Here is a 442,943-nt window from a genome sequence, read left to right on the forward strand (position 1 = left end):
CGCTCCAAGCCAGGGTCTCGCCTGTAAACTGTCCAGGATTTGCTCCAGGGCCTGGGAGGCCTCGATGTCCTTGGGGCCTGCCTGAGGCTGCTTGTGTTTGCATGGACTTCCTGGTTTGAGCCACGCCCTTCCCTAGGGGCCAGCCCGCAGCACTTCTCCATAGTTATAGGGCCAGCTAGGTGTGGGCCTGCCAAACTCCTCCCAGGGAGTCGCCGGTCTGCAGCCCTATAAAAGGACTTCAACTTCAGTCTGTCTTTGCCTTGCATCGTCGTGACTTCCCTCTGGAGGCTCCAGTCTGCCAGAGCCTTGTAAGGTCTCTTCTTCATGGAGCTCCTTGTCTCTTCTGCTTTTATACTACGACTTGATGTCTTGCCTGAGGTCCCTGACCATGTCCTGATGTTCCACCATGATCCTCCTTATCCTGATGTGTCCGCCTGCCAGGATGTTCTTCCCTGCGTCTTTGTCTGGTGCTACTGACCCTTCTGTTCCTCTAAACTGGTGATCTCAGATGGTGTATGCCCGAGAATGAGGTGGCTTGCAGGTGGGAAGTGTCCCTGCGCTCCGGAGCCTCCATTCCCGCCAGCCTTAGGGGGAGCTTCGGGTGACACCGGCTTCGTCATTGGAGTCCCTCTTCCCTGGACCTTTCCTGCGCTGTCCCGTTCTCCTCGTGGTCCGTGACCAGCCTGTAAGGGCTGCGTAGGGCGTGCAGTGGGACAGGGTGGTCCGCAGACGTAAATAATAAAACAAAGGTAGGGGGGGATTTAGATAGGACTGGGGGGCAGGTTAGATAGGGGAAGGGAGGGGAAGGTGGGAGGGGGCGAAAGGAAAGTTCCCTCCGAGGTCGTTCCGATTTCGGAGCAGTCTCGGAGGGAACAGGGAAAGCCATCGGGGCTCCCCTAGGGCTCGGCGCGCGCAAGGTGCACAAGTGTGCGTGCGCCGATCCTGGATTTTATAACATGCGTGCGGCTGCGCACGCATGTTAAAAAATTGGACGTAGATTACAAAATCTGGCCCATTATTAGTAATCTGTCAGATTCTAATGGCGCCATACATGCATCCCAAGCCAAAATTACTGAAATCATGTTAAATTTTTACCAAAGACTATGTTCTAAGAAAGAGCAGAAAGGGAAGATTTGAGATTAATTTTTTTTAACACTTGCAACTACCCCAAATCCAAGAGCAAATGTGCCAGAGATTAGCTAGTCCGATCTCTATATCAGAGATCTTATACACTATTAGCCAGTTGTCTTTGGCAAAAGCAATGGGTCTTGATGGATTTGGAGAAGAATTTTACAAATTATTAAAAGATGAAGTGGTATCACCCCTACAAAGTCTGTACCAGACTTGTTACAGCAAAGGTAGCTGGTCCCCAGGCATGAATAGAACCCTTATTACCATTTTTCCTAAACCTGGAAAAGACTTAAAACAAGCAAGTTCATATGGACCTATTTTGTTAATTAATGTAGATATAAAAATCTTAGCCTCAGTATTGGCCAACAGATTGAGTAGAGTCATCCCTGATCTCATTGCCCCATACCAACCTTTCTTTGTTAAAAAATAAAAATGGAGTTACAAATATTCCAAAACTGATAGAAGCCATATGGTCAGGTGCTAGACAGAATCCGAATGGGCTTATTGTCAGTCTTGATGCTGAGAAAGGTGGTGAGTAGTGCAGCAAGGGTGGAGTATCCGGGGATGGATTGATGGTAATTGGCAAAGCCCAGGAATCATTGTAGGCCCCAAAGGCCAACAGGCTGGGGCCAATCTAGGATTGCCTTTTGTTTCATGGGCTCCATGATAGGCTAGTGCTGGCGATGATGTACCTCAGGAAGGGTAAATGTTCTTGCTTGAAGAGGCATATTTCCAACTTGGCATACAAGCAGTGTTCACGCAGATGTCGGAGTACTCGTTTCACATGTAGTTTGTGTGAGATCATGGATTTGGAGAATATAAGAAGGACGTCCAAGTAGACCACCACTGAGGAGTACAAAAGGTCCTGAAAGATGTCATTCATGTTAGAAATCTGTTCTAAACCTGAGTGCAGGAGTTAGCAATCTGTTGTAGACTGACTGCTCGAGTAGCAATCTGTATGGAGAAGATGCTTGATGGGAGGAGCAATCTGTAGAGAAAGCTCTGTGTAGCGGGCTCCTAAAGAGGGAGGAGTCAGCAATCTTGTAGTGTCTCAGATATCGTCTTGCTAAGGTGTAGCAATCTATAATGAATCTGATATAGTTGTGGTGGATCCCTGGGCCGATGGCAGATGACCACACTCTCGGGAGGATACCCTGAGAGGGACCACAGGCTAGGCTGGAGTATGGAGACAGACACACATTAGTTCTTTTATTAGACAGGTTATTAGAAACCACCAAAGGTGGCAGTAGTGAGCTGATATGCCCAGCAGGGCAGTAGTCCCTCAGGTAGTGGAACAACGATCCCAGGATGGCTGAGCAGTTGAGAAACTGTAGAAAGTGAGTAGGCAGAGTTCATGAATAGAACTAGAAGACAGAACTCATGTAAGGTCTCAAGTAAGCTCAGGAAATGGAAAGGATTAGGCGCTCGAGGAGCGAGTACCTGGTTCCAGGGAAAGCTCTGAGAGAGCGATGGTAACTCACATTTGTTTGTAGCAGTGATAGCTTCCAGGCAGTAGAGAATCTTCAGAGTGTTCAGGAACATGGGCCCCCGAGGAGCGAGTACCGGTTCCTATCTGTGATCTGAAAATAGAGAAAGAGCGAGGCCCCCGAGGAGCGGGTACCTCTGGTAAGTCCGAGGAGGCAGAGTAGCTTGGATAGGGAAACCTTGTCCGTAACCTTATCCCTTCCCTTGCTAACTCAGTTTGTTAGCATTTTCAAAGACCTTTAAATATTGGAAGCAGATGACGTCATCTCAGGGGGAAGCCCTGAGGTTCACGCCTTTGCTGGTACAAGAGTCGGGATGCGCACGCGCGCCCTAGGCATCAGGACAAGATGGCGGAGTAGCAGCGTCGAGCTGGTCCAGGGATGCCAGAAGGAGACAGCATAGAGACACCGTGGTAGCCAGCCGTCCATCAAACCCGGAGGGAGTCGCCACAGAGGTAAAGAGGGCGGAGTGAGGGTGTCGAGCAGCAATGGACGCAACAGTACCCCCCCTTCAAAGGGCAATCTCCTCTTTGGGTACCAGGCTTAGGTTTGAAAGGATGCATGAGGTGGAACTGGTGAAGCATCTCTTTGTCCAAAATATTGGTCTGAGGCTCCCAAGTGATTAAATCGGGGCCGAAGCCTTTCCAAATCAGAAGGTATTCAAAAGTCTTGCCTCTGTTACGAACATCCAGAATCTCTTTGATCTTGATTTCTAATTCGTCTTCTACAACGATGATAGATGGATCTTGAGATATGGAAGAATCTTGCAGAGTGTTATAGATGATATCAGCAGCAATGGATGGGGTTGCTGTGGACGTCACTGAAGGTGTCAGTGGAAGTGGTGATGATAGAGTACGTCCAAAATCCACTTCTACAGATGACTCTCCAGTGGAATTCAGCAGAAATAAGTAGCTGCTATGGACATCACTGAGGCTTCAGCGGAAGTAGCGATGTTGGTGTGCATCCAAATTTGGTTCTAAAGATGATAGCATCACCAGTGGAACAGACTAGCTGGTTTCCAGAGATATCTTCTTCGGATCTATATGTGCTGTGGCTCATCAAACACGTCCTCCGAATTGCTTCCTCGGTGAGAACTGAGGAAGGATACACTGGTCCTTCTGGTGGCACCTAAATTCTTAGACCCATGGCACCATACAAGCCCCATGTAGAGGAAGTACACCGACCACCTCTTCAGAGAAAACTTCTCTGAAGGATGCATTTTGGGGCGGCAGTCCATGCCTCGTTGGAGTTGTAGGCATACATATGTTAGACGAAATCTCCTTAAGACACCTCCCAAACACTCTGGGCCCCATCGTGAGATATCCAGGGATGCCCAGTCAATTGGGGTTGGTGCATCAGTAGCCAGGGTAACCCCAAGACGATAGGGTACATAGCCTTTTCCAGTTCAAAGAAGGAGAATGTTTCTGTGTGGAACTTGACAGATATCTCTAGGTTTATAATCCATGAATGCGGATAGATGTTGTATCTTCTTCGGATCTATAATGTGCTGTGGTACATCAGGCACATCTTCTACATGAACGAGTGTAACAGCACATTTGCTCTGGTGTTTCGATCTCCAGATCAGTGTGCGAGGCAGAGATACACAAAGTTCTTGAGGTCTGTGAAGACAGTTAATGTTGAACGCCTTTGAGCCAAGGTGAACGTAGAAGGTGCTATGAATAACAGCAGAAATGAGTTGAACTGCCATGGACGTCACTAAGATCTTCAGGAGAAGTGGCAATGTAAAGGAATGTCCAAAGCCCACTTCAAATTGTGATGCAGTAAAGGATCTTCTTGTTTGACGAAAGGACTCCTGAGGTCTTCCACCAGACGTCTGAGAATAAGGTTGCCTCCTGCCCCTGAGTCCATCAGGGCAGGACTCTGAACCGTAGCCGGTTCGCAGATCACGGACACTGGGAGAGAGGGTGGAGGAGAAAATGCTGAATGGCCCAAGAACAGTCCTCCCGCGGGTCTTAGGCCCGTCCATTTCCTGGACGAAAAGGGCATGCAGAAACATCATGGCCGGGCTGACCACAGTACATGCACAGGCCGCGTTTCTTCCGAAATCTTCTCTCTTTGGAGGTCAAGTGTCCATGACCAAGTTGCATTGGTTCATCTTTATTGGCAGCAGCAGTTACTGGAACCCGCCGAAGTGCAGTGGTAGTACTAGCCTGTTTCAACCCAGGTAACACCTTAGGCCAGAGTTCCTTCACCTTGTCTCGGAGCCGGTGATCAATCCGAGTAGCCAAGGCTATCAGTTCGTCCAGCGAGTCAGGTGTCTGGCGAGCGGCCAGCTCGTCCTTCAAGCGGGTATCCAGGCCTCTGCAGATGAGAGTCTTGAGACAATTGGGGTCCCAGTGTAGTTCCGCTGCAAGAGTCTTGAATTCTATGGCGAATTCAGCCTGTTGCCTGGCTTCAAGTCCACTAAAGGAAACCCGGCAACAGTATTACGAGCAAGGTCATCAAAGACGGATTTAAACAAGTCCACAAATCCTTCTATGTCCTGCAAGATAGGGTCCTTGCGTTCCCACAAGGTAGATGCCCACGACAGGGCTCTTCCATCCAAGTATGACAGGATGTAGGTGGTCTTCGAAAGAGCCGTGGGAAATAATGTTGGCTGTAAGGTGAAGTGCATGCAGCACCAGTGCAGAAAGCCCCAGGTCTTCTGGATGTCTCCGGAAAAGCGGATAGGAGCTGCCAGTGGTACAGCAGTGTTCAAAGTTACCTCCTGTAACTGACCTTCTTGAATAGAAGCTGTGCTTTGTATCTTCTGTGTATGTAGCTGAAGTTTCTTGCTGCTCTGAGATGCGCTGGGCCTGTCCCAGTATAGCCTGCAGAGCAGAGAGATGTGCCGGATCCATGAGGTTAACAACATCCCAGAGTTGAAGCCGAATCCACTGGAGTTAACAGCATTTCATTTATAAGCCGGATCCACTGGAGTTAGCAATCTGTTAGAAATCTGTTCTAAACCTGAGTGCAGGAGTTAGCAATCTGTTATAGACTGACTGCTCGAGTAGCAATCTGTATGGAGAAGATGCTTGATGGGAGGAGCAATCAGATAGGAGGATCAATCTGTAGAGAAAGCTCTGTGTAGTGAGCTCCTGAAGAGGGAGGAGTCAGCAATCTTGTAGTGTCTCAGATATCGTCTTGCTAAGGTGTAGTTCTTTTATTAGACAGGTTATTAGAAACCACCAGAGGTGGCAGTAGTGAGCTGATATGCCTGGCAGGGCAGTAGTCCCTCAGGTACTGGAACAATGATCCCAGGATGGCTGAGCTATTGAGAAACTGTAGAAAGTGAGTAGGCAGAGTAGGCAGAGTTCATGAATAGAACTAGATGACAAAACTCACGTAAGGTCTCAAGTAAGCTCAGGAGATGGAAAGGATTAGGCCCTCAAGGAGCGAGTACCTGGTTCCAGAGAAAGCTCTGAGAGAGCGATGGTAACTCACATTTGTTTATAGCAGTGATAGCATCCAGGAGGTAGAGAATCTTCAGAGTGTTCAGGAACATGGGCTCTCAAGGAGCGAGTACCGGTTCCTATCTGTGATCTGAAAATAGAGAAAAAAGCGAGGCCCCCAAGGAGCGGGTACCTCTGGTAAGTCTGAGGAGGCATTGTTGGGAGCGCGAGGAGCACGGTCGCCTCTAAAGCAGGTGTAGTGAGCCCTTGGGCCACGGCGAGACCCAGGGAGGAGCCCCAAGCCACACCGTGGGAGGTGAGCTGGTGCGAGCATCTAGAACCTGGCAAGACATAGCTGAAGCAAGGTTTAGAGAACAAGGTCTGACCCTCAACCGGACCTGCGTGCCCAAGACAACCAACAACGCAATGTTGATTGATGAACGGTCCTCCGACTGTTCCAAGCCCTTTCGGATCTGCCGCTAGGTAACGGCATTGGACGGCAGGCTGGACCGAGGACGAGGGCAGACAGAGTCCTTGGAACACAGAAGACATCACAGACGAGGGCTGAAGCGAGGACATCACAGACGAGGGCTGGGAAGGAAGAGATTGGCACTGTCTCTCAGGGCACCCTACTCAGCCCACCATCACGGGCGGACCCAATGGGCTGGTCGTGGACCACCCTGTCCCACTGCGCGCCCTACACAGCCCATGGAGGCTGGTCACGGACCACGCTGCGAACAGGACAAGCGCAGGGAAGAAGCGGGTTACTGCGCTCCTGGCAGTCTGAAGCGGGTTACTGCGCTCCTGGCAGTCTGAAGCAGGTTGAAACATCAGGAACTGGATCAGGAACAGACATCTAGGAACATCTGGAACCAACATCAAGGCAACAGGCAAAGACACAGGACTGGGAGCCATCAAGACAAGCAAAGACCACGGAGGACCTGGATCGATGAAGGAGCACAGACAACTGTGAGACTCAATCCGAAGGCCAACAGGAACTGAGTGAAGGTCCTTATATACTGCTGTATGCAGGCAACTCCCTGGGAGGAGTACACATGGACCGCCCCTCACTGGCCCTATAACTGAGGAGAAGTGCTGCGGGCCGGCTCCTAGGGAGAAGGGCGTGGCCCGAACCAGGATGTCCAAGAAGAGCCAAGCAAGCCTCAGGCAGGCCCCAAGAACATCGAGGCCTCCCAGGCCCTGGAGCAAATCCTGTACAGTTCGCAGGCGAGGCCCTGGCTTCGGAGCGGCTTCCAGAGGAAAGGTGAGATGCCTCCTGTGGCTGTGCCACAGGAGGGATCACAACAGGCAGAGTAGCTTGGATAGGGAAACCTTGTCCTTAACCTTATCCCTTCCCTTGCTAACTCAGTTTGTTAGCGTTTTCAAAGACCTTTAAATATTGGAAGCAGATGACGTCATCTCAGGGGGACGCCCCTTGCTGGTACAAGAGTCGGGACACGCACGCGCACCCTAGGCATCAGGACAAGATGGCAGAGTAGCAGCGTCGAGCTGGTCCGGAGACGCCGTGGTAGCCAGCCGTCCATCAGACCCGGAGGGAGTCGCCACAGAGGTAAAGAGGGTGGAGTGAGGGCATCGAGCAGCGACGGACACAACAATTCACCCTTTTTTGTAAGACTGCCAAGGCATTGCAAAGTCCAAAGGACTATTACTAAGTATTCATAGTGCCCATCTCTGGTATTAAAGGTGGTCTTCCACTCATTTTCTTGTTTAATTCAGATGAGATTGTAAGGCCCTCTGAGATCCAGTTTCGTGAAAACCTAGACTCCTTGGAGATAATCGAACAGGCCTGATATAAGCAGTAAAAGGTAATGATCCTTCTTTGTAATGGCATTCAGACCCCTGTAATCTATACAAGGTTGGAGTGTTCCATCCTTTTTTTCCACAAAGAAGCCTGCTCTGGCAGGGGAAGAGGAAGAGCAGATGAAAAATTTGCATGATTTTCCTCAATGTAGACACTCATGGCATTGGTCTCTGGCTCCGAGAGGGGGTATACCCTTCCTCAAGGAGGTTCTTTACCAGGAAGGAATTCAATACCACAATTATAGAAACAATGAGGGGGTAAAATCTCAGCCTTCTGTTTGGAAAATAAGTCCAGGAACTCAGTGTATTGGGAGGGAAGCCCCATTTGGGCGGCTGCAAGTGTGAGACGGGGCAGAGGAGTGACCATGACCAGGCAGGTAGAAAAACAAGACAGATCCCACTGGGCCAACTCCAGCGATGACCAGTGGATGGTGGGCTGATGCTTTTGAAGCCAAGGGAGACCCAGAATTATAAGGTTGACTGCTTGAGGAATAATGTAGAAGGTGATGGTCTCAGAATGCAGAAGACTGCATTTGGAGGGTCAGAGGCACTCTACTTGCCATGAGCTGCTCCGGGAGAGTTCTCCATAAGCAGAGGAAATGGTGAGCAGTTGGATCAGAGGTACAGTGGGTATGCCATGATGCAGAACTAAAGTCTGGTTGATTAAGTTTCCCCCTGTGCTGGATTCCAGGAATGCCTCAGAGAAGAAGTGGCTTTGACCCATGGTTATGGACATAAAGATAATGATTTGGGGAATGGAGGATGTCCAACCTAGGGTTGCCTCCCCAGGCAACCCTAGGCATGGAAGTTTCCCTGTATCTCGGGGAAGTTGGCAACAAGGTATCCGCAACCTGAACAGTACATGCATAGGTCCATCTGCCTTCGACGCTGTTTCTTCTCCAGGGGTAGGCAACCTCGGCCCAGCTGCATGGGTTCCTCTGGGGACTTAGTCTCAGGAGTTCATTGGTGTGGTGGATATTGGAAGCATGGTGCTAGGAGTATTGGCCACCGCACCGTATGTTCTCGAGCCCTTTCCTGGAACCTTTGATTTGTGTCCCATTAAGGCAATAAAGCTGTTCAGAGATGTGGGAACTCCCATGCTGCGAGCTTATCCCTAATTCAGCCTGCCAGGCCCTGAAGGAAGACTGTGGTGAGGCTATCCTCACCCCAGTTTAATTCTGAGGCAAGCATTCGGAACTCTAATGCATATTAAGTGAGAGATCATGAACCTTGGCAGAAAAAAAGAAAGAGAATGGCGGAAAAACAAAAACCCTACCACACTAAATAACTATCGGAACAATCTAACTCGATACAAAAATATCATCAACAATGCAAAAAAGAATTTCTTCTCCAATAAACTCTCCAAATTTCATCATAACCCCAGAATGCTATTCACAATAGTTCAAAAACTTACCAAAACCACCCAAGATTCTACATGCACCAAACATGGAAGTGATGACTTTGCGGACTTCTTCAACAACAAAATAGCTCATCTCATCCAATCCAACATAACTAACAACAACCAGAACAAAAAACTCAACAGCATGAAACTTCATCCTGGTCAAACATTGACATCTCCTCTACTCTTGAAATTAAAACTATTATAAACAAAATGAACCCAGCCAACCATCCATTGGACACCATCCCAATAACCTCCCTCAAAACAATCGAACCAACCATTGCTAAAACCATCACCAAAATAGTCAATTTATCATTGACCGAAGGCTACTACCCCAAATGCCTCAAATCTGCTGTCATCAAACCAATCCTCAAAAAGAACAACCTGGATCCAGAAATCCTCACCAACTACTGCCCCATATCAAACCTTTCATTCCCAGCCAAAACCATTGAAAAAGTTGTACACACCCAACTAGATGATTATCTGGAGTCAAACAACATCCTACATCCATCCCAATTTGGATTTAGAAAAATCCTAAATACAGAATCTCTCCTCATCTCCCTAAATGACATTATCATGAGAGGCTTTGACAAAGGTGAAAAATACCTACTCATACTCCTTGACCTCTCAGCCGCTTTCGACAAAGTAAACCACAATATACTGTTAGAACGACTGTCAAATATTGGCCTTTCTGGTACTACATTACAATGGTTCTCGTCCTACCTCTCTGAACGTACATACCAAGTAGTGATCAACAACACCCCATCAAAAATGATTGACCTCAAAACTGGAGTTCCCCAAGGTTCAGCCTTATCTGCTACCCTCTTCAACATATACCTCCTACCCATCTGCCAACTACTAAAAGATCATGGAATCTCACATTTCCTCTATGCTGATGACATTCAGCTTCTAATTCCCATACAAAACTCAATTGAAGACGCATACAAAAAAACCTCAGATATACTTATCTCAATCAAGCATCTACTAAACTCCTTGAAACTCACAATCAACTTTGACAAAACTGAAATCATACTCATGGATAAAAAACCCAATCCAACTCCGCCATCCCTGACAATACTAGATAAACAAATGATAACGATAATCCCTACCACCCATACCAGGAACCTTGGAGTTACCATCGATGCTGATCTCTCTTTCAAATCCCACATAGTAAATAAAACGAAAGAAGGATACCACAAGCTACTAACCCTAAGACATATAAAGCCATTTCTCAACCCTTCTGACTTCAGAACTGTCCTGCAGCTGCTTATTTTCTTCACCTTTGATTACTGCAACTCATTACTTATTGGAATCCCTTCATCATCCCTCAAACCACTCCAAATACTGCAGAATTCAGCTGCCAGAATCCTTACAGGAAAAAAAAGAAACGAACACATAACACCCATTTTATCCTCTCTTCACTGGCTACCTATTTCTGCACGAATTACCTACAAATCAATGACCATCATTCATAAAATCCTAAATGATGATCTTCATGGACTAAAAGGCTTAAACATAACCCCCCAAAACCCACAAAGAAACCTACGCTCTAACAACGCAGGATTCTTAAACATCCCCACCTTAAGAGACGCTCATCTTTCAACTACACGAGAAAGAGCATTTTCCATTGCCTCCCCCAAAATTTGGAACACCCTACCCAAAGAAATGAGGACCCAGCACATCCTGAAAACATTTAAAAAAGACCTAAAAACATTTTTATTCCACAAACTCTATTCTAACTATCTGACACTTGATCATCCCAGCCCTCAACAGAACTTGCAAGCATAATCCTCCTCTTCATGCTCTCCTGATGTACCCTCCTTTCACCCCTCCCTGCTCTCTCACTTGATTCATTAAGTTCATTGAAAATGTTCTCCTCACTATTCTGTTATTCAACTACTAAGAAAAAATGTTTACTGTTCACAATACTCTACTATTCCCAACTACCATGTTAACTCCATTTGATTGTATGCTAATTGCATATTCTGTATGATAATTGCATATTTTGTAAACCGTTATGATGGCTCTACCGAATAACGGTATATAAAACTCTACAAATAAATAAATAAATAAATACATAAATTTCCACTGCTAGGGCGGTGTCTCTTCCAGGTTCATCCAATCCCAGGCGGAATTTGTGTAAGAAGTTGGATATATTCTGGAGAATAGGGTCTTTTTGCTCCCAAAGGGGAGAGAGGTCCAAGTCAGTGAGGTGCCCCCCCAGGAGGGAGAGAATGCAAATGACCTTAGTGTGATCATCTGAAAGTAGAGCAGCCTGCAAATGGTCTCCCATGTAGCATGAGGGTGTTGGGAGCAGCACTGCTTGGGGGTCTCCCATGTAGCATGAGTGGGAGCTGCGGCATTGGTCTGAAGGACGTGGGCAGCACTGGCAGGGAAGGAGCCTTCAGGGCAGGTGCGGGGACTAGGTTCAGGGTATCCATCATGGCGGCCAATCTTTCCAGGGCTGTGGTAAATTGGTCAATTATCTGTTTTTGCTCCTGCAGTCGTTCAGCCAGACCAGGTATCACTTGGAGCAAGGACAGTGTTACCAGATCCATGGCCTCAGCAACCTGTTAGGATTGTGAGGTTGGCACAACTTACAGGATAAGTATTGTAGGTCCTCACTGCCAATTGGTGGAACAAATGGTGCAGAGACTGAGCTGGAGCTTCGCCTGTATCAACTCCTTTCCCCTCGGGCTGAGCCTTTGTGTTCCAGGGGCTGGCAGGTCTTAGGTGGCAGTCTCTATGAAGCTGGCAGTAGAGAAGATCCGGGACCAGGCGAAAGTCAAAGGCAGGCAGCAGGCAAGAAAATAGATAGTCCAGGTTGTGGTCAATGGCAGGTGGCAGGCCGGGATATCGAGAGTACAGGCTATTTATTTATAAACTTTTATATACCGTCATTTGGAACGAACCGTCACAACGGTTTACAAACAAGAATAATAAGAATACAAAGAACCATCTGTAAATTAATAAAAATAATACAAAGTTCAATAAATATTTAAACAAAATCTAAAAAAATAAAAGGGTGAATAAGACAATTAATTCATGAATTAAAACTAAGTACTAGCCTTCAAATTCCTAAGAGCACAATAAAATAACGACTAAGGTAAAATAACAATAACAGACACAATAGCATTAATAAATAAATCATAAAAAACTTAGATAATTAAAGTGGTGCAAAATAATCCCAATTAATAACATCATTAAAAATAGTACGGTGTAGGAGGAAAAGATTTAAATTTAACCAATGCCACCCTTATAAGCTTGCTCGAAGAGCCAAGTTTTCAGCTGCTATGGTCAATGGCAGGTGGCAGGCAGGGATATCGAGAGTTCAGTGTAAGGTCAATTACCAGAAGTCCATCTGAGGAGAAAGTGGAAACTGAAGAGGAGGGGGAAAAGGTGGAGAAGACAAAGGGTGGCTGGGCAAGGCTGGAGACACAAAGGCAAGGCTGGAAACAGGGAGGCAAGACTGGCGCCGGCAACACGATTCGACTGCAGGAGGTCGTTCCGGACCCCCGCTGGACTTTTGGCAAGTCTTGTGGGGGTCAGGAGGCCCCCCCAAGCTGGCCAAAAGTCCCTGGGGGTCCAGCGGGGGTCCGGGAGCGATCTCCTACCGCGAATCGTTTTTCCATATGGAAAAACGAAAGAATATTATTCAGCACCAAGAACTCTTTATCACGGAGTTCCCAGAGGAGTTATTTTCCCCCTTTACTATGTAATTTATATCGGAAGTAGGCAGGAGCACTTCTGGAGGGGTGGGGGTGGCTTGGGTTGCAGTATCACCCTTTTACTCAGGACATTCAGGTCTTTTTTTTTGTCTTAGTGGAGGCAGCTAGCCAAGAGTCAATGATAAAAATTAACTTTTGCTTGTCTCCTATCTCAAAATGAGTTGCAACAAATTGCATCTAAATATCTAAATCTTGGTGAGGCAGAGTTTTTATATGTGAGCCACCTAGCTCCTCGGCTGAATCTTTATACACTATTCATAAATGAGTGTGCATTGACAACAAAAGAGGTCGGTAATCTTGGGATTTGTTTAAATGCTAGGTTAGATCGGAATATGCAGATTTCTAAGCTAGTAAAGAACATTTTATTACCAGCTTCATATCATTCCACAATTGAAACCATCTATCAGTTCTCATTCACACTGTGGTACCTCTCATCTCGATTATTTCCAATGTGTTGTGCTTTGGTCTTACAGTCAAAGTGTTGCAGCGAGTACAGAAGGCTGCAACTCAATAAAGGATCATAAGAAGCCATTTCTGGAGGCCTTGCATTAGTTTTCTGTCAACTTTAGAGTGCAGTTTAAAGGCATGCGCCTTATGTTTAAATCCTTAATGGCCAGGACCATCCGGGTCCTTATTTACCAAATCATACTTTAAACTCACAAGTCAACTGTCTCCTGGAACTGCTACCAAGGACAGCTTATGCCAGTTATACCAATTTGTCCATTTTCCTTCTTCACAGTTGCGGAATAGCATGCCATTTTCATGCCATTCATTGAACGATTATGTGGCATTTTATCACTTTGGAAAACAGCTCTTTTAGTCAGCATTTGGGCTGCAAATTATGCTTCTTCCCTTCTGCTTTATTGTATATGGTAGTGTAAGAAAATAAAGGTATTCTATAACCTGTGGATTGGCACCTACTTTCCTCCCCCTGGCTCTGGAGGAGGGGCAGCACTCCAGAAACTGACTACTTATATATGCAATCCAGGCACCTCAGAAAAGGACACTGTTATTCACAGAATCAGACTTATTGACTTATTGATTTCAGGCTTACCAGTTAGAATAAGAACAGACGACCTATGCTTCCACGGACCATAACACATGTAGTGGTTAAAACTTTGCATTATTCGTGAACTCAGGGCTAACATATCAAACTTTGAATTGCTTAGGGTGTATTAATAAATGTAGCTAGCTAACTACCTCCCATATCTTTAAGAAATTGCCTTCAGTCTAACTCTGGAGCAGTCTCCATAGCTGGATGTCCCAGAGGCAGTCTCTGCTGAAGGGAATATGCATTCTTGGCTTCTGTCGCTTGCTAGGATAAGGAGGCTTGTCTGAGCTCTACAGAAGAAAAGACAGGTTTGACACAAGCAGCCAGATACCAGGCAGGACTTTGTTACATGTAGTCTTCCAAGATATAGGAGCTCTTCCACTTTGTCACAGGGAGGGGCAGGGATGATGTCTTGGGTGTCATCTTCCGCTAGTATGAATGGACTTCTTCTACCAGCCGCCTCCCTAAGCCCTCTCCCCTGCTGCCTTTAACAGGCATGACATGCATATGGAAAAGCATGAAAAAGGGGTCTGCATTTCAGACAGCAAGAACACCCTTCTGGTATGTGACTGCTCCCACCACATAGCAACTCCTGGCCAGGGTGTGTGATCTCGGGACTGTGACATTTGGACCAGAGAAATGACCTGGTGGCAGCAGTTCAGCTGCCTGATAAGCTCATTCTTCTTGGATTGGCTGTTCTCGTTTTCAGGCAGATTTGGGACTGTCTCTGATACATACACATGGGCTACTTCTTAGGTCAGTGTTTACAGAGAGAAGTTGTATTCCTTAATTAGACAGGCTAATCAGATAGCTTAGTCGTGTATTGTTATTCTGACCAAAGTTCCTCATCTTTGTATTTCTGCTGCAATCCATGCCAGTGTCCATCTTAAGAACATAAAGTATACAATCAGAGGTCCTATACGCAGTACTATATTCTACAAATAAATCTTTTTTATTAAACACATTCAATATAAATCATCCTCCTCTAATACATAGGAACTCCTAACTAGACAATAATTAATAAAAACCGCTCACTCATTCATTACCCCCAATCATACTTTCCACACACATACCATTCTCTAAAAAATACCCCAACATGATTAATATGTCGACAAATATCTTATGAACATTTCACATAATATACAGCGCACTCCCTCTCAGTATATAACGCATGGAATATTAAATGTCTATTTATATGTTCAATCACCCGACGATGATCTCGTTTCGTCCGCCGTAGCAGACTTCCTCAGGGATGTGTTCATAAACGCATTAGTTAATCACGTTGAAGTTGAGTATTGCACCTCCCGATCACCATAATAATCACCCTAATTCTTCTCGTGACCCTACTCCTTAAAGTGCCTTCCCACGCCTAGCAGGAACTCCAAAACATTAGCTGACCACATCTAATAGCGAAGTAGCCAAATACACTCCTTTCACTTCTGTCTCCTTATGTTCTGTTAAAGCTGTTAGTATTCACGGTACTACCAGTCTTCTTCACATGTGTCTTCCCTTCATCTCCTTTTACTTAAACCAACAAGCAAATCTTCTTCTTATATGCCTCTTAAAACCAACATGTTGTCTTCTTCCGTATCGGCACGCTATGCTTAAACGTTTAAGACGTTTAAAACGTTTAAGCATAGCGTGCCGATACGGAAGAAGACAACATGTTGGTTTTAAGAGGCATATAAGAAGAAGATTTGCTTGTTGGTTTAAGTAAAAGGAGATGAAGGGAAGACACATGTGAAGAAGACTGGTAGTACCGTGAATACTAACAGCTTTAACAGAACATAAGGAGACAGAAGTGAAAGGAGTGTATTTGGCTACTTCGCTATTAGATGTGGTCAGCTAATGTTTTGGAGTTCCTGCTAGGCGTGGGAAGGCACTTTAAGGAGTAGGGTCACGAGAAGAATTAGGGTGATTATTATGGTGATCGGGAGGTGCAATACTCAACTTCAACGTGATTAACTAATGCGTTTATGAACACATCCCTGAGGAAGTCTGCTACGGCGGACGAAACGAGATCATAGTCGGGTGATTGAACATATAAATAGACATTTAATATTCCATGCGTTATATACTGAGAGGGAGTGCGCTGTATATTATGTGAAATGTTCATAAGATATTTGTCGACATATTAATCATGTTGGGGTATTTTTTAGAGAATGGTATGTGTGTGGAAAGTATGATTGGGGGTAATGAATGAGTGAGCGGTTTTTATTAATTATTGTCTAGTTAGGAGTTCCTATGTATTAGAGGAGGATGATTTATATTGAATGTGTTTAATAAAAAAGATTTATTTGTAGAATATAGTACTGCGTATAGGACCTCTGATTGTATACTTTATCTTCGATATAGACGGAGGCACTGCACTATTTTAGTGTACATCTTAAGAACATGCCATACTGGGTTAGCCCAAGGGTTCATCAAGCCCAGCATCCTGTTTCCAACAGTGGCCAATCCAGGCCATAAGTACCTGGCAAGTACCCAAAAACTAAGTCTATTCCATGCTACTGTTGCTAGTAATAGCAGTGGCTATTTTCTAAGTCAACTTAATTAATAGCAGGTAATGGACTTCTCCTCCAAGAACTTATCCAATCCTTTTTTAAACACAGCTACACTAACTGCACTAACCAACAAATTCCAGAGTTTAATTGTGTGTTGAGTGAAAAAGAACTTTCTCCGATTAGTTTTAAATGTGCCACATGCTAACTTCATGGAATGCTCCCTAGTCTTTTTATTATCAGAAAGAGTAAATAACCAATTCACATTAACCCGTTCTAGACCTCTCATTATTTTAAACACCTCTATCATATCCCCCCCCCCCCAGCCGTCTCTTCTCCAAGCTGAAAAGTCCTAACCTCTTTAGTCTTTCCTCATAGGGGAGCTGTTCCATTCCCTTTATCATTTTGATCACCCTTCTCTGTACCTTCTGCACCGCAACTATATCTTTTTTTGAGATGCGGCGACAAGAATTGTACAGTATTCAAGTTGTGGTCTCACCATGGAGTGATACAGAGGCATTATGATATCCTCTGTTTTATTCACCATTCCCTTTCTAATAATTCTCAATGTTCTGTTTGCTTTTTTGACTGCCATAGCACACTGAACCGATGATTTCAATGTGTTATCCATTATGATGCCTAGATCTCTTTCTTGGGTGGTAGCTCCTAATGTGGAACCTAACATTGTGTAGCTTTAGCATGGGTTATTTTTCCCTATATGCATCTCCTTGCTCTTATCCACATTAAATTTCATCTGCCATTTCGATGCCCAATTTTCCAGTCTCAGAAGGCCTTCCTGCAATTTATCACAATCTGCTTGTAATTTAATTGCTCTAAACAATTTTGTATCATCAGCAAATTTGATTATCTCACTCATATTTCTTTCCAGATCATTTATAAATATATTGAAAAGTACAGGTTTCAATACAGATCCCTGAGGCACTCCACTGCCTACTCTCTTCCACTGAGAAATTTGTCCATTTAATCCTATTCTCTGTTTCCTGTCTTTTAGCCAGTTTGTAATCCACGAAAGGACATTTCCACCTGTCCCATGACTTTTTACTTTTCCTAGAAGCCTCGCATGAAGTACTTTGTCAAACAACTTCTGAAAAATCCAAATATACTACCTCTACCAGTTCACCTTTATCTGCATGTTTATTAACGCCTTCAAAAAAGTGAAGATTTGTGAGGCAAGACTTGCCTTAGGTAAAGCCATGCTGACTTTGTTCAATTAAACCATGTCTGTGTGGTTTTGTTCTGTGATTTTGATATTTAGAACACTTTCCACTATTTTTCCTGGCACTGAAGTCAGGCTAACTGGTCTGTAGTTTCCCAGATCACCCCTGGAGCCCTTTTTAAATATTGGGGTTACATTAGCCACCCTCCAGTCTTCAGGTACAATGGATGATTTTAATGAAAGGTTATAAATTTTTACTAATAGGTCTGAAATTTCATTTTTTAGTTCCTTCTGAACCCTTGGGTGTATACAATCTGGTCCAGGTGATTTACTACTCTTCAGTTTGTCAATCAGGCCTACCACATCTTCTAGGTTCACCGTGATTTGGATCAGTCCATCTGAATCATTACCCATGAAAACGTTCTCTGATACGGGTATCTCCCCAACATCCTCTTCAGTAAACACTGAAGCAAAAATATCATTTAATCTTTCCGTGATGGCCTTATCTTCTCTAATTGCCCCTTTAACCCCTCGATCATCTAACAGGCCAACTGACTCCCTCACAGGCTTTTTGCTTTGGATATATTTAAAAAAGTTTTTACTGTGAGTTTTTGCCTCTATGGCCAACTTCTTTTCAAATTCTCTCTTAGCCTGTCTTATCAATGTCTTACATTTAACTTGCCAAGGCTTATGCATTATCCTATTTTCTTCTGTTGGATCCTTCTTCCAATTTTTGAATGAAGATCTTTTGGCTCAAATAGCTTCTTTTACCTCCCCTTTTAACCATGCCGGTGATCGTTTTGCCTTCTTTCCACCTTTCTTAATGTTTGGAATACATCTGGACTGTGCTTCTAGGATGGTATTTTTTAACAATGACCTCGCCTCTTGCACACTTTTTACCTTTGTAGTTGCTTTCAGTTTTTTTTCTAAACTATTTTTCTGATATAATCAAAGTTTCCCCTTTCAAAGTTTAGTGCTGGAGCAGTGGATTTACTTACTGTCCCCCTTCCAGTCATTAATTCAAATTTGATCATATTATGATCACTATTGCCAAGCAGCCCCACCACTGTTACCTCTCTCACCAAATCCTGTGCTCCACTACGAACTAGATCTAAAATTGCTCCATCTGTTGTCTGTTCCTGAACCAATTGCTCCATAAAGCTGTCATTTATTCCATTCCAGGAACTTTATCTCTCTAACATGTCCCGATGATACATTTACCCAGTCAATATTGGGGTAATTGAAATCTCTCATCATTATCGCACTACCGATTTGGTTAGCTTCCCTAATTTCTCTTAGCATTCCACTGTCCATCTCATCATCTTGACCAGCTGGACAATAGTATACTCCTATCACTATAGTCTTCCCCAACACACAAGGGATTTCTACCCATCAAGATTTGATTGTGCATTTAGTCTCATGTAGTTAGTATTCATATTTTGCTGCATACAGTAGTAAAACTGCTGGTATCTCCCTACATTAGCTGCACCCATCCATATTTTGGTTTACATTTTAGCACTGAATTGGAGATTAGCCCAATGACCTTTCTACTGCTTGTTAAGGTATGTTTATTATTGTAATTTAGTTTTTAATTCAGTTGCTAGTTATTTTTATTGATTTTACTATATTATTTTGCATTTTCTCCCTTCAAATATAAAATGGGGAAGAAAACAAAATTTAATAAATATAAGAACATATGATGAACCATACTGGGTCAGAAGAAAGATCCATCAAGCCCATTATCCTGTTTCTAATAGTGGTCAAGCCAGGCCACAAAATACCTGGCAGGATCCCAAAAGGTCGATTGATTCCATGCTGCTTATCCCAGGCATAAGCAGCATGGAATCCCAGGGATAAGCAGTGGCTTTTCCCCAGTCCACCTTAATAATGGTTTATGGACTTTTCTCCCAGTAACTTGTCTAAACCTTTTTTAAACCCAGCTACAACAGCAGGTTTCACCACATCCTCTAACAATGAATGTCCGAGTTTAATTAAGCGTTGAGTAAACATATTTTCTCTTATTTGTATTAAATGTACTACTGTGTAACTTTATTGCCTGTCCCCCTAGTCTTTGAACTTTTTGAAAGAGTAAACAATCAACTCACATTTACCCATTCCAGTCCACACATAATTTTAAAGAACTCTGTCATAGTTCCTCAGCTCCAAACTGAAGAGCCCTAACCTCTTTAGCCTTTCCTCATAGAATCATTCCATCCCCTTTATAATTTTATCTGCCTCTCTCTGTACCTTTTCTGATATTGCGATATCTGTTTTGAGATGCGGTGATCAGAACTGCATACAATACTCAAGGTGAAGTCACACCATGGAGTAATAGAGAAGCATTATTAAATAAATTCTCTGTTTTATTCTCCATTATTTTCCTAATAATTCCTAGCATTCTATTTGCTTTCTTGTCCGCTGCTGCAAACAGAGCAGATTTCAACATTTTATCCATGATGATGCCTAGATCCTTTTCCTGGATGTGGAACCTTGCATGGTGTAGCTATAATTTGTTACTCTTCCCTATGGGCATTACTTTGCACATGGCCACATTAAATGCCATCTGCCATTTGGATACCCAGCCTCGCAGTTTCACAAGGTCCTTTTGCAATTTCTCAGAATTGTCTTGTGATTTAACAATTTTGTATTATCAGCAAATTTAATCACCTCACCTCATTTCCTGCCTCATGGCTGTCTGGGAAATCCAATGATTAGCTGCCCTGGGTCTGCAGCAGTGAAGGACTGCCTTAGAAAGGGGGCAGAAGTGCATCCCTGTTAGCATTTTATCATCTGTTATTTTAGGCAGGTGGATAATAGTTTACCCCCACTGCTATTCTATTCCCTTTTTCACATGAAATTTATATCCATAAAGATTCTACAGTATATTTGTTTCCTGCAGACCTTTTATCCTGTTTAACTCAATGCATTCTTTAACATAAATACTCGCAGGGTTTTGGGAAGGGGTAGGCAAATGGGCAACTGCCCAGGGTGACAATATACCTTATCAGAGGGTAGAAGATCCCAGCCAGTCATGTCATTTGAGGAGGGCCAGCCCTGCCCCATCCCCCCCCACCTCCTAGAGCAATTCAGGATACAGGTAGGTCCAGCAAAAGGTCTGTACATCTGGATACCAACACTTTATAATTATAATAGTTTTGAAAACTAAATGTGGCTAATCCTGGAGTGGCTGGCCTGACAGTACCTTTCTATCATGCAAAAGGTAGTAAACTGAGGCACAGGGATAAGATGACTTATCCAAGGTCACAAAAACTTCTAGAAATGGTCTGAAATGTTTCTTTTCTGTTTTTAGAGTTCTAATAATTAGATCAGCATTTTCTTAGTTTTCAGTAGGACTAACATGGTTATATTAAATTTAGCACTGAAGTATTGACAGTCTATGCAGAGTAGAAACATTGGTTTTATAGAATAATACACCAGGACCATTGGCCAAGGAACACAAGGCACCCCTGCCGCCGATAGGGCAATCTGGGCCCCTCCAGGCTTACAGTAAGGGAGGGGGGGGGGGGGGGGGAAGTACACAGAAGGCAGCAGGTAATATGTGGATCTCCATCCTAGCCCCTGTGCTCCCAAGCCCAGCTTTGCACCCCATGCAGAAGACCATCTTGCCAAGTTCTAAAGCCAATGCTGAACACACAATAGAGATTTAATATTTGTGAGCTCTATATGTTACCACTCCATTCTCTAGATTAGAAGTAAAGATGGTGGCTTTCATCATGAGATAAAGGATAATAGTTTATTTTGAAATTTCAAATTTGTGTCCCAAGGGCTGCTGCATTTTAATTTTTAGACATAAAAAAATGTTTGCACTCACATTTGTACATATTCTCACATGTTTTCAAACAAACAAGAATAAGCAGATTTTAAAGGAAAAAAAAGAATACTTTTTAGATGTTTACTACTACCCCATCCCTCCTGACTGGGTGGTGTTTGAAGTTAAAGACGTTCAGAATCCTACTTTAGATGTGTTTAATAAAGTAGGCTGTCATTCATAATTTTGTTTGGTTCTGTGTTAAGTTCAAGACAAAATCATTGCAGCAAACGTGTTCAGAATCAATGCAACATGCAAGAAAACAGTCTTCACTTCCGTGTAGAAAATAAAAGCAGCTACAAAAAAACCCACCTGCTTCATTGATACAATCAGCAAGATGAAGGGACCAAAATAAATACAGAACCACATGAAGCTGACCTCACACTACACAATTACAGAGCAGGCTGGAGAAAACAAAACACTCTTTATAGCCAGGCTGCTCCTGGTGCCTCAGCAGCAGTGCTGGGTGCAGTTCCCAGCTCAGCTCTTCCAGTCCCCTGAAACAGCAGGAGCTGGGGATATTGGGGGGAGGGATTTAGGGTGCAGATGGATCAGGTTCTGGAAGGAGCTGAGGTCTCTGACCCTTGGCAAAAGACAGTCCATGCAGTGACTGAGGTAGGTGGGAGATTAGAAATTTGGTTTTCCTCCTACATAGTTATGAATAAAAAGTTCATTGTGGCATAACCTACAGAGGCCAGCTCTGCTTGAGCTGGAAGACCAAATGAGCAATAGAAAAATGCTGGATCAACAAAGTAGGCCAATGGCAGCAGGGAAGTATCTAGAGGAGGGGTTCCAACCCATCCTAAAAAGCAACCCATACCCACAGCATCCCATAAGATAGCATTGTCAGACTACATTATATATATGAGTGGCTACCGGGATTCAAGAACCAAGGACAAGTCATCCATTTTTATTTTTTAATTCTTACCTCAGGAGCACTCTTGCCCTTTCTTAGCACTTTGAAATGGGAACTAAAATAAAAAACCCCACACCAGACTCATCTGTTTCATATGATCAGGAGCCAGGAGCTCACCTGCTATCAACAACAGGTGCAAGTAGGTCTGTTATTCAACTCCCATTCTAAAGTCATTTACAGGAGAATGAAAATGACTTACGCTAAGTCTGCACACCACCATTGATTAATTAATTAATGCTGAAAAAGGGAAAACCTTGCACTGGTTTAACCTGTTACCCCTTAAACAGCTTCTATAACAAAGTTCCCACAGTCAGCCCCCTGCCTTCCATCCAGAGATATCTTCTGCTAAGGTGATGCTCTGAAACTGGATCAATCATGGCACTGAACAGCAACTTACACAGTGATTTTGCATTTGGAAAACAATTTGGTGTATTGATTTTAGGAAGCTTAATTACTAATGGAATCTCATAGGGTGGTAAATTAAAAAGCTACCACGCTCTTGTCACCCAAGTTAAATGTAACACATTGATAAGACAGGCTAAGAGAGAATTTGAAAAGAAGTTAGCTGTAGAGGCAAAAACTCACAGTAAAAACTTTTTAAAATATATCCGAAGCAGAAAGCCTGTGAGGGAGTCAGTTGGACCGTTAGATGATCAAGGGGTTAAAGGGGCACTTAGAGAAGATAAGGCCATAGCGGAAAGATTAAATGATTTCTTTGCTTCGGTGTTTACTGAAGAGGATGTTGGGGAGCTACCCGTAATGGAGAAGGTTTTCATGGGTAATGAGTCAGATGGACTGAATCAAATCACGGTGAACCTAGAAGATGTGGTAGGCCTGATTGACAAACTGAAGAGTAGTAAATCACCTGGACCAGATGGTATACACCCCAGAGTTCTGAAGGAACTAAAAAATGAAATTTCAGACCTATTAGTAAAAATTTGTAACCTATCATTAAAATCATCCATTGTACCTGAAGACTGGAGGATAGCTAATGTAACCCCAATATTTAAAAAAGGCTCCAGGGGCGATCCAGGAAACTACAGGCCAGTTAGCCTGACTTCAGTGCCAGGGAAAATAGTGGAAATTGTTCTAAACATCAAAATCACAGAACATATAGAAAGACATGGTTTAATGGAACAAAGTCAGCATGGCTTTACCCAAGGCAAATCTTGCCTCACAAATCTGCTTCACTTTTTTGAAGGAGTTAATAAACATGTGGATAAAGGTGAAACGGTAGGTGTAGTATAATTGGATTTTCATAAGGCGTTTGACAAAGTCATGGGATAGGTGGCGATGTCCTTTCCTGAATTGCAAACTGGCTAAAAGACAGGAAACAGAGAGTAGGATTAAATGGACAATTTTCTCAGTGGAAGGGAGTGGACAGTGGAGTGCCTCAGGGATCTGTATTGGGATCCTTACTTTTCAATATATTTATAAATGATCTGGAAAGAAATACGACGAGTGAGATAATCAAATTTGCAGATGACACAAAATTGTTCAGAGTAGTTAAATCACAAGCAGATTGTGATAAATTGCAGGAAGACCTTGTGAGACTGGAAAATTGGGCATCCAAATGGCAGATGAAATTTAATGTGGATAAGTGCAAGGTGATACATATAGGAAAAAATAACCCATGCTATAATTACACAATGTTGGGTTCCATATTAGGTGCTACAACCCAAGAAAGAGATCTAGGTGTCATAGTGGATAACACATTGAAATCGTCAGTACAGTGTGCTGCGGCAGTCAAAAAAGCAAACACAATGTTGGGAATTATTAGAAAGGGAATGGTGAATAAAACAGAAAATGTCATAATGCCTCTGTATCACTCCATGGTGAGACCACACCTTGAATACTGTGTCCAATTCTGGTCGCCGCATCTCAAAAAAGATATAATTGCGATGGAGAAGGTACAGAGAAGGGCTACCAAAATGATAAGGGGAATGGAACAGCTCCCCTATGAGGAAAGACTAAAGAGGTTAGGACTTTTCAGGTTGGAGAGGAGACGGCTGAGGGGGGATATGATAGAGATGTTTAAAATTATGAGAGGTCTAGAATGGGTAGATGTGAATCTGTTATTTACTCTTTCAGATAATAGAAAGACTAGGGGGCACTCCATGAAGTTAGCATGGGGCACATTTAAAACTAATCGGAGAAAGTTCTTTTTTACTCAACGCACAATTAAACTTTGGAATTTATTGCCAGAGGATGTGGTTTGTGCAGTTAGTATAGCTGTGTTTAATAAACGATTGGATAAGTTTTTGGAGGATAAGTCCATTACCTGCTATTGAGTTCACTTAGAGAATAGCCACTGCCATTAGCAATGATAACATGGAATAGACTTAGGTTTTGGGTACTTGCCAGGTTCTTATGGCCTGGATTGGCCACTGTTGGAAACAGGATGCTGGGCTTGATGGACCCTTGGTCTGACCCAGTATGGCATTTTCTTATGTTCTTAATATATTCTTGTTCACATTCCTGCAATATAAATATTTTTTGAGATCCCGCAGTTTGCTCCTGCGCCTATGTATTTCCTTCTTAAATCGGAACCAAAGCTAGGATCTGGTGCTAAAAGCCTTCATTCACCACTACCCAGGGATTTTATTGGAGAAGTTACGTACCTGATAATTTTATTTTCTTTAGTGTAGACAGGCCCAATGGGTTATGGTCCCCTGCCAGCAGATGGAGTCAGGTCACAAAGCTGACCTCACAATACATATAGCCCTGCAGTGACCTCAGCCCTCCAGTATTCTTTTCAAAAGCCACTGTGGACATACTAGTGAAAGGACTTGACTAAAAATATGATCAAAACAGATAACTGTAACTGTACTCAACCAACCATAAACACTGAACTTCAGTAAGAGTATAGGTACCCTAATCTAGGGACTACATGAACACTTACCAGTGATCTCGTGGATTCAAAGCCTACTCCACGGGCTGACCTGTGGCACAGTTCTTGAACAGCAGAGGGTGGGATACTGATTCTGGCTACACTAAGGAAAACGAAATTATCAGGTAAGTAATTTCTCCATTTCCTAGCGTGTAGCCAGATAGACTCAGGACCAATGGGATGTACAAAAGCAACTCCCATTCAGGGCAGGAGGCTGCCCGCAGTCCGGTGAACACCACCCATACAAAGGCTGCATCCTCTTGGGCCTATAAGTCTAGGCGATAAAACCTGGAGAAGGTGGGCAAGGAGGACCACATTGTTGATACGGTGCACCAAGCAAGGAGACTGGAGGAAATCTTACCAAAACCCCTCCAAAAGTCTCTGAATCAGGAGGTAATTTTTTTTTTTAAACTTACCTGGGCTCAGCACTTACTGGCTGAGTACAGAGATGGTCTCTGGATGCTGGGGGGGGGGGGGGATGGGAAGGGCTTTGGCCGTCACCGCCGCACTTGACTTCCTACACCCGCTGCCTTTCAGCTGCTTAAGCAGCAAAGTCCACACTGGAAACCAGACCAAGGCACAACTCTGAGGGATCTCTGAAATCACCTCAGGAATTCTCAACTGGGGAAGGGACCTTTAGGTATCACCACAGGAGAGCGGGGCTCAATTTTCCTTCAATTTAGAAAGTAGAATTTTTCCTTCCAAAAAGTACAACAATTCATATAGGTAGAATAGGTAGAGGTACATCCATCATCTCCTGGAGATGGAGAATACTGGGGAGTTGAGGTCACTGCAGGGCTATATGTACTGTGATGTCAGCTTTGCAACCTGACTTTGTCTCCACTTGCTGGCAGGGGAACATAAACCATTGGTCCTGAGTCCATCTGGCTACACGCTAGGAAATACCTATTTTATATTGTGCCTCTTCTCCCCCAGTTCTGTCATTGCAGCAATAGTCTTGGGCCAGGGTTCTGTCTGGAAACCTAAATTATGGGTCCTGAATCCGGCCACTAGGTGTCACTCGTACAATGACCATGACTCCTTCCCCCAACCCCAGCTCCAGCTCCAGCTGACCCAGTGAGCAGAAGATCCAACTCAGGGTCTGAAGTGGAGATTTTCCATATGGCAGTACACAGCACAATCACCAAGCCACTGCTCCAGCTCATTACCACAATATTTTAAAATTAGGTTTATTAATATTTTGATTCAGGCTTGCTGTCTGCAATCTACCAGTCCCTCTGTGATATTCAGGTTCACTAAAATAGACTATAAAACAATGTAATTAGACATAAACACTCTCAGGATAATCCTAAGGAAAAATAAAAATAATTAATCCAATGCACATGCTCCCCTCAAAGACTGGAAAATAAAAAATTCAGATATACTAAATGGAAAGCATCCTGGTGTAAAAACCAAAAATTGTATTAATTTGTTTGTATTACTGACAGTTTGGTCTCCTGTACAAGGTCTGCATCATGCTAATATTTTGTTTTATTATACTAGTTTAACATGAGGTGCGCTCAAATTCCAGTTAATAGACAAAGTAAAACAATTGCCCTTCTGAGTCAGATTGGTAAACTGTCCGTTTTCATGGGCTGGTGCGAGTCTCCTGCCAATGAAAAGTACTCATGGCTGATTTGCAGGCACACCTCTTCTCCACGGCAGTTATGTGTCCACCTGATGGGCTAATCGAGGCACGCTCGCTTTCAGTGCCAGATACATCGACTTCTGGGTCAGAAGCAGAGCGGTTGAGGCACAAAGACAATGTAATCTCCTGAAACCCCAATTTTGGAGGTTAAAATCCAGAACACATGGGAGGAAGGAGCAGGCACTAGCACTCTCCAGGGCAAACATTAAAAGGTTTCCTTACATGGAGCAGTTGTAATAAGGAGGCGGCCTTCATCATGTGTATCAAAGTGACTGAAATCACATCCTAAACTTATTGCACTTCTGAAATGTCCTCAGACCAAAACGTTTGGGTTTTAAAATGGTTGACTTCTTCCTTTTGTCACTGTTTAACTGCCTTAGCTGAAATTTCAGTGTGAAGTCCAAGTGTGATGTCATCAGGCATGGTTAAGGGTGGCTGGCCATTGCTTGGTGCCTCATGCTAACATAACTGTACTGCAGGATTTCATTACGAGGCCATCCCCCTGATTTTCGGCAACTATTTTCTAATACTGTTTAATGCTACCTGGTCCCAGCCTATGATAATAGCCAGCACTGGCCCTCTACCTCTAAGATAAATACCTGAAGAAACTGAGGTAACAAGGGATACCGGTCTGACACCAGAGTGAGATTCTTCAGCATGCCACCACATCTTACCTTTATTATGGCACAGATGTTTGCTCAGCCCTGATTGGCCAATGGCTGTGCATACAAAGACTATCCCATCTTTGAAGTGAATATTTGTGAGCCAGGCTACTTATCTCTAGTGTTCTACTGTTTCTCCTGCTGCCCTAACCTGCTCCTCCAAGATAGTCTATATTATAGCAGCCTTACAGCCATTCAAGGAGATGCAGCTTACTGATTTTTTTTTTGTTTGTTTTTTACACACAACCTATCCTCTCCTCCCCCCAACATTCCTTGCCTCAAGGTTTGGCCAGAGTGGAGAATAAACAGCTCACATTACTAGCACACCCTCCCCTCCCCACCTCCCTGGTTATACCATAATCTTATATATAACTGTGGGTAATATGATTTTCCCTTCCTCAATATAAACCTATAGGTGGTCTATGAGTCTCTCAGTTTTCCTTGAAAGCAATTAATCTGAGATTCATTTGTTTTGTAAGAATGGAAAATTCCTTCCTCACTACCGAGGCCTATAGATCAGGTGTGCTTATGATAGGCTGTGTTATTTCTGAAAACAATATTTCATTAATCCTGCACCACCAAACCCCACTCACTCAAAGGAAAATGTTGCAGAGCTGGCGGCAGCACTGTTTCCAGAAAACAGGAAAACCAATACAGCTACCTATCAACATTGTGACAATCAACGTTCCCTTACCATTTCTTTCTTTATCTAGGATTTAAACTGTATATGATCACCTTGTGATTTGGGCAGAGTTTTTACATCAAATTAAAATTCTCCGCTACATCGTTGGCTCTGACTAATTCCAGACTTGGTCCCCTAAAAGATATTGCAGCCTGCTGATAACCCATTGTGGCACCTGGCATTGACTGAAACTGGTTTACAGATGTGGTGCAGCAGCCATGACATGAAAACTGCAGGGAAAGAAGCAAGGGTCAGTAACAACTGGTTCATGAGGATAGGCCAACTGCATGGCTACAAACTGCATAGACCTACTGCTGCATCATTGCTATCAATAAATGTCAGCAAGTTTCACATTCCTATTAGGCCCAGCCTGAAAACGTCCCTCTGAAAGAACTGCACCAGCGATCATGTGATATGTGCTGGGTCCTCGCCAAAGCATGACATGCAATATATCAGGTTAGACAGATTTTAATGTCCTGCCCTCTTCCACGTAGCAGGCTGAGAAATCATGTTCTTCAACGTTACCTTATGATAATGTGTATGTAGTAAATGCATGCCACAGGTGTATGCTGTGTACGGTAACAGCAAGTGGAATGTGTGTGACCCGCACACGGCTCACATGAGCTTCAGCAGAGAAAACACTTCACGCTGCCTTCGTAAAATGATGAAGACAACCAACAGAACATGCATCAGTCTCGCCACTCCCGTTTGCTCCTTTATGTCACAGGTTGTCACAGAACAGGCAACGCATTAATGACGACTTCTACATGGCAGTATGGACTTTCACACGGGCATGTCTGTACCATATTAGACCATGCCCGGCCAAGAACTTCAGCAAAATTCCTAGTCTGTCCCTTTGAATCCTCTCCAGTTGAGAAGCAATATAAAAAAAAGAATGTTAATGCGCAGAGAGGCTTGCAAAAAATAAAGTTTCAATGTTGGGAAAAAAAAAAATAGTAGCAGCTATCACCCATTAAAAACATGTGGCATGGGTAGCTGAAGCCCTCCCCTCCAACAATTAAACATGGCCATTCAGTCACTCAAGCTTGATTGCACCTAATGTTTTCACAATCTGACACCATGCTGCCTGCCTGGCTCTAGAAGCATTTAGGCTTCCAGACTATCCAGGAAATCATACTCCACGTTTTCCTCCAGTTCTTTGAGGACCTTTGTATTATCCTGGACTGGGTACTCCACGGAGGGGGGAGCTGTGTCCTGAGGACTCGAGTGGCTGCTGGCCCCCGTTTTGAAAGCACTGCTCAGGATCCTGAAGAATGGCATTAGCTGTGTGATGCTTGACACAGAGCGAAGGTTGAGGAGTGGAAAATCCCGTTTCTGAGAATTAATCTCACTGGCGGTGCTGGAAAGCTGCACAAAAAGAGGAGTACAAAACTAATTAGTATCCAGGTGCTGTGGACCAGCCACCATGTTAACCTAAGTATGGATAAGCAAAATAACATGACAGAGCAAGCATGCCACATATCAGAACACAAGCAGCAGCAAGGTGTAAAGATGTTTCTCAGCCTTATCTACTCAAAAGACCACAGGAATTATCCTGCTTGTTTAAAATCAAAAGACTAAAATAAATTTAGCCAGAAGAAGGAACAAGGAGATGAACAGAGACTGTGCTGCTTTCAAATGCTATCCCATAGTGCACTGTGTGGTTGATGTTTTCCCAACTTCCCATTCCTGTACCATTACAGATCTGATAAGAGGGGAGGGGGGGGGGGTATGAACAAAATTGAGAGGGAATGTAAACACGATGTCAACCACAACCACCATTCATCATTAAAAAAAAACAAAACAAAACCTAATAAAACAAAGTTGCTGTACCAGCCAGGAGGCTCTGTGAAGGAGAGAGAAGCACTTAAGGAGGAACTGCAAGATTGTGAAAGCACCATGCACACACAATGTAATCCAGCTGGGGATGGCAATCAATTGCATGGATGGAAAAAGTTTGCGCACCCTGTACAGTGAGCTGCCGTCATACTGTTTGTTATCAGAAATTAAGCCTAGCTCTGCATGGATACATCTGAAAGTGGTGTAGGACGACAGTGAAAGCGAGGACTCTGGGGACTTCTAAAATAAGCACAAGGTCCAGAGGAAAGAGTGCTTCCCAGGGGGAGACCTAAAACCATAGCCCAGTAAAAATAGGCTTTCAAAATAGGAAATGTTGAAATCTGAATTTTCTTGAATGCAGCTACATCACCACTAGAAAACTGCTGGAAAAATACAAGAATCAAGCTCCTGCTTAAACTGTTGGGACAGTGCTCAAAGGTCCACTGGAAACCTAGCACCTTTCATGTTTATTCAAAACCTACACAAAGAAAGAGAAAACAGCCATTTTGAACCAAAAGAGGTGATGAAAAATGGACAATACATTGAAGAATGGAGCAAGAAAACAGGAAAATTGCTAGTCTTGTTGCTTTAAAAAACAGCCTCCCCCTACCCCCACACTACTTTCCAGGCTGCCTGTGCACTGCAGCTCCACAATTTCCAGCTCAAGAATATGTATTCAGGTACTGCACAATAAAGCAAGACTGCAAAGCACAGGATGTGTTCTCACACCAAACAGAACTCAATACTGGTATGCAAAATCTGACAGCAACACTGGACACCTTTGGGATTGCTACAATTGTGCCTTTTTTCCAGCCAAGCGGTGATTTAGGGGATAACAAAAAAAAAAATGCCCGTACTGATCGTTAAAGTGTTTTATTACAAATATTCAAAAAGTGGTTACTGCTTAACTATAAACAAAATGTACCCTAAACAATCTCATCTTATATATCAAAAACACTTATACCGCATTAGTACATTGTATCCATAATTCAAAACATATATTGAAACAATGTATCAGTTATAAAACCACAGACAATAAGACACAGCAATCTCAAAGTGATCATACAACATATCCTGAATACCCAAATTCTTACATTGGCTGTGGTTTTATAACTGATACATTGTTTCAATATATGTTTTGAACTAGGGATACAATGCACTAATGCGGTATAAGTGTTTTTAATATGTAAATTGAGATAGTTTAGGGTATATTTTGTATTGTATTGCATGAACACATTTTTAATATTTGTAATAAACACTTTAATGATCAGTATGGGTATTTTTTTTGTCACTTTGTTATTTATGTAGCACCTGTTTTACCTTCTTTTTTGTATATATATATATATTACCATTGTTTTAGGGGGTGCCAAGTGGGGTGGGGAGGTTCCAGTTGGAGGTTGCCGACGACAGGGGGAGGGTGAGGATTAGGAGGGGCTCAGAGGCCAGATAAAATTTCAGAATTCAGGTGTGGGGGGAGCGGGAAGTCTTGAGCCAGTAGGCCCACAACGTTTTTTAAAAAGTTTGGGGGGCTTGGGGGGGGGGGGGGGGGGGGGTTGTCTGCTGTGCCTAACATGTTAGAGATTTTGTTTATAGCAGGGTTTGATGCTGGGCGGGGGAGGGAATTGGGCCAGCAGGCCCACAAAGAATTTTTTTAAAAATTTGTATTTTTCTTCCACTTAAATAGCTGTGTTTTAATATAGCCCATAAGGGTACAGTTATCCAGGTATACATACCAGGATAACTTTAAATCCTGTCTGTCATGAGATCAGGTCTAGCTGTCTAAATATGGCTGGATAGAACACCTCTTTTTTTTTTTTTTTTATCTGGATGACTTTTAGCCAAGTAATAATTTACCTGACTAAAACTTACCTGACTAAAATAACTTTCCTGTTTATTGTAAGACAACATTTTTGTCATGGTTATTGTTTATAATGTAAACCGACTTGATTAGTAATTCTGTTACTGGAAAATCGGTATATAAAAGTGCAAAATAAATAAATAAATAAATAAAACTTATCTGGACAGTGGGGGCGGGGCATTTTTAAATTTAGTCAGACAAGCCATTTTGAATATTGACCTCTGTGTGCATAAGAAAATGAACCTTTAACCTAGATGCTGAGCATATGTGAGCTGGAAATCACCCAATAGGCTCATTTGAATTTGTGTACAATTCCCTTTTCCAAAGAGCTTACAATCTGTGTGGGCACCTGAACCATTTCTAGCTATTCCTATCTAAATGTTCCTAAAATGACATTTTCTGGATAGGAATATTCAAGTACCCACGTAGACTGCACCCAAATTCAAAAAAATGCCACCTCGAGCCTTACTTGGAAAAGGCACCCTAAAGATCTGAATTTCCCTTCCCTCCATGTCTGCCCGTCGTATACACTATTTACCCCATCTCTCTGCTGAAGGAGCTCCAGGATTCGGACCACATGGGGTTTGCACTGTTGATGATGCTCCACTATATCTGTAGGCAAACTGCAAAGTTCTATTTCCACTTCTGGGACAAATGCCCATCGGTACCTGAAATGGAAATTCATTTCCATGTTACACATCACACGACTTCCTTGGGTGCCGATGTGGGAGACCTTGTTTTCAGGAACAGCCCTCTCCGACCAAATGGAATGATAAATGTCTCATCTCGGCTCCCTGTTCTCTTACCTACAGCTACAAATTTGACACCCGTAGTGCCCAACACAAAGAGAGACTGCTGGTTTGTTCTTCAAATGTAGAGAGGAGGAAAAATAAAATAAAGCAAACCTTGTGGAAGAACCTGTTACTGCACTGGCCAAAGAAAGGACTAATACAGATTACACCTGGCCTCAGCAATGTATCTGAATATGACCAGGTGACCAGGGCCTCTCCAGACTAGACACACACAGTAACATGTACAGCTTATCCAGTTAACGCAAAATTTATTGAAGAATGGCATCTAGCATAACTGGATTTAAAGGGCGTTTGGACATATTCATAAACTATTATTAACCAGGTGGACTTAAGGAAGCCTAATCTCTAAGAGTGAGCAACAAGGTCTTGGTTCTATTCTTTGGGATCTGTCAGGTACTTCCTAATGACCTGGATTGGACACTGTCAGTGGATCTTTGGTCTGATCCAGCATGGCGCAAGCTTCTTTTCCTCTGTTCTATAGGAAATGAGACATACCCGAACGGCTTCCACAAACAACCTGGAGACACACACATTCAGTACTTCTATGGGTAACCCTCAAGATCACAGACAGGCAGGGCTTCCGGAGCACCATGCAGAGATCCTTCATAGGTTGAGAGGTTATGATCAGTCTACAATCGCTCAACCGTGCTCTTCAGTCCAACACTGAGGAAGGAGGCTATATTACTCACATCTGAAACAAGGGCATCTTGTCAGGTGGAAAAGAAAGAGCTGTATCCAAGAATTTACATGCCGATAAATACAAGTCGAGGCCATCCTGCTGAATGTCAGTAGATAAGGGACCAATCCCGTTTGTCACAGGGGCTTTCTGTTTGTGACCTCTGCTGCTGCCCCTGTAGTGTAAAGTAGAGGAATGTCCATTAATCACAGTCCCAGATCAGTCTCATTTATCCATACAAACGTTATTTAAACTTTTTTTTTCATCCTGCATTGCGATTCCATCAGAACCCCCACCATTCTCTCTCTTACCCAGCATTAACAGGAACCCTCCACCTCAAGCGTTGCTGTCAGAATGGTGCCTGTATGTCCCTCTGAGGCTTTGAATGCTAGCCCCTCCCCACCCCTTTCCCCCAGCATCACAGAGACTGACATGAGAAGTTTCACACTGGCCTGTCCTGCTGCTCTGCACATCAGTTACCAAGGACATTACAGTAAGGTGTTCTTATAGGGGGGAGGACCATGGAGCAAGGATCATCTCTTTTGTGCATGTCTAGTAGTGCTTTAGAAATGATAAACAATAGTAGGACTACAGTGGAGTGAAAGGGAGTATTGGAGACCCATCAGAAAGAGCTTTCTGGCAGACAGGTTCTAGTGCATGATCACAACACCACACACAGTGCCACCATACGAACCATCGAATTTTCAAAGATGAGGTCGGTAAATAGATAAAACACCTCTCTAGATCCAGATGATGACACAGTGACGTGGCCTTAGAAGAGAGTTGAAGATTAAGAAAGGAACAGATTCTCTGGGAAGTTTAATGGGGGCACTCCAGTAAGGTAGCTCAATTAATAGGCTTCCACTCTGTGCCTCTGTAGTTCCATCATTAACCTGTAGCTTGACTGGCACCATTATCCGCTGCTTGTACCATGGCAGCAGGAGAAGAACTTGGTCCCACCTGTGCAGGGAGTTCATGCCCAGTATTTATTCTTCCTTCCTGTTCCCTGTGTTAGAGCCACCGATGTGACTAGCGGGAAAGCATGTGTGGGATATATACACCTACGAGAGCCCAATCAGTGGTACTTTCATATTTATTACAACCAGAACCCCTGGTTTCTGTGGCAGATTTCTCAAGATTCTGTGGCAAATTTGCTTAAGTTTGCATATATTTGCAATTACATTTTTTTTTTTTGCTTTATACAAAAAAAGTCGTTTTCTGACATTTCTATGTTCAATAATTTGGGTATGTTTTTATTAGAGGAAAAGGGATCTTAGTGATTATTTATTTAAAAACGTATATTCCGCATATTCCATAGTTCATAACAGATTGACATACAAATCAGAAATCATATAAAAACATTAAAAGCAATAAAATAAACAAGATAAACATTAAACAGAATAGTAAAAATATTAGAAAGAAATAAAACAGAAAGAAGAACATTACAATTTTTAGCTATCTTTAAATGCAATGTTAAATAGGTAAGTTTTAAGTGCCTTTTTGAACGTCTTGCTGCACGCTATTAGGCGAATATTTTCTGGGATCGCATTCCAAATAATGGGTCCTGAAACTGAGAAAGCCCTTTCACGGGTAATGCCAAGCTGACTACTTTAATAGAAGGAATTTTTAATAGGTTTTTGCCTTCAGATCTAAGAACACAAGTTGGTTTATTAATGCGAAGGATAGTGTCAGTCCATGGTGAAGAAGCATTTTGTAGAGTTTTGTATATTGTGAATATTATTTTGTAATAAATTGTTTTATTGAAAGCCAATGTAGGGCTTCTAAAATTGGTGTAATATGTTTGCAACATCTTAGTTCCTGTAAGTGAGCGTGCTGCCACATTCTGTACTATCTGTAATGGTCTGAGAGTAGTATTAAGTAAATCAATCAAAATGGCATTACAGTAGTCCAGTCCAGGAATGCTGATGTCCGGTCAGAATGTGTTGGTGATAGTGCTGCTGCAGATCTCTCTGTGTGTTGTTTTCACCCACACATTATTATAGCCCTTTGTTTCATAAGCTGTGTTGTGTCTCAGGCTAGACTTTTTCTTTTATCTTTCCAATTAGCAGTAGAGATTTTTTTTTATCCATGCTTGGCTGAACTGTTTCAGATAACACCAAAGCCTGGAGGACTGCTCTAAAATCTTGCGGGTCTAGTAACGGTTTTACATTTTTTAGCATACGTAATTTGAAAGATGAGTTTTTAAACTAAATTACTAATGTGGTGTTTCATTGTTAATGTCCTTTCAATTATGACACCCGAGTTACGAGCTTGCTGTTTAATAGTTATTTCTTGACCTTTAAAATAAAAAGGTTTTGGGAAAGCTGTGTTATTTTTCTGAGCAGAGAGAATTATTATTTCCATTTTATTTACATTTAGTTGCAGTTTGTTATGAGAAAGCCAGATATGAATTGCGTTCAAATACATTTTTGATAATTTCAGAGAAAATGACCATGATTCTTGATTCGCAAAGAAAAATTGAATATCGTCTGCATATATCTTATAATTAACACCAAGGCCAGCAAGTAATTTGCATAAAGGTACCAAGTAGACATTAAAAAGAGAGTCGAAGATAGGATGGAGCCCTGGGTTACTCCAGCAGTAACATTATACCAATTTGAGTGATAACAACCTACTCTAATCTGAAACCTATTCCATCTGAAAAATATGAATTGAACCATTTTAGATCAGTGCCTTGGATTCCCAGGGCAGATAATGGTATAATAATAATTGATGTTCTACAGTGTCAAATGCTGCAGAAATGTCGAGTAGTACTAGAACATAAGCAGGGGCGGATTGGCCTATCGGGGAATTGGGCTTCCCCCGGTGGGCCGGTCGCTCCCATCACGTGATTTTCTTTTTTTTTTAAACTTCCCGGCCAAAGACAAGAAGAGGTCTGCTGGCCCCTGCGGCCCAAAGAGAAACCTGCGGACAGGGCTGGTGGAAGCACTAGGCCTGGGGCGCCACGAGCAGTGGTATCCCGAGGGGAGCCAATGCCCCCGGGCGCAGAGAGGCTCATTCGGCGCAGCGATAGGCAGATGGGCAGGGCCATGGTGAGGCTCATGTCACCACGGCCCGAAGAAAATGATCGCGTTTAAACGTGCTGATGCTCCCGGGGCCGCACAGGCAGGAAGGAGGAGGAAATTGCGGGAGCAGAACCCTCTGCTGTGTTGAGACCGGGAAACGGTTTCGATAGCTGTGGTAGTCAGCAGGGTGGAGAGTTCTGACTGCAGCTGAGATGTTATCATACTATGTGACCACAGAGAAATGGGTGGGGAATCCGGGGGTAACTTTTGGAATTTTAGACGGTACCTACAGGCAAGTTGGGTTTGGGGTTGTTGAAGAGGCTGCTGCTCTCTGGTATTCCTTTCAAAAACCAGATGCTGGTCCTGTTTGTGGGGGTGGCTGAGTTTTTGCCTGTTTTGGTTGATGTGGACGTCCTCTCTGAGGTTGACTGAAAGGGCGTGTTGAAGAAGTAGGTGGATAGTACCTACAAGGCCAATAGAAGGGTTTTCTGGTATCACGTCTTGTGGGTTTACATGCTGAGGATGGCTGGTCTGATGGCAACCTGGGCAGCTGGCAGAGTGTCTCATGGTGATCATTAAGTAGAGAGACAGTGGCTTGGATCTTTTCACCGAAGAGATTGTCTCCGGTGCATGGGAGATCTACCAGCCTTTCTTGGACTTCTAATCTGAGATCAGAGGCCTTCAGCCAAGCCCACCTCCGTGCACTGATTCCAGCAGCTGATAGACAGGCAGATGTTTCAAAAGAGTCATGTGCAGCCTGTGCTTCATGTTTGCCTGACTCTAGCCCCTTGTCAATAAGAGCGTTGAGTGACACTTGCTGTTGCTGAGAAAGAGTATCCGCTATGTCCTGAACTTGTTTCCACAAATTCCTTTGATATTGCATCATATATAACCGATATGCCGCAATACGGGACACAAGCATGGATCCTTGGAACACTTTCCTCCCTAAACCATCCAGAAACTTTTTTTCTTTTCCTGGAGGAGCAGATGAATGTGGTTTCTGCTTCCTTGTTTTTTTCTGAGCTGATTCAACAAATGAATGATGTGGCAATTGTGGTTTTTGAAAACCTGGTGTATGTTGACCAGGTATGTTGCGTCTGTTCTCCTGTTAACAGCTGGCACAGAACAGGGATGCTCCCATAGGTGATGCTGGAGTTCTAGGAGTACTTCTCATGGATGGGTATCGCCATGACCTCTTTTGGTGCATCTACAAACTGAAGGACTTCAAGGGTTTTATGTCTTGTATCCTCTTCAGCAAGTATTTCAAAAGGAATGGTATCTGCCATTTCCTTTATGAAATGTTGAAAGGAAAGGTCCTCTGGTGGAGGTCCTTCTGGTGGAGAAGGTCCTTCTGGTGGAGAAGGTTCAGATGCAAGGTCATCAGTATCAGTATCAACATCCTCCCAAGGACTGTGTTGAGGCTGGAAATGGGATCCAGAAGGATCTAAAGGGTCCTTTGGAAGAGGACGCTTTTTCATCGATGCAGATTTTGATGGTTGTTTTGGAATCTGTTTTGGTATCGATGGAGGCAGAAAAGGCATCGACGGGGAACCGAAAGGCATCAATGGCACCGATGGGAACAGATGATTGGCATCACCTGATGGACCAGGCTGTAAAGGCATTGATGGACCAGGGAATGGCATCGAGGGCATCTATGGAATATGGGACTTTTGTAAGCCCGATGGCCCTGGTAACAGATCAGAGTCTCAGTCATCGACCTCCGATAAGCTTGGAATGGGTATTGCTGGAATCATCGGTAGATGTTTTGGTACGGACAGCATCGATGGAGGCATCAGAAGAGCCGTCTATGGTATCAGTGCAGGTGTTGGGAAGGCACCGATTAAGGCTGTGTTACCACAGCAGAATGTGGTAACACAGTCTCTGACACAAATGCTGGTGGAGCGCGCCTCGGTGTCTAAGGTACAGAGGGGCATGGCGGCTCTTGTACCTGACCTGTTTTTTCTTCGGCAGAACGTCCTTCAATGCCGATGCGGATACTGATTCTCCCGATGGAACAGAGTTGGAACGGTGTTGATGGCGTCGTTTCTCTCGATGGTCTTTGCTGGATATCGAAGAGGACACTATGGAAGATCCAGATGGGGTCGGTGACGGACGGTCATCGGACTATTTCTTTCCTCGATGTTTTTCAACAGAGGAAGGAATTTTCTTTAGTGACGATGTAAAAGATGATGATGGAGTAATCTTTTTGAAAAGTTCCTCCATTTTATCCAGTCGGGCACACCTGCCCTTCGGCGTCATCTGAGCGCAGGTGGAACATGCGTGGACATCATGGCCTGATCCCAGGCAGAGAACACAGATGTCATGCGGGTCTGACATTGACATTGTCCGGGGACAATTAGGGCATCTTTTGAACTCCGTGGCCATTATAACAATTTTAGGCCTGGTAACTGTGGGCCATGGAAACTGAAGTAAAGTATCTGGAATCGATGGAAAAAGACTCCGAGTACTTACCGAACGGAATGTCGAAGGGAGACCAGAGAAGGGAATTTTCTTTTTTTTTTTTCTTTATATTTTATTGAATTTAAACAATTTATAATCAAGAAAACACTTCTTGTTTGAAACAAAATCAAATTAAGCACTAGTACACAGGAAATTTTAACATACGTTATTGTATCATTATCCAAGTCCTCAATCAGAGATCCAAGTTAAACCACAAGAACATTTTTTGCCTAAGCAATTTCAAAAAGGAAAATGAAGACAAACTCTGTTGATATATATCATCACTAAACAAACTTTTTATGTCTTACTTATCACTAAACATTAGGAGAAGAACTACCAGGTATTGGATTTTTCCCCACCAAAAAAGCTGTTAGCTGATTTGGCTGAAAAAAGACATAAGATAGACCTTGATACTTGATTAAACACTTACACGGGAATTTCAACAAAAACATCCCTCCAATTTCCAAAACTCTAGATCTTAAAACTAGGAATTGCTTTCTCCTTTTTTGAGTCATTTTGGAAAGATCAGGAAATACATTCACCTTGTAACCTAAAAACAGCTCAGATCTATGTCTAAAAAACATTTTTAATGACCATTCTTTATCTGCTTCCAACAGAAAAGAAACCACTAAGGTAGCGGGTACAGTCTGATCTTTCGGAGATGTTTCTAAAAAATCTGTTAGGTTAAGTTGCAACTTATCTACAAGAAGTGAATCTTTACCTTCTTTTCCTCCATCTTCTTTACTAATTTTCCCTGTTGGTATATAGTAAATTCTAGATGTTACTGGCAAAGCCTGTTCTGGGACCTTCAAAATCTCTAACATATATTTTTTTCACATCTCTTTAGGTGATATCAATTGACTTTTTGGGAAATTAATAAAGCGTAAATTTTTCCCTCTCAAAGTGTTTTCTATATTTTCTAACTTAGTAGTCAGAATCTGATTTTCTTTCATTATAGCACTCTGCAAGACTTTATTACTCTCTAATTCTACTTTTATTTTAGCAATATTCTCTTTATCGATTTTAATTTCTTTTTCTACTCCCATAAGTCTTATATCCATTTTTTCCACATACATATATACCGGCGACATCTGATTGTAAATATTATCATTTAAAGACTGGATAGCGTCCCATATAGAGTCCAAAGAAATAGTTGTTGGCTTAATCAAATCAGCTCTTTTCAACTGTGGAAAAACATGTTTTACCTCTGAGTTCCCCCATATATTAGCCTTTCTGACATTACCCCCAGGTTCCGATGGTAACATCAAGAGGCTAGGCGAATCCATAGATGGTATAATTCCCTGTTCAGGTAGATTTTGGTCATCACTGACCATCACCGGATCAGGTGTTTGAATTTGCGGCCTCTTCTTTGCTGGATTACCTGGGGGCGTTCGTTCTATCGGGGATAGAGTGGTACACAGTTCTAGAGAGGGGCCAGGTAAATCTTTCTCCTTACCCTCACTCAGCGAACTTTCACCCGATAACAGAGTTCCACGGTGAACATGAGCATCCATTGGGCCTAGCATGGTTGTAACTGTTTCCGATTGGGCCTCTTTCTCTTTGGCCCTTTGTTTTCTTACTGAGTGAGGCATCATATAATAAGCTATAACCTTCTTCTACTCACGTTTCACCAACGCTTCAGTTTGACCTTGGATCTCTCTGGGTGGAGAATCCAGGGAGGGAGACTTCTTTACCTTTTAAATCCAAGTAAATTGAAAAAGAAAGATTCCTTTTCAAATTTCTTTTCAAAGGCGCGTGCGCCCCTTAGGCAGCGCACCGGCGTCGACTGCGCGCCGCTAAGAGGGGTTGGTTTTGAGGCTTCTCGGCCGGCCCCTCGAGATGACGTCAGGAAACAATCAATGTCAGCTGCTCAACTCCAGCTTCCCTCCGATATGGCAGATGGTAATTTGGGCAGCTCGAAGGTAATTCTCTCTCCCTTCTCCACCTCCGAGAAGGGAATTCTCTGACAGAAAATATTATTATTCCGTGAGGAAAAAATTGTGAGAAAAAACTCAAAGCTCCTTCAATGCGAGGCTAAAAGCAGCATGGAAAAAAAGAGACTGAAGGGAGATCCCTGTGGCTGCAAGGATCATGGCATGCTCAGTGTGCCAGAAACTGACAGAAGTTTTCCGTGATAGGGCTCCATCGATGATGTCACCCATTATGTGAGGATTACCATCCTGCTTGTCCTGGGATAATAGGGATTCAGGGAAGGGGAACTGGGAGTGAGGAAGAGGTGGGAGGATTTGGGGAGAGGGAGGTGGAAAGAAATGGAGTACTGGGGATGGGGATGGAAGAGAAGGGGGGAAGATCTGGATAGAGAATGACAATAGGAAGAAGAAGAGAGATGGGGTGAAGAAAGGAAGCAACAGCCTTCCCCCACCACAACCCATCCCCTCTTTCCCTTATCTTCCCTTCCAAAGCCCCTTACATTTCCTCACTCTCCCTCTTTTACTTTCTCCCCCAACCTGATCTCTTCCTTCCTCCTCCCTGACAAACCCTTCACTGTCCCTAATTCACTTACTCCCCCCTGATGATCCCTGCTCCTTTTGTTTACTCCACCCCACCGTGATCCCCATTATTTTCATTCATTGCCCCCCCCCCTCCCGATGATCCCCTGTTCATGCCCTCTCTGCCCCCTCTCTATACCCTTACTCACTGGCTACTTTCATTTTGAAACAGGACGACGGCATCACGTCCTCCCTCCTCCCCTGCCTGGGCCCTGAGAGTTGTGCTTTGAACCACATGGCTCAAAGTGTGTCATTCGGGCTCCGGCAGGAGAGGACGTACGTATGTGCCGGAGGAGCTGCAAGGCTGCCCCGCTCTTCCTCCTCCTGTTTCGAATGACAGGAACCAATGAGTGAGAGAATATGGGGGGATGGGGAGGGTGAGGGTAGATTGTGCTGTCCACCACCACCAGTGCTTTCATTTTAAAGAGTCCCTGATCTTCCGGGGCAGTTTGGCCAGGATTGGCCAATTCGTTGCAAGGGCCAAATTTTGTGACCCTTATTGCAGCCACATAATTGCAGAAGACTGGGGACCCTGATTATAACCCTAGTATAAAAACAAAGCACAAAATTAGAACCTATGGTAAGCCAGCTCCATATCTCGCTACCAAAAAACGAACAGGATTATTTCTCACCCAAACTGGTCTGTTCCCCACTTTCGTCAGAAGCGAAGGAAATAGGAATGCCAATGTCCGGTTAGTAACTGGATGTGTTGGTGATAGTGCTGCTGCTGTTCTCTGTGTGTTGTTTTCACACACACATTATAGCCCTTTGTTTCATAATCTGTGCTGTGTCTCAGGCCAGCTTTTCTCTCTTATCTTTCCAATTAGTAGTAGAGATTTTTTGATCCATGCTTGGCTGAAATATTTCAGTAGCTGGTAATCTCCTTCAGGAAACAGGGAAGAGATGTTTTTGCAGGCAAAGAAGGTGGGAGTCCCTCTCTCTTGCTTAAGTTAGTCCTGCAGCTTGTTAGCATGTTGGAGGAACTTTCTTTATGCAAGTGGTTATAAGATCTCCATATTCCATGACCTTGAAAGCTGCTGGCCATAAATTCTCTTCTTCTGTGGGAAAGTAACTGTGCTCATGATTTCATCCAGAAGTCTTTTCTGCAAAGTGGCTCAAAGCAGGGAATAGACTGACAATCCTTAACCTAACTGGCTAAGCCTCATGCCTGTCCCAGCTCTGTGCTAACCACACCACCTCCCCTCTTCTGCTGAACACCAAGCAGTCAGAGAACACTTCCTTCAGAATATCTGGAGTTCTCCAGCTGACACAGAACTTGGCCTTTCCTCACCCAGGGGTGGCAACAACTAAAGGCTCCCGATACACTACCTCACCAGAAAGCTCTTTACTAGGGAGAAACAGAGCAGGAAAGATGGAGACATTTTAATTCTACTGAAATGCATTGATGGAGTGGCATTTTTAGAGGGGGCAAAGGAGGGGAAACAAACTGGTACTTTTGGATAAAAAAAAAATAATGAGGGCTATCTTCTATAGGAGAACTGGGAATCAGTATAACTGTGTACTGCTCCACATCTTTTCCCATCCCACACAGCTGGCCATTAAAGTTAATTTTGGTGACATGCCTTTCACAGGTTCTCTTTCATTTGGAGGATGACACCTTCACATTAAGGCAGTCATTTTGCTCCCCAGGTCACCGGCCTCCACCGAAGCAACACCCTTGTTCTTATCAACATGACATTACTACAACCCTGAAAAATTCACCATCCTATCTGACCACTCACACCAGCATTCCCCCTCAACCACTCCTTCCTGACTTGGTAGATGCGACTACTGTGGGCCACAGTGGCCAAAAGGGGAACAGTTTTTGAAGCCCAGCTCACTTTACAGATAACACAGCATTTTGCTGTGTGTCACAATAGCATCAAATACAGTAGAAGGAAAAGGGAGAGCCATCAAAGTGCGCTTGTTCAAAGGTACTTCTCTGGTGCCTTGAAAATAGCACCGTGGTTGAAACAGCTCAAACAAGGCGCATGAAGAATCACAGAATCTGTAATATGCCAGGGTTTCAGACATGACCAGATGCTGGCTTTTCATGTGACATGGGTATAAAGTTGGGTATGTTGTTCTATGATATGCGTCTTTCTATTCCCGTGGAGGTCTTCCCAAGGCGGGAGTTAGGCTGGGGGAGGCAACAAGGCATGTAGTTTCGCATTTTTAAAACACGGCGCGTTTTTACCAGAAAAAACCCAAAATCCGTAGAAAATGCAGGCGCAGGTGTCTGCAGGTACTGTTTCCTTGTGCACCTTTCAAAGGGAAAGCACGCCGGTACTTTCCCTTTAAAAACTGGTGCAAAGTCTGTGGGTGAAAAAGTGACTGCACGGTTTTGAATTTTGGCCCCTGGATGCTCCAACGGTGGAGGCTCTCAGCGGATGACAATACAGTGAGAGCTCAGGAGCCAAGGCCCACACACCCCAGCTCTGTGTTTGCACACCTCTCCTGGGTAACCTCTCCCAGACATTCTGCAGACAAAGCCTTTTCTTTCTGGCTGTGCTGGTTTTGCTACACAAAGTAAACCATTCTTACTTAGGTGAATCGTCTTCCTCTGTTAAATCTTCCGCCAGCTGCACAAACGCCTGGATCTTTAGAAGGAAACAAAAAAAAAAAAGAGGAGAATAGGGTTGTTTGTGCATAAACCAAGTTTAATACTGCTGAATGGCTCATGTGTGCTGACAAAATTATCCAACTATTTCTTTTGATGACTGCTTTTTGGCAAATATTTCCTGCAACAGATCATTGAAGTTTGGTGTGGAAAGCAAAAGTACATTTTGAGGGCAGTACTTTTCAAAAGCCATTTACTTGGAGGAAAGGGGCTTTTAGAAGATTGCCCATTGTTGCCATGGATAAGGGTATGACATGAACATTTTTATCTGTACGGAGTGGAGGTGTTCCGTGGGGGAGGGAAGTGCAACACCACACGTAATTTTGCATTTTCAAAACTACGTGCGTTGTCGTGAAGGGAAAGAAGCACCTGCAGAAATAAAAATGGGCAAATCTCAGTGGGTACGTTTTGCCTATGCAATTTTGCATACCATTCCCTTTGAAAACTATACAAAGTCTGCAGGGAAAAGTACTCAAGGAACTTGCAGCTACCTGCAGACCAATATTCCCTGCAAGCTATGTGTGCATGCATGCACACACACACAGGAAAACACAGCATGTATAAGCAAAGGAAACTAGAATGGTCTTTCAAAGAACACTGCACACACATGTATCCATTATGTTGCACACGTGAACTTTTTTGTGCACACTATCCACAAAATAATTAGAGGGAACATTACTGCAGACATTCAAAAATTGCTCCCGTCTGCCTATGCTGGTGCAATTTCTTTTATACATACAATTCCTTTCTACATCATCTTTAGGTCTTCCTTAAACATTGCATTTTCACTCAAACTGTGAAAACATAGCACTGGTGGCTCCACATATGCCCCAATTCGTCAGGGGTCGGCGCGCGCAAGGGGGTGCACACTAGTGCACCTTGCACGCGCTGAGCCCTCGGGGAGACCAGCTGGCTTTCCCCGTTCCCTCCTACTCAAGGTACCATCAGATGAGTAACGGTGTCAAAAAGCAGGAATAACACAGCCCGAACTTCACAATCCACTGTCTCCAAGCAGAACTCAAGAGCATAAAGGGGCAGATTTTCAAAGCCCTACATGCGTAAATCCAGGCGGGGTTACGTGGGCCGGGCCTATTTTCAAAAGGCCCGACGGCGCGCATAAAGCCCTGGGACGAGCGTATGTCCCAATGCTTTTCTGAATGGGCCGGCAGGGGGCAGGATGGGGCGGGGCAGACGATCCGGGGGCATGGCTGGGCGGTCTGGGAGGCGTGGCCGAGGACTCCAGCACAGCGGCCCTTTGCTGATGTGCCAGGGGATCGCGCACCAGCACTTGGATGGCAGGCATAACTTCCACAACAAAGGTATGGGGTTGTTTTTTTTCCGGGCTGGGGGGTGGGGAAGAAAAGTCCGAAATCGGAGTGGCCTCGGAGGGAACGGGGAAAGCCAGCTGGACGGCTCGGCGAGTGCATGGTGCACTAGTGTGCACCCCCTTGCATGCGCCGACCCCTGATTTTATAACATGTGCGCGGCTGCGCGTGCATGTTATAAAATCAAGCATACATTTGTGCGCGCCAGGGAGCGTGCAAAAACGTAGGCACGCACGTAACTTTTAAAATCTGCCCCAAAGAGAACAATTTTCAAAGCCATTTACCCAGGTTAAAAAAAAAAAAAAAAAATTTTACCCACATAAATCATCCATCCAAAAGCTTCCCTCCCTCAATGTGGCTAAGAGTACATACATTGCTCCACAATGCTTGCATGTTTAGTTTCATTAAGAGGAGGTTGTTCCTGGGGGTGTGCTTTAGTTGGGGACAAAAACACCACATTGAGATTGAAAATAACATGCATAGAGTTGAATATGCAATTAAAAATGTATCCACACAAAAAGCAAGTGCAAATGGCTGCATGTATTTTGTATCCATGACATATGTCAGAGTGAAGGCATGCGCTTACTTTTGCTTTGAAACTTGAAGCAAAGCCCATGGATAAAAAGTACCTACAGACTTTTTTTCTCTCCAAAATGCAGTTTAAAAATTGTATTTTGAGCTTGAGAATGGGAATCTAACCTGGAAGCTACAGTCGCCATTCCAAATATCTCATTTTCATGGAATATCTTTCAACTGTACAGAGGTGTTTTTATAAGAATATTTATTACCTATACAGAATCATCAAGGTAAACAGCGCCATGCAAAAATAATTCACAAGAGAATCAGCTTTGAGATGCCCAATATAATGGGCATGTCCTTAGCTGTGCTACTCTGGGCTTACCAGCAGTGCCACCTTAACCCATCTTGGGGCCCAAGGGCTTAAAGGGCAACAAGATCAAAGAGCTGGGGGTAGAGTGGGTGTGGGTGCATAACCTGGGGCTCCTTACAGATGCAAGAACCCGGGCCCCGGCCTTTCACGTCTTAAGACAGCCCTGCTTACCAGCTCAGTCACCATGATCGGCCACAGTGAGGTTAGATGCTGCGGGGAAATTCTTAGTAGCAGAACTCTGAAAAAGAGAAACATCTGGGCAGCCATCACAGAGGTTTGTCCAACACGAAGATTTTCAGTTAGGCGTTCTAGAACCAAAACAAAAATCAGTATCATTTATGGCTAACATGAAATTATTCACCTTAATGTGTGTTACAATCATGGCATTTTAAAAACATTCAACCACCTCAAAAGCTCAACAATTTGGTTTTTAAAGGGGTAACGTCACATATTCAGGACACAAACAAATAGAACTTAATTTGAAAAAAGAAACCAAAATGTTGGTTTAAGGTTAAACCAAAAAAAAAAATGTGTACACTACAGTACACGTTTGTTTAGCTAGCTGCAGCTTAGAGTGCATAGCCCTTGGTTTACTGCTTAGTGGCATTTTTTTTTTTTTTTTTATTGCCACAAGCCTTGTCAAAGCTCAATTGTATGTCCCGATACAGAAATGTAACAGTAGTTCAATTTAGCCAGTCTCTTCTTAGCTGCTACCAGTGAGCCAACACACTGAAAGCCATTTAGATCTGTAAAACAAAAACTGAGGCCAAATAAAAAATGATGTGATTCTGCTTTAGTACAGCGATACTGCACCCACTTCATCCTACCCCACCCCAATCTAAAATGGTAAAAAAGGCAACCAGCACAAACTCTAAAGCATCTCTTGTGACTCCTACGGTAATACCAAGAGAATCAAATCTTTCCCAGACCCCTGTTGCTGCTGGTAGATGGTAAGCAAACACTCCCAATGGAAATGAGAGCTGGCATGGAGATGCTTTTTTGGCTCAGCATCTATGTTTTGGGAGAGGAAAAAAAAAGGACAAATCCTTTTTGAGAGCTCCATTTTTCCTTTCCTTGTAAATTGTTTGTAGAGCTACAATTTGCAAATTTTTTTTTAATTTCTAGCAAGGAAGACGAAGACCAAAGATATAAGAGCAGTCATGTCCCATTTCCACAGTGCCGCAGGATGCCGTTTGTACCTTGTATGAGAGGAAGATACAGGTGGTACTGGTCGAGCTCTCCACTGAAGATGGAGAAGGCCTGGCGCTTCAGTAACATGGCTTTCTGCTCAGAACTTGGGAAAAGTTTCAAGGAGCTGCTTTGCATGTCTGTAATAAAGGAAGTGCAATGATTACGATGCATTCTAAACAATTAATGAATGAAATTTGACATGTGACTTCTGAACTGGATTGTAATCAGATTGGTCTCTGTATCATCCTTCTGTTTACATAACCTTTTAAAATATCAACGGAGAAATTTTACCACCTGTTAATTTTCTATGAATCCTGCTACATCAGTCCAAACAAGTAGATTATGTTTCTCTACCAGCAGATGGAGGCAGAGCATACAGTTTTCCTTGTGACATCAACACCACCACTTAGCGGAGATGCACCACAGAGATAACCAGTATTCCTATGACAAAGCACTAAACAGGTCATAAAAATGTGAACCACCAAATGCAAAAAACATTTAAAAATTGTGAAAGAAAATTCTCTTACACCACACTACTTGACCGCACCCTGAGGAAAAATAGAAACCAACATATCGAAAAGGTGGACAGGAGATAGCAGATAAATACTGAGAAGATGAAAAGCTGTTCCTCTGCAATAAATAAGAATAAAGACATTCACCTGATAACAATACTCTTATCACAGCCCAAATTCCCAGGAGGATCCTGGACTGTTGAGTATTCATGGAAAGAAAATGAACAGGTAATACAATTTCTCCTTCCATTTCATCCTGCTACACCAGTCCAGACAAGTGGGAAGTACCAAAGCCCTCTATTCTGGGAAGGAAGGCCGCACTGAGAATACCAGCCCCAAAAGCTGCATTCTCCTTAGTAAAAGTATCTAAAATTGTAATACTTAGAAAAGGAATACACTGACGACCAAATAACCACCTTACAAATGTTCACAGGCAGCGCAGCAATTGCTTCCACTCAGGAAGACTGGGCTCTAGTGGAATGAACTAAGAATTTCTGGGGCCTAATGGCCTCTTAGCAACTACACTGAAAATAGGGTATCCTTGATCAACCTCGCCAGAGTTGCTAGAGAGGCCACTTCACCCTATGTGGGCCTCCAAATAGACTGAACCATCTATCCTTCCTACAGAAAGGATTAGTGACTTCCAAATCCCTAATGAGAACTCGATGGACATTCATAACCTCAATGACTTATTGCTGCCCTGACACTCCTCTTTAGTAAAGACTGGCAAAGAAATAGACTACTTGAGATGAAATACTGACATTACTTTCAGAAGAAAAGATGGTACATGACAAAGAGATATAGAGTCTGATTCAAACACCACAAAAGGATCCCTGCAGACAAGAGCCTGAAGTTCAGAGATATGTTGATCCGAACAGACGGCTACCAGAAAAAACATCTTTAAGGATAAATCCTTAATCAGATGCTTGTTTTAGAGACTCAAATGGAGGATACACTTGCACCTTCAGAACCATGTTGCGATCCCACTGAGAAACAATCGGCTTAAATGGAGGCCATACACTCTTCACCTCATCTAGATGGGAGGCAGCCAAGATGCCCTGAATTCTGCCCCTATAACAGGATATAGCAGCTACCTGAATCTTAAACGTTTTATCCAAGCCTCACTGAAGAAAGGCTAAAATAAGGGGATATTTGCATGCCACGAAGAAACCAACCATTCCTTGCAGGATGATTCAAAGAGATGCCAGATCCTAACATAAGCCAGAGAAGTGAAAGTCTTACAGGTTTTCAGGAGAGTAGAAATTACCAAAGAAGAGTAATCTTTCTTCCTCTGGCGCAAGCTTTCAAGAGCCAAGCCATATCAGATCCCACATCAAACGTCCTTGGACATCTGGGAGATGAAGAGGGCTGTCTATTTTCAACCTCATTAGATCTGCACACTAAAATGTTCTCAGTCAATCTTTAGCCATGAGAATCACATGAATACTCTCCAACTTTATTCTTTGTAAGATTCTTCCTATTTGTGGCAATGGTGGGAAGATTTAAAGTAAGTATATTCTTGGTCATGGTTGAACTAGGACATCTATTCCTTCAGCCCCGAACTCCCCGCAATGACTGAAAAAACAGTGAAGCTTGGCAATTGTTATGAATTGTCATCAGATCCATGTGAGGTAAGCCCCACTAAAGTACTATATGATAAAAAGTGTCTTGACTGAGTTTCACATTTGCCTGGATCCAGGAAATTCTAGCTGAAAAACATTTCCGGCTTGAACATTTTCTTGATCAGAGGGAAGAGGAGATGTCTCTTCCAACACCCTTAGACTTCGGGTACCTCTTTGTCTGATCATATATGCCATTGCTGTCGCACTGTCACCACATTCCCCTTTATCAAAGGAAAAAAGAGGCAAAGAGTTAATCTTATTGACCTGGTCTCCAATCTGTTGATGGACCAAGCAGCCTACTCCTAAGACCAGAGGTCTTGAGCTACTTGATCCAGACAATGTGCTCTCCAACCTAACAGACTCGCATCCAATGTAATAAGTATCCATGAGGAGGTTTCAGAATCACACCCCTCAACAGATTCTGAGGGACTGTCTTCCAAAGGAGGCTATTCTTCAATGGCATGGACAAACAGGTGATATCTGTAATCCTGAGAATGAGGCAATTAGCGAGGCAGAATGATTTGTTGTTTTGTTTAGTATGTTAAATCTAGTGCCCTGATGTGCCTGATGAATATGCAAATTTGATGTTTTTTTAATGCTTTGTTATGTAATTATTTTATGAATGTCATTTTGTACCCTGCTTCGATCCTTGTAGAGCAGGGGTCAGGAACCTTTTTGGCTGAGAGAGCCATAAACGCCACATATTTTAAAATGTAATTCCATGAGAGCCATACAATATGTTTAAAACTAAATACAAGTAAATGTGTGCATTTTATGTAAGATCACACTTTTAAAGTACAATAAGTCTCTGAAAATATTACACCAGGCCTTAAGACACCAATACATCTCCTATTAGGAAAACGGACCAAGTCAGGCTGCTATAGAGTCCTACACAGAAACTACACGCCAGCAGAAAACCTCACCTGAATCACGTGCTGTCCCTCACCTAACATAGAATAAAGAGACCAAAACGCATAACAAGAAGCATGCAGACAAAAACTGAATTGGAAACTGCAACAAGCCAGAGTCTCTGTATGCAGTGTAACAAAGGAAAAAAGAAACATCACACATCCTTATAAAACAAATCAAGAAATATAAAATCATCAGCAGTAAAACTGTACTAACAAAAAGAACATATTTCGAAACAGCTGATGAGTGGAATATCCAATAATTAAAAACTTATATAAAACATTTCCAGATACCAACAAAATATTTCAAAATAGCAGACACAAAGATCCAGTAATGAAAAATAATAAGGATACAAAAATTTTTTTGCTCTGCATACCTGGGAACGTTTGATATCCAGGTGTCCTGAGATTGTTCTGAATTAGCAGGAGGTGGGGTGGTTTGCTTGGAACTTTCTCCTCTCTCAGTCACATACCAGCGCTCTCTCTCACACTGGCTCTCAATGACACACCTATACACACATGCTCTCAGTCACTCACATATAAAAATGTTTTTTCTCTCTCACTTATATAGGCTCTTAATTACACATTTACACACATGCTGTCTATCTTTTCACGCTTACACACACACAGGCTTTCAATCACATAAATACATGCTGTCTTTTTCTCTCACACACAGACTCTCATTCACATGCTTACAAACATGTCCTCTCTTTCTCTCATTTACACACAGGCTCTCAATCACATACTCACATGCTCCCTCACCTAAATCAGCTCTCAATCACACACATACACACATGGTCTCTCTCTCTCATTTAAACACAGGCTCTCAATCACATACTCACATGCTCCATCACCTAAACCAGCTGTCAATCAGACACAGACACACATGATCTCTCTCTTACTTATACACACAGGCTCTTAATCATACATACACATGATCTCTCTCACACACAAAGGATCTCAATCATACACACATACTCTTTCAAACAAACAGGTTTTCAATTACAAACTTACACATACAGGTTCCCAATGGTAAACTTACATTCATGCTCTCTCTCTCACAGGCAGGATCTCAATCACAGACATACTCTCTTTCACATATACAGGCTCTCAATCATTCACATACATGCAATCTCTCACTCACACACACAGGATCTCAAACACACATGCTTGCTCGCTCATTCATTCACTCTTTCTCTCCCCCTTCCCCCCCCCCCCCCCGGGAACTCGCGGCAGCAGCAGCCACCTCCCAACGCTAACCTCCTTCATTTTCAGCCCTCGCGGAGGCGAAGGCGGAGTCCCATCGGCCGCGGTTGAAGATTTTCATTTTCCTCCGAGCCGCGCTGCAGTCTTCTTCCCGGACACTAGCGTGCCTGCACGGGTCTACCCGCGCAGGCACCCGATGCTCTCCACTTCCTCTTCCGGGCCGCGGGAAGAAGAGAGCACCGGCGTGCTCTCTTCTTCCCGCGGCCCGGAAGAGGAAGTGGAGAGCATCGGGTGCCTGCGCGGGAAGACCCGCGCAGGCGCCCGATGACTCCAGCGCTGGCACCCGGCTGACACCCGATGACTCCCGCGCAGGCACCCCGATGACTCCAGTCGGCGTGCTCTCTTCTCCCCCCCCCTCCCCGCGGCCCGGAAGAGGAAGTGGTGAGCATCGGGTGCCTGCGCGGAAGAAGAGACCACGCTAGTGTGGTCTCTTCTTCCCGCGCAGGCACCCGATGCTCTCCACTTCCTCTTCCGGGCCGCGGGGGGGGGGGGGGGGGGGAGAAGAGAGCACGCCGGTGCCGCTGACTCCAGCTGTCCTGCCGCGTTCCGCCCGGGCTGACAGCATTTTAAGCCCGGGCGGCGGAGGACCGGGGAGCAGCTGGGTCAGCGGGGAACCGCGAAGTATGGCGACACTTGTCTGCGAGCCAGATGCAGCCCTCAAAAGAGCCATATCTGGCTCGCGAGCCATGGGTTCCCGACCCCTGTTGTAGAGTGTGTGTAACAAATCTTGTAAATAAATAAAATAAATAAATAAATCTCCTCCACCTCCAAGTGAAAAGGAAAGGCCTTAGAAGACTTTGGAACTTCCTTAATAATGGGGTCCCAGTTAAGAGTTTCCTCAACTTTGGAGTCCACAATTTGCAGCAATGAAACCAATTAGTGCCCAAATCTCATCCTTATGGGGAGATAAATAATTATTTCTCCGTCCTCCAGAGAAGCTCAGCTAGCAGAATCCCACTGCTCTTCAGCTTCTTCCAAAAGTGTCTCCTCAGGAAAGGAAGCCTTTGATTTTTTACTGGGCACTTGATCCCCTGGCTGAAACCTGGAGGAAAGCCCTTTATTCGCAGGTGATCTCCCCTTCCAACCAGGCCTCTAAATTGCAAAAAAGGCCTGGTACAGAAATCTAAAAATTTCAGGAGAAAAATCACCCAGAGAATGCATATCCTGTGTGAGAAGTGGATATGGCTTTATGCCCATTGGGGCCAACACTGGGAAACACGCAAAATACACTGCTGAACACTGTTCCCTCTAAGCTGTGCGCTTGTGCCAGCGTACACCAGTTGTGAATCTTGCACACACAGCAAAACATAGCATGCATGGAAAATCCCAATATTATTTGCATTATACAGGCTCGTAGTGCACAAATTTGAACTTGGCTTAAACAAAATTGCACAAAAAACATTTTTGCGCGTGAAATCTTTCAAAAATTTGAGGGAACATTGCCGCTGAATTGGAGCTGGGAGGCCAAGAGACTCGCAGAGGAAGAATCTAAAATGGCACCGATCCTGCCAAAACTAGTGATTCTGAGGCCTCTCCCAGCCTGTGCTCTGACCACAGCACAGCTAAAGAGTTCTTCCCGACTGCTTCCACAGTGGCAGCCAACAGCTCCAAGGCCCAAGATGATTCCCTGTGAACTTCTCTGTTTCAGAGGCATGTGACACAAAGGGGCCTAGGAGAGCTCCTGCAGTTGCAGACTGCACTAGTGGTCATACTCAACCTTGTCCAAGAGGAGGCCATCAGCTATCCCGCTCCCCCCCAATCAATGTAGGATGGATAAAAACCATAGCCGGCTGAAAACAGAACAATCTCCCCAAAATCACTTACCTGATTCAGGCAACTTATCTCAGCTCCTTTGAGCTTTGCTCCTTTTTCTCAACTTTAGCAGGCATTCAAAGTATGAGTTGGAGATGGGAGGCTGGGGGAGAGGCAAATTGAGGAGAATCCAGTGGGAGCACTGAGAAGAGAGGATAATCTTGCTGGTGGCTGAAAATAATTAGTAAGTACTGCTTGGAGAAATTTTAGTACTTAAAGGTTTTGGGGAGAAGTAAGCTATTGGGGTATATTCTTGAGTGTGTTTGTGTGTCTGTATTAAATAGGTAGAGGGCAGGCAAAAACCAGGAGTTTTGTGTGTTTGTCTTTCCCTCCCTCCCACCCTTTAATTTATAGGTAGGTGACGCTTTCACACTAAAAAAAAAAAAAAATTTTAATCAATCAGCCTTTTAACTTAAATTCAGAAATTCCCCACACCATATCAAGAGTTTAATCATTCCCTTGTAGGTCACTACCAGATAAATTGTGAATACACTGGCTGTTGTGGTACATGTGGGCACCAATGACATAGTACAATGTGGGAGGGAGGTTCTGGAAGCCAAATTTAGGCTCTTAGGCAGAAAGCTGAAATCCAGAACCTCCAGGGTAACATTCTCTGAAATACTTCCTGTTCCATGCGCAGGACTCCCAGAGGAAGGCGGAGCTCGGAGTCTCAAATGCATGGATGAGACGATGGTGCAAGGAAGAGGAATTCAGTTTTGTAAGGAATTGGATAACTTTTGGGTATGGGGGGGAAGCCTTTAAGAAGGGATGGGCTCCACCTTACCAGGGTGGAACCGGGCTGCTGGCATTAACCTTTAAAAAGGAGATGGATTTAATTTAAAAACTGCTCTAAGGGGAAAGCAGACAGTCACTTAGCAGCACATGGTTCGGAGGGAGGCATCTTTGAAGGATACTAATGAAGCATTAGAGTTAAGGCATCAAATAGAGAGGTTCCAATAATAAGAAAAGTAGTTCAAGTGCCTAAAATTAAAGACTCACTTGAGCTAAAAGATTCCAATTTATCCCTGTCAACTGAAAAGCAGAATGTTAATAAAACAGAACCCACTTTGATATGTTTGTATGCTAATGCCAGAAGTCTAAGTAAGATGGAAGAGTTAGAGTGTATAGCAGTGAATGATGACAGACTTAATTGGCATCTCAGAGACATGGTGGAAAAAGAGGATAACCAACGGGATAGTGCTACACCAGGGTACAAATTATATCAACATGATAGAGAGGAGCAACTTGGTGGCAAGGTGGCACAGAGTCCAACAGGATAAAGATCCTGCAAGAGACTAAATGTACAATTTAATTTTTATGAGTAGAAATCCTTTGTGCGTTGGGGAAGAGTATAGTAATAGGAGTATACTGCTGACCACCTGGCCAAAATGATGAGACTGAGAAATTAAGAAAGCTAACCAAATTGGTAGTGCAGTAATAATGGGAGATTTCAATTACCTCAATATTGACTGGGTAAGTGAAATATCAGGACATACTAGAGATAAAGTTCCTGGGTGGAATACATGTCAGTTTTATGAAGCAATTGATGCAAGAACAGGCAAGAGGGAGCAATTTTAAATCTAATTTTCAGTGGAGCACAAGATTTGGTGAGAATTAATGGTGGTGGGGCCGCTTGGCAATAGTGATCATTATATAATCAAATTTGAATTAATGACTGGAAGGGGGAAGTAAATAGCTCTAGCACTAAACTTTCAAAAGGGAAACTTTAATAAAATGATAAAAATAGTTTAAAAAAAATAAAAACCGAAAGGTGCAGCTACAAAGGTTAAGGGTATGCAACAGGCATGGAAACGTAAAAAAAAATCTTACATGCACAGTCCAGATGTATTCCACGCATTAAGAAAGGTGGAAGGAAGGTCAAACGATTGCCAGCATGGCTAAAAAGTGAGGTGAAAAAGGCTATTTTAGCCAAAAGATCTTCATTCAAAAACTGGAAGAAGGATCCATTAGAAGAAAACAGGATAAAGCATAATCACTGGCAAGTTAAATGTAAGACATTGATAAGACAGACTAAGAGAGAATTTGAAAAGAAGTTGGCCATAAAGGCAAAAACTCAATTAAAAATTTTTAAAATATATCTAAAGCAGAAAGCCTGTGAGGGAGTTGGTTGGACTGTTAGATGATCGAAGGGTTAAAGGTGCACTTAGGGAAGATAAGGCCATCGCGGAAAGACTAAATGCATTCTTTGCTTCAGTGTTTACTAAAAAGGATGTTTGGGAGAAACCCGTTCCGTAGACCGTTTAAGAATGATGATTCAGATGAACTGAACCAAATCACGGTGAACCTGGAAGATGAGGTAGACCAGATTGAGAAACTGAAGAGTAGTAAGTCACCTGGACTGGACGGTATACACACCAGGGTTCTGAAAGAACTAAAACATGAAATTTTAGACCTATTTCAATCAATTTACCACCTATCATTAAAATCATATATTCTACCTGAAGACTGGAAGGTGGCCAACATAACCCTGATATTTAAAAAGGAGTCCAGAGGTGATCCTGGAAACCATAGACCGGGGAGCCTGACTTCAGCGCCAGGAAAAATTGTGGAAACTGTTATAAAGAATAAAATCACAACACATTTAGACAAACATTGTTTAAAGGGACACAGCCAGCATGGATTTACCCAAGGGAAGTCTTGCTCAAATCTCCTACTTTTTTTTTTTTTTTTGAAGGGGCAAATAAACATATGGACAAAGGTGAACTGGTAGATGCAGTGTATTTGGATTTTCAGAAGGCGTTCGACAAAGTCATGCATGAGAGGCTTCTAAGAAAACTAAAAAGTCATGGGATAGGAGGGGATGTCCTTTTATGGACTGCAAACTAATTAAAAGACAGGAAACAGTAGGATTAAATGGTCTGTTTTTACATTGGAGAAAGGTAAACACTGGAATGCCTCAGGGATCTGTACTTGGATGGTGCTTTTTAATATATTTATAAATGATCTGGAAAGGGGTACAACGAGCGAGGTGATCAAATATACGGATGACACAAAAATAAGTAGAGTAGTTAAATCTCAAGCGGATCATGATAAATTGCAGGAGGACAGTGTGAGACTGGAAGATTGGGCTTCCAAATGGGAGATCAAACTTAATGTGAACTAGTGCAAAGTGATGCATATAGGGAAAAATAACCCTTGTTGTAGTTACACAACATTAGGTTCTATCTTAGGAGTTACCAACCAGGATTGAGATCTAGGCATCATAGTAGATAATACTTTGGAATTGTCTGCTCAGTGTACTATGATGGTCAAAAAAAACAGAATGTTAGGAATTATTAGGAAGGGAATGGCGAATAAAACGATGGATGTCATAATGTTGAGATTACTTACCTGGTAATCTTCTTTTCCTTAGTGTAGACAGATGGACTCAGTACAAATGGGATAGTATCCGTGTGCTAGCAGTTGGAGACAGATCTGACATCAGCACGGGGTATATAGCCCCACAGGAAGCGTAGCGATTCAGTAATCTTCCTTGCAAAAGCTGTTATGGATGTGTGTACTGACGTTCAGTGAAAAGTGAAAAAGTGAAAACAGGATTCCCCTGACCAATTGACAGTGGCTGGAGACCGCCAGCATTCACAACCGGAAGGCGTTGACACCTGGTAGAGTGTACGCTTTTATGGAAACAAAGGCCATGGCTTACCTGGAATCGGTGAAACCCATGTACACAGGCAGCTGGGCAGGATGCTGAGTCCATCTGTCTACACTAAGGAAAAGAAGATTACCAGGTAAGTAATCTCAACATTTCCTGGCGTGTAGCCAGATGGACTCAGTACAAATGGGATGTACAAAAGCTTTACTCCCAGCCAGGGCGGGAGGCTGCCTGAGGACCATGTAGTACCGCCCTCGCAAAAGCAGAGTCCTCCCTGGCCTGGACATCCAGACGGTAGAACCTGGAAAAGGTATGGAGGGAGGACCACGTCGCTGCTTTACAGATTTCTGCCGGCGACAGCATCCTGGATTCAGCCCAAGATGCCGCTTGTGCTCTGGTAGAATGAGCCTTGACCCGCAGAGGCGGAGCCTTCCCCGCCTCCACGTAGGCTGCTCTGATAACTTCCTTAATCCAGCGGGCAATGGTGGGCTGAGAGGCCGCTTCACCTTGCTTCTTCCCGCTGTGTAGGACGAACAGGTGGTCCGTCTTTCCCAGGTCTTGTGTCATTTCCAGATACCTGGACAGCAATCTGCCGATGTCGAGATGGCGCAATAAACGTCCTTCTTCAGATGTCTTCAAACCTGCCGAGGTCGGCAAGGATATGGTTTGGTTAAGATGAAACTGTGAAACCACTTTAGGGAGAAAGGAGGGAACCGTCCGAAGATGGATAGCCTCTGGAGTGAGTCTTAGAAAGGGATCACGGCAGGACAGTGCTTGTAGCTCAGAGATGCGGCGTGCAGAGCACACCGCCAGCAAGAACACCAACGTCAAGGTTAGAGACCGGAGAGACAAGCCCCGAAGGGGTCTGAAGGTGGACCCCGCGAGAAAATCCAAAACAAGATTGAGGTTCCATAAGGGCACAGGCCTCTTTAGTGGCGGACGAATATGCTTGACTCCTTGCAGGAAACGGGAAACATCTGGGTGCTTGGAGATGGTCTTGCCGTCCCCTCCTGGGACCATAGCAAGACAGGCCGCCACCTGAACTTTAATGGAGCTGAGGGAGAGACCCTTCTGAAGCCCATCCTGCAGGAAATCCAGCACAATAGGTATTGTGGTGGCATGTGGATTGGTGCCGTGAGTGTCGCACCATGTTTCAAACACCCTCCATATGCGAACGTAGGTGAGGGATGTGGAAAACTTGCGAGCTCGGAGGAGGGTATCAATCACGGGCCCCGAGTAACCTCTTTTCTTCAGTCTAGCCCTCTCAATGGCCAGACCGTAAGAGAGAATTGAGCTGGATCCTCGTGTAGGATGGGACCTTGACGTAGAAGGTCCCGGAGAGGAGGCAGGGGAAGAGGCTCCCCTGCCAGTAGTCTTCTCATGTCCGCGTACCAGGGTCTTCTTGGCCAGTCTGGTGCCACTAGAAGAACTAGGCCCCGGTGTTTCCGAATCTTGTGGACGATGGCGTCCAGCAGCGGCCACGGAGGAAAGGCTTATAACAGAGTCCTTGGCGGCCACGGCTGGACCAGGGCATCGATTCCGTGCGAGAACGGGTCGCGCCTGCGGCTGAAGTATCTGGGTACTTGCGCATTGGCCTTGTCCGCCAATAAATCCATGTCCGGAATCCCCCAGTGATCCACAATCATCTGGAAGGCTGTGGGTGACAGCTGCCACTCTCCCGGATTTAGCCTTTCTCTGCTGAGGAAGTCCGCTGTGGTATTGTCCTTTCCGGCGATGTGGACGGCGGAAATGTCCAGAAGAGTCGCCTCCGCCCAAATCATCAGCGGGGCGATCTCCCGGGATACCTGTCGGCTTCTGGTTCCGCCCTGACGGTTGATGTAGGCCACCGTGGTGGCGTTGTCGGACATCACTCTGACAGCTCTGTGCTTCAGCCTGTGAGCGAATCGAAGGCATGCCAATCGGACTGCCCGGGCCTCCAGGCGATTGATGTTCCACGTGGACTCCTCTCTGTTCCATCGGCCTTGCGCGGTGAGTTCTTCGCAATGTGCTCCCCAGCCGCTCAGGCTGGCATCCGTGGTGAGCAAGGTCCACGTGGGCGGGGACATCTTGGACCCCCTGCTCAGGTGGTGGGACTGCAACCACCACCGCAACCGGACCCGAACTCCGGCTGGTAACGGAAGGTGCGTGGAATAGTCCCGTCGACGGGGGCTCCAGCGAGAGAGCAGGGAATGCTGTAGAGGTCTCATATGGGCCCGCGCCCAAGGCACCACTTCCAGGGGGATGCCATGAGACCCAGAACCTGCAAATAATCCCAGGCTATGGGCCAACTGGCTCCCATCAGATACTGGATGCGCTGCCGAAGTTTCAACTGTCTCTTGGTCGTAAGACTGACCGTGTCTGCCCGGGTGTCGAACTGCACTCCCAGATATTCTAGCGATTGGGAAGGCTGTAGGCAGCTCTTGCTGAGGTTGATTACCCAGCCCAAGCTTTCCAGAAGGGCGATCACTCTGTCGGTAGTCTGAAGGCTCTCCTCTCGAGATTTCGCCCTGATCAGCCAGTCGTCTAGGTAGGGATGGACCAGAATCCCTTCTCGCCTGAGTGCTGCTGCAACCACTATTACCACTTTGGTGAATGTCCGGGGTGACGTGGCCAACCCGAAGGGTAAAGCCCGAAACTGGAAGTGGAGGCCCAGAACCTTGAAGCGCAGGTAGCGCTGATGATCTGGATGGATCGGAATATGAAGATATGCTTCTGACAGGTCTAATGCCGTGAGGAATTCTCCGGGCTGGACTGCGGCTTTGACGGAGTGCAGAGTTTCCATGCGAAATCTCGGTACCCGTAAGTACCGATTGACGGACTTGAGGTCCAGAACAGGTCGAAAGGTGCCCCCTTTCTTGGGTACCATGAAATAAATGGAATAGTGTCCAGAATTCACTTCCCAGGCAGGTACTGGGATGATGGCGTTCAAGGACAGGAGCCTCGCCAGGGTAGCTTCCAATGCTGCCTTCTTGTGCAGAGGACATGACGATTCCACAAACTTGTCCGGAGGAAGATGATGAAAATCCAGATAATATCCTTCCCGGATAACGGCGAGGACCCACTGGTCCGACGTGATCTCGACCCATCTGGGGTAGAAGAGGGTCAACCTGCCCCCTATGGCTCCGTCCCCCAGATGAATCGGCAAATTCTCATTGTGAGGCGCGACCGGGACCCGAGCCCGGACCAGCCCCCCGCTTGCGCTGCTTGGTCCGAAAGGACTGATTCCTGGCCTGAGGACGTGTTGCCTGATAGCGCCCCCTATATGGAACAAAGCGTTGTGAACTCCTGCCCCTGGAGGGCCGTGGAAAGGAGCGCTGTCCCCTTCTGTACCGATCCTCCGGCAGTCTAGGCACCGGAGAGGCACCCCAGGTAGTGGCTAGCTTATCAAGGTCACTGCCAAACAGAAACGAGCCCTGATACAGAGCTGCCTCCTGGCGGCTACAGAGGATGAAATCCCCTTAGCTGTAGTCCGGACCAAACCCGAAGCTGTATCTGTGAGAAAGGAAAGAGCTGACTCCATGTCAGCCGCTGAAGCGTTGTTCCTGACCTGAGACAAACTCGGGGTAAGCGGCTGGCTACAAGCTGCGGACCTGAGCTTGCAACTTGGAGATCCGCTCCTCTGTGAGGAAAACTTTCCCCTGCCTGGTATCGAATTGTGCTACCAGAAACTCCAGCGTCTGGGAAGGGCTCAGGTGGCTCTTGGCCCGATTGACGATCCATCCCAATGAGCTCAGGAGTCGCAGGACTAGATCGACTGAAGTTCAGCAGCGATTCTCCAACTTTGCCTGGATCAACCAGTTGTCCAAATAGGTATGTACAAGGACCCCCTCTCTCTGCAGGCTCGCCACACCACCATCATCACTGTGGTGAAGGTCCTGGGAGCCATGGCTCCCAGCACCGCTCTTCGTTTTTGTTCATACGAGCAGGGGGATACCAGAAATTTTTCCTTTAGAGACCGAGCAAATTCTAACGCGTAACCGTGTTTTATCACATTTAGGATCCACTGGTCTGATGTGATGGTAGCCCACTCCTCGTAAAATAGTGTCAGTTGACCTCCTATTCTCGGAACCAAGAAGTGGACCTGCATCGCTTCATTGGGAAGATTTAGCCCAAGTGATCCCTGTGGGCCTTTCCCTGCCAGATCGCGGACCACGAAAGGACTGCCCCACAGGAGTGCTGCTTGCCCAAAGGCTGTCTAGTGGAAGAGCCTGATGATCTGGATGCCCTAAACTTGAGGTTACCCTTAAAACGGGAGTGTTGAGATGAGGAGCTTCTCGCCTTTGGCTTATCCTCCAGCAACTTATCTACTTTGTTCTCTCCCAAAGACTTAATCATCTCCTCCAAGTCCTTGCTGAACAGCAATTTCCCTTTGAAAGGCAGGAACCTAAGCTGGTTCTTGGAAGCCACATTTGCCGCCCAATTCCATAACCACAGGAGCCTGCGGAGGTTCAGAGGAGATCATAAAGAGAATCCACGCTATAGGCCACCACGGCTTCCACCCGCTCTGCCTGGTGAACATCAGAATCAGCAAGGTCCTGTCCTGCTGCAACTACTAAACCCAACACAGTCCTGCGCACAGCATAAAACGGCTGTACATGGCCGCCCGAATGCCGAGGGCCGACACCTCAAAATTCTTCTTGAGGTGTGCTTCCAGCTTCCTATCTTGAAGGTCCTTTAGGGCCATAGCCCCAGTGACAGGAACTGTAGTCTTCCTTGTAACCGCCGAGACTAAAGGATCCACTTTTGGGACTCTGAGCAAATCCAGAGTGTCCTCAGGCAACGGGTACAACCTATCCATAGCTCGGCTGACCTTCAGCCCCGTGTCTGCAGTGTCCCCACTCCCAGAACAAGTCAGTGACTGATGCGTGGAAGGGAAAAGACCTAGTTGGACCTCTCAGGCCCACCATGACAGGATCCACAGAACCTAATTTGCTGACCTCCTGAGGGCACTCAATACTCAGTTCCTCCAGAACCACAGGTATCAGGGGACGAGTTCTTCTCTGCGAAAGAACTGTACAACTCTAGGATCATCCCCCTCCACCAGAGCTGGACTGTCCAGCGCCTGGTCACCCAAGGCCAGGTCCGCTCCCGGGGGGGTCCTGCCCTGTTGAGTCCCTCCGGAGCCGAAACATCCCGGGAAGGCTCAGACATGGGTTGCGCCTCTGAAGCCCCTCGAGGCCGTCCGTATGTCGAGGCCCCCGACCTCTCCAGAATTCTGGGCTTTTTAGCAGGGCGGAAGGAGGATTCATTCCCGCCCCCCCCCCCCCCCGGTGCTTCACAGATCTCCTGGGTTTGAAGGCCTTATGCAGCAGCAAGACAAAGTCAGAGGAAAAACTGGAAAAGGAGTCTGAGTCCTCTCTAGTGTCCCCCTTGTCTTCTGCAGCGGATATATCAGGCTCTGGACCCCCCCGGAGGCCCCCGCCTGAGGAGACAATGCCGGCAGGAAATCCCCCTCTGCTGTTCACACGGGAGATTGGAAGGCAGCCAAAATGGCCTCTGTTCCTGTGCTGAGGGGGAAGGGATCCCGTGTGGTTCTGGAGGATTGCTGTGCTGGAAAGAGCCTCCCCGGCTCCTGGCGCTTAGATTTGTCCCCTGATGCGTTCCTTGATATCCCCTCTCTCCGGGGGAGGTATCTGGAGCAAAGCCCGCCGAATGAGAGATGCACGCGGACATCCCCTCAAGCCAAGCCCCGCGGCATCACAGGGGAAGACCAGCAAGTAGTTACACGGAAAACGGGACTGGAGCACTGTAGCCGAGAAGCCCGCACTGCGTTAACCCAGTGCGTCACGAGAGGGAAGGTAAATGCTATTTCTTTTATTTTTTTTAACCAAACTTTAAAACTTTAAAAGTTCAAACCTTCCCTGCAAGTAACAGGTTCTGTTATGGTCCCATGGGGTGACTGAGCTAGGATCCCCGGTATCACTCTGACCCGGCTACCGGATGAAGAGTTCACAAGTTCCCCGTCCTTCCGCTCTTAAGCCTTGGATACCAAGGGGGATGGTCCCACTAACCCCCTGCGAGGCAGTAGAAAACCTCTCTCTTTTTTTTTTTTCCTATCTCTCTGGCCTGCAGGCTTTGCACCTCCACCATCTACTGGAGACAGAGAAATACTGACAGACTGCAGGTGGCACCTCAGGGTATAGGGTACAGTCAGTCAAGACTTCTCTGTCTCCATCTGCTGGATGGGAGGCAAAACCCAGCTGTTTCGACTGATCCGGGTACGTACAGGGAACAGACATTTTAAACATATTTTACTAATTGTTTTGCTTTGCACAACTGATGACCTCTGGCCCACTTCTGATAACTAAACTGTACAGCTCATAGCATGGCTGGGCTAATCACCAGAGGGCTCCCTGTTTCTGAGTATCAGGGAACCCTGTTGCGGTACTTCTTTAAAGCAATCTCAGGCATCTCTTATTAAATTCTTTTTAATGAGCAGTTTCATATGGGTGCCAAGCAGTAGCAAACCAAAAGAATACACGTGATATCCTATCATAGCCATGCAGTAACTATATTACACTGAAGACTAGATGTTGTATGTGGTGGTCAATGTGATGTAGCTGGGCTCACCACATGCTTTGCCTGCTGTTGAGTGTGTGAGTGTGAGTACATTAGTGAGTTCTGGCTCGCGGTTGGGAAGGCGTGACTGCAGATGACCCCCAAAGAAGTGAATGTATAATGTGTTTTTCCACCTCTGTCTAAGCAGTTCTAAACCGTGAATGACCACAGACTAAGTGTGGTTGCTATGGCCATAGCATTCATATAAACCACCAGGTGTTGTGATGTGCAGCGGGAGGCAAGTTCTCTTTTTAATTCTGTAAGTATCTGGCAATATCAAAAACTAGGGAAAAAAAAGTCATAGTTCTAAGTGAAAGAAGAGCAGCAAGACTCATAGGACAATACTATACTTACTCATCAAATCTTTAAACATTGTTTTCTCATGAGTCAGAAGATGGTCAATGACGGACTTCCAGCTGAAAGAAGGCAATCGGCACTCAAGAAAGATTCAACAAATAAAACCCTACTCTTCTGTAGTCACAATCAATTCCATAGGACAGCAAGGGGATAACACCTGCATGATTTCTGGGTGGTAACTATATTTATGCAATGTACCATAGCTCTCAATTGGCTGAGGCAGATTATTTCTGGCTACGAATAACAGACTAAATGCTACTGCTGAAGTCTGTGGAGTTGAAAAAGAAGGTGACTTGTTCCTGCAGTGATGGGAAATGAAATGCTAACCCACATAATTTATACTACTCTAACACTCTGCCCAGATACTTTTACTGTTATGCAAGGTACAATAATGTGATTATCTGTGGTAGCTCAAAAATCCTGCAATATAATCAACCAGCACTGTGCATTATAAAAGACATAGTTTGGAAATTATCCATGCTAAAAGAAATGACAATACGCTCAGAGGGTGCCAAAATGCAAGTAAAAAACCAGCAAGACAACATGCAACCAAAACATAACTTTCCCACCAACCTTGGCATTTATTTCCACTGATAAGACTTCCTCACTGGTAATGACACTGCTTCTCACTCACGGGCCAATACAGTAAAAAACGTGGGAGAGCGGGCAAGCACCCGCTCTCCCGGCACACGCACAGGACACTCTCCTGTGCGCGCGATACAGTAAGTTAATTTATTTAAATTAGGCTCGGCAGTAGTAAAAAGAGGCGCTAGGGACACTAGTGCGTCCCTAGCGCCTCTTTTTTGGACAGGAGCGGTGGCTTTGACAGCCGACGCTCAATTTTGCCAGCGTCTGTTCTCAAACCCGCTGACAGCCACGGGCTCGGAAACTGGATGCCGGCAAAATTGAGAGTCTGGTTTTCGGCCAGATAGCCGCGGGCCGAATTCAAATTTTTTTTTTTTTTTTTTTTTTACTTTTTTTACTCTTCGGGACCTCCGACTTAATATCGCTATGATATTAAGTCGGAGGGTGCACAGAAAAGCAGTTTTTACTGCTTTTCTGTGCACTTTCCCAGTGCCGGAAAGAAATTAGCGCCGACCTTTGGGTCGGCGCTAATTTCTGAAAGTAAATGTGCGGCTTGGCTGCACATTTTCTTTTCTGAATCGCGCGGCGCATACCTAATAGGGCCCTCAACATGCATTTGCATGTTGAGGGCGCTATTAGGTGCCGCGGGTTGGACGCGCGTTTTCCTCCCCTTACTGAATAAGGGGGTAAGGGAAAACACGCGTCCAATTGCAGGCTAACAATGTGTTCCGATGGAGCGCACTGTCCTGTATCGGCCTGTCAATGGACAATCTCTGACCATGTCTATTTTCCACAGGCTTCTGCTTCCTCAAAAACAGTAAACTGCCTGAGGCATTAGCTCCCTAATGACCCTAACATTTCCTGATACAAACTCCTCAGTGACCCTGCCAGTGTAAAAATGTGTAGAATTGCAAAATGCAATTGCATCTGAATCTCACTCCTTACTGAACACAGGACATGTCCATCCGGAAGAAGGCTGGGTCCATGTATAGCTCCAGAACTTCCTTCTTCCAGGCCCGTTTGGTATAAGCATATCCACTGAGGCTGCTGAGAAGCTGGGACCCGGCTCGGAAACTAGGAGAATTGTATGCACTGCAAGACAAACAGACAATAACCGTACTGGTCAGATTATTATTTAAATTACCCGTCTGGGCTTACTAGCCACCACTACTATGTGCTCTTTGTGTTGACTTGATCCATGTGGCAGGGTACCTTCCAGAAAGGGTCCTAGGGGCTGGATGCTTGGGTAACAGCTGTACTGGTATTGGTGGCTGTTGGATTATTGCTGGAACTTGTGGTTGAATGGGGAATGGAGGAGGAGTACTGGGTGTAAACTAAACAGGGGCTCTGAATACAAGTGGTCACACTTTATGGCTGGCAGCTGGGCTAAATCCTTGGCAGTGTAGACAGGAATAACCGAGCAGACTGGATGGACCAATTGGTCATTTTCTGCCATCATCTACTGCATTACTAATAATCCAAAACCTTTGTTTGAGCAGCCATTCCAGAAAGAACTGCATTTGTTTTTAGATCTTTATTGCAATATAGTAACACAAATGAGCACCTCCAGTCAATTAGATGTGATATGAGGACAGACATGGTGAATGACCTCACAAAGATGCTCCGACAGTTCCAGTCAAACAAAAATAGCCTGAAACAACTCCATTAAGCATCATCTTTTTTCACATAAGAGATTTGCTTGTGCCTCCCAATAACCTAAAGTGTGTGTTTACACATCTGTACGACATTCCTTGCATTGCATATCCTGTTGCTTGCATGCACAGCTGAGAATTCTCTTCATAGGTACTAATGCCATGCTAATGTGATGGGGGCATGGCAGAGAAGGAAGGGAATCACCTGTGGTTTCTGAGATATGGAAAGACATAATACAGCAGACGTGTAATTAACGGAACGGCTTTCTCCTTCTCATCACTGCGGTAAACCATGTCCAGGAGGGACGCAAGCACCTGCAAAAGCCATATGTTAAGCTTTAATATATAACAAAGGAAAAAAGTGAAATTATATTCAAAAGCAATAAATGTTAACCCCCTAGGATCCCAAGCAATTCATGTATATCAATGAAGGAAAAGTAACTTTATTCCAATGTGTCAGAAATCTCCTCTCTGGGCAGTAGAAGTGCCAATCTGTATGCCAGTCTGTTCCTCAAGAGGTTTGTGTAACACAGTGGTTCCCAACCTGGGATCCACGAGACCATCCCAAGGGGTCCTCTAGAAGGGATGCAAGAAAGTTAAGCTGGGCTATTGCTACCAGTGATTAGTTGACCTGCTGCCACAGGCCAGGAGAGTGAGAGTGCAGCCTAATACTGCCCCGGAAACATCACCTCACATTAATGCAGGCCCGAGGTGGAGCAACAGATAAGGGCCGTTTTTACCCAATAGGAGTCTCAAATACTTCCACTGCACATGCAACGATGTATTTAAGAGACAGACCTCGAGAGAGTCATAAACCTCATTGCTGCACTGTGAGGATGTGGGAAAGAGAGGGGTCGATTATGGTTCTGAGAACCTTCTGCAGCCACTGCTGTACACTGAGGAAAGAAGGAGAAAGAAGGAGAAAGCAGGTGTGATCACAGTGGTGAGAAAGCATTTCCTGTTCTGCCACTGGCCTGATGGAAAGAGGATAGAAGAGCTGCACCAAAAAAAAAAAAATGAGCAGAATGAACGAGGGGAAGAAAGAGGAAACTGAACTAGGTTTGGCAGTATGAGAGGGAAAGAGGGGGAGAAGGAACGAGACAGGCCTGAAGGAAGAAAAGGAGGCTAAAGAGGGGGACAGAAATCCATGACTGACCTGGTTTAAGGAAAGTAAAAGTAGATGGCAGCCCTAACAGGGAGGAGAAGGAGAACATCCCCAGGAACCATACTGGACCAGAGGAGGAGAAAAATGGATCAAGAGGGATAGAAGATCACCATGGTCCAGGAGGAAAGCAGGGAGAAATGACTGCCAGAGATAGAGGCGGGGAGGAAAACAAAGCAGCCAGATGTGGAGATAACATTGAACACAAAGTTATTTGGTGAGGGACCCACAGAAATGGAGATCTCTTAAGTCTTCTTTCGCTTTGAAAAGCAGGCTATCATTTTGCTTTTTCTAAACTATAAATTATTTTGGGTCTATCATTTCCTGTACGTTTGTAAGAAACAAAAGAAAATAAAAGTATAAAAGAAAGTATAAAAGAAAAGCAGGCAAAACAGGGTCATTTTTTCAGGGGGTAATTTTCAAAGCTTTTTATGTGAGTAAACACCTGTTTATCCATGTAAAAACGCCCTTTAAAAAATTGCTACTCCCTGCAAATGAGGGTAAAAAGTATTGAACATTAGTTTGCAGGCGTTGCAGGTACCAGTGCTGATTTTCTTCCAGGTCTCATGGAGTTGCCAAAGGAAATTGGTTCCTACCTGCTAATTTCATTTCTGTAGTACCACAGATCAGTCCAGACTCCTGGGTTTATGCATCCCAGCCAGCAGACGGAGAAAGTTTCACTGACACTGCTTGATAACCCCTATTACCAACTGCAGCTCCTCAATATTGATCTGTACCCAAGCAATAAAACAAAACAGCTACAAAAACCCAACTAATCAAAACTTTCTTGAACTATATCACAAAAATAGATGGAATACCTTCCCTTGCAAACTTCCGCCGAGGGAGCTGGAATGACCGCCCCCAGGCGTTGGAGACGATCAGGGGCTCCCGCACCACTGACTGCTTGCTCACGGGACTCTGCAGGAGGAATTAGAACTAGTTTGCTAATGGGCCGAGTAAATTCTAAGCGTAGCCGTTTCTGACCACACTGAGGACCCCACTGGTCCTGTGTAACTCTGGTTCCACTCATTGTAGAACGGTCTCGGGCACCCTGAAAGGACTGCCCCCGAAGAGAGAATTGCCTCTTGAGAACCTGGTGCGGTCCTTGAGGGACTAGATCTCCTATCACAGCGAAACAGAGACCGCACCTGAAAAAACCTTTTGGCCTTAGGCTTATCCTCCCAGAGACTTAGCCTTATTTCCCAGAGACTGCATTAGCTGCTCGAGATCCTCTCCCAAATAAGAGGCAACCCCTTGAAGGGAAGCGAGCCTAACTGCGCTTTGGAGGAGACATCTGTGGCCCAGTTATGCAACCAGAGTAATTTTCTGGCCACCACAGCTGAAGCCATAGCCTTCAAGGAAGTACAAACCAAATCATAAAGAACATCCACCCCATAAGCCACGGCGGCCTCGATCTGCTCAGCCCTGTCTGCATCTTCTCCCGACTGCAGCAAGGCACACCCCCTGCATGAAACTGATACAAATAGCTGCGTGCAAAACCAAGGCCAAGACCTCAAAAGTCCGCTTAAGATGGAGCTCCAATTTGCGATCTTGAACATCCTGCAACACAGCAGAACCTATTACCGGGATAGGCTTTCTCTTAGTGACCGCGGAGACCACAGCATCAACCTTAGTCAGCAAAAAGTTCCAACACCTGCTCTGGCACTGGATAAAGTTTTGACATGGCCTTCCCCACTTTAAGCCCAGAATCTGGAAGGCTCCATTCCACCTCCACCAATTTCTTCACTGAAATGTGATAGGGGAAAGTCGTAGGCGGGCTGCGCAGACCATCCAGAACGGGATCGGCCCCTTCCAAATCTGACACTGCCTGGGGGAGTTTTACTCCTAGGACCCGATAGCTCAAAGGCAATAAAGCGTCAAGAGCCTCCCTCTTAAAAATGCGAACCACCTTTGGGTCATCCCCCTCAGGAACTGAGGCCACCAAGCTGCCACCTGGGTCTGGCCCTCAGCTCTACCGGGTCACCGGGACATCCTGCCCAGGGGAGGCCCCTGAACCCCTTGAAACCTGGGGCACCACCTTCGAGGCCTCCTGTGATGTTCTGGAGGCAGGAGGGGGACCAAGCTGCATTGGACCTGAAGGCCCGACTGAGCCTAGAATCATGGCCCCCTGGGAACCTCTGACATACTAGCCGCAGGGTGAACCAGAGGAGACCTGGAAAACCCGGGCCCCACACTCTACTTGCTGCCTGGCCATATAGGCCATCATGTAGCAGCAGTACAAATCTGGAGGAATAAAAACCTCACACCGACTGCTCCCCCCCTGTAGAGGGATTGGAAACTGGCAGCCTTGGGCTTTTTCTTCTTCCTCCCCGTCCCCCCTAGCGAACCTGGAGACAGAACAGGCCTGGGAAAGGAAACCGCCAACAGGGAAGGACAAAATGGCCTGCAGTTTTTCTGCTTGAAAGGAAGAAGGTTTCAGGATCTAGGCCAGGGGTTGCCACGAAAGGGATCTGGCCGCAGAAAGAGACCCGGATGCTGCTTTGCTGCCAGTGGACCCACCCCCCCCCCCCGACAAGCCCTCCCCGCGTTGGAACACCCAGAACACGGACCTTGCAGCCTCAACCACGCACAAGCAGAGCCTCAGGCAAGGCAAGCCGCACCTGTGGGGCATGTCAGAGGCCGAGAGATGAGATGGACACAGCCTGAGAGGAGGAGGAAGCCGCCTGCAAAGCAAACAGAGCTGCTTTTCCGTTCCCAGCTCTGCTATTTCCTCTACTTTTTTTTCTTTTCCCCCCAATACAGCTTTAAATTGGAGACAAAACAAAAATAATGGAGTGTCTCCTGGAAAACAAAAATCCTACAGAGCCTGCAGCCACCCGTGCGGCCTTGTGAAGGGAAAGGATCTGGACCATCAGATATACACCACATGGGCGCACAGGGCGAGCACACAAAAAGGTCACCGACCCCCGGCTCATCACCTCAACGGACAGGGTAGACAACATCAGGGTTCCAAAACAAAAGTACCCCCTGGGAGGAAGGTTCAAAACAAAACACTGCCCAGACTACAGAACTGCAGGGTGAGCACCATCTACCATCTGCTGGAGACAGAGAAATATTGAGGCGATATCAAGCAGTGTCAGTGTAACTGTCTCCATCTGCTGGCAGGGAGGCATAAACCCAGGAGTCTGGACTGATCCAGATATGTACAGGGAACCTGGAACTTTTTTGAACTTGCATCCTTTTTCCAATTGCAGCTGGAGTGGGAGGAGGAGGAGGAGGCCACTATTTGCTTCATCCTTCAATTATGAGGGCGAAATTTAAATAGCTTTGGAAATTTCCTTCCCTATGTATTCAGTTTAGGTCAGTAAGCATTGTTTAATATTAAGTTTTATCAATTATAAATGATTCTGGAGTGCATATCATTAGCTCAAGCAAAAATTAGAGAAGCACATGGAGGTCCACAAAAATGTTTGAGGCTGAAAAGGGGTCCATATTTCCTAAAAGATAACCCCTGGTGTAACATTTAGGTCAGAGAAGAGCTAAAAATAGTGTTACAGGATCCTCAGGCGGGGGCAGCAAAGAGAGCTGTTACTCACTGTGAGATAACAGAGAAAATGGCTCCATAAGAACCCAATGGCTGTATTCCTCTTGGCTAATTAACCAATTTTACTCTATGGTTTCCTTTTTTTGGTGGGTGGGGTCTGGCAGTTTCCCCTGCTGCTTTGGGCTTCTAGTTCAATTGGCACCATGGGATCTGGTACGAGAGCCTTCATTTGAAACTACCTGGCGATTTTTAAAATTAATATTTTATATCTTCTCCCAACTAATTTTGTCCAGTCATTTCAGTAACAGTCCTCAGACTGAGGCCCATGCCGCAGGATTCCTTCTTCCAGTCACTGGGTGTCGTTATTGCATAATGCCGGGTAATCCCTGCCCTATGAACACTGCTTCCACAACACACACAGCTAGCCCAGGAAGTGGAAGACTTGAGCCGGGATAATCAATATAGGACCTCGGTGCTGCTACTCAGCCACCAGGCTGGTCCTATACTATGATTTCCCTTGCTGTTCTCTGTCATTAACAGAACACGGCAAGAAAGGAGGAGGAAAGGAAAGCTGCAAGCCAACGGGTTGGAGAGAGGGGAGCTGAAACTTACCTCTGCGAGGAGGGAGAGAGCCTGAACACTGTACACAGATGGAGCAGAGGCAGAGACCATGGATGAGGGAGCAACTGAGCCATCTGTTGAAAAAGAAAAGTCCAGGGGCTTTCACATGTACACCTGAAATTGTGGACTGCACAGTTTTTAAAAAGATATTTCATTTAAGCACATAAAAAAATATAACCAAACTAACAAATGCATGATGATGAAATGATCAACAGGGTAGACTAGTTTTAAGCTATTTACTTGGGGAAAAGGACTAAAAATCATGCACCAGTTTTCACACTGTGCATACTTTATCTGGGCTACAGAGAGGCAATCCCAGGATGTGTTTAAGTCAGAGGAAAACCGTACGTGTACATGCAATTTTCCAAGGCACACACGCTATTCTGCCCTCACAAAATAAGAGGTGCAAAAGCATCCATGTGACTTTAGTGTGTGTACTCTGGAAGCTATAAAGTTACAAAGGGAAAACAATACAGAGAGTTTCCCTTTGACAATCTATGCTACGTACATGGCGAACAATGTGGGCTATCCAAAATTGCACCCTCACAGTGTACATTAACACTGTGGAAGCTGCAAAAGGCATACAAGAAGACCACAGGAAAACATTTACAATATGTTAGAATGGGATTCATACCCCTCCCCACCAAGCCTATCCACCTGATTCATATTGAGGACATCATATATACATTCCAGTGTATCATATCAAAATATTGCATTTGGTCTATGGTTTAGAAATCCAGTTTGCTATATTCACTGGAAAAGATACCAAAGTTGCTCACCTGTAACAAGTATTCACAGTAAACTACAAGACAAATCAGCCACACATGGAGGTGACGTCATCTGATGGCACAGGGATGGATAGGTATTTCTGAGCATGCATAGGTGTTCAAATGCAGCTGACACTACACAAGTCTACTCTCTGTAGCAGGTTGACTTTCAACTCTAAAGGGAGAAGAGATTAGACTGTATGGCTAATTTGTCCTGCAGTCTAAAGACAACCCTGGTTACAGGTAAGTCAATGTTTTTTCCATGGAAAAACATGACAATCAGCCATACAAATGGGGACACCCAAGCTGAGAGTTACATTTATTTTTATTTATTTATTTAAGATTTTTATATACCGGCATTCATGATACAATCACATCATGCCGGTTTACATATAACAGGGGTGTACAATAAACAACTGAGTAACCTGAAAGTGTAGAAGGAGGCAGTTACAAATAACAAGGTTGATAGAACTGGGAAAAAAGAAAATGATTACTCTGTTTTATAAAAACCCCCCCACAAACCATGCATCTTATATAATGCCAGAGGCTAGAGAGACAGTTGAAGGAATAAATGAAATAAGCTATTTGAACTGCCTGTCTTGCTGCAAAGCATTTTCTAGGTAGCAATGAGCATTAAAGGTGGGGATAGAAGACCAATTGGCAGCCTTACATATATCTTCTATGGAGGCAAAGTGAAGATGTGCTAAGGAAGCTGCTACAGCCCTGACTTGTTGGGCTTTTACTTTTGCTTGGAGATGGAGTCCTCATTGATTATAGCAGCGGGAGATGCAATCAGACACCCAAAACCCTTCTCTTTCAGGCTGATGCAATATCGACGTAATTTAAACGGGCGTTCAAATCATGAGCACCCGCTCCCTTAATGCATGCCAATCCACCTCTCCCAGGCGCCTGATTTAATATTTAAATCGGGTGCTGTGGTAATAAGGAGGTGTTAGGGGAAAATTGTGCACCCCTAGCACCTGTGGCTGTGGACCCTCGTTAATTGAACATCCCTTTTCCTAACCTGACTGTAGGCACACTTTTTTTTTTTTTTTAATTCTATTTCAGTACCTCCGACTTAACGCAATAATATTAAGACAGAGGAACCGAAAAAAGGAACAGAAAATCAGTATTTTCTAATTTTCTGTAATTTTTTTGGGCTCCTCAAGAATTAACGCCTGGTCCAGGCTGGTGTTAATTTTTGCGGGTTTAAATGTGGGGGTTGGGCGCACATTTTTTTTTAGATCAGGAGGAAATAGGTAATAGCCTCATCAACATGAATTTACATGAGTGCTATTACCTACGCACTCAATTGAATGCGTGTTTGGACGTGCTAACCCCCATTTTGCATCAGGGGTTATGGATGCACATCCAATCGTGTGTTGAGCTGTGCATTATGGCCAGTGCATGGTATTGCATTGGATTGTCTGTAACTAAAGAACCTTGATTTACAGGGTTGAAAGCAACAAACTGTGAAGATTTTTTTAATAGAAGCTTGTTCTTTGTAAATAGACTAACGTTCTTCTGCAGTCCAATGTATGAAGAACCTGCTCACCCTTATTGGCATGTGGCTTGGAAAATGTTGGCAAGGCAAATGGATTTAAATGAAATGGAGGCAACTTTTGGTAGAAAGTTTGGACGGGTTTTCAAAAGGGCACCTTCAGGGTCATTGGAGCGGAGCATTTTAGCACAGAGAAGCCAGTGTCCATCCAACTTGGAAGATAGCATTGATGCAAAAAGTATCCCTGCCAGCACCAAATGTGAGACCTGGCATTGGTTAGCAAGATGCACTGGCACAGCCAGCGTGAAGTGCATCAGAACTCAGTGCTTCTGAGGTTCCAGCTTCTACACCCCCAAGTTTTTATTTGGCACTGCCTGCTACTGCACCACCTAGTGAGGATGAGCCCATATAGACGTTGGAAGAGGATGCGTCACTGTCTATTCTGGCACAGAGGGTTCCTCTTAAGAACATTAAGAAATTGCCATGCTGGGTCAGACCAAGCCCAGCATCCTGTTTCCAACAGAGGCCAAACCAGGCCACAAGAACCTGGCAAGTACACAAACATTATGAAGATCCCATGCTACTGATGCCAGTAATAGCAGAGGCCATTCACTAAGTCAACTTGATTAATAGCAGTTAATGGACTTCTCCTCCAAGAACTTATCCAAACCTTTTTTAAACCCAGCTATATTAACTGCACTAACCACATCCTCTGGCAACAAATTCCAGAGCTTAATTGTGCACTGAGTGAAAAAGAATTTTCTCCGATTAGTCTTAAATGTGCTACTTGCTAATTTCATGGAGTGCCCCCTAGTCCTTCTATTATCCGAAAGTGTAAATAACCGATTCACATCTACTTGTTCAAGACCCTCTCATGATTTTAAACACCTCTATCATATCCCCCCTCAGCCGTCTTTTCTCCAAGCTAAACAGTCCTAACCTTTTCAGCCTTTCCTCATAGGGGAGCTGTTCCATCCCCTTTATCATTTTGGTCACCCTTCTCTGAACCTTCTCCATCGCAACTATATCTTTTTTGAGATGCGGCGATCAGAATTGTACACAGTATTCAAGGTGCGGTCTCACCATGGAGCGATACAGAGGCATTATGACATTTTCCGTTTTATTAACCAGCCAATAGGATTCTAGCTGTCGGAACTGATGAAGAATTTCCTTGCCTTAGAGATGGAAGTTAGAGCCTCTCCTGTGTAGAACAGAGGAACTTTCCCCATTTATAAGGGCCCCAGAGAGTCCTCGAGAAGTTCATACCTCTCCTCAAGTACTGCCTGCATTGGGAGTGAGTCTGCTTCTTGATTCGGCCACTTCCGCTCTTCTGAGAGAATCTCTCCAGGAACTGAAGGGAGATCAGCTCACTCAGAGTTCCTACCAGTTCTCTTTCCTTCAGATCATCAGAGATTACCTCCTTAGTCTCCTTTGTCTTCCTCGGGGGTCCTGGCTGAGTGTCCTGCCATGATCAGAGAAGGAATAGTAACTTGCTGATATGGCTGTTACTACCCTTAACCAATAAGCCTTATGCTTGTGATGTAACTCCAATATTGTTCTCTGCTTCAACGGCAAGAGATAACGGGGAGTTGGACTCAGACAGCAACCAACAAGGGCCCTGATTAACGGTTTGGGAAACTAAGTATGGGGTAACTTGTACGGCATTGCAGTTGCCACCCTCTGATGATACCTTTATGGGGGAGACCTATATGGCACGGCTGGTGCTTCCATAAGTTTGATGGGCAGACTGGATGGACCACTTGGTCCTTTTCTGCCGTCATTTCTATATTTCTATATAAAAGTGTCAATGACTCTAAAATGGGAGACACCTGCACCAAGGAAGGAAGTGGCATATCAGTATAATGTTTTGCAAAAAGCTATCCACATCTTCCTAAGCATGAAATGTTTGTCTGTTATAGGAAGAACAGTGGAAGAATTGTTGGATTTAGAAACCAAAATCGTGACTGTAGAACTTTGATACTGAAAAATGATTCTCTGCCCAGAAGATGTCACCACAGCTTGTGCCCAAGGGGATAGGCTCTGCACCAGTAAAAAAGACTATTGATGCTGGAATGTATATGCGCTACTCCAAGGCACCAGACTGTGTCATTGCCCGCTTTTTCTGTGTTGTAACATTTCAGAGTCATAGCATGATCATGGCAAGACCACACCTTTTTTTGATCTAGGAACCTGCATTTGGTAGGTAGAATGCTTCACTTTAACTGCTGAGGTGGAAACTGGAGATTTTAAGAATTCCTGTAAGATATGAACCTTTCAAATTTAATGGCCCTTGATGGCCTACATGTATAGGCCTTGTGGTTAGAACATTATGGGAAGGACTGAGACATCTGACATATCTGTCTTGCTGATCCAAGACAGCCATCTTCAAAGAGTAACAGGATAACTTTCGACACGGGGACACCAGCTTGTTTTCTGCCATGCTGATCAGACGCGATGTTAAATCAAATTCAAATCTTGAAGAAAAATTATTTTTTTAGGAGACTTGTGAATTAAACAGAAAAGGATAACTGTAAAACAAAAAATAAGAAACAAAGGGAAAAACAACAAGCAGCTTAGAACAGAGAGCCCAAAAACAAGTCCTTTGCTGAACACAGAAAGAAAAAAAACCAAAAAATGAGGAGACTCATATGTGATGGCTGAATGAAAACCCCAAGCATACATACAAAGACCACCTTGGTTTAAGTTCTCAGGGAGCTATCCATTCAGTGCCTTTGGATAACATCATCCTCTTGTGTGAATGATCCCTGTCCTGCTTGTCCATGGAGAATCATGTGTACGTATTCATTCCTCAGGATGAAGGGCATGACTGTTCGTAGGCAGCAAACTTCACCTACACTTTGTCAAAGTACCTGGATAACATCAATACACTTTAAAACCACTTTGCCCAAGCTGAGAGCAGTCGCCCTCTTCTAAGTAAAAAGACTTGTTTGTCTGGCCACAAACAGCAGACAATGAAGCAGGGAGACTTCTTGGATTTTGATGGCATCCAGGACATGAAACTATCATTGTACAAGATATTTTGGCATAGGACTCAATTCTGGCCTGTGCTCTGGCCTAGAAAGGCTGAAGATGGAGCTGCTTCATGGTTCATGCACACTTTATGAAAAGTGTGAGGCTGACTTTCTGTGAAAATATCACACTCACATGAAAGAGCATATATTGCACAGCTCCTCTTTTCCCCAGTTTCTTTTCGGTGTATTTAAAGACTGAAGAGATGCTGAAGTGCTTTAGCAAATTAAGCAGCCTCAAGAATAAGAATAGGAAAATTGGTTCTTACCTGCTTATTTTTGTTCCTGGAATACCACAGATCAGTCCAGATGCAATTGTTTTTCATCTCTACCAGAAGATAGAGTCAGAATAAAAAAAGCTTTACTGACACTGTGCTACATAAGATAGCGTGCCACCTGCAGTCCCTCAGTATGACCTGTACCCAAGCCAAAATGAGATAAAACCATAAATCAACTTCACCCCCTTCAAATTGAGCAGTGGAAAATCAAGATAAGATTAAAATCACAACTTCACCCCCCAAATCTAGTAGGGTAAAAGGTCAAATCTCCAAACAGGAGCCCTTTCTTCAATATAAAAGATCAAAAACCCGCAAAGTAACTCAATTTCTTTAATTACACACAGAAAAGAATGGTCTTTCAAGAGAGGGCAGTGCTCTAGACTGATCTGTGATACTCCTGGAACAAAAATTAGCAGGTAAGAACCAATTTTCCTTTCTTGTTCATACTGCAGAGCAGCCTAGATGCATGGGATGTACCCAAGCTCCCCTAAACTGGGCAGGAATCTGAAACACCTGCTTGTAGCACACTGTCTCCCATAACCAGCTGTTCCCCGGCACTTGAACATCCAGTTGGCAATGCCTTGTGAAAATGTATAGAGGAGACCAGGTGGCTGCCCTATAGATCTCCTGTGGGGATACCTATGACATGGAGCCCTAATATGATGGCTTCACAGCCATTGTACATTGTATACAGGCCACTGATGAACGCTTTTGACAAACGGTAGCAGTAATGTGTCCCTCCTGATGCAGGACATCCGCGAAACACATACATGTAAGGGGACTTAGCTACTCTAGTAATTTCTGTTTACACTGCTTCATTACGATATAAATAAAACCTCTGATGGTTTGGATTAAGACTTTCAGCATTTCCCTGTTACACCTTCATAGTTTATTGTAAGACTGTGGCTCCTGCATGCCTTCCTTTTCTGTCTTATATTTATGGTGCGGTCCCTTATCCACCTGTTCTTTGGTAAATGGAATCACTAACATGCTTCCGCTCCCCTTGACACCCAGGATCTATCTTGGTCCGCAGCCTGCTTGCCACTGGAGAACATGAAGACTTCATGAACTGAGCACACTAACTCCAACGCAGAGGTATCTCTTTGCTTGCCAGGACCCAAACACTTTGGCCAATTCGCTGTGAGAGAGAATCTCCCTCATATGATCATCCTCAAAGAGTGGACCCCTTATTATTCATTATGCTCCTTTAAGCCCCTCAGAGTTAGGACTGGCATTTTCTTCTCAGGTGGCCTATGGGCTGATAGCACCCGGCTGATAGCACCCGGGCTGAAGGCTAAGGACCAACCAAGCCCATAGGCAGCATTTCCCCAAGCTCTAGACTGGCTAGGCCCCAAAGCTGACATCACAACCATCCTGAACAGTAAGGCTAACCTTCAAGAGTAGCATAAACTCAAAACTTCAGCTCCCCTATCCCGAGGGACCTTCAAAACTGCAAACCTGTGACAGGAAATGTTACATACTATGCAACCACTGCATTGAAGCTCTTCTTCCCTGCTGTCCGACATCAAACTCTTAGTTGACATGAGAAGCAATGTAGAGACAGCACCCATAAAAAAGGCCAAGGCACCTTCTAGGCACTTTACCTTTTCCTTGTGGCAAACCTCTGCTCCCACTGTGAACAGAAGTGCAGAAAAAAAACCCCACTGAATCTCTGCCCTCTGCATGCTGTTGACCTCCTCCAGCAGTGCCTGTATCAGGACCCAGCCGCAACTCTCTTGCAGCAGTCCTCTTCTCCTGCAGTTGCCCAAAGCCCAGGAGATCACCAAATGGCTGAAGATCGCAATCTGTGGGCCTCCAGCGGCAGCATCTGCCCGAAGTTCATGACCAAATAGCTGCCCACTTCTGCTCAGCTGGATGATCCTGCTGCTAAGCCCAGCTTCAGCTTGCTCTCGGCAGTTCTCCCTTCCCCTGCAGCACACTGAAGCGCAGGAAAGCACTAGATAACTGCTTTCTGCTCCGCCGGGCTCACCCAGTAGAGCTGGTATAACAGGCCCAGCCGCAGCTTTCTTGTGCCTGATCTCGACAGTGCAAACAGGGAGGGGTTCTTTCAACTGGTAACCCTGCATCCAGCGGGAGTGATCACCAAGGGCACTGCTGTAGCTGAATGGCACCGCAGTGTTCAATAGCCGCAAGTGACCCCAATAGAGCTGCAGTATACCACTTCCCGCAGTGGTGAAAAACACGTTGCTGCTGGACTCAACTGAGAAGGAGACCATCATGACACCACATGGCAGTAAGGCGAGAAAACCCCGCCGAGCTCTCTCATATCCTCTCTAGAGCTAACACCCAAATTGCCGCCAACCCACACTATGCAAGAGGCAGCTGCTGGTCCCAATACTTCCACATATCTGCTTTTCTTTTCTTTTTTTTTTTTTAAACATCACTAAACCGAGCCAGACAAGGAAACAAAGTAAATAACTACTTCCCTGCCCGCCATCTTCAGGAGCCAGAGATGAATTCCACAAAGAGAAGAGGAGAGGGGGAGAGAGAGAGGAATGAGGGAACCAGCTCTACTGCACCTCTACCATCTGCTGGAAACAGAGAAACACCGAGGGACTGCAGGTGGAACACTATCATAGGTAGCATAGTGTCAGGAAAGCTTTCTTTCCTACCTCCATCTGCTGGTAGGGATGAAAAACCTATGCATCTGGACTAATATGGGATATGAACAAGAACCTTTGTTTCTCTCCACTATGACCAGGCTTTCCTGGCTAAACTGAAGCCCCAGCTCTGGAACACCCCCACTCTGCCTTGTTTTTATACAACTAAATTTTAGATGGCTAACAAGGGAGGGGAAATATTTAGTCTCCAGATTTGTCTGGCTAAATCCCAAACTTACCCGGACAAATCCTTTTGAATACGGACCTCTCTATTATCTGAAAAAATATGGCACTTTCTGCCATGTCAACAACTCTAGCCTGTGAAGTTCCTCAATAATACAACCCAGCAAAACAAAATACGCCTTAGAAATTTACCATAGAAATCGTCTGTGGAGTCCGTCTCATCAAAATTAATCTGTGGTTGCACTTTCACTTCCAGATTCCTGCTCAGCCAGCTGGTCTGTTCCAGCGAGGAGCCAGCAACATTCCCCACAGCTTCCAGGATCTTCTGTGTCACCTCCTGCAAAAGAAGGGAACATAATACTCTTTGCCTTTTCCTGGTTATTTCTGTACTGCATGAGACACAGAATAACCAACAGGAAAGCTATAAATTACTAAGTGGTAAGGGAATCACATTGAAGGATCCAGTAAATAATCTAGAACAGGGGTCAGGAACCCATGGCTCGCGAGCCAGATATGGCTCTTTTGAGGGCTGCATCTGGCTCGCAGACAAGTGTCGCCATAACTTCGCGTTCCCCACTGGACCCAGCTGCTCCCCGGTCCTCCGCCGCCCGGGCTTAAAAATGCTGTCAGCCCGGGCGGAACGCGGCAGGACAAGCTGGAGTCAGCGGCACCGGCGTGCTCTCTTCTCCCCCCCCCCCTGCGGCCCGGAAGAGGAAGTGGAGAGCATCGGGTGCCTGCGCGGGAAGAAGAGACCACACTAGCGTGGTCTCTTCTTCCGCGCAGGCACCCGATGCTCACCACTTCCTCTTCCGGGCCGCGGGGGGGGAGGAGAAGAGAGCACGCCGACTGGAGTCATCCGGGTGCCTGCGCGGGTCTTCCCGCGCAGGCACCCGATGCTCTCCACTTCCTCTTCCGGGCCGCGCTAAGAAGAGAGCACGCCGGTGCTCTCTTCTTCCCGCGGCCCGGAAGAGGAAGTGGAGAGCATCGGTGCCTGCGCGGGAAGACCCGCGATCAGGCACGCTAGTGTCCGACGGGAAGAAGACTGCAGCGCGGCTCGGAGGGAAAATGAAAATCTTCAACCGCGGCCGATGGGACTCCGCCTTCGCCTCCGCGAGGGCTGAAAATGAAGGAGGTAGTGTTGGGAGGTGGCTGCTGGCTGCCGCGAGTTCCCGGGGGGGGGGGGGGGGGAAGGGGGAGAGAGAGAGTGAATGAATGAGCGAGCAAGCATGTGTGTTTGAGATCCTGTGTGTGTGAGTGAGAGATTGCATGTATGTGGATGATTGAGAGCCTGTATATGTGAAAGAGAGTATGTCTGTGATTGAGATCCTGCCTGTGAGAGAGCGAGCATGAATGTAAGTTTACCATTGGGAACCTGTATGTGTAAGTTTGTAATTGAAAACCTGTTTGTTTGAAAGAGTATGTGTGTATGATTGAGATCCTTTGTGTGTGAGAGAGATCATGTGTATGTATGATTAAGAGCCTGTGTGTATAAGTAAGAGAGAGATCATGTGTGTCTGTGTCTGATTGACAGCTGGTTTAGGTGATGGAGCATGTGAGTATGTGATTGAGAGCCTGTGTTTAAATGAGGGAGAGAGACCATGTGTGTCTGTGTGATTGAGAGCTGATTTAGGTGAGGGAGCATGTGAGTATGTGATTGAGAGCCTGTGTGTAAATGAGAGAAAGAGAGGACATGTTTGTAAGCATGTGAATGAGAGTCTGTGTGTGAGAGAAAAAGACAGCATGTATTTATGTGATTGAAAGCCTGTGTGTGTGTAAGCGTGAAAGATAGACAGCATGTGTGTAAATGTGTAATTAAGAGCCTATATAAGTGAGAGAGAAAAAACATTTGTATATGTGAGTGACTGAGAGCATGTGTGTATAGGTGTGTCATTGAGAGCCAGTGTGAGAGAGAGCGCTGGTATGTGACTGAGAGTAGAAAGTTCCAAGCAAACCACCCCCACCGTCCTGCTAATTCAGAACAATCTCAGGACACCTGGATATCAAATGTTCCCAGGTATGCAGAGCAAAAAATTTTTGTATCCTTATTATTTTTCATTACTGGATCTTTGTGTCTGCTATTTTGAAATATTTTGTTGGTATCTGGAAATGTTTTATATGAGTTTTTAATTATTGGATATTCCACTCATCAGCTGTTTCGAAATATGTTCTTTTTGTTAGTACAGTTTTACTGCTGATGATTTTATATTTCTTGATTTGTTTTATAAGGATGTGTGATGTTTCTTTTTTCCTTTGTTACACTGCATACAGAGACTCTGGCTTGTTGCAGTTTCCAATTCAGTTTTTGTCTGCATGCTTCTTGTTATGCGTTTTGGTCTCTTTATTCTATGTTAGGTGAGGGACAGCACGTGATTCAGGTGAGGTTTTCTGCTGGCGTGTAGTTTCTGTGTAGGACTCTATAGCAGCCTGACTTGGTCCGTTTTCCTAATAGGAGATGTATTGGTGTCTTAAGGCCTGGTGTAATATTTTCAGAGACTTATTGTACTTTAAAAGTGTGATCTTACATAAAAATGCACACATTTACTTGTGTTTAGTTTTAAAACATATTGTATGGCTCTCATGGAATTACATTTAAATATGTGGCGTTTATGGCTCTCTCAGCCAAAAAGGTTCCTGACCCCTGATCTAGAAGATTAAAATCTACGGTCATTCAATCCCCTCATGTGCAATTCCCATGGCAGAATGGTCATACAACTCACTGTCCAAAAATGAAATCTCCAACTTGTTCCCCTCTTCTGTTACTTCCAGCTCCAAGGAATAAGTACTTATTGCTGAACTCTCAAGCTAATCAAATAGCACAAACCACTGCAGAGCCGATCTGCATTTGGATTTAGGGAACCATTAATTTTTACAATTACAATAGGATTTTAATGCTGACATGACATATGTAGCCAGAAATCAAAATTTTCTGTTATTTTGTAAATTCCTTAATTTATCTTTTACCCAAAGGACAGGAATAGAAATGAGACCTGAGGGACCTGCATGTGAATGCCAATTCCGCAAATCTATTTAGTCAAAATAACCTTTTGCAACTGCACATGTAAACATAACTTGAGAAAACATTGGAGCAATTTCCTTTGCTTTACAGAGTTGAAGACAATCGTTAATTTGGATCCAGAATATAAATATACAAAACCAAGCACACTCATCGTAACTACCAAGAGAATGGACTTCTGAAATCCAAATATGGATCTTGATGTTTCGGCTCCTCCTCAGAACTCTACAGTGAATCTGAAGACCTGAAATGTTGGTATCTGCCTTTGGAGTTTTGAAGTACATTTTCTTAATAAATGTGCTTCCTGTGGTTTTAGACATGTTTTATTCTGAAGTCCAAGCCCCTGTCACTCTGTGGTTAAGTTCCAGGGAGGCTCTGGCTGAAAGGATTTGCATGAAATTATGTTTTGGAGATTCTGGTGACAATAAGAGGTTAAAGTGGAGCCTTGGATCTGATTAAAATGTGCCCGTGAGCAATTTTGCCAGATTCATTGTTGCAAAGTGCGCGATGGATTGCGTGCAATTTGCGACACAGCACAAGTGCTACCAACTTGTTTAAATTTTCTGGCATTCTTTTTCTGCTTAGCATCCCATTTCTTGACAAAAGAAAAAAATTCTTCCTGAATGCGGCGCACTGCCATCACTCCTGTTTAGCTCCGAGAAAAGCGACTGGTTGGACTACAGACCGTTAACTCTTAGAAAGTTATTCTTTTGCAGATATGGTCTTCTGCTCCCAGTTAAACATTACCATCTCTATCCCTTTGACACATGCACACACAATTCCCAATCCACCTGGCAAGCCTACATTGTAACTGCTCCAGTACCTGCAGGTCTCTCTGGTCCTTTTTGTTTTCCAGGTTAGGGGTCCTAGTCACAAAATCGTTCAGGATGCTGAGGGAGAAAGAAATACACTTTTTATTGAATGAGAGCCACCTTTTTCATTTAATTAGTCACCAAAAGGGAGTTTAAAACAGCAGTTCAATCACCAACACAACAAATTTGCTAAGCACAGCTATGTGTATTGTTCCCTGTAAATTATGACTAAAACATTTTTTTTTGGCTGTATTTTTCAGTTCTTTTTCCCTTAATTGCTGCTTTTTTTTTTATCCTTGAGAGGCTCAATAACAGCACAGCTGCCTGAGTGGAAGCCTTTGGAATGGCAGAGAAACAGGAAGCAAATATTAGTGAATAAAAACAAATGATAAATGATAAAATTGAATGTTTTGGAGCTTAGAATTTATAGGTAGAATGTGCATAGTTCTGCACAGCCCGAGGGAACTCTTCCCAGCTGTCAAGGTACCACTGTAGAAACCAATGGCAGCTATCTTTGGAAGAGTTATGTCTTCAGAGACACCATCAAGCCATTCAGGCGCTTCAGTAGAAGCCAGGGATCCATCGATAATGATAATCCATGGAAACCCTCCAGCAGATGCCAGAGATTAGCATCCCTGCTGTGAGATTAATCCCAAAAATGTCAAAAGGTATAAAAAAAAAAAAAAGTGACAGGGAAAGAATCTGATCCCTAGCTTTTGAGTGGCCGAACCCATCTGCCATGCCAGAAGATGACATCATTTAACAGCCAAGATGTTTATTTTATTCACGAGTCACCTAGATAGGATTATAGACAGTGCTGGGGAGGAGCCGGCTGTCATGGTACATGTGGGCACCAATGACAAGGGAAAATGTGGAAGAGAGGTTCTGGAAGCCAAATTTAGGATTTTAGGTAGAAAGCCGAAATCCACAACCTCTAGGGTGGAATTCTCTGAAATGCTTCTTATTCCACGTGCAGGTCCCCAGAGGCAGGCAGAGCTCCAGAGTTTCAATGTGTGGAGGAGACAATGGTGCAGGGAAGAGGGTTTCAGTTTTGTAAGGAACTGGGGAAACTTTTGGGGAAGGGGGAGACTTTTCTGAAAGGATGGGCTCCACCTTAACCAGAGTGGAACCAAGCTGCTGGCGCTAACTTTCAAAAAGGAGATAGAGCAGCTTTTAAACTAGAACAAGGGGGAAAGCTGACAGTCACTCAGCAGTGCATGGTTTGGAGAAATGTATCCTTGAAGGATACTAATGAAACAGGAGAGTTAGGGCATCCCAACAGAGACGGTTCCATTTAAAAACAAACATATAGTCCATGTGCCTATATGTAAAAAATCACCAAAGCTAATGATCTTCCAAATTATCCCTAACAACTGAAAAGCAGGTTGTTACATACAAACAAAAAACACACTTTGAAATGTCTGTATGCCAATGCCAGAAGTCTAAGAAGCAAGATGGAGAGTTAAGAGTTTATAGCAGTAAATGACGACATTGACATAATTGGCATCACAGAGACTTGGTGGAAGGAGGATAACCAATGGGACAGTGCTATATCAGGGTTCAAATTATATCACAATGATAGGGAGGATCAACTTGGTGGGGGTGTGGCACTTTATGTCCGGGAGGGTATAGAGTCCAACATCATAAAGATCATACAAGAGACTAAATGCTCAGTAGAATCTATATGGATAGAAATCCCATGTGTGTTGGGTAAGAGTATAGTGATAGGAGTATACTACCGTCCACCTGGACAAAATGGTCAGACAGATGATGAAATGCTAAGAGAAATCAGGGAAGCTAATCAATTTGGCCATGCAATAATAATGGGAGATTTCCAATTACCACAATATTGACTGGGTAAATGTAACATCAGGACTTGCTAGAGACAAAGTTCCTGGATGTAATAAATGACTGCTTCATGGAGCAATTGGTTCAGGAACCAACAAGAGAGGGAGCTATTTTAGATTTAATTCTTTGTGGAACACAGGATTTGGTACTTGGCAACAGTGATCATAACAATCAAATTTAAACTAATAACTGGAAGGAAGACAATAAGTAAATCTACGGCTCTAACACTAAATTTTCAAAAGGGAAACTTTGATAAAATGAAGAAAATAGAAAAAAACTGAAAGATGCAGCTGCAAAAGTTAAAAGTATTCAAGAGGCATGGAGATTGTTTAAAAATACAATCCTAGAGGCACAGTCCAGATGAATTCCACGCATTAAGAAAGGTGGAAGGAAGGCAAAACGATTACCGGCATGGTTAAAAGGTGATAAGAAAGAGGCTATTTTAGCCAAAAAAACATCCTTCAAAAATTGGAAGAAGGATCCATCTGAAGAAAATAGGATAAAACAAACACTGTGAAGCTAAGTGTAAAACATTGATAAGACAGGCAAAGAGAGAATTTGAAATGAAGTTGGCCATAGAGGCAAAAACTCATAAAATATTTTTTAAATATATCTGAAGCAAGTAGTTGGTTGGACCATTAGATGACCGAGGGGTTAAAGGGGATCTTAGGGAAGATAAGGCCATTGCAGAAAGACTAAATTAATTCTTTGCTTCCATGTTTACTAATGAGGATGTTGGGGAGATACCAGTTCCGGAGATGGTTTTCAGGGGTGATGAGTCAGATGAATGGAACCAAATTATTGTGAACCTGGAAGATGTAGTAGGCCAGATTGACAAACTAAAAAGAATAGCAAATCACCTGGACCAGATGGTATGCATCCTAGGGTACTGAAGGAACTAAAAAATGAAATTTCTGATCTGTTAGTTAAAACTTGTAACCTATCATTAAAATCATCAATTGTACCTGAAGACTGGAGGGTGGCCAATGTAACCCCAATATTTAAAAAGGGCTCCAGGGGCAATCTGGGTAACTATAGACCAGTGAGCCTGACTTCAGTGCCGGGAAAAATAGTGGAAACTATTCTAAAGATCAAAATCGTAGAGCATATAGAAAGACATGGTTTAATTGAACACAGTCAACATGGATTTACATGGGAAGCCTTGCCTAACAAATCTGCTTCATTTTTTTTGGAGGGGTTAATAAACATGTGGATAAAGGTGAACCGGTAGATGTAGTTTATTTGGATTTCCAGAAGGCATTTGACAAAGTCCCTCATGAGAGGCTTCTAAGAAAACTAAAAAGTCATGGGATAGGAAGCAATGTCCTTTCGTGGATTACAAACTGGTTAAAAAGACAGGAAATAGAGAGTAGAATTAAATGGTCAGTTTTCTCAGTGGAAAAGGGTAAACAGTGGAGTGCCTCTGGGATCTGTACTTGGACCAGTGCTTTTAGGAAAATTAGTTTCTTACCTGATAATTTTCGTTCCTGTAGTACCAAGGATCAGTCCAGGACACCTGGGTTGTGACTCCGCACCAGTAGATGGAGACAGACTAAAACTTGTGGGCAGAGCCATATATGCCCCTGTGCCAGTCACAGCCCCTCAGTCATACGGAATGTCAGAGTAGAACACAACCAGAGAATTAAAACTAGCTATAAAACCGCTAATAGAACGGGGAAAACACCCCTCCTGGAAACGGACTCTCCAACCGAGAGAGCTAACAAGCGGAACAAAGTAAATCAGAACAAAGAGTGGACTCTCCATTACTTCAGCGCAGCACTGCGGGCGGGATCCTGGACTGATCCTTGGTACTACAGGAACGAAAATTATCAGGTAAGAAACTAATTTTCCTTTCCCTGTATGTACCAGGATCAGTCCAGGACACCTGGGATGTACCAGAGCAAACCTACTGAGGGTGGGAAGCAGAGAGTCCCGCTCGGAGTACCCTCTCTCCAAAACCCCCGGAATCGGTAGCCCGGACATCCAACCGGTAGTGCCGGACAAAGGTATGCAACGACTTCCAGGTAGCCGCCCTGCAAATCTCTTGAGGCGACACCTGCGAAGCTTCCGCCCAAGACGCTGCTTGAGAACGAGTCGAGTGAGCCCGCAGCCCCACGGGAAGAGGTTTTCCCCGCAGCAAATACGCCGAACCAATGGCCCCCTTGAGCCAACGGGCGATCGTTGTGCGTGACGCTGCGGCTCCTTTCTTTGGGCCAGAGAATAGGACAAACAGATGATCTGTGACCCGAAACGGATTAGTGACCTCCAGATAACGAAGGGGGGACCTCCGCACGTCAAGCTTCCGTAATTCCCTCGCTTCTGGAACAGAGGACTCCCCGCCCGCGAAAGCGGGCAGCTCCACCGATTGATTCACGTGAAACGACGATACCACTTTCGGAAGAAAGGAAGGAACCGAGCGCCAAGAAACTCCGGAATCGGAAATACGCAAGAAAGGTTCCCTACAGGACAGGGCCTGTAACTCGGAAACACGCCGAGGCAATCGCCACCAAGAACGCCGTTTTTAACGTGAGATCCTTAAGCGTTGCGCGTTTCAAGGGCTCAAACGGCGCCGCGCATAGAGCGGAGAGAACCCAATTGAGATTCCAAGCCGGACAAGGAAGGCGTTTTGGGGGACGAAGTTGCTTGGCACCCCGAAGGAAACGAGAAATGTCCGGGTGAAGCGCCAGGGACGTACCACGGACCTTACCTCGCAAACAACCAAGCGCCGCCACTTGGACCTGTAGAGAACTGCATGCCAGACCTTTGGCCAGACCTGCCTGGAGGAACGCCAGAATGTCGGAGACAGAAGCCGAAGTGGGATCCACCCCACGCTGCACGCACCAATCCTCAAAGACCACCCAGACACGGACATAAGCCAGAGACGTCGACTGCTTCCTGGAAGGCAGCAGCGTAGCTACCACCGCATCTGAATAACCTTTTCTCTTCAGTCGATTCCTCTCAAAAGCCATGCCGCGAGACAGAAGTGATCCGCATCCTCCAAACAGACGGGGCCCTGATGGAGCAGGCCCGCCATTCCTTGGAGCCGAAGGGGTGCCGTTACTGCCAGCTGTACAAGGTCTGCAAACCACGGCCGGCGCGGCCATTCCGGTGCCACCAAGATCACGTTGGCCGGGTGCAACTCTATGCGCCGTAGAATCTTGCCGATCATCGGCCACGGGGGAAACACGTAGAGCAGCACATCCGTCGGCCAGGGAAGCACCAACGCATCGACGCCTTCTGCCCCCCGTTCTCGACGTCGACTGTAAAATCGCGGGGCCTTTGCGTTGTGCCACGTGGCCATCAGATCCATGTGGGGCACACCCCACGTTTCGCAGATGAGAAGAAACGCTTCGTCCCCCAGCTCCCACTCTCCGGGATCCAGGCGATGACGGCTGAGAAAGTCCGCCTGAACGTTGTCGACTCCCGCAATGTGAGATGCTGCAAGGTTGCTGAGATGTAGCTCCGACCAGGCCATCAAGCGCTGAGCTTCCTCCGCCACCTGGGGGGCTCCTTGTCCCACCCTGGCGGTTGATGTATGCCATGGTGGTCGCATTGTCCGACAACACTCGGACTGCCTTTCCCCGCAGCAACGGTAGGAAGGCTTGCAGGGCCAGACGGACCGCTCTGGTCTCTAGGCGATTGATAGACCACTGGGCTTGCAACACTGACCATAGGCCTTGGACCGAGCTCCCTAGGCAGACCGCTCCCCAACCGGAGAGGCTGGCATCCGTGGTCACCACTGTCCAATTGGGCACCAGAAGAGAGAATCCAGCGGACAGATGACTGGGATCCAGCCACCAGAACAGGCTGGATCTCGTGTGTCCCTCTAGAAGAAGCGGTAGATGGAAGTCCTCCGAGACCGGCTTCCAACGGGATAGCAAGGATGACTGTAATGGTCGCAGGTGAGCGAACGCCCAGGGAACCAGCGCCAGCGTGGAAGCCATAGACCCTAGGACCATAAGGTAGTCGCAGACCCGCGGTTGGCGGAGAGACAATAAACGCCGTACTCGCATTTGCAGCTTGCACACCCGTTCGTGCGACAGGAACACCTTGCCCTGCTTCGTGTCGAAAACAGCTCCCAGATATTCCAAGGTCTGCGTAGGTGTCAGATGACTCTTGCTGAAGTTGATCACCCATCCTAGGGACTGCAGCAGATGTAGGACCCTGGCCACCGCCATCCAACACTGATCCTCGGACTTCGCCCGAATCAACCAATCGTCCAGGTAAGGATGGACCAGGAGACCTTCTCGGCGCAGCTGCGCCGCTACCACGACCATAACCTTCATGAATGTACGGGGGGCTGTCGCGAGCCCAAACGGGAGCGCTCGAAACTGGTAATGCCGTCCTAGGATGCAGAACCTGAGGAAGCGGTGGAACGACGGCTGAATGCCTATGTGAAGATACGCCTCTGTGAGATCCAGGGAGGCCAGGAACTCGCTGGGCCGTGCCGCGGCGATGACGGACCGAATCGTCTCCATTTTGAAGTGAGGAACGCGAAAGCATCTGTTCACCCCTTTGAGATCCAGAATTGGTCTGGACTTGCCGTCTTTCTTTGGGACGATGAAGTAAATGGAATAACGGCCTTTGCCGTGTTGGCTGACCGGAACGGGGGAGATAGCTCCCAAGCCTTCTAAGCGGCGGATGGTGTCTAACACCGCCGCCTTCTTCTCGGGGGCCTTGCAGGCCCATCTCTCGTAAAAGGACATCAACCGCGCCCCGATGTTGGTAACGGCGTGCTGAGGCTGCGGTGGGAGATGGGCCGACCCCCTTTCATTGCGACGACTTGGCCCCTGTGATCGCCAGGGGTCCCCCTTGTCTTCCGAAGCGCTTCCCCCGAAAGGACTGCTGCTGCCACTGCGGAGTACGGGAGGAGGAAGACCTATACGATTGCCCGGACGACCTTTGGGGACGCGACTTCCTGGGACCACGAAAACGGGACCTGGCAGAAAACGAAGACCGCGACCTGGATCTATCCTCGGGCAGCCTGAAAGCCCTATTTTCTCCCAGGGAAGCCATTAAATCATCTAATTCCTTGCCAAACAATAACTTACCTTTGAATGGCAGCGCCCCGAGATGAGCCTTGGAAGAGCCATCCGCCACCCAGTTGCGTAGCCACAGGAGACGGCGCGCCGAGACAGCAGCCACCACGGATCTCGACGAAGTGCGCAGCAGATCGTGGAGCGCATCTGCGCCATACACTATTGCCACTTCCAACCTATCCGCCTGCGCTGCCTCGTCAGCAGAAAGATCCGCATTGGCTTGAAGAACCTGAGCCCATCGCAAGCTAGCTCGCATAGCGAAATTCGTGCAGATGGCGGCACGTACTCCCCAGCGCTGAAACCTCAAAAATCTTCTTAAGCTGTACTTCCAGCTTCCTGTCCTGAAGATCCCTGAGGGCTGTCGCTCCCGTAACCGGAATGGTGGATCTCTTCGTTACCGCAGAAACCGCTGAATCCACCTTGGGAAGCTTGAGAAGGTCCAGCGCATCCTCCGGGAGCGGGTAAAGCTTGTCCATGGCCTTGCTGACCTTCAAACCCAACTCCGGAATGTCCCATTCCTGGAACATGATGTCCGTGGAAGAAAAATGAAACGGAAAGGCAACTGCCGAACCCGTGAGGCCTAACAGGACCGGATCCATGTTCGCTTCCTGACGAACCACCATCGGAGGGGCCTCTATACCCAGCTCCTGGAGAATGGCCGGGATTAGAGGTGGCAGCTCCTCCCTGCGGAATAGACGGACCACCTTGGGATCGTCTCCCTCCGCCGTCTGTGATCCCTTTCCTGCGCCAGATGGAGCGGATCCGTCCGCTCCCATCTCGTCGGCCCCCTTTTGGGGCTCTTCAGGGGAATCCGTGTCCGCCCCATGAGAGGAATCGGATTCCGCCTCCTGTGGGACGCCACGTGGAGGCCGTTTCCTCCCCCGCGACGTGCCCTGGGGCACCTCCGCGACCTCAGGACAGCCTCTTGGACCTCTTCTGTGGTGAGCCTTGCGGGTGCCACTCTGGCCGCGTTTGCATTTTTTATATTTCAGGACTTTGCGCAACAAAAGCGCAAAGTCCTCCGAAAACGAGCTCGAGTCCGACGAATCCTCAGCGGGACTCCCCGGGGACCCCGGGTCCCCCGAGGGACCCCCACCGGAAGCGATCCGCTGAGGAGAAAGCGCGGGAGGCAAGGCCGAAGGCCCTGCCATTTCCCGCACCATTTCGCGGCCCGTGGCCAAAATGGCCGCCACTCCCGCGCTGAGCGGGAAGAGGTCTTGGGGCCTATCTACTTCGCCCCCCCCCCCCCCCCCCCCCGCGCGCGGCGGCGATCGCGCAGGTCGCGAACAAGCCCCCCGAGGCGCTCCGGACGACCCCTCTCCGCCCGGGATGCAAGCCACGCGCGCCGAGCCACAGGCCCGGCAAACCGAGCCACGAGGCATGCCAGGCGAAAGGCGCGAAAACGGGGGACCCCAGCCGCAAGAAAATTAAACAAATCGAACGACCGGCCTCCCCCCTGTCAGCGGCGCCCCCCCCCCCCCGAGAGCGGCGACGCAAGTAAGAGAGAGCCGGCACAAGAAAAAAATAAACACACTTTTTTTTTTTTTTTTTTTTTACAAAAAAACGCCTGTCGCTGTCCACGGTCCTGGAGCCCTAATCCAGCAGGGGTGAGTGAACCGGGCTCCCCGGTGTCACCCCTGACGCTGCTACTAGGCAAGCCGGGTCCTCGACCCTAGCAGCGGCCTCAACCAGGGGGGGGTGGTCCCCTCAGAACCTCACAAACCCCCCCCTGGGAGGCAGGGCGGACGGGACCAAAGTGACAATTTAGAAAAAAATTCCCAATTAGAAACACCGTAGCCTAACTGGCCTAATCAAACAAAAAAGAACCGACCCTGACGGAGCACCAGAACCAGGGCAGGCAGGAGCTGTGACCGCAGCTGCACCATCTACTGGAGACAGAGTAAGACTGAGGGGCTGTGACTGGCACAGGGGCATATATGGCTCCGCCCACAAGTTTTAGTCTGTCTCCATCTACTGGTGCGGAGTCACAACCCAGGTGTCCTGGACTGATCCTGGTACGTACAGGGAACAATATTTATAAATAAATGATCTTGAAAGGAATACGATGAGTGAGGTTATCAAATTTGCAGACGATACAAAATTATTCAGAGTAGTTAAATCACAAGTGGATTGTGATACATTACAGAAGGACCTTGCAAGACTGGAAGATTGGGCATCCAAGTGGCAGATGAAATTTAATGTGGACAAGTGCAAGGTGTTGCATATAGGGAAAAATAACTCTTGCTGTAGTTATACGATGTTAGGTTCCATATTAGGAGCTACCACCCAGGAAAAAGATCTAGGCATCATAGTGGATAACACTTTAAAATCGTCGGCTCAGTGTGCTGCGGCAGTCAAAAAAGCAATGTTAGGAATTATTAGGAAGGGAATGGTTAATAAAAACGAAAATTGTCATAATGCCTCTGTATCGCTCCATGGTGAGACCGCACCTTGAATACTGTGTACAATTCTGGTCGCCGTATCTCAAAAAAAAGATATAGTTGCGATGGAGAAGGTACAGAGAAGGGCAACCAAAATGATAAAGGGGATGGAACAGCTCCCCTATGAGGAAAGGCTGAAGAGGTTAGGACTGTTCAGCTTGGAGAAGATACGGCTGAGGGGGGATATGATAGAGGTCTTTAAGATCATGAGAGGTCTTGAACGAGTAGATGTGAATCGGTTATTTACACTAGGGGGCATTCCATGAAGTTAGCAAGTAGCACATTTAAGACTAATCAGAGAAAATTCTTTTTCACTCAATGCACAATTAAGCTCTGGAATTTGTTGCCAGAGGATGTGATTAGTGCAGTTAGTGTAGCTGGGTTCAAAAAAGGTTTGGATAAGTTCTTGGAGGAGAAGTCCATTAACTGCTATTAATCAAGTTGACTTAGGGAATGGCCTCTGCTTAATTGCATCAGTAGCATGGGATCTTCTTAGTGTTTGGGTAATTGCCAGGTTTTTGTGGCCTGGTTTGGCCTCTGTTGAAAACAGGATGCTGGGCTTGATGGACCTTTGGTCTGACCCAGCATGGCAATTTCTTATGTTCTTATGTACCTGAGTAGCAGGAAATATCCAGGTGGAGCCAAATTCAATGACACGGACTCTCTCAGTAATCCCAGTAAGGATGGAAGGTTCTCCTGCAAGGAGGAGGCAGACAGCCTGCAAACAAAACATTTCAAGACATTTGAGTATCACAATGGAGGGCTTAATAAGAAAACAAAATGCTTTTAGGTTATATAATCTTCATTAATCAAAATATAACAAGTCACTTAAATACAGGGATTTAAATCAGACGTTCTACAGAAAGAAATTCTCTTCAAGCAGCAGACACATACACACGCACACATATACAATAAAGCCAATTGTGATCCCTTATTCTTAGTTTGAATTTATCTGTCTAACCTCTATTTTTACCTTACAGAATGCAAGTTGAAGATTAAATAGATTCTGGGTGTCTGCACTCTGGCACACCCTAAATCCAAGAACCACGTACCCTTATTTATAAAGAAGAAGTTAGAAACCCCATCATCTCCCCCTACTCCCCTCAATGTCCCCCCCATAACCATTTCCCCTATTTTAGGTTTCAAACTGAGGGTATTACTAAGAGTCCTAAAATGAATTTGCCAAAGAGGCCTGCAAACCATTTACAAAGTATTAGGATCAATTCAGGTTCTTCCAAGTAAACTCTGATATATTTTTCCCATACCGCCAAACAGTGTGCTTGAAAAGAGAAATTAATATGGGAGGCCATAGATTTCATGGACATCATCTCATGAAAGGAATTTATCCATTGCCAATAAGAGGGTGGATCTTCTTCCCGCCATACTATTAGGATAGATTTTTTCCCCCCCCAATACAAACGCCTTCTTAACAAAACTTCAGTCCCCGATTTTTACAATATAACCGACTAAGAACCAGACTGTAGATTTTGCACCTCCACCATCTGCTGGAGGCAGAGAAATACTGATGTACTATGGGTGCACCTCAAGGAAGGGGCGGAGTCAGTTGGAACTTTCTCTGCCTCCATCTGCTGGTGAGTGGACAGAACCCAGGAGTCTGGACTGATCCGGGTATGTATAGGGAACTATCCTTAATTCCTGATCCAATTTACATATTTCTTCATGTAGCTGAGACAAAGAGAGCTTATCACACTCTATATGGAAAAAATCAATTATCATAATCTTGGTCTCTTCAAGATCCTCTCTTGCAAGGATGATACATTTATTTGTTTGTTTTTATATACCAGTGTTCGATTTACACATCACATCTGTTTACATGTAACTTGAAGGTGCAAGAGGAAAGGTAAAGGTTTTAATGTTTTAATTGTAGATAAGAAAAAAGATCAACATCTTGTAACCCAGATTGGCCTTTTAAAACAAGGCAGACAACATACCATCCCCATAAAGTACATGAATTAATTGGGTAATCCCCTGCTTTTTCTAATAAGTGAAATTTTTTGATTGGGTTCCCACTATTACCCTGTATAGGTAACAATGGAGAACACATTTTTTAAAGTTTCATCAAACCCAGTAATTTCCGCCAGGCCCATCATTGAGTGAGTAAGATTTTGTTCAAGGATCCTGAAGGCAGCTTATCAGAGGTCACATATAATATATGTATCTAAGATCCATGGGAGCTGTTAAAGCCTTCTCACTCTCAATACAAACATATTTCAAGGTATTATATAACCAATCCCGGACAATCCTCAACAAGCTGGCCAAATTATATTTTCCCATATCTGGAAGTCCCAAGCCACCTGTGGCCACTCCTTTTTCAATTTAGGGCAAGTGAAACTCTAGGTTTCTTACCCTTCCATAGAAATGTCAGTAATTTGTTCAATCTAGCAATATCCTTCTGTAATATTCTAATGGGTAAAGTCTGAACTGTATACAACCATTTCGGAAACAAAATAATTTTGAAAAGATTGATATGACCAGTTAAAGAAAGAAATAATTGTTGCCAAGTGAGCAATTTCTCTTTAGGGACAGATAGAAGAGGAGAAATATTTAACAAATATAATTTCTCCAGGCCTAAGGTCAACACAAGCCCTAAATATTTAAAGGAGCCAGATGCTCATTGTAGCTGAAAATCCCTCACCCAGTTTTTTTTAATCCAGTCAGGATACGACAATACCTCAGATTTATTTATGTTAATCCAAAGACTCGAGAGCTCTCATATTCTTCAAAAAGGAATAAAAAAGACGACTGAGGAGGGGATATGATAGAAGTCTACAAAATCATGAAAGGACTTGAACAAGTTAATGTAAATTGGTTATTTACTCTTTCCGATAATAAAAGGACCAGGGGGCACTCCATGAAGTTAGCAAGTAGCTCATTTAAAACAAATCAAAGAAAATTCTATCACTCAGTGCATAATTAAGCTCTAGAATTCTGTGACAGAGTATGTGGTTACAGCAGTTAGTGTAATTGGGTTTAAAAAAGATTTGGATAAGTTCCTAGAGGAAAAATCTATAAACTGCTATTACGGTAATTAATAAGCAATAGTAGCTTGTGATTTATCTAATGTTTGGGTACTTGCTAGGTTCTTGTGACTTGGGTTGGCCACTGTTGGAAACAGGATGCTGGGCTTGATGGACTCTTGGTCTGACCCAGTATGGCATATCTTATGTTCTTGTAACTTTATTTTATTTCTGGGCTTCCTTCAGTTTGTTTCTGTTCCTAGATAATGCATCCTATTCTGTCTCTGCATCAGATGATATATTTTACAACTTCCTGAGTGTTTTCTGGCAGAAGGTGGAAAGGGGAGCCTTGAATAAATTTTATGCAACTGATATGTCATTGTTTAAGGAACTCTTCTCTTAAAATCCATCCAACACAGCATCCTGTTTCTGAAACAGGAAGAGTAAACATTTGTATATTCCCTGTCAGACCCTACCATTTTCCAGCAGCTGTGGTTTAGGAATGAACTGAGCTCAGGTAGAAATAATTGGCTTATGTTAAATAGCCTGTAACTGCTCTGTCTTCCATAAATTTTCCTAATTAAGCTATGAAACTAGTTATACTGTTCACCTCCACAGTGTCCTGTCGCAGTGAGCTTCACAAGTTAGCTCTGAGTTCTGTAGAGAAATTCTTTTGTTTTTTTGTTGGTTCAACTATTGCCATCCTGGTTCTGCTAGATTTGTATCATTGCATGTGAGCTTTACAGAAGAGCTATTAGTTCTGTAAATATATAATCAGCACAAAGCTTAGGAGATAATTTTCAAAAGGTTTTATGCAAGTAAGTGGGTGTTTAAAACCTGCTACTTTTACGTGGGGTTAGGCCTTTGAATCATTTGCCCCACAGAGCTGAACTGTCAAAAGGTTTTATGTGCACAAATGGGCTTTTGAGAATCGCTACAATATATGCTATACTTACGTGTGCAGCTCCTTTGAAAATTACCTTCATAGAGAATACGCCAGCAATCTGTTTCTGATAATATCAGTAGTGATGGCAGAGATGGGAAGCATGAAGGGTTCACTGAAAATAATTACATTACCTTTGAATAAAAACAGAGCTGAACTGCAGCATTGGAATATCCACTAGAGAGGCTTTCTGAAAAAAGAAAAAATCATCATTTTCATTTATGTATTCAGATTTCTCAAAACCTACACAGCATATATTTCATTGAAGAGGAGCACGGGTGGGTGATTGTACCCTGTCCCAGGAATTCGTGCAGAACAGCTAAGGGATAATCCTGGCCTTTTATCTCAAATGTTTCCCCAACCTTTTGAACTGAGCAAGCCGGAGGTTCCCAGGAATTAAAGGGAACATGATTCTGGTGAGAACAGAAGAGCATTCCCTGTAGGTACCCAGATTAGTCCAGACTCCTGGGTTTTGCCAACCTGCCAGCAGATGGAGTCTGAGAAAGTTTCACCGACACTGTATATAACCCAGTATGCCACCTGCAGTCCCTTAGTATTTCCCTCTCTCCAGCAAATGGTAGATGGTGTAAAACCTGCAGTCTGGAGAGAGGAAAAAAAAAAAAAAGATTAAAAGACCAGAAAAATTTTGGTTCCTCCCAGGGTGTTGTCAGGTCCTGAGGTCTGTGGGGCAGGCATCTAGTGGTCCAGATCCCTCATCCCCATGAGACAGCAGTGGAACTTGCTGGCAGCTCTGCACTACAAGCCCAGTGGAGCAGGGAAGTTTCCCTTTTATATGGTTTGCCCTGGGATGGGTCGCTAAAGTTTGGTGAAAGGAGACGCATATATAGCCAGTGGTCTGGCTCTTTCCTGATCTTCCATGTGGCCTGTGCTCCTGAAACCTGAACCTCTGCACCAAAGGAAAGTATTGGCTTCTATGTAACTTTATTTGTTCTCAAGGAGCGTTAAAAAAGAAAGAAAGAAAGAAAAAAAAGAGAACATGGAACTAGTTAGAGGAATCTGTGCGGCAACGGGGTTCCAGAGGGTGAGCTACCTTAGCAGCTTGGGGAGCTCAGCAATGGGGGTTTTTTTTCAGCAGCTTTGCTGCTTGCGGAAGAGACCAGACGTTGGCTCTGTTGCACAGAGGGACTGATCCCTGCTTGCCATTGAGGTGCTGATGGTGCCGCGGGTGCGTGGAAGAACAGCTTGCGCAAGCGGCATGGCATTCGGGGGTCTGTGGCGAGCATGGCTGCACCAGTAGAACAAGGGTGTCTCTGGAGGGGAGGGGAGTGGAATGAGAGATGAGGCAGCAGTCAGTTCCCCTCCTTTCTTGTTCCTGAGGGCAGAAGGTTCAGAGACAGAAAAGTTGGAGAGCGCAAGATTGGGCCTATGGGCTCCGGTACAGATCCATCCTCCTCCTCCTGGGTGGAATGTTTCCAGGTCCTGCAGGGGGCACCCAGCAAAGGCAAAGCCACCTACTATAAAGGGATTGTGTGCTCAGGCCTCCTCTTTGTTAGTCACGGCAGGCAAATGCCACAGGGAGGCTGTCCCTGGTAATGTTCAAGGGGATGTGGATCATGAGACATCTGAGGATTCTGATGGGGAATTGGCTCTCTCACCTCTAGAAGAGGGAGAAATTGCATATGATAGAGAGCCGCTTTGGACGTTGCTCAGATTTTTTCTTTTTTCACAAGGACTTCTTGTTGAGTCTGTTGGCTCAGACCCTGAACACACAGTGTGGCTGGAAGTCAATTTTAAGCTAAGTGCCTTGTTTCACATCATCACCGCCCCCCCCCCCCCCCCCAGTATCCAATTCAAGAGATATTAGATTTAAAGAAGGTAAATGCGGCTCTCAAGGCTCCCTGTTTCCGCATGGAAACTCTGTGGCCCGTCATAGTGGTGGTACGCAAGGGAGAGTTCTTGGCATCTCTCACCTTGACAGAGGCATATCTGCACATAACCATCAGGCCAGAGTACCAGTGATTCCTGAGATTCATGGTCCTAAGAGAACATTTTTGATTTCAAGTCCTTTCTTTCAGCTGGTGATGGCTCCACATACCTTCACCAAGGTGATGGTGGTGGGAGCGGCCACACTGTAAAAGGAGGGTGTGTTGGTGCATCTGTGTCTGGACAACTGTGTCATTCGTGCAAAATCAAAGGTCCAATGTCGACAATCAGTACAAAAGGTACGACGTGCTTGAAGTCTCAAGGAAGGGTGGTGAACCTAGCAATGAGCCAGCCATTTAGTCCTCTTTCAAACTCTGGAGTATCTGGGAGCTCAGCTGGACACATTGGCAGAGAGTGTGTTTCTTACAGAGAGAAACTGCTGAAATTGCAGAGTCAAATTAGGCTTCTGCTAGAGTTTTTGTTGCTCAGGGTCTGGGACTATTTACAGATCCTGGGTTCTATGGTATTGACACTGGAATTAATGCATTAGGAGTTTGTGCATATGCAGCCTCTGCAGGGGGCTCTTCTCTCCTGCTGGAATCTGTTATTGGAAGAGTTTCATCTTCCTCTTTCATTAGAGGGAAAAGCCAGGACAGTCGTGGTGGCTTATTTGCACCAGTGTCGAGTGTGGTGCGGAATTGGAAGTTCCGAACTGGGTAATAATCACTACCAATGAAAGCCTCTCTGGTTGGAGGGTGGTGTGGCAAGTCAGTTGGCGCAGGGCCAGTGGTCGAATCAGGAGGCCTCATGGTCTAACAATCGGTTAAAGACCAGAACGGTGCATTTTGCATTGCTTGCCTATCTGTCAAGGTTATGTAGCCATCTAATATGGATCCTATCAGACAATGTGACGGTGGCCTTCATCAACCTTCAAGGTGGAGCCAAGAATCAGGCAATAGCTTGAGAAGCCCGAAAGTTGATTATCTGAGAAGAGTGGCTGGGAGTCTCTCACAATGCTGGAATGAACGACGTTCAGGCGGATTTTCTCAGTTGGTGGAAGTTAGAGCCTGGGGAATGGGAGCTAGAGGCAGTGATGGGTCTCATTCACGGAAGATGGGGATATCCTGACTAAAGAACACCAAGGCATTGTGGTTTTACAGCCACTGAACAAAACTAGGTACAAAATGAATCAGAGCTCTGCTACTGAAGTGGACTCGAGGGATTCTTCTTTGTCTTTCCTCTGTGGCCTCTGGTGGACAAAGGATTACAACGAATAGAGAAACATTTCGGCAATGTGATTCTGGTAGCTCCAGAATGGCCACGATCAACCATGCTTCTCAGATCTGATCAACATGGCCATAGAAGGGCCCTTGAGGTTCAGACATTGGTCGACTCTTTTCCACCAGGGACCAATATTTTCGGGTCAGGCAGCTCATTTCTGTCTCACAGCTTCATTTCTGAGGGGGAGACTGAGATGGAGGGGATATTCCGAAGCAGTTATTTCCACCTTATTGCAGGCTAGGCGACCTTCTAAATCTTTGACGTATGAGCGAATTTGGAGGATCTTTTAGTTCTGGTCTGCTGTTGACGGAGTGCAGCCTCAGCCTGTTCAGGCTATAGTGTCACATATTTGACTTTTCTACAGAAAAGTTCTGGTCAATGAACTGGCCTTTAACTCTGAAAGTCCAGGCAGCAACACTGGATTGTGCAAGGATATCCTCTGGGCACACATCTGGATATTATACAGGTCCAGTCTTGGAAATTGAATCTAGTCTTAGAGGATTGTGTGAGGCTTGGTCTGAACCACTAAAGAGGGCTATGGTTAATGAATTAATGCTTAAAGTGGTTTTCTTGATGGCTATTTGTTCAGCCAGGTGAATTTCGGAGCTCCAGGCACTGTCGTGTTGGGTATCTTTATGCATGGTGCCTTCCTTAGGTAGTCTCAGCACTCCATCTTAAGCAGCAGAACTTCCAGGTTTTCTGGATTTGGATTCCTCTACGCCTCACGTGGGGGGAGCTTAGGCCCTTAGATGGGAGCCGTGCATTATTGAGGTATCTAAAGGTCACTTATGATTTCTGTAAATCAGATCTCCTCTTTGTAGATTGGATCACCTCTTTGTATTGTGGAGTGGTCCAAAGAAGGGAGGTAAGGCATCTAAAGCTACAATTGTGCTGTGGCTGAAGGAAACATGCACGCTGTTGGGGGATTTAGAAGCATGCTCAACGTGTTCTCAGGCAACTTTCTGAGCTGAGTCACAAAAGGAGTCTCCGCATGAAATTTGCTGGGTGGCTACTGGGAAGTTGTTGCACACTTTTGCTAGGCATTCATGCTTGGATGTCGGGGCTCTGGCTTCCATGTGCTTTGGTGAGAGGATTCTACGAGCGGAACTCACCAGGGCCCACCCGAGTTAAGGGGAGCTTAGGTACATCCCAGGAGTCTGGACTGATCTGGGTATGTACAGGGAAAGAAAAACTGGTTCTTTCCTGCTAATTTTCGTTCCTGTAGTACCACAGATCAGTCCATAGACCCACCCATTTACTGGGGGGGTGGGGGGGGGGGGGAGGAGAAAAGAGTCCACCGCTCGTACTGTTGCTTTGTATATAGTGTGGAGTTGGAGGTAGTATATAGTGTGGAGTTGGAGGTTTTGAATGCTGACAAGTTTTCCGTTGTCTTTTGGGTAACTTCACCTTCTTATAGCTCGTTGGAGGGGAGAGAGTTTGCTTAGAAATTTTTGGTTGTTGCTGTCATCTTGGCTTGGGTACCGGTCAATACCTGAGGGACTGCAGGTGGCCAGAAAGCTGCATCTCTTTGGGATCCTGAATGCCTGAAACCCAAAGGTATTTCCCTAACTGGTGACCCAGAAAGCTGCCTCACATCTGACTGACTGAAACCAGAGGGTATTTTCTTGTTTTAGGATCCAGCAAGCGGCTTCAGTCTAGGGATGCTGTCTACCAGGTTTTACACAGACTTAAAAATACTCACTGGCTTAAGTACCTGAATGTTTTCTTAGCAAAGGAATAAGGTTGGAACTGCACATGCCAGGAAAACAAACAAAGTTCCCTTTCTGGTGGCACTCAAAGTTTCTGCTCGGCCTTCAGCAGCAGCCCAATAGGCTCCAGCAGAGGGTTTAGAGGGCACTCAGTTGATAAATCACTTAGTTTCTGATAAATTAACATTCAGGAATATTTTGTGTTTTGATACCCTTAAAACACTGGTATGGATTGCAATAAATTGCAATACAATATGTGTTATGAAAACAAACTTCAAGGAAGGGGTGAATGAAGAAACTTCTGAATCTTTCAGATTACTACAGATGTTTTTACAAAAACATATTTGGAGGAGAAAGCTAAGAGAATGCACGTCTATACAACTTTGTATAAAACCATTATACATATCAATTTATTGCTTGAATCCCTTGTACATATCTTATCCCCATGTGTCTGTTTTCACCCTCCCCCGCCCCCCCCACTTTGTCATGTCTACCCCTACCCCTCCCTCCCTAAGTTATTTAGTTTCTTGCTCCGTTACTGCATTAGTTTCTTGCTCTGTTACTGCATTTATGTTACATACTGTTATTTGTAAAGGCTTCTGCCTATATATCTTATGGTTGTAAGTTACTTGTAAACCGGCACGATGTGCAAACGGCTGTCGGTATATAAAATTAAATAAATAAATAAAATAAATAAAATGCTCAAGTCTTCAAGTTACCTCTTCACTTTTGATCTGTGGAGGCTTCTTCACCACTTCTTTTACCAGCTGCAGGATGGTGTCAGTCTTCAAGGTGTTCAGTGAGCACACCAAGTCCAGAAGGGTGAGCTGAGCCTCACTGGCAGCAGGAAGAATCTGCAACAATGCAGGAGCCCAATCAAAGAGAGAAACAGCAAGGCAACTACAGCTTCATATGCATTCTCAGGCCAATTAAGGATTAAAACAAAACAAAAAAAAAGGTTAACAAGTACACATTTTGTTCTAGACTGCACACAGGTACTATGTGTCACAGCTTATATCACAAGTAAACATAGTAGATGACAGCAGATAAAGAGCAATTAACCCATCCAATCTGCCAGCTGTTCCCATCTACATTGCACTAGGTAAGATATCTTCTAGCTGTCAGATGTACAAGCTTGATCACTGCAGGATATCACTGCTGTTCAAATTTTAACATTTTCTCTCTTTCATCCTTACCCTCTACTGTTCTGGATAGATGAGCAGACACCATTCTAAATGTGGTTGCTTAAATGTGTTAAGGAATTACAGCACAGCTGCTTACAAAATGCATGCAATAGCTTAGGAGTTAAGGGGGTAATTTTCAAAAGGATTTACACATGTAAATATAACTACTATTGCAGCAATTTTCAAAAGTCCGCTTACATGGGTAAATCCCATAGTCAATTTAATGGCATATATTGTAGCAATTTTCATAAGCACACTTACATGGGTAAAATGCACTTTTATGGATCCATTTTTAAGCATTTAAATGCTTTTGAAAATCAAGCCCTAATTGTTTAATTAATACAGGCTAGGTATTCCTGCTTCTTGTGCACTTTCCATCACTTCTAGAATGTTCTGCATTGTCTTGGTTGCTGGGATCCTTATGGTAGCCAGGATTCTTTTCCATCCAGCTACAGGGCTCAAGCGAATTACAGACAAGAACCCCGGCCATAGTTCAGGGTAGCCATCATACAAAATGTCTCAGAATATAGAAAGGAAGAACCACAGCTGCTGAGGAGGGAGAGAGAGAGAGAGAGAGAGAGAGAGAGAAAGAGAGAGAGAGAGAGACAGACAACCCCCCCCCAAAAAAAAAGAAAAATAGGGTCCCACAGGTATAGAACGCAGACATGCAGAATTCTCCTCCCATCCCTGCTGTAGCTTGCGAAGAGCTATGAAGCAACTCTTTCAAAGGCCAAACCGGGGTGGGGGAGGTGGTCGGTGAAGAGCACCCTGAAGAAAGCTCCTACATTAGGGGAAAAAAATCATTTGAAAAGCAACTTTCTTCTCCTAAGTGTGGCTAGGCCATCATTGACATTATACAATCACAAGCAGTCTCAATCTGGCTCACTTCCTGGGGGAACTTGGCTGAAACACTGCTTTAAAATACTCTCAGAAGCATTTGAAATCCAACTACCTCATGGATTGAATACCGCAAGGAATCCTGAAGATTTCCTTCAGGTCCCACTGCTCACCTCCGATCGCCTAAAAATCAGAAAAGTCTCCAAGTCTTGTGAATTTGAAACAATTTCAACGTTGACTGCTACATAAAGGAGCAGCCACTTTGCTAGCCCGATCCAATCTACTCTTCTTTACCAATGACAGCATGGAGTTTTCTGTAATTCTCACTCTCTTGCACTTCACATCTTGGCACGCATTTTCAGACTTGGGGAGCTGCAAGTTTAACACGCTACGCTCACTTGTAAATTCTGGGCAAACCTTTTCACCTGGCGCGTGCCTGCACAGAGACGACCTTTTGCGGCAACTAAGAGCATGAACGGACCTTTCTACATCTCTGGGAATTAAAGCCCTGCTTTACCTTTGTTTTGTTCTGACTTCGGGCTTTCTTCTTGTTCCATACAGAGGCTACTGCTGCAATCAGCTGCACCCCCAGAGGCGCTGTCAGAGGGTTCAGAAAGTCCAGGATCTTTTGCCTCAACGTCTACACAAGGGCAATAAAAAGAGGCACATTTATTTATTTGATAGTTGAAGGCATCCTGCTGATTATCATCAATACAATAAGGGCCTGATTCACTAAACTTCCCTTAACCTCCCCCCTCCAAATTGACAAAGTATGTGAGGAGAGCCTTCGTGGATCAGGTCCTCAGGAATGGAAATTTAAGATATAACACATTTTCTTCATTAAACCTTGCTACTTCTTGGCAAGCTTAATTGGGCACTCAGAGATATATTATTTAAAGTGGCACATTATCCCACTGCTGATCTGGTTAAGACACACTAAACTTCTACCTAAGGAATCCTGCCAATCATTTCACTCCCATGTCTCTAACAATTAGTACAAAAATAGAAATGTTGTTTTCACTAACACTGCAGTTTTAAATATAGTTGTTTCTATTCTACATGAGAAGCATTTTGTTCAGAAAGCTGTCCGGCAGACTTCATACGTACTTGTTCCTGTTCATACCCCAGATCAGTCCAGACTCCTGGGTTCTGCCTCCCTGCTAGCAGATGGAGACAGAGAAAAAAAGCTTTACTGACACTGCTACTTAACCTAGAGTGCCACCTGCAGTCCCCCCAGTATTTCTCTGTCTCCAGCAGATGACAGATGTAGAACCTGCAGTCTGGAGTGAAGAAAAAAGAAAGAATAAAGAGATCAACAGGATCTTCCTCCTAGGGGGTTATTAGGTCCCTGGTAGGGACCATCCTCCTTGATTGAGGTGGACGAGCAGGGGGTTGGTCACCCTTGCTTGGTGTGTCTCATCCTTGGACACTGAGGAGATTTTGATTAGCTGGTGATCCAGGTCCCTCGATCCCCCGGAGAATCCTCAGAAACCAGAAGCCACTCTAAAGGAAAGTACTCTAACTTGCTTCTAATCTGTAAAATTAAAAAAAAAAAAAAAAAGCATGACAGGCAGCTTGGAGAGAGATTCTCGATTGGTGGGCTCTGAGAGTCATCAGTGATCACAACAGGTACAGGTGAGAACCAGTGGTAGCTGGGGGTCCAGATGTTGATCAGACTGCCATGGCGAGCAGCGAGGAGGCAGCACGTGTGGGACACATGTTTGTCTTAGCCATGTAGATTTGTGCACCTGCTGCATCTCCAGGGAGAGGGCAGCTTAGATGGTATATGCTTCATTTTGGCATGTATGGTTTCTGTGCATAATAATGCACATTCCGATTTGGTGCATAAAAGACCATCAGGCTCAAGAGCCGCTACAGATCCTTTTCCCGTGGGAACGGCATCCATCAAGGGTGTAATTCATAGCATGAGAAGCTCCCAGGGAGGCAAGGGATTCCCCACCTCCCTTACAACTGGGCCATGCAGAGAGAAAGGAAGCCTCATCGCAGGAGATTCTCAGGCCTTTTCCTCAGATTTTGTGTTACTTCTCCAGAGCCTTTCTGGCTAGAAAGGCAGCAGGGTGAAGCACTCTCATACCCAGGGTCAGCTACAAAGTGGCTCAAGGCCTGCTAAATGGCCCAAGGTGACCAGCAAGAAGGCACTGGCTAGCATCCAGAGGGTGCTCTGCCTGGCTGGGTAGCACAGTAGCCCCATCGAGGAATCCGAGGACTCCAAAGATGAGACCGGTCCGCTGGATGGGTCTCCGGGTGCGGAGTCCACACAGGAATTTGTTGGATCTGGAGGAGGTGCCGGTGGCCAAAAGGGACGACCCTAAGATGGTCCGTCTATTTCGCAGGGAAGTGTTGTGGCCCTTGATTCCACATGTGCTTAAAGAGTTAGGCATAAAACTTCCTCAGGAAGGGTCAAACCAGGATGGAGTGGACCCTGTCATGAATGACTTGAGAGGTCCGGCTAATGCTTTTCACCTTCACAAGTCGGTAAAGAAGTTGATCGACAGGGAGTGGGACATCCCAGAGCTGGTCTGAAAGTTGAAAGGACAATGGTAAGCTTATACCCATTGCTGGAAAAGCATTCAAGCTTTTGTTGATTAGGAAAGTTGATGTTTCAGTCTCGGTGGTGACCAAGAAAACCACCATTCCAGTGGTAGGATCCACCACATTGAAAATGTTCAGATCTGAAAGCTGGAAGTTTACCTCCAGAGGATTTTTGAGGTTTCTGTTTTGGGTATATGAGCTGCCGTATGCAGCAGTTTTATGTAGAGAGCTTGTTTGCGCTGGGTTCAGCAGTTGTAGGCGAAGGAGAGGTCTTAGTCATCCTCCACGAAGCAAGCAGAGCGTTTGGAGGCAGTGGTAGTCTATATGGTGGATGCTTTGTATGGCTTAAGACATCGCCCAGAACTGTAATGTCAGCGGTTTCGTCCAGGCGGCTGCTATGGTTAATAAACTTGTCTGTGGACATTTGTTCAAAGTCTAAGTTAGGGGCCCTTCCATTCAAGTGCAAACTGTTCGGGGAGGATATAAAGCAGCTGGTGAAGCATCTCCTTCGGCTTGTCCTCCAGAGGGCTGGAGGACAAGCCGAAGGAGGGGGGGAGGGGGAGAAAGCCTTTTCGGCCCATCCATGTTTTAGAAACTTTAAGAGATATGGGCATAACAGAGACCTTTCAGCAGCATAGAGGGCAAAGCTTGAGCAGGACCCAGTCCTTTTGAGGTGGGCATAAACCAAACCCATGATATCCCTGGTCAGGGAACTGGGGGAGAGGGCAAGTCTTCTCAATGAAGCAAGGCCGGTGCACTCTTCTCTTCTGGCTGTCGGGGGGGGGGGGGGGGGTGCGATTAGCCCACTTTTATGAGGAGTGAATCAGAATCACAATGGACCAGTAGTGGGTCTTAGAAGTGATAAAGTGGCTACATGTTAGAATTTGCTTGCCCGATGTAGGCTTCCCTCACCGTCGCTCCCTGTGCAAAGCAAGTGGCGGTCTTCTAAGACCCACTACTGGTCCATTGTGATTCTGATTCACTCAGAAGGAAAGAGTACTGGTACACTGATATCTGGCCAATTAGCTTGTTTAGACAAAAACAGCGGCCCTCTGTCAGCTGGCAATACACTGGGTCTTAGAAAGGTGGAGGGCTCTGGGCTGGGTGGTGAACCTAGCAAAGGGCCATCTAATGCCATATGAAACCGTGGCACTCCGAGGAATGCATTCACCATCTTTAAATCCAAAATGGGTCTGAGCATCTCCTCCTTTTGGGTCCACAAAATAATTGGAAAACTGACTTTTTCCCACATTCCTCTCCAAATTGACCATGTCCAGTCTTTCCTGGCAGCTTGGTCACCTCACCTTTTAACCATGCCGGTAATCATTTTGCCTTCCTTCCACCTTTCTTAACGTGTGGAATACATATGGACTGTGCCTCTTGCACACTTTTTACCTTTGTAGCTGCTCCTTTCAGTTTTTTGCTAACTATTTTTCTCATTTTATCAAAATTTCCCTTTTGAAAGTTTAGCACTAGAGCTGTGGATTTGCTTACTGTTCCCCTTCCAATCATTAATTCAAAATTGATCATTCCTTGTCCCCTTCCTGGAGCAGGAACCAGCACAAAGCACCAGCCCTTGCAAGCGAAGTAGAGTGTCCTGTATTGCCTTTCGCTTGGATCGGGATATGCAATGGGACACCATGAAAGTGTCCTGTATCAGATGAGAAAATTCCAAGGCATAACAGTCTCTTATCACCTCTAGAACCCACCGGTCCAAAGCGATCCTGGTCCACTCTTTGTAAACGCAGGTCAATCTCTCTCCTACCGTTTTGACCAAATAGTGGACCTGTATGACTTCATTGTGAAGTCTTACATCCTCCGGTTCCCTGAATCGGCACCAACCCTGTAAATCTGGCGTGAACACTGAAGGGACTGCTGCTTACCCGAGCCTTGATTTTGGCCCGCATCAGAGGCCATCTTGCCAGTTTGAAAATGCCGCAAATCACTCAACTGGGCAAGCGGCGGAAAGGTATACTTGACATCCTTCTTGTCCTCTGGCAATCTATTCCCGTTGGATTCCCCCAGGGTTTTCATCAACTGCTCCAGGTCTTCAGCAAACAGCAGCTTCCCCTTAAAAGGAAGATTACACAGCTGTGATTTAGACCTCTCATACACCGACCAATTAAACAACTATAGCAGCTTTCTTGCTGCCACCGCAGAGACCATATTCCTGGTCGACATCCGGACCAAGTCATATAGTGCATCTGCCACAAAGACCACCCAGCTTCCAGCCGAGCCCCCTGCTTAGAATGTTCTGGCGAATCATCCTTCTCCTGTGCCTTCTGCACCCAGTTCAAACAGGCCCACTGCATCAGGCTACCACAAATCGCCACCTGGAGACTCAAGGCCAACACCGCGAACATCCTCTTCAACTGGATCTCCATTCTTTAGGGCAGCCAACCCCACCACAGGGATAGTGGTCTTCTTTGTGACAGCTGAAACAGCTGCATCTACCTTGGGAAGCTTCAGCCGCTCCAGGGTCTCCTCTATCAGTGAATACAATTTCTCCATTGCTCTGCTGACCTTCAAGCCGGCTGCCAGAGTATCCCACTCTTGATCCACTAGTTTTCTGATCTTCTTGGGCAATGGAAAGGCCTTTGGCAGGGCATCCAGAACCAGATCCATACCCTCAGTGTCTGAATCCTCCTGAGTGACCCTGAAACCTAGCTCATCCAAGACATGGGGAATGAGGGGCTTCAACTCTTCCTTCCGAAATAACCTAATGACCCTTGGATCATCCCCTTCATTCCAAGAGTCTCCTCTGAATTGGCCGCATCATTATTCTCCCCTGGAAAGCTACCCAATGCACCTGTTTCTAGGACAACCCCTGGGTTGTCTCCCAGATCATCCCCTAGGTCTTTACCATCTTCAAACAGATCTTCCGGATCTGAAAAATCCTTGGCATCTGAATGGTCCATCTCACCCGAGGACAGAGCCAATCCCAGCGATGCATCAAGGCTCCAGAGCCCTCCCCCCCCCCCCCCCCCCAGGCTCACCTTGACCCTTTTCAAAGGACACTGCAGCCTTCCTCTCAGGGACCGCTTCTCTTTGGCTGGCCAAATAGGCCTCGTGTAGGAGCAGGACAAACTCCGGAGAGAGATACTCCCCAGCCACAGCATCAGACTCCTCCGGATCCCCCCCCCCACTCTCCAAAACCTCCTCCAAAGGCTGCCCCATCGGAGAAAGAGGAGGGGGGATGTCCCTGGGTCCTGCAGGAGCAGAGGTCTTTCTGCTGCGTTTCTCAGGAATCACCTCCGCACTCTCAGCTTCACCAGGAGCAACAGACAAGGGGCCCATCAAGCAGATGCTTCTCCAGCTGCCTGCACGGAGATTCCCTTACTCTCCGAGGTGCAATCGCTGCAAAGGGCACTCAAATTTAGCTGCATTCGTTGTGAGCCGCAGGCCCAACAAATTGGCAAGCTGTGATGCGGGCACCATCGGGCCTACGCCAGAAAAGGTCAGCACACAGCCACACAGAATATGCACCCTCTCCCATGATTTTGGATACCTCAAATAGCCTCTCCCCGATGCGTTTGCAGCCCTTCTGCACCAAGGCCTGTCTGTGATCAAGCCTAATCTCAGCTCCAGTCAAGATTTTTTTTTTTTCAAATTTAAAACTGACCACAAAAAATAAATGAATACAAAGGCTGCAATATATCCCTGCCATCCACGGGTGTGAGGGAACCAGGACTCCTGGTTATCAGTCCCACAAGAAGATGCGGGCAGAGCCACCAAGGGATTACCAACCCCTCAGTCGCCCAGCTCCACCTGAAGGATGGCCCACAAAAGTACCTAATACCTCAGGGAACGCTAACTTCTTTCTCTCTTGCTTCTTTTTAAAATCTCCAATTTCTTTTTTTTTTCCACTCTCACTCAGACTGCAGATTTGCAGCTCTACCATCTGCTGGAGACAGAGAAATACTGAGGAACTGTAGGTGGCAATCTTGGTTATGTGGCAGTGCCTCAAAGTTTTTATTCTCTGCCTCCAGCTGCTGGTAGGTATACAAAATCCACTTGTCTGGACTGATCTGGGGTATGAGTGGCTCACTGGGTTAAGCAGCAGTGCCAGTAAAGCTTTTTTTTTTCTCTGTCTCCATCTGCTGGCAGGGAGGCAAAACCAAGGAGTCTAGATTGATCTGTGGTATTCTAGGAACGTTTGTCGCTATATGATGATGATATATATGATGACATGTCTGATTGGCTGGAAATGATTTGATGCTTCTTTGCATTCCCAATTCAAAGCAGTGTTTAAGTTTATAAAAGCAAAGATCTATTTAATGGATCCTACACTCTGTGGTAACATTTCCTGGAAATTTTCTTATTGATTGCTCAAATAAAGGTTTGCATACGATTGTCACTGAGCCCTTGCATAACATCAATATATGTATGTTTGTATATATGGGACAATTTTCAAAGGGTTTAAGCTCCTAAGCTTTAGACCCCTAAACTGTCTGGGGTAGATTTTCAAAAAGCGCGCCTTCGCGTACTTTTGTTGGCGCATCAGGCGCAAACAAAAGTACGCTGGATTTTAGTAGATACGCGCGTAGCCGCGCGTATCCGCTAAAATCCTGGATCGGCGTGCGCAAGGCTGCCGATTTCGTGTAGCCGGCGCACGCTGAGCCGCACAGCCTGCCGCCGTTCCCTCCAAGGCCGCTCCGAAATCGGAGTGGCCTCGGAGGGAACTCGCTTTCGCCCTCCCCTCACCTTCCCCTCCCTTCCTCTATCTAACCCACCCCCCCGGCCCTATCTAGACCCCCCCCCACCTTTGTCAGGGGATTTACGCCTCCCGGAGGGAGAAGTAAATCCCCGCGCGCCAGTGGGCCTCTAGCGCGCCGAGACGGGACCTGGGGCGGTTCCGGAGGGCGTGGCCACGCCCCCGGACCGCCCCGGGCTGAAACCACGCCCCCAGGTCCGCCCCCAAAACGCCGCACCGATCCGACATGCCCCCGACACGCCCCCCTCGAAAAACCCCGGGACTTACGCGAGTCCCGGGGCTCTGCGCGCGCCGGTAGGCCTATGGAACATAGGCGCACCGGCGCGCAAGGCCCTGCTCGCGTAAATCCGGGCGGATTTACGCAAGCAGGGCTCTTAAAATCCGCCCCTCTGTTTTTAACAATGATTGGGGCTGAGTCCCTAAATTTAGGGTCCTAGAGGTTGATATTCAAAAGCCATTTAGATGGATAACTGAAAAGTTATCAGTCTAAATGGGAAAGCCGGCATATTAAAAGACGTATGTGCTTAAATTCTAGTCAAATAACTAGTTATCTGGCTAGAATTTAGGCACATAAATCGAGGGTATTCCAGGGCGTGCGAGAGGCATTTCAGAGAGGAGCGGTTAACTCCGATATTTGGAGTTAGCCACTTAACTTATGTGGCCAACTCCACTTGTGCCGTTGACCTGTCTTAAAGTTAGCTGCATAAACATGGAGCTAACTTTAAAATAGCCAGGTAAATTCAATGGCGTGACCATATTGCTAAATATAACCTAATTAGCCTGATAAGTTTATCATGCTAATTAGTCAAACTGCTCAGCGGCTGAATATTGTCATCCCCCCAGCCTAGTTTTATTAGGTTTCTAAATTTAGGATCCTAAAAAGTGAGTGGCTTTGGAAGTGGCTTAGGGCAGGGAAAGGAAAATTGGTTCTTTCCTGATAATTTTTGTTCCTGGAATACCATAGATCAGTCCAGACTTCTGGGTTTTGTACCCCTGCCAGCAGATGAAGACAGAGAAAGTTTTATTGAAACTGCTATATAATGTAGAGTGCCACCTGCAGGCCCTCCGTATGGAACTGTATCCAAGCCAAGATGCCAAAACTAAAACAATTTTAACAACTCAGTGACCTGCTAACAACTCTGCAGTAACTCTCTGAATACAAGCAGACAATTCCCCTCCTTATACCATGGGTGGGTGTCTGAACTGATCTGTGGTACCACAGGAATGAAAATCATCATCAGGTAAGAAACGATTTTCCTTTCCCTGTATGTTCCCAGATCAGTCCAGACTCCTGGGATGTACACCTAAGCCCAGGACTCTCCAGGACCCTGGATGGGTCCTGGAGAGTCCTGCTCACAGAACACACTCACCAAAACCAGCCACAGACGGAGCCCTGATATCCAACCGATAGTGTCTGGTGAAAGTGTGCAGCAACTTCCAAGACGCTGCCCTGCATATTTCCTGTGGCAACATCTGCTGGGCCTCAGCCCAAGAGGCTGCCTGTAAATGCTTCGAATGAGCAACCTCAAAACTTCAGGCACTGACCAGCCACTAGAAATATAAGCTGAACTGATCACCTGCTTGAGCCGACATGCAGTCATAGCTTTGGAAACTTGATGTCCCTTCCTTGGACCATTCCATAGAATGAAAAGGTGGTCCGTTGCATGAAAACCATTAGTGATGTTCAGATAAAGTAACAATGCCTGGCGAACATCCCTTGCATGAGGGGCTGAGGAATCCAGATTCAGAAAAGCTGGAACCTCCACTGTTTGATTAACATGGAATGCCGAGACTACCTTAGGCAGAAAGGAGGACATTGTGCGTAACACCCCTGCCTCCAAAATCTGCAAAAACGGATCCCAGTAGGCTAACGCCTGTAGCTCTGAAATCCTCCTTGCTGAACAAATGGCCACCAGAAAAACCAACTTAAGCGTTAAATCCTTCAAAGTTGCTCTCGTCAGAGGTTCAAAAGGAGCCACACATAAAGCAGTAAGCATCAAATTCAGATTCCAAGATGGACACGAGTTCCTCACAGGTGGTTGTAAGTTCTTCACCCCACAAAGAAAAAGTACAACATCCAGATGGGTGGACAGGAAATAACCTTGTAGTTTACCACGAAGACAACAGAAAGCTGCTACCCGCACCCTCAGAGAATTAATGGCCAAACCTTTTAACAAACCCTCCTACAGGAATGTCAAAATATAAGCCACTGTAGTTTGCAATACCTGCACATCTCAACCCAAACACCAGGACTCTAAGACCTTCCAGACCTGCACGTAAGAAATAGAAGTGGAAGGCTGCCTGGCCTGCAGTAAGGTAGTAATAACCGCTTCTGGATAACCCCACCGTCTTAATCGTCTCCTTTCAAAAGCCAGGCTGTGAGACAGAAGTGAGCTGCCTGTTCTGAAAATATAGGTGCCTAATGGCTCTAGTATAAGGGCAGTGCTTGCTGAAGGATGTCCAGCCACCCTAGGCGGTGTCATGTGATATCTCTCTCTATAAATCTCTCCCTCTCTCAAATCACACACAACAAACAATCCCAGCTCCTCAAAGAAATATATACTCGAGAACAGAAAACGCCCTCTAGCTCCATGTCTCACCCATGCCACTTCTCATCTCAGCCTTCCTTTCAAAACTGCCACCCTTACCGGTTACTCTGCCACCTTGCCCACTTCTGGCACCCTAGGCCATCGCCTACCTTACCTAATGCTTCTGCTGGCCCTGTATAAGGGCCATTGAATCAGCTGTGTACTCATTACCAGATCTAGTATCTCTGCCAGTGAAATAAATAGCCATATCAATCCCAGCATCAGCATAATCAATAACTACAACTCCAGAAGAAGAAGATCTTAGTTTGTCTTTGCCACTTACTTTTTTCAATGATTTCCTCTATTGACCTTGCCCCAGATGAATCTACTGAAACAAGATCTTGTTGCTCCTGAGTCTCAGGGTTTGACAACGTAATCTTAGTGTGACGATCACTGTCAAATTTATGATGCCTAGTCCCAGACTTTTTTGCTAAAGCAGAATGACTACATGCAGAAGACAAGGATGTTTCCTGAAGCAGGAAAAAGTAGTAGAGAATAAATCCATAAACTGCTATGACGGAACTTAATAAGCAATAATAGCTTGAGATCTATTTAATGTTTGGGTACTTGCCAAGTACTTGTGACTTTGATTGGCCACTGTTGGAAACAGGATGCCGGGCTTGATGGACCCTTGGTCTGACCCAGTATGGCATCTCTTATGTTCTTATATTCTCTAGATGGCTGAACCTTAGGGGCCTATCTATAGCCATGTTGACTAGGTCCGCGAACCAAGGATGTCAAGGCCATTCTGGAGCCATCAGAATCACATCTCCCGGATGCTTCTCTATCTGTCTTATCACCTTGCCCAAAAGAGGCCATGAAGGAAAGACATACAGCAGCACATTGTGAGGAGACAGCAGGACTAGAGCGTCGATGCCTTCCACACTGTGCTCTCTCTTCTTCGGCTGAAGAACCGCAGCGCTTTTGTGTTTCTTCTGGTTGCCATTAGGTCCATATGAGGTGATCCCCATCTCTCACAAATTAGAGACATCACTGCCTCTGACAGCTCCCACTCTTCTGGGTCCAATGACTTGTGACTCAGGAAGTCTGCCTGTACATTGTCCACCCTGGCAATGTGTGACGCCTCTATCCTCTCTAAATGCTGCTCTGCCCAGAGGACCAATTCTTGCACCTCCTACACCACTGCTCAACTCCTGGTTCCACCCTGATGGTTGATATAAACTACCATAGTTGCAGTGTCCATCAAAACTCACTGAACAACCTCGTAATCTTGGAAGAAAAGCACGTAAATCTAATCGTACCACTCTAGTCTCTAACCAATTGATAGACCAAGAAATCTCTTTCTTCGACCATCAGTCCTGGGCCACCTGATCCTGACACACAGCTGAGAGACTGGCATTGGTAGTGACCATCACCTGATACAGAATTTCCAGAGGCATGCCCTATTCCAGATTGGCCTGAAGTAGCCACCAGAGACACTGTTCTTGCCTTTCCCCTCTAGCGGAAGGGGGATTTGAAATTCCCCCGACAAAGGATTCCATTGGGAGAGAAGAGCCCTCTGTAGAGATTGCATATGTGCAAATGCCCAAGAAAAACTCTTAAGGTTGAAGCCATAGAACCCAGGACCTGCAAATAGTCCCAAACCCTGGGCGTTGACAGCCCCAGCAGGTGACGAATTTGCCCCTGAAGCTTCCACAACCTGAATACTCTCCCCTTCCTTGTGCTGAACCATGCCCCTAAATACTCCAGGGACAGAGGGAACAAGCTGGCTCTTTGGAAGGTTTACCACTCAGCCTAGCGACTGTAATTGGTCTAACACCTTTTGCACCGATTGCCGACAGAGATCCTCTGACTTTGCCCTGATGAGTCAATCGTCCAGATACAAATGTACTAGCATTCCTTCCCTTCTTAACGCTGCTGCCACCACCACCATCACCTTGGTGAACGTACACGGTGCTGTTAGGCCAAAGGGAATGGCTCGAAACTAAAGATGTTCCCTGAGAATCATAAACAGCAGAAACCTTTGCGGGTCCAGTCTGATGGCTATATGAAGATAAGCCTCTGTCAGATCTAGGGACGCTAAGAACTTGTCTCCTTGTATTGCCGTGATGACTTACCTTAAGGTTTCCATGCGAAACCAAGGAACTCTGAGGGCTGAATTTACCCTCTTTAAATCCAGAATGGACCTGAGACACCTTCCTTCTTTGGAACCACAAAATAGATGGAATACCTCCCCGTTCTGTTCCTTTACAGAAACTGGAACTACGACCCACAGATGTTTCAAGCGAGCCACCAACTCTCAGACCTCCAACTGCTTCATAAGCATCCTGATGGGATGAGCAAATTCTAAAGCATAGCCATGTCTTACCACCCTGAGGACCCACTGGTCCATGGTAATCTTGACCCACTCCTCGAAAAGAAGTGATAAACGCCCTCAGACAGCTGGAACAGAAGAATGGGTGAGCCTTGCATCATTACGAAGGCTTTGAGCTTCCTGAACTTGTCCCAGAATTATCCCTGGTGGCTCTACAGTCCCCTCAAAAGGAATGCCCGCCAGGATGAGGTCCTGGCAGAAAACTGATACTTCTGTTGTCCCGAAATGTAGTTCACGCCAGTACCAACTTTCTATCCCTAGGCTTGTCCTCCGGAAACTTGTGCACCTTGGTTTAACCCATAATCTTCTCCAAGTCTTCTCCAAACAACAACTTTCCTTTAAAAGGAAGTGCTCCAAGCTGTGACTTGGACCAAACATCTGTTGACCAAGTCCACAACCAAGTCAGATGCCTAGCGGACACTGCTGACATCATAATTATAAAAGGCATTGGCTCCATATGCCAATACTGCTTTCAGTCAATCTGCATGTTGCGCTTCTGCTGCTCCCTCAGGATGTGACTCCTGCATCTGTTAGACTCATTGGAGACATGCCCTCTGCACCAGACTGCTGCCCACCACAGCCCTGATGGCCAGAGTGGAAACCTCAAAAATCCACTTGAGATGGAGTTCCAACTTTCGATCCTGCACATCCTTCAATGCTGCGGAGTTCGCTACCAGAATAATAGTATTTTTGGTGACTACAGACACCGAGGCACCTACCTTGGGCAGAGACAACTCCTCCAAGGTGTCTTTTGGTAAAGGATAGAGCTTCGCCATAGCTCTTCCGACTTGTAGACCAGACTCAGGAGTATCCCATTCCCTGACCACCAGCTTCTTTCCAGACTTGTGGAAGGAAGGGGAAAGCCTTAGCCGGCCCTCTCAGGCCACCCAAAACTGGATCTGCACCCTCCAAGTCAGACTCTTCCTGCAGCACCTTGATTCCAAGCTCCTGAAGAACCTGTGGAATCGGTGGTCCAAGTTCCTCTCTGCAAAAGAGGCGAACAACCTTGAGATTGTCCCCTCCTGTGGATCATGGATCAAGTCTGGCACGTCCTGTATTGCAGTCTCTCCTGGGACTGTTCCAGGGACCTCCTGCTAATCCTCTGAATCGTTTTGTAACATCCTGTGGGTCCCCAGAACCCAAAGCCAAGCTGAAAAGACACAGAGGTCCCTCAATGCGCTGTCTCTTAGGAAGATTAGATTTTGTTCACGCTTTAGACCCTCCCCCAGGGGTCGAGGCTGAGAGTCATCTTGCCCCCCCATGACACTTTCCTGGCCAGAAAAGCCTTGTGCATCAGGAGAACAAACTCAGAGGAAAAAACTTGAGTCATTAGAATCATAATCCTGAGGGGATCCAACAGCGGCCAGCCCTGCATCCAGAGGGAAATCTTTACCTTTGATGTCATCCTGAACCATCCCAGGACCTGAAGCAGCTGGGAAAAGATGCAGAGGAAAAGAGACAGGCTCCCCTGAAACTGCGGGAGACCACATGGCTAACTGCATGGCAATATCCAAAATGGCCACCGACACCTCCGCACTGGAGAGAGGGGCCCTGGGAGAAGCTCTGGCATGATGCACCAAAGATGCAGAGAAAAAAATGAGGGGATGGCCTTGCTGACACACCTCTCTCACCAGCAGCACACCCAGCACATTGGCTGAAATGACTGAGACGCGAACTCCACCCCCCCCCTCCCCTGCAGGCCCGGCAAAAAGCAGCACACGGCATGACCAAAAACGCGCACTTAGTGCCTGAAACCAGCTCTACACAGCACCGCTGAAAAAATAAGATGCCAGGAAAAACTTGCCTGCTGCCATGCACCCCCTCAGTCACCTGTGCTCCCCGAGCTAAGCAGCAAAACAGTAGCAGAGAAAAAGAAAAAAAAATATTTTTTTTTTTAAAAGAAAACTTTACCAGGAAAAGAAGGAAAGCCAAAAGAAATAAGATATTTCCCTGCATCCTTGATGGAGCGGACAGGATTGCCAGCAGGTCACAACACTGCCTCATGAATTCTGAGGGCTCTCTACCACCAGATGTCAGCCACATGGTAACAGAAGCGAGCTAAAGAAAGGTCACAAACCTCCTGCTCATCAGCCTTGACCAGGGAGAATAGCCCCATCAGGACCTCACAACTCCCCGAGAGGCTCCTTCTATTTTTTTTCCCCAGTCAGACTGCAGGTTTTGCACTAATTGCCATCTGCTGGAGTCAGAAAATACTGAAGCACTGTAGGTGGCACTCTACATTACATAGCAGTTTCAATAAAACTATATCTGTCTCCATCTGCTGGCAGGGGTACAAAACCCAGGAGTCTGGACTGATCTGGGTCCATACAGGGAACCAAAGTTAAGAGTTGAGCACTGATTTTCAGAACTAGGCACCTAAATTTGAACCCTAAATCTAGGCAAATGAATACCAGGCTTAAATTTAGGATCTTAACTTTTAGATCCCTACATATATGTGAACTTTCAGCTGAAAATGTAAGCTGAATATAGCACCTAAGATAGGAGCCTAGCTTTTTTTTTCAGTAATCGGCCTATATATTATATATATGACAAAGCAGTGAGAATCATACAGCCATACACTAGGCAAAAGTGCTAATCTAGCAATTCTGAGCTGATCACCATATCTAGGATTGGAAAGACCTTTCTATTATTGCTGCTAAACTGGCTACAGATGAACAATGGGGATTTTTTTTTTTTTGCCTTCCCCTAAATTTCCATGTTGAGAGAGCTCTTAGGCAATAAGGAGAAGGTTAGATTTGATGAAACTCTGGTTTTCTTTCAACCTAATCATCAGGCCAATACAGAACGGTGCGCTCAGCCAAGTGCACCGTAGGCTTATACAGTAAGGGGTAATAGTGTGTGAAAAATGTGCGGCCAATCCCCCCCGAAACTAATAGCGCTCATCACATGCAAATGCATGTTGATGAGCCTATTAGGTATTTACCCACAATACAGAAAGCAAAATATGCGGCAAAGCCGCACATTTTACTCAGAAATTGGCGTCCTTTGGCAGGAGTTAATTTCAGACAGCACCGGACAAGTGTACAAGTGTACAGAAAAAACTGCTTTTCTGTACACCCTCCAACTTAATATCATAGCGATATTAAGTCGGAGGCCCCAAAAATAAAAAAATAAAAATCTGCCTGCGGGTTGGAAGACAGACACTCAATTTTGCCGGTGTCTGTGTTCCGAACCCATGGCTGTCAGTGGGTTCGACAACCGACACCGGTAAAATTAAAGTGTCGGCTGTCAGACCCGCTGACAGCTGCCGCTTCCGCCAAAAAGGAGACGCTAGGGACGCACTAGTGTCCCTAGCGCCTCCTTATTAGCTCGGGCCCTAATTTAAATACTGAATCGCGTGCCCAGTAGAGGTGCCTGGGTGCGCGTTGGGAGAGCGGGCGCAGTTTACTGTATGGGCCTGTATGTGATTACTTAACACACAGAGACAAGGACAGTAGCCATTAAAGGTAAACAGGAATTAAAAGGCCCTATAAGCTCTTCTTACTTTTGTGGCTTTAAAGTAGACTGAAGATGATCCTTTCATGGTTCTGAGCAGATCACCCGATCTCTTCTGCAAGTCTTCCTTCCTTATCACTCTCCACAGAAGTGACATGGTATTAACAATCCGAGGCAGTTCTTCCAAAATGGCACTCCTTGCATTCCTCATGTTGGTAGGGTCTGCTAAAAGGGACTAGGAAGGTAGGGAAGTCAAGGAATTTTGTTTTAATAGAACAATTTCCACACATCCATTTATCATATACAACTCTACCAACTCAGACTAACGTTAATGCCATAACTTCTGAGAACAATATTTCCATTTATTGATACAGCTTCTAATAGTTAAATCTAACACAAAAATATATATTAGCTGTTTTATAAATATGAAAACACACTCTTCATTGGTACAGTTGTACTGATTAGGTGCTGAATTGCTAGCAAGTGTCCAAAATTAAAAGTCCAAGGCCTTGGTGTTTTTGACCCTTCGGAGGCTGCAGACTCAGCGGCTCCTACCATTAGTAATAATGCACTATGCAAGTTGGAAATTCCTGGCCTCAGGCACCAAAAGGTTAAGAAAAAGAAGCAACCAGCTTTTGCATTTGTGAAACCAATAGAAATATAACGTTCCCTCAAGCTTATATGGCTGTTCAAGCTAGAATTGTTAAAAGATAGACTTGATTCTTTTTAGGTACTAAAGGAAATACTTATTTTTACACTTTTCAGATTAAAAAAAAAAAAAAAAAAGGTGATGATGATGCATGGCCATAATAAAAAGTGGCACCCACTTATAGCGGTCACAAATACCTATTCTTAGAATTCTTCTCTAAGTCTATCCTTCAGCTGGTTCATGTTGTCTTCTAAATGGGACATGTAACCTGCATGATGGTGGCATTGGGTCCCCAATGACAATCAACACAGCTGCGTCCTCCCCGCTCTCTTATTCTCTTAAGACTCAGAATGGTGACTCAGAAGGAGCTTTTAATTACATTTTAGGCACTATGATGACTTCTAGATGGAAATAAATACCTGAAAATAAAGAGGGTACTTTTATAACAGTCTGTGTGTAGAATACACACGCAGACTTTAGCCCCAATTTTTCAATGCAGACACTTGTGCACAAGTCTTCTTTAAAAATTAGTGAGCACACACATACTCCTGTGTAGTGTCTGCATGCACCTTTAGCTCTGGCTTATGAAAATGGAAAGTATATGCGTAAATGGCTTCCCTGCCCCAATCCTACTCCCTGCCTCTTCCACATGCACAAACCCCTGGACAATTTTCAAAAGCAGATTCACATGCATTAAATTGACAGAGCTCTGACAGACTGCGGAACGCACAAGCTGGGAAAAAAAAAAAAAGAGTAGATAGGATGCACCGGATTACACTAGGGAGATATTCCAGGACTTGGTGAGAGCCAATCTAAAAATGTTGTACAAAAAAGCCTCCCACAAAACTATGATTTCATATCTGGGTACTACAATAGAGTTATGGCCTCTTTTCATATTGTTTTTTTGTGGAACCAAATTGTGAAGTTTATATATGATCTTAACTAGATTTACAATACAATAACAGCCTTAATACCACCTAACAAAGGCCACACTGTCTTATTACTGCAAGCCTACGCTAGCAGGCAGGTGCACAACTGGTCACACTCTCTCCCACAATTCCTGTACATTGTAACTCTGTGAACCTTTCTGATCTGTTTGCAGAACATATGACTATTTTATTAATGCTTGTTCAGCTGTCAGGGAGACTAGCACAAACTGTGAAAACAGTCACTATTAAAGGCGCCTTTCCATTGTTTCCTATCCCATGGTGTGTTTACTGTGCAGCCACATGACACTAAAATCACAAAAAGTACTGTTTGCTCATCCATTTTATAATTTAAAAATTAAAAAGCCCTATTTACAAGCAGAGTACAGCTAATTGATAGGTGAAGGAAGAGCTGCCCCAGAAGGTAAAAAAAGAAAAAAAGCCAGGAAATGTGATGTGTCCCAATGCATTACAGTGCATTGGGACACTTACACCAGGACTTAAGGAATTTTCCGGGTGGTGGGGGCTTTGGCTTTGCACTTTATAATATACCTGAACTTCTTTAATGCAAACCCTGTCGTATGTTACTGCCCATGCAGCTTTGGCAGTAATTAAAAAAAAAAAAGACAAAAATGTATTTTCACTTATCAAATGTATTTACATAAACTAGCACATTAACCTTTTGTTTATTTCTCTACCTCAGACTAATTCTTGTTCTTCTGATGAGTAAATGTGCTTTATAGGCCATCATGGCAGGAAGGCTGCAATTGCTGCAGAGTGGGTTAAGAGTCCTCTGACTTTACTTTCTATTTACAACCCTCTGACCCAATCTGTCCTTCTAACTCTCATCTTCTCTCTTTTCTAAACATAAGATCTATTCCCGGGCTGTAGAAGATTATTTTCTGCTGGGATACCTTCTGCCCTAGGACAGTCACTGGTGCCCAGGGTAAGGGCTGCTTTCCACCCCCGCCTTCCCTTTCAGGCTTGCAGACTGAGTCAAAAGGGAAACCTCAGAATCCCCCTCTCCCTGCCTTGGTGCTCCAGTCACCCTGCTTTCCCAACTCCTTTTAATAGTCCACAGGAATGACCTTCCTGTGTCTCCTCCCCCTAAATCCAGTCACAAGACTGAGCCCTTCTCTCTTATCAATGTGCTGCTCAAGAACAATAACATTGCACTCTACTGAACTGTTATGTAAGAATTTAAAGCATTTCAAACTACACTGGTTCATGTTATTATATAGCTTGTTTCATGCTGATTTACATTGTTTCTACATACCTGAGGTCTGATCACACAGTTTAGAGAGAACATTGATCAAGACAAGTAATGACAACTGAGAATACAGATTTAGGATAGTTGTGGGAGCAGTGGGATGCTAGATCTGAATAAGCAACAGGAACAGAGGGAGACCCATTTCTGTATTGTGAGTATGTTGAGTTTCTGAATCCATGAGCAGTAAATCCAAGTTATTTTGCCCCTTCTGATATAAGTTTTGATACAGAGTGGAGGATCTTGCAACTAAGTTTTACTGATTGTAGTTCATCAGAGTTTTACTTTCTCAAATAACCAATACATGGGAAACATTTTTCACACATTATGTTTGCTGATCACAGTTTTCAAAAAGCCCCAAATGTAGAAGTGATACTTTGTAGATATTTTATTCATACACTAACAAATAAAATGTGATGGATACAAATCCTGTCTAATTAGAGTCTGCAGCAAAACAAAATGCAGATATACCTTTTTTGCAGGTGTAGGATGATCCAGAAGACAAAAATGGCTAATCGTTGTAAGTCCTTCCAGGAGGGTGAGAGGATAATCTGGAGGGATGTTTTCTCTTTTAGATGTCATGCTACCGAAACGGAGCATACCATTAGACACCATTCACACATTACAAGGGCAACACTTGTAACCTCAGATGCTCTTCGTGTGCATAAAGAGCTTTCTTGGCAATATATAAACAATGATGTGCAAATATAACCCTTCCTCTTCTAAGAGCTTCTGTATGGGGCTATAGTTTGGAACAGACAGGAGAATAATCCATTTGTAAGTTGCTAATATGTGATTCTGTCAGAGACAGACAGACAATCTCTCAGTGCCAGCAATAGATGTTTTGAAACTGGATTTAAGGTTTTTTGCTTCATACTTAACATTTAAATGGCATAAGGAAAGCATATTAGATCTGAAGAAGAAATCTCAGCTTAGCAGGCTCATATAATAAAGTTATTTTCTCCCTCTAAAAGCACACAGCATTACATTTTAACACTAAATTTCACCAAGAAGCATTTAACTTAACCTGCTGCTTTAAAGTATTTAAGAATCTCTGTAATAATTAAAATTTCAAAATTATCTATTTCTCCAAAATCCATTTTCCTATTTAGCTTCGTTTACCTATGAATCATTTACTTAAATTTTATTTTTTTGCATTTGCACTTTGTATTCATTCATCTGTTTTCTTCCTTTCATAGTTACAAGCTACATAGTTCAACCTTCCCACAAGCAATCTTGAAATGCATGCCATCCCACTTTCAAAAGCAATCAAGCAAATATGTTTAAAACTCAACGTAGAATGCATTTCAAATCCAGAGCAGGGAGTGGTTAACGAGGATGGTACTGCACAGAGGACAAAAATTAACCTGCACGGAGAATGCCACTAACCTTGCTTCCATCTTCACAGACTCGTTTTCATACTGCTTGACCAGTTCATCCAAGTTCTTACATATCTGAGCGATGAAAGGCGCAACAGCCCATCCTAATGATTTCCTGAAATAAGGTAGGGAAGATGTGACCAAGGCAACCCAGGGAGGGTGCATTCCATAGCCATACTCTGGCCGGAGCGCTCTAATAATGGCCGAGACGAATAATCCCTGGGAAGTTATCGGGTGCGACTGCACATACTGCATGGCATTGATGGACTTCTGGAAATTCAGGGTCTGCTGCCACTCTTTAGAAAGAGCGATCTGGTTCTCCTGCTCCTCGTGCACCTGTCTAAGATGGTGCTCCAGAACAATCAAGACCTGCAGAAGTTTTAGCAGCTCAATCTGAAGAGGATGCTCACTCCAGATTTGATCCTGGCCAAAATTGATAAGGCTTTCTTCAAAAAGGCTTTCTTCAGCATCATTGCTGGCCTTCTCACCCACCACTAGTTCATATTTTTTCTGACTGATGTGCATAGAAGCTGACAAAGAAAGGAGAACAAACTCTTGAACCTTGCATCTTTCTAGCAGGCTGTGGATAAATTCAACATTCTTGCCTTCTGCTGGTTTGGCCATCACTGTGAGTTGAGACATTATTCGGATCAAGACTTCTACGCTCTTGACTTGGACATCTCTGTTGCCAAGCACATCTCTGTGGCTTATCTTCAAATAACAAGAGTAGTAAGACCTTAAGAAGCTCAGGCAGAGATAGATCAGCAGTTCTATCAATAAAGAATGGGGACACATGGTAGGGGACTGCATCTGCAGCTTGCCATAAAAGCTTTGGCCCACAAGGGCTTCCTGGTGACGAGCCAGTAGGTTATAAATTAAATTCAAGTGAGCAGTGGAGCTGGTGTCCATACTAGCCTCTGCCACTGCCTCAATAAATTCCTTGGGGTTTGTTTTAAGCACTGCCTCGAGTACTGAAAAGGCATACAAAACCCTTTTGGAATCATATGGCTGCAGGTACAACAAGATGTGCTTAAACAAAGCCTCTATCATTTCTTGTTTCTCCTTCTGCTGCTTCAGCAGGCGGCTAGTCTGGATTGCCTTCAGTTCCAAATCTGCCTCCTCATCACTTGATAGTGACTCAGAGGCCTGAGTTTTCTCAGAGTCTGTGCGTGCCAGATTCAGCAATGCGCTGGGTCTAGCGACATTGTGGAGGGATAAGCATGCATGTTTCAGATTTCCCTGGTCACTGGCTGTTCTCCCGCAGTTCTCCTCGTTGCTCCTCTCCTGCAAATCAAAGGAAGGTGGAGAGAAGGAAGAAGTGTTTTCACTGTCCCCATGGCCTGTGCTCGTATCTGCTGATTCTGTATGATCACTATTATCCTCGCTGTCTTCTGTGTAATGTGCAGGTTCCGTTAAATGAGAGATGCCTCTGTCTGTAACCCACTCGACATTCAGCTGAAGCTTCTCCGGGTCCTTTTCAACTTCAGCCCAAATAGCTTCCCTGTCCACTGTGGTAATCTGGTTCACTGGAAGGTTTTCAGAACTACTTTCCTGCAACTCATTAGCTCCTACAGACTCTTTCAAATAGGTTCTCTTTCTTCTGAACCAGTGGTTTAAGCTTCCTGGAGAAATCAAGATAGAAAAAAAAAAAAAGATCTCAGACCACAAACTGAACTACTTTCACCAGCTAATCCACTGAGAGATCCAGTGAGGATTTATCTAAAGTGTGATTTAAAACAAAAATGCAAAAATGTTGTAAAAAGGTAAGAAAATTATTCCTTACCTGCTAATTTCCGTTCCTGTAGTACCAAGAATCAGTCCAGACAGTGGGTTATCTCCCCCTTCCAGCAGATGGAGTCAAATAGAACTTTGAAGGATGCTTCCTTATAAGGTAGTGCACCCTCTACTAATCCTCAGTATGGAGTATATCAAAGCAAAGAGGAAAATCAGGATGGATCAAGAACAATAGAATTAAAGTAACAAATAACAGTGTGCAACGGGCACAAAACAGTGTCAAACAACAAACTTGCAGAATGAACCATTAACCAGCCAAAGGAAAACAGGCACTGAAGAACAATTTGAGCAGAGAGGCAATCCCAAACCCAATAAACAGTCAGGGAGGGCGTCTGGACTGATCCTTGGTACTAAAGGATCAAAAATTAGCAGGTAAGGAGTAATTTTCTTTTCCCTGTACGTACCAGGATCAGTCAAGACAGTGGGATGTACCAAAGCTTCCCTACATAGGGTGGGCCCCGGAAAGCCCTGCTCGAATGACCCTAGAGCCAAAGGAGCCAAAAGGTAGGCGACTGTATGTGTAGACGATAATGACGAGCAAAGGTATGTAATGATTTCCAAGTTGCTGCTCGACAAATCTCCTGGAACGAGACAGATTGCATCTCCGCCCAGGAAGCAGCCTGAGCTCGAAGAGAATGGGCCTTGACACCCACCAGAGGTTGTCGGCCCGCTCCAATGTAGGCCACCGAGATCGCCTCCTTCAGCCAACGAGCAATGGTAGTTTTCGACGTCTTGGCCCTCTTCTTCGAACCATGCCAGAGAACAAAAAGATGGTCAGACAAGCGAAAATCATTAGTGACTTCCAGATAGCGAATGAGGATACGCTTGACATCTAGCTTGCGTAGATCCGCCGATCCGTCCGCTGAGAAGGACGGAAGCTCTACCGTCTGATTCAAGTGGAACTCGGAAACCACCTTGGGCAGAAAAGCAAGGAAACTCCCGAATCCGTAAAACGAAGGTAGGGCTCTCTGCACGAGAGTTCTTGAAGCTCCGAGATTCTGCGGGCAGACAGATAGCTACCTGGAAAACCTTCTTGAGAGTGATATCCTTGAGGGTCGCGGAACGCATGGGTTCAAAGGGTGGTCCAACCAAGATTCGGAGAACGAGATTGATACTCCATGAAGGATAATGAGCATGGACCGGGGATTTCACGTGCTTCACCCCCCTGAAGAATCGGATGATATCCAGGTGAGAGGAGAGGGAAGTTCCCTCTCATTGATGAAGTAGAGAGCCTAGGGCAAAGACTTGCACTCTCAGCGAGTTGTTGACCAGACCCTTGTTCAGTCCCGGTTGAAGAAAAATAGGATCTGAGCCACTGAGGTGGTCTGTGGCGACACAGGTATGGAGGCACACCAGTTCTCAAAAACTTTCCATACCCTGATATAGGAGATGAAGGTAGACGTCTTTCTAGCCTTGAGGAGGGTCGAGATAACAGCCTCTGGGTATCCATGCCATATCAGCCGGCGCCTCTCAAAAGCCAGGCCGCAAGACAGAAGCGATCGGCCTGGGCGAAAGATACCGGACCCTGATGCAGCAAGCGTGGAAGGTGAATCAGACGAAGAGGTCCGTCCACTGCGAGGTTGATCAAGTCTGCAAACCACAGACGACGGGGCTATTCTATCACCACTAGCATTACTGGACCCTTGTGGGACTCTATTCTCCAGAGCACCTTGCCCACTAGAGGCCAAGAGGGAAACACGTAGAGAAGAACGTGACGGGGCCACGGGTGGACTAAGGCATCCACTCCCTCTGTGCTGTACTCTCTTCTGCAACTGAAGAACCGAGCTGCCTTGGCATTCCGGGAGGTTGCCATTAGATCCAGATAGGGGGTCCCCCATCTGTGGAACAGGAGATTCACCGCCTCCTCTGAGAGTTCCCACTCTCCGGGATCTAGATGTTGACGACTGAGAACGTCGGCTTGAATGTTGTCTATGCCTGCGATGTGGGAAGCCGCTAGGAGGGAGAGATGAATCTCCGCCCACACCATCAACCTGTCTGTCTCCCGAGAGACATGCCGGCTCCTCGTGCCCCCTTGGCGATTGATGTAGGCCACAGTGGTCGCATTGTTTGAGAATATTCGGACTGCGCGATGATGGACGAGAGGTAGGAAGCGTTTCAATGCTAGATGCAGTGCTCTGGTCTCCAAGCGATTTATCGGCCAAGTTGCTTGAGACAGCATCCACTTCCCTTGCGCAGAACTCATCTGACACACCGCTCCCCAGCCAGAGAGACTGGCGTCCGTCGTGAAGATTACCCATTTCAGGATGTCCAAAGGAACACCCTGGAGAAGATGAGACAGGTTGAACCACCACGAGAGACTGTCCTTGGCTCCCTGTGGGAGAGGAAGGATGGCTTGGAAGTCCTGAGACATCGGCTTCCAGCGTGAGAGCAAGGCGCGCTGTAAGGGACGCATATGTGCAAACGCCCAGGGGACCAGATCGATGGTGGAAGCCATGGATCCCAGGACCTGGAGGTAATCCCACGCCGTTGGAAGCGAGAGACCGATGAATCGCTGTATCTGAGCTATGAGTGTGTGAGCCCTGTCCGGGGGCAGAGACACCTTGCCCAGCGCTGTGTCGAAATGCACCACCAGGAAGTCCAGAGACTGAGATGGAGAAAGGCTGCTCTTGGCAAAGTTGACAACCCAACTGAGGGAGTGCCTTGTTGATCGCCCGGTGGCACTGGGCAGAGGACTTTGCCCGAATGAGCCAGTCATCCAGGTATGGGTGCACCAAGACTCCCTCCCTCCGGAGAGCAGCAGCTACTACTATCATCATCTTCGTGAAGGTTCGAGGAGCGGTCGCAAGACCAAAGGGTAGAGCCTGGAACTGGAAATGCTGTCCCAGAATCTTGAAATGCAGAAAACGCTGATGCGCTTGGAGGATGGGAATGTGTAGATAAGCTTCCATCAGATCCAGGGAGGCCAAAAATTCTCCGGAGTGTACCGCCGCTATCACAGAGCGCAAGGTTTCCATCCGAAAGTGGGGAATCTTGAGGGCCCTGTTGACTATCTTGAGATCCAAGATCGGGCGGAAGGAACCTTCCTTCTTGGGGACTACAAAGTATACTGAATAATGTCCCCGGCCTACTTCCAGGGGGGGGGACTGGACGAATCGCTCCGAGAGCCAGAAGCCTGTCGAGTGTCTGCCGTACTATGAGTTGTTTCTGAACTGGGCCACATGGAGAGAAGAGGAACCTGTCTCTTAGCGGCCGAGCAAATTCTAATGCATAGCCAGGTCTTAGAATATCCAGGACCCACTGATCTGACGTGATATTGACCCACTCCTCATAGAAAAGGAAGATACATCCCCCTATCCTGGGGATCGGGGAGTGGGCCAGCATAGCTTCATTGTGAAGACTTGGAGGACATCCCCTGGGCCGGACCAGAGCGGGGCTGTCTTGGGGCACGAAAGGACTGAGTCCAGGATTGAGATTGAGAGGACGGCTGACGAGGAGCTGCAGTCCTTGCCTAGCGGAAACAACACTGATTCCGGAATCGGCTTCTAGTGGAATTAAAAGACCTAGAAGAACGAGGGCAATCCTCTGGCAGTTTGTGTACCTTATTCTCTCCGAGGGACTTGATAATCTGGTCCAGATCCTCTCCAAATAGCAGCTTGCCCTTGAAGGGTAGAGATCCCAGCTGCGACTAGGAAGAAGAATCCGCCGACCAGTTGCGAAGCCAGAGGAGGCGTCTAGCCAAGACTGCAGGGACCATAGAGCTGGCCAATACTCTCAGAATGTCATATAAAGCGTCTGCGCCATATGCTATGACGGCCTCCAGGTGGTCTGCCTGAAGTGCTTTCTCAGGAGGCAACTCCTGAGAGCTGAGCAGCTGTTGAAGCCAGCAGAGGCCTGCATGCTGAGCGAAGGAACTACAAATGGCCACCTGGACCCCCAGGGCGGACACCTCGAAAACTCTCTTAAGATAAACTTCCAGCTTTCAAGCTTGAAGATCTCGCAAGGCTGCACCACCCATTACTGGAAAGGTAGTTCTTTTTGTCACTGCTGAGACTGCAGAATCTACTTTGGGAACCTTAAGAAGCTCCAGGAAATCATCCGGGAGAGGATATAGCTTATCCATGGCTCTGCCGACCTTGAGGGAGGTCTCCGGAGAATCCCATTCTCTGGATAACAGTTGAAGGAACGTGGGATGGGAAGGAAAGGACCTACACAGCGGACATAGACCAGCCAGAAGGGGGTCCCCGTTCTTCGCTGGTGGATTAGGCTCAGGCGGGTCCTGAGGGGCCTCAATGTCCAATTCCTGTAGGATATGTGGAATGAGGGAGTCCAGCTCATCCCTCTGAAAGATCCGCAGAACTCTAGGATCATCCCCTTCCAATTGAGCCGTAGTTGAAGGTTCATCCGGATCTGGGTCCTGCTGAGGAACAGACCCCCCAAGAGGGGTGTACCAAACGGACCCTCGGAGCGCTTGAGGTGGTCGGAGGTACCCCTGGTCCCGGGACCACTGACCCTTGGGCACTCCCCACAGTCTGGGCATGTCCCAAGACCTCAGTGGAATCAGCCATTCTGGGTACCTTAGGAGGAGGTCCCGCCAAAAATTCCTGGTGCTGGCCCATTCTGGCCAGGTAAGCATTGTGAAGCAGGAGAACAAAATCCGTGGAAAACGGAAGTGGCCCCGATGGAGGAAGAGTGGGAAGGTCCTCTGACAGAGGAAAAGGCTCCAGAGGTGGAATGGGTGTCAAAACCAGCGGCTGAGATGAAAAAGGAGCGTCCTGCTCTTCTCCTGTTAGCGCCGAGCAGCAGAGTCTGGAGACAAAATGGCTGCCGTTCCCGCGGTCAGCAGGATCGGGGCCGGCCCCTGAGCGTCGAGGCGCGCCAGAAGACGAGAATCAGAGCGGCCCAGCGGTTGAGAGGGTCCCTCCCCACCAGGGAGACAAGCTGTGCAAATCCCCTCGCGGGAGAGCCTCAACCCGGGCTCTCCACAAGCGCAGCACCTGGACGAACGAAGCATGGGGAACCCCGACGGAACCGCGAGGGAACCAGCTGTTCTTAACGCGAGAAACAGGCAAGGTTTAAAGCTGCGGGAAGCGGGAAACACCTCCGCTTCAGCCTGTTTTTCCTCACGCTCACCAGGTTCGTGGCTGTAAGAAGCGGGTAATAGCCTCCGCTTCAGTCCTGCTCCCTCTCTATTCCTCAGCGACCCACAGATAGAGGCACAGAGGAATAACGCCTCTCTGTGCTGGCTGCCCCGAGGAAAACGGCGTCTCAGGGGCACCCCGGAGAGAGGAAATAACCTGTCAAAAGGAAATAAAAACAAACTTACCCCGACAACAGAGATGGGAGGGGTGGAGAGAGCTGCAAATAGTACTGCCTGCAAGCAATAGAATGCTCCCACTAAAACAGGAGCGGATGCTACAGGAAAGCTCTCCAAATAATTCCCTCAGAAAATTAAAAAAAAATAATTTTTTTTAAAATTAGACTTGATCCATTCAAAAGAAAGGAAAGCTGAGGAAAATAGAGAAAATTCCTAAAACAGCTTTCTAGTCATCTCAGTGGGGAATGAAAGCCACCACTGTCATCTGCTGGAGTCAAGAGAATACAGAGGATTAGTAGAAGGTGCACTACCTTATAAGGAAGCATCCTTCAAAGTTCTATTTGACTCCATCTGCTGGAAGGGGGAGATAAATCCACTGTCTGGACTGATCCTGGTACGTACAGGGAATTCTAATTATCCCTTTCTCGAAGTGACAGCCTCTGTGGTAGAGGGTCCAACAATCAATGTATTTGTTCTAGACATCCTCAGCTGATCACACATGAACTTGGGATGCTTCGGCATCATAGGCTCTCTTTATGCAGTCCTATTACTATTGATAGCCCTCAGACAAGTTTTATATGACATTTCCCTAGTGCTGAATGTATGCAGTGCTAAATACTGCTTCACACCCACTGCTTCACACCCACACCAGTTTTATTTATTGCTTTAATTCCTCCACCTCCTGCTCTTTGTATACTCCTCCTTGTTCGCCCTCCCTGTTCATTGTAATTTCTGCCTTTAAAGTTACATTGTAAACCGGTATGATGTATGCATACTAATACCGGTATATAAAAGTTTTTAAATAAATAAATAAATAAATAAATAAATAAATTCTCTCTCTCTAGATATATTTATAAGGTGATACCTTTTCATTGGACCAACTTGACTAGCTTTCAAGAGCTAACACTCTCTTCTTCAGGTCAGAATCCAAATTCATTTGAATCTGCGCTAGCTTCAGTCCCAGCTAGTCTGTGGCAAAGCCAGGGTTTGTGCTCCGACGTGGACTCCCAACTCTGTGCGTTGTCCACTAAACCATGCCACTTCGCTATGCTTTCTCATGATTATATACTGTATATAATTTTAATTTGTTAACCTTTACCTCTGCGCATTCAAGTGGACTAACACCGTAGCCAAACTACTGCTTCAAGAAGACTGTTTTCTCACATACACAAACTCTGTGGCCTTTTTTTTTTTTTTTTTAAATAATTTACATTTAATTTTGGGGGATATGGGGATTTAGCTTCTTATACTCCATTTTCTTCCCTTAGCTGCTCTAAGGGAAGAATTACAGGTTCCTTGTGGGCCAAGGATTGGAAAAACCCCTCCCCCATCAGCTGAACCCCTCTGTCTGTTTTGCCCGCCTGCATGACTGGCCCATACAGTGCTGGTCTTTCACTCCTTCCTGGTCTGGAGAGCAACCCTTTTTCAATAAGCCTGCACCTTTTGCAATCTTAATGCAGAAGGTGGGGGGAGGGGAATGTGGCTGGGTGGTGAATTGGTCACATGGCTAAGCCACCATATTGTCTTTCCACAAAAAACCCTCCTACCTGTTGAGTTTTTCTGTTTGATGCAGTGAATGGATGTGCGCTGTGTCTTTGGATGGAGCAGAAGCAGCAGCACTGGCTCCAGGATTCGTGCAACATCATTGAGCGAGAGTGCCCGTACCAGCCAGCCCTGCGCTGCCGCACCAATGGCACCATCTGTGCAATTCAGGCTGTCCAGTACCACAAACAGAGACCTGCACACAGGACACCAGACCATTAGCAGCAAAATGATTGCACTCTTCGATGCTTCCAGTTCACGGTTTATATAACAGCACACACAGAAAGAGCACATGCGCCCCAGATAGGAAAACAAGGGCTTTATTCTGCCTAAGCTCAACGTGACAGGGTCCCTCAGGAATCATAATGCTGTAAGCTCTGCAGAGTAATCCCTGGGATACTGGAAATATTCGGAAAACTTTACTCAAATTTGCCCAAGTGTTTCACTTCTGTAGGTTTCTGATTTTCTCACATATGGCCAGATTTGCTAAGCATTTCCCCCATAGACACAGAATGGAAGAAAAGCCTTAGTAAATCAAGCCCTCAGAGCTAGGATTCCTTCTAGCTGCCTCAAATCTTTGCTGAATCTGAAGAAAGGAGAAGAAAATCAAGGTTTTAAAAATGAACAGATTTATTATCACCATGTGCTTGGTGCTAAAATTTTTAATACACTTGACTTCTGGGCATATTACACTGAGAATAGGTAACAGAATAGGAGGGAGGAAGAGTGGCCTAGAGGCTACAGCAATGGACTGACAACCAGGGAAATGTCTTCACCCACTGACCCTTCCTTGCAACCTTGAACAAGTTGCTTTATTTCCTGCTGTCTCTGGTACCCACTTAAAGGTGAATTTTCAAAACGGTACAAGCATAAACGCTATTTGCATACTCAGTATTTTAAAGAAGTTGAAAATAAAAACACATTTTCAATTTCATGCGCACAAAAACTTGTGCAAAAAAGGGGCGATCTAGGGGCATTCAAGGACAGGGCCAACACTTACACAAGCAAGCTGTTATTTTAAAAGATGCACACACATTCTTTTTTCTAATTTACTTGTGTATTTTTACATCTGCTAATTATCTGGTATAACAGAAATTAAATATGTTAATGGTGTAGTATTGACTGGGTGGGAATTTTGGGAGAATTGGGAAGGGGGGCGTTCAGGCCACAGAACCAGGAAGTTCTCACTGACCTGGAGAAGGATGGGCAAACTGGTAAACTCCTTGGTAAAAAACTGGTAATTTCCTTGGCACGCAAATGTTTTAAAATTGGCCGACTTACGTGGTAAATCAGAAATTACATAAGTCCTACTTTACTTTTGTGCGTATGTTTTTAAAAGTCGATGCATTGCATGTATTCATATGTAAGCCTACTCATGTGAGTACAGTGCAGGGTAGGGATATTTTATAAAATATTTTATAAAATGGTATGGTAAAATTACAAACAGCCATATATATAGCATGTATATATCGCCGTGCGCAGTTGTTTGGAGTTATCCTTTTTGACTGTAAGCTCCTTGGAGAAGGACTTATTGTATCTGAATTCTAATGATGCAAAGCCACCTTGAGCATCGTTTGGAAAAGCAAGCCAAAATATCCAAAATGAATTTAAGCTTGAAATCTGCAGAGGGATAATAGCCAAAATAGGGTTTACCTTTCAAATGCCATCTCCTCACTACCCCACATCATTTTCAAATTCTCATCTGGCAGACTGCCCAGAGGCTGACCAAATGCAGGAAACCCCTTTTCCTCCCTAGCAGAGATGGCTAGAAACTGTGGAAACTGCATTTTATTTGGCAGGCACAATCTTTCAGGATCCCTGGTCACCCCTGAGAAATGAACACAAAAATCTCTCTTCTTTCCTCAAGCCCCTAACCCAGTCTGGTCTTGCAGCTCTTTCCTTTTCAGAAATGTAAGTGACAATGATACAGTTTTAGTCGTTCTCTCTCTCTCCACCAGCAGCTCTGAATGTCTCTGCAAGACTGACGGCACCAGCGCAGTTTCTTGTGCACGCAGAGGACGCAACCTCCACAAACGCAGATAGAAGGCCAAGGCTTGCTTACAGTCCAAACTGTGCCGTGCACATTCACCCTGGTGCAAATGGGGCCTGGATGATGGACTGGTTAAGATGAAGTCCGTCATCACCTTAGGCAGGAACTTAGGGTGCATACGCAAGACCACCCTGTCATGATAAAACTTTGTGTAAGTTGGATAAGTCACTAAGGCCTGGAGCTCGCTGACCCTGCGCACTGAGGTGACCACCACCAAAAATATGACCTTCCAGGTCAGGTATACTTCAGGTCAGAAGAGAGCAACGGCTCAAAAGGAGTTTACATCAGCAGAGCTAATATCAGGTTGAGGTCCCAAGACACCGCAGGAGGCCTTAGGGGAGGCTTCAATTGAAGCAGACCCTGCATGAATCGTATAAACTATGGGCTGTACAGAGATGGGCGTACCATCTACACTTTGGTGGTAAGCACCAATTGCATTGAGATGAACTCTAACGGAGTTGGTCTTTAAGCCAGCCTCCTATAGGTGTAAGGTAATCAAGCAGTTTTTGTGTGGGGCAGGAAAATGGATCTAGGGCCTTCTGCTCACACCACACAGAAAACCTCCTCCACTTCAGTCCATAGGATTTTCTAGTTGAAGGCTTTCTGGAAGCCACCAGGACCAGAGACACATCCTCTGAAAGATCAAGCAGCTGCAAGACTAACCTCTCAACATCCAGGCTGTGAGAGACAGGGCCTGGAGGTTGGGATGCCGCAGCCTGCTTTGATGTTGAGAAATGAGATCTGGGGAAGTCCCGTAGGAGTTGAAACCAGACTTGTCTCGGTCAATGAGGGGCTATGAGGATCACAGACCCTCTGTCCTCACCAGACTTCAATAGAGTCTTAGCCACTAAGAGAATCAGAGGATATGCATACAGAAGAACCTCGCTCCAATTGTGAGTTAGGGCGTCCGAGGCTGGTTTGCTGACTGGCCTGTACAGGGAGCAGAACCGAGGGACCTTCCTGTTGTAAGGGGACATGAACAGATCTATGTCTGGGCTCCCTCAGACGCGGAATATCCGATTCTCTACCCCCTTGTCAAAGGACCACTCGTGGGGTCTTAAGGCTCGACTCAGACTGCCCGCTACCACATTCTCCATCCTGGCCATGTACATGGTCCTGAGCACCATCCTTTAGGATAGGGCCCACGGCCAGATCTGGACCACTTCCTGACACAGAAGGTATGATCTTGTACCTCCCTACTTGTTGACTTCCCACATGGCTACCTGGTTGTCAGATTGGATTAGAACAACTTTGTTGGACAGCTGATCTCTGAAAGTCCACAGGTTGTACCTGTTCATCTGAAGCTCTAGGAATATGAATTGACAAGAGCGTTCCTGAATGGACAAGAGACCATGGGTGCTGAGCCCATCTACATAAGCTCCCCACCCCAGAGTGGACGTATCTGTGGTTAGGACAATTTGGGTAGGGAATCTTCAAAAAGATACCCTGTTCCTACACAAATCCCTCACCATTATTCATAAAACCATTTACAACCAGGTCCCCACAGACCTGCAATTCCCACTCAGACTCCACACCTCTTCTATACTGATCAGGGAAGCTTACAAAGGTTCTCTACAAGCCCCTTCCACCAAGTCTACTCATCTTTCAACCACTAGAGAACGGGCCTTCGACTGCAGGACCAGCCATTTGGAATGCCATCCTTCCAGGGCTCTGACAGGAACCCTGCCAGTTAACATTCAAGAAAAAACTCAAGACCTGGCGGCTGTTTTAGCAAGCCTTCCCCTAACTTAATCTTGTCACAGATAGGCCACATTTCACATTCTAAGGCCCTCCATTCAGTGCTCGCCTTCTAAGACATTGTAATGGACCTGTTATAGTTACTGAGTTACCTATTTTAGTTACTGAGTTACCGCTCTCCTACTGTCTTCTTCTGCTCCCCAGTTCCATTACCCTGTTTTATTGTAACTTTTTGCCCCCTCTTCTTTGTTAAGGTTAAGGTTAATGTTATTACCCCCTGTTCCTTGTAAACTGACATGATATGATTTGTATCATGAATGTCGGTATAAAAAAAGCACTAAATAAATAAAATAAATAAATCTGAAAGTATCCACCATCAGGACAATGAATCCTGGAGAGACGGGGTGACTTGGATGCAATCCTGGAGGCACTGAGTGGCCTGGTGCCACTGCAACCTCAGGGACCATTGGGCTTTGTGCATGAGTAGACATGCCAAGGGAGTGACATAGACAGTTGCAGCCTCAAAATGTCAGGCTGACACCTGCTGACTGTTGGACCTCTGCCATGATGGTCACCAAGGTGACAGCCCTCTGGCAAGGCAGGAAGGCCGTGTCTAGCAGGGCTCCTATGAAGTCCAATTAAAGTGACAGGCTGAGATGGGATTTTGAGTAGTTTCAGAACGAACCCTACTGACTCCAACACCCATCTGGTGAAGCACATGGACCTAGCAGCCCCTGCCTGAGATGTGCGCTTAACCAGCTAATCTTCCAGATACAGGAAAATATGCACTCTCAGCCTGCGAAGGTGCACTGTCACCATGGCCATGCATTTTGTGAAGTCCTGGGAGGCTGACGAGAGCCCGAACACCAATACCCAATATTGGATGTGCTGTTTTCCCACCACAAATCGGAGATACTTCCTGTGACTGGGGAAGATCCTGATATCAGCGTATGTGTGCTTTAGGTTGAGGGAGCATGCATCAGGGGGATCAAGGTGCTCAGGGAAACAATCTTGAATTTTTTTATTTTTTTTTTAGAAACTTGTTCAAGACCCTCAGGTCTAGAATGAGACGGAGTCCTACTGTCCTCTTTAGAATCAGGAAGTACCTGGAGTAGAATCCCCACTCTCTTTGCCCTGGTGGTACGGCTCGAGTGCTCTGGTTGTTAAGAGGGAGGAAAGCTCCACTAGTACTTTCTGATGTGCTACCAGCCCCCAAAATGGGCACAGAGGGCAATTTGGTGAAACATCCAATAGATTGAATTGGTACCCTTGACGAACAGAACCCTCTGGTATGAGATTATATTGAGCCATTGATTCACAAAGAACCACAGCCTGACCCCGACTGGAGTTTCCATCATCCCAGGGTTCGGGCAACTGGCCTACACTCCCTATGACCCAGTCAAAACCCTGTCTCCGGAGTTGACAGAGGAGCCGGCTGGGACTTAGAGGGGCTCTCTGCTGCCTAGGACGGCCATGGGAGCCCTGGTGTTGACAGGAGCGAGGGGGCGGAGGATAGTACTTCCTTGGCCCCATCTTGCCAGCTTCCTAGAAGAGGATGACGAGTCCGGAATGCTGGCAGAGAGTTGTTGGAGGGTTTCATGATGGTCCCAAAGTTGGGCCACAGCATCCCTCACCCTAATTCCGAAGAGATTCTCCCCAGTACATGGCATTCCTGTACCTCTGGTTGGAGATCCAAGGCCCGCAGCCATAACATTCTGCAGGTGCAGATTCTCACTGCAGAGATTCTCGATGCAGTCTCGAAAACATCATGGGTTGCATGGATCTCGTGCTTTCCGCACTCCACTCTCTTATAGACCAGTGACATGAGGGTGTCCTCCTGCTATTGAGGCAGTTACTCAGCAGCCTCCTGCAACTGCTTCCAGATGTCCCGTGAGTACTGTTTCATGTACAGCTGCTAGGCAGCAATGCGGGCAATAAGCATGCCGCCTTGAAATATCTTCCTCTCAAGAGCGTCCATCGCTCTATGGTCCTTCCCCAGGGGCGCCAAGGAATGAGTCAGAGTGCTTGGATCTCTTGAAGGTGGATTCGACCACCACAGACTAGTGGGGTGGCCGATGCTTATCAAATTCGACAGCCTTCTGGATGATGTAGACCCAGTCTACCTTCTTATTAATCGGAGGCACTGTCAAGGGTTGCTCCCATATCCAGAGCAGCTGATCCTTAAGGATCTTTTGTACCGGGATCGCCACAATCTCCTTGGAAGGCTCCGCGAACTGGGGGATCTCAAGCATTTTGTGCCCATGCTCCTCAGTTAGTAATGGAAAAGGGATGGCTTCCACCCATCCTCCTCACAAAACCTGGGAAGATCAAGTCCTCAGGTGGAGTCTTCCTTCGCTCCTCTGGAAGAGAAGGGTCATCCTCCCAGGGGTCATAGGGTTCCTCATCCTCACTGTAAGCCACAGGGCTGGGTCCTCTAGGTGTTCGGCCATCCAGAAGTGCAGGCACCAGTAAAACTGGATTGGGGGGAGGGGGGGGGAGGCAGCAGGTCTAGGCATCTCTGCCGGCCTCAGTGGAACTTCCTCTTTAGAGGAACCGGAGATGACTACCATATTGGTAGGGGGAGACCTTTGTTTCCCACCGGGAACAGACACCAGTTGGGTTGGTAACGCATCAATGAGCACGTTGATCTTCTCCAGAAGGTGGCATCGGGTCCGGTGTCGTCTGTGCCACAGGACCGAAGCCCTGCAGCACCTGGTCCACTGCTAGCTGGACTTGGCGCTCCAGCTCCTCCTCAAAATGTTGCTGATGCCAACACCTACTAGGAGGAAAAAGGGGTGGACTCGAGGTAGATTGGTGACTGGCATCCGGATCAGTGGAGACCATCGAGGACCCCTGGCACCGATGGAGGATGGCACGCCTTGTGCTGGGTGACTTTGGGGACATCGCCGCAAAAGCTGGTGCATGCCCATACCCAGCCCCATGCAACAACAGGGACCAGTGCTGATGCTTTTTTGGCTTCCCTCAATGCTCAGCCCTGTCCTTCCCTGGTGTTGAGGCCGATGACTAGGAACACTACATCCTCAGCCTGGAGGAGACAGGAACACCGGAGACTGACCATAGTCTATCTGCCTACAGCATCAACTGAACTGACAATCTTGCCGATGTCTATGTCAGTGCGGCTCCTTAGTCCTAAGATAACGATGCCTCGGACTTCTTCGATCCAAAGGGCTACTCCGTCTTGTTGAGAAGCAGCAGACATCCCTTTGGGGTCATCTGGGTGCATAAACAGGAACCCCAGACATCATGCGATGCTCCCAGGCAGAGGATACATATCTCATTCGGATCTGTGATGGACATGGTCTTCATGCACCAGGGGCATCAATGAAAACCGGACATAGCCATGTCAGATGAAACAAAAGGGCACAAACCGAAAACGATGGTGGCGGGGTGTTGATGGCCAGCAGGCACTGACGCACTGCCACCACGGGGAATCAATCGTGAAAGGAAACTTACCTGAATCGCTGAAAACCCTGAGACACTATGGGAAGGAACTGGAGATGGACCCAATAATGGAACAATGAGAAAAACCCACAAAAAATAAGCGAGAAAAAAGTTTTCCACAAGGTCAAAAAACAGCCAAAGTGAGCTAGTTCACACACCATGAAGCTTACAGCTCCATGAAAAAAAAGAGTCAAGAGGGACTCCATATGCACGCGTGGTATAGGGCATGCTCAGTATGCCTAGTCAAAGTTCTTGAAGCTTGGACAAAGTTTTCCGCATTGGGGCGCCATCTGATGATGTCACCCATGTGTGAGGACTAACATCCTGTTTCTCCGCTGATAAAGAAAATTGCCTCCTTTATTTTCCTTGAGGTCCATATTCAAAAGCATTTAGCCAGCTAACTTAGAACTTTTGGAGTGTAATTTGTTCCTATAGACTTCCATACAAAAGTCAAACTCAAAATAGTTAAATGGAAGATGCTAAAATATTCCACAACATGTGACATTTAAAGAAGGGGCTTAGACTTCTAAAGCTAATATTTAGGAACATCTACATGAAAAATGTTTTTCTTTTCATCCAAGATATCACAATCTCCACAGTACCCAATTATTCCTGGGACCAACAGTGTCACCAACATTTTAATCTGTATTATAAATAAAAAAAAATATTTAGAATATTGAGAGATGTTGCATAGAAAAGCACTATGACAAAATAAACACGTGTGATAAAAAACAAAGCATTACCGATCAAAGGATCGATTATGGGATGTGACTCTGCTGCCTTGAATTTCTCTTGTCAAATGCCATATGATGGAGAATCTGAACAGTGCCTCCAGTCTCGTCCCCTTTAAGAAAAATAAAAAGGTGCCAAATCACTAAGAGTTGACTTGGTTAGTTATAAAGAACTTTGAAAGCCTCCATTTGCTGATGAAACCACTGTGGAAAATTAAGACTTCTGGATTGCCTTTGAGTGGCAGCTCTGATTTCCAGCTCAGAGATAAAAACACAGGTCTTGGGATTCTTAACATGTCACTGCAGGGTTCTGTAGCTTTCATCATCTAAGGTCAGCTATCTGCTGATATCAATGATCAAAGAATATATGCTGAGCTTCAGAGTCCTTTCCCACCAAATCTGTAAAAAGTGATGTGAAATCAGTAAACAGTAGATCTGCTATGCAAGTCCTAATCACCATTCTTGCACTGTGATTATAATCACAAAGGGAATACCTTCATGGTCAGACACAAATGAAAATTTACGTCAACATCTCTTATTTTCTATTTGTAGAGTAGAGAGCCCATCCTATCTTAATCCAGGATTAGGGTGAAGGTCATTTTCCATTACAATGACTAAGGCCTGGATTCTCTAACACCGCCGGGCTCTTTGAATCACGCGGTACAGGGGGGCGGGCCTGTGAAAGCTGGCAGCGATCGCACCTGTGCGGTGTGATCTCTGCCGGCTTTCACACCCAATAGCACCATCATAAAAGGTGGTGCTATTGGGCGTGAAATTGGCAGCAAAAAGGGTTCTTACCTTTTCGCTGTCCGCGATGTTTTCGCGGCATCCACCCCGGTGCCGCCCTGACTCCTCCTGTTCCATCTTGACGCTGCCCCGACTCCGCCCCCATTTAGTGATCGCTTTGGAAAATGACCCCCTAAATCTGAGGTGGACCCTTAGTTAACTCCAGCAGCTGGAGACCTCAGCCATTTATCCTGCTAGAGACTCAGAGTAGTGTTTACTGCAGCTCTTTTTTCTTATGGCTTCCCAAGTCTTAATTAATCTCTCTAAAATACCTCTGTCCCATTCTCTTGCACCAAAACGTGATCTATCCCTAGAACTTCACAGCTTCCATTAGGAGCTGGATAAGAATACCACTACTGGCTTTTAAACCAGAAGTCTCACTAATTATTATTTTATACTTCTTGGCACTGTATTATTTTCCTGTTATTTTTTCCCAATTTTGCTTATCTTTTGTTTTCTACCCCGATTGTCTCTGTCTTCATTAATGCAAATCTTCTGCTATCCTAGGATCACAAACAGGCTCCTGCTGCCTTGAATGATGTTACTGTACCTGAGGGAGATGTATTATTGCAGAACAGGCAGAAGTACACACACAAACTTCTACTCTCGTACACCATGGTATTTCTCAGCTTTGCAGATTCTGTACCCTCTCAGCAGGTGGTTGTGACTGTGTATCTCTAGGATTTCAGCCATTCCTACAATACTAACTGCGCCAAAGCAGTTTGTGTCTCTCTCTTCCTAAACCTGCCACTCAAACCTGCTTCAGCCATCTTGGAGCTGAGTTTCAGAGTCATCAGTAATGCATCATGGGACGCCGAGCTGTTGTAAAAGCAAACTACCACTTTTCTGACCCCATGTTCTTCCATGTTAACACAAAACATACAAAAATATATAAAAACAGGGATTCTAAAAAAGAGTTTAAGGAGATGGCTTTTTTTGTTGTACAGCCTGTAAGACCTCCTCTTTACACTAAGCAATAAGCTAGCGAAAGCAGCAGAAATTCACTGATGCATAGTCACCCACCAAAGGACATTGGCAGGCAAAGCAGTCGGCACTTAAATCTGATTCCATCTTTCCTGCTGCTTGCTGTAGTCATTCTGCACACAATCACATGGCTCCTATCCAATGTTCCCTCAAAGTTTTGAAAGCCTGTGTATGCAAAAATGTTCTCCGTGTGCAACATTTTATAAGGCAAGCTCAATTTTTAGCACTATGAGCCAATGTAATGCAAATACCATTGGGATTTCTTGTGCACGCTATATGTTTTGTTGTATGCACAGAGCTAATGACCTATGTACACATGCACACAGCTTAGAGGGAACAGTGCTCTTATCCAAAGCTCTGGACATCAATGCACAAAGGAAGTGGCCATGTGTATATGGCAGTACTCACATGGCCATCCCAATGGATGTACATCACAAAAAAATGGGAGAAATTACCTTATCGTTTTCCAGCAACGCCTGGCATATGATCTCTTCGCAGATATTAGCAGATGGTGCCAGGCAGTGCAGTCTGTAGAAGAGCTCCACACAGGTAATGTGGTGCTCCCGGGTCTCCTTATTCAACTGATTCCAGAGCACATGCGCTACCCTCTGGGGAAGAGAAAAGGCATACAGTCTCTCTCTCTCTCTCTCTCTGCATTTTACAGACTGTCTACACATTTAAAAGAAGTGCTGTCTTATAATAAAACACTTTTCTTTGGACCATCTGGCATCTCCTTTGCATTGGGAACAAAGATAAAAGGTTCATTGTTCCCTTGCTAATAAGAAAAATGTTACCATTGTCAAAACCCGGAACGAAGATAGACTGCAAAAGGAAAAAACCAAACAAACACTTTCAGGTGTTCTAAATCCACCTCACTGCAAATGGAAGTCAGAACCTCTATGTATAACATACATCTACCATTCTCAAAAAAGAAGTACAACTGCTACTTCAGAACAAGCAAGAACACTGGCCTTGCACCACGGGAAGGCTGTACTCAAATAACTAATAGCCAGGATGGTCACAGCACAAGAAGTCTATACCCAACATCTGTAGCAGCCAATCGCACTCACTCCAGGTCCACCTTTATGAGACTTCCAATAGGTTCTATATATAATAGATGTGCAGTTCTGGCCATATCTTGCCTGTACCTTTGAAATATTAACAGTATGAGACTGGATAGTATATTCACTTCCCATCTTGGGCATATTATTTTTTGAAACAAGCAGAAATTGTCTTAGGAGGCAAGTTATCAGATTGTGTCTACACAGTTTGCAGCTGCTGGTACATACCATGAATACAAACAGCTGGGATCCGTTGACCTCCTACTCCATCAGCAGCTCTCCCAAAGGCTGTCCTCAAGCTTCAAACTGCGTTTCAGATACCCAAAACATAATGCATTGCTACACCTGCTCTTCAAATCATTTTGTCCCAAACTCCAGGTTCTGGGAATCAGCACAGCCTTGTTCCCCATGTAATACTATTGCAGTTATTCTGGGAAAATCAAACTGGCACCTTGAGATGCCAGCAGTTACACTTTTCAGCATCCCACCCCCACTAAAAACCAGCCTATCAACTAGTAACATTTAGACTCAGAAAAGTCAATACAGCCCACACGAGCCACAATGTGCCGTGACGTGCTGAGAAAGGAAAACTGACTCTTACCTGCTAATTTTCATTCCTGGAATACCCCAGATAAGTCCAAACTCCTGAGTTTTGCCTCCCTTCCAGCAGATGGAGACAGAGAAAGTTTCACTGACACTGCTATATAACCTGGAGTGCCACCTGCAGTCCGTCAGTATTGACCTGTACCCAAGCCAAAATACATGCTAAAAAATCCTAACATACTCTAAAACTCCCACAACAAGCAGAAGGGGGAAAAACAAAACAAAAAAAACCAAAAACCAGAACCCCACAATAGAAAAATCCTTTTTCCCCAACCACAGAACAGAGAGCGAGAAACATCCTGAAATCCTAAGCAATTCTGCAGAATAAATACAAAAGAAATACGAGTGGACTCTTCCTTGAACCAGAGTGGGACTCAATCTGATCAGTGGTATTCCAGGAATGAAAATTAGCAGGTAAGAACCAAAATTTTCCTTTCCTGTTCATACCAGAATCAGTCCAGACTCCTGGGATATATCCAAGCTTCCCTAATTAGGGTGGGACTGCGAGAGTCCTACTTGAAGAACACTCAAAGCCCATGGCCTCTGGAGCCTAAACATCCAAGTAATAATGTCTGGTGAAAGTGTGCAGCGACTTCCAAGTGGCTGCCCGACAAATCTCCTGCAGCGACATCTGCTGGCACTCTGCCCAAGAAGCGGCCTATGACTGAACAGAGTGAACCCTCAATCCCACCAGGACAGGACGCCCCTTACAGATATAAGCCAAGCTTATAGCCTCCTTCCCACCAGTCGTGGATTTTGAGGCTTTCTGCCCCTTCTTAGCCCCACTTCATAGCACAAAGAGCTGGTCAGACACCCGGAAACTATTGGTGACCTTGAAGTAATGTAACAGAGCTCGTTTTACATCTAAACACTGCAGATTTCTCGCTTGTGGTGTTGACGCATCCAAATTTGGGCAAGCCAGAAGCTTTACTGTCTTGACTCAAATGGAATGCCGACACAATCTTTGGGGGGGGGGGGGGGGGAGAGAAAAGGGCAACATACACAATGAGATCCCAGAATCAGAGATCTTCAAAAAGGGCTCTCTGTATGACAATGCTTGACGCTCAGAAATTCTTCTGGCCGAACAAATTGCCACCAGAAAAACTACCTTCAAAGTGAGATCCTTTATAGTTCTCCTTAAAGGCTGAAAAGGTGCCACACACATCCCTCTTGGGACCAAGTTAAGATTCTAGGAAGGACATATTTTTCGCACCGGGGGGGGGGGGGGGGGCTGATGTTTTGCCCCACGAAGAAAAACACACCACATCCAGATGAGCGGCCAAGAACCTTCCATGCACCTTGCCACGAAGACAGCCCAAGACCACCACCTGCACCTTGAGAGAGTTAAAGGCCAAGCCTTTCACCAACCCTTTCTGCAAAAAGATTAAGAATTGTGCTACTTAGATGCCTTAGGCTCTTAGGCAGAAAGCTTAAATCCAGAACCTCCAGGGTAACATTCTCTGAAATGCTCCCTGTTCCACGTGCATGTCACCAGAGGCAGGCAGAGCTCCAGAGTCCCAATGCGTGGATGAGACAATGGTGCAAGGAAGAGGGATTCAGTTTTGTTAGGAACTGGGGAACCTTTTGGGGAAGGGGGAGCCTCTTCCGAAGGGATGGGCTCCACCTTAACCAGGGTGGAACCAGACTGCTGGCGCTAACCTTCAAAAAGGAGATAGAGCAGCTTTTCAACTAGAACAAAGGGGAAAGCAGACAGCCGCTCAGCAGCGCATGGTTCGGAGAGAGGTATCTTCAAAGGATACTAATGATGCATTAGAATTAGGGCATCCCGACAGTGAGGTTCCAATAATAAGAAAAGTAGTCCAAGTGCCTGTAACTAAAAAATCAACTGAGCTAAAAAATTCTAACTTATCCCAATCAATTAAAAAGCAGAATGAAAATACAAACAAAAAACAAACTTTGAAATGTTTGTATGCTAATGCCAGAAGTCTAAGACGTAAGATGGGAGAATTAGAATGTATAGCAGGGAATGATGACAGACTTAATTGGCATCTCAGAGACATGGTGGAAAGAGGACAACCAATGGAACAGTGCTATACCGGGGTACAAATTATATCGCAATGACAGAGCACCCGGGAGGCAGTGTGGTGCTTTATGTCCGGGATGGCATAGAGACCAACAGGATAAACATCCTGCATGAGACTAAATGCACAATTGAATCTTTATGGGTAGAAATCCCAGGTGTGTCGGGGAAGACTATAGTGAGAGGAGTATATTACCGTCCACCTGGTCAAGATGGTGAGACGGATAGTAAAATGCTAAGAGAAATTAGGGAAGCTAACCAAATTGGTAGTGCAGTAATAATGGGAAACTTCAATCTAGAGAAGGTTTTCATGGGTAATGATTCAGATGGACTGAACCAAATCACGGTGAAACTAGAAGATGTGGTAGACCTGATTAACAAACTGAAGAGTAGTAAATCACCTGGACCGGATGGTATACACCCCAGAGTTCTGACGGAACTAAAAAATGAAATTTCAGACCTATTAGTAAAAATTTGTAACCTATCATTAAAATCATCTATTGTACCTGAAGACTAGAGGATAGCTACTGTAACCCAATATTTAAAAATGGCTCCATGGGCGATCTGGGAAACTACAGACCGGTTAGCCTGACTTCAGTGCCAGGAAAAATAGTGGAAAGTGTTCTAAACATCAAAATCACAGAACATATAGAAAGACATGGTTTAATGGAACAAAGTCAACATGGCTTTACCCAAGGCAAGCCTTGCCTCACAAATCTGCTTCACTTTTTTGAAGGAGTTAATAAACATGTGGATAAAAGTGAACTGGTAGATGTAGTGTACTTGGATTTTCAGAAGGCGTTTGACAAAGTTCCTCATGAGAGGCTTCTAGGAAAAGTAAAAAGTCATGGGATAGGTGGCGATGTCCTTTCGTGGATTACAAACTGGCTAAAAGACAGGAAACAGAGAGTAGGATTAAATGGACAATTTTCTCAGTGGAAGGGAGTGGGCAGTGGAGTACCTCAGGGATCTGTATTGGGACCCTTACTTTTCAATATATTTATAAATGATCTGGAAAGAAATAAGAGTGAGATAATCAAATTTGCAGATGATACAAAATTGTTCAGAGTAGTTAAATCACAAGCAGATTGTGATAAATTGCAGGAAGACCTTGTGAGACTGGAAAATTGGGCATCAAAATGGCAGATGAAATTTAATATGGATAAGTGCAAGGTGATGCATATAGGGAAAAATAACCCATGCTATAATTACACAATGTTAGGTTCCATATTAGGTGCTACAACCCAAGAAAGATCTAGGTGTCATAGTGGATAACACATTGAAATCGTCTGTTCAGTGTGCTGTGGCAGTCAAAAAAGCAAACAGAATGTTGGGAATTATTAGAAAGGGAATGGTGAATAAAACGAAAAATGTCATAATGCCTCTGTATCGCTCCATAGTGATACCGCACCTTGAATACTGTGTACAATTCTGGTTGCCGAATCTCAAAAAAGATATAATTGCGATAGAGAAGGTACAGAGAAGAGCTACCAAAATGATAAGGGGAATGGAACAGCTCCCCTATGAGGAAAGACTGAAGAGGTTAGGACTTTTCAGCTTGGAGAAGAGACGGCTGAGGGGGGATATGATAGAGGTGTTTAAAATCATGAGAGGTCTAGAACAGGTAGATGTGAATCAGTTATTTACTGTTTCAGATAATAGAAAGACTAGGGGGCACTCCATGAAGTTAGCATGTGGCACATTTAAAACTAATCGGAGAAAGTTCTTTTTTACTCAACACACAATTAAAGTCTGGAATTTGTTGCCAGAGGATGTGGTTAGTGCAGTTAGTATAGCTGTGTTTAAAAAAGGGATTGGATAAGTTCTTGGAGGAGAAGTCCATTACCTGCTATTGAGTTGACTTAGAAAATAGCCACTGCTATTACTAGCAATGGTAACATGGAATAGACTTAGTTTTTGGGTACTTGCCAGGTTCTTATGGCCTGGATTGGCCACTGTTGGAAACAGGATGCTGGGCTTGATGGACCCTTGGTCTGACCCAGTATGGCATGTTCTTATGTTCTTAGTAGGTCTTACTCTGATCCATACACCAGGCCTCAAAGACTCTCCAGTCCTCATATAAGAGGAGGAAGTGGAGGGCCTTGTAACCTGTAACAACGGTGGAAATGACCTCCTCCAAATATCCTTTCCCCCTCAAATGCTTCCTCTCAAAAGCCGCAAGACAAAAGCGATCCGCCTGATCCAAAAATATTGGACCCTGACGAAGAAGCCTCGGTAGATGAGCGAGCCACAACAGTCCATCCACCGCCAGATTGATCAGGTCTGCAAACCATGGCCGCCATGGCCTCTCTGTCGCCACCAGGATCAGTTCTCCTGGATGCCACAGGAGCGGGGGGGGGGGGGGGGGGGAGAAGAATCATCCCTCGGGGCCAAGGTAGAACTAGGGCATTGACTCCTTCTGACCTGTGCTCTCTTCTGCGACTGAAGAAGCGGGGCACCTTGGTATTCCATTGAGATGCCATCAAGTCCAGGTGGGGAATGCCCCATCTGCGACACACGAGTCATTGTCTCCTCAAATAGCTCCCACTCCCTGGGGTCCAGCCTCTAGCAACTAAGAAAATCTGTTTGAACATTGTCCACCCTGGCTATGTGGGATGCCACTAGCAATGCCAGATGCTGTTCTGCCCAGAGAAAACTCCTGGGCTTCCTGGGCCACTGCTCGACTCTTGGTTCCCCCTTGTTGACTGATATTTTATTATTTGTTATTAGTATTTATTCAATTTTCTCCAAGTTCATTTTCCTGTTCCATGTAAGACACACTTATTAAGTCACTCCAATGTTATATGTAAACCGAAGTGATTAGCAACATTGTTGCTAGAACTTCGGTATATAAAAAATGTTAAATAAATAAATAAATATAAGCTGCAGTGGTAGTGTTGTCCGACAAGATGCACACTGGGTGGTTGCGTAATAGAGGCAGAAAGGCAAACACGAAATGTACTACCCTCATTTCCAATCAATTGATAGACAAGGACACCTTGTCCTTGGACCATTGCCCCTGGGCTAACTGACTCTGGCACACCACATCCCATTCGGTGAGACTGATATCTGTGGTAACTACCACCCAGTCCAGAACACCCAGGTCCACTCCATGACTCAGATGGGTCCGACCAAGCCACCATGAAAGAGTTAACCTAGCAGCCTCCTCGAGAGACAGTGGAAGATGAAACTGTTCCAAAAAAGGATTCCACAAAGAAAGAACATACTTTTGCAGAGGTCACATGTGTGCAAAAACCCAAGGAACAAGCTCTAATGTCGATGCCATAGAGCCTAGAACCTAGATCAGGCGGATCGCTTTTGTCTTGCGGCTTTTGAGAGGAAGCATTTGAGGGGGAAAGGATATTTGGAGGATGTCATTTCCACCTTTGTTGCAGTCTCTGGGCACAGCATTCAACAGCCTGCAAACCAGCGTCTGCAGCTGAGAATGCGATCTCTGGTAAGAAAATCCTTCTCTATCCTGGTATCGAAGCATGTTTCTAAGAACTCCAGAACCAGAGATGGGATGAGATGACTTTTCATAAGATTCACCATCCAGCCTAGAGACAACAACTGCTGCAGGACCCGAGACACCTCTTGACTGCTGAGGACTTCAGACTTCGAACAAATGAGCCAGTCGGCCAGATAGGGATGAACCAGAATACCTTTCCTTCTGAGCTCCGCCACATCAACCACCATCACATTGGTAAATGTATGCGGAGCCATTGCCAAATTGAAAGGAAGGACACAAAACCGAAAATGCCTCCAGAGGATCATTAATCTCAGGAATCTTTAGTGACTGGGTGGACGGCTATGTGCAGGTATGCCTCGGTCAAATCTAGGGAAGCCAGAAACTCTGCTTCACATACTACTGCAAGGGGTTCCATGTGAAAATGCGCAGGGGTTCCATGTGAAAATGAAGAACCCTGAGAGCCACATTCATTTTTTTTTTTCAATCAGAAGTTTTTATTGGTTATCAAATAACCAATACAATAACAAAAAGCACAAAGATATCCAAAATTCTCAATATGATTCTCAAACCCAATCACCCCCATACAAGTAAAATATATAAATAGTACAACACATCCCTAGAAAATAGCATATATAATCATCATGCATGACAAACTAAAAAAGTCACCATGACTGCATAAAACTAAGTGTAAAACTGAAGCCAAGACCCTCCTGGAAGAAAATCTATCATAGAAATGGTTTCTGGGTATACATTCAATGTTCAGCAAGTAAGAAAAAACAAAAAACTATGCAAAAGAAAAATCGCCATGACCTACATTATGAGGTATCCATTCCCTGAGACTGTTGCCATTTGACAAAGGGATCCCAAATTTTCTTAGACAGTGATAAGCGGTTATGATGGAAGGCTGTTAAGTAGGCCTAGGGTAATGATTATACAAATGACGTGTTACAGCCTGGAAGAAGGGTGTTTCAGCATGTTTTCAAAATAAAGCAGTCTCACACCTAGCTGCAATAAAAATTTGTTGGCAAAGTCACTGTTGATATTTAGCAATACCCTCAACCGGCACGCCAAGCAATATATAGCAATCATATATATTCCCCACCCCCACGACATTAAATGTCCAGTCAGCGATCTGTTGCCAAAAGGGCGAAATCACTCTACAATGCCACCACATATGTATAAAAGTGCCTGTGATACTACAATTTCTCTAGCAGAGATCCTTCACAGAAGAATATATGTGATGTAGCTTAACTGAAGTCAGATGCCAGCAGAACAAGAATTTATAACAGTTCTCGAAAGCTAGCAGAGATGGAACATTTACTAGCACATGAGAAGATGGAATCCCAATCTTCTGCACACAAGGTATCTCCTAAATCCAACTCCCATGCATGCATATGCAATAATTTATCAGTTATGTGTCCATTAAGGAGACAAACTTTGAAAATTAAGCCCTTCATCTTATCAACCTGACCACAAAAATTTTCAAACAGGGATTTACTCTGTCACAAGGCAGAAACTGTTGCACCATAAAAAATTCCTAATTTGAGCATATTCTAAAAAGTTCAGCTTCTCCACATGATATTTAGCAGTTATGGCATTGGGAAGCATTAGAGCACCGCAAATGAGTAAATGTTCCACTTGTGCGATTCCATGCTCCGTCCAGTTATTAAACACCTTTGAATGTAAGCACACAAGAAAAATCACATTATGAAAAAGGTGCGAGAGATAGAAATAAGATCTAGTGCCCACCAATTTAGATTTCCACCGAGACCAAACCCATATAGTTGTTTGTAAGGCTAGTGGATAGCAATTCAAAGGATGCCAAGTAGAGCGAAGTTGCCATGGGAGGGCAGATAAAGGCATCACACCAATCAGCGCCTGCTCAAGTGAAAACAATTGCTTTATTGTGCATGATCTATGGAAATCAAGAAGCGCTAAAAGTTTAGAGGCACCAGAGTACCACATTAAATTGGGAACCTCTAAACCACCCCACTTCTTGGGCTGAAACAATATCAGTCGAGAAACCCTAGGTGGATGTCTCTTCCAAATAAAATAAAAAAATCTTCTGCCACAAGAACAGGATCGCAGTAGATAGGTATATAGGAAGGGTTAAAAACAAAAAGAAATCTTGAAAGAATATTCATTTTAACGATGGCTATACAACCTAACCATGAGAAATGTTCCTTATTCCACTTTTCCATATCCTTATCTATAGCCTTCACTAAGGGGACATAATTCAAAGTAAACAAATCAGACACAGAACCAATATGAACCCCTAAATATTTCAAAGAGTATTTAGCCCACCGGAAGAGGAATTGCTGACAAAGTGCGTAAGAGGTAGACTCATCCAAGTTATTATTTAGGATTTCTGATTCACCAAAATTAACTTTAAATCCGGAAACTGCACTGAACTGACTCAATTCAGCTGGACATCAACTAATTAAAGACAAAGGTCAGTAAAAATGAAAAGCTTATCAACAGCAAATAAAGATAGCTTAAACCACAAATCACCCAGACTGATTCCCTGAATCTGATCTGAGAGGCAAACCCTTGTAGTGAAAGGTTCCAAGAAAAGGGCAAACAATAAGAGGGGATAGGGGACAACCCTGTCACATACCTCAGCCAATAGCAAAGCATTCCTCATAGCCACCATTGACCTTCACCTGGGCTTTTGGGGATTCGTACTTCTCCACAATCAATTGAAGGAAAAAAAGGGGGCCAAACTGCATTTTGTACAGCGTCTTGAACAAGAATGGCCATTGCACCATATCAAATGCTTTTTCCACAGATAGACAGCAGTAGCTAACAGTGATGAGAAGACAGAAAGAAAGAAAAAAAAGGTGAAAGAATCCATCTGGAACTGAGAGGGGAGGGGCGGTGTGTGATCCTTGATTGGGAGACCCACCCCCTCTGATGTCACTGAGGACTGTGACGGATGTTAAACGGCGCCAGAACACCAGGCATCGCGCGCCGAAGGGGCGCGACAAAGGGGCGCGACAAAGGGGCGCGACAAAGGGGCGCGACAAAGGGGCGCGACAAAGGGGCGCGACAAAGGGGCGCGACAAAGGGGCGCGACAAAGGGGCGCGACAAAGGGGCGCGACAAAGGGGCACTCCCCTTTGTGCACCCCTTTGTGCATCCCGTAGTGTTAGCCATTCCCCATATTCTTTTATATCCCTTGTTAACAATCCCCATATTTAAATGTTTAATGTATTTGACAAAGGTAACGCATGAGTTCCTGCAAATTTTGTTTGAATGTAAACCGATGTGATATGTAAAATCAAACACCGGTATATAAAAATAAATAAATAAAATTAATAAATATAGTAGGGACACATTTTTTATGCACCCACCATAACAGGTCAACAATTTTACAAACATCATCTGCTGCCGACCGATTGGGAATGAAGCCTACCTTATCATGGTTAATCAGCACTGGTACAATCTTATTCAGATGCTCAGCTAGGACTCTAGCTAAAATTTTGAGATCCAAATTAATTAGTGAGATCGATCGATAGGACCCACAAAGGGTAGGGTCCCTGCCAGGCTTTTGCAAGAACTGAAATCCCAGCCACATTAGAATTGACTGCCAAAGAACCACCCTCCCCAATAAAATTAAACATATCAGTCAGAGGGGTAATTAATATACAAGAAAAACGTTTGTAACAACCACTAGAGAGCCCATCCAACCCTGGAGTTTTACCCACCTTTAAAAGACTTAATGACCTGCAATACCTCAAGAGTACCGATTGGGCTATCCAGAAAGCGTTGTTGTTCAGGGGTAAAACATGGAAGTGGGATAGAATTTAGATATGTATCTATATCGTCATCAGCTATGGCTTTGTCTGTACTGTAAAGAGTAGTATAAAACTGTGTAAAGCAATGCCGGATATCTGCAGATTTAGTAACCATACCCCCTGTGCAGTCTTAACTTTAGCAACAGAATTCTGGACATGAAGAGCTTTCAACCGCCTGGACAAATATCGCTCAGCCTTTTTCCCCCCTTCAAAGCGCTCCTGTTTATTTAGTTCAAGCCTGTGGAGCAATATAGCATCATCCAGTGACTAACTCTGAACGAGTTACAATTATTTTTTGAAATATAGTTTTGGATTGGGTCCACATATGCACATGGGATTACTGCGTAATTTTATTTAGCAGTTGAGATCATTTGAATTCCTTATCTTTTTTACAGTGCGTAGCATAGGAAATTATAAGGCCCCCACGCTACTGCTTTAGAGCACCTCCTGTGACGTGGAAGTATGAGCATGCAAGTGGAAATATTCTAGCATCTGATCTCTTAAAGATTTAGAGGAGTCATCTTTTAGCAAGCTTTCATTAAGGTGCCAAAAGCACTGACCACAATCCAGATCCTGGGGGAAAAAAACCCAAACACAAAAAAACATCCAACCAGACAGGCGCATAGTCAGACCATGTAATATCCCCTATACCAGCTTCCACCATTCGATTTTTAACAGCTTGTCAACAAGGAAATAATCAATACAGGAATATGATCCATGGTGATGAGAAAAAAGCTATATACATGAGATTTAGGGTACCTCTGTCTCCAGACATCAACTAAACTCCACTGGCTCATTAATGAGGAAAGCGCTTTCCTCACTCCTTGTAAGGACGAAGAAGACTGTTGCAAATTACCTAAAATTGGATTTTTAGTAAGATTAAAATCCCCTCCACATGAGAAAGCAAAATATCATCCAACATTTTCAGGAATGAACATTGATCAGTATTAGGTGAATATAAATTAACTAGGATAAGTAGGTCTCTGCCCATTTTAATTTTCCGCAAAAACAAACAAAAAACCACAACCCAAAAACCTGCCAGGAAGATCAGAAAACGTTGAAGCAGAGATAACGGTGAAGCAGAGATTTATGCTGGTTATGCATTGGTTATGCATTGAAAGTGAAGTATCAGGCTTAATTGGTTTGGGGTAGTAACCGCCTTAACAAGCAAGCTACTCCCACGCTTGTTTACCCAGATTGTGCTACCTTGTTGGTTACTGCCTGAATGCAAATCCTCTTTTCCACATTTCCTCTTGTCATTGAAGCATAGAGCAATGTAGGAGTCTCATTAACCGTGTGAACATTTACTGAATAAGGGTATTAATCACTAGGTAGTAGCCTTTATTCCTGCAAGCAACCCCCATACCTCTTTTCTTCATTCTCATCCTCCAGGCTTTATGGATCCACAGTGTTTATCCCACGCCCCTTTGAAATCCTTCACAGTTTTTGTCTTCACCACTTCCTCCGGAGGGACGTTCCAGGCATCCACCACCCTTCTCCATGAAGAAATACTTCCTGACATTGGTTCTGAGTCTTCAATCGTGACCCCTGGTTCTGCTGATTTCTTTCCAACGGAAAAGGTTTGTCGTTGACTTTGGATCATTAAAACCTTTCAAGTATCTGAACGTCTATATCATATCACCCCTATTTCTCCTTTCCTCCAGGGTATACATATTTAGATTCTTCAATCTCTCCTCATAAGTCATTCAATGAAGACCATCCACCTTTTTGGTTCTTCACCTATTTGTGAAAGGGAAAGGCTTTTGCTGGACCCCTTAGGCCATCCATTACTGGATCCATCCCTTCTTGATCATACTCCTCTTGAGGAACCTTGATCCTCAACTCTTCAAGAAAATGGGGGGGGGGGGGGGGGGTGGATCAGGGGCCACAGCTCCTCCTTACATAAGAGCACACCACTTTTGGGTCTTCCCCTTCAGCGACCGGTATCTGGCCCAGCCCTTCATTTGGCCCCACCACATCAGGAGAGGCAGTTACCATTGGTAATATTTCCTCTGATTCCTCAGAGCATTCGTCTGCACTACCAGGACGTGCCATTATTCTGAGGACCCTGTGAGCCTACTTAGGAATCTGATCCCTCGAACTCCTAGGTCTTACCAGGACACTGTCCAAGGGATCCATGAGACTGAGCTGACTGCCTCCCAGCTGCTCTCCTGATCAAGTATGCCTTATGCATAAGCAGCACAAACTCGGAGGAAAACGCTGCGGGGCCCTCAGACATCCCTGAGGAGGTCCCCCTCTTCATCTGAATCAGGCTCCCTCCTGTTCGAGAGGCTCTTAACTGCTGGAGACAAAGAAGGAGAAAAATCCTCCAATCCCCTCAAAGGCACTGAAGCCCCTTCAGCTGAAGAAAACATGGTTGCCATTCCCGTGACCAATGAAAGGGTAACTCACAGCCTTCTGAGGCACTCCCAGCACCTGTTTTCTGCTTGTTTTGCTGCTCCAACGCCGCCTATGCCAACTTGCCCCGCACTCTCCATCAGAGAAGTATCGGGAACAGAGTCCAGTGTGTGAGAGTTGCAAGCATCACCATATGAGTGCCAGGCACTGCCACGCATCATTAGCTGACAGACAAGAAGGCCTGACCGCGTGGCTGAAGAGGACTGCCGCCCGAGAACTCCACCACCAAAAAACTTGGCAGGTACCTTCCACAGCTTTCTCACCTACTGTAATACTGCCACTCTGCCTGCCGCTGCTTCGCAGACTGGCTTGCTTTTCCTTTTTTTTTTTCCCTCAAAACATTAATCAGAGAAGAGCAGAAGAATAAAAAGGGTACTTCCCTGTGTGGCCGAAGTGCTGCAGGACGCGACGAGTTCTCCTGGGAGGAAGGGAACTGGCACCACCAGTTATTCACTCCCGGTGGTGAAAGGACCAAGCCAGGCAAGGGTCCCTAACCTCTTGCTCATCCACCTCAGTACCAGGAGAGATAGCCCCCCAGGACCTAGCAACCTCCTGAGAGGAATCCTAAAAATCTTTGTTTTTTGGACTGCAAGATTTGCATCTCAACCATCTGCTGGAGACAGAGAAATATTGAGGGTCTGCAGGTGGCACACCAGGTTATATGGCAGTGAAGGTGAAACTCTGTCTGTCTCTATATGTTGGAAGGGAGGCAAAACCCAGATGACTGGACTGATCCGGGTATGAACAAGAATAGTAGGTTATCAGACAACCTGTCTGATCTATAAACTAGATAAAGTCACCTCATAAATGAAAGGCTTGCATTAAAGAGCCAGGTTACAGCACACTGCTAGCAGTTGTTTTGCATTAATTGGGGGTGGCCCCAGGTAACAATTAGCTATAGTGTAAGAATACCACAGTCAGTGCGTGGCCAAAGTATGCAGATACTAGCCTACAGACAGGCAATCCAAGTACATCAACCAAAGTATTTAAGGTACAGCTCTACAATGAGGAATGAAAAGCCATTAGAGGATTTGAGCACCTGATAGAAGTCCGTTCTGTCCGCCAGAAGCTTCAGAACTCCTGGTGAAATGGGAGGGATGGTGACCATCTGCAGCTTCCCAAAGAACGGGTTATAATCTGAGGTTTTGTATCGCTTGATCCGGTCATCAATCACTAGAGCCAGGGACTGAGAGTGGTTGATGACTTCCAGCAGGGTGGAAATGGAGACATTCTGAATGTAGCAGTCACTCACACAGCAGCAGATCATGAGCGACTTAAACCAGAGAGGGAAGCCAGCATCGCCACCTCCTTAACAGAATCGAACAAAGAGAAAAAAGAAGAAGCATACAGTCAATAACCATTTGTACATGTTTTAAGATGGAAGCAGAAAATATATGGATTTATTAGGGGGGCAATTTTCAGGATTTTCCCTCCACCCCCCTTGCCATATTTGGGGAAAAAGGGGTTGAACCGAGGATATGGCTGGGGTAGACCCTCTAACGGACAGGTGCAGATTTCATTTTTAAATCCCTGTGAATACTCTGCATGAGTAAGGAATCCCCATGGCACAGGCCTGCCACCGGATTTTCCAATGGAATCACCAAGGCGTGGGGGCTCTTTTGAAGATGAACTTGCACAGCCCGCAGGGAATTAAAAATTTCCCTCTTTCAGTATAAAAAGTCATACTTCTCAGCTAGCAGAGCCACAGCTGAATGAGTGCTATTATAGAGAAAATCGGATACCACTGAAGTCTTTGGAGGCAAGTGATGTGGTTGTAAGGCTGTCTGTCTTCCTATGACTGGACGATAAACCAAAAGATTAGAGAAATGTTCAGTCCATTTCCTTCATACCATGCCTCCCAATGTATTTCGTTTCAGCATGATACACATGAATGCAAAAGTTCAGCCAAAAAATGATTTGTAGCACTCAAACCACCTAATCCCAACCAATCAATCCAACACTGACTACCAAAACTCATGTTGAAGAGGGCTCATGAGGCATGCTAAATTGTGCTGTGTCCCTGCATCCCCCGTGGCAAATGCAAAGCATCTTAACAGTTCTGCTTCTACCGCTGAAATGAAGGTTTCCAGTATCCAGCTATACTCGCTGCGTATTTGGAAAGTATCAATTCAACAGATGTACTTTTCAAATACTATTGAGCACTTATGGGTACAGTTTTCCTTTCAGAAACAGAGCGAGCCGATTATTTACAGGTTCTTATAAAATACACATCAACATGGGGTGAGATTTCTTTCCTACCAGGCATTTGAAAGAGAGACAAGTACAGCTGTTCTGTTTCTTCTTCAGACAGGTAGACTGGGAAGGTGGTACAATCCAGGAGAAGGTGACAAGCAGCTGTGAAGGCCTCCCTGCAGTCCTCTGTTGTCTGTCCCATATCCAGCACGGCCCGATCAATGTCCCAGTCTTCTTCGCCCTTCTTCTGTTTCCCAGCCTCATCACAGGCAGAAAGGCCGACAGGGTCCAGACTCTTCTGTTTCAGCTGTGGCCCGCCTGTGAACAGGTCTGACAGCATCTGCTTGAACTGTGGCACAATGACCTGTCTGGCTTCCCAGGAGCTCCTCTTTTTCTTGCTGCTGCTGTCAGCGGCAAAGCTGTGTCCACTCTCTGGCCGCTTTGATCTGTCCAGATTCCCTGGCAAACTGTTCCCCTCACCCTGTGCATGCAGTTGAATCCTAAAAATGTGCTTGCCAGCAAAGTTGGCAATTAGTTCCTGGATGCAATGCTGGGTCTTCTGCATGCAACCAGCACTCGTCCACACATTGTCCCTTCCAGGAATTACCCGAGGCATGCCCAGGTGCTGGGAAAGCTCTGGCGAGGAGGCACTCAGGCCTATTCCACTGTCTTCAGACTTCAGAGGAGGGAAAATGGAATCATCCTCTTGCTCTCTAAGCACCACCTCTGAAACTGCATCTTCAGCTTTACCTTTAGTTGGGCTCTGAAATAGAAGCAGACAATGTCTTGGCTGGTTGTTGACATTTTGGCTATTTAAAAATAATGTGCAGCTATAAAGAGAAGGAGAGGGGAAGCTGAATCTGTCCTAATTTGTGAAGGGAGCGGGTAGTTCTTCACTAACAGTTGCACAAGTTGGGGAAATAGTGGGGAGAGAAGAAATATGAAATGATGCCTAAACCACGATTACATATTTTCACTAATTTTATTTACTTAAAATCTTTTCTATGCCGTCGTTAAGTTATTTACCATCATAACGTTTTACAGGCTGGCACAAATAGGCAAAACAAATGTTAGTACTTTAACAGAGGTGCCAATAGATAACCAGTAACATATAATTTTATACAATATCTATTTGAATCATGTCATATAATGTCCATTGAATACATGTCTCGTAGTTAGCTTATATGTGATTCGTTCTTGTACTTTCAGGTTAAATCTACTTTTATCAGTGAGAGTTTAAAAATAGTTGCCAGTGGCACGTGTAACTAGTCGTTTGGTGCTGATTTGTAACGCCAGCTTTTCCTTACTTACTTTCTCTGTTCTCTTTGTAAAAGGCCTGTTTGAAAAGTCATGTTTTCAGACTTATTTTGAATATTTTGAAATTTCCCTGTAATCTTACTTCCAGGGGGGATAGTATTCCATAACAAGGGTCCGGCCAGTGACAGTGCTCGTTCTCTGACCTGGGTTAGCCGTGCTGTTTTAACCGACAGGATGGTTAGGAGGGCTTTGTTTGCTGATCTGAGATTTCTATGTGGTACATGTACTCGTAGCGCTGTGTTAAGCCATTCTGCTTTTTCATCATGAATCAGTTTGTGTATGGTGCAGAGTGCTTTAAACTGTACTCTTCGTTCTATCGGTAACCAGTGTAGTTCAGCTAGTGTGTCAGTGATGTGGTCTCTTTTCCTTTTCTAAAAACAATTCTCAGAATTCCTGGGAAATGTGTTGAATACATATTACCTCCATTACACATTACCTTCTATATCATGTTAACACTGGTTTACAGGAAGAATTATTTTGAATTTAATTGTTGTTAATATTGTATTTATTTACTTTCAAGTTATATTTTGATAATATTTAACTCGTTTTTGTATAGAGTACGGAAACTCAATATTTAACTCGTTATTTGCAATGTTTAACTCGTTAATTGTATAGAGTATGGAAACTCTCTGTTCACTGTTCCATGTAAAAAGCCCCAGTCTGGCTTCTAAGACCAGGGCAACTTATCGTTCTCTGTAAACCGGATTGATTTGTATCTAATACAGGAATTTTGGTATATAAAAATTAAAAATAATAAATAAATAAATTAGAACAGCAAATGGCAGTGTACATCCTGTATGCCAGTGATGTGTGCTTCAGAAAGATAGCCCCGTAGTGTCAATACAGCTAGTTACTGGACGCAGTCAGGAACAGAGAGGTGGTGGCTCTGAGATGTTGAACGTACCCCGGTTCCACTTCCTGTCTCCATGTCCAGGTATGCTGGAGGCATTTGCACTTTGCTCAGTACTTTGAAGCAGGTCTTCAAGGCATGAGAGAGCTCCGGCAAACTTAGGGCCTCCACATTCTCCAGCAGGGACTGCACCATGCAGCTCAGCATCTGGGGAAGGTACTGGGTCTGCACTTCAGAATACAGCTCCTGAAAAAAACAAAAGAAAGATGAAAATGGATTTAATGCTCATTAAGCAAGTAGGTTAAAATGTTATTGTAATGCAACATGAAATACTGATGGCTGAAAGCAGCAATATGACGGATTAATGAGGCAGTTCTATGCCTGCACAGCCATGTTGGCATACTGGTCTGACATCACTTAAAAAAAAAAAAAGTCACTTTAAAACCAGATATCAGAAATGTCATTAACAGTTTGCCATGTTATATTCCTACCTAAAGCAATCCCCTCCAAACAGTTATTTTCTTAAATTTGAGATAATCACTGGAGGGAAAATAATACTGTAAATAAAACTACTGCAAATGACATAACTTTAAAAAAGGAAACTATAAGAAGATGAGGAAACTATTTAGAAGGGAACTAAAAGGAGCAGTTACAAGGGTTAAAAGTCTATATAAGACACGGAAGACTGTTTAAAAACATTTATTTATTTATGGGTTTTTATATACCGATAATCGTTTGGAACATCTAATCGGTTTATAGCGAAACAGCAAATTCAGCAACAGGCTTTACAAATAACCTAATGAACAACAAATTCATAAACAATCTATAGCAAGGTAGAGAAAGTGACTAATATGAGAGATTATGTATTACTATGCATAACAATGTTTAGAAGGAAGTCGATATATGACAAACTATGTACATACATATACATTTAGCTTGGTAAATGAGTAATTAAACTCTCTTAAAGGAATATTTACTCAGATGTAGAATATCATTATGTATAAAAGTTGAATACATACAAGGCGTGGCTGAGAGAGTGACAAACGGAAACAGCATTGGCGGAAGGGGGAGCAGGGGACCAGCGAAAGGATGTAAGGTAGTTAACGAAGGGGGGGGGGGGAAGTAGAGGGTAAAGGAAGGGGAAGGATGGCTCAAGTGTTGGAATGCCAGATAAAATGTATTCCACAAACTAGAAAAGGTCAAGAGAGGAACAAGTGTCTGCCATGCTGGTGCTGTGAAAGAAGCCATCAGAGCCTAAAAGGCATTTTTTTAAAAAAATGGAAAGATCTAATGAGGAAAATAGGAAGCCACGTAAGCACAGCCAAATTAATATAAAACACTAACAAAGCAGGTTAAGAGAGAATTTTGGGATATACTTGCCAGAAGAGGCAAAAGCCAACAATAAAACCTTTGTCAAAACAAGAAACCTGAGAGGCAGTCAGCTGAAAGGGGAAGCGAGGAAGGGACATTCAGGGAAGAAAAGGTCAGAGCAAACATAATAATTATTTGCTTTGGTTTCTATGGAGGATGATGTTGGGGAGATACCCGTGCCTCAACTATTCTTTGTAGGTAATGTTTCAGAGGAATCAAATTAGTATGAATCTGCAAGTGCTAAAGCAAACGGACAAACTAAGTGCCAGATATACTAAGGCTTTTTCACTGCTCTGTGTCTGTGTGTAAAAAGCAAAGCAGCTGATTTTTAAAAGCATTCTGCATGCTTAAAATTGGGTTTTACACATGTAAATGCACTTTACAAAATTGCTACAGTATATGCAATTGAATTGTTCATAGGATTTACTCAGTAAGTGTACTTTACATGGGTAAATGGCTTTTGAAAATTGCTACAATAGTAGTTACATTTGCATGTGTAAATATTTGAAAATTACCTCCTTAATAAATAAGGCCCTAAAATAGTAGCAAATCACCAGGACCTAATGACAAACTCTAATATGAAAGGTCAGACTTGAGGGCTGGAAGGCAGCAAATGTAAAATCAATTTCCAAAAAAAGACACCAGGGTTGACCCAAGTACCTACAGACTGGTGAGCACGATGTTAGTGCCTGGTAAAATGGTGGAAGCTACTGTTAAAAATAAAATTACCCGTTATATGAATCGATATGACATAGTGGGGAACACCCAACATGAATTTAGCAAAGGGAGGGTGTGCCTTACTAACCTATTAGAATTCTTTGAAGATCTGAATATGTGGATAAAGGTGAGCTGATTAATATAGTGTGCTTGGATTTTCAGAAGGCATTTGATAAAGCTCCTCATGAGAGACTTCCTTGTATAATGCAAAAAGCAAATAGAGCAGAAAACTAAAAGGTCAAGGAGGAGATGTCTTATTGTGGATTGGTAACTGGTTAAAAAATAGGAAACAAAGAGTAGACTAAACAGTCAATTTTCCCAATGGAGAAAGGTAAATAGTGGAGTGCCTCAGAAATCAATACTGGGACCAGTATTAACTTATTCATTAATCTGGAAAACAGAGCAATGAGTACCGTGATCAAATTTGCAGATGGCAAAAATATTTAAAGTACTTAAAACACAAGCGGACTGTCAGGAATTGAAGAAAGACCTTTCTAGACTGGGGAACTGGGCATCTAAATGGCAGAGGAAATTTAATGTGGACACGTGCAAAGTAATGCACATGCAGGCCGATACAGTAAGGATGCGGTAGAAAAAGTGCGGCAGTGCCGGGCGCCCGCTCATTTGCCGCACACACAGTCCAGATCACATACCGCTCGATTCAGTATTTAAATGGCATGCAAATGCAAGCCGCGTCCAAGAAGCGCAATCCAGTTTACTGTATAGGCGCTTATACCAGCGCCTATACAGTATCCTGGGTGCGCTGGAACATATTTCAAATGTCATTTCAAATGACGTTTGAAATGACAGGTACCAGGAAGTGGATGGCTCTCCTACAGACCTCGCTGCCTTGAGCGCCCGGCGCCAGCAAGCCCCAGCAGCCGGCGATCGGAGGCAGGGAGCACAACAAAGCACCCTCCTTCAGACGGGCAAGAGACGAAATTTAACAGTCCCAAACCAAACCAATCATCAGGCAAGCCCCAGCAGAGAGAGACGAAATTTCACAGTTCCAAACCAAACCAATCCAAGCCCTAGGCAAGCCCCAGCAGAGAGAGATGAAATTTCACAGTCCCAAACTAAACCAACCCAATCCAAGCCCCAGCAGAGAGAGACGAAATTTCACAGTCCCAAACCAAACCAACCCAATCCAAGCCCCAGCAGAGAGAGACGAAATTTCACAGTCCCAAACCAAACCAACCCAATCCAAGCCCCAGCAGAGAGAGACGAAATTTCACAGTCCCAGGCAAACTTTCCCCCAGCCCCCGCTCATCTGCCCTGGCCGCGGCCACGCAAGCCCTCAGCAGCAGCAGTAGAAGGGCATCGAGAAGAGAGCGGCTTCAGCAGCCCGGGGCAGATTGGGCGCTCCCCATGCGAGGCGGCTTCCAGCAGCCCTGCCGGCGAAGGTGAATACATGCACGCCTGTATGTCCAATATGGGCGCTCAAGGCAGAGTAGGTGCATGCACATACGCCGTGACCTGAGTGCCCGGCTGGATGTCGGAGGTCCCGGCGTGCGCGTATTCACCTTTGCCGGCAGGGCTGCTGGAAGCCGCCTCGCATGGGGAGCGCCTGATCCGCTGAAGCCGCTCTCTCGCCACCCTTCTACTCCTGCTGCTGGGGGCTTGCGTGGCCGCGGCCAGGGCAGGTGAGCAGGGGCTGGGGGAAAGTTTGCCCGGGACTGAAGTTTTGTCTCTCTCTGCTGGGGCTTGGATTGGTTTGGTTTGGGACTGTGAAATTTCGTCTCTCTCTGCTGGGGCTTGCCTGACACTTAGATTGGGTTGGTTTGGGACTGTGAAATTTTGTCTCTCTCTGCTGGGGCTTGCCTGATGCTTGGATTGGGTTGGTTTGGTTTGGGGCTGGGCGGCTAAATTCACCACACTAACGCCAGGTAGGCGGTAAATTAGCAGGTAAAAAACACGGCAAGATAGCAGGTTAAAAAGGAAATAGCCGGGGCGCACATTATTGTATGGGAGGGAATAGCTAATCTGATCGTTTACATACATATTCATGCCGCGGGCAGAAAGGGATACGCGTCGAGTAAAAGAAGCGGTAAGGATCGGTAAAAACAGATAGTGAATCGCGGGTTAGACTTACGTGGCCAAATTATGTACACAGCGGGTTAGAAACGGGGTAACTGTGGCCGCGCTTTACTGTATCGGCCTGATAGGGAGAAATAATCTTAACTACAGGTACTCAATGCTCAGTTTCATATTAGGAGTAGCCACCCAGGGAAAGGAATTTGGAGTCATTGTGGATAATATGCTGAAATCCTCAGTTTGATGTATGGTGGTAGTCAAAAAAGCAAATAGAATGTTAGGAATTATTTGGACAGGAATGAGGAATAAAACTGTGATTATTATAATGCCTCTGGTCTATGAGTACTGTATGCAGTTCTGATTGTCCCATGTCAAGAAAGATATTGTGGGAGAGCGGTGACGTCACCCGCGGCGATGGACGCCTGAGATCTGTGCTCTCCCCTCCATCGACGGCAATCTCCTCCCATCGCGGGCCCAACCGGCTTAATAATTTAAAAAAAACTAGCGATTTCGGCTCGCCAGAGTCCGGAGATGTCCGCGGCCAAGAAAAAACCGGACCTCAACAGATTCTCTTTCGCGTCAGCGACCACAGCTGCGGCCCTTGCTCTGGCTGAAGGGGACAAAATGACGCCGGCCTCCGAATCCACCGAAGCCCCGGAGGTGCCCGGCGAGAACGGCGATCTGGAGGTCCCCACCAGGTCAGAATTTCGGACCTGGTTTCAGGAGCTCCGGGGCGATATGGCCCGATATCGGGAGGAACTGGGGGCTATGTTTACCGGCATACAGAGGGAGGTCCAGGAGCTAGGACGACTGGTGGACGAAGCAGAGTCTGGCTTGCAGGAGACACAGACTGAAATGGAGCGGGTCCAGGATGAGCAAGGGAAAATTAGAGATGCGCAGGAGGAGCTTCAGCGACATGTAGAGGACTTGGAGAACAGAGCAAGGAGGGTAAACCTCCGTTTTCGGGGTATACCTGAGGGAGATGAATTCAGAGACAGTACACAAGTGGTGCAAAGTATTTGCTCCCAACTCCTGGACCCGGAGGGCAAAGCGGAGCGGCCCAGGGAGGTAGTACTTGAGCGGGCTCATAGGACCTTTGGCACCCCACGTAACAATCTCCCAAAGGACATTGTGGCTTGTTTCCACAGTTTTCTGGTCAAGGAGCAAGTGGCCCAGGCAGCCAGATCACTGGGCACTATTATGTGGAAGGGCCACAAGATTGAGATCTTTCAGGACTTAGCCATCTCCACTATTAAGAAGCGCAGGGCCTTTCGGGATGTCATCTTTATCCTCCGGTCTCACAATATAAAGTATTGCTGGCTTTTTCCGTTTGGATTACAATTCACCATCAGCGGGGTGGTCTCCCGAGTGCATCAGGTTATGGAAGCCGAGGACATCCTTCGGGCTGCGGGGTTACCTGATCAGACACCGGAGGGGTCTGCGGTGATGCGCAGGGACGACAGCAAGCGCGGAGGCCAGAGACCCAGATGGCAGCGAGTCGACACGGGACGAGGGCGACTGAGCCGGAGATCGGGGGCAACCCGGCGCTGGAGGAAACCGGATGAGACTCTGGGGGCCTGTTTTTGACTTGATATTACCTGGGCCAGGGTCTCTTATCGTACCCTGGAAAAGGGGGTAGTGTCTGGGCAGTCTTTTCTGTGGCTGTACTGGTACCTGCTGCCGCCCAGGAGGAATGTTTATTCACTGTTGCATTGGATGTTCTCAGTTAAGCTGGTTATAGGATCTGTTTGAATTCTTGGATCATGTGGGGGAGATCTTAGCTTAAATGTTTTATAACAGGAGGGGGAAAATAGCAGATCCAGGGACGGTGGGAAACGTCAGCTCTCTCATGGGAAAGAACCACGAAGTGGAGAGTGGTTGTACGATGGGAAGGGAGAGGGGGAGGGTGGGAGGGGGGATTGAGGCGGTGCGGTTGGGCCTATACCTCAACTATTGTTTCTACACTCTGGGTTTACTGCTTATGCTTAGGATGTCATTCGGAAGTGGGGGGATTACTTTTAGCGGGATGTTGCAGTCACTGTTCTTATGGCTTCAGGGATTTTAAATATTGTCTCACTGAATGTAAAGGGCCTCAACACTTATCATAAACGTCAGATTTTCATAAAGGACATGACCTCCGCAAAGGCGGATATTATCTTTAGCCAGGAAACTCATATTCGGAAACGCCACGAGAGGTTACTTTCCACTAAAGGGTTTCCGCAGGTTTTCCACGCGGCTGCCACAGTGCACCACAAATACACAGGGGTGGGTATATTCTTTGCTAACTCCCTGGTCGCTGATATTCTTTCGGTGGTCCGAGACACGGAGGGACGATATATTCTTCTGAAAGCTAGAATCAATGAAACACTGTTTACTCTCCTGAACGTTTATGCTCCAAATACGGATCAATCCTCATTTTTTCACAAACTGTCCACAGTTCTCAGTGAATGGGCAGAAGGGCACTTAATTGTGGGCGGAGATTTTAATTCCACACGCTACCCCTACCTAGACAACACTGGGGGTGGGGGAGTAGGGGGCAGAAATACTAGGCAAGCTCTAAAAAATCTCATAGCGGATAGGGGTCTCGTAGATGTATGGAGATTACGCAACCCCACGACCCGTAATTACACATTCTTTTCCGCCCCGCATAAGTCCTACTCCCGGATTGACTATTTCCTTGTTGATAAGGATCTTGTGGGGTCCACCAGGGACGCGGACATAGGAATTATCTCGTGGTCGGACCATGCACCTATTTGGATCCGGCTTTCCTTGGGCAGCCCCCAACCGGGTGTAAAATTCTGGAGGCTGAACGACAGACTGTTGGATGATAAGCCCTTTGTGGAAACCGTGAAGGTCGAGATAGCTCAATATTTAGAGGATAACGATAATGGGGAAGTTACCCCGGTGGTGTTGTGGGACAGCTTGAAAGCCTATGTGCGGGGTCTTTTTATTGCCAGGGCCTCATATGTAAAAAAGGAGAGGGCTAGGGAACGCCTTTTGCTAATGGACAAGATATCCAGGTTAGAGTTGCGGCATAAACGAACTCTTGATCCTCACATTCTAGGGAAACTTACGGAGTCCAGGAGGGCGCTCCAAGCTATGGATGTAGACACGATAGCGTTTCAACTGCAGAGGTTGCGGCAGCGCTATTTTGAGTGGGGAAATAAAGCGGGGAGGCAATTGGCCAGGAAACTAAAGGAGCACGCATCACAATCACAAATCATCAAGATTAAGGGTCCTCAGGGCCAATTTGTGTATTCCCCGAAGGAAATTGGGAACTGTTTTAATCAGTTTTATTGCACATTATATGATGCGGATCGGCAGTGCACTCCTGAGGAGATTGCTCAGTTCCTTCGGGGTATATCACTCCCTGTTCTATCGGAAGTCCACAGACGCCAACTTAATGAGGAGCTTAGGGAAAGGGAGGTGTCCTTGATCATTAAAGACCTTAAATTGGGGAAAGCTCCTGGACTGGACGGTTTTACCGGGAAATTTTATAAGACCTTCAGTTCGGAATTATTATCTCCGTTAGTGTCCATGTACAACGCACTACGCTCTGAGGGGAGCATCTCTACAGTATCCAATACGGCGGGAATTACAATCCTGGCTAAGCCGGGCAGGGATCACACGCTTTGTGGCTCCTACCGCCCCATCTCGCTGACTAACATCGATTTGAAAATCCTAGCGAGAGCGCTGGCTATCCGGCTTGGGAGGGTAGTGCCCGGGTTGGTGCATAGTGATCAGTCAGGGTTTATCCCAAGGTGCTTGGCGTCGGATAATGTGCGTAGAGTCATAGAATTGATGTGGTGGGCCCAAACTAAAGGTATACCAGCTGAATTGTTAACCATCGACGCGGAAAAGGCGTTCGATCGGGTACACTGGCCTTATTTATTTCAAGTCCTAGAGGTTATGGGATTGGGGGAATCCTTTATCACTTGGATTAACAAACTGTATGACCATCCCCAAGCCAGAATTAAAATTAATGGGGCATACTCGGAACCCTTTGGGGTAAAGCGGGGCACGCGCCAAGGCTGCCCTTTATCGCCCTTATTGTTTGCTCTCTCTTTGGAGCCCCTTGCGGAGAGAATTCGTTGTCATCCAGATATCCATGGTATACAGATTAATGATGTATCCTATAAGATCACGCTTTTTGCTGACGACTTATTATTTACTGTTTCCCAGCCGGCGGCGTCATTGCCTTTGTTGTTGGAGGAGATGCGGCAATTTGGCAGGTTGTCTGGATTTAAAATTAATGCAGACAAATCTGAACTGCTAAATGTCTCTCTTCCGGCAGATCAATATGCCATGGTGGGCAGTAAATTGCCCTTCCGCCTCGCTAAGACCTCCATTAAATATCTGGGAGTCAAAATTGGAACTCACCTGGCAGATCTATACAGTTTAAATTACGACCTCCTGCTCTCCTGCATCCAACAAGATCTAGCCCGGTGGGATAGGTCAGACCTTACGTGGTTTGGCAGGGTGGCAGCAGTGAAGATGAATATTTTACCACGATTTTGCTATATGTTTCAAACCTTACCTGTAGCGATCCCTGAAGGGGCCATGAGAATCTGGCAGAGGAAACTCTTTCAGTTTATCTGGAAGAGGAAGCCTCCTAGGGTATCTCGACATATCTTATACAAGGACAAGTCGCGCGGAGGCCTTAACATTCCAAACCTCCACTGGTATTACTCAGCCTTCATGCTTGGTGTGGTCATCAGTTGGCACTCCAAGCACAGCGCTAAGCCTTGGGTGGTCATTGAACAGGCGGGTTCAGAGCCTAATTTCGCTCGCCTCTAGGGTGTGGTGTAGTGATATGGGGAAGGGCGTGCCTAATTCCCTTACCCCATTCACCCAAGCCGTATTGCGTCATTGGGTCAAATGGAGGGGGCGGCTGGTGGGGGACAAGAGTATCTACCATCTGACTACCTTTTTGATGCACCCACGTTTCCTTCCCGGCCAGGACTCCACATTTATCCGGAGGTGGAAGCAATTGGGGACCACTACTGCGGGACAATTTTTTCAGGGCTCCCAGTTGATTCCGGCCGTAGACCTGCAAGCTGCCCATGTACTGACACCCATGGATATGTATGCCTATCGGCAAATTATCCATTTTTTCCGTTCAGAAGGGGCTCCTGCAGCATTGCTTAAGGGCAAGTCTCTGTTTGAATCATTTTGTGCACAGACTGGGCCAATAGCTAAGCCTATATCTCGCCTATATATGCTTATTAATAGTGGCCCTAGATTTAAGATGAGCTACCAGTTAAGTTGGGAGGGTGATCTCGGGCACACCCTATCAGACTCGGAATGGGATCAATGTCACATGGTTATGGGACGGGGCTCTATTTCTGCCAACATCAAGGAGAATGGTTACAAATTAATTTATAGATGGTACATGGCTCCTGAAAGACTACACCGCATGCGCTTACAATCGAGTGATAGATGCTGGCGTCGGTGTGGGGAGACAGGCACATTCTATCATATGTGGTGGCTATGCAAGGAGGTCCAAGGTTTATGGGCTGGAGTGACCCGGTACACATCTAAGATCCTGGGGGTGGACATGCCGCTTGATCCTAAGGGCTGTTTATTAGGCTTGGTCGGGGGAGTTGGGAGTGAGAAACAGAGGAGGTTGGCCTTGCAAATTTTTGTGGCTACCCGGTGCGAAATTGCGTACAGGTGGAAGGCTGATAAGGCGCCAAATTTTGCACATGTCCTGGCTCGCTTAGACAGAGTTTATCAGTTGGAATATCTTACGGCTGTGCACCATGATCGGGTCAATACATTTTCTGCTATATGGGATCCCTACCGAGTGTGGAAGAATACACAGTGATGAACCTTTACTGCACCTAGTTGAGTTAGTATGATTCGGGAAGAGGGGGGGGGGGGGGGTATGGGAGGGGGGTGGGGTATTAAGGGAGAAAAAGGCTCCTCTTTCGGCAGCTTGCTATGCCTCATTGATGACAGGACAATTGGTATTGCCAATACAGTTTCTTTGTGCCTCGGGATGTACATGGGTCCTAACCGTCAGGGTATGGGGCCTGTTATTTTATTTTACTACTGTACATAGGGCACTATACGGAATGTACATGTTCCTGTTTGTTTTCTATATGCAAGTTTGTTATGCCTTTTGTTCTGTAAGAGCATAAATAAACAATTTAAAAAAAAAAAAAAAGAAAGATATTGTGGAACTTGAAAAGGTAAAGAGAAGGGCAACAAAAATGATAAAGGAGATAGAACAGCTACATTATGATTAGGGTTTGGAGAAGAGGTAACAGAGTGGAGTGGAACAGATAACTAAAAGAATAGTATTAGTCTAGTTTTAGGACTAAGGGACATGCCATAAACTAGCAGGTAGCAGATTTAAAAACAAACTGGAGAAAGTATTTTTTCACTCAATCACAATTAAGCTGTGGAATTTGTTACTGGAAGATGTCATCAAGGCATCTAGCACAGCTGGGTTTAAAAGAGGTTTGGACAAGCTCCTTGAGAAAAAGCCCATAACCAATTATTAGCCTGGCAGACTCGGAGAAATCTCTCTCTTATTCCTGGAATTGGATCTACTCATTGGGTTCTGCTGTGTACTTCCTAATGATCCAGACTGGCTATTTTTGCAGAAAGGATGCTGAGCTTGGACGACCTTTTGTCTGACCCAAGATGGCAAATCTCTTGCTCTCATCTGTGTGCTAGTGTGGGAGAAAAAGGGGTTTTCAATATTAGACAGATTTTATGTTTTGTACATTTTGCTCGTGGTCTCTAGAACAAAGATCCTGAGATGCTGCTGGGTCCTACAAGGCTGCATAGACTGGAAGCAACTAACCTTGGGCTGCCATTTGTACTCCTGATACTCCTGTCAACACACCTGGTATAGATTCAGGAGGCAAAACAAGATGACTGCAGGCTTCTCTCTTTACTCAGAGCATCCCTCCCCATTGCTTCTTTTTCTGGGTGCATCCTTTGTCATCTCTCTGCCCTTTTTTTACTCATTTCGATTTCTTTGACATCTCACCTTCTTGAACATCAAGGCAAGTTGCAATTTATTTGCAATTATTAATCGCCTTACCTTAGCATACAACTCAAGATGATTTGCAGGACAAAGTAATAATTTCAAACAATATTAAAGATGAAGGAGAGGGATGCTGGCCTGGTGGCTCGGTAAGTGCTCTGTGCTGCTGTGTGAAATATCAGAATTTGATTCCCTGGCCAGGATTCTACTCCCTAGGTCAGTTGGGGCTGGGAATGCTATGGAAACTGTGCTCACGGCCCTTGGGGAAGGAGTCCCAGTCATTCCACAACAGTGATATACAGTGGCTGGATTTAGGGCCCAAAACTGCAGGATTCCAAAAGGAGCCCCAAGATGTGGCCCTGGGCCAAAGACCAGCACTGCAAAGACTGGGCTAAGTGAGTAGGGAGGGAATACAAAGTAGGGAAAAAAATTCTTGAGCGGATGCAAACGAAAGCTCATGGTGCCAGATTTCGGCCCTGGTTCCGATTATGCTGGAAGCCAAAAGGAGCAGGAGGGAAGCTACCAAGCCAGAAAGGTAAGAAGGGAAAGCATGCAGAGGCATGGCTTCGGAGATGCTTTCCAACATAAATTTGTACAAGGAGTGTGGGAGTGTGTGTCAGGCAAGGGAGAGAGTGTATGAGGGATGAATGTGTGCGTGGGTATGTGAATATGTGTTTGGTGAGCATGAGGGCATAGGAATGTGCGGGATGTAAGTGTGAATGGTGTGGGAATGTGTATGAAAGTAGCAGATTAGCGGTGTAAAATGTGACCCTGGTGTGTGTGGCAGGTGAGTGGGGGTATGAATGTCTGTGCATGAGGACGTGTGACTATGGTGCATGAGTTGTGGGCTTGTGCAGCAGTGGTGGATGTGGGAGACGTGTGTGCGTGCACGTGTGTGCGTGTGACCATGGAAGAATCTTTTTGTGTCATGATTTGTCAGTTACTTTGGTCATTTTCCCTATCTGTCTCACTCTGTGACAAAGCAGGTCTTTTGGAATGGTGTGCTGGTTGGCCTAACAGTTCTTACAGCTTCTGAAAGCACTGGGGATTTTTTTGGAGGCTTAGTTCTCTGAAAATGTAAAACAACCACTGTTGCTGGTTTTCAGACTCTTCCAAGATATTCACATTTCCTGTCTGTATGCCAAATCTGGTGAATTTCCATCCCTTTCTTGGAGAGTTGTGCCTACAGAGAGACATCAATCCTTCTTACGTAATTTTTTCAAACATTCGGCACAATACATTACCTGTGTGAAATTAAAAAATAATAATTCAGAAAGAGTTAGAGAGAAGGGGATATAAAGTGAAAAATAAAAGTAAAGCTTATGTAATGCTTAAATAAAGATTATTGATCTGAAGGTTCTTGAGATCATATAATTAGTATAAACAATGGACAGGAGGCGCTTTGTAATCTATAACTAGCTGCAGCATGCTTACCAGAGGAATGACATCCAGAAGGAAAACCAGGAGGGTGCACAGTTCTGAAACCGTAGGAGGCGTACTCGCATGGGTCACTGTCGCGGGTTTAGTCTCTGTGTATTTTCTAGGATTTCAGGATGAAAAAAAAAAAAATGTATCCACATTTGAATATTTCTTCAATATTAACACTTTCAATTTGCTTTCCTTTCACCTGAACCTTTTGTTCCTTTATTATTTTTTCTCATACCTAAGTATTAATTTAAGAGAGTACAGTATATCTCATGTATGGATATTCCATTAGTCATATAAATGGAATTTCCAATCCACGATCCAGATAGTGTATATTATTTGAATCATGTAACTGAAAATTTATTGGCACCTACTAGTTAATTTATAAACCAAACCAAACTTATTTATGTGCCTATCTGTAAACCGTTGTGATGGTATACCACTAAATGACAGTATAGAAAAGTTTTTAAATAAATACATTTCTAACTTGCTCTGTATTAAGTTCTGAAACCACAAAAATTGGATTTGAAGGATGTAAGAAAGGAATGCCAATTCAACCGAATGATGCCAGAGACTGACAGGCAGTCAAGAAACAGAGTGTCAGGATACAGAAAAGGAATTCTCTGTGCAGGCCATTGGTGCTGCTCCAAGGAACATCCTATAAACAGGAAGCTGCAGCCAGAGCCACCATTGCAGCTGGTGCACCGGTAATAAAATAAGGCTCAGGGACAAAAATAAGAACATTAAAAATAATCTAGTCTTATGTCACTCTAGAACTGCATAAAAGTATCTTAGTCAAAACTAGGTCTCCATGGTCTAATATGGGTTTCATCTGTCCCTATGGCATTTCATATTACAGTGGATTTTCAATAGGGCACTCAAGTCTGTCAACACAGATAGACCTAGCAAGGTGCTGTGTCATACCATAACAATTTCCACACTTACTGGGCCCAATAATGAAAGTGCGTGTAGCACTAGATAACCGGATAAATAGGACTTATCCGGCTATCTAGCAGCTGTTGAATATCCATTTATGTTCAGCGGCTGCTAGATAGCCAGATAAGTCACTTATCTGGCTACCTGAACTAGAAAATATTTGGGCGGGCTGTAGAGAGATCAGGGCGACGCAACTTATCCTGTTAACTGGATAAGTTATTCAGATAAATCTACTCTTTGGTGGTATAACCTAACTTATCCAGCTAAGTAGAGGCTTGTATGGAGATATTCAGTGGCATAGCCATGCTGAATATGCCTTGTAACTTAGCTGGATAAGTGATATCTGGCTAAGATACATACCTCTGAATAACTTTCAAAACTAGGCCCATTCTGCATATGGCCCACCATTGTGTCTTACAGACCAGGACATTTTATCTCACTTGCCAATAGCCAGAAAAATATTTGGCGCACCTTGAAAACCTTGTTATTAGGGCCAAACAAATCCAATCTAATTGGCACAAGAATCATTTCTGGCTGCATAAAGCATTCTTCATAAGCAGTATTTCACCAAATTGTCAAGTTCTATTTTTTTTCAAATACATCATAAATCAGAATTACATTGCATCTTCTCCTATCTCTCTATAGAGGAATACAACATTAAAACAAAAAATTTAAAAAATCACAAAGTCAACAGAACAGTACTGAAACAATGTGCGATTCCTACAAAGATTTTTACATATAAGCACCCACCCTTCCACCTCTCCACATTTTAGAAGGGAACGAGGGAAGCTAATGCATAATATGACCCATGAGCATTCACAAGAGAGAACAGCATGTAAAAAACAAAAAAATAAAGAGAGCTAATAGCGTAGTGCCCACACATTTCAACACCTGGATGTTCAATCATCAAAAGGACATAATAACCGCAGGGAATCCATCAAAGGTTGAGAGAATGGGTACTATACATCTTTAACAAGGATTTTCTTCTTCCTGGAAAAAAGTCAATATTGGGAGCCATATTCCAATTGAAATAGTTCAATCATAAGAGTCACATATCCACAATTGGAGGTGTGGCTTTGAGCCACTGTAGCAGAATACACTTCTTAGCAATCAAATCTTAGAGACAAAAAGAACATTATCCACATTAACACTGTCATCCCCAACATCATTATTAAGAATACAGAAAGAACAAGACCAACAAATGTAAGTCTGCAGAATATGGCCAAGTTGGCCCATATCGATTCCCAAAACGCCTGGATGGGTTCGCAGTACCATAAACAATGTATCAAAGAGGCTTGTGCATTGCCACATTTAATACATTTATCCTCTGCTATTAGCCCCGCTTTATAAGCCCGCATAGGTGAACACACTGTTCTATGGAAAATTCTACTTTGCAACTCTCGGAGAGCCACATTTGTGGACACTTTGAGAATGGATGTGTAGCAATCACACAACATAAGCACATCACGGTCTTCAATATCCTTCTGCCAATTTGTCACAAGCATTTCATATATTGAATATGAAGTTATATTTTGTAGAAAACCAGATATGACAGGGACTCCTGCTTATTGAAAAACAATTTCAGCAATGGAGAGTAAGAAGAGCGTGCCAACTCCCCAGCCTCTGCAGACATGAGCTCATGAAAAGAGGCCCTAATTTGTCCATATAATAAGAAATGACCTACTTGAAATCCCAATTCATTTCTGCACTCTTCGAATGAGTATAATTTCCCCGAGTCTGGGTTGACAAATTCCCGTAGGGTCCACTCAGGGAACACCCGCAGGCTCTGTGTGCCAACTAAGGCCAAGGAGGGGAACCTAGATTCACTCACAAGGCCAATTGTAGGGAAACATGAAGGGGCAGGGCCATGAGTTTCCGAAGTGATACCCAAGTCCACCGAGCCATCCAATTAGCTTAGAGGAAACTGGAGAACTCCGCAAATCCACCGGTTTAGCATGCAGCACAGCAGACAGATGCAAGGGGACACAGATGCTGAAAGCAGTCGATAATCCATACAATTGGATGTAGCTTTTAACCAATCACCTAAAAACACAATTGAGCCACCCAATTATACAACCTAAAATCTGGAATTCCTACACCCGCTTGCACCTTTGGGGATGTAAGTGTAGCATAAAATAGGCGTGCCTTTTTCCCACGCCAAATGAACGCCCCAGAATATTTCTTATAGTATGGTATTCTTTAACACATAGGTAACATGAGTAAAAGATAACAGTTTAGGAGCAATAATCATTTTGATGACAGCACACATCCCTGGAATGAAAGGGGAAGTGCCTGCCAGCTCACCAATTTTTGGTACAGCTTCTCTAGAGCCAGCGGGATGTTAAGAGAGTACCACAAGTCCAGGTTTCTGTGTATTTGAATACCTAAGTACTTAATAGTGTCCCCGGCCCATTTGACTGGAAAATTTCCCCAGCTATGCTGTAAATCACCTGAAATGCTTTCGTTTTCCAAAAGTAACTCGAATTCGAAAAATAAACTGAAATGTGGAGAAAATTTGAAGCGCTACCGGAAGCACAACCTTAGCACTGGACAATAAGAGGATATCATCCGCAAACAGCAGAGGTTTTATTTGATACGAGCCCAAAGAAATCCCAGTGACTTCCACCGCCTGACACAGTTTAAGAATAAGGGGTTCGACAGTCAAAATAAACAATAACGGGGAAAAACAGCACCCCGCCTAATACCCTTCTGCAGAGAAAAGGACTCAGACAATTGGCCATTTACTAAAATTCTGGCCGAGGGGGTTAGTGTACAGAAGAGTTATATATTGATAGATGCGCCCCTCAAATCCAAATTTCCGCAACACTGTTAGCAAGAAAGGCCAGGCCACCCTATCAAAGGTCTTTTCAGCATCACAGCTTACTAATAAGGGGACTAACAGTTTTATACTTGCAGGTTTCTAAAGCAGCATGTACCTTATGCATATTGACTGTCGAACGCCGGCAAGAAACAAAGCACACTGATATGGGGACACCAACTTGGGCATCAAATACTTCAAAAGATTAGCCAGAATTTTAGTATAAATCTTTATATTTAAATTAAGAAGTAGTATAGGGTAGTAGGACAATGGCACTTGTTCATCTTGACCCGGTTTTGGAAGGACCTCAATGGTAGCTTCCTTCATTGCCTGCAACATTTTACCTGCCACAGACATAGCTTCATATATCTGTTACAAAAAGAATAAAGGCAGTTCAGCAATTAATATTTTATAGAAAGCGGCAACCAGACCATCAGGCCCCAGGGCTTTCAGAGAATGTAAAGATTATATAGCTTCCCTAATTTCTCCCTCATCTACTAGGTAATTTAGCTTCAATAGGTTTTCCTCCGTAAAGCCGGGAAACTGTAAGCCATCTAAAAATGTAGATATTTCTTCAGAAGCCATGGGCTCGGCCTTATAGATCTGCTAATAAAAGTTGTGAAACACTTGCACTGTGTCCACAGTAGCAGTAACCACTGTACCCCTTTTGGTTTTAATGGAGGGAATAAATTTGGGAGGGTCTGACCTTTCAATAAGTTGGCCAACTGACATCCTGATTTGTTTCCTAATTGAAATTTTATTTAGCTATTTTATATACCATTGATCCAAATAAAGATCACAATGGTTTACAACATGACATACATATTATACATCAACAGGTACATTGACTTAATGAGGTCAAACAGCACACAATTTAAAAACTGACACATACTAGGGATAAGGTATTTAGTTCAGGAGATAGGTTCTTAATGACTTTGCCCTTGGGGGTGCATGCTCTGTTCAGGTGATTTTAAGTTAGGTTTTAGGAATTTTGAAATAACCAAGTTTTTAGGTCACGGTTGAATTTGTTTCTGGAGTCAGCCTTAGATACTCAGGTAGAGAGTTCCATAGCATTGGGCCTGCTATTGAGAACATACAGTCTCTTATTTTTGTTAGGTGAGAATTCTGTAATGATGTTTGGAGATCTTAAAGATCTGTGGCCTGTATGTTTGTAGAGCTACATCTACCAAACCAGAGTTATTAGAATGGATGGTGGCGTGTATTAATGTTAGGACTTTGTAGTTGATGCGGGATTGAACAGGTAGCCAATGAAGTGATATGTGATCAAATTTCCTTGAACCTGTTAAGAGTCTAGCTGCAGCATTTTGTAATAGCTGAAGATTTTTTTTTTAGAAGACAGTTGGGAACTCCGAGTAGAAGTGAATTACAGTAGTCTATTTGAGAAGAGGAGGGAGTCTGCTGCCCTGGCATGTAGGAGACACTTTAAAGCATTCTGCATTCCTTTATATTCCTCCACTAGAGCAACATCATGGTCATTAAGTAGCCTAGCTTTACAAGTGTGCAACTTTCCTTCTAGAGCTATGATTTCCATATTATGCTTCTTACCTTTATAACTTACATAGCTGATTATGTCGCCCCTTAGCACTGTCTTAGCAGTTTTCCAGAACAGTAGCAGAGTGTCTAAATGCTGTCCATTAAATTCAACAAAATCCTGCCACTTACGCTGTAGGTATGAGGGGAACTGAGGGTCGTTCATCAAATTAGCAAGCATTCTCCAACTATCCCTAACCCTAGGGTTTCCCATTTTAAAACTACCCAGGACCGGAGAGTGATTTGAGATAACCAAATCTTCTATAAAGACTTTAAGAAAACAAGGGAATAAAACATCCAGTATCAGCAAATAATCAATCAATTCCGGGTAGAGTGAGCCCATGCCATGTGGGTAAAACCTTTCGCCAGGGTGTAGTAAACCCAACAGAGGTCCAGCAGTGTCCGATTTTTACACAAAAACTGGGGACCTTTATCTTCACCCATAGGATGCCTGCTCAGAGGCGACTGCCTATCCAGATCCGGGTCGACTAAACAGTTAAGGTCACCTTCCAAGATCACAGGATATAATCCTAATTGAGAGATATGAGACATCAGGGAAGCAAAGAAGGTATGGTTATACTGATTAGGGGCATATACAGACACCAACATTTATTTTATTTATTTCAAATTTTTATATACCGGCATTCGAGACAGCAGTCACATCATGCTGGTTCACATAAAACAGGGGTGCATAGAAAACATAACTATAACAAAGGTGCTGAAAAGGCAGTTACATATAACAGGGTGATAAGAACTTGGATGAGAAGGACATCACCATAAAGCTCATTAATTTCCCAAAAACTATGTCATATCTCTCATCCAGGTCAACCACATTCTGAGTCATCTAGACAGACACCGATTTATGGATAAGAATAGCAACCCCATGGCTCTTAGTGTTTTTCCTATAGCAAAAAATACTTGGGCCTCCCATCTACACTGTAGCTTAATGGCTTTAGAGTTTAAATGAGTTTCCTTTACAAATACCACCTTTGATTGTAATTTATTTGACTCAAAACCTCCTCCCATTTAACCGGAGTCCCCAGACCTGCTACATTCCAGGTTACTAGATTAATAGCCATAGGAGCAAGCACAATTAGTGAATATATCAGGCAACCCTGACCAAACCTGTCAAGGAGACCCACTGTTCCTCTCAAAAAAGAAATGTTACCCACCATCTGAAGGCAAAAATAGTTGAGGCTCTTCCAAGCAGAAAGAAAAAAATATATATATCACAATGGAAAAAACGTAATAGAAATACACCATGTCCCCATCTCCTTTCCTCCTTCACCTCCGAATCCTTACAGCTAAGGACCATAGTGTTATCCCACCTCCACCCCCTCCTCTTTGGTACGCCACATAGCATGTCTCTGAAATAGAGACTGGAGGTCATGGCTGACACTGAAGTGCTCAGCCTCCTCTCGATAAGCAAAACGAATCACAATGGAAAAACAAGTAACACACTTAAAGCATTATAACACTACATTGTTTTGTGAGTTGAGAACAAGTCCGTGCACAACATCTGTGAGTTAACTAATCCCACATGAAGGTAAGAGGGGACACATGGAAGCTATAAAACCACTAGAACACCATTGCCTATGCAGAAGCATAAGCAAAACCAGTCCAGGTGTTAAACAGGAAACTGCCCGAACTCAGTGCTCATATTAACATAGCCATGGGGTCCACAAAGCAACCGCCAATAGTCTTCATGTGGTCAACTCGTGAACAAAATTAGCTGCCGCCTTCGCATCCTCAAACACCCAAGGACTTCCTTGGTGTCAGGGTAGGACAAAGAGAAATGAATACCCCTACGCACCAGATTGGTGCAGACTGGAGAGAATTCCTTTCGTAGATTAGAAACTCGCAGGGAGAAGTCATGAAGAATCAATATTTTTTTTTATTTTCAAATTGTAATTCCCTCTGCTTCCGATAGTGTTGCAGAATCTCTACTTTCATGGCGTAGTTCCAGATCTTAGCAATAACTATGCACAGTTTTTGATCTGCTGCTGGCTTAGGGCCCAGCCAATGCACTTGCTCAATCAGACCAACCAGGGTCGCTATTGCAAAGAAAACCGAAGATTTCAGCCACACTTCCAGCATGCACCCTGAGTCCTGGTCAGGGATACTCTCGGAGAAGTCCATGAATCGAAGATTGTTTCATCGGGCCTAATTTTCCAAATTGTCCTGTTTGTCATCCCGCATATGGGCCACTTTCTCCAGTGCTGCAACCTTCCATTCCAGCGCCCCAACGTCATCCTCCACTACTGTCATGCAGCCTTCCATGAGAACCATGCAGGGTCCAAATTCCACAATGGAGGAGCGCACCTCCACTATCTGTTTTGAGATTTGGGTAAGTCAGACATCAAGCGCTGCCACGACCGCGGCGGTTACCTTTTCTTCCATGGAAGCCTCTGCAGGGGCGGCTAGTGAATCGGACCCATCCACCTCCATCTTGGCATCCAGGGCCTTGATCTTGACCTTGTTTTTTTTCGCGGCTTTAGTTGCCATTAAATCCGTGAAAGTGGCAACAGAATCAACAGGAAAATTCAGGAGCAGAAATATTCCATGCCTTGACTCGTGAAGTGGTCGAGTTATGGCAGATAAAATGCAGATTTATCGAGGTGGTTGCTGGAGCTCGATCGCTTTACATCCTATCTAGCTCACCATATCATGTGCCCCCCCCCCCCCTTACATTGCATCTTAATAATGGAAAGACCAATGTACTGAAACCCTGAGCAAATACTTACAAAAAATAGTAGTGAATATAATGAACTACTGTATATTGTACATCCTTCACTACTTATTATATAGCAAAGCGACTCCACATTATTTCCCATGGCAAGGTGCACACACAACTTTGTTAAATCAAATAAGCCTTTGCTGGGTGTATACTCTTATGCCCAGAGCTCAGAATGGGGGACATTCTGTTCGGCTATAGGGCTAAAAAAAGAGGTTCAACCTAGCTGACTTAAAATAAAACAGAAGTGCTTATGTAGAAAAAGGACACCCAACACAAAAGAAACAAAAAGCAGTACTTGAAGGGCCCCTCTCCTGCTATCTTGGTGAGAGTGTTACACACAGCACTGCACCCACGATACAGAACAGACACCAGTGTGCATATGTGCATGCAGGGTAACATTGGACACCTGAAAATATGACGTCAGGCAAATAAGAGGAGCAGATGAAAGAGCTTCCTATAGTGACACAGATTACTACTGCTCCCCAGGGGTAAAACCGAAATACTATACCACACACACACACACACACACACAACAGGCCAAGTTAATGTTTGCGAACAAAACACTCCCACAAAATGTTATTTATATTTAGTGCCCCCAGGCTTTCTACCAGAAATCTCATAAATAGGTCTGTTGTCACATAATTTACAATCTGCTGCACAATCAACAAACCTGAAGCTCCCCCACTTCCTTATTCAATCATCTAAAGGAAGCTACAGATTGCCTGCCTTCAGTCTCCACTCTCTTCTTCCTGCCCCGGCCCCTCCCAATAAGTCTGCAGGGAATGGGAGAGAAGGGGGTGAGGCTGAGGCTGCAAAGGAGGCACTCTGCTTCCTAATGTGGACCTTCCAAATCCTTTTGTTCCTCCCTTCCCCCACAAGGGAACAGGATGGAAAGTGGGTGAGTTTGGAGTGGACAGAGAAAGCAGTCAGAATGCTTGATCCCTCAGAGATCTCTTAAATCAAATATGATTTAGATATATGATTCCTGGATGGAGTGATGAAACTTTTCGTAAGGGACATCTTTATACAAACGTTCTTGCTTCTGCATATGTAGCCAGCCATACACCTGCTACAAAGGCCTGAATGTGTTTTGGAAGTCTGCATCTGCTGCTGTTCTACAGTATACCGTAATTTAACATCCTGATGAGCTGCTGATGGTGAGGGCATTTTCAGCATACATAAGCTCATATACTTAGGACAAGGACTTTCTCAAGAAAATATAAAAAGGATGGTTGCACCATTTCAATTCAAAACAAAAAGTGACATTTCACAATTAAAAGTTTGTAACCTATATGCCCTCACTTGATAAATAGTTGATTTTTGTACTTGGTAATTATTTTTATTTAGGTTAAATATGGTTTACAAATAATGTGAATGGCTTTCAATAAAAAAAAGTTAACTGTGAAAATTGAATCTTTGCAAATATTGCAAGTTTGACATATGAATGCCATAGAATTTTGTATAATTTGCCCAGAATCTGCTAACTCTTGACATAGAATCCTATATCTGCCACAGGAAACTGGGGACTGTGATATGTATTTTACAAAAGGGGAAGTTTGTGACCAGGTAGAGGTTCCATGGATGTTTAGGGTGAAAAGGGTGCTCAGGTTCTCAGAGTCTGAAGGGGGAAGAGGTACCATCAAGCCGGTGTCTGGGAGGAAAAAGGGAGTCAGCCATATGTGCGTTTGCTGCAGGAGAACGTGGTTAGTGCAGTTAATGTAGCTGGGTTCAAAAAAAGGTTTGGATAAGTTCTTGGAGGAGAAGTCCATTAATGGCTATTAATCAAGTTTACTTAGGGAATAGCCACTGCTATTAATTGCATCAGTAGCATGGGATCTTCTTGGTGTTTGGGTAATTGCCAGGTTCTTGTGGCCTGGTTTGGCCTCTGTTGGAAACAGGATGCTGGGCTTGATGGACCCTTGGTCTGACCCAGTATGGCAATTTCTTACGTTCTTATGAGGATAGGGTTAGGGAGAAGGGGGGTCAAGGTTTGTAAAATCAGTAGCTGAGGGCTGTGTTGGTACCATAAAGTATCTGTGACATCACTCCGTTTTCCCAGGCAACAAATCAAAAGGAAATGCATTTCAGAGAAAAACACGACCCCCTGCTTTGATGAATTTGCTTTTCCTTCTTATTTAACTGTCTGGTAAAAGCATACTTTATCAAAACTGATTAAATAAAACGTTTTTAAGAACAAGAAACATTTGGCAGATCATCCTGAAGCCTTTGCTTACAGGTTCTTTAGCCTGCCTTGAACTTCTCAGGAGTCCCTGACAGGGAAGAGACCTGCACATGTTACCCACCTAAAGCAATCCTCAAAGCACCTGGTCATGTAATCCCACAGGAAGTCCACGCTCAGAGATGTGATCAGCAGGTTCACAGTCTTCACAATCTCCGAGGCATTTTTGTTTTCTTTGATGGCGCTGTTAAAATAAAATAGTGCACAAAAGGCGTGTTTGGTTTTTTTTGTTGGTTTTTTTTTTTTTTTTTTTTTTTTTAAAAGAAAAAGTCCATAGTACTGTAAGTTACAATGAAGGAGTCCAGGTTTTAGTTGCAAAATTCTCTGTCACCTTAACTGTTCCCCTTTCTCCTTGGGAAGAAAAAGTGCAGTATGGGAGGGGCTTGCGGAAGAGAACATAGCTATATTCATTTTATCTTTAAAGTTTGTTATTTTTAGCTAACCCTTCTGCCTGCATTCTAGCTGGCCAATCTCTTTACATTCCACCAGCAGCCGCACGGTGAGAGTGTGGCACCACAGAATGATTTTTAGGGCAAAAGAAGGTGAGCGCCGGAAGAGAGACACCCTAGACCAAAAGTAGCTATGAAAAACAACACTGGAACCATGCTGCAAAATCGGTAGGGAGAAAGGGGAAGGAAAAGGGTCCAGTGTGACCAAGGGGCAGGCTTTTGCATTTTAAACCATTCATCTCCTGTTTAATTACTCCAGCACTTTCCTGATGAAGCAGGAGTTTGTACTGGGGGGGGGGGGGGAGGCACTATAACAGAGGGGGTCAATATCATACCATGACATCTTAATCTATAGCTATTTTCCCTTTGAAAAATTCTTGCTTCATGTATATAATTACATTATTTATACCACTTAAGTATCTGAATGTCTCCATTGCATTGTTTCTAGTCTTCCTCTTATTCTGGCCAGCCCTGCATAATTCTGACTCTTCTTCTCTCCAACTGCTGAGGTCTAATCTCACTGCCTCTCACTTTTATCTGACCAGACCATCAACCTTCCTTCATTTTACATGAAAAGTTCTCCTTTAAGCAAGAACTATCTTAATAGTGCAGGATCAGTCTATGGAATCCACAGCCCCAAAAGGTTTGGGTACATGGTATCACGGACTCTTGTTTTGCTCCATTTTCCCCTTTAAACCCCCACCCCAGAAGTCAGGAGAGCTGTCGGAAAGTCTGTTTTGAAACTATTCCCCCGTACTGCTCCTTTGGCCAGTAGGCGTCACACAAGCAGGGGCAGTTACCACATTTCTATTCCGCCAGAGGAAGGCCCAGAGCAGAAACATTGTTGTTTCTGGGACTCACCAACAGAAGACATAATATGCAGAATTAGTAGGTTAATTTTCAAAAGGTTGCACATGGAAAAATCAGCATAAACATGCTACTCGTATATACTATTTTATAAACCTCAAGCATGCACGCATATATAATGGTGCACGTATAAATGTGTGTGTAAATAAAAGAGGCAGTCTAGGGGCATTCTGGGGCAGGGCCAACATTTATGGGTGTAAATTGCTATTTTGTAAGACTCTTACACTTGCAGATTTGGCAGTTTACTCGCATATATTTACACCTGCTCATTTTTGGATGTGATATTAAATGTGTTTATTGTGAAGTACTGACTGGGTGGGAGGTCTGGGAGAACTGGGGGGTGGGGGGGGGAGCTCATGCTCCCCCCCCCCAACCCCCAACTCCGCTAATTCATCTACCAGTTCACCTAATCCAACTCCGCTCGTCATGACCCTGGGGTCATGACGAGTGGAGTTGGATTAGGTGAACTGGTAGATGAATCAGAAAAACAGGTTAAACATCCTTCACATGCACACGTTAGAAAATATTCCGACTTACATGCGTAAATAGGGACTTAACGGATAAGTCCTACTTACATTTCGCAGGTAAAATCTCCATGCATACAACTTTAAAAAAAAGAAAGTTCAAATACATGCATTTATTGCATTATATACACATACAGAGATTCAGCGCCACATAGCCAGATAAGTCAAACATGGGATCTTCTTAGTGTTTGGGTAATTGCCAGATTCTTGTGGCCTGGTTTGGCCTCTGTTGGAAACAGGATGCTAGGCTTGATGGACCCTTGGTCTGACCCAGCATGGCAATTTCTTATGTTCTTATCCAGTCTGCCCAGAAAGCTTATGGTAGTATCTGCTGTGCTGTATAGGTTACCCCATGATTATCAGTTTCCTACAGTTTCCTACACCATAAAAGACTAGGCCCTTGCTGGTTGCTGTTAAATCCAATACCCCATGCTGCCTTGCTGTTGAAGCAGAGAGCAATGATGGAGTTGCATCAACAATATCAAGGCTTATTAGTTAAGGGTAGTATTCGCTGCACCAGCAACTTAGTCCATGCAATCTTTTCATTTCCAAAAAAACAACAAAAAGGGCCTGTGGCCCAATCTCCTCTCTCCCACTTAAAACGTCATACAAGACCTATCAGGCCATGCGCCCCTCACTCCCCAAACCTCTTCAAAATTTGACAATATCTTGTCCCAGGTCCACGGGCCTCCCACCCCTTTCCCAATTCTGTAACTATTTTAAATCACCTACAGTGCCAGTCATAGACTGCACTGCCCCCCCCCCACTCCCCCAATATAACAACCCCTACTGGGAGCGAGGCATACATTTACCCGCTCCTGGCACTCCAGCGCTGGAAACGCAGTAGTCTACACTTCCAGCACTGCGAGGGTACGTGTGTACCTCACTTCCGGCAAAGGCTATTAGGTATCAGAGGAAGGAGAGAGGGAGAGGCTCCAGTGAGTGTGGGGAGCTGCCTGGGATTGGCACAGTGTTTGGGGGGGGGGGGGGGGGGGGAAATCAGGCCACAGGTCTGTTTTACATATTTATTTAAAAAAGATATCCAGTTAAGTAGTAAGTTATCCAGCCACATAAGGCCAGATAACTAAAAAAAAAAAAAAAAAAATTTAACTAGCCAGTTAGTTTTGGGGGGGTTTGTTTTTTTTTTTAAGTTATCCAGCTACATGTAGCCAGATAAGTTTAGGTGAATATATTCAAGATATTTATCCGGCTAACTTTTGCTGGATAACTTGTCCACTCGCCGGCTTACAGAACATGCCTCCCCATTAGAAATGTTATGCTAGTATATTTCATTCTCTGTTTAACCCAGAACTAACTGCTTTGCTTGCTTTTCTCTTTCGTCACCTTCATGCTATCACATAATCATTTTTTTGTCCTGCTTTCCAGTTCCTGCTTTCAGCTCCATCCCGCTCCTGTGCTAAATTCAATCCTAAGGAGCTCCAAAATTCCTTGCCCCTAAATTGTGAAATAGACATCCCTGGGTGGAAATGTCCTTTTTCATGCAGATTTAAAAAAATGGCCATGATGCTGTAACTAAGGCACCAGGTTAAAGATGTCATATTAGTTATCCACAGAGAAGAGGTCATAAGTTAACTGGATACTATCAGAGCAAAAGCTCTTTTGTTGGAGTCAGGCCAGATATCCTTGATCATGCATACACAATAGGTCAGAGGTTAATTGCACATAGGTTACAGACACGGTTAGACTTACAGGGATGTTTTGTTGGCTCCCATTTCTATACAGAGAGAGTCATTGATAGATGATCAAGAAATGGGAAACAGCTGCTGATTTGTTACTAGAACTTACAGTTTAAAAAGCATTATTTTCTTATTGGAGAAAGTTTACAGCTTGCTCTATACTAGCTGGCCATTTTAAATTCTGGTAACAAAATAGGGAACAGCTAATACAAATATAAGGTCAGAAACACAAGGAAACAGAGACTAAGATCCTCTGTGACCAAACCTTCCGGCCTCATGCTCTCAGGGCCTGACCTCTGGTATCCTGCGGCTGAGGAAAGGACAACAACCCAGAGACCTGCACACTCCTGAGAACTCACCTTCTGCTGAAATGTTAGTGGCAATTCTGATGCTTATTCTGTATACATCTGTCTTTATTCATGTTGCAAATTAGAACACAGCTAGATAACTCAGAAGGCTGCTCGCCTTAGATCAACTGCTCTCTGTCTCAGTAATCTTACATTAGACTGCAACCTAGTTAGCATCAGTGTTAGGGTGTCTGAATACTGCTGGGCATGATAAGCACACAGACTTAAGGACTAAATATGAAAACACCAGAAGGCATGAAGGGGTGGGGGGAGAGATATTATAGAGGTATTTGAATATGTCTAAGGTATAAATGAACAAGAAAATCCTTTTAGTGCAGTGGTTCCCAACCCTGTCCTGGGTATGCGCCAGCCAGTTGTGTTTTCAGGATATCCACAATGAATATGCATGAGAGAAAATTTGCATGCACTGCCTCCATAAAATGCAAATTCTCTCATACATATTCATTGTGGATATCCTGAAAACACAACTGGCTGGGGTGTCCCCAGGACAGTGGAAGGAAAGTTCTAGAACAAGAAATAATAAAATGAGGCTCAAAGGGGACAGACTCTGCAGTAATATCAGGAAATATTTCTTCTCAGAAAGGGTGATGGATGCATGAAAATGCCTTCCAGGGAAGGCTGGGGAAGACAAAAAACAAAAACAGAATTTGAGAAAGCCTGGAAGCAGCATAGAAGGGCCACAGTTGCCAAGTGAGAGAGGAAAGCCAGATAGCAAACCGGAGTCTTTGGCACTGTAATAGAAAGTAAATTGGATAAACTAGAATGGCCCTTATAGGAAACTTGGTTCTTACCTGCTAATTTTCATTCTGGAATACTATAGATCAGTCCAGACAAGTGGGTTTTGCATCCTTACCAGCAGATGGAGTCAGAACAAAAACTCTTCTGAAACTGCTATATAAGCTAGAGTAGTGTGGTTCTCAACCTTTTTTCTGTCAGGACACACCTGATAGATAGTTCTCACGTGTGACACACTGAGCACATGACAGTCACAAGGATAAACATAAATATACACTTTGAATCCACAGGAACCCCCCACCCCTTAACAATGGTTACAATGCAGAACTAGAACATTCCCCATGCAACTCATCGTACAAAAAATATTCTGGGGTTCTCAGTATCAGCAATACAAACTCCCTCTTCTACCAGGTGCAATAGCCCTACTTATAAAAAGACAGCAGTTCACCACCAATGTGTGTCCTATTGAGAAAACACAACAAATAAGGTGAGGTATTTTATGTGCCTACGTGCTAGATAAATACCTCACCTCTGTCATACACACAAGATCGACCTTCACCAAGTACAGAAAGACCACAAATTACAAATATGGAGACAAACTGGAATGGAAAACCAAAAAAGCCACTCTGCATGCAGTACAAAACTGGAGAAATGGAAACAGAAATATAGCACCTAACAAAGTCCCAGGATCTGCAATAATGCACACAAACTAATCTGCAAAAGTTACATCTGCATTACGGCATGCACTCAAATGGAACCACCCTACCTATAAAAAGGCAACACTACAAATATTAAACCAGGTCCTAAAACACCAATACACCTCAAATTAGGAAAACAGAAAAAGCCAAGCTGTTATAGATTCCCACACAGAAATAATTGTAAAACTATATGATAAATGTTTCAAAACAGCTGATAAACAGAACATCTAACCATTAAAAATAGGAAAATGTTTAATAATTTTTAAGAAACATCAATAAAATATTTCAAAACAGCAGACATCACATAATGCCCAATAATTAAAATAGCAGTCAATCAAGAAAAATGAACTTAAAAAGCCATCTCCAGCAACTCTCCTACTCCTTTCCTTGGAGGCCACACCAGAAGCAGCAGTAGCTTCTGAAGCTGTCCTTACGGTCCTCTTCTGTAGAGACCACAACCAATACACCTCTGACTCTGACAAATGTTGGTGACATTGCCAGTCGGTAGGTACCTTTTATCATGTATAATGATATGTGTGCCTGAGCTTGAGACCAACATGGAGACAGCAACTGACCCAGAATCCTCTGCTATCTTAGCCTTTCTGGCTATGTGAACTTTAAATGCCCTGCTGGGCTTGACCTGGAGGAATTCCAGGGACACCTGGACAGCAGTTGAAGCTGGCGACAATTTGTGATGCCTAATTATAGGGTCACAAAAGCAGAAGGCAATGGTTGGAACCTCAGGCTAGAATGTCATTACAGGGGCAACATTAACAGGGCATCTGTAAACACAGCCTAAGATGTAATGATTGCCCTGAACAGCAAGATTTTAACAGAACAAAGGACTATCTAAAGAGTGATGGTAAATGGGCCCCACCTTGGAGAAATGGTCAGGGTAGTTTAGGGATAATCTATCATGCTGTTGACATGACAACCTATGTAAAATGATTCTCTAGGTGGTCACACACTTTCAGAATTTCTGACAGTACTGTATTGTATTTTACCTATAAAAGAAGGATCAGTTCGTGTATACAACGAGATGCTGGTGGTCAGTTTGTTAGAGAAATGACATCCAGCATCTCCTAAGAATACTTATATTGCTCAATAAAAAATTATACTTTCTACAAAATCAAAGTGTTCTTGTATCCCTGGATAAGCATCATAAAGCATGGTTTGGCGCTTAACAATGGTGGACTTGTTCTGTAATTCAGAAGTTTTGGCTAGGGGTAAGGCAGTTACTCACAGAGATACTGGGATGAGAGGTGTCCCCTCAACCCAAGGTTTGGCTTTTGGGGATGTCCGAGGACAATAGGCCACCACATCAATTCCGACTTTTTAGCTTTGCTGCTACTGCCGCCCGTTTAGTGGCGGCTTGGTGGTTCTGTGGAGAGGCACCACCCAGATCCTTGGTAGTCACTAAATTAATAGGCATTAAGGGAATGGAAAAGATCTCTGCATTTAGACACGATCATTTAACGAAATACGACTCAATTTGGTCTTCTTTCGAAAAGTGGTTGAAATTACAGCTCAAGCCTAGGCTATCACCAACCTGATAAACAGAGGTTTGTCTCAGCTTTATGGAATAATGTGGCCGTCCCGAACAGGGGCTTGGAGGTTTTCCCTGTTCCGCTATTTTAGGATTGTGTAAGGGGTGGCATGGGATGGGAGGCGGCTATTCAAGAAAAACAAGGGGGTGCTATTGTACTGTAATGTAAAGAAGACATAATGTTGTATCTGAAATGTTATGTTTCAGCGCTTTCTCAATAAAAAGTTATTTACAAAAAAAAAAAAAGGTGAACTACAAAGAGCCTTAAGCACCAAATAGGAGAGTTCAAGAGGGGTACACCCAACTAAAAAGAGGTCATAAACACATAGTGCCCATCAGAAAACCACATCCAAATGGACCACCAAAGCAGCTCCATCCACATTACCTTGACAAAAACAGCCTAAGACTGCCATCTGAATGCAAAGCGTTATATGCAAACCCCTTCATAAGCCCTTTCTGCAGAAAACGCCCAATTTTGAGGACTGTCACCTGCATTGGGTCAAGCCCTTCTTCAATACACCAGACTTCAAACGCTTTCCACACCCTGACATAAGCCCAGAAAGTGAACGGTCGTTTGGACTGAAGTAAAGCAGTAATAGCTGCTTTCGAGTTCCTCTTCAATCACAACCACCTCCTATCAAAGGTCAGGCTGTGAGACAAAACGTGATCTGTCTGATCTGAAAAGATTAGACCTTGTTGGATCAATCCTTGAAGATGACCTAACTTCAGAGAATCGCCAACTGCAAGATTTTCCAAGTCTGAAAACCAGTGTCAACATGGCCCCTCTGGCGTCACTAGTATATAACAGAACTCTCACCGGCCACAGAAGAACCAATACTCTTGAATACTCGCCTTGGCATTCTTCCTTGTCACCATGAGATCCCACTGAGGAATTCCCCACCTGCCTGAATTAGCTCCATTGCTTCTGACAATAATTCCCATTTTCCCAGGTCCAACTGCTGCTGGCTGAGATAGTCCACTTGCACAAAGTACACCCTGGCTACATGGAATGCTGCCAGTGCCACCAAGTATGTTTCTGCTCAAGCAAAAAACCACTGAACCTACTGTTGTCGCACTGTCTGACAAAACTGAAACCGTACGAATGATAGACCATAATGTTTGAATGGATGACCACAGACCCTGAGCCATCTGTCCTTGTCAGGCTGCCATCAATGGTCACTACTCCCCTTATCTGGGATCCCCAGCTCCACTCCTCTCTAAATTGGCCCAAAAAAAGCCAGCACGAAGAACTAGACATGGCTATCACTTGAAGTGGTGTCTGGAGCTGAAATTCCTCAGAAGGCAAATTCAGGAGAGACTGTATATGTGCGAATACACAGAACTAAATCCAGTGTACAAGCCATAGCACCCAGGATTTACAAATAATCTCACACTTTGGATACCAAAGCCGCAATAGACGATGGACCTGAGCCTGCAACTTCACCACTCTCTACACCGTGAGGAACACTCTTCCCAACCTGGGATCGAACCTCACCCCTAGATACTCCAGGGACTGGAAGGGAATAAGGCTGCTCTATACTATAGTTCACCACCCAAAGCAGAGACCGAAACTTCTGCATCACCCGCGGCATGGAAAGAGGTCTTCTGACTTTGCCTCGAGGAGCTGTACTAAGAACCCTTTTCTTCACAGGGCTGCAGCTACCAACACCACCATCACCTTGGTGAAGGTCTGAGGAGCAGTTGCCAATCCTAACTGTAGAGCTCTTGGAACTAAAAATGCTGGCAGAAAGCTTCTGATTTCCTGAGGAGTCTCTGTCAGTCCGATGCCAGAAACTCCCCTTTGCAAACCACCACTCTACTAATTTCAATGTTTCCATGCAACAATGAGGTACCCAGAACGCCACACTGATCTTCTTCATATCCAGAATGGGTTGTAAAGTGTCTTCTTTTTTTGACACTCTAAAATTGATTGAATATCTGCCTTTCCCCCATTCCTCCAGAGGCACAGTCACCATTGGTTCCAGATGCTGTAAATGCTTCTAGCATGGTGGCACGGCGTCTCTCTTTACTCGCGATGTGCAAGGGGAACTCACTAGTCTTCCTAGACTAGATGAGCAAAATCTTAGGTGAAGCCGCCTCTTATCACATCCAGTACCTATTCGTCCAAAAACCTTGGTCCACTCCTCATATCAAAACGGCCAAACTCCCTCCGACCGCCTTTTTTAATTTTAATTTTTTTTTTGGAGAAGAGTGGACTAGCCTCCCTTCATTGTGCCGCCTTGCTACCTCTGGCCTCTTGACCAGAGTTATCCTGGTGGAATTACGCAGATCCCAAAAGGACTGCTGCCGCCCTGATCTTTGCTTCTGAGACAAAAAAAAGCCCCCCTGTTGGAGCGATACCTTCTCTTCAACTTACCTTCAGCCCTTTGGACTCCCCCAAAAGGGTTACTAGTTGATCCAGATCCTAGCAGCACACTAGTCTCCCTTTAAAGAGGAGATCACTGAGCTGGGTCTTGGACCAGACGTCCGTTGACGAATTGTGTAACCAAAGAAAAAGTCTAGCCGATACAGGTGACACCACAATCCTGGCTGACGTCCGAAACAGATCATAGGGTGCATACGCCACATAAGCCATGGCTGCCTCTAGACATGTCACTTGGCTAGCGGAGGCCAAGGAAACCTATCCTTTTGCCTGCAATCTCTGTACCCACCACAGCCAGTCTCACATGCTCAAGGTCAAAACCTTCAACATCCTTTTTAGGTGGATCGGAAGCTTCCGATCCTAAGCAACCTCCAGGGTGGCCAAATACTCCGCCTGAATACTTCGTAACTGCGCAAAGCAAAGCATCAGTCTCCGGCAGAGGATAGAGCTTAGCCATAGTTCTCCCCACCTTCAATCCCGCTTGTGGAGTATCCCACTCCCAGAGAACCAATTTCTTTACTGTTCTATGGAATAGAAAGGCTTTGGGGGCCCCCCACAGGCCTTCCCTGATGGGGTCCCACCCCTTCAAGGTCAGACCCCAGCTGAGAAATTTCAGCTCCCAACTGTTCCAACACATGCAAGATCAAAGGCCACAGTTCATCCTTCCTGACCCACCTTAACCTTTGCTGCCCTGAAGGGCTCCCTCCAGGACCATCATCTTGAACCCCGAACCCCTCTGAGGGATCTGCGACATCAGTGTCACTGCTACAATGACCTTGAAGGTCTAGCAGACGGAAAAAGCACATGCCACTCCCCGAGAGTCTCGCCTGCCCACCTTAGCCTGTTGCTGGGGACACAGTGGAGGAGCACCCTTGCCTGCTGTTCCCCTTTTTGGCTAAATAAGCTTTATGCCTTAAGAAGACAAAGTCCAAGAAAATTCCTGGCAAACTGCTGGAATCTTCCCTCATGAGCTCCCCAGCGCCTCTGAGTCCACAGGGAAATCATACTCAACCGGAAATGAAGGAGGTGGGGAATCCCTCCCTTTGCGATTCTGCCTGTTGATTGCCACACGATGACAAATTGGCCACCATTCTGTGTTTGTCAGCTGAGCTCTCTCGCCTGCTGCAGCCGATCAAGTGACAGTTTTATCCAGCACTGCCTCAGCAGCTGCCCCACGAGCTTCTCCTCCTGAGGCACATTTTAGATACGTAGACCTCTCTCCAGAGGCCTTGTAGCCCTTGCTGCGTCCTGCGGCACGTCTTGCGCTTACACTTAGGTGCATACTCTTGTCCCTGCTGGCCTTGCCGTGTCCCTCAGCTGCCGCCATTCTGCGTGCGCTTTGTGCTCATCCCAGCCAGATGCACTTCCAGTTTGATGGGAAGCTGCCTGCCAAAAGGCCACACTGAAGCCCACTGACCCGGGTGCCCAGTGGGGCTTTAAAGCTTGCTCTTCTTTCTCCTCCCTCGGCTGTCTCACGTCCAGCTGGTCAGCGTCTACACCCGTACTGCCTTTTTTTTTTTTTTTCTTTAAAGCCAGGCCTTTGAAAATACCCCCCAGAAAAAAGAAAGGGAAATACTTTCCTGATGGTGATTCAGGAGTCGGAGGGCCAGCGAGGGCAGTCCAAGAGGAAGGAGGGAGCCAGAACCACCAGCTTTCAGTCCCCTCGTTGATTTCAAGCTGAGCTAAACCAGGGATACCAATCCCCTGCTCGCCCACGAAATTGCCTAACACCTCAGGAAGCCCACACGACTATTCTGTCTCTTCTTTTCTTTAATCTAATTCTCCAGACTGCAGGATTTTCACCTCCACCATCTGCTAGAGTCAGAGAAAAACTGTGGGACTGCAGGTGGTACTCTAGCTTATGTAGCAGTTTCAGAAAAGATTTTGTTCTCTGACTTCATCTGCTGGTAGGGATGCAAAATCCACTTGTCTGGACTGATCTGGAGTATGAACAGGAACTGTCATTATCACACTTGGTTTCTATAAACCAAGATGCTTGCTATCTGGCAAAGTCTGGAAGATGAAGCAGAGCTGCTTACCTGTAACAGGTACTCTCCTAGGATAGCAGGATATTAGTCCTCACATGTGGGTGACATCATTAGATGGTGCCCAGCACAGAAAACTTCTGTCAAATTTTCTAGAACTTTGACTAGGTATACTGAGCATGCAAGCATGCCACTATCCACACATCCATGCAGGGTCCCTCTTCAGTCTCATAGAATTCACAAAAAAATAAAACAATCTATTATTTATTTATTATTTAACACTTTTATATACCGACCTTCATGAATAAAATTCATATCAGATCGGTTTACATGTAACAGGGGTAGAACTTAATCAACGGCGAAAGTTACATATAACAAGGGGGTATAAACTTGGGGGGTTAGGTTAGCCGGAGGCAAAGGACAGCATAATAGAATAAACTAAATAATGCAATGAGACAGAGAAACAGAGGATTACATATATATATAACACCTAAATTTGGCGTGGCGCTTAGTCAGGTAGGCAGAGTCCTGTTTGGTGGAGGATTGATGGTATTGAGGTTAGGGGAAGGCTTGGAGGAAGAGCCAGGTCTTAAGTTTTTTCGGAAGATTAAAGGACAAGAAACCCAACTGTAGGGTGAAGGACTAACATCCTACTATCCTAGGAGAACACCTGTTACAGGTAAGCAACTCTGCTTTCTCCTAGGATAAGCAGGATGTAGTCCTCATATGTGGGTAAATACCTAGTTATAGGCTGCTTCCTTATCAATAAGGAATATGCGGCACTTAACTAAATGCCAACGAGCACAACAAAACTAGTGTTGATGGCAACAGAGGGAGCTAGCTTGAAACCGAACAAGGGGCATCAGGTCAGAAGAGTTGGGTTTAATTACTGAAAAGGTTCTGCAAGACCGACTGAACGAAATGGCTGTCACGTCGACCTTCTCTGACCAAGCAGTAGTGTGAAGCAAAGGTGTGGAGGGAACTCCATGTTATTGCTTTGCAAATTTCGTTTATGAAGACTGTACCCAAGTGGGCCACCGAAGTCGCCATGGCTCGAATGGAATGAGCCTTGACATGGCCACCCAGCTATAGACCTGCCTGCATTAGCAGAAAGAGATGCAGTCTACGAGCCAGTTAGATTCAGCAACTCCCAATCTATTTTTGTTGAAAAAGATGAAGAGTGGCGTGGATTGTCTGAGGCCTGCTGTTCATTCCAGGTAGAACGCTAAAGCCCTTTTGCAGTCTAGGCTGTGCAGTGTTTGCTCCGCTCGGTGCAAGGGAGGCCTAGGAAAGAAGGTTGGTAAGACGACAGACTAATTCAGGTGGAAATCAGTCACTACCGGAACTTAGGGTGCGTGCGGAGAACCACCTGATTGTGGAAGAACTTCGTGTAGGGTGGATACGACACCGGTGCCTGACGTTTGTTGACCATGCATGCTGAGGTGACTACTACCAAGAAAATGTCCTTTCAAGTCAGGTATTCCAAGTCACAATTTATTTATTTATTTATTTTTAATTTTTATATATGACATTCTTGTATAATATACAAATCATACCGGTTTACATTAAAACAGAAGATGCAAGAAAAATGTTTCCTTTGTCTAATACATTGAACATTAATAGCAAAGAAATTGTTAACAAGGGATAACAACTAAGAAAAACATGGAGAATGGTAAACAAAAGAGGAAGAAACATAGAAGTTAAAAAATGAAAAGGTGGCACAAAGGGTTGCACGAAGGGGTGCACAAAAGGGAATGTAATTTACTAGAATGTAAAGGCTCAAAGGGAGCCTTCATTAGGTGACCCAAGACCACGTTGGGGTCCCAGGAAACTGCAGGGGGCCTGAAGGGAGGTTTCAGCTGGAGTAGGCCCCACATAAAACGACCCACTAAAGGCTGCACTGAGATAGGCAATCTATCCACTCCTTGGTGGTAGGTTCCAATCGCACTGAGATGCACTCTCACAGACGTGGTCTAAGCCAGCGTCTGAGAGGCGCAGCAGGTAATCTTACAGCTTGGAGGTAGAACACAAGAATGGATTCAACCCCTGGCTGTCACACCACACCGAAAATCTCTTCCACTTTAGGCCGTAAGACTTCCTAGTGAACAGCTTCCTGGACTCCAGTAGGATCCAAAACCCCTCCCCCCCCCCCCCCCCCCGAGAAATTCAGAGGCTGTAAGGTCACCCTTTCAACATCCAAGCCGTGAGGGACAAGGCTTAGAGGTTGGGATGGCGCAGCCTTCGCTGATCTTGCGTTATGAGGCCCGGGGACGTTCCCAGATGGTTCAGGTCCCGCAGGGAAAGATCCTGCAGAAGCGGGAACCAGATCTGCTGGGGCCAATAAGGCACAATGAGAATCATGGTCCCCCAGTCCTGCTGGAGCTTCGGGAATGTCTTGGAGACCAGTGGGAGTGGAGAATAGGTGTATACGAGGCCCCTGCCCCAGTGTTGGGCAAAGGCGTCAGACGGCATCTTGCCCTCCCCCCCCCGGTCAGGGAGCAGAACTGGTCTACCTTCCTGTTGTGAGAAACAAAAGAGGTTCACATCCGGAGTTCCCCAAAGGTGGAAGATCTAGTCCGCTATCTCCTGCTTCAGGGACCACTTGTGCGGTTGAAAGGAGTGACTTAGGCCATCCGCCAGCACATTCTCCTATCCAGACAGATAACGGGCTCGGAGAAGGATGTTCTGGGACAGAGCCCATGATCAAATCTGGACTGCCTCCTGACAAAGGAGGAATGATCCAGTTCCTTCCTGCTTGCTGAGGTACCAGATAGCTACCCGATTGTCAGTCTGGACAAGCATGACCTTGCCAGCCAGTTGATCCCGTAATGCCTACAAGGCATAGCGGATTGCCCATAGCTCTAAGAAATTGATCTGGCACCTCAGCTCCTGAACTGACCAGTAACCCTGGGTGTGCAGGTCTCCCACATGTGCTCCCCAACCCAAGTGGGAGGCATCCGTGGTGAGCACAACTTGATTGGGGGAAACCTGGAAAGGAACCCCCACCTCCAGATTGGGAAAGGTCACCCACCGTGACAAGAGTACTGGAGCGGTGTGACCTGAATGGATGTCCAGAGTGGCCTGGCGTCACTGAGACTGTAGGGTCCACTGCGCCTTGCGCATATGAAGACGAGCAAAGGGCACTACATGGGCGGTTGCTACCATGTGTCCTTGTTCATTGTAACTGTAATTCCTGCACCAGTTTAGTTGTTAAAGTTCTATGTTAATGCACAAACTGTTCAATGTAAACCGGTTTGATGCGACCCCTGGTCGTGAAAGCCGGTATAGAAAATAGCTAAATAAATAAAATAAATAAATGTGTCCCAGCAAGTGTAACATGGTGTGTGCCGAGACCTGGTGACTCCACGAGATTGTCCCACCAGAGAAGCCAAGCTGATCGCTCGATCCCTGGGCAAAAACACTCGGGTTTGAGCTGGGTCAAACCTGGCATCTATAAAGCTCAGGTGCAGGGATGGGACCAGCTGGGACTTGGGGTAATTGATTAAAAATCCCAAGTTCTCCAAGATCCGCATGATAGTTTGAAAGGACTGCAGCACTCCCTGCCTGGAGGGGGATCTTGATGAGCCAGTTGTCCAGATAGGGAAACACCTGCCCTTGCCTTCACAGAGGTGCAGCCACTGTTGCAAGGCATTTTGGGAAAATGCGGGGCACAGATGCTAGTCCAAAGGGCAGCACCCTGTACTGAAAATGATGCTCGTCCACTACAAACTGGAGATACTGCCGGTAGGTGTGGGCAATCCCTATATAAGCATAGGCATCTTGTAGATCAAAGGAGCAAAGCCAGTCTCCTCAGTATAGGAGGGTAATAAGGGCACCCAGCAAGACCATCTTGTTTTCCCACATGAGGAATTTGTTCAAGGCCCTCAAGTCCAAAATCAGGCGAAGGCCTCCTGTTCTCTTTGGGATGAGGAAATACTTGGAGTAGAAGCCGTTTCCCCGTTGACCAGGAGAAAAAGGTTTGACCACTCTGGCCATTGGGAGGGTGGAGAGCTCCTTAAGAAGTATTTCCTGATCCTTGAAAGACCTCCAAGGGGGCGCTGTTCGCCACGAGGCAAGATGGCCGCTTAATCTTTCAGCTCCCAACACCCCCTGAACAAAACACTTAAAAACACAGCCTTTTCGCGATACATCAGGGTCAAAATTTCGGCGAGTTACCTTGCGAACTGTCCTGATGACCACGAGACGCAGACAGGATTTGCAGAAATTCTCCTTCACTCGAGCTGCCGTGGAACTAAGACAGGCGGGGCCTACCTCGGAGGACTGCTTGCATACTATGGAGGGGGATGAACCCGAGAGGGAGAGTGAAGCTCCGATTCTCTCCCCGCAGGCAGTTTCGGCAACTCCAGCGTCTATCGCCGACTTGCCTTCAAAGGCGACCATGAGGGAATGGCTTATGGAGATCCGCTCTGAAATTAAAACCAACAGAAATGAGCTTCTTGCTTCCATTGCGGATCTCAGAGAGGATTTTCACTCGCTAGGACATCGAGTAGACGAACTTGATATACGCATAGAGGAACAGGACATGACATTAAAAGAACTTGCGTCGGTCACTAACGATAATCAAGCGGATTTGTGCTCCATCTCCGAGAAATTAGAGGATCTGGAGAACAGGTCACGGCGGAGCAACATTAGACTACGGGGAATCCCAGAAACCGCAGATCATGCCGACCCGAGAGCCGTGGCTCAGGCTTTTTGTCTTTTTTTACTGGCACAAAGGGACTCGGCTTTAGAAGGACCGGGGGCTGACATTTCTGAAACAACGATTCTTACTATAGAGAGAGCGCACCGAGCGCTAGGAGCTAGACGAGACAATAAAGCCAGAGACATTGTTATCAATTTTAATAGCTTTACCCAGAAAGAACAGATATTAGCTATTGCACGGAAGAAACGTCAATGGCAATGGAAGGACATTGAAGTCACGGTGTTCCAGGATCTAGCGGCTAGCACCCTCAAAAAAAGATTTGATTTACGTCCGGCAACTGACTCCCTGCGGCAAGCTAACATCCGATATCGTTGGAATTTTCCTTTTGCCCTGACGTTCCAGCATGGTGGCAAGGCGTATAGATTGAAAAGCATGGCGGACGCTAGGGCGGTGTTCCACGAGGCGGGTCTGCAGATTCAATTACCGGAGTCAATGGCAAAGCCTTCCAGCCAGCGAGTGGCAGGGCTAGCGAAATGGCAAAAAGTGGAGCGTGGCAAAAAACGCCCTAACTCGCGCTCTGTAGCCCAATCTGATAGTTTGTCTGAGCAGGGTTGATCAGGATCGGGAGAGGAGCACGTGGAGATAACCTCGTGGTCAAGTCTGTGCAAAACGGAGCATTGGTGCGGATCGCTTGTGCCCTATATATACCGTCCTGTTGAGTTCTTTCTTTTCTTTTTGGACTGGGACTGCTTCAGAGAGTATGAACTCTATAATTACGGTTTGTTGTGTTTGAGTGTTGAATTTGCAAGTTTTTTATGCTTCGGTAGCGGTTCGGGGGGGGGAGGGGGGGCTTCTTGATCTCTAGAGACGAGCTCCTCAGCTGGGGATCTGAGATAGGTATTCTATGGATCCGCCAGGTACACTGAAGGGGGGAGGGAGGGGGGAGAAGGGGGGGGGATGTCTCTCTAACACTGATATTAGTGAGGTTTTTCTTGATAATTGGGTGCCACTCACCAGACATATGTATCGATGGGAATCCACCTTGGTTACTTTAGTCCTCTTATCCACACCGCACGCAGGGGGGAAGCTGTTTTGGGATAGAGACTTTTAAGACTGATTTAAGATATGTCTCTTAGAATAGCGTCACTAAATGTAAAGGGCTTGAATACGTTTCGAAAGCGGTATCTGCTCCAAAAGGAGCTCTCTAGAATGCACATTAGTGTAGTTTTCCTACAGGAAACCCACGTGCGGAAGAGGCACGAATATTTACTAAATTTTAGAGGGTTCCCCCATACGTATCTGGCTGCAGCTGGGAAAGGTTGTAGATATGCAGGGACGGGTATCTTAATTGTGTCCTCGGTGCTGTTCGATACCTTGGAGATGCTCTCTGATGACCAAGGACGGTTTGTCTTTCTAAAGATCAAATCAGATGGGGTTATATATTCCCTTCTATCTATTTACGCGCCAAATCAAGATCAGGCCTCCTTCTATACCAAACTTCGCTCCCTTCTTGATAAGCATAGCGAAGGCTTTTTGATATGGGGGGGGAGACTTTAATTTAACCCTGAATTCAGATAAGGACAACTCGAAGATGAACCCTAGGAGTCTTGGTGGGACGGGGGGAAAAGCCATAAAAGTTCTAAAATCTATAATGGCTCAGGGGGATCTAAAAGATGTATGGCGCATCCGTAATCCAACATCTCGTTCTTATACCTTTTTTTCTGCTCCTCATAATTCCTATTCACGAATAGATTTTTTTCTAATTGAATCCTGTTTAATGCTGAAAGTTACTCGGAGTGAAATGGAACCAATTACTTGGTCCGACCATGGTATGGTTTGGTTGGAGATTTCGGTGAGAGCTGGGCATGGGGGACAGATATTTTGGAGGCTTAACACCTCACTGTTGCGGAACTCCAATTTTGTTCGGAGTCTCCAGCATGTCCTAGAGGATTATTATCTTCTCAACCGAACCCCTTCCCTTTCAATTTCATGTTTGTGGGACTGTTCTAAGGCCATTATACGCGGCCAGTGTATAGCGCGGGCCGCTGCAGTTAAGAAGGAGAGGGAGAGTGAGCGAAGTAAGATACTCAGTACCATTAGTTACCTGTCCAGCTTACATTTTCAGACCCAGTCTGATAGGGTTTATAAACAGCTTAGTGAAGCTCGCTCTAAGCTTCGGGTTTTGGATGATGGTAAAATCGCATTTATTATGGAAAGAACTAAGCAAAAGTATTACGAAGGCTCTGACAAGGCAGGAAAACTATTAGCCCAACAGCTGAAGAAGCAAATTTCTCAGAGTATGATCCCAAAAATTAAAAATTCCACAGGTCGGCTGACTCTGGATCCAATGGAAATCAGGAGTTGCTTTACTGAATTTTACTCTAATTTGTATAGCTCCAATACCCAAATTGGCTCTCAGGATATTATGGATTACCTCCACGAGGTGGATCTTCCCTCTCTTAGTTCTGAGCAACAGGAGATCCTAGATGAGCCTGTAACGGAAGATGAAGTGGCCAAAGCGATTAAAGCCTTAAAAAATAATAAATCCCCTGGATTAGATGGGCTGCCAGGCGAATACTATAAATCGCTGTCGGAATGTCTGGTACCTTTACTTACGGAATTTTTCAATGCTATAAGGGAGGGTGAGTGCTTGTCGGTTCAATCTAACACGGCTGGCATAACGGTGCTGCCTAAACCGGGCAGGGACCCATCTTTGTGTAGCTCATATAGACCAATCTCACTTATAAACCAAGACCTGAAGCTCTTAGCCCGGATATTGGCTTTGAGACTTAATAAAGCTCTACCTGGTCTGGTACATTCTGATCAGGTGGGGTTTGTTCCCCAAAGAATGGCAGCAGACAATGTGCGGAAGATTTTGGATCTGATTTGGTGGGTGCAAAAGGAACATATCCCCACAGTGCTATTGTCTATTGACGCTGAAAAAGCGTTCGACATGGTACACTGGCCCTTCTTATTCTATACTTTGTCTAAAATGAACTTTGGCCCTTTTTTTCTACAATGGCTATCCCAACTGTATAACCATCCACGCGCTATGGTTAAGGTGAATGGGGGTTATGGGCAGAGTTTTGAGATTGGTAGGGGTACCCATCAGGGATGCCCTCTATCTCCTCTCTTATTTGCCCTATTTTTAGAACCTCTCACGACTAAAATAAGAGCATCTGCATCTATATGGGGGGTGCCACTGAAGGATCGCAATTTCAAGCTATCATTGTTTGCTGACGATATCATGCTTACACTCACACGACCTACCCAATCTCTGGTGGGAGTGGAAACGGAGATAAATCAGTATAGTAGGGTGTCAGGGTTTAAGGTTAACTTTGAAAAATCGGAACTGTTAAACATTAATCTATCTCCCTCTGAAGTTGCTGATATCACCAGTAAGCTCCCTTTTCGATGGGCAAACAAGGCACTGAAATATTTGGGAGTATACTTGAACGCTAATGTGCAGGATCTTTTTGACCTTAATTATATCCCTCTCTCTAAAAAACTAGATAGGGATCTTGATACCTGGTACAGGGGTTCTCTCTCGTGGATGGGACGGATTGCAATTATTAAAATGAATGTCCTTCCTAGACTTCTCTATCTTTTTATGGTTTTACCAATACTCTTACCTCCTCCTTATCTTATTAAGACACAAAAGAAAATTTTCGATTTCATCTGGAGACGCCGCCCTCCAAGGGTAGCGAGGCGCATATTGTACTTATCTAAACGACAGGGGGGCTTGGGGGTGCCGGAGCTAGAAGCCTACTATGTGGCAGCCCAACTCAAAGCCGTAATAGATATGGCCAGATCTAGCACCTCTAAACAATGGGTAGAGGCAGCGCAGCTAATGGTTGGGAGGATGCCTGTGGGGGCGCTGGCCTGGCAACCCAGATCTTCATGGCTGCAGATCCACTGTATACCTTGGTCTCTCAAGACTACCCTCACTTTATGGCACAAATGGAAGGGAAAAATAGTGGGCTCCTTTGCGTATTATTATCAGTCTTCTATTTTCCATACTAAAGATTTTGTTCCTGGATATATGGCTCAGGCTTTTGGGAAATGGCGAGAAGCTGGTATCCTTACTCTGGGCCAGTTGTTTCAGGGTGGTGACCTCTTAACGTTGTCTCACCTGGAGGACGAATACCAATTGTCACCAAATGAGTACCTATCCTATGCGCAAGTTAGGCATTTTATACAAACACTCATTAAAGAACGGAGGATTAGAGGGACTAGATCTCTCTTTGAAATTTATTGCTTACGAGCGGACTCAATGACCAAGGTAGTTTCTAAGCTCTACTCCATGCTTACATTTTGTGACTCACCTTTCTTACCACATTTAGATCAGTGGGAGAGGGACTTTGGGGAAGCCTTGCCTAACTCTTTACGCCACATCATTTACATTAGGGCATGCAGAAATCTGGTTTCTGCTAGATTGCAAGAACACAATTATAAGATGTTATTTCGCTGGCATCTATGTCCGGTGAGGCTGCATAAAATATATAAGTCTATCTCTCCTGACTGTTGGAGGAATTGTGACCAGATGGGTTCATATATTCATATATGGTGGCAATGTAAATTTATTGCTCCATTTTGGCAGGAGATGGGGGCTTGGCTTACCCAAATGCTGGGAGTTTCCATAACCTTGACTCCCCAAACGGCACTGCTAAATGTACCCATAGTTGGCTTAGATACCTCACAGCAAAGGTTATGTCTCTACTCATTGGCAGCTGCCAGACTAGTAATTGCTCAGCTCTGGAAGTCGACTCGCACACCCACAGTAGGAGAAGTGATCAACAGATTGCAAACGCATAAGAGACTAGATTATTTGACAGCTATCTTGCATAAACGGGTGGCCCCTCACAATCAAACGTGGCAACCATTTACGGATATGCTTAAATAGGATCATTCCTAACATACTTCTGTTCTAGACCCTTTGGGGGGGACACTGATTTTGTAAATATAGCAGGTTGGCAGACACCCTTATAGATTTCATGATATTCACATCTTTCCAGCTAGCAGCTACAGGGGGGGGGCCGGGTGGGCTCTACCTTACTAAGATATTGCCTTACATCCGAAATGTCTTTTGATTTTCTGTTAAACTAATGGTATGGAACGTGATATAATGCATTCTCCTTATGGCGTGGGACTCTGGGGATCTAAACGTATCACTTTATGGTAAAGAGGGAATTGTTATTGTGGATAATTTGAGGTGGCTCAATACTTAATACTTATTTCTTATTATTTGTTACCTGCTCACTAGTTGTTTCACTCATATGTTGACAGTGTTAATAGGGGGACGAGGGAGGGGAAGGGGGAGAGGGGAAGAGGGGGAAAAAGGTTAAGCTTAACTAATATAGTTGTTTGAAGTACTACATATAAGGCCTGAAATTGCATTACACCGCTTATCAGAAGGATGATTGTTTGTGTTATATGTAGCTCACAGGATATAGTGTCAGTATTTCCTTGCTTGTTAGTGACATCAATGTTTTGTGATTTCTTAATGCGTGTTATATGTTCTGTGTTAAGATATTCAATAAAAATTTAAATATCAAAAAAAGAAAGACCTCCAAGAGGGGCACAGGGGAGAATCCAGCGGGATCTCCTGGAAGTACAACCTGTACCCCTGGTGGATGATGGAGAGGATCCACCAATCTGAGCTGATGGCTCTCCAATGGTCTGCGAAGGATGTAAGCCGGCCTCCGATCGGAGGGCCTCCCGCTGGCTGTATTGTCGACTGGCTTAAACCCCCTCGCAGCCAGTCAAAAATCTGTGGCAGGGATCTGCTGCAGCGATGGCTTAGTTCTGGGAACACGCTGTTGCCTAGGACAAGACTTCGGTCCGGCCCTTTGAGTCCACGCCCTCCCTGCCAGAGGACAGTACCTCCTCGGTCAGTAAAATGGTCGTCAAGGTCTCTGCCTTGAGAACCTTTTGCTCGAGGACTGGGGGTCCAAGGTACTAGCCGAGAGATGCTGCAAGGTCTCTTGATTGTCTGAGTTGTGCTACTGCCTACTTCAGAGTGAAGATCAGAGGCCCTTAGCCATGCCATATGATAAGCCTCAACGCCCACCATGGCCATTCTTGCCGCTGTCTCAAAGACATCATATGCAGACCTAACTTTATGCTTGTCGCATTCCTATTCCTGCTGCGCAACTCTCAGGAAGTCCTCCTGGAGTTGTTGAGGGAGGCGGTCCACCAACTCCTGCCCTGCTTCCAGAGGTTTCTGGAATATTGGCCCATATATAATTGGTAGCAAGCAATGTGGACTGCTAACCTAGATCCCTGGAAGACCTTATGGCCCAGGGCATCCAGGGCCTTGTTCTCATGGCCTGGGGGAGCAGAAGCATGGGTGCGAGACTTTTTCGCTTTAAGGGTTGATTCCACCACCACAGACTGGTGTGGTGGTGGCACCTCTTGAAATCTGTAGATGGTTGTACCAGGTATATTGCATAGGTCTTCCTGATTACTGGAGGGACAGAGATAGGATATTTCCAGAGCCTGCCTGCCAAGTCCTTGAAGATATCGTGGGGAATGGCAGCTACTTCTTTAGGAGCTCCACAAACTGAAGGATCTCCAGAATCTTGTGCCTGGAGTCTTCCTCAGTGAGGAACTGGAAGGGGACCAATTCCGCCATCACCCACAAATCCTGCGAATGTCATGTCCTCTGGAGGAGAGGGTTCTGAAAGCAGTTCTTCTGAGTCCCCAGAGGAAGAGACGGAAGGCTCATTTTCCCACAAGTCATAAGGGGTGTCTTCCTTGCTCCCTGGTGACAGCGGTGGGGGATGCTGAGGCACGGGGTCCTGGGCCGGGGTGCCGGTAGCCCTGCAAGTACAGACAGCCCCACGGGCCCTGGGGGCACTGTAGACACCAGGGGTATCGACAGCGTCAAGGGCCCCAGTAATCCGAGGCTCGGTGGCTACAGAACCAGTCGGGGGGGGGGGGGGGAAACTAACACACCTCCATAGCAGATGGCCCTTCCTCATCTGAGGAACCTGCAATGGAGATGGTCTCAGACCGTGGCCTCACTGGTGCACCTTGCAGCAGCAAGGGTTCCCGGGGTATCGGCATGGGTTGCATCGGCAGAGCACCAAGGAGCAGGTCCAAGCGCTCCAGCAATGGTGCTAGCATGGACGGTGCCGGCTCCAGCAGTGTTGAAGGCATTGAGAGGGCAGGCAGCTCAATACTCTGGAGGCCTCATCTCATCACTAGGTGCAACCTGCGCTCCAATTCCTCCTCGAATGCTGTCGATGACAGTAAAGCTTGAGGCGGCATAACCTGTCCAGAGCCCCAGTACCTGGAACAGATATCGGTGGGATTTGCTTTGTGCCCTCTACTTCGACACCTCATCGGCATGGGGCAGCTTCGGAGGCATCACGGACGAAGCCGGCGCCTTCCCGAGCTTCGAGTCATGAGAGGAAGGTGGCTGATGCCGGTGCTTCCTAGATTTCCCCCAGTGCTCGGCCTGGTCTTTCCCCGGTGCCGACGAGCCAGACCTAGAGAGAGAAGAAATGGCCTGGCACAATCCCCAGCACCTAGCTCTAGCTGGTGAATTGGTAAAGGAGAGGACAAGATGGTTCTAAAACCTCCGGAATCTTCCTTGCTGTGAGGTGTCAAAGTCCCTGACAGAGGCCGAGGGATTAGACTTCCTGGCGCAAAAAAGCTTGTCCATCTTATTCAAGCGTGCTAGATGACCCTTGGGGGTCATCCGAGCACAAAAAGAACAACCACGCACATTGTGCGACGCCTCCAGGCACAAGAAGCAGACCTCATGGGGGTCTGTGATGGACATGGTCCAAGGGCACTAGGGGCAGTAGTGGAACCCAGAGGAAGCCATCGAGAAAAACAACAGTCGAGCGGTCAATGGCCGGTGGCCACCAGGGGACAGCAGAGTCAGTAATCGACCGCAAAGAAAGTGATTTACTTACTGTGAAGCCTTTAACTAGGGCCGGGAGAGTTCGAGGGACCCGGCGTGGGAGACATTGAGAAGGACAACTCGAATTTAGGATTACCCGAAGGGGGGGGGGGGGGGAGGAAAGAGTGTGAGCTCCACAACCTTGAGGCAATAGCTCTGTGGAAAAGAAGAAACTGAAGAGGAACCCCACGTGGAAGCGTGGATAGTGGTATGCTGGGTGTGCTCACTGTGCCTAGTGAAAGTTCTACAAACTTTGACAGACGTTTTCCAAGCTGAGCTCCATCTGATGATGTCACCCACATGTGAGGACTCCCATCCTGCTTGTCCTAGGAGAATATAAAGATTAATTATAAAATATATGCATGATCTGTGCTATGTAGATTTTATTAGGATAATTAAGGTGAGGTTTGCATGGAGGAGAGGGAGAGGAAGTCAGTGCCAATGGCAGTTACGTGTTAGGGGACATTTTCTGGGCTAAGATGGTTCACTTCAGGTACCCATCTGTTGCCGAATCCCAGAGGGAATATTTGGCATCTGGGTGTTATTGACCTCATTAGGAAAAATTCCAACTTGCCCAGTATTCTGAATGCCTTCTATTGCTAAAATGTACACTTCTGTTCTCATCCTTGCCTGTCTTTTGGTCTTCTTGCATACTTGACATTATTTATGGCCTCTTGAACTTCTACTTCTAGTAGTTTATTAAGACATCCAGTAAATCACTGCAAAGTGAGCATCATAATCAAAGACATGTAGATCTTTAGCTGTTACTCATCTGCTGACTTCTGCCAACACAAACTATTGAAAACAGCATTGCATGCTTCCTGGCTGGTATTCCTCCCAACATGCCAACACCAGAAAGCTTATGAGAGGGAGATTTGGTGAAAGAATGGGGGAGATGTATGAACTCCCTACAGAAACACATTGGAGTCAGGAAATTTGGAAGGAGGAGACTGAAGAGAGCGACCTGCCTTTCAGGGAAACAAAAAGCATTCCCTCTCCTAGACAGAATCATGAACTGTAGATCCACTTACCAACCAAGACCATGGAAAGAAAGATTTTATTAAAGTTACAAATCAACTGTACCATACCTTGTAAGAGTATTGCTATTTGGGCCGTAGCTAAGTGTCAGGTCAGAACCCAGCACGTCCTTGCAGTATGCGTAAAAGGCTCTGATCACTTCAAGGAACAAATCCCCAACAACTTGAGGCCCTGCAATGAGAATAAATTTGGACCATCAAACATGGTCAAGTTCAGCAGCACAGGCAATTCATGGAGAGGTGAGAGAATGAGCATCCTGACCTGCAGGACTCCAAACAAAATCACATGCTCAAAACAACATGCACCTGTATCTTTCATATCACTGTGTGTTTGAGTCCCCCTTGGGCTAATTATAATGTAGTGCCTTTCCTTCAAATTGTAAATGTACAGAGTGTGATCACATAGCTAAACATCCGGCACAGTGTGGCAATTACATTCTGCTGCCAGAAGTTCCTAAGATGGAACAAAACATAATGCATCTTTGACAAAGAATCTGCAAGTGAGGCAACAAAACTAAGAGAGTGTACTGTATTTCTCAGTAGGGATGGGAGAACTCAGCTGGAACCAATAAACAAAATAACTTTGCCGTCTTCCGCTGTCACCGACCTACTGGGGATCAGTCAGAATCCAGGCCAGACCAAAAAAAGGTTATAAGCCTCACTTAAATTACAAAAATAATAAAAGTATACATTCTAAGGCTGTTCTCCAATGAACAGCTAGGAGACAGTCTTCACAGGCTCCTGCAAACTCAGTGGGTCATTTGTTTGGTTTTTTTTAAGAATCGGTTTGAGTTTCCAATTAAACATCATTAGAAACAGTATAATAACATTAAAGACAATAAACAAAGTGTGAAGTCAAAGAATACATATCAACATTTCAAAATTATCAGCTTTGGACCTGAACAATAGTCTCTATTTTCTCATCCCCCATATTTCCTCCTCCCCTCCCTATCCTTCCCCATCTCCCGTAATACTCTGCATAGCTCTGTTTAGAAACCAGACAAGAATGAAAATAAAAGTTGAGATATTGAAGGATCACACTCATACAATTAATTCTAAGCCAAATAAAGAGCTTATCTCTGGGCTCTACAACCAGTCTTTGATGATCCGTAATAAACATGCTGCATTATAATAGCGTAAATTGGAGAAGACCAAGTCACATCTTCCTTGGGAACCAAAATAGTAGCAAATTTCTATCTTGATTTCATGTGGTTCCAAAAGAACAGAGAACAAATTTTCTGCAATAGAAGCACCTCTTTTCTCCGCAAAAAGAAGGGAACCATTTGTAGAACATATTATAGCTTGGGAATTAAAATCATTTTTACCAGGGCTAAGTGCCTCCAGCTATTTTAATTTCTTTTGGAAATCTTGTATAATGCGAGCAATGTTATACCTATACCACCTATCCGTGTTTTTATGCACTCTTATTCCCAGATATTTTATAGTTTCACTGACCCACTTTAATGGAAAGCGATCCCACATACTTTGCAAATGTCCCGCAACATCAATAGCTCAGATTTTGACAGGTCCAGTTTAAGGCCAGAGAAACTGCCAAAATTAGAAATATCTAATACTAATGTAAGAGATTTAAGGGCATCTGTAAGTATCATCAACATATCATCTGTAAATAGCATCACTTTTAAAATCTGTTTACCCAGCTTAACACCTCGAATATTGGTGTTTTGCTTAAGTTTGTGAATTAGAGGCTCCAATGACAAGATATACAAAAGTGGAGACAGTGGGCAGCCTTGCCTAGTACCTCTGCCCAAATAAAAGACACAGAAAGTGGAGCATTAAAAGCCTAGGGTTCTGCATATAAAATCTGAATGGCCGTTAATATTGGACCCTTAAAGATAAATTGCTGTAAAGCTGCAAAGCGGAACTACCAAGACACCCTATCAGAAGCTTTTTCAATGTCAAAACTTACCAAAAGAGGGTTAACTGCAGAAACATTTCTGCAACTCTCCAGTGTAGCTAGTAATCATCTAACATTAGCTGCTGAATGTCTACGGCACAAAACCGGTTTGTTCTTCAGAGATTAGGCAAGGCAAGATCGGCTTAAGTCTATTAGCCCAGATTTTGGCATAGAGAGTTTAACATCTAAATTTATTTATTTATTTGTATGCTTTTATATACCGAGGTTTAGCGAAAGGCCTTCACTCTGGTTTACAGGTATAACAATAGTTTACAAAAAGATCAACGTTTACATTCATAACTATGGGAGGTGGTGCAGGCCTTCACTCAGAAGAACAATTAAGAGAACATAGGTTTATAAGAACAGACATGAGGATTAGAAAGTAACTGTGGGAGGTGTTAAAACCAGAGACAAATGAATCATTTAGTAAATTAAATTAAATAATGAAATGGGTCTATAGGACCCTTGGGTCCATTAAATCTTCACCCGGTTTAGGTAGCACTGTTATGAAAACCAGCTTCATAGTTTCAGGAACTGCTTGATCGTGCACCAAATGATTAAATAAATCTCTCATCAATGGAGAGATCAAATCCTTAAGGAACTATAAAACAATCCTGTTAGAACATCTGGCCCTGATGCCTTATGAGGTTTTAGCCCATTGATCACCTCCAATACTTCATGTGCAGAGACTGGGCCATTTAATCTCTCAATCTGCTGGTCAGTCAGCTGTAGTAAATGTATATTTTGGAGAAACTGCTCCTGATTTTGCACATCTGAACTCTCAGCTGTATACAGCTGCTGATAAAAACCTTTAAAAATTTGTTTTGTTTGATGGAAGTAACCGTAGTCCCTGTTGGATGCTTTATATTACTAATAAATTTAGAGTGTACTTGGGCTTTAACTAGATTAGACGCATGCTAGCCAGACTTATTACCATGTAAGAATAACCTATGTTGAAAAAGAAACATCATCCCCAAGACTCTGATGGAGTAAATCATTTAAAAGAAGCTGGGTGCTTCAAAATTTACTCCTCCCGATTATCTCTATTCCATTGAGATTTATAGTAGGTCATTCTCTTCTCAAGTTCTAATTGTGAGCACAGCACATTGAATTCCCGCCTTTTTTTTTTTTTTTTTTACTAAAGGTTTTATTAGGTTATCATAAGAAACAAAATAAACAGCACAACAGTGCACAACTACACATCACATGAGATACAAAAAACTATGTCGTGGGCCCTCCCCCCCCACCCAAAATCCCCCCCCACCCTCCCTACATCCATGTGCTCAATAGAAAGATTATAGAGTCCAAGAGCCAGAGATATTGTCATTGAAAGAGGTGGCATCACCAGAAATGGAGACAGTGGTGAAACAGTACCATTTAAACAGATCCAATATATCGTATAAGGCTACTCAGGCATAGTCATTGTTTGGTTTTTCTCCCATTGTAGATAAGGGGACCAGATTGCCTGAAACTTTGAGATGTCCGCGTGAAGGTCTGCCGTAATCGCCGCCAGCTTGCAGGAAAGATGAACTTTATGTTGTACTACCTTCAGCGAAGGTACTTCTACTTGTTTCCACGCTTTGGCAATTGTCAGTCTGGTTGCAATAAATACTTGATGGCAGAATAGTGTTTGATTTTTTCTGAGGGTTAAAGGTGGGTGATGTAGGAGCATAAAGCTGGCCTCACATAGGCCAGAAACATTCAAGAGACTCTCCAACCAGTTCGCCACCGCGATCCATAGGCCCTGCACTTTCGGGCACTGCCACCAAATATGAAAAAAGGTGCCCAGGTTTCTGCAGCCCCTCCAACACTGAGTGTCCAGCTGTGGGTATCGGCGCTGTAAGAGGGAAGGCGTTAGGTACCAGCGTGTTATCATTTTGTAGCAATTTTCCTGGTAAAGTGCAGAGACAGAACACTGACGTGCCTGCCGGTATATGTGGAGCCAGGCCTTTGGCGTTAGCATCAGTCCCAGATCATGTTCCCAGTGACCCGTATGTGGAAAGGGGGTCTCATCGACAGTAGCTAGAAGAGCATAGATTTTAGAGATCATCCCTCGGGTTTTATCAGCCGCTGCGCAAAGATTTTCAAACTGAGATTTCCCCCGCTTTATGGAGTCCAGAATTTGAGGTGACCGGAGGAAGTGAAGTATTTGACTCCCAGCTAAGAAATCAGAAGAAGGTAGTTTATACAGAGTCTGAAGCTCCGACCAAAGTCATCAAAGTCTCGCCTTTAAGCAAGTGTTCAATACGAGTGATTCCTTTCCGTCGCCAAGCACGGAAAACTCCATATTGGCGGCCCGCTGAGAATTGCGAGTGGTGATAAAGGCTAGTGGAGTGAAAGTAACAGCGGTCTCCCATCAGTTTCACCTTCCAGCGGTCCCATATACGCAACATAGTGTCCAGGGCCCCCGTCTTCTGCCCCGAATGTGTCCAAGTATGCCGCGGTTGCCAAAATAGTGCAGGGAGTGGCACTCCCCCGAGGACCTGTTCCTCAAAAGAGGCCCATTGCTTTGGAGACCGTCGACTATGAGCATCGGGGATCGCCTTTAATTGGGCCGCAACATATAACCAGACTAAGTTCGGGATCCCAAGACCCCCGCGGTCACGAGGTTGATACAAGAGGCGCCGTGACACCCTGGGTGGGCGCTTGCGCCAGATAAAGTCAAAGAGAATCTTCTGCCAGGCGCGTAGTATCGCAGAGGAAATGAAAATGGGGATGGTATGGAAAAAGTACAGAAATCGAGGGATAACATTCATTTTGCCAATTGCCACCCTCCCCAGCCATGAATACTGCCCCCTGTCCCAGAGATGGAGATCTTGTCTAATTTTTTTCAGCAGTGGTAAATAATTGAGGCGAAATAACTCGTTAAGATTCGCTCCTATATGTACTCCTAAATATTTTAACACCGTATGTGAGACTTTAAAGGGATATTGGTGTGCCAACTCTCCCATAACCTCGGGCTTAGCAGTTATGTTTAATATTTCCGTTTTGTCCATGTTAACCTTAAAACCAGACACCGCGCTGAACGCCCGCAGTTCTTCTGTGACTCCTTCGATGGATTCCAATGGGTGTGTGAGGGTGAGTAGAATGTCATCCGCAAATAGCGAGATCTTCATGGGATTGGGCTCCATGGGCACCCCCGCAATCGAGGGCGAACCATGCACCCTAGTCGCCAAGGGCTCCAAGAACAGCGCGAACAATAAGGGTGATAGGGGGCAGCCCTGTCGAGTCCCACGCTGAACTGGGAAGAGATCCCCATATTGCCCATTAACCTTAATTCTAGCTCCAGGGTCCTGATATAAACACTGAATCCAACGCAAGAAGCCCGGGCCAAAGGACATTTTCTCCAAAATGGCGAATAAAAAGTCCCAATGAACTAAGTCGAACGCCTTTTCTGCGTCAATGGCCATCAGTATCAAAGGGACCTTGGCTGTGGTGGCCCACCATATCGCGTCTGTCACCTTTCGCACATTGTCAGCAGCCATCCTACGGGGAATAAATCCAACCTGGTCACTATGTACCAACAAGGGCAGGACGGTATTAAGCCTGGCAGCTAGCACCTTGGCCAGGATTTTAGATCGACATTGATCAGTGAAATAGGGCGGTACGACCCACAGTGCGCTGGGTCCCTGCCCGGCTTCGGGAGAACAGTGATACCCTCCACGTTGGTATGGGGGGGCAATTGGTCTCCATCTCGCAGCCCATTGAAATAGTCGGTCAAGGGGCCCACTAAATGGGTGCTAAACTTTTTATAATAACCCCCAGAAAAACCGTCCAGACCTGGTGATTTACCCGCTTTAAGATCCCGTATAGCCTCCTGTATCTCAATAGCCTGGATAGGCGTCTCTAAATAAGTTTGCTGGGATTTGGTCAGGGAGGGTAAGGGCATCGTCTCAAGGTATTGGTCCACCTGGGCCCCAGTAATAGAAGGGTCTGCCATATATAGCTGGGTATAATACTTTGTAAAGCAATTTCGTATATCTTTAGTCGCCGTCAATATGACACCCTGCTTGTCCCGTATCTTTGCTATATTGGCCAAGTAAGCTCGCTGCTTAAGCATCCACGCTAGAAACCGCCCTGCTTTATTATTGCCTTCAAAATAGCGTTGTTTGGCCCTGAGCATGGCATGGGCGATATGTTCAGCGTTTAACAGGTGCAGTTCAGTGCGCTTAAGCCGGAGGCGAGCGAGAGTAGCTCGCGCCTGATAGTGGGAATGTTCCCGCGTTAGCGCTGCGATATCATGTAACAAAGCGGCTCGCTTTGCGTCTCTCTGTTTCCTCAATGCAGAGGAGAGCGCCAACAGGTGCCCTCGCATAACCGCCTTGGAGCCCTCCCAATAAATCCCCACATCCCGTACCGTCCCCTTATTCAATGTGAAATATTCCCGCAGGTGGGCCGCCAGCAGTTCACTATGTTTGGGGTCCCGTAAGAGTTCGTCTCGAAGGCGCCAGAACCTAGTTCCGGGAGCAAGGTCCATCAGAGCAACAGTGAACCATACCGGGGCGTGATCAGACCACGTTATGTCCCCTATGCCTATATCCAACACCTGATTCTGTACCCCTTTATCCACAAGCAAAAAGTCAAGTCGAGAATAGGTATCATGGGGGTTAGAGTAAAATGTATACGTTCTAGATGTAGGGTTCCGTTGTCTCCAGATATCTATTAGACTCCACTCATGCATTATTGTTGTCAAGGAGGAGGTGGCCTTCCAGCTCCCTGCCTTTCTGGGGTTGGAGGAGTCCACCCTAGGGTTCCGTACCACATTATGATCCCCACCCCAGATCAGTATTCCTTCAGCAAAAGTGGACAACACGCCTTCCAATTTCTGAAAAAAGAGATGCTGATCCACATTTGGTGCATAGATACTGACTATAGTATACAAGTGCCCATCTAGCTGTATTTTTAAAAATAAATAACGTCCCCCCGGATCAGCGACATGAGATTTGTATTCAAAAATTACGGAGTGGGCTAGTAGTATACCCACCCCTGCATATTTAGAGGTAGGGGAACTAGAAGCAAAATAGCCATGAGGGTAACCTGCAAAGCGGAGCAAGTATTCATGATGTTTCCTAGTGTGGGTCTCTTGTATAAGTGTGATATCTACATTTTGTCGTCTCAAATCTCGGAGGAGATGGTGACGTTTTATGGGGGTGTTAAGTCCCTTTACATTCAGGGACCATATCTTCAGAGCCATAGTGTAAACCAAATAAGTCTAAGGTAACCACATTGCTGTATCAGAGCATGATCGCCATCCTGGACTTCCCCAGCATCCTGAAAAAACCATTCAGTGTCCCCAGAGCACATGGATGTAAAACTCCCTTCCCCCCCCACTCCAATTCCCAGTATATCCCCCATTGGGATAACTCCTGAACCGGGGGTCTTAGTAACCAGCGAGAGAAAGAGATCGCTCCCCCGGCTTAAAAAAGAATTGCGCCGCCCTTATTCAGCCAAGAACCTATTTATCATAACAATGCAGTCAACACTTGAACCATAAGCTGTAATACAGGGGACCCAGAACCCCATCAATTTGTGAGTAAAAGAATGAAAAAGAAAAAGATCACCAGTCCCTTCATCCTATGGATCCGGAGGTGGGTGCGGCCTGCACTCCAGGTGGTGTTCGCCGCTGTCTTTCCAAGCGGCGTTTGTTGCCCACCCGTTGCCAACGTGGTGTCTTCGGAATATTGTGCAACTGGGAGTCAGTGGTCGCAGCTACCAATGGCAAGGGGAGTTGTAGCTTGAGAAACACCTCTGTCGCTTCAGCCAGGGAGCGAACCCGAAAAGAGCTCCCCTGTACTTCGAACTGCAGGCCAAAGGGGAATGTCCACTTATAGCGTATGTTCCGGTCCCGCAGCGTGCTTGTGACAGAGCGAAATTCAAAACGTTTGCGCAGGGTGGTGGCCGCAAGGTCAGTAAAAATGCTTAGTTTGTGTCCTTCCCATACCCATTCACGGCGTTTTCGGGAGGTTGCATACAATAGCTCTTTGTCCCTGAATGTCTGCAGGCATACCAAGATGTCCCGTGGTTTCTCAGAGGTCTTGGGTCCCAGGGTCCTGTGCACCCGTTCAATGCGAAAGCCGGGGCCTCCTGTCTCAGCCCGCTCCCCCTCGGCCCCTGATTCCTGCATGAGGTATTGAAACATTTTTTGCACTACTACCTCACAGTCCGCATAGCCTTCCGTTTCAGGTACTCCTCTGATGCGTAAGTTGTTTCGGCGGGACCGGTTTTCGAGGTCCTCTACCTTGTCGGCAAGCAATGCCTGTTCCTTCATGCTGTTTTGAAGCGCGTCGGCCATTTTGTGAAGCGTGTCAGCGTGACCCTCCACCTTAGTCTCCGTTTCATCTACTCTGTATCCCAGCGCTGCCAAATCTTCGCGGAGCTCAGTCATATTCTGCAGAAGGTCAGCTTTATGCTGTTTCATGTCCGCCCGCAAGCCAATGAACCAGTCTCTCATCTCAGCCCGCGACGGCAGGTCAGAGATCGCTTCAGGAGCTGGATGGTCCACCGCCGCCTCGGTGCTTGGGCCTGCAATCGGATCCGGCTCGGGCTCCCTGGGTTCCAGCCCCGATTTCGAATATGTGTAGTGGGTTAAATCGCAGCCCGACTTAATATTCGCCATCCTGGGTCCTCGGGCTATCGAGTGCAGTAGGTGGTTCGAGGAAACTAGCACAAAAAACGAGGTTCTGGCCGGTTGCAAAAAAGAATAGCCGGGAGCTCACTGATTATGCGACCATTCCCCCCAGTGACGTCAGCGCGCCCCCCGAATTCCCGCCTTTTTGATGCTACTTTATAAGAGAAATCTTGAAAGGTTTTAAATTGGGGAGTTCTGATATTTAAGAAAAGATATTTTAAATGAGGTCTGCCAGACTGACTGCTTGTGGAGAAAGTTAAAAAATCTGACGATAACACCATGAGGCCTTGAGTCGCCTTCTTCGGTCCCATCCTGTGTGCTCTCTCAATCATCAAGGTGCCTCTTGATTCTGGTAAACCTAACGTATCTAGGAGCCACTCTAAGTATATTTGCGAGTTTCTGCCCCTCAGTCGTTTCTGCATTTCCGATGAAACGCAAATTGTGTTGCAAGAGGTTTTCTAATTCCTCCAACTTTTCATCTTGGACTGCCACTACTTTCCCAAGTTTTTGCAGCTTCCGCCCTGCTTCTAGCACATCATCCTCTATTACTGATGTGCAGCCTTCCACAATCTCTAATCTCAGGCCAATATCACTGGCAGATTCTATTTCTGCAATTTGGGCTGATATGGCCTCAAGTTTACTCACAAGGGCCTCCAATACTGCCACTGTGATCAAACTCACCACACTCTCATTGATTGGTCCCGACTGAGCGTTGCTCATGGTGGCCGCCATTTTCTCCACTCCAGCCTTATTCTTTTCTTTCTCCTTTTTCGCCGGCTTGGCAGGCATACCAGTAGGAGATTTGTACATATATTTGTCAATATTCATAAAGAGCTGCCCAGCACAAGTCGCTGAACTCCAGTGATGTCACGGATGCAGTGGATTATTTCCAATTTCAAGGGTTGGCACCTGGAGCATGGCAAGAAGCATCTTCCTGTGTTCACCGCATCACGTGATGCCTCAGCGGGTCATTTTAACCCTCAGGTTTTGTAGTAATAATGAAAGCAAAACTATGCAGATTGTTAAGCAATAATGAATGCAAACCTAAGAAATTACCTGTAAGATTTGTGCCTGTACTTTTCTGGACAATATGCACATACTTCTAGATAAACAAACGTCAGAGTGTTATTCTGACATCCGCTCCAGGAGATACCTCTTCAGTCTATGGGTAAAAGTATCTGTGTTCTTGAATGGTGTGGATAGTTTTACCTGTAGACAGGCTGGACAATAGCGAAAGCCCAGGGGAATAGCCTGATTTCCGCATGCACGATAGCATTTTATCCACGGAAAGAGCTTTCGTTATTGTCCTCTCAAAGGGGGTGGGGGGAAGAAGGCAGTTTCCAAATTCTATACCTAATTGCAAAGTTCGTGGCTACTGTGTATTCACTGACCTTATGCCTAGTTTTCAAAAGGGAAAGTGAGTACACATTGTCCCTTTGAGAACAGTCCATGGGTACAGAGGACCAGAAGAATATGCACCTGGTCTTTGCATGGAAAAAATTTCAATAGGCAAAAGTCCAAGTAGATTCAAACACAGAATTGGCACATGTTATTCCCTCCCTACCCCCTCAAAAGAAAAAAAAATGCCTTTGAGAATGTGTCCTCACTATAAGCATGCAGGATCTGGAAGACTATGCATATTTTTAGCCAGTTTGAGGGAGTATGATTGTCAGCCAGCCAATTTTTTCAGGAAGATCACTTTTTACTGTTCTAAAAGGCTTTGAAAGTCATCCTCTGTATGAAGCATTACAGCATGGGTGCTCAAATTCAGTAATCAAGAGTCACAGACAGACATGTTTTTCAAGATATCCATAATGAATATGGATGAGATATTTGCATAGACTAGAGGCAATGCATGCAAATCTCTCTCATGCACATTAATTGTGGATATCCTGAAAACAGACCTGTTTTTGGCTCTTGAGGATCAGAATTGGCCTGCATTACAGCATTCTGAACATTATGAGCCCACAGGGGGAGTAGTATCAATGTAAAGACCTACCTAAGGGGCAAATAAAGGAAGCACAACCAAGCAACACTACAGGCCATGGGGTAGCCAGGTTGGAACCAGAAGGTTACACCTCAGCAAAAGTCATCTGGGTTGAAGCCAGCAGGTTGGTGGTGGCCAGGCCTTGTTCAGCAAGCCACAGGACCTAAGTAGCCAGATGCTCATTCATTTTGATAGCTATTTAAAAATTGTTACAAAGCTTGGTGGTCAGATATTAGGAGGGAGGCTGGGTATTGAATTAAGTAAGATACTATGTTTTAAAGCTCAAAGCGATCAGACTTGCAGGCCTGGCAGTTAAAATATATCCTTAGCTGAAGCAGGGGAGGGCGGAGCCAAGATGGCGGCAGCTTAGCAGCACAGCTCCGTTGCTGTCCGTTCTTCTCCAGGAACTGCGTTTGTTTCTTTTTGTTATTATGCCCCCGAAAAGGAAAGGATGGGTCCGCGTGTATCCTGCAGCGCCATCCCTTCCACCAGGACAACGAACCATCACAGAGCTGGCTGCAAACTATCCTAGAACGGAGGAGCCATGCTCCGTGGAGGTGACCACAGGAGGAGCCGTGGCCGATACTGGAGAAACCAGCTTGAGCCCTCCATCTCACCGACGCCTCCAGCGCTGATTCCCCAAAACTGAGGGGAGATATGATAGAGGTCTTTAAGATCATGAGAGGTCTTGAACGAGTAGATATGACTCGGTTATTTACTCTTTCGAATAATAGAAGGACTAGGGGGCATTCCATGAAGTTAGAAAGTAGCACATTTAAGACTAATCGGAGAAAATTCTTTTTCACTCAACGCACAATAAAGCTCTGGAATTTGTTGCCAGAGGATGTGGTTAGTGCAGTTAGTGTAGCTGGGTTCAAAAAAGGTTTGGATAAGTTCTTGGAGGAGAAGTCCATTAATGGCTATTAATCAATTTTACTTAGGGAATAGCCACTGCTATTAATTGCATCAGTAGCATGGGATCTTCTTAGTGTTTGGGTACTTGCCAGGTTCTTATGACCTGGATTGGCCACTGTTGGAAACAGGATGCTAGGTTTGATGGACCCTTGGTCTGACCCAGCATGGCAATTTCTTATGTTCTTAAGTCAGCATAAGATTGAGAGCTTCTTCTCTTCCATGCTGATACAGCTGCAGGGGTGGTGAGGAGCGAACACCACCCCCGCTGGCAGAGGAGATCTCGCTCAGCCCCTACGCTCCTGTGACACAGTCTCTCCCCCCCCCCCCAAGCCCCCTTGGGCTGATCCCTGCGAGTCATTTGTCAGCCTTGGCCTCCCTGTTTGGAACTAGGGGTGTGCTGGCCTTACCGGGAGAGGAAGCGAAGAATACAGGGCCTGCTTCCGACGCCACCGCAGCAGCTGTTGGGGAAACTTGTACAGAAGTTCCCACTGAAGTTCCTACCTCCATTATTCCTGGGGAGATTCCCTTGGTTACTCTGATGACGGATTTGGATCAGGACCCTAACATCCTACCGAGGGAAGGAGGTGCCGTTTAACTAACCCCACAAAAAATTCCTCAGTATAAATATTTAATACTTATTGAAAATAAATATGTAGGACCTTCATGAGGACAGCTTGAAAATGTAGATAAGCTGTATTCCCCTCGAGTCCACTTTTACTTTATTTATTCTTTTATCAAAACATTTTACTTTTGTTTTTCCTAAAAACCATCACAGTCCATGAAGATCCCTACCCTAAACCTGCACGGAATGCTTTAGTATCAATTGAATCTGCAATTGCCTCTTTGACAAGTTTTCCTAGAGACTAACAAACGTGGAATAAATACAGAGAAACTGGCTACACATGATACAAAATTAAATTCTATGGAAAAAAGAATTGCTTCTGTGGAAAAAATTCAAAAAATTTAGTGCAGTCTGAATTTGTTCATGTTAAAAAGTTGGAAAATATCGAGAATTCTTTAAGGTGTCTTAATTTAAGGGTTCTTAATTTCCCCATTGTCAAAATGATCCCTTTGGTGGATTTTTTCAAGAGCTACTTGGTTAATATTCTTAAGATACCAACAGAAGCTCTGCCTTTAATTACAAAGGCTTACTATTTGCCTCAAAATGTGATGGAAGCTCCTGAAAGTGAACCTCAAGATCAACGATGCATGAATATTACAGATGTACTGGAGTTGACTCAAGAAACTAAAATTTCACAAAGAGGGACTATGTTAATTTCCTTTGCCTTCATGAATGATAGAAATATGTTTCTCAGATTTTTCTTTAGGAATAGGAGTTTGCTATTTCATGGTCTGAAAGTCTGGATTTATCCAGATATTACCAGGATAACCCAGGAAGGGAGAAGAAAATTTCTATTAATGAGACCTGAGGCATTGTCACGGGGAGCTCAGCTTATATTACGTTATCCATGTAAATGGATAACGTAACTAATAAAAGGATATCCATGTAAATGGATATCCTTTTTAAAACTCCAAGTTTTAAAAAGGATAAGATCTCTCTTCCACGCCCAAGATTTCAGAACGATCCTCCAAGCAATTATTTTCTCAAAGTTAGATTACTGTAACACTATTCTACTTGGTCTCCCTTCCTCCTACACCAAACCGCTCCAAATGGTACAAAACACAGCAGCCCATTTACTAACAAACACCAGGAAAAGAGACCATATTTCCCCAATTCTAAAAGACATTCATTGGTTACCAATTCACTTCAGAATCTCTACAAATCCATATCCTTGATATACAAAATCATCCATCAACACACCACAATTGACCTACAATTTCCTCTCCGCTTACACAACTCCACAAGACCTACCAGAGACGCATACAGAGGATCCCTCCATGTACCCCCTACTAAAACCACTAGTCACATTACCTTAAGAGATCGAGCCCTCTCCACAGCTGGCCCACTGTTATGGAACTCCATCCCTCCCGATCTCAGACAGGAGCCTTGCCTCCTAACCTTTAGAAAGACTCAAGACTTGGCTGTTTATGCAAGCTTTCCTCGCCATCAACATATCCAACACAGCAGCTGTACCTCTTCTCCTTGTATATAATTTAGTCTCTGCTAAATTATCTTTATTTCCTCTGATCCCAGTTCAATAGTCCTTGTTAATTGTAACTGCTTTCTTCAACACGTTATTTCTGTTTTTGATGTATTTATTGCACCCCTGTTTATTTGTAAACCAGCATGATGTGATCATTTCATGAATGCCGGTATATAAAAACCTTAAATAAATAAATAAATAAATAAATGCATAGTGAAATTCCAAAATGCAAATTATGTTTTTTTGAGCCATCACAATTACAGCCTTTTTTGGATGCGCACACCTAAGAGTCACTTATTGTCGAATGGCATTTAAATTGTGTTGGTAATGCTCCTTTTTCTTACTACATAGAAACATTGCTTGATTTTCTTTTCTTGGATTCTCCCCTATATTTCCTAATGTGTGGGAGAGATAGTAATTTGATTTTCTTCATTCTATTTTATTCCCCTTCTGTATAAACTGATTTACAGATTGTTTCTCCCTTGCTGCTACAATGTATTTTGCGTTATATTGTTAAACGCATTAAAAATAAAATAAAAAAACACAAAACATACCAAAGGTCAGCTGGGCATTTCCTCACCTTAATGAAATTTGAACCACAACTTCTTTAAAAAAAAAAAAAAAAAAAAAAATCTCTGAAGTTCTTACCCCCATTATCTTAAAAGCTACTGGATGTGCGCAGCACTGAACATATACAAATATGAGAGAGCCCTTGCTCCGTGGAGCTTACAATCTAGCCGATACAAATAAGACATCAACAAGGCTATGACCAGGGACAACCAGATTTAAAAACAATGTATTCACAGCACAGCACCATAACTGCAAGGTACTACTACTTTAAGAATCAATCCCAAGAATTACTATTCACCTTTTGGGGTTGGATAAGCTGAAAGTTGAAAGAAAATGGATAAAAGTAAACTCCTATTTACATATACTGGTAAAACATGAGCATCATCATTTCAAGAGATCACAGAAATAAAGCAAGTTTGCTTACCTGGAAATGGGGTTCTCTGTACGCAGCAGGATGAATTACCCAGAACAAGTGTGTGACATCATCTGACAGCACTGACATGGACCCAGTTGTCGGAGCTCAGTAAAGACTTTATTGAGCATGTGTGAGAGTTCCTACGTGCTGCCTCAAGAGCCCCTCAATCTCTTCTAGAGTTTAAGCATTAGCAAGAAAGTCAACTCTCCAGGGAGTTGGTGGGTATTAAGTATGGCTGATTCATCCTGCTCTCTAAGGAGAACCTTATTTACAGGTAAGTTTTCTTTGTCAATAAGCAGACATAATGCATTAGGAGTCCCAAGTTAAGTGATTGCTTTGCCATACAACCATCAAGTCAACCCATCCCCACCAGAATGAGCGTGGACTACTGGGTGAACAAGCTGTGCAGAACTCCTTGCTTCAAGTTACTGTCTCCATGGGACATGCTGTCCAGACAACAGTGAGATATGAAGGTGTGAACAGATGACAAAGTAGCAGCTTTGCAAATGTATTCAATAGAAGTGTCCCCGAGATAAGCCACTGAAGTCGCCAAAGCTCTCATTTGAAGCTTAACAGAGACTGTAAACTGTAAGCCAGCAAGTATGCAACAGTGCATTACAGAGTCCACTAACCAATCGGTCAGAGTTTGTTCGCCAACTTCCTTTCCCTATCTAGTGGGATCAAAAGACACAAGCAGTTGGCAGGCTTGACAGTTTAGTTTAGTTTTAATATACTGTGTTTCTTATATACACAGAGGATAACTTTAAAACAAGTACATGCACCCACATATACAGACACAGATGCACACATGTATATTACATCATGCGTGCAATTGATGAAAATCAGAATATCCTCCACTGCTTTAGGAAGGAATAAGGAGGAGACTATTGCATGTTCAACATCCATCCATGAGGGCCAGCAGTGATAGGTTCAGATGGAAGAGCCTGCCTTCCTCCTATACAATGAGTCAGAAAGTCTACAGGAGACTAAACTGACTAATGGACAAGATAATGGATGCTACATTTGCCGTGGCTAGGCTGATGCTATAAAGATTATCCTCACCTTGTACTGAAGGACCTTCTGGACAGTCCTTGTGAATAGGGGGAGAAAAAAAAAATCATAAATCGGTGGGTATGCATAGAGTAGACCGATGCTCTAGTCTAAAGCAAAAGCATCAGGAGCTGCTCTGTAGCAACTCAGATGCATGGAGCACATCATCCCAACCTTTCTATTGTTATCTGAGCAAACAGATCGATCATTGGGCTCTCCCAGTGACTGAACAAGTAATCCACAATTCCTTGACCCAGGGACCACTTGTGCAGTTGTAACGCTCTGCTGATGCCGTCCATCAACATGTTCTGGATTCCCGGAAGGTACATGCACCTGGTTATGTGCACTGTAATAACCTGAATATGACCAGATTTGAAGGGCCTTCTGGCAAAGGGCATAAGCACTCAGACCTCCCTGCTTGTAGATGTAGACAGTCACTTAGTTGACCGCCTGGATCAAAATTCTCTTTCCTGAAAAAAGATGAGAGAAAGTCATTCAGCTAAATTTTAAAAGCCCAGCATGCACAAAAACTGGGAGATGCACGCATGGCTGGGTTGTATGCATGCCAAGCACATTTTAAAAACGATCCAGCCAAGCACTTATCTCCTGGTACACGCAGAAGTGCCGGGTTCTGTCAAAGGGGCAGGCCAGGACAGTGGCCATTAAGCCCTGACCTGGGGAAGCGCGTACCGGCAGCCAGCCTGCATGTGGAACTTACTCCTGCTCGGAGGAGTGGGTAGGTGGGTAGGTAGGTGGGTGGGTAGGTGTCCCCCCCAAAAAAAAAAAAAAGGTTAGTTGGTGCAGACTGGGAGGAAACTGGGCAAAGTCCCAATTGCATTGCCATGCGTGCTTTAAAATATTCCTCCCCCTGCACGCATGAGTCATGACCCGCCCGCACGTGCACATGCCATTGTAAAAAATTTGGGCGTGCATGTGCGCATGGGTATCATATTTTATAACAAGCACGTGGCGACACACACATATTATTAAATCGCCGCATCCATGTGCACGTGCAGGGAACTACGTGAGTCTTTGAAAATCGACCCCTTAGAGCACAGTAGGTGGCCCGCAGCTACAAGTGGTTGATGTGTAGATATCTCTCCACCAGTGTGGAAAACCCCCCCCGCACACACACACCTTGAAGGAGGTGTTGGTAGTCAGAATCACTTGATGCAGTGGAAGGCATAACAAGAGACTCACATTAAGAACCTACAGATTAATTCACCAAAGGGATGGTCACAGATTTGGTGGGAAAATGGCTGATCCCATTGACTTTGCACTGAAGTCCCCGCATGTGCAGACAAGTCAGAGGAACCACATGCACTGCAGCAGCTATGTGCTCAAGAAGAACCAGGACCAAACTTGTTGACGTTCGGTCCTGCTGAAGGAGAGATCTTACCAGGTCCATTGGTAATGCAGGTCTTTCAACAGGAAAAAAATGCATTCTCCTGAAAGGAGTCTATCCAGGCTCTTGTGAACTGAATTCTTTGAGTTAGAATCTGACAAAGTTGACCAAGAATCCAGTGTCCGAAGAAGCTGTATGGTCTTCTTGAGGGACTCAAACTTCTGACAGAGATGGACCTGGCACCAGCTAATCGTCCAGCTATGGGAATAAACAGACTCACTGCCAACCAAGCTGTGTCACCACTACTGCAAGGCATTTTGTGCATCCTTATATTGGTAGGGTACATCCTTCACCACAAACCTGAGGAACTTCCGATGGGTGGGTGAATGGGAATGTGTACATAAGCATCTACCAGATCCAGCGCACACATCCAATCCTTCAACAAGACAGTAAAAGGGCACCAAGTCAGAATCCTAAAAATTGCAATAGAGAAACTGGGACACAACAACGCTGTTGCTCAAAGGCTGAGGAGCTCACGAGGCAGTGTGTGAGCACAGTAACTCCCGTACATGCTCAGTAAAGTTTTTATTGAGCTCCGAGAGATGGGTCTGTCTCAGTACCCATGCATTATGGCTAATTTATGCCTATTTGTTGACTGAGAAAGATCTTAACATAAAAGAGTACAAGAACCTAAGAAAAGCCATACTGGTAAGACCAAAGATCCATCATGCTCGGCATCCAGTCTAAAACCATGGCCAATCCAGGTCAAAAGTACCCTGCAATATCCCATAAAATAGATCCAGTCCTCCTTTCTCATAACCAGAGATAGGCAATAGTTTTCCTAGGTCTACATAGCTAATATAGAGTTCGTTCTCATTACAAAGGCTCACTAATACTTCTTTTGAGCTGGTTGCTGCTTTAGCACTCAATATTTCAAATCAGATTGTTTGATGTTATCCATTTCTAGCTGTTTAATGTTACCTATTTCCAGTTTGTCGAGCAGACTAATTAGAATGCGGAAAGGCTTCAGATACACATGCTGGCCTTGCTCAGAGTTAGGATCCAAGATCTTTTGATGCAGTATTTCTACCAGAGCCTGAAAAAGATGAAAAATATTCAATGATTACAAACCAGCACTTTTCATAGACTGTCAGCTATTAGGACCAAATTTAAATTTCAGGAGGAAAAAAAAAAAAATGATAAAAAGCCTATCAGTTTTTTTTGAACAGCACAACTTTTTTTCCAAAAATTTAATATCCTACAGCTTTTAAAATGAAAAAACAATTTACTTTAAAAATTTGTGCAAGCAAAAATCTTGTGCAAAAAGTGAGGTGGGAATTTTGTCCAAGTTCCACCCTGCTTTCCACCTGCCCAGCTTCTATAGATTTTTTTTCGCTTCCTGTGATCCACAATTAAATTTTTGTATTTCAAAAACAATGCCAGCAAAACCTACTTTGCAGGCTTTTGACCCTTTTTCTCTCTCTTTTTGCCTGAAAAGTTTATCGGACCCTTATGTTCTTTAGGTCACATAAGCTCTTCCAGGCTTGTTTTTATACAAGAGTAGGAGCATGGAACAAAACGTGGGTACAAACGTTTCATAAACAATTTTTTTAGGGATCTTTATCATTAAAAGAGACTTTCCCACATCTTGCTTGCTTGTTTTATGGCACATTTCTTCCTTTGGTGGAAGCTTGAGTGGGTGTGTGCACGAGAGTGAGGGAGCCTGTATGAGGGTGTGTGTATGTGTACTAGAGAGAGGGAGGGACAGAGGGAGCCTGTGTGACGGGCAGTACTGAGAACAGGGTCAAACTCTGGGAGTGGCAAGAGAGTGGAAGGGATTGAGACTAGAGGTGGAGGGGAGAGATTCTGGCAAGTGGAGGAGTTGGGGCCTGAGAGGGTAAAGTGGCCAGGGGAATAGGGAGAGCGAGTGGAAGGGACACTCTTACAGTGAATTTCTAGGGAAATTCTGCATCTTTAAGTAAAAACATTTTTCTGTATTAATTTAAAATGTAATTAAAGACTGTCATGTAAATTGTGTTATTTTGACCAATATAAAGTTTGCAGAATTAAGCTTTTGTGCACAGAATTCCCCCAAGAGTAGTTTGCCCTTCTCTCCCAGACTGACTGGGAGATGACCTGCTACAGATAGTAGTAAGCCAGCCAAAAATACAAACTGACAAAAAAAAAAAAATCAAAGCAGCTGGGCAGAAATGACTAATGGAATGGCAGTGCAGGCTAATTCTGTGCTATCTATGATAATGTGGGCCCCAGGTCAGCCGGAGATATGGCCCACTTCTCTCGCCCTACCTCCCGCTGCCACCCCACCACCCTGCTGGAAGGAAGTGGAGAAGAAATTGGATAATTGATGTGAGAGTGACAGTCCTCATGCATCACTGGAACAGACAATAACAGGCCATGAGGACCATCTGAATCTAGCTAGGGAAGCCCCAGAACAATGGGGTGTACAGCCTTCTCAATGACATGGAAAACTATTTTTTCTAGATGGAGAAGGTCAGTCTGGAGGAGCAGGGATTCAGTCATGATAGTGATTTGTCCTGGCAAAGTCTCACCATAGATGGAAGGCATGAGAAGCAGTGACTCTCTAGGAACTGTTGGAAGTTTTAGATGGTCCACCAAAGCCTTCATGATAAAGTTTCCCCCTGCTCCGGAATCCACTAACACAAGGGTAGAAAATTTGCAGGCATCAGTTGGGGAGAGGGAAGCGCACAGCCCAGGGTGAATTCCCCGACTCCTAAGCTCGGGTGTTTCCCAACTTCAAAGGGCATTGAGCTTGTAGATATCCCTGTCCTGCGCAATAGAAGCATAGACCAAGAGAGTGTCGTCAAAGTCTCTCTTCTGATCAAAGGTGGCTCTGCCCAAGCTGCATGGGTTCCTCCTGATTTGTCGATCCTGGCAAGGTTGCAGGTGATGGAGTGAGGGGACATGAAAAAAGAGCCAGTTGCATGGATCTTCGTGGACCTCATAGTTCTTATGCCCTTTGCTGTAGTCGCTGGTCAATCCTCCCAGCCAGTTTGATGAGGGCATACAGGGATTCCAGGAGCTCTCGGGCGGCCAACTCATCTGTTATCCGAGAGAATAGCCCTTCTAGGAAAATGCTCTGGAGGCTCTTCCCTCTAGTTTAATTCTGAAGTCATAGTACGGAACTCTATGGTGTACTCTGCCAGGGTCTTCGTACTTTGGCGTAGATGTAACAGGTCAAACCCCACAGTATCTCGATGGCCGGACTCAAAGACTTGCTTGAATGCATTGACAAACTGCTGCAGGTCTTGAAGCAGGATGTCTCCTCATTCCCATAGAGGTGATGCCCAGGCCAGGGCCTTCCCATCGAGGGGGGGGGGGGGAAAGAGGATAAAGGTCTTCTTGATGGAATCGTTGGAGAATTGCGTGTGTTGCTGAGAAAAGTGCATGAAGCACTGATTCAAGAATCCTCAACACAACTTAGGATCCCCTGAATATCTGGGGGAAGTCTGAAGGTGATCGCCAATGGGGAAGCCAGAGGAGCAGCAGCGGCTGCGTTGCTCTTCAACGCAGTGGTGGCATCTAGACAGGCACTGAGCCGTTCCACTGAACCTGCTAGTGCTTCCAAAAATTGTTGCTGTATCTTTTGAGCAAGTCCCAGAATGGCCTGGAGACCGGAGAGATCTGTCAGGTCCATGGTCTCTGCAAGCTATTACAAACGGTGGATCCCTGAGCCAAGACTAGGTTGGCACTACTTTAAGAGTAGATCCTACAGGTCCTAGTCGTTGGGAGTGGATCACGGGGCTGTGGTGATTTGGACCCAAGGTAGGGGTAAACAACGGAGTCCAGTGGACAGTCCAAGGATCGAGGCAGGCGGCAGACAGCAGAATCGAGAGAACAGTCCAAGGGTCGAGGCCAGAAATCAGCCCGAGGAAGACAGAACCAGGATGTCAGGGAGCAACGGAGAGAATAGGACCAGGAAGCAGGAGAACACGGTCAGGAAGAACACCAAGGCAGAAATACAAGGCGCAACACGGAATTAGGAACGTGAGCAGAACTAACAGCTTCTCCGAGGAGATGACCTGTTGCAGAAGCAAGGCTGAAGAGCAGGGACTAGGTTTAAGTAATCCCTGCTTGATGACATCAGATGGGAACCATGGGAAATTCTCCCGCCACAGCCCCTTTAAGAACTTGAGAAGCGCGTGCGCCTAAGCTGCTGTCAGGTGTTGGCCAATTCCTTGCCACGATGAAGAGGCGCAATGGTGACAGTGGTTTTCTGCCACCGCGGAAGAGGAGGAAACAGTCCCGAGGCCCCAATGGGTGAGGGAAGCTGGCCATGGAGTCCTGCGGCTGGCAAGCACAACACTAACCGATCCCTTGAGGACAGTCCTTTTTAAGATGAGTTGGTTTCAGCGACACTTTCACCGCTTCAAATCCCGGCCCTGGCCATCCTCTCTCTCTTTTGTCATGGTTTTTGCTATTGTTTCTATTAATTGCCATAGTTGTTGTTGCAGCAGGGGGTACCAGAGCATACGATGGAAACTGCACTGCAGTGTCTGGGTTCAGCCCTGTTGATGGTGGGCTCCTAGCTGGCTGTGGTGGGGGCATGAGATCAATGGGAATACAGGTCAGGTAACTTGGGGGATATTTAAGCTTGCTGGGCAGTTAAACTACAAAGGGCTGGTTGGGGATTGCTTATTTGTATTACAAACAATGCTTGTGTTATTGAACTCAGGTACTGAGTTACAATAAAACTGTGGCCTTTGACCTCCAAGTACATTTGCTATGTTTTATTTATGTATGAATGTGAGAGGATGGGCGTGAGAGTCAAAGGATGATAGTGGGTGTCTTCGTATTATGAACATTTTAGGAAGCAAGCTTTAAGAAACACAGATCCTTTCTTCAGGTAATTGGCTGAGGGAAGTTCTACATTAGTAGAATATTGGGGAGGTACCCGTAACGGAGAAGGTTTTCATGCATAATGATTCAGATGTACTGAATCAAATCACGGTGAACCTAGAAGATGTGGTAGGCCTGATTGACAAACTGAAGAGTAGTAAATCACCTGGACCGGATGGTATACACACCAGAGTTCTGAAGGAACTCAAAAATGAAATTTCAGACCTATTAGTAAAAATTTGTAACCTATCATTAAAATCATCCATTGTACCTGAAGACTGGAGGATAGCAAATGTAACCCCAATATTTAAAAAGGGCTCCAGGGGCGATCCGGGAAACTACAGACCGGTTAGTCTGACTTCAGTGCCAGGAAAAATAGTGGAAAGTGTTCTAAACATCAAAATCACAGAAGATATAGAAAGACATGGTTTAATGGAACAAAGTCAGCATGGCTTTACCCAGGGCAAGTCTTGCCTCACAAATCTGCTTCACTTTTTTGAAGGAGTTAATAAACATGTGGATAAAGGTGAACCAGTAGATGTAGTATACTTGGATTATGAGAAGGCGTTTGACAAAGTCCCTCATGAGAGGCTTCTAGGAAAAGTAAAAAGCCATGGGATAGGTGGCGATGTCCTTTCGTGGGTTGCAAACTGGCTAAAAGATAGGAAACAGAGAGTAGGATTAAATGGACAATTTTCTCAGTGGAAGGGAGTGGACAGTGGAGTGCCTCAGGGATCTGTATTGGGACCCTTACCTTTCAATATATTTATAAATGATCTGAAAAGAAATAAGACGAGTGAGATAATCAAATTTGCAGATGACACAAAATTGTTCAGAGTAGTTAAATCACAAGCAGATTGTGATAAATTGCAGGAAGACCTTGTGAGACTGGAAAATTGGGCATCCAAATGGCAGATGAAATTTAATGTGGATAAGTGCAAGGTGATGCATATAGGGTAAAATAACCCATGCTATAATTACACACTGTTGGGTTCCATATTAGGTGCTACAACCCAAGAAAGAGATCTAGGCGTCATAGTGGATAACACATTGAAATCGTCGGTTCAGTGTGCTGCAGCAGTCAAAAAAGCAAACAGAATGTTGGGAATTATTAGAAAGGGAATGGTGAATAAAATGGAAAATTTCATAATGCCTCTGTATCGCTCCATGGTGAGACCGCACCTTGAATACTGTGTACAATTCTGGTCGCCGCATCTCAAAAAAGAAATAATTGCGATGGAGAAGGTACAGAGAAGGGCGACCAAAATGATAAAGGGAATGGAACCGCTCCCCTTTGAGGAAAGAGTAAAGAGGTTAGGACTTTTCAGCTTGGAGAAGAGACGGCTGAGGGGGGATATGATAGAGGTGTTTAAAATCATGAGAGGTCTAGAACGGGTAGATGTGAATCGGTTATTTACTCTTTCGGATAATAGAAAGACTAGGGGGCACTCCATGAAGTTAGCATGGGGCACGTTTAAAACTAATCGGAGAAAGTTCTTTTTTACTCAACGCATAATTAAACTCTGGAATTTGTTGCCAGAGGATGTGGTTAGTGCAGTTACTACAGCTGTGTTTAAAAAAGGATTGGATAAGTTCTTGGAGGAGAAGTCCATTACCTACTATTAAGTTCACTTAGAGAATAGCCACTGCCATTAGCAATGGTAACATGGAATAGACTTAGTTTTTGGGTAATTGCCAGGTTCTTTTGGCCTGGATTGGCCACTGTTGGAAACAGGATGCTGGGCTTGATGGATCCTTGGTCTGACCCAGTATGGCATTTTCTTATGTTCTTAGTCTTAACAGTTTGCATCTTAAAGTATTTATTAGCCTAATTAAGTATAATGTCTACCCAATAGCCAGGAGTACTGAACACATATGTTAGCAGTCCATCCAGCTTCCCCCAAGGATTCTTATTTCTCAGTATTACACCACCCACCTGAACTAATAGCTCTCTGGAGTACTTTTCAAAAAAACTGGCAGAAGGGTCTTCAGAAGATGCTGTGATATTTGTTTCTGGGGCTAACACACCTCCTTTGATATCCGAGCCTGAAAAATGAAGGAAAGAACTGAAGTGCATGGTAAATTCTTAGTTACAAGTCTGTACTAGCTGCTTAGCCAACATATGGCCACTGCCCAAGTTTTCCTGAGACTTTCCTGGGTGTTCTCAAACTGTCCAAACCCAGAACTGGATGGACATAAGAGGATTAAAATTAAGGACTGTATCAGAGGAAAATCTCAACAAGGACCTGGAACTATTCACATGCATATACCTCATGCCTTGAATTTTTTCTACAGATTTCTGTATGTGGTATGAAAATATGAAACATGAACATATATCCATTTATAAAATGTTTAAAAAATGTATATATAAGACTTGAGCAATCTAGCATTCTTAACATGGAGACACTAGAAAAATGAACCTCATAGTAAGAACAGTACCCTAGAAGCAGGGAATAACAACAAGGACTCAAGAACGGACAATTCTTGCTGACTTTATGCATTGGCTCTGGTCGTCTCCTTCATAAATATTTATAAGCACAAAAGAAATGGGTCATGATAGGGAAAAGAATGCTGTAATTGCTTTGAATAAATCGCAGAATCCCATAAGAAAAGCTTAAGGAGCAAGAAGACCTTTGTAAGTTATCAGCAAAACTATAAAATCAATTCTGACTGGAACTGGAAAACCCCGGATGTATTACTGAGATAAGGCAAGGTAAAGAACAACTTTGCTTCCTTCACCACTCTGACTGAACTATGGTAGGGGTGCTTCTCTACCAGCAGGCTATTAATAGACTCCAGGCCGCATCTTGTACAATTCAAATTAACATGTTTTCTGAACACATCAGATTCAGAAGAATCAACCGCTTCTGGAGGCAGAAAGGAAGATGGGGAGGAAGCCTGGAGCTTTAGGAGAGATGGTGGAAGGGAATGAAGGGGTAGAGGAGATCCTGAAAGGGAGAAAGAAAAGGAATCTAGAGGTGAGGGGAGTAGGGAAGGCGAGGAATCTTCCAAGATCAAGCCTCAGATTCCTTATCCCCAGAAACCAGGATTTCAAAACTTGGAAACCATATTAGTACTTGAGCAAGTGAGTCCTGCTAACAAACATCAATGAGTGAAGCGACTAAAGCCTTATCAAACTGCACATCAGCATTTTATGACATGTATTCTCCTGTCTCCCTCATCTTGAAGCTCAGGATCTCATTTTAAACCACAAATTATCTTTGTCAGAATCTGAGAATGAACATTGCAGCTCTTCAGGCAGTGGACCAAAAAAAGGTAGATTTCTTTACAGGCATTTGCCAGAAATTGCAGTTCTGGAAGGGTTTGTGGTTAGGACAGTGTATGCAGAACAAATGTCCTAATAGATAGGCCGATACAGAATAACGCGCGGGAGAGCCGGCGAGTGCCCGCTCTCCCGACGCGCGCACAGGCCACTCTTCTGGGCGTGCAATACAGAAAGCCCAGGTATGTAAATTAGGGCTTGCGGTAAAAGGAGGCGCTAGGGACACTAGCACGTTCCCTAGCGCCTCCTTTTTGACAGAAGCGGCGGCTGTCAGCGGGTTTGACAGCCGAAGCTCAATTTTACCGGCGTCGGTTCTTGAACCCGCTGACAGCCACGGGTTCGGAAAACAGACGCCGGCTAAATTGAGCATCTGTCTTCCAACCCGCGGGCCGATTTTTAATTTTTTTTTAATTTTGGGGCCTCCGACTTAATGTCGCTATGATATTAAGTCGGAGGGTATACAGAAAAGCAGTTTTTTCTGCTTTTCTGTACACTTCCCCGGTGCTGGCAGGAGTTAATTTCTGAGAGTAAAATGTGCAGCTTGGCTGCACATTTTACTTTCTGAATCGCGCGGGAATAACCAATAGGGCCATCAACATGCATTTGCATATTCCAGGCGCTATTAGTTTCGGGGGGGGGGGGGGGTTTGACTGCGTTTTCGACGCGCTATTACCCCTTACTGTATAAGGGGTAAAAATAGCGTATCGAAAACGCACGGCGAAACATGGGCTGGAGCGCACTTTACTGTATCGGCCTGAATGTGAACTAATTGGTCATCTTTGCTTAAGTACCTTTTTATTGGCTAAAAAAAAAAAAAAGAGAGGAAAGCTGACTTAGATCTGGCTCTAATCCTACAGCACATCTCCAGAATCACAGTCTGCTGAGCTCTGGGAGATATATGAGGACCCAGTTCTGAGTGCACTGGAGCATGAAGTCAAAATGTTCCCAGACCTAACTCATTGCAAACCAGCTGTTTCTCAGTGAATAGTATAAAATGATACCACAAAAAGGTGCAGGATGAGGCTCTGTACCTAGAAGCCATGCGTATAACCTTCTATTTAAGGACATGTCTCTTCTCAGGAGGGTCTGCGACGCTGCCGAAAGGATATGCACCATATCTGACTTGAGCAGAGGAATGGAGCAGTCATTGGAGTCCTGGATGAAGAACATGGACACTACTTAAACTTCTTAAGAGGGATTGGAAACAAAAAATGATTGCTAATTCTGTGACATCAAATACAGCATTCAGACATAATAGGGAGGGCTAAGACTACACACTTTAGTTCCCTATAGGGGCACAACTCAAGTATACAGACAAAGCACCTCTTTGGGAGTTCATAATACTAATACCAAAGGGTTAACTAGAACCAATTTGACTTTAATTCAAAGTTACCAGCCATGTTTTAACCTGGCAATTATATTATGGGTGTGAGATTACAATGCAACTTTTGAAAAAGGGATAGAAAAGTGATATAGGAAAGATGTTGGGAGAGCAGATCTGGTGATATGTTTCAGTACATGCAAGCTTTTTTTTTTTACAACTGTGGGGATAAATCTGAAAGGCACTTCTGCTTGCAGAACAGTATTTCATGCACAGAAGTAGCCTTTCATAAAACTGTCCAACCAAGATGCAGGCAAACATACATGCATATGTCATGTTTGCACATATACTGCTTTTCCACAACAATCAAAGCAGTTCACAACAGAACAAATCATACAATATATAATACCATAAACATAGGTTAATATATAAAATAATCTTGTATAAAAGATTTTAAATTATACAATAGAATTCTTAAAATAAAAATTAAAACAGAATTATATTAAGAGGAATAAATATACAACCAGACACTATTCACTGCTAGTTAAAATACCAAGTAGTATAATAGAGAACAATGAAAGCATCTCTCTATTAAATTTCTGTATAATTGGAAATATAACCCAAAAACCCTCCACAGTCCGTTCCAACCCCCCCCCTCCCCCCTTCTCTCCTAGAGGAGCTGGGAGCAACTAATCCCTCAAAAACATAAGGTAAATTTAGGGACAGAATAAGCAAGTGTTCTGTATAGCCTGAGGAGCCTTAAAATATCCCAATCTCAATTACATACCTGCTCTGTGTTTTTTACAGGATTGTTTTTGCATGGTGGGGGAGAGGAGTCTATCATGATTGTTGAGTGTAATTATCAAAATCTCAGTGGAGGGGGAAGGAGGCAGCACACTATGGGCCCAACTTCCCAGGTGTTTAAGTATCTAGAAATGCCTCCAAGCTAGTCCAATAAGAAAGGTATCTCCTGCACCTTGTTTCTTGACCTTTATTCCTTTTATCACAGATTTAACCAAACCTTAACCAACCCAACCAAGAAAGATCAGTTTCATGAGGCAAAACACAGGCGTTCCTGGGGCCAGAGCTGGGGAGGGATTTGGATTTGCGTGCATTTTCCAGGAAAGATTTGTGCACAGCAGACAGCATGGGTAAACAGCTCTCACACAAGAGTGGGGTAGCTGTGGCGAGATCATTCTCCAAGTGGACTTATGCACACGCATTTTTGCCAGTTCCCTGCTTGAAAATTACCCCTCCTGTTCCTAAGATGAGTTTGGAAAGATTTTTTTCCCCCCAATTCATTTTAAAAGATATTTTTTGCCATTCGGCAATCACCTGCAGTAATTAAACTGAAGAAGGAACTTTTTTTTTTTTTTTAAACCAGCAAAATATCTAAACACTATCCCAGAGCCTTCAAGATGCAGTAACCATTCCCACAAACAGCACCATGGAGCATCTAAAAAACTCAGCAGCTTCTCTGGCAAAAAGGTACTTCTTGCCGAGTAAGGGCCATAGTTTTCTCTCAGACCAAGTCTGTTTTAAAGTCATTCTATAAATAGAATATTTTGCCTCTCCAGCTGTAGTCACACTGAGATCAGAACAGAACATACGGATGTGCAGAAGGTCCCATGTTCATCCTTCATGGAAGCATCTATAGAGATACGCTGTCGTACAAGACTTATGGTTACTTAGGTACCTAGATCTGCCTTAATAAAAATTCTCCTCGCTTATATTTACAAGATCCCTAAACTTTGGCACCTTAGAAGTGGGCAGGCCCAGGTTAGAGAACAAAGTTAGGCGCCTAAACTTAGGAGAGAATACCTGGCTGAAATTTAGGTGCCTATATTCTTCCTAAAATGAAGGTGACCTAGATCAGCTGAAAATAGGCACCCAACAAGGCACCCAAATTAAGAAGCTCAGCGCTATTTGAATATCGGGATCATGTTCTATAACAGATGGAGAAAAATCAAACGCGCCTCAGCTAAACTATGTCTCCTAGAAGTAGGACAGTCCATGTCACCTCATCACCCTGCAATAAGCACAACACATTATTCTCACAGGAATGGGGAGATAAGTCTCTTACCAAGCATGTGTAAAATGGGAAAAAGAAAAGGAGAACCTCCAGTGTATTTCTTTGCACCAGAACGTTAGAATCGGTCACTGAGATGCACAAGGATTTCACCTGCAAGAGAGGAGACAGAATGGTAACCAACTGGTAGATCAAACAAGAAACAGGATAACATACTATGAAAGGTATCAGGATACATATCCTAATTCATAGCCCAGCTTCCCCCACACATAAACCTGAAGAGTTTACTTAAATATGATTTTTTTTAATCCATATGCAGTGGATAGTTACTTAATAAATATTCCTTAAAGTCATTTTCTGTTAATGTATTTCAATAAAGAAAACAAACTCCTGGGAATAATATTCCTTGCTCAGCTGTTTAAATAAATTTTAATAAAACAATGTTCTTTAGACCAAGTCAATTCACCTGTTTCTCAGCCTAAGTGAAAGGGAACTACTGCTACCCTGTCACAAACAAAAACAACTGGTCTGGACTCTTTAACATGCCATTTTAAAAAGTAAAAAGCTCTCTCTTTCTTTCTTTCTTTTTTTTTTTTTTAAGGTTAGATCTGGTTACTACCATGATAATCCACTTACAAGGGCAGCAGAACTCAGGAACATCTCTCCTGCCTCCCTCTGCCTTTGCCAGCCAAGAGTTTCTAACATGCCAATACAGTAAAGGTCGCAGGAGAACGGGCGAGCACCCGCTCTCCTGGCGTGCGCACAGGCCACTCTCCTATGCGCGCGATTCAGGGGGGACAAACATGCAAATTAGGGCCCACGGTAAAAAGAGGCGCTAGGACACTAGCGCGTCCCTAGCACCTCTTTTTTGACGGAGACGGCGGCTGTCAGCGAGTTTGAAAGCTGACGCTCAATTTTGCCGGCGTCTGTTCTCAAACCCACTGACAGCCACGGGTTCTGAAACTGGACGCCAGCAAAATTGAGTGTCCGGTTTTCAACCCGTGAAGCGCGGGCAGATTTTACATTTTTTTTTTTTTAAATTTTAAACTTTTAGGACCTCCGACTTAATATCGCCATGATATTAAGTCGGAGGGTGCACAGAAAAGCAGTTTTTACTGCTTTTCTGTGCATTTCCCTGGCGCCGGCAGAAATTAACACCTACCTTTGGGTAGGTGCTAATTTCTGAAAGTAAAATGTGCGGCTTGGCTGCACATTTTACTTACTGAATCGCGCGGGAATGACTAATAGGGCCATCAACATGCATTTGCATGTTGCAGGCACTATTAGTTTCAGAGCACACTGTACTGTATCGGCCCGTCAGTGAGGTAGGCAATAGCTTCCCTAAGCGTGCTGGGGCTGCTAAGGGTGCTGTCACTGTCAGCAGATTCATTCATCTTTCTTCCCCTTCGCCCAAGCAATTTTCCAGAGGGTTATGCCAGTCTCCGATCAGGCACAGGGTCCCACTGTCAGCGCCACGTGCTTACCGCCAGCCTGTGGTCCGCCCCCAGCATGTACTTCTGCTTTTTGCCAGGTAGCTCCCTGTTGATGTGGCTGATGACAAAGAGGGAGGCGGGAAGTCTGATGGCAGGGCTAACCAGCACACTGCCCCACAACGCACTGTAGAACCTCTCCTGGCCAACCAGCAGACACAGCCTCTGGAGCAGGATGTCTGTCCTAGAGAGAAAGCACAAAAAGGTCAAGCTATGCAGGCTTCCATTCTTGGACCAAGTGGTTTCCCCTTGCTCCAACGGAACCAGCTTCTATGGGGCCACAGTGCCATAAGCCTTCGTTCACAACTACCCAGGGTTTTCCCCCCTAATTTTATATCCTTCTTCCAACTTGGCCAGGGCGACGTACCGCGCCTTACTCCAGAAACAGAAACTAACGTGCAGCCTAACTCCGGCCAGTATTGCTCACTGTTATATGCAGTGACAGACTCTTTCACCACGGGCTGTGAACGCTGCCCACCCAGCACCCCCAGCTCTGGCCGGCTCCAGAAGAGCAGAAGGGTGGCTGGGAAATCAAATCCAGGCCTTAAAGGCTCAACTGCCCAGTTGAAAGAGGTGAGCCCAAAGAAACTCTCAATCACCCCAAAGGGTTTACTGTGACGAATATTTTTGAACAAAGAAGTAGAGCACCTGGCGTGAGGAAGATTTTTTATACCACTTGAAGAGGAGATTAAATCCTGAGGCAGACAACTGTGAATTTCAAAACAGCAGCTGGTGGCAGGTGGGATATTCCCCTTTTCTTACTCTTTCATTACACTTGCTTTGCTTGTTTACATAGAAGAATTCTTGTGGATATTGCTCATCTTGGATAGAAGATTATTTTTCACTGGTTTATGATGGAATTTTCATCTTCATTTATTTAAAATGGGCACAGATTACAAGCACTGAGAGAATGCTTTATTTTTCGGTCTTTGTGCTGCTCAATCCCAGTACCCCAAATTTTTATAACCTTCTGCAGATTACAGACCCTTTTAAAAGGCCTCGGTAATATTTGTTGCCACCTTTTGTCTGCTTGCTATCGTATTACTTCCATCTTTTGCAAAAAGTTCATTACCCATTCTTATTTCTTAGAATGTTTATGGGTGGCAGTTTCAGGTTTTTAATTAAAAAAAACAAAACTTTATTACTTACCATCTGGATCACTTACTATCACATTTCCAGCCACATACTAAAAGATTTTCAGAACACTGATTACATATAGGGCTGGACTGAATATTTTAGTACCCATAGGTAGAAAACTATGGTGACTCCCCCTTGAAGCTTTGCTGACACATGGCCCTAAAATAAGCAGAAGCAGGCTCCTCTTTGGCCTAGATATTTGGCGCCTTAGGGAGGAGGAATAGCCTAGTGGTTAGAGCAGTGGGTACGAACCAGGAGACCAGGGTTCAAGTCCAGCTGTCGCTTCTTGTGACCTTGTCAAAGTCACTTTACCCTCCATTGCTTAAGATACAAAACTTAGATTGTAAGCTCTCTGGGGATAGGGAAATACCTACAGTACCTGAATGTAAACCGATGTGATATCTCAGATCAAATGTTGGTATATAAAAAATAAAAACTGCCTAAATTGACAATGCCTTAATCCAGGTCTGACTATGTGTATTGATTGTGGATTAACATGCATCTTTGAAGAGACGTGAATGTCTGAAGTTCAGGGAATTTGGCCATCAAGATCCATTCTCTGTCATGTAAACAAAAACTGGGCCAACATTGATCCAGGAGGTAACTCTTGTTGGTTTTTAAGAAATGGTGTATAAACAAACAAAATAACTATATACATTGTAACCTGAGACTCATAGCTTGGAGATTCCAGATATTTGCAAAAATAAACACCAGAAAAGTAATAAATTACTGGGTAAATTTCTTAAAGTCAGCAATGGCCACAGCAACAGAGACTCACATCGACCATTGGACAGACGGAGTCACTACTCATAAAGCTAGTTCTGTCCAGCAAGCCACACGAGAACCTAGGAGGCAGAGTGTTCATGCAATGGCCACACTCGTATTGCTGACTATTTAGATTATTTCAGAGCATTGTGCTTAGATATTGGAAAGGTGGGTGCCAGGAATGGTGAAGGGGAACTAAGTGCGGTTATCTTATGCTCTTCTACCCAAGATGGTAGAGGACAAGTGAAGACAAAAGACTGTCCTGCTTAAGGAGAGAGATCTTACAAGTGGTCATGCTCTGTGGCTGGAAGCTGGGATGCACCCTTCACAGTATGGACAGACAACTGAACAGACTGGATCAGCCAGCTGTTTTTTTTCTACTGTCAACTACTAAGTTATTAGGGGATCATAGGAATATCATTCTGGGTATTGGTTCACGAGAATTATCCAGACTCATGCAAGCATGACCAAACTCTGCTGACATCTTTGTCCCACCTGTAATCTAGGGAAGAAGGAATTTGGCGAGTCATGTGTTGGTACTAGCAGGTCGGATAAACAGCTAATGCATGTTATGGCACTCCTTGGCTTTTATCTATCTGGTTCTGAGGAAAAAAGTCTAAAGCCAAGACTTGGGGATTTGCTGTACAATTTGTTTTGGGGTTTTTTTTGTTGTTAACAGCACAGCAGTTTGCCCTTGCTCCTTTGTGTTTCCAGCTCAGTAGTAACTGGCTTATTTTGGACTATACTCTCATGAGCCTTCCTTAGCAACCACTGGGGTCCTTCCCCTATTTTATGGCTCCCTTCCAACTCACCTAGCCCAGGTGCTTCAGTGACAGCCCTCGGATGGGGATAGTCTTCCACGACCTCTCCTGGAATCCTGCAGTCATGGGCTCTACACCTGACCCCCAGGTGTCAACATTATGCAACAACAGGACTCCAACTCCCACCCCCTCCCCGCAGGAACTCTGTGTGTTGCCTCTGCAACGTCCCCAGCCCTGGCTAGCCCACGAGAGCACAACCCAGGTCTGGGAACTGTGTGTAGTACTGCCAGGGAAGAATCAGGCCAGTCCCATATTAATGTACTGTATTACCATATATTTAAGATGAGAGGATTTCTCGCCTAAATTGGGTCTCACAAGACTAAATTATTTTGGTTTGTGTAAGATTGTCACTGGCTTATGTGGACTGCATCTACAAGAGAGTAAAAAGCAAAAATTATCAGGGGAAAGATCATTCATGGGATAGGGAAGATCTGAGCATGTATAGGCGTGGCTTTGTCTGCACCCTCAAGTTTAAAGGAACAGATCAGCGTTCTGTTTCACCTCCACCCCATCCCAACACAAACAGCCTCAGAATGCTTATAAAAAGGAAAATAAACAAAAGCACAGATATTAAAAGCTGTACGTTTTCCATCACACGCACTGAGTTTTCACCATTTAAATTGAGCTACATGGATACATTTTACACTGCAAAGACACAGCAGTATTTTGGAAATTTTGCCTATAGAATTTCACACAATTGTCATAAAATTGGTCCTTTAGCTGGTAGGGAGAACAGGAAGGCCTCACGTAATCAGTACTTACAATAAAACAAGCTCACATCCAACTTGGGAAATAGCTTTCTGAACTACATTTACCATGTTGCTTTATAAACTGCTTATTTATAGTTTTATCAGTTTTCTTCCTTTCTCCAGCCAACCAATTACTTAATTCTGACCCGTATCATAGTAAATAATGGTCTCTAATAATAATGTTATTTTGTTTTAGGTTTAAAAAAAAAAAGGCACAGTTTCTGCCATCTTTTCACCCACTCTGTCATCTTTTGTTAAATTTAAGTGCTCATTACAAGTTATATGCCGACAATGTCCAATTTATTTTCCTCCTGAAGACATCTTGGTCTCTTACTACACAATTTGCATTTCTATGTATTTCTTCAATTTATGCCTAGCTCAAAACACAACTGTTTAACATTAAATATAGATAAAACAAATTCTCACATTCTTTCACATCATTCTGTGACAGATATCCCCTCTCACCCCATTATTTGATGCCTCCAACATAAATCAAGTGCAGAACTTAAGGTGTAACTCTTGATTCCTCTCGTTCCAGGCAGCTTCACATAAAATCAGTTATCAGAAACTCCTATGATGCTACATCTGCTACGTCACCTCCAGATTAAATGATTACCCCTATTCTGTCTTCCCTTCACTGGCTTCCTATACTGTCCTATCTGCGATAAACTGGCTGTTACTATTCACAATCTGCTCAATAATGTTAAATCACTCTAGATATATTTTAATTTAATGATTCACACTCCTGTCCATAATCTTTGCTCTGACAATCAGAACATACTTGATGTTCTATTTAAACAGCTTGATTGTCAGAGACCCGCAAATGCACCTTTTCAATAGCGGGGCCAATTTAGGGGAATCCATTACCAGGTGCAATCCATACCATCAATGATCCCAAACTTTTGAAGCATGCATTGAAAACCTACTTGCTTAAGCAGACATTTAATACCTCAGATTAATTCCAGCCCCTTCCCCTAGCAGCACTAATTTGTCTTAGTTCCATCTTCTCCCGATACCATTCCACCTGTATCAACTTTAGAAAGTCATTTTGTTCTTATTTTAGTATTTTTTTTTTTTTGATTTGAAATTTTTATTGACAATGACAGCAATAAAAACAATACAATACAGTAGGATAGAAATATCATACATAGTGGATTTTCATCCCGTAACCATCCCCTCCCACCCACCACCCTCTCACCTGCACAGAAAAGAAATAACATAAAATAAGTAAAGTATCTGCAATAGCAAAAACAAGAAGCATTACGTACACCTGCCTCAAACTGTTAGCCCATAAGCCCAAGAGGACAATGTTAAAGAATAATTGGTCAGCTTGCAAGCCAATGTAAACGAGGACATTGGACTACTACCAGGCAATGAAAGAAAAGAGAACAACACTACATCAGGCACCCACTCCTGTCAGATTGTGATGTTCAAAGTCAGTGGACACACCTGCAGAAACACTAAGAGGCATGCAGGGGGCCACATTCAAGTTTGTGACAAGTCCGAGGTTCCATGCCACTCGAGAAAGGCGGACCAAACAGACTTATAGGCCTGCAAGCGTTTTTGGCGGAGTGCCGTGATATGTTCTAGCTGATTGATGGTGTGTAGACGATGCACAATGTTCCGTAAGGTAGGCATAGTCGTTTGTTTCCAATGAAGGGCTAAAGCCATTCGCGCAACTATGAATACTTGTAGACAGAACCTGTTTTGGGACATAGAGAGGTGTTCCACTGAATCCCCCAAAAGAACTATAGTAGGGTCATTAGGTACACGTTGCCCAAGAACTTGGGAGAGCCAAGCAGTCACCATGGTCCAGTATATTTGCACGATGGAACAATCCCACCAGATATGTACATAAGATCCAGGCTGTCCACATAGCCGCCAACAATCTATGGAAGAAGTTGAATACATCCGATGTAGGCGAGTGGGGACATAGTGCCATTGATGTAGAATTTTCAAGCAGTGTTCCTGCAAGTGTGCCGACAGCGAACACTTGCGTGCGGCAAGAAAAATGTCCTCCCACTTTTCCACATCCCACGTAATGTTCAACTCCCGCTCCCATTTGAGAGCGCAGGGGAGCTTAGTTGTATAGGCGCCTTGTATGAGCTTGTAGAGCCGAGAGACCGCCCCTTTCACCACTTTAGGTTGCGAACAGTAGGATTCAAACAGAGATTTGGAGAAACAAAAATGCGCTGAGTCCATCTCCCCTCTAATAAAATGCGCCAATTGAGCGTATTCTAAAAATGGGAAAGGAATGCCCGGGTAACGCTCCTGAAGACCGGAAAGGGGTATAACCGAGTTCTGATGGATGAGGGTTCCCATAGTAGTAAGTCCCAGCTTCTTCCAAGTTGCAAAAGCTGCTTTAGGTAATCCTAGAGGGAAGCGCAGATTGTGAAATAAAGCTGATGAATGACAATAAGGAAAGTCGCCCACTAATTTATCTTTCCAGCGCGACCATACTCGGAGAGTGGTATGTAGCGGGGGGGGGGAACAACGATAGTGCGCCTCCAAGTCGTTCTCGGTTGCCAGAATGTCGCTGTGGTCGGCATGGCTCCCAACATGTGCTGTTCAATAAGCTGCCACGGTAACGGCTGTGAGGAGCAATTGTGGATATGGAGAATCGCTCGCACTTGTGCTGCAGCATAATACCAGGCCAAGTTGGGGACACTCAGCCCCCCATTGATCTTTGGACGAAAAAGGACAGGGCGGGCGATCCGAGGTGGACGTTTTCTCCAAATGAATGCAAAAATCTTCCGCTGCGTGAGTTTTAGGATATTAGTAGAAAGATGAATTGGAAGAGTAAGAAACAAATACAACAATCGTGGCAGAACGTTCATTTTGATGATAGAGATCCTGCCCAGCCAAGAGTGAGAGTCTTGGTACCAGCGTAGGAGGTCACGATCAATATTCTTGAACAGCGGTACATAATTGAGTTGAAAGAGTTGGTCCACATCCGCTGAAAGGTAAACCCCGAGGTATTTCATAGGTTTAGTGGTCCAGCGAAAAGGTAGGTCCCTTTGCAATAGCTGAGCGTCATCCGGCGATATATCGATCGGTAAGATCTCCGATTTGTCTAAATTCACTTTGTAGCCGGATACAGAGCTAAACCGTTGGATTGCAGCCAGAACCGCTGGTAAGGATGTCTGGGGATGAGTTAACGTGAACAAAACATCATCCGCGAATAAAGACATTTTATATTGCCGCTCTCCCAGCTGCACTCCCTGGATAGCAGCATCAGATCGAATGGCGGCGGTGAAGGGTTCAAGGAATAGCGCAAAAAGAAGAGGGGAGAGCGGGCATCCTTGACGTGTACCTCTGGCAATGGGAAACTTAGTACCGTAGCTACCATTAACTTTGACCTGTGCGGTAGGTTGGTGATACAGTTGATGCAACCACTGGAGGAAATGGACACCAAACCCCATTTTGGAAAGGGTGCTAAATAAAAATGGCCAGTGTACCATGTCGAACGCTTTTTCAGCGTCGACAGCAAGAAGGGCACTGGGGATACGTTCCCGGCGAGCCCACCAGATGAGATCAATAGTGCGCCGAACATTGTCTGAAGCTGAGCGGTCTGGGATAAATCCAGCCTGGTCTGGGTGTACCAAGTTCGGGAGGATAGTGTTAAGGCATTCAGCCAATATACGAGCCAGGAGCTTAAGGTCCAAATTTATTAGAGAGATTGGTCGAAACGACCCACACAAAGTGGGGTCTTTCCCAGGCTTGGCAATAACCGAAATTCCAGCGGTGTTAGAATGTGGGCCCAGGACCATTCCCTCTCGTAGAGCGTTAAACAGATCAGTTAGATGTGGAGCCAACGTTGTAGAGAAAGTTTTATAATATTTGCTGGTTAGCCCGTCTAGGCCAGGTGCCTTGCCTGATTTGAGAGTTTTTATCGCTTGTTGAACTTCTAGCAAAGATATGGGATTATCCAACAGCTGCTGTTGTCGAGAATTTAGGACTGGGAGATCAATGGTCTGCAGATATTGATCAATAGCGGATTGTGTGATGTCTTCACGGGCGCTATAAAGGGTGGCATAAAATTGGGTAAAGCAAGCACCGATGTCAGCGGAGGTGGTTTGCATAACACCTTGACAGTTTTTGATTTTAGCAACACTGTTGCGGAACATGGACTTCTTAAGTCTACGCGCCAACATGCGACCAGCCTTGTTGCCGCCTTCGAAGTAGAGTTGTTTCGTAAGATTCAAAGCATGCACGATGCGCGCATCATCCAAATGTAGGAGTGCTTGGCGGGCATGGTTGAGCCGCTTAAATATCGCCGAAGTTGGGTTAAGCATATGTTGCAGAGAGAGAGATCTGATGTCCTGTAGAAGCTTAGATCGTTTTTCGCCTTCTAATTTCTTACAGTAAGATGCCCGGGCAATAAACTCTCCACGGATAAACGCCTTAGAGCATTCCCAGATCACAGGGACAGAAGTATCTGAAGATGATTGATTCCGGAAATATTCTGATAAACGGCAATCAGCCACTTTAATATAGTCATCATCCTCCAGAAGGCTCTCGTTAAGTCTCCAGTACCGGGTGCCCGGGATCACCTCAGGAACCTTGAAGTCGAACCACACAGGTGCATGATCAGACCATGTAATGGGTTCTATTTCCACCCTGGTTATAGAATTCTGCAAACTTTTGTCCACTAGTAAATAGTCAATGCGGGTATAAGTAGAGTGAGGATGCGAATAAAAGGTATATTGTCGAGAGCGGGGGTTTCGTTGACGCCAAATATCGATAAGATTCCATTTATCCATCAGGTGGAGGATAGAACTACGAGCCGCTCCAGAGGCACAAGAACCCCCACTAACAGCATCCAGATGAGGGCGAAGCGTCAGGTTGAGGTCGCCGCCAATCACCAAGTGGTTGTTCGCAGTGCAATTCAAACAATCCTCAAGAGTCTTGAAAAAGGTTGCTTGCGCCATGCAGGGTGCATATACATTCACAAAGGTAAAGACGTCAGATCCAATGCGCAACACCAGGACCAAAATACGTCCCTCTGGATCACTGAATTGATGCAACACTTCATGTACCACATTTGACGATACCAGTATGGCCACTCCAGTATACTTGGATCGCATAGTGCTGGAAGCAAAGTATTGGTATGGGTAGGAGGAGTGAGCTAGCAGTTTCTCATGTCTCTTTTTCAGGTGAGTCTCCTGAAGCAACGCAATGTCCACATGGAGGGCTCGTAAGTCCTGATATAGTAGTTGTCTCTTTCTGTGAGTGTGTAGCCCCTTCACATTTATAGAAAACAGCTTAAGCATGGTGTGTCAAATAAAAGGCAAGGAGCGCACGAACAAAACTTGTCCGCCAGCTAATAATGAGAACAGGGAAATGCTTGTCATCAAGAAGAGACATATAAATACAAGTGCAAGGTGTTAGGGATAATAACCCCCAAAAAAACCCAACGTCTGCCCAACCTATCCGGCAGGGCTCCCACCCGCTAGGGGCAAAAGCAGGCGAGTGTGGCAGCATGCTGACTACACAGCCCCCCAAAGGGCCCCTCCCCCCTCCAACTAACAAATAGAAATACATCAACAGGAATAGATATATAGTGAAGGCATATAGCACATGCACAAGAATTGTAATGTATATCACCTTCCCCAGGCATAGCAAAGAAATCTGTTAACAGTAGAACATCTGAAACAACAAAACAAGCGTTGCATGAGAAAAACTCAGTAAGAGTTAGAATGTTCCGGGTCCCCATATAAACAGTCAACCCTGCTCCTGAAAAGAGGATCCCGATTCATCTGGCTGTCTGCGAAGGCGTCGTCTCCCATTAGGTACCCTTTGCCAGCGAGCAATGGTGGCCTTCTTTGGTAGCCCCGAATCTGGCTTAGGCAGGGTGAAGGAAAACGGAACATTCGCCGCTTTAAAGGCCTCCGCCGCTTCTGCTAGGGTCTTTACTCTATACGTGACTCCCTGCACTAGGAACGAAAGTCCAAAAGGGAAGGTCCATCGGTAACGGACCTGTGCCTCCCGCAGGGTTTTTGTGGCTTCTCGGAGATCATAGCGCTTTTTCAATGTTGTGGGAGCTAAATCCTGAAATAGAGCAATTGTCAGTCCGTCCCAAAGCCACGTGGGCTGTTTCCTCGACTCCGCATAAACTTGTGCTTTCAATGGGAAATCACGAAGGCAAAAAATAATGTCTCTAGTCTTGTTAGGAAGACGAGGGCCTAGTGCTCTGTGCGCTCTTTCAATGGCAACAGAGGGAGTAACCTCCACTGTCTCCGGGGCCTCCGCTGTTGAGCGCAGGTCGAGAAAAAAAAGGCAAATTTTCCGAGCCACCTCCAGGGCATCACTATAAGCTTCGGTTTCGGGGACGCCTCTAATTCTGAGGTTATTGCGTCTCGAACGATTTTCAATGTCCTCAAGCTTCTCTAAGATCGCCTGGTTCTCAGCCTGCAAAGCATGTTGCTGCGTGTTATGAGACGCCATGTTGATAGCTTGCGCCTCCACCGTCTGCTCTAGTTCGTCTACTCGATTGCCCAGGGCCACCATATCTTCTCTAATCTCCGACATGGAAGCCAGGAGCTCACTGCGGTGTTGTCGTAAGTCTGCACGTATCTCCATAAACCAGCCCCGGAGCTCCGCGCGCCCGACTGTATCAGTGAGGGGGAGGGTCGGGCCCGGCTCAACAGTCACATCCCCGCTACTCGCCTCGAGTTGCGCCGCGTCATCCCCCGACTCGCTGGGTGCAGAAAACTCTGGCGGTTGCCTGTGGAACCCGTAGTGCTTAAGATCGGCTGTTTTTTTCTTTGCAGCCATGGTTTGTGCAATAAAGAACAGCGGGCAGCAAAAATAGTATCCCGTTGAAGTAGAACGCGTGAAAAATAAGGGTAGAGAGCCCAATTTCGGGAGCTCAGGTCTCACACGTCCATCCACACCGCGTGCGCAACAGCGCCCATTTTAGTATGTTTTATATTATGTATGTACGTTATTGTGTAACCCACCCCAAACCTTTTGGCGGGGCAGGATATAAAAACTTTTAAATAAATAAAAAAATAAGTGAACCAGGGTATCAATCTCCGATTCTTTCTAGCTAAGCTGCATTAGGAAACGGAAAGTATTTTAAATGGCTTAACAGCTCTTTGAACATCTGACCCTGTGTATGCAACACTCAAGAATATTCCAAAAATACCTCAGGGAAAAAAAAAAAAGGGCACATTTTTACAGCACTTATTCCCTACCATTTTATAGAAAATGAGGGATAATTTTACAACAGCTCACACAGGGCTGAAGTCTGTGTGCACAGAGGAAACGCAGGATTTTGGCCCAGATTTTCAGAGAGGCCTTACATGCAAAAGTTCATTTTGAAAACCAGCAGGACTGCGTGCAGTTTGGCAGAGCTTCGGCATGCGCATTTACACCCCCGATAGAGAACCGGTGTGAATGTCTACTTGGACGTTTACATGCCGAACATGCACGTGGAAACCATTTCCCTACCCCAGTTCTGCCCCCCACCCCCATGCGAAATTGCTTCTGCCCCCCCCGAGGTAAAACTTTCAAAGAGACCATTTCTACATGTAAAACGGGATATGCTTTGGAAAATCTCCACCATAACAAATTGTTTATTGTTAATAATATGATTATAAAGATTCAGCTAAGGCATACATTAACCAAGAGCATGTTGATCCCTAAATCTAATCTGTTTGCTTAGAAGTGGTGGGTGGGGCCGTTATAGGGTTTCAGGCCAAAGAAGCCTTGTGCATTTGGAGCCCTAGGCAAACCTTGGCTGCCTCAGGGGGAAACGACGCACTGCACTATTTGCAAGGTTTGTCGCACTGTCCTCCGCCTGATTCATGCTATGTAATTACTGCCGATAGCAAAATAATTGTAGGGGTGTAGTCTGGCATGTTTAGTCTGTGAAACAATCATTTGCATAACTTAAGCTGGCAGTTAAATCCTTAGCATCCTTTTTTTTTTTTTTATCATTCTGACTGCTATGCAATTACTGAGGAGATATTGGTAGAGAATTTTGGGCTCCAGTTTCCTCCTGCTACTTTGGGTTTCTGGTTCAATTGGAAGTGTGGCTGGGATCCTGCCTTAATTTGCATCTATCTGGGGTGTTTTGTCTTTTTATTTCCTCCCAACTTCCTTTTCGTCCAGTCACTGCAGGGCCCATGCACCAAGGCTCCTTCTGCTAACCTGTAATCAAGGCAAATACTTCCCCTTTTGAAAAATTCCCCAGAAAAAAAAACTTCCAACACAACATTTACACCTGCTAATGTGTGTGTGATGGTACTGGAGAAATTATTTACCTAATAATAATAATTTACCTTTGTAAACCATTATGATGGCTCTACCGAATAACGCTATATAAAACTCATCAAATAAATAAATAACTTAGTTTTCCTTAGTGTAGACAGATGGACTCAGGACCAATGAGTTATGCTCCCCTGCCAGCAGATAGAGCCAGCGTCAGATTTCAAAGCTGATGTCAAAGCTGATGACACCCCTGCAGTGACCTCAGCCCTTCAGTACTCTCTTCACCTGAGCTAAAGAATTTCAAATTATCCATATCAACTGAAAAGAAGGTTGTTAATACAAACAAAAAACTCAATTTGAAATGTCTGTTTGCCAATGCCAGAAGTCTAAGACGTAAGATGGGAGAGTTAGAGTGTATAGCAGTAAATGATGAGATTGACATAATTGGCATCTCTGAGATGGAAGGAGGATAACCAATGGGACAGTGCTATATCAGGGTACAAATTATATCGCAATGATTGGGAAGATCAACTTGGTGGGGGTGTGGCACGTTATGTCCGGGAGGGTAGAGAGTCCAACAGGATAAAGATCATACAAGAGACTAAATGCTCAGTAGTTTATTGTCATTTATATACACTGTTACATCAGACGTACCTTCACAAAGTCGTTTTCCCCCTAAGGCAGCCAAGGTTTGCCTAGGGCTCCAAATGCACAAGGCTTCTTTGGCCTGAAACTATATAACGGCCCCATATTGTCCCCCCCTCCAGTCATTAGTTAAAATTTGATCATATTATGATCACTATTGCCAAGTGGCCCCACCACCATTACCTCTCTCTCACCAAATCCTGTGTTCCACTAAGAATTAAATCTAAAATAGCTCCTTCTCTTGTTGGTTCCTGAACCAATTGCTCCAAGAAGCAGTCATTTATTCTATCCAGGTATTTATGTCTCTAGCATGTCCTGATTTTTATATTTACCCAGTCAATATTGGGGTAATTTAAATCTCCTATTATTATTGCACTGCCAAATTGGTTAGCTTCCCTTATTTCTCTTAGCATTTCATCATCTGTCTGACCATTTTGTCCAGGTGGACGGTAGTATACTCCTATCACTATACTCTTACCCAACACACATGGGATTTCTATCCTTATAGATTCTACTGAGGCCCTTCCCATACTGACACGTGGGGCTTTACCAGCACCTAGATCCAGGCCACCTCATCCAAATCATCAGCTGCAGGACTCCCTACTCCCACTTGGCAGAGGGTTGGAAAAAGAAATAGATTGCGGAGGCATTCTGGTGGACCCCAACTCAGCCAAGCCTCAACATGAACTTCCAACCGAGGAGAGCTGCAAATATCTCAGACCAACTTGATATGAACAGGCAGAAATTTTGCTATTCTGAATTTAAAAGGGAGACTGTATCACACAGTTTTATCTTACAGGAGGTTATTTTCTTTTCTTTTTATAATGCTTTATGATCTTTATCTTTTTGTTAAAAGTCACTGCCGTATAGGCGGCGGAGGGATCGCGTCCCCATTTATGACAATAACACCCCCCAGATCGGGAGAGTGTGTAGCCTGCAGGGAGGGAAAGGCAAGCAAAAATGTGTTCGTAGGGGACAAACCGCATCCCCATGGGTTTAGTGCTGTTTACTGGTTTTTTAATGTATTGATCGTAGATATTTCCTCAAATGCAACAGGAGTTACCTCTCTCTTTCTAACCCATGCTGTCTGCCTTGGGTTATATTGTGTACTAGGGTTAATACTTATTGGTGGAGTGGCGCATTACATTGTGGCCTTCAGATGGGGAACTGCCCAACATACCAATGTGCGAGGGCTGAGCCCCTATCTTTGATTCATATCCAAAAATTTACACAAATGGCTAAAATATGTATCATGTCCTTAAATGTAAAGGGGTTAAACTCACCGCAGAAGCAGAGTTTCCTTTTTCGGGAACTGGATTTAAGATTGCCCGAAATAGTATTCCTTCAAGAGACCCACTTATCTAAGAGGTATGAATATCTGATGAAATCACCCAAATACAGCTACAGTATTTCACGCCCAATAATAAATTAGCCAAATATACTGGGGGTCAGAATACTATTTCTGTAAAATGTTATATTTGAATACACACACTGCCTTTCAGATCCTAAAGGCAGATTTCTATTACTCCGAATTAAAGTTAATGGGTCCCGCTATACTATAGCAAACGTTTATGCTCCCAACAGAGAACAGGCCACTTTCTTTCAGGAACTTCATCAAATCTTGTTACAACATAGTGTGGGCCTGTTAATATTGAGGGGTGATTTTAATGTAGCTCTCTCTCATTTTTTAGACACCTCTAAGCGACACGCACAGGTTGCAAAATTTCATAGCAGGGCTATTAGGGATCTTATGAATGATCTGCAGCTCATAGACCCCTGGAGACTACAATATCCTCATTCTCGATCCTATAGTTATTACTCCAAGCCCCATGATTCTTATTCCCGAATAGACTATATCTTGGTGACTAAGTCTCTTTTCCATTATGTTCAGAACCCCGAGATAGGCTTCATTTCGTGGGCAGATCACACTCCTATTAGCCTGGACTTCACCATGCAGGAAGACGATGTGGGAAGACGGTTTTGGAGACTTAATGACTCTATATTGACTGATCCTTCCTATATACAAGACATTGCCCAAGTCATTAATGATTCTTCGGAACCAATGCTGGCTCTGTTGATTCCCCTGTGGCGGTCTGGGATTGTTTTAAGGCATTTATCAAAGGCCTCTTTATATCTCGTTCCTTAATAAACAAAAGAATGAGGCAAACTCTCAGTTGCGGGATAAGAATTCTCTCAAAGCAACATATTCAGAGCGGATCCCCAGTTATTTTGATTCACCTCACTAAAGTCAGCGAGGATCTTCATAGACTGGAAGCTGATTGTATCGCTCATTCCCTGGAACTCTCATGCCAAGAGCACTTCAAAGGAGGTGAGAAGGCAGGGAAGTTGTTGGCTACCAAACTGGGAAAAAAAAAAAAAAAGACTTACCTTCCAAAATTATATCCTAAAAATTAAAAATGACCTAGGCAAGATCTTATCAACCTAGTCAGAGATTGGCCAGCAATTCCTTAAATTTTACCAAACTTTATACACTGCTGAAACCCAGATCACCCCAGAGACCATGCATTCCTATTTGAGCTCCATTTCCATTCCCTGTCTCACTATGGAAATGAGGGAAATCCTCAATGCAGATATCTCCACTCCAGAACTGCTGCTGGCTATAAAGGGTCTCAAAGCAGGAAAAGCCCCCGGCCCCGATGGACTCATCGCAAAATTTTATAAGTCCTTCGCCCCTCAGCTGGTTGCGCCTATGCAAAAACTATTTAATCACCTACAGACTGGAGGCTCATTACTACCAGATTCAAACCTTGCAGGCATTACAATTATAGCCAAACCAGGCCACGACCCCCCCACACTGTGGCTCGTATCACCCAATATCCCTGATTAATCTTGATTTAAAGATACTGGCCAAAGTGCTGGAAGCCCACTTAAATGTCTTCATTGCCCACATTATTCATCCGGACCAGGCTGGGTTTATTCCTGGTAGATGACCAGCGATAATGTTCGGAAAATTATAACTATAATCTGGGGGGCGCATACTCAACACCTGCCCATGCTTCTCCTTGCTATTGATGCAGAAAAGGCCTTTGACATGGTGCACTGGCTTTTCCTCTTTGAGACTCTGAAGGTTATGAACTTTGGTGATTCCTTTTATAATTGGATTCAAGCCCTTTATGATAAACCCAAAACGTGTCTGAAAATAAATGGAGGATACTCAGACACTTTCAATGTACAACGGGGCACTAGACAAGGTTGTCCCCTCTCACCCAACAGTTTGTCATATTCCTGGATCCCTTGGCCATCACTATCCGTAATAATGCTCTCATTAATGGCTTTTCCTTTGGAACAGAGACCTACAAACCTTCGTTGTTTGCAGATGACATTCTTTTTACAGTTACTAATCCCCATACCTCTTTGCAGGCTATTGAAAATAATTTGGATTCCTTTAGTGCAGTTTCTGGCTTTAAAATTAATTGGGATAAGCCAGAAATATTGAATGTCATGTGTGATCCCCAAACTACAATGTATTTGAAATCTACTCATCCATTTAAATGAGCTCAGTCCAAAATTAAATATTTAGGAATCTATCTGGGTAAAAATCTAGCCGATCTTTTGAAATTAAACTATGTCCCCTTGCTACAGACAATCGAGAGGGACATAGACTGATGGTCACGCCTTACCATTTCCTGGCTTGGCAGGATTGCTGTCGTTAAGATGAATATCTTGCCAAGACTACTATATTTATTTCAAACTCTGCCTATTACACTAGCATACACGACTTTAAAATGCTGGCAAAAGAAATTGATGTGCTTCATTTGGCAGCATCGCCCCCCTAGGGTAGCCAGGCATGTTTTTTTTCAAAACAAGCTTGAAGGGGGCTTGGGACCCCCCAAACCTGTCCTGGTACTACGCTGCTGTGCAACTTCGCCCCATCATTGACTGGCATTGTGCTCCAATGGTAAAACATTGGGTACAAATTGAACAGACCTGGTAAGGAGACATGCCACTTCAAGCATTGGTCTGGCAACCCAGGCACACTTGGCGCCCGTGCCCTAATTCAGCTCCCACTACTAGACACACCTTGAATGTTTGATCAACATGGAGGGATAGATTGGTGGGCTTGGCCTCGTACTTCTACTCATCTTATCTCTTCTATAACACCACTTTTACTCCATGCATTCCCTCCCTATCCTTCTCTGCCTGCAAAGCTAGAGATCTCACACAAATTGCCCATTTCTTGCCAAATGATAAAATAATTCCCTTTGCTAAATTTCAAGTCACACATGATTTGCCCACATCTGACTTTCTGACATACCTCCACATAACTCATTTCATAGCCAACCTGCAGAGGTGATCCCAACTGGCCTCCCCAACTGGCCTCTAAGAGATCTCTTTTTGAGGAGTACTGTATCCAATCTCAGATGTTAAAGGGCCTGATATCAAATTTATAAATTACTGAATACTCGCTTAAAGACTAAACCCAATCATATCACTGCCTGGGAACGAGACTTGGGTACATCACTTTCTGAAGAACAATGGTCTCTGATATTCATGAAGACCAAAAGTCTGTCTCAATCTCCTCCTCTATAGTTGAGCATAGCTACAAAGTATTATTTAGATGGTACATTGCGCCCACTCGCCTAAGCAAGTTTAATCCTCAGATTAGTGGGTTATGTTGGCGCAATTGCTCTCAACTAGGCTCTTTTCGGCATATGTGGTGGGATTGTAAATACATTCAAAGCACCTGGTCGCAATTAGGGATTTTCCTTTCAGACATTCTAAACACACTCATCCACTTAACTATAACACATACACTCCTTTATTTGCACAACGAGGACTCCATTCCTTACTACCACACTTTTATTCAGCATTGTTGTATTGCACTGAAAATGGAGATTGTCTATTCTTGGAAAAGACCATATGCCCAGACTCTTCAAGAGGTCCTGAAGAGATTGGACAAAACTTGCACACTGTATAAAATCACTACGGCCAAACATAGGATGGACAAGTTTCATAAGGTTTGGACACCCTATTTAACAATGAGGTGAGCACACCCTACGTATAGCACGCCTAGGACTGGTAACCCAGGGCAACACCACAACCAATATACATGTTGGTTCCTTCTGTATATCTTTCGCACTATTATTGGCCTTACCTGAGTATACTCCTGTATATGTCACTATATATGCATATACAGCATTGCTCTCTGCTTCAACGGCAGGGGGAAATGAGGAAAAGAGGATTTACATTCAGACAACAACCAACAAGGACTGAACTACACAGTCTGGGTAAACAAATAAGCGTGGGAGTAGCTTGCTTATTGCGGCGGTTACTACCCTAAACCAATTAAGCCTGATACTTCACTTTGAATGCATATACAGCATTGCTCTCTGCTTCAACGGCAGGGAGAAATGTGGAAGAGAGGATTTACATTCAGACAACATCTAACAAGGCATGGATCTGTGCAGTCTGGGTAAACAAGCATCAGGGTAACTTGCTTGATGTGGCAGTTATTACCCGTAACCATTAAGCCTTATGCTCACCTTTGATGCAACTCCATCATTACTCTCTGCATCAGTGGCAAGGGGTGGCAGGTAATTTTAATCAAAACAGTTACCAACAAGGGTCCTGAACTTGGTGGTCGGTGAAACAGATAAAAATGGGAAAATAAGTGTGGGAGCTTGCTGGGCAGACTGGATGGGCCAATTGGTCTTTTTCTGCCATCATTTCTATGTTTATTAATTAAGATTATTTGTTATCTGCGATCCGTGGTATAAGTTGATGTTTAGGAAAACAGCACGTAGGGGGGAGGGGAATTAGTTTATAAAATTGGTATGTTGTCCTTGATAATGTATAAGCCTACAGACCATGATATGTTTGGTTTGTTATATTTTTCAAGGATCACAAAAATTGTAAATAAAAAAAAAAAAGAAGTGATGTATTCCATGCATTAAGCAAGGTAAGGCAAAATGATTACTGGCATGGTTAAAATGTGAGGTGAAAGAGGCTATTTTAGCCAAAAAAAATCCTTCAAAAATTGAAAGAAGGATCCATCTGAAGAAAATAGGAAAAAGCATAAGCATTGTCAAGTTAAGTATAAAACATTGATAAGGCAGGCTAAGAGAATTTGAAATTAAGTTGTCTGTAGAGGCAAAAACTCACAATAAACACTTTTTTAAATATATCCGAAGCAAGAAACCTGTGAGAGCTGGTTGGATCATTAGATGACCAAGGGATTAGAGGGGCTCTTAGGGAAGATAAGGCCATTGCAGAAAGACTAAATTAATTCTTTGCTTCTGTGTTACTAATGAGTATGCTGGGGAGATATTGGTTCTAAAGATGGTTTTCAAGGGCGAGGAGTCAGATGAACTGAACCAAATCACTGTGAACCAGGTTAACGTAGTAGGTCAGATTAACAAACTAAAGCGTAGCAAATCACCTGGACTGGATGGAATGCACCCCAGGGTTCTGAAAGAACTCAAACAAGAAATTTCAGATCAATTAGTTAAAATTTGTAACCTATCATTAAAATCATTCATTGTACCTGAAGACTTAAAGGTAGCCAATGTAACCAATATTTAAAAAGGGCTCCAGGGGCAATGCAGGAAACTATAGACCAGTGAGCCTGTTTCAGTGCCGGGAAAAATAGTGGAAGCTATTATAAAGATCAAAATCAGAGCATATAGAAAGACATGGTTTAATGGAACACAGTCAGCATGGATTTACCCAAGGCAAGTCTTGCCTCACAAATCTGCTTCACTTTTTTGAGGGGTTAATAAACATGTGGATAAAGGTGAGCCAGTAGATGTAGTGCATTTGGATTTTCAGAAGGCGTTTGACAAGGTCCCTCTTGAGAGGCTTCTAAGGAAATCAAAATTTCATGGGATAGGAGGCAGTGTCCTTTTGTGGATTACAAACTGGTTAGAAGACAGGAAACAGAGTAGGATTAAATGGTCAATTTTCTCAATGGAAAAGGGTAAGCAGTGGAATGCCTCAGGGATCTTTGCTTGGACCGGTGCTTTTCAATATATTTATAAATGATTTGGAAAAGAATACAACAAGTGAGGTAGTAGTTCAGAGTAGTTAAACCACAAGCAGATCGTGATAAATTGCAGGAGGACCTTGCGAGAGTGAAAGATTGGGCATCGAAATGGCAGATGAAATTTAATGTGGGCAAGTGCAAGGTGATGCATATAGGGAAAAATAATCCAAGCTGTAGTTGCACAATGTTAGGTTCTATATTAGGAGCTACCACCCAGGAAAAAGATCTAGGCGTCATAGTGGATAACACAATGAAATCGTTGGCTCAGTGTGCTGCAACAGTCAAAAAAGAAAACAATGTTAGGAATTATTAGGGAGGGAATGGTGAATAAAACTGAAAATGTCATAATGCCTCTGTATTGCTCCTTTGTGAGACCGCATTTTGAGTACTGTGTATAATTCTGTTCGTTGCATCTCAATAAAAATACAGTTGCGATGTAGAAGGTAGAGAGAAGGGCGACCAAAATGATGAAAGGGATGGAACAGCTCCCCTACGAGGAAAGGCTAAAGAGATTATAGAGCTGTTCAGCTTGGAGTAGAAACAGCTGAGGCAGGATATGATAGAGGTCTTTTAATCATGAGAGGTCTAGAACGGGTAAATGTGAATCAGTTATTTACTCTTTCAGATAATAGAAGGATTAGGGGGCACTCTATGAAGTTAGCACATAGCACATTTCAAACCAATTAGAGAACATTCTTTTTCACTCAACGCACTATTAAGATCTGGAATTTGTTGCCAAAGGATGTGGTTAGTGCGGTTCGTGTAGCTGGGTTTAAAAAAGGTTTTGATAAGTTCTTGGAGGAGAAGTCCATTAACTGCTATTAATCAAATTATCTTAGAGAACAGACACTGCTATTACTTGTATCACTACTATAGGATCTACTTAAATGTTTGAGTACTTGCCAGGTACTTTTAAGCCTGGATTGGCCACTGTTAAGAACATGCCATACTGGGTCAGAAGAAGGGTCCATCAAGCCCAGCATTCTGTTTCCAACAGTGGCCAATCCAGGCCATAAGAACCCAGCAAGTACCCAAAAACTAAGTCTATACCATGTTACTGTTACTAGTAATAGCAATGGCTATTTTTTAAGTCAACTTAATTAATAGCAGGTAACTGACTTCTCCTCCAAGAACTTATCCAATCCTTTTTTAAACACAGCTACAATAACTGCACCAACCACATCCTCTGGCAACAAATTCCAGAGTTTAATTGTGCGTTGAGTGAAAAAGAACTCTCTCAGGTTAGTTTTAAAATGTGCCACATGCTAACTTCATGGAGTGCCCCCTAGTCTATTATTTGAAAGAGTAAATAACAGATTCACATCTACCCGTTCTAGACCTCTCATGATTTTAAACACCTCTATCATATCCCCCCTCAGCTGTCTTCTCCAAGCTAAAAAGTCCTAACCTTTTTAGTCTTTCCTCATAGGGGAGCTGTTCTATTCCTCTTATCATTTTGGTCACCCTTCTCTGTACCTTCTCCATCACAACTATATCTTTGAGATGTGGCGACCAGAATTGTACAAAGTATTCAAGGTGCTGTCTCACCATGGAGCGATAAAGAGTCATTATGACATTTTCCGTTTTATTCACCATTCCCTTTCTAATAATTCTCAACATTCTGGAAACAGGATATTGGGCTTGATGGATCCTTGGTCTTACCCAGTATGGCAATGTCTATGTTCTTAAGCCACAGTGGACATACTACTGAAAAAACTTCAATTAAAATATGATTAAAAACAGATAACCTTAACTGTACTCATCCAATCATAAACACTGAACCCCAGTAAGAATATAGCTGTCCTAATCTAGGGGCTGGATGACAGTTTACCCGTAATCTCTTTGAATCAATATCCACTCCAAGGGCGAATCCTTGGCACCATTCTTGGGCAGCCATAGGCAGGATGCTGAGTCCATCTGTCTACACTAAGGAAAACGAAATCATCAGGTAAACGAAATCATCAGGTAAGTAATTCCTCCATTTCCTAGCGTGTAGCCAGATGGACTCAGGACCAATGGGATGTAGAAAAGCTACTCCCAATCAGAGCGTGAGGCTGCCTGCAGTCCGGTTAACGCTGCCCTTGCAAAGGCTGAATCCTCTTGGGCCTGTACATCCAGGCGATAGAACCTGGATAAGGTGTGCAAGAAAGACCACATCGCCATTCAGCAGATAGCGACGGGAGACAGCCATCTAGCTTCTGCCCACGAGACTGCCTGAGCCCTACCAGAATGAGCTTTAACCTGAGAAGGTAATGGCTTTCCAGCCCCCAAATAGGCTCCCATGGCCACCTCCTTAATCCAGCGAGCTATGATAGCCCATGAAGCTGGTTCGCCCTGCTTCCTTCCACGTGAAACACAAACAGGCGGTCTGTCTTTCAGACCGGTTCTGAAACTTCCAGATACCAAACCAAATGTCTACTACATTCAAATGACAGAGGAGGTGGTATTCTTCTGCGTCTTTGTGCTTATCTAGGAATGGCAATGAAATGGACTGATTCAAATGAAACTCCGAGACTACCTTGGGCAAGAAGGATGGAACGGTACGAAGCAATAACCCTCCTGAAGTCATCCGGAGGAACAGTTCCCGACACAATGCCTGTAGTTCAGAGATGTGACGTGCCAAGCATACAGACAGCAGGAAGACAGTTTTCAAGGTTAATAAAAGCAAGGAAAGACTGCACAGCGGCCGAAAGGAGGGAGCACTGTAGGAGTGGCCAGAGGTGCTTCACCCCTTTCAGAAAATAGCCCACGTCCAGATGAGCCGACAGGTGGGTTCCATTCACCTCACCCCTGAAACAGGAGAGCGCTACTACCTGGACCTTCAGGGAGTTAAGGGTCAAACCTTTATTTAAGCCGTCCTGCAAAGATTCCACAATTAGTGAGATTTTGACTACCCGAGGGGGGACACGGTGTTCCTTGCATCAGGCCTCAAATAATCTCCAGACCAGCACATACACTAGGAATGTAGAGAACTTCTGAACGCAGAATAAGGTGGCAATTACTGCCGCAGAATATCCTCGCTTCATCAGGTGAACCCTCTCAAGGGCCAAACCGTAAGACTTAATAGAGTCGGATACTCGTGACTGACTGGTCCCTGCTGTAGCAGGTCCCTGTGCAGTGGGATGCACAGGGGGTGGGGGGGGGGGGGTCTCCACCAGGAGTCTCCGCATATCTGCATAATACCGATGCCTGGGACATTCTGGAGCTATTAGCAAGACTAATCCCCTGTGGTACTCGATTCTGCAAATGAGCCTGCCCAGCAGGGGCCATGGAGGGAAGGCATAGAGCAACTCTTCTTCCGGCCAGGTCTGAACAAGAGTGTCTATCCCCAGGGACCACTGATCTCTTCTGCAAGTGAAGAATCGGGGATCCTTTGCATTGTGAGATGCAGACAGTAGGTTGATGGACAGGAGACCCCAGTTATCTACCCCAGCTGAAAGGCTTTAGCCAACAACACCACTCTCCTGGATCCAGACTCTCCCTGTTTAGAAAGTCTACTCTGATATTGTCTTTTGCTGCGATGTAGGAAGCTGAGATTATCTGTAGATGTATTTCTGCCCATTCCATAAAGGAGATCTATTTCCTGTGACACTTGCTGGCTCTTGGTTCCACCCTGGCGGTTGATTTAGGCTACCGTCGTTGCGCTGTCCAATATTACATGAACCCCTTGACCCTGGAGTCTGTGGCTGAATTGTAGAGACATGCCAGTCTGACTGCTTGGGCTTCCAGGCTGTTGTTGTTCCAGAGGGCCTCTTCCTCAGTCCAACGTCCCTGGGTCATCAGTTCCTGACAGTGAGCTCCCCAGCCCTGGAGGCTCGTGTCTGTTGTGAGGACCAACCAGTTCAGAGGGGACAGGGGTACACCCCTGCTCAGATGAGCTTCCTGCAGCCACCACTGGAGCCGAGAGCATACTCCCATCGATAAGTGCAGGCAAACTGAATAGTCTTGTGACTGCGGGTTCCAATGTGACAGTAGTGAGCGTTGAAGTGGCAGCATGTGTGCCCTTGCCCATGGCACTATCTCCAGAGTGCCACCATCAAACCAAGAACTTAGAGATAGCTCCACATTGTCGGGCGTATCGTGCTCATCAACTGACACACTTGGGACATCAACTTCCTTATCCGCGTGGTCAGAAGTCAGTGCCAGTGATATGCGGCACTGACTTGTTATAGCAAAGAAAAAAATCGCAACAAGTTTCAGATAAGTGCTTTTGATGGTTACTTGTAGCACAGACTTGTTGATAAACAGTAATACTGCAACAAGTTTAGAACCTTGCTACTTTGTGATGTTGGGAAGGTTTCAGTTTCAAATATCTTCTGAAACCACAACACATTCCATTCAGAAGCCAGAAGACATAAAGATTACGGGCTTACAATGAGAGCATAAGTCGCCGGATAATATAACTGTGACACATACCATTGCAAGTTGCTGTGATATCGGCATTTTTGTCAAACTGGACATTCTATAATATAAGACTTTTGGTATCATTTCCCGAAGGGAGTGGGAGAAAAATCTGTGGATAACATAAATTGTGAAATAATATAGTTACAAACGCGCCAAGATACTGGCGTTTTTGTCAGACAGGATACCCCGCAATACAAAGATTCTTAAAAAAAAAAAAAAGTTTGAAATAATTGCATTTTTATTTTAAATTAAAAAAATAGGAGACAATAAAGACCAGTGATTGAACTTACTGGTTTGAAAATTAGAGGTCATTCAGACCCCTTTTACCAGTTCTGAGGTCTTTGTCTCTGAATTATAAAAATTTACAAAAATAAAAATTTACATGAATTATGAATAAAGTAAAATTTTAACAGCGATTAAAAAAAAAGAGGCAATTTATGATCGTCTTAGACAGTTAGCTTTGTATGGACACTATACATAAGAACATGCCATACTGGGTCAGACCAAGGGTCCATCAAACCCAGCATCCTATTTCCACCAGTGGCCAATCCAGGCCATAAGAACCTGGCAAGTACCCAAAAACTAAGTCTATCCCATGCTACTGTTGCCAATAATAGCAGTGGCTATTGTCTAAGTCAACTTAATTAATAGCAGGTAATGGATTTCTTTTCCAAGAACTTATCCAATCCTTTTTTAAACACAGCTATACTAACTGCACTAACCACATACTCTGGCAACAAATTGATGAAACTGAAAACTTGGTTCTTTAAAATGGCAACTTGGCTGTTCCTTAGTTCTATTGCTTCCTTTGATATTATTCCTAGGTCTCCTTTGTTTTTGTCCTCATTTATCCTATTTATTACATTTTTTTTTGTAATAAAAGATATGCAAAGTTTCTAAGAATAAAACAGGAGGTCTGACCTGGGTTTCATCAAAGCACTGAATTGTGGTTCTGTTAGCAGAGCTGTGTTCACCAGTTCTTATTTCATAAACATGGTGTTCAGTCAGAGTGAAAAACCAAGGGTTTGAGGAATCTAGTCTTCATTACTTCCTGAAGAAGGGAATATGAATTCCCCACAAAAGAGGATTTCCTTTGCAGTTTCTCCAGTGTGTTTGTCAAGTACAATACTATTTTGTTGCATTTACCATCCTGGAGTTGCCCATTGGTGCACAGCAATCTATTTTGCTCTTAAGATTTACTAAAATTTGTGCCCAATCTCCCTGCCCACTTCTCTTGCTTGAGTTCTCATTTCAGTATTTTAGAACCCACACATTAGCAAACATTGAAAGCAATTCAAGAGACTTCACCTGTCATAGATTTCGGATCCCTCTTCCAGGCCTGGCAGGAGTCCAGTTATGAAGGCCTGAAGACTTGGCAGCAGCGACTTCTGCAGTGGAAGAAAATAGATCTCGTACAAACCCAGGAGAACCGGTCTCACTGACATCGCTGCATTGGCCAGCAGGGGAAACAAGCCAGAACTTTAGAGAACAAAAAAAAAAAAACATACATATATATATATAGATATATCAGAGCAGAATTAGGCATGAATTAAGCAAACACTAAAGATCAAGTCACACGAGTTTCCGAGGATTGGTTTACTCATTAATTCTTGTGATCTTTCTATAAGTAATATCTGGGACCTATCAAACAGCAAAATTGCTTACCTTGTAATAGGTGTTATCCCAGGACAGCAGGATGTAGTCCTCACATATGGGTGACATTGGTAATGGAGCCCTATGTACGGAAAAACTTCTGTCAAAGTTTCTATAAACTTTTAACTGGCACAGAGAGTGCCCACTGAGCATGCTCAGCATGCTATGATATTCTCTGCCACAGGGGTCGCCCTTCAGTCTCGTTTGTAGCAATTAGCGTTAGCCAAAAATAAAATAATAAAACGTATCAGACCCAACTCCGTGGGGTGGCAGGTGGGTTTCGTGAGGATTACATCCTGCTGTCCTGGGATAACACCTATTACAAGGTAAGCAATTTTGCTTTATTCCAGGACAAGCAGGATGATAGTCCTCACAAATGGGTGATTAGCAAGCTAGAGGCTGAGTAATTTTGTAACGAAGCAACACTGCAGTCTTGTTGATGGGAATGAGTCAGCCAAAGATCACAGCAGGATGGATGTAGAAGGAGTTGGGTTTAAACTGAAAACATGTTCTTTAAGACAGATTGTCCGTAGGCGGAATCTTGTCGACCTTCTTTGTCCAAACAGTAATGAGCGGCAAAGGTATGAAGAGAACTCCATGTTGCTGCTTTACAGATGTCAAGAACTGGCACAGAACGATAGTGTGCTACTGAAGTTGACATTGCTCGTACTGAATGTGCTTTTACTCGCCCTTGGAGAGGAAGGCCTGCTTTTTATAGGAAAACTGTATGCAGTCTGCTATCCAGTTGGACAGAGTATGTTTACCCACTGCTTTACCTGGCTTGTTTGGGTCATAAGAGACAAAAAGTTGATTGGATTTCCTGTGGCTGCAGTGCGGTTTAAGTAGAAAGATAATGCACGCTTACAGTCTAAAGTATGTAAAGCCCGTTCTCCTTGGTGAGAATGAGGCCTTGGAAAGAATGTGGGTAAAACTATGGATTGATTCAAGTGGAATTCCGTAACTACCTTGGGAAGGAATTTTGGATGTGTTCGGAGTACCACTCTGTCATGTAGAAACTTTGTATAAGGTTCGTATGTGACAAGTGCTTGTAATTCACTAACCCTTCTAGCTGATGTAATGGCTATGAGGAAGATAGTCTTCCATGTGAGAAATTTAAGATCACAGGTATCTATGGGTTCGAATGGAGAACGCATGAGTCTGGTTAATACCACGTTCAGGTCCCATTGTGTGATTGGGGGTCGAACTGGTGGTTTAAGTTGAGTTAAATCTCTCATAAATCTACTGACGAGAGGTTGTGTAGAGATAGGTGCATCTCCCAGTTTGTTATGGTAAGCTGAGATTGCACTTAAGTGTACTCTTACAGATGAAGTCTGGAGACCAGATTCTGAAAGATAGTATAAATAATCTAGTAGAGAAGAAGTGGAGCAAGTGAAAGGATCAGTATTGTTTTGCTTGCACCACAAGGTAAATCTTTTCCATTTGGCAGAGTAGTTCTTTCGTGTGGAGGGCTTACGTGAAGCTATAAGCACTTGAGAGATATGGGTTGAAAGATTGAGTGGTTGTAAAATTAAGCTTTCAACATCCAAGCTGACAGGGCTAGGGATTGGAGGTTGGGATGGCGCAATCGACCCTGATCCTGAGGTATGAGTGTGGGAGCTACTCTCAGACGAATGGGATCCCTGACTGAGAGGTCTAGAAGTGTGGGAAACCATACTTGTAGAGGCCAATACGGGGCTATGAGTATCATGGACCCCATGTCCTGTTGTAGTTTTACTAGTGTCTTGGTTATGAGTGGTATCTGAGGATACGCGTATAGCAGGCCTGAGTTCCAATGGCGAGCAAAGGCATCCTTGGGCAAGCTGTTTTTCTGCTTGAACAGGGAGCAATAATTGTTCACTTTGTAGTTCAGATGTGATGCAAAGAGATCTAATTGTTGGTTGACCCCCAACGTTGAAAGAGCCTGGTTGCTATTGCTGGATCCAAGGACCACTCGTGTGGTTGGAACTGACGACTGAGGCGATCGGCTACTATGTTGTGAACGCCTGCTAGATAAGTGGCCCATAAGAGTATTGAGTGTGCTAGGGCCCAGTCCCAAATCTGTGCTGCTTCTTGGCAAAGGAGATACGAGCCCACCCCCCCTTGCTTGTTGATGTACCACATGGCTACTGTGTTGTCTGTTTATATGAGAACAGTCTTGTGTGAAAGGCAATCCTTGAACGCATGCAGCGCATAATGTATAGCTCGAAGCTCTAGGAAGTTTATCTGAAATGTGGCTTCGAGTTTTGTCCACGTCCCTTGAGTCTGCAGATGACCTATGTGCGCACCCCAGCCCAAGGTGGATGCATCTGTAGTTAGTGTTACTTGCGAAATCGGTTGCTGGAAAGGTAGACCTTTGAGCAAATTGTTCATTGATGTCCACCAGAGGAGGGAAGAACACAGTTCCTGAGTTACATGAATTTGAGAGGACAGTGGCTGAATGGCTTGAATCCATTGTGTTTTGAGAGACCATTGCATTAGTCGCATGGCCAGTCTGGCCATAGGAGTGACGTGAACTGTAGAGGCCATGTGACCGAGAAGGGTGAGGCACTGATGAGCTGTGACCTGCGATTGAATTCGGAGAGAGTTTGCCAGGAGAACGAGTGTCTGCGCACGGTCTCTTGGAAGAAAAGCTTTTGCTAAGACTGTGTTTAAATCTGCACCGATGAATTGTAACAGGTGAGATGGTGTGAAATGGGATTTCTGGTAATTGATGAGAAACCCCAAGGAATGAAGTAAGTTGATTGTGAGCTTGAGGGAATTGAGAGCTCCTTCTTTCATTCGACTCTTGATGAGCCAGTCAGCGAGATAAGGAAACACATGCACTCCCTGTTTGTGAAGGTGGCCCACTGCCACTGCTAGGCACTTTGTGAATACTCGGGGTGCTGAGGCGAGGCCGAATGGAAGCACCCGGTATTGAAAATGTTGGCCGTCGACCAGAAATCGTAGGTATTTGTGATGAGGAGGAAAAATGGGAATGTGAGCGTAGGCGTCTTGAAGATCCAGAGAACAGAGCCAATCTCTCTTTTGAAGAAGAGGTAACATGGTGCCCAATGATACCATCCTGAATTTTTCCTTTTTCAGAAATTTGTTGAGATTTCTGAAGTCTAGGATGGGACATAGGCCTCCTGTTTTCTTTGGAATGAGGAAATATCGGGAGTAGAATCCTCTGCCCTGCTGGGGCCGGGGAACTGGTTCTATGGCCCTGGCTCTCAGAAGGGTGGATAATTCTGTTTTTTAAGGTTTAACGGTTTTTATTGTTTTCAATCACAGAACAAACAACAAACAAGCCTGAGGTGGGTGTGTCTGAGCCCACCCCTGGCATACAAATACAATCAGAGCAACAGTCAAAACCACCCCCCCCCATACCCCCCCTCCCCCCTAAGTTCATCGTAAAACAGCATCATCGAGAATACTAAACAGCATGTAATCTGTCTGGTCCACATTGCTCACATCGCACTAAAATAACCCGGGTGCTGCTCGCTCAAGCATTCAGAAGCAGACTCCGAATGCGATGGGGAAGCGATTGGATATACAGGTGCCACACCGAGAGGAATCGCCGTCTCACGATAGGGGATTGCCGTGCCATCATGTTCTCCATGATCATCATCGAGTGGAAGCCGTTCCGCCAGGCCCAGTAAGACGGGTCATCTGTTGTCCTCCATTTAGAAAGAATGATCCTTTTACCTACAACACAAGCCTTTGCCAAAAGCAAGCGTGAGCCAAGATCTCTGATACGAATGGGCGATATACAGCCAAATAAGAGCCATAAGGGGGTAATGGGAATAACCACATTCAAGAGATCCGCCAAATAGTCGGCAATGCGTCTCCAGAAACGTTTAATCGGTGGACAGGTCCGGAAGACATGCGAGAAAGTGCTCAGGGCATGACCACACCTAGGGCACCCCGCCGCAGATACAAGTTTGAATTGATACGCTCTGAGGGGTAACATACGCCCTACTCAAGAATTTGTATTGCATTTCTCTGTAATATTGGTTTACCGAGATCTTGGCTACACGGCGAAAACAAACCTTAATAATGGTCGGGGTAAGGACAAAATCGCCATCACTAGTCCAACGGGAGGCCAGGAGTGCAAACATATCTCCCCCCCATCCAGTCGCAGCCGGGCGTAATAATTGGACAAAAAGGGGGTCACAGGGCCCTCCATGTGAAAGAGGTGTTTCATGGATTGAAAAGTGGTGGGGTTCTTAAGGGCCTCTGGGAGGGACCGTAAATAGTGCGACAATTGCAGATAGGAGAATGTGTGTACGACCCCCAGCCCATAGGTCTCCCTAACCTCCGGGAACAAAAAAATCCTCCCATCTGTGGTAAACAAATGCCCCAAGTGGGTGACACCTCTCTCCTGCCATGCCCGAAAAGCCGCGGATTGCATTCCCGGGGTAAAGTCCGCATTTTCCCTAACCGGAAGAAGGTAAGCACATTGTGGTAAGATTTTCAGCTTCCCCGCCACCTTCCGCCAAGATAAGCGTATGGGGCGGACCAACGGGGTGCCCACCAGGAACGAGGGTAGTCTAGCCGATGGTGCTTGTAACGTATAGGTTGGGGTATATGGGGCCTGTATAGCCCGCTCAGAGTCAATGGAAGTGAAGGTTCCCTCGTCCAGCAACCAATCCCAAATAACCCGCAGGTTACACGCTAAATTATACATACCCATGTCCGGCACTCCCATCCCTCCCCGCCCCCACTTTGCTTTCAGCCAAGATAGTGGGACACGTGACCTTCCCCTGCGCCAAAGGAATTTCCTCAGACTATCGAAGTGGCACAGGTCTACCCGTTTTAAAAGGACTGGAACATTTTGGAGAAAGTAAAGCCACTTAGGCAATATACACATTTTAAAAAGGTTTATCCGACCGCTCACTGAGAGTGGAAGGCTGTTCCATCTGGTCAGACTGTCAGATGTGCTGCGCAAAAGCCCTGGGACATTCGCCCGGTAGATCCTATCCGGGTCGGCGGGAATATACACCCCCAAGTATCGAAGGGGGCCCTGGGTCCATTGTAACGGGAAGTCCCCCTGCCAAGTTTCCGAGAGGGACTCTGGGTAGGCCATCACAGAGGATTTATGGTCATTCATCTTCAAACCTGAAAAAACCCCAAACTGTCCAATCAGAGACAATAAGGGGGGGGGGGGGGGGGGAGTGAGTCGCGCGGCTTTGTGACGAGGACAAGCAGATCGTCTGCAAAGGCCACCCCCTTAAATATCCGAGAGCCAAAGCGAACTCCCCGTATCCCCCCCTCCTGATGCAGCGCTAACAAAAAGGGTTCCAATTGTAGTATAAATAACAGCGGTGACAGAGGGCACCCCTGTCGTGTCCCCCTCGTCACCTTGAACTCTTCAGACCGGCTACCATTCAACAATATCACAGCCCGTGGGTCCACGTACAATAAGCGTACGGCCTGAAGGAAAAAACCGCCGAACCCCATCCGGTCTAGCAAATGGAAAAGATAACGCCACTCCACCCTGTCGAACGCTTTTTCCGCGTCAAAACTAATGACCAAATGTGGCTCTCCCCAACTGGCGACACATTGTCATGGCCGTCAGCACCCGTCGAATGTTCGCGAGAGCGTACCTCTGGCAGACAAAGCCTACCTGGTGATCACCAATTAACGTAGGCAATATGGCAGCTAAACGATCAGCTAGAATTTTCGCTAAAAGTTTGTGGTCTAAATTTAAAAGAGAGATTGGGCGGTAGGACTCTGGCAAGAGCGGATCCTTTCCGGGTTTGGGTATTAGAGTAATGAAGGCCATATTTTCCTGATAGGGAAAAGCCCCCCGAGAAACCATGTCCGAAAAACCCGCGGCCAGGGGGCCCGCTACCTGATCTTTCATAACTTTAAAAAATTCCGCCGTGTACCCATCCGGCCCGGGCGCCCTAAAGTCATGTAATTGCTGGATGGCCGAGAGGACATCCTGGGGGCTGATGGGCTGATTAAGGGCTTCCCGTTGTAGCGCCATTAGCTGAGGTAGGGGCAAATCTGAGCAAAACCGCGGCCCCTCCTCCCCCCCCCCATCCATAGTGGTATACAACTTGGCATAAAATGTGCGAAATCCCTGAAGTATGGACTTAGTGTCCCGAGCGACCTCGGTAGGCGAGACTCGCAACGCCGGGACATAACGGCTCGGACGCGCCGACTGGATCAAGTTTGCCATCAGTTTTCCGGCTTTGTCACTGTACCGATATAACTGGTATTGGTAATATACGTAACTCTTTTTAGCCCGTTGGTGTATCAGGGAATTGAGCGCCATCTGAAGCGTACGAAATTCAAATCGGGTTTCCTTAGTCTCCCTCCTCACCAAGGATTGCCTAACCTTTCGCAGTTGGGTATTAAGGGCCACGATCTGCCTGTCCAGCGTCTTCCTACTGTGGGCAACATAGGAAATAATTTCCCCTCTGATAACCGCTTTAGCGGTATACCAGAACAGGGAGGGCTGTTGTATATGTTCTTGATTATGGGCCACGTAGTCAGCCCATTTGCTATGCAGATGGTCATGGAACTTTTTATCGTGAGCTAAAAAATAAGGGTAACGCCAACTAGTACTGCTCCGCCCCAAGTCCAATAAACACAGGTCAATCCAAACCGGGGCATGATCAGAGATAACAATATTGTCGATACCTGCGTCCTGTACCCGAGAGAAGGCATGCCCACTTATCAAAAAGTAGTCCAGCCTCGCAAAGGAGGCATGTGCCCGGGATACACGGGAAAAGTCCTTCTCCATGGGGTGCAACACGCGCCATGCATCCAGTACGTGTAACGTTTGCTCCAGAAATTGGGGTCCCTTACCCATGGATCTCTCCGGCTGTCGAGTAGTAGAGGCATCCAACTCCGCATCCCGTATGGTATTAGTCCCCACCCAAGAGTAAAATCGCGTGTAAGTAAGGAAGAAGATGGGCATATAAAGCGCTGTAAAAAGCACCGTTATAGACATTCGGGGCATAAACATTGCAAAGCACAACAGTCTGACCATAGATTTCAGTAATCAAAATGAGATATCGGCCCTGTGGGTCCGCTATTTCCTTAACAATTTTGATAGGCAGATTTTTATGAATTAAATTGCCACTCCCGCGGAGTTCGTAGAACCCGCGGCACTACGCACTTCTCCCACCCAATCTCGGCGCAATTTAGCGTGCTCGAGGGAAGTCAAGTGGGTCTCTTGCAAGTACGCCACTAATGTTGATTTCCGTTTGAGCCACGTCAGGATTTTAGTGCGTTTAATTGGCGAGTGGATCCCACAGACATTCCATGTCACAAATCTAGTTGGCTGAGTCATCTCTGTATCCCAGGAAAGGAATAACCTAGCTGAAAACCAGTTATCCTGTGAGGGGGTCCTCCCAGCTGAGACCTCCCCACATTCCACTGTGTGATAGTGTGAACCATAGTGTACAAAAGAATTCCATTCACATAATGCTGTATTCGTTCCCGAATAGAAACCCCCCCTTCACCCCCTTCCCCTCCCCCCTTGCCCACCCCCCAGCCCTTCCCCCTCTCCCCCTCCCTTAACCCCCCTCCCAACCCCCCTTGACCGTCTATCAGTCCTGCACCCATGCTATCTCTAAGAGATAGAAGTACACGTTCTGATGTGCTCCCACTCCCACCCCTATGGAGCTCGCCCGCACTAGCGGGCCTCTCACCCTATTAACCGTTAACCAACGGGACACGTATTAACCAAGTAAATATTCACAACAATCTCCCTTAACTTAACAACCAACTAGGAATATCCGGTGATCTGTCCCAGACCACGTGAAGAACCAGAAGGAAGGATTAGAGTAAAGCAGCGAAAACAAAACACCCGCTCCGGGGAAGGAGCGCTAGATACCCCTTCCAGATTAGAGTCCCCCCCATTCCAACCCCTTGAGGGTATCCTTGTTGCAGGCTAGCAGTGCTGCAGACAAGGGGCACCTCGCAACTCCACACAGTACACGGAGCTATAAAGTGGGGGCCCCCAATCCGTCCCGTACATAGTCCACTGTGTTGTTCATGAAAATCCCTTACTGCGGGCAGGCTAACCCCCCCCCCCCCCCCCCCCGTACATGATGGAGGGGGAAGACAAATAAAATAACATAAATAATTAAAAAACAGAAAATAGGATAAAACAGAAAAAAAACTGTGCAAGAGCGTAACAGCAGCAGGTAATGCCACGCCAGCCTCCTTGCTGTAATTAGGCAGTTCAGTCCCAGGAGCGTGGGCAGTCAGAGAAAAAGATACAAATAGAAAAAAAACCCCCAAAAAAATGAAAGGGGAAAAGAACTCGTACCGGAGAACTAAAATCTGTTACTAAGCGACAATGTCCTAAAAAAAAAAAACTCCGCTGGAGATACCATGTTGTGCCGCCATGGCCAAAATTAAAAACAAAGAGAACCCCAACTTCCACGGGGCGGGAAAAGTCAAGCGCAAGAATAAGAAGTAGAAGGAAAAAAAACCATCTAAACTCGGTGGGTCCTCTGGGTGTCCGTGAGCGTATTCCAGGGCCTCTGATTCAGGTCCAGCCACGTATAGGCAAACAACGAGCCGCGCCGCTCAAGTAACCAGATGGTCCACGAATTCTTTGGCTAGAGGCACCGTTTCAAAGGTATGTGTCTGGCCGGCCACCCAAATCCGCAAACGTGCGGGGAAAAAGCAAGGCGAACTTGACACCACGGTTGTGCAATGTTGTGCAAATGGCGGCAAAACCACGCCGCGCCTCAGACCGCAGTGGAAAAGTCCTGGAAGATACGAATTCGGTGGGTTTGATATTTCAGGTCCGATTTAGCACGGGAGGCACGCCAAATCTCCGCCTTATGGGCAAAATTGTGGATCTTTGCGATGACTAAACGGGGTCTCCCAGATGCCGCGTTCTTGACCCCCAGCCGGTGGGCCCTCTCCACCACAAGCTTACCCTGTAAATGTGGGAGGTCGAGTGCGTCCGGTAACCAGGCCTCCAACATCGAGCATAGGGTGTTCTCCTCAAGTTGTTCTGGGAATCCAAGGAACCTCAAATTGTCGCGGCGAGCCCAATTTTCAAGATCGTCGACTTTGGCCTGTAAGGCCAATATGGACTTTTCCTGCGCGGCCATCTTTGTAGCGTGAGCGAATGCTGCATCTTCGATAGCAGAGACCCGGGCTTCAATCAAGTCCAGCCGAGGGGGAAACGCAGCGATCGTATCTTGGACCGCACTGAGCTGTGCCGTGAGCAGGGTCCATTTTTCAATCGAGCGCTTCCTTGATCGCGCTCTTGATGTCAGCCAGGGTAAGGGGCAGGTCGAGCTGGGCGCCCTCTCCCTTGGAGGGAGCCGCCATTTTAGAATCTTGCTCCCGGGGCTTCTCCTTCTCCCTCCGGCTCGATTTCGGTGGCAGCGGCGTCGACAATTTACTGTGGGAGCGCACCGTGGTCATAGGGGACCTCTGTGATGAAGCAGCACCCAAAAAATGAAAAGTTTCGCCGGTATATTAAGCGCGGTAGGCGGGGTAGAGCAGGAGCTAGGAAGAGACACGACTTCCCAGCTATCACATCATGTGACCTCTCTCATAATTCTGTTTTTAAGAGTGTGGAATGATTGTTTGCTGTTCCTTGAAAAAGGAGCTGAATGAGGTTAAAGCTCAATTAGCTTCAATTACAAGAATTACACCCACATTGCATTACTCAGAAAATAATTCCCCAACATCACAGAGAAACCAGAAGTCAAGAAAAAGAGATTCATTAGGCTCAGGTAGGACCCACAGTCACCCATTCTTGACAGATGGACAGCCAACAGGTACACCCTCCCACTCAAACAGGTCATTAAGAAATTATTTAAAATCCAGGAATACAGTGGGCTCTGGTAGAATTAGACCTGTGATGAGGAGACACACAATGTACCAAATGCAAAAAGAACAAAAAGCCTTCTCTAATTTAGAAAATGAAGAAGTTCTTGAGAAAAACATTGAAGTGTTACCAGAAAAGAGAAAACAAACACAATGCATGCAGAATTTCAAGATCCATAACCAAAAGAAAAATCTAATTGAGATGGATAACTGTCAACAGTGGCACAACTGCAAAAGGAAAGAGTGAAGTGAATAACAAATCTCAAATAAAATCTCATAAGGAGTCCAGGAAAAGCAATAACCTTAAAGAGAGTACCTGGAAGGCTATGACCACAAATGCTCATAGTTTGGGAAATAAAATCCCAGATCTGCAGGCCCTAATGGCTGAGGCAGAATTGGACATTGTTGCTATCACAGAGACATGGTTCACAGAATCTCATGATTGGGATACAACAATACCAGGCTATAACTTGTTAAGGAAGGACAGAGAGGATAGAAAAGGGGGAGGTGTGGCTCTTTATATCAGAAACAACATCCAAGCATCTGAGCTGCAAGGAAGTTGGGGCAAGGAAGAAGCAATATGGGTCGACCTAAAAAAAGATGACGGAGCATCCATTTATATTGGAGTGGTTTACAGGCCTCCAAACCAAAAGGAAGAGCTGGACAGAGATCTGGTTGAAGACATCCATAAGATAGGTAAGAAGGGAGAAGTGGTGATCATGGGTGACTTTAATATGCCAGATGTAGACTGGAAAATCCCATCTGCAGAAACTAAAAATAGTAGAGCGATAGTGGATGCCATGCAAGTATCTTTGTTCAAACAAATGGTGTTGGAACCCACGAGAGAAGGAACTATACTCGACTTAGTGCTCACTAATGGAGATAATGTCTCCGATGTCCAGGTGGGCACCCACCTCAGCACCAGTGATCATCAAACGGTATGGTTTAATATCACTAAAAGAATAGGGAAAAGAACCACAAAGACCCGAGTTTTACAGTTCAAAAACACGGACTTTGAGGAAATGGGTAAGTACCTGGAGGAAGAACTAAAAGGATGGGAGAACGAGAGAGATGTGGAGCAGCAGTGGACCAATCTAAAACGAGCAATCACCAAGGCAACTACTCTATATGTTAGAAATGTAAAGAAAAGCAAAGAAAATTGAAACCTATCTGGTTCTCAAAGGAGGTGGCTGACAAAATTAAAGCTAAAAGAACAGCATTCAAGAAATATAAAAGATCCCAAAGGGAGGAACACAAAGAAGAATATTTGATTCAACTGAGGGAGACAAAGAAATTAATCAAGTTGGCAAAAAGTCAAGCGGAAGAGAGGATTGCCAAGGAGATAAAAAATGGTGACAAAACATTTTTCAGATACATCAGCGAAAAGAGAAAGGTCCAAAGTGGTATAGTGAAATTGAAAGGTGATAATGATCAATGTGTGGAGAGAGACGAAGAAATGGCAGAAATATTAAACAAATACTTCAGCTCTGTGTTCACTAAAGAAGACCCTGGAGAAGGACCATCTCTACACAACAAGAAACTGGAAGGAAATGGAATAGATGAAAATCCTTTTACAGTAGAAAATGTGTGGGAAGAGCTAAAGAACCTGAAAGTGGACAAAGCCATGGGGCCTGATGGGATTCATCCAAGGATATTGAGGGAGCTCAGAGATGTTCTGGCGGGTCCGCTGTGTGACCTGTTCAATAGATCCCTTGAAACGGGAGTGGTGCCGAGTGATTGGAGAAGAGCGGTGGTGGTCCCGCTTCACAAGAGTGGGAACAGGGAGGAGGCTGGCAACTACAGACCGGTTAGCCTCACTTCGGTGGTGGGAAAAGTAATGGAGTCACTGCTGAAAGAGAGAATAGTGAACTATCTACAGTCTGGAGAATTGATGGACCAGAGGCAACATGGATTCACCAGGGGAAGATCCTGTCAGACAAATCTGATTGACTTTTTTGACTGGGTAACCAAGGAATTGGATCGAGGAAGAGCACTCGATATCATATACTTGGATTTCAGCAAAGCTTTTGATACGGTTCCGCACAGGAGACTGGTCAATAAAACGAGAAGCTTGGGAGTGAGTGCCGAGGTGGTGACCTGGATTGCAAATTGGTTGACGGACAGAAGACAATGTGTGATGGTAAATGGAACCTTCTCTGAAGAGAGAGCGGTTTTAAGTGGTGTACCGCAAGGATCGGTGTTGGGACCGGTCCTGTTCAATATCTTTGTGAGCGACATTGCGGACGGGATAGAAGGTAAGGTTTGTCTTTTTGCGGATGACACTAAGATCTGCAACAGAGTGGACACGCCGGAAGGAGTGGAGAGAATGAGACGGGATCTAAGGAAACTGGAAGAGTGGTCGAAGATATGGCAGCTGAGATTCAATGCCAAGAAGTGCAAAGTCATGCATATGGGGAGTGGAAATCCAAATGAACTGTATTCGATGGGGGGGGAAAGGCTGATGTGCACGGAGCAGGAGAGGGACCTTGGGGTGATAGTGTCTAATGATATGAAGTCTGCGAAACAATGCGACAAGGCGATAGCAAAAGCCAGAAGAATGCTGGGCTGCATAGAGAGAGGAATATCGAGTAAGAAAAGGGAAGTGATTATTCCCTTGTACAGGTCCTTGGTGAGGCCTCACCTGGAGTACTGTGTTCAGTTCTGGAGACCGTATCTACAAAAAGACAAAGACAAGATGGAAGCGGTACAGAGAAGGGCGACCAGGAAGGTGGAGGATCTTCATCCGATGACGTACGAGGAGAGATTGAAGAATCTAAATATGTACACCCTGGAGGAAAGGAGGAGCAGAGGAGATATGATACAGACTTTCAGATACTTGAAAGGTTTTAATGATCCAAAGGCAACGACAAACCTTTACCATAAGAAAAAATCAGCAGAACCAGGGGTCACGATTTGAAGCTCCAGGGAGGAAGATTCAGAACCAATGTCAGGAAGTATTTCTTCACGGAGAGGGTGGTGGATGCCTGGAATGCCCTTCCGGAGGAAGTGGTGAAGACCAGAACTGTGAAGGACTTCAAAGGGGCGTGGGATAAACACTGTGGATCCATAAAGTCAAGAGGCCGCCAATGAAGAGTGGGTGACTCGCCAGAATGATGGCTACTGCCTGGACACAATACCCTTATTCAATAAACATACACATGGTTACTGTGACTCCAACATCACTCTAAGCTTCAACAGCAAGAGGAAATGTGGAAAAAAGGATTTGCACTCACAAAGCCGGGAGTAGCTGGCTTGTTACGGCGGTTACTACCCCAAACCAAATGTGCCTGATACTTCACTTTAGATGCATATCCAGCATAGTTCTCTGCTTCAACGGCAGGGGAGAAGAAAAACAACCAATAAGGGCTGTATAACATAGTCTGGGTTAAAACAAATAAGCATGGGTGTAGCTTGCTTATTGCGGCGGTTACTACCCCTACTACCCCCTAACTAATCAAGCTAGATATTTCACTTGGATGCAGCTCCATCACTGCTCTCTACATTAATGGTGGGGGAGGAAGGGAAATAGAACCAAGAGCTAAAAGAAACAGATAAGTATGAGAGAAAAAATGTGTGAAGCTTGCTGGGCAGACTGGATGGGCCGTTTGGTCTTCTTCTGCCGTCATTTCTATGTTTCTATGTTTCTATAAGATGAGATGGGAGGAGTGTCGTTTGGCACAGTGAGAAAATCCAAGTGGTACCCTTGAGATGTAATGGAAAGTACCCAGTGGTCTGTGGTAATGGAGGTCCATCTGTGATGAAAGAAAGCAATCCGACCTCCTACCGGTAAGTGTGGGGCTGGAATGGAGGAAAGGCTTCTGTTCTCTGAGAGTATCTCAAAACCCTGACGTAGAAGCAGTCTGAGGAGGGGGTTGAGGTCTGGATGGTCTTTGTTGCCGAGATTGTGTACGTTGAGCTGGGCGAGATGTACGTGCACGGGCCGGAGGAGGATAGTAACGCCTCTGACGGTAATATGGGCATCTTGTATCTTTCCTGGGCAGCTTCCTGGAAGAAGGTTGGGATTCTTGAGGAATTAAGGAGAGCTGTTTCAGAGTCTCCGTGTGTTCTTTTAAAACGGCAACTGCTTCCTTCACTTTGTCTCCGAAAAGGTTGTCCCCGAGACAAGGGAGGTCGGCCAGTCTTTCCTGCACCTCTGGTCTTAAGTCCGAGGCCTTAAGCCATGTCCAACGATGAGCTATGATACCTGTGGCTGATAGTTTTGAAACCGCATCTCGACTATCATACGCTGCACGGATCTCGTGCTTGCCCGCTTCTAGGCCTTTATGTATCAGCTGAGAGAAAAGATCCTGGAATTGCTCAGGGAGTGTCTGTGTAAGCTCTTGTACTTGCTTCCAGAGATTACGCTGGTATTGAGTCATGAAGAGCTGGTACGCAGCAATTCTGGAGACCAGCATAGATCCCTGAAACATTTTTCGGCCTAGATTGTCAAGGAACCTGTTATCTTTCCCTGGTGGTATTGAAGAGTGTGTTTTTACTCTCTTTGCTTTCTTTTGCGCCGACTCTACCACCACGGACTGGTGAGGTAGCTTAGTCTTTTGGAAACCTGGGATTGGTTGAACCAGGTATGTGGCATCCGATCTCTTGTTAACTGCAGGAGTGGAGCCAGGATGTTCCCATAACCTGTACATCAGTTCCTGGAGCACCTCATGAACTGGTACAGCCAAGATTTCCTTTGGCGGGTCTACAAATTGTAACACTTCAAGTGTTTTTTGTCTGGCAACTAATTCCGATTGGAGCTGGAATGGGATGGTCTCCGCCATTTCTTTCACAAAACTGGAGAATGACAAGTCCTCTGGAGGGGATTTTCTGCGGTCTTCTGGCGGAGAAGGTTCCGAGAGCATCTCCTCATCCGTGGAGACATCTGTATCTGTGTCTGTCCAGGTATCTAATGAATGACCGGTAGTTCTTGGTCTTAAAGGTATCGATGGCTGAGACTTAGGCATCGAGGGAAGTAAAGGAGACCGTGAAGGAATCGGTCTTGGTATCCCTGAAGGACCCGGTATAGGTTCTGGAACTGGAGTTTTATCGATGTCCTGAGATTTTTTAGGGATAGCATCGATTAGAATGTTCAATTTTTCCATCAGAGCTGCAAAAATGGATACATCCGGGTTCGGCATCGGTGGATTCATCGATGGAACCGATGCTGGAATCGGGACCGGTGCCGATGGCATCAGTGACTGAATTGACGGCGACGTCGGTATCGGAATGTGTAGCGTACCCGATGGTACCGGGACTGGCGTCGATGGAAGAGCTGGTGTCGATGGCGCTGGCCTCGAAGGTGGAGCCGGTATCGGCATGGCGTCGAGGAGCGCATCTCGGACCGCCTGGCAGATGTATCCGTCCAGTTCCGCCCGCATAGCTGATGGAACCAGAGCAGCTATGGGGGGAGGCAGCGATGGTGATGCCGGTACCTCCACAGAGCCCTGGGGAGGTACGGTTCCCTGCACCGATGTCGGTGGGGATCGCCATATAGTCGAAGGCTTCCGAGATGCCACATCCAGCCGAGGTTTCTTAGATGGCGAAGCCGATTCCATTGATGGTGTGGCGGGTATCGGGTCGATGCCCGAGCCGTGCGGCCTTCGGTGACGATGCCGATGCTTTTCCTTTGACTTGTCACTGCCCAACGTCGATGCTTTCGAAGATGGCGAGGGGGAGGTATGGAAGCATCTCCAACCTCACCAGGGAGTCGGTTTTTTAGAACGACTTTGCGAATTGCTCCCGCCGGAGACGACTGCGCGGACGTGGATGCTGAAGGGAGCAACTGAATTTGAAAGAGCTGCTCCATCCTTTCCATCCGGAGTCGACGTCCCTTCAATGTCATTTCGGCGCACTGGGGGCAGGACTGGACATCATGGTTCCCACCGAGGCAGAGCACACACTAAGTGTGAGTCTGTTATGGACATTGTTCTGCAACAATTTGGGCATTTTTTTAAGCCCGAAACCATATTAGTCGGACAGCAGTCGACGACTCTGGTAAGAAAAAACCGGCACAGAACCGACAAAAATTTAGAAAAACTTACCGCGATGGTAATATGAGGGAGACCCTTGCAGAAGTTTTCCTTATAATTTAACAAGTTTTAAAAGTGTGGTGAAATCACCACAGGACTCCAAATTAACCGAGGCTAACGGCTCCGTGGAAAAAAGAAGACTGAAGGGAGACCCCTGTGGCAGAGAATATCATAGCATGCTGAGCATGCTCAGTGGGCACACTCTGTGCCAGTCAAAAGTTTATAGAAACTTTGACAGAAGTTTTTCTGACATAGGGCTCCATTACCAATGTCACCCATATGTGAGGACTATCATCTTGCTTGTCCTGGGATAATATATAATTTGTGATGGAACCTAGCCAGGAAAATGGAATTTCATCCCTAATACCATGGGATTGTTAATGTTCGCACAGGAAACAATTTTGTATCTCATCCAAAGGAGAACAACCCTCAGCAGCACACTGTTCCACAACACTTTGCCAGGGCATTAGTTCAGGACTGCTAACCCAGTGACACCAGGCTGGGGCAATTAGCTCAGAGCAGGAAGAGCTCCCCCTGCCGAGTTCCCACCTTCCCACACTATCTAGTGTTTCCTGTAGATCCCCCTTGCCAGCTGTGGCAGTCCAAATTTACTTAGCTTCAGAGACATCTCTCAGGAAAAGATCTTTAAATAAAAAAAATCAAAGCTGATTTACCTGTACAGAAACAGGTCTTTGGCCAGCCATCTCGTGCCAATAATTTTAAAGATTATTTCGTAGGTCTCTAGGGCTTTTAAATGTACTCCACTGGGCAGAGCAGGATGTAAGCACTGAGCCAATCTCTTGGTGATAATCAGACGCCTCGGCAAGAGGGAGTATTTCAGGTTGCTTTGAAGAGCCTGGAAGGTAAAGTAGGCAATTAAAAAAGAACTATGCATGCTATAGATGGAACTGCTTGCTAAATGTATGCCAGTGAGAGGGACCCTTTGTTACAAAGGGAGCTGTTTTTATAGGGAATCTCCTTGTGCCACATTCAAAACACTCACTTATTAAACCACCTGTTCCCCACCCCCAAAGTGACTGAAGTTACTGCGTAAATGAGACCTCTGAACTGCCCGGAGTGTTTGCTCTCAAATAGACTTAGCTTATGGTTAAAATTACTTTGCCATGTACACAGTTAATACAAAGTGAATATTTATTGTTGCACATTCAAAGAAATGTTAAAAAAAATACAGAAAAAAAAGTCAAAATCAGCAAGATTTGTATGTGTGTCCACACTTTTCCAGTGATATTACAGAAATCAGCTACCCATGGGATATAGTCCAGGCTTTAGTCCATTTCCTCTATGCACCAGTGAGGGGCAATTTATAAACAGAACACGCACCGCATGATATGAGGGAAAACACAACACACACAGGGCCAGTTTGGTGGTTCAAATGGCAAGTGCTGCATGCAGAAGGCACGAGTTCACATCCTGGCTAGGCTTTTACTCCCTGGGCCAGTCAGGATTAGAGATGTCACAAAGGCAGGGTTCAGGTTCATGAGGGAAGGGATTCTCAGTCATCACTCAACATCGACACTGGTGGCCAGCCATAAGGTCCACATTAGGCAAGTCCTGGAGGGAACTGCAGTTTGAGACACCTGACAAAAACTTCCACTGTGATGGCTGAGCTGCATCACTGGGAGAGGGATATAAAAATTGGGGGAGGGACTCCAATAGTTGTAAACAAAGGCTCATGGCACCAGATAGGTTAGCAGCCATTTTGAACTGCAATAAATATAACACCATCTGCTGCCAGGGCTGCCCACATCAAACCTGGTCCTGACCCAATACCTCTGTTCATTTATCTTAGAAAGTGACTAATGCAGGTTTCAATAGAGCTGGAAGCCAAAGGAGAAAGGGGGGGGGGGCAGGGAAGCAGATTATGAGAAGATAAGGACCATAATACCCATGGTAATCAGCCCAATTTCCTTCTAGTGCAATGCCATGGACCCCAACTGACTTTGCTGCTTATCCCAGTCCTTTTTTTTTTTTTTTTTCTTTTAATTCTCTGGTTTTGGCTCCACTTCCCCCACTGGGAGGCTGCTCCATACTTCCACCATCTTTCACTGTGAAGAAACGTTTTTATAATGTTACTCCCGAGTCTGCCCCCTTGGAGCCTCATCTCGTGCTCTCTTGCTCTAGAGCTTCCTTTCCCCTGAAAAAAGGTTGGCTTCCTGTGCATTTTTAGGTATATGCACATCTCTGCCATATTCATTGGAATGGAAGAACAAATACATTTATTTTATTTATTTATTTTTTAATTTTTATATGCCGAGGTTCTTGTATGAAATACAAATCACTCCAGTTTACATAAAACGGTGAAACGCCCCCCAAAAAAAAAAAAAAAAGGGGAGGGCTTTACATAGAACAAAAGAACTAAGTATAAATTGAACATAGTACAGTTACAAGAAACAACTGAACCCATAATACAGAACTATGAATACATAATTCATAGTGCTGCCCCCAGCTCCACCCTGCTCCTCTAGGGTAATACTTATCTAGTTCCTAATCTCTCATGTCAAAGGATTTTTGGTGCAGGGGTTTTGCACCAATTTGGAAGCCCTTCCCTGGGCCATCTATTCAATCCATAAATCCACAGGGCACTTCAAGAGTGGAGGGCAGAGAATCAGCACCTGGGGCTATCGGAGCATTTCAATGGAGTGCCCGAGGAGGGGAAGGTGCCGGATAGTAATACTAATATCCGGCCTCGGCTTCAGCTTCTGGTTACCTGACCTGCTGGACTTTGGCTCCCAACAGTTTGTAGTTCCCTAAGAATATAAACAATGGGAAGGTCACACCCCCTGAATATACACTTGGCTTATTTGCTCTGCAAGTTGTAAATTATCAGGAGAAATAAAAACAGAACATGCATTGGAAACACTCCTGGCCAGATTCAATCAGGGTCATCTCCCCATAAACAAAAAATTTAAAAAAATGGGAGGAAAGTCTTGATCAAGTCCAACCCTGTGTGTTCATTTCTCATTTTTCTTCTTTAGTAGAAGGCATCCTCCCAGTATATATAATTGTGTTTTTATTTACAGAATTTTCCTGATAGGAAATTAACAAACAGGAAAAATAAAATTAGCCACTCAGAAATCAAGTCCACAATAAAAGGGGGTAGGAATCAAAAAAATAAAAACAAAAAGAATATGTAAACCTTCCATCAGCGATGTTGATTCATTAGCACCATTAACTTCCTTCTACAAATCTCCAGAACTGTAAAGGATCAAAGAAGGTACAAGAAACCACTTCATATTTAACCATTTAACAGGAAATTAAGAAACCATCTCAGCTAGGCGCTATCTAAAAATAAGAACATTTTTGCGCTTCTCGAGTGCATCTAAGGTCCGGATAAATCTTAACTTTGACATCACAGAACAAATTATGCTTTTTATTTTTCTATTGTAAACCATTTTGATCAATACTCATTGTTAAGACTGTATAGAAATATTTTAAATAAATAAGAACACTGAATTTTATTACAGAAAGGAGGACTTGAGGGCCCAGTCCCTACTGGGTTCCAAAGCAAAGGTTATGAGAAGCCCTGCCCTAGTAACTGAAGAATCCTGTGAGGATTTTAACATTGTAGTAAATTTTAATTTATCCATAACCAAGCTATTTAGTACTTCCAACTCCTTCTGCCCTCCTCTTGCCCAAACAGAGATACAAAAACCTGGGACAATGGTGGAAACACCTCCACAGGATACTTCAGAGTTTCAAAAAATAATTTTTTCAACATTTTATGTGGCGAGAGGAAAGCAGATTTAGGAAAATTAATGCAACAAAATTCCTTCTCCTAATATTGTTCTCCAACAACTCAATTTAGTTATGTGAAGCGTTACTATCCTGGATGATTGTGGCCTGAAGAGAAAAAAAAAATCTTTCACACACTTCAACAGTGTTTGAAGAAATGTTTATGATGAGAAGCAAACTTAGATGTTTCTTTGGTCAACTCACACAATTGTGAAATTACAGCCCATGAGAGAAGTCACCATCCGAGATTCCTTGGGAGACGTTTGGGCCATGGTAACATCCAGAGCATTCTTGGGCCTGGGAGCAGACATGAACTTGATTGGGGCAAGAACCAAGGAAGCAAAAAGGACTTGCAATTGAAGAAAGCTCTTCCATTCCATCATCAACTTTGCCATCTCCTATGTCCAACAAGCTCTCACTCGCGCCAGAGTCCCTCACAGACCAAATCCAGAGATCCAGTATATGCATTCACTCCTTGGGCCCTCCACTGTCAGCATATTCTGGTGTCACCACTAATGCATCATCCTGCGCTGATGTTCCAAAGGAAGTATCATTGGCTGCAATCCAATGCTAAGGAGGAATGGGAGGGTTTCCATCGGAGCTCAACAAAGCCTCTGAAGAAACCAAGCCACACTCCAACTCTCTTACCAGAGTTCCAATTAGGGCTTCAAGCTGCAAATCATCAGGCAAGAAAAGAATCAATGGGACCAATCACAGGACTAGAGTCATTCAAGTAGGACTGATGCTTCCCTTTCCTAGTCTGATTTTGTTCACCCGGAGCTCCAGAGCATATACTGCCTGACAGCCATCTTGACTCCTCCCCCCTGCAATCCTTTAATTACAAATAAAAAGATACAATGTCTTTTTTTTTTTTTTTTTTTTTTTTTATGCCGAAACTCTACAACAGGGGTGCTCAAACCATCCTATGGTCCGCCCTAGCCAGTCAGGTTTCCAGGATATCCCTAATGAATATGCATGAGAAATAGTTTGCATACACAGGAGGTAGTGCGTGCAAATAAATCTCATGCATATTCATTAGGGATATCCTGAAAACCCGACTGGCTGCGAGGGGGGGAGGGAGGTCTGCCCCATAAGACCGGTTTGAACACTCCTGCTCTACAGCATGAATATAATACATGAATATATTCTGAATTGTAATAAATATATTAATACAGCATAGTGTATCTCAAATGATGTAAACTGCTTTGGGTCCCCTTGGGGGAGGATAAGGTGGTATATAAGCCTAAGAATAGAAGAGAAGAGAATTACTAGGGCTTCTGAAAGAGGGCTGTATTTCATTGCATTCTGCAGCTTGAATGGTTTTTCTGGCTCCCGGACTGCGGTGAGCTTGCAGAAACCAATCTTGGAAACTCAGCCCAGCATTCCTCTATCAGTTCAGTTTAAAGGTGTGCACAGAACTAGAGATGTGCATAGTTTTGAAATTTCGTTTCGGGCTTCGTTTTCGGTGAACCATGGGAAACTTTGTTATTCCCTGCAGTTCGGGATTTTTTTTTTGTGGGCCCCCGATTTTCGGGTTAGCACACGTTAACCCAAAATTTTGGAAAAATTCTTTTCGGGTTTCGTTGCCCCTGAACCATGCCGAATTAGACAATTTTGTTGAAATTGGCTAATTTGGCACAAATGAATGCACACCTCTACACACAACAGTATTTATCCAACAGCAAAACTGGAATGAACCTATATCTGCCGTTTTCTGCATAACAAGGGATAATGGGAGCCCTGAAAGACAACGTATGCACCCCACTGGACAGTTACCACCAGCAGGCAGCCTGGATGGACCAAATGGCCCTTCTCTGCCACATAACCTAGGTGAGAAGTGAACTTTCACTTCACAGACTTGTTCCCTGGGGAAATCAAAACAGAAATGTACAATGGATTCCCTAACTCCTTATGCCAGTCTCTCACATCTGGCTGATGGTTCTAGGAAAGAATGGTGAAAGCATTAAAACCCATTTAGGCCTAAAAATATTCCTCCTACCCATCTGGACTATATTTACTGTCACTGCTATCTGTTTGGGGGCACCATTTGCAAACACGTTTTCCCATAAATATAAAACTGGAGAAACGCTTGTGAAAGAGAGCATCTTGTGCTGCCAGATACTGGAAGAGAAATGGAAGCAAGAGAATACACCCGGCACTCATCTTACAGAAAACCAGATGGGCTGTGCCTTTCACTGTGTGTCGCCTTTGTTTTTTTAAGACATGATTTACAACTGCTTGATCAGTTAAAGTTCTCTCCTGAAAAAGCACCACAGAACAAACAGTTTAGGAGGCAGCTCCATTTCCTTTTCAACTACAGCTTTTTTTTAGTAAGGCAGAGTACCCATTGTACCCAGACAGGTAGGGCGCACACTGCTCCTTCCAGAGGCCATTCCTCACCAGCCTGGACACAGGACAGAGAAAGTCATACTGGAGCCAGAAAGCAAAGGCTGCATGGCACAGTTAGAGACCACAGAGTTGTCAACTCACTGCTGTGATTCTGTGCACAGCTGAACTTGCTAGGCTGAGATTCACCCTTTCAGGCCCCAAGACGTAGTTCCCTGACTTCACAGTACTGCAGTCTCACACAGCCTGGGTCCCCGACACACTCTTGACATTTTTAGAGACATGAAATTATTTTTATGGTCAATAGTTGGCAGACACGATAGAGAGAAAAATGGAGGGAAAAGGCAAGAATCCAGAGAGGTGCTACAATCGAAGAACTGGCACATCCTCCATACTACCAACGATTCCTTTCTATCCACCTCAGTAGATCAACAGCAACAACACACTAAGGGCTGGATTTTAAAAGCTCTATGCAAAGCGCGTAAAGCCCTGGGACGCGTCTAAGCCCCGGGGCTTTAAAAAAAGGGGCGGGGCAGAGGCCTCCGACACAGCGGCTATTTGCCGCTGTGTCGGAGGATCGCGCACCAGCAGGCGCAACCAAAAAGGTAAGATAGATATCGGGGGGGGGGGGGGGGGGTAGATTAGGGGGAGGAAACGGGAGAAGACTGTGGGCATCAGCGCGCACAAGATGCACTAGCGTGCATCCCCTTGTGTGTGTCGACCCCCGATTTTATAACATTTGTGCACATATTATAAAATTGGGCGTCCATATGTGCGCACCAGGTAGCACGCGCACATGGACGCCCGCTTGTAGGTTTGAAAATCTACCCCTAAGGTCTCAATTCACAGTCCTTATCCTACTTTTCTTAGAAGGATTTAAAGTCGTTCTACATGGAAGGTGTCACTAAACAATAAAGATATGCAGACTATTTTCTGCCTGTGTGCACTTTATTATTAATATTAAAATCTTGAACATGTACCGTATTTTTCTGCATTCATTTAGCAGCTGGAAGTTGAAAAGGTAAGGAAATGCATTAATTTGGCTCCCTGCTCTCATGTTTGTCTACAGTGGCCACTCCTTTAGTAACCAAAGAGGTAGAGTTCAGATCTGTGGCACTGCCTCAGTCTCTGCAAGCATCTAAAGAAACACATACACACAGGGATTTCTGCTAGGAGAGCCAACTGCTTTCCTACATAAAATTGATTGTATTTCTTTTTTCTTGTTCTTCCTCATAAAAATAACTCTTCTAGCAAAAGATGCCACATCACCTTAACTTCTGCATCTACTGCGTGGAACCTCAAGCCCAAATCCAAGTTCCAACCACAAATGAAAGCTTTTTCAATGACCACATAAACCACCGCTGAAGCTCTTTCCGTACCGATCCTATTATGATGGACAGCAGAAGCCTGTGTACCAAGCTCAGTCTCACTTCAATGGGCAGCAAAGTCTGAACTGGAGCCTTTTTTTTTTTTTTTTTTTTTAATTAAATTATTAAAGGCTTTTTCCACAAAAACAACCAAGTAACAAGTACATCTACCAAAAACAAGATAGCACTCAGTGGCGCATACATCCTTAGGAGAAAGTGCAGAAAAAGGCGACCAAACTGATAAGGGGCCTGGAACAGCTGCCCTATGAGGAAAGGCTAAGGGCTGTTCAGTTTGGAGAAGAGACAACCGAGGGGGGATATGATAGAAGTCTACAAAATCATGAAAGGACTTGAACAAGTTAATGTAAATCAGTTATTTACTCTCTCAGATAATAGGAGGACTAGGGGAGCACTCCATGATGTTAGCAAGTAGCTCATTTAAAACAAATCGAAGAAAATTCTCACACTCAGCGCAAACTTAAAGCTTTGGAATTCATTGCCAGAGGATGTGGTTACAGCAGTTAGTGTAACTGGGTTTAAAAAAGGTTTAGATAAGCTCCTAGAGGAAAAAATCCATAAACTGCTAGGATGGTAATTAATAAGCAATAGCTTGTGATCTATCTAATGTTTGGGTACTTACCAGGTACTTGTGACTAGGATTGGCCACTGTTGGAAACAGGATACTGGACTTGATAGATCCTTGGTCTGACCCAGTATGGCAGTTCTTATGTTCTAACACTCTCCTTTCTTGACCCATTTATCAAAGGATTTCCAGACTTGTTCAAAAGCTTTTATTTAATCTCTCCCAAGTGTGGTCAGTTTCTCCATATGGTAAACACTCCATAGGCGTTTAAACAAACTTAACTAGCATCTCTGCCTTTTTCCACTATGCTACTTCGCATCTAGCAGCCAATAGAATATGCGATACCAACTTGACAACCTTAGCTGGGAAGTCATTTAACTCAGCACTGGGACTAAAAAAGTCTTTGGTTTCAGTTCCACCTGAAAGGTTGCGAGAGCCATAATGAGAGAGCTGAACCCTCTTCCAAAATGGAACAAGAGCTGAACAGCTCCACCAGATATGAGCCATAGTGCCTGTACCACCACAACCCCTCCAGCATGCACTGGAAATCAAATTACATATTTTCTTTAAGCCACATGGTACGAGGTATCAATAGTAATAAATCTTAAGTATTCTCAGCTAAAGTGGCCAGTACAGAAGATTCCACCGCTCTCCTGCAGATGCCCTACCACACCACTTCTTCAAAAGAACACCGAAGATCCTTTTCCCAAGTCACCTCATGTCTGAGTTTCTCCTCATCCAATGACAACTATAAATTTTGTAAATAAAACCCCTATAGCCATCCATTCTCCCACACCAAGGTCTCTAACAGATTTGCTCTTCTGTTTCCCTAAAGAATGCTCTAGGAAATGACGAACCTAGAGTAATCCATAAAAATGTCAGCATTCACCAGAATAAATTTTTTTCTGTAATTTTGTAAATCTAATAACCCCCTCTTTGTCCCATAACTACCCCCAATATATCAACCCCTTAATATGCCATCCCTTATACAAATCTGAAGCCCTGCCCAGGGAAAACTCTTCGCTATATTTGAATAGTCACCAATGCCCTGATATCAACTTCACCTTCACACTCCCCCATACCTGAAGAGTCCTCATTGTAAAGGGATTCTCCAAATACTGCCCTTTCCTCAACTACTAAAAGGATGCTGTGCCCAGTGAGTGAGCGGACACTTACCCGCATAATGCTGCTCTATACGCACCTATGGTGTGGGCTTCCTAACCTCCCACCAGTCTGCCAAAGCACTCAAATGAGCTGTCCTCAAATAACTTAGTTTACCAATAAGGGCACCCCCAATCCTCCCAGCTCTCTTGCCTGGTATAAACTCCGCTTGGCAACAACTCACTGTGATCTCTGTCTCCAAATAAAATTCAACTGGAGTCTTTTTCTAAGGAATTATTAAAATCTAATTTATAGCAAAAAAAATAAGCAGCTTTTCCGAAATACAACACTATGCAAAGATGCGAGTATAAGAACATGGTATGTTAGATGGAAGGAAGACCAAAAGTCCATCAGCTGCCTTCTGACAAGTGATGACCGAAGGACTCTCAGGGTCAAATTTATCTCCCATTCTCAAAATGGTATTTCTGCAGATCAGCACCTAAAGCTGTTTGCGTATCAATAAATCAACATGTGTGTCAATCCGTGACAACAGATCTTAATCATGTAAAGAAGTGCCAACTTCTGGTTTTTAGGATATCCACAGAGAATGTGTATGGAAACATAATATATGCATGCAAATATACAAAAATAGATTTGCATACCATATGAATATATCTCATGCATATTCATTGTGGATATTCTGAAAAACCCTCTGGTTGTGGGGTCCCCAGAACAGGTATGGAAAGCCCTGACTTAGAGGCTGATATTAAAAAAAAAAAAAAAAAATTCAGAGTCTCTAAATTTAGGCTCCTAAGTTAGGTGCTATTTTTGCCAAAAATTCAAAGTTTAGCATCCAAAAATTTTGGGACTAAATTTAGGCCTGCTCTTCATTTGCCTAGATTTAGGATCATAAACTAGGTACCAAGTGCTGAAAATCAATGCTAAGCTCATAACTTTGTTTTCCCAACCTAACTCTGCCCCTGTAGGCACCCATTTTTTTAGGGACCTAAATTTAAGTGCTCAGTCCCAGTAAATTTTCAAAATGGAGAAATTACTTACCTGATAATTTTGTTTTCCTTAGTGTAGCCAGATGGACTCAGGACCAATGGGATGTACAAAAGCTACTCCCGAACAGGGCGGGAGGCTTCCCGTGGCCCACTTAGTACTGCCCTTACAAAGGTTGTGTCCTCCAGGGCCTGGATATGCAGGCGGTAGAACCTGGAGAAGGTGTATATGGAGGACCACGTTGCCACCCGACAGATCTCGGCAGGCGACAGCATCTTTGTTTCTGCCCAGGACACTGCCCGGGCCCTTGTGGAATGGGCCTTGACTTGTAGAAGTGGAGGCTTCCCTGCCTCTACGTAGGCTGCCTTGATTACTTCTTTGATCCAGCGGGCTATAGTTGCCCGCGAGGCTGCTTCCCCCTGTTTCTTTCCGCTGTGGAGAACGACTAGGTGGTCCGTCTTTCGCACAGATTCCGATCTTTCCAAGTATCGGACTAGGAGTCTGCAGACATTTAGATAGTGAAGACGGCATGACTCTTCAGAGTCCTTATGTTCATCTGGTGATGGCAGCGAGATGATTTGCTTTAGATGAAACTGAGAAACCACTTTTGGAAGAAAGGAGGGGACAGTGCGTAGCTGATTGGTTCCCGGTGTGAACCTGAGGAACAGTTCCTGACAGGATAGCGCTTGAAGCTCGGAGATGCGACGGGCTGAACATATTGCCACTAGGAATGCAGTCTTCAGGGTCAGGAGCCATAGTGACAGACCGTGTGTTGGTCTGAAGGAAGTTCCCGCTAGGAAGTCTAGTACTAGATTGAGATTCCATAGGGGCACCGGCCACTTTAAGGGTGGTCGGATTTGTTTAACCCATCCCTGGAAGCGGAAGACATCTGGATGGGTTGATAGGCTGATGCCGTCCACTTTGGCTCTGAAGCAGGCCAGCTCGGCCACCTGAACCTTGAGGGAGTTGAGGGACAAGGCCTTCTTCAAGCCATCCTGCAGAAATTCCAGTATCATGGGAATTTTGACTGTCTGTGGGAGGATCTCGCGGTCCTCACACCAGGCTTCAAATACTCTCCATATTCGTATGTAAGCTAGTGATGTGGAGAACTTACATGCTCGAAGCAAGGTGTCAATCACTGCCTTAGAGTATCCGCTTTTCTTCAGGCGAGTCCTCTCAAGGGCCAGACCGTAAGAGAGAATAGAGTCGGGTCTTCATGGAGGATCGGTCCTTGCCAGATAAGGTCCCTGTGTGGAGGAAGGCACAGAGGGTTCTCCGTAAGTCTGCGTACCATGGCCTTCTTGGCCTGTCCGGGGCCACTAGAAGTACTGGTTCCCTGTGGTATTCTATCTTGCGGATGATCCTGCCCAGTAGTGGCCATGGGGGAAAGGTGTACAGCAGGTCTTCCTGTGGCCAGGTCTGGACGAGGGCGTCAATTCCCCAGGATTGCGGTTCTCGTCTGCGGCTGAAGAACTTGGGCGTTGGACCGGGTTGCCAGGAGATCCATGGCTGGGGTTCCCCAGCGGTTTACTATCGACTGGAAGGCTGTGGACGACAGCGTCCATTCCCCTGAATCTAGACTCTCTCTGCTGAGGTAGTCCGCAGAGACGTCTTTTCCCGCAATGTGGGCGGCAGAGATCCCTTGCAGGTTTGTTTCCGCCCACGCCATGAGGGGGTCTATTTCCAGGGACACCTGTTGGCTTCTGGTTCCTCCCTGGCGGTTGATGTAGGCAACTGTTGTGGCGTTGTCAGTCTGTGGCCGAATCGTAGGCAGGCTAGTCTGACTGCTTGGGCTTCCAGTCGGTTTATGTTCCATCCCACCTATTCCTTGTCCCATTGTCCCTGGGCTGTCAGTTCCTGGCAGTGGGCTCCCCACCTTCGTAGGCTCACATCCATGGTGAGCAGGATCCAGTTCGGTGGGGATAGTTTTACTTCCTTGCTCAGATGGTCTTCCTGTAGCCACCATTGGAGCTGGGTCCGAACCTCTGCTGGAGGTGAATGGAGTAGTTCTGGGACATCGGGTTCCATCATGACAGTAGGGAACGTTGTAATGGGCACTTGTGGGCCCTTGCCCATGGAACAACTTCTAGGGTTGATATAAAGAAACAGAGGACTTGGAGGTAGTCCCATACCTTGGGGCGAGCATATTTCAACAGTTTTTGCAGCTGACCCATCAGTTTCCTTCTCCTTGGACCCAGGCGAGTCCCCTTGGAAGGGGAAGGAAACAGATGGGTCAGCTGCGAAAACTGTTGAAATATGCTCACCCCAAGGTATGGGACTACCTCGAAGTCCTCGGCTTGACATCAACCCTAGAAGTTGTTCCATGGGCAAGGGCCCACATGTGCCCATTACAACGTTCCCTACTGTCACGATGGAACCCGATGTCCCAGAACTACTCCATTCACCTCCAGCAGAGGTTCGAACCCAGCTCCAATGGTGGCTACACTAAGCAGCCGGTTCTCCTTCCAAGGAGAAGGAAACAGATGGGTTGCTTAGTGTCGAACCGGACTCCCAGGTACTCTAGCGATTGGGAGGGCTGCGGGCAGCTCTTGGCTGTGTTGACAACCCACCCGAGATTCTGCAGCAAATTCTTGACTCTGGTGGTCGCCTGGTGTCTTTCCTCTGGCTGATCAGGGCAAAATCTCCAATCGTCCAGATAAGGATATATGAGGATTCCTTCTTTCCTCAGTGTTGCCGCCACTACCACCATGAGTTTGGTGAAGGTCCGAGGGGTGGTAGCTAGTCCGAAGGGTAGTGCCCAGAACTGGTAATGATGATCCAGTATCGCAAAGCGTAAGAAGCGTTGATGGTCGTGATGGACTGGGATGTGGAGATAGGCTTCGGATAGGTCCAGTGAAGTCAGGAATTCTCCCGACTGCACTGCCCTTATGATAGAGGGTAGGGTTTCCATGCGGAAGTGTGGTACCCTCAGGTAACGATTGACTGTCTTGAGGTCCAGGACAGGCCTGAACGCTCCTTCCTTCTTGGGAACGAGGAATAGTGATCAGTATTTTGTTGGTGCGTGGGCACCGGAATTATCGCTTTTAGGCTGAGTAGCTTTGTCAGTGTGATTTCCACTGCCATCCTCTTGGAGAGGGAGTGGCACTGTGATCTCACAAATTTGTCTGGAGGGATGCTGTGGAAGTCCAGACAGTATCCTTCTCGAATGATGGTTAGAACCCACTTGTCCGACGTTATCTCAACCCATCTTTGGTAGAAGAGGGTAAGTCTGCTCCCTATGGCTTATTCCTGTGGATGGGTCTGTTGATTCTCATTGTGGGGTGCAGCCGGAGCCTGTACCTGAGCCTGCTCCCCTCTTGTGTCTGTTCCAAAAGGACTGGGCCCTACCTGCAGGGCGAGGTGTTTGGTAGTATCTATTCTTGTATGGTCTAAAGCATTGATCTCCTCTGCCCTTGGTTCTTCGGGGGGTGGGGGGGGGGGGGGGGGAAGAAGAGCGCTGGTTTCTTTCGTTCCTGTCCTCCGGTAGATGAGGTACTGGAGATTCGCCCCATTTGTTGGCTAACTTCTCCAATTCGCTTCCGAACAAGAGGAATCCTTTAAACAGCATTCTCGTGAGGTTTACTTTGGAGGTTGCGCCGGCTGACCAATTTCGGAGCCATAGTTGTCTTCTGGCTGCCACTATGGAGGAGACTCCCCTGGCTGAGGTGTGCACTAGGTCTGAGGTCACATCCATGAGAAAGGATATCGCCGGTTCCAATGTTTCAGCGGATGTGGTTGCGTCTCTGGAGAGAAGCAAGCAGGCACGTGTCACTAATGCACAGCAGGATGCGATCTGCAGGGTCATAGCTGCTACATCAAAAGGACTGTTTAAGGATTGATTCCTGACATCTGTACTGGGCATCCTTGAGTGCCACTCCTCCTTCGACTGGGATGGTCATGCGCTTTGAGATTGCGCAGACCATGGCGTCCACTTTTGGGAACCATAGGAGTTCCTTGGCCGTGGGTTCCAGGGGGGGGGGGATAGGGCTTCTAAGGCCCGTCCTCCTTTGAAGCTGGCATCCGGGGCATTCCATTCCAGATCAATCAATTGTTGTTCGGCTTGCAACATTGGGAAATAGCATGAGGCCTGGCGGAGGGACTCCAAAACGGGATTCGTCTTTGGCTCCGCTGTGGTACTCGTACCTGGAATGGCCAGCATCTTCAGGGTTAGAGACACGAGAGCTTGTAACTCATCTTTGGAGAAGAATCGCAGCATGGTTCAGTATGGTTCCATCCCTGGGAGAGGGGGGGGGGGGTTGGGGAGGGATTTCCCCTTCCTCAAGGGAGTCAGTCTCATCCCCCGAGGTGTCTGTATCCCCCTGAAAAGCGGCTCTTGCTTAGATGGGGTACGTCTCAAGAGGTCCGAGAGGTGCTCGGAAGATCTTGTGCTTCTGGTGGAGACTGGGACTGTGTCGCAGGTGGTACAGATTGCGCCTGGAGAAAGGTTTGCAGCCCTTTGAAAAATTCCACCCAGGAAAAAGGTCCCTGGGTCCAGATTGAATCCAGGTGGGGTTACGGTGGAGGCCCCCCCCGAGGTGTCCTCCTGTGTAGGTGCCGAGTCAGAGATACAGAGGTCCGGGGTACTATCATTAGTGGATCCAGATCCCTCTAATGGCTGTGGGGGGCCTTGCTTAAGTTCCCCCTGAGCCTCTTCACACTGCTGGCATAGGGCGGAGGCCACTCCAGGTTGCGCAGCTCTCAGATGGCAGGCTGGGCAGGGGGCTTGTCCCTTGGCTTTGTGCGCGTGGAATGACTCAAAACTTGTCTGTGCGCGTTGGTACGCGCGCCGGGAGGCTTAGTTGTGTGCTCCGGTTGCATCGACAATGAGTGTGCGGGGTGCGCAAGATGTGCGCGCAGGCTACTAATTTGTGCGCCTGGCTAAGATGCGCGCGCTGCTGTGCGCACAGACCTATCTGTGCACTCGGGCCGTTTTTGCGGGCCACTATGCGCCTGGCACTATTGTGCGTGCCACAGTGTGCACAAGTCGGTTGTGCGGGCAATACGGCAGTCAAGGGGGGCAATGGCGCCAACGACCATGCGGACAAGATGGCAACCCCCCCCCCAAGAGGGTCTCCACGTGTGTGGACCCTCGCACCGGATGGGGGTCTAGACCAGACGGGGCTGCTCAACCGGATTTAACAGACACCGGAAGGGACGATCTGTGCTATTCGAGCCTCAGAGACTTAAGAGAGGTTCTATCTTACCTGGTCTCGGCGTTTCCCGATCTCATGCCAGGCGGTCTCCGGCTGCGGGGGGAGAGGGAATTACCTTCACCGCCACGCTCGATTCTACACCCGCTGCCTCTCAGCCGCCCTGGGGGCTAAGTCCACGCCGGGAGCCGGCTACCAGACCAAGGCTTGCCTCTGAGGGATCTCAGAAATCACCTCAGGAATTCTTGACTGGGGGAAGGATCGTTAGGTATCACCGCAGGACAGCGGGGCTCGTCTTCTAGAGGTAAGTTGTCTTTCTTCTTTGGTTTAAAGTTTCTAACACTATTCTAGTGTGTGTAGTGTCCCTATCTGCTTAGGAGACAGAGAAATACTGAAGAGCTAAGCTTCCTGCACAGGTATATGTAGGCCGACGTCAGCTTTGAAATCTGACTCCGTCTCCCATCTGCTATCAGGAGTACCCTATACACATTGGTCCTGAGTCCATATGGCTACATGCTAGGAAAGAGCCAATTTAGGGGCCTATCTCCAAAGGTTAGGAGAGTGAAAACTAGCCCCTTAATCTCCCTCTCAGTCCTAATGCCAGCTCTGCCATTTCTCTATATGACCCTAGGTAAGTCACATCATTTCCCAGTATCTCAGTCAGATCCACCTTTAGCACCAGCAGAGCCCTATGCAAACAGCAGGAAAAGCAAGTACCTCTGTGGTCAGGGCCCAGAGTGCTGTGTGCAGTGGGAACCTTGGAGTAGCAGCTCCCTGTGCAGTTACACAGCTTGCACACCCCTGAAGCCAGCCCTGGCATCAGTCCCAATCCAAGTTCTGCCACAGACTCTCCATGTGACTCAGGGTAAGTCACTTCATCTTTCCTGTGTCTCAATTACCAAGATTTAATTGGGCAATAACTCCATTTCTTCTTTCCATCACAATTTACAGGCAGACATTCCATGCCAGAACTGGCTGTATGTATTCTAATTCAAAAGCATGTTGGGATCCATTTAGGACACTCTGCAGGAATAATATAACAACATGCAGTAACTTATATCATTAACATGTTTTTCTTTAAACGTGATCCCCTTCATCATATTTTATGTGATATGCATACATTTCACCGGTGATATAAAACACAGCTGTTTTCCACCATGATAGTGGGGTAACAATTCAACTAATATCAGTTGCCCAGCACCACATGCAACTTGCCTCAGGCTGCAGGGCATAAAACTTTGTACATTATAAAGAAAATTAAACTGCATTGGGTGAAAGAGAAAACACGACATTCATGCATAAAATACAACTGTCGAAGCAGGAAAAAAAGAAGGTACCTTATTGAGTTTGCCCAGTGAGGATATGAGATCTGCCCATTCACTTGAAGATTCAAAATTTCTCAAAGCTTTTTCAATGGCTGAAGAATAATTTCGGTATTTGTAATCATTTAACAGTTCCTGCTCTTCTGGGTCCATCTTGCATGCTCACTGCCAGGGCTGGAAACTGTTGAAAGAAAGAAAGCACACACATAAGCAACAATTAAGCCTCATAAAAATAACATTAAGCACAATATTGAGTTGTTGAGTTATGACCTTAAGAACGAACATGCTAGATACCTCCGTATTTGGGGCCCATATCTTGAATATTTGACAGAGGTTTAACTGTTACTTCACATGGGGTTGCTCTCAGTCTTTATATTTGACAGATTATTTATCTGCCATGTGTATGCTGATCCTTTACTTTGTAATCTAACATCCCCCCTTTGTATGTTTTCGTTTGGGGGCTACATGCATTATGAATGCTGTTGAGGGATTTTCTTTTCATTTATTTGTTATATGCCTTGGAAAATGTTTAAATAAAAATAGTATTAAGCACAAAAAAAGGCAGCAGGCAATCATAGAACTGTGTCTAAAGATATTTCCAATCCTATGTCTTCTCTCAGGGAGCATTCACTTGGATTCTGAACAGCTCTATCCATCGCACATATATCCCATTTTCCCAATCCCAAGGCAACTTGCAACAGATTTAACATATAATGAAACATATCTTTGAATTGTAAGCAGAATATAAGAAGTTTAAAATAAGTTCAATAAGTAAAAAAAAAAAAAAAAAAAAAAAAAAAAGAATACACTATAAAAAAAATCATAATAGTAGTCAAAACTCCTATAACCCCACTGTCTCAATTCCTGCTCTCACTACAGACTAAATCAGCTGAACACTGTGAAATCCTAAGCCGGGGCTGTCTCTCACTTAAACAATAGTCCCCTTGGAGTAGGCTCTGTCCTCAGGAGAAAAAAGCCATCACACAGGTTAAGAAGTCCTAAACTGGATGGAAAGATTCCACAGTTGGGTCTAGCACACCCCTGATCAACTGGGGCTGAGGATGCTATGGGAGGTAGAATTCACAGCCCCGGGGGGAGGGAGTCATGGTCATTGTTGAAGACCATGCTTGATGGTTGAATTTAGATCCCATGACAGGGAGTTGAGGAAGGAGCACTGGTGCACAGCTCCCAAACTCAAGATTGTGGCTGCGATGACCAGACTAAGAATAGGCAGGGAGAGGAGGGGCTCTTAAAATAAGGGGAAAAATCCCCAGGTATCTGCAAATGAAGGTTCATGATAAAGAAATCCCAGCACCAGTTCTGACTCAGTCTGAAGAAAAAGGAGACAGGGCTAACTACTGGGCCAAAAAAAAAAAAAGAGTCCTGAGCCAAGGGCAAAGACATCTAAAAAACCAAGAGAGTCATTTTTTTTGGATCAGGCTTTTCCTACATAGGTCAGCTGATTTTTTAATGGGGTTGTGATCAATGTCCTCTCTAAGTTTTGAAAGGCTACATGCACAGAAATTCTCTTTTGTGAATTTTTTATAAGCAGAGTTCAAATTTGTGCGCACATGGATATTGTGGGTGATTTTTTCAGAAATGCACACACCAAGTATCATTTATTATTCATACTGTATAAGTCAAATTGCCCAGGCAATTTTTTCTTTAATTCTGTAAGCCAGAGATCCCCAAGCTTGGTTCTCCAGAGCCATAACCCAATCGAGCTCTCAGGATTTCCGTAATGAATATACAGATCTATTTGCACACAATGCAGGAAATGCACACAAATAGATTGTATGCATATTCATTGTGGCAGTCCTGATAACCTGACTGGGTCGTGGCCCCTGGGGACAGAGTTTGGGGGACTCTTGCTTTTAAGTTGTTTCTCTGATACACTGGGAGCAGCCATTGCCATGACATTGTCACAGATTATCTCCCATGGAATGGGAATGTGTGTGTGTCAGAGAGAGAGATGTTATTTCTGACAAAAATAAGTAATACAGCCAAATCAGTGAGCAAAAGTGAGATAATTAGCGATTCTCTTACTAATATAAAGCTCTCAGAGATGCCAGATTAATGGGTACAGCTGATTAAATCAGGAGTGTTAGCTAGGTGCCTCAAAATAGCAGTGGTCCCTATTTTTTGGGCTCTCTTGCTTCCTCAGAGGCAATTAGATGTGCACAAAATTGATGCACTAAAATAAATTAAAAAATGTGTTCTAAGACTAGCGCACCTTCATATTACCCTTATACTGAACGGATTAACAATTATTCCCTAGTGCAGATAGGTGCATTAAAGTCCTGAAAGTTCAGAATTGTCCTGACCAAATTGTTAGGTAATTGTTGGGACAGGGGGGTATGGGGTTAATGAATATGAGATTATATATTATAACATGCAATTTACAACATGTTGGGGATTGGTTATTGGAAACCTCTTGTAATATACCAATGTCAGTGGAAAGAACTTGTTTCTCCATTAAGTCTTTGTGTTTTACATGCCCCACTATAGGCATTTCCTCTAGCTCTTAAAACTAGTATATATTAGTTGTAACTTTAGGAAAAACCTGGAGGTATTTTTCCTCTCTTTTACAATTAAAAAGTTCTGTTTCACCATTTTTACCCTTGAGGGGTAATAAGCAGTTCTTGCCAGGTCTACACTCTCCTATTTTAAGATGTGGTCCACTAATGGATTAAAATATAGATCTCAGTTCTTTGATAGAGGGGCAGATGCTGACCTTTCAAGATTTGCTAACTGAAAATAAATTTAGAGCACAAGCATTTTTATGCATACTTGCAAGCTAGGCATTATACACATTTACTGGAGAAAGACAACTGGCAGCAAGAAAATAGAGTTTTATCTGACCTTTATGTTATTTCTGATCCTAGTCTGAACACCGTCTCCTTTCTCTACCATACTTTGATGGGGAAATTAAAGCCTCGTATTCATACTAAATTGTTGATTGCTTGGGAATGAGAGGGAGACATTGTGTTCACAGAATATCAATATATGCAATTGTTTAAACACATACTTTCCATAAACCTGTAATACTGGCCTATGGGAACTGCAATATAAAAAACTTCTAATGCAATATTACTTCTCTCAACATCTGGCATACATTATGAAAATATCTACTGCAGGGAATTGTCCTTAATGTCACCAATGAACTTTGGACATCAATTTTGGGGCTGCCCATAAATTAGCGAATTTTAGAGGAAAGTGGTCCGTTATGTGCAGGTTTTGGTGGGTGTGGCGATACAAAAGAACTCTAGCATTAAAATGTTTGACAGCTTGCAGAGCGTACCTTCTTTGGGACAATTTGTTAAGTTATGGGTACAGAAAGTTCTACTACTTGCAAAACGATGCATTCTGCAATACTGGTTGGCCGAAGACACACCCACGTTGACACACTGGAGAAACCAGATCCAGCAAATGTGTTTACTTGAAAAACATGTGGAAAAGACTGATTTTTCTCAGAAGAAGAGTTTTCCTACGAGTTTGGGAACTGTATACATAGTCCTTATCTCACAAAGCACGATTCTAAATAATTAACTACCAAGTCATGGGATTTGAATATATACACACACATTATCACTTGAAAACGTATCAATCTCCCGTGCTACTTGCCTTATGGTCTTAGATCTTTAGTTAATATGTATTTGAACATCACATTTGAATTATGTTAATCCCTGTCTATAAATACTACCCCCTTAAAAAAAAAGAGTAACCATTTGTCGATTTATAATATGAATGTTAATTTTGAAAACTGATGTGATCTTTATATGGAATGACTGTATACAAAATGTCTAAATAAATAAAATATGTCTCTTATAGACTTCAGTTGGGCTTGTGTCATGGGAGGAACTTTTCTGTAAGGGTGTAATGTTTTATATTTTTTTCTTCGCTGATCTCTGGAAAGAACCTGCCAGTGTCTCAGCTTTTGGTTGTATATGGAATTCTGGAAAAATAATTAAAAAAAAGAAGATTTGAAGATAAAGTCCTGAAGGTTTAACTTGTGCTTTGGGGGTTGGGTTTTTTTTCCATATTTCTTTATTAAAAATGCTGTACATTCACTCAGACAAGAATATTACAAAGAAAAAAAAAAAAAAAAGAAGCACATACAGCTGAGTTGGCATAACACTAAGTTTCTGGTTATTGCAGTAACCCACTCTCCTCCCCCTCCTGATGCTAAGAGTCAATGGCTTCATTATATGGTCAGGTCCATCTTTACTTATTGAAGACATTATGTAGAAAATAAAAAGGGTAAGAAAAGGAAGTCTCATTTCTTGTTCTCCAAGGGAAGCATCATTTGCACTGATTGCGGCAATGTCAGATAGTACTTAAGTCATAAGTCTTTAAAAAAACCCCAAAAAAACCCGACTTTCTTCTTAAATGACAGGTTCCGAAATGTAGACCCATATTCCATCTGAAAAAAAAATCAGTCATGAACAATTTCCACATATCAAAAAGGTAGGAGCCTGTGATTTCAACCAATTAAGTAAAATACATTTTTTGGCTATTAAGTAAACCTTAGCAAAGAATACATCATCATTATTTAAACAGGCCTCCCCCGCATCATTATTTAGCAGACAGAAAGAGCAGGACCACTGAATGTTCGTATTAAACCATATCATTGACTGCTTACGAATCTCCTCCCAAAATTACTGTATAGGGACGCAGGACCAATGACAGTGTATCAAGGAAGCCTGGGGGATCACCACATATAGCACACACACTTGATGTAATTAGTCCCATCTTATATGCCCTAGCCGGGGAGTTTCCAGTGCTATAAAAGATTCTGATTTACATTTCCCGAAAATTAATATTGTGTGATCTTGTAAATAGAAAGAGAGCATTCTCGAAGCATCTGAGCATCTAATTCTTCTGAAATGTCGGTTTGCCATTTAACTAGTAAGTGATCATAAATAGTATATGATGAAATATTCTGATAAAAAAAAAAAAAGTATACAGATGAGAAAGGGAGCCTTGATGGGCCTCAAATATCTTAAGGAGAAAAAGGGACTGAGAATTTTCTATGGCACCCCTAGTATCCTTAGTGAGTTGTTGATATAAAGCCCTGAGCTGTGCATAGAACAAAAAATGGGTAGGAGAAAGCCCCAATATCTCAAGGGTTGGAGCAAACATACATAATTTGCCAGAAATGGGATCTGTAAGATCTTTTAACTCCCAATTAAGTAAATGAGAAGGATTGAAATTCCCAAATCACTCCTGTTGAGGAATTGTCAGGTAGGGATGTGAATCGTTTTTGAACGATTAAAATTATCGTCAGATAATTTTAAAATCGTCCAAAATCGTTAGAGTGCACGATACAATACAAATGCCCCCGATTTATCGTCAGGGGCATTTGTATTGTATCGTTAAATAGGGCACGGGAAACCCGGCACACCAAAAAAAACCCTAAAACCCACCCCGACCCTTTAAAACAAATCCCCCACCCTCCCGAACCCCCCCAAAATGTTTTAAATTACCTGGAGTCCAGTGGGGAGGTCCCGACGCGATCTCCAGCTCTCTGGCCACTGCTGCGTTGAGAAATGGCACCGGTGGTCCTTTGCCCTTATCGTGTGACAGGGCAAAGGTAGCGCCGGCGCCATTTTGAAGATTGGCAATACGGCCCGCGTGCAGGAGGTCGCTCCCGGACCCCCGCTGGACTTTTGGAAAGTCTTGTGGGGGTCAGGAGGCCCCCCCAAGCTGGCCAAAAGTCCCTGGGGGTCCAGCGGGGGTCCGGGAGCGATCTCCTACACGCGTGACGTCGGGAGCCAGGAACCAAAATGGCGCCGGCGCTACCTTTGCCCTGTCACATAAGGGCAAAGGACCACCGGCGCCATTTCTCAACGCAGCAGTGGCCAGAGAGCTGGAGATCGCGTCGGGCCCCCCCCCCCCCCACTGGACCCCAGGTAATTTAAAACATTTTGGGGGGGTTCAGGAGGGTGGGGGATTTGTTTTAAAGGGTCGGGGTGGGTTTTAGGGTTGTTTTGGTGTGCCGGTTTTCCCGCCCTCCCCCGATTTACGATTAAAAAAAAAAACAAAACACGATCATATTTCCCTCCCCTCCCCCAGCCAAAATTGATCGTTAAGACGATCGATCACACGATTCACACCCCTATTATCAGGTGAATATTGAGAGGAAATATGGGATGGTAAGTTCAAAAAATTTCGTAAATGCCCCCAAGTTTAAGCTGGTGATCAGGCCAGAATGCAGATGGACCTCCAACAACTCCTTTCTAAAGGCATGTAATACAAATTTAGGAACGAAGGGCAAACATACAGCTTGAATTAATTTTGCACCAGTATACTCTGAAGTAGAGTGGAGCCAATCACCAAGGAATCGTAGATTAGCAGCCCATGAGTACAATTTAAAATCGGGTAAATTAACACCCCCATGCATTCTAGGTGTCATCAGGAGAGAAAATGCTAGTCTTGGCCGCTTCCCATGCCACAAAAAGGAACCTATAATGCTTTTTAGCCGCTTCTGCTCCTTAGAACGCAAGATAATTGGTAGCATTTGTAGTAAGTATAGCAATTTTGGAGCAATTATTTTTATCGTAGTTACCCTTCTGTGCAAAGATAAGGTGAAAGAATGCCATCCTAATAGTTTCTGTTTAATTTTATCAATAAGGGGAGGGGGATATTCTTAACATACCATTGTGCAGGATCCTTATGAAAAAGGATTCCTAAATACTTAAGGATGTCACCTGCCCATGTCACAGGAAAAGACGTCCAGGTCTATTGAAGATTCCTGGTTATATCCAAAGCTTCAGTTTTATCAAGGTTTAATTTGAAACCAGAAATAGTGGGCCTGAACCGAATGGCCAGAGCCCACCAATAACCGACGCGACGCCCCCTCCCCCAACGCGGACGGCGTCCAGTCAAAGGAGGAAGGAGAAGTGCGCGCGGACGCACCGGTGCGGGAAAAGGTCCATCACCCCCCCATATGCGTGCGAGCATGAAAGGTGGGGCTAGGACACGCCCCCGGCGCTGGCGCACAGGGGAAGCATGGGTGACGCCGGCTGATGACATCATCGGCCCATTAAAGGGCCGCGGCAGAGACCAGGACCCCCCTTTTCTTGCCCCAGCGAACCACTGAAATACATGGAGCTATCCGATGCGGTCAGGGCGAGGAACGCTGATGTTTCCCGGCGCCGCATGCATCAGCCACCAGTCCGGCAAGAGAAAGGCCTGCCTCTCCAGCCTGGGAAGGACTGCTCAACAAGAAGCGGGTGAGTCTCCAGGGCCGAGCGCCGGATCCTTTCCAGCACACGCCATGTGGTGCGTTGGTCTCGATCGGCCCGACTTCTCATGCGGCCTCACATCGGGCCAAGCGCCGGATGTATTCTATGGACGGAGGCAGAGGTGGGTCTTTCTGCCCCATCACATGCCCTTAGGCCTACGGGACGCGAGTGGCCTGAACGGAGCTACCCGATGCGGCCAGGGCGAGGAATGCTGGTGTTTCCCGGCACCGCAGGCATCAGCCGCCAGTACAGCATGATAGAGGCCTGCCTCTCTAGCCTGGGAAGGACTTCGACAAGAAGCGGGTGAGTCTCCCGGGCCGAGCGCTGGACCCTTTCCAGGTCCGGAGGCGGGGTGGGCTTTTCCGCCCCAGCATGCGCCACGTGGTGCGTCGTTCTCGATTGGCCAGACACCTCGGGCAGCCCCACACCGGGCCCAGCACCGGATGATTTCCATGGATGGAGGCAGGGGCGGGTTTTTCCCGCCTCAGCACATGCCCTTAGGCTCACGGGTCACGAGCGGCCCGATGACAAAAAAAAAAAACAAACAAAAAAAAACCCGCTGACGAGCCCCGCCCGGATGCCTTTCCATTGCCGAAGGTTGTGGGGGTTGTTCCATCCCAGGGCGCGCCCTTGAACCCATTGATAAGACAGGCTAAGAGAGAATTTGAAAAGAAGTTGGCTGTAGAGGCAAAAACTCACAGTAAAAACATTTTTAAATATATCCGAAGCAGAAAGCCTGTGAGGGAGTCAGTTGGACCGTTAGATGATCGAGGGGTTAAAGGGGCACTTAGAGAAGATAAGGCCATCGCAGAAAGGTTAAATGATTTCTTTGCTTCGGTGTTTACTGAAGAGGATGTTGGGGAGGTACCCCTAATGGAGAAGGTTTTCAAGGGTAATGATTCAGATGGACTGAATCAAATCACGGTGAACCTAGAAGATGTGGTAGACCTGATTGACAAACTGAAGAGTAGTAAATCACCTGGACCGGATGGTATATACACCCCAGAGTTCTGAAGGAGCTAAAAAATGAAATTTCAGACCTATTAGTAAAAATTTGTAACCTATCATTAAAATCATCCATTGTACCTGAAGACTGGAGGATAGCAAATGTAACCCCAATATTTAAAAAGGGCTCCAGGGGCGATCCGGGAAACTACAGACCGGTTAGCCTGACTTCAGTGCCAGGAAAAATAGTGAAAAGTGTTCTAAACATCAAAATCACAGAACATATAGAAAGACATGGTTTAATGGAACAAAGTCAGCATGGCTTTGCCCAAGGCAAGTCTTGCCTCACAAATCTGCTTCACTTTTTTTGAAGGAGTTAACAAACATGTGGATAAAGGTGAACTGGTAGATGTAGTATACTTGGATTTTCAGAAGGCGTTTGACAAAGTTCCTCATGAGAGACTTCTAGGAAAAGTAAAAAGTAATTCGATAGGTGGCGATGTCCTTTCGTGGATTGCAAACTGGCTAAAAGACAGGAAACAGATTAGGATTAAATGGACAATTTTCTCACTGGAAGGGAGTGGACAGTGGAGTGCCTCAGGGATCTGTATTGGGACCCTTACTTTTCAATATATTTATAAATGATCTGGAAAGAAATACGACAAGTGAGAATCAAATTTGCAGATGACACAAAATTGTTCAGAATAGTTAAATCACAAGCAGATTGTGATAAATTGCAGGAAGACCTTGTGAGACTGGAAAATTGGGCATCCAAATGGCAGATGAAATTTAATGTGGATATGTGCAAGGTGATGCATATAGGGAAAAATAACCCATGCTATAATTACACAATGTTGGGTTCCATATTAGGTGCTACAACCCAAAGAAAGAGATCTAGGCGTCATAGTGGATAACACATTGAAATTGTCGTTTCAGTGTGCTGCGGCAGTCAAAAAAGCAAACAATATTGGGAATTATTAGAAAGGGAATGGTGAATAAAACTGAAAATATTATAAATCCTCTGTATCGCTCCATGGTGAGACCGCACTTTGAATACTGTGTACAATTCTGGTCGCCGCATCTCAAAAAAGATATAATTGCGATGGAGAAGGTACAGAGAAGGGCTACCAAAATGATAAGGGGAATGGAACAGCTCCCCTATGAGGAAAGACTAAAGAGGTTAGGACTTTTCAGCTTGGAGAAGAGATGGCCGAGGGGGGGATGTGATAGAGGTGTTTAAAATCATGAAAGGTCTAGAACAGGTAGATGTGAATCAGTTATTTACTATTTCGGATAGTAGAAAGACTAGGGGGCACTCCATGAAGTTAGCATGGGGCACATTTAAAACTAATTGGAGAAAGTTCTTTTTTACTCAATGCACAATTAAAGTCTGGAATTTGTTGCCAGAGGATGTGGTTAGTGCAGATGGTATAGCAGTGTTTAAAAAAGGATTGGATAAGTTCTTGGAGGAGAAGTCCATTACCTGCTATTAAGTTCACTTAGAGAATAGCCACTGCCATTAGCAATAGTAACATGGAATAGACTTAGTTTTTGGGTACTTGCCAGGTTCTTATGGCCTGGATTGGCCACTGTTGGAAACAGGATGCTGGGCTTGATGGACCCTTGGTCTGACCCAGTATGGTATTTTCTTATGTTCTTATGTATCCCTTTTCCACTACTTCCAGAACCCACTGGTCTGTTGTAATGTTCTTCCATTCTAATAAGCGAGATGAAATCCTGCCCGGCGGATACAGATGTGGTAGTGGTGGCGGTATCTTTAAAAAGAGGACTGAGTCTTAGCGGAAGACGTGGTCTGTTGACTCTGTGGGCGTCATCCCCGTGGTCGACCCCCTTCTTTGCAGTGCTTGATTTTGTTGTTGTTGTTGAGCACTCTGTGGTTGATAAGGTTGGGGGCGATATGATGGGTACTGTTGTGTCCGTTGGTTTCCGACGCCCTCGCTCCGCCCTCCTTACCTCTTTGGAGACTCCCTCTTCGCCCTCGGGATGTTTGGCTGTCGCGGCATCCTTCTGCCGAAGTCCTCCGGCGTCCCCGGACCGGCTAGACACTGCAACCTGCCCTGTTTTCTGGAGGCCTAGAGGCTCGTACACAGCGCGGCCCCGACTGAAGTACCAGCGTTGGCGCGAACCTCAGGGGCGTCCCCCTGAGATGATGTCATCTGCTTCGGATATATAAGGTCTTAGAATTTGCTGAAAGATCGAGTTAGCAAGGGTTACACTACCTAAGCTACTCTGCCTCCTCTGACTTAATCAGGGGTACCCGCTCCTCAAGGGCCTCGCTCTCTCCTTTGTTTTTCAGGTTACAGTCTGGAACCGGTACTCGCTCCTCGAGGTCCTATTCATTCCAGCTCCTGGGCTTCTACGAGACCATTGTGAGAGTGTTCTATCAAGGTTCCTTACCTGAACTTTGCATACCCCGTCTACTCACCATCTTCAGTTTCTCAACAGCTCAGCCATCCAGAGATCGCTGTTCCAGTACCTGAGGGACTACAGCCCTGCCGGGCATTCCAGCTCACTACTGCCACCTCTGGTGGTTCCTTATATGGTTTAATAAAAAGATCTAGTGTGTGTCTGTCTCCAAACTCTGAGCCTGACCAGTGGTCCCTCTCGGGATCTTCCCCTGGTCCAAAGGTCCACCTACTACTCCACCATAACAGATTGCCAACTCCCTAACAGATGGCTAACTCCCTAACAGGTACTGACGCATCGGCCTATGTTGATAGGACTGTTTGCGCAGGGGATTACAGTATTTCCTCTGTGAAGAGAATCTGGATGGCTGACTCAGGGAGTGGACCGCTACTGCTTGCTCCTTTAAGTTAACTACAGTCTCTTGGAATTTATCCCCAAAGAGATTATCCCCTTTGCAAGGTAGGTTTTCCAGTTTTGAATGTAGATCCTCACGAATGGCGCTTGAGTGAAGGCTTGCGAATCTTATCGCCGCTATTGCCGATGCTGAGATGCGAGACGAAGTTTCAAAGGACTCATAAATTGTCCGCAGTAGGTGTCTGATACCTTCCTCCATATCATTTAGTTGGTGATTAGAGTCAGTGTTAAGATGTTTCGATCCCGGTACATTTTTCTTCATTTGCTGTACGCATTCAAACAAATACTGAATAATATAAAACTGATGTTGTTGAATGCGTGCAGACAACATTGCTACTTGAAAAGATTTCCGTGCAAATTCGCTGAGGAGCTTCTGATCTCTACTTGGTGAGGCATGTAGTTTGGATCTTTTGGCCCTCTGCATTGCCGATTCCACTACTAACGAGGAGTGTGGAAGTTGCTGGACCGAATAGCAGGGATCATTCTTCATTCTAAATTTTAAATCAGTTTTCCTGGATACAGCTGGAATAGAAAATGGTGTTTCCCACGACTTTTCAAGGACTGAATCTAAGACTTTATGTGAAGGTAAGGATGTTGCTTCAGCTGGCATGTCAAATATTTTGAGTAAATCTAAAAAGGTATCTGTCCGTGGATCTGGCAGTTTTTGTATCTCAAGATTTAACAGCGATCCAACTTTTTCCAGGAATTTTGATAGGATAGATCCTCCGGAGGAGAGTATGGTTCCGGGGGTTCGTCCGGAGAATCAGATGGGAATCCAGTGGATGAAGGTGGTGATGTTTGAGGGGTCCATATCGTACCCAGGTTCTTGGTCAATGTGTGCAGGTACCACTGGTGGCGGGATTGGCTCCTTTGCCGGTATTGTTGGCGCTTCCCCCTGGGAGAAGGACGAGGAAGAATGTGGGGCTTCACTTCCAGTGGTGAAATCCGCATGACAAATGACAATCTCATGACTCCAAAAAAGTCAGAGAGAGTGCTAACGAAAGCTGCATAAATTTCTCTTTCATCTGGGTCGACATTTTTGGCTTGGAGCTGGTCTTTAACACCCAAGAAGGGGTGTGTGTCCGATTTTTGGTTGGTTGAGAAAATGGAGAGAGTGTAAATCACGAGTAGACTTCTCTTCTCCTTTTCCGTTGCGGTTCCTGTGATAAATCGGCAGTCAGGACATGCCTGGATGATGTATCTGAACAGATTCTGACAGATGAGCAGGACGACCTTGAAGAAGAATGTGACGTGGTCAGTCCTCTTTCTTCGCCCAATGGTAGTTCTCTGGAAGAAGGAATACTTCTCGAAGAAATTTTTCACACTCGTGAAAGCTCATGAGTCGAGGGTATAGTACCCTGCGTCAATCCCGACGCGTTGTACAACGATCTTGATACTGTTTGCGTCGTGGGTGACGCTTCATGGGATCCAGATGTCCTATGTGCCATTGACAGCGCTGCGTGCATCTCTCTAGACGCTGCGTGCGTCGTACTTTAAGTCTTATGCGTCGATCCTGACACTCCTCTGGGGGAAGTGCTTCGATCCCGATGTTCCAGTCGACGCTTTTGATGAGTGTGGCATCACTCCCGATGCATGCGATGTCGACGGCATCGTCTTCGACGCTGTCGACTGTAGCAAGCTTCGAGGACTTTTAGTTGCGTCACATGGCTTGTGCGACTCAGTGTCCCCGTTTCCTGCCTATGAGGAGCCCCTCCAATGCAGTTGATCGAGGCAGGGACAGTTCCTTGTTCTTTTTTGAGGCCTCGTGGCGCCATTTGTCCTCCAGCTTGCGGCCTTCTGAACACCCAGTCCTGGAGATTTGAGGATCGATGGACGCTGACCGTCTTATCTTCAGGCCGGACTCCTTCACTTGCCCCGGAGAGGAATGGGCCTCCGATGGTGGGCCATGAGACTCAGCCACCACTAACTTTAGCTGCTGAGTCTTCTGAGCTCGCTGTCGCTGAGCTCACAGAGACTCTGTGATGGACATGATCTTTCCACATGTACATTTTTTTAACCCGGAGGGCCTTGGAGTCGTCATTTCTTTTGTGTCTGAGGAGAACACGAAGCCCCGCGTGCAATCCCGCGCGGAAAGAAAAGACTGAGGACAATATCTTCTGCTGCGCGGGAAGGCATGCGCAGCCGCACAGAGCAAAGCTCTGTATTCTACTACTGAAGCTCCGCCTCCTGGGCCCTGAAGGACAGTTCCCATGACAGCATGGCTAATTCAGCCCTGCTATCAACGGGAAAAGTAGTATGCTGTGTTGATATATCTGGCCATTGAATCCATATTTTTTTTTAAGAATCTGCCATAAAAAGGGTCAAGCCACCCTGTCAAAGTCCTTTTCAGCATCACAATTTATAATCAGAGGGTCAATAATTTTACTATATTTACATAATTCTAAGGCCGTTAATACCTTATGGATATTAATGGTAAATCTTCGGCCTTGGACAAATCTAACTTGGTCCGCTGAGATTATCTGGGGAATTATCTCCTTTAGTCGGTTTGCCAATACTTTTGCATAAATTGTGATATCTAAATTGAGAAGGGAAATAGGGCAATAGGAGGATGGAAATGAAGGATCCCTACCAGGTTTGGAAGCACCAAAATCGTGGTAGTTTTTCATCACTGTAGGCACTAACCCCCTCTCACTCATTTCCTCATATACTGCACATAGGATGCTCGAAACTTGTTGAGAAAGAGATTTATAAAAAAGGGCATCGAATCCATCTGGGCCCGGTGCTTTCAGGGAAGATAATGATTTAATGGCTTCGGATATTTCCATCATGCTTTGTTTTATTGCTGGAAAATTACCTCCTGGGTCAGAGATGGAATAAACTCACATTTTTGGGACTGTCAGTCTATAGCAGAGGTGGCCAACTCTGGTTCTTGAGAGCCACAAAACAAGTTTTCAGGTTATCCACAACAAATATGCATGAGATTGATATTTATTTATTTTTATATACCGGTGTTCGATTTTACATATCAAATCGGTTTACATTTAAACAAAATTTGCAGGAACTCATGCGTTACCTTTGTCAAATACATTAAACATTTAAATATGGGGATTGTTAACAAGGGATATAAAAGAACATGGGGAATGGTTAACACTACGGGATGCACAAGCCCCTTTGTCACGCCCCCTTTGGCACGCGACACACGGCGCACGACGCCTGGTGTTCTGGCGCCGTTTAACATCCGTCACAGTCCTCAGTGACATCAGAGGGGGGCGGGTCTCCCAATCAAGGACCACACACCGCCCCTCCCCTCTCAGTTCCAGATGGATTCTTTCACCTTTTTTTTCTCTCTGTCTTTCTCATCACTGTTAGTTATTTCAGGGAGCCCGGTGGTGATGGTGTGTGGCATCCCTGTGCGCAGGCACCCGGTGTTCTGGCGCCGTTTATCGTCCGTCACAGCCCTCAGTGACATCAGAGGGGGCGGGTCTCCCAATCAAGGATCACACACCACCCCTCCTCTCTCAGTTCCAGATGGATTCTTATGATATGCATACAATGGAGGCAGTACCTGTAAATCTCTCTCATGTAAATTCATTGTGGATATCCTGAAAACCCGGTTGGCTACCCCTGGTCTATAGTGCTGTGCTAGCTTGGTCCTAGACTCAGATCTCTCAAGTCTAGGGTGAAATCCCAACACCATGCTGACAATACCACAGACTAACACTAGCTCCAGGAGTTAGTTTTAACATACCCTAGCTTGGAATCCCCACAGCCAAGAGCCCTAGGTATGGGTTCTCTGAGTCAGAGGGCCTCCAACCGAACTAAATCCCCCAATCTAGGCACCCTACTGGACCCTATATACTAACCTGTACTGTAGACTGGCTGCTTTCTGGTCCACCCACCATTTTAAAAACAGCATTAGTTCGGCTAAAGTAAAAAGACAGGTTTTACTCATGCTTTTTACATTGGGTTGGTATTGCTGTTAGATTGTGGGTACTATTGTAATACGTATAATGTATCCTCAATGAAATGTTTAAGGACCCTATAGTAGTTTGTGTTTTTGTCTTCCCTGTATTTTGTTTAGATTAGATAGCAAAATAAAACTATGTATTTTCCTTATTTAATGTGCTTTGTGGGGATTAGACCTCTATTTTGTATTGTATTAAAATTGTGTGTATTTTTAGTTTGTTTACCTATTTAGGGTTTGTTCCTTATTTTGAGGTTTTTGCTCAATTTAAAGTAAGCAAATATTTAAAATAAAAGAAACAAAAATAAATAAATAGATGGCAGAAAAAGACCAAATTAACCCATCTATTTATTTATTTTGGATTTTTATAAACCGACATTCATGTGGTAGATTACATATCATATCGGTTTACAGTGAAACACAAGTTGCAAATAGCATTACAAAGAACAGGGTAATAAGGAACTGGGAGCAAAGGAATAAAAATTAAGAACATATTGGAAACTGTTAAATAGTGAACATGTAAGGAGTGGGAAGACAAACAAAATCCAATCCAATGAGACATTGAACATAAAGATACAATGATAACAACCTATAATATAATCAAAAAGTGCAGTTCAATACAATAAAACCATGAGAATGAATATGCGATGATAGTAAGCCTGTGAGAATGTCAGAAGTTACGTTCAGACCTGTCAATCTAGATGGAGAGACCATTCCGGACAAGTATGACCTAGAGGAGAGGAGGAACGAACTTCCTTGAGTATGTAAACATAGTTGTTAAGTGATCCAGGATAAAACATTCCTGCATTGGAGGAATGGATCGTCTGGTTATGGGAAGGCTTGTTTGAAAAGGATCGTCTGGTTATGGGAAGGCTTGTTTGAACAGCCAGGTTTTGAGTTTTTTTTTTTTTTTTTAAAGATTCGTGGGCAGGATTCTAGCCGGAGATCTGAGGGAAGAGCGTTCCATTGAGAGGGACCAGCAGTGGATAGTGCACGTTTCCTTAGGGTTTTCTTGCGTGGGGGGGCGTAGAGAGAGCCTTTGTAAGCAGATCTAACAGGTCTGGAAGATTCGGTGAAGCGAAGAGGTAAGATAAGATCAAGAGGTATAAGGTTGTGCGTAGCTTTGTGAATTATCATAAGGACTTTGTAGAGAATTCTGAATTTGATAGGTAGCCAATGTAAGTTACGAAGTGATGTGCTCTCTTCTGTTAGTGTTGGTCAGGATCCTTGCGGCGGCGTTCTGAACCATCTGCAGAGGTCTGATTGTAGTTGCTGGGAGACCTAGGAGGAGCGAGTTACAGTAGTCAAGTTTTGAAAAGATGATAGATTGTAACACCGTACGGTAGTCGTGGAAGTGGAGGAGGAGTCTTAGCTTTTACAGGACCTGTAATTTGAAGAAGCAGTCCTTTGTGGTTGTATTGACATTTTTTTTAGGTTAAACTGATTGTCCAGAATGACGCCCAGGTCTCTGACATGCAGGGAGAAATTAAATTGAGAAGGGAGATGAGAGTCTCAGTCTTATTAGTGTTAAGGACTAGGTTAAGACTGGAGAGGAGGTGGTTGATTGCTTGGAGGCAATTGTTCCAGATGCTAAGGGTTTTGGATAGGGCGTCCTTGATAGGGATGAGTACCTGTACGTCGTCTGCGTAGATGTAGTGGGTTAGCTTGAGGTTTGTCAGAAGCTGGCAGAGCGGAAGGAGGTAAATGTTGAAAAGGGCTGGAGAGAGAGATGAACCTTATGGGACTCCCAAGGTGTAGCTGACGGGGTGAGATTCTTTGTTGTTAATTTTGACCTTAGAGCATCTGTTACTAAGGAATGACTTGAACCATCTGTGAGCCGTACCAGTAATACCAATGTCTGTGAGGCGATCTAATAGGATAGAGTGGTTCACAGTGTCGAAGGCCATGGATAGATCTAGAAGAGCCAGAAGGTACGGTTGTCTTTTTTCTAGGCTAAGGATAATGGAGTCTGAGAGAGAGATTAAAAGGGATTCCATATTAAGCAATTTGCAGAAACCGAACTGTGCTGGAGCAAGAATCTTGTGAATGTCTAGGTATTCTGAGAGTTGCTTGTTAATGATTTTTTCTAAGAGTTTAGCGATGAATGGTAAGTTGGCTATATCAGCTGGTGAGAGGTTAGGTTTTTTTTTTAGCAGCAGCTTGAGAATCACGATCTTGAGAGTGTCTGGTACTAGGCCTTGTGCGAGCAAGCAGTTAATGATTTCAGAAATCGGCTTGGCAATGATTTTTGGGATGGAGATGAGTAGATTAGAAGGTATAGGGTCAGAAGGGTGAGAGGATGGCTTGAGCTTCTTGAGCAGAATTTCAATCTCCAATGAATACGTGGGCTCGAAATTTTTGAGTCTGGAGTTTTGCTGAATTGGAGTATAATAAGAGAGATGGGGATAGTTTGCCCAGTTGCAATTCTTCTACTTTAAGCATACAAAACCCATCGCAACCCAACACCAGTTCCCCAACCCCGCCCTCCCATGTTCTTACCTGACCCTTCAACTCTTTTCCATGTCTTCCTTTTCGATTCTTACAAGACCAGAACTTAATCCTACACCAGGTCCCCCTCTCTGTATCAGCCCAAGCTTTCTAACAATCTACTCAGTTACCAAAACCAGCAAGGATACTTTCCAAAAGAATGTACAGTAATTATTTCATCACAATCCATTTTATGCACGGGAGGTCCCAGGGTCACTTCCCTCAGAGCCTGAAGAAGGTCAGGCAGATAAAAACCATTTACAGGTAAGACACGTTTGGCAGTCTCAAAGCGAAAAACAAATCATGAAAACCAGGAAGAAATTCTAGATCAACAAACACCAGGATGTTGCATTAAGATTAATCTTTTAGAGATGGAAAGAATTGATTTGAGGGATTCCTCCCTACAAAAGATAAAACGTTTTTGTGGCAGCATACAGCAAGTTTATAGCCTAGCTACCTGAAGAAGCCAGCCAAATGAGTGGAAAGAACATTTGGCTGGCCTCGAGTTCTAATTGCTAACAAAGATGTATGTCACTGAAAGAAAGATGAACAGCTGTCTCCCTGTTGCAATGCTAAATGTATAAAATTACAGTAAGTACAGGAAAACATTTTTAAAAATCAAAAGAAAAATATTCGTGTAGTTATTTTTCTGCTCACACTTCGCCTGTTGATACAAAACCTTTCTATTCCATAACATGCTAATAATTTGTTTTAATAATAAACCAGAAGAAAAATACACACTTTTCTGCCAATAAAAAGATTGTTTAAAAAAAAAAAAAAAAAAAAAAAAGAACTGTCATTCTCTCAGGCACATTTCCTTTCTGTACCTGATATTTTTGCCTCTCTAATCCCTATACAAACACTCGCTCAATTGCTAATTAAAGGCCCCTATTTACTAAGCAATTTTCCCATAAACCTGAAATGGGAGATAACCTGTAGTAAACAGGCTTATAAATCTGCTCAACCACAATAAAAATCCACAAAAACAAACAAGCAGCAGGATTTCAAATATCTCTTACCAAGAAAGCCATCTATTTCTCACAGAAGTCTCCTACGGAAACTACTACCAAGTTTCCACAAACCTCTCAGCCATTCACACAGTTCCTCTGCAAATATAATCCACTTTTAGGAAGATATCTATTCTCTTACATTTAGGGGGGGGGAGGGGAGCATTTATGTGACAATTTAAATCTATTTTTAATACAAGTGAAGCATTTGAAAAGTGTACAATGTTTTTCAGCTTCTTTGATGCCCTACACCAGGGGTGGCCAACTCTAGTCCTCCAGAGCTACAAACAGGCCTGGTTTTTAAGAAATCCACAATGAACATGCATGAGTTAGATTTGCATACAATAGTAACCGTGCATGCAAATCTCTCATGGATCTTCATTGTAGATATCCTGAAAACCTGGCCTGTCTGTGGCTCTCAAGGACTAGATTTGGCCACCCTTGCTCTCGGAAATACCAAAATGTGCGCAGCATAAAAGTAAAAAGTACCTGGAAACCTGTCTGACCACTGATAAATGACCAGAGCTGGTAACTTCTCCTCCCACCCTGTGCTTTCATCTATTGCAAGCATGAAGCTTGACATTAGACTGCGGACAGTGCTGCCAATTTCTACTTGAAAAAAAGTCACTAGATCCACTGTGAGCAAAACAAAAAAAAGTCTCCAGATTGGTTAAAAGGGGCCTGCAGCCTTCTTCTTTCCAGTTTCACTGGCCACTGGTATTGAGAGGAAAGTACAATAAAACAACAAAGCCTTAAACCAAGTCACAGACTTCTCAGTATCAGTTGGGTTGCTCATAAAAGAATTTCCTTTGCTGAAAATTATGGCCCAGTAATGGCAATTAAAATCACCCACTTTATTCTCATGAAATAACTACAGACATCTCATGAGTACTGTTCATTCAAAACAGAAAACCTAGTAAGCATGTCTTCTCGACAATTAAACACTTAAAATGGATTAGTATTTAGCAAATACTAAAGATTTCATACAATAGAAAGGAATGCCCTGCTGTAATGTACTGGCATGGACTACACCCAAGCTTCAAGAAATTAAAAGGAAAACAATGACAACCTTAATATAATAGGCCAGCTATTGCTGTGTCATTCAGTCATAGCTTAACGCTGGCCTGTGCACATTCAGGGCTAGTGCAGGTGGGGCAGTCGCATGTACGGCCCACACAATCAAAATGCAGCCCAAAAAATTGGAACAGGATGCAAGGTCATCATTGGTAGCAGTTGTATGCAGGGATGTTGCAGACCAGATACCACTGGATGAGGTGGGGATGAAGAGGAGGGAGGGAGAAATGGGAGCAGAGAGGTTATGGCAGAAGACATTGGGGGGGAGGATTAAAGCAGAAGCCAGAGATCATGGGGACATCAATCTGTCAAATAATAAACCCCAGCAGCTCAAATCACTCAAACTCCACCTGCTCACTTATATATACACACACAGCACCCAAGCCCTTCACACTGACACACAGTGAGTCACAGAGAACTACCCTCACTCAGAACTCACACCACTCACAGACACATGCATTACCCACTCACTTCCATGCACACACCCACACACAGTCAATGTGCCAAGTCATACAGATGCACACTCTGTGGTCACACACACCAGCAGATACATACCATACCTAATTAGATGGCCACATACACACAACCCCAATTCACCCTTACCAACAACACATGCACAGAGTCGGGGCACAGTGCAGTGGTGAGAGCAGACCGGTCGTGGCAACTGTGTGGGTGAGGTATTCAGTTTGCTACCTGCTGCTCAGTGTTACTCAACTGCCAATTTCAACCATGGGAACACCAATAATTGTTACACTGCAACTCAGTTCGGATACTCTAGCGTCATGCCATAATTTACCATATACCATGAATAGTCACACACACACACAAATACCAACACCACACTCAATAAGCAGAGTAATTGCGAAAAGAAATACACCAGTCACAATCACTGTCACCCTTATACATGTAAATATGTCTCCATGTAAACCTTTCATTCTGTCACTATCCACTTCATCAGGCCTTTTCATCCCATCATTTTTGACAAGCTATGCTACTGGTTTTAAAATTAAAAATCAACAGCACTCCACAGCTTACAAGCCAAAGATTCCCCCTTCCCTCCATAAAAAGATACCTAATCAACACTGAAAATCTCTACCTTCAACTCATTGCGGAGTAAAAGTCTCACACCCCCCCCCCCCAATTTCATGCTCAGTAACATAAAGAGAATGTTCTAAAGCACCGCTTCTCCATACTGTGCTGGTTCTTACTCTCATCACACAAGTCTCCCAACAAGTGAAACCTCAGCATCCTCCCAGTTGAAAGTGCCTGCCTGTTCGCATGCTAACTTTAAAGCAGGAGAAGTGTCTGAGTGCATCCATTTTATCTCCAGCACTGGAACAGGTGCACTGGTTTTGCCTTTCTTTCTGCTGAACTGGAGACAAGCAAGTGCTACTCACTACTCTGAAACAAAATGGCCAAGTCCGGCAGCTACTTTCCACACCAGAGGTGGCCACATTCATGTCTCCTATGTATGACAATGCAAAGAGCAGTGTGTTTGTACTGGAAGAATGACATCATGCAAATGTGATTTCTCTTTTCAGAGCCTGGCTATGAATATTAAAAAACTACTGTACACTGTCATCTATGGCTTCACTGGCTGGGAGTGTTCTTTTACTGACCCCAGGAGATTTTACATTGATTAAACATTGTTTCAATAGCCAGCTGCCACCTTCATAAACAGCTCAGCAAAGCTGCACAGTTTCTCCACCAACAGATGTTCTCTGAAAGAATGTTAAACAGAGGTGGCCCTGGAAGGCAAACACTTGCAGGCTGTCTTTCTTGACATCCTCTTATCACAGGCCTGTCACCTCCCTGCAGGGGCAACAATAACACAGAAGCCCAGCTTGTCTATTGCCAATTTTCCGTCTCCAGAACAATTCTGGACCTAACAGTTCTGGCAAAGAAGAGTTTAGCATTTAGAAACAGAAAATCCCAATTTTCTTGTATCGCAAAAAACATCTATTATTAGTACCGGTGACTTTTTGTTAATATTTACAACTACAAGAGGATCATTGGGCCAAATGTGTGTTCAGAACCATTCCCAGTTTAACAGGACAATGCAACTCTAAGGTCCATTGTAATGCTCTGCATGTCACCATCTGCCATATGTTGCCTCTCTCCTGGCATGTGACACCCATGTGCCACCCCTCACAAAGTGGGCACAGGGATATTTCTAGGGCTTAACCATAAACAAAGCACATTTAATCCTGTTACAACATGTGAAAAGAGGATTACTCCAGCTCAATGGTTCCCAAGTGTTTTTTTCACCAAGATCCCCCCCCCCCCCCCTTTCATGCTCCCCATTCTCTAAAGACACCCCTCTCTCCCATCAACAAGCCTGGAACCTTTGAGGTTTACAGTCTAAGATTAATGGGAGTGAGGGCCTCCAGTCAGGATCATAAACAATCATCAGGTAGGTACCAGTGCTCTTTAACCTGCAGGAAGGTGCTGGCAACAAGGTAAAGACTGCCACAGACCTGCCATGTTCCACCATCAGAAGCCTCTCCCTGATTCCTTCAGGTGATCGGCACCTGGGCACAGTAAAGAGCACGGACACTTTCAAGGCCTACCTTAGGAGGGCATGTGGCCCGGGGCAAATTGACTGCTGCGGGCTCTGGGGCACTGGCTGACAGGAAATTATAATGTTGAGGGGGGGGGGGCTCCCTAAAATGAGGCGCGGGAGGTGCTTCCTCCTGTTCGCCCCAGCAAACACTCCGTGACCACCCCTCCTCACTTGCCTGGCTTATTCCTTCCCTCTTCGTTCACTTTCCCCCCCTCCCCAGCTTCTCAAATAGGTCTTGAGCGGATAACGTGAACTCGTCTGCTACCAGGAGGGCAGGGTGCCGGGCAGACCTCTGCATGCCCCCTGGAGGAGGGGGGGGGGGGGGAGGCGGTGCAGGGACCAGAAGCGCCGCTGGAGCTTCCTCCCCTCCGGTCACTTTATTGCTCTTGCCTCCCGGATAACGAGGCGAGGCGCGCTGCTCTTTCCCGGGGCTCTGGGCCGGCGCCGCCCCCACTCCCAGCTGCGGCCCGGGCCGGCTCCCTCTCAGGCGTAAGGGCGGGGGGGGGGGTGGGAGGGTCGTTTACCTTCCCCGCTGGAGCGGGTGGGGCTCCGGGACTCACCTCGGCCAGCGGCGCTGCGGCTCCGTCCGTCACTGGCTTCGCTCACTTCTCCCCCCCCCCTTCCGGTTTCCTCGCGCTGCCAGCAGCTTCCTCTTTACGTTTAAAGTGGACCGGCCTAAATCCTTCCGAGGAAGGCTTAAGGTGGCGTTGCTTACCCCCTGTCCCCCCCCTGGCAGGGCCGCCAAAGAGAAGAGCCGGCTGCCCGCGTCTGCTTTCCACTCGGCTGGCTTGAATGTATCCTTCTCCATACAGGATTATGCGCGACCGAGAGACCTCGTCCTTCACAGTCAGCTACGCCTCGCCTTACCTGTATTACTCGTATTGCTGCTGGAGCAGCAAGTAGGAGGTGTGCACAGAGCAGTGCCAGTTACCGAAAGCTGGCTTTATCCAAACCCACGAGTACACGTGGCACTTACCCTGGCACTCAGTCATCTGGTCGGGTAGTGCAAGGTCTCTGTAACCCTATCAGCGCAAACAGCAAAGCTGGCCTGGTGGATCAAGCACTGAATCCTCCCCCTAGGGAGGGAGGGGAGGGGAAGGGAACGGAGCTATAGGCTTTAAAAACGATAAACGGTAGACTGATCAATGCTGAAGGGTGACACCTGCCGGCCAAATTCAAGGCCCATGATTGCAGGGAGCCTGGTGCATGGCCCCTGGCCTCCAATCATCACAGCAATGACCACAAAGACCAAACTAGATATGTTGTGTCTGTTTGTGAGTGTTGGGGGCGGGGGGACATAAAGAGGATACAAATCCCCAGCTACATGTAAATGAAGAATCAAGGCAGTGAATCCCAGCTCTGATTCTAAAGAAGTAGGGAGAAACTGTGGGGTTAAAGAAAAAAAAGTTTTGCTGCCAAACAAAACCCAGATAAGTTCCAAATATCTCTCCCCACCCCTGAACATAGCATGCTAAAGTTATGCATCAGATAAACAGATGTTTTGATTGGTCTCATGGGGACATAAAAGGCTGAACCAGTTATATGTGAGCTTCACTTGCACTGGCCATGTATAAAGTCGAGGAGGGGAGTCTTAGTTCCCAAAACCTAGTCAAGAAATATATTAATCCAAATAAAAGTATCACCTTATATATTTTTTGTTTGGTAACTCTTTATTGCTGTCCATATGTAAGCATTTTCTTTCTTTACACGGATATGATAGATACATTAAATATCTCAAACGTATATAAATAATGCCTAAGAAATAAGCACATTTTTGAGAAAGGAAAATTCTAGAGCCAGAGGCTCCGAGGAGATAGGGCTCAAGAGTAACAGAGAATATTTCTTTACAGTGGCCTCCCTCGGGAGATGGTGGAGGCAAAAACAATAACAGGGTTCAAGAAAGCCATGAATAAGCATCAAAGACGCCTTGTAAAGCAGCGCAGGAAATGTTCAAGCATAGCTGGGCTTTTGCAGCAGGAAACAGACTGGATGGACTCTGAGGTCTTTAAATGCTGTCATATTATGTGTTTGTGGTCTCAGCAGCAATGTCTTTGCTGGCTACATGGCTTGCTTGGGAGGAGCTGTCGTGCGAATCAGAGAACACTTGGGAGTCAATCTTCAAAAACCCACTGAGAGCCCCATGGGGAGAGTTTCTTAATGCACAGGTTAAAAAAAATGTTACACCCTATGTTGTTTTGCATCAGGTGTTAAAAGGTGTGCTAACTGGAAAATGTGCATACAAACGCAAGTTAAAATGTGCATTCAGCACATGCTGATCGCACCTTTAAACTCGGGGAGTACAGGAGTCTCTAGGACATGATTTATGTGCACAAAACTCCTATTTTGTGCACATAAAAGACTTTTACATACATAAAACATGATTTGTGCATAAAATATGGTTTATGTGCGTAAAAAATGCTTTCAGTGCAGAAACATTTCTTGTGCACATAAATCATATTTATGCGTAGAAAACATATTTTGTGTGTGAAAAGAATGTTTTCTTTGCATAAATCCCAACTGCAAGTTCCAGGACAAAAACTTCGGTTTCTGCCCATACAGGCTGATACAGTAAAGTTCACGGGAGAGCGGGCGAGTGCCCGCTCTCCTGTTCGCGCGATTCACTAAAACAAAATATTTAAATTAGGGCCCGCGGTAAAAAGAGGTGCTAGGGACACTAGCGCATCTCTAGCACCTCTTTTTGGACAGGAGCGACGGCTGTCAGCGGGTTTGACAGCCAACGCTCAATTTTGCCGGCGTCTGTGCTCAAACCCACTGACAGCCATGGGTTCAGAAACCGGACGCCGGCAAAACTGAGCGTCCGGTTTTCAAGCCGCGGGCCGATTTTAAATTTTTTTTGTTTTTACTTTTTTTTAACTTTTGGGACCTCCGACTTAATATCGCCATGATATTAAGTCGGAGGGTGCACAGAAAAGCACTGTACTGTATCAGCGTGATTGACAGATAGAAGTGCTGGAAACTTTACTGCACCTCTGACTTGGAATAACATTTCCAGCGCTAAGAAAACCTGAGTTAAGCCAGTGCACTTCTCTGCATGGGGGGGGGGGGGGGGGTGTTTAACAGTTAATGCTTTCATTAGCATGGAATTTCCATGCAAGGGTGCTAAGCAGAACATAAGAGTTTTCTATGCACATTTTTTGTATGCAAAATTCCTTGCTGCACTGCGAGTATCATTTGCATGGAAAAAGCCTGCGCACGACAGCAAGTAAAACTGCACACTCTGCTGAGCGCACCTTATCACATTGGGCCCAGTGCAAGTAAGATAAGTGGTTCATTTTAGCTGGTTATCTTTTGTTACATAAGGGAGGCTTTCCTGCCTGTTTGCCCAATAGCACCCTCTATTGTTGAAAAGGTGAATTACTGTTCTTCAATTTTTACCTCAGACCTCTTCAAGACATATACAGTCTGTCTTACTGCAATGCTTAGATAGGGCCTGTTGCTTATTTTTAACAAAATAAATTAATTCTGCAAAGCTGACTGTAAATCATTGCCACCTCAACATGGTTTCCTTCTCAGCAGTTTCTAAACCAGAGGTAGGAGTTCCGGGCTTCTAGTGCCGCAGACAGGTCTGGGTTTCAGGATAGTCACAGTGAACATGCATGCGATATAATTGCATACAATGGAATCAAATTCATTGTGGATATCCTGAAACCCAGACCTGGTTGCAGAAACTCAAGGACCAAAGTCACCTACCCCCTGCTCTAAACCATATGTTTGTCACTAGATTGAAAATTAAAGAAATATTATTGGTATAACAGTTTGAACAGGCTACACCAGAGTAATACACAAAGAGGTAAAAAAAAAAAGATTTTCAAATTACAGAACAAATAATAACAAAGATAATTACCAGGTTCTGGTGAGGCCCAGTATTATCTCTGGTCAGATTACATTTCTGACCTGGTGGCAGGATAAAAAATTTTGCTGCTATAGGCTTGTTTCTTTTTTTTTCCCTGAGAACTGTATAAGGCCTGCTCAATTTTTTTATGGGAAATCTTTAATTTTCTGTAAATACATGAAGGTATTTTGCAGTTTTGTTTGGATTACAGAATTTTCTACACATCACAGTGAAACTGGGCACAAAGGGTTTTGCAAGGACCCAGTTCTCTTTGCCAGTTCCCTGTATGCCACTGTCTTGTGCTACCCCCTGATCCTTTAAGGCAGCGGTTCTCAACCTGTGGGTCGCGACCCCGGCGGGGGTCGAACGACCAAAACACAGGTCGTTCGACCAAAACTGGTCTGCGGACCGACCCCAACGGCCCGGTCCGCAGACCAGTACCGGGCCGTTGGGGATTTTTGCCGGTCTGCGGCGCCGCGGCTGCTGCGGGGAGGCAGGGCAAAGCTGGAGACCTGCCTCCTCCAACCCCAAAAGGGAGCGCGTCGCGGTGCTCCTCCTACTTACTTCCTGCCCGCCCTGCCCCGGAAGACAAATGTTGCCGGAGCCGCACGGGCAGGAAGGAGGAGGCGCGTCAGCCGCGTGCAGAAGAGGAGCAGCGGGGCCGGGAAGACTAGGGCCGTTGCAGAGCCCATCCTGTGGCAACCCGTAAAGAAGAGGCCCAGAGGTGAGAGAGAGGTGTGTGCGAGTATGAGATGAGTTGAGAGATTGTGTGTGAGAGTGAATTGAGAGACTGTGTGTGTTTGCAGAGACAGCATGTGAGAGCCTCTGTGTGTGTGAAAGAGACAGCATGTGACAGTGAGAGCCTGTGCTTGAGCAAGGCAGCATGTGGGGGTGTGAGAGAGCCTGTGTGTGAGACTCAGACAGCCTGTGCCAGTGAGAGACTGTGTGTATGAATGATTGCATGACAGAAAGAGCATGTGACAGTGAGATCCTGTGTGTGTATGTGCGTGTGAGAGAGAAATGCATGTGAGAATGAGAACCTGACTGTGTGTTTGAGGGAAGAAGACAGGTGGAGAGAAAAGAAACAGAAAAAAAGGCAATATAAAAGGAAATTGCAAAAAAATAAAGGGAAGCAGATGTAAAAAAAAATAAATTACTTTTTACTGATTGGTACATGTAATCTTTGGGAATGTGCAAGAGTAGCACTTTCTCTATGGCGGATCTCACAATGTACGAGATCAACATGGAGGAAGTGGAAACCTAGGGGGCCTGCACAGAGGAGGCAGCAGAATGGGCTTCAGTGCCAATAGCAGCAATCAGCGCCTCCCCAATAGCCACGTGGCAGCAGTGGCAATAATTAGATTAATTGTTTTACTCAGCTGGAGGTGACAAAGTATGAAGTGGGATGTGAAATCAGCTTGATCTGGTGGAGAATTAGGATTGCTGTTACACATGAACTGTATTTGGCAAACATTAAATTAAAGGGAGCCAGGATAATCAATTGAAGCCTGCAGCTGAGGACTGATTCATTATGACTCATGTAGAAATTAGTGCATTTTCCAGATTAGTCTGCATAACACAATTCTCAACATTCAGCATTATTTCTGCTGCATAGAGTTTTATCTGAGAGGCTCTGAGGTTGTGAGGGAGCCAGTAAGAGTGAGAGCATGAGTGTGTATGAGAAAATCCAGGGGAGTAAGAGTGTGTGTGAGTGGGGGGGGGGGGGGGGGAGAGAGTGTTTTACACCCTGAGAGTTTGTCAGTGTCTGTGAGAGCGAGAGGTTATGGTGCATATAAGAGCATGAATGTGTATGTATGTGACAGTATATGTGTGAGAGAGAATGGACATGTGAGTATGTGTGAGAGAGAGAGGATAACCTCCTAATCCTCGACAATATCAGGGTGACTGGAAATCAAGAGCTCCCATGTATGGACAGCAGGGGCTTTTTAAAATCCTTATTAGTTTTAATTATTGTGTGTTATTTGATATATGTGCTGTTTTGAAATATTTTATTGGTGTTTGGGAAATTATAAAAATGTATATGATTTTAATTAATAGAAATTCTATTTATCAGTAATTTTAAAGTATTCTTTTATTAGTATGGTTTTACTATTATAACTGATGCTTTATGTTTCTTAATTTTATTGTTTTATGAGGAATGGTGGTTCTGTTTATAAATGTCATAATAAATAAATATGCACTAAAATCCAACCCCATCCATAACCCCGCCCCCATATGACCAAAGCCCCACCCTCATCCCGCCCTCGCCCCGCCCTCGCAGGGTGAGGGCGGGGCGAGGGGTCACCGCAACATGAGGAACTGTATTACGGGGTCACGGCATTAGAAAGGTTGAGAACCACTGCTTTAAGGGAATGGGACAGATGGGATGCTGCTGTCAGAATCATCCCCTTAAAGGCACAGAGGTTCCCTGGCTAGCTCCAAGTGTTGTGTGATGCATCTGAGAGGAGCTTGCATCTTTCAGAGGGAGATCCCCTCCCTCCTAGAGGCCTGAATCTTCTAAATGTCCAATGATCCCTCTGCTGTCACACCAAAAATATATGCCATGTTTATTCATTAAATATTTTCCATTCATTTTGATGGGGATTTTTTTTGCCGACCGTTTCATCCTGCTGTAGGAATGGTAGTTGCATCATGTCCCCAAGCGGGAGGGAGATAGGGTGTTTACCCCCTCCTTCCATCTCAGTCCAAAGGCCAAAAGGACAGTCTTCAGCTCATTGCTCAGACTCTGAGGCGAAGTCTTACTGTGGATGGGTAACTGGTTAAAAGCTAGGAAGCGGGGAGGGGAGGTCACAATACAGAGATTTCTCTCACTGGTGTAACACAAAAAAAAAAAAAGAGAGAGACACTGGAGAAACCTAACAAGCTACTAATGAAAAAACAAGATGATCTCCATTACATTGAAATTGTCAGCTCAGTGTGCTGTGGAGGTCAGAAAAGCAAACAGAATTATTAGGAAGGGAGTGACAAATAAAACAGAAAATGTCATAATGCCCCAGTATCGCTCCATGGTGAGACTACACCTTGAATACTGTGTACAATTCTGGTCGCCACATCTAAAAAAAGATATAGTTGCATTTTAGAAAGTACAGGGAAGGGCAAACAAAATGATAAAGGGTATGGAATGGCTCCCCTATGAGGAAAGGCTAAAGAGGTTAGGGATGTTCAGCTTGGAGAAGAGACGGCTGAGGTGGGATATGATAGAGGTCTACAGAATCATAAAGGACTTGAACAGGTAAATGTGAATTAGGTATTTACTCTTTCAGATAATACAAGGACTGGAGAGCACACCATGAAGTTAGCAAGTAGTATATTTAAAACACATCAGAGAAAATTATTTTTTACTCAATGTACAGTTAAACTCTGGAATTCATTGCCAGAGGATGTGGTTATGGAAGTTAGTGTAGTTGGTTTTAACAAGTTCCTGAAGGAGAAGCCCATAAACTGCTATTAATCAATAGGGAATAGCCACTGCTTATTGTTGGCATTAGTAACATGAGATCTATTTAATGTTTGGTTACTTATCAGGTACTTGTGACTTAGATTGGCCACTATTGCTGACAGGATGCTGGGCTTGATGGATCCTTGGTCTGACCCAGTATGGTGTATCTTATTTTCTTATCTCCAAAATCACAGTTGCCATAATAATATTAGAATTGTCGAGAGGTTGGAGAAGGAACTGATCCTGCATTGTTCTTTGTGTCATGGCTGCCAAAGGTGTGAAACATCCAATGGAAAGCTCAAATTGGATAGAATGCACAGAGCCTTGGCCCCGAAGGCTAGGCGTAGAGCAATGGTTGTGCAACTTCACAATTTCACTGATAAAGCTAAAGTCATGGAGGCTAACAGGAAAAAAACAGGAGCTGATGTTCCAAGAGAAAGTACATGTCTTCCAAGATTTTGCCATTGATTTGCATAGAATGCCTCAGAGTTTCCTGCACATGAAGAAACAGCTGAGAAAGCACAGCCTGCAACATGTGCTGCACTGTGACGCATGTGGGAAAGGTCACCATGTTCGAGATGGCTAAAGAAGTGGAAACATTCATTCAAGATTTAGGGACCTCAAACAGGAAAGCTTAAATAAAAATAAATTCATGCTGCATTAGTTAAAAGTAATCTCTGAAATGGCTGGACGTTTGCCCTGCTGGGGTCAGGGAACACACCCTCAGGAGCAGAGCAGGACCGCACAGCTGGACTGGGATTTATATTCTGCCTAGCCAGCAGCCTCCCCCACAGGTTTAGCCCTTGGGTTCTAGGGGACTATAGGGTTTGGTTTCTTTGGCAGAACATCATGGTTGAAGGTAAGTCAGGCTGGATGAGGCAGGACCGTCTGGTCGAGGCTGGACAAGGCAGGGCAGGCACTGGCAGGATCTGAATGTTATGGCTGCTGGTTGCCGCGGTCCGCGACTGGGACCGGCTCCTCACCTGAGGCAGCGAAACGCCGCTGACGCTGCCAGGATAATGGCCGCCGGCCGCAGCGGTCCGCAACCGGGGCCAGGTACTGGCAGGCCGCTTTGGTCCTCCTCCAGGGCTCCTGCTGGTGCAGGCAGCCCTCGCTGACGCTTCCTGTGCGGCCGCTACCGCTGCTGAGCCCGTCCGCATGGATCCTGCTCGGCCGGGCTGACTCCTCCCCCTTCAGGCTGCTAGAGCCGCGCATGCGGCTGAAGATTTAATTTAAAGGGGCCACAACAGGAAATTGTCGTGGCTCCTACCTGTCTACTCCTCCCTCGACTTGGGTATTTAAGGCAAGGTCTGCTTCTCAGACCTTGCCTTGGTTTTGAGGCACCTTGCTGGGTTTGTTACTGAGCTCCGTTAGCCTTGTTTTGTTTGACTGCTTCTCCTTCCTGTGGATTGAATCTTGTCTTTTTGACCTTTGGACCGGCTTTTGTGCTTCCCTTGGCTTGATTCTGGAACGGCTTCTGACCCTTCTCCTGGTTTGCTCCTGGACTGGTTTCGGACCACTTTCCTGGCTTACTCCTGGACCGGCTGACGACCCTCCTCTTGGATTCGACCCTTGGACCGGCTGTTGACTATTCTTTGACTCCCACTCTTGGACTGACTACGACCTGCTGGAGGCGCCAGCCATCTGGAATCCACGACCTGCAGGAGGCGCCTGCATCCAGACCTACCTTCAGTCTTCAGGGAGTCTCCTAAGTCCTAGCAGCCGGGTCCCTTTGGGCTCCTCATGGTGGGATCGCAAGCTTCCAGGGTGAAGTCTTCATTCAACGTCTGCATCATCGAGCTTTGCCCTCCGATGGTAGAGACCTAAGAGGGTTCACTCCTTCTTGGGTAGTGCTGACTCTACCTCAGAACAGGGGTCCACCTCCTGACTCATAACACTGAATTCAGGCACAGGCTAGACATTGTAGCAGAGACAGGCTAGAAGCTGAGGACTGGATGAGGCTGGAACTGAGGACTGGATCCTTGGCACGGGCGAGGACTGGATACCTACACAGGTTGGGCAGGATATTGAACAGGGACTGGGGCTGGATATAGACACAGGCTGGGAACTGGATACAGACTTAGGCTGGCCAGGAGAATGAGCATGGACTGGGACAAGGTACAGACTGGGAAAAGTCAAGACAATGGCAAGGCAAGGAATGGATACTAGGAACTGGGCTGGGCAGGGCAGGACAGACCAGACAAGGACCAGGCAAAGACTACAGAGAGTAATGAGGCCTGAAGGCAACAATGCAGAAGGACCATAGGCCACAGGCATAAGGTCCAAAGGCCACTAGGCAAAGAGAGGCACAAGGTGAGAGGAGGCCCGGAGGCCACAAGGCAAGGAAAGCCCTGAGTAGGCGACAGAGCAAGGTACAAGGTAAGAGCAGGCCTGGAGGCCACAAGGCAAGGAACAAGATAAACATGACCAGGTCAGAGAACCAAGAGTAACTCCATGAAGTGGCACTGAGGTATTGACAAGGCAGGGTTAAATGGGGCTGGGGCTTGGGTGTAGTGTAACCAGTGAGGAGGTCCTTGGCACGACTATAGGCAAGGTTCACTGAGGTCTACTGGTAGAGGGAAGACTGCTCAGCAAGCTGAACCATGGCATGGAGAGCCGATGTAACAGGTAAAACCGTGACAATGTTTCCTCATACTATTCACCATAGGAAAAAAATGTAATTCTGTTGTCCCCTCATTAATGGTGACATATATTTCCTTCATTACCACACACATGATGAAGTAACACACAACTTTGTAAAAATGTCACTCAAAACCCTACAGCAAACAAGACATACCAAAACAGTGGGTAAGATTATGGGGCAAGGGTGTGGCCTGCTTGTTACAGCAGTTGCTACCCCTAATTGAGCTGGATGTCACTTGGATGCAGATACGGCGCTGCTCTCTAAATTGGTGGTGGGGTGGAGGGGAATTAGGGCTGGAGGGTACTGGAAGCCAATAGTAACAGGTGGGAGAGAGAAAAAGGGAAATAAAAATGGATAAAGTGCGTAGCTTGCTGGGCAGACTGGATGGGCCGTTCGGTCTTCTTCTGCCGTCATTTCTATGTTTCTATGTTTCTATAAGTATTATCTCCCAACAACTGGTGCTTTCTCTTTAAGGGCTGCAAATACACTGCAGTCAGTTTGGGGCATGTGCAAACAGATCATTGCTTCCTGAGCAAGACTGAGGAAGTTCTCTGCTCTGCCCTGAAAGTAAAAGAAAGTTGTCTGTTTTAATTAAGGTAAAGGAAAAAGTCCATTCATATGTGCATTGATGTGAATTGTATTGTAGTTAGTTATGATTATTTAGGAGCCTTGAAATGGAGTTTCATTATTATTTTGCCTATATAGTGGTAGAAATTTTTAGGATTTAAACATGTGCAAACAGATCATTGCTTCCTAAGCAAAACGGAGGAAGTTATTTATTTATTTATTTATTTCAAATTTTTATATACCGGCATTCGAGACAGCAGTCACATCATGCTGGTTCACATAAAACAGGGGTGCATAGTAAACATAACTATAACAATGGTGCTGAAAAGGCAGTTACATATAACAGGGTGATAAGAACTTGGCTGAGAAGGAAGAGAAAGGACAGGATTAATTCACACAGGTAAACGATAGAAGATATGGTTAATCAAGATATGGTTAATCAAGGTGTAGTTGGAGATTAGTTGACCATGTTGGTGTCTGAGAAAGCTCTCTGCTCTGCCCTGAAACTAAAAGAAAGTTGTCTGTTTTAATTAAGGATCCATGCTGTGAAGAATTAGTAATTTGAATTGCCAGAGACTGAGAGCTCCCTTTGCAACAAGGGTTCAGCCATTAGGACCAAAGAAGTTCTGAAGTCATCTCCCGCCCTTCAGCATTCAAACGGCTTCACAGTAGGACACCAGCTGGGACTTTGTAATAATGCAATGACTGTGTAAAGATTGGAGATAGCTGTTGAATTGTCACCAGTTGAAGTCTTTGAGCATTATTTCATGTCTAAGCAACTACAGTTTGCACCTGTTTGCTGAGTGAGCAGAATTATTAAGTCTGCTAATTATTCAGTAAAGTTTAATGCTGTTATGAGAAGGGGAATAGAACAGCTCCCCTATGAGGAAAGACTAAAGAGGTTAGGACTTTTCAGCTTGGAGAAGAGACGGCTGAGGGGGGGGATATGATAGAGGTGTTTAAAATCAGGAGAGGTCTAGAACAGGTAGATGTGAATCGGTTATTTACTCTTTCAGATAATAGAAAGACTAGGGGGCACTCCATGAAGTTAGCATGGGGCACATTTAAAACTAATCGGAGAAAGTTCTTTTTCACTCAACGCACAATTAAACTCTGGAATTTGTTACCAGAGGATGTGGTTAGTGCAGTTAGTATAGCTGGGTTTAAAAAAGGATTGGATAAGTTCTTGGAGGAGAAGTCCATTACCTGCTATTAATTAAGTTGACTTAGAAAATAGCCACTGCTATTACTAGCAGCAGTAACATGGAATAGACTTTGTTTTTGGGTACTTGCCAGGTTCTTATGGCCTGGATTGGCCACTGTTGGAAACAGGATGCTGGGAGTGATGGACTCTTGGACTGACCCAGTACGGCATGTTCTTATGTTCTTAAGGAATTTAAGGCCATTTTTTGATCGGAAGTCAAATTATAAAACGTTTTTTTTTACTTTGTTGTTCAAAACTTGCCATGTCTTGCACTACTAAATCTAGGGATCTAAAGGGACAGGATGAAGCATCATCTGAGCTGCTGGAAGAATCTTCTCCCAAGTCATCAAAGGTATCAGGTTTAGAATGCAAATCAGAAAAAGGAGCAGGACTCAACGATAAACATGATTCAAAGTGTAATCTTCTTCATCATGATGATATTTCTTTATCTTCAGTTGCCTGGTTGTGGACCTAAATTGGTCCAAAAATTCTTTATGTTCTGCCACTGAGGACTGAAAAGATTCCAAAGTCAAAGTACTCTTAATCTCGGTGGTTACTGAATCAATCTGTGACATAATCTCCTGAAATGCTTTTTTGATATAATCAACAATCAGTCTAATCAGATCAGTGGAACATTTATTCAAAATGGCCACCCATTTTTGAACAAATGATTCATCTTCCTTGAATAATAGTGGTTTTTTGTTCGTGTTGTTTTAAATATTCAATTAATGTTGCAGAATGCAGTTCCGATCTGATTAACCGGTTACTCAAATTCAAATATTCAGTACAAGAGGCACTCTTCATAGGAACCTCCACACCAGTAAATAAAGATGACTCTCGAAGCATATCTTGTAAATGCTCAGCTGAATAACTGAACATTGTGCATTCTTTGTCAACCATTCACTTTACAACAAATTCCACATACTAAAATCTTTTTTGTTTTGGATTGACATGATCTGCTGTGAAACTATCATTATTTCAAGCCCACAAGAGGTTGTCCCTAGCCCTAATGGTTCTGAAGCAAGACTCCCCTGCCCTCACCCCTGTGCCAGAAGAAACCCAGAGAGTCCATGGGTTGCAGGATGGGCCAGCAGCTTCCCAATGTAACCCCTTGTCCTGTTGGGTTTTGGAAGGGGGGGGGGGGTTACATGACTAAGAAAAACATTAATATACATGTACTATAATATTGATATTAATACTGTGCAATTTAAAATATGCCCATAACTTTTCATCCAACCAAGAATCTAATAGCACTTGAGAAGTATCCATGCAGACTGGCTCTGTGGTTTATCATCAGTATAGGGCACTAAGGCTCAGGAGAACCAGTTTGTGTCTCCTGTTTGACACGGCTGGTTTGGTTTTGATGTCTTGCACAGTTGATGCAACGGGGGTGAAAAGGCAAGAGTTCAAAGAAGTATGCAGCATACATGGTTTCTATGGGTCTCTGGACACACTGAAGGGTCCAGCCTTGAAGAAGGCTTTCCTTCCAGCACTATCCATCTGGAAGTTCTTGATTTAGGTTATTTTAATGCTACATCGTAGAACGCTGCAGGTACTTGACGATTCTACACCATTTGGACACGAAGTACTCCATTAAAATTCTCTGTTCTTTAAGGACCAATGATTAGAAACAATGCATGTCTCTTCATGGTTTTTTGGGGGTTTTTTTTAGTGTTTTTTATTATACCGGCATTCATGACAGGTGTCACATCATGCTGGTTTACAATTAACAGGGTGTGAAATATATAGAGAACTAAAATTATTAGTTGTGTTAACTTGTTATAAATCATAAATTCACTGGACATAAAAATATCAAGCTTACCGTGTGGTTTCATGAGTGGCAGTAACTCATTGCACACATCTCTTGTGGCAAAGAAGTTAGTTTTTCATGTCACTTCAGCTTGAACATCAAATGGAGTGGAGTCTGCATCTTTTAGCAGGGAAAAAGCAAGAGAAAATTATTTGTCTATCACCAAAACCACTCAACATGTCCCAGTGTTCACAAGCCAGTCATGGTTTCTGGATATCCCTAATTAATATGCATAAGACAGATTTGCATGCATACTGCCTCACTGGTTTGTATAGTTATTGCATGCATATTCATTTGGGACATCCTGAAAACCCAACTGGTTTGTGGGCATCAAGTAACAGTGATGGCTACCCTTGATTTTAAAGATTACAGTTTGCACATAACACAGTTTAAAGTAAACAGCTATTTTAAGTTGCTCCAGGAATTCAAAGTGAGACATTTGTCTTGAAATTGATTACATCTATTTAAGGGCTGTGTACAATTCTGGAGAAGGTACAGAGAAGGGCTACCAAAATGATAAGGGGAATGGAACAGCTCCCCTATGAGGAAAGACTAAAGAGGTCAGGACTTTTCAGCTTGGAGAAGAGACAGCTGAGGGGGAATATGATAGAGGTGTTTAAAATCATGAGAGATCTAGAACAGGTAGATGTGAATCTGTTTTTTACTCTTTCGGATAATAGAAAGACTAGGGGGCACTCCATGAAGTTAGCATATAGCACATTTAAAACTAATCAGAGAACGTTCTTTTTCATGCAACGCACAATTAAACTCTGGAATTTGTTGCCAGAAGATGTGGTTAGTGCAGTTAGTATAGCTGTGTTTAAAAAAGGATTGGATAAGTTGTTGGAGGAGAAGTCCATTACCTGCTATTAATTAAGTTGACTTAGATAATAACCACCGCTATTACTAGCAACGGTAACATGGAATAGACTTAGTTTTTGGGTACTTGCCAGGTTCTTGTGGCCTGGATTGGCCACTGTTGGAAGCAGGATGCTGGGCTTGATGGACCCTTGGTCTGAACCAGTATGGCATGTTCATATGTTCTTTAAAGGCTGAGGAGTGGTACTGTAATTGTTTTCAGAATTAAAGTCTAATATTTGTACTGGAAAATAGTTTTACAGCACAGCAGTCAGAAATATACTGTATCACCACCCAAATGCATAATCCTGAAAAGTAGTAAAAATGTATTGTCATTAATTGTCAGTTCTTCAGTTTAACTGATCTTCGAAATGCAATATTGAAGTGAAGCAGTCATTCAAAATATGACACACGGCCTAATTCAAACCTACCAGGAATTGTGTATCTCCCAAACTAAAACCCAAACCAGTCAGTCTCTACATGAGATGGACAGCATACAAGCAAAAGGGGAAAGGCGATCAGCAGTGCCTGTGAACCAGAACAACACAGTGTTATGACCTGAGAGGTGGATCCTTAGTCTGAGGTAGAGTTGGCGCTACCTGAGAGAGAGGCCCTCACAGGTCCCTACCGTCGGAAGGCGAGGCAGTACTGAAGCGAGGGCTGGCTGGAGTTTCACCACTGGAAGCCCGCAGTCCACCTGGGAGGAGCTCGTAGGGACCCGGGCCAATTGGACTTAGGTGGACCTCCATAAATGCAAGAACAAAGTCAATATACAGTCCAGGTCGAAAACCTGAGGGAGGTCGGAGGCTGGTCCAGATGTCAGTGCCAGGAGAATGGTCGGAAACCGGTCCAGGAGTCAAAGCCAGAGGAATCGTTGGTAGCCGGTCCAGGAGTCAAAGCCAGAGGAAATCCAAAGAGATATAAAGCAGAACTCAGAACCAGGAGCCAAGAAACCAAGGCAAGGTCTGAGGAGCAGACCTTGTCTTTAAATAGGAAAATGCCATCGGAAGTCCCGATGACATTTAAAGGGGCCACGACAATTTCCTGTCGTGGCCCCTTTAAATGTAGCAGAGAGAGAGTGCGCGCACTCTAGCAGGCCCGGCGGGGGCTGAGCCGACATCAGCGAGGCAGGACGGCCAACGATGCTGCCGAGCTCAGCGGTGGCTGGGAAGGCCGCGAAGAGAGGCGTCAGGGGCGGCTGCCGGCGGCTGCCAGTGCCCCGAGAGCAGCCCAACCGTGCCGGTGAGTGGCAGGCCCCGGTCGCGGACTGCCGCAGCCGGCGGCCATAACACACAGAGTTGGGAATTATGATGAGTATTGGTTGACCATTTTATTGTTGGGGTTATGTAATACAAGATAAGTTTTTTTTCAATATATATAGACTTTGTGGACATTCACGAGATATTTATACAGAAGATGTGATATTTTTCAACACACTAAAAACTGCAAAAAGCTAGACTATAGAATTGGACTAGTGGACATCATTTCAGTGAAGTTTATTGCACACAAAGTAAATGTCCCGTTATGATGATCTATTAATAAAATTAATAAAACGTCTCTTATAGTGCTGGCCTATTAGTTTATATTGGGTGGATTTTTAACTAATGTGATTGTCTTCAATTTTTCCACTTATTGGGTTGTGTATCTGAGTACTGTTTAAAATAATGTAACCATGCTAATACAGGACATGGTCAGAATATCAGGATTCCCTGTGCTAGCTGTTTCAAAGTAAAGTGGCTGGTTAGTATGGCGAGACTTTGATCGGGCCTTTGTGTCCATGATCCCCAGCAAAGATTCGTCCTCTGGGCCAAAGACCCCTCAAATACCCCTCAACAAAAATCAGTCCTCTGGGTCAGGGACCCCTCAAATATCTGTCCCCCAAGCCACATAAGTCACTTGGCATAGCATAACCCCCCCCCCCCCCCCCCCCCTCTCCGGGCTGTCCATTCTCCAAAGTGACATAGCTCATCACGGTTCCGTCACACCACCCCGGATAGATAGAGGCCAAATCACATACCCTTCCATGTTCCCTGAAAGATACAGGCCTGATCATGCCCTCACCCCCAAGTCTGTAACCAAAAGTTATGGTGCCCCTCTTCACAAAACATTTAGATCAGAATGTCCATGCTGCAATTTGGATTTGGCACCTCAGCTGGCCTGACTAGCTCTGTTAGTATTAGTAAGGCCACGGTTGGGCTCACCTCTTTCGGGAGGGACCATAAAGTCTGATTACTTAACGCCCTCACATGGAAATCCCTTGCTAACTAAGGGGCCGATGCAATAAAGGCACATAGAAAGCAGGTGCTGAACAGTCAGCGCCTGCTCTCTTAACGCACGCTTGGTGCCCCAAAGGGGAGGTGCCATGCAATATTTAAATTAGGGGGTCACGCTAGGAAGGAGGCGCTAGCACGACCCGCCCCGCCGTGGCTGCCTGTTTGCCAGTAATGAAAATGGCCACCGAGTTTATCGGTGGCCATTTTTCATTACTGGCAGACTGCCTGTTATGAAAACCGACGCCGAATTTACCGGCGTCGGTCTTTGTAACTCGGTGGTCTGCCGAGTTATTTTTTATTTTTTTTACTTTAAAAAAAGAAATAAGGAAAAACAGTTTTTTCTGCTTTTCTGTTCTTTTTTTCAATGCGCTCAGCTATTAACGCCTGCTCCAGGCAGGCGTTAATAACTGAGCGATAAATGTGCGTCTGAGAGGCACATTTATCTTTTTGCATTGGGAGTGAATGAGTAAAAGGCTCATTCACATGCATTTGCATGTGATGAGCGCTCTCTCATTCACTCCGCGTCGGACGCACATTAAATAAGCACTAATCCCCCTATTGCATTAGGGGGTGGATTAGCGCCTATTTATCCTGTGTCCGACTGCGGATTAACAGTGTGCTTGGCTGAGCATTGCATTGGCTGAGTATTGCATTGGCCCCTAAGGTATTAGCTAATACTCCCCAATACAGGTAAATAATGCTCAATGGAAGTGGGTGTTAGGAAACATCTGCATTAACACATAATAACCTAACACTTTCCAGTACATAGAAATTTCCAAAACCTGGTCGAGTCGGAATGAGCCTTACCTTTGAAAGCAATCCCTGCGTTGTTGATGAGCACATCTATGCCCCCGTACTCCCGCTGCAGGAAATCCCGGAGGCTCCTGATGCTCTGTAGGTCTGTGATGTCCAGATGATGGAAAAATGCATTCAAATCGTCTCCTCGTAGCTTTTCTTTTTACCACTGCTTCCCCCAGCTTGGGGTCCCGGGCTGTCAGGTACAAGTCCCCGGTAAACTGCTTGCACAGGGCCTGCATGATTGCAAATCCAATGCTTTTATTACCCCCCGACACCACCGCTATGCGCCCGCTGGCCATCCTCGTGGGTCAATACCTGATTAACACATATCAACGAGAAGCAGCAATGATGTACCTGAGTAACATAAGGAATGGAATTATCATCATTTATGGGAATATCATTGTACATGGGATTATAAAACATTTCTATAAATGCATGATTTAGTTGGAGGCAAACAGCATATGCTAGGAAGTAAAAATGATCTTAGGACTCAATTACTGTGCTGCCCACCTCCTTGGTTTTTGGTTTTTATTTTTTTTAACACATAATACCCCACCTCAATTAAACATGCAGATCACAGACTCGCGTTCACCAAATTCAGAATAGAGACTATAAACTATAAACAGAAACTGAACCAGAAACTGTAACAAGCCAGACTCTGCATGCAATGCAGCAATGGAGAAACAGAAACATCACCAGTCCTCATAAATCATTCATCAAACAATAAAATCAAGGAATATAAATCAATCATATTGGTAAAAACATACTTGGAAATATTAATTTTATAATGATCTAAGGAATAAAATAGCATTCAATAATTAAGAGCTCATACAAAATTTTAAAAATTTCCCAAACAATAAATTATTTCAAAATGGCAGACACAGACATCCAATAAGTAAAACTAATAAGGATGGAAAATTCACCGCTCTCCACACCAGAAAACTTTTTATTTCTAGTCATCCTGAGTAAGGCATGGATTAGTGAGGCAGCACAAAATTTCTTCACACACACCCCCCCCCAGACAGGTCCCCATTCACACACACACACACACACACCCTCCCCAGACAGGTTCCCATTCACACACACACACCCCCAGACAGGTTCCCATTCACACACACACACCCCCAGGCAGGTTCCTATTCACATACACACAACCCTCCAAGTAAGGTTCCCATTCACATACCCCCCCGCCCCCTCCAGTCAGACCCTCATTCACATACCCCCCCCCCAGGTCAGGCTCCCATTCACACACACTACACTCCCACACCCCAATATTTATTTATTTATTTAAAGTTTTTTTTTATCTACCGACATTCGTAGATACATCATGCCGGTTTACATAGAACAAAATTAACAGAAACAAATTACATAGAACAGGGGAATTTGTAACAGGAATTAAGGCATTAAAGGAAATTTAATAACTAAGTGATAACTGGAAACGAGTTGCATAAAACAAGTGTATTGGTGACAAATATTTAAGGAATTAAAGGTATTTCAATATCTAAATTAAACGCAATGAACTGACCATATGAACACATGGTATTCAGGGACAAGGAGGAAGAGTAAACCAATTGAGGGGTTGTAAAACAAAGGAATATGCATGAACAGCGGGGGGAGGGGGAATTAAAGAAAGGGGGGGGGTTGGGATGGACAGGGCTAGCATAAGGGGAGTGCGATATGAGTTGCGAGTGGGACAGGAGGATTAAGGGTAGGCTTGTAAGATTCTCATTCATACAAAACACACCCCCACACCCCAGTAAGGCTCTCGTTCATTCATTCATTCATTCACACACACACACACACACACACACACACACACACACATACCACCGGGAGCAATTCTGCTGCTCCTCCTCATGTCCCGGCCCTTGCACGCAAGCCTAGCATTTCCTTTATGCTGGTCTCATGCATCATGAGATCAACATAGAAAACATGTTAGCTGCATGTGTTTTGGACAGGGAACGCCGGCACCAAGAAGTAGGAGAACAGGCTCCTTCTTTTTCGGCTGCTGGTAGGATGGGGGTCCACTGGCTGCCTCATGGGCCTCTTCCTCTTCCAGGTCACCGGTGAGATAGAGTCCACCGATGACCTTGCAGGCCTCTCCCTGCTCCTGAAGCCGCCCACCAGGTGTGCTGCCCTGTGCAATTGCACACTTTGCACACCCGGTGGCACCGGGCCTGTTCGCACGGTTTAGTTAGTGCTGCTCATTGTTCCAATAAAAATGTTTCTGGGTGTGTTTTCAATCAGAGATACTCACTGAGCAGTCTGTTTCCCTGGAAGAGTCCTCACAGCAACTGAGCACAACACTTCCTGTGCCTGTAGAAATTAAACAATAAACAAGCACTCCGCCAGCCCCTCCTGAACATTCAATAACATGTGAGCCTGAGAGATCACATCAGATCATAAGACATTTCTAGCTCAGAGGCTTTCACAGGGCAAGGCCTTTAACTAGCTTCTGATTTCATTTTTCTTTACATTGGAACCAAGCCCTGAGCTGTCTGTCTTTTCCTATCTGGGGTGTTGTGACTTGCACATTTTCCAGCCTGTCTAGGCAGTAGCTGAGATTGCACCGAAGGGGGAATCCGTGGGGATTCCATACTCTCTGTTTCAGTCGGTTCTAGGGATGTGCTTTCATTCGTTTTCTTTAGCACAAGCAAATGAAAAAAAAAATGTTCCCCTGCACCCTCCATACTGATTTCCACAGAGAGTACAGAAGAATTCCAGTAGCTGTCTGGGTTCTGGAAGATTGGTCTTTGTTCGTATCTGAAGAAAGGAACTAGGACATCTAGAAAGCAATAACATCTTTGAAGAATTCTGTGCAATAAGAAGTATCATAAACTGAACAAATCCATTCCCTTATGTTAGTTGACATTGGTAACCCAAATTATTGCTTCAACGCCACCATGCTGGCAACCCCCCCACCCCCCCAGAAAAAGTAGATCTGTCCAAAAAAAGCATATAAGTTATGTGTGCAAGGTGCGATCAGGTGCACATGAAAGTGTCTTTTTTTGTTGTTTTTAATCCAACAGTTTCTTCCTGCTCCTTTAGTCTTCCAGCTCTATTGGAACTAAGGCTGGGAGCCTTCATTTGCCACTACCTGGGGATTTTTCTGCGTATTTCATTTCTCTTCCCAACTTATTTTGGTCAATGATGGGCCCTAAATTCAACCACTAGGTGTCACCATTGGGTAATGACTGCCTCACTGCCATTGAGCTAACAGGCTGGACGACATGAAAGCCAGAAACCACAACTGGAGGCAAATAACATTCCAAAGAAAGCGAAAGCATACACTACATTCCCCACAAAATATGAGCACAGCCAAGGCACTTTATATGTTATATGTTTGGTAAGTGCTGCACAGTGGCGGCAGAGGCATGAACACCACCGCCGTCATTCTGTTGCATCGTCCAGCTGGAGAAAGAAGTTGGTGAAAGTAGGCCTACTCAATGCTCGTTCACTGAGAAAGAAATTAGTTTTGATTATGATCCTATTAAGGACTTCCGATTGGATACCCTTTGTATTACTGAAACGAGGGGAGGAAGACTTGATTAGTCTATCCAAGGTATGCTCGCCAAAGTACTTGTTCTTTCAGTAGTCAAGAATGTTGATGTGAGGGGTGGGGAGATGATGTTGAGGCGATCTATCATAATTCTCCAAAACTAAAATTACAAAAAAAATAACTGTAAATATGGATCCTATTGTTATTATTCCATTTTATGGGACTTGATTATTTAAAACTACTCTTGCTTTAACAGCCACTTGTGCAAGAACATTTATCGTATGATGAGCTCAGTGAGTTGATATCTGACCTTAGTATCATGAATATGACGTAGATGGTGGCTGGGAATTTCAATATCCATGCAGAGGAACCAGAGAATGGAATGGCTAAGAATTTTTAGATATTATATCTGATACAGATCTTCATCAATTAGTAAATTCCCTGACTCATATTGCAGGTCACTTGCTAGATTTAGTATTAGCCTTCAACCAGGGACTTCTTAGGCAAAATACGATCTTGTTTCATCAAATATCCTGGACCAACCATTTTTTTAAATAAGCTTCACTCTAGAATTGGATTTAGTTATGACCCACTGCAGAAAGACCTACATTTGGAAACACTGACTGAATGTTGGGGGTCCTTCTCTAATTCCATTCCTATTGGGCCATTAGAACAGATTGACCACTGGAATAAGAATTTGCAAACAACAGCAGATCATGTAGCTTTTGCTCTGACAAATGTTTTGCAGGAGAATGCTTTTAAAGAGGTACCTTAGTATCATCCAGGGCTGCAGCTGTTAAAACAACAGATGTGCCATTATGAGACAAAGTGGTGGAAGGATAAGACCTTATTAAATTATATTGCTTGTCATTTGTGTCACAAGGTGTGAGTCCTCAGGCTATGGTACAGTTAACACAGCCTAGCACTCAAACCAGCTGAGCCTATGCCAACAGAAGGCAGACATGCTCAAGCTGGGTCTAGGTCGGGGCTTCATCTATACCAATCTCTTTCCCTGCAGGTTGAGCCCTTAGGTTCTAGGGCTGGCAGGGCTTAGGTGATGGTCCCACAAACAGTGATCAGTCTGAGTCAATGAGCAGGCCAAGGTCAGGACAGGCAAAAGTCAAGCAGCATCTGTGCCCAAGCACAGGTCAGGGTAGGCGGAGATCAGGCAGTGTCAATATTCAAGCAGGGGTCAGAGCAGGTGGAGATCAAACAGCGTCCACATTCAAGCAGAGGTCAGGACAGGTGAAAATTAGGCAGCGTCCATATCCAAACAAAGGTCAAAATCCAAGAGGCAATCCGAGAGAGGAGGGACAGAGGCAAAGAGGGCAGAAATTAGAGCAAGGAGCAGAATTGGAGCAAGGCAAGGTAAGGACCTAAACTGGAGTCAAGGCAAGGAACTGGGCAGAAGACAAGGCAAGGCAAGGAACTGGTCTAAACTGGACTGAATTGAACTGCAGACAAGGCAAGGAGTTGGGCAGAAGGCAATATGTACTGCAGGCAGCAAGGCATAACAGGAGTACCTGTTGCAAAGTCACGGGCTGGGGACGTGGGCCGGGTTTAAATCCCCAGCCGGCCCTGACGTCATCAGATTGTGACTGTTCTGCTTCCTGCTGTGGGGCCTAGAAATTCAGAGGAATAGCGCGCATGCCTAAAGAGGAATGCGGTGCGGCTGACTTTGGAGGTAGGATGGTGGTGTCCCTGCCTCCGAGGTTCCTTGTGGCAATATAGGGTGAGTAAGGCCGGTTGCGGGACTATCCTGCAACCAGCCAAACATTACAGTTTGCAGATTTGTAAATATAAAGAGACAATTAAGGAGGGTCAAGAAAAGTTATATGTCAGAGCAGCTGCAATTAGCAGACAACAGGTCGAGGAAATTGTCTAAAATAGCAAAAATATTGTCAAATAGTTATGACTTAGTGCTAGAGGACTATCTAAAGGACTTAACTGGGGATGTGCTCAGATTTTTTGAAGAAAAAAATGTTGCTGTAATTCAAAGAGAATTTATATTGAAGAATCCTTAGGAGGAAGTGGTTGCTGTAGCACAAGGGCAGAGATTCTTTGATAGCTTGGAGTCTGAATTGGTTTGCCATAGAATGGAATTTGGTAATTTTCAGTAGCGACTCAAATGGGGGGGTTGGTATGCTGTTGCAAAACATAAATCCTACTACAAGCCATCTTGATCATCTACTATCGAAACTGGTTAAGGAAAAAGAGTTTGGTCTACTACCTTATTGAATTTCCGTTATAAATTTGAGTTTGCAACAGAGTAAATTACCTGATTCATAAAGAGGCAGCATTATGGCCTGTATTAAAAAAAAACCAGTTTAGATTGTAATGTCATTCAGCATTACTACCCCATATCTAATTTACCATGTCTCTTGAAAGTGTTACGTTCGTGGACCTTGGGCTGAAGCAAGATTGGCTCTACATGCAGGAAGAAGCCTTGCAGGTTCTCACCATCAGCAGGCGGACCCAGGTGAAGCAGAGACCGGTCAAGAGCTTCACCTATACTAACCTATGTTTCCCTTGGGTTGAGCTTTTGCGTGCCAGGGCTGGCAGGACTTAGGCGAGGGTCTCTGTTGATGACTGGAGATGTGGTCCAGGGCCAGGCTACAACAGTAGGCCGTCAGCGACCAGGTGTGATGAAGTCTAGGCAAGGGTCAAGGGAAGCAGCAATCAGGCATATCCAGTATCCAGGCCAGGGTCAAAGCAGACGGCAGTCAGACGTATTCAGTGTCCAGGCAAGGGTCAAAGCAGGCAACATTCAGGCGTATCCAGTGTCCAGGCAAGGGTCAAAGCAGGCGGCAGTCAGGCGTATTCAGTGTCCAGGCAAGGGTCAAGGTAGGAGGTGGTCAGGCATATCCAGTGTCCAGACAAGGGTCAAACCACACCGCTGTGTGATATGGGTCTTTTCTGATTATACAATTTTCTACCAAATTTTACAATGTTTAGTAAACTAAGTTTTACTTTTACAAGATTGTGTGTGTGTTCTATGACATAATATACCTCCATTCAGGGCACCTCTCACATGCGGGGACTTTCCCGCTATGGTCCCTTTAAATGAGGAGATGTACGCACGCGAGTACCTAAAGAGAGGTACGTGTGTTGATGCCAGTGGCGTCCTGCAACATGGTGTGCTGGCACCATTTTGCCATGTTCTGGGAGCAGCATGGCCGACTTGGCCCCAGAGGTAAGGACGACAGTACGCGGGGGCAGCCCACAAACCACCAAAAAAACCCAGAAATGTATTGAGAAGACGGTTTATTCACAGATATAGGATTAAGGGGAGTGCATAAGTGTTATCCATGTCAGTCTGGGTTTTGAAAGGGCCATGGAATAGAAACTGTGCTCTTGTCCATGCCTCTTGGAATATATCTACCAGCAGATAAGATAATTGATTTCCTGTTAGATTTGTTTATTTATTTTAAAGTTTTTATATTCTGCTTATATTGGACAAACCATGCTAAGCAGCTTACATCATAAACATAGACATTAATAAACAATAAGACAAGAGTAAAACCTACCAAAACAAACAAACATGAGTACAATTTAAATGACAGTAGGAGTTTGAGCAAAATTAAGAAAATGCCAGGTGAAATAAGTGAGCTTTTAACCTTTTCCAAAAAGTTTATAATTTGAGCTATCACAGAGTTCCTGAGGAAGGGCTGTTACAATCACCGGCCACAGGCTGGCAGTCCCTACCTCCCAACACCAGGCCTTGACCTTGGCCCCTCTTGCCTCGGCCACCGCTATCACGGTCCTGTCATTCCCGGGCCCTTCCAGCATGGCCGAGGACAGTCCTCTGCGGTCTCCTGCCGTCGCTGCTCAGAGCACGCCACCACTGCTTTCTTCCTCAGTCCCTGCTCCTAGGTGCGCATGCATTCCTCCATTGGGGATTTAATGGGGCCGTGGTGGGAAAAGCTCCCACAGCCCCTAGTGATGACATCTGCGGCTCTGCGTATATAAGGCAAACTCTGGCTCTGGAACTTGGTCTAGTAGTGGCGAAATTCCTGCTGGCCTCTGCTTCCCATCCAGCCTTGCCTCCCGACAATGGGAACCTGTGGGGTTCTCCCTCACAGATAGCACCAACATTACCTATCAGCTTCAGCACTCAAACAGTAATCACCTTAAGAAAAGGCAACACTGAAAATATTACACCAGGCCTTAAAACTCCAATACTCCTCCTATTAGGAAAACGGAACAAGCCAAGCTACCATAGAGCCCTACACAGAAACTACATGCAGCAGTCACATGTGCAGACCCTCACCTAACAAAGAATAAAAGAGACAATAAGGCATAAACAGAAACATGCAGACAAAAACTGAAATGGAAACCGCAACAAGCCAGAGACTCCATATATAGTGCAACAAAGGAAAAAAGAGAAATATAATAAGTCCTCATAAAATAAAGCAAGAAACATTTATTTATTTATTTATTTATTTATTTAACTTTTTTTCTATACCGAACTTCATGACAAGCTTCATATCAGGCCGGTTTACATCAAACTTAAGGGTTAACTGAACATAACCATATAACAGGAAGGCCGAAGCGCAGATACAATTAACAGGGAGAGTGAACTTGGGGGCTAGAGTAGCCAGGAAATAAAGGACAGAAACAACTGGAGAATGAGAACGTATGAATATACAGTGGCTGGGTCGGTCATTTAGTCTAGTGGGCTAAATGAAAGAAATGTTGCAATGTTAGGCTTAAGGGAAGACTTGGATGAAAAGCCAAGTCTTGAGTTTTTTTCGGAAGGTAATCAGGCAGGTTTCCAGTCTTAGATCAGTCGGCAGGTTGTTCCAGATGATGGGGCCAGCTGTGGAGAATGCCCGTTCTTTTGTGGAGGTTAGACGAGAGGATTTAGTTGGGGGAACTTGAAGGGTTCCTTTGTGTGCCGCTCCGATGGGTCTTGCAGATGTGTATAGTTTGAGTGGGAACTGAAGGTCTAAAGGTAGTTGGTTGTGTATGGATTTGTGGATAATGGTGAGTGCTTTGTGCAAAATTCTGTATTTAATAGGTAGCCAGTGTAGGTTTCTAAGTATAGGAGTGATATGATATGATATAAATCAAGAGCAATAAAACCATACTAATAAAAAGAACAGATTATTTCAAAATAGCTGATGAATGGAATATTCAAGAATTAAAAACTCATAAAAAATTTCCAGGACACCAATAAAATATTTCAAAACTGCAGACACAAAGACCCAATAATTAAAAATAAGGATAAAAAAAAATACTCTGCTGTCCATACCTGGAAACGTTTGATTTCCAGGTGCCCTGAGATTGTTGTGAATTAGGAGGAGAAGGGCAGGTTGTTTTCAACTTTCTCCTCTCTCTCAGTCACATACAAGCTCTCTCTCACACTGGCTCTCAATCACACATATACACATGTTCTCTCTCTTTCACTTACATAGGCTCTCAATCACATAATTACAACATGCTCTCTCTCTTTCTCGTATACACACAGGCTGTTAATCATACATACACGTGATCTCTCTCACACAAACAGGTTCTCAGTCACACACTTACATTCCTGCTGTCTCTCTCAAACACAAACGATCTCAATCACACCCACACACATGCTCTTTCACACAGACAGGTTCTTAATCACACACGCATACAGGCTCTCAATCACTCATAAACATGATGTATCTCACACACACACACACACACACACACACACACAGGATCTCAAACACATATACTCACTCACTCTCTCCCCCCACCATAGAACTAACAGCAGCAACAGCCTCCTTCTCCTTCCAGCCTCATAAAAAGAGTCCCATCAGCTGCAAGGGCTGACGTTGCTCATCTTTTTGCTCTGGGCTGCGCTGCTTTTCTTCAGGCCGATGCTGCACGCACTTGAACCTAGCATGGTCTCTTCTTCCTGTGTGCGTTGCCACTGCACACCACTTCCTCTTCCGTGCCGCAGGAGGCAGGAAGAGACTTTGCCGGTGCCGCTGACTCCAGCTCTCCTACCGCATTCTGCCTGGGCTATCAGCATTTTAAGCCCGGGAGGAGGAAGAGTTCCCATTTCGCTGGGGCAGATGGAGCAGCTGGGCCAGCGGGGGACAGGGAAGTGTGGCGACACACCTGTGTCTGCTTGGCAATGTACTAGTCTGTCATGACATACCGGTTGAGAACCGCTGCACTAGAGGGCCCAGCATTTCTGACAGCCTGTGGGAGATAGTGGATCACTACCAAAGGAGTGACCCAAAGGGATATTTATAATTTATATTGCACCACTAATTTTATATTGTATTTTGCTTATGATGTTTTATAGATTACTGTTGTTTTATTATATCTGTTGTACCAAATAAAATCTGCTGTGAAAACATTTTTTAACCTTCAAATGGTGAATAAACTATGTCCATTTTCAGACTGTTCTCCAGTCCTTGGTACTCAATGGTCTTGATTATTGTAACAACATTTATGTCAGCTTGCCATGTTATTCAATTCGTTCTTTCCAATTAGTACAAACCGCGGCAGCTTGGATATTATCTGGTTCAAAAATGCGAGATCACATAACACCAATATTGTTAGAGTTATACTGGCTTCCCATTATTTATTTATTTTTTTATTTATCAAATTTTCTATACCGTCGTTTGGACGAGCCATCACAACAGTTTACAGCTTTTTAAAATATATAAGATAAATACATACAAAACTAATAAACAATTAATTTAAGGATGCTTTATAAACTAGCCATTATCATCTTTAATTCATTAAAATTAGACCATCATAAGCTTTGTTTTGAAAATGTACAGACCACCCAGGTCTCTAAGATCAGCACAAAAAAATCTTCTTGAAGTCCCAACTATGAAATTGGCACCTTCAAATATCACTAGAGACCAGGCTTTTTCTGTAGCTGGCCCATTATTTTGGAATTCACTCCCTAACGAGATAAGAACCCTATCCTGTGTAAAATCTTTTAAAAAGACACTAATGATTTATTTGTTTATGAGAGCCTACCCAGAGATTTGTTGAATCTTATTTATAAGCATACTGGAGCCCGATCTACATTGTCTTGATGCTCTGTTTTAATTTTGATGATTATGTATATAATTTGTTCCTGTTCTTTTAGTTGATTATCTATGTTTTATGTTTGTGAACTGCTATAAAATTTGTATGAAGTACACTGTATATACATTTTTAATAAACTAAACTTGTTTACCATGCTTTGGGCAAGCTTAGTGGAAAACCATGTAAAAAGTCAAAGATTAGTTTAGACTAAATGTATATTCCATTAATGTGGAGGCCAATGTAACCCTTAGTGGGGTGTATTAAGTCCCAAGGGCACACAATCTTATATCTTCTGGGGCTGCTCTGGCTAACCATTCACTCCCATGCTGACTCTCAATCTTTGGGGGGGGGGGACTCTTTTTATTGGGGGGGGAAGCTTTCATTTATGGCTCAGATGATGAGAAAAGGTCACCAGTGTGTGTGTAGTCATTTGGTGTTTCCCCATAAGGTGAGAGGCTTAAGAACTCAGACAGGACCAGGTCTGGGTGTTAAATAAAGTCCATTTGTCCAATCTGACTGTAGTTACAGGGTTCTTTCTGTGTATGTAAATGTCCTTACTACAGACCCCTGGGTGGAGCTCATGGTGATTTTAGATGCGCTTACTCTCCCAGCGATTGTGCGAGAATCCTAGTGGAGGGGTCCACTTTCCTATCCAATAATCCTAACGTTGGGTATCTTCTTTCCCATGGACACCAAGTCTGTCCTGATTCCTTGGGCGGAAATCCAGATTGGATCTCCTTCTCTTGCTCTTTCTTCCTTTGATTCAGGCGTTCATTCTCTTTAAGATGTTACTGCAAGTGATTTCTCTTGCGGAAAAATCTGGGGACCAGGCTATTCACTGCAGTGCACTCCCAGTGGGGAAAGGGGATCCAAAAATCCTCCCCACTACTCTTAAGTTCCAAAAAAATACTGTAAATCTTAATCTGGATAGCTTCGCTACCGTCACAATCTCTCGCAGCAGGCTCCTTCACTGGTGCTTGCCTACCTAGTGAGTAGAGCAGGCTCACAGATCTTTGGTCCCTTGTAGAGTCCTTTTACCCCTAAAGGGGGTCAGGCTTAAAAGTCTCACTCACTGTAAATGATAAAAAGGAGCCTCTGGTAGGGAGTGCATGGAGAGGTTATCTCCTTTGGGCAAGGCTGGAGGCCCTACCAGAGTGTGGGAAATATACGTTTGCTCTGTAGCTGCTCTCTCTAACCGACACCCCCACCCCCCTCGAGGGTTAAAATGGCTGGGCTAAATAGCACTGAGACACCCAATCAGCTCCCTATCTAAGGGGCCTATTCAATACTGTGCACTAGCTGCTGCGCATGGCCTAACACGTGATTGGACACGCGTCCATAACCCCCGATCGAATACAGGGATTAGTGCGTCCAAAACGTGCGTCCAAATCTCCACATAGCTGATGGCACTCGTCACATGGAAATCCATGTAGATGAGGCCATCAGCTAATTCCCGCGATCCAATAAATTTTCCACGTGACCACCCTTGCAGTGCAGTAAATTTTACGCCAGCCCGGGGCTGATTTAAAGGTATGCCAGGCTCAAAGGCGCATTGAAAAAAAAGAAAAATCCTGCTTTCTGAGATTCCTCCTGATAGTATCATAGAGATAGCCTGTAGGAGGAACCAAATAAAGCAGCATTTATTTAAAAAAAAAATTCTTGAAAAAAAACCCCAAAATTTGGGAAGCCCAATACACACACAAGATACACGGTCCAGGCCGTGTATTTTGTGCATTTATATGCCGGTAGCTGGAGTAAATGGACGCTCGTAGATTGAGCGTCTGTTTTTCCCAACCGGCTTGACAGCCACCTCTCCTGTGCGCCCGATTCTGAGGAGGCCCTAGGGATGCACATTTGTCCCTAGCGCCTCCTTTTTAGCGTGACCCCTCATTTTAATATTGGATCGGGAGCTCAACACTGACCGCCTGTTTTCTGCGCACATTTATTGCATCGGCCCCTAAGTGTATTCTAAGGACAGGGATAGTGGCATCTAATGGCCAGACTGGTAGGGTCTGCCACACCAATATGCATTGATGCAAGGTCCAGATAGCTATGTATCAAAAATACTATAATTTTTTTGATTGATACTGCAATTAATTTCGGTTCTTTACAAACTATGTAAAAAAAAACCAAAACAAAACCAGAACAGAAGTTATTTTCCATTAACACCCAACCCTCCCTCCTCATCCCCATCTTCTGCCTTCAGTGAGTAAACCAGAAAGTCACTTTCGGGTTTAATCATGTTTTAATAGAGACTCCACTGTAGGTGTAATTGTGGGTGAGTAGTGTTAGTGGGATAATTTTCAAAGGGAAAGTATGTATGTATTTTCCCTTTGAAAATTGTTGTAATATCTGAGTGTATTTGCCATCTAATTTATGTGAGTGGTTATAAAACACCTCCTTTATGTAATCTTTTACTTCATAACCAGAGATGGCCAGTGTCTGGACTGATGGGCTTTCTTGCTCTCATATCCGGTATGGACCGGCCCAGCCAGCCGTGAGCAACAGATTCAGGCTGGACTCTGGCTGCTTTCTCATAAACTTTTTATTAATTACAGAAAAATAAAACAGAAAAAGCTCTACTTACCTCAGCAGTCTTCAAAGGCAAAAAGACAGCAATGCAATTCACAGCTAATCAGTCCTGGCCTTTCCTAGGCTTCCCCTGGGCCCCATGTTCTCCCTGGACCTAGCTTCTTATCCCCTTCTGAGGAAAATAGCCTCAGAACAGAACCTCCTTCCTGTGGCTTAAGGTGGACCAGGCTAAGTGACTGGCCCTGGGCTTTACAGAGACGAAGGACAGCAAAATAGATGAAATGAGCAAGGCAAAGAGATCTTGAGACGATGGAGGCGTTCAGCATACCTGTCAGGTTAGGGGTTTCTATAGTTTTCAGATGCTTTCAGGACTTGGTATCCTGCTGATATACTGAACTAAAAAGAATAAAAAGCAAATTTAAATTTATGAATAATCAGTTTTCAAGAGCTACTTATAGATGGCCACAGTTTTTGCTCCCAAGCGGACTGTGTGCCACAGTACAAGATTTTTTCAGATTCAGTATTTAAACTGTCAGTCAAACCCCCCCATTGGTTTTCCTGCCCTGGCACTGTTGCTCTTGCCGTATTTCTCACAGTGAGCATAAAGTATTTGGGCACACATTTGTACAAAACTCACTACTGTATAAATGACTGTCTGATTTATTTTGTGGTTAGCAGGATCACAGAATACAGTCTTGCTTGATGACATCACTGGAAATTATTTAAGCTTGGTGATGTAACAATTGGCTGCAGCACTTCTATGACATGTCAAGGGCCTGGCACTATAAAGTCCTGAGCATTTCTAGCTGATCTTCATTCAGCAGTAGTCTAGCATGATGAAATGCTGGACTATCATTTGCACTGAGAAAAACTGATAAGGGAAAGGCAATTATCTGAAAGGTAAGCTGATTTTTTAAGAGCCAACGTTTTATCTATTCTTTTTCTCTATATATCATAAAAATATTAGGGAATCTGAATGTTCATTGCGTCTCCTCTGTGCACGAGTGATGTAATAATCTCACCCAGAGTTGTGGGAGGGGCTTAAAGCAGCTTGGGAGGAGTGCAGACATGCACATCACAGGGCCAGGGAGTACATCAGCAGTGCCAGCACCAGAAAGGCTGGGGGGATTTCCTGGGCCCCACCAGGACAACAGAAAAGGAGAAGCAGCATTCCAAGCAACAGAAGGGCTGGTGGGGGGGATTCATGGGCTCCACCAGTGTAAAGGAGACAAAACAATTCAGAGGCATGGCAGCAGAAGAACTGGTGGAATTTTCTGGGGCCGAGGGAGAGTGAGAGAAGAGGGTAGCAAAGAGAGACAGATGGAGAGAGGGAGGAAGAGAGAGAGGGAGGGAAGGAGCTGGAGGGGAAGGGCAGTACTACAGCAAAGGGGCAGTGGGAGAGTTAGGGAGGAGAGAAGCTGGAGGAGAAGGGTAGTGGGAGAGAGGGTGGAACATGCAAATTCCTCCTATGAAATACCCTACCAACATTACCACCTGGCTCCTCCTCCTCCACACACCCATACCCTCACCCCCCACTCTCCCACACATGCACATCGCTACACACATACAACCCACAGGAACACCAACCCCCTCCCTGACATACACTCCTTCAATCTTCATTTCCCCCTACATCCCCAGCTCTACACACACATACACATCAGTGAAAGAGGGAGAGGAGTGCTCTTCCCCACCCAACTCTTCCCACACCACTCCCTCCCCGACACACACACACACACCCTACTCTAACCTCACAACACACCCCTGCCTACACGGGAGGAGGAGAAAGTTGAGCGTGCAAGAGGGAATTGCACAATTCCTACTCACACTCCAAGTCATTCCCCTACACACCCAGTCACCCCTGACATTCCCATCCATACATACCCTCACCCCCATTTATCCTACTACATGCCACACTCCCAGCCACTCTGTCAATCCCTGACACATACAGACACACCAGTTACTCACATCAACCTCATAACATATACACACATCTACCCCCTCCCATACACACAGACATATGGGGGGGAGGGAGCAAAGTGCCTGCGCACACACACACACACACTCCCCCTTGACCTGCACAAACCCTCAACTCACTAACACACCACTGACACCAGCCCCAAAACAAGCAAACACACACACCCACTCACCCTCACATATAGAGGGGAGAGGGAGTCTGTGGAGATTGCAAGGGGGAAAGAGTCAGCCCCCCCCCCCCCACACACACACACCTTCCCACAACACTCACACATATTCACTCCCCACCCCCTAGTCGTTGCATACACAAAATTACACGCACACAGCCCCTGTGTACACACAAACACAGGTACATAGGAGGGGGAACGGGAAGTAGAGTGAGGGGAGGGAGAGAGTTCATATATACACACACACAGAGGAGAAGAGGGAAGGTGGGCAAAAAGGGGTTAGGTTTCCCCCCCAACACCCATACACACACTGTACTCACTTCCCGATACCATTTACACACCCACAACACACACACACCATTCCCACACAGGTGGGAAAGAGAGTGGTAAAGGGAGAATGTATAAATTGCAAGGGGAAAAAGTACACACGCACACACGCACACACGCACACACACCAACCCAACAATACCTACACCACATACACATACCCCACTCCAACACCCTCTGCAAGCTTTCCCCTCTGAATGCCCCCCACCCTCCACACTCATTCATCCATCCGAAACAGAGCAAGCACAAGACACCGATAATATACACATCCGGCTCACTGAGTCATAAAAACTCATTTTCTTAAATTGCTATGTAATTATCACTTTCTCTCTTTCAGGCCGATACAGTAAAGTTCGCGGGAGAGCGGGGTAAGGGAAAACGCGCGTCTAATGGCAGGTTAACAGTGCGCTCCATCGGAGCGCACTGTACTGTATCGGCCCGTATGGGAGGGCAGATCCCCACCCCATTAGCAGAAAGGTGAGGCTTTGGAAAAGGCGGGACCAGAGGAGAATGCATGCTGCATGGAGCTTTTAAACAAGCACTCCCCGGGGCACCTGGGAGGACACCAACAGCACAGCAGGAGCCGGCAATCAAAACTCTGAAACTCCAGCCTCATTGACTCTGCAACACTCGGGGGGGGGGGGGGGGATGATTAAGGTGCCAGCGGCCCGGGAAAACGAGCACTAACGACACAGAAAGAGCCCGCAATCAAACTGAAGTGCTAGCCTCATGTAAACTGCCGGAGGACGTGGAGGAAGAAGAAGGGGAGGAGGGAAGTGCAGAAAGTGTTCAGGAGGAAGGACGAAAGGGTGACAAAATAGACAGGCAGTAGGAAGGATAAGAAAGTGGAGAGTGCAATGAGAAAAGAGTGCTCATACTCCTGCACTCTGCCCCCCCCCAGTCCTTTTCCCCATCGTCCTCACCACACCTCCAACCCACAAACACACCTCTGCCCCACCCCTTTACACACCACTCAGCCCCTCGCACCACAAAGCCAGGGTCTTAGCTATATTTCAGACGTGCAGGACAGGACCACAGGAAATGTTGTTCCCTTCTCTACATTACAGCAAACCTATACACTACCTGCAACGGACCTCTTTGCCTACACCCAAGTTACTCATTTTATAACTTCCAGAAAATCTACTTTAGCGCAGACTCAGGAAATTCAAAAATTAAGGGATATTGTACAAGTGAGTCAACAAAACAAGGCCACTGTCTCTTATTATTACAGGGAGGTAATAGAACTAGTTGATCCCCGATTCCTAACCACGCTTTACAATAATTGGAAGAAATGGCCCCTTTTTAATCTGACATGGGTGGAATTTCAAAACTGTTTTAAAAATGTACCTACAGTATCTGAAAATGTTCTCTTGCAGGAAACACAATATAAATTTATTTGGCAAAGTTACATCACACCCCTTCGGGCCCATCAAATGAAAATTACACAATCCCCCAATTGCCCAAAGTGCACAAGCCCGGATAGCAGTTTTTTTCACTGTTTTTGGGATTGCGGGCTTATTTCTCTGTTTTGGAGGAGGGTGTGTCGAGCATGTTCCAGTTTTCTGAAAAGAACACTAGTCCCAAACCCCAACCTCTGGCTTTTCGGAATAGAAGAGAAAACCCATATGTGGCTATCACAATCGGAAACTCTTTTTATACTTAAAGCAGGCTTAGTGGGTAAACAAGCCATTTTAAAACATTGGCTGAACACAGGTAGCCCGAGCCACGAGCACTGGTTTAAAAGTCTGGTGCGGTTATGTTCTATGGAACATGCTATTCTCACACCAACTATGCCAAAGAAATTGGATCAGACCTTGTTGATTTGGGCAACCTTTACGGCTTATCTCGCTCCACGTACAGGCATTTACAGAGATCCTTGGACCAAGTTACAACAGACCCATCCGGAGGGAGGTCGTCAACCCTCTACAAATGGACCCCTGATCACAGTCACACCGGCTCTGACGTCTTAGAACTATTCTAGTACCAATATGTCTGGACACTTTAGCTTACGCTACTCGGCTCCGCATCTTGGACGAAGGAAGAAACCTCAACGGGTATAGTGGAAGGGAGGGTTTTCGAGGGGGGGGAGGTGCGGAGGGGAATGTTTTTCTGATACGATTTGTAATGTGTACCTTCTATACTTGTAAGAGGAAAATTTCAATAAATATAAATTTAAAAAAAAAACCAGACTGAAAAAATGTTGACATAATATATATTATTGGACCATTGGAGCCTGCACCATATTTGTACTGAGATAACTCCTGTGCTCTATCAAACAAGTATTAATGTTAATTTCAAACTGCCTAATATGTTGCTAACAAACAGGACTAACTTACACACATAGTTTATTGTATAAAATTGTTACCGTACTATGATGGCACATTATTAATTTGTAATCTATACCACTCATAATTTTCATTATCGTGCCTTTCTGTAAACCGTTGTGATGGTTATCTAACTTGACAGTATAGAAGAGTTTTAAAATAAAATAAATAAATATTAGTGTGCCTGACATAAATAAGGTGATAGTTACACTGGTTGACAAATTACATATTGTGAGATGCAATCCATGTGATGTTGATTGAAATACAATACCCCAAAAATGTGTGGTTCCATTCTTCTCCTATAAAGTTGAATTGCATGAATCACAATAAGCACAGTTATAGTGACCTGCAGGCTCCTGATCAACGAATGACTGAATCAATGGTAAAGCTGCTCGTAGTACCTTGCCCCTGATATTGCAACCCCCTCATATAAGATGTCAATGGTTTTGCGGATAATATAGAATGCATAGACAAAATATTCCAATATTTTTTAATCAATGCTGCCAGTCTGTAGGACAAATTGGGTATAATGCAATACTCATCTACTTCCATCTCTGTCAACCACGGATTTACGAGCACATTAGGATTTCTTTTCTGGTGGAGATTTATTGTTTTAATTATCTACAATCAAGACAATGTATTTGTCATCTACTGTGTGTCTGATATGCTGTCTGGTATCTGTTATAAATATAATAGTAAAGAACATTAAAGGTGAAACATTAGGGTGGAGTTCCTTGCATACCACCCTTGATTTCGTATCTGTTTGATAGTGAATCCTGTGCACTGTATCTTAGATTTAGGATCAATAGGGACCTCAAGAAGTCCTCTGGTCCATCCTCCAGGCAGAATCCACTGTGCCTATATGTACAGGTACAAATTGAGTGTGTACCGAATGAATAATGTCAGAAACACTCAAACCCAAACAAACACATTAATATCTCTCAGACTTACACCTCGATCATTTTTATTAATCAAAGCTGCGGTTAACAATGCTTCTCAGTTTGGAACAACATCAATTTGCTCACTTTATTAGGCAGGATGCTTGTGGATTACTCAGGGTCAGGAAAATAGGGGAACCAAAAGTTGTGAACTCCCAGTTCAAGGGGGGAAATAAATTCCAGGTAAAGAATAAGGCCTCGTTCCAAATCTTTCAATAGAAAACTTAAGTCTCCTGTGAATAGATATTCAGAATTCAGCCCATTTTCTTTTATGTACACGTTGTATGTGGGAATTTCTGATCCAATCAAAGGGCTCATTTGCATAATTATATACAGGAGGCTGCTTTACCAGGTTTTAACAGTTTTATCACTAACAAATTGGCCATGAGGCCCATCAGCATTAACTGGTAATAGGGCCAAATACACTGGGGTCTCTGCTCCCTCGTCGGGAGATTTGGTAGCCTTAGGACCTGCCAAGTCTGTCCTCACCCATCCTGGACAGCAGGCATTGAGGAGAATCCCCTCTCCTTTCCTGTTCTCATTTAACTTTCTTGCTTGAATCCTGGACAAGACGGTCACCCCAATTTTGGAAACGCCATAAGCAGTATTGGGCCAGCCCTCTTGGCTGTGCATCCCATCTTTTGTGTCTTTAATAAACTTCTCCATGAGCGTCGCCAGCTCCTCCTCGGTGATGGTCTCACTGCGGAACTTCTTCTGCAGGTCGGGGCTGCAGCCCGAGAGAGCTCTTACACTAACTATGCTGGAGACATTCACCACTCTTCCTACAAGAATGAAAACATGGAAGCTGTGCATCGTACTTCAACACGGTAATAACAAGAACACAAATTATTATTAGAAGTTTTGTTTTGTTCACTGAGTAGAACAACAGACTTTTTTTTTTTAAATCTCTGATCAAAGAGAGATGATAGCCCAGTTATCCCTCATTCCTGGCCCTTTTCCAGCTCAGGACCCACTCAACAACTGTGACAGTCTTATAAAACTCATCAAGCAAATCCAGTGACGCCAAACTCTGATCTTCAAATGCCCCACCTCCTGCCTCTACAGTGATGTCTACTTTAGTTGTTGTCATGTGTTCTACATTGTGAAGTGACTGTCATGTTTTTCACTTGTAGTAGCTTTGAGTTAGTGTCAGGAACCAGCCTCTAGTCTGGATCTTGAAGTGGGAGGCCTGCTGGGATCAGACCGGAGCTCAAACCTCTCAACAACCAGAGGGCACTGTTGAAAGCAAGGGAAGAGACTCCATAGCGAGTCTAATGACTTGTTTCAGGGTGCTTTTATGTGAATTTTAGTGTAGTTTATTATCTAGTTTAATTGAATGCAAGTATTTTATTATGTATGTATGTATGTATTTATGTATATATGAACCACCCTCAGCAATTGTATTGGAGGTGGTGGGGGTACAAGATTTTATTAATAAATAAATAAATAAATAAATAAATAAATATGCATGCTCACAAAGACTGGGTTGGCCCTCTGACCTTGAAAACATATCCAGCAACCTGAAGCCGTCCGCTCGGAACTCATATGTTACCTCTACACTGACCACAGAGGTACCATGCTTTGGAACCTGAACTATTTAACCTACCTCTGAATTCCCCAACCTGAACAGGCCCTGTCACTACCAGATTTATCTCTTACCCTTATTACTTCCAGACCAGTGGAGGTACAAATGAGAGGCAAGCCAAACACATTTCTTTAGCTACTGCGCACACCACTGTTTTCCACTGCCAGACCAGCAGGATCCAAACCCAGCAACAGAAAACTATATGTGGCCCCCTGCCCTGGGAGAGGAACGCGACAGTTGCTAACCTAGTGGAACAGTGAAAAGCAGGCAGGTTGTAAAGATCCTTTTCAGTGTCCATACTCACCAGGCATTTTCCCATAGGCACCAAATGGGAGCAAACCCTTTAGAAATCAAACCCTATATCCCTCTTGCCTTTTTCTCTACCACACTACCATTGCTACACCTCTGAGCATTTCTTCATTTCCTGGTCCCCTCTTGTCTCTCCACTTCTTCCCGCCACGCTCCGTCTTCAGGACAAATCAATTAAATTCTGGCTGGTCTACAACTGTTCTTATATTTGCAACCCTTAGTCACATCACTGATTACACTGAAGGAAACCAAGTCTACTCAACATGGTAAACCTGTAGAAAAGAAGAGCGATGGTCCCCTCTAGCCAACTGTCCTTTTCCTGTGCTCACATTGCTTTAGCCTGCCAAGCCTGTATCCTCACCATTACCATGTTAAACATGCTGTAGTTTCATATAAATCAAACCTGTGCATTTTATCTCTTACCCTTCCGTTAAGTGGGTTCTTCTCAATAGTCAGTCCAAGGCTCGCTGGCCACGCTCTTGATTTTGCCAGGGCAAACTTTCCATTTGAGTACAGGGAGGTCAGGAGACTTGACCCAGGTAAACCTCCATTTCCAGTTTCATAGCTCTGTAGTTTGAACACTGCCAGCCCCAGAAGAAGTTTCCCTACCTCAGCATAAACAGGGCTGAACTTGGATTCACTTCAATGTCACCTTGCTTTCATTTGCCTATGGAAACCCTATTTCTTCACCTTCCAGTCCATCACATATCAAGTCATCCACTAAAAATGGCACTGCCTACCTCCCTCCCCAGTTTTCAAATAATCTCACACTTATGCGTCTTTCTCCATCAAATCTCATTAGTTATTTCAATCTACCTATCAGGTATCAAAATTAAATTCTCTGTTGCTCATCTTAGTGGAGATGCTGGTACTTGCCACCACGATCTCTGTTTGAATATTTTTGGAAATGCTATTTAAATTCAAGGCCTGCAGGACAGGCCACCTACTGGTACTAAAATTGTGAAGTTTAACAATCATCAGAAGGCCTTTTAGGGCCAGCTATGCTTTGGAGGATCGGCCAGATACAAACTGGGCTTTAATAGCTTTTATGCTGATTCCAAACTGGATCCTGTTCTTACCGTGTGGTTTAATAAGTGGTAGTAACTCATTGCAGACATCTCTGGTAGCAAAAAAGTTTGTTTTCAAGGTCACCTCGGCTTGGGTGGGGAACGGAGTGGTGTCATCAGCTTATAGTATATAAGAGAGAAGAAAAAAAAAAGGAGTCACAGTAAGAGTCCTGCAGAGATCGTGCAAAACTGCATTATAAACTAGGTCAGTACTTTATTGCCCACAATCTGATTGGCTAAGAAGGTGTGCAACATCTGACTATAACGGATTGTTCAGCTTTTTCACGGCTGCCTCCCCTCCTCTTTTTCACATAACTATTAGGGTTAGGACAAATAAATTAAAACTGGAGTACAGTAATCGAAGAGTGAGAAACACGTTTGTTGGAGGATATGGTATGATTCTGTAAACAGGGGTTTCTTAATACAGTTCCATTAATAATGCAATCGCAGGGTACGTGGACAGATATTATAACGGCTCAGGGTGCATCTACCAATCAAAGAGCTCAGTGATTGACAACCCCCCCCGCAGAATGAGAAGTTAAAAAGGTTTCGCTGGTATCCATATGGCAACCTTACAACATATTGGGGTAGATTTTGAAAGAAGTGCGCATGCGTCCATGTGCGCCAGAATTCGTAATCTGTGTGCGCATGAGCACGCACAAAGGGGGGGCGGCAGATTTTTGCTAGTTTCGCGCAGCGACACATCCAGGCCTTCCCCAGTTCCCTTCCAGTCTGCTCTAATTAAGGACCTACTGGAAGGGAACTTCCCTACCCCTCTCCTCCCCACCAGTCTCCTTGGTTTGTTTGTTTTTATTTCACAACTTCAGGGCCCGATCTGAAGTAAGTTGCCTGCCAGCACGTGATCCCCCAGCACAGTGGCAAACGGCCGCTGTACCGGCCTCCTCTAGCTCCGCCCCACCCTCTGGACCGCCCCTTTTGTGAGGCCCAGCTCTTGTGCATTTAACAGGGGTTACGGGCGTGGCCGGGTCCCTTCTAAAATATGTGCAGCGTGCGCAAGGTCTGGCTGCGCGCCTAACCCCCGGATTTTACGCGCGGGGGGATTTAAAATTTGCCCGATTATCATTAAGGGCCCCACAAAAGTTACAGTCTTAGGTTGGACAGCATCATGCTCAATAGGGGAAGAAAAATGATGCAGAGAAGAAAGCACACGTTCTGCACTGTATGCTCTCCTATTTCCTATGTTTAGTTTTCCATTTGTTTATTAGACACATGCATGACTTAAACTGGTACAAGTCGGAGGCTTGTGAGCACATGCCTCTTCAACAAGTCTCATTTCGGGCTTAGTACTTAGTCTCTGTTTTTTTTTTTGTCCTGATGATGTTTTCTGTTTTCACTCTTTCAGAATAAAAGGTGTGCCCTGTACATTAAGATGGCTGCCTTTCCCCAATACCATTTTTAAAACTCTGCTCCACCAAGTTCAATCCTTAGCAGTCCCTACCATGCACCTAGCAGTACCCCAATTTAGTTCCAGTCATAGCAGGAACAGGAGCTTAAGGAAGCTTAAAATCTAATATCTCCTTCGGACTTAAATATTCAGAATGGAAGCGAGCTTATTATAATGATTTAAGTTCAAAGGCAAAAAATCCCTCAGGTCACTTTGCTGGCACAATTTTGATATATCGCAATTTTCTCCTCCCAAAGATTTAAATTTCCTATACATTCACAAAGAGTAAAAAACAATGCAAACAAAAAGAATTCTACGAGAAGCACAGTGAGACCTTTGCCAGATCCTGCTCAACCGAAGGATTTGTGGAGAGAAAGTTTCACAGGGTAAGCTTTTAGTGTGCAATTATGTTCCCTTCCCGAAACTGCAGGAAATTAAATCCCTCGGTAAAAAACACACACACTTTCAATGTGCATGCAAGCAAACTGACTGGGGGCGGGGCAGATGTTTGCCGTCTCTTTTGACCTACTTTTAGGGGATTCTTAAACCCCTTGCTAGCATTACCGCCTCACCTTTGAAGGCAATCCCTGCGTTGTTGATGAGCACATCTATGCCCCCGTACTCCCGCTGCAGGAAATCCCGGAGGTTCCTGATGCTCTGCAGGTCCGTGATGTCCAGCTGGTGGCACAGAGGTTTCAAACCTTCTCCTTGAAGCTCTTTTACCGCTGCCTCCCCCAGCTTGGGGTCCCGGGCTGTCAGGTACACGTCCCCGGTAAACTGCTTGCACAGAGCCCGCACGATCGCCAACCCGATGCCTTTATTACCCCCGGTCACCACCGCTACGCGCCCGCTGGCCATGCTTGGGCTACTAAGAGAGAAGGACAAGCGTTGGGCGGGCAGAAGGGAGCCAGCTGCGTCTGAAGCCTGATCCGCTGCTCACCAGCCACAGGCTTCCAAACTCTTTCCTCGGTCCTCCCACTTATGCTAATTTCCTGTAAACAGGCGCTGCAGGCAGGGACAGTTAACCCTTTACCTCCTTTACAATTATGCAATTCGGTGATCCTGCATTCCTTTCATTTCCATTTGGCGTAAAAAGTCAAGAAGATAAAACCTCCTTTGTGGTGATTTTCTGCCAGGTCGCCAACCCAGACCCTTTTGGAACTTAAAGTGGACGCGGGAGGCTGCTGCTGGACCCAAGCCTGGTACCTTTTTCTTATTTAGAAAATTACCACAGTAGGTAAGAGTGGGATATAAAACCAAAGGGGAATTAAAAAAGGGCCAGCAAGAGGGAGGCCTACATAAGGCAAAAATCCTAAGCAAGTTCTTTAGTTAAGTACCCAGAGGTTAAGCTGCATCCTGGTGCTACTTGTTCGGTTGGGCTATAAACTGAGGGGGGTCCCTTCTTGGCCTTTTAGCAGAAATTGAAAAGCTGAGCGAATTGCAATGGTTAATGCCCGGCCACCGAAAACCCATGGGGACTCCCAGTGCTAGAACAGTTATGACAACAAATGCAAGGCTGCCCACCTTTTGGCTCTGCTTTCCTGTAAGTTTTTCTTTGAACCTGACAGCTACTGTTATAGGAGGGGGTAATTGTGTAACATCACACCAGCAAAAATGTGCATCACCTATACCAATTTTCAAAGCCCACTTCTGTGCCTAAATCCACTTTACAAATTATCCCAGCAAAAGTGCATGCAGACAAGTGCACCTCATATGGTGCTTGTAGTAAAATAAAAAGATAACATAAGAACATGCCATACTAGGTCAGACCAAGGGTCCATCAAGCCCAGCATCCTGTTTCCAACAGTGGCCAATCCAGGCCATAAGAACCTGGCAAGTACCCAAAAACTAAGTCTATTCCATGTTACCGTTGCTAGTAATAGCGGTGGTTATTATCTAAGTCAACTTAATTAATAGCAGGAATGGACTTCTCCTCCAAGAACTTATCCAAGCCTTTTTTAAACACAGCTATACTAACTGCACTAACCACATCTTCTGGCAACAAATTCCAGAGTTTAATTGTGCGTTGAGTGAAAAAGAACTTTCTCCGATTAGTTTTAAATGTGCCACATGCTAACTTCATGGAGTGCCCCCTAGTCTTTCTATTATCCAAAAGAGTAAATAACCGATTCACATCTATCCGTTCAAGACCTCTCATGATTTTAAACACCTCTATCATATCCCCCCTCAGCCATCTCTTCTCCAAGCTGAAAAGTCCTAACCTCTTTAGTCTTTCCTCATAGGGGAACTGTTCCATTCCCTTTATCATTTTGGTCGCCCTTCTCTGTACCTTCTCCATCGCAATTATATCCTTTTTGAGATGCGGCGACAAGAATTGTACACAGTATTCAAGGTGTGGTCTCACCATGGAGTGATACAGAGGCATTATGACATTTTCTGTTTTATTCACCATTCCCTTTCTAATAATTCCCAACATTCTGTTTGCTTTTTTGACTGCCTCAGCACACTGAACCGACGATTTCAATGTGTTATCCACTATGATGCCCAGATCTCTTTCTTGGGTAGTAGCATCTAATATGGAACCTAACATTGTGTAACTATAGCATAGGTTATTTTTCCCTATATGCATCACCTTTCACTTATCCTCATTAAATTTCATCTGCCATTTCAATGCCCAATTTTCCAGTCTCACAAGGTCTTCCTGCAATTTATCACAATCTGCTTGTGATTTAACTACTCTGAACAATTTTGTGTCATCTGCAAATTTGATTATCTCACTCGTATTTCTTTCCAGATCATTTATAAATATACTAGCCGTTAAGCCCGTAACAACGGGCTACATTAAAAAAAAATTTTCGGTCCATTTCCTCCCCCCCTCATTCTCCTCCCTCCCACCTCATTCTCCCCTCACCCTTTATTCTCCCTCCCACCTCCCCTCAGTCACTCCCCCCCTCCCCCTCCCCTCAGTCACTCCCCTCAGTCACTCCTTCCTCCCCTTTCCCCTCAGTCACTCCCTCCTCCCCTCAGTCATTCCCCTTCCGGATAGCACAAATGGAAGATCTTCGGGGGAGGTCCCTCGCGCGCACGTGTGCCGATAATGCGCCTTGCCGCCGCTGCCGTTACTGGTCCTTGCCGCCGCTCCTCTCCGCCACCGCTCCTTGTCCTTGCCGCCGCTCCTGGTCCTTGCCGCCGCTCCTCGCCGCTGCTGCTCCTCCCAGTGCCATTTTTGTTGTGGGCAAGCTCTGGCCGACGTGCTCGCCCGCGCATGTGCGGTAGAGTTGCTCTCTACTGCACATTTGCGGCACGTCGGTCCGGGCTCCCTTATCTAGTAGATTGAAAAGTAAGGGTCCCAATACAGATCCCTGAGGCACTCCACTGCCCACTCCCTTCCACTGAGAAAATTGTCCATTTAATCCTACTCTCTGTTTCCTGTCTTTTAGCCAGTTTGTAATCCACGAAAGGACATCGCCACCTATCCCATGACTTTTTTATTTTTCCTAGAAGCCTCTTATGAGGAACTTTGTCAAACACCTTCTGAAAATCCAAGTACAGTACATCTCCAGGTTCAGCTTTATCCACCTGTAAGTCCTACCCCCTCCAAGACTATAGGGTCTGGAACACCTCTCCCCTATGGGGCCGATGCAATTAAAACAGGCAGAAAGCAGGCACTGAGTACTCAGCGCCCACTTTCCTAACTCGCCCCCAAACACCTCTCCTGGGTGCACCATGCTATATTCTAATTAGGGGTTGCACTTTCAAGGAGGTGCTAAGGCTGATTGCACACCCCTAGCGCCTCCTTGACAGTATGCGCCTAGGAGAGACCAGCTGTCCGCAGCCATCTGCGGGTTAAGAAAATGGACTCTGAATTTTGTCAGCATCTGTTTTTCTAACCGGCGCACAGCCACAGGTTTGGAAAATGGATGCTGGTTAACTGAGTGTCTGTTTCCTGAACCTGATCGCCTGCACTTTTTAAAAAAAATCTTTTGTTCCTCCAACGTAATATCGTTATGATATTAAGTCGGAGAATGTACAGAAAATCAGTATTTTCTGCTTTTCTGTACAACTTTTGGGAGTGCTCAGAAATTATCTGTGCGCAAAAATGTGCATATTGGATGCACATTTTTTTTTTAAATTTCGGGTGAGTAACTAATAGCCTCATTCACATGCATTTGCATGTGATGAGCGCTATTAATTTTGCTGCGCATTGGGCGCACTGTTTTCCATCGGTCCCATATGTGCAGAAAACCACACTGCAGTTTAATTTTACACGCCTATCGGTGATTTGCTTTACCCACAAACGTCCCTTTGAAAATTTCTCACTGTTGAATGTACTATGTTTTGTGATACCTATTTAGTGCATTTCTGACCTGTCACACACTCTGAATGTATTTCACTTCAGTTCTAACTGGGTTAATTCTTTATGTTCCTTGCTCGGTGTATATTTCTGATTTGCTTTAATACATTTTGAGCTCTTTGGATGGAAGTGTGAGGTAAACGATGATGATGATAGGCTCAACTAATGAGAGCAGCAGAGGGTCCAAAAGGACAGATAAAACATTTCCACTACCACAGAGCAGCAGTGTGGCTATGACCCAAGCTCCTAACAAAAAGAGGCAAGGTGTTAACCTCCCTGCAGTAGCACAGGATTTCGGAATATAGATAAGGCTAGGGCCAGATTTAGAGTTCATGGTGCACATAGATACACTCTGGGGGGATCCCCAGTGCCACTGGGGATCCCCCCAGTGGCACTGGATCCCCCTGGATCCCCCCAGTGGCAAGTAAGATTAGGAATTGGAGAGCGGGGGAGGGGGACGGGGACTGATGAGAGACCAGGGTCTTCACACTTATTCACACCCCGACTTCCCCCATGGTAACCCCTCCTCATATTTCGGTCCTCAAGGTCATTTCAGAGGGCTTTGGGAGCAGATTCTGTTCATATTCCATTACAAAGTATCAACATATGTTTTGTATACCTACAAATATATTCTGGATGCATGTAATTTTACACATAGGTACGTTTTTTTTTCACTGTCCTACACAAGAAGAATCCGTAATCCTAACGTAGTTTCAAATTCCGCTCTTTGATAATTAAATGTAAAACACTGAAATCAGGTCTCTTTACAACAGAAACCAAGAACTTCCTAATCAGCTACTTCAGAGCTGTACCCCCGCTTCTCTTTTCCCCACCCTTTGCCTGTTCAGCATCCATTTCGCTCTGACCCCCTCCCCCACACAGCACCCTGGAGGTCACCGTTCCACGCCCCACCCCCTGGCTCACAATACCTGCGCACAGTCTGCTCGCTGGGCACGCGCGTGCGCGCTCCCTTCTAACAGCTTTGCTAAGAGACTCTGACTCAGCAGTTTGTTGTCCAACAAGGGAAGGGCAAGGCTGGGAGCAGGATCTTTTGAGGTCAGGGGCCCTGGCCGTCGATAAATATTTATCTTTGAAAGAGGGAGGGTAATTTTCACAGGCTAGTCAGCAGGTAAAACAGCACTTTACATGCAAACGTGGCCTTTTCAAAAAACTGCCCGCCTGATGTGCAGGTAAACTTAAGCACCTATGTCACTTATGCACATACGTTTACCCGAATGAGCAGAGGCGTCCCTGGCTGAGGCATGACAGGGGTTTCCATTTATCTGCATGGTTTTTGCATGTTTAGAAACATGTGCATAGAATTTCCCCCGAAACCTTTCTGCACACATTTTTAACATGTGTAATTTTGTGTGGGTTGTTTTAGTGGTATAATTTTCAGAAGGGCAGGCATGCCTGTGCGCAACTTGTTCCTACAGGAACAAAAAGTTAAAAAAAATGGGAGGGCTAGGATAGGGTTAGGGGGTGGGTAGGTTAGGGGAAGGGAGGTTTGGGTAGGGAGTAGGGAGGTTAGGGTAAAGAGAAGCGAAGTTCCCTCCCAGTACACTCCTTACTTGGGGTGGACTGGGAGGGAACTGGTGAAGCCCGACAATGCATCACCGTGTGAATTCGTGAAATTCTACCACCCCCCCTTGCACGTGCATGTTATAAAATCGCACATCCTTTTTTAAAATCTACCCCTATAGGTTTTATTATCGTTGGTTTTTTTTTCTTCTCCCCACCCCTGAGAGAACCTGTAGTTGTGTGGGTGAGCTGGACATGCCCATCCGATAATCACACAGCAGAGAGGCGGAGTTATTTTTTTGGCCCCCTCCCCTCCAAATGTGGGGTTTACATTATGTGTTGCAAATGTCTCCTCAACAATAGTTGCACTGGAAAAATTCTCTACAGTAAGCCACGGCTGCAGCCTGAGAGAGCTCTTAAATGAATCCTGCTGGTGACATCCATTGCTCTTCCTACGAGAATGAAAACCTGGATAATGAGCATCAAAGCACAAGACCAATCAGGAGAGTCATATGTTATAACCTGCAAACTGATCAAGGCCCATTTAGCCTTATGCACAAGCTTCCATGCTGCTCCCCAGATCCTCCATTTAAATGATTGCCTTTAACAGAGCATGTGGGAGGGAGGAATAGCTTCCTTTATCCTTTGCACAGATTTCAGCCTTCTACACCTATTACAGGAATTCATTTCAAGGAATCTGAGCTTTTATTTTCGCTAGGCATGAGGCACTGCCCCATTACCCGCCCTTCTCTCTACTTGGCAGAGTCAGTGTGACTCTGCAGTTTTTCTGCACCTGGAGGGAGAGGGAAAGCCAGGCAAAGGCTGGGCTAGGAAACAGGACACTCCTTGGGCTGTTATGGTGCCAGGTAAAAATAAAGGGAAAGGAATGAGATTTAGCGCTCAAAGGATCCCATCAACGGAGCTGACACCCAAAGAAAACTGGCTAAACTGAAATGCTTGCTAAGGGTATATAGTGCTAGCTAGAATTACAATGTCTCGAGAGAAATATATTTTTTGGGGGAGGCTAGGGATTTATCAGAGGGGGAGGAAGCTAGGTGTGGAGGGTGGTAAGCCAAAGTGACAGTTCCACACATCATACTCACCTAACAGAATGGCTCCCGACCTTTATTTGAAATCGTGTTTATTAAGTTTTAAGGCATAGAAAAGAGAACAGCAGGATAACGTATGGTACATAAGTAGTTCTGTTACATACCATATCCCTAACCGGTCAATTGCACACAAACATAAGAACTGATCTCCCCATACCCACCCTCCCTCCCCTCCTCCCCTAGCACTGATGGATGGTAACCAAAACTGGAAAAAACCTATTAACAGGGTGTATAAGCACAGAGTCCAAGAATGCAAAAACCTTTAGAATAATAAGGGTGAACAAAGGCATGGTACCTATAACAAGTCACATGTCCAAGCATTTAAGAAACTGGTTCTTAGAGTCCCGAGGGAGAGACATAATGTAAGGCATCCACATAGCGCTCAATTTCCGTCTTGTGTTCGGAGACATCTGGGTCGTATTGAGAGTTTCCAAAGTAAGTAATTGCAAAACTGAGGCCTGCCATGCCGTCAGAGATGGGCCAGTTGGATTCCGCCACTCTGCCAGAATGCTCTTGCAGGCCAACAGGAAAAGTTTCGTAATCCAAAGTGATTGTATGGCTGGACCCTGATAAGTCGGAGGGAATATGCCAAACAGCACCACTAGTGGAGAATAAGGAATCACCATGGAAAGAGCGGTTCTGAGATAACGGTATACCTGTTTCCAGAACCTCTGTATATTAGGGCATTTCCAGAGAGCGTGACTCAAGTGAGCTCCTGGGGCTTGGCACTTAATACAGACCTCAGTGGATGCAATCCCCGCCTTAACAGGCCTGATGTTATATGCACATCCGATACAGAATCTTGTAGCGAGTTTCTCGCAACACAGTATTAATAGTCACCTGAGGAGTGAGTAATACAGCTTTCTTGAACCTAGCTGGTGGAATGACTTGGGAGAGTTCCATCTGCCACTTGAGACGTATGCTATCTGTAGTCCAAGGTTTATGGCGAGATTCCAGATATTTATAATAAAAAGAAATAAAGTGTTTCCTGGGCTGATCGGCGTCGAACCATTCCTGTAAGAAGGACCACTTGGGATTAGTGATATCCAGGTCTCGTTGAGTACGGAGGTAATGGCACGCTTGATAAAATTGGAAGTAGTCAGAATGAGAGAGTCCAAATGTTCGGCAAAGAGTGGGAAAGTCCAACATTGAGCCATCCGCCTGGAACAGTTGGTCTACACATTTCAGATTCTTCTGCTCCCACAGTAGGAATCGAGACATGCCCATTCCAGCTGGAAATGCTGTATTGCCCCGCAAGGATAAATAAGGTGATGTCTCTGTCGGCAAAGAGAATTGGCGCAATAATAGTCCAGAGCTGATTCCTGTAGGCAACATAGCTCCCGTATTATGTAAAGCATATCTAGGAGATATTGGAGCCAGGAGCTGGGCTTCAAGCCGTGTGTCAGAGAAAAAGTCAGTGTCCAAAAGCCAATCTCCAATATGGCAAAGGTTAACGGCATGTCCATAGACTTTTAGATCTGGGAGGCCAAAGCCTCTTGCCTTAACGGGGCGCATCAAGTGTCTATTCGCAAGTCTCGGTTTCTTGCCGCCCCAGAGGAATTTGGTCACAGACTGTTGATAGTGCAGCAAGGTAGATCTTTTCAACAGTATTGGGAGAACACTTAAAACAAATAACCAACGAGGAAGCACAGTCATTTTTAACAAATGAATACGACCAATTAGGGAGAGCGGCAAATGTCTCCAAGACAACAGTGATGTGTAAGTTTTAACTTGCAAGACAGGTATGTTAACCTCATACAACTCCTGAATATCATTAGGCAGCCAAATCCCCAAATACTTAATTTTCCTGGAAGCCCACCTCAAGGGAAAGTCCCCAACCCAGCTTGCGTGAACCGTGGCCCCTATCGGTAAGGCCTCCGATTTATCTAAGTTAAGTTTTAAACCGGCATGTCGACCATATGTCTGAATAATCTGCAGAGCAAGTGGCAAAGACCTAGCCAGATTCGCCAAGTGTAGCAGGAGGTCATCCGCGAAGGCCGCTGATTTAGGCTCCCGACCTTTAAATTAGCTAAAAAAGACACTAACAGAAAAAGTTCTAAGGGCCTTTCTATTTAATAAAGAAACTCCAGGCCAGTTTCAACCACACAGTAAATCTAGCATTACAATTATTGATAGCATCATTCAATCAGTTTTATATGGGAGTGAAGTCTGGAGTTTAAACAGAATGAGGCATAATCTCAATGGGGCCGATGCAATAATTGTGCACAGAAAACGGGCGCTGAGTGTTGAGTGCCGGTTTTACTAATGCGCCCAGCCACCTCTCCTGGGTGCGTGCTTCAATATTTAAATGAGGAGGTCACACTAAAAAGAGGCGGTGGGGGCAAATGTGCATCCCTAGCATCTCCTCTGAATCAGGCGCACAGGAGAGGTGTCTTTCAAGGGGGTTGGGAAAAAGGATGCTCAGTCTACAAGCGCCCGTGTTCTCCCACTACTGGCATAGACACGCAGAAGATATATGGCCTGGACCATGCATCTTTGTGTATTGAGCATCGAAAGCTTTTTTTTTTTTTAATTAAATACTGCTTTATTTGGTTCCTTCTACTTAGTGTTATGACGATACTATGAGGAATCACAGACAGCAGGATTTTTCTTTTTTTTTTCAATGCGCCCTTGAGCGTGGCATACCTTTACGCCAACCCTGGGCTGGCATAAAATTTGCCACGTTGCAAGAGTGCATTGGCCGTGTGGAAAATATATTCGATCACGAGGATTAGCTAATAGCCTCATCTCATAAATTTACATGTGATGAGCGCTATTAGTTAAGCAGTGATTTGGACTCGCATTTTGGAAGCACTAATCCCCGTGTCGGATCTGGGGTTATGGACACATGACCAAAACACGCATCCAATTGTACCCTAAGCTGTACGCAGCAGCCCCAAAATAAACTTTGCCTCTTAGTTCTGTAACCCACCTGCATCCTCAAAAATTTGCCCAGCAACAAGTGCTAAGCAGAGCTAGAATATTTCTTCTTATAATTCACCGTACAAAAAAAAATATATTCCAGTTCTGGTCTCACCTCAATAACAGCGACACAACATCCTTCCACTGCCAGAAACGTAAAACCCTGCAGAAAAGACTGAGCACTAGAGATGTGAATCGGAACCGGAATCTGATCGGTTCCGGTTCCGATTCAAATCTTAAAATTTTTATCATCCGGCCTGATTGGGTTTTTGTTTATCGGCTGCGCTCGATCCAATAAACAAAAAACCCACCCCGACCCTTAAAAACCGACCCCTTAGCTTCCCCCATGCTCCTGACCCCCCCCCCCAAAAATGTTTTAAAATTACCTGGTGGTCCAGTGGGGGCACGGGGAGCAATCTCCTGCTCTCAGGCCATCAACTGCGCTAATAAAAATGGCGTCGATGGCCCTTTGCCCTTACCATGTGACAGGGTATCCCTGCCATTGACCGGCCCCTGTCACATGGTAGGAGCACTGGATGGGTCTGTGAAGGGGGGTGAGAGAGGGTGGAAATGGGGGAGCTGAGGAGGAGGTGCAAGGGGGAATTGGAAGTTAGATAGATGAGTGATAGGAAAGGAGCTTGGGCTGAAGAAGGGACGAGAGGGAGAGGAAGCTAGATGAGGGATTGGAAGAGGGGGAGGAGAGACGGCCAGATTTAAAATGATGGTACCCATAGGCAGAGGACAGAGCAGGTGATTCCCTCTTTCCCTCCCCCTAGAAAACAAAAACAGCAGGAGAAGGTCCAGTTTTGGGGTATCTTCCAGATTTGGCACCTAAGGCATGTGCCTTTGTTGCCTATGCCTAAATGCGGCCATGAGTTCAGATGTTGAGAATGGGGGATTAGGTAGTAGATGAATGGGGAAATAGGAGGGAGAGAAGAGGAATGTGAGTGCTGAGGAAGTGAATGGGGGATGGAAAGCTTTTAAATGAGAGGTGACAAGAGGGAGATTGAGGACTGGAGGGTGAGAATCGGGGAGAAGGAAAGGTGAAATCTAGCCTTGTGGATAGAGAAGAAGAAATGGAGAAAAAAGATGAAAGGGAAAGATCACAGACAGAGGAAATGAAGGGAAGAAGACAGGAGAAAAGAAATATAAAATGGAAAGGAGACCTTGGAAAATGTCATAAAGGTACCAAAACCCACTTTTCTCATTAGAGGAAAATCCAAACATGCAAGACTTTTGAATAGAATTGATTTCAGTCTGTCATTTATTCCCTCCATACTTTTATTTATGAAGTAACATTGACAAAAAAATAAATAAAACATAAACTGAATAAAGACTGGAGTTTGAACTATCTCCTATTAAAAATTAAAGGACAATGAAAATCAAATGTGTGTGCCACTCAGTTTCTTCATGGAGTTCATACGATGAAACACCTGTAAGAGTGTGTATACAAAATTGCTCGTATTTATTCAAAAGCCCTTCTCAATCTCCTCTCCTCGAAGTGGATTGTATCTAGTGGTCAATAATGGACTGAAAAAATGTTGCCATGATAGATATTATTGGACCATCGGAGCCTGCACCATATTTGTACTGAGACAACTCCTGTGCTCTATCAAACAATATATTTAGTGTGCCTGATATAAATAAGGTGATAGTTACACTGGATGACATAAATTACCTGTTGTGAGATGCAATCTATGTGATGTTTGATTGAAATACAATATTCCAAAAACGTGTGGTTCCATTCTTCTCCCATAAGGTTGAATTGCATGAATCACAAGAAGCACAGGAATAGTGATCTGCAGGCTCCTGGTCAACGGCTGACTGAATCAATGTTAAAGCTGCTCGTAGTACCTTGCCCCTGATATTGCAACCCCCTCATATAAGATGTCAATGGTTTTGCGGATAATATAGAATGCATAGACATAATATTCCAATATTTTTTAATCAATGCTGCCAGTCTGTGGGACAAATTGGGTATAATGCAACACTCAACTATTTCCATCTCTGTCATCCGCGGATTTAAGAGCAGATTAGGATTTCTTTTCTGGTGGAATTTATTGTTTTAACTATCTACAATCAAGACAATGTATTTGACATCTACTGTGTCTCTGATATCTGTTATAAACATAATAGTAAAGAACACCCAAGGTGGAACATTGGGGTGTAGTTCCTTGTATACCACCCTTGATTTCGTATCTATTTGATAGTGATTCCTGTGCACTGTATCTTAGATTTAGGATCAAAAGGGACCTCAAGAAGTCCTCTAGTCCAACCTCCAGGCAGAATCCACTGTGCCTTTATGTACAGGTACAAATTGAGTGTGTACCGAATGAATAATGTCAGAAACACTCAAACCCAAACAAACACATTAATATCTCTCAGACTTACACCTCAATCATTTTTATTAATCAAAGTTGCGGTTAACAATGCTTCTCGATTTGGAACATCATCAATTTGCTCACTTTATTAGGCAGGATGCTTGTGGATTACTCAGGGTCAGGAAAATAGGGGAACCAAAAGTTGTGAACGCCCAGTTCAAGGGGGGAAATAAATTCCAGGTAAAGAATAAGGCCTCGTTCCAAATCTTTCAATAGAAAACCTAAGTCTCCTGTGAATAGATATTCAGAATTCAGCCCATTTTCTTTTATGTTCATGTTGTATGTGGGAATTTCTGATCCAAGCAATGTGCTCATTTGAATAATTACATACAGGAGGCTGCTTTACCAGGTTTTAACAGTTTTATCACTAACAAATTGGCCATGAGGCCCATCAGCATTAACTGGTAATAGGGCCAAATACACCGGGGTCTCTGCTCCCTCATCTGGAGACTTGGTAGCCTTAGGACCTGCCATGTCTGTCCTCACCCATCCTGGACAGCAGGCATTGAGGAGAATCCCCTCTCCTTTCCTGTTCTCATTTAACTTTCTTGCTTGAATCCTGGACAAGACGGTCACCCCAATTTTGGAAACGCCATAAGCAGTATTGGGCCAGCCCTCTTGGCTGTGCACCCCATCTTTTGTGTCTTTAATAAACTTCTCCATGAGCGTCGTGAGCTCCTCCTCGGTGATGGTCTCACTGCGGAACTTCTTCTGCAGGTCGGGGCTGCAGCCCGAGAGAGCTCTTACACTAACCATGCTGGAGACATTCACCACTCTTCCTACAAGAATGAAAACATGGATCCTGTGCATCGTACTTCAACACGGTAATAACAAGAACACAAATTATTATTAGAAGTTTTGTTCACTGAGCAGAATAAAAGACTTTTTTTTTTTTTTTTTTAAATCTCTGATCAAAGAGAGATGATAGCCCAGTTACCCCTCATTCCTGGCCCTTTTCCTGCTGAGGATCCACTCAACAACAATGACAATCTTATAAAACTCATCAAGCAAATCCAGTGTCGCCAAACTATGATCTTCAAATGTCCCACCTCCTGCCTCTACAGTGATGTCTAATCTAGTTGTTGTCATGTGTTCTACATTGTGAAGTGACTGTCATGTTTTTCACTTGTAGTAGCTTTGGGTTAGTGTCAGGAACCAGACTCTGGTGGATCTTGGAGGCCTGCTGGGATCAGACCGGAGCTCAAACCTCTCAACAACCAGAGGGCACTGTTGAAAGCAAGGGAAGTGACTCCACAGCGAGTCTGATGACTTGTTTCAGGGTGCTTTTATGTGAATTTTAGTGTAGTTTATTATCTAGTTTAATTGTATGCAAGTATTTTATTATGTATGTATGTATATAAACCACCCTGAGCAATTGTATTGGAGGTGGTGGGGTACAAGATTTTATAAATAAAAAAATAAATAAATATGCTCAGAAAGGACAGGGTTGGCCCTCTGACTTTCCAAACATTTCCAGCAACTTGAAGCCATCCGCTCAGAACTCATATGTTACCTCTGCCCTGATCACAGAGGTACCTTGCTTTGGAACCTGAACTATTTGACCTCCTTGTGAATTCCCCAACCTGAACAGGCCCTGTTACTACCAGATTTATCTCTTACCCTTGCTACTTCCAGACCAGAGGAGGTACAAATGAAAGGCAAGCCAAGCACATTTCTTTAGCTACTGCGCACATCACTGTTTTCCACTGCCAGACCAGCAGGATCCAAACCCAGTGACAGAAAACTATATTTGGCCCCCTGCCCTGGGAGAGGAACACGACAGTTGCTAACCTAATGGAACAGTGAAAAGCAGTAAAGATCCCTTTCAGTGTCCATACTCACCAGGGGACCTAATGTGTGGAGGCATTTTCCCATAGGCACCAAATGGGAGCAAACCCTTTATAAATCAAACCCTATATTCCTCTTGCCTTTTTCTCTACCCCCACTACCTTTGCTGATCCTCTGAGCATTTCTTCATTTCCTGGTCTCCTCTTGTCTCTCCACTTCTTCCCGCCACGCTCCGTCTTCAGGACAAATCAATTAAATTCTGGCTGGTCTACAGCTGTTCTTATATTTGCAACTCTTAGTCACATCACTGATTACACTGAAGGAATCTAAGTCTACTCAACATGGTAAACCTGTAGAAAAGAAAAGCGATGGTCCCCTCTAGCCAACTGTCCTCTTCCTGTGCTCACATTGCTTTAGCCTGCCAAGCCTGTATCCTCACCATTACCATGTTAAACATGCTGTAGTTTCATATAAATCAAACCTGGCATTTTCTCTCTTACCCTTCCATTAAGTGGGTTCTTCTCAATAGTCAGTCCAAGGCTCGCTGGCCACGCTCTTGTTTTTGCCAGTGCAAACTTTCCATTTGAGTACAGGGAAGGCAGGAGACTTGACCCAGGTAAACCTCCATTTCCAGTTCATAGCTCTGTAGTTTGACCACTGCCAGCCCCAGAAGACGTTTCCCTACCTCAGCATAAACAGGGCTGAACTTGGATTCACTTCAATGTCACCTTGCTTTCGTTTACCTATGGAAACCCTATTTCTTCACCTGCCAGTCCATCCGATATCAAGTGTTTTATCACCCACCAAAAAACAGCACTGCCAACTTCCCTCCCCAGTTTTCAAATTATCTCACTCTTATGGTTCTTTCTCCATCAAATCTCATTCTCATTAGTTATTTCAATCTTCCTATCAGGGATCAAAATTAAATTCTCTGTTGCTCAACTTGGTGAAGGTGCTAGTCAGGGCCGGTGGAAGCAATAGGCGAACTAGGTGATCGCCTAGGGCGCCGAGCATTAGGGAGCGCCGAGCCGCTGATGGCCGACATGAAGGCTCATGCAGCCGCCAGTGGACCTCATCCCACTGGCGGCTGTGCAGTGAACTACTGCTGTGCCGATGTGCCGGATATATACAGCAAGAGGATTGGCAGGGCCGTGGTGGATCTCACGTTACCACGGCCTGAAGAAAAAGGTCACATCTAAACGTGCAGGTGCTCCTCTTCCTTCCTGCCTGCGCCGCCCGGGAAGAAAAAAGTTGCCGGAGCTGCGCGGGCAGGAAGGAGGAGGAGCATCAGCCGCGTGCAGAAGAGGAGCAGCGCTTACGGGCCGCTGCGAATCTCACATTGTGGGCGGCCTGAGAAGACCAGGGCCGCTGCAGAGCCCATCTTGTGGCGACCCGTGAAGAGGAGGCCCAGAGGTGAGAGAGAGGCTGAGGGCCTGAAGAGTGTGTATGTGTGCGTGCATGAGATGAGTTGAGAGATTGTGTGTGAGAGTGAGTTGAGAGACTGTATGGGAGTGAAGACCTGAATGTTTGCAGAGACAGCATGTGAGAGAGACAACATGTGACAGTGAGAGCCTGTGCTTGAGCAAGACAGCATGTGGGAGTGAGAGAGAGCCTGTGTGTGTGTGTATGTGTGTGTGAGAGAGTCAGACAGCATGTGCCAGTGAGAGACTGTGTGTATGAATGATTGTCTGAGAGAGAGCCTGTGTGTGTGTGTATGTGTATGTGAGAGAGTCAGACAGCATGTGCCAGTGAGAGACTGTGTATGAAAGATTTTATGAGAGAGAGCCTGTGTGTGTGTGAGAGAGTGAGACAGCATGTACCAGTGAGAGACTGTGTGTATGAATGATTGTATGAGAGAGAGCATATGAGATTGAGAGCCTGTGTGTGTGTGAGAGAGAGAGAGAATGTGAGAATGAGAACCTGATTGTGTGTTTGAGGGAAGAAGACAGGTGGAGAGAAAAGAAATAGAAAAAAAGACAATATAAAAGGAATTGGCAAAAAAATAAGGGAAGGTAGAAAAAAAAGCCTGTGACCAACAGATTAGAAAACTAAGATCAGACAACAAATGTAAAAAAAAAAAAAATTACTTTTACTGATTGGCAAATGTAATCTTTAGGGAATGTGCAAGAGAGCACTTTCTCTATGCGGATCTCAAAATGTATGAGATTAGCATGGAGGAACTGGAAGCCCACGGGGCCTGCACAGAGGAGGCAGCAGAATGGGCTTCAGTGCCAGTAGCAGCAATCAGCACCTCCCCAATAGCCATGCAGCAGCAGTGACAGTGGCAGCAGAGGAATGAGAGAGGCTCTGAAGTTGCCGGCAAAAGAAAGTGTGTGCATGTGTATGAATGGGAGTCTGCCTGGGGTTTGTATGTGTGAGAATTGGTGCCTGCCTGGAGGTCTGCGTGTGTGAGAATGAATATGTGCATGCAGCGGCGGATTCACGATGCCGGATCGGCTCGGGTATTCGCCGCCCCGGCCGAGGACACATCACGTGGTCTGCTGAGCGCGGCTCTGTCACGGCCGCACACGGCAGACCATGTGACTGAAGCGATCGGCCCACTGAGGGATGCCCGATCCCCCGATAGGCCAATCCGCCCCTGTGTGCATGCCTGGGAGATGGGGAGGGAGTGGTGTGAAAATGAATGGGAGTCTGCCTGTGTGTGGGGGTTTGTGTGAGAATGATTGGGAGCTTGCCTGGGTGTGTGTGTGTGTGTTTGTGTGTATGTGAGGGAGCCAGTGAGAGTGAGAGCATGAGTGTGTATGAGAAAATCCAGGGGAGTTAAGAGTGTTGAGGGGGAGAGAGTGTGTCAGTGTCTGTGAGAGTGAGAGGTTATGATGGCTTTAAGAGCATGAATGTGTATGTATGTGCTAGTGTATGTGTGAGAGAGAATGGACATGTGAGTATGTGTGAGAGAGAGAGGATAAACTCCTAATCATAGCAAAATCAGAGTGACTGGAAATCAAGAGCTCCCATGTATGGACAGCAGGGGCTTTTTAAAATCCTTATTAGTTTTAATTATTGGGTGTTATTTGATATATGTGCTGTTTTGAAATATTTTATTGGTGTTTGGGAAATTGTAAAAAAGTATATAATTTTAATTAATAGAAATTCTATTTATCAGTAGTTTTAAATATTCTTTTATTAGTATGATTTTACTATTATAACTGATGCTTTAAGTTTCTTGATTTTATTGTTTTATGAGGAATGGTGGTTCTGTTTTTCCATTATTAATACACAGAGTCTGGCTTCTTGGGGTTTCCATTTCAGTTTTTTCTAATTTGTGCTCCTTTATTTTGTATTCTGTATTTGGTGAGGGTCTGTCTCTGCTCTGTGTGTGTGACCGTGATGAGAGATTCTGCTAGCATGTAGTGTCTGTATAGGGATCTATAGCAATCGGGTTTGTTTTGTTTCCTCAGTAGGTGGTATATTGGTATTCTAGGACCCAGTGTAATATTTACCCTTGCTTATTCACAGGTAGGGTTATTGTTGTTTGAGTCCTTGGTGGTTATTACTGTTATGTTATGATGGGATTGCAGTATAGATTTTGAGTGTCTTTTTTGCAGGGTTTTGTGTTAGTTCACAATGTGTCTGGCAGTGGAAGGTGTTTGTGCTGCTGTTACTGTGAGGTGACACCAGCATTTGAAAATATCTTTTAGTATGATGAGCTGTAAGGGAAACATCCAAGCTCCATTGTTTGGGGGAATTTCAGTGGATGCACAGAGTTACAGAACTGGAGGTGCAGGATTTATATTGACATTCTGTCCCTTCCTATATATTCCAGACTTCACTCTCATAGCCATTTAGACTTAGTTGAATGAGGCTATCAAATAATTTTATAGTATGAAACTGGCCAGCTTTTTAAAATTACGCAGAAGACCCTTTGGACTTTTTTTATTAATACTTTTTTTTTTATAACCAGTTTTAAAGCAGGATCCATGCTATAGAGGTGGGTGTGATGAAGAAATGTCATGTTGGCTCCCCCCCCCCCCAAATTCTTCGGTCTAGCGACGCCACTGATTTTCTGTGACCTTAAGCATTAGTACAAGAAGGATTACGGGGGGGGATGCTGGAGAGGCACACAAATGCATCAGCTCCCGGGCGCCAGAGACCCTTGGTGCTCCACTGGGTGCGAACCATATGGGGCCGCAAGCAGTGGCAAAGAGGAGTGGAGATTTGGCGGGCCGCGAGCAGTGCCCAACCTGCTCGCGACCAAGAAACCACAGTCATCGGGCGTGATCGAGAATGAGGTAGGAGTCGGGGCAGAGTACGGGGTTTGGTGGCAAGGGAGAAGGCTCGTTTAGGACGCCAAATCCCCTTGCACTGGCCCTGGTGCTGGTACCTGCCACCACTATCTCTGCCTCCAGCATTTTTGTTTGAATATTTTTTGAAATGCTATTTAAATTCAAGGCCTGCAGGACAGGCCACCTATTACTACCAAACTGTGAAGTTTAACAATCATCAGAAGGCCTTTTAGGGCCTGCTATGCTTTGGCGGGTCAGCCAGATTCAGACTGGGCTTTATTTGTTTTTATGCTGATTCCAAACTGGATCCTGTTCTTACCGTGGGGTTTAATAAGTGGTAGTAACTCATTGCAGACATCTCTGGTAGCAAAAAAGTTTGTTTTCAAGGTCACCTCGGCTTGGGTGGGGAACGGAGTGGTGTCATCAACTTATAGTATATAAGAGAGAAGAAAAAAAAAAGGAGTCACAATAAGGGCGCTGCAGAGATCCTGCAAAACTGCATTATAAAATAGGTCAGTACTTTATTGCCCACAATCTGATTAGCTAAGAAGGTGTGCAACATCTGACTATAACGGATTGTTCAGCTTTTTCACGGCTGCCTCCCCTCCTCATTAAAGGCCCCACAAATGTTACAGTCTTAGGTCGAACAGCATCATGCTCACTAGGGGAAGAAAAATGATGCAGAGAAGAAAGCACACGTTCTGCACTGTATGCTCTCCTATTTCCTATGTTTAGCTTTCCATTTGTTTATTAGACACATGCATGACTTAAACTGGTACAAGTCGGAGGCTTGTGAGCAGCAGTGCCAAATTTCAAATTTGTGCTAATTGAAACCCTGGGAGTAATTTTAACGCTCAAAAATTAACGCCAGCCCACAGCTGGCGTTAAATTTTGAGGCACCCAAAGCCACGCTCAGAAGAGCAAAAATACAGGTTTTGTTTGTGGGTCCTCCTACTTAATATTGTTGCGATACTAAGCAGGGGGAACTACAGTGGCGCACAGCCACTTCTCCTGGGCGCTCGATGGCATGGAAGTGCTAGGACCGCGCAAATTATCCACTGCGCGTCCCTTTTAGCGCGCCAGCTCATTAGAATATATTAAATCGATGCACATTGTGCGTGTAATTCTGCATCAGCCCCAGAGTTACTCATACACTTAACGCCACCATCTCGGGTAAGCAGCACGTGACATGATTTCTAATGGGGCCCCAGGGCAACCGGCAGGGTTGGATTTCTAGCCATCGTGCCCCTGGCTGAAGAGATCCCCCTCAGTGGCAAGGGAAGGAGTCCCCCACTGAATATTAGAGCTTGCTTTCAGTAAACACATGGCAATTGCATAGCATTAAGGCACATGCCGCTTCAACAAGACACATTTCGGGCTTTGTACTTAGTCTCCTTTCTGTTTTGTTTTGTTTTTGTCCTGATGATGCTTTCTGTTTTCACTCTTTCAGAATAAAAGGTGTGCACTTTACATTAAGATGGCTGCCTTTCCCCCAATACCATTTTTAAAACTCTGCTCCACCAAGTTCAATCCTTAGCAGTCCCTACCATCCCTGTCATGCCTGAATCGGAGTCCAATAAATATTAGCACCTAGCAGTACCTCAATTTAGTTCCAGTCATAGCAGCAGCTATACAGGAGCTTAAGGAAGCTTCAAAGCCTAATATCTCCTTCGGACTTAACTTAAGCTCGTTGCCATACTGAATATTTATTATAATGACTTAAGTTCAAAGGCAAAAAATTCTGCAGGTCACTTTGCTGGCACAATTTTGATATATCGCAATGTTTCTCCTCCCAAAGATTTAACTTCCTACACATTCACAAAGAGTAAAAAAACAATGCAAACAAAAATAATTGTACGAGAAGCAGAGTGACCTTTGCCAGATCCTGCTCAACCCAAGAATTTGTGCAATTATTTTCCCTTCCCGAAACTGCAGGAAATTAAATCCTTGGGTAAAAAACACACATTCAATGTGCATGCAAGCAAACTGACTGGGGGCGGGGCAGATGTTTGCCGTCTCTTTTGACCTACTTTTAGGGGATTCTTAAACCCCTTGCTAGCATTACCGCCTCACCTTTGAAGGCAATCCCTGCGTTGTTGATGAGCACGTCTATGCCCCCGTACTCCCGCTGCAGGAAATCCCGGAGGTTCCTGATGCTCTGCAGGTCCGTGATGTCCAGCTGGTGGCACAGAGGTTTCAAACCTTCTCCTTGAAGCTCTTTTACCGCTGCCTCCCCCAGCTTGGGGTCCCGGGCTGTCAGGTACACGTCCCCGGTAAACTGCTTGCACAGAGCCCGCACGATCGCCAACCCGATGCCTTTATTACCCCCGGTCACCACCGCTACGCGCCCGCTGGCCATGCTTGGGCTACTAAGAGAGAAGGACAAGCGTTGGGCGGGCAGAAGGGAGCCAGCTGCGTCTGAAGCCTGATCCGCTGCTCACCAGCCACTGACTTCCAAACTCTTTCCTCGGTCCTCCCACTTATGCTAATTTCCTGTAAACAGGCGCTGCAGGCAGGGACAGTTAACCCTTTACCTCCTTTACAATTATGCAATTCGGTGATCCTGCATTCCTTTCATTTCCATTTGGCGTAAAAAGTCAAGAAGATAAAACCTCCTTTGTGGTGATTTTCTGCCAGGTCGCCAACCCAGACCCTTTTGGAACTTAAAGTGGACGCGGGAGGCTGCTGCTGGACCCAAGCCTGGTACCTTTTTCTTATTTAGAAAATTACCACAGTAGGTAAGAGTGGGATATAAAACCAAAGGGGAATTAAAAAAGGGCCAGCAAGAGGGAGGCCTACATAAGGCAAAAATCCTAAGCAAGTTCTTTAGTTAAGTACCCAGAGGTTAAGCTGCATCCTGGTGCTACTTGTTCGGTTGGGCTATAAACTGAGGGGGGTCCCTTCTTGGCCTTTTAGCAGAAATTGAAAAGCTGAGCGAATTGCAATGGTTAATGCCCGGCCACCGAAAACCCATGGGGACTCCCAGTGCTAGAACAGTTATGACAACAAATGCAAGGCTGCCCACCTTTTGGCTCTGCTTTCCTGTAAGTTTTTCTTTGAACCTGACAGCTACTGTTATAGGAGGGGGTAATTGTGTAACATCACACCAGCAAAAATATGCATTCACCTATACCAATTTTCAAAGCCCATTTCTGTGCCTAAATCCACTTTACAAATTATCCCAGCAAAAGTGCATGCAGACAAGTGCACCTCATATGGTGCTTGTAGTAAAATAAAAAGATAACATAAGAACATGCCATACTAGGTCAGACCAAGGGTCCATCAAGCCCAGCATCCTGTTTCCAACAGTGGCCAATCCAGGCCATAAGAACCTGGCAAGTACCCAAAAACTAAGTCTATTCCATGTTACCGTTGCTAGTAATAGCGGTGGTTATTATCTAAGTCAACTTAATTAATAGCAGGAATGGACTTCTCCTCCAAGAACTTATCCAAGCCTTTTTTAAACACAGCTATACTAACTGCACTAACCACATCTTCTGGCAACAAATTCCAGAGTTTAATTGTGCGTTGAGTGAAAAAGAACTTTCTCCGATTAGTTTTAAATGTGCCACATGCTAACTTCATGGAGTGCCCCCTAGTCTTTCTATTATCCAAAAGAGTAAATAACCGATTCACATCTATCCGTTCAAGACCTCTCATGATTTTAAACACCTCTATCATATCCCCCCTCAGCCATCTCTTCTCCAAGCTGAAAAGTCCTAACCTCTTTAGTCTTTCCTCATAGGGGAACTGTTCCATTCCCTTTATCATTTTGGTCGCCCTTCTCTGTATCTTCTCCATCGCAATTATATCCTTTTTGAGATGCGGCGACAAGAATTGTACACAGTATTCAAGGTGTGGTCTCACCATGGAGTGATACAGAGGCATTATGACATTTTCTGTTTTATTCACCATTCCCTTTCTAATAATTCCCAACATTCTGTTTGCTTTTTTGACTGCCTCAGCACACTGAACCGACGATTTCAATGTGTTATCCACTATGACGCCCAGATCTCTTTCTTGGGTAGTAGCATCTAATATGGAACCTAACATTGTGTAACTATAGCATAGGTTATTTTTCCCTATATGCATCACCTTTCACTTATCCTCATTAAATTTCATCTGCCATTTCAATGCCCAATTTTCCAGTCTCACAAGGTCTTCCTGCAATTTATCACAATCTGCTTGTGATTTAACTACTCTGAACAATTTTGTGTCATCTGCAAATTTGATTATCTCACTCGTATTTCTTTCCAGATCATTTATAAATATACTAGCCGTTAAGCCCGTAACAACGGGCTACATTAAAAAAAAAATTTCGGTCCATTTCCTCCCCCCCTCATTCTCCTCCCTCCCACCTCATTCTCCCCTCACCCTTTATTCTCCCTCCCACCTCCCCTCAGTCACTCCCCCCCTCCCCTCAGTCACTCCCCTCAGTCACTCCTTCCTCCCCTTTCCCCTCAGTCACTCCCTCCTCCCCTCAGTCATTCCCCTTCCGGATAGCACAAATGGAAGATCTTCGGGGGAGGTCCCTCGCGCGCACGTGTGCCGATAATGCGCCTTGCCGCCGCTGCCGTTACTGGTCCTTGCCGCCGCTCCTCTCCGCCACCGCTCCTTGTCCTTGCCGCCGTTCCTGGTCCTTGCCGCCGCTCCTTGCCGCTGCTGCTCCTCCCAGTGCCATTTTTGTTGTGGGCAAGCTCTGGCCGATGTGCTCGCCCGCGCATGTGCGGTAGAGTTGCTCTCTACTGCGCATTTGCGGCACGTCGGTCCGGGCTCCCTTATCTAGTAGATTGAAAAGTAAGGGTCCCAATACAGATCCCTGAGGCACTCCACTGCCCACTCCCTTCCACTGAGAAAATTGTCCATTTAATCCTACTCTCTGTTTCCTGTCTTTTAGCCAGTTTGTAATCCACGAAAGGACATCGCCACCTATCCCATGACTTTTTTATTTTTCCTAGAAGCCTCTTATGAGGAACTTTGTCAAACACCTTCTGAAAATCCAAGTACAGTACATCTCCAGGTTCAGCTTTATCCACCTGTAAGTCCTACCCCCTCCAAGACTATAGGGTCTGGAACACCTCTCCCCTATGGGGCCGATGCAATTAAAACAGGCAGAAAGCAGGCACTGAGTACTCAGCGCCCACTTTCCTAACTCGCCCCCCAAACACCTCTCCTGGGTGCACCATGCTATATTCTAATTAGGGGTTGCACTTTCAAGGAGGTGCTAAGGCTGATTGCACACCCCTAGCGCCTCCTTGACAGTATGCGCCTAGGAGAGACCAGCTGTCCGCAGCCATCTGCGGGTTAAGAAAATGGACTCTGAATTTTGTCAGCATCTGTTTTTCTAACCGGCGCACAGCCACAGGTTTGGAAAATGGATGCTGGTTAACTGAGTGTCTGTTTCCTGAACCTGATCGCCTGCACTTTTTAAAAAAAATCTTTTGTTCCTCCAACGTAATATCGTTATGATATTAAGTCGGAGAATGTACAGAAAATCAGTATTTTCTGCTTTTCTGTACAACTTTTGGGAGTGCTCAGAAATTATCTGTGCGCAAAAATGTGCATATTGGATGCACATTTTTTTTTTAAATTTCGGGTGAGTAACTAATAGCCTCATTCACATGCATTTGCATGTGATGAGCGCTATTAATTTTGCTGCGCATTGGGCGCACTGTTTTCCATCGGTCCCATATGTGCAGAAAACCACACTGCAGTTTAATTTTACACGCCTATCGGTGATTTGCTTTACCCACAAACGTCCCTTTGAAAATTTCTCACTGTTGAATGTACTATGTTTTGTGATACCTATTTAGTGCATTTCTGACCTGTCACACACTCTGAATGTATTTCACTTCAGTTCTAACTGGGTTAATTCTTTATGTTCCTTGCTCGGTGTATATTTCTGATTTGCTTTAATACATTTTGAGCTCTTTGGATGGAAGTGTGAGGTAAACGATGATGATGATAGGCTCAACTAATGAGAGCAGCAGAGGGTCCAAAAGGACAGATAAAACATTTCCACTACCACAGAGCAGCAGTGTGGCTATGACCCAAGCTCCTAACAAAAAGAGGCAAGGTGTTAACCTCCCTGCAGTAGCACAGGATTTCGGAATATAGATAAGGCTAGGGCCAGATTTAGAGTTCATGGTGCACAAAGATACACTCTGGGGGGATCCCCAGTGCCACTGGGGATCCCCCCAGTGGCACTGGATCCCCCTGGATCCCCCCAGTGGCAAGTAAGATTAGGAATTGGAGAGCGGGGGAGGGGGACGGGGACTGATGAGAGACCAGGGTCTTCACACTTATTCACACCCCGACTTCCCCCATGGTAACCCCTCCTCATATTTCGGTCCTCAAGGTCATTTCAGAGGGCTTTGGGAGCAGATTCTGTTCATATTCCATTACAAAGTATCAACATATGTTTTGTATACCTACAAATATATTCTGGATGCATGTAATTTTACACATAGGTACGTTTTTTTTTTCACTGTCCTACACAAGAAGAATCCGTAATCCTAACGTAGTTTCAAATTCCGCTCTTTGATAATTAAATGTAAAACACTGAAATCAGGTCTCTTTACAACAGAAACCAAGAACTTCCTAATCAGCTACTTCAGAGCTGTACCCCCGCTTCTCTTTTCCCCACCCTTTGCCTGTTCAGCATCCATTTCGCTCTGACCCCCTCCCCCACACAGCACCCTGGAGGTCACCGTTCCACGCCCCACCCCCTGGCTCACAATACCTGCGCACAGTCTGCTCGCTGGGCACGCGCGTGCGCGCTCCCTTCTAACAGCTTTGCTAAGAGACTCTGACTCAGCAGTTTGTTGTCCAACAAGGGAAGGGCAAGGCTGGGAGCAGGATCTTTTGAGGTCAGGGGCCCTGGCCGTCGATAAATATTTATCTTTGAAAGAGGGAGGGTAATTTTCACAGGCTAGTCAGCAGGTAAAACAGCACTTTACATGCAAACGTGGCCTTTTCAAAAAACTGCCCGCCTGATGTGCAGGTAAACTTAAGCACCTATGTCACTTATGCACATACGTTTACCCGAATGAGCAGAGGCGTCCCTGGCTGAGGCATGACAGGGGTTTCCATTTATCTGCATGGTTTTTGCATGTTTAGAAACATGTGCATAGAATTTCCCCCGAAACCTTTCTGCACACAGTTTTAACGTGTAATTGTGTGTGGGTTGTTTTAGTGGTATAATTTTCAGAAGGGCAGGCATGCCTGTGCGCAACTTGTTCCTGCAGGAACAAAAAGTTTAAAAAAATGGGAGGGCTAGGATAGGGTTAGGGGGTGGGTAGGTTAGGGGAAGGGAGGTTTGGGACCTGAGTAGGGAGGTTAGGGTAAACAGAAGCGAAGTTCCCTCCCAGTACACTCCTTACTTGGGGTGGACTGGGAGGGAACTGGTGAAGCCCGACAATGCATCACCGTGTGAATTCGTGAAATTCTACCACCCCCCCTTGCACGTGCATGTTATAAAATCGCACATCCTTTTTTAAAATCTACCCCTATAGGTTTTATTATCGTTGGTTTTTTTTTCTTCTCCCCACCCCTGAGAGAACCTGTAGTTGTGTGGGTGAGCTGGACATGCCCATCCGATAATCACACAGCAGAGAGGCGGAGTTATTTTTTTGGCCCCCTCCCCTCCAAATGTGGGGTTTACATTATGTGTTGCAAATGTCTCCTCAACAATAGTTGCACTGGAAAAATTCTCTACAGTAAGCCACGGCTGCAGCCTGAGAGAGCTCTTAAATGAATCCTGCTGGTGACATCCATTGCTCTTCCTACGAGAATGAAAACCTGGATAATGAGCATCAAAGCACAAGACCAATCAGGAGAGTCATATGTTATAACCTGCAAACTGATCAAGGCCCATTTAGCCTTATGCACAAGCTTCCATGCTGCTCCCCAGATCCTCCATTTAAATGATTGCCTTTAACAGAGCATGTGGGAGGGAGGAATAGCTTCCTTTATCCTTTGCACAGATTTCAGCCTTCTACACCTATTACAGGAATTCATTTCAAGGAATCTGAGCTTTTATTTTCGCTAGGCATGAGGCACTGCCCCATTACCCGCCCTTCTCTCTACTTGGCAGAGTCAGTGTGACTCTGCAGTTTTTCTGCACCTGGAGGGAGAGGGAAAGCCAGGCAAAGGCTGGGCTAGGAAACAGGACACTCCTTGGGCTGTTATGGTGCCAGGTAAAAATAAAGGGAAAGGAATGAGATTTAGCGCTCAAAGGATCCCATCAACGGAGCTGACACCCAAAGAAAACTGGCTAAACTGAAATGCTTGCTAAGGGTATATAGTGCTAGCTAGAATTACAATGTCTCGAGAGAAATATATTTTTTGGGGGAGGCTAGGGATTTATCAGAGGGGGAGGAAGCTAGGTGTGGAGGGTGGTAAGCCAAAGTGACAGTTCCACACATCATACTCACCTAACAGAATGGCTCCCGACCTTTATTTGAAATCGTGTTTATTAAGTTTTAAGGCATAGAAAAGAGAACAGCAGGATAACGTATGGTACATAAGTAGTTCTGTTACATACCATATCCCTAACCGGTCAATTGCACACAAACATAAGAACTGATCTCCCCATACCCACCCTCCCTCCCCTCCTCCCCTAGCACTGATGGATGGTAACCAAAACTGGAAAAAACCTATTAACAGGGTGTATAAGCACAGAGTCCAAGAATGCAAAAACCTTTAGAATAATAAGGGTGAACAAAGGCATGGTACCTATAACAAGTCACATGTCCAAGCATTTAAGAAACTGGTTCTTAGAGTCCCGAGGGAGAGACATAATGTAAGGCATCCACATAGCGCTCAATTTCCGTCTTGTGTTCGGAGACATCTGGGTCGTATTGAGAGTTTCCAAAGTAAGTAATTGCAAAACTGAGGCCTGCCATGCCGTCAGAGATGGGCCAGTTGGATTCCGCCACTCTGCCAGAATGCTCTTGCAGGCCAACAGGAAAAGTTTCGTAATCCAAAGTGATTGTATGGCTGGACCCTGATAAGTCGGAGGGAATATGCCAAACAGCACCACTAGTGGAGAATAAGGAATCACCATGGAAAGAGCGGTTCTGAGATAACGGTATACCTGTTTCCAGAACCTCTGTATATTAGGGCATTTCCAGAGAGCGTGACTCAAGTGAGCTCCTGGGCTTGGCACTTAATACAGACCTCAGTGGATGCAATCCCCGCCTTAACAGGCCTGATGTTATATGCACATCCGATACAGAATCTTGTAGCGAGTTTCTCGCAACACAGTATTAATAGTCACCTGAGGAGTGAGTAATACAGCTTTCTTGAACCTAGCTGGTGGAATGACTTGGGAGAGTTCCGTCTGCCACTTGAGACGTATGCTATCTGTAGTCCAAGGTTTATGGCGAGATTCCAGATATTTATAATAAAAAGAAATAAAGTGTTTCCTGGGCTGATCGGCGTCGAACCATTCCTGTAAGAAGGACCACTTGGGATTAGTGATATCCAGGTCTCGTTGAGTACGGAGGTAATGGCACGCTTGATAAAATTGGAAGTAGTCAGAATGAGAGAGTCCAAATGTTCGGCAAAGAGTGGGAAAGTCCAACATTGAGCCATCCGCCTGGAACAGTTGGTCTACACATTTCAGATTCTTCTGCTCCCACAGTAGGAATCGAGACATGCCCATTCCAGCTGGAAATGCTGTATTGCCCCGCAAGGATAAATAAGGTGATGTCTCTGTCGGCAAAGAGCATTGGCGCAATATAGTCCAGAGCTGATTCCTGTAGGCAACATAGCTCCCGTATTATGTAAAGCATATCTAGGAGATATTGGAGCCAGGAGCTGGGCTTCAAGCCGTGTGTCAGAGAAAAAGTCAGTGTCCAAAAGCCAATCTCCAATATGGCAAAGGTTAACGGCATGTCCATAGACTTTTAGATCTGGGAGGCCAAAGCCTCTTGCCTTAACGGGGCGCATCAAGTGTCTATTCGCAAGTCTCGGTTTCTTGCCGCCCCAGAGGAATTTGGTCACAGACTGTTGATAGTGCAGCAAGGTAGATCTTTTCAACAGTATTGGGAGAACACTTAAAACAAATAACCAATGAGGAAGCACAGTCATTTTTAACAAATGAATACGACCAATTAGGGAGAGCGGCAAATGTCTCCAAGACAACAGTGATGTGTAAGTTTTAACTTGCAAGACAGGTATGTTAACCTCATACAACTCCTGAATATCATTAGGCAGCCAAATCCCCAAATACTTAATTTTCCTGGAAGCCCACCTCAAGGGAAAGTCCCCAACCCAGCTTGCGTGAACCGTGGCCCCTATCGGTAAGGCCTCCGATTTATCTAAGTTAAGTTTTAAACCGGCATGTCGACCATATGTCTGAATAATCTGCAGAGCAAGTGGCAAAGACCTAGCCAGATTCGCCAAGTGTAGCAGGAGGTCATCCGCGAAGGCCGCTGATTTAGGCTCCCGACCTTTAAATTAGCTAAAAAAGACACTAACAGAAAAAGTTCTAAGGGCCTTTCTATTTAATAAGAAACTCCAGGCCAGTTTCAACCACACAGTAAATCTAGCATTACAATTATTGATAGCATCATTCAATCAGTTTTATATGGGAGTGAAGTCTGGAGTTTAAACAGAATGAGGCATAATCTCAATGGGGCCGATGCAATAATTGTGCACAGAAAACGGGCGCTGAGTGTTGAGTGCCGGTTTTACTAATGCGCCCAGCCACCTCTCCTGGGTGCGTGCTTCAATATTTAAATGAGGAGGTCACACTAAAAAGAGGCGGTGGGGGCAAATGTGCATCCCTAGCATCTCCTCTGAATCAGGCGCACAGGAGAGGTGTCTTTCAAGGGGGTTGGGAAAAAGGATGCTCAGTCTACAAGCGCCCGTGTTCTCCCACTACTGGCATAGACACGCAGAAGATATACGGCCTGGACCATGCATCTTTGTGTATTGAGCATCGAAAGCTTTTTTTTTTTTTAATTAAATACTGCTTTATTTGGTTCCTTCTACTTAGTGTTATGACGATACTATGAGGAATCACAGACAGCAGGATTTTTCTTTTTTTTTTTCAATGCGCCCTTGAGCGTGGCATACCTTTACGCCAACCCTGGGCTGGCATAAAATTTGCCACGTTGCAAGAGTGCATTGGCCGTGTTGAAAATATATTCGATCACGAGGATTAGCTAATAGCCTCATCTCATAAATTTACATGTGATGAGCGCTATTAGTTAAGCAGTGATTTGGACTCGCATTTTGGAAGCACTAATCCCCGTGTCGGATCTGGGGTTATGGACACATGACCAAAACACGCATCCAATTGTACCCTAAGCTGTACGCAGCAGCCCCAAAATAAACTTTGCCTCTTAGTTCTGTAACCCACCTGCATCCTCAAAAATTTGCCCAGCAACAAGTGCTAAGCAGAGCTAGAATATTTCTTCTTATAATTCACCGTACAAAAAAAAATATATTCCAGTTCTGGTCTCACCTCAATAACAGCGACACAACATCCTTCCACTGCCAGAAACGCAAAACCCTGCAGAAAAGACTGAGCACTAGAGATGTGAATCGGAACCGGAATCTGATCGGTTCCGGTTCCGATTCAAATCTTAAAATTTTTATCATCTGGCCTGATTGGGTTTTGTTTATCGGCTGCGCTCGATCCAATAAACAAAAAAACCCACCCCGACCCTTAAAAACCGACCCCCTTAGCTTCCCCCATGCTCCTGACCCCCCCCCCCCCAAAAATGTTTTAAAATTACCTGGTGGTCCAGTGGGGGCACGGGGAGCAATCTCCTGCTCTCAGGCCATCGACTGCGCTAATAAAAATGGCGTCGATGGCCCTTTGCCCTTACCATGTGACAGGGTATCCCTGCCATTGACCGGCCCCTGTCACATGGTAGGAGCACTGGATGGGTCTGTGAAGGGGGGTGAGAGAGGGTGGAAAATGGGGGAGCTGAGGAGGAGGTGCAAGGGGGAATTGGAAGTTAGATAGATGATGATAGGAAAGGAGCTTGGGCTGAAGAAGGGACGAGAGGGAGAGGAAGCTAGATGAGGGATTGGAAGAGGGGGAGGAGAGACGGCCAGATTAAAAATGATGGTACCCATAGGCAGAGGACAGAGCAGGTGATTCCCTCTTTCCCTCCCCCTAGAAAAACAAAAACAGCAGGAGAAGGTCCAGTTTTGGGGTATCTTCCAGATTTGGCACCTAAGGCATGTGCCTTTGTTGCCTATGCCTAAATGCGGCCATGAGTTCAGATGTTGAGAATGGGGGATTAGGTAGTAGATGAATGGGGAAATAGGAGGGAGAGAAGAGGAATGTAAGTGCTGAGGAAGTGAATGGGGGATGGAAAGCTTTAAATGAGAGGTGACAAGAGGGAGATTGAGGACTGGAGGGTGAGAATCGGGGAGAAGGAAAGGTGAAATCTAGCCTTGTGGATAGAGAAGAAGAAATGGAGAAAAAAGATGAAAGGGAAAGATCACAGACAGAGGAAATGAAGGGAAGAAGACAGGAGAAAAGAAATATAAAATGGAAAGGAGACCTTGGAAAATGTCATAAAGGTACCAAAACCCACTTTTCTCATTAGAGGAAAATCCAAACATGCAAGACTTTTGAATAGAATTGATTTCAGTCTGTCATTTATTCCCTCCATACTTTTATTTATGAAGTAACATTGACAAAAAAATAAATAAAACATAAACTGAATAAAGACTGGAGTTTGAACTATCTCCTATTAAAAATTAAAGGACAATGAAAATCAAATGTGTGTGCCACTCAGTTTCTTCATGGAGTTCATACGATGAAACACCTGTAAGAGTGTGTATACAAAATTGCTCGTATTTATTCAAAAGCCCTTCTCAATCTCCTCTCCTCGAAGTGGATTGTATCTAGTGGTCAATAATGGACTGAAAAAATGTTGCCATGATAGATATTATTGGACCATCGGAGCCTGCACCATATTTGTACTGAGACAACTCCTGTGCTCTATCAAACAATATATTTAGTGTGCCTGATATAAATAAGGTGATAGTTACACTGGATGACATAAATTACCTGTTGTGAGATGCAATCTATGTGATGTTTGATTGAAATACAATATTCCAAAAACGTGTGGTTCCATTCTTCTCCCATAAGGTTGAATTGCATGAATCACAAGAAGCACAGGAATAGTGATCTGCAGGCTCCTGGTCAACGGCTGACTGAATCAATGTTAAAGCTGCTCGTAGTACCTTGCCCCTGATATTGCAACCCCCTCATATAAGATGTCAATGGTTTGCGGATAATATAGAATGCATAGACATAATATTCCAATATTTTTTTAATCAATGCTGCCAGTCTGTGGGACAAATTGGGTATAATGCAACACTCAACTATTTCCATCTCTGTCATCCGCGGATGTAAGAGCAGATTAGGATTTCTTTTCTGGTGGAATTTATTGTTTTAACTATCTACAATCAAGACAATGTATTTGACATCTACTGTGTCCTCTGATATCTGTTATAAACATAATAGTAAAGAACACCCAAGGTGGAACATTGGGGTGTAGTTTCCGTGTATACCACCCTTGATTTCGTATCTATTTGATAGTGATTCCTGTGCACTGTATCTTAGATTTAGGATCAAAAGGGACCTCAAGAAGTCCTCTAGTCCAACCTCCAGGCAGAATCCACTGTACCTTTATGTACAGGTACAAATTGAGTGTGTACCGAATGAATAATGTCAGAAACACTCAAACCCAAACAAACACATTAATATCTCTCAGACTTACACCTCGATCATTTTTATTAATCAAAGTTGCGGTTAACAATGCTTCTCGATTTGGAACATCATCAATTTGCTCACTTTATTAGGCAGGATGCTTGTGGATTACTCAGGGTCAGGAAAATAGGGGAACCAAAAGTTGTGAACGCCCAGTTCAAGGGGGGAAATAAATTCCAGGTAAAGAATAAGGCCTCGTTCCAAATCTTTCAATAGAAAACCTAAGTCTCCTGTGAATAGATATTCAGAATTCAGCCCATTTTCTTTTATGTTTCATGTTGTATGTGGGAATTTCTGATCCAAGCAATGTGCTCATTTGAATAATTACATACAGGAGGCTGCTTTACCAGGTTTTAACAGTTTTATCACTAACAAATTGGCCATGAGGCCCATCAGCATTAACTGGTAATAGGGCCAAATACACCGGGGTCTCTGCTCCCTCATCTGGAGACTTGGTAGCCTTAGGACCTGCCATGTCTGTCCTCACCCATCCTGGACAGCAGGCATTGAGGAGAATCCCCTCTCCTTTCCTGTTCTCATTTAACTTTCTTGCTTGAATCCTGGACAAGACGGTCACCCCGATTTTGGAAAACGCCATAAGCAGTATTGGGCCAGCCCTCTTGGCTGTGCACCCCATCTTTTGTGTCTTTAATAAACTTCTCCATGAGCGTCGTGAGCTCCTCCTCGGTGATGGTCTCACTGCGGAACTTCTTCTGCAGGTCGGGGCTGCAGCCCGAGAGAGCTCTTACACTAACCATGCTGGAGACATTCACCACTCTTCCTACAAGAATGAAAAACATGGATCCTGTGCATCGTACTTCAACACGGTAATAACAAGAACACAAATTATTATTAGAAGTTTTGTTCACTGAGCAGAATAAAAGACTTTTTTTTTTTTTTTTTTTTAAATCTCTGATCAAAGAGAGATGATAGCCCAGTTACCCCTCATTCCTGGCCCTTTTTCCTGCTGAGGATCCACTCAACAACAATGACAATCTTATAAACTCATCAAGCAAATCCAGTGTCGCCAAACTATGATCTTCAAATGTCCCACCTCCTGCCTCTACAGTGATGTCTAATCTAGTTGTTGTCATGTGTTCTACATTGTGAAGTGACTGTCATGTTTTTCACTTGTAGTAGCTTTGGGTTAGTGTCAGGAACCAGACTCTGGTGGATCTTGGAGGCCTGCTGGGATCAGACCGGAGCTCAAACCTCTCAACAACCAGAGGGCACTGTTGAAAGCAAGGGAAGTGACTCCACAGCGAGTCTGATGACTTGTTTCAGGGTGCTTTTATGTGAATTTTAGTGTAGTTTATTATCTAGTTTAATTGTATGCAAGTATTTTATTATGTATGTATGTATGTATATAAACCACCCTGAGCAATTGTATTGGAGGTGGTGGGGTACAAGATTTTATAAATAAAAAAAATAAATAAATATGCTCAGAAAGGACAGGGTTGGCCCTCTGACTTTCCAAACATTTCCAGCAACTTGAAGCCATCCGCTCGGAACTCATATGTTACCTCTGCCCTGATCACAGAGGTACCTTGCTTTGGAACCTGAACTATTTGACCTCCTTGTGAATTCCCCAACCTGAACAGGCCCTGTTACTACCAGATTTATCTCTTACCCTTGCTACTTCCAGACCAGAGGAGGTACAATGAAAGGCAAGCCAAGCACATTTCTTTAGCTACTGCGCACATCACTGTTTTCCACTGCCAGACCAGCAGGATCCAAACCCAGTGACAGAAAACTATATTTGGCCCCCTGCCCTGGGAGAGGAACACGGCAGTTGCTAACCTAATGGAACAGTGAAAAGCAGTAAAGATCCCTTTCAGTGTCCATACTCACCAGGGGAACCTAATGTGTGGAGGCATTTTCCCATAGGCACCAAATGGGAGCAAACCCTTTATAAATCAAACCCTATATTCCTCTTGCCTTTTTCTCTACCCCCCACTACCTTTGCTGATCCTCTGAGCATTTCTTCATTTCCTGGTCTCCTCTTGTCTCTCCACTTCTTCCCGCCACGCTCCGTCTTCAGGACAAATCAATTAAATTCTGGCTGGTCTACAGCTGTTCTTATATTTGCAACTCTTAGTCACATCACTGATTACACTGAAGGAATCTAAGTCTACTCAACATGGTAAACCTGTAGAAAAGAAAAGCGATGGTCCCCTCTAGCCAACTGTCCTCTTCCTGTGCTCACATTGCTTTAGCCTGCCAAGCCTGTATCCTCACCATTACCATGTTAAACATGCTGTAGTTCATATAAATCAAACCTGGCATTTTCTCTCTTACCCTTCCATTAAGTGGGTTCTTCTCAATAGTCAGTCCAAGGCTCGCTGGCCACGCTCTTGTTTTTGCCAGTGCAAACTTTCCATTTGAGTACAGGGAAGGCAGGAGACTTGACCCAGGTAAACCTCCATTTCCAGTTTCATAGCTCTGTAGTTTGACCACTGCCAGCCCCAGAAGACGTTTCCCTACCTCAGCATAAACAGGGCTGAACTTGGATTCACTTCAATGTCACCTTGCTTTCGTTTACCTATGGAAACCTTATTTCTTCACCTGCCAGTCCATCCGATATCAAGTGTTTTATCACCCACCAAAAAACAGCACTGCCAACTTCCCTCCCCAGTTTTCAAATTATCTCACTCTTATGGTTCTTTCTCCATCAAATCTCATTCTCATTAGTTATTTCAATCTTCCTATCAGGGATCAAAATTAAATTCTCTGTTGCTCAACTTGGTGAAGGTGCTAGTCAGGGCCGGTGGAAGCAATAGGCGAACTAGGTGATCGCCTAGGGCGCCGAGCATTAGGGAGCGCCGAGCCGCTGATGGCCGACATGAAGGCTCATGCAGCCGCCAGTGGACCTCATCCCACTGGCGGCTGTGCAGTGAACTACTGCTGTGCCGATGTGCCGGATATATACAGCAAGAGGATTGGCAGGGCCGTGGTGGATCTCACGTTACCACGGCCTGAAGAAAAAGGTCACATCTAAACGTGCAGGTGCTCCTCTTCCTTCCTGCCTGCGCCGCCCGGGAAGAAAAAAAGTTGCCGGAGCTGCGCGGGCAGGAAGGAGGAGGAGCATCAGCCGCGTGCAGAAGAGGAGCAGCGCTTACGGGCCGCTGCGAATCTCACATTGTGGGCGGCCTGAGAAGACCAGGGCCGCTGCAGAGCCCATCTTGTGGCGACCCGTGAAGAGGAGGCCCAGAGGTGAGAGAGAGGCTGAGGGCCTGAAGAGTGTGTATGTGTGCGTGCATGAGATGAGTTGAGAGATTGTGTGTGAGAGTGAGTTGAGAGACTGTATGGGAGTGAAGACCTGAATGTTTGCAGAGACAGCATGTGAGAGAGACAACATGTGACAGTGAGAGCCTGTGCTTGAGCAAGACAGCATGTGGGAGTGAGAGAGAGCCTGTGTGTGTGTGTATGTGTGTGTGAGAGAGTCAGACAGCATGTGCCAGTGAGAGACTGTGTGTATGAATGATTGTCTGAGAGAGAGCCTGTGTGTGTGTGTATGTGTATGTGAGAGAGTCAGACAGCATGTGCCAGTGAGAGACTGTGTATGAAAGATTTTATGAGAGAGAGCCTGTGTGTGTGTGAGAGAGTCAGACAGCATGTACCAGTGAGAGACTGTGTGTATGAATGATTGTATGAGAGAGAGCATATGAGATTGAGAGCCTGTGTGTGTGTGAGAGAGAGAGAGAATGTGAGAATGAGAACCTGATTGTGTGTTTGAGGGAAGAAGACAGGTGGAGAGAAAAGAAATAGAAAAAAAGACAATATAAAAGGAATTGGCAAAAAAATAAGGGAAGGTAGAAAAAAAAGCCTGTGACCAACAGATTAGAAAACTAAGATCAGACAACAAATGTAAAAAAAAAAAAATTACTTTTTACTGATTGGCAAATGTAATCTTTAGGGAATGTGCAAGAGAGCACTTTCTCTATGCGGATCTCAAAATGTATGAGATTAGCATGGAGGAACTGGAAGCCCACGGGGCCTGCACAGAGGAGGCAGCAGAATGGGCTTCAGTGCCAGTAGCAGCAATCAGCACCTCCCCAATAGCCATGCAGCAGCAGTGACAGTGGCAGCAGAGGAATGAGAGAGGCTCTGAAGTTGCCGGCAAAAGAAAGTGTGTGCATGTGTATGAATGGGAGTCTGCCTGGGGTTTGTATGTGTGAGAATTGGTGCCTGCCTGGAGGTCTGCGTGTGTGAGAATGAATATGTGCATGCAGCGGCGGATTCACGATGCCGGATCGGCTCGGGTATTCGCCGCCCCGGCCGAGGACACATCACGTGGTCTGCTGAGCGCGGCTCTGTCACGGCCGCACACGGCAGACCATGTGACTGAAGCGATCGGCCCACTGAGGGATGCCCGATCCCCCGATAGGCCAATCCGCCCCTGTGTGCATGCCTGGGAGATGGGGAGGGAGTGGTGTGAAAATGAATGGGAGTCTGCCTGTGTGTGGGGGTTTGTGTGAGAATGATTGGGAGCTTGCCTGGGTGTGTGTGTGTGTGTTTGTGTGTATGTGAGGGAGCCAGTGAGAGTGAGAGCATGAGTGTGTATGAGAAAATCCAGGGGAGTTAAGAGTGTTGAGGGGGAGAGAGTGTGTCAGTGTCTGTGAGAGTGAGAGGTTATGATGGCTTTAAGAGCATGAATGTGTATGTATGTGCTAGTGTATGTGTGAGAGAGAATGGACATGTAGGTATGTGTGAGAGAGAGAGGATAAACTCCTAATCATAGCAAAATCAGAGTGACTGGAAATCAAGAGCTCCCATGTATGGACAGCAGGGGCTTTTTAAAATCCTTATTAGTTTTAATTATTGGGTGTTATTTGATATATGTGCTGTTTTGAAATATTTTATTGGTGTTTGGGAAATTGTAAAAAAGTATATAATTTTAATTAATAGAAATTCTATTTATCAGTAGTTTTAAATATTCTTTTATTAGTATGATTTTACTATTATAACTGATGCTTTAAGTTTCTTGATTTTATTGTTTTATGAGGAATGGTGGTTCTGTTTTTCCATTATTAATACACAGAGTCTGGCTTCTTGGGGTTTCCATTTCAGTTTTTTCTAATTTGTGCTCCTTTATTTTGTATTCTGTATTTGGTGAGGGTCTGTCTCTGCTCTGTGTGTGTGACCGTGATGAGAGATTCTGCTAGCATGTAGTGTCTGTATAGGGATCTATAGCAATCGGGTTTGTTTTGTTTCCTCAGTAGGTGGTATATTGGTATTCTAGGACCCAGTGTAATATTTACCCTTGCTTATTCACAGGTAGGGTTATTGTTGTTTGAGTCCTTGGTGGTTATTACTGTTATGTTATGATGGGATTGCAGTATAGATTTTGAGTGTCTTTTTTGCAGGGTTTTGTGTTAGTTCACAATGTGTCTGGCAGTGGAAGGTGTTTGTGCTGCTGTTACTGTGAGGTGACACCAGCATTTGAAAATATCTTTTAGTATGATGAGCTGTAAGGGAAACATCCAAGCTCCATTGTTTGGGGGAATTTCAGTGGATGCACAGAGTTACAGAACCGGAGGTGCAGGATTTATATTGACATTCTGTCCCTTCCTATATATTCCAGACTTCACTCTCATAGCCATTTAGACTTAGTTGAATGAGGCTATCAAATAATTTTATAGTATGAAACTGGCCAGCTTTTTAAAATTACGCAGAAGACCCTTTGGACTTTTTTTATTAATACTTTTTTTTTTATAACCAGTTTTAAAGCAGGATCCATGCTATAGAGGTGGGTGTGATGAAGAAATGTCATGTTGGCTCCCCCCCCCCAAATTCTTCGGTCTAGCGACACCACTGATTTTCTGTGACCTTAAGCATTAGTACAAGAAGGATTACGGGGGGGGGGATGCTGGAGAGGCACACAAATGCATCAGCTCCCGGGCGCCAGAGACCCTTGGTGCTCCACTGGGTGCGAACCATATGGGGCCGCAAGCAGTGGCAAAGAGGAGTGGAGATTTGGCGGGCCGCGAGCAGTGCCCAACCTGCTCGCGACCAAGAAACCACAGTCATCGGGCGTGATCGAGAATGAGGTAGGAGTCGGGGCAGAGTACGGGGTTTGGTGGCAAGGGAGAAGGCTCGTTTAGGACGCCAAATCCCCTTGCACTGGCCCTGGTGCTGGTACCTGCCACCACTATCTCTGCCTCCAGCATTTTTGTTTGAATATTTTTTGAAATGCTATTTAAATTCAAGGCCTGCAGGACAGGCCACCTATTACTACCAAACTGTGAAGTTTAACAATCATCAGAAGGCCTTTTAGGGCCTGCTATGCTTTGGCGGGTCAGCCAGATTCAGACTGGGCTTTATTTGTTTTTATGCTGATTCCAAACTGGATCCTGTTCTTACCGTGGGGTTTAATAAGTGGTAGTAACTCATTGCAGACATCTCTGGTAGCAAAAAAGTTTGTTTTCAAGGTCACCTCGGCTTGGGTGGGGAACGGAGTGGTGTCATCAACTTATAGTATAAGAGAGAAGAAAAAAAAAAGGAGTCACAATAAGGGCGCTGCAGAGATCGTGCAAAACTGCATTATAAAATAGGTCAGTACTTTATTGCCCACAATCTGATTAGCTAAGAAGGTGTGCAACATCTGACTATAACGGATTGTTCAGCTTTTTCACGGCTGCCTCCCCTCCTCATTAAAGGCCCCACAAATGTTACAGTCTTAGGTCGAACAGCATCATGCTCACTAGGGGAAGAAAAATGATGCAGAGAAGAAAGCACACGTTCTGCACTGTATGCTCTCCTATTTCCTATGTTTAGCTTTCCATTTGTTTATTAGACACATGCATGACTTAAACTGGTACAAGTCGGAGGCTTGTGAGCAGCAGTGCCAAATTTCAAATTTGTGCTAATTGAAACCCTGGGAGTAATTTTAATGCTCAAAAATTAACGCCAGCCCACAGCTGGCGTTAAATTTTGAGGCACCAGTAGTATAATGGGTACACGATCAATCAAACTGATTGACAGGTGAGATAAGGATGACAGCAGCCAATCAGCGTTCACTTCCGGTCTAAGCCCCGCCCACGCCCCGCCCACTCCCCATAGAAGTGAATGGGGGCGTAGCCACGCCCCCTCCCGCCTCCTCCCGCCCTCGACCACACCCCCAACCACACCCCTTCCGCCACAGGCCCCACCCCTTCCGCAGCCAATCAGCGTTCACTTCCGGTCTAAGCCCCCGCCCACTCCCCATAGAAGTGAATGGGGGCGTAGCCACGCCCCCTCCCGCCTCATCCCGCCCTCGACCACGCCCCAGGCCCCACCCCTTCCGCCCCAGGCCCCACCCCTTCCGCCCCGGCCCCACCCCTTCCGCCCCTGGCCCCCGCCCCAGACCCCGCCCAGACCCCATCGATGCTCCTCCCCTCCCAATAGAAGTGAATGGGGAGCCCCTCCCACCCCCAAACCGCCCCCCATGATGTCACGGATGACCCCGCCCACACCCCAACCCCCAGCCACACCCCCCTGTGACGTAGCGGGTATGACATCACCGGAAGTCCACCCCACACCGCCCCCCAAAAACACACCCCCTAAAACGTCATCAGAAAGGGTCCTGTCGCTTTTTTAATGATGTCAGTATTAATGGACTCTGGCTGTTTTTGATGATTTCACCGGAAAGTACAATACAAAAGTCCCGAAATATGCGCTCCTAGAACCTCCTGATGCCTTTTTAATGATGTCGGAGCCGGTAGTATGCTTTTAGGAGGCAGGAAAACTGCAGGAAATATGCTTTTTTTCTAGCCACTCTGTTTTTAAAAAACCAAACAAAATACAAGCTGATAGGAGGCAGAAAAACAGTGGCTCGTTCTGTTGACAAGGATTTGGTTTTTTTTTAAAACAAGTGATTGAAGCTACCGGTGGTGAATTGCATGAACTGCAGGATCAAACTTTGCAAAAGACAGGTTTTTTTTTTTTTTTTTCCAAAAGACTAGGGACCGGGTAGTATAAAGGGTACGCTGTCACTCAAACCCCCAAGCCAAACCCCCCCAGTGATGTCACCAGAAGCCCAAGCCCACCCCTCCAAGCCCTTGCTGTAGATAGGCATGCCCCAATAAAAAAAGTTACCAGAGAGCTGGCAGGAAACTGTGACTCATTCTGTACACAGAGACGGAGAATCCAATTACACCCCTTCCCTCCGCCCCCCTCTGCCTCAAGCCGGCCTTCCCCCAGACCTAAATCTGAGCAGAGGATAATTGAAAGCAGTGGGGGGTGTAGGTTTGCAATGGTGAAACACAAGGCTTTAGTTTTGTTTTAAAAAAAACAGACTTCTGTATTTTACAGCCATATAAAAAACAAGAATGCACCAGCGGATCTTAAAGAAAATTTATAATGAGCCAGGAAATACCGGCAGTTTTGGCGGTATAACACCTCTTTTGCAGGCAGCTAAAGCATGTATGCCGTCTGTGACCAAGAAACAAGTGATTGATTGGCTTACAGAACAAGATGCTTATTCTTTACACAAACCTGCTAGGGTACGATTTAAAAGAAATAAAACCATAGTGTCTGATGTGGAGTTTTGTTTTAAAAAAACCAGACTTCTGTATTCTCCCCCACAACCCTTCCCTCCTCCCCTCTCTGTTAGACACGCCCAAACTTGCAAGACCGGATATAGAAATAATCATGTGATAGTGATCACGTGAGAACAATCTTCAAGCAGAGTTGTTGTAATTGTTCCTGAAAATGGCCGTATATGAAACACCTAAGCGTCTTGAAATGAAAATCGTTCAACAGCCAAAACTAAAGAGGAGCCATAAACGAAAGCGGAGGGCAGAAGAAGAAGGAGGAAGCACTGACCCAGATTTTGATGAACTTCCGTTGGGGCAAAAGCTTTTTGATTCGCAGGATCCAAACTTGATCAATGAAAATGCTTTAGATTCTGAAGATTTAGAGCTGCACAAAGCTGCTCTGGATGCCGAAGCAGATTATTTGTTGGAAAAGCTTGAGTGTAAGGTAAGAAAAAATCTCTTTCCTTCTAATGATGCATTTTAGGGGTGGCGTGTTTGGGAGCTATCTATAATAGAGAGTTTGTTTAGAAGAGGTTTTAATTTAATGTTTTACATTATGTTTTATAGGAAAATGAAGGATCTTTACAAACAGAAGAATATGGAGACACACCAGGTATCAAAATGAACTGTATTTGCTGCTTCTGTCCAAATATAAAAGAACCAGATACATGTGATCAAAAAAAAAACAACAATCCTGAAGATGTGCACGATTTCAGCTGGTGGAGCTATATAGGATTCCCAAAACTACCGCCGGTGCATGGAGTTTTTCGAAAAACAACATTTAGATCGATCGTAAGGGTGGCTGTCTATAGTATTCTTAAAAAATGTCTGTCTGGCATACGGTATGAAAATTGCGAAGGCTGTGTTCTCGACGATCCGAGTCAGGATGATCATAGTTGCGTTTATTGGACTGCCTCTGACACACAGGAACAATTAAGGACCGCTTGTAACAGGTTGTGCCTAGAACGTGTTTTGAATCTTGTGGTACTAGCTGCATATAAACGAGGTGTATTAAGCCTAAACAATGATGATATGAATCTGATCATATATCTTATACACAGTGTGAAAACTGCTGAAAATCCTGTTCAAAAACTAAACAGTTTGCTTAAACCTACAGATGAGATTTTAATGATAAAATATATAAATGCCATCATCTATGGTAGAAAACACCAGTCCTTTTTTAAAAATGTATAATAAAGCAGTCTTTGTTTTTTTCTTGTCTGTATTTCAGAAGTATGTATTGACAATGAAATACTTTGTAATATTTTAACAAATTTTGCCATGTGTATAAATTAGTTAATAAAAACAACTAATAAATATATCAGAATTAACAAAATGTGTCAATTGTGCTTTAAGGTGATATGGAAGTTTTTAGGGGGGGAAGTTCTCTGGATCCAAGATCTGTAAATGGTTAATCTAATCAGAATGAGACAATGTTTGGAAGGGAAAAAAAAAGACCAGAATGACAAGACATTCAAGAGAGGCCGATTTTTATTTTGTAAAGTTCCCCAAGACCTAAGAGGGCTCTGGTAACACACTACCTTTCATGAACAAAAGGGGGGATGTATATTGTAATGAGGTAGGTGCGGATAGTTGTCTGGGACACATAATCTAATCAGGGAAAAACAATGGTCAGCAAAACATTAAATCACAAAAAAAAAAAAAAAGGTTCAATATACTATAGTTTTGTGAATGGGCTTCAGATCTAAAGAGATATTGATAATACATACAAAAAGCCCTGTAAATGATAACCCAAGCAAGAGAACAATCTTATTCTATAAGATGTCCATCACATGATAGAGAGGCCAGGTAGCTTTTTTTTTTTTTTTTTTTTTTGTTTCAATACACAGGTTTTGAGGTTTGTTGGTGGTTACGCCCCACCTAATGCTGGTGATAAAAGGGTATAGCCGGTGACCAGAAAAGATTCAGCAGTCTGGAGTTTGAAACAGAAATGGATTCTTCAAACAAAGAAAGGCAGAAGCCTGTGTTTATTAATAAAATGTCACTTACTAAACGCAGAAAACAAAGGAAATTGAAAGGTGAGTTAATAGTTTTAATGTATATTTTTAGATATGATTTTTAAAAAACAGTAGTAAAAACAGTGTTTGTCTGTTTTATCATTAGAACAGGAAAATATTGCAAAATCAGACACACATTTGAACATAGAAGAAGAAGAACAGCCTGGCTGCAGTAATGCCTTAGACAGAAAAAAAATTGATCAACAAGGCATTTCTGACAGCAATGCAAATAATGGTGAGAAATAGGTTTTCCTTAATGTCTATGACCCTCCCAAATGTCTCTCTTTTTTTCCTTCATAACAGTCAACGAAGCAGAGATCTATTTACAAAGACATCAAAAGTGTGTGTGTGTGTGTGACCCTGTGTTTTTTTATTTTATTTTGTAATTTTTAGAATGTGAAAATGGTGCAAACAAAACTATTTCCAAAAGAAAGAGAAAGGAGTCTGAAGATGCAGTTGAAGGTAAGAAGTATTTTTTTATATATCTGTACGGGTAAAACAACAATTAGTTCACAACTGTGTAAAAGAAAAGGTATTACCATTTTTTTGTTTTTTTTACATAACAGACCATGAGCAGCATATGCCAAAGAAATCTGACGAAAGACCGTACAAAAAACCGAGAGATAAACAAAAAAGTAAGAATCTATACTGTTATAGTTTTAAGAAAAATTCTTCTTAAAATATTGCAAAAAAAAGTATGAGCCCACCCGTGTTAATTATTATTATTTTTAATTTTAGACCGTGAAAAGACTGCAAAAAAGCCTATTTCCGAAAGAAAAGATGAGAGAGACAGCAACAGACCTGTGCACAGGGAGGAAGTAGAGAAAGAATGTGAAAGCATGTTCTTAGATAATTGTACCGATGACAATGTTTCAGGGGGGGTGGTAAATAATTGTATACCAGAGACCTCTGAAAATGCAGCTGTAGAAAATGAACCGGTTAATTTTGTGCAATTTGTGAGAAGGTGGAACCGTGATTTAGAAAAATTTAATGGCGTGCTTTATTCAGAGGAATTTCGTTTTATTAATTTAGATAGAATAGATTCTTTCATAGATGCGCAAAATGTTGTGAGACAAGGCATACAGCATGTTCTAAATGAAATAAGCCATAACGTGTCCCCCCATGATTATATACAGATTCATTTACATTCTACAGGTTTTCATAATTCTTTGTATTCGGGAAAGTTAAACCCTCAGGATTTGAACGCTGATGATTTCTTAGATCAAGTTAGTAAACTCCTGCAGAGTTATAGAGAGATACAGTTTGGTGAGACATTCCGCATAGTCATTCTTGTTATAAGGAACAGAGGGGGCGGGTCACGAAGGGTTTTAAGGTCTATTCTGTACAGTCAAATCATACATAAAAAGAGAAGGCATTTAATAGACTTGAACAACACAGATAATAAGCTCTGTTTTGCAGGGAGTGTTACAGCGCTCATGTCACCAACAAAGCTCACAGATGCAGAGCTATTAGACCGTGCTAAAAAACTGCACACAGAGCTAGGGTGGTCAGAACATAAAAAGGTCATGCTAGATGATGTCTCAACATTTGAACAACATTTGGGTATAAACATAAGAGTTGTGCTTTATACAAAACAATGGGGGTGTTTTAAGACAAAGGACAGACCTGAATTCCAGAAAACTGTATTTATATTGCTACATGATGACCATTTTTATGGAATCTTAGATGTAAAAAAGCTCTATGGGGAGCGAAACTTCTGTCATTTTTGCCAGAAACCATATAGTCACGATCATAATTGTACATTATGGTGCCGTCTCTGTTTAACAGCAATGTGTGTAGACAATATCGGGGTACAACAGAGATGTCCGAAATGCAGGCTGTATTGTCGTTCTCAAGAGTGTTTAGAAAGGCATACAGTTCTGGCTTTAAAAAAAGAAGTTGAGTGTTTGCTTAAAATACTGTGCGAAAAATGTGAATCGTATGTTGATAAAAAACATAAATGCCGGGTCAGACAATGTAAGCTTTGTTCTGAGCCCTTGATCGCTGGTGACAAGCATTTGTGTTTTATGCCCCCTATTGATCATGCACAAATATCTGAAAAATATATATTTTATGATTGTGAATGTGTTCAGGAAACAGGCTTTCACGTTCCAAATTATATATATGCAACAGATTTAAACAACACAAGAAACTGGGAGTTCAAAGGTCTTGAGAGTATTTCTAAGTTTGTTAAGATTTTTTGTGACAAAAAGTTCAAAGGATACACCTTCATAGCGCATAATTCTAAAGGCTATGATGGTTATTTTGTAGTTAGAGAGCTGCTAAAGGAAAAGATGGATGTGCGCTTGTTAGCTCAGGGTGCTAAGCTCTTAGAAATCACGATAGAACCCCTGGGTATACGGTTTTAAAGACTCTTTAAATTTCCTGCCCATGAAGCTTAGCAAGCTTCCGCAAGCCCTGGGGTTTCAAGGCTGTAAGGGTTATTTCCCGCATTTTTTTAACACCAGGGTTAATCAAAATTATGTGGGACCTATGCCCGGTGTTGAGTATTATGGAGATGGGTATATGATGTCTGGAGAAAGAGAGGAGTTTTTAAAATGGTACAGGGACAATCAAAATAACACCTTTGATTTACAAAAGGAGCTGGCCTATTATTGCCAACAGGATGTGAACATTCTGAGGCAAGCTTGTGTCTTATACAGAAATGAAATCATGGCTTTGACAGAGAGAGAGGTGGTTGTAGAGCAGGATGGTGGATCTAAAACTGTGAAAAGGTGTATAGACCCCTTCCAATATATAACACTGGCATCTGTGTGCATGGCTATGTACAGGTTTATGTTCTTAGAACCCAAGACCGTGGCACTCGTCCCTCCAGACAACTATCACAGACACACAAAGAGATATTCAACACCCTCTATACAGTGGCTGATGTATACAGAGGCCACAGAGCAAATACAGATCACCCATGCTCTAAAGGGGGGTGAAAAGCAGGTGGGTCCCTATTTTCTTGACGGTTATGCACTTATTGATGGGGTACCAACAGCTTTTGAATTTAACGGCTGTTTTTTTCCACGGTTGTCCGAGCTGTTATAACGATAAAGACCAGAACCCCTTAACGGCTACAACCTTTGGTTTTCTCAATTACAAAACACAAATCAAAGCAGATTTCCTGAAAAGAAGAGGGTTTAAGGTCATAAGCTTGTGGGAACACGAATGGAAGAGAATGGTGAAAGAAAATATCAGGGATTGTGCAGACTTTCTGGTTAAATCAGGCCTGCCGCAGCAGCTAGTACCCAGAGATGCCCTCTTTGGTGGTAGAACCAATGCTACATGTTTGTACTATAAAGCCAGGGCTGATGAAAAAATACATTACTATGATTTTACCAGCCTCTACCCCTTTGTCAATAAAACCAAGGAATACCCTGTTGGCCACCCGCAAATCATTTATGACAGCTTTGGACCCCTCTCAGACTATTTTGGGCTTGTTAAAGCCAAAGTGTATCCACCACGAAAGATCTTTTTCCCAGTACTACCGGTCCGTGTGAGCGGTAAGCTCATGTTCCCGCTGTGCCGCACATGCGCTGACAACAGTCTGCAGGATATGTGCAACCACACGGATGAGGAGAGAGCCCTCGTAGGGACTTGGTGCACTGTGGAGATGAATGAGGCTGTTGCAAAGGGTATGTGGTTGCTGAAATATGTGAAATATGGCACTTTGAATGTAAATCTGTCAGCCTGTTTTCTGAATACATAAAAATGCATCTCCGTCAAAAACAGGAGGCCTCTGGTTACCCTCAGTGGTGTACCGATGTAGAAAAACAAAACATGTATATATCTGATTTTTACAAAAAAGAAGGTGTAGTTTTAAGGCCTGAACAGGTTAGTATAAACCCCGCAAAGCGTCAAATTGCCAAGCTTTCTTAAACTCTTTGTGGGGAAGTTTGGTCAAAGAACAAACCTACCTGTTACAAGTATTGTGAGAGATCCTGACGATCTGTATAAGTATTTGTTTTCACCCGAATATGATGTTTCATCATGCGATTTTATTGATGATGAAACAGCCTGTGTGACATGGAAGCATTCAAAAGACCGCAGCATATTGTCAGGTAATACAAACATCTTCATTGCCTGTTTCACAACTGCTTATGCTCGTTTAGAACTGTACAAACTGCTTGACAGTTTGCAAGAACGTTGTCTGTACCACGATACAGACTCTGTGATATTTGTGAGTCGTGAGGGTGCCAGCGATCCGCCTTTGGGAGATTATTTAGGACAGTTGACGAGCGAGATACCCGCAGACGAGCATATCACAGAGTTTGTATCGGCTGGGCCCAAAACATATGGCTACAAACTATCCAGCGGAAAGACCTGTATGAAAGTGAAGGGGTTTACGTTAAATGTAGAAAATTGTAAAAAGATCAATTTCACTAATTTGAAAGACCTCGTCTTTGACTATAAAACTGACGCCGTGGACAAGAGTCCTAAAAAGATACAGGTACAACAATCTGGGATCATTAGAAACAAAAAGACCTGGGCGATAGAGACCGGCCTACTTAAGAAAACACAAAGGGTCGTATACGATAAAAGGGTGATAAAAGAGGGTTTTAATACGCTGCCTTATGGATACTGAATTTGTGGATGTGCGCTGGAGGCACCCATTTTCGTGTATTTTAGCCGGACCGTCAAATAGCGGCAAAAGCTTCTTTGTTAAAAACCTGCTAGATCACGCTGGACGTGTGTTGACTGACATGCCTGATAATATTGTATGGTGTTATAGTTGCTGGCAACCTTTGTATAAAGAAATGCTGTGTAAATATCCTTTTATTACCTTTATGGATTCTTTGCCTGATACTTTTAATGATGATCAACTGTTTCCAACCAATAAAATAAATATGGTTATTATAGACGATTTGATGGCTTCTTCTTGTAAAAGTGATGAAATCGAGAAAGCCTTCACACAATACGTGCATCACAGAAATCTGAGTATTATATATATTGTACAAAATGTCTTCTGTCAAGGCAAAACAAGCAGAACTATAGCCTTAAATACCAAATATATGGTGCTCTTTAAGAATCCTAGAGACAAGTTGCAAATCGCTATTTTAGCCAGACAGATGTACCCCGGTAAGTCACGCTTCTTTTTAGAAGCCTTTGAGGATGCCACCAGAAAGCCATATGGATATCTCATCGTGGATTTAAATGCTACGACCCCTGAGCGTTACAGATTGAGGACAAACATCTTTCCACCAGAATGGACCACTGTATATTGTGAAAAAACACAACCCCTCCATAAAAAGAAGTGAATATATATTCTCCCCCACATATTTGTTTTGTGTGTGTCCCAGAGATCATGTCTGCTCGCTTAAAGCGGAACCTAGCCCTTTTAAAACTTTTAGTTCAAGCCTCTCCGCAACGGAGAAAAGCTATCCTAAAGGCCGCTTCTAACGATTTAGTGGGGGCCATAGCGGAGATCGCACTAAACACTCTGAGAGGTAATGTTCCTTTATCACAACAGCAGATAAACATCTTGAAAAGGAAACGTCAAGCCATAAGGATTTTGGGTGATAAAAGAATAACACTTAAGAAAAAAAAGAAGCTGGTCAAACAGTCAGGGGGGTTTATCGGGCCTCTGCTAGGATTCGCGCTACCACTCATCACGGGGCTTTTGAGCTAAAATACTAATGCAGCACACAGAAAAAATGTATTTAGTGTCTAGTCAACAACTTGACCGTTTGAGAAGCCCTTCAGTTCATGAGGAAAATATTAGAACCACAGCTGTTCAAAGACTCGATGAAGAAATGAAAGGTATACTTCAAAGTTCTGGTATGTCTGAATATGAGAAAGCCAAACGCTATTCAGAAGTGCTACAGCGCTATCTGGTGCTTAACAGACACGGAGAAATGGAAAAAGAAAGAATAAATCTGTATCTACCCCCACAGGATGATACAGCAACCTCTGCATTTCTAGAGCACAAAAGCCCCCCAGACCCCATCCTGCAGGAAGTGTTAAACAGCATCAGCATGCACCGTAGAAAAAATGCAGAAATACTGCTCAATAAACTGTCAAAGAATAAGGACATTGCATCCTGGGAGAGTAATGGGACTTTTGTATACAAGGGAAGACCTGTAAGTGGCTCTAACCTATTAGACCTGATTCGTGGAGCTACACAGACCCGTGCTCTTTCACATCGGAGGATACCCAAAGGTTGGGGAGAGTTCATGCAAACCCTGGCAGAATTAAACATGCCCTCCACCGTCATGGGTAATCCAGCCAACAGGGATCTGCTGGTACAGCTCAAGGAAAATCCTTCAGCGACAACTGCTGAAATGTACACAAAGACTGTAAAGTGCAAAGACCCCCTCCCCCGTAAAAGACGTAAAGTACTTGATACAAACAGATGGTTGAAGGTGTAATTATATCTTTTCAAATAAAAAAAAAGGCTTTTTTAAAATATAGACTATAGACGTTTGGTTTGTTTTTCAAAAACTCTCAAGAGAGATTGTTTTTATTTAGGATTAGTACAATATTCTTGGTACGGTACACACACCTGGGGGGTATGAAACAGACAGCGAAAAGATTTAGACATACAACATGTTCTCTGTTTGTTGTTTTTTACAAATTGTAAAACCATTTTGTCATTTTGCAATGGTTCTTCGGAATACAGTTTTAAAATATTTTCAAAAGACAGCCCTTTACAACGTTGATGTAGGAAAAACACACAGTGGTTACCGCAGGTTGTAGATACAGGGTGTTGCAGTTGTTTGCTGCTGTATAAAACATCCTCACAATGTTTATTGAAAAAGTTCATAATACTGTTAGGGAAGAACAAACTATCAGGCTGTTGCCCGTAGGAATCAAAAAATTCTCCTGTGCCGTTTTCAGTCACGTATATTGCTAGCCAGTGTTCTCCAGGAAGGTCGTGGGGGTGGGTATTTACCACCAAGCTTGCAGGTTTCCTTTCTATTTGTACATCAGACAGCCAGTCACTGGGTAGGACGTCTACAAAAGATTTTGTAACATACGGATCCTTCTTTAAAATACGGTAGATCTGTACGGTGTTCATCATCATAGATAATCAAAAAGGACGTTCCTTCTGTGGTTAATTTCTATCACGTTGTCAAAGACACCATACACAATCATATTCACCGTGTGTGGCAAAGCGAGGGAAAAACGATTTCAGCCCGCAGATTACCGGTTTTAATCAAAGAGTAGTGGTCCGTGCACTCTTGGTCGGGTGATAGGTCAAAGGCCAGCAAGGTATAACCTTGGTAAAACTCTTGACGATCAATCAAGAGAGCACTGTCTTTCAAATGTTTACCCGTTGCTTGAACCAGCTGCATGTATTCTCTGATACAACAGCCGTTATCGAAATCCGGCTGGAGAGGTTTCCCTGGGACTTGCTCACCATCCACATACAGCGCAGCAAAGTTGATATCGTAATGTTTAAAATTGAAGGGGTTTTTAGAGTAATTACCGCTGAAAGCGTCATTATCCACAAAGCCCAATACGATAATTTTGGGTAATTGTCCCAAAAAGAGGTTTTCCTGGTTAGTCACACGGGCGCCAGCCGGTATGCTAAAGACTTTCAGACTTACACGGTCCACGGCGTACTTGACATTAGCTCTCAGCAGCGTTTCTGCATGCCCCAAGCGCACTCCCGGTGACACTTTCACTCTCCTTACAAAGAGGGCTGCAGATAAAATAATGAGTTTGTACCTCTCGTTGGCATCTCCGCTCATTAAGCAGAACGTATCTTTGTTCCGCGCTAGTTTAATTTTCACATCCACGCCATTTATGAGCAGCTTTTCTTGAAAAAACAGATCGCTATGTAAATGTCCCAGAAGCTCTACTTTATGGCTAGCGGCTGTAAACACAGCTCTTTCGGTAAAACCTTTATTACGTGATCCCACGTCTCTCACTTCATGGTTTCCGGCTGTGTCTTTATAAAATAGGCCGCTTGTAAACTGTGTTTTGAGAGGACCCTCGCCGTAATTGAGAAACAGTTCTATGAGGGCTCTGTAAGGGTAACAGTTGTTGCTCTGACTAATGAGTCTATCTCCGAGAGTGACATCCAGCTGGCTAAAAATAGAGGCTATTGGATAGTTCACGAGAGCTACTCTGGCCCCTACTTCAAGATCGGACCCATCTTCGTTCACGATTTTGCAGGTCAGGTATAGCAACGTGTTGTTCAAATCCAGGTAATCCTCGCCATGTCCGGCTATATAAAAATCTAAAGGGGCTGTTTCTGACAAGGCAGATAATGGCGGAATCTCCACATAAACACTTTTTTCTATGCTGGTTTGTGTGGGGGCCAGTTGAAACAGATCCAGTTCTGATTTCAAACATTCTTCAGACCCCTGATGTACAAAAGCCATAGTTTTTAGAATATATCTTGCTTCTTGGCGGAGAGGTTTCTCTTCTTCCCCTTGCGGTTAGTCTTTTGAGACTTGGCACGTTTGGTCTTCTTTGTTTTAAAAGGTTCAGGAGGCCCCTGTTGATTGGTTCTCTTTCTTTTAACAGCTCTTCTAATAACCACTAATCCTGACCCCTCCTGCTCTGTGTTATTGTTCATTTTATGCAGAACCGCCGTTGTGACACGGCCCATAACATCTTTGGCGATGTTTTTTGCTGCACTTTTCACATGAGGTTTAACAATCTCAAAACCCCTTCTCAAAAGAGGTATTGCTTTTCTAAAGAGACTACGAAAAATTCCGCCTATCCCAGCCCCGTACATGACCGGAGCACCGTAATACCCCGAAAGGCCTTCACCGGCCTGTGCTGCATAGTAATTTCTGTATGCGCCAGGGTCCCCATAGTATTTAACCACAACCATTTTAAAAAATAGTTTTCCGGGGTCGCAGGTGTAGCTTAAGGATCACTTTCCCATAGCGAAATGAGACGTGTTGGTTCTGGTCCGTCTTTATTTCAAATGTTATGGTGTCTATGTGCTGCTTGTTCACAGGAACATAATGCGGTTTATCATAAGTGAAGGTGATAAACTCGTCCTTACCCCCTTTAGTGGGAACACAACGAAGCAGCTGCACAAAATGGTCTCCCACCAGCTGGTGCTCTACAATATCCGTATACAGGTATAGGGTATTAAACCCTCCTGTGATATCCGTTGGAAATAGCGAGCGGTTCGTATTCGTTTTAGCTTCTAGCCCCAAAATGGTCGCTAAGTCACCCCCTGCAGAAATTACTGCTTTGTCCTCTGATTTTAATTTGATTCTTCGGATATTGGGGTCATAGATGATTCGTGGTGCCATGGCTTTGAGGACACTGTTCATGTCGTGGTTCATTTGATCCGTCAGGTTTTGAACGGTTGCATAATACCCTCTTCGTACAACAAAGTGATGCTCTGTGCTTCCTTCACCAGTGGTGACAACATATTTATGGTCTTCTTTAATATTATCCCATGTGTTCGGGTACTGTATTTCCACCAGACCCACTTCCCACGGGCCCTGTAGGTCCAAAGGTCTAGCTAATTGTGTGGTGAAATTAGAGCTGTTGTTTTGTGGAAATATTCTCACAGAGGCGTTACTAGGCAGCGTTACGTAAAATCCCCCTTCATTCATTTTTTTCTTTTATGAGACAAGGCCTTTTCAAATCAAATGTTTTGAATCTCTGATGCTTTTATCCAGCTGTTAAATTTTTCAGGCCATCCTCGCCATTTCACAAAGCACTGCTTGTTCTTACCTCTCCCTTTTACCTTTAGAACCTTATCAACGCGGTATATTCTGTCCTGTTGAGGGCTGACTTTCTGTAATTCTTCAGGATAAAAAGAACCTTGAATGGTTTCCTCACCATAATCTTGTATCTTGTACACTGTTTTCTGTCCCCTGCTTAGGACGTCGGTAATTATAAATATCTCATTTGTCCATGTTTGTTCATAACCTTTTTCAAATTTCCCTTTAGTTTTTGACAGTCTAACATGATCCCCCTTTTTTAAAAAAGGCTTAGCAGTTTCATGTTTGTTGTTATTGCCGTAGATTACTTTCCAGAACCGCAGTGAGTTTGAGGTTGTTACATCGATGGGGCGGGCCTGTATTGTTCTGTGAAAACTGCGATTGTAACTGTTCATAAAAGCCGGAAGCACATCTTCATAGCGAAAAGTGTTGCGCGCTGTAAAGTATCGCCACATTTTGGATTTTAAAGTCCTGTTAAATCTCTCCACAACTGCTGCCTTAACATCGTTGTTGGTCACAAAATGCTGAATGCCCCTGTATTTTAACAAACTCTTCACAGATCTGTTTAAAAACTCTTTACCTCTGTCTGTTTGTATTTTGTTTGGAACACGACCACCTTTAAATATATTTTCAAAGGCCTCTGCCACTTCACGACCTGTTTTTGTTTTTAGGGTCACAGCCCATGCGTATTTTGACAAAACATCTATCACCGTCAAAATGTATTTGTAGCCTCTGTTATAACCAGACAAGGCTGTCATATCAACCAAATCTGCCTGCCATTGCCAATCTATATCTGACACTATGGTTTTATTTCTTTTAAATCGTACCCTAGCAGGTTTGTGTAAAGAATAAGCATCTTGTTCTGTAAGCCAATCAATCACTTGTTTCTTGGTCACAGACGGCATACATGCTTTAGCTGCCTGCAAAAGAGGTGTTATACCGCCAAAACTGCCGGTATTTCCTGGCTCATTATAAATTTTCTTTAAGATCCGCTGGTGCATTCTTGTTTTTTATATGGCTGTAAAATACAGAAGTCTGTTTTTTTTAAAACAAAACTAAAGCCTTGTGTTTCACCATTGCAAACCTGCACCCCCCACTGCTTTCAATTATCCTCTGCTCAGATTTAGGTCTGGGGGAAGGCCGGCTTGAGGCAGAGGGGGCGGAGGGAAGGGGTGTAATTGGATTCTCCGTCTCTGTCTACAGAATGAGTCACAGTTTCCTGCCAGCTCTCTGGTAACTTTTTTTATTGGGGCATGCCTATCTACAGCAAGGGCTTGGAGGGGTGGGCTTGGGCTTCTGGTGACATCACTGGGGGGGTTTGGCTTGGGGGTTTGAGTGACAGCGTACCCTTTATACTACCCGGTCCCTAGTCTTTTGGAAAAAAAAAAAAAAACCTGTCTTTTGCAAAGTTTGATCCTGCAGTTCATGCAATTCACCACCGGTAGCTTCAATCACTTGTTTTAAAAAAAAAACCAAATCCTTGTCAACAGAACGAGCCACTGTTTTTCTGCCTCCTATCAGCTTGTATTTTGTTTGGTTTTTTAAAAACAGAGTGGCTAGAAAAAAAGCATATTTCCTGCAGTTTTCCTGCCTCCTAAAAGCATACTACCGGCTCAGACATCATTAAAAAGGCATCAGGAGGTTCTAGGAGCGCATATTTCGGGACTTTTGTATTGTACTTCCGGTGAAATCATCAAAAACAGCCAGAGTCCATTAATACTGACATCATTAAAAAAGCGACAGGACCCTTTCTGATGACGTTTTAGGGGGTGTGTTTTTGGGGGGGCGGTGTGGGGTGGACTTCCGGTGATGTCATACCCGCTACGTCACAGGGGGGTGTGGCTGGGGGTTGGGGTGTGGGCGGGGTCATCCGTGACATCATGGGGGGCGGTTTGGGGGTGGGAGGGGCTCCCCATTCACTTCTATTGGGAGGGGAGGAGCATCGATGGGGTCTGGGCGGGGTCTGGGGCGGGGGCCAGGGGCGGAAGGGGTGGGGCCGGGGCAGAAGGGGTGGGGCCTGGGGAGGAAGGGGTGGGGCCTGGGGCGGAAGGGGTGGGGCCTGGGGCGTGGTCGAGGGTGGGATGAGGCGGGAGGGGCGTGGCTACGCCCCCATTCACTTCTATGGGGAGTGGGCGGGGCTTAGACCGGAAGTGAATGCTGATTGGCTGCGGAAGGGGTGGGGCCTGTGGCGGAAGGGGTGTGGTTGGGGGCGTGGTCGAGGGCGGGAGGAGGCGGGAGGGGGCGTGGCTACGCCCCCATTCACTTCTATGGGGAGTGGGCGGGGCGTGGGCGGGGCTTAGACCGGAAGTGAACGCTGATTGGCTGCTGTCATCCTTATCTCACCTGTCAATCAGTTTGATTGATCGTGTACCCATTATACTACTGGCACCCAAAGCCACGCTCAGAAGAGCAAAAATACAGGTTTTGTTTGTGGGTCCTCCTACTTAATATTGTTGCGATACTAAGCAGGGGGAACTACAGTGGCGCACAGCCACTTCTCCTGGGCGCTTGATGGCATGGAAGTGCTAGGACCGCGCAAATTATCCACTGCGCGTCCCTTTTAGCGCGCCAGCTCATTAGAATATATTAGATCGATGCACATTGTGCGTGTAATTCTGCATCAGCCCCAGAGTTACTCATACACTTAACGCCACCATCTCGGGTAAGCAGCACGTGACATGATTTCTAATGGGGCCCCAGGGCAACCGGCAGGGTTGGATTTCTAGCCATCGTGCCCCTGGCTGAAGAGATCCCCCTCAGTGGCAAGGGAAGGAGTCCCCAGTTGAATATTAGAGCTTGCTTTCAGTAAACACATGGCAATTGCATAGCATTAAGGCACATGCCGCTTCAACAAGTCACATTTCGGGCTTAGTACTTAGTCTCCTTTCTGTTTTGTTTTTGTCCTGATGATGCTTTCTGTTTTCACTCTTTCAGAATAAAAGGTGTGCACTTTACATTAAGATGGCTGCCTTTCCCCCAATACCATTTTTAAAACTCTGCTCCACCAAGTTCAATCCTTAGCAGTCCCTACCATCCCTGTCATGCCTGAATCGGAGTCCAATAAATATTAGCACCTAGCAGTACCTCAATTTAGTTCCAGTCATAGCAGCAGCTATACAGGAGCTTAAGGAAGCTTCAAAGCCTAATATCTCCTTCGGACTTAACTTAAGCTCGTTGCCATACTGAATATTTATTATAATGACTTAAGTTCAAAGGCAAAAAATTCTGCAGGTCACTTTGCTGGCACAATTTTGATATATCGCAATGTTTCTCCTCCCAAAGATTTAACTTCCTACACATTCACAAAGAGTAAAAAAACAATGCAAACAAAAATAATTGTACGAGAAGCAGAGTGACCTTTGCCAGATCCTGCTCAACCCAAGAATTTGTGCAATTATTTTCCCTTCCCGAAACTGCAGGAAATTAAATCCTTGGGTAAAAAACACACATTCAATGTGCATGCAAGCAAACTGACTGGGGGCGGGGCAGATGTTTGCCGTCTCTTTTGACCTACTTTTAGGGGATTCTTAAACCCCTTGCTAGCATTACCGCCTCACCTTTGAAGGCAATCCCTGTGTTGTTGATGAGCACATCTATGCCCCCGTACTCCCGCTGCAGGAAATCCCGGAGGTTCCTGATGCTCTGCAGGTCCGTGATGTCCAGCTGGTGGCACAGAGGTTTCAAACCTTCTCCTTGAAGCTTTTTTACTGCTGCCTCCCCCAGCTTAGGGTCTCGGGCTGTCAGGTACACGTCCCCGGTAAACTGCTTGCACAGAGCCCGCACGATCGCCAGCCCGATGCCTTTATTACCCCCGGTCACCACCGCTACGCGCCCGCTGGCCATGCTTGGGCTACTAAGAGAGAAGGACAAGCGTTGGGCGGGCAGAAGGGAGCCAGCTGCGTCTGAAGCCTGATCCGCTGCTCACCAGCCACTGACTTCCAAACTCTTTCCTCGGTCCTCCCACTTATGCTAATTTCCTGTAAACAGGCGCTGCAGGCAGGGACAGTTAACCTTTTACTTCCTTTACAATTATGCAATTCGGTGATCCTGCATTCCTTTCATTTCCATTTGGCGTAAAAGGTCACAGCCACAGTTTTGGAAAATGGATGCTAGTTAACTGAGTTTCTGTTTCCTGAAGCTGATCGTTTTTTAAACTTTTGATATTAAGTCGGAGAATGTACAGAAAATCAGTATTTTCTGCTTTTCTGTACAACTTTTGGGAGTGCTCAGAAATTATCTGAGCGCAAAAATGTGCATATTGGATGCACATTTTTTTTTTTTTAATTTCGGAGTCGTTTTTACAAGACAAACAGACTGAAGGAGGTAGTTTAGAAGGCCCAAAAGAAAGTTAAAGATCTCTCTCCATTCAAAGTTGTAATTATTTTGAAGTAATATATGTCTTCTCCCCCTTTTATTGGACTAGTAAATGAGATACATGATATTAGGATGTGTGTAAGGAATGATATATGTAATTAATTATTTGGTATTGTCATTACTTATGTATATTTTTGTTTAAAGAAGTTTGAACGAAAATTGAATAAAGAATAAATTTAAAAAAAATTTCTGATGAGTAACTAATAGCTTCATTCACATGCATTTGCATATGATGTGCGCTATTGGGCGCACTGTTTTCCATCGGTCCCATATGTGCAGGAAACCACACTGCAGTTTAATTTTACACGTCTATCAGTGATTTGCCTTTACCCACAAACGTCCCTTTGAAAATTACTCTCTCTTGAATGTACTACATTTTGTGATACCTATTTAGTGCATTTCTGACCTGTCACACACTCTGAATGTATTTCACTTCACTTCTGACTGGGTTAATTCTTTATGTTCCTTGCTCGGTTTATATTTCTGATTTGCTTTAATACACATTGAGCTCTTTGGATGGAAGAGTGAGGTAAACGATGATTATGATGATGATAGGCTCAACTAATGAGAGCAGCAGAGAGGGTCCAAAAGGACAGATAAAACATTTCCACTACCACAGAGCAGCAGTGTGGCTGTGACCCAAGCTCCTAAGAAAAAGAGGCAAGGTGTTATAGTTCAAGGACTATGGTAGTCAGATAGTGGACCCTTGGGCCGGGCTGCCAGGGGTGACTGTCATGACAGACCGGGAGGCGGAGTCAGAAGCCTGGCAGGACTTCACCCGGGACCCGGAATCCCCCCAGGAGGAGCCCATAGGGACCCAGGCCCTTGGGACTTAGGCTGTGCAGGGGAAGTCCAGAGGCTGATCAGAGGGAGTCAGTCAGATAGCCAGAAGAGAGCAGACCCCAGATTGGGTCAAGGCGGAGAAAGAGCAACAGAGTCCAGAGGCGATCCGAGGCAGGGCCAACGCTCCGTGGACAAAGGTCAGGGCAGACCGTCAAATGGGCAGAGTTCTGTAGCAAGGCGGGGTCTGGGCCGGCAGCAGGCAGGCAGGCGAAGTGCTGAAGCAGACCGGGATCGAGGCAGGCAGCGAACAAGCAGGCAGAGTACTGAGGCAGACCGGTTTCGAGGCAGGCGGCAGGCAGACAGACAGAGCACTGAAGCAGACCGGGGTCGAGGCAGGCGGCAGACAGGCAGGTAGTGTACTGAAGCAAACCGGGGTCGAGGCAGGCGGCAGGCAGGCAGACAGAGCACTGAAGCAGACCGGGGTCGAGGCAGGCGGCAGACAGGCAGGCATAGTACTGAAGCAAACCGGGGTCGAGAATCAGGAAGTCCAACGAGAAAGTCACTGAAGCAGGTACAGGAACGGGAGGCAACTAGTATTCAGAGAACCTCGTTGCAAGGCGTTTAGTAGGAGACTGGACGCCGGTTAAATGCGGTCCGGGGCGTGACGTCAGCAGAAGGGACCGTCCCGAACTTCCGGGTGCTGGGCGCACATAAGGGCCTTCTTCACGCGTGCGAGAGGCAAAAGAGAGGGGCGGAGCCTCTGGCAGTCTGGACGGCGTTCTCCACGTGGCGAGACCGTGGCCTGGCGGCCTACTGGACCGGAGGCCCGGCGCAGCCCTCCGTGAACCGAGATGAAGGTAAGCGGACCCGACCCCGAACATGGGAACTAAAAAATGAACTTTCAGACCTATTAGTAAAAATTTGTAACTTATCATTAAAATCATCCATTGTACCTGAAGACTGGAGGATAGCAAATGTAACCCCAATATTTAAAAAGGGCTCCAGGGGCGATCCGGGAAACTACAGACCGGTTAGCCTGATTTCAGTGCCAGGAAAAATAGTGGAAATTGTTCTAAACATCAAAATCACAGAACATATAGAAAGACATGGTTTAATGGAACAAAGTCAGCATGGCTTTACCCAGGGCAAGTCTTGCCTCACAAATCTGCTTCACTTTTTTGAAGGAGTTAAACATGTGGATAAAGGTGAACCAGTAGATATAGTATACTTGGATTTTCAGAAGGCGTTTGACAAAGTTCCACATGAGAGGCTTCTAGGAAAAGTAAAAAATCAAGGGATAGGTGGCGATGTCCTTTCGTGGATTGCAAACTGGCTAAAAGACAGGAAACAGAGAGTAGGATTAAATGGGCAATTTTCTCAGTGGAAGGGAGTGGACAGTGGAGTGCCTCAGGGATCTGTATTGGGACCCTTACTTTTCAATATATTTATAAATGATCAGGAAAGAAATATGACGAGTGAGATAATCAAATTTGCAGATGACACAAAATTGTTCAGAGTAGTTAAATCACAAGCAGATTGTGAAGACCTTGTGAGACTGGAAAATTGGGCATCCAAATGGCAGATGAAATTTAATGTGGATAAGTGCAAGGTGATGCATATAGGGAAAAATAACCCATGCTATAATTACCCAATGTTGGGTTCCATATTAGGTGCTACAACCCAAGAAAGAGATCTAGGTGTCATAGTGGATAACACATTGAAATCGTCGGTACAGTGTGCTGCGGCAGTCAAAAAAGCAAACAGAATGTTGGGAATTATTAGAAAGGCAATGGTGAATAAAACGGAAAATGTCATAATGCCTCTGTATTGCTCCATGGTGAGACCGCACCTTGAATACTGTGTACAGTTCTGGTCGCCGCATCTCAAAAAAGATATAATTGCGATGGAGAAGGTACAGAGAAAGGCTACCAAAATGATAAGGGGAATGGAACAACTCCCCTATGAGGAAAGACTAAAAAGGTTAGGACTTTTCAGCTTGGAGAAGAGACGACTGAAGGAGGATATGATAGAGGTGTTTAAAATCATGAGAGGTCTAGAATGGGTAGATGTGAATCGGTTATTTACTCTTTCGGATAATAGAAAGACTAGGGGGCACTCCATGAAGTTAGCATGGGGCACATTTAAAACTAATCGGAGAAAGTTCTTTTTTACTCAACGCACAATTAAACTCTGGAATTTGTTGCCAGAGGATGAGGTTAGTGCAGTTAGTATAGCTGTGTTTAAAAAAGGATTGGATAAGTTCTTGGAGAAGTCCATTACCTGCTATTAAGTTCACTTAGAGAACAGCCACTGCCATTAGCAATGGTAACATGGAATAGACTTAGTTTTTGGGTACTTGCCAGGTTCTTATGGCCTGGATTGGCCACTGTTGGAAACAGGATGCTGGGCTTGATGGACCCTTGATCTGACCCAGTATGGCATTTTCTTATGTTCTTATGTCCTTCTATTATTCGAAAGTGAAAATAACGTAGTCACATCTACTCGTTCAAGACCTCTCATGATCTTAAAGACCTCTATCATATCCCCACTCAGCCGTCTCTTCTCCAAGCTGAACAGCCCTAACTTCTTCAGTCTTTCCTCATAGGGAAGCTGTTCCATCCCCTTTATCATTTTGGTTGCCCTTCTCTGTACCTTCTCCATCGCAACTATATCTTTTTTGAGATGCGGTGACCAGAATTGTACACAGTATTCAAGGTGTGGTCTCACCATGGAGCGATATAGAGGCATTATGACATTTTCTGTTCTATTAACCATTCCCTTCCTAATAATTCCTAACATTCTATTTGCTTTTTTGACTGCTGCAGCACACTGAGCCGACGATTTTAAAGTATTATCCACTATGATGCCTAGATCTTTTTCCTGGGTGGTAGCTCCTAATATGGAACCTAACATTGTGTAACTACAGCAAGGGTTATTTTTCCCTATATGCAACACCTTGCACTTGTCCACATTAAATTTCATCTGCCATTTGGATGCCCAATCTTCAAGTCTTGCAAGGTCCTCCTGTAATGTATCACAGTCTGCTTGTGATTTAACTACTCTGAATAATTTTGTATCATCCGCAAATTTGATTACCTCACTCGTCGTATTCCTTTCCAGATCATTTATATATATATTGAAAAGCACCGGTCCAAGTACAGATCCCTGAGGCACTCCACTGTTTACCCTTTTCCACTGAGAAAATTGAGCATTTAATCCTACTCTCTGTTTCCCGTCTTTTAACCAGCTTGTAATCCATGAAAGGACATCGCCTCCTATCCCATGACTTTTTAGTTTTCGTAGAAGCCTCTCATGAGGGACTTTGTCAAACGCCTTCTGAAAATCCAAATACACTACATCTACTGGTTCACCTTTATCCACATGTTTATTAACCCCTTCAAAAAAATGAAGCAGATTTGTTAGGCAAGACTTCCCATGGGTAAATCCATGTTGACTATGTTCCATTAAATCCTGTCTTTCTATATGCTCTACCATTTTGATCCTGAGAATAGTTTCCACTATTTTTCCCGGCACTGAAGTCAGGCTCACTGGTCTATAGTTATCCGGATCGCCCCTGGAGCCTTTTTTTAAATATTGAGGTTACATTGGCCACCCTCCAGTCTTCAGGTACAATGGATGATTTTAATGATAGGTTACAAATTTTAACTAATAGATCAGAAATTTCATTTTTTAGTTCCTTCAAAAGCCTAGGATGCATACCATCTGGTCCAGGTGATTTGCTACTCTTTAGTTTGTCAATCTGCCCTACTACATCTTCCAGGTTCACAGTGATTTCATTCAGTTCGTCTGACTCATCACCCCTGAAAACCATCTCCGGAACTGGTATCTCCCCAACAGGGCCGGCGGAACCACTAGGCGAGCTAGGTCTGTGCCTAGGGTGCCGAGACTTAGGGGGCGCTGCGGCAGGCAGCAGAATTTTGAAAGGGCAAAAAGTGCCCTTTCAAAATTCTGCCAGCCTTCGACTCGCCTAGATGGAGACCAAGCGTTGAAATTTAGGGGGCGCTGCGGCAGGCAGCCAGCTCCCGACTCACCCTGCCGCCCCGCCAGTGTCACCCTCCCGACACCCCCCTAGTGGTCCAGCGGAGGTCCCGGGAGCGATCTGCCGCTCCTGAGGCCTCCGCTGCCACTAAGCAAAATGGCGCCGGTGACAGGGGCTGAAGGCCACTGGCGCCATTTTGCTTAGTGGCAGCCGAGGCCCCGGGAGTGGCAGATCGCTCCCAGGCCCTCTGCTGGACCACCAGGGGGGGCGTTGGCAGGGTGGCACTGGGGGGGAGGCAGGGAGAGTTGGGGGCTGGCTGCTTGCCACGGCGCCCCTTAAGTCTCGGCGGCTGGTCTCCGGCTGCACCGATCTTCCTTTCTTCGGCCACGTGATCAGCTAGACCGGCTGCGCCGATCTTCTTTCTGTGTGTGTGTGTGTGTGTGTGTATGTGTATGTGATGTGTTGTATATGTAAGAAAGGAATGGAGTGTGGGAATTATGAGCTTCGCCGGCAGGCATGTCAGGGTTTAACACTAACTTCCCTTTTCCCTGGCCTATGCGCTGAATAAAGCATTACTTGTGCTTAAACCTCTCTGCCTAGGAGAGGATACCTGACTGTCATGTATTTCTCTAGCTTATAATTAACCCTGATTGCCTGAAAGAAGGGCTAGTTGCCCCTAGTTAGAGGCAGGACAAAGACAGGAGGTATAGGATTCATCAGCCAATGAAATGATCCGTACACACCCCCTGAGCCAAGCCAATAGTGTAGTGATACGTCTGTTGCTATGTGGAGAGGAGCCAATGATGTGATGACACATAGTATGCTTTTGAATGTATGTACAATAAATAGGGGACCCACGGGCGTGCCCGGCCCTTTCCTTTTTCTGCCTGCCATGGATCCTGCCTGATGTGTCTTCATTGCTGCTATATCGGAGCTTCTGTGTGTGTGTGTGTGTGTGTGTGTGTATGTGATGTAATGTGTTGTATATGTAAGAAAGGAATGGAGCTTCTGTGTGTGTGTATGTGATGTGTATGTGAGAAAGGAATCTGCCAGTTTAAAAAAATGAAGTGTGATAATACATATACCTCAACTTTTGTGCTGATGTTGTTGAAAAGTTGGATGAAAGATGAAATTACTAAATTTTAAGAATCCCTCTGCTGGAAAATAAAATTTAACAAAGTGGGTAGAGACAAATACTAAAGTGGGTAGAGACAAATACTAAAGTAAAAAAAAAATTAAAGTATTTAAAATGTTCATCTCAGCAAAATCACAAATTTAAGATACTGATGCCAGGTGGTTTTTTTGTGTTTGTTTTTTTTTTTTAAGCATAATTTAAGCATGAAGACTAGAATAGTTCCAATCTGAAACAGTTTTGCTTTTTTTTTTTAAGCCTTTAGAAAATGTATATTTTTAAATGACTAAGACTGGAGTCTTCCATTTAAAAGGGAAGCTGACTAAGGATGTCTTTCTGTTCCATATCTCCCACATGAATAATCATACGACTGATAGTTTGAAGAAACACACTTGCTTTATTGCCTGAAAGCATAAAACAAGAGAAGGTGTAGGTGGCTGTCCCTTGGGAGGACAGAACCTGAAGGAAGGGTGTCATTTCGCCTTCTGATAGGAATGTGGTTTTCTTATTTAATGGTTGGGAGCATCACTTTCACTTTTAGTAAAAGTGAAAAATGCTGTAAGTCTGAAAGCAAGGTGCTTCTGTGAGTGTAATGTGTATGTGAGACAGGGAGAGTGCTTCTGTATGTGTGTGGTGTATATGTGAGTCAGGGAGGGTGCTTGTGTGTGTCAGTGTGTGTGTGCGAGAGAGATTGTTGTGATTCCCAGCCGTGTTCTCCCGCGACCAGGACCCCCTACCTTGCGCGGGCTGCCGGCACGGCGATGCGATCTGGGCGGCCCGCAGTCCACGAGCCTCGGCAGCATGCTTCCTGGACGTCGGGGAAGACGCGGCAAGCCCCGCCTTTTAAAGGGGCAGCCGCGCAAAGATCAGGCCGGCCCCGGAAGACGACGTCATCAGCCGGGGAGATTTAAACTCCCTCGGAGGTAAGAGGTTTGCCTTTGCAACAGGTTCCTGTGGAGTGTGGTTTCCCTGGTTCTTCGTTTGTGGCTGTTTTGGACTGGATACTGGACTGTGAGTTTGCCGCCTGCCTTGACCCTTGCCTGGATACTGGATTACGAGTTCGCTGCCTGCCTTGACCCTTGCCTGGATACTGGACTGTGAGTTTGCCGCCTGCCTTGACCCTTGCCTGGATACTGGATTATGAGTTCGCTGCCTGCCTTGACCCTTGCCTGAATATTGGACTGTTTGCTGCCTGCCTCGACCCTTGCCTGAATTCTGGACTGAGTAGTGCCGCTTGCCGTCACCCGTGCCTGGATTGGACAGTGTTCCTGCCTTCGCTCGGAGGACGCCTTGAGATCTGTTGCGGTTATCCACCTGCCGGTGATGAGTTGCCTGGGTCCACAGGTGGGTGTCATCTCTTGTACCGGCCTAAGGGTCCACAATCTTAACAGAGATGGAGCATGTTTTTGGCTGGCTTGTGGCTGTGAGAGAAGGCATGTGTGTGATTGAGCCTGTTTATAAGTGAGATAGAACGTGTGTGATTGAGAGCTTGTGTGTTAGTAAGAGAGAGCGAGAGCATTGTGTGATTGAGAGAGACTGGCCAGAGAGGTGACTGGTATGTGTGTGTGTGTGTGAGAGAGAGAGAGAGAGAGAGACTGGTTGGGGAGATGAGTGATGTGTGAGAGACAGAAACTGGTCCTGAGGGTGTGACTTGTGTGTGTGTGTGTGTGTGTGAGAGAGAGAGAGAGAGAGAGAGAGAAGAGACTGGTTGTGGTCCCTAAGGAAGAGGACTGTGAGGACAGCTTCAGCAGCTACTGCTGCTTCTGGTATGGCCTGCAAGGGAAAGGAGTAGGAGAACTGCTGGAGAGGGTAAGTAAAGGTGGCTTTTTAAGTTCATTTTTCTTGATTGACTACCATTTTAATTATTGGGTAGTAAGTGATGTGTCTGCTGTTTGAAATATTTTATTGGTGTTTGGTAAAGCTTTCAAAATTTGCATTAATCTTTAATTATTGGATATTCTATTCATCAGCTGTTTTGAAATTATCTTATTTGTATGGTTTTATAATTATTAATGATTTATATATCTTTATGTTATTGATTTGTTTCTCAAGGAATGGTGAAATTTTTGGTTTTCCATTGTTACACTGTATAGAGTCTGGCGTGATGCATTTTACAGTTCAGTTTTTGTCTGCACATTTCTGTTTATACTTTATGTGGCTTTATTCTGTATTTGATGAGAGGTCTGTCTCTGCTCTGTATGTGTGACTATGATGAGAGATTCTGCTTGTATATAGTGTCTGTATAGGGATCATTAGCAATCGGGTTTGTTTTGTTTCCTCAGTAGGTGGTGTATTGGTATTCTAGGACCCAGTGTAATATTTACCCTTGCTTTTTCACAGGTAGGGTTATTGTTGTTTGAGTCCTTGGTGTTATTACTGTTATGTTACAATGGGATTGCAGTATAGATTTTGAGTGTCTTTTTTGCAAGGTTTTGTGTTAGTTCACAATGTGCCTGGCAGTGGAAGGTGTTTGTGCTGCTGTTACTGTGAGGTGACACTAGAATTTGAAAATATCTTTTAGTATGATGAGCTGTAAGGGAAACATCCAAGCTCCATTTTTTGGGGGAATTTCAGTGGATGCACAGAGTTAGAGAACTGAAGATGCAGGATTTGTATTGACATTCTGTTCCTTCCTATATATTCCTGACTTCACTCTCATAGCCCTATAGAATTAGTTGAATGAGGCTATCAAATAATTTTATAGTGTGAAACTGGCCAGCTTTTTAAAATTACCCAGAAGAGCCTTTGGACTTTTTTATTAACACTTTTTTTTAATAACCAATTTGAAAGCACGATCCATGCTATAGAGGTGGGTGTGATGAAGAAATGTCATTTTGGCTCCCCCCCCCACCAAATTCTTCTGTCTAGCGACACCACTGATTTTCTGTGACCTTAAGCATTAGTACAAGAAGGATTACGGGGGGGGGATGCTGGAGAGGCACACAAATGCATTGACCCCTGGGTGCCAGAGACCCTTGGTGCTCCACTGGGTGCGAGTCATATGGGGCCGCAAGTGGTGGCAAAGAGGAGTGGAGATTTGGCAGGCCGCGAGCAGTGCCCAACCTGCTTGTGACTGGAAAACCACACAGTCAGCGGGCGTGATCGAGAATGAGGTAGGAATCGGGGCCGAGACCAGGGGGTGGCGGCGCCAGGGGGGGGCGCAAGGGAGAAGGCTCACCTAGGGCGCCAAATCCCCTTGCACCGGCCCTGCTCCCCAACATCCTCATTAGTAAACACAGAGGCAAAGAATTCATTTAGTCTTTCTGCAATGGCCTTATCTTCCCTAAGAGCCTCTTTAACCCCTCCTGTCATCTAATGGTCCAACCGACTCCCTCACAGGTTTCTTGCTTTGAATATATTTAAAAAAGTTTTTATTATGAGTTTTTGCCTCTATGGCCAACTTCATTTCAAATTCTCTCTTCGCCTGTCTTATCAATGTTTTACACTTACCTTGACAATGCTTATGTTTTATCCTATTTTCTTCAGATGGATCCTTCTTCCAATTTTTGAAGGATGTTTTTTTGGCTAAAATAGCCTCTTTCACCTCACCTTTTAACCATGACGGTAATCGTTTTGCCTTCCTTCCACCTTTCTTAATGCGTGGAATACATATGGACTGCGCCTCTAGGATTGTATTTTTAAACAATGTCCATGCCTGTTGAACACTTTTAACCTTTGCAGCTGCACCTTTCAGTTTTTTTCTAACTATTTTCCTCATTTTATCAAAGTTTCCCTTTTTAAAATTTAGTGTTAGAGCTGCAGATTTACTTATTGTCCCCCTTCCAGTTATTAGTTTAAATTTGATCATGTTATGATCACTGTTGCCAAGTGGCCCCACCACCGTTACTTCTCTCACCAAATCTTGCGTTCCACTAAGAATTAAATCTAAAATAGCTCCCTCTCTTGTTGGTTCCTGAACCAATTGCTCCATGAAGCAATCATTTATTACATCCAGGAACTTTATGTCTCTAGCAAGTCCTGATGTTACATTTACCCAGTCAATATTGGGGTAATTGAAATCTCGCCTTTTCAGCGTCTAGGCTAAGGATCACTGCCTCTTCCCCTGGATTGTAACTAAGAGACACAATCAGTCTCTGCACGTTGCGCACCCCCTGACGGCCCCGAACAAACCCCGTCTGATCTCCATGAATAATAGTAGGAAGAAGGCCACTCAACTGCTCCCCCAAGATAGCTGCCAACAATTTAATATCAACATTTAATAAAGATATGGGCCTGTAAGAGCCCACTTCCAATGGGTCCTTACCAGGCTTTGGCAGAACTACTATGACCGAGTGGTTTAAGGCAGCAGACAATGAGTTAAGGTTTAACATTTCATTGTAAAACTTATGGAGGTGAGTCAGCAACAAAAATTTGAGAATTTTATAAAACTCAGAGCCCAGGCCATCCTGGCCCAGTGCCTTGCCCAATTTTAACTTATGTATGGCCATATGCATTTCCTGTTCGCTAATGGGAACCTTGAGAGTCCTTAATTGGTCTGGAGCCAACCGCGGCCTCGGAAGTGTTTGGAACAAGGCCTCGGTAGCTGTTGGATCCTGAGGCTATTCCGCGTAAAGTTGCTGATAAAATTCGAGAAACCTAGCAGAAATATCACTTTGGGCCGTTCGATGGCGACTCTGCCAATCTTGGATACCCACAATTGCCCTCCCATGATCCCGAGGCCACACTAAATGTGCTAGCAGTTTGCTGGCGCGATTTCCATACTTATACAGCTGATATTGATAATACCTAAGAGATTTAGATACCCGTTGGTGTAGAAGGCAATTCAGAGCTTCCCGCGCTTGATCAGCCTGGCCCTTAGCTTCTGGAGTCATATCAACCACATGTTTCTGTTGCGCATCTTTGAGAACCTTTGTGAGCCGCAATATTTCGGCATTACGCTGGCGATTAGTCTTAGCAATATAAGCTATAATTTCCCTGTGCACAACTACCTTTCCAGCCTTCCACACCATAGCCGCTGTCATCTCCGGGATAACATTAAATTTTATGTATTTTGTCCAACAACGCTGTAAATGCACATTAAATTCCTGATTAAGATAGAGATCTGGCCGCATGCGCCAGGAAAAGGGGGTCTCTGGCCCCTCCCACAATTCAAAAGAACGGTGACAGGAGCATGATCAGATAAGGATATGACCCCTATGTTTGCCTCCTCCACACCAGAAAACCACCTGTCAGAAACCAAGAGATAATCCAGGCGGGAATATGTCTGATGGGGGTTAGAAAAGAAGGTAAAGTCAAGATCGCCAGGATGTAAGACACGCCACACATCCATGAGCTGTAGTTCAGTGCATAAAAAGTTAACCCCCAAATGCTGGTCAAGAACACTGGCAGGCTTAGGCGGTTTTCAGTCAAGTTGCTTATTGGCCACCACATTAAAATCCCCTCCAACCACTAGATCATGGTCAGAAAATTCGGCCAACAACCCCACCAAATGGGAGAAAAAGTCCTGGGAATAAATGTTAGGAGCGTAAACATTACAAAATACCACCTTCTGTTGGTAAAGAACCCCGGCTGCAAGCACATAACGTCCCTCCTTGTCATGGCAAGTTTTAGTGATTTGGAATGGCAATTGTTTGTGGAAAAGAAGAGCCACACCCCTTTTACGGGCCTTATAAGAGGAGTAAATATATTGACCCACCCACTATTTTTTAAGCTTTTGGTGTTCAGCATCATTTTGGTGTTCAGCATCATTTTGGTATTCAGCATCATTTTGGTGTTCAGCATCATTTTTTTTTTTTCGCGCCCAGCCGATCCCGGCAGCAGCCGCCGTCTTCTTCCTCCTCAGCCGGGGCTCACGTGGCCCAATCGGGGCTGGAGCCCGCTCGCACAGCAGTGAGCCATGCAGAGGAAGCATTCTGCAGCAGCAAGACGCAAGGAAAGCAAGAAAGAAGAGGATAGAGAGAAGGAAAGAAAGCGGAAAATGTTAAGAAAAGCCGCCGATCCAGCGCGGTGAGTCGACCACGCCCCACTGAGAGGCACTAGGCCTATCAGAGGGCTCAGTGAAGGCCTTTAAATTGCCGCGCCTCCCACCGGCGTCCCTTTTCGCGCCCGCCCGATCCCGGCAGCAGCCGCCGTACTCTTCCTCCTGGGTTAACAATTTTTTCCGCTTGATGGGGGAATGAATACCATCGACATTCAACGTAGTTACTTTAACCTTTGCCATTCCAACCAATGACACTGAACAGTACTTGCACAGCCCCAAAAATAAGGCTGAAAATCACTCCAGATGTGGACTCGCAGCCTAAGCCTAAGCCGCAAGACCATGTACCAAAAGTTCCCATATTTCCCCTTCTCTAGTCGCAATAGGCCATTCCTTCTCCCTTCCCCCCCACCAGGACCCCCACCGTACCGAATCACCCAAACCACCTCGCATACTTCCCATCCACACCCACACAAACATGCACACCAGCCATCCCACTTTCATTTGCTCCAAGAGGCTCGAAGCCAATTTCCTCCCACCGACTAACGTGAGGGCAGAAAAAAGGCTTTCCTCCAACCCCCTCTCCCCTTACCCCTCACTAGGACAGTTAGACAAAAGAGTGGAACATTTCTAAAAAAAACCCCAATAAAATATGTAGTCCCACTGCACCTTGGACCTTAAAGACCCCTAAGCCGTAGAAGGCAGTAACATACAGAGAAAAAGAGGTCGTATGCCTCCCCACAGCTGCTTAGAAACCCATAGGTATGAGGTAAACTCTGCAACCCAACAGAAACCATAAACCACATAAGCTGTAACAGTTCAGTCAACAGCAAAAAGCATCTCTATAGCTATAACTAAAGAAATGAAGGCAGCGTGTAGGATCCCTCAGTCTCTGGCAATACATGGCAGGGTAGCGATGAATCCTTCCGCCTTCTCTTTGGAAATAAAGAAAAGAACTTTATTATCATGAAAGAATTGCAACTTGGCTGGGTAGAGTAGGCCGAACCGAACACCCCGCTTATGAAGCTCAGTACATGCCGGCGACATGGTTTTCTGCAGCGCTGTCGTGTTAGCCAAGAAATCGTTGAAGAGAAGAATCTTATGGCCTTGATATTCCAGGCCGGCTTGCTGTTTAAAGGCCCACATTATTTTGATTTTGTGAGCCCAATTCAGTATTCTTGCTAACACTGGTCAGGGCCTCACAGCACCCTCATGCATCAGTTCAACACGATGAATCCGCTCACAGATCAGAGGTTCTGCAGTACAGTCCAGGCAGCCATTTTTCTATCCAAGTAGAGAGTTCCCCTTCTTTAATGGCCTCGGGCAGGCCGATGATCCTGATATTATTCCGCCGGCTCCGGTCCTCCCAATCCTCAATCTTGGCCATCAGCTCTCGCTGGGTGGCCTGGAGAGCTGTCTCGTGTTGCTCGGATGCCACTAGTCGGTCTCCATGGTCAGACAGGACCTGTTCTGCCTTATCCAATCTTTTGGTTTGGCCTTCCAAGGCTGATTTAATGTCCTCCATGGAGGCTTGTATTTTGGTGAGATGGAGATCCAAAGCTGCAGTGACGCTCTGAAAAATCTATTGTAAAGCATCTGCTGAAAGCGATTCCAATATTTTGGCCCCTGCGGGAGCCTCTGCCATCTTGGAGATAACGGCGGAGCGTGGACGGCAGACAGTGTTTTTGCAAGTACTACTCTGGCGCATTGCCCACCCTCCATGAGACTGACCGGGGCCCCTGGACCATCAAGGGACCAAAGCACCGGGGAGGATCCAAGATGGCCACCGGATGAGGGTGTGTGTTCAGAGCGTCCTCGTGCAATTCTAAAAACGTTTTTCTTGCGACCTTCTCTTTTCCTCAATAATGGGAAGGAAGCGCAAACCAAGGATTTCTTACCCCGCAGAGCCTTTGGTGAGTGCTCCGACCGGCCCGATGGATGCCCATGTCACACGCAGTGTTAGAACATCGGGAGACCAGCCGCTGCAGTGTGGGGGAGGGGAAGTTGAGCTCCCTTCATTGCCTGGCTCGATATCACCTTTGAGTCCTGAGGAGAGGACTCCTCTGCTAAATCCAGCCGCCGGGAGAGAGGTACTGTATCCAGGGGAAGGAATCTCCAACCTGAGTGTGCAGGAGATTTCACCAGCGAGGCATGGAGAAGTCCCGCCGGCGGCATCGAGCCCCATTGAAGTGCTGGGGCAAAGCGATGAAGGTAATGGAGCCACGGGAGGAGAAGTCTCAGCTGGTGCAATTCTTACCCCCGTAATAGAGATACCATCATTGGTAAGACCGCTTGTGTTTTCTTTCGAAACTTTGTGGGAAGCCATAAATGAAATGAGAACTAATGTATTACAACAACTTATGCCAGTAAGGGAACAAATTAAAGGGCATGAAAAGAAATTGGAAGTGCTTGAAAAGGCAAATGTGGAATTGGATCAACAAACTGCAACTATTCGGACTGAGATAAAAATGGTTCAGCAAACACAATCAATGCTGATGAGAGACAATAAGACTATTGTTTCAAAGATAGAAAATTTGGAAAATTATGCAAAGAGTCGAAATTTAAGATATATAAATTTCCCTCAATTGCCAATGAGATCACCAAGGGAAGTTCTAAATAAATACATGTTGGAAATATTGAAAATTCCAGAGGATCAAGTTCCATCAGTCATAAAGATATTCTATTTGCCGAAACCTAAAATAGAAGCAGTAAATCAAGAAGGAGAAGTTGAGAACATGGCACCTATTGATGATCAACCTTTAAATATAACAGCACTCTACTTTGTCCAGGATCCCAAGTTAGACTCCAGTTCAGGGAAGGTTTCTGATCCCCAAACTCGACACCGCTGGGGTGAGCTTATGGAAGACTGGAGTCTAGTGGATGTTTGGAGGGCCCGTTACCCGAGGTCCAGGGCTTATACTTTTTATTCTCCTGCTCATAGTACATACACCCGCATAGATTGTTTTTTTATGTCCAAGACGCTACAGAATTTGGTGACACAAGTTGACATTGATAACATCACCTGGTCGGATCATGCACCAATTTGGCTGCTGTGCAATTTTCGGGACCTGGACAGGGGGCTTAGACCATGGCGTCTCAATGACTGTTTGCTCAAGGACACTGACTTTATAGCCCAACTGGACTCGACATTGAAAGACTATTTTTTGACCAACCAAACAGAGGGCATGTCCCCGTTGGTGGTGTGGGAATGCTCTAAAACGGTGGTCAGGGGGGAGTGCATTGCCCGGGCTGCTCACTGCAACCGGGAGCGGGAGCATAATCGGACAGTCTGGCTACAGGAGCTGACCACCTTGACCCAAATTCACAGTCAAACACGATCTGGGGTCACCTATCGGCGAATTTTGGCCCTCAAGGACAAATTGAGAGCATTAGATGATACTGCTATAAGCCATCAATTGACGCTTCTCAAACATCGATTCTACGAGGGGGGGAACAAGGCGGGTCGGTATTTAGCCCGGCAGTTGAAAGCGGCGCAATCTCGAACGACTATACCTAAGATACAGAGGGCTCCAGGGGCTATGACCACAGTGTCAGCGGAAATAAGGAAAGCTTTCACTGATTTTTACTCCACCCTGTATACGCGGGATTCCCATATTAGAGAGGAGGATATAGAAGATTACTTAAAAACGGTACAGTTACCGATCCTTAGTGAGCGGTGGCAACAACATTTAGAAAAACCGCTAGCTGCAGAGGAAATCTTAGCTGCCATCAAGTTACTTAAACCTGGCAAGGCACCTGGCTTAGATGGATTTACCGGAGTGTACTACCGTAAATTCGCTTCGCAACTTGCTGAACCTCTCACTAGGGCCTTTAACTCTCTGCTTGAGGGTAAAACTTTCACAGCCGACTCTAATACTGCTGGCATTTCAGTGCTGGCAAAACCAGGGAGGGACCCCACTAAATGTAGTTCATATCGTCCCATATCCCTAATCAATATTGATTTGAAAATCCTGGCCAGGGTCTTGGCGGCCAGACTTAATGGAGTCCTTCCTGAGCTCATCCACAACGACCAAGTGGGATTTGTTCCGGGCCGTTTGGCAGCGGACAATGTCCGGCGGATAGTTGACATTGTCGACTTAGTGCATCAACAGAAAATCCCAGCAGTACTTTTGGCGTTAGACGCAGAAAAAGCGTTTGACTTAGTCCATTGGGGGTTTCTGTTTAAAGTACTGGGCAAGATGGGCTTTGGGGCTATTTTTTTGAGTTGGATACGAAAGCTTTATGAGGCTCCTTTGGCTAGGGTCAAGGTTAACGGTGGTTATGGTCCTCCCTTTGCTATACAGCGGGGAACGCGGCAGGGTTGCCCGCTGTCGCCCCTCCTCTTTGCATTGTTCCTGGAGCCCTTTGCGATCCGGATACGTGCGGCGGAGAACATCACTGGGATTTGGGGAGGCAACGTTCATTCAAAGATATCACTTTTTGCAGATGACGTTATGCTAACCCTCTCTGAGCCAGAGACGTCATTGCAGGGGGTGATGGCTGAGCTGCGGGGATTCTCGGCGGTATCTGGGATGCGCATCAATTATGATAAGTCAGAAATCCTCAACTTAACGCTTACGCCTGTAGAGGCCACGGCCCTTAAAACACAATTGCCTTTCCTATGGGCCTCCTCCTGTTTGAAATATCTAGGGGTTAAGATTGGTCCCCATGTTAGCCAATTATATGCTCTCAATTATGCTCCGTTGGTGGCTAGTATTCGGGAAAATCTGCGGCGCTGGGACCGTCAGATATTCACTTGGCTGGGTCGGTTGGCCATTTTAAAAATGAATGTCCTCCCACGGTTTCTTTACTTTTTTACTACTATCCCTATCCGCATACCCTCTGCTCAGCTTAAACAGTGGCAACAATTATTATGTGGCTTCATCTGGAGGAAACGTCCGCCACGGGTGGCGAGGTCTGTCTTGTACTTACCTAGGGATAGGGGGGGCCTACATTTACCTAATTTACTATGGTATTACTCAGCGGCCCAGTTGCGTGCTTTGGTGGCCTTGCACGGAACTAGAGATATTCCTCAGTGGGTGAGGTTTGAGCAGGGGTTGCTAGGGGCCTTCCCTATTACGGCATTGCCATGGCAGCCAGCCACTATGTGGGGTAGGTTTGAGTACTTTCCTTTTGCTCTGCGCACTACCATGCAGATCTGGCATATTTGGCAAACAAAGCTGGTGGGTCCTGAGCAATTCTCCCTTCTAACCCACTTCTTTACCAATACGGTTGTACCTATATCAGAGGGCTCTGTGGGCCTTCGAAGGTGGCGGGAGTCGGGGATTTTATGCTTGGGGCAAATTCTGCAACAGGGCAAGCTTCTCTCCAGACAACAACTCGGCGATCTGCACCCTGGGAGGTCCTTGGACTTCTTGGTTTACGCCAGAATTTCCTCCTTCATACACACTAACTTGCGGAAGGGCTTCCTGAGGGTTAAGAACACCCTATTTGAGACTCTGTGCCAGCATGCCTCGGTTCTCAGGGGGATCATCTCTAAAATCTATACCATGTTTACAAATATAACCCAGGTGGTTCACAAATATAGGGCACTATGGGACTTAGATTTCCCGGGTAGTTTGGACGATCGGGATTGGGATCATATTTATCTTTTAGCTGGCAAATGTTCTATCTCAGCGGGTGTACAAGAGAATTGTTACAAAATGCTCTATCGTTGGCACTATACACCACTAGCCCTACATAGATTTTACCCTCATATCCCTGATACCTGTTGGAGAGGCTGCGGGGTACAGGGCACATATCTCCATGTATGGTGGTCCTGTCCCCGTGCTCAGACCTATTGGCAAGGCCTGTTTCAGTGGATCTCACAGTTCTTAAATGTGCCCTGTGCGATACAGCCATGGCATGTGCTATTAGGGGTACCTGTGCCGGAACAAAAAACGACCACACAGAAACTGCTCTTACAAATTTTTATTGCAGCACGGACAGAGTTGGCTGTCCACTGGAGACAGACTCAGACCCCTACCTTAGCAGCGGTACAACACCGTCTCTTCTTGTTATGCCAAATGGGTAGGCTAACTGCGGTGCACCAGAATCGTTTACCTTCCTTTCAAGCGATTTGGGGTCCCTTCCAAGGGTGGATGGCTGACGTCGCTCCTCTTCGAGGGCCCCAGGTGTAGTCTTGAAGTGCTCCTTGGCCCGTAGCTGATGCCATTTTTTGTTTCATGTGTACGAGTGTACCACAGTTTTTGTACGTAGCAATACCAGTGTGGGGTGGGGAGGGGGGGAGGGGGATGGGGGGGGCATTTGGGCTCATATGGTTTATTGATATATTATGTTACTTTAACTTAATGGTCTACTCAATTCCATTTCCTCATGCAGTTTCTATTTGAGGGACATGCTATGTTTGATTATTGTGTTCCTGTTTGTTATTCCTCGGTTATATCATCCATTTTGTTGCAGTGGGATACCGCTGCTACTCTGTACATTGCATTTTGATGTTTATTGTGACCTATAAATAAAAACAGATTAAACATAAAAAAAAAAATAAAAAAATATAACAGCACTCCTAGAAACATCTGATACGGAGATGGCTATTCCTGCAACTTTAATTGTGACTTTTTCCTCAGAGATAGACAGGGAAAGGATATTAAGACTGAGTATAAAACACAGAAGTGTAAGATTTCTTGGGCTTTTGGTTAGGGCCTTCCCTGATCTCTCCCGTGAAACACAGAGGAGGAGGAAAGCTTTCTTACTCCTGAGACCGCAGGTTTTGTTAATTGGGGCAAGATATTTCCTCAAATACCCTTGCAAGTGTGTGGTAAAGCATTCACAAAATACATATGTTTTTTTCGATCCACCCCAGTTAACCCAATTCTTAGTGAGTAAGTCTCTAGTAACAGCTGAAACACCTCGTGAAGAGGCTCTAAGTCCTCTATGAAAATATAATGACACTGTAATTATCTGGTAATATATTGTGTAGTTATATACTATTTTCTTTGGATTTGGTCGATCCTCCCCCTTTATTTTTGTGGATCTCTAGAAGAGGAACTGTAAAATGTGTTTGTGGTTTAAGAATGAAAATTGTAAAAATACAGTTTGTATGATTGTACGGTTCTTTCTTTTCTGTGCAAGATTTATGTTCTTGAAATATTGTAAAATTGCATAAATATAAAATAAAAAAGGGACCAAAGCACCAAGTACAAGATCTGCCAAGCACCGGGTACTGAGAGAGGTGCGTTAGTCGAAAATGCAGGGCCTGAAAACACAATCACGCAGCTGGTGATCCAGCCCCACCAGTTCCAGTGATTCCAGTGAATCCACGCACAGTTCAAATCCCGGCAGAGCCAGCACCAAAGTTCAAATACGGGTTGAGAAATTAAAACACACAAGACAAAACCAGAAATAAAAATAAAGCAGGCAGAGAAGGTTTGCAGAATTGGGGCACTCTCACTCCCCCAAATGGCGGTCCGTTCAGCACCTTAAGGGGGACGAGCTCTCGGAGACGGCCGCCATCTTGACCATGTGGGACACTCACCTCCCAGCGCCGATCAGCATCCGGAGCGCCCTCCACTCCTCAGGGGCTTCTTGCAGCAGCACGGCATTGTAAGGAGCCATTTTTTAAGAAAATCGCTGCCGGGTTACCAAGTTAGAGGTAGTAGGGATGAGGGGAGGTCGGCGGGCCGTCCACCAATTTGTGATCGTTTCGCCACGTGCTCTCCTCCCCATCTTTGCCGCAACTACATGCTCCTTCAGAAGCAGTAAAAGCTTGTCCCCAGAGGCCCCAACCTTTGAGAAGCCAGTCTGGACAAAAAAGACTTTAAATTGCCGCGTTTAGAAGGGGTTATTAGGGAGATCCAGGAGAGGGGGTCCCGGAGCTCAAATTCCGGTCTCCTTTGCCGGTGACATCATTACTGGACATCCTCTTGAGAAGAGTCTTATCCAGGATGTTAGTAGCAGGTTCCCAGGAATTCTCTTCTGGTCCAAAACCTTCCCAGGCTAGGAGCTACTCCCAGTTGCGGCCTCTTCTCCGGACATCAAGAACCTCATGAACCTGGTATATAGTCTCTTCCTCAGCCCTCAGTTGTAGAGCTTCGGGAGCCTTCCGAGAGGGCCAAGTGAGGACCAATGGCTTCAACAGCGACACATGAAAGGAATTGTGTATTCGCAGTGTGGCAGGCAGACGTAGTTGATAGGTCACAGGACCCAATTGCCGTATCACCGGAAAAGGGCCAATATAGCGAGGGGCCAATCTCATCGAAGGAACTCTTAAGCGGATATATCTGGTGCTGAGCCACACCTTCTCCTCTGGGTGATACAGAGGAGCCGGTCGTCAATGTCTGTCTGCAAATTTTTTTGCGATACTAGCTGCTTTGCATAGCATCTGTTGGATATGAACCCAAAGTCTCTTCAGTTGCAGGGCTGTAAGCTGGGCTGCCAGGGACGAAACAGGAAGAGGTAGAGGCAAAGGCGGCATGGGTTTTCGCCCGAAGACAGTTTGAAACGGTGAAGCCCCGGTGAGGTACCCGCATGAAAATTGTGGGCGAACTCTGCCCAGGGAAGCAGTGCTGCCCAGTCGTCCTGACGAGTATTAACATACATGCGTAAAAATTGTTTCAAAGTATGATTAGTACATTCCGCCTGACTGTTTGCCTGAGGGTGGAATGCTGTGGTGAAGTCTAGAGCAATGCGAAACCTGGTACAGAGGCTCTGCCAATATTGGGCCGTGAATTGTGAACCACGGTCAGATGTAATGTGCTGAGGTATTCTGTGAAGGTGGAAGATATGTAACATGAATAGCTGGGCCAGACGGGGAGCAGACAGGAGGGAGGGTAGCGGAATGAAGTGAGCCATTTTTGAAAATCGATCCACTACTACCCATATCACAGTATGTCCTTCAGAAGATGGAAGATCCACAATAAAATCCGTGGAGATGTGAGTCCATGGTCTTGTAGGAGTTGGAAGCGGTTGTAATTGCCCCCAAGCCTTCCTGTAGGACTCTTGTGCTGAGCACAGATCGGACATGAATCTACATAAGCACGAATGTCCTTGCGCATCTCAGGCCACCAATAATGTTGTTGGATAAGGGCTTGTGTCCGTATACGTCCTGGATGTCCGACCAATTGGGAATCATGTCCCCATTTTAATACTTTATTACGAAGCCTCCTGGGCACCACAGTCTTGCCAGGTGGGACCGTGAAAGTTGCAGAGAGAATGATGTGAGCTGGGTCAATAATGTTTTGAATTGGCTCCTCAATGTCCTCATTGGAGAAAGATTGGGACAACGCATCGGCCATGATGTTCTTGTTTGCTGGTCGATATCGCAGTTCGAAATCAAAACTTGTGAAAAAAAGCGCCCAGCGAGCCTGATGTGGATTCAAGCGTTGAGCTTGTTAGAGGTATACCAAGTTTTTATGGTCCGTGAAAACAGTGATATGGTGTTGTGCTCCTTCCAACCACTGTCGCCACTCCTCGAATGAGAGCTTGATAGCTAGAAGTTCCTTGTCGCCAATGGAATAGTTGCGTTCAGCTGAAGAAAATTTTATAGAGAAGTAGGAGCACGGAGGAGACGTCCCTGATACGTCAATCTGGCTCAGGACAGCTCCTGCTCCTTCAGCGGAGGCATCAACCTCCACTGTAAACGGACGACTGGGATCAGGATGTCAGAGGCAAGGTTGTAGTAGAAAGGATTCTTTGAGAGCCTGAAAGGCTTCTTCAGCCTCTAAAGGCCAGGCCTTGATGTTTGCCCCCTTACGAATGAGTGCAGTAAGGGGCTCAGCCAGCTTGGAAAAGTTCTGGATAAAACTATGATAGTAGTTTGCGAATCCAAGGAATTCCTGGAGTGCGCGTAGACCACTAGGCTGAGGCCATTCTTGGATGCATTTCAATTTAGTGGGATCCATTTTAAAACCTTGCTTAGAGATGATATACCCCCAATAAGGTAATGATTCTTTTTCAAAAATGCATTTCTCTAGTTTGGCATAGAGTCAATGCTCTCTCAGGCGTTGCAATACTTGAATAACATGTTGACGATGCGTCTGTAAATCGCAGGAAAAAATCAAAATGTTGTCTAGGTAGACTACCACACAGACGTAGAGCAAGTCTCTAAATCAGAGCTTTCCAAAGTGTGTGTCGCGACACTTTGGTGTGTCGCCTGAGGTGTGCCGGTGTGTCGCGCAAGCCCGGTGCACGTGACACACCGGCAAGTGGGAGCCAATGCAGCCGCCGGTGGAGCTCATCCCACTGGCGGCTGAGCAGTAAAGAATCGCTGTGCTGTGTGCCGCGGACACACAGCAGGAAGATTGGCATGGCCGTGGTGAGTTCACGTCACCACGGCCCGAAGAAAAAGGGCACGTCTAAACATGCAGGGGCTCCGCCTCCTTCCTGCCCATGCGGCCCCGGAAGGAAAATGTTGCCGGAGCCGCACGGGCAGGAAGGAGGAGGAGCATCAGCCGCGTGCAGAAGAGGAGCAGCAGCGTTGTTGCAGCGGGTAAGAAGAGGAGGAGGCCGGATGCAGGGTCCCCACCGCGGATCGGCCGAGAAGATCAGGGCCGCTGCAGAGCCCATCCTGCAGTGATCCGTGAAGAGGAGGCCCAGAGGTAAGAGAGAGGCTGAGGGCCCGTAGAGTGCATGTGTGAGGTGAGTTGAGCGATTGTGTGCGTCTGTGAGCTGAGTTGAGAGATTGTGTGCGTGAATGAGGTGAGTTGAGCGATTGTGTGTGTGTATGAGGTGAGTTGAGAGATTGTGTGTGGGAGTGAGGACCTGAATGTTTGCAGAGACAGCATGTGAGAGAGCCTGTGTGTGTGTGTGAGAGAGACAGCATGTGACAGTGAGAGCCTGTGTGTATGAATGATTGTATGAGAGAGAGAGCATGTGACAGTGAGAGTCTGTGCTTGAGCAAGACAACATGTGGGTGTGAGAGAGAGCCTGGGTGTGTGAGAGTCAGACAGCATGTGCAAGAGAGAGACTGTATGAATGATTGTATGAGAGAGAGCCTGTGAGTGTGTGAGAGAGAGAAAGCATGTGAGAATGAGAACCTGACTGAATGTTTGAGGGAAGAAGATAGATGGAGAGAAAAGAAATAGAAAAAAAGACAATATGAAAGGAATTGGCAAAAAAATAAGAAAGGGGAGGTGGAACAAAAAAGCCTGTGACCAACCGATTAGAAAACTAAGATCAGACAGCAAAGGTAAAAAAAAAGAAATAAATTACTTTTTACTGATTGGCACATGTAATCTTTGGTAATGTGCAAGAATAGCACTTTCTCTATGCGGATCTCACAATGTACGAGATCAACATGGAGGAAGTGGAAACCCACGGGGCCTGCACAGAGGAGGCAGCAGAATGGGCTTCAGTGCCAATAGCAGCAATCAGCGCCTCCCCAATAGCCATGCGGCAGCAGTGACAGTGGCAGCAGAGGAATGAGAGAGGCTCCGAGGTTGCTGGCAAAAGAAAGAGAGGGGGTTTGCCTTTAGTGTGCGCCTGCCTGAGGGTGTGTCTGTGTATGAGAATGTATGGGTGTCTTCCTGGGGTTTGTATGTGTGAGAATAGGTGCCGGCCTGTGTGTGGTGTATGTGTGTGTGAGAATGAATTGGTGCCTGCCTGGGGGTCTGTGTGTGTGAGAATGAATGTGTGCATGCCTGAGGGAGTGGTGTGAAATTGAATGGAAGCCTGCCTGGGGGTCAGTTTCAGTGTGTGAGAATGACTGGGAGCTTGCCTGGGTGTGTGTGTTTGTGTGTAGGTGAGGGAGCCAGACAGAGTATGTATGAGAAAATCCAGGGGAGTAAGAGTTTGTGTGGGGGTGTGTGTGTGGAGGGAGAGAGAGTGTCTTAGAGCTTGAGAGTGTGTCAGTGTCTGTGAGAGCGAGAGGTTATGGTGGGTATAAGAGCATGAATGTGTATGTATGTGACAGTATATGTGTGAGAGAGAATGGAAATGTGAGTATGTGTGAGAGAGAGAGGATAACCTCCTAATCCTTGACAATATCAGGGTGACTGGAAATCAAGAGCTCCCAAGTATGGACAGCAGGGGCTTTTTAAAATCCTTATTAGTTTTAATTATTGGGTGTTATTTGATATATGTGCTGTTTTGAAATATTTTATTGGTGTTTAGGAAATTGTAAAAAATGTATATGATTTTAATGAATAGAAATTCTATTTATCAGTAGTTTTAAAATATTCTTTTATTAGTATGGTTTACTATTATAACTGATGCTTTATGTTTCTTGATTTTATTTGTTTTATGAGGAATGGTGGTTCTGTTTTTCCATTATTAATACACAGAATCTGGCTTCTTGGGGTTTCCATTTCAGGTTTTGTCTAATTTGTGCTCCTTTATTTTGTATTCTGTATTTGGTGAGGGTCTGTCTCTGCTCTGTGTATGTGACCATGATGAGAAATTCACTAGCATAGCGATCTATAGCAATCGGGTTTGTTTTGTTTCCTCAGTAGGTGGTGTATTGGTATTCTAGGACCCAGTATAATATTTACCCTTGCTTTTTCACAGATAGGGTTATTGTTGTTTGAGTCCTTGGTGTTATTACTGTTATGTTATGATGGGATTGCAATATAGATTTTGAGTGTCTTTTTTTTTTTTTTTGCGAGGTTTTATTTTCGTTCACCATGTGCCTGGCAGTGGAAGGTGTTTGTGCTGCTGTTACTGTGAGGTGACACCAGAATTTGAAAACATCTTTAGTATGTTGAGCTGTAAGGGAAACATTCAAGCTCCATTGTTTGGGGGAATTTCAGTGGATGCACAGAGTTACAGAACTGGAGGTGCAGGATTTATATTGACATTCTGTCCCTTCCTATAAATTCCAGTCTTCACTCTCATAGCCATATAGAATTAGTTGAATGAGGCTATCAAATAATTTTATAGTGTGAAACTGGCCAGTGTGAAAATTACGCAGAAGACCCTTTGGACTTTCTTATTAACACCAAATATTCAAAAGCTGTGCTCATCCCATCAAGCTCATATATCTCATTAAAGTGGTAAATTGAATAACACAATAACTTTGTTTTATTATTGTTACTCATAAATTATAACAATAACATTAATCTTGGAATATTATATATTTTTAATATAAATGAAAGATTTTCACAAGATAGGTTGTGTCGTGAAACATTTTATTATGTATATATTTAAGGAAACATACATAAATTGTCGAAATACATTTTGTTCGTTTAACCTTTAACCTCTGGTTTGCTAGTAGATGAATTACTGTGTCCCGAAATTATGTTTGTCTAAAAAGTGTGTCACCAACATGAAAAGTTTGGAAAGCTCTGGTTTAGAGGAATGGGGGGTGGTCGGGGGTGGGGGGGGGGGGGGGGGGCGGAAGGGCCGGGATGGGGTATTGGGGTTGTTCATTCTGAATCTGTATGCTGTGATATGGGACGGGAGATATATGGTTTGTAGGAGGGTGGGTTCCGTATTCCACATTACTCTGAAATGGGGATCTCAGCTGGGAAGATCCCTATTTTCTATTTTCCTTTTAAAGTTTTTCAGATATCTTTTTGAGGCCGGGGGGAATGGCTAGTCAATCCTTGCGTTTGCTATCCTGGAACATCTGTGGCATAAACTCCCCCATTAAGAGAACAAAAATGCTTTCCCATCTTAGGAGGAAATCCGCGGACCTTGTATTTTTACAGGAAACGCATCTCACAGATGCAGAACATCAGAAATTGTGCCGAGGGTGGGTAGGAGGGGTACATAACGCCTCGGCGACCAATAAGTCGGCTGGGGTGGCCATTTTGGTTCACAAGCGGCTGCCATTTACTGTTCGGCAGGAAATAAAGGATCTACAAGGTCGTTATATTCTATTGATAGTAGAGATATATAATCATACCTTAGTGCTGTGTAATCTGTATGCTCCTAACAACCCTGGCATAGCTTTTTTCAGAACTATCCATACTCATCTAATTCCCTACCAAAACTACCCTCTCATTGTAGGAGGAGATTTTAATACTCTGAAGGATCCTCAATTGGATCGGAGTGGGACGGGGGGCCCAGGCAGGGGACATTGGGGTAAACCTTTCACCCTGTTCGAACAAGAGCTGGATCTGGTGGATGCCTGGAGGGTCCTGAACCCGATGGCACGGGATTTTACTCATCTATCTAGGGCACATGGCACGCACTCCCGGCTGGATTATATCCTATTGAGTACTAGTTTGTTTTCCCAATTGACAGAGGCGGGCATAGAAGATATTGTTCTGTCCGACCATGCGCCGGTATGGGTGGAGTTGTCATGGGCAGGAGGGACCCCTCGAATGATGAGATGGCGATTCCCCTATTATTTGGCTAAAGATCAGGGTTTCAGAGAGCACATCCAGGTCAAATGGGAAGATTACGCAACTCATAATGCATTGCACATGGGAGACCCGGTACTCTATTGGTATGCTCTAAAGCGGTTCTTAGGGGAGAGATCATCTCCTATGTGGCACATCAGAAGAAAATGTTAGATAAGTGTATTCTTACCCTGACCACCCAACTCCATAGCGCCAAGCGGACTTTGCTCCTAGATAACTCTCCCAGGCATAGGGAATTGTATCTTTCGGCGCAAAATGAACTTAACTCACTCCTACACCAAAGGGCCAAGAAGAGTGTGCTGTATTTTCAGCATAAACTTTTTCATATGGGGAACAAGTCGAGAAGGCTAATGGCTAATTTGATTTGGGCAAGTCACCAGTCCCACTTTGTAGCGGCCCTTAAATCTCCCTCGGGCCGATTAGTCACAGATACAACCAATATCCTGCAGGTTTTCAGGGAATGCTATGCCCACTTGTATACTGCTGCAGTTCCCAACGTGGCCAGCTGTTCAGCCTTTTGTGATGGGATAGAGCTGCCTCAGCTTTCTGCAGAGCAACAAGTACAGCTTAATCTACCGATTTCTGAAGTAGAGACCCGACAGGTGATTTGGCAAGCGAAATCTTATAAGGCGCCGGGCCCTGATGGGTTCACGGCTGAACACTACAAAACCCTGACAGATGTGTTGGTGGGACCGCTTACTGCAAATTTCAATGCTTTGATAGATCAGGGCAGTTATCCGGGGCAAAGTAATGAGGCACATATAACATTGATCCCCAAACCAGGGAAAGATCCCCAATCTCCTGCAGCGTACCGACCCATTTCTTTGTTAAATGTTGACCAGAAATTCCTGGCGAAAATCTTGGCAGATAGGCTGGCCTGGGTTCTACCTTCCTTAATCAAACCTGATCAAGTTGGATTTGTGCGTGGTCGATATGCCTCTACTAATATCAGGCGGGTCTTAGTGGCCATGGCATTATGTCAGCAGATTAAAGAGCCCTTTCTGGCCATTAGTTTTGACGCGGAAAAGGCCTTTGATAGGGTGGAGTGGGGCCACTTATACCACATTTTAGAAGCAATGAATTTCATGGGTTGGTTTTTAGACGCCATACACCTCCTTTATCGGGACCCTCAGGCATGCATCCTGGTTAACCAGTCGCAATCTGAAAGCTTTCCTATTCAGCGGGGAACCCGACAGGGATGCCCTCTCTCCCCCTTGCTTTTTCTGTTGCAGTTGGAACCCCTTCTGCTGGCTATTCAAGGGAGTAGACGAATCAAGGGGGTCCGTTTCCAATCACGCACGTTCAAGTATGCGGCTTTTGCGGATGATGTCCTGGTTTTTTTTAACAAATCCAAAGGACTCGTTACAACATCTGCTATCACTTTTTAACGAGTTTGGCCTCTTTTCGGGCTTTCGCCTGAATCAGGACAAGTCGGAGGCACAAGCCTATCCTGCGACGTTGCTAGAGGGTTGGGACGGTGCCTTTCCACCCCCAAATAGCGCAAGCAGCCCCAGGCTGCTTGCGCTATTTGGGGGTGGTTTTGTCGGCTGATATGTCCCAGATATATGACATCAACGTTCCCCCCTTAGTTACTTCTACATTGGATAGAATGTGTAAATGGCATTCTCTCCCGCTCTCTCTTGGGGGTCGTATACATTTATTTAAGATGGTTATTCTGCCCCAGTGGCTGTATGTTTTTCAGAATTTGGTACTGCATCTTAAGTTCCAGGATCATCGCCGTTTAGAGAAGGGGATGCGATATTTCTTTTGGAAGGGGAAGAAGTCCCGCATAGCACTAGCCCGGCTACAGGGCAAGTGGGGCACAGGGGGCTTGAGTGTCCCGGACCTACGCCTCTATAACTTAGCCAGTAATTGCAGAATGATAAGAGAATGGCTGCTGGGAGAGGGGTATTATTTCCATTTGGAGGCTGAGCGCACTGTTTTGGGGGATAGTGATCTGCGCTGGGTCCTTCAAGCAGATGGGCCTAAACTGAGTATGCCAGAGCTTTTGATGCGCTTAGTATCCCCGGTGAGATATGCCTGGGCCTGAATCCGGAAGCTGTTGCAGATACCACATGGCTGTGCCTAC

The 442,943-nt window shown here is 44.9% G+C and overlaps 3 protein-coding genes and 2 pseudogenes across 10 annotated transcripts; all 5 read right to left on the reverse strand.

Moving 5' to 3' along the window:
* Positions 1-26,723: 26,723 nt before the first annotated feature.
* On the reverse strand, positions 26,724-326,032 carry DOP1B (DOP1 leucine zipper like protein B). 8 transcript variants are annotated; one of them, XM_029603491.1, is made up of 37 exons: positions 325,832-326,032; positions 295,462-295,627; positions 279,494-279,675; positions 262,651-262,821; positions 237,596-237,785; positions 236,166-236,264; positions 233,793-233,916; positions 231,415-231,524; positions 225,582-225,696; positions 207,722-207,842; positions 182,871-182,990; positions 172,535-172,640; positions 160,033-160,224; positions 157,878-158,574; positions 156,658-156,926; positions 142,686-142,838; positions 140,473-140,573; positions 132,525-132,715; positions 123,919-125,530; positions 123,001-123,112; positions 119,737-119,922; positions 104,559-104,681; positions 102,740-102,874; positions 97,281-97,336; positions 93,839-93,943; positions 83,909-83,975; positions 80,265-80,409; positions 71,685-71,767; positions 66,611-66,720; positions 65,699-65,845; positions 64,166-64,227; positions 47,529-47,657; positions 46,501-46,637; positions 44,040-44,095; positions 33,513-33,674; positions 32,550-32,679; positions 26,724-29,682 (listed from the first exon to the last, which is right to left on the reverse strand). In XM_029603491.1, exons 2-37 carry the CDS (start codon positions 295,597-295,599, stop codon positions 29,422-29,424), a joined length of 6,897 nt encoding a protein of 2,298 aa, XP_029459351.1. In that variant the 5' UTR covers positions 295,600-295,627; positions 325,832-326,032; the 3' UTR covers positions 26,724-29,421. The 8 variants fall into 8 exon arrangements, with proteins under 8 accessions (XP_029459351.1, XP_029459347.1, XP_029459346.1 ...); XM_029603487.1 differs by lacking the exon at positions 325,832-326,032 and adding an exon at positions 318,512-318,631; XM_029603486.1 differs by lacking the exon at positions 325,832-326,032 and adding an exon at positions 318,403-318,525.
* A 1,585-nt stretch (positions 326,033-327,617) lies between these two features.
* On the reverse strand, positions 327,618-335,347 carry LOC115092417 (annotated as a pseudogene).
* Positions 335,348-353,788: 18,441 nt separating this feature from the next.
* LOC115092546 (carbonyl reductase [NADPH] 1-like) lies at positions 353,789-359,110 on the reverse strand. The gene is made up of 3 exons (XM_029603495.1): positions 358,728-359,110; positions 356,763-356,870; positions 353,789-354,571 (listed from the first exon to the last, which is right to left on the reverse strand). The coding sequence occupies exons 1-3, from the start codon at positions 359,011-359,013 to the stop codon at positions 354,135-354,137; spliced, it is 831 nt and encodes a 276-aa protein (XP_029459355.1). The 5' UTR covers positions 359,014-359,110; the 3' UTR covers positions 353,789-354,134.
* An 11,299-nt stretch (positions 359,111-370,409) lies between these two features.
* Positions 370,410-378,892, reverse strand: LOC115092545 (carbonyl reductase [NADPH] 1-like). Its single transcript, XM_029603494.1, has 3 exons — positions 378,509-378,892; positions 376,755-376,862; positions 370,410-371,182 (listed from the first exon to the last, which is right to left on the reverse strand). Exons 1-3 carry the CDS (start codon positions 378,792-378,794, stop codon positions 370,746-370,748), a joined length of 831 nt encoding a protein of 276 aa, XP_029459354.1. The 5' UTR covers positions 378,795-378,892; the 3' UTR covers positions 370,410-370,745.
* An 11,284-nt stretch (positions 378,893-390,176) lies between these two features.
* LOC115092547 lies at positions 390,177-414,309 on the reverse strand (annotated as a pseudogene).
* Positions 414,310-442,943: the final 28,634 nt, after the last annotated feature.

This window comes from Rhinatrema bivittatum, chromosome 5 (genome assembly GCF_901001135.1).
Source record: "Rhinatrema bivittatum chromosome 5, aRhiBiv1.1, whole genome shotgun sequence".
NCBI lineage: Eukaryota > Metazoa > Chordata > Amphibia > Gymnophiona > Rhinatrematidae > Rhinatrema > Rhinatrema bivittatum.

Excerpts from the sequence above, each read along its gene's own strand:
- LOC115092546 (XM_029603495.1), bottom strand. The coding sequence starts at position 359,013 with ATGGCCAGCGGGCGCGTAGCGGTGGTGACCGGGGGTAATAAAGGCATC. Across the intron at positions 356,871-358,727 it reads CGCAGGGATTGCCTTCAAAG|CTGATGACACCACTCCGTTC; the intron begins GTGAGGCGGTAA and ends ATATACTATAAG. Across the intron at positions 354,572-356,762 it reads ACCACTTATTAAACCACACG|GAAGAGTGGTGAATGTCTCC; the intron begins GTAAGAACAGGA and ends TCATTCTTGTAG.
- LOC115092545 (XM_029603494.1), bottom strand. The coding sequence starts at position 378,794 with ATGGCCAGCGGGCGCGTAGCGGTGGTGACCGGGGGTAATAAAGGCATC. Across the intron at positions 376,863-378,508 it reads CGCAGGGATTGCCTTCAAAG|TTGATGACACCACTCCGTTC; the intron begins GTGAGGCGGTAA and ends ATATACTATAAG. Across the intron at positions 371,183-376,754 it reads ACCACTTATTAAACCCCACG|GAAGAGTGGTGAATGTCTCC; the intron begins GTAAGAACAGGA and ends TCATTCTTGTAG.
- DOP1B (XM_029603491.1), bottom strand. The coding sequence starts at position 295,599 with ATGGACCCAGAAGAGCAGGAACTGTTAAATGATTACAAATACCGAAAT. Across the intron at positions 97,337-102,739 it reads CACAGATCAAAAGTGAAGAG|AAAGCCTCTCTAGTGGATAT; the intron begins GTAACTTGAAGA and ends TTCTTTTTTCAG. Across the intron at positions 93,944-97,280 it reads AGCTCTGTTTTTATTCAAAG|GCTGTCTGCCTCCTCCTTGC; the intron begins GTAATGTAATTA and ends TTTTGTTTGCAG.